Source organism: Rhopalosiphum maidis, chromosome 4 (assembly GCF_003676215.2).
Source record: "Rhopalosiphum maidis isolate BTI-1 chromosome 4, ASM367621v3, whole genome shotgun sequence".
Lineage (NCBI taxonomy): Eukaryota > Metazoa > Arthropoda > Insecta > Hemiptera > Aphididae > Rhopalosiphum > Rhopalosiphum maidis.
This window is the reverse complement of record NC_040880.1, coordinates 19,413,001-19,989,716: the sequence shown is the minus strand read 5'-3', so window position 1 is coordinate 19,989,716 and position 576,716 is coordinate 19,413,001. Positions and strand designations below refer to the sequence as shown.

The 576,716-nt window shown below is 27.3% G+C and overlaps 40 protein-coding genes, 2 long non-coding RNA genes, 2 other non-coding genes and 1 pseudogene across 79 annotated transcripts; 25 read left to right on the top strand and 20 right to left on the bottom strand.

Moving 5' to 3' along the window:
- The first annotated feature begins 1,472 nt into the window (after positions 1-1,472).
- On the top strand, positions 1,473-9,129 carry LOC113550362 (trifunctional nucleotide phosphoesterase protein YfkN). 4 transcript variants are annotated; one of them, XM_026952122.1, is made up of 9 exons: positions 1,473-1,626; positions 3,070-3,236; positions 4,357-4,588; positions 4,653-4,739; positions 4,812-5,366; positions 6,794-7,057; positions 7,707-7,957; positions 8,028-8,155; positions 8,239-9,129. In XM_026952122.1, exons 2-9 carry the CDS (start codon positions 3,105-3,107, stop codon positions 8,603-8,605), a joined length of 2,016 nt encoding a protein of 671 aa, XP_026807923.1. In that variant the 5' UTR covers positions 1,473-1,626; positions 3,070-3,104; the 3' UTR covers positions 8,606-9,129. The 4 variants fall into 4 exon arrangements, with proteins under 4 accessions (XP_026807923.1, XP_026807927.1, XP_026807925.1 ...); XM_026952124.1 differs by lacking the exon at positions 1,473-1,626 and adding an exon at positions 1,911-2,109; XM_026952123.1 differs by lacking the exon at positions 1,473-1,626 and adding an exon at positions 1,911-2,146.
- Positions 9,130-9,168: 39 nt separating this feature from the next.
- LOC113550360 (probable RNA helicase armi) lies at positions 9,169-16,100 on the top strand. Of its 6 annotated transcripts, none has more exons than XM_026952119.1 (15): positions 9,169-9,742; positions 10,188-10,371; positions 10,474-10,736; positions 10,816-10,978; positions 11,084-11,244; positions 11,367-11,510; positions 11,581-11,727; positions 12,180-12,300; positions 12,674-12,836; positions 13,697-14,213; positions 14,430-14,626; positions 14,800-14,967; positions 15,036-15,319; positions 15,385-15,630; positions 15,692-16,100. In XM_026952119.1, the coding sequence occupies exons 2-15, from the start codon at positions 10,261-10,263 to the stop codon at positions 16,025-16,027; spliced, it is 3,021 nt and encodes a 1,006-aa protein (XP_026807920.1). In that variant the 5' UTR covers positions 9,169-9,742; positions 10,188-10,260; the 3' UTR covers positions 16,028-16,100. The 6 variants fall into 6 exon arrangements, with proteins under 6 accessions (XP_026807920.1, XP_026807918.1, XP_026807919.1 ...); XM_026952117.1 differs by lacking the exon at positions 9,169-9,742 and adding an exon at positions 9,759-9,957; XM_026952118.1 differs by lacking the exon at positions 9,169-9,742 and adding an exon at positions 10,037-10,123.
- Positions 16,101-16,175: 75 nt separating this feature from the next.
- LOC113550199 (protein SYS1 homolog) lies at positions 16,176-17,491 on the bottom strand. Of its 4 annotated transcripts, none has more exons than XM_026951906.1 (5): positions 17,282-17,491; positions 17,044-17,226; positions 16,770-16,962; positions 16,645-16,709; positions 16,176-16,581 (listed from the first exon to the last, which is right to left on the bottom strand). In XM_026951906.1, exons 2-5 carry the CDS (start codon positions 17,109-17,111, stop codon positions 16,338-16,340), a joined length of 570 nt encoding a protein of 189 aa, XP_026807707.1. In that variant the 5' UTR covers positions 17,112-17,226; positions 17,282-17,491; the 3' UTR covers positions 16,176-16,337. The 4 variants fall into 4 exon arrangements, with proteins under 4 accessions (XP_026807707.1, XP_026807706.1, XP_026807708.1 ...); XM_026951905.1 differs by having other exon boundaries at positions 17,044-17,217; XM_026951907.1 differs by having other exon boundaries at positions 17,044-17,239; positions 17,314-17,491.
- Positions 17,492-17,641: 150 nt separating this feature from the next.
- Positions 17,642-26,123, top strand: LOC113550195 (peroxisomal acyl-coenzyme A oxidase 3-like). Of its 5 annotated transcripts, none has more exons than XM_026951896.1 (15): positions 17,642-17,775; positions 20,134-20,268; positions 20,328-20,486; positions 20,549-20,695; positions 20,767-20,914; positions 21,363-21,537; positions 21,938-22,053; positions 22,542-22,705; positions 22,858-22,980; positions 23,043-23,163; positions 24,023-24,262; positions 24,323-24,477; positions 24,542-24,677; positions 24,754-24,908; positions 25,908-26,123. In XM_026951896.1, the coding sequence occupies exons 2-15, from the start codon at positions 20,140-20,142 to the stop codon at positions 26,001-26,003; spliced, it is 2,064 nt and encodes a 687-aa protein (XP_026807697.1). In that variant the 5' UTR covers positions 17,642-17,775; positions 20,134-20,139; the 3' UTR covers positions 26,004-26,123. The 5 variants fall into 5 exon arrangements, with proteins under 5 accessions (XP_026807697.1, XP_026807699.1, XP_026807698.1 ...); XM_026951898.1 differs by having other exon boundaries at positions 17,657-17,749; XM_026951897.1 differs by lacking the exon at positions 17,642-17,775 and adding an exon at positions 17,808-18,105.
- LOC113550197 (beta-1,3-glucosyltransferase) lies at positions 24,688-29,742 on the bottom strand. 6 transcript variants are annotated; one of them, XR_003405004.1, is made up of 13 exons: positions 28,345-28,784; positions 28,158-28,264; positions 27,951-28,033; positions 27,776-27,884; positions 27,391-27,530; positions 27,160-27,325; positions 26,951-27,092; positions 26,741-26,894; positions 26,404-26,668; positions 26,194-26,335; positions 25,689-25,872; positions 24,980-25,053; positions 24,688-24,913 (listed from the first exon to the last, which is right to left on the bottom strand). XR_003405004.1 is itself a non-coding variant. In XM_026951901.1 (11 exons), exons 1-10 carry the CDS (start codon positions 28,403-28,405, stop codon positions 26,195-26,197), a joined length of 1,368 nt encoding a protein of 455 aa, XP_026807702.1. In that variant the 5' UTR covers positions 28,406-28,785; the 3' UTR covers positions 24,688-24,913; position 26,194. The 6 variants fall into 6 exon arrangements, 1 of the variants encoding a protein (XP_026807702.1); XR_003405003.1 differs by having other exon boundaries at positions 24,993-25,053; XR_003405006.1 differs by lacking the exons at positions 25,689-25,872; positions 28,345-28,784 and adding an exon at positions 29,724-29,742 and having other exon boundaries at positions 24,993-25,053.
- Positions 29,743-29,843: 101 nt separating this feature from the next.
- On the top strand, positions 29,844-31,665 carry LOC113550198 (isocitrate dehydrogenase [NAD] subunit gamma, mitochondrial). Its single transcript, XM_026951903.1, has 2 exons — positions 29,844-30,132; positions 30,329-31,665. The coding sequence occupies exons 1-2, from the start codon at positions 29,996-29,998 to the stop codon at positions 31,350-31,352; spliced, it is 1,161 nt and encodes a 386-aa protein (XP_026807704.1). The 5' UTR covers positions 29,844-29,995; the 3' UTR covers positions 31,353-31,665.
- Positions 31,666-35,739: 4,074 nt separating this feature from the next.
- On the bottom strand, positions 35,740-71,086 carry LOC113549574 (probable G-protein coupled receptor Mth-like 1). The gene is given in 6 exon segments (XM_026950940.1): positions 35,740-37,585; positions 40,632-40,770; positions 41,590-41,755; positions 41,757-41,775; positions 44,002-44,080; positions 69,726-71,086. Coding segments are annotated over 6 exon segments (1,758 nt in total). The 5' UTR covers positions 70,765-71,086; the 3' UTR covers positions 35,740-37,269.
- A 41,839-nt stretch (positions 71,087-112,925) lies between these two features.
- LOC113560277 lies at positions 112,926-133,500 on the bottom strand. Of its 3 annotated transcripts, XM_026966044.1 has the most exons (12): positions 133,314-133,500; positions 126,189-126,401; positions 121,583-121,687; positions 121,313-121,492; positions 120,833-120,919; positions 119,146-119,367; positions 118,073-118,224; positions 117,299-117,513; positions 116,368-116,525; positions 116,101-116,226; positions 115,009-115,194; positions 112,926-114,777 (listed from the first exon to the last, which is right to left on the bottom strand). In XM_026966044.1, exons 1-12 carry the CDS (start codon positions 133,483-133,485, stop codon positions 113,390-113,392), a joined length of 3,204 nt encoding a protein of 1,067 aa, XP_026821845.1. In that variant the 5' UTR covers positions 133,486-133,500; the 3' UTR covers positions 112,926-113,389. The 3 variants fall into 3 exon arrangements, with proteins under 3 accessions (XP_026821845.1, XP_026821846.1, XP_026821847.1); XM_026966045.1 differs by lacking the exons at positions 121,313-121,492; positions 121,583-121,687; XM_026966046.1 differs by lacking the exons at positions 121,313-121,492; positions 121,583-121,687; positions 126,189-126,401.
- A 6,652-nt stretch (positions 133,501-140,152) lies between these two features.
- Positions 140,153-143,518, bottom strand: LOC113561148. Its single transcript, XM_026967388.1, has 2 exons — positions 143,369-143,518; positions 140,153-140,926 (listed from the first exon to the last, which is right to left on the bottom strand). Exon 2 carries the CDS (start codon positions 140,920-140,922, stop codon positions 140,620-140,622), a length of 303 nt encoding a protein of 100 aa, XP_026823189.1. The 5' UTR covers positions 140,923-140,926; positions 143,369-143,518; the 3' UTR covers positions 140,153-140,619.
- Positions 143,519-146,374: 2,856 nt separating this feature from the next.
- On the top strand, positions 146,375-161,502 carry LOC113550431 (rac GTPase-activating protein 1-like). 2 transcript variants are annotated; one of them, XM_026952252.1, is made up of 13 exons: positions 146,375-146,726; positions 153,935-154,007; positions 158,209-158,313; positions 158,561-158,763; positions 158,833-158,962; positions 159,031-159,197; positions 159,274-159,415; positions 159,512-159,677; positions 159,755-159,875; positions 160,164-160,558; positions 160,622-160,748; positions 160,839-161,002; positions 161,076-161,502. In XM_026952252.1, the coding sequence occupies exons 3-13, from the start codon at positions 158,232-158,234 to the stop codon at positions 161,152-161,154; spliced, it is 1,776 nt and encodes a 591-aa protein (XP_026808053.1). In that variant the 5' UTR covers positions 146,375-146,726; positions 153,935-154,007; positions 158,209-158,231; the 3' UTR covers positions 161,155-161,502. The 2 variants fall into 2 exon arrangements, with proteins under 2 accessions (XP_026808053.1, XP_026808052.1); XM_026952251.1 differs by lacking the exon at positions 153,935-154,007.
- LOC113550430 lies at positions 147,611-155,257 on the bottom strand. Its single transcript, XM_026952250.1, has 5 exons — positions 155,114-155,257; positions 150,603-150,697; positions 149,771-150,040; positions 149,487-149,687; positions 147,611-149,425 (listed from the first exon to the last, which is right to left on the bottom strand). Coding segments are annotated over exons 1-5 (2,139 nt in total). The 5' UTR covers positions 155,116-155,257; the 3' UTR covers positions 147,611-147,854.
- On the bottom strand, positions 151,694-152,728 carry LOC113550434 (ATP synthase subunit s, mitochondrial-like). The gene is made up of 4 exons (XM_026952255.1): positions 152,504-152,728; positions 152,190-152,410; positions 151,950-152,112; positions 151,694-151,889 (listed from the first exon to the last, which is right to left on the bottom strand). Exons 1-4 carry the CDS (start codon positions 152,599-152,601, stop codon positions 151,775-151,777), a joined length of 597 nt encoding a protein of 198 aa, XP_026808056.1. The 5' UTR covers positions 152,602-152,728; the 3' UTR covers positions 151,694-151,774.
- Positions 161,503-166,824: 5,322 nt separating the features above from the next.
- On the bottom strand, positions 166,825-198,696 carry LOC113550432 (zinc finger protein 395-like). Of its 2 annotated transcripts, none has more exons than XM_026952253.1 (8): positions 197,779-198,696; positions 195,553-195,710; positions 191,967-192,136; positions 187,433-187,644; positions 169,790-169,890; positions 169,188-169,375; positions 168,962-169,080; positions 166,825-167,953 (listed from the first exon to the last, which is right to left on the bottom strand). In XM_026952253.1, exons 1-8 carry the CDS (start codon positions 198,151-198,153, stop codon positions 167,756-167,758), a joined length of 1,521 nt encoding a protein of 506 aa, XP_026808054.1. In that variant the 5' UTR covers positions 198,154-198,696; the 3' UTR covers positions 166,825-167,755. The 2 variants fall into 2 exon arrangements, with proteins under 2 accessions (XP_026808054.1, XP_026808055.1); XM_026952254.1 differs by having other exon boundaries at positions 166,830-167,953; positions 169,224-169,375.
- A 17,671-nt stretch (positions 198,697-216,367) lies between these two features.
- LOC113547872 (myotubularin-related protein 9) lies at positions 216,368-221,549 on the top strand. Of its 3 annotated transcripts, XM_026948428.1 has the most exons (9): positions 216,368-216,549; positions 216,676-216,836; positions 217,120-217,267; positions 217,342-217,481; positions 218,507-218,632; positions 220,112-220,602; positions 220,676-220,769; positions 220,837-221,093; positions 221,270-221,412. In XM_026948428.1, exons 2-8 carry the CDS (start codon positions 216,690-216,692, stop codon positions 221,062-221,064), a joined length of 1,374 nt encoding a protein of 457 aa, XP_026804229.1. In that variant the 5' UTR covers positions 216,368-216,549; positions 216,676-216,689; the 3' UTR covers positions 221,065-221,093; positions 221,270-221,412. The 3 variants fall into 3 exon arrangements, with proteins under 3 accessions (XP_026804229.1, XP_026804227.1, XP_026804228.1); XM_026948426.1 differs by having other exon boundaries at positions 216,370-216,549; positions 220,676-221,093; positions 221,270-221,549; XM_026948427.1 differs by lacking the exon at positions 216,368-216,549 and having other exon boundaries at positions 216,713-216,849; positions 220,676-221,093; positions 221,270-221,549.
- A 1,167-nt stretch (positions 221,550-222,716) lies between these two features.
- LOC113561338 (very-long-chain (3R)-3-hydroxyacyl-CoA dehydratase hpo-8-like) lies at positions 222,717-225,857 on the bottom strand. Its single transcript, XM_026967685.1, has 5 exons — positions 225,499-225,857; positions 225,309-225,426; positions 223,864-224,090; positions 223,614-223,792; positions 222,717-223,227 (listed from the first exon to the last, which is right to left on the bottom strand). The coding sequence occupies exons 1-5, from the start codon at positions 225,585-225,587 to the stop codon at positions 223,136-223,138; spliced, it is 705 nt and encodes a 234-aa protein (XP_026823486.1). The 5' UTR covers positions 225,588-225,857; the 3' UTR covers positions 222,717-223,135.
- A 16,422-nt stretch (positions 225,858-242,279) lies between these two features.
- Positions 242,280-251,816, top strand: LOC113549482. Of its 2 annotated transcripts, XM_026950801.1 has the most exons (6): positions 242,280-242,593; positions 246,654-246,788; positions 248,628-248,840; positions 248,909-249,651; positions 249,725-250,055; positions 250,118-250,262. In XM_026950801.1, the coding sequence occupies exons 4-6, from the start codon at positions 248,928-248,930 to the stop codon at positions 250,197-250,199; spliced, it is 1,137 nt and encodes a 378-aa protein (XP_026806602.1). In that variant the 5' UTR covers positions 242,280-242,593; positions 246,654-246,788; positions 248,628-248,840; positions 248,909-248,927; the 3' UTR covers positions 250,200-250,262. The 2 variants fall into 2 exon arrangements, with proteins under 2 accessions (XP_026806602.1, XP_026806603.1); XM_026950802.1 differs by having other exon boundaries at positions 248,628-249,651; positions 250,118-251,816.
- A 10,380-nt stretch (positions 251,817-262,196) lies between these two features.
- Positions 262,197-307,557, top strand: LOC113549375 (leucine zipper putative tumor suppressor 2 homolog). Its single transcript, XM_026950647.1, has 8 exons — positions 262,197-262,448; positions 291,435-291,602; positions 303,639-303,759; positions 304,871-305,066; positions 305,147-305,468; positions 305,584-305,757; positions 306,480-306,698; positions 306,893-307,557. Exons 2-8 carry the CDS (start codon positions 291,462-291,464, stop codon positions 307,301-307,303), a joined length of 1,584 nt encoding a protein of 527 aa, XP_026806448.1. The 5' UTR covers positions 262,197-262,448; positions 291,435-291,461; the 3' UTR covers positions 307,304-307,557.
- A 3,527-nt stretch (positions 307,558-311,084) lies between these two features.
- LOC113549376 (probable tyrosyl-DNA phosphodiesterase) lies at positions 311,085-315,008 on the top strand. Its single transcript, XM_026950648.1, has 9 exons — positions 311,085-311,461; positions 311,616-311,718; positions 313,321-313,449; positions 313,529-313,624; positions 313,678-313,845; positions 313,914-314,181; positions 314,241-314,356; positions 314,428-314,641; positions 314,710-315,008. The coding sequence occupies exons 1-9, from the start codon at positions 311,272-311,274 to the stop codon at positions 314,830-314,832; spliced, it is 1,407 nt and encodes a 468-aa protein (XP_026806449.1). The 5' UTR covers positions 311,085-311,271; the 3' UTR covers positions 314,833-315,008.
- A 5,938-nt stretch (positions 315,009-320,946) lies between these two features.
- On the top strand, positions 320,947-323,448 carry LOC113548024 (probable methyltransferase-like protein 15 homolog). 2 transcript variants are annotated; one of them, XM_026948668.2, is made up of 4 exons: positions 320,947-321,035; positions 321,570-321,640; positions 321,748-322,561; positions 322,862-323,448. In XM_026948668.2, exons 3-4 carry the CDS (start codon positions 321,981-321,983, stop codon positions 323,334-323,336), a joined length of 1,056 nt encoding a protein of 351 aa, XP_026804469.1. In that variant the 5' UTR covers positions 320,947-321,035; positions 321,570-321,640; positions 321,748-321,980; the 3' UTR covers positions 323,337-323,448. The 2 variants fall into 2 exon arrangements, with proteins under 2 accessions (XP_026804469.1, XP_026804468.1); XM_026948667.2 differs by lacking the exon at positions 320,947-321,035 and adding an exon at positions 321,044-321,237.
- Positions 323,449-324,945: 1,497 nt separating this feature from the next.
- On the bottom strand, positions 324,946-334,959 carry LOC113549729 (C-1-tetrahydrofolate synthase, cytoplasmic). Its single transcript, XM_026951181.1, has 16 exons — positions 334,432-334,959; positions 334,171-334,369; positions 333,908-334,044; positions 333,321-333,413; positions 333,115-333,256; positions 332,661-332,772; positions 332,376-332,601; positions 332,131-332,304; positions 331,530-331,666; positions 331,111-331,443; positions 326,540-326,968; positions 326,300-326,445; positions 325,990-326,243; positions 325,802-325,928; positions 325,439-325,591; positions 324,946-325,360 (listed from the first exon to the last, which is right to left on the bottom strand). The coding sequence occupies exons 1-16, from the start codon at positions 334,479-334,481 to the stop codon at positions 325,271-325,273; spliced, it is 2,802 nt and encodes a 933-aa protein (XP_026806982.1). The 5' UTR covers positions 334,482-334,959; the 3' UTR covers positions 324,946-325,270.
- Positions 328,461-331,059, bottom strand: LOC113549736 (zinc finger MYM-type protein 1-like). Its single transcript, XM_026951194.1, has 4 exons — positions 330,572-331,059; positions 330,220-330,294; positions 329,848-329,946; positions 328,461-329,595 (listed from the first exon to the last, which is right to left on the bottom strand). Exons 1-4 carry the CDS (start codon positions 330,605-330,607, stop codon positions 328,486-328,488), a joined length of 1,320 nt encoding a protein of 439 aa, XP_026806995.1. The 5' UTR covers positions 330,608-331,059; the 3' UTR covers positions 328,461-328,485.
- A 425-nt stretch (positions 334,960-335,384) lies between the features above and the next one.
- LOC113550748 lies at positions 335,385-335,588 on the bottom strand. Its single transcript, XR_003405057.1, has one exon. It is a non-coding gene; the product is annotated as a small nucleolar RNA U3 (small nucleolar RNA).
- A 1,378-nt stretch (positions 335,589-336,966) lies between these two features.
- On the top strand, positions 336,967-337,172 carry LOC113550749. The gene has a single exon (XR_003405058.1). It is a non-coding gene; the product is annotated as a small nucleolar RNA U3 (small nucleolar RNA).
- Positions 337,173-342,582: 5,410 nt separating this feature from the next.
- LOC113548039 (tryptophan 2,3-dioxygenase) lies at positions 342,583-349,263 on the top strand. The gene is made up of 9 exons (XM_026948689.1): positions 342,583-342,870; positions 342,936-343,081; positions 343,952-344,025; positions 344,107-344,169; positions 345,256-345,393; positions 345,796-345,996; positions 347,337-347,559; positions 347,988-348,081; positions 349,127-349,263. The coding sequence occupies exons 1-9, from the start codon at positions 342,824-342,826 to the stop codon at positions 349,221-349,223; spliced, it is 1,083 nt and encodes a 360-aa protein (XP_026804490.1). The 5' UTR covers positions 342,583-342,823; the 3' UTR covers positions 349,224-349,263.
- A 2,324-nt stretch (positions 349,264-351,587) lies between these two features.
- LOC113549477 (putative inorganic phosphate cotransporter) lies at positions 351,588-359,683 on the bottom strand. Of its 2 annotated transcripts, XR_003404926.1 has the most exons (6): positions 359,490-359,683; positions 356,810-357,519; positions 352,854-353,375; positions 352,445-352,568; positions 352,180-352,270; positions 351,588-352,079 (listed from the first exon to the last, which is right to left on the bottom strand). XR_003404926.1 is itself a non-coding variant. In XM_026950797.1 (5 exons), exons 1-5 carry the CDS (start codon positions 359,506-359,508, stop codon positions 352,030-352,032), a joined length of 1,425 nt encoding a protein of 474 aa, XP_026806598.1. In that variant the 5' UTR covers positions 359,509-359,682; the 3' UTR covers positions 351,588-352,029. The 2 variants fall into 2 exon arrangements, 1 of the variants encoding a protein (XP_026806598.1); XM_026950797.1 differs by lacking the exon at positions 352,180-352,270 and having other exon boundaries at positions 359,490-359,682.
- Positions 359,684-368,387: 8,704 nt separating this feature from the next.
- On the top strand, positions 368,388-376,794 carry LOC113548646. 2 transcript variants are annotated; one of them, XM_026949632.1, is made up of 8 exons: positions 368,388-368,639; positions 370,321-370,456; positions 371,378-371,544; positions 371,924-372,032; positions 372,905-373,042; positions 373,127-373,242; positions 375,710-375,950; positions 376,687-376,794. In XM_026949632.1, the coding sequence occupies exons 1-7, from the start codon at positions 368,451-368,453 to the stop codon at positions 375,926-375,928; spliced, it is 1,074 nt and encodes a 357-aa protein (XP_026805433.1). In that variant the 5' UTR covers positions 368,388-368,450; the 3' UTR covers positions 375,929-375,950; positions 376,687-376,794. The 2 variants fall into 2 exon arrangements, with proteins under 2 accessions (XP_026805433.1, XP_026805432.1); XM_026949631.1 differs by lacking the exon at positions 376,687-376,794 and having other exon boundaries at positions 375,710-376,040.
- Positions 376,795-380,538: 3,744 nt separating this feature from the next.
- LOC113561231 (ralA-binding protein 1) lies at positions 380,539-384,429 on the bottom strand. The gene is made up of 10 exons (XM_026967533.1): positions 384,109-384,429; positions 383,940-384,018; positions 383,045-383,265; positions 382,857-382,973; positions 382,066-382,210; positions 381,842-382,007; positions 381,232-381,784; positions 380,995-381,145; positions 380,811-380,886; positions 380,539-380,755 (listed from the first exon to the last, which is right to left on the bottom strand). The coding sequence occupies exons 1-10, from the start codon at positions 384,188-384,190 to the stop codon at positions 380,648-380,650; spliced, it is 1,698 nt and encodes a 565-aa protein (XP_026823334.1). The 5' UTR covers positions 384,191-384,429; the 3' UTR covers positions 380,539-380,647.
- Positions 384,430-384,886: 457 nt separating this feature from the next.
- On the top strand, positions 384,887-450,067 carry LOC113548604 (leishmanolysin-like peptidase). Its single transcript, XM_026949566.1, has 11 exons — positions 384,887-385,006; positions 406,229-406,329; positions 422,959-422,989; positions 432,742-432,824; positions 434,641-434,758; positions 436,864-437,243; positions 438,845-439,070; positions 443,122-443,442; positions 444,755-444,914; positions 445,436-445,602; positions 447,226-450,067. The coding sequence occupies exons 1-11, from the start codon at positions 384,887-384,889 to the stop codon at positions 447,511-447,513; spliced, it is 1,995 nt and encodes a 664-aa protein (XP_026805367.1). The 3' UTR covers positions 447,514-450,067.
- Positions 450,068-450,479: 412 nt separating this feature from the next.
- LOC113556907 lies at positions 450,480-467,713 on the top strand. 3 transcript variants are annotated; one of them, XM_026962139.1, is made up of 8 exons: positions 450,480-450,563; positions 453,518-453,817; positions 462,253-462,504; positions 463,268-463,633; positions 463,902-464,240; positions 464,590-464,919; positions 465,402-465,707; positions 467,262-467,713. In XM_026962139.1, exons 1-7 carry the CDS (start codon positions 450,488-450,490, stop codon positions 465,659-465,661), a joined length of 1,923 nt encoding a protein of 640 aa, XP_026817940.1. In that variant the 5' UTR covers positions 450,480-450,487; the 3' UTR covers positions 465,662-465,707; positions 467,262-467,713. The 3 variants fall into 3 exon arrangements, with proteins under 3 accessions (XP_026817940.1, XP_026817931.1, XP_026817949.1); XM_026962130.1 differs by lacking the exon at positions 467,262-467,713 and having other exon boundaries at positions 465,402-466,225; XM_026962148.1 differs by lacking the exons at positions 450,480-450,563; positions 453,518-453,817; positions 467,262-467,713 and adding an exon at positions 460,048-460,086 and having other exon boundaries at positions 465,402-466,225.
- A 33-nt stretch (positions 467,714-467,746) lies between these two features.
- LOC113556924 (NF-kappa-B inhibitor-interacting Ras-like protein 2) lies at positions 467,747-468,890 on the bottom strand. The gene is made up of 3 exons (XM_026962160.1): positions 468,534-468,890; positions 468,176-468,469; positions 467,747-468,085 (listed from the first exon to the last, which is right to left on the bottom strand). Exons 1-3 carry the CDS (start codon positions 468,630-468,632, stop codon positions 467,849-467,851), a joined length of 630 nt encoding a protein of 209 aa, XP_026817961.1. The 5' UTR covers positions 468,633-468,890; the 3' UTR covers positions 467,747-467,848.
- Positions 468,891-469,240: 350 nt separating this feature from the next.
- Positions 469,241-472,060, top strand: LOC113554068 (U4/U6 small nuclear ribonucleoprotein Prp4). Its single transcript, XM_026957748.1, has 9 exons — positions 469,241-469,542; positions 469,633-469,837; positions 469,938-470,068; positions 470,166-470,370; positions 470,462-470,638; positions 470,711-470,932; positions 471,415-471,522; positions 471,591-471,756; positions 471,819-472,060. The coding sequence occupies exons 1-9, from the start codon at positions 469,389-469,391 to the stop codon at positions 471,969-471,971; spliced, it is 1,521 nt and encodes a 506-aa protein (XP_026813549.1). The 5' UTR covers positions 469,241-469,388; the 3' UTR covers positions 471,972-472,060.
- Positions 471,769-476,510, bottom strand: LOC113554058 (conserved oligomeric Golgi complex subunit 7). Its single transcript, XM_026957736.1, has 13 exons — positions 476,344-476,510; positions 476,171-476,260; positions 475,824-476,006; positions 475,628-475,759; positions 475,380-475,563; positions 475,105-475,301; positions 474,347-474,566; positions 474,032-474,288; positions 473,842-473,962; positions 473,618-473,767; positions 473,282-473,469; positions 472,934-473,177; positions 471,769-472,217 (listed from the first exon to the last, which is right to left on the bottom strand). The coding sequence occupies exons 1-13, from the start codon at positions 476,344-476,346 to the stop codon at positions 472,051-472,053; spliced, it is 2,136 nt and encodes a 711-aa protein (XP_026813537.1). The 5' UTR covers positions 476,347-476,510; the 3' UTR covers positions 471,769-472,050.
- Positions 476,511-476,947: 437 nt separating this feature from the next.
- Positions 476,948-485,848, top strand: LOC113548161 (brefeldin A-inhibited guanine nucleotide-exchange protein 1). Its single transcript, XM_026948887.1, has 23 exons — positions 476,948-477,315; positions 477,402-477,574; positions 477,657-477,797; positions 477,860-478,252; positions 478,318-478,460; positions 478,516-478,750; positions 478,815-478,984; positions 479,044-479,412; positions 480,342-480,501; positions 481,085-481,242; positions 481,320-481,564; positions 481,631-481,782; positions 482,288-482,416; positions 482,472-482,772; positions 482,831-482,958; positions 483,021-483,489; positions 483,548-483,708; positions 483,796-484,056; positions 484,156-484,291; positions 484,359-484,525; positions 484,612-484,921; positions 484,987-485,237; positions 485,303-485,848. Exons 1-23 carry the CDS (start codon positions 477,192-477,194, stop codon positions 485,429-485,431), a joined length of 4,905 nt encoding a protein of 1,634 aa, XP_026804688.1. The 5' UTR covers positions 476,948-477,191; the 3' UTR covers positions 485,432-485,848.
- Positions 485,849-487,316: 1,468 nt separating this feature from the next.
- LOC113561363 (kelch domain-containing protein 10 homolog) lies at positions 487,317-491,482 on the top strand. Of its 2 annotated transcripts, XM_026967725.1 has the most exons (6): positions 487,317-487,449; positions 487,573-487,900; positions 489,082-489,272; positions 489,341-489,524; positions 489,622-489,959; positions 490,933-491,482. In XM_026967725.1, the coding sequence occupies exons 3-6, from the start codon at positions 489,099-489,101 to the stop codon at positions 491,446-491,448; spliced, it is 1,212 nt and encodes a 403-aa protein (XP_026823526.1). In that variant the 5' UTR covers positions 487,317-487,449; positions 487,573-487,900; positions 489,082-489,098; the 3' UTR covers positions 491,449-491,482. The 2 variants fall into 2 exon arrangements, with proteins under 2 accessions (XP_026823526.1, XP_026823527.1); XM_026967726.1 differs by lacking the exon at positions 487,317-487,449 and having other exon boundaries at positions 487,470-487,900.
- A 6,293-nt stretch (positions 491,483-497,775) lies between these two features.
- Positions 497,776-499,321, top strand: LOC113550220. The gene is made up of 3 exons (XR_003405007.1): positions 497,776-497,876; positions 499,055-499,140; positions 499,229-499,321. It is a non-coding gene; the product is annotated as an uncharacterized LOC113550220 (long non-coding RNA).
- Positions 499,322-502,730: 3,409 nt separating this feature from the next.
- LOC113548407 lies at positions 502,731-503,589 on the top strand (annotated as a pseudogene).
- A 3,153-nt stretch (positions 503,590-506,742) lies between these two features.
- On the top strand, positions 506,743-507,838 carry LOC113548237. Its single transcript, XM_026949012.1, has 3 exons — positions 506,743-506,926; positions 506,984-507,136; positions 507,708-507,838. Exons 1-3 carry the CDS (start codon positions 506,881-506,883, stop codon positions 507,749-507,751), a joined length of 243 nt encoding a protein of 80 aa, XP_026804813.1. The 5' UTR covers positions 506,743-506,880; the 3' UTR covers positions 507,752-507,838.
- Positions 507,828-509,111, bottom strand: LOC113548236. The gene is made up of 3 exons (XM_026949011.1): positions 508,796-509,111; positions 508,527-508,739; positions 507,828-508,042 (listed from the first exon to the last, which is right to left on the bottom strand). The coding sequence occupies exons 1-3, from the start codon at positions 508,967-508,969 to the stop codon at positions 507,899-507,901; spliced, it is 531 nt and encodes a 176-aa protein (XP_026804812.1). The 5' UTR covers positions 508,970-509,111; the 3' UTR covers positions 507,828-507,898.
- Positions 509,112-509,259: 148 nt separating this feature from the next.
- LOC113560986 (partitioning defective protein 6) lies at positions 509,260-519,669 on the top strand. Of its 2 annotated transcripts, XM_026967145.1 has the most exons (6): positions 509,260-509,361; positions 509,448-509,607; positions 509,671-509,896; positions 518,032-518,159; positions 518,223-518,489; positions 518,786-519,669. In XM_026967145.1, exons 2-6 carry the CDS (start codon positions 509,560-509,562, stop codon positions 519,044-519,046), a joined length of 930 nt encoding a protein of 309 aa, XP_026822946.1. In that variant the 5' UTR covers positions 509,260-509,361; positions 509,448-509,559; the 3' UTR covers positions 519,047-519,669. The 2 variants fall into 2 exon arrangements, with proteins under 2 accessions (XP_026822946.1, XP_026822945.1); XM_026967144.1 differs by having other exon boundaries at positions 509,278-509,607.
- Positions 519,670-525,092: 5,423 nt separating this feature from the next.
- Positions 525,093-534,187, bottom strand: LOC113547827 (myrosinase 1-like). Its single transcript, XM_026948346.1, has 12 exons — positions 534,050-534,187; positions 533,804-533,920; positions 532,816-533,393; positions 532,295-532,429; positions 531,628-531,750; positions 531,340-531,526; positions 530,818-530,915; positions 528,950-529,091; positions 528,516-528,676; positions 527,207-527,344; positions 526,577-526,683; positions 525,093-525,289 (listed from the first exon to the last, which is right to left on the bottom strand). Exons 1-12 carry the CDS (start codon positions 534,066-534,068, stop codon positions 525,139-525,141), a joined length of 1,956 nt encoding a protein of 651 aa, XP_026804147.1. The 5' UTR covers positions 534,069-534,187; the 3' UTR covers positions 525,093-525,138.
- A 5,365-nt stretch (positions 534,188-539,552) lies between these two features.
- On the top strand, positions 539,553-541,098 carry LOC113550055. Its single transcript, XR_003404990.1, has 3 exons — positions 539,553-539,653; positions 540,832-540,917; positions 541,006-541,098. It is a non-coding gene; the product is annotated as an uncharacterized LOC113550055 (long non-coding RNA).
- Positions 541,099-546,441: 5,343 nt separating this feature from the next.
- Positions 546,442-549,567, top strand: LOC113550356. Its single transcript, XM_026952113.1, has 8 exons — positions 546,442-546,818; positions 547,091-547,301; positions 547,368-547,540; positions 547,866-547,975; positions 548,207-548,330; positions 548,829-548,920; positions 549,000-549,175; positions 549,236-549,567. The coding sequence occupies exons 1-8, from the start codon at positions 546,691-546,693 to the stop codon at positions 549,311-549,313; spliced, it is 1,092 nt and encodes a 363-aa protein (XP_026807914.1). The 5' UTR covers positions 546,442-546,690; the 3' UTR covers positions 549,314-549,567.
- A 3,265-nt stretch (positions 549,568-552,832) lies between these two features.
- On the bottom strand, positions 552,833-562,484 carry LOC113550355 (ATP-dependent RNA helicase dbp2-like). The gene is made up of 10 exons (XM_026952112.1): positions 562,283-562,484; positions 560,865-561,205; positions 560,685-560,810; positions 560,498-560,609; positions 559,527-559,895; positions 559,274-559,446; positions 559,106-559,216; positions 558,693-558,814; positions 553,471-553,710; positions 552,833-553,403 (listed from the first exon to the last, which is right to left on the bottom strand). The coding sequence occupies exons 2-10, from the start codon at positions 561,146-561,148 to the stop codon at positions 552,949-552,951; spliced, it is 1,992 nt and encodes a 663-aa protein (XP_026807913.1). The 5' UTR covers positions 561,149-561,205; positions 562,283-562,484; the 3' UTR covers positions 552,833-552,948.
- A 2,457-nt stretch (positions 562,485-564,941) lies between these two features.
- Positions 564,942-567,881, top strand: LOC113548324 (WW domain-binding protein 11). The gene is made up of 9 exons (XM_026949142.1): positions 564,942-565,128; positions 565,216-565,341; positions 566,032-566,129; positions 566,301-566,533; positions 566,611-566,744; positions 566,814-566,908; positions 566,977-567,085; positions 567,175-567,517; positions 567,597-567,881. The coding sequence occupies exons 1-9, from the start codon at positions 565,065-565,067 to the stop codon at positions 567,805-567,807; spliced, it is 1,413 nt and encodes a 470-aa protein (XP_026804943.1). The 5' UTR covers positions 564,942-565,064; the 3' UTR covers positions 567,808-567,881.
- A 2,107-nt stretch (positions 567,882-569,988) lies between these two features.
- LOC113560846 (GATA zinc finger domain-containing protein 14-like) lies at positions 569,989-574,898 on the bottom strand. 2 transcript variants are annotated; one of them, XM_026966953.1, is made up of 6 exons: positions 574,757-574,898; positions 574,516-574,697; positions 571,719-574,435; positions 571,221-571,328; positions 570,193-570,305; positions 569,989-570,130 (listed from the first exon to the last, which is right to left on the bottom strand). In XM_026966953.1, exons 1-4 carry the CDS (start codon positions 574,777-574,779, stop codon positions 571,236-571,238), a joined length of 3,015 nt encoding a protein of 1,004 aa, XP_026822754.1. In that variant the 5' UTR covers positions 574,780-574,898; the 3' UTR covers positions 569,989-570,130; positions 570,193-570,305; positions 571,221-571,235. The 2 variants fall into 2 exon arrangements, with proteins under 2 accessions (XP_026822754.1, XP_026822755.1); XM_026966954.1 differs by having other exon boundaries at positions 570,083-570,130; positions 570,203-570,305.
- Positions 574,899-576,716: the final 1,818 nt, after the last annotated feature.

Below are 576,716 nucleotides of genomic sequence, written 5' to 3'. Positions count from 1 at the left end.
ATAATCAAAAATAGTTTGTTATGCAGTATCTTGTATGTATATAGTTAGAAATAAATATAGTACCATTTGAACGCAACTAACTAAACATTTTTTTAGTAGGTGGGTCTAACACCAGCATTTTTTCCCCGTAACATGAAATATAGATCGGCGCCACTGGACTTACGACTAACCTCTGAGACTAGGAGTGAGAATATAAAATAAAGTTAAAACTTTTAAGCAATAATAATAATATAATAGCTATAGTTATATAGTTATACTAAGTTATATGTAGTGATATAAATTAAGTCGATGAGGAGACCAAAAACAAGAATTATAAATGAAACATGATCAAACGAGAAAGCAATAAAAGATTTTTTTAAGTTTACATATTATAACAAAGCCTAAGTGGCTTGCAACTTTATTGACAATTGTATATATGTATACGTTAACAGTTAAATTAGATTCAAATATGACACCCAAATCCTTAATATGAGAACGCCGTAACAACGTTTGACATTGAATACAGGGAAACACTATTGATTTAAAAAAAATATTTTATAAAATAAATAATTTTATAAAAATAAAATGGAATTACATTTAGATAAAGTTTTAGCTCATATAATTTTTTAAACACCACTTCTCAACTACATTAATATTAATTTGCTATAAATAAGAAACGTTTACTGATTTAATTTTACCAAGCAATTTGCAATTATCCTCAAAAGTAAATAATTTTGAAAATCACAGATTAGAAGATAAATCATAGAATATAGTTTTTAATCTTACTGTACAAATATCTAGGTAAATATCAAATTAATATTAAGAAAGACATTTGTTAGATAAGTTTGCATCGGCTCCTGCACGAGCATGCTGAGTACGGTCCATTATTTCTGTTAAAATAGATAAATAAATACTATAGCCTATTATTTAATGTAATGCATTGATTTAAAAAAAAAATTAATTTAAAAAAGAAGAAACAAGTTTCTGTTTTTGTATAAACAGAGAAATTGTAATAACATTTTCAACAAATAAAATAACGTGGCTTACACAGAAAAATACTTGTTAAATTTCAGAATAATTATATGAATGAATAAAAATCTAGTGGCTCAACGTGGCACAAAATTTAGCATGAAAATAATTCAAAATGTGTTCATTTTTCATTAATGATACCTACTCGTTTTTATTTTTATCATATACATATATACGTTAATGTGAATTACAAAATTAAATTTTTACATTTCTATGAAATGTAATTTAATATCAAACTGTGTGTTATCATATTATTACGAGTACTTTACCATATTATTAAGTGAATAATAAGTCTGTAATAATTTAAATTTTCGCTCCAAATATAATAGACCAATCATAGGACCAGATTCACGGATCATATGGTATTCCTGTCGTCGAGACGTGTCAAAACGTGTTCTGGCGAACGTGATAACGACAAAGGTAAACATTGACACAACCATTGATAGTGCAATTGAAACATACATACAAAAACACCCTATCTCTATTTTTGCCTTCAATCGCGGTTTAGACGGCTCCGTGGTGCGTCTGAGCTTCGATCAGTCTCTTTCTCATGTCCAAAGCCATTCGTGATCCGTCGTCGTAGTGTATCACTCGCAAACGATCAACCACCCGAAAAAGGTAAGACATTTTGATTTAATATTTGTTACGTTTTCAGTACACAGAATGTGTACGCGCGCGCTCTCTCCGCTTTTCCGCAATTCAAATGTCACAGCAGCAATGATACGCGTGAAAAGGGGGAAAATGGTGGGAATCAAAAATCAATACCGCTCGAAAACAAACTGCAAAACAGTAACACCCTGACCTACTTGTCCGGGGACGTCGCTCTTGTTTACTGCAACACCTATTGTTTTTTGAAATTTTTTTAGTTTCAGTTTTTGCCCTTCGTTTCGTGTTTTTTTTTTTTTTTTTAACACAAGTGCGGCAAATATCTATCCGATAATAATATACAATATAATATTTTATACAATAATTGTTGTCATCGATTGCATGGTGTTGCATGTGCAAGATAGTACGCATAGACAAAACAATAGATATTTGTGGCCACTAGAGAGGGTGTAAAATGATCGGTGTTGTCTATCGGAGTTGCATATTTGTCTCAAGGCAGGTGTTTGTAAGGTTTATTTACAACTGTTCCAAGGTAGTCTGACATTTTGGATTTCATTTTTATTCCTAACATGCATCATTTGAAATGTTGCTGTTTTCATGGTTTTATGCATACTAATTTTAGAATAAACCTAGACTAACTTGACATTGACCAATTTAGTATACTATTATATATGCTCAGTGTCTAAAATTAGGCGTGAGATTAGCTACATTTAATGTAGTGTTATTAATTAAATATTCAATTTATACAAAGTTAATTGTATATTTTGATATATTTTTTTTTAGAATTTTTATTAGAGCTAGTTCTTATTTTAAATTTCATAAATTAGACCAGATTATTATTAATCAACTATAATTATAATTTAGTAGACTACTAAATTCTTAAATAATGATAATAGTATGTTGATTAAACGGGTCTTATAGCATTTTATTAGCTTTTAGTTTTTATATATTTATAGATATTACACTAATTAACTGATATTTTAACTTAAATTATTCTTTCTTTTATTTTAAAACATATAAAATTATCTATTTTATTGAAGTTTTTGTATTATTTTTTTTTTTTAAATAACCTGTTTTTGATATGTTCTTATGTAACAATTTAAATCAACAAGGGCCTTCAATCAGCCTTAGTCATCCTTCTAGACTAGTTCTATCTTATATTTTCATATTATTAAATTAAAAATATATCTATACTATCAAAGCTAAGTAGTAATGTTTAGAATGTAAATACTATTGTAAATTATAGTCTATTCTCATTAACTCTTGATAACAAAATTATCAAGAGAAAAAAATTTTAATTTAAATCTAATCAACAAATTTTCAAGTATTATATTTATGTTAACATATTATGTTCAATAATTTACAAAAAAATTGACTAAAGCACATAATATGAGTGACTCTATTTTTAGCCCTATTAATAATTTGAATTGATTGCCTAACACCATAATTTTGTAGTTAGTCTAACCAAAGGAGTCAACTTATCTAACAGCATGGCTACCAAATCTAGTCTAAGGTCAAAGTGGGACGAGTTTGTGGACTCTTCTACAGCTACTGCTGTTGAACTTTCTAATACAAACCAAGTATCAACTGGGGTTCGAAATGTTGTCGGTTGGCTTAAACAGGTATATTATAATTATTTAAACAAAATGTTGAATATAACTAAACAATTTTAATTTTGCTAACTTATTAACTTTATATTTTATTAAAAACAATATGTCTATCCAATAATACTTTAATTATTATTCATAGCATACAAGAATTACTTGTCAAATATATAATTATTATAATTTTAATAGTTAAGCAAGGAGTTTAATAGTATTGTTAAATTGTTTTACACAATACTTTTTTGTCTTAAACGAGTGCACTTGCAGATCCATAAACCTCTCTTTATAGGTTAGACTATATGACAGAAAAATCTATAACTTTAAACATTTTGTAATTATTCATTTTTTGTTTTATAAAATTAGCAATTTTAATCATCTAACAATTTAATACAAAGTAAAATAAGTTGTTTTTGTGTCATGTATACCTATTATTTTTAAAGCAGTGTAAACAAAATGTATACATTTTTATAATGATTAATAAGTAATGTCTTTTATTTATTTTAATAATATAAAAAATTCCGACTTATATAGGTAATTTAAAATTTTTCAATTATTATTTATAAAAAAGCATTAGTTAATTTTTTTTTTATTTTAATTAAATTTGAATAATAAATGTTATGACTTGGAAATTTAAATACAAAAATGATGAATATATTTTATAAAACTGTACATTTCTTAAAAAATGTGACAAATTAATTTTATAGTGAGTGTTTAAAATTAGAAAAATGCTCTATTAAAGTATCTATTTGAACACTAATAAATCTAATTCTATAAATTTTTTTAATATAATGAATAAATCATATTTTTTTTTAGAATAATAATACAACAATGAATTTTTATTAGTTACCAGTTTTGTCAATATTTTTATTTGTTGTTTTCACTACCCTGTATATACTTAATCATTATTTGTAGATACTCAAATCCAATTTAATTTATCTTTTATCTAAATAGTTCTGCTTTACTAAATTATATTCTTTGTATAACAAGCAGATAAGAAGTATTATTATGATTCATTATCATATTTTATTAAAATAGCTAGTTATCATATTTCAGGATACATTATATTTCAAACTAGTCAAGTTGCTATATGATTTTTTTTTAATTGTAATAAATTATTTTGTATTTTTATCATATTTAGGCATCATTAGAAGTACAACACGCTAGCCTACGAACTCTAAGTACAATGACCGATCATGTACCTGGTACAACTCCACCTCTAATAATTCTTCACTTTAATGACGTTTATAATGTTGAACCAAGAGACCAAGAACCATGTGGAGGTGCTTCCAGGTTTTCAAAAATGATCAAATCATTTGCTCAACAACAACCTATGATATTATTCAGCGGAGATGTGTTTTCTCCCAGTATATGTTAGAATAATCATTTTATTTTAAATTTATCACTTGTATTAACAACTATTATGAATATTTTCAGTAAGCACATTTACTAAAGGTGAACAAATGTCAAAAGTATTAAATGAACTCGGTACACAGTGTGCTGTTTTTGGTAACCATGAATTTGGTAAGTAATTAAAAATTAAAAATGGATAATGATTATAACAAGTACCTACCTATCTTTTTTTTTTTTTTTTAGATTTTGGCCTTGAAGTATTATCAGAACGTGTTTCTGAAACTAACTTTCCATGGCTGATGTCCAATGTTGTTGATAACGAAACTGGTAGACCTTTAGGAGATGGTAAAATAACACATCTCTTAGATTGGCATAATAAACGAATAGGACTAGTAGGCTTAGTTGAACGAGAGTGGTTAGACACTTTAGCTACTATCGATCCAGAAGAAGTAACATTTATAGATTTTGTACAAGCTGGTCGGTCTTTAGGAAAACAACTTAAAGAAGATGGCTGTGATTATGTAATAGCTCTCACACATATGCGCATGCCAAATGATATTAAATTAGCAGAAAATGTTGATGAAATTGATTTAATTCTTGGTGGTCATGATCACAATTATGATATACGAGAAATTAATGGCAGACATATTATCAAAAGTGGAACTGACTTTAGAGAATTTTCTAAAATTACTATCAACCTTGATGAACCTAATAATCCAATTGAGGTAAAGAGAATAGAAATTACTAAAGATATTGAAGAAGATGTTGCCATGAAAGAAATTTTAGATTCTTACTTAGGTTTGTAATACATAATTTGTCACACAAACATTTGTTATCATTATTTGTAATGTATTTAATAATACAGTACCTATTAAAAATCAAAATAATTTGCTGAATACTTATTCTGTTTGTAAGTTAAACTATTTGAGGGATTGGAGAGGACCAATGTGTACTTTTTTGGAAAATTTGAATGCATTCACACAATTTTTAAATCTAATATAGCAATTGTGAATACTTTACACAAAAATAAAAACAATAGTAAACTTATAAGCTAATTCTATGGTATGTAAATAATAAATAATACTATATCAACAAACAAATATAAGAATTTATAATGAATTCTTATATTTGTTTTTTTATACTTAGATTAATATTGATTGGATGTATTCCAATTATTATCAGACAGTCATAATGAGCATAAGTGATTCTTAGAACTATGTAGTTAATCACAATTTATTTAATTAGTAAATTTGCCTATTTCTTAGCATAAAACTATAAATATATTAAGTATTTTTAGATTGTTTAATGAAAGAATTAACAAATCAGAAATTCCAATGTTCATCAGCTCACTAGTATAGTAATACAATATTAAATTTAAAAAATAGAATTACTTAAATCAGTCTCATCAAGTTTACTCGGTTCATGATTTATTGTTAAAAATCTAAATACGTTAAAATGACTTTTAAAATTCTATTGCATAAATTTAATATAATATTTTTTAATTTTAACCAGCAGGAATAATTTTTCAAGAAAAAAAATTGTATTTGTATTATTCTCATTTGTAAAGTCTATGTGGGTTGGTTTTAAATGATTTTACAAATTAAATTTAATGAATAATGATTAATAACTATAGTTTTCTATTTTAAAAAATGCTTGTTCTACATACATTTATTGTAATTTGAAATTATTAAATACAATTTAATTGCCTTAATTTAGTTATCTAATCATGAGCATGTGCAAACTGGAATTTCATAGGGGTGTTTATAGTATTTTTGGTTTCTTTTCTTAATATTTTTCCTAAAATCTAATATTAATTTCTATGAAAGTTTTAATTTTTATTTATGATTGCTTTTGTCTATCTATCTATATCATAATAATTTTTTCAATATAAATTTAAAATATTTAAAAAAAAAATCATTTCTAGGATATCAATTTTAGAGCTCAAATTACAAATTTTGTGAAGTGCCCAAGCACACCAGGTATCCCTCAGTATGCATGCCTATGTATCAAACTAAAAATCACTCAATAAATTTGAGAATATTAAATGTTATATTATTAATATATAGAAGTGTCTTTCCTACAGTTTTTCACTTAGTTTTTACATTTAATTCAGTTTTTAATTTTTTCGTGTTCAAAAGATGAAAATAACTAATGTTTGTGTAAAACTTTAAAAATAATATGATAATAAAATATTGTAAAATAAAAATGAATGTATGATTTTTCAGGCACTATAGAAGGAAAAATGACTGAAGTATTAGGTACATTTACTGTAGAATTAGATGGCCGTTTTAGTCAAATTAGAACTGCTGAAACAAACCTTGGAAATTGGGTGTGTGATGTTTTATTAGCAGCCACAGGAGCAGACTTAGTTATTTTAAATTCAGGAACCTTCCGATCAGATCGTATTCATCCTCCAGGAGATTTCACTTTAGGTGATCTAGTTAATATTGTACCAATGCAAGATCCTACTATCGTTATATTAGTAACAGGTAAATACAATGTGTTACAAACAAGATGTATTTTTTTTTTTTGACGTTTATTGAAAATTTACAATCTGTACATTATATACAATAAGTAAATATTATAAGGCATAACAACAAATATAAAAAAAAAATAGGCTTTGAGTAACGTGAAGGAAGGCTTGCAATCAAGTCACCTTTTACAATAAAATAAAATTTGTATGGGTACTATAAATGTATTTTACAGGTTAAGAAGATCTCTGCACCAGTTACAATTGAGATGTCGTGTAGAGTTGTCAGGAAGAGTTTTTGAGGCCAATTAAGAGATCAGGTGGTTGCGGTTCTTAGATAGTTTCCCGTGAAACCTTTTGTAGAAATTGATGGCTGTGTCATGAATGGTTTTGATTTGAAGGTCATCGTGAAGTGATTTGTTCGTTATGTACCAGGGTGCTTTGGCAATGATACGGAGACAAATTGATTGGAATGCTTGAATCGTTTGAGTATTGAATTTTTTTGCTGGGCGCCAGGGTAGATGTATTTTTTATAAATGAATGTATAATGATAGTTTATATATAATACAATGAAATGTATATGATTTATTCCACTTTTATTACATATTTGATATTAATAATAATATCATACAATAAAAAAAATTAATCTATTTGAATTGTGTGTTTAGGACAACAGATTTTGGAAGCATTGGAAAACAGTGTTTGTAAATATCCTAAGACAGAAGGACGATTCCCTCAAGTGTCTGGAATTAGTTTTGGTTTTAATCCAGAAGCAGAACCTGGCAATAGAATTGAACCCGATTTAGTTAGAATAGGAGACGAATATCTTGTTCCAGATCAGACCTACAAGTTAGCTACCAAATGTTATTTACATAATGGATGTGATGGATACACAATGTTAAAGAACTCTCCTGTTATTGTATGTTTATATTTTCATCCTGTATTACTGGTATTTAATATTTATTGTCACTTTTACTTTTTGTGTTTAGGTAAATGAAGAAGAATGTCCTGAACTAGGATTAGCTGTCCAAAATCATTTTTCTGCTATTCAAATGCGGCAAGGTAAATCGCGTCGATTATCCAAACACAGGCAAAGCCTGGTCACACTTTCTCGAAGGTTGGTTTAGTCTTATGCTTCTGGTCATTGTGTATTATATTATATGTAATTTATATTAATTAAATAACTTTATTCTTATATAGACATAGTTTGGTGAAGTCGATGGAAGGAAATGAATGGGAAGGTGGGCCGTCACCACTTAGAAGAGGTTCCTTAACATCACCAAGTTTATCAATCCATCATCATGGCTATTCACATTCTCCATCGCCACCATCTTCTACTCATCACTTTCACCATCATCATCACAAAATAAATAGACGTGCTAGTTTTGATGATCTAGAACAACAAACTTGTCAACTGTCACCAAAAGTTCAAAACAGAATTGTTAAACTTACTCCACAGCTTAGACAAGAGATGTTAATCGATCGACAACGTTTGGAAGACGAATCTGTTATACAGGAAGTTGATGAATTAAACAATTCTCCTCTAGGCAGTTTCGATCATTCATAAACTCTACAAACATGATCGATCTAGTAGTAATTATGTTCTTAAATTATTTCTTGTTCCTTTTCCAGTCAAATGAATAAGGCAATTTACCATTTCCATTTTATTAATCCATTCTACACTATTCTATTATTGTTCATTATTTTTATTTCTGACTGATGATTCATCAACTATTTAATCAAAACTATTTTCAATTGAATTAATATATTGTAAAACTAGTTACTAGGTTATAAAGCTTAACATGTCCGGCCTTTAACAATGTCCATTTATTACACACAATATTTTGGAAATATTCTAGTCATGAAGATTTATAATAATTTTATTTTTTTATAATATTATAGTTTATTCGTATTTAATGATATTACATATTTGTATTAAAATCGAAATTTTATGTAACTACTGTTATTAAATATAATTAATATTTAAAATTTACATTGTAATTATTAATGTTGTGTTAAAATTGTTGACTAGGAATTAATTATGTTATTACTTATTTTTACTATTATTAAATATGTTGAGAATTTGTTCATTATTTTTCAAACTTGGGTGTTAATAAAATGTATTTATTTGCTCATAAAAAAAAAATTGTTATAAATGTTTGCAGAATTTAGAATAGTTTCATATTCATCCAGTAGCTTATACAGGAATTATTTTCACTGTGGGCCAGTTTACCACCAGCATGGCTGCATATACAACTGGAGCGTTGTTTTAGGTGGCCGAGTGGTTTTAATAAGGACAAAAATAACACAAATCCTGACTGCGCCACTGCATTAAAATATAACTGTAAAGTGTAAGTCTGTAACGAGTGTAAAGACTAAAGACTGTACCTATTGGCTATTACCATTGATTCTAAATACAATTGTACTTATAACCAACGCTATTAGCTTGTTTCGTTTTAATATTATTTGTTGTTATCAGTCAGCGCTGCGGTTCAAAAAGGAACATCCCTTCCGCGCACGCACAATAGCGCATACCTCATTTAACCGCGTTAACGATAATAAATTGTACCGTGTTATACCGTTAAATTATCAAACTATAATAATATATACATACTCACGGCACATGGCTTATTCCGGTATTTAAATTTCACACTATTCCACAGATGTATTTAATACTCAAATGTATACAATAAAATTATTCCCCGTAAGTCCGTTTTCTTTTTCTATGAGGATTAAGGACTGACGGGACGGTGAATTTAATTGTAGGAATACAATAGGAATGTCGGTTGTATATCTCAGCAATCAGCGACGTAAACGGCAATTATTATTGAATTTTATTTCAGTACCATTGAGATATTGATGATATTAATATGTATAGTTACAAAATTTGGTTTTTTCCCAGTTTCTGTGATTCGTCGGGTAAATAATAGATAATTTCATTATCAACTAAAATCTTACGTTGCAATTATTCTCATAATATACTGTGTGTGTCTGTTTGTGTATTTTTGTCCACTGACCGATATCAACAATTTTGTATGTCCGACACGATGAAAATATAGTCAATCTGTAGTGTAGTGTGTACTCTGTACGAGATGTCGTCTTAATCTGCAATATCCTTTTAATTTTTTCACTGAATTGCTCATATACAGATTTCGTGCTTCTGGTTGCCCGAAACAGCGTTTTAAATTAGCATACCAGTCTTCGTATTTTCATTTAGACACCATGTCCTTGCTGAACAATATCTGGAGTTGGGTGACCGGAAAAACCGATGTATCTGAATTGCCGAAAAATATTTGTTTTGAAAGAGATGTGTCACCAGAAAATGATTTTTGGGTAAGATCCATCGTCGTCTAATGAAAAGTTTACTTATTAATATAATACCCATGTAATACACACAACACACCACTTTCTTAAAAGATGTGATTTTGTGTTTAGATATCGTGTATTTTGAACCCATCATTAGAGATCAGATATGTGAACGGTATAGTTACAAAAATATTGGACACTGACAAGTGTCTCATTGACAATAAATACCATTATCAACCGAAAACCGAGAAAGAAATTCGTAACTTCCCATACATAGAGCTCAACAGTCCAGTCAGGATTTCACTCTACAGAGAAAAGAACTCTAACAATACAGAATGGAAGGTTGCAAGTTGTTTCCTATCCAAAGACGGCCCTCGTCATCAGGCCAATATGTATGTTCCATAAACACATGTTTAAATAATTAAATTATCTACAACCATTGTTAATCATGCTAATAAATAATATTTTTAGAATCAGAGCAAACGAGTCTGTCCGTGTTCTCCTCGATGATAACGGACCAACTTCCCAAGTTGATGATATTGTTGAAGATGATGATAACGATAATCAAATGACTATTGAAGTATTAGGTGACATGCCTAAAGTAATTGGTTTTGAACAAGAAACTTTTATACAGGTTTTAATATCTAATTTATCTTTTATAAGCTTATTATTAAACTATTATTTTACTTATATTTTAGTAAAAAAATAATTAAAATATATATTTTATTTTATGTACTAGATATTATTTAGAAATAACAGCTATGTTGAGGAGAAAACATTAAATGATTATCAAACCATGCAAGGAAACAAAGTACAACTGTCAATTGTTAATAAAAATAAGTTGCCTATAATAATTGGAGTGCAATCTGAATATATTTTTGACATTACTCTCAAAGGAAAGTATGTTATCCTTGTGCATATTTGTATTGTAATAACCATTAATGAAAAATAATACTAAACAAAATATGTTGTTAATATAATATTTAATTCTCATGATACTAACAGTTTTTTTTTTTTTTAAGGTATTTAGGAAAATCTACTGAAAAAGTTGAATTTATTTTTGAAGATATTACTTATAAAGTAGGCATAAACATTGATGTTACTGATTCAAGAATAATTCTTCCGTGTAATCCAACTGCTTATTCTAGGAAAGATATTGATATGCAGTAAGTATAAATGTCTTAAAAAAATCAATTTATCACAAGCTTGTAATTCATTATATTTTAACTATTACAGAAGGTTATTTGAATTACAAAATGATCCAATAGTTCCTGGTATTCGAAAAGGCAATAAAGTACAGTTTCCAACAGTCCGTTTAGCACAATGGAATATTCCATCTCAGTTAACAAAATGTTACTGGTTAGAAAATGGAAAATTCAATCAGTAATACATATTTTATTTACATTAATATTTTAGTTTTACCCTTAAATAATTATTAGCATTTAAAAAATTTACTAACCTGGCTTAAAAAATGTTCTTGTTAAATTGAATTAAAAGTGCAGTTTTACAATATACATTATTAGTTATACTTCTTAACAATTAATACCTAACTACGGACTTTTCTGAGAGCATAAAAATACTATGGGGTTCAATTATAATACAGATTTGTAGATCTGTTATTTATCCTAAATAATTTTTTTTTGTAATCATTTAGTTATGCTATTAAGTTTCTAATCATGATCAAGTGAATGTATAGTTATAGGTTATTGTTCAACTTAGACAACTCCATTCATTTATTTAATTTAAATATAATAAAACTATTGTTTTAAGTAAATTAATCATAGTATTGTTTAGTGATCATAAATTGTAATAATAATTATTAATTTTTAAATTAGAAACATAATAACTGAAGTTAAAGAGAATATTAAAAAATTGTATCCAGCTGCTTTTGAAATTCTTACCTATGAAAACTACAAAGCAAAATATCATATTCTTTTATTCATGGAAGAAGTAGAAGTAAGTATATTTACCAATTTGTTATTAACATTAACATGTATAATTAACAATTAACAATACTATAACAATGTGTGGTGTCAACAGTGCCATAATTTAAAATATAAAATTAATCTTTTATAGTAATTTTCTGGAAATACTTATATTTAAATTATTTTATTTCCAAAAAATAAAAATAAATATTGGTAAATATTTAAATTTAAAAAAAAAATAACGATTCATCAAATTTAATACAAAAAAATAAGTAATATCTTATTACTAATTATTTATTCAGACTTGCACTTTATAATTGACACTGCTATGCTTAGATCTATTGCTACATGTAATCAATTGCCTGTTAAACTAAATTACAATATATTATATTTACCAATTTTAGATAACAGCCGCTCTTCAAAAATATGCTCAAGAAAGAATACATTTTGAGAATGCAGGTGAATATTTAGTTCTAAAAATACCTAATCTGTCTGAGCAACGGCCCTCATTAATTGCTGGTGATCGTATAGTAGTTACAGATCCACCAAATTGTACTAAAAGATTGGGTAATTATTTTTCTAAACAGACTAATATCTATTGGTTTAATTTATATTTTACTGTAACAATTATTAATAGAATATTATGGTTATTATAACTTTATGTATTCTAGAACAGTCTAGTTGCAATAACTCGAAAAACTTGACAACTTGAATTTATTTTTATTACCATAGAAATATAATTAATACAAATTTGAGTTGGATATCTCAATTAATACATATCTTGTAGCAAATTTTTATCTCCCTTCAACTTAGAGTTATCGCGATTTGACTTTACTAAGTAATTTAACTATTCTAAAATTAATCGTTTTTTTTTTTATTATTATTATAAAAATGGTATATTTCTACTTAACGGGACACCTTTTTTACTTTGCAATTTTTGTAATTGAAATATATGTAGTTAACTCTGCTGAAAACAATGATAAAGTCAAAATTTGGCGCTCAGACACAGTTAAAAAGTTACCACACTTCAAAGTTACAACTTTCAAATAAAAAAAATAAAAATAAAAGTTTGTCCTAACCGAGGTTTGAACGCTGAATACTTGGTTAAATTTACCAAAAAGTTACCACTGTGCAGCAGTTCAATTTGAATTTTTTCAAGCAAAATGGGTATTTAAGGATTATAGTATAAATAGAAAACTTCAATTAGCTATAACTTTTAAAGTAAGTTCGTGCCTCAAATTCTGATTTTACCATCATTTTTTTCGTCAAAAATATGACAAGGTCCCCCCCCCCAAAAAAAAAAGGGTGTTCCGTAAAGTAGAAATGTTCCTATACAATTTATGAAGTTTTTTGTTTGGTACAAGTGATTGTATTTTATTGAAAATGTTAAATTTTAATAGACATTAAGATAATTAATTTTTAACTAGGTGAATGTGGACGGTATGAAGGAATAATTCATAAGGTTTTAGCAAATGAAGTATGGTTAAAGTTCGATCCAGAATTTCACAGTATATGTGGCCATTGGGATTACAGTGTCAATTTTTTCAATGCCAGAATGATGTATCGAAAACAACATGAAGTCATCAATGAAATGTGGAAAAAGAACAGATTAGGCGAATCATTCTTGTTTCCATACAGGGATTCCTTGGAATACCAACCATCAAAATTGAAGATCTTAAGCCATGATAAGATAAATACAGATAACACCTATGAGGATAATTTAAAAAAAGATAGCAATACCCTATTACCACAACCAAAGATTGTACAAAAAATCAGATGGTTTAATAATATATTGAATTTAGAACAAAAAAGTGCTGTTATTAATATTCTGAAAGGTGAAGGGAGACCAATGCCTTACATTATATATGGACCTCCTGGCACTGGTAAAACAATAACCATGACAGAAAGCATTATTCAAGTTTATAAAGAATTCCCTAAAAGCAAGTTAGTATTTTAATTTCTTTGATCAATTTTTTTTAAATATAACTATATTCAAGGTGCCCCCACCCCTTGTGAAGTTAAATTAGAAGCTCTACAGAACTATATTTAATTATTTATATCAAATAAAAATATATTTATGGGTTATCAGAAAATTTTGGTTTCACTTTTGCCACTTAACTAACATTGTAATAATCCTATTTTTTGGGATATTGTTTTTAGATTGTTGATTTGTGCTCCAACCAATTCTGCTGTTGACATGTTACTGTCTAAACTTGTAAACTCTGGTTTATTTAATAACTCTATTATGAAGCGTTTAGTTGGCTATAATCATTTTATTAGTTTGTCTTATAACATGGATTATGATGAATATTGTGTTTTACCTGAACTTGACAGTTCATATAACAATGGTGAAATAGGTAACAGAAAATAATAATTATGTATTTGATAATATATTATGATAATTAAGTTGATGTTAAATCACTTATATTATTTAAATTAAGAGTATCTTATATCATATCAATTACTTCAAAACTGAAACTTATCTATGTTGTAACGCAATTACTATAATTTAAATACATACATTTCTCAGATTCTAGGTTAATTAAAAAACAAGATATTCTCAAATTACGAATAGTTCTTGCCACCGAAGGCACAGCTGGATTATTGTATATGATGGGCTTAAAAGGTGGAACTTTCACTCATATATTTATAGATGAAGCTGGACAATCAACAGAACCAGAAATGTTATTACCGCTTTGTATGTGTCTAGTAATTTAGATTTTTTTTTTTTTTTTAATACTTTTACTATTGTAAGTGATTTTATAGCATTTTTGGATCCATACCGAGATGGACAAGTTGTAATGGCTGGAGATCCCAAACAGTTAGGACCTGTTGTTATGTCAGTTTTAGCAAAAATCTCGGGTCTGGGATTGTCCATGTTATCTCGTTTTATTAATTATCCATCGTACTTGAGAGATACTAATATTTTTCCAGAACACAATGGTTTTAACCCAAAACTTATTACACACTTAATTCAGAATTATCGGGCATTGCCAGAAATCGTATTGAATTACAATAAATTATTTTATAAATCATTATTAGTGCCAACTGTAAGTAATGATAACATATTTATAAGATATAATATTAATTAATGTTCTTTAAATACTGCGTATAGATATTGAATGATAACGCACCGGAAAGAATATTATTAAATAATTTGAATGAAAACGCTCATTGGAAAATAGATTGTAAAGGACCAGTTATTGTGCATGGTGTAGTTGGTGAAGACAGCCAAGATCCCAGTAGTCCTTCATGGTTTAATCCCCATGAAGCTTTCCAAGTCTTATTGTACTTTACTAGATTGATGAAGTCTGGAATATCTGCTGATGACATTGGAATTATCACTCCATACGCTTCTCAAGTAAATAATTACAATGTTAAATTTTATAAAAACTTATATATTAATTTTTTTTGTGATTTAGGTTTCCAAAATTCATGAGTTACTGAAAATGTACCATCCAGATATTAAATTACCAAAAACGGGTACAGTAGAAATGTTCCAGGGTCAAGAGAGAATGATTATTATCATATCAATAGTTAGGAGCAAATCCACAGTAGGAAGTGAAAAGGATAAGAAATTTAACCTTGGTTTTCTTACTGCTAAAGAACGCACCAATGTCGCATTGTCTAGGGCAAAAGCATTGCTCATAATTATTGGAAATCCATCAACAATGCAAATGAATTACTATTGGAAGTTTATACTGTCACAAGCAATCAAAAATGATAACTATATAGGGTGTAATGTTACTGAATATTAGAAATAATCTGAATACTTCATCAAAAATTAAACTCAATTTAAAACTCCACAATTTTTCACAATTTAAATTTTATTGTTTTAATAGTGATAATTAAAATTAAGTTATTTAATTAATAATATATAATATTAAATTGTAATTTCACAGCCAATATTAATTTTATGTTTTGTTATTATAATTTTATATTTTTAACTTATGTTCTGTTAATATTTATGGATAAAAATAAAACAACTATGACTGACTTTGCAATAAATAACATGTTAATATTTCTTAAATTTATCCTAAGCGTTTTTAGTTATTTAAAAATCAATATTTACAAATCAACTTTTGGCGTTTGTCCACTATTTACAGGTATAGTGTTTAATTCTGTCCGCATGCACAGAAATTCAGCGCATATACATGTGATTGCTGCACACGAAGCATTTAGTAACCACCAATATGGAGTAGGCAATGTCCTGTTATACCACATACAAGCTGCCAAATGTATGGTGTGTATTGTACAAGAAAAATCTAAACACAATCGATATCGTTCAACAACACGCCAAATGAATGTAGCCCTAAACAGTAACAAATTTAAATGTTTATTGTTTTGTCAGATATATTATTAACCTTACACTCACCCACTAAGTGCATTCAATGCAAAAACAGCAATAACAAATTTTTCACTGTTAACCTTACTCAATTCCTGCAATAGTAGGCAGATTATAATAAGTATGTAAAATAATATTTTATTTTTACTAGGTACTTTAAATTCAAATATGATATCCAATGATCTTGAAGTGCCAACCACATAGCTGATAATAGTGATCCAAACACACATGGTGAAGTAGTAAAGACATTGGACAGACACTATTTGAGCAACAATCAACACGGGGTCCCAAACAGTGATACGAAAGTGTCCAGTGCCAGTCGATAGGCGGTTGTACGACGCAGATTTACTAGGGACGAAATGTCAAATGTTGACACTATTAAATGCTATATAGTTTATAGTTGACATCGCAACATTTTAATTTACTCACTCAGTGTTAAATCTATTCAATATCGACCACAGTGATATGGACATGGTTGGAAAATGAAACGTCCTCATAAATACAATTGTCCGTGTAAGCTGTACAACACAATAGGTATTGATTTTGATGGGTCGTTGCTTGTTTTAGTTGTTCTAAGCGTTGAAACCGACCAAATTGAGGAAACTGTCGAGACTAGAAAAATGAGCTTTACCGTTTTAATGATTAATTGAAAAGTTTTTTTACGAACTTTATATCCTGTCAAATCTCGTCAAGACTTACAGACGGCTGAAGCACAGTATAGATGTAACAGTAATGGACATAGTATATTTTTTTCTATTCTGTAACAACGACATCCAAATTCCAATCGCTGAAACCAGTAGTGTAAAGAACTGTATAAAATTAACACTTTTAACTACCTATTATAAGACGAAAGTGTTGTAGTCTACAACTTGTGGACCGTTCGTAGTGCAATGTTTGTTGATATTCCTTATCACATTTATTTGGAAGGACGTTATCATATTTAAGCTTATATAGAGTATTATATCACAGAATATAACAATTTAGATTATACAGTTATCTTCGAATTATATTTTACATGAGAAAAATTAAGTAATACCAAGGTAGTTAACTACTTCGAGTAGTGGAGTAATAGTGTAGTATATTAGTACTGTAATTACTAATCTATAGTCCTATACATCTTGTGAGTCGTGACGTTGTGAGTACAAGCAATTACACAATTAGGTATAAAACTATAAACAAATAAATTATTACATTTATTACTCGTATAACTTGTAATTACTATTTGATGTTACCTCTTATTCAATAAGTCCGGTGTATGTCTGACGTAGTTTGTATTTTGTAAATCGAAATTTGATTGAACAGTTCAAATCGAGTAACGTTTGATTACTGACTACACAGTATACACTATAGTCTTCCAGTGAAAGTCTTTATCGTGTTACTATCAAAAAAGATCAAGCGTTCTTTGTATTTTTCTAATAATTTATACGAAATATTTTTAAGTATTAGGGCAATATTTTATATAATAAACAAATTGTAGTTTGAATAAACAAGGTATGTATAAATTATTAGGTAATTTCATTACATAGGTAGTCTAAAGGTGATTAATCGTGTATCAGTATGTTAAAAAATATTAAAACTAAAAATCATAGTAAATCCATTTGGAATTTTAAAAACTAGATACAATAATTTGTATTAGCCTAGTATTAGGTACTCATCTTAAATTTTGAAGTTAGGTATTAAAAGTCATGTACCTATTAGTCTATAAAATTAAATTATTAGATCGACGATATAAATAAATACTAAATTTCTTACTAAATATAAAATTTAAGAAAGTTAAAAAAATTAGGGTTTGATTTTAAATAAATTATGTCTTAGGATTAATTTTATTTAAATTGTAGAATAAGTATTACGGCAATATCTGTTAAATTATACTTATTTTGTAATTAAATTAAATTATAACTATAAACTTTATTTTGGTCAATATTTTTGGTTTCCCACAATTATGAAAATAACATTTTTTTTTTTTTTTTGAATGTTAATACAATATAAATTCCTTTATGAAAAAAAAGTTATTGTGTTAAAATTGTTATAAATACAAAAAATTAATTTGTTCTTTTTAGATTTTAGAACCTTATTTAATTTAATGCGAGTAATACGAGGTAATTTTTCATATAACAATTATCACTGAAGATTAATATTCAATATCATTCAGTTCCGTGAAATATTGTAAATAATTGTAAAACATAAACCAAATAACTAATAATGAAAATGTTTATTCAGTTAACTATAAATCTTAAATCACTAAAATATTTTGTATAACCATTCATTACCCTGCTGAACAATTTCCAAACCCGAGACAAACTACCATTTGACTACCCATGCAATCACAGCTTTTGATCTACATTTTTTTTTTTTTTTTAATAATTTAAATATTATTAAAAACTTTTATTGCGCCAAATCCATTGCTCGATACCTACCTACCTACCCAATTGTCTCAAAAAAGCCTACTTCGGCATGCAATTGACATACTATTCTGGTAATATGCTATACTCATAAATACATATTTAAAAATATACTACATTATAAAAGTAGCCATCTCCAATTAGAAAATGTATTATGTCATATGGAAGAATTGAATTATTCTGACCTAGTAACCTCTGCATACATTATGTAGATGGACTTTACACAATAAGACACTTGTTTGGTATACAATTTACCTATATTATACCTAATATAGATGAATAAAAATTGTATTCTCATAATATTGTTATGGATTTGAAAATTTTATTTCAGTTTCTAGATCAATTATTAAAAAATATTTTATTTGAATTAGTGTTTATATATTAAATGTTATTAGCTATATGTTAAAGTATGAATAATAAAAATATGACATTGCTTATTTGTTATCCTACCTAATGCATTCATAAATATTGTGATTTTAAGTTAGCGGACTATGACTCTATGACATGTCCTTCAAGATATTTTGATTGTCTCTGATTCATAATTATTTTAATATCTAATGTTTTTTGAAAATACAAGTCCAGATAATATTTTAAAAATCTAAATTTCCTAGTGACTTAGACATTCTATCTTTTCTGAATAAATACACAAATTAAAATAGGTTAGCAATCAAATATCAAATAAACTGAGGAGTATAGTTTAGAATTATAATATGAGTTTTCATCAATAACTTTCTATTTTCCCCTCTTCAGTTGACTTACATAATTATATGCCACATAAATAATGATCAATTTTTATACATCCATCCTTCACTCAACTTCCTATAAACATAATCATCCTTTTATTTTAAATAATACTTGCTTTCGATTATAATCTAGTTCGAAGGCCTATATTTTGATTTGTATGTATTTGTCATATTATAATTTATTTTTACCTATTAATATATTATATAGTAAACTGCGAGTGGTCATTAATTCATGTAATAAATAAATAAGTAATTAAATGAACTCATAAAACAATAGATATAATGATATAAGGACTGCCTAAGTATCAATAATAACAATAATAATAATACAAAATATTACTTATTTATATTGAAAAGTAATTTAAATATTATAGATCAAAATGAACACATGCTGTGATATATTAAAGGACTTTGAATCTGGACCACTAGATTTTTATAGAAAAAATGCTACAATCAACTGGAAAAAAATGTGTGTTTTCATAGAATCTGAAGATGCTTTACGATATAAGGTATTTAATTTAATAAGCTGATTTTGTAATATATTTATATTGTACTATATTAATTTTAGATGAGAGCGTGGAAAACGTTTGAATCTGATCCACTTTTCCAACATTCTAATGAAACATTATCATTAGATGAACAACGAAGATTAGCGTTATTGAGAATGTATAAAATTGTAGAAACAAAAGTATTTCCATTGGAAGAAATAATGTCTAGTCCCAGACTGGTGAATATAGCTAAAAAATATATTATATTTTGTTTATATTAAATTACAATTAAATGTTATAGGCTTTCTCAAAAATAGTAGCAATGTTTCAATATTGTCCATCTGTTGCAATAAAAGTCGGATTGACCTTTGATATGTTCTCTAATGTTATATTTAGTATGGACAATGGAAGAAATGCTAGTCTTTATGAAAATGCTCAGGAAGGAAAAGTAAGTTTTCATTAAACAATAATGTTATTATGTATATTTTTTCTAAAGTTATTGACTTATTGGTGTTTCAGATTCCTGGTTGTTTTGCACTTACAGAAATTTCACATGGTACTAATACTAAGGAAATGCGAACTACAGCTTTTTATGATCACAATTTAAAACAATTTATTTTACATACTCCTGATTTTGAAGCAGCAAAATGTTGGGTTGGTAGCTTAGGTATGTTATTTTGTGATATCAATAGAATAGTCTTCATTTTCAAGTATCCATTTAAAATGATTATATTTTGACGTTTTAACAAGACTTTATATTCAACCTATATTTATTTTCCCTTCTTCAATATATATAACATATATTTAAATTTATGTTAAACATAAAAATAATAATTCAACTATGTTATTTTTAATACTTAAATAAAGTGGTGGTTGACAAACTATAAAACTTAATGATAGCAGTTGCTAAAAAAAAATATAGTTATATTTATGTTATCTCATTAGTTCTTTTTAATATTTTTCTGTTTAATCTATAATTATATTAAATATTTTAATATAAATATATAAAAACACTCCTTTTGTCTCGTTATTTAAAAAAAAAAATTAAAAACATAAATTAAAGAACATTACAATTAAACAATAACAAAATACCTATGATTGAAAATTAAATTTAGGAAAAACAAGTATATATGCAATAATATGGGCCAAATTAATCATGAGTAATGGTGATGATCATGGATTACATGCATTTGTAGTTAATATACGAGATCCAAAAACTATGCTACCTTATCCTGGAGTCATAGTTGGTGACCTAGGAGAAAAAGCCAGTTTAAATGGTGTTGATAATGGGTAATTTTAATTTTTACATAACTATACATTATTACAGGGATTCCTAATTATTAATTAAGACAGCATATATTTTTGTAGATTTTTGTAGCACGCAAAGAATTTGATATATCATATTTCAATAGAAAGGTATTGTTTATCTTAACAATTTCAATAAAACAAATAACCAAAATATGAGATAAAATATAATATAATATATTTTAATGATTGTTATGATAAAAATTGAATAAATCTTATCTTATTAATATAACAAGTTAAATTTAATGTACATAATAAGATAAAAAATTATACCATACATTTTTGTTAGGAAGTCCTTTTGAATTGAGAATCCCTGCATTAACTAAAATATAATAATAATATTTTTTAATTAATTTTTGTAGCAATAATCATATTTTTTTATTAGATTTATAATGTTTAACAAGTTTTGTATACCAAAAGAAAGTTTACTGAGTAAAACTGGAGACATAAATGATGATGGACAATATATTTCACCATTTAAAGATAAATCAAAACGATTAGGTAATATAATGTGTATTGTAAGTTATAATTATACACTTCAATAATAATTTATTTATAATAAGAATAATCTATAGTCTTATAAAACATTAACGTTGTATAAACTTTATAGCTTATATACATTAATGTTATTAAATAATTATCATATATATTATTATATAATATATATAAAAGTTCCACATACATTTTTCAGTTTTAAATTTATGATGTAAATATTTAAAAATTAAAACTAATGTACATTTTTAACATATATTTATTTTGTATAATCAAAATTAAATTCTACTTACAACACTCATATTTATTTGTCCTTGTTTTTTCTTTTTTTTCTTAGTAAACACCACAGTAGATTTCAATAGAAAAATTTCTATAACTTTGTATATATATATATATATATATATCTTAAATAGTTTTATTTAAATATCAAAGTTTTAAAAAATATAAACTGGATAATGTATTATGACATTACTAAAGTTACCTAATTATATTTATAGGAGCTTCTTTAGGCAGTTTGTCAGTTGGCCGATTAAGTATTGTTAATATATGTGTAGCATACATCACAAAAGCTGTTCCAATAGCTATAAGATATACAGGTGTTAGAAAACAGTTTGGACCTCCTAATGGTGATGAGTTACCAGTTTTAGAGTATCAGTTAGTAGTAAGTAAATATAAAACTTAAATAATGAATCAATTGTTTTCACATTAAAATATCTATTTTATTATCTTATGGACACTGCACTTATGTAAATTAATGTATTGATTATTTTAAAATATGTAAATAAATTAAATCATTTTTTCTTTTTTTTTTAGCAATGTAGATTGATTCCAAATTTAGCTGCTGCGTATGCATTAAAACTCTATGGCAATTATTTGGCTAATGTATATGAATCGTTTTTAATTGAGATGTTTACCAACAGTGGTTCAGAAAAACTCGTAATAAAAAAATAATTTTAAATAATTTTAAAATATTTAATTTATGTGTTGTTTATGTTTAGAGATTATTTGGCACAGAAATACATGCAATATCTAGTTGTACCAAACCTATTGCAGCATGGACATGTCGAGATGCAATACAAGAGTGTAGAGAAGCATGTGGTGGTCATGGTTATTTAAAAGGCAAGTTGTCCCCTTCATCTGTTGTCACTCTTTTACAAGTGCATAACCAAACATTAATTTTGTTAGTTTTAATATTCTGTAAATTAACCTATTATTTAACTATAAATTAAAAACATTTTCTTTATTGTTGGAGATGTTTTTTTTAGTATTCAAATTTTATGAGTTAAAAGCATTTTTAAATTACAACACTTATAACTAGTTTCATAATTAAAATAAAGTCTTACAGCAAAAAAAAGTAGATGTTCTTACTCTTTAATAATAGCCAATAGGTAATGGATTTAAGGTACATTAAAACTAACAAAGCTATAAGTGAACCACTGAACTTATATTTGGCATTTTTACTACACTCTTATAAGACAATCAATACATGCAAGTGATACTGATACATCCTCATAGAAGGAAACCATATCTATATGGACTGTATATGTGGTTTCCTTATTTATATACAACATGGCAAATTTGTGTTTAGCAGAATCCATTTTATGTTGTTAGCTTTAATATTAGAGTAAATCTACCTATTATACAACTTAAGATTAGAATATAATCTCGAGCATCTTATGTAATTTTATTAATATTAAAATTTGAATACAGGTATGAGTATTTAAAATTTGTTATACTTTATATAGCTATACTCACTAAAATATCAATTAAACCCTATGACAATAATCTGAATAATATTCTTATATTTATGGTTGATAAGAGATAAATTGTCTTGATTAATAAAACTATAACAGCATAAAATGGATTCTACTAACTCCAGATTTACTATACAATTGTTAGACAAAGACAACACATCTGGATATTATGTGTTCTTACTTAAACTTACAATTTAATCTTCTTTTTATAATTTTGTTATTAGCTGCTGGTCTTAATGAACTGCGTAATGCAAATGACGCTAATTGCACATATGAAGGTGATAATAATGTATTAATACAACAAACAAGTAATTGGCTGTTAAATATTTGGACAAATTTGCTAAACGGAAATAAAAGTTGTTGTGATACTCCACTGGGTACTATAGAGTTTCTTAAAGATGCCAAAACAATATTAAGTGACAAATTTAAATTATCTAGAGTAGATGAAGTATTCACTCATATGCGTGAGTATATTTTTTAAAATATCCTATTTATTGTTAAAATGATTATTTGGATTCGCTTAGATCTACTATCCTGTTTTCAATGGATGATTTGCTATCTATTACGTCAGACATATGCACAATTGGAACTATTAAAAGATCAAAGAAAGGATTTATTTACAGCGAAAAATGATTCCCAGATGTTCTTTGCTAAGGATCTGTCAATAGTATTTGCCGAAGTAAATTTATATTATGATAAATCTTAATTCATAGTCATGTATCTTATATTTGTTTTGTTTACAGTACTTAATTTTGAAAAAGTTTATTGAAACAACATCATCTCCAGAATTAGATGATGCTCATAGACTAGTGTTACATAAACTTGCTTCACTTTATGGCTTTTGGCTGGTTGAAAAACATTTGTCAATTTTATATGAAGGTATATACGATTGAGAATATTAAACGTTTTTATTATTAATAATAATTAATACATGTTTTTTTTTTTTTTTTAATAGGTGGCTATGCTAATGGGCCACTGGCATCTATAATAGTTAAAGGATCCATAATAGATTTATGTTCAAGTCTTAAAAATGAAGCAGTGACACTTGCTGATGCTATAGTGCCTCCAGATTTTATACTTAATTCAGTGCTGGCTGCTTCAAACGGACGGGTAAACTAAAAATTAGAAAATTAATATTAATATTTCAATATTAAATATGTACAATGTTAAGAATTTAATACTTGTAAATAATACTTTTATATAATTTTTTCTGAACTCTCCATTCTATAAGTGCAGTCTTGTGCTCTTTTGTATCCTATAATAGATCTTTGCATTTATTTATTTATATTTATTTAATTAAACAACCATTCATCAGATTTTGTAATTTAGATCAATGATTCTATATTCGCTGCACATTAAGAGCATGACCAGTCACACATCTAAAACAACTTCCTCCACTGTGTCACTCACCTAGAAGGTTGTGCATAGGAGTTTGAAAAACCAATCAGAAACCGACACTACCGTCATGCAATCATGCTCTTAATGTGCTGCGAGTATAAATCTGGGGAAGCTACAAGTTGCGATCAACTTATAGGTTACAAATTACTTAAAGTCTTAAATACTCAATTTACCTGATTAACTTTTACATGAACATAATACTAATAGTTTTAGATAACCCAAATAGTTTTAATATTTATTTGAAGGTTAACACTAGAAAACGAGAAATCACTGTTTAAAAATTCATAAATTATACAGCTTTTTTAAGAAAATTATAAAAAATTAAACTCAATATATCATGATTTAAATAAGTATACCATACTTATCTAAATATGTTTTTTGTTTTAATTCAGTTATCGATTTACTCAACACTACTCACATATAAATCAACTCTTTTATATAATCATAATGTATTAAAACCTTAAAAACACGTAATACAAAATTTCTATTAACTTTATTCAATTATCCATAGTTGACAATTGTCATTGTTTTTAATCCCGTAAGTGTTAGACATTTAAAATAGATGTTGTTTGAAAGCAATTGCATTTACTGAAGTTACTATTTCCTTGATCTCTTTGGTAATAGCAATATAAAATTTTCTCTGTATTTTCTTTTTGTTAATCTAACTTCAGGTTCTCTAAAATCATATTAATTAATTATTGTATTATTTAGGTGTATGAAAATTTGAAGAATTTATTATTTGAAGATAAATCGACATTTGAAAGACCAACTTGGTGGACAGAAATAGCAGTACGATCAAAATTATAAACGTAACAATATTTTGATATATATATTTTAATCCCTGGATTTGTGCAACTGATTTTAGTTTTATATAAAATAATTTTGTCTCAAATGTTCTTTTCATTATTGTTTATTATTTATACTTTTATTTAAAAAAAAATAAAAAAATTGATTTTTATAATTTTATATTGATTTGTGTATAACATTAGTGCATTACCTTAAAGCTCATCATGTCCAAAAGAAGAGTCTTGATAAAGCCAATGACGATAAACTTCTATTGGATCAATCATCCAATGTTTATGAAAAGATACCATTGGATAAGATTCTAAATACTCGTCAGCATAATCTTGTGGTCTAGCCTATAAATAAGTTAATGGCATGAAACAAACATTTTTTTATATATATATGTGGTTAATTATAACTGAACTTGATGGAAAACTGGAGAATGAACCACTGTAGCATTTAAAGCTTTTAAACACATGCCTAATACCATATCATCGGGTGCATCAAATGCATAACATTTGCAAGTGGTCAATTTATGGACCAGTGCCACATTAAATATAATACCTCCTCCGCCAGTTAGATAATTGTATCCTAAAGACGGATCTCCTCGAATATTGTAACCATATCTTTGACCAAGTGCAATTTGCTGACCATTCCAACAGCTCAATATTGATGCTAACCGAGGAACACTAAAAAACACATTTGAATAGAAATGTAAGGAAAATATTTTAGGTATAAAATCTATTGTACAATTGTATCACCTCAAAAGAGTATCATCATCTGTCAATGCAATCCATTTCACAGCTTTATTTGACAAAAGTTTTTTAGATAAGTATTTGAAAATTGTAATAGTCTTTTGACAGTGTCCTCTTTCAGTATTTGGTACATCTAATACAGTTGTTGGTATTGTATCGTCTAAAAAATAAAATATTAAAAAGGATGCATAACCAACGAAGAAGTTTATTAAATACCAAGTTTATCACTAAAGTATTCGATATGCACGGCATCTCGGCCCCAAGTAGATTGTAATACTGGTACTCTATCTGAATGAAATTTACTGCAAGTTTTCACAGCAAAATATATTGAATCTTTTGTCACCTTTCCATAATGTGTCTTAAAACAAAAATAAATACATTTTTAATGAAATACTAATACATGCAAATTTCACACATGCACTTACACAGTCACTTCTTTCAGACAAAGGATGAACAATACAGTCTGGTGAAAGTTTCAAACAAAATTTCAAAGGTAGATGTTGAATTTTTTTATTGATTACTAGTGCTAATTCATAAGATGCATCGATTGAAAAATCAGAACCCAAAGTTTCTAGATTTAAATTGACAATACTATAAAAATATCATAAAAAGTAAATTTTTTATCAAATAGTTATACAAAGTAAATTTAAACTAACTTTTTTAATAGCTCAGCAGATATAACAAATCCTGCAGCAAACAAAGGGTAAGTAACTCTTTCATTTTCATTTTCTTCAAATGCATAATGATGAATTATTGTGGGATGTTTATCTTTTACACCATATCCCATCCATATAGACTATAAGATGTCATACAAATAAATACATTTTATGATTAACAATTAAAAACTGTAGGTATCTAAAATTTAACAATGATTATATTAAATCAAGGCAATTAGTTGGATTTAAATAATCTATCAGGAATATTATCTTTAACTTAAGTCAAAAGAATACTTTTACAATTTTTATAAACATAAAACAACTGATAAAAATGAGTATTTTACATTGGTTTTAAGTCAATAACAATAAAGTTATTCGTACTTACTTCACTTGAGTTCTTTTCTTTCAAAAGTAATTGTAAATTGTCATAATTTACATAAGCGTTTTCTTCACAAAACAAAAACCACTTTGCATTTTTATTATTTTTATACAATCTAAACATTAAAACAAGAGAGAAAAATCGGTTAATGAAAATAATTTTGTACAAACATGCTTCTTACAGTTTTATAATTGGAATAATAGTCCAACTTCCAGGTTCTGGAAATTGTTCATGAAGCATATATACTCCACTTAGTCGTGGATCCTAAATAATTAACATAAGTTATACAATTTCATCAAAATTTGAGTACAAGGTTAGGTTAGGCTAATTATATAGTTATTTTATTAAAAATGCTAGTCTCTCAATAAACTATGCACATTATACTGACTTTAATCGATTTTGTTTGTTTCAATATATTATTTTTTAATCTGAGTGCTTGTTCTACATTATAGTCATTTGGTTGACTCAAAATTGTTATGACTATCTCCGAGCTTTCTGTAACAAAATGTTTAAGCTTAAAATTAGATATGTTTTGAAATAATTATGAATTTTGTCCAAAGAAATAATTAACTAACCGAGTGTATGCGAGATCGTCAACAAGTATAGACAAATAAAATAAATGCCATTTATAAACATGATAATTGTATAGATAAATAACAATGTTGTTTGTGTATATTATAAATTAAAGTAACACAAAAGTTACCTACTTAACAAAGATCGAACATATTTAAATTTAAAAATTTAAGTTATGGGGACTGTTAAATGAATTTTAAGATATGAAGTAGTAGGTAATCAATTGGTATTAAATTGAAATATACACATTATACATATGAAATCAGAAATTTCATTAAATCAATCAGGATTAAAATTCCAATTTATTAGGAAATATTGGTCCAACGGAGTAAAGGATTCAGAATTACAGAATAGTGCCAGTGTACTGTCAACTATGTAATCACTATTTTCTATATTCATAATATTACATTTTAATAAAAATGAATGTAATATAAAATATGCTACTCGTGATTGGCTGAAGCTACTCAACTACAGACTACTATCACAATACTATTGATAACAATTTAAATGAAAATCACGGACTACTACAAAATTTGTACTTATTGAAATAAAATTTAAAAAATTTAACCGATTACGTTGAATAATCGACGATTATTCATTAAGTTATACAGTATACACTCATGTGATATTTTACTTAATCTAAACTTTTATAGCGATAGCTACCTCTCATCAGAACAAACATTAAATATTTAAATCACTATCGTTACTACCTACCGATCTTACCCAAATACTTGGATTTTTTTTTATAAAAACCTTATAGTAAAAAGCTAGAGCTTTGATAGGTGTGACTAGAACTAAATTTTTTTTCTCGTCGACATGGCTTTTTTATTGTAAAACATTTTTTAAAAACAGTATTGTAAATAGGTACATTGAAAATGCTCATTACCTATATATTTATGCATTGATCAGTAAATTTAAATCTAAAAAATAATAATTCAGTATACCTAATACCTATGAATCATCAAATAGTAAACTTATTCTGAATTCATTTTTTTTCAATAAGAAATTTTACAAAATTGAGATTTTACTTTTTTTTACTTTGTCATTTTGCTGCAAATGATTTACCGTTGATACCTAAAATACTGTCTGCACACATTTTTCATACTTCAAACTTCAGAGATGTGTCAAATACCGTAAATTCTTATTTCTTTATCTTGTTAAATTTAAATTTAAAATCTATTGATAATAATTAATTTTAAAACTTGACGGGTTATAAAATATATTGGCTTTATTGGAGTATTGCTAAACATAGTTCATACACTACTCTATTATATATTATAGTACCATAGTAATGCATACAGATTGGTACTTTTCAAGTGTATCGAGTACAATTCCGATTTTTGTATTATTCCTGTTGTTTTTAGTCTTACTAAACTCTTACTTCCTATTGGCTGTTGTCAGTTACGAGTGTTGTTGATCTACGAGCGCCGGGATGATGAGTCTGTTTACTATTTTATCACAAACGTTGACCACTGTTATCATTAACAAATTAGAAAAACACTAAACAGCTGGATTCTTGTACGAAGTACGAACGTATTTTAAACCTCTCAAGTTTCATTTTATTTTATTTTTTTTGAGTGTTCAAAGACAATTTATAGTAGCTGTAGACTATCACCTTTTTTTTTCTAAGTCAAGCGCGTAAGGTTTTCCAATATGTTGGCTGTTTTTTCGAAGTGCAGCTTACCTAAAAAAGCAGGTTCACATACCATTCGTCAGCTGTCGTCGGTCAATTTCGATATCCAACATAAGCATCCTCAGGCCCGAAAACAAGTCGGATTGCCCAGAGCCAGGTAATTTCCTGACTAAATCGTGTACTACCTAATATACTTAAGGTGTAGTATAATGTTTGTTTACTTCTGTTCAAACGTCATCATTATTGAACGACATTGTGAGATGAGGCCACGGGGGCCACTTAAAACTGTTGAATTAAAATTCAATTATCATGGTTGTTGTTGTTCGTAGTTAAACATTTATTTTTAATTATAGATATGGCGGAAGAAATGCAGTCACTATGTTGCCGGGCGGAGGCATTGGACCAGAGCTGATGAGTTATGTAAAAGAAGTATTTTTACATGGTGGAGTACCAGTCGATTTCGAGACAATCCAGATCGATCCACAAAGTGATAATAATGATGATCTGCAATACGCCATTATGTCTATTCGTAGAAATGGTGTTTGCATTAAAGGTAACATTGAAACACGCAGTCTCGATACTGCTATCATTTCACGTAATGTTGCCATTCGTAACGAACTCGATTTATTTGTAAACGTCATAAATGTGCAGTCATACAATAACATACCAAGCCGCCACAAGAATGTTAACGTAATTGTTATACGGCAAAACACTGAAGGCGAATACGCAATGTTAGAACACGAAAGTGTCGAAGGTGTGGTTGAATCCATGAAAGTTATTACTGAAGAAAATTCTACAAGGTTAGCTCGTTATGCATTCGAATTAGCCAGAAACAATGGTCGCAAAAAAGTGACAGCAATCCACAAAGCTAACATTATGAAATTATCAGATGGATTATTTTTGGAAACTTGCAAAAATATGTCTTTAAATTACCCAGATATTAAGTTTGATCACATGATTATTGACAACTGTTGCATGCAGCTGGTGTCTAATCCTCATCAGTTTGATGTGATGGTTATGCCTAACTTGTATGGTTCAATTGTGTCAAATGTAATTTGTGGCCTTGTTGGTGGTGCTGGCCTAATATCCGGAAGAAACTATGGTGATCATTATGCAGTCTTTGAGCCAGGTACTAGAAACACTGGTTCATCTATTGCAGGCACCAATACTGCGAATCCAGTAGCAATGTTAAGTGCGTCTGCCGATATGTTAGAACACTTAGGTCACAAAGTGCATTGCGATATTATCAGAACAGCTATATCTAAAACCCTCAATGAAGACATGGTACATACAGCTGATTTAAATGGCACTGCCAAAAGTACTGACGTTGTACATAATGTTATTAAACATGTAAAAAGCCTTGCGGGTAGAATTTAATAATTATTTTTATTATACTATTATGCGAGAAGTTTCAAATTATTATTGTTTTTGAAGATAAATATTGAGAAAATACATTTTTATCCGACATCCTATACGTACATTTTCTCTAACCTAACCTAAGAGTCATTAAATAATATGTTGTTCATAATTTATTAATGTATTTTTATTATTTAATTTAACTAAGTCTATCAAACAATAGATTTATATTAGAGTAGATATGCATGAGTGCTTTGTGCATTATATTATGTATACTGTATACTGTAAAGTACAATATTGATTTTTAATTTTAATAAATTTAATAATACAATAATGATTGTTTTGGTTTTAATAAATCAGTATTTTTTCTAAAAATTATCAATAATTAATTAGTAAAAAATACTGTGGTTTATTTTCAGAAACATTATTATCCAATGAAATATGTTTATTAAAAATAATCAAAAAATATATAATAAATACAAAGTGTAGACCAACAAATCAAATAATAAAATATTATGATAAAAATTATAATTAAAACGAATTATAACATTTCAATGTTATGGGAGGCTGAGGGTACCTTGATAATGTGAATAGAACTAGTAAAAGCTGGACGCTGATGTAATATAATATACGTATGGGCTACAACAATTTTATTTCTTATAAACTATGAAGTATGAAAATTATAATTTTATCTTTCTATATTGTTCTGAATAATCTTCTAGTGACTGTGACTTAGGCGATATCTAAAACTAGAATACATTTGTTGGAAACATTGCTCACAAGCAGTAACATAATCAAAAGTCAGAAACAAATATACCATAGATTTGGATTTATAGAAGTCTTGTTAATAATATTGATTAAAATTCTGGAATTAAAGTTCTTTACTTTTGCATTTATACATTTTTCCAGCGATTTTTCAAAAATAGCATCTGAATAAACTCGATCATTAATTAATTGAATAGTTATAATTCGTTTATTTAGTTTAAAAATCAGAATTGACTGCAGGGTCTGGCAATCTCTTCCTACAAAATAATTGTTTTTACGTTTTTTTTTTTAATTTTCCTGCCAGTATCCCTAGGGCCTAGACAACGTATAGAATATTGTAATAAACAGTTATCAGTGATCATTAATTGTTTAATTTAATTATTTACACAACACCCACAAATCTGTAATAATAAACTGTTAATGATGTACGAAGCACATAGGTAATGTAATATACACATTACATATGAATGTTTTAATTGTGTAACTGTGTAAGCTATAAAATGTATAATTAAAAACGTTAAACGTTTAATGTGGTTACAAACATTGTATATACTTGCCAAAAAAACGAAGGTAATAATTAATATGAATATTTTCTATTATACCTTTATACTCGACGGTTGGTTAAATTGGTAAAAGTAGCAACTAATGCGATCAGAGCACAACCTGAGGTCACTCTTTCTGACTGTTTTTAGAAACGGAATAAGTCTGTTTATTCCAGACTATTTATAAAGCCGTATACTGTTCGAGTGATCCAGAATCGATAACGGTATTATCAATTCATTATTTGTTGTATTGATAAAAGGGTATGCACGTCTTGTACTTTTGTCTGTGTGAGTAAATTAAATATGTTTGAACTATAATTGTAGTATTTAGTCTATAGTCATAAGATAAAAAAAAAAAATACTTGAATACCCTATATATGGCCATACTTACTTTCTCAGTACCTATAATAGTAAATTAAAAATAAAAATAAATATACAATATATTTAATATATGGCTAGGTACATTACACCACATTTTAGCTTTAAAACAATTGTTGAACTGTGACACAATAATAACTTTCTCTCGCTGTCACTGAGCCACATCATATATATATTATTTGTTTGTATATTAATTAAACAATAAATTATTAACTAATAACATTGATTATAAATAGTATTTATAATCAATGCTAATAAGTATAGTCCGGATTTATATGCATTTTCATATTATTAACAAGAGTATGTAGTTTTACGGAACTTTAAATGTCAACGATTTATTTAGCAGAGAATGCAATAAGAAACAAATTTATAGTGCGTGTAAATATTTTGGAGATATGAAGACACGAAGTCGTGTCTGAAGAAATTTAATATATTTCTTGCAAAAAACATCCGATACCTGGGTAGGGTACTATTATACCGTAATATTGTATGTTTGAATGTATATTATACCTCAATTCTCGTTTATCGTGCATCGTCGATATCAATTTCGACCGGTTTTCAATCAATAAATTCTTATATCATTTGTAATTTGTAAAATACATTTTTGTCCTTGTATATTTTGTTTTTGTAAGTACGCACATTGATCTGTCGTGAACAGCAGCAATGGTGCGGTGAGCCACTGCAGTCTCCCACAAACGTTGTTTCGTGATCCGCATTAAAATAAATGCCTAAATGTCATAGCACTACAGCAGAGTTTCTAGTTTAGTATGAGAGTCGATTGCATTATATGTATAATAAATAGACCATCCCATTTCTCGTTAAGTTTCATTGATTTTTAAATATGAAATAATTCCATCATGGTGATTATTATATTAGAAAAAAAAATTCATATTATAAGAATACGTATTATATTCTGAATAAGAGCATAATATTTGAGGCATAAACGCGTATTGTTTTAATGTTTTTTTTTTTTTATTTGCATCTGACTTGACTTATAAGTATATAGATGTGAGATGTCTAGTGAAAACACATCGTACAGCGTACGTGGCAGTAGTAAAATGTAAAAAAATATCAGCTATAAACCAACCGCACGTGGTCCTATAGTAGTCTTACGTACATCATTTTCCACCTTATAGAGGTATATATTATATATTATATACGTTATACATACAAAACGGATAACTGACAAAATACCTATGAATGTATACCTATAATTAAATAGTTCCGTCGGTGATCGATCGCAGCATCTTTCGCACGCTTTGGGCGGGGGTAAGACCTACGACGTTTGCTTTCCGATTCGATAACCAGCTATTATATTATTCTTCCGAGGATGATATAGGTATCATTAAAATAATAGTACGCTTACAAAGCAGTGGCATATTTATGGTATTCGTAGGAGAGAGGGTGGAATTTTATCTAACATCGATTATTGTAAAAAATAATAAACGTTTTAAATCTCATTACGGTCGTATAATTTATTATATTGAGATACGTATAAAATGCTCGGGCGCGCACAAAAACACTGTCCGAGCGGATTATCGATCCACGCTAGCCCCTATATCGCAGACATCGTGTCACAGCCGCAGGCGTTTAAGATATTATTGTTGTTTAATTGCGGTTTGTATAGCTGAAATATTTTGACGAGAAACCCAACTATATTTTATACGGGTGGTCTAAATTACATCCAAGTCCGTCTTCACGACTAAACGCATTTAGATCACAAATAGTAGTATTCAGTGCCAGATTAAGACATTTTGCCCTCTCTGCCCCTTTTAATCCGGATCTGTAGGCTGCTTGCGTGTTGTTGACCTGTATTTAGTACGTCATATATTATATTCTACATCGTGTAGGATAGATTTTTTTGTATTTATTACCTTTTTTTTTTAAATTTTCAAATTTTATTATAGTTATGCATGCGGAAATACATAAGGGTTGACATATAAGTACACGATAAAAGCGGCCACCCAATGGCGACACTTTATAGCTCGCTTAAGTTGAATTAAAAAAAATCACCTACACGTACATAATATGTTAATTAATAATTGATATTTAAATCTCTACACCACCTTCCTCCTCAAACGGCGAGGAGTGTTACCAGGAATGGTGTCGGAACCTAGAGCAGGAATTAGTGGGTTGGAGTGGTTTGTCGTCAATCGGGAGTGGAAATTACGTTTGTATAGTATTTTGGCTGTTTCTCCTATTGTGTATTTATTGCTAAATATTATATTAATATCTTTGAACATTCATTCTCCACGTTTCACAGAAATACTGAAAACTCTATCGTACATCGATTTTGATACAATTATTGCAATACAGATGATACGTAGGTATGACATACTGACATACGAGGCAAAAATTAAAAAGTAAAACAAAATATTATAATATTTACAATTACAATATATTTAACAACTCCGTCAATTTTGTTTTTCTCTTAAATAGGTAGGTACATCATTATCTACACAGTCTTAATCCGATGACTTACACAATATAATTTCTTATAAATTACAAAAAAAAAAAAAATACTACAAAATAATTTTAAAAACAAACTTACAACTGACGCATAGTTCCATAAAGATCTTCACAAAAATAACGCGGTATCAGGCTTATTAAATAAAAAAAAAAAAAGTAATAATAATATTAATACTAAAAAAAAAAAAAAATACAATTTAATATAAATTGATCATTGTTAAAAACGATTAATAAATTAAATAGGCTTACAGGAACTTAATATAAAAAGATGTTAACCACAAGGAAAACAAATCTATAATAATAATAATAATAATAATAATACAAACACGAATAAAATACAATTTTTCACTATCAGCACTCGTATTTTTATGCCAATATTAACGTGTTATTAAAGACAAAAAGCAAACTACATTATTGTATTTATACGGTTTTTTTTTTCACAGGATAAAATCTAAGTTAAATGTTTTTGATGGGAAAATGTTAAATTAAAAAAAAAAGTAGCTGATTTATGATAAATTGTTACAGATCAATAAAAAGTAAAAATAAACATACGCATAAATATTGTCAGAAATGTCTTAACCGTATAAAATTGTAAAATAAATTAGTGCTGTTGGGTGATAGACAAAATATTATGATTTACGATTATTTTATTACAATATGGACAATGGCCATAATATTTAAAAAAAAAAAAATAATGCGAACGATTCATTTACTTGTTCGAGTGTATGCAGATACCTAAATATATCATATGAATTGAATCCAGTACATGTATTATTACTTGTGATTTAAATTTGACATCGGTAAATATTGAGTACGCTCAATGTCAATTAATATGATAAATTATTAACTATGTTGTTTAGTAATTTTATATATATATCTATAAATACTGACTACAAATAGTTTTGTCATCGATATAATATCATGGGCATTTGATTTGTCCACACAGTCGGCGAGTGTTATGATATTATAATAATATATAGTCATTGGTCAACGATAAATAAATCGGGTCGAGAGAGAATGCGCCGGCGAAGCGCGAATGTACGTAATAAAAATATTTTTGGTCGACGAGAAAAACGCACATACGCATATAATATAAGCTCGTCGTCGACGACACGGCGAACGAATACATACAATATAATATAACATAGTAGTTAATGATGAGAAATAATAATAAATAAGTAATCATGAAATGTGCGCGAAAAATTTCTCTAAATTCGATATTACTATCATGTATATATATATGTATATACACATACACACATCTGCAATGTTGTATATAATATATAATAAATACCATAAAATATTATAATATACTTATGTATTAATACTGGTTAAAGAGAAAAAAAAAAAAAAGATTACAATTATAAAACAAAGATTTGTCAGTCTAAACATTCCGTTTGCGGGCAAGATTTTCAAGACATTATACAACGGTCATGCACGTCGTACGCCGACGAGCGGTCGGCGGCGAGTCCGTCGACGATTGCCGCACAGACCTCGCAATGTTCGTATAACACGATATATGCCGATTTTATACGACGGAAGTCTGCGGCGGCAACAGCAGCGGTGGTCAGTGGATGGCGGCAAACGCGAACGCGTCGCCGTGTCGCGGGTAGTTATGTGATCTTGATGACGATGACTAGTCACGACGGTCTGTTATTGCTGTCTGTGCTTGTCGTCGTTGTCGCGCTTTGCTCGCGCGTCTACGTGCTTGCGGTGTGCGTGCGTGTGCTCTGCGTGAGTATGTGCGTGCGGGTGTGCGGTGACAGATGCGGCGGCGGTCGACATCAACACAGCGTCTCCACCGGTTTGGACAGCGTCGACTCGTTGACGGTGGACGGCATCGCGTTGGACGTGGACGACCGGGCGTTGCCGCCGTCCGACGGGTTGTCGGTGCGCAGACACCACATGCGCCTGACGGCCATCCACACCTGTGGCTGACAGCCGACCACTATGAATATGAGCACCCCTTGCAGCGCGTTCATCAGGTCGGTCAGGTACCAAACGTAATCCGGTCCGCCGATCACCCACGACAGCACGTCCACCACCCACGTGATTCCCATGACGATCACGAGTTTCAGACACACGCGGCCCAGCGTCGCTCTGTAACACGAAAAATAAACGTTTTATCAGTATATTATGTTTGGTTTATACGTTTCTACGTGCGTACACGAATAATAACTACACGAAGGAATGAACTGCATCTCACATTTAAATAAAAATAAAGATGGCGGGGGGAGGGGGTCAAAATTATTTATTCTTCAAAATAGAAACCATAAAATTAAGTAAATAAGATTATTTTTAATGTCAATTAAATAAGAAAGAAAAAAAATATCACGGATTACTCTAGAAATATACGATGTAAACATTACATGAATAATCGTGTGCCGTCAAGGAGGTGACAATAATACATATTTTTTTCTGTCTACACTCGAATCGAGTTTTTCAAACGGAATGTTTGTAAATGTCTGCAGTAGAAGCAATTATTCAATTTTAATAATTTAATAGTGTTTGGACTGCAGTTGAATACATAATAATATACATTAATAATGTGCAACGTTGACCGTATACGTACGAGCTATATGTATACATCGACGACTACATAATTTTCTCGCATAAACTATACGTATATTGATACATTCACATAATATGCATTAAAACAATATCTAATACATATAGGTAATCGACACCCGAAGCACATCTGACGAGCGCATACATTTAAAAACAACATAAAAATAATGATACGGTAATGAAAAAATAAGTAAATCCTGATTTGAGTGCATGTTATATCATAATATATAAGTACGTTGTAAATAAAGTTATTAGTATTATTATTATTATTATTATTATGCGCGACTGTTAGAAATAAAAACAGTTTCATATACGAACACACTGGTACACTACAGTTTAAAGATGCATTTTTTGCCAAATGAACGTTTTTAGTTATTTTATTTATGTATTTATTATAATAATTTAATATACAAAGAAATCGCGAGTATATATGCAGCATATAAATCGTATTCACCGGGGTTCATCGGACTTCCGCATGGAAGGAAGTTCACAGTCCGAATAATGATTGGATGTATATTATAGAAAATGCGCGAACGATGGTTTATTGCGTACGTAATATAGGTTTATACCTATGTAGTGTGCAAAATATCAAATTGAGCTCTAGACGAGAGAACGTAAAGCGTAGTTAAACACGTTTGCGCAGAAGTGTAAATCAATCGTATTCGTTAATATATTATATGAATAGGTAAAATGATTGTATCTCAATAGTCAATAGAAATTGAAAATTTTCAGAAAACTCATTAGCCGTTCACTGATTAATTGGCGGACAAATTAGGTATAGCGTATAAAAAAAAAACGATTTAACCTAAATATTTATTTTCATTTTAGTTAATATATTAACCGTCACAATTATTATCACTTCGATCGTTTTTTGTGTTATATGCATCATAATGCGAATAGTACATTTTGTATGTACATACAATTTAACTTCGAGGTTGGCCGACCAGGATGTGTCTTTAACGACTTTCAGTGTCTCTAATAATGACGCCTAGTCTCCAACTCACGAGTGATTTCGAAAGTTTGATTTTATATCGTTGTGGCGGTACCTATAGCTGCCCTTTACGCTGAACTGTAACACTTGGCTGAACTCCGTAACATTATAAGATCTCTCTTCGTGACGCTTTTACTATACAACTCATACTATAGTACAAGCGTATATACATACTACACAGCCATTTTTTTTTATTTAATTAATTATAAACATTTTATTCGTTTGCAATCTTATCGTTGTCCGTCTCAACAGCGCTAATTGTAAAAAATAACATTATTTTTTGTTCTTCTCGATTACAATATTATACATTAAAAAAACGTTAAATATATACATCAGTTTAAATTATCCGTTCATGTATACGTTGCTGTGAGATTTTTCCCCGTCTTCCAGAAAAATTTCTTAATCGATTTTTATTCTTATTTTCCCTACACTATTATAGTTACAGTCACCGACATCCGCGACGTCGCTTAATCATGTCAAAGCAATCTCGTCATCTGATATCTTTTCATCTTGGGCAAACTTGGTCGATTTCTCTATATATTATTTTACACAACAGAACCTAAAACAATTTAACCACCACGATTCAACAATACCTAATGTTTATTTTTTTCCTTTTACATTCATCGAATTCCAAAGTAAATCATTTATGTAATAAAGGTATATATATATATATATATATATATATATAAGTAGGTACATATTGATATAGGATTTCCATCAATCAAAGTGAGTACAAACATAAACGTCATCATCGGTGAACATCAATATACATCTGCACTCTGCAGACACCACGGGGGTCTTTTAATGAATTTTCACATAATAATAAATAATATGGGACAACCGCAAACATATATAGAATATAAAGCATCGACCGTTCTACGGATTTCTCGATACACATTAGTACTTTATACACCCACTTCAGTACAAAGATACGAAATTACAATTTTAGTTTGTTAGAAAATGCTATCAATAAATTTAAACACTACATATAAAATATATACTGTTATGCAATAATGTTTAATACATTTAACAAATTATATCAAATCACATTCCATTTTATATAATATATTAGGTATATGTCAAACCTATGATATTTTATACATATATTTATATATATGGTTTAAATGCTGTAATCAAAAGTTTACTGTATTACGACTAACCTTGAAAAAATACTCAAGTAATTTCACGCCCTCTCATTTATTTTAACTCTGCTTTAGTAGATTGGATACAAACAAATATGTTTTGAATTGGTGTTTACGGTCTATAAGAATTACGGTTTATTTTTTACGATTCCGTTAAACAAAAGTAAATACCTATAATTTTTGTGTACGGCAATAATAATTGTTATACAGCTCGAGGTTCTAAAATACTTTACAAATCCGTTTTAACGAGTTAATTTCCACAAAGTGTCTTTACATTAATTTAAGTTTCAATAATTATATATTAGCACCATAACTTTCATTTCTTAACCACCATTATAATATTAGCAAGGATAATTATTATATGTATGCTGGAACGAAAATGTAGGGCAATTTGGCAAAATTAATGTCTTAACTTGTACGATATTGTATATGTATTTGTTTGTACCTTTCGCTAGTAGATTTCACTACTTCGGTTCTCCATAAACCACACGTCAGCTCCCTAGCCGTGGCCGCGAACAAAGTTAGATTCATCATCAACAAAATACCAATTGGTCCATAGAAATATGACAGAACTTCTGCGTCTCCTGAAATTACACAAGTATGAAATTAACAATATTTTATACATTTACTTTGCCTGAGAATGGACATAAAGGTTATTTTGTAACCAAACAAACATCATGCAAATAAATTATTATGTACAAGGTACTAAACATATATACCTTGAGATTAAACCACATCGAAACACTATTAATGATTATAAATATCGTTATTATTAATGTCTCATTAACAAAACTATTGAAACTTCACTGATGTCTTATTATTAAAAACTATTGATTGTTTTACACTTAAATGTATTGCTTTATTTTAAAATGTATATCTACAATAAGGTTTCAGTAATATTATAAGTCGTTAACTTGGTTAATTTACCTACATACACATGTGTATATACAGCAAAGTTCCATGATTATTTCTAACGCATTATAATATTTTACATTCAAAACATTTTTCTTTTTAAATATTTTAATTTGGTTATTGGATTATTTTTAAAATATTTTAAACTTGTTTTATCATAGGACAGTATAAAAATACCTTGATGTAAATTTAAAAATACAATTATTATTATTGTTTTTATTGGTAAAAGTGTTTTAATAATATAAATATGAATGTCTTTATGTTAATTTTTATATTATTGGTAATTTTAAAATTATATACCACTGGATAAAAATATAAATACACTATAAAAAAATGAAATGAAATAAGTTGAACCAATTATTGGTATTATTTGATTCAATATATAATCTGTAATGGTATTGTTATAACCGTAAAGGATATAAAATGAAGGTGACAAATAGTAATATTTAAACTTAAAATTGTGTCTTTGAAAATTTTGATACACTACTTACCATAGAACCAGCAACGATGTTCGCCAAATTTAGGTCTGATCAGTGACATGTATTGATCTGGTGGAATACGGTCCAATACAGCGGCTAGCGTAGCGATCACCAAGGGTACACCCCACGCGTACAACTGGTATAGCCTAAGTCTACACGCCTCTTGGCCTTTATCCAAGATTGGCTGGTCTCAAGTCCCTGGAAAACGCCACGAACACATTATATTACACATCAAGAAAAATGATAGACACCTATAATAGTTTGTCTTGCGCTCGTTTCATAAAAAAGTGATACGCTTGACGTATTGCATACTACGAGTACAAAAACGTATACGCTTGAAACGTATTTCCGTCAAAATATATACACTACATTTATGTATATCTATGTGTTTTATATCTTTAATATAGGCGCATAAAAAACAATTATAAGGACTTCTAACTTAGAAGTATACGACAAAAAAACTTGTAGAAACATATTATGTATTGTAAACTAAATTTAATTTAATTAAATCCCCTTTTATAAAACGTTCATATTTTTCTGTATAAAAGAGATATCAGAAAACTTCAGGTAATATATATAAAAGATTGTATTAGTATTTTTATGACAATTCATATAAATAACTAAATTAATGTTGACACGAGAAACTATATAGAAGAGTACATTTTAGTAAATAAAGAATAAAAAAAAAATACCTATATAACTAATCATCAAATATATGGGCACGTGCAAAAAATAATTATTACGATAAATAGGTACACGAATTTCTCAATTGGTTGTATTATGCAGACATAAGATTTTTAAAATTGATTGACTGAAATATTTTAGTTTTTTTTCAGTAATAATATTATAGGTATATGTATAATATAGTAGAGACATCTGTCTATTAATTTATTATTAAGTATAACTCTAACATGTATAATAAAGAATAAATTGAAATTCGTTTCGTGTAGAATACCTACCCATATTACTTTTTGAAAAACCATTTGTGTAATTAATTTTATTACGTAAGAATTTAAATTTAAATTACCCTTTACTCGTGTAAAAGCAAAAAACATAAAATTTAATTAAATACAATATTTACAACCTACTAATAATAATACTAGTTAAATAATTTAATATTTAAACTGGTTTTACATTTATCAATAAGAGATCCGTTTTAAATTTAATTCATTCGCTTAGATGTTGCATAACTGCATAAGGTAATAGATAATTGAAAAAATATCATAATTTTAATAATTAGTTAACATTTATCTGATCAAAATAAAGTAGGTAATCGGACTAGTTTCGAAATGACAGCGGTCAGGGATTGTATAATATTATTAGTTTTACTAATCGGTGTTAATATTTCATAGGTATAAATTATTAATTACATACAAAGATTACAAGTATTCAATTCAAATATCCAATAATAAAACGAGTGCAATTTTAATGTTAAAAACATCGATAATATTTAAGTTATTACGCTAGATCGTTGTAATTTAGGTACCGCAAGCGGTTTAATTGTATCAAAGTGATATTCGTTAGTAATTTAGTATACATTTTTTTTTAATAAAAGAACATGCATTTACTCAACACTGGCTTGGCCTTGTTTTTTTTTTTAAATTTAATTTTTAATATTTTAGATTTAGCCATTCAATTATAACTTATGTAGGTAATACTAGGGTACCTCTGGTACCTACATAATATATGACAAATAAATGTGGCGTGGTAAGCTTCCGGAGAATACCTAAATGATTTTAAAAAGAGTACTACAATTACACATCAATATTTTTCATGCCACCGATATTTTAGATAATTTCCTTCAATTGTAACAATTATTATCACTACAGTTAATGATAATAGTGCATATAACAATATAAAATCGATGATTTGAGGGTACAACTCAAAACGTTGCGAGAAGAAATTGAATAGTGGTAGGTATATACTATATACAACTAAACACGTACATGTATACGAGTGGATCGTGGGAATTATTATATACAGTGGAAATACACTTTCGTAACTCGATATTACTGTTTATTGTCTCGGGATATGTAAGCCTATTCAATTATAATATATATATACCGAGGTGCGTTTTATTTATCCTTTTTATTCTACAACGATACAGGTAGACAACGGGTAATGTAAAATACGAGGTCCGCACATATATCCTCGGGATACTATTGTATACGTGTATAATATATATGACATAAATTATCACGCCCAGAAATGATGGTGAAATTAGTGGTACTCGTTCTTGTCGGTAAAACAACACTCATCATCTTCCTTTTCGATTTAAACTTTTGAATTATTTTTTACCGTCCTATTAATGTGATTATACCGTGAAATGACTCCTTATCTCATTTAACGTAGAAATGCACTCACACGCACAATAATAATAATAATAATATGATGGTTTGTAATATTATATTCATTTAGACTCACCTAAACGTCCACCATATATTGAAACACATCGTGTTAAGCCAGAAAAACGCCGCCAGAAAGACAAAATGCATTACAATGGCTGAAACAAAAATATAAAAGTTAGTTATACTGGGTTAAATAATTTAATAAGATGGAACACCAATAAATATATATATATATATATATATATATTAATGGAAATGAAAATAATAATTCAGAGCAAGTATATGGGGTTATACTGTTAGTATTAATATAGTTATGTATCTAATAATTATTTCTGTTAATGGGTTTTTAACAAACTGTATAATAGGTAGGTAGGTATACTATGTAAATAATAAAGACTACATAAAATAAAGGGCATACAAGAGAACATTGTAAATTAGTTTTTTTTCTTATAATAGTTTAAGTGATGTGAATTATCCCTTTTTACACTTATATTGTTGATTTTAAGAAATTGTTTACACCGAAAAAAATTGCAGATTTATGGTGAATATTAAAAAAAAGTTTGTACTTTAACTCGTTAATAATTTTATGTTATAAATATTTATGTATATGTATCCTAAAAAAGACAAGAGTATTAATTGAACCACTTTGAGTAAAAATCCATCGTGGAATAATAAACACCAAATTTAGAGTTAATTATAAGGGATCGTTCTATGCTGTTGCTGCAGATATCGTCCATGATCGCATGTATTATAAATATAATATTTTTTATTTTAGCCGCATTATCACTTTATAGCTGCAGATTGTTATTAGATATTGGCAATATTATATTTTACCACAGAAACATGAAACCAAGACAACATAATATTATTATAAGTATTATACTATCTTCTTGTTTTTCATCATTGCCGTTACGAGAAATAAAAGTTGGCACCCACAATTAAAAATTGAGTTAATTTGTTCATAATATATATTACGTAATCAATTATTGTCATTATATTAGTAATTAATATAGTTATCTATATATAATAATATAATAATTAATTTGCGTCAGATAAATATTATTGTACATACTTTAGAACTCACTGTAATTTATATATATACATGAAAATTAGTTTTCTATCGGTGTTAAGAAAGCTATATAGAACTCGTCGAGGATCATAAATTATATAATCGACGATAATTTGTTTTATACTACCGACACCGTGATAATATGAACATACCTACATCATAATATACATGCATTGGTATAGTTGTATATATTACCCGGTGGAATGCAGTATCCGTTATGCATGGCCGATCATGATAGTATACGAAATAGACAAACTTAAGAAAGACCGCGGAAAAGGCAATATTATAATAGTGTGTAGCGTTCAAACTTTTCATAGATACATAAGAATAAAAGAATAAAACAGTATTTTTATTGTCTTTAAATCTGTGCTAATTGATGAAAGTAGGTTTTCTCTTTTCATACGTAGGATTCTCCAGGGGAAAAGCCGGAAGCTAGACAGCAGTTGTGTATGCATGATGCAGGTATATCTTATAGATACGCATTGCTGCAATATGAAACTCGGTCAACTATAGTTGAAAAACAATAACCGTTGTCACGATAATTCATCATTTTTAATTTTTGCAAAAGAGGTGCGAACAAAACAATTGAAGTTACTATACTGCGCATAAAATATGTATCCATACGATTGTTTCATATGAATTTATATAGGGAAATATTATTATAGAATAAATATACACGCAAGTTCTGTCACATGATGCATAAACGCTCTATAAAAATGTAACTCTTAATGAATAGTCAAGTAGAACGACACTAAGGCTCATTTGCGAATATATTAACAAGTTCTATTTAAAAAAATTCAAGGGCGGACTCATTATTTATGAAATTTTCCTTGAATTTATGTACGTAACATGTAAGTAGACACCTATATTAATTTACAACATCACTTATAAAACATGTGTATTACGTACAGTAATTTAAACTTAATTTTAAACAAACTATTTAATATGAAAAGACTTAAAAAATTGAACAAAACAAATACTATTACATAAAATGATACTAAAAACAAGAATATTATTTAATTTTAAATCTGTCGTTTTATTAAAACTAATGGAAATGTTTTGTCTAACATAATATTCTCCAATTTTTCACTTTATTTGAGATTATATACATACATAAATATACAAGTAAACAACACAAACTACATCGATAGATAATTTAGACATGTCATGATGAAAAAACCAACGTTCTTAAATTGTATTTAAACTTTAATTTATAATTTTATCTATCACACGCGGTCTTTCACAGAATACCGATGAAAAGAAAAACGAGTAAAAATAATTTAAATAATCATTTTTTTTTTTAATTCTAATCATTTCTGAGCTGGGGGCCGTACACATCACAATATTTACATATTAAGAACTGGTTCTAGTGTACACACGAGTATTATATCATAATATCTAAATAATAATTTTCGAATGAAATTTAGGCACTTCTGCAGCTTCTCAAATTAGAAGAAAGATAAGAATATATTATAATAGCTAATAAACAAAAAATGAGTTTTGAAAGTCTTACATTAATAAATATAATACATAATATTATAAGTATTGAAATAAAACCGTTTGAAAAGAAAAAGAATAGCCGATGATTAAAATGTAAGTAATAGATATACCTAAGTCATGTATTGCAAGGAAAGTGGTATATAATTAATTCCGATCCGTTATGCACGTCGTAGCCTCGTAAAGGTACCTATACGTCTGCGATTTTTACGGCGATAAAAAAAAAAAACTGACTTCATTAACGAAAACGTGCAAGCGTTGGAAACAATAGTGTACGCATATAATTATATAAAAAATAAGACTGATAATAATATAATGGTAGTGTTATACTATATAGGTACAATGCGACTGTTTGGATATTAAACGCTACGCACAACGCGACTTGCTTACACATATAGGTACTTACATAGTTATATGTAAACATATAACTAAAGAAAATAATATTATGTTTGGAAGAATTCAATAAGGTCAGAACAACATCAAATCACATCATTTATTAGCTTACAAAAGAAATATGTGTGGATAGATATCCGTAGTATCTACAGTTTTTAAATATTAAAATAGCCCGCCAGTAGCCTAACATATTTGTATCATTCTATACATTTTAACTCTGCTTCTATTTTTACTGTCAAATAGAGAAATTCACCGACAAGAAAAAAATATCATTGATAATATTTAACTAAAATTAAGTTTGTTTATTGCCTACCATGACCAGTATTTCTGTGCATTTCTAAAAGTATAATACAAATAAGTTTGACAAACATAGTCCATATAGAGATATCATATGCATGAGATTAGATAAAAAAACAATATTTTAATAAATTGGCTATGATAAGGATAAGGTATAAATAAGTCAAGCTTAAGCTAAGGGTTTTAATTTTTAATTTAGATTTCCGACTTAAGATAAAGAGGAATGCACTCAATAACTATTCTGATTAATGTTTCGATCTTTCAGCCCTGTATTTTCTAAAAAGTAACATTCAATGTATACTTTATAAAGATATATAATTATTTTTATTTTAGGTCATCGCATCATAATATTATTATAACAAACTATACGATTCGTCGCCTACACCACTGTAGACTACCGCCTACTAAGTGTAGTTATGAAAATGATTGAATGATAGAAACATTTTGTTTTTAATGTCTTGACTCTTGATATAATTTGCGTTGGAGAATAGAGATTCATAAAACATTTTAAGATCGTACGATTATCTAATAAAAACATCATCTTTGTTTTATCTATACTAAGCGTATTCAATATATTGTACACATATGATATGTCTAATATCTAGTATCTACTATCTATCTCTTTGGTCTGTCTAATTGAATGATTTATTTTTATACTTTAACATAATAGAGACCTTATTGGTTTTGAAGAAAAAGAACATCTTATCCGGAAGATACATCGAATTTTCATATAACTTTCGAAAGAGACGTGCTGTGAATAATATATACAATATACATTTTACAATATGGTATATTATATAGAGTTTAAATACAAGTTGGTTATACATTTATATTTTATAATAATAAAATTCCACCAGTTTTCTTATAAGGGTTCATATTGTGGAATATTTATTACAAAGAATTTATTTTCTGGTATTATTTGTATAACGGTTATTTATCTACTATTTATTGTTAAAATTATAATATAGCTGCAAACTACGAATTTTTCACGCCACTATAGCAATTTAAAAAGGTCTCTCAAACACAAAATACGATCGTATATATTGTCAATTTATAACGGTATGTACGGCACAATCAAGAACATACATCCCCAAATAATATTCATGCAAAAGTGTTTCGGTTCAATACTTCAATTGGATTTCATTTATATTTACATGCACGGGCCTTAACTACTCACATAATAAGATGCATGTGTGTGGGCACAACCCCCCATTGTGGGATAATCAAGGATAACCGTGGGCTTTAACCTACTGTTAACGGGGGCTTCTGTATGATGGAGGATAATAATATTGAAAACGTACAATTTATATACAATTCCAAAAAGGTGCTAGCTCACAAAAGTAGCGTTTCGAATTGATCGCATTGCATAACAATATAATTTTTAATGGCCATTATACCTAGTTATAAATGTTATAATATATTATATTAGTAGGTACCTATACGCTCCGTTAGAAAATGTAAAGTCGAGAAAAATATATTATTTATCAAATATGCGCTAAAAAAACCGTTTAACGAAATACCATAATTATTATTCGAGATACATTTTACATACTTAAACATAGCACAATGTGTTGATAACTTCAAATACATGATACTTAATCTGAGAAATACTAGATGTATTACAATGGTAGGATACTAACATATTAAATTAATATTATGCTGGCCGACTGATAGAAAAAAACAATGTTTCTGAGAAGCGATAGATAGATACTAAGAAACTCTATATTATGCAGACTCCCGTTAAGTGCGAACATTTTTAAAGTCAACTGTACGACAGTAGAAAAGTACGAAATATTGTTATATAACAATGGTTGAGTGGGACAAAAGAAAAATGACGTATTATATTAAATGTGTATTTACAGTAATCTAAAAGCATTATTATCAATAGAAAACTGCAATTCAAGTGAAACTGTAAAATATACGATAACACGATAATCCTCAGTGGTTTTAACAATATTACTTAGGTAAGTCGAATATTGTAATGAGAAAAATAAAATGTTAACATTTTCGGTGTAACACTCTGTACGGTTGTAATCCGACACCTCTTTAAATTATTAACAATACATCGCGCCTTGGTTAGATTTGGTTTTTTGATGTATAAGAAGCCGAGGTTTTCGGCTTAAAATATTACACTCGTGATGAATTGCATCTCTCGACATCATAATATCACGTGGAAGAGGAAAAATAAATCCGTTTGTTATATTATTTTTATTATTATTCCCACAATCCCACGCATGAGTCCAAATGCATTAAACAAATGATGACACAGTCCGCAGAGTTGACTAATGACATACGCATTTATTCTTCAAAACACTAGAAAACTCTCGGTCGACTTTTTAATTCTTCGCAGTTACGTCTTATATCAAACGCGCAATAGTGAACCGACCGGTACACGGCAATATGTCATCGGATATCTTCGTCATCGCCTGCTGCAACAATTCACGAACATTCAGTCGTATTCATGTCATTCTCTTCGTCTCCATAATAATACCTTTCCTAGTTTCAAGATTTTTTTGTTTTTTTCAAACTCGCAACCTGTACCGTACAGCCTATACTCACGATATCCGGTATCTAATAATTTTGGAAAAACGTCTTCTGTATATTATAATATATACTCAACAATGTATAGACACACACACAAACACTCATTTTATTGTTATACAAAATGATTCACCAAGCATGCTCACTACTATTTTTTCGACAAACAATGAATTTATTACAATTACAATATTTCAAATTTTTAAGATTTTTTGTACTACTTAAATAGTATCCTGTAGAGATACAAACTTTTATTATTCAAATGAGAACATGCTTTTTACATATTACATGTAAAGCAATAAACAATTTTAATTTTTTTTAAAAGTTGATGGATTTAGTTCAAATTTTGAACGAATAATTGTTCGTTTGCTATAAGATTTATTCTAATAATAATAATAGTCATTAAAAATAGTTCTGCAAATTATAAATATTGATAGATTAACATAAATTATTAATATTTTAAAATAATTATAAATAGATCTCATCTTCTAAACACATTGATATTAGTACACAAAGTTAAATAACTCAAAAACTACCCGATTGAATTTTGATTTTGATACGCTGAAATTTGTTTATAAATTATCCGCAAATAATTTACAGAAGTAAAAAACAGAAATTTATATCTCCGCAGCCCTTAGGTTGCAGGACGCTTCTTAGAAGTATGATATAAACAATTTCAAAATTTTAAAATATGTATGATGATATCTAAGTATAATATTTAAAAAATTACAAAAATAATAGATTTTAAAATAATTGCATTATTGAAGAAAAAAGGGGGTGAACATGCTTGATGAATCATCCTGTATATAATACAAAAGACGAGGAACACATATAATATTATATATCCTAGTCTCCTCATTAGGGCACGCAGCGTGGCGTACGTACGACGCATTGCGACACGTGTGCGCAACACGTCGTCTTATCGGTTAACTGGTTTCCATTGTCGGTTGTGAACCGTCGCAGTGCTTCATACACATAAACCCTCTCTGGTTGACGACGTGGACGTGCAACTGTCAAAATCACGATGGAAAACGACATAAACCTATTATTCCATTTGTGATAAGCAAACGCGCCTAAGTAAAAGCTTCTGAAGTGTAGCGGATTTCTAAAACGTTGTTTTCTATGTTTTTGATGCGAATGAATGTGTAGTCAATGTTAAGAAAAAAAGGTTTATGTATTTGCGTTAAAACTAAATATTATATATACCTATGTTAACGTCTACATTCAACGCATTTTGTTAATAATGTTAATAAAGGCTAGACAAATCATATTATACTTATATCTTTGGAAATTTGTTTCCCTTCCAATCTAACATACGTATATAATATTTCGAGCTATACAGACGTTTTTGAGTTTTTAACTTTACTGCAAGTGTACGGGTAATACTCGTACATATTATGTAAATATAAATTGTTCAATATTAAATCAACCAAAATAATAAAAAAAAGACGAGTTCCAATGTTGTATAGTGTTTTGAGAGACGAGCAGGCTACCGTGGATCTTTCGAGAGATTACATATATATATATATATATACACGTAAACGTGGGTACACATTTAATGTATATTGTATGCATATATAAAAATATATGTATGTATTAAATTTGCGGCCTGTGGTTCAACTGAATGTATGAATGTGCATGGTGGTAGTGGTGGGTGTGATGGTGGCTGTTTAATATTTTATGGATTATTTCCTGTGAAACCATAATCAACTTCTAAGTTAATTTTTTACGGCCACGGTCACAATAAGACGTTTTTTTGCAAGTCTAGTATCTGTGGAACATCATATTTAAAAATATATCTCAAGTATATGATATGGCTGATGTAGATACAAATATTTTATATATAAAATACATATATACATTTTACAATATGTATACGCCACATACTGAATGAACATGCAGCAGCCGTCACATGTGGTATATAATATATGATATGATTTTAAATTCAGATTTAAACCGAGAATGGCACATTGCAGAATTTGAATGAGTTTCGTCGTAGAACATGTACAGGTCGTTAGACCACTGTCGATTTTACAAGGTTAAAAAAACACACAGACACACTTGTAAATCTTGTTTACGAACATCGAAATTTGAAGCCTATTCGAAATTGAATTACTAACTTAAAAATGTGAACAAATCGTATCCAATGTGATAAAAATAAACCAGTTTTCTAATGAACATAATAATATTCATATCATTGAATTCGTGATGAGGTATTCAAGTATTTTCAGTTAATATAATAACAAATCCCTATTATAATAAACTTATGTTTTAATAAAATACATTTAGATATGAGTAATAGGAACTTGTTATTAAATTGAAAACCCTCCTCGAAAATCCATTGATAACAGCACTGTGTGGTCAGGGCTTAGATATGTATATGATCTAAGGACCAGAGCAAGCTGGGTAAGTGACGCATGTCCGGACAAAAAGGGAGGAATAAAAAATTTAAAACTTATTATGTTAAATGACAATGCTACTTGTAAATTAAAATGACTGTCATTTATTAATTTTTATATGAGTATTCAATTTAAAAGAATTTATCAGGTTTTTTCGAAAGAAATTAAATTAAATTTTTGTGTATGCAATTTCTTTACAAAAGAAATATTTTAGATTGTCAGGCCCGTATCGTTATTAAAAGAATGACCTGTTGAGGACGTTGCGGTAGAAGGGGATATCCACGTTTTTACACGATGGTTGAAAGGTCTAAACTGAATGTTTAAGATTTAATTTGAAGTTTTAATTTAACAGTTATATCCTATATAAAATATCACCGCACGCCACTGACTTGATAGTTGATATATATATATATAAACGAGAGCACTGATGCGTATTTCTGTGTTTTTTTTTCTTTTCCTGCCGAAAACCGTTCTGCAACCAATTCTATCGTCAGAAATTGCACGATATTATTGTAATACATATATTGTAGTGTTATGTAGATTGCATTTGGTTAAATGTTGACGACAAAATGTTATGACATTTAGTCTTGCATTATTTTATTTTATTATTTACTATTAAGATTTATGATACTATGTATAAAGGTCAACCGGTCATCAATTTATAATATATATATTATTACATATATTTTACTATAGTAATAAATACAATAACATTTAAAAATATAAATTCGATAAGTAATGTCGCAAACCTTATTATTATTGTTATTATACCACCTATGAACTATAACATAACCCACGAATTGAATGATTTCAAGTAAATAGCCACATTTTTGGAAAAAATTATTACATAAAATATATTATTATTAGTAACGTGTCCGCATTGTACATTATTGTACACTAATTGTAGCGGCACAGTGTTTTATAATACTAAATGTCAATGATCACGCGTAAAATACAGGTTCAACTGTGATCGTGGTTTGAGGTCGAAAACCTCTGCATCAGCTGGTGGTTTTGCGAATTGTTTTTTTTTCAAAGTCACACATGCGAAATATTATTACATTTATCATATTCAAGTCATACAATTCGTACGCGCAAACATTTATAATACAATTTGCGCCAAAATATTATTTCCAATAGTTATTGATTTAATATAATTTAAATTGTACAGTATAGCTTTGATATGAACGAACGATTTACACGAAACAATATATATATATATTGCTTAAGTGTGTCTTAGTGACCTAATGTTACCATACAATAATAGGGTATCCAAAGATACATAAGATAATTAGTAATTACTAACTATCTACATTATAAATGCATTAAAAAATAATAATAATAACAAATCAAAAAAACAGTTTAAATTAAGTAATTTTTTAAATTTTATATAAAAATTAAAATTTTATTATTGAACATTTAAAGAAAAATTATGGTGGATATTTTTATTAAAACACGTTTTCAATTGATTTAATTATTTATAATAATGAAAAGAGATAAAACTGATTTATTGTAGACTACTAGTATAAGTCATACATTATATACTGCAGTAACACTCAGAATAGTAAAAAATTCAAAAATTATTTATAATAGTCTTATCTTTTATTTAGAATAACAATAGTATAATATAATAAATAGTAAATACAAAACAAAAGAAATACCTGAAAGAATTCAAAAAGTTGTCACTTCTTAGTTTTTATACATGGGTACATTATAATATTATATTTATTATTTATACTGCGGAGTGATTCACCGAGTATGTTCAATGTTCATTCTTTTATCCTTTAATAATGCATTTATTAGAATTCTGATTTTTGGAATTGTTAACAGCACTTAAACACCATATTATATGTTCAAGTACTTAGATTTTTTACATTATTTAAGAATAATCTGTAGTGATACAAAGTCCCTTAGATTTTCACTCCAAATTTTTATACTAAGATGTTTTTTTTTGAAAATGTTGACGTCTAAAATCTAAATGAAAATTTGGGCGGATAGTTTCTGGGTTGTTAAAATGGTTTATGCACCATTGATAAAATACATAAATTATAAACCGACAACGATTTATTATATTAATACAACATAAACTCTTTTCTGCCTATATGTATAACATCACAATCACCGAGATCTATGAGCAGGTAAAGTATAGAACATACCTATTGCATTATTTTTTAAATACATACATAACATTAGCATAGTGATCGGAATAAAAACAGTATAGACACGAAAAAATAAAATCAAAATCAAAAGTATCTGCCGTTTTACTCGAATATAACTACACCTATCACCGCAACAGAAGTGAATTCACATGTAAGTGCGAATTTAATTATTGTAAGATTTTCATTTTTTTCTTCTTTGCTACCGATCGCGGTGTACCGAATATAACTGAGGTATATCAAGGGTATAATATACGAGTAAGCATGTTTTTTTTAGCTACGGTTTCAACGGTGTCAGCGTTCGTCGGTAGTGGGTGGTCGCCGAAAACGAAGAGAAATATCGTCATACACACACCACGCACACAACACAATAACAACAATAATAATAATAATGTCATAGTCGCGGTAGTCGGCGTCAACCGCAACAGTCGCGTGGGCATCGGGAAAACAATAGCGTGCGGAGGCCCCACGGTACACAAATTACGCGGCCGACGACAAATTGCACTTCTTTCCGCCAGAATATTTCATTATTGTCGCCGTCGCGCGTCGTCGTGGTAATATATTATAATATAAATATATTTATTGTGATTATTTTATTGTTCGTCGACATAGTTTTTCGTGATGTATTATGTTTATAAATATTCAAAAGTGGTCCAGGAAAACGTTTCTCGACTTGGTAACCAGCGACTATGCGACTATTGCCAAAGGTGTAAATGGAGAAATGCATCATCAAATGGACCTTAGATTTCATTAGACAACTTTTAAATTAAAGGTCAATTGTGTATTTAAAAATTAAATAAATCCCTTCAATTAATCCTGCGGCTCTATTATTAAACATCAATAGTACAATATATTATTATGTATTTTACGACTATATATTACATAATAATCCGTTAAAAGTAAATGTTTATATTATACGAATTTATAACAGAATAATCGCTCTCAATACCAAACTAAAAACAAAATTTACAAACAAATATTACCCCTACCCCTTAATTCCTTAATAACTTAATTTGGTAGTTAGTTTATCAGAGAAAATTGCATATACGTAAATGAATGCATTTTTAATGCGCATTGCATATTTAAATCACGTGTTTGCGTATGACTATACAGGGCAAAAGTCTACAATTTTTTTCCACCGGGATCTCAACATTTTGATTGCTGTATACCACATCGAATCTATTTAGTCAACCGATGAGGAGAATGAGAACAAACGACGAAAATATTACTAAGTCGTTGCGTGTTCAGTATTACCATAACTTATATATAGGATAAAACGGTTTGAAACTTGATTTCTTCTCGCAGAACAAGTATACTTATATAGTTATAGGTATACGTACATATATACGGCCATATGGAAAAAAACCTTCGAAAAACTCTACATAAACAAAACGATTTCAGTTTGCCGATTACTGTACTAATTTATTAAAAATGTTTATGTCCTCCTTATGTCAGTTTTTTTGGTTTTCGAAGAAAGATTATAGAATATAGATCCTATCATCTATTATAGTATATTTATTATACATTTCTATTGCCCATGGTTTATATCTCGTTTCAATCAGAAACCAACAATGGTCTACCAGAAGGAGTATTGCGTAATTAATAATAATATTATGGAAACATATTACATTTGCGAGGGCGCAGCATTTTAACTATATATTATAGTCGCGTGGTCGCACCGTATACACGCAATGCGTACATAATATTATCGTATAAAAATTAAAAATTCTCGGGATATAATAATATATATATATATATTGCCATAGAGATGATTTTCTAAAAATATTACGCGGACATAATAATATATTAATATCATATAATATATAAAAGAGCAGTGATTTGCACTTTGCAGTGAGTTTTGGCAGGAAACAAAGTCCGGGCAGATTTTCAAGCTTCTCATAAATCGCCAAATCGTCATCCGAACGAATAATAAAATATTATTATAATATTAGCGCCGCAGTTCTTTTTGATACATCGCACATACGTATAAGCTATATTTATATATATACATTATAAGTTTATATGATCATTATATACGCATATTTACACCATGGCCAATAGTGATGATGCTGTTGTATGGTACTATGGTACATTATATATATAAAATACTCAGAGATGTCCGACTCTGTGCACCGTCTTGGTGACGACGGGAAGAACAAAATATGTTTAAAAATAACGGACGCTCTCGTTTGACCGCAGTGGCAGGATCATATACTGAACGTGCGGTCATCATGTACCATATAATAATAATATAAATTCACGCTTACGAGTGGACCGTATAATAATAATAATTAATTACGTGAACGTTCATCCAGTGAAATTTTGTTTTTCTTATAATCTAAAATATCATCACGACTTGATTTTCGTACAAATTTGTATAGATTAAACATAGAGTTTTACTCGAAAAATCAATATAGTCCGTACTACATAATATTCCCATCATCAATTTTATATTTTATTTTGTATACAACTATATAACTATATTATAGATTAAAGAGTGTTATAATACAAACTTCAAAATTAAATTTTGTTTTTATTTGCTCTCCTATATAGTAATTAAACAAAGCTGTGAAATCGATCTGAAATCTAAATAATAATATTTTTGTCACTCATTACTATTATAATCTAGTTGAAAATTTTGAAAACCTCTTCCTATTTATTACGTGGAAACGTCGTGTATTTGCGATACGCGCTGCAGCGATGTTATAATAGTATGCAGTGAGCGAACGGATAATGATCCGTCCCAAACCGCAAATAGAAATTCGGCAAGAAACACGACGGCGCGGCGGCTTCGTTTACTGCAACATAAACTCACGCGAGTTCTATACACGGAATCTGTCAATTTTTATATTTATAAGTAACCTACTATGTATAGCGGATCACACTAATCGCACCGATTTATAGCAAACGTATATTATTTAAGTGTATGGTTTTCGGTTTAATGAGATTTGATCGCGCTTTCGTGATAATAATGTAACATAGCTGTCGCCATTAAATCTAGGTGCATTTTTACATAGAGAATAACAGCATCGTGACATTATAATATTATTATTAACTTCTATCCCGGAGAAAAGAATTTCGGATAACTAAAATCTATTACCGTTGTGTGTGTGTGTGTGTGTGTGTGTGTGTGTGTGTGTGTGTGTGTGTGTGTGTGTGTGTGTGTGTGTGTGTGTATAAACGTGTGACGAATACGAAACTAAAGAGTTACCACACATTCAATAAGCATTAAGCGTGACTTGATACATTATTACATTTATGATATTATATTTATTTAACTGTGTGTGTTTGTATATCAGATAGTGAAACCAATTTAGTTTCATTCAAATAGTATTGCTTATCGAAGTGCTTAAACAGAATCTGTCATGAACGACAAATGCAGTATAATTATTATAGAATATATGCCACATTTTATTGTTCTTGAGTTTTTGCTTGTATTAAACATCTTATCAAACAATGGAGAATGATGATGAATTTATAAAAAAAAACTAAATTAGAGTTGTATACACGAACGTGAATGATATATGTATCGATGTCATTGTGTATGGCTCATAAGATATGTTTAAAACTGTAAACTGATCAAAGACAATTAATTTCTTGTAAGCATAGTCATTGTTTAAGAAACATAAAAATACAATAAACAAAACATTTTATAAAAAAATATTACATAATCGACATTTTAAAAATGCTAAAAATAACTAAAATGTATAGTATACTATTATTAATAAATACTTTTAAAAAAAAATCTGATAAATTTAATTACATGCCTATTTATCACTTAGATAATATTTTAAACTGTAGTCTTAAGTCAGTTAAATATTTTAATAGTTCATAGATTGTATCATAACAACAAAAATTTGTTTAAAAAAAAAATGTTAATGCTGTTGAAAACTATTTAAATACAAATTTCAATGAATACGTAAGTCAATGTAAATGTATCAGGCAGTAAAATATCTTAATAGATGTGATAGATTTATATACTAACAAAATTCTAAACAATTAAGTAAGTTACTAAATAGTAATAGATACACATTACCCATTATGACATTTTATCTCATGATTTATATAATATTTTATTCTTAAGTATTGAAGTAACTACTGTACACACTGACAGTTTTATAATATATAGGTCACAGCTTTGAATGACTCAATGACTCATTATATAAAAAAACCCATAGACGAATTTCTTATACTTAGTTGTAAATGGTAGTAGATTGATGATTTATATACACTATATTTTATCACATGGACGGATAATAACGTATTTAGAACAATTGAATTCTATGATTAATAACCAAAATAAATAATATTTGATTTACGATTTTTCTGTTTAATGATTTTTACTAATAATTAAAATTCCAAATACAAATCGTTTTCTGGGCAACCGAATAAATTAGGCATATTATGTAACTAGTAATTAGTAATTATTAATTACTTACTAACTATTATTTTACAATAGTCAAAAATTAAAATATTGTTTTTGTAACAAAAAAAAACTAAAAGGTACCTATGTACCTATACATATAATTATGTGAAAATATTTATTGCTAATTGTAATCTTTTAATTTTATATTTAGTAATTATTGAATTTATATTTTAAATTGTGAACTCATGGGCCCCCACACGAACATGTTCAGCGGGGCCCATTATCTTCTTGAACAATAAAAAAAATAATTAAATAAAAAATAAAATATTATTTATTGAAATTCCATAAAATACCACATGTAAAACTAATTGTGAAGGTGTTTTGACAATCGAATATCACTTGCCTACACGATTCAAAATTCTGACAATTATTTTTCTAAACCAAATAGACATTCAGTCCGGCTTATAGGCATCAAATAAAAAATAATATTAATTATTAACTATAAAATTAATGGCGATGACATAATAATTTTGGTGCTATTTTTACACGGGTATCTCATCGCTAAAATCCATCATAAAACAAAAAACAAATTATCATATTATTGTCTACAAGTATTCCATGATTAATATTGTACAGATAATATTATATTTTAAATTATTGTTATACCGGACTTGTCGTACGTGAGTATATTAAACTAAAATTTCATTAAATAAAAATTTGAATATACGATTAATAAAGTTTTGAGTTGGAGCGGTGGTCGTTGTGTTAAAAACAATTTACCTTGTAGCAAACACGCACCAACCTATAATACCTATCCGAGTTTTATCGCAATTTCTAGAAAACCGTTCGTTATCATTTGCGGAATACAGAGCATCGGATGATAACCGCGAAAATCGCATTTTCTACGTAAAATCATCGCATAGTACCTATTACAGGTAAATACACTTGTATTGCACTTCCGCAGATAAAACAAATAGGTGTTACAATACAGCATAACGGTTGATTATATAATTTAATAACACATAATATATAGGTAATAATGGTGTTATCTGAACATGTACTAAGTATAGATTTGATTAGCATAACAAATGGACCTTATATTATACATTAATGCATAGTAAGTAAAAGTACATTTATTATAATATACGAACCATCTAGATGTATTAATGTATTATGACAATAATTTTCTTTTATAAACAGCGAGTAATATAAGTACGTATAGCAATAATATTATCATATTCTATAAACACACCACACACAGTCACGCTCGCATGTATCATATTATATACGTCATATAGGAACCGGACGGATGGCAGCGGTGGGGCCTCCCGGAACGCGGCGGGTGAAAGTGCGCGTTCGGCCAGATTATTATTTATTAGACGTGTATGTGGCTGGGCATTATTATACACCTATGCGGCTATGTATAATGTGTACCTATTCTTATAATAATATACCTATATTGTATTATTGTGGTGCGATGTGAGGACGGTGGGTGGGGAAAGAAGAGAGGAGGCTATAAACACTGAGAGAGAGTCAGCCGTCGTGTCTGGTCGGCTATATAATAACATAATATATACACGTAGACAAATCGATTATAAAACCTTACGAAAACACGCGACTCATTGATAAAAATGAAGAAAAAAATATACAAGAAAATAATTGTATAAACACTGGTGAAAAAAATTACCGTCTATTGCGTAAGTTAAGCAGGTAAGTGTATATGAAAAAAATGGCTTTGAATCGATCAACACAGTGTTTACGCTAACCAAACCGCTGCAGACCACTGCAATGTAACGCAATGAATAACGTAACACGGCGTACCTACATGGCTAATAATATATACGCCTATATGGTAGGTATACTTTGCGGATTTCCGGATCTGTTTTCTCTGACGGACGATCGCATCGCACACTACCGTAAGACACGGACGTATCCGAACGCCGAATACGACTTATGAGGCCGTACCGTACGCATACGTCGATACACCATAATATTTTGCAATTCGTTAGCCCAAAAACTAGACTTTGACGTCACGACGACTTTTATGTACAATAATAATAAACGTGACATTTGTCACTTAATGCGTCGGGGCGTTTTTTATCCCAACATTTTCGCATTGAATTGTATAGTCTACAACACTCAAATACACTACATTATGTATAAGTAATAATATAATATTATATTATTATCTCGACTAATATTATACACCGTTGCAGTATGCTTACGCCGTACGCCCCACAAAGCCATGAGACATACTTGTATTATTACATGTTTCTATTGTTGTTTGTCAAAAGTTATCGAATTGTATATATATACACAATATACCTATGAGTATGAGATACGTTATACTTATTGTTTTGGTCGAGTTTTACATACCTTGCACACGGATAAGAACAAATAAATTGTACATTGTGACCGATTTTGGCTAATGTAATTTTAAAAATTCTAACGAAACAATAATTTCTGATAAATGATCATGGAGTTAAATAGTATTATACTCTTATACGTTTCTAAAAAGATCTGTAGTGTTAATATATCAAGATATAAAAATTTAAATGCTTTATAATACGCATTTTTATAAAGATTATTATTAAAATGTTTTCAACGCAACATTTTTTTCCTCCCAGATCCACGCGGAACATAGATAAAACGCATTTATATAAAATCGTTTTTTATGATTTTTAAGTAATCTTGGAGTATAATCATCCATTACAAGAATTATAGAAGATAATATTTTAGAAGATTTAACTTTAACGTATTCACGGTTTTATATTTTATTATTGTTTGACATAATAAATGAAATTTAACATTAAAAAAAAATGTATCTGCATTTAATTAAATGTGAAATTATTTTGAAACAATATACAAATCGATACATCATAACTTCAAAAATGTGTTCTCTATATTTTTTTTAGTGAGTCATTTTAGTTAAATTTGTGAAAATAAAATGCAAGAAATTATATGTTTAAAAAGTATATTTAAAGATTAATAAATATAACAACTACGGAAATTATGTAAAATATTAAATTATGCGTTATTTATATATCGAGACGAACATTGTATGGACAAGTTTTTAGTTAACACGTATTTTCTATTTATATATATTATACATATAGGTACTACATCGATAATATAAGCAACGAGTGGTAAGTAATGGAGTTAATTGCGCGTGAGAAATAGCAATAAAGTGAAATTTCTATCTACACTCTGATTGTTGTGCGATCGTTTATCATTGGAGATACGGTGTAAACAAATAGGTGACCAAATTTCTAAATTCCGGATACACGTTTGACGACATGCTTTAATACAATTTAATAATATTAGTCACCATAACGGTACAACACATACAACGATTATAAAATTATATAACATATATCACATTAAATTGGAGTCCACCGGGTATCAATAACAGGGATAACCAATAACGATTCGAAAAAACGTAGTGATTGACTTAAAAATGTCTTCGTTTTGATGCGTTTATCCTTAGTGTTCAGGTCCCGCGGTATATACATACTATTATAGATAACACAGCAGTGAGTCCACAATAAACATCCATTGAGCACACACCGCGCCAACTATAATCTATAGGTGTTATTTTGTTGAAGTGCGCGCAACGGAAGCCAGTTTTTCTTCCGTTTGATCTCGCCATTCTTGTATCGTATAAGGTAGCTATCAGCCTATCAGGTAGTTGAGTAGATCTTTTTTTTTTGCTCGTCGTCCTTCATTTACCGTACTGTATGTATACAAAATATTATATACGCCTAACCGTGTATATTCGTATTATATTATGTGGGTATATAAAATGGCTATAGGTACCTACGTCCTACATAATATATATATATATATATATATATATATTGTATACTATATTATAACATTTATAACCGATGGAAAATTAGCGAAACAAATTTGCAGCGTTGTAAGTGGTTGTACCTAAACGTGTAAAATAAGTATACAGCAATAGAAGTATGAAAATCTGGTAGTAGCCGACTCGAAATATTATTATTTATGGTCGCGGTCGGAGGGGCGATGATCGGAGTGCACGAGGTGTGAGGCGGCGTGGCGGTGCACACAACTCTACACCGCATTCTTCGCCGGAGCATAGGTACATTATTACAAGGCCGCCGCCGCCGCCGCCGTATAATTACCATATCACATCGACGACCGACAACGGCGACGACGACGTCGCGCACCGGCAGATAGGTCTTGTTCGGCGAATTTTCTCGTGTCCGATTCGCGTTTAATCGATTTTTCTGTTTTTTTGTTATTGTTTTGTTTCACGATCGTATTATAAACCGAATAGATAAATTATAAGCGCTTCTCCCATCTATATGATGTTATATAATTATTAATTGTATAATAAATATAAATGCGTAGGTACATCGAAATGTATTATACTGTAGGCAATATATACGTTGGTATATGCGACTTGGAAAAAATATTTTAAAAATTGACGAGACGAGCTCCGTGGATGGAAACACGAACCACGACGTCATGATGGAGTTTTTTCATAGACGTACGCGCGTCTCGTCCCGGCACTGTATCGTAGGTAATATAGGTAGGTATAAAATAAATCCGTATCGTTATTGTGGCGGAAGAATAAACCGTAGACTAGTCGTAGTATTATTATTATTGTACGTGTATTATATACCTATACACGAATAACACTGCCTACTAGAACACGATTGCCGCCGTGCAGAACGAATTTCGACTACCGTATCTCCCCTGAAGTACACATATAATATATAGACGACATATAAATAACGTCTATTCTATAAAATGGCCTACGGCAACCAAGTATATTATGACGACGCCGACAAGAACGACGGAAAAGAGACCTTGGGAAACGAATGATATTGAAAAGAAATACTTCGGACGCCACTGGGCCGAAGGTTTTTCGGAACGTCGCAGGAAACAGTGGCGTGCGCGCGTGCCGATGTGGTTCAGTATATTATACAATAAATGTACCTATAAGTATGTACAAGGCGACGAGGACAAATCGTGGGGCACGCAGCCGTAACGGAACCCGATAAAAAAGTCGTTTCGGATTATTATAATTGTTCCAAATCGATTATGTTTAAAAATTGTTTTTTCTGTCCAACCTGCAAACTCAAGCGTCATATTATAATAATATTCGGATCGATGGGTTTCCCTTTGCTGGGAATCTCGCTCTTCGATTTCTTTCGACTGTTTTACATTTTTGACACTATTCATCAATATAATATATAAATTCAATACAAATACTCTTAATGACAAACTATGCGAGATCCCGTGCTAAATTCTGATTGTAAAGCGGAGAGACTCCACTGGTGATGCTCTCACACGGTGTACATTTTGGAAGTATGCATAATATATAAAGATATATTTAATTGTAATTTAAATGTAAAAATACGAAATGCACTAAATACGCCCAGAAGGTTTTGTAAAATACTGCGCGGAAATAAAGTGAATTCCACCGCGAATTGCTTAACGCTCAAAATAATTCAACATAACTATTACATCGAAAACTCGGGCTCAGCTCTTTTGAGAGTTTGCCGACTACCATCGTTAACTCTTAAAACCTCTATTTACAGCCATAAATAGGTTCGCTTGTGTAGTTAACGATTCATTTATAAATTATATATAATATATAAGTTATATAATACACAGCTATAGTGTATTACACGGTTTCGCGAGTCTAACATTGTACGTTTACACCGTATACAGTATACACCTATGTACAAATTATAGTTTTATACACAGGAACATACGATAGCTGTCGTCGCTGTCGATAACACATTAATTTGTTGTTATTGTTACAACGTATTTTTATTGCAAGAATATGTGCTATAATCTTAAACGAATTATCTTAAACAGTTTTGTTAACTAGCTATTAAAGATTACAGAACCAAAGACGCTCTTGTAGTACACAATCTTACTCTATACGTATTATGCAATTTAAATTATACATGTTTAATAATAATATATTATGCATGTATTATACGGACTGCAAACTGCAGCAAGTTCATGGTAGTACAATATTATTATACATTTGATATCTTTGTAACAACGTTATTATTTATTACAGGCGTGCCATGATTGTTCTATATATATATAACGTATTATATTATCTTATATAGCGTATTAAACGGCATTGAAAAAAATGAACGAGAATATTACTTTTACTCCGCAGCATGTTTGACCAAAACACATAATAATATTACGATATATTAATTGGGTTTTGCTTTTTTCAAATCGAATTTCTCTGTAACTCGACCAACTGTGCTGATATTATGTCTTCGTATATTATATTATTATCCTCTTCCAATCTATTTCGACGTTTACAATATGTTAAAATACCAACACGGGCGCACCTAAACATGTATGGGTATAGGTAGTAGGTATATGCAACAATATTGCTGCGAGCGTTTTACTCGTGAATGAATGGAGTTGTGCATACTAGTATACTACATACAACATACATATACAAAATAAATATTAAAATATTTTATTTATGTCCGTTTAGCATTCACATTTTAGTGTTAACGCATAAAAATGATTAGTTAAATATTTGCCAACATTCAGTTTTCAATACATGACTATCGTATTTGTACCTATCAATTGTATATTTGTATATGCATAAAAAATATAAATATTATCACCAATACATGTAATATGTACATCTTTTACATGAAAAAGGTAAACTAATAATAAATTAGTATATTAAGAGTTGTGTAGGTACAATGGTCTAAAGGTCAACATTTAAATTAATGGTCATTAAAATGCTCGTTTAAGTTTGCTACTGTACAATAAACACATGGCCAAGCATAGCAATTAAAACGATCAATAGGATCAGAGGGTAATTCGATTATTTTTAATAAACGTTATTGATTCTGCGAATTGAATACGAGTAATTTGCTTATATTTATTTGCAACTTATAAATTGCGTTAACTATTGATTGGTATAATAATGTATTTTAATTGAGTTCCGATTTTAAATTTGATGAATAAAAAAAAAATTCATTGATCCGTCTTTTTCTACATACTGATTCGTTTTTTAGAAATACTTTTCTCATAAAACATCTATTGATAATATAGCGGATAGATAATCAATAACTAGTAAGTAGATAGTTTTTGTACATAATAATATATTATACGTGGTATTAACCAAATGGTTTTTTACATCCAAACTTTGAGTAAGTACTTTTTTCAATTTCTAAAGTAATGTAAATTACTTATTTGATGCTTAGAATGATATAATATATTTTATATATTATATATGTAGTCATAAGTTATAATATTGTAATCAGTGTATTTATCAAATCAATTTGACTCTTGTTAAGTTGTTTTATTCATTTACTTGAATAACTACTTCGACTACTTGACTATTTACTTTTAAACATATAGGTATCTATTCTTATTTTTAACCTTTTTAATTTTTTTTAATAAGTGATATTAAATAATTAAAAGATTTAAAAATACCCAATACTGAATAATAAGAATAATTTATTATTATACTAACATAAATAATAGTACATAATAATATATAAATATCGTTTAAATGTCCTTGAAATTAAAATTTAAAAATATCAAATTGACCCCAAATTGTATTTTTATAATGTTTAATGTTTACCCATCGTTACTGATAAAAAGATAAGTTATGGTAGATATACAATATTAATAATTTGTTATCATTTATAGTACATTATAACACTTAATCGAGCACACGACGTTTCCAAAAACGAAGATTGCAATATTATATAACAACATAGGTAATAACTAATAATATATTAGATTATATTGACGGGCGGCAACGACATTAGTAGTTAACTTGATTTTCTTGTCATCCACGATAAGAAAAACCGAATCTACGCGAATACATGTATTTCGAATAGCAAAAAAAAAATAAAAACTTATTTAAATTTTGACTGCTTCAAAAAGCCGAAAACCATTTTGAAATTTCAAAAATCGCAATACCAATGGTGAACGGATTCTGGTTGTAACACAAACACACCGGAATATATACATTTCAGGGAGCGTAGGCCCGTCAATGGTCTGTATACAAATTGTCGTCTCCGACAATTAATTTATTTATAATATGTGTATACTGTATGTCTTTATATACAGGGTGTGTCTCACCGTAAATCATAACGCCTAACGTGTTGTATATTATCACTTATACACTTATACTTGGCCACTTGGGATCAGTTCTATACAAAAATCCTTCCAAAATTTTAAAACTAAGGTACACGCGTAATATCAGGTACCCAATATTCGAATGTGTTTAATGAAAATAAAAAGTTATATTTTTAAACATTTACATATTAGTAATAATAAGCTTTGTAAATCTCATATTTTTGAGAAAAATAATATCATTTTTTTTATGTATATAGTGAAAAATGTCAACATTTCTATGAATTGTAATAATAATATTCAGATAACCGTTATAGTTTTTCGGAGTAAAATTATATCTTCAAAACATCTATTATGGAAAAATTTAAGTTTTCGATACATCGATCTATAGACGAACGTTAAACGCGAGGTGTATTCAAAATAGACAATAGACTATATAGTTACCCTGTATGTATAATAATACAAGTTACGGTATTGTCGGCCGCAGAACAACGCATTATAATATATGTATATATAGATGTGTCGGACGAAAAGCAGAGCCATTGGATCTTCTCCAATGTATGTAATATGTATGTATGTTGTATGTATGAGACTAATGAACTGTTTAATACTACAGAACGAGGGCCGATGGGGTATAATATGCAACGGGTTTAGTATTCACTCGGAACAACAGAAAATTAAAAATAATAACTTTTTTTTACACATACATGAACACATAGTGTCGTAGTCCACAGTTTTTTTTATAGATAGGTAAGCCTTCGAGATATAACGCGACTCGTCGAAATTTTCCGTTTCGTCTTCCGTAATCGAATAACTAAACTAACGGTGCTCTTAAATTTCATCCAAGGCTTTATATTTTCCCACTCGCTCTTGCTATATATCTATACGGCTATTCATATCATAATATCGTATTTTGCAAGGCTTCGCAGCGTGGATATAAGAAATACAAAAATGTTAAACTCTAGTTTCGTTAAACTTTATACAATACTCAACTAAATATGCAGAATATGCTTGTACATAAGACGTATATTTTAGGTGTGTGTGAACAGCGCGAAAGTGGAACTCGTTAAAACGTTAGCCAAAACTTAATGTCAAAATCATATACGTTCAAACTGCCGAATCTTATATACGAGTTGACTTGACTGATGAGACTTTCCCTGTCGCCAGCACCTAAGATTCCTAGACCCTCACCAAAGTTTAGAAGAGTCTTCTTTAGGTAATTTATGTTAAGTCAGGTCAGTGGTTAAGTTACGATACGATTTCGTAACCTAGCCCAACGCAAGTGACACGACACCTATAGCTTTTTCTACATTTTAAAAAGTATAAATAAAATCTATGAGTTATTTTTTCGAGTATAATAATATTATATACTTTAGCTGTACGCCTATAGGTATTATACCACGACTAGACACTCGTGTCATCTCTTTCAAAGTATGAGTAGGTTTTTTAGGGTTTTTTTCCCATGAACAATAGTTTATCCGAAATGTTTAATACCGTATAATATATATTATAACACATTATTATCGTCTATACATATAGTCAGTGTATATAGTCTAAATACATTTCCGTAACGAAATGATGAAATAACTGCAACGGCGAGTGCGATGACAACAAAAACGAACACTATATAGGCCACGCCGGTGTGACTGGACCCGATGCAAGCCACTATAACACGACTACCAAACGCGACGGCATGTACCTACCTGATCACATAATAATAATAATAATAATATATATGAGTACACACACATATGGACGACCGTCACACGCAAAAAGAGCGGTCTAGTCGTCACACGCGTACGTGTACACAATAGCGAACGCGCAACCATCGCACATAACACAATAACGGGAAACTATTTTTTTTCTCTTCTTTTCATATTTTTTCCCGCGCCACTCGCGGTTCCCCTAATTTTGTCGACTCCACGCACCCATACACTATATTAATAATAATAATAATAATAATAATAAATAAGAGAGGGTCTGGAACGCGGCGCACAACATCGCTATAATGTTATATTATAATAATATATGAATGCACAATGCAGTTGTAATATATTACACCCGATAATCGTCGTCGCTAAATCTCGAAAAATTAACGGAAAACGTAAGCAACGTTTAGTTTTCGTCGCTTTTCGAAGTGTTGTGATTCACGAACAATCGAAACAAAACGATCGGACGGACTGGATTACTAGAGAAATTAATAATAATGTGTAATTAACGGCCGTAGCCGATAACGAACGTACCTAAATACTTCGCGTTATAATTTATCTATGTGTTCAGTGGCGGCGGTTATTAAAGACAACACAGAGAGAACACACACGCCGGCCGACACGTCGCTAATAAATAATGTGGCCCGGTTGAGGCGGTGGGTATTTTTTTTTTTTTTTTGAGTCTTGGGTCATTGTTATCCGGAGCAGGTGGGATGATGGACACTTACGGGACGGGTAATGAGTAATAATATTACTAAACATCCATTGCGTATTGTAAGCACGTTCATTTATGCGTATTAATAATTTACTACTGCAGTGCTGCGTAGGTTACGACGCACAAACCAAAAGATATCAACACTATTATCTACGATCATAATATACACCGCTATAATGGATTTAATAGTAAACCACAAATTCACATATACCTAGCCACCTGGGGGGTACCTAACTACATAAACAGTGCGGAATAGATTCCGACGATGTTAACGATTTAAATACAAGTATACTGATTATTAGTGAAAATACGATCGGTCGACGAAGCAGTGTGTCATATTATGCGTATATTGTATCGTCGCGAACGTGCGCTAAATTACAAAAGGAAAAAAAAATCAAAATTTCGTTTCGGCCTTCCGGGAGAAAGTTTTATTACCTATAGGACCTATAGTATAGGTGGACGGGTAGGTATGATATTATTTTATTTACGATGGACATATGGCATGGGTATAGTGACGATCGATGACGAGCAACCGAACTTTTATGATCTTACCTGTGAAGACGCACAGCGGCCCGCGCAAAGAGTCGCCGGACAGTTGGACGAAGGCCAGGCACAGGTCGCCGACCAGCAGGCAGCCGACGTGGTTGACTTGACACTTCCAGTGGAGCACGTGGTAAGTGCTGGGCAGCATGCAGCTGGCCACCAGGGTGACGGCCAAGAAGAACACGGACAGCAACAGTCCCAGCGGGTACAGGGTGAAGCGGATGTCCTCGCGGTAGCTCTTGGTCACGTGATCGACGCCGTGCCGGGGCGCGCACGTGAACACGGTCCACGTGCGCGGTTCCTGCGTGTCTTCCAGCACGCGCTCCAGACAGTACTCGCGGGGCTGGAGCGTGCCGCCGTCGGCGGTGCGCAGCTGTCCGCCCGCGGGCCACACGCCGCTGACGGGCCAGTGCGACTCGTTGATGCGGCCCGACAAGATGTACGCGTCGTCGTCGCACCGCGGGAACCCGGACGTGATGTCTTCCGGCAGATCGGCCGTGTCGTGCCGGCCCGAGAACTCGCACCCGCCGTTGGTCTCGCTGTACACCGCCGACGGGCCGCAGCACTTTTTCGTCTTGTTCGGCTCGTCGGGCAGGCACACCAGCGCGCCGGCCCGGTCCAAGCAGTACAGGCCCGGGTCCACCATCAGGTTCTTGGGCCAGTGTTGCGCCAACAGCGTGCCGTTGAGGAACGACACGAACCGCGGCGCGTCGTGGGGTATGGCGGCGGGTAGGAACATGGCGGGCCGGCACGGCGGCCGTTCGTGAACCAGGTTCCAGTAGGCCGGCGGTGGCTCGTTGGGGTTCAAGAACTGGTTGCTGGTCACGTCGAAGATGACGGGCACGAAGTCCGGCGGTAACGTTGTCGGCAGCAGGGCGCAGGGCCCGTGCACGTCGGTCGGGTCGAGCATCTCGCCGCGACCGCAGCACCGGAACACGGTCACGTTGTCGGCGGACGACCCGACGACCGCGGACAGCAGCAACAGCGGTAGGAGCAACAGCGACGACGCCGTCGCCGCGAAGACGTCGCGCGAACTGCCGCGTGTCATATCTCGCACGCACCACGACGACGTAAAGTATAAAGAGCTATGAGGTCCGCGCGCACTCCCGAGTGCGTTCCGTCAGACGACGACGACCGACGGCGACCAAACGTACATAATATTATTATTGTTTTTAAGAAAAAAATGACGGACGCGATATGTTTTTTTTGTTTGCGTTGGCGATTGTTAAGACGAAACAAATTTCGCGGACGACGCGCGTCGGCTGTGCGAGTCGTACTCGTATATATTATATTATTATCAATAACGTTGCGCGGGTTTCGCGGACGCGAACAGAACACGACGAGAGACGGCACGAGCGTACGCGAACGGCGACCAGACGACACTGCCCGCCTCGTCCGCATACTACGACTACCGGTGCTTTCCACACGACGCTCTCACCTCCCCACCAACGCGAACGAGAGCCGCCCGCATTAGTCGGCGCGCGCGAGTCTCCGAAGCCGCCCCGGGTTCCTCGTCCCGTCTCGTCTGGCACCGCGAAATGTCATCGGCGCTGCCGCCGGAATCGCTGTTTGCTCGTCCGTCGCGCAGCTGCTGCCGTTGTGTAGTGGTATTACTTACTTACGTCTGTCTTTACCTGTTGCAGCGCTCCGAATGTGATAACAGTATAATAATGTTTACCGATAATACAACACGACTGTCGGTTACCGTACGACTTCTGTACACTAAAATTATACATTTTGTTTACGAAAGACAAAATAACAATATCCACTTATCTGTATATTATTATATACAGATCTACATCGTTTTTCTTCTGCGTCCGATAAAACACGTCGACTCCTTCTATGCTTGTACTGTCAATATACTTAAACAAATAAAAAATATAATAGAATTTTCGGGCGGAATGCGTCTGTGATAAATACGTAATTGTAGCATACACTAGCAGCTACCCACACTATTTTATTCCTATTCTTATTATTATATTTCGACGATAATAATCCTGTGCGTGTACATTTTTCTATTAATTTTACACGGAAATCTGGTCGATTAAATGAGCGGCAATCGATTGTCAAAAACACATTGCAAATGCACAAGTTAAGAATTTTTTTTCAATTAATCACTCTAAACATTGATTTTACGCGCAAATAACGTGACGCAAATACGCTTTTATTAAACTTTATGTTTTTTATCTTGGAACGGTTCTCAAGTCTTAAATCACAACCAGCCGTCTTGGCCATTGGGCACGAAAAATGAAAAATAAATTACGTGATAGAAAATAAATTATGGTTATAATTGAAGCATTTTACATATTTACTATTCGTAAATCATTTTTCAATTCGAGTATAATATTTTATATTTTCACATTTAATATCAATGAATACCAATAAACTCGCATAGAAACAATTAACTAAATTAACAATATATGATGATAAAAGTTCAATTTTAAAATATATTTATTATACCGACCACATGGTTTTTACTTGTTATCAATGTTATCATAACATAATCACCGAGCTTCCAAGCTACCACATGTCCACATTAAAAGTTCAAAGAAAATAATTTCAAGCGATCTTAAACATTACATACCTAATTATAAATACCATTTTAATTTTCATAATATATGTAATTATAATTAACTATTTTGAGTTTATAGTTTAAATGCTTATTAATTTATGCGTATCTATCGACATTTAATAAATATTCGAATTATTTTTTTTTTTTAAATAACTGTACAATAATCGTTAATTGAACATGTGATTATTAAATTATTAATTGAAACACGCTATATTGTTTATGCAAATTTCATATTCAGTAATTCATAATTTAATTATTAAGCCAATTTTATCATATTGTATTATTATAGGTTTTACTCAATACTCTACGTCTCTACTGCTATTAGATTAATCAGTAATCTCTATGTTAGTGTAGTTGAATAATAGTATGCCGATTTAATTGTATTTATTATCATTCACATTTTTTTATATTATTTTAACATTTTATCAGTTTTAAACATTAATTTATTTTATCCATACAATTTATGTATGATTTATAAAGATTTTTAAATTCATTAGATTTAAAAAGTAATTATGTACCTACTACCTACATTATACATAAGTCATAAATTAAATCAATAATCCTATAATATTTAAATATCTTTATATTAAAATAATTTGAATAATTTTTTGAGTTCATATTAATAATTTTGAATGAATTACATTACAAATACATTTTTAGTGGTATGACATATAGATACACAGTTTGTTTTGGTATTTCATAATAGGAAATATTATACTATATTTGTACTCGTGAATTGTATACTGAAATAATAATAGTATCAAAACGAATATTTTATACATCATTTTCCTAAATATAAAAATAAAAACAAAACTGAAAACAAAGTTGTATATTTATTTTAATCATGTCTTACAGTAACAATGTATATAACTTTAATATTTTTAAAACCTTGAAATGTAGTTATAGCAATTAAAATTGATCGTCATAGTGAAATTTGAAAAATATTACTAATATCGTATATGCATGATAGTCGATTACTCGATTATAATGGTCTCATCGACTGACCGCATTATAGCTACATTACAATATAACATTGTTATTTTATATACTAATAGACTATAGTATATATAATATTATATTATATTCAAATCTATGTCATAATTGTAATGTATCCAGCTTCCAGGTATTTTGCGTACCAAAATAATGGGCAAATATCAGATGATGAGGTCTAATCGAATTTTATTAGATATTTATATAAACAAAATCGGATATTTAAACAACAAGCGTGAAGAATATCGATAAAAAACTCATAATCATTTTACAAGACTGTCGTACGTGACGGCAATTAAAGTTTAAACATTAATAGAAATGTACGATAGAATGGTATGTATAGTATTATTATTATATTCAATGTAAACGGCTTGTATATACGCATAGCGCGTACTTGGACAGCTGGAAAAAATCGTGACACAAAAATTATACACCGATTGACATGTTCACGCATAAATACCTATAGGTATTATTACTCATATATATATATATATAGGTAAATACTATAAATATAGCTTATGTTTAATACTATTATACGATTGAATATTTAAGTAAATACAATTTAGTCGTACACTATGCGTAGTTGGCGTTTCTTTTTGTGCTGATGCACCATGCACTACACCTATAGGCCACAGCTCACTAATATTAGTGATTTTACATATTATATTTATTAGGTAAGACAAACTGCGTTACACAGTGGAATATTCATACTAGAGTTTATACTTCCGGAACGTTGGAAAATGATAGGTTACCTATGTATTTTATTTTATAATAAGACGTTGGTTGACAAATTTTTTGTCCGCAGACGTAGTTCACGTTTATTAATAACATAAATGTTATTTAAACGGTATATCACAATCATACTACAAACTCGGAATTTTAATATTAGAGACTTTATTAGTACCACGTACAATTTTTAAACATTAAAATAGCCCATTTAATGCATAATATTAATTATATGCTGAATTCAAAATTAGTTTCATTTTTTTTATCAGAGAGTCTACAAAATAATTTATTATCGATATTTATTAATTAGTAAAGTTAAAATGAACATAAATTGTTTAACCTAAAGCTGATTTGAAAGGCTTATTTACATTATATTATATTGGTTACTCCGTACATACCTTTTACGTATACATTTGTCATTTACAGAAGTCAGAAATTTAATTTAGAATAATACGCAATTTATATAAATAAATATGCTGAACACAACACTGAACACAAAGACTTAAGATTCTATTTGTCGTTTAATGTATTCGTGTAAATAATAAAAATATACTCAAAACTTAAGCACTTCAGTGTTTTCTAAATGGTCATTGTCTTCAGGATGCATTTGCAGTTCCTACCTACATATCTTTCTCTTTCGAAAATACTGACTCAACACAATGATGATTTTTACATGTAAAACAACGTTTATTGCCCTTGTTGAATGTATATGTTTCGAGTACATAAATTACAAGATGTTGGACACAGAAAATGATGAATAATGATTTACACAATACAAATGTGTTATTGTAATTTATTGTCAATATAAATATGGCATGTTATATTATGGTGTATATATATTATATAACTGTATAGAGCAGCGGTTCCCAAACTTTTACGACCACGACACCCTTGAGAAATAATTTGTGTTTGGCGAAATCCTCTTCTTTAAATAATTTTTAATAATATAAATAATCCAAAAATAATATAAAATAATTTTCTCAATAATCACATACATCTGGCGGAACTCTTGAGATTGTCCCACGGAACACTCTTTGGGAAACGCTGGTTAGAGGAATTGTTTAATTCCGTTAACTCGAATCTTAGTAAAATCTATTATTTAGTGTTACTTTGGCGGAACACGCTAATCGCTTTATTTATTTCAAAATCACTAATGAGTTAATAAATATCAAAATGCAATAACCGGCTATATCAAAGAATATTTCATATTTCTACATATTATTTAGTATATAGTTAAATTCAATGGATGAAACTCGTAGAACAGTTATCATCTGAGAAGTTCCTGTATGTAGCCATGTAGGTATAAAATAATACGATATATCAATAGTAGTATTATCAGTTAATACTCATTGACTATCGTCGTATCCTTAAATTATAGATATTAATAAACATTTTCGTAATCTCACGCGTGTATACAATTTATTTATTTATATTTTATTATATTTTAATATAATATTATTATATAGATAATAATATATACATTGGAGAAAACTTTTCGTTATGCATATCATGTACTATAATCTAGATCTGTGCTTTTTCATACTTAAATTTAATATATCATGCATAATCAATAAAATTGTCAAGACAATTGTTTTTAAGAACACTTTTATTATAACGAATAAGTTACTTAATTACAACTGTTACGAGTTATGGACCATCATGCATTAACCTGCAAAGTACTATATTAAATCACTACATTTTTCTTCTTATAGTCTATTATTGTATATTGATAACGTTATAATAATTAATGATATATATAATATATATTATATGTATAATGATGTACGAACATTTAGCTGACGGACATGGAGCAGAGAGAAAGACAGATAGTGATACAGTATATAGTGGCTGAAGATAATTTAGCCAAAAGGTCAATATGATCTTATACGAATATACGAGGAGTTTTACCACGGGTCTTTTCGTTAAACAGTTCTGTAGTTTTGAAATAAATATTGTATAATCTCTAATATTACAATTGATATCTGTTGGTTGTTTAATACTACTTTAAAACAATGCCTCTTTTCAGTCGATTCATGTACAACATTGAACATACCTACAAATAGTTCATGATTTCTACTAATATATATTATATTTATCACACACATATATTTTACAGATCTACCGCATATTAATAAATACATTATTATTTGTATTTTTATTAAATTTCATAAATAAATACCAATGTTTCAAAAATAAAAATGCTTAAAAATGTATTTAAATTATGAAAATATAGGGAATGGATTACTAGTTTGAACAATGCATATAATTTATATCCAACAGTCATAAACTCATAATATGTTCGAACAAATATATTAGATTGAAAATGTTTTATATACGGAAGATGTACGTTAACTATATACTAGCATACATAAATTTTATTATTTTGTTTTTCAATCTTATAAATTATATAGTTATTAAAAATAATAAAATAAAAGTACTTCAATAAATCATATATTTTTCTGTTCTTGGTACAGCATTAACAATTCAGGTTTTAAAAGCTTATACAAATATTCAATATTTATTATTTACAACGTCACATATAAATAAATATATCGGAGTTGGTTAGATATTGAGTTACACATATCAATGCATTTGAAAAACAAGATGATTTTATTACTGTGGTCTTAATTTGAGCTCAGAGTTTCAAAAAGATAACCTCTGGAATTCCTATAGGCTTCTTCTGGTTTTTATGTGGTTTCGACAGTAAACAAGGAGGTGATTGACTGTTAGACGTTCGCCACAGGTTAGCCACAATGTTAGTTATTCTTTTCATATAAGATAGTAATGAGACACATTTGAGTAACCTAAAAAATAATTTATTTGAAAAATAATACAAAATATACTTATTAAAATAAACATGGGAACTATATTACATAATACTTAAATTATGTGCGGTTGCATATAACAATTATAGTTCGTGTAATTTTTGATTGAATACTTAAATAAATTGTTTTTAATTTTAAATTTAATATTCTGAAATGCTGTAGTTATAGATGGTTTCTTAAACAATAATTCTATTTGCATTTATGCTTATATTGTATTATATTAATGTAGAGATTGTATGATTTCATATGATTCCACCCAGTTTTGTCTGTAGCCCACCCAGTTTTTTATGTTAGTGTTAATAATCAATATTAGTGGTGTAGGGGCAAAGCCCTCACGGGTCACTGATAACAATTTAGCCTACCTAGTAATAGAGGTCTAGTGATAGTAGCCCTAGAGCCTATGGACTTCAAATTATAATAATAATAAAAAATAATCAATATTTTCTTTTTTAATTTTCTTTATTGATTGTGTACAAACTAACATGCATATAGTCTTTATTTTCATTTTGCTATTTTTGTAATTTTTGTGTACATTTGTACAACGTAAAAACAAAAACAATCTGGAAAACGAATGCATAATAAATATAAGTCAATAAATATTATTTATAGCAAAATGAAATGATATTATTTTACTGTCACGAGTCTTTTTCATACTCAAAACATTTCTAACGCATAATAATATTTTGACAGCTTACATTCGAACATAATTATGACCTTCAACAAATTATATTGGAACTGGTAACCCTTATCCGGAAATTTAATGTACAATCCTATAATTTATATTCAAAATTGAGTGCAGCGTACACTATTGATGGATGACGATATAGTATAGATCATTTTAAAAATAAATTTGCAGTCCACAAATTATTTCATTGTTAAAAGGTTAGGTAAAATATTTTGACATTTTAGAACATTTTAGAACAAACAAACAAAGACATAAATTTAGTCAAACTTTGTGCAATATGCTTCGCCTTTAAGCTGTGATTACAAGTAACCCAAAATATAAGTTTGTTATATTATATGAGGTAGTAAATTAAGAATAATCGACTATAAATTAATATTTAATAGGTTATCAGTAATTCTGTTTAAAAAAGCAACGTCCATATCCTGAGTCCATGATTCAAAGTCGAATTATTCTGCAAGTGCGCGCTGTACAATGTGTTCTATTCTTTAATTTATAGGTAAAAGGTACCTATATTATTTGTTCACTATTTATATTCTGTATAAATTAGTTGTAGAAATAGTTATTATACGTATTATTAAAAAAACCAATATATTTTCTCAAAAAATAAGTTTAAAATTAGTAATTGCACTTTTTACAATGAGATCATGTGTAAAAACTGATTTTTACTGAACATTTATTAAATGTATGTTTACGTTTTACTATAGCTATTAGTTAAAACTATGTGTACCTAGTAAAATTACGTTCATACAAACACTCTTAGATGTATTTAGTTTTTACTAGAAAATTATGGTTTGAAGTTTAAACTGATTCCGTGTAGGTATTTAATGAAACAAATCCATGCGTATTATATTTAGGTAAAAGAATATTTAAAGTATACTTATATAATTATAGTTGTACTAATTGGTTTTACACTTACATTTTTTAACACATCAAAACTAAAATAAAGAAGCCTTAAAGGGTTTTCACGAGTCACGTACGCATATATAATACGCACCTATCCAAATAAAGGATTGTTAAATTAATGGAAGGTTATAACATTAGAAAAATGTACCAAAGTAAACATTTAGTAAGCATAGGAATTGTAATTTATGAGACATAGATTTATCATGTCATTATGTCAATAATATAAAGTCACTTAAATATTTCTAGAACTCTCTACACATTATATAGTTGTGCAACCGCATATATCTCAAAATAAAAACATAATAATATGCTCATCCTATATTGATTTTAAAATGAAGTGTGATTTTTTATTTTTGTTGTGTGTGTAAATATAATATAATGATAGATAATTAATAAAATTCTTCGATTTTAAACTTTGAGAGTATTGCGAACAGGCAATTAAGGAAAAACAGAAATATCTATGTTAAGCTAGTTTTTGGCCACATTAATTTCTTTATTTTGTTAAAATTAAAAAACGAATAACTGTAGAAATTGGTATGTTTACGAAGTGTTTATATAATCGTTTTCTATGTATGTCATCATTTTTGAAATATTTTGATTCTTTTTGAATTTTTGACCTATTTATAGACAATTGATATTTTTAATTTATTTTAGTATTTTTTTTATTAATATATGAGTAAAAAAATTGTAAATGGGTAAAAATAATTGAAAATTACTGCAAGATTCTTAATAAGTTATTAATTTCCAAGTAAAATATATCGAAAATGTATAGTCACAATATGTTTTTATACAATTAAGATAATTTATAAAGATATTCTATGATAAATAATGCACCGATTCATTTCATATTCAAATGATCTATTGCTATACTAAGTTCGAGGCACAGTATTACTTTTTTATAGTTATACCATTAAATTTATAATACGTATATATTGTGGACAATAATGTTTATATCCTTGTCTATATCCAGTCAAGACCGCGGAAAAGCACTTACAAGATCAATGGCATAGACTATCTCGCCGAGTACAATCCTATAGAATGTACGATCCGGTCCGTTTTTGACATACCATTTTCGGAACTGAAACCAAGAGGTCATCGATTAGGTGAGGTACCGCAATAAACTGCTAAAATTAATCGCTGGATTACTTTTCCGTGCTTATAGGAGATGGTCACGCCAATACAACCGAAATATTCAACAGTCGCTTCGTTGATTCGTGGCCTTGTAAGCATGATATTGTCTACATCATAAGCTATGGTAAAAATACAAAATCATTTGTGAACGCAAGTAACTACAAACATCACTAAAAATCAATATTAAGTTATCGACATAATTTATTTTTAATTAATTTAAATCTTAAGGTATAAGAACATTTTTTTTTACACTTTTTGCATCATCTATCTATTTCAATTCGAACACTTTTACACGAGGCTAAAATGTTTAGAGAATATTAAATTATAATTAGCATATAATTAGCATTGTATATATAGTATATATAAATCACTTTATTCCAAAAACAAACACAAAACCTTACACAAATACTATTTTAATTTATTGTAAGTGTGTCTTAAACCATAATGAGTACCGAACTTATAATATACATTTTGCTGTTTAAGAGAAAGGACATCCGGTCCACATGCATTGTATCAAACAGCAGAATTCATATTACCTATTAGTTCAATAAAAACATAATGGTTTAAATGCTTAAAACACTCTTACATTAAATAAAAAAAAGTATTTGTGTAATCTTTAGTATTTTTGCTTGGAATAAAGTAATTTGTATTTATACAAAAAAAATAAATATATATGCTAACCTCAGGTTTAAGTTACTACGTAGTCAATATAGACGCCATTTTGGTGTCGATAAGCGAGTATAAATGCTTGGCCTTTCCCCTCGTATAATACACGCCTTAAAAATGTATGAAACAGAATTATTCCGTTGTTGACTGCAATGTAATACCGTGGTAGGTGTTAATAATCGCAGATTATAGGATAGGATACGTATATAAGCATGTATTAATCCGAATAAACACAATCAATTCCAAACAACGAGAGGCATATTTGCGGTCTATTCACAAAGAATTTGTAAATAATATCAATATAAGTAACTTATGTGCATTTAACCTTGACTAGCCGCTTGTCGCATAAACCACGAGAAATAGGCAACGCGATCGTTGGGGGGTGATGAAGTTTACAAATATGTATACGTACAACTGTACAACTGTACAAGTAAAATACTTGTTTTGTCGGAATGTCGTCACATTTCTCACCACTAAAACTATATATTGTGTGTCCACCAAAACAGGAAACTCTATTTGATTTAAGTTAACAATTTCAAGTGTTTTCAAAATTCATCCAAATCATGAAAATAAACATTATTTTGTAATTAAAAATGCATACAATTTTTAACAATTAAGGCTTGTAAATATAATACAAAACTTTTAATGTGTAACCTTAAAACCATAATGATTTTTTGTACGAAGGTTTAAATGTGAAAATTTGAAGGTATTGAACAAAAAAATTTTTTTTCAAAAATGGTTTTATAACATTTTAAATTCTTTTGAATTTAGCAAAGTTGTAGTTGTTTTAGCAAATAGGTAATCTAAAATTTGAATTTATGAATTAACTCCATGTTGATGCATGTATTTGGCACCAATTTATTTTATTTATGCTTTGGACAATAGGCTTATACTATTTTATATACTATTTTTAATGACAAGTATAATCCCCAGTATAAGATATACTCTTTTGCGTATTTTTTAAGTTTTCACCCATATTTCCTTTATTAAAAATAAATTATAAGTGTTGCTTCTAAACCATTTCACAACAAACGACGATATATTTTTATAAGCGCAGAAATCGTTTAAAACCGGACGTTGTGTATACACTATACAGCCGATATTCCTATTCATGCGGATATTTCGTTTTATATATAATCGTAAATCGGAGAAATTTGATCTTAAAATTCAATTGAGTCATGTCAATATCAAGTTTCTTTCCCAATATCTTAACTACATTGACACAAAAACCATTATCTGTATTAATCAATTGTACATAATATATTATACTAAATATATACAATGTATAGATAATAATATGTATTACGGATTTCAGGATATTATTATAATATATTTTAAATATATTATTTTAAACTTATATCTTATATTTATAAATCTATAATGTATAATAAAATATCCATTATTTATATATTGTAAGTTGTAAGGTATACACGAAAAATAATTGTATCCTTATATTTTTTTTTTTGCATTTGTTTTCTGTTTGGACAAAATAATATCATATATTATATAGTATTTTACGTGTTATACAAACAAACGGGATAGAATCTAACCGATAAATCAACGTACAGATTATATGACAATAAGTCATATTTCTTCAATTTTTATATTATAATATTGTTGTGTCTTGCGTGGATACGTACCTTCCCATCCTTAATGCTCAATCAATAAAACACATTTTATAAATTGTTATCATTAAAGTTAAAAAACTTATTATTCATTAATAGGTAAATAAAACTATAGGCTAAGGTAGAATCTAATTTAGTCTATGGTAACTAACTATATAGTAAATGAAAATATGAATTTAATCTCTTTTCAAAATGTTGAATAAACTTTATAGCATATTTCACTATAACCGGTAAGTTAATATTTTTTTAATTATCTGACATGGATTATAGTTATCAACCCATGACTTTAAAACTGTTCATAAATACTTGGCATATTTGGCAAAAAATAAAAATTTGTATGAAGAATAATTTTATTATTATTATTATTAGAGGGTACTTCCACAATATGAAAGCTGCTTGCTTTAAATTTTACGTATTAAAAACCAAATAGAAATGATTCCATTAAATACAAATTTAATACTAAGTATATAATTTATAAGTTTAGGTAAAACCGTATAAACTATTTCACATCAGTAAATCATATAAGTAAATACTATGCAGTCAATACATCATGTATAAACAATTAGATAATATCACGCAATAACCTATATCTTGGAAATTATGTTTATATATACTATATAAACTATAAAAATGGCATGTGTATAATGAACATTTGGTTTTTTTCTAAACACGTTGAAATCTATGTATATTTATATAGACATTAAAAATAGTTAAAACTATTATAACATTTGTGATTTAATATATATATTTTTTTAATTGAAAAGCCTACGTGTGAATAAAGTTAAACCAAGTCTTCTCAAGTAATTTCTATAATTAAATCAAGGTTGGAATCGCGTGTAATGCATAATATTATATAGATATAACGAAACACCGGATATAAAAAGAACTGGATTTATGTGTTATTTATTATGTAGGTACCTAAAAAAATTTTGACGGAACCACAGAGACATCACTATTTGTTTTGGTCTTATGACAAGACGTTCGTATATTGCTGTGTATATTTGTTAGTATATGTATGTAACTACTGAGAGGATATACTATATATATAAATTACAAACTATATACGAACTAGTTTAAAAATCCATTAAAACGCCTAATAATAATACACTACGTTCGAGTATATATTATATATATAAACACAACTACATTTGTTACACGGAACCGCCAGATTCTACGACATACATATACAAATATAATATAATTAATAAACGTCTCAAAAATAACAGAAACAATAAAAACAATCCAAAAAATAAATGCTATATTTTTATTATTTAGACAGGATATACAAGACGAAGTAATAAATCAACATATGTTTATCTAAACTAAATAATCTGTAAAACCGTGTGTCTTTAAAATCTTCGATACTATTATCGATTAGAAGTTACAAAATATATAATATACCTAAATACTAAAATACATAATATTATATATCATAATGACGTGGTAGATTTTTAATCGTCTACTGCGAGATTATCATCTAATATTATAATATATCGTATACGGTTCTTATGTACTCGTACATCAATTAGGTACCTATACATAAGTTTATAATAAAATATAAAATAATACATATTAAACACAATAATGTTGCGTTACGCGTTTAGCCGCGCGCGTATATATAAGATATAATATACAACACATTGTTTGCTGATATCATACGGTTGAAAAAAAAAACCATGATATAATAACAAGTATGTATATAACAACGATATAACGAAACGGCCGAAATTGATTTTATTGAATGGAAAAAAACACGGGTGAAACTGGATAATATCAATGGTAATAAAAATAATAACACAAGGGACGGAGAAAGGGGATCAAAAAGAGTATACTCAGTACGCATAATATATGTTATATATTGTGTATACATGATAGATACCGCGATGGAGGTTTCGGGTATACGCGACGTCGTAGAGATTAGCGCCACAGTGGAACGCATATAATATAATATGTACATAATAATATAATACCTACGGGGGCCTATATAGTGATGCCGCCGCCGCCAACGCTCTGGCATTCTTCTCGTCGTCATATGTATATATATATATATATATTATTTTATGTTATGTGTGTTTTATAATCGTTCCGAAATCTTTGGGACCTTATTTCGTCGGTCGGCCGGCCGGAGGAGAAAAGAATTATATTATCCGAAAGCCGGTGGAATGTTTTTCTTGTGCGCGAGATGGGAAAAAAATAACGAACCCTGTTTGAAAAAGCGGCAAGTGTCGTTTATATTATTATAATATTCTTAGGATAACGCCGGACCGGCCGCTATTTTTCTCCTTCGTTTTATATTATTCACGATTAACAAACGAATATGACCGCCCTCCGAGCTACAATAATATAATATGATAATATTGTACGATCACACTTAGCTTTTTTCTCTACGAGCAAAACGAACACGAGGACTGTCAGCATCACTTTTATATGCGTTGTGTTATGAGTGAGTGTTTATGACATGTTGTATTTAAAAGGCGTGATGCGTGATAGGATTTTATATTCTCTGCACTCTCTGTATGCATATAATTCTGTAAGTGGAAATAACTGCAGGTCTATTTAAATTATTAAATTTGTTTTTTCAATAATATTATTTACGAAAATACGAAATACACACAACGCCGCAGTACTGTTTTGCCATTTTGGTCGCATTCACTACCTGCTGACTTTGTACGCCACAACATCAGACAGTGCCACAGTGGTTATACCTGTAGGTTTATATTTTATATTATTGAAAGATGATAAATGATAATAATTCATAGGTCACGTCGAAAATGTATAGTGTTGTTGCTGTTTCAGCGCGTATTAAACGAATTGAAGTACTCGTATAACTAGTATGTAAGTAAAATAAATGTTACTTAGAGTAAATATTATTTCAACATATTTTATTATGATTTAACATGATATATATGATGTTAATCATGGTACTATAAATAATTTGTCATAATCCCTAAAATTACGAACTATATTTAAATTTTAAATTAATTTACAACTAGTTGGTAAGTATTATTCTAAAAATATAGTTGAAATAGCCACGATATAAAAGCATTAAATCATTTTGCTCTCAATCTTAAAATTAAACATTATAATGCCTTATGATGGTCATGTATGTATTTAAAATATAAATATATAATACTTTTGTCTCTGATGCGTACATCATCACATAATATGTATACTATTTTATGATGATAAATTAACAATATCGTTTTACGACCACTGAAAAATGACAAATTATATGTGATTTATGATTATGACTAACGGTCCTCGAGATTCAATATCTATTATTTACTTATTTCTATACTCCTATCATCATATGTGTACACTGAAAAATCCTTTTAATACCATTATTATTATTGATCGATGAAGATTATGTTCCGCCGAATAATTTAAAGTGACTCAAAACATAGTTTACTATTATATTTTATCTGTAAGAAACAATACAATAATGCCAGAAACACGGGTCTATTTCTATGGAGCCTCAAAATTAGAATTTCCAAATTCTACATGGACGGATAATCTTTTTATGTGGACCGTTTGTGCATGTAAATTATAGAGGTTTATCCCTAAACAAATTTAAAAACACCTGTACTTTATACTTAAATATTCGATTCACTGATTCACTGTACTATTACAATAAATACAAATCAACAAGACTGATCAAAAAAGCAGTATAAAACTGACTCAGTATAGTTTAATTAAAATTCAATTTTCATTTTGTATTTTATATTTATATTTATATTATGCTACATTATTTTCACTACCTTGTAATCTCATTGCGGGCCAATAGAAAAAATATATTGTAACAATCAATGCTAATTAATAATGAATAACTAGAATAATTACATATTCGTTACTATTTATTTAAGTAAATAATGATTTCTACGAGTAATTAAACTGCAGACAGTGTTTTATACGTTTTATATTACATCGTAATTTTATAGAATATATAATTCGTAATATCGAGTTAAACGGATGAAATATACATATTTAAAGGAATTGATTGCAATTCTGTGATGTATTATATTGACTTATTTATTATTTTTTCTATTTTTACACGAATATCTACCATACTGCCATATTCTAATAAGTTATATCGGTTAGAGAAAATTTAAATAACTATTTTTCTCTATTAACTACTTATTTATTTCAGGGAATAAGTTTATTACAAACAATAAGCGTTTTAAAAATGATTTTGCTGATATTTCCTATTAATAATATGTATATTGTTTGATAAAACAAATACTCCTATTATACTTTAATATTATAATTTATCTGCGGGTGCCTAATTTCTATACATATTATTATAAGATAAACCTATATTATTTATTATTTAATTATACTACTTTGTAGGCTCTTTTATTTAACTAAGAATTTAAAGATTAATAAATGTACCAAATACTATAAATTAACGCACAACATCCTTAAATTATTTATTTTATACATATATATTTAAAGCAGTTTACCATATTTTTAATTATTAAGAATATATTGTTAAATCATGCTGGCCACATTAAATATTTACTTGTACCTATATGATATTGCGTGTTTTTTATTTTTGAAATATGATCGAATAATATTGTGTATTTGTATTGGTTAATTTTGAATGGATAAATGTTTACAATTCTGGAACAATTCCCAAGGTCTAGAACTGAAGTAAAATAACAGCGATAAAAATTGTAAACATTAAACAAATACGATAGAAAAATATTTAAAATATAGATAAGACATGGCGTACTTTATTTTTTGAAATATCACGATTTTATGTTCATCAAATAATGAATAGCATATATTTTATCATTAATATAATATTAAAACATTAAGTTTATTCAAACTGATTAAGTTTAACACCAAGTAATTGATTTTAAATGTTTTTACTTATTAAGATGACTGTTAGAGAAAGACATTTTTGTCGAAATTCTAAATTGAGGTTAACCTAACGAACAACAAAAAAAAATACTCAAGGTCTAATTAAACGTATAAAAGTACTCGAAACATGATTCTTTATTATTTTTGTTTTTAAATTATTAATAAACATAATCTATATTTATTTCGTAATTTAAGGAGTGTTATTAGTAAAAATATTATAGCTTATGATAGCTCTTCCATCTAGACCTTTAGAAGTTTTAAATTATTTAGAATTTGATAACAAATATTTGCTATTGAAGTTTTAAATTATGTTTTCAGACTGCAATAAATATACTATAAGTTATGAACTTAAGGCTTATTTTACATGTTAAACCATTTTTTATTTTTCGGAGATATTTTAATAATTTCCCAGTCAGGGTTCAGAATTTTTAATAAATAAGTTCAACCATTTACTAGAAAACAATGTCAGTCATTAAAAAGATTCTGTTAACTACTAGATAATTAATTTTAAAATTGTTTTTAAACTTAATATTACTTACTTTATTTTTAGATTTTTGTGTTATGATTTACAAATGATTGGATAATATAAAAATAATAATATTATTTAAATGAAAAAATTGTTAATTACACAAGTTAATATATAAAATAAAGTTTTCAATTATTCAGCCAATATTATTTTTCTTTTAAGTGCTTATTTGGTATTTCTTCTTATTTTTGTATGCTCATTTGCTGCATGCATATTTGTGAGTTTTAAGAACTATGTAAGTTCCTTAGTCTAATTATAACGTTATATATTAATATTATATTAGTATATACTATATATGTATGTATAGTATGATTTACATCACGACTAAAGTATTTAAACATTTTTAATATTTTAAGTATAAACCGTACAGTAGAAACAATATTGTAAGTTGTAACTATACCACTACGGAAACGTATGAATTATACTTATAGTATAATATAAAATAACTCGAATAAATTCTGATTATTTACAATTATATAGTCCATTCGTGCTCAATGATCTCGTTTGTATCGTTAGTATCCTATATGGTTGACAATAGGTCATGGTACACCGTATTAGTGTAGAGTCGCAGAAAACCTGCAGTGAAGTAGCTCTCAAAATAACGGTCAGTAGCACGTATAGGTATACAATAATATGCTTTATAATACATAGATATAAGGTTTTGTTAAATTATATTTATATAGCAAGAGAAACTTTAAGTCAATTGATTTAAGTACTATTATCTCTTTACACATAATATATTTATAGCTTAAACCATTAAATAACGATTGAGTTGGCAAATTGGAAAAGAGAAAATAAAATATAGCATCTAAAATTAACGAAGATGTATGGTGAAAATAAATTATTTTTCTAAAATAACACACACAATGTATACTTACTGCAATACTGTAAGATATACACAATGCACAACAAACGAGACTAATAATTATTATTCCGAATAATGATCGTTTTAATTGCTTATATACCTTGTCTTTACCGCAGCGAGACTTGAATAATTCATTCTTTAAAATTTTCATCGATGTACACTATGCATTACCAATTATATAAAAAATAAGAAAATAAGATTTATACTTATATTGTCATATTATTTGAAAACCCTTCGTCGCAGTTTATCCTATTCGCATCGTTTATTAGAAATGTGTGGCCGTGTGGGTAACTGTTTATTTTATTCGCGACTAATCAAGAAAATAAGGCATAACAAATATGGCATCAGTCACTGTACAGTATTGTAATTGTACTATAGTTTATACAACTAACATACTATTTAATGATTAGTGACCTCATATTGAACTTAAAAATGAAATACCAACAGTTTCAAGCTCCTAATAATTATTGTCGTATTAATTATTTTGATTATTTTATGATGGGCTTCACTCAACAAGTACATGTTGCACAATTTGAACTTGGGCTTGAATAAAAAATAAATTTAGAATTATTCTACCTATTAAAATATTTATTTGAATTTTTAAATTAATGTTTCAAAACATTGTTGATAGAAAATGGTCGAGTATTATCATTGATTCGTTGTATTATCAATGGTATTATATGTATAAATTCATCTTCAAAATTGAATTATTAAAACATTTGTCATAATATTTAACACATTTAAATGGGCCTTAATTTAAATATAAATGCAATGTATATGTTCTCGTGTACCATATTATTTTTATATTTTTATCTTAAAGTAACTTATTATATACAAATTCTTGAATTATTTAAATAATATTAAAATAAAAAACATATTTATACATTTGAACAAACTAATGTTTTATTATCACTTATCAGTACTCAAGGAATTCAAGTAAAATGATTAAAAATTTTATTTATGTTATCTGTTAACTATATCAACAGTAGATGTATATCGTACAATTTTATAGATAAACTGATTATATATGCATTTTAATATTTTATAATATTATGAAAGTCAAAATTATTGTTTATGGGTACCCACAAAATCGAGATAGGGTCACCCGTTTCTTTAAACATCCGACAATATACTGTAAGTCGTCCAAGGAGAACACACGCACACACGCTGTATTCTATATATAATATTAACACATACCTATATTATACACCTGTTAGACATAAATAAGCATAATAATAGTCGTTTTTACAGCAGGGAAAACATGCAAACGTACTTGATATTAGTACGTATATACAAGTTAATTCATGGGTATTATTTATACATATGAGCGTAATACTCACGTATATTATCGGGATAAATGATTTTAAACCAGTACAGGCTATATAATTTCGTTAATAAACAGGGCAAGGCGAACACAATAATACAAATAAATTACAATATTATAGTATCTATATTATTATCTATACCTATATTATATAGGAACTGTTTGCCCACGAAATATTATCTTAACGTGATTGCTAAATTGATACTAATAATAAACTAATAATATCAATAATAAATAATAATAATAATATAATATAATTATTAATATTATTAATTTATTGGTAGATATTGCGAAAACGAAACACCTACAGTAGCATACAGCGACTATGTGGTTCTCAACCGTTACTACACATAAATATGATATAATATAAACGTAAAAGCATTATTATCAATCAATATTATATGTCTATAAATAACGTTAAAGTATAATATATTAAGGTAAAACCACCTATTTATCAATGTTAAATAAAATATTAAATTTTTACCTAGCCCTCCGGCCCTTAATAAATATTTTGCATAATCTATTACCTGTACATTTTCCACTTCGATGAATAGGGAATACTGGATTTTAAATGTATTATAAAGTATACAATATTTGTTCTGATGCAACTAAAACAACGATAACTATTGCGGAGACATAAACAATAAATAATTATATAAGTATCTATAGAACATAGGTAGAATAACGTTTGTCTTGACTATTATATTATCCACATGCTTGATACAGATTAATAATTTTTTGCTAAAGTAATTCGAACATATTGTACATACAGCATATACCTACTATTATTACGCAAGTGTAGTACAGCTATTTATTATTTATTTTATTTATTAAAGTTTCCCCGACATTATCATCTGAACTTAGTAACTTGCCGTTAATCATATAACACAATTTTTTTGAAAATTTGTTAAGTTATATAATATATACTATATTACTACAATACTACAATATATACAGTGTTCTAACAAATTAGCAGATGTATACTATAATATAGTGTACAAAATAATGTCAAATTTATAAATTGTACAATTAGAAAGAGAATCAAAAAACCATGTATTATAATTTATAATAATGTCTAAAATATAAAAACAAAAATTATATTATATGATATATCATATGTTATTGTTTAATAAAATGTGATAAAAAAAAAGTCGTCCAATGCGATAAATAAATTGTTTATACTTTACTGATAAAATCTCATTTATAGCATAACCGCATAGGTTAGTTCACATTATTTTATCGTATTATATGCTACCTAGCAACTATTTAAATATGTACATTGAAATAAATTATTTAGTCTCCCTGAGCTGGAGAAATGAGAAAATAACTTGTATTCATGTTTCATTCTTATTAATTACGACGTTTGCATTTATTAAATAATATAAATATTTAAGGACAAATATATATTAAAAAATTAAAAAATATTACCGAGCTATATTATATTTTATTGTAAATTGATATGTTTTTTTTATTTTGAACCTTGTTGTTAGCGATAATAAGTTGTGACATTTTAAGAATGCTACATTAAAATCAAAAATAATTTTTCAAAATAAAATTACTTGCGTGTTTGTATGTAATGTTACAATAATTTTATGATAACAAAAATCTCTATACCGCATGTAAAAATGCATTTTTTGTAAAAAAAATAAATTGTGAAATAGTTGTAACAAAATTAAAAGTTATATAACACCTAATGTTAAACCAATATATACTATTTTAAACATAAATCTTACTATAACACTAAATATTATATTATACGTACACAATGGCATTAATAATAAAATGTAATAGTATTTTACTATTTTATTAATTGTATCAACTATTGAACTATAAATGTAATAGAATATATTTAATGCTCATCGAATTATTATATTATTTGTTAACATTTTTGAGACTAGTCTAGGGCGAAATATTTTGATTTTAAATTTTTGTTTAGTTATTCATATTTGCATACAAACACTGGCTTAGGTATTCAGTTTCGACAGTAGTTAAATACTACTCAATTAATTTAATGCTATACGAACAAAATTAATTAGAAATCTTCCTCCCAAAACAAAACAAAAAAAAAATATTATAATTAAAACAATTAAATGTTGCGTTTCGATTTCTAAAATGAACTATGGGTATACATTCCGTTTTTCACAAAATAATTAACAATAGGTAAATTGTATTAGTGTGTACGCAAATAAATTACCAATTATCTGAATAATTAACGATGGTGGTTAGTGTTTTTTCAGCCGCTTTTAAAAATTTAAAGTACAAACAATTATAAAAATAACAGCCGATAAAATATTTTCTCGTAAACAAAGTACACGACGATTTTGTCTCGCGTTTTACCCGAACCATAATAATATTAATTATTACCGAGCGCTTCCGAAAGGGTAGTCGGGTTTAGGTCTATAAAATAATAAATAATATTATAATCGTGTTATATATATATATCATACATAATAGATCCGAGAAGATATTTTTTAGGTGCGTATAATTTCGATGTTTTGATGCATCGTCCTTGAAAACACGGACCCCCGCACAAAGTATTTACCCTCCGGGCGACCACCACCGCCGCGCCGCATTTACATTTGAATATAAAAAAAGAATATATAGGTACAATATATAATATTATATTATAATGTGTCGGTGGAATTCGGAGAACCGTATTATTATATTATATTATATATGTATAGTATAATATATTTATGTGTATACTGTATAGGGTTCCCACATGGACGACCCAAGACGAAATGGCTCCGACAAAGTGGGGTAGTACACGCACGTTGCACTCGCTGCTGCTGCTGCTGCTGCAGTGTGTATATATATATATAGTTATGTAAACTGTTGAATAACCTGCAATCTCCGATGAGGGATCTCTCTTTTATTCGCCTCTCGTCGTCCTTTATATTTTACGTATTATTATTACATCTCGTGTGCATTATATACGCTTTTTTGACAAGACGTCGAGAAACCGCGCGCATTTACGCGTACGGCGTGTACCCGCGTGCGAGGAGAAAGAACCGAAGAAGAAAAAAAACGAAAACCCGTCGTCCCCTCGACCACGACCGCGCAGAACAATGCGCAATACTCGAATACGTATAATGTATATATATATAACTATATAAAGTGCGTGAAACTGTGCAAGTGCTTGTAGCCCATCACACACCGCAGATAAATAATATTTGGCATTCCCGATGGATAATAATATAATTGATAGGTATGGTGTTACTACGCGTCTCGTAATAGCCACGTGTAATTTATCGTGTGAAACGAATTAACGAATGATACGTTAAAGAATTTAAGAATACGTTTCGATTAGAACTTTCTATAATAGCCTATAATCTATGTATATTATATAGGTATACTCCCATGAGCGCTGGTATATAGGTATACACACGACACATAGGTAGTAAGTATATAGTTTACTGGGATAATGTCGTGATTAATTGTGTGTTTAATAATCACACTGTATATAGTGTTAAACTGTTAACGTCGTATACTGTACGGATTTTTTTTTTAAGGCTTTCAGTGTGGTGCAATCGTCGGTTACAAGATTCTTCATCGCGGACCGTGGTTGTAATAATATATATATATATAATACAGTACTTGTAATAATACATATTGCATTTATATATACTGTTTGATCGACGTTTCTTCGACTCTACTGGTCGTCTGTCTTTTGTCTAGAATCTTGATCGCGACGAAGACGATGTTACATTATTATGGCATCGAGCGTTGGTAAAATTTAATCTAGAACAGGAAGTATCTGTAATAATAAAAAATAAAAATAAAACAGAGGAAATGATTTACTATTGTGGTTTAATGAGAATATACAAGTTGTGTGCAAAATAACAGTGGTATTACTGATGTGATATTAATAGACATTACAGAATCCAAAATCTGATCGAGTTTAAATACGTATATTGTACATAAACAAACGCACAATATGACGTGTTTTATATTATATGTCTCTAATTCTATCTAGATTTAAGTATTAAGTATAAACAAATATTAATTTAACATTTAAGTCATTGTTGAAATGAGTTCATGGTTTTTTTAATTTGTTAATGGTCAATGTATCATGACTATTATGAGTAATGAGCAATAGAATATATTAATATATTATATTATTATAGGTACCTGAACACGTATAGTATTTTTGGTGTTAAAATTGCATAAAATATTTGAATGTGATTTAGATTTCTATGAGACAAATAAGAATATTGTCAATAGTATAAGTATGACCGATCTGATATTAAAATGACACTATTTTTAATGCATTAATTATTAATTACATGATATTACAAATGTATTCATTTTTATACAAAAATATAAAATATATATGTTCAATATAGAATTTATTAATACCTAACTATAATTTTAAAATCATCTTAGCCTCCAATGTCCCCATTCATCGCTATATCTTCCAAACTTCTTTTAATGGACCTATATGATTTTCCTCGGTCATTAGGATTATTAATACTTATTTGTAAAATTTAAAGTGTAAACTATATAATGTGTAATTAGAAATAATATACATAATAATAATAATTCTATTCAACCAATAAAAATAACATATTGAGTATAAAAAATAACAATTTAGAAATTAATGTAATAATATATTTTGTTTATCAAATTGGCATTTACCAAGGCCATCAGCTTATTAGTAACAAAAAAATTACTTTATTTATTAATACAATACACAACTGTAATTATGATAATATTATAATAACATTATTATGTTATTAATGTTATTATTATTTTGAATAAATCATTTTTATAATGAGATTAAACTGTTATATATTATTTGTAATATAAATCATGACTTAGTCATTGAATAAAATATGTCGTATAGTCTAATTTACAGATTACAATAAAAATAAATCATAATAAAATGTTTATTAAATTTACTCTAAATTATACCTTCTATACCTTTTGATTTTACCAATGAATATATAAATATACAAATATACCATTTAATATTGGCATTTATAAATTGTTGGATGTTAACATAAAACGGTATTTATTTAAGTATAAAATGAAGATATTTATTAATAAATAGTAATAAATGGAACCAATGGAGGAACTTACTACTGTTGTATACCAACCTATAGTATACAAAGTATTGTATTTAAAGTATTTAAATGTATCTTATTGTCAAATAAGTCAATGTAATGATTATGTTAAACTTTAAGTTAGAATTAAATGGTAAATCAATACATCAAGATAACATTGGCGTGTTTTTTCAGTTTAAAGCAAAAACAAGATAGTAAAAAATTCTAAAAATGGCGTAGAAAAATGTAGCAAAATATTGATATATTTGATGTTGTAGCACTAAGTTTCGTTGCCAATTTGAAGGACATTGACTATTATTTGTATATTATTTTATTTCATTAATTATAAATTAAAAGTTGAAAAAATACTCATGACGGTAGAAAAAAAAATTTGAACTTTAAAAGTACTTATTTCATAGTAAGTTAGAGTAATGGTTGAGTAATTATGGACTATTGTTGATGAGTTATAATGTAGTAACATTAATACAACTTAAATGAAACGTTACAAGATACTATAGTTTTATCATTTAATTAACAAAATACATAACATAGTACAGTTTAAAAATTTATATCATTACTACTATTTATACACACTTTAAAAAGTGAATACAACACAATTCATAATATACTTACTTAAAGATTGTAGGTTTATATTTTGACCTAAACTTTTAAGACTTAAAATACTACTACTCCTATGAATAATAATAATAAAACATGGATAAACATTCTTACATCTAATTAAACAAGTAGCACTTTAGCCGAATTCGAAAGCCTGTTATTTGTGTACTTAGCTGTACAGCTATACTTCCCATAATTTTAATCAAAAATATAAGAACCACTATCGCTCACGAATTTAGAACGGTTACTGTCTTAATGAACGCCTTTCTACATTTATTTATAGACATGTAATTTTGACAACTTATTATCTATTAAATTTTTTTAATTAGTTATTCTGGTTAGTCGCGGTATAAAGTAAAAATAAGTCTTTACATTATTCAAATATTATGCCATAATCCACTATAATTTCAAACTTATTGTTTGTACATATTACATAGAAATTGTATTTACAATATTTTTGCATTATATTATCAAGAAAAACAAAAATATTTAATATTTATTTATTTAATATTATTTTATATATTTTATATGATAATTACATAGATAAAATTGTTATGAGGCATTAAATTATTATGTATGTTGTAGTTGTATCTCGTGTGTATATGAATATTTGATATTACATTTTTTTAAACTTTTATGTGTATTTATTTATGTTGCATGTATTATAGATAGGTAAAAAATCTAATTGTTACCATTTGATACTAGTTCTTATGATATTTATTACATAAATTAAATTTATGAATAATATATCCACGTGGAGATGAATGTTGACTGGATACCAACTAAAATAGTGTCATTTGCAATTTATTTTGAATTATAAAGAATTTGTTGTTTTAACAACAAACAAGACTTTCTATGTATAATTTATATTATCTTAATTAATTTTTTAATATATAAGAGGGATGTCATTAGTTTGATTATAGTTGGTACCTAGTAGTTATATAACATAATTATTAAGCTTATCATATTATAACATATAATATATATATGGGAATTATATATTGAACATGGTTATATGAATTTAAGTGGTATGGCGTGCACAATAACATTGAGTCTAAAATGATAATGATTCGAGTGTTGGAGTTTTTGCGTTACTCCTACAGTCCTATAAACAGATGTTACTATATAAATGCACAACATCTTCAAGTGCCAATTTATTATTCGATTTAACACGGAAGATATTTTTGCATTTTCAAAAATAAAATGTATAAATCATGCGGTTCGGAACGAATACGTATGTATTTAATATTTTTTAAATACCAACATTTGCCAAAAGATTGATAAAAACACTTTATTATTGTCACAGGTCATTAAAAAATTGTTGCCACTTCCAATGCATCCAATTTTTTTAACGGATTAATTATTTGCCGACCGAGGATCGTCTTGTGCTCCCGTCGTTATGTACATATTAACACGTCGCAATAATAAATGGCAGACGTAAAAAAAATAATAATAATAATGACGAAAAAATGCTCACGCAGTAGACACTTGCAGTCTTGCAGATAACAGTGGTATATAATAATACACTATATAGGTACATCCTGTTTATGAAATGGGTTTGATGTCGAGATGACACGTGTTTAGGTTTTCGTTTTTACCCCCTCGCCACCACCGCAATCATCGCATCACATTTTGCACCCTTGCACGACCAATGGAAACTTTTCCTTTTATTTTCAGGAGCCGACACTGAAACCAACGGTAAATCGAGATAAATACGCCTACAGCTACACGCAGAACAAGGTGCAATAACGTGATAGTAGGGGAACGTGGAAGGACCAGAATGCCAAAATATGAACGAATGCGTATAATAGACATTAGACATATGATATATTATGTATTATAATATCGCCTATATATACCTACTGCAAAGACTATGTATATTATAAACATAATACATGTATATATAATACTGTGATATACATAATATATTATATACCTACGTGTGTTAGTGCGTGTAAGTCTCGCAGACGTCAGACGGCGTCCACCAGGTGTTTGTCTTGCGCGTACGCGTGGCACATACAGTATACTCGTATACATATATTTATGTGTCTACACATTATATAGTAGACTAATATTATATGATAGTAATTTCCGAAGCGATTTTTTTTTTTTTGTCTCGTGCGTCTGGTGCAAACATTTCGATACCGTAATAATCACAATAATAATAACAACAACACAAATGCAGGCCCATCTGGCCGGAATTTTATTATTATTATTATTATTATTATATATATCGACGGCCCCCGCGTAGTCGATCATTATTGCACCTGGCGAAACCGTTTGTGCACACGAGGACGAACCGTTTCTTTTTTTCTCGCTTTTCTTCCCTTCTTTGCTCTCGCATTATATATACCATACATAGGTATACATATACAGGTATTAAGGGTACCTATACACAACCGTATTACGGTCCGGCGGTGAAAAATGCGTCCTGCGCATTTGCCCTCATTGTTCTGTGCGCCAGGCATATTATATACATATTTCGCGGCGGACCACCGGTGACAGATGGCGAATATCGACATAGTATATATACACGCACACACACACACACACCTTGTACATAATATATAGGTATGTAGGCATGCACTTAAATATTGTAATACGCGTGTATGTGCGCGAGCGAGTGTTATGAGAGTTGAGAGGGCGAGGGAGTCCCGCGGGAGACCAAACGGCAAACCGCGTGATCCGCGGCGGCTGATTGGATATATCGCGGTGTGGTCGCACAATATACGTGTACTGCGTAGATTTTTACACGATAATAATCTATATTAAAGTTTAAAAAAACATCAGTTGAAAAGGATATACTCAACTCGGTATAGCCACAGGACTCACCGGACCCATCGCAGATCAACGATTATTGATTCCAATTTACGATACTGAAATTCATGTTGCGCTGCTCGTTGCGTTTTATATGACAATATTTCATATTGTATACGATTCCCAGCGTGACTGATACATAATATTATTTATATCCTGTTTCGAAAAATCTTTCGTCTGTCTGTCAGGAATGCACGGCAAGTATAAATCAATTTCCGGACTGAAAGTCGTATACGTTATATAAGATGTGAGTCAGCGACACGGCGACCGGAATAATATAATCTTTCCAGTTCGAGTTACCGTGCGAATAACATTCTACACACGTTCGAGTAAAAATTTTCTTCGGTGTACAAAAAAATCTAAAATAAAAATAAATGTAAACACAAATAACGGGAAATCGGGTGAAAACGAATTCGCGCGCCTTTTACGTATACGGCTATAAAAGCTAAACCGATGTCCTATACAGCGTACTTCTGCATTATGTATTGTGCACACAAATATGTGTTTACAATAACTAATAAATATGTATAACTACGATATATGCGAACACTCTGTATACCCAGACATAGGAATATAGGATTGTTGTCGTGTATAATATATGCAACCACGCGATTCAGACCGTATAGGTATAAGTACCTATATAATATAGAATAAGTTAAGTGATATAGCGATGTTTTATTTAATTTTTTTGGTACATATTAAGTATATAATGTTTATGATAATGTCTCGAATCGCAAAATCGATAATTTTTTTACTGAATTTAATAATATTTATCTTCACTTATTGTCGATTATGCCAAAATGTTCACTACAATTTTCTCAATCAATGATTTTCAGTTTCTTCAGATTGCGTCAAATAGGTTAATAGGTGCTGAATATCGATCAGAAGTGTAAATACTAAATGCATTCCACCGCTTCCATTCTACAATAAAGCAAATCGTATTTACAGCTTGTATGGTCGAATTATGGCGTGCGCTATCATTTATATACTACTCAAGTCAAACATCTATATAGGTGATAGGTCTATCTTAGGATACCACCTTTTCCCCGTTATTTTCATTACATTTAGACACAACATATAGTTCACATAGTTAATAGAGCAATGCGTATATTAAGTTTTCTTTTCCGTATCTCAACTAAATTTATTTTATTATTTTTATATTTTTAAAAAAATTTCGTACAACATCAATATACTATTTTATATCAATTTTATACGTTTCATCTTCATAAATGACATATACTCGATAATTGTATTCGTTTATAATTCATATTACTCGTGCAGTCATGCATATAAATATATAATTTAGTTATTCGCTTAATCGCCATTAGAGTTCGAATTAAATCTAGAATGAATATTCTTATTGTAAACAAAATAATTTGTTTTTGTTTAGCGTGTACATTAGCTATAATAAATGTTGATTGTAAATTTGTAAACTAAAATAGGTAGTTCCATTTTAAAACTATAGGTAGATATTTAAATTTTATCAATCTAACAATGATTATAAAAATTTAAGAAGAATAATAAAAATCCTTGTCCGTTAATATTTTCATCCATCCGCCGTACGTAAGTAAACAGTATGTATAATGTATATTTCGATTTATACACTATACTTGTTATATAATATATTATAGCGAAGACGATTACCTACATTATTTCACGGTGTCAATTTCGAAACTGATTCGTGAACAATATTGGATGACAATGCTGAACGAATAAAAAATCTTTTGAAAACCTATTATATTTAATATTTTTTATTATTTAAAATAATACTCGTATTTAGATACAATTTATGTTTATACTATAATAATAGCACAATAGGTAAATTAGATGAAGAATGAACAGAAACAAATATAATTATATATATATATGTATATTATGTATACCTAACCTAACATAACCTTATATTCGATAGTTGTAATCCAGACCCTTTTTATACGTATGAAAAAAAAAAAGAAGAAAAAAAGGAAAATATTGTGCGTTTTGTCGGCTGTCAAGCAGTCTAATGGGACGGATGATGGTTTTCAGACCGCATAAAACGATCCGCGTACATAACGGTAAACGTATTGGCGTGAATAGGCTGCACGCGTTGAGGAGCATTTCAAACAAGATTCGTTTGTGGAAAAAAAATTGAAAATACTTACACATACACGCGCGCACGATGGATATTCTTCACATCACAGTATCACACGCGAATAATTCCGAACAAAAGTGACGCACCATTATGTTGTATTATATTATTTGTACGAAGGGGAGACGTGCGGTCCGTCACATATTATATATTATGTATAAGTATATATACATATAGGTATAGCTGCGCGTGTAAAATGTGTGTTATTGTGTTTTTCAGTATATTTTCTGCGTTTATGGATGAGTACAGAATTCGCTCCGATAATTCAAATTTTTCGAATAAATAGACACCGAACGAGCACAGGAAATACTTAAACCACAATAGCACAATATGCATTATAATGTAAATCGATTGGAATTCATTTAACCTGTGGGGGGAGCCTCTTATGAATTTCCGCGATTTTAACACACGTGCTACGTACCTATGGGTATTTTGTATCGTACTTACGATTATGTAACCACATAATAAGTAATGACAAATTACCTACTATTAACATCTTTTAACTGTAAGTACTATATATAGACAACATATACGTGCATTTTATTATTGTAGTTTTTAGCAATCGACGTAGTATAACAGAACATTGCGTTTATTGTTATTTTTTAACACAATATATATTTCAATGGTGTATTACGTATATATAATATTATATTTTTAATTTAATTTATGTATTATATATATATATACGTAACAATATATAAGCATAACTATTAAGAATACATTTCATAAAATTCAGATCGATAATTATAAAATAATATGAACAAAAAAAAGTGAAAACCAATTTAACTGTGCAGGTAAACACTTTGTATAATTTATTGTTATTAACACAATCCGAGCAAATTGAACGAGATTAAAATATGTGTTAAAGGTACCTCTTTGCTCTACATATTCATTATTCGTTTTTTTTAAATATAATCATCGTATAAATTTAACTTGAATAATATATGTAGGTATATAAATAGTTCACTACAGAATAATAAATTTAAAATTTAATGAATGTATTAAATAATATATTAATTAATATTTATTTCAATTATATATATTTCAACACTTCTCATGTGAATAAATTTAATTGAATGGTGAATGTTTATAATGTATATAAGTATATCGTAGTGGATTATAAATTATGCTGATTTTTGCTTGTTTTAGTAACATTAACATAATACTATATTTACAGCTAAGCCCAATTTAATGTCTACACATCAAAAACACTAATTGCACACCTTTCATTCCATTATGGACAATGGCTGAAATAAGAAAAGTCTACTTTAAGTTTTTTAAGGATATGATTAATTTTTAATGTATATAAAGAATGTATCACAATGATCTAACACATTTAAATGTAATTTTAATACGTATCTCCGCGATACACTGTCAAAATATGAATTGTTATTTTACACCATTATACAGTATTACCTATAATATGTAATAATATATTAATATGTGGTTACACTATTTACACTATTTATAATGTCCAACCAACATAATATTATATAAGCAAAATAACTTAAAGTATACATAGTTTATATTGAACTGCCCTTGAGTAGTTGAGTATTTTAGAAATCACAGCCAATTCACTTTTTAACATCCAAGGTTTTGTATATTTAAAATTGTTTAAGTTTGATATTTATTAATTTCGTAGAAAAGTATTAAATAGTTAAAAATATACTAGCTTAATGTTAAAATTCAGTAATGAGGAGGCATCATTCATCATAATGTAAAAACATAAAAAATTTTACTATAATTTAAAATTATTATCTAGTAAATTGTTAGTGCTTTTTTACTCTTTACTGATATTTTACAAAATTATAAGCTTTTGTACTTTTACCGCATTATATTTAGATATGATAATATTGATCGTTATAATTGAGTAATATTAATTTTGTGATTACCAATTACTGTGATGGAATGTCAATAGTTAACAGTAATTATATTTTTTATACAAATTTATTTATTCCTACATCCTACAAGAAATTAAAAACCTTAAACTAACACAATAATATTATTAATTACAAAAGTAAAACAAAACATCTGCTATACCTATATATTTTAGATAAACATGTAAGATTGGCAGTTGTGCGCTGCGTGCATTAACATACATATTAATACAATAAAATAGTGGAAGTCGCTCTGCTAAATAGCATATACCTGTAGCAATGGCACCTGCAGTAATTTGACATTGAGTAGGTCACTGACAAATGTAATGGACATGTTGAATTTGAATCCAATATTAAATATCGTGTATACGAAATAAATTCCTAGTCGAGATGGTTTGTCTGCCAATATTGCTAAGGATATTTTATTATTAATTTATATTTTATATTGCTAAATAAAATGTTATTATTGATCTTTTAATAAGTAGTAATACGATATGTGTAGGTTACAATTGCACAGTTGTTGCCAGCAACAAAACGCATACATTATATAATAATTATAATAATATATTATTTTATATAATATCACTAGCTGTTATAACGTACAGGTCAATATATTATACACGCACCATATAACTAAGATAATATGTAGGTATATTACACGCTATTGCGACGAGTGATTAAAAAAAACTCCGTTCGTTTACTATATTCAAATATCGAAAAATGACAAGTCACAAAAATTGCCTTATCGCGTAAAATCTATCTGCGAATGATATATAAAGTATGTCGTTATAGTCTTTTAGTTGGTACTATGAAAAGGTTTGTCGAATAAATCAATATTATAAAGCTTAAAATGAATCACTAATAAACTAGGAAAATTACACTGAACATAATAAAAATAATATTATGATATGCGCATAGTGCCGTAGTGGTAAAACGTTTCGAGTTCCTAGGTATAATATTTATTTAATTTATATTTATATTTACAATCGTAATTTTTTGTTTAAGTACCCAATTTCATCGTCAAAGTTTAAACGTGAAATGTCTCTAAAAGAAATGACGTACATGTATTTTTGATTTTTTTTAAACCATTACGCAGATCATATTATACGAAATTAAAATTTAATAAGGATACTTTATACACGCAAAGAAAAAATATTGTTATTACCCGGACTCGCGGCGTTTACTAAAAGATTGTTGGCGGAGCTGCGACGAGCGGTTTTCTTGTATACGTTACGATTTCAAAGCGACATTTTTATATAAAAACTGTTCCTCGCCATGGGTGGTAGGGAAGTTTCATTAATGGCACAAATCCCCGGACACAGAGTTTACGGGTGAGAAATCGTCCATAATAATATTATATTATTATAAAATATATTGTATGACGACAATGATGTATATATATATATTATGTATTTATTCCATTCAACGATATTATATACATAATAATGAATTTGTGGAAAAATCGAAAAGGAAGTCACATGCCTTGTGTAATCGTAAATTATATCGCCTTACCCATATAATATGAGTACGGCAAGAATTGAATAGTACATACAATACGAATATATTATATTATATACGAAATTCGCTGTACAAAAGACGCGCATCGAGTCAGACCTGGTGGACTTTACACTATATTACACACTATTACATATATTGTAATATACGCGAACCGCTTGCAATATTATTCTCTTTTCTCTCAACATACGTCCGAAACGTCCATTGTGCGTACGGATTTGGTGCGATATAATAATGTATACCTATGAAATACAATAAAACAACAATACGAGCGTATGTCTCCCAAACAAAAAATGTTTGACCGACAACGCGCTGTCCGGCTGTGGGACTCCAGGCTGGCGACGACGGAAACCTAACCGCGGATCCGGTAAACGTATACGTAATAACTAATAATATGTATCAATATATAATATGTATCGGTGTACGATCCGATAATGTCGCGTTTAATTAGCGTACTATGACTATGGGTGGCCATCTGCACTCTTCGGGTATACGTACTAACGAAAATATATATATACATGTGTGTGTGTGTGTGTGTGTAACAAAGCCGACAGCTAACGGTACGCGCGGTATATACTATTTATAAACAAACGAAATAAAAAAAATCTATAATGTATGTAAAAAGTAGCGAATTAACACAGGACGTTTACCGTTGGACACTAGGTGTATTATAATTAAACAGAATATACCGAGCGCGACGAATCTCGATCGACAGCTATATATGATGTCATCTACTGCACGGTTATCATCATCATCAATCATCGTAAATAGACGGCGGAACCGCACGTTTCGTAATATCGTAAAAGTTTAAAATTATACCTACATATATATATAATATAATAATTATTATAAATGAGTCCATCTACAAAAGACGACGCCGATCACGAGATCGTCCGAGAATTTCATCATCGTCTTGCGCGCTGTTGTATACTTATAATATTATTATGTTGTATACTGCGTGACACATGCGCGTGTGACGTGTGTGTGTGTGTGTGTGTGTGTAGTATGTAGTTAATATATAATACGATTATAAGAACATACGACAACAATAAGGCCTAGAACGCTATTATGTAGTATGATGGACAATATTATAGAGATTCGAAGACGATTGTGCCGATCGGCTAACGGGTATTTCACTGCAGAATGTTTGTACACGCGTAAACGGACTCATTCCAAAGCGTTCGCTAGCAAAATTTGTCGTCGTCCGTTATTGTCGGCGATGATTTGCTGTCGCGCGTCACGAATTGTCAGATGATTGGTGGTCGATAACGCGATAATGGCTGTCCTGTGGACTTGACAATAATTTCGACTTCATCGTGCACGCACGCAACTGCTGTATTGGACTACGAGGTATTGTCCTTAAAGTGGCGGAAGTTCCTAACGCTTTTCCACGCCTGTATTGTACAATAATATTACAAAAAAAAAAAATTTTAGGCGAGTGGAGAGAGTAATCTTCCGTACTCACCGACTTTCATGAAATCGTAGTCCATAAAAAAATAATAATTAGTATATCTATCGAGTGCTATTAGCGATCTCGTTTTAAAGTACGGACTTTTATCGTAAATATATAGATACTATACTAAGAGATCCACAGCTAAGATACCGGTTTAGAGAGACCATCGATGTCAAGACTATGTTCAAATACGTGTATGATGTGCAGATAAATTGACTAACAAAGGTCTATTATGCTGCGGTCACACGGGATTGCCGGGAAATTTGAATTAGTCTCCAAACGATTTAGACTCTCAGTGATCGCTACAATAAGTGAACAACTGCTGCTGCACTTTCTCATGACTTCAATACTATTTGGACTGACAAGGCCACGGTCCGTTCGCTTGTCAATAATAATAGAACACGAAGTATACTGTTTAATAATACTCGTACATATCGTTATATGTATATTAAATAATTTAATTTTCTGTAATATAATTAAAGTCTTTTCAACGTTTTTGTAGAATTAATAGTTTTAAAGTTATAAATGTTATGTTCACCGTATTGAAAAAATAGTGATTCCGAATATTTTTTAAATACGAGTATGTAAAAAAAATATAGGTATTTATCACAAAATATATGTAAAAAATATGTAGTTAAGCGTATGATTTCAGATTTTAATATAAACCAATGTGAATTTATCACATTTGATGATAATACTCATAATATTATTGAAATTTTCATCAATTTCGTGTATCCAAAGAAAAAATTAATATTTTAATATTTTTTAATTAGTTTATTAATAATATAGTAATATAGTAGTGTATATTACATAAAGTAAAAAAAAAAATAATAATAATTTAAGAATTCTCTGATCATCGTGCAACTCTTATTAAAAGAGACTTGTATATTTAAATTTAAGAATCAAAAACCTTCTGTAAATCATAACTACACATTCTATAGATTATATTGCAGTACTATACTCATTTTATTCCACTCCATTATTCCATATCGTAATGTCCTGTTGGCTTTTACACACCCTTATGATATAAATTGTTTGCAGGACGACGATCGACGAGGGATATTATTATGGTATTGTATAAAATATTTTGCTCATATACATTTTTCGTTTTTCAAAATATAATATGTATCATATAAACTTAACACCTGGTTTTAACGATTGAAAATGTGACCAATGCGCGCTGCATGATGTTCAATTTGGAACACCTATTATGAAACGATGTCAAATAGCCGCCAAGGACAAACCGAACAAATATATTCTTTATAGATTTTATACACACCAGAGTTTAGAGGTGTGGTATTTATTCATTACTACGTATTTAGATGCGTATGCGTAACAATATTGTATAAAATTGAAGTCAGATAAATCATTCGGCGTTGCTTTGTGAACTGTGGGAAACACGATAATTGAAAAAAATAAACTGCTAACCCATTTATAAGCGGTAGTAACTGATAATCAAAAGAATGATATAAAAATCTTGTTCAAGAGTATGTTTCCAATTACGACTCACAAAATAATAAAGAGTTTAGTTTTCTTTTCAAGTATCTAATCAAACACAGCAATATTCGTAAATGAGCGCAAAATTAAAACATGAGTTATTGACTGTTTTCACCAATTCTTCAATTACTTAGAAGTAGATTGGAACGAATTATTTTGTCATTTCGTTCTAGCAAACTACATCGACTATATGATATGTAACAGACCAGAACATTTTTTAATTAAAAAAAAATAAGTACCATATTTCTCGCAATAATAGCCAGGCTTCAATTCAAAATATCGGCTCTGATTTTAAATCCTATATTAAAATCTTGGATTAAACATAAATTTTTGTGTTATTTGATCGTACATAAACTATAAACATTATAAACATACAATTATTTTATATTAATCAATTTTGTCTAATACAATTTTAAATAAGAGGCGATGAGGTAGAAGAAATTATGATCCAAAACAGCAGTCGATCGTCACAAATTACAATGTAATAATGTTTACTCACAATACGTATATAGTATGTACTGGACAAAAGCACATACACCCATGGCACTTGTTGATTCATAGTTAATTATATTTGTATTGTGATGAAAAATAATAAAGAATAAAACATTTTTTTTTTTTTCTATTTTTGTATAGTATAATTTATTTTGTCGCCCCGTGAAGAGCCATCACCACTGTTCGTACTAAACCATCCGGGCTGCCATGACTCCAATATAAATATAATACAGTATATTATGTTATATAATTGTGTGTTGTCGTGCCCGTGGGATTTATATAGTAGTTGTTGCTGTAGGTAACGAAAAGGAGGCGAAAAGGAACCACGGATAACCCTTTAAGTACAATAATCGAAACACAATAGACCGAGGTATTCAATGCAATGTAGCACCCCTTTCATTAGGGCGACGAGGATCTACATCTCATCGGCGAACCGGTTGATTGACTATAATACATAACGTCGACGTCGAAATGAAAAATATTAGATTTACTGTTATGTTGGTTATTGCTTATATAGTCTTCATTCGATGTATAATGATGCCATGTTTTATTAAATAATATAATATACTTTATATACGATATTATTTTTTATTGTTTACACTATTGCAAGTATACCTGTATAATATGTTAAGTAATTATAAATTGTCAATATAGAATTCGAAATCGAAATTAACTATTAATACTTAATTAGTGATTTATTATCCACCAATTCTACCTTTTTTTTCTTTATCCGACTTACACGAAACAACCGCATGAAGGAGAACCGGGTGAAAAATACTTTCCCCGTGCAGCATCGTTCATACCATTTATCTAATCAATTTAGTAACCAAACTTAACATCCCTCCCAGGATGACATTGGTAATAAAGCATATGATCTATCGGACATTTATTGGTTAAGGCTTAGTGTAGGTGGAACGTGAAAATAATATTATCGTGGTTCCTGCCTTAGTATTGGTGCCATAAGGAAAAAATTAAAAAAAAGTTAAGTGTGTGACCTACCCACGGAATACTGTGATCTACCAACTGTGAAATAAAAATACAAAACACATACGCGACTTAGTTGTTAGAAAACATTGCTATAGAGTGCATGGTGATATTTTTCGTCTCGTTATTCACTTCAATTTACGATTGAATCAGTCGCATGTTTTGTCATGGCATATTGGTATACATATGTGTTGTACATAAAGTACCTAATGTGAGTATTGACTATCGAATGGTAAGTCGTACACTTTAGCCAGAAAATCAAGGTAATCACTTAATCACGGGAGACCCAGTAGGTCACACGATTTATCCAGATTTATTCTAAAGGTTAGAATGAAATATCGATTATTTTGTGCTTAAATTTCGTTACAAAATCTTGTCAAAATGTCTAATATATAAATTCCAAACGTAGTGTACCGAAGTAATGCAGATTTACTCGAATCCGTTTAATTTAATTTTATTCTTTTCACATCAAGATCTTTCCATGATGTAATATTTATTTTATAGAAGTAGAAATCCCCGAGGTGTGTGTAATGGCCATCTCCCGCGTGGATGGCGCAAATACCACATAATATATGGACGTCAAAAAGAGCGCTTTTAAATATTTATTAATTGTCTATATTACCTACAGAAATCAGAAAATCGCTCCCCATAAGTCACATTGTAACAACATATTATATTTTGTGCAATATCTGTTAACTGCTAACACCATAAAGTCAGATACATTTTACCGCAAATTGACGTTACACCGATAACTCGATTATAGTTTATAAATACTAATCGTTTAAATAATGATAAAACAACTTTATTACAGACTTTCACTATGTATCTGTAATATATTGAGATAAATATTTTCAATAATAATAAAATGATAACGATATTTAAAATACTTAATATAACTAATAAGTTAACCATTTTTAATGATGAATAACATTCGAATAAAACACGCAGTGGGCATATTTACTAAGAATCTATATTGTTATTATACAATATCTTACAACGGTTAGCGCTGCTGCTGCTGCTGCTGATTTTCCAACACGATCTTTTGACTAATTCGTCCCCTTTCCCTAACAACGACTTGCGACCTTTTTCGCGGATCCACAGAACGTTCGTCTCTTCAGCAGTGACCGAATTTACTTTCGAAATCTCTTCTTCGACGACATTATTACTTTTGGCGTAGAGTCCTCTTGTAATAAAATTATTGTTAAAATATGTACGAAGACACAAGTTCAACAAACCCGTAGGCCGGCGTCGTCGTCGTCGTCGTCGTCATCGTCGCTGTCGTCGTCTCCGAGGACGCTTAACAATAATGTTACACGCGTCATTTGTATAATAATAATAAAATATTATAATGTTGTTTTCGCTGTATTCATTATACATACAATATACAGACGCGCGCGCATACGTGGTCACACAATAGGAGACGTCTTTGTACAAACAAATTGCTAGTTTTCCACGTACTGATATATTCAATATAATAACAACAATACCAATAATAATAATAATATTATTATAAACTATAAAGACACACGCGGCTGCTACCGGGCCAGCCAGCAGACGATCGCATTACAATATCATCGTGATCGTATTATAAAATATAATGACATGTATGCACGCACAATACACACACATACTATCTACCGAATATATTTTAACTAGGCAGGTACCTAATAAGGCTAATACACCTATGTATAATGTATACACACGGTATTATAATAATATTATTACGATACGTCGTCGTACCCACGGTATATAGGTAGAGGTACATACAGGTATCGTATACGTATCGTTACGCGGCTACCGTCTACGGTCGACGAATCGAACGAAGCTGCTGATGAACACCGAACGGCGCGTTATTCAGACTAGTCTTTTATTATATCGTATATATGTGTGTATAATGTATATATATATACATTATAATAATAATATGAATTCGAGACTGCGTGCTACGTATATACACAAATAATAGTATATCGATACGACGGCGGCAGTGTATACACAATATATATATATATATATATATAATACTGTATATACCTACATGTGTACACAATATTTGTATTGTTATTTTATCATTTATATTATATATAACGATAATATATTATTATTATATTTTCTATAGGTACCTACGCGCGAACGTGAAAGAAAAAAAAAACCGTGTAATCGTCATCTGACGAGACGTCCGATGAGAACCGTAGAGGATCGTGACTTATCGAAATAATATACGCATGTATATGTATATAGAAGAACACGACGACGCCGAGCCCCAGTTGCAGTCACGAGTTGTACTCGTGTATATTATATATACATATGTGTAAGTATGATATTTTAATAACCTAAACACTAATCACTATTGCACATGGCTCCTCCTTGCTATGCTTATTATCAGTATAGAGGTATGTCTACATGTATAATATCATATATATATAATATATCCGACTGCTGCTATTTCTGCTGCTACTCGATTTTTATTTTTCATTTATTTTTTTTTACACTTTTATTCTTAATATAAAATTAGACGCGTTTTATCGTAACATCGCACGCTTCTTCGACTTGTCCACTGTATGTCTCCTATAATTGCCGTCAGCTGATTGCTTGTCGGTTCGACTGGAATCGGTGACTCGATCAAAATGGAGGTTCTGCAATTTTCCTTGTCTTTTACACACGTACACAAACAGACATATAAATATAAATTATTTTTACTCAGCCCGCGTGTTGTATTAGTATATTACCCTTAAACTACTCAACCGTACTTGTCACCCACCTTAACTTAACCCACAACCATATTTTGAGTTTGAGTAGCTGATCAAAAAATACGTATGAAAAGTATAAATCATACAGTAGGCTATGTAGGTATTATTTTGTTTGTGATATTGTTAAAGTGCTCGATATCCCGTCTATCGCGTTTTATGCGGCTGTTATTTTATTTTTTACCTTTCCACCGGTCGTCCTTTCTTCGTTTTTGCGAAACTGGCCACCACCATCGTACGAATACAAAACACGACGATAACGCAACACAATAACATACGCATCAGCATCGCACAAACCAACGTGTAAACAATGAATAATCCGATAATAATAATATAGAGCAATACGACGCGGCGGCACGATCAGCAACGATTTCTATATAACCGTCGAACACCAAACGGCTTCACAGTCAACAACAACAACAACAATATATTTTATTATTATCATTAACTTTGTGTAAGTGACCAGTACAATATTTTTTGCACACGATACTGTATTCGTTCTAGTCTCATTAATAATAATCAGTTTCGTAGAAATTTGGTGTATAATATGTTGCCTACATGACTATAATACGTATAATATTTCATGTATTTTGAGACGAAAATAACCATTGATTATAATAATAATTATAATATTTAAGTATTAAGTGTAAAGTTTATGCAATATATCTAAACAACATTCCATCATTCTTCGATTTTTGGTCAGCTATAAAAGACATAGAAATAAACAAATATAAATCAATTATATAATGCAAGATAAACAATATTGTTGAAGAAAAATGAAAAAATTCCATATCGATCGTTTTGAAGGAGTTTAATATAGACAATTTTTTAAAATCATGTGTGCAAACAGCGTAATAAGTGATCATTGATATAATATGTAACTGAATTTTAAAATAAATAGTGTTCCCACACGTGTACGCAAATGTTAATGACGCACTACACGAATATTAATTATTAATTATTATGTTTTATATTTGTCTAAAATAATACTTTGCCAATTTTATTAGGTAATACAGTTATCCGATTACATTTTCGAGTATACATTTAAATTCGTTGAGACGTTAACTTTAAATCAACTTTTTTAATTTTAAAATCTAAATAAATAAATTAAACAATTTAAATTATTATTTTTTTAGTTAAATATTATTAACACTTTAAAAAGACAAAATAAATTTAGTCACAAATTTTTTTTCCGTGAAAAATATGTTTTGTTTGTTTTTTCATTTATTTTAAAAAATACTGGGAATTTTTATTTTTAACATATTAATATAAGATTATTAATATTCACGATTTAAAAATCAATTTTAAATAAAGTGGAAATAACATAGTTCTAGTATCTAAATGTCATGATAAATTCAAGTATATTTTCAAAAGTTATGTATAATGACGAGTTCAACCTCCCCTCCACGAAATTCATTAAAAATATTATAAGAGTTTTCATTAATATAATTTTTGAGTGATTTGACACTTCCTTGTCTAAAAAAAAATTATGTTATAGATACGGATATAGAAAATCTGTTGTTAATCACCGATGACGAGATGGCATCGTTATTGACGCGATCATTTATTAAAAACACTACCTAAATATTGAGCGTCGGTAAAAGGTTCGAAGATATTTTACCATTTTTACCTACACAACTTTATAACTATTGAAACACGTTTAATTATTAGTTTTAATACAAACTACCAAAAGATGATTTAGAATAAGATAGTAGACAATTTAAACATAGTTTATTTATTATAAATAGGTACTTATAAAAATAGGAAAAATATTTTTTAGATTAAATAGATTAAAAAAAAAACTTATAAAACAATAAATTAACGTTTCCATAAATGATAATAATATTAACTTATCACATATTAATTAAATGTAAAATAATAAAGCTTGTAATATAATGTTTAAATTTAAAAAATTAAACATTATATAATATAGGTACCATACGAAATAGAAAATATTCAAATTACAAAAAATGTCATGCATATATTTATTTTGAAATATTCACTGTTCGTTATTTATTTAAACAAATTTAGTTTTTCTTATTATTTAGTCATCTTAAAAATATTGTGGCTATTGACTATTGTATAATATATATTTAACAGTTGACATACACAATTACATATGTTTTGAAATTGTCATATTATGTTATACAAGCTAAATTATTTTGAACTATTCATAGTTTTTAAATACTTAAAGAATAATGTATCTAAAATATTAAAATAACTTATGTATTATTATGCTTAACAGTCAACAATAATATTTGGCTAACATAATTAATTAAGCTAATTTGATTTGATTTTAAAAGTTAATATTTAAAAAGGTGTATGAATATAAAAAATGTATAACTGATTATATATATTTTTAATTTAAATCGATGATAAAATTAAAAATGTCACGATTCTTAACATGTTCTTATGCATAATATTTAAATGTATCTATTTATAAATATTTGATTAATTGACAAGAGATCACAATGTTTACAGGCTATCGATCTATTTTATTACACCGAAACCGTCAAAACTTCAAACACATATTACGTTTGAATAATTTAACTTATTTTGTTTTGTTATACAAAACAAAACTTAACAATTATTTATGCATCTTCTAATGTTATCAATTACCAATTTTTATACAAATAGAAATTATATTTATGCTATAAAAATGGTGGCAAATGATACATGGTGAAAATTGGATAGGTATGATTAAAATCGCATAAATACTTCTTTGCATTTGTATTATTTATGAGTTTATGACCAATATAATTCTTTTGATTTACTGTACGCTTTGACCTCCAGCCTATATCAACATTTCAATTGATTACAATGTACTCCGATTTCTGTACACATACATTCTAAACATGGGTTGGAGAGTTCGGAAATTATTTTTCCTACTCGATACATACGGCCATATATATTGCAACCAGATATCTTCAGCATGGAAGCCAATAAATTAAATTCAGAGTCAACCTTAGTTTTCAGTGGTGCTGCCACAATATTTGGTTTTACTTCGGTATGCTGCTTGAATTCAGATTGCAAACCGAGATCTACCTGTTGCTTAAAATTGGAATGCTGCTTAATTTCTGTCTGTTGTTTAAAATCGAAATACGGTTTGACTTCGTCTTGCTTCTTAACGTCAAAGTGTGTATTTATATCACTTTGATGTTTGAAATCGGCATACATTTTGTCATCGGATTGAAACTTTGAATCGGTATGTGTTTTGAGTTCAGGGTTATCTTTCACACTAAAATGTGATTTTACTTCAGTTTGATGGTTACTAAAATCGTGGTATGATGGATTTACTTCATCATAAGGCTTTAAATTGAATGGTGACGTAACCTGAACATTTTCTTTAACATCAAAATGTGTTTTAACCTCAGCTTGCTGTTTAATACCAGATGAGGTGGCATCTGGTTTAATTTCTTGATGTGATTTAACGTCAACGTGTTGCTTGATTCCTGATTGTGATGGCTTGTTATCGATGAAATACTTAGTCTCGGAATTAGGTTTGTCGTTATCGTGTTGCTTTATTTCAGTATTTGGTCTAGATTCTATAGGTTTATATACTTCCTGGGGTTCGACTTTGTTATGTTTATCTTCTGAGTGCATTTCAGTATCTGAGTTCAGAATAGGTTTGTGCTGTGGTTTGTGGAGTGACATTAAGTCGGTGTGTTCATGTTTAGTGTCAATCAAATGAACTTTCTCATCAATTTCGTCATCTGTACGATGCTCAATGCGAGTCTCTGATTCCATGTTATTTGTGGGAGAAGACAATGAAGGCGGGGATGATGATTGTTCAGGTGTATCACCGTTGAATAAAAATGAAAACATACTTTCAAAACTATAATCTTCGTCCTCAAGTGGTTTAGGTGCAGATGTTGTGGATTCTGTGCGCTTTATAGTTGCTATAGTTGAAGAAATGACCGATGATTTTTCAGTGGTTGGGGCTAAAGTTTCAATCAACTTAACAGTGGACGTGGTCGGTTTTAACGAAGTCGTTTCAGGAGACATGTGGAATGACTTTAGAGTGGTTAGCGATGAAGTTATAACTAATTTTTCAGTCGGTGGTGTAGAATAAAAAATATGTTCAATAACTGCATCTCTAATATCCATTGTGGTTGTAGTTGTAGTTGTTTCAGATGTTACTTCTATTTGCTTCATGTGTTCCGTAGTTATATCATTTTCATATTCATCTGTAATAAATAAAAAAAATTGTTAAACATTTTTGTATTGAAGATTCAAAATAATGTAGTAAATAAATATATTTCAATTTTATAACACAAACTATCAAACCAGTAAAATGAAACTGCTTAAATATAATTATAATAACCTTTTATTAATTACTAACATTCCAAATAAAATAAACTTAGAAAAAAATGTCTACGAGAAATAAAAGCATAGGTATAACATTAGAAAAATCTTACCGCATACGATACGGCCACAGCAAGTGCTATTGTTCGGGTCATTGATTCGTTGGCAGCCTACTTTTACGGCTGGACAATTTTCTTGGCATACAATTTTGGCGTTAAAACAAATGCATATGTTGCAAGCACTTGGATCGGTCAGCAACTCGCCATGTTTGTACTTCTTACCATTGGATATGCACCAAACTAATAATTAATAGAAAAAAAAACAATTAAAATTTTTATAATACTAAAATCATTCTACTTTCATATTACTTTTAAAATTAATCATCTAATGAACATTCATAAAATGAAGACAATAGTCTTTAAAAAATTATCACAAAATGTTATAACTATTATAGAATATTATTTAAGATGTCTATTCAATTATTATGACTTATTTGTATGTATAATTTATTTAATTTCCTAGCCAAACAATTGAATTATTATGGCTGTAATGCGAGTCTTATTTTTATACTTTCTCAAGTATTTTTTTTTGTTTTGTTTTTTTACATTAAACATTGTTTGAAAGTTTTCAATAATATTTTTTATTCCGAATTAAACATATAGACAGGTTTTAATATTATGGATTTTGTAGTATGAAAAATGTATTACAAAAAAATCAATGAAAATCTGTGCAAGTATAAAGAATTATTTGTAAACACATCAGTTAAAAAATAAATGTTGATTGTTTATAGGTAATGAATAAACCGATTAAAATGGTTTAAATGTTTGACGAATATAAATATTTAATTATTTATTTTAAATTTTAAATTAATAATACAACACATTTCTTATGATGGAAACGAATTTACCAGTGTAGTAATGCTCAACGCCCAATCTTTTGATGTTCAAATTTTTTATTTTAATAACAATTAATTTTGAAATAATATTTTTAAATTAAAAATAAAATTATTTTATTACAATATAGGTATTAAAAGACAGTTAAATTTATTTTAATTTTTAAAATAAGCTAGACCGATACTGATGTTATTTCTATTATCAATTTTAGACTTAAAATTATTTGACTAATACATCTCTTAACACATTTAAAAATTTAAAAATGTATTATAAATAAAACAATAGCATTATAAGTAAATCTTAATAAATTACCTGGTCTTATTGGTTGGTGCTCTACAATAGGTTCATCGTGATGAATAGTAGGTTGTTCTGTTGTCTTTCGAAATTTGTCAGGTGTATAAATCGCACCATTTGGAGAATCTTTTGGAACGAATCCGCCTAAATATTGTACATAGTTTTTAACATTAGATTTTTTGATATTATTATGTACTCGTATTAACTTAAAACTTGGAGTAAATATTAAATATCACTTATAAAGTTATAACAGTATATGAATATAATAAAATATATTAATATTACCTTCAGTCTCAATGGGTGGAGAAAAACTATTAACAACGGGCAAAGGAGGTTCTTCGACATCTGATACATTGTATACACGTTCTACCATCGGTTGATAATTTTCATAAGCTGCAACAGGTTCATCAACAACTGCATCCGCTGCAACGAATGGTATGATTCTACATGTCGGAAATAAAAGATTTATAAAATATTTTATAAATGCAAAAAAAAATATTGAAAACTAATTCAAACTGATATTGTTAAATTTTATTGTAGTTTATATAAATACATATTTATGTAAAGTAATAGATATAAGTTCGTTATACCTTAGTTGCTATTTTTCAGTTCTCCTATTATTATAAGTAACTAAATCAGAAGTTCCCAACAATCCCAACCAGGGTGCTGAAAAATTTAGTTGTCTAGATATTTTATATAATAACATAAATAAATCAAGCCCGAGTGATACGATGGTTCCATAAGTTACTTAATTTTGTTAATCAAATAATATACAATAATAATTAAATATTTTGTTTATACTTAGGCAATTAACTAAATAAAACTGAAGTTACAAAATATAAATTTAAATACACCATATTATGTCCATATATTACTATTGCGTATTCAGTATAGAGTATAGGCTTATATGGTGCTTTCGGATTTATAGAAAATAACTAAGGATGCTATAAGTCAAAAGAGGTTGAGAGCCTCTGAACTAAATATTAAAAGCTCAAATATAATTAGTTTTGGAGTATATATAAAAATTATTCATGCAATAATAAAACTAGTACCTAAAACTAATAAGGGTTATTTATTAAATTTAATTTAGAAAAAAATATGTATTGGTTTACTTAATTTGTTTCAAAATACATAAAAAATTAAATTTATACCTTTATTTTAAAATCATTTTTAAGTCAGTTTGGTAAGTTTATAATCTATAAAATTAATTAATTACTTGAGATTTGGTAAAGATGGCGGCAACGTTGGATCATCATAATCCATTTCAAAGTTGTTTGATTTTTCAGTGACATTCAATCTACCAAAGTCATCATGCATTAAACTATCAGGATTACCATGCCTCGATTCTATGGGTTCTTCTGTAATTTGATCGGTCGTATTCTTTGAATCTACTGTGATACTGGATGATGCACTATCTGTATCTAACAACATCTGTAAAACACACTGTAATGTAATTTATGTTGCATACAACGTACGCCTTGTTATGAATATTGTAAATTATAATAAATTTATATTTCATGTTGCTGAATCTGAATTCACCAAAAAACGTCGAAAACTGAATATAAATGGATATTTTAATGCAAGTTTATTTACAAACATATTATAAATAAGTTAAACTGTATTCCCATAAAATATTAAAAATTAATACTTTATAATTTATGTTAACAGTTAATAATCACAAAAAACCTAAAAACTATCTACAAGGAGTATTTTGTATAGTGTATATTGTAAATAAATTATATTTTTCTATACTGTTAGGCATTTGATTCAATATTAAAATATAGCAAAACTATATTGTACAGAAAACGTATTGATTTATTAGTATTTCATTATGCGCCATGAAACTTAAATAATGGTCTAAAACGTTATTTCATTAGAATATACGTGAAGATAATCTTGGTCGAATAAAAAAATTCAATGGTACTAAAATAAATATATATATAATAAAAGTAATTATATTGTAAATTTAATAATTATTATTACTATTTACCTGGGCCACCGTAGGCGTTTGCAGTGGCGAAGGCGATGACGAACTACTGAGCAGGACAGCATCATCAACAGTCACGGTGGACGATAACATTGTCGCAACAACACCAATAGAAGTCGTTGTCGTGGGAGTGACAGTTGGACTGATGTGAGATTCTAGAATGAAAAATGGATATATAACGGCAATTTATTTTATCATCCCGTTACGGACGATGTGCAGAATGCAGGGAAACGAAAAACAAATAAAAGCGGGATTTAAACGATAATAATATTATCATTGATCATACCAAATTATTAATTGTATGTTTACACGTATCTAGTTTAATCCTAGATACAGGGTGATTTTACAAGTATACTCGCCCCCTCTTTTTCAATAATGCAGTTATTCAAAAGTAAAATATTTTTAGAAATTTTAAAAATACGTTTAAAAACCATATTTCCAAATTCAAGAGATTATTAAATTTTTATAAGTTAAGTGTTCTGTGGTGGAGATACAAGATACGAATTTGTGTTTTTCACATAACAATAACCCTGCTTTTATACAGTACATTATTCAGCATTGAAAATGTTGATGTATCAAAATTTAAATTTGAACGATTAATTTTTGGATTATTTAACTTTGTGTACTAAGGAACACAAATTATAATTTACAAAAATGATTCAACTATTCAAGTTCCAAGTATAAATATAATAAGTATAAAAACTAGATCCAATAAGTATTTAATTTATACTATATTTTTTTAAACCCATTTTTAAGGAAAAAGAACTATTATCTTTAATATAAATATTTTAATAACTGAAAAACTAATCGTTCAATTTTTTTTAGTACACGAAAATTAAAAGAAAACATCATATTAGATAATATACTCCTTAAGTAGCAAAAAAAATCTTAAAAAATTAAAAACTTAGTTTAATCTACGAAAATCATAATTATATAAAATGCAATATTAAAGGAAAAAATAGGAGGGTGAGCAAACCTAGTGAATCACCCTGTATAATATGGCGTATAGGTGCGTCGCAGAAGTCAGTGACCCTGTGCGGGAAAACGCGCGCGGCGACAGCGGCGTCGAAACGTACCGTTGTTGCTAGTTGTGCTGCTGCAGTTGTAGCTCGTAGGACAGCAGTGCCCTTCCGAGTAGACCGGTCCGCAATTGGGCGATATTTGGGCGCGGATTGGCGGACATATCACCTTGTCACATCGCACCTGACCGTTGATGCAGAAACAAGTTTCGCACGACGACCGCGCCACGCCAATCACGGGCTCTCCCAGCGATATCAGCCGACCGTTTATGCGACAATCTGTGTTTACATAATGCACGAAAACCGATATCAAATATTTGTTTATTTTACAATAAAAAAAGTACACTAGACGATATTCTAATTTTGTCTTACGATATCAACTTATGAATTAAATGGATACCAATTTTTACAGTTTCAGACAATGTATATTTAGATATATAATATTTTGTTTTCTATGTTGTGTTAAACAAACCAATGTAGCAGATATACGCGTATAGATACTATATATATTTTAAAGCTCTCTAATTTGAACGTGATCACGTGTGTTTAAAACATAATGTATTTTATTAAATATATTAAATTATAATATTATTTTAAAAATTAATGTTTCATAATAATTAGGGTTAGGATGTTAATGATTTTGTATATTTTTTTTAGGTTGTCTAATAGCTTCAATTTTTATTTAGAAATGTGTTATAATGTGATATCTATAATCAAAATATCAACATTTTATTTTGCGTATAATTGTATATTTTACCACGTTTTATTTATAAATGCATTATTTGTGTTTTTTCTGTTTTTAAGCGCATATTTGATAGTTTTCGATGCAAAATGCTGAAAAATACAGTAATTTTATAATTTATTAACTTACTGAATCTGAAATAAGTTTGATTATCTACATTTTTAAAATTATCACTTATTTATTGCTGAGAATTTAATATGGTTATATGAAGTAAAGGTAGCTATTTAAATATATACGTATTAGCACCAAATAGACGAAGATTTACAACGGAACATTTAAAACAAACAATAATTATTCAAAACAACTCTTTTTAAAGTACCTATAAGTTTTTTATGTAGTAAATAAGAAAATATAATAGACAATAGTTAATATAACAAGCGTTAGGCACATAAAAATAGTACCGACCCAATTTGGTTATATTCTATTAATAATTAAATTTGTCTCTACATATGTATTTGTTGCAATTTTTTGTCCACATTTCTTTATTTTTTAATGCATATTTTTCAAATTTTTCATGTATATTTAGATGTTTTTTAGTGCATAAGTGCATACATATTCATACATTTTTTAGTGTATAAACATCCTAACTCTAATAATAAGTATAATTATCGTTAAAAGACAGGACGGGTTATAAATGCTTTGGGGTTCAAAATAAATATTTGATTACTGATCACCGCTGTATACAGAAACTAGAAACCATCAGCATATACGAAATAGTATTATTGAAAATGAATTTCACAACTTCACAAGTAACAATAAACGCATCTTAATAAAAATAAAAATGTATATGAAATAAATTCACGTGATTGTAGCATACGTGAATTTTAATTTCACGTGTACCGGTGAATTTAACTACATGCGAAATACAAACCTCTAATATTTTTAATAACAATTTCATGTAAATATCTATTATTTAACTCTTTTAGTGTGAACACAATCCTACTATTTTAGTTTCAAGACTATAATTATTTATTATTCGTCCAAAAAATATTGTTGTAATACCTTTAAGCCGAGCAGATAAAGAGGAAGTCATTTCAGTGGTTGTCGCATCCGTTGTATTTTTTATTTGTGCATTTTGTAACGGTGAACCTGTAAAATAGATAAATGTAATTATGCTAAAACAAAAATATATACAAATACATGTATTTAATTGAGTTATTTATAAAATTAACATTATTTTAATAATTTTATAACCAAATGAGAAATTTAACATAATATTAGTATATACTACCAAACTTGAGAAAAAAACGGTCATATAATAATTTTTTTTTATTTCTCGTTTCTTTTTATACGTACAAATGTGCAATAAAACTATTCAATTACTTATATTTATTTCTAATAAATACGAAGAACATCATAATATACGGTTTTATAAAAACTTTTATACTGGCCAACCAAAATAATTTTATTTAAAATACCTAGGTATCTAATTTATATACAATATATTTTTAACATTCATAATATCTAGCCATATACACTTACATTTGTATCTAATTGGGCAACAAGTGTGTTTTTTGTATACAGCTGTACAGCCTGGAATAGTTAAAGAACATTGAGGCCGTACACACTGTTGATGGCCTTTGATGCAGTAACAATATTCACACAGACTGGAACTATCCATCGCCGAACCTTCCGCGTAAATCGTACCGTTTATCACACATCCTTGCGAATAGAAAATTAATCAAATTTTTTTTCGAATTGGAGTTTTGTTATTGTTTCAGAATAAATACAATTTATTATCCTCGTAAATACCTTTAGGTAAACCATCAAATGTCACAATTGCAGAATTGTCCATCCTCGCGGGTCCAGACCGATTTTGCAATGAAAATAGTTTGGCATGAACAGCATCAAATTGTTCTACAATCAATGTGGAAATCAGACTTATAATTTTATTTTGAAAATTTTGTTACGTTTAATTAATAAAAATAATAATAATATAATCAATTAATGATATATTAGAAGAAATATAAGTTGATATTAAATTATATTGTAACAAATTATGTAATTTAATCATGACAATTTTAAATTTAAATAAAATTAGTTGAAAATAGCATTGGATTGATAAAATTAAAAATTAATGAATAATCATGTTTAAAAAAAAAAAACGTAATATTATAAAATTTTTTTTAAATCGTATATCTTATTGTTATTAGTTATATTGTTGGTCATTTTAGCAATAAGTGATTTACTGAATAATTAATTTGATTTTAAACAGTGTAAAATGTCCGTACAACTGTCAATAACTTATTATCCAAGTTACTATTACACATCTAAAAGCATAAGTAATAGTACATATTTATGAGGTATGACATTGACTTTATTTATAATTACTTGAAAGTAATCATTCATCAAATAAAATCGATTATAATTTTTATTTAACTCCTTGCAGTCTATATTGTTATTTGTTCATATTTTCATCAAACAGATACCACAAGTTATACAATAACTCTAATATTATGGTCTATAAAAATTTAAATGTTTTAATATTTAATGCAATGAACAATAATTAAATCTCTATATTTTCTAATATTCTACTGACATTGCAAATATCCAATATATACATAGATTTCTCTTTTTTTCTATAGATTATCGTAGCTTATAGTGTCAATTAGTATAGTTAATTATGACTCCACAGATTTCATTGATTACTAAAATTTATCAATTACATGGGTTTATATTTATAAATGTACATGATGGATTTCACTTTTTCTATATAAAAATAAAGTGTTTATGATTTATGTACTAATTTTAAATTGTGTTTGTTGTACGGCAAATACATATGATTAGAAGATTCAAAAACTTATACACGTATATCTGACTGATTTTTAAAATTAATGGTATAGCTAACGGGATTCATAAATCGGGTGTGACTCTTTAAATATTATACAGTATATCATATGTAGGTACTGTATTCATCGAATACAGTTGCGTGTGAATATTTATTCATCGTTAAGCAACAAACCTTGTTCATGTGGCAAATTATAAGCTAATATTTATTTTACATGTTTACTGTCTTAGATTTAATGTTACAGAAATTACAAAAAAGTCAATTCGCCGCATTATTCAATTATCCTATACCTATTTTACTTATTCAGTGTTAACAATTATATTTTAGCGAAATATTAAGTTATGCTAAAAAAAATAAACTTCTAGAAAAAATGAAGATAAATAGTTTAAACAGGATTGAAAATTAAATCATAATAAAATGTAAACAATTTGTAGTTTAAGATAATCGTAATCACTCATTGGAATTCATAATCCGTTTTAGATTTTGAATGGGGACGATGAATGTGTTAGTTTTACAATGATATAGGTAAGAGCTGGAAAAAAATACTTCAGTATTCAACTTAGAAGATAGTCTCTGGTAAATACTTAGATATAATACACAGTAGCGTATATAGGAGGGATAGGGGTTCAAACCCCCCTGAAATGTATGGTTGGTACGGGCATTGATTTTGATTGTATAATTAATTGGAATTTAAGAATGGACATTTTTTTTAACCCCCCCTCCCCTGAAATTAATTTTTATAAACGGCACTGATAATACTTACATAGTAGGAAAACAATTAGGAAAAAATAAATAATTACAACAACGACGCACATGAAAATGAAATACATTTTATATTTTTGGTTTGATTCAAAAAGAAAGAATCGCAAAGATTTGAACTTTTTACCAAATATATATATACACAATAAAATTTTTTGGAAAAATTATAATTTTGAAATTTTCATAATATATCTAAGGTTTTTAGATTTCTTTAAATTAATATTACAGATTTTTGAAATTTTTGACTTGAAAAGTTGAAAATCTAACACAATAGTTCAAAAATATAGCTACATTTTTTTTTTTTTTATATAATTGTTGGAAATTTAAATTTTAACAAAATTAATCAAAGTTAAGAAAATTTGCAAATCTTTATTTTTTAGTTACAAATTTTTACAATTATTAGCTTTAATAATTTAATATAAGATTTTTTTTTTAGTTGTCTTTAATGGGAAAAAGTTTTGCGTAAAGCCTTATTAATTTTTATTTTTTTTTATTTATAAGTTGTATAAGGATCTAATACTTAGAATATAATAGAACCTAAATCAATTTGCATTAATCATTGACTTATCATAAAACAAATTTGGTTTTGATGGAAATGGTACTTATTAAAACTTAAATATAATTTCACAGTATAATTAACCGTTATACATTATACAAAATAATTATATATTTTTGAAGAATAATAACATCCGTTTTCTAGTATTTGTGAACTTGTAATAAACATTGGTAACTTCTTTAATATTTTTCAATAATATTAGCATTCATAAATCATAAATCATAATTCATATATCATGTTCAATCAAACATACTTTATTCAATTATTAATATTTATTTTTTCATTAAGAATAATCATTTTCATGTTACAATTTATAAAATTGTTTTACTGATAGTGTTTTTAAATTTAAAATAAAATGCAATATAAGTTTTCGTTCAATACAAATCATCAAGCCACAAAACCGATTCAATTGACTGCATCTCAAACATATATAGTATTATGTCTCAATTTTTGTTACATTATCATATGATATTAAAAAGTAAATAAGTCTGCCATAAAGCTACTCGAAAAATTCTTCTTTTTCATGAATGGCGATTTTTTTTCAATATAATTTGAATTTGTATTCTTAAGTTATTATTATAAATACTAGTTTCAAAAACTGGCAAAATATAATATTGGCAAGCGCACATCACTCTTTTTACTGGTAAACTGGTCTTGAATGAATGGCCTGTGGTAGTGGCGATAAGCGGTAGTCTACCTCAAGATGTACAAAAAAGAAGAGGCGATAAAATATCACCACGCGTACATCCCATTCATAAATCAACCCGAAACACTTGTATTGTAATTTTCCGTGCTAAACTTATTCAGAATACATACGATCAAAATTCCTTCATTTAATACACCTTTCATTGCCATTTGTAAATTTGTAAAGTCCGTTTATTTTGAACAGTTTTTGTGCAGCGAAACCAACCAATTATAGTTGAGCTATTACACAGTACACGCACACCTTTTATATATTTTATGCATTTTACACATAGGTCTGGACGTCTGGTTGGTAGTGAATAATATGCTATAATTATTTTAGTAACCGGTCACGCGTAATACAATTTTACGCAACCGTCCCATGTATAATGCATATATATTTGTATACAAACAATAAATTCACATAGCATACCTGCGATGTCATATTATTTCAAGTGATTATAATTTGTATTTTTTTTTTATATATATGTATATTATGTATGTGGATATATTATAATAATTATAATAATAAACACTAAACAGTTCAAGAAATAGATTTCAAAATCTGAACCGAAGATTATTTTATCTATAATGTTCTATTGAGTAAGACTTATGAAGACGTCATACCTTCATTAGTTGATCTCCGTCAAATAAGCGTATAACTTACTACGTATATAGCAAATGAACGTGTGGTGATTTCGCACTCACCTACAGTACTTATTGTTACCGTGAATTTTTCTATTATCAACCTTAAAGGCAAACACATTATTCGTGACTTTACATAGATTTTTTACGATATTTTAATTATTAAGGAGTTGTGAGCATTGTAATATCTTACACACTCATAAATCGTTTAAGAATTAAAAAATTTTAAAAGCCAATGTATAAGCAAAGATAATATTTTTAATTTTGAGTTTAATTATAGCCAATAGGTCAATTTACAATAATATTAAAAAATTTAAAACTAATAACTCGAAATTGGTTCAGATGAGCGCAAATTTTCTGTTGTAAGTCTGTAAGACGGAAATAATACATGTGATATTCACATCCTTATATCAAGTGTGAAAAATTCGAGGTAAAATTATCAATCTTATTTAATTTTAAACAATCATTAGCTATTATCAATATACTAATTATTTATAAATAAGAAAACCGTAATATTGTAATGAATACTAACAGTTTTATGTATGAAAGAATTATTTTTGTAAATTTGTATTTATTTTTGTTCTATGACTTATTTTCTTATGAATATATAAATATTTTATAAATAATTTTAGCTTGGCATTAATTTAATATTAAAATCTACCAAAAAATGTATAATAGATATCACTATAAACGTTATAACTAAATATCTAGTATTTTTAATGTTTATACTCAAAATATTAATACTTTACGTTCAACCACAAAATATATTTGTATTAAGAATAAATAAAATATAAGATCTAATATATTATGTAGGTAAGTGTAATATATCCTCAATCCACGTAAGATATTTATTATTTTATTCTATCTGCACGAATAACTTTTAAATTTTAATAGGTATACTCTAAGAGAGTTTGAAATTTATATTTTACCATAGTAACATTGAAGGTGCGCACAACATTTGTTCTTCTTGTGGACAATCACACATCCCGGTGGTGGCGGATCTGGTAATTCTGGACATACTTGCAAATGGCATACTAAACTTCCGGTGACACACGTGCATTTTAAGCATGGTTGGTCTGTATTAACCAATGATCCTGGATCATAACTTCGTCCTTTATAATTACACCCGACTGATGCAATTTCTAAATTATAAATAAAAACTATAGTAGTGACAAAAAACATGATATAATGCATATTATTTATTTTTATTTTTAATATTATATTGAGTATGTTTAAAATATTATACCGACACATCAACTCATACGGTCTTTGCATTCATAAAAGTACAGTATAAATTTCTTTTAAACTAATAAGACGGTCAATTGAAATTAACGTAATGATTGACTGATAATAAATCTTAAACTGTTGTTCTTCAATAATTCAATAAATTAGTATTACTGTAAACATCATCAAATGTTTATTTTCATTAAAAAAAAAAAAAAAAAAAATACGTTGCAGTAATGCGCACTTTTCCGAAAACAAATATTATTTGTTCAAATGAAATATATTAAAAAAGTAATTATAAGTAATAAGTATTAGCTGACAATTGAAAGAATTTTCTAAGTACAAATATTCTCAAAGTTTAAAATGTTTAATAACTAACATATTGTAATAATATTGTATATTACTCTTCAATAATATAGATAGTTTTCCTATATAAATCTGAAATGTATAAGAAAAACTGTAGATATGGTAAATTTAACGAACTTCGCACACAATTATTTTGTATACAATGTTATAACATATTATAATACTTTATCATTGCCGTCACGTCTAATGAAAAGATTATATATCATTGAATTTTTAAGGTGCAGGCAATAAAGAAAAAATAGAGAAGAGTCCGACTAACGGTACACGTATAATACAAACGCCACATTAGCTCTTTTTACCATTCTATAGTCTCCAGTGTTTAACTCATTATTATAAATACATACAAACATATAAAAATATTAAACAATACATAAAATATTAAAATGTTTATATATACACCTAAAATGGATATAAGCTAATGTGAGTAATTATACTACTTAGCACACTAATAAAAAATTGGTTAACAATATTGCAATTCGTAATTTATTTTAGCAAAAATATCACCGAAGGAACAATCTTATTGGCGCACTCTAGTGCAATCTTATTTTTAGCATATTCCTAAAATTAATCAAATTATGTATTTAAAAATATATGTAGTACTTTTAACCATAAAATAAAATAACATATCTAAATACAAAAAAATATGTGTACAACGATTTATTGTTTAATTTATAAACAAAACTTAATCACATCCTAATATTTTAATTAAAAAAAAGGTAAAAAAAAAATGAATTATCATTTCTAAACATTCAGTAAAGCCGTTAACTATTCTAAATATATAATTGTGTGCAAATAAAAATGTATGTATTTAATTCTGCCATCTCTTATACTAATATTGCTTTGGTTACCTTAATTTATACGACTTGTCAAGATTGATCTACATTTGTATGAACGTATAAACCCTGATATAATATTATTTAAGAAAATATAATTTAATTAAGTGTATGTATTACCTATACAAACTATAACATAGTTATACGTGATTGTTAATAAATATAAATAAAACACTTATCAGTCAAAATCAAAATTTAAAATAGAATTCATAATTTTAAATAAATATTATAAAATATCATTGAAAATTGTATTTAGTTTATTAAATATATCATATATATCTATCATTTATTTTGAATGTTTATGTTTCATAATTCAAAATATAATTTATAAAAATTGTATTTTAATAACGTATTATAAATGATGTATACACGAATAATAGTAATTTTATGTGATAATTTTTTGGAGCAACTTGAGCCTATGATTTATAATTTATGTTCGTATGCATAACTGCAGATGAGGTCGGCCAATTCAAAATTCTAACTGTTTCGTGAGAACTTGGTTTTATTCTAAAATCATTCACATACGAATAACGTAATTTTAAATAATGATGCTATAATTTATAAATTGTAAAAAAAAATACTAACGGTTTTTTTTTAACTGTATTATCTACCTACGTTTTAAAATAATAAAGTGAATGCTGCACCCTTAAGACTTGATGATATTGTTTGCGTGAGTTAAAAATGCAATGAAATAAGTACAGAATAAATATTGTAGATATAGTTTATATAATAATTATAAATATACCTTTAATATTATATTATATTAAGTACATACTTTATTATTATTTATTTAAAATTTTATGTTTTCAAAAGGACTTTAAATTACAGTATTATTGATTCTAAAACAATGGCATCGCTGTGAATACTACATCATTCATTTAGATAATATAACAAGCCTTTAAATAGCCCATAATATTTTATATCACAAAGTACTATTTATTATTTAATTTTTTTTTACCAAACGAGAAGTCTAAAATGGTGTCATATTATGTATATAATAAATATTCACACATTATTATACCTTAGTAGTTTAGAATATATTATACAATACTGTATAATAAATGATAAAATATTTTAATTTAATGGAGTTTATAAACGCTGTAAATAGCAGCATAATGTTTAATTACTGATATATTAACGGCGATATGCAATATCTACTTAATATTCAACTTAGAAAATATCATAGCTAGAGATCTACCATAAAAAATACACTTTTACAGCTTACAAATATTGAAATATATACCTACATAATATGTAAATTATATAAAAACCTAAATAGTGGGTTATATTGTAATACCTTATATCACGCTTGAAAGAAAATCATTGATTTACGTAGTAACACAAGAATGTGTGCACGTATTATTATCATATTATCTTAAATTCTAACCTACACGGATCTCAACTCATCAATAATCTAAAACAGTAAAATCCAATACATTTTATACTGGAGGCTTCACTGTCTTACCAACAATAAAATTATGATTATACATACCTATAAACCTATATCATGTAATTCTGTGTAAAATATGTTACTTTAGTGTTCTGACAGCTTTAGGTCAAGTTGTCAAAATGATAACTCCTACAGTGCTAGTATTTTAGGCACTAAACCCACTAACCGAACCCAGCATATATTATTATGGTAAACAACATACACTACTCTGCGGGAACCAAGCAGACGGGACGTACACAAACACACACACACACACAAAGGGTTAATGTACAGTTATACGACGATGGTATCTTGATTTTATAAGACCCAAATTAACGGTGTGTGTAGAATCAAAAACGACCATATATATACAAAAATTGTACTGTGTATTTTTACATACACACTGTGACGGAGCAGTTGTATGTGTGTGTACGTGTATGTGTATGTGTGAGAATATCGTGTTGGGCTCACGTCTGCCTCCAAGGGGTTTCGCGTTCATGGAAGTCTGCCGCCCGTGTGTGGGTTTCCTGCAATTCGTAATTACATCCTTAAGCGGCGTGTGTTAACCGTGAGAAAGTTAATACACATAATACGCCAACTTAAGATAGGATTATGTAGACTTTTATTGTTTAAGAGCTTCAAAATATCATATGGCTAAATAATTATTCAGATTATTTTTGTTCAACGGTTAACCCTTCTGAAAAATAATTATAGATCAACGTTACATTGTGCACTAAAAATAATGTTCTGCGCTATATTTTATAATGTATACGTTTGTATATATTAAACTATATAAATGTAGATTGTGTTGTAAAGTGTAGACGTCATAATATAAAATTATGGTGGGTGTTTAAAGTTTAAACGATAAAACGAAATCACCGGAAGTGTTACTATTAACGGGTTCACATTTTGCCATACTACCCGCATACAATTTTTAGTTACCTATATTTTTTAATATATTTTTCTTTTTTGGTAAAATAGAGACCGTTTAAAATTGCTCATGTATCTACCCGTATTTGTAGTTTGGAATAAACATTGATATAGTTAATTTAAATATTACAATTTCCAATTTATGTTGCACGGTTATTGTAAAATACTAGTCTATAATAATATATTATATAACTTATCCATTTTATATTCGGGTAGACATAAATAACCATGTTTTTCAGTGAATAAATCATCATTTATCAATATAATATATTAATTTTTATCTAACAATTTTTTTTTTTTTAAGTTAAAAATAATTCGATTTAAAATAAAATGTACGCATACATATACCGGAGTACCGTTGTTAAATGGTATTTTCACTCAAGTCAAACTTCAGCTTATCAACTCAAATAATTTATCTTTTCGACTTGTTGTATAAGAGTTTATAGATTATTGAATTTCCCAAATAAAAAATTTTAAAAAAAAACTCATTCATATAATCGTAATCATATTAGAAAAATAAACTATATTTTTACTCGTTATTACTTAAGTATATTATATTTAATTTAATATTATTATACATTTGTGAGTGCAAGCATATAATATGCGTGTGTGTATACGAATGTACGGTTGTGCGTGTTGTACCTAATAACCCGACTAATACCTATTATTGTATCCTGCATAGATCGATGTGTGGCCGTCTGGAGACATCAGTATTTTTAATTGCGGCGGTGCAATTACAAAAGAAGACGGTAAGACAGAGAAGGAATAGAACATTCCCTCATTCACTGTACGTTAATTATTTAAAGTGGACCATGTACCGTGTTGGTCATTAACTAATTGCCCAGCCAGAACCGATCGGGCAATATTTTCTTGAGAAAAATGTCGCCGGTCATTTTTTTCTGAATCCACCTATACACGCTCGATACATTTTTTCTTCATATTTTTTTTTCTCTTATACCATTTCTTCTTATTTCCTGTGGCCGATGGGTTTCCGTTGTTATTTCCTCGACACTAGATCAACGGTTTCTGATGCAATGCCTTCACTATATTATAGTATTTCAGAAGCGTGCCGATTAAACATACAGAAATCTCAATAATTGCTATCCAAGTCAATGATACATACCTACCTACCTCAACTTGTGTGACTTTTCAATGCTTAGTGACCCGTGTACATAATATATATATGTATTATATGTTTTTATTATTTTTACATAATTACAGAAACAAACATATTATGCTTACAAATCGTATTTTTGCATCAAGTTTTGGTCTAACCTAACTATTATTAATAACCAACCATATAGATTTATAATTATCTTATGTATATAAATTTCATTTTCTAGAAAATTAGATACATATATACCATACGCAAATAAGTATCCTGAAAAAATGTCTTGAATAATTTAAATTTATTATCATAAAAATTGAACATTAATCTATAGCGACGGTTAAATTGTTAACATAAAAATATCCTAGGGGTGATATTGAATACGTATCTAGAATCATTACATAAGTAGTAACTTACTAGTAAGTTATAACATATTAAATCAATATTGCCACGGTCATAAAATTTCAAATTTACTGTAATACACAATTGTTTGCTTACACAAATTTCTGGATTACCTACTATTGAGAATTTATTTCTCAACCTTGTGTTCAATTTTTAATTGAAAGACACAAAGACGTGATGTTAAATTTTTGCATTTACTGATAAAAAAATCTACGTAGAACTTTGTTCCCACGCGTAATATAAAAGAAATATTGGTTAAATACATAAACAATTTAATAGTTAATATATAACGAATTTCAATTCTACAATTTTGTAATGAGTTAAAAGTATGGCAAGTAATGTTGATGGGGTGAATATCATTATAATATTATCAAACTACGTGTATAACTGTTATCCGTATCTTATAACTTATAAGTATATTACATTTCAATGTATTTTTATCCTGCAAGTCCCTGCAAGGTTGGCCTGATGAAATAGAAATTATAATAATATTATTAATTATTAGCTTGATATTATGTCATCAAAGTACAATTTATCAAAATTACCTAATAATAAAGATTAGCTATAGTCTAAAGAATTATTGTTACAAGTGAAAAAACATTTCCATTATTATAATGTATTATTATGACAGTAACAATAGCCATGTTGGTATAATACAATATTCTATATTTTAAAATATTTTTGATAACCTCACTCAATGTTATACCTCTTCTAATTTCTATACTAGTAAATTTTATTCTACCTATTAATTAGTTAATTCTGTTATATTAACTTAAATTCTCTGAAAAAATCTTCGTTCTAATCGTATATTAACAACATTTTATCATACACGATTTGTCAGTGTAAATATTATACATCAAAATGTACAGAAATTAGTATATTGTTTTTTTTATATTAATTTTAACTACCAAACTTTAAATAATATATTAATATATAACGTACAACTGCATAATAATAATGGTAACAAATTAGAAGAATACCTACATCAAAGGATATACCTAGATATTATAAATTTGTTTTTGTAATAATATACAAACTTATGCATACTCCTCAAAATATTTGTATAGTTTTTATAATATTCATCATATAGGTACTTTTTATTTTTCGTTAATAAAATTGATTTACAAAAAAGAAAATGGAATAAAATAAATCAAAAATTAGTATCTAGCTATAGATTATTTTTGTAAATTTATTATTTCTTAGAAAAAAATATAATAATAAATAATAATAGTTGCTACAGGTACGTTGTAAAACCATCATAATATAAAATATAAAAGAAATCATTTTAGATTTTTTTCAATCAAAGGATTCTGTAATTTATATTTATGAAGCGTTGATATTTGATGTTATATATTTTTAATGAAATTTAAATGTATAATGGTTTAAAATATTATTTTTACTGGAATGCTAATAGCCTAATCATATAAAACAATATATTTTTGTTTTTAGTGTATTACATTTTTATTACATAAGGATCAACAAGACTTAGCGATGAACTTTTATTTCTGTTTCGTGTATACATTTTTCTGTATCGTACATTTTTAGGGATTTATAGGTAGTAATGTATTATACTCTTATACAGTACAGTAGTTGCATATATGTACCTAGGTATATATAGGTACTCAATACTTTTATAGGTATGTGCTGTATATTTTTTTATTTTTATATAAATTAACGATTATGCGTTGTGTGAAAATTTTTACAGACTAATAAATGTCACGAGATATTAAATACATAAATATAAATCTTATTATTTCATTACCGGTGGCATTGATCGAAGCGGCATCGACGTCAACGTCTTCGTCGGTGGTTGCGGGCGCGACTCCGACGACGTGAGCAGCCGACCCATGGCTGAACGATCGATCCCGGTCCGTAAGCAGCATCAGGAGCGCGACCATCCACGGACGAACCATCGTACGCAGAGTGATGACCATACGACCGCGTGGTCAAGCACAGACTGTTCTGGCGCATACGACCGGCCACGCGCCTCGCTTCGCTGCATCATATACACGTACGCGCGGTATTGTCGTATAATACCTCTTCGCGTGCACACAGATATGTGCGCGCGCGCGTTTGTGTTTGTGTGTGTGTGTTCATATATGTATATATATATACGTGTACGTGTGTCCGCAAACGCGCGCGCGCGTGTGTATTTAGTGCGTGTAATGTTTCCAGCCAGCCATCACCGTTATCGTCGCACCATTGTCGCTGTCCCGCGAGTGCACCGGAGGAACGGCGTTCACCACGGCGACCCATCAAACGACGTGACTATAGCCCGCGCCGCAAAGGTCACCACCGCTAAACGTAGGCTGTATAGTGTGCCCATCTTATCGTTTTTTTAACGCCGCAACATGGTGTGTGGTCATCGTCGTTTCGTGCAATCCGTCCGGATGTGTATTATATATTTCCATCGTTTATAAAATATCTGTCGAATCTCTTACCGTAATGTGACGCTGAGATTAAATTGTTTCTGCAAATAAGAAATGTCATCACTATACCGTCGTCGACGTCTTGAAGTATGCGTCAAGAAAATTTTTGTTTAAACGCTTTCGTATTATAAAAGAACATATTCCGGAGAATAGCAAATTGTAAACGAATAAATACAAATACCGTCGGCTACAAAAACTTAACGTAAACTTACACTACACGTACCATATATTGTATAATATGATCCGGTAAACTATAATTTGATGTTGTGTGACGACTGTGAACTGTGTTATAAATAATATATATAAGTACTTGATCAAATTTAATTTACTGTAAAATTGACGGCAATCATGACTACATTATGTGCTGTATCAACTGTGTGATACCAAACAGATTTTACTAATGCATAATATTATATAAGAAAATCTAGACTTTACATTGAGGCAGTTGAACGAATTCACCGATATAATAAAAATTACATACATACCGAGAAGATGAACGATAAACGTGCTAACTGGAATCACAACTTTTTAAAACAAAACCAAATAAACCAGTTACAATAACAAGTAGGTACCTACCTACACTACGTTCTCGTCATTAACACTATCGTTTCATTCATCAAACATTCAAATATATGGATAACCGCTAGTACATTAATTTAACAGTTTAACTGTTATTCAAACGGAAAAGAAAATAACTGATAAATAATATTATGAAGTTAAAATAATTTGTTTTAGATTCTGAGTGGTATATAAAATATAGTATTGCAGAAGTTTTTTTTTTTTTGATTTCCTGTTGGCTGTGTACGTGTTTCGGGTAAAATTATATTACTATATATACATTTCACGTGACCCCCTGTATTTTTTCAAAATCCTAGTGTAGTTAGGATTGAATTGTTTTTAGAACGCTATAAATTTAACATCACATCATTAAGGACAAATAAATTACCTATTGATGTATTCAACCGGATTTATTAAAATTTTAAATCATTTTTAAATGGAACAGTACAATATTAAATAATTTTTTTTATCAAATTATCGATAATCTCAAAAAAATTGTTTTTATTTTTTTGACAATCTATAGTAGGTACATTAATTTAACATGTTAAATATATAATAAGTATGCAATATATAATAACATTAATAACATAATAATATCATTAGGAATTAAGAAATCTCACATTGGTTACACCCTTTGATTTTTTGTACCATTTAAATATTATTAATAAACTATTATCGTAGTATACCTAGCTATGTAATTAGCATAATATTATCCAACTGTACCGTCTGTATCCTAATTATACATATAATTATATAATTTAATTTTAAGTATATTTAATAGTTAAACATTTCAAGTACTTAGGTAGCATTAAAACAGATTATGGAACATTAAGAAAAGAAATCACAAGCAAAATAAGACAAGCGAAAAATAATTTTCTAAAAAAGAAAAAGGTATCGACCTCAAAAAATAGAAACATCGAACATAATAATTAAAAATAAGCTAATAAAATGTATGTCCGGAAAATGATATTATATTATTAAGTATAGACAATAAATAAAGAATTATAGGTTATGTTTGAGGTTCTAGAAATTTGGTGTTTGAAAAAAAATGCAAGATAGAAGTTGGACTGAAAAAATAGCAATTGAAAAAAACGAACATGAATAGATACTCCAAATAAAATGAGACGATAGATGATACATAAAGGCACACCTTTAAAGTATGGTGAGGAATCATACAGCTTAATAACTGAACAATTTTAGAAGAAACGAGATTAATCATTCAATAGGAGGAAGACATAGAACAAGATACCGAAAGGTATTTCCTATTCCTACGAGTATAAATAAGGACGTGTTAAACAATAGGGAAATAGGAAACATGGAAAAACCATTTGTTATAAACCAATTAAGATTGAAAAATTAAAAAAAAAGTGAAGTAAGATATGGCAATTGTTCTACCTTAAACACCTTCATGTCCACCACTGTATCGCAGGAATTGTCCTTACCAATAACATTTTTTAGTTATATATTTATATTCTGGTAATAAGTACTTAAATATTAATTATATTCCTACTACTCGTTCTACTATAATACATAATAATATAACCACATAGGTTGTCTCTGTCTTACGAACGTAATATTACCGAAATATATAGTTTTGAGTTTCCCCTTACTTCTAGTGTAAAGCAACCTAACTTGATGGCACGTGTATGTCATCATAAGGCTTCGGGACTTGTTGCACTTAAAATTATCGAAATATGCAGTGAAAATCATCAAAATATGTTTAAAAATATGCAGCTAATTTTTTATTTTGTTTTTGAAAACGCATAAAACATATTATAATTAAAAAAATAAAAATTTAAAAATTAGGTAGGTACACAATAAAAATCGTGAAAAAAAAACAAATTTATAATTTTAAAAATAACTGGTACATACTCGTATATTATACAATTGTCGATATTGTCGATAAAAAGGTTGATTCTCAACTTCTCAAGCCACAAAGAAACTATCGTAAACAGACGGGTCAAAGTACGAGTTAGATACGATAGAATTGCAACCTTAATTTATTTAAAAAAATATTTTTGAATTTTTTCCAAATATGATTTTTCTCGACAATTTTATTTACATACAAATTTAAATAATGCATAATATGCACAAATATACTAAAAATTTCTCAAATATGCATTTTTCCTAAGATATAACAAAATATGCAAATTTAAACTTATAGTATTTAGTTTCACCATTTTATAAAACAAATTTATAACTCACCAAGAATAATCTGTGACCACTAGAAAAAAACACGCAAATGCAAGAAGTCCCGAAGTCTATTTTATCACCAGTACTAAGATGTTCAAAAATTATCTTACGTTTGCAACTTTATACTAAGCCCAGAGGCGTCTTCAATGGAGAAGGTGTAAATCGCCTATACTTTGTAGCTTCTTAAAACTTAGTTTATTTTATTTAATGTTTCTGTAACTGAATTGTATCTGTATACCTATCAACCTATCTAAATAAATTCATTAATATTAACACTATTGTATATTTAATATTATTTATTAATTTAATAATGTATATACTATATATACATTTTAAAATATATTATATAAAAAATACATACTTAATTAAATTACATTATTTTTGATGTTCTCAATAAAATATATGATTAAAAAGTATTTCGGGAAAAATTCTAAGTCGAAAATTAAACCGATGCAATTATTATTTAATCTATCAACCAGATATTCTTGTGAAGTTGTGACTTGTGAATGATTTAAAATGACATTTTACTTTGATCTATAATCACTATTAAATTCTTATAATTATTTTTCTTAAATTATAAAATATAAAATATTTAATTCAAACTTCATGTTCTATAATAGTTTTTGTTTTATATTACTTCAGCATATAATATTATTACTTATTATGTATTGGTATATTCAAATGTTTCATAAAAAAGATATTCTTTACAATGTCAAGTACTCTGATCATTATATTAACGTTTAAGAAGTTTTTCCTGTTTTTAGTAAAAATCATAAACATTTTTTGAAATACAAACTATTGTTCTACGCTTAGGTAATGTAAGTAATTTCTTTAAATTAAGACTGCCTAAACTAAATAATGGGTATTAATTATTTAAATATCAATATTTTACAGAGTAATTCTAAGCATGCCCATACAGTCATATCAACATTTTCTTTAATAATTAATTTATTAAAATTTTAATTTTCTGCAATTTTTAAATATATACTTAATATTGAGGTATTACCTTATCACTGTTATTTTTTTAACTAGATTAATACATTTTTATTATTTTTATGTTATTTTATAATACATTTTTTTAATTTATAATAAACTACATATGGCACACCATTTCCTTTATATTTATAAAATATTCTTAGAATAAACATTTTTTTTTCGTCCTATTATTAATGATAAAATAATGTTGAAAATGTCCAGGGTTGAATTTTATCCTACAGGCACTCTTGATATTTTTCGTTGACTATTTCACGAAAAGTTACACATACAGGTGGTATTAATACAAAACAAACACTAAATTACACAAAATTACACTAAGAGGATACTACACTTGTATATGTGTTGTCTTCGTCTTACAAACATACTACATAACAATGAGTTAGTATCAAAGCTAAAAGTAAGAGCATTATGTCATATCTAGACTTAAGTGTTGATTTTTTTTCGTTATTTTATTTTTTAAGCTAGATATTAGCTTTTTAAACTAATAAAAATATTTAAAGTATTCATGTCTTACTTAAAAATTAAAATATCGAAAAAAAAATCAAAGCTTATAAGCATAGCTAATAATTTTCATTTTTAACTTTGATAATAGATCAATTTATTCTATATTATTAAAATTAAGAACACACAATTGGTTCAACTGAACGATAATGTTGCTATGTTGTATGTTTTTAAAACGAAGGAAATGCATGCGGGATTGCGTCCTCTTAGATTAACAATAGTTTTCATTTCACGAAATAGTTAAAATTTGTGCTCATTACATATATCATCATTTACATGTCCATTATAATATACGTTTAAAAAATACATCGATTATAATAAAACATCAGTTAAGAAAGGTAGTTAAAAATGAAAAATAGAGAAAGTTAATATAACTATTTAGTGTGTCTATATATGTTGAAAAACATAGTTAAGGATGTTTACAAGTAAATTCTATGAAAGTTTTAATTCCTGACAGAAGTCAGAAAGTAATAGCATTTGGTATATATTGTTTAAAGTATAAACATTAAACAGTAATATATATATTATTTATGAGTATTCGCTATTCAACGATAATAGCAATATCTAGTCACGGGTTCAAGTGAAAGCCTAAAGTCATGATGTTATTTATGGAATAATTCTTGTTTGCAGAAACTATGTTAATTTTTCGTCTTCATTACATACTCACGTATTACCGACATACAGTTTCTTTGTTTTAAAACACATTAAAACCTATACAAGTTAATGAAATAATGTTTTACTGCCACATGTTACTATTATTTTGCTTTCTCTAATAAGTATAAAAATGTTTACTTGAGTTGTTGATACCAAAATGTTGACCCTAACACGGATCATAAAATATGATATAAATTATAAATGTATATTGCTACAATATATATTACAAAATGATTAGTAACGTACTCAATAAAATCAATTTTATAGTTTATACTGTTTATTATCATTATACCTACCTATTACCAAGCTATATACATCAAAATTATAGGTATGCATGTTGAATAAATTAATTGGGTTCAGTGGTTGATGATCACCTTGAGTATTAAAAAAATAAAAACCATAATAATAATACATATTATTACTTTCTCCTTTGAAGACATGGAAATCTTCAAATAATTTTGGATTACAGGAATATTAAATACTAACATGATACTCAGAACAAATTCAAAATATTGCTAAGCACTATATTTTTAGTATACACCACATATATACTTAAACTGTACATTTTTCATGAAAATGGAACTAAAGCAATGTAAACCAGTCAATTCTTCGTAATAATAATTTATTATTTACTAGGTAGATCATTATAACATTTGATTTACAGATAGATATTATAAAAGAAACATTTATATAAATTATACTTACTTGTTTTCTATAAAACCATTTTAAATCTAAATATATTAATATTTTAGAACAAATTTCTTCTACCATACTATGTATTACTCATATATATATCGTTTTTCTCAATTTCATTGCAGAATTCGAATCATTATTGATATTTAAACTTAATGCTACGCTGTAGCACATCAGTGTACTGCTCATTCCTACATTTAACATACACTTTGAAATTTGTTTCAATCATAATTATAAATATTGTTCAATAATTTAATTCCCACTTATATGGTATTTACTCGTAGTTATTGTATAAATATAACCAAATTAAACATATCAAATCAATTCACCTTAACAACAAAATTCATTGGATTCTCCGTGGTTTGTATTAAGTACTTATGTATTGTTATATATTTAGGAGTATAAGTACATACGACACATTTACAGATAACAAACAGATATCCAAACAATTTATCAGAAGTATTTTTTAAGCTAGAATCCTGGAACAATAGATAAATAAATAAGAATTTAAATTATTAAAATAAATTATACACATTTATTCTTTTAATTGAAATATTTTGTAATAAAATATATATTGGTAAATATACATAAACACGGTTTAATAGTATATTCGTATATAGTGTTATCTACATAAATTGATTATAACAGATCATGTTTATTGTTTGTAATATCTTTAAGGCATATAAGTACTGACATTAAATAATGATTATCCATGCATAGAAAGTTAATATAAATAATGTATATATGTATAAGTATTTGTCAAAAAAAAAATATTAATAATAATGAAACAGTGGGTGAAAGCACTTCCGTCAAAAAATAAACACTTTCTCTGTTAAAAATTAATCGATAACAATATTGCATAAGATATAAGAATCGTATCACGTAAATGCATAATATGTAATAGATTTCAACGTTGAAAAATATTAGAAAATATAAAAACATTATTATTCGGACTGCGGTTGACACAAGTTACTCAGACTTATTTTAGGAAGACAAACTAAATAATATTATGTATAGACCAAATTAAATTATATTATCATGTTTTCACTGTTTTCCAACTTGATCAACTTGAGTTTGCAGATTGCTAACCACCTCTGGAGGCACGTGGTCGCCGAGGATCTCGAACAGGTTGATGGCCTGTGAGCCAGGTATCGACTCGTATGCAACCAACTCTACACCTTCTTGAACCTTTTGAATTTGAGCATTTTGCGGTATAAGATGTGTACTTTGAGCTTGCCTGATGGCTTCGTTTGTGAAAATAGCTCCATCTTTAGAGCCTTGAGGCATTGCCAGGCACACAGCCATCATGCATGTGCCCAAAACCACAACGGTCATAAATGAATGCATAGTTCTAGTGGGGGAAAAACATATTTAAAAAACTCGTTATGCCATGACCCAACATGCTTAATGCTTATAAATACAATTATTATAATTGATAGGTATATCATGTATAATATATTAATATCAATAAATGTAGGTAATACTATTACCTACTATACAGAATACATAATTGTATATTATACATACATCTTAAACACTCCCTATATGACTATATATATATATTTTATAATCTAAAAATTCTAGAAAAATAAATATTTCAATGACGAAATCTAAAATCAAATTTACCTTCAGCCCAAATTAAGTAGACACATTTATCAATTTTATCGATAAGTAATCATGAAAAGGTCATCCAATTTATTTGGTAAGTATAATTATTATCACTAACAAGGTTATAATTTTTGTTGAAATTCCAACTTTATCATCTAAAAATAAAATTATAGTGAGATGAGATAAAAATATGCCGAATTACTTAGGATACCAGACTGACGCAATTTCAGATTATTATGACTATACTACTATATTATATATTTATATATACAGAGTGTCCGGTAAGGATTTACCAATTGCGATATCTCCTGAAATAATAGAGATATCATAATTTTGGTTTTTTAATAAGATTCATAGGAACAAGAACTACAAATATCTCATGTTTTAATTAATTTTTATTTTTTGGTAAAAAAGTTAAGAAATGTATTTTTTTATTTAATTATTTTAAAAAAAATTGAAGATAGCCATTTTGTAGATTTTTTCTGAAAATTTTGACGTTTTAACATTTTAATTTCATCAATTTCCTGATTTTTAATATTTTTTCTAGTTAAGAAATAAAATATGACATTTATTTCGAACCACACTGAAACCCGTTCGCCAACCGTACGAGCACGCGGGCCATATGTTTGATACAATAATACCACTATGGCACTATCGTATAATTCGCAGTTTTTTTCGGAACTAGAAAAAATATTAAAAATCAGGAAATTGATGAAATTAAAATGTTAAAACGTCAATATTTTCAGAAAAAAAAACTCTACAAAATGGCTATTTTCAATTTTTTTTTAAATAATTAAATAAAAAAAACACATTTTTTAACTTTTTTACCAAAACATAAAAATAAATTAAAACATGAAATATTTGTAGTTCTTGTTCCTATGAATCTTATTAAAAAACCAGAATTATGATATCTCCATTATTTCAGGAGATATCGCAATGGGTAAATCCTCGCGGAACACTCTATATTATATTATAAAAAATATCTCACCCCCTGGCCACTGCATATGTTGTCAATGTCTTACAAATATTGAAACATACAAATCATACAATACTGTAGGAATTATCCATATAGTAGAGACTAAAGTACAACATAGCAAATTTGCTAAATTTTAACAAATTTTGTGTTGTTAGTTTTAATATTAAAGCGAATATCACTATTATATCTTTAATTCTCTAAACTTAAAGGAAAGAATAATATCTACGTTTTTACATTGGTTTTTATGACAATTTAATTTTTAAACAAGTTACGATTACATAAAATGTTTCAATTTAAAAAATGCTCATAACTTAAATTAAAATTAAAATAACGTAGATACAAACATACATAATGTTCATACCTTTAAATTTTATAATACGTCAATTCACTCTATTATTAAAAAAAATAAAGAACACAAAATCGGATGTGAACGCGATATTTGGAGTGACATCTTCCTAAGTAATCTCCAATCAGTAAAATATTATCCAACACAAAACAATATTTATGATGGCTCATTAAAATTCAAAAACATTATTATTATACAAGTCTACATAATTTACGATAGGTACTTTAAAAACAATAACCTATTACAATATAAGTGTTACATATGCTTACTATTAAGGTTCAAGTATACATAAAAAAATAATATATTTTTTAAAATAATAATTATTATAAATTTAAATAATTTTGTAAAATTATTAAGTAAATAAAAATTATTACGATTGTTTGCTTTTCCCTTACACTTAAATTAGCCGATGTGCAAAATACGAGTATTCAATTTATAAAACAAATTTTTTTTTAAAAAAACATAATGTAATCATACATATAATAGTCTATTAGTAAAGTATATCAATCAATAACATTTATCTGTAAATTATCTCAATATTTTAACTATTTAATAAAATGTAAATTATTTTTTTAATTTTTTTTTAATCAATATTGATTTTCTTATAATATAAACTTCAATCGTTCATTCTCAGTCATGTCTTATGTTTAAAATAATTTCTTTGTAATTTTTAAACAAGTATAAAATTATGTTTGCTGATAAATTAACTAATGGCTGTTTGAATTTCAATTAAATGTATAATTACAAAAATATTTGAATAAATTAACAATATTAAATTTATTTTAAACCTAACAATCGCCATTGTTTATTGTTGTTAAATATTAAAATTATCTTTTAAAATAAAATAAGTAAATATAGCTTACCTGAGTTAGTAGAACGGTTGTTAACTTCGATGTGTTGACTCAGGAGTCACAATATAACGAAAGAACGCAGTGTTTTATAAGAAGACAAACAAATCGTGTGATGCGAGTACTCAAGTGGGAGTACTGTCAGTAGCGAATTGAATTACTTTCTCCAGGATAATTTATGAAAAACCTTTCATTAAACATAATACGCACGTGTCAGTGTCAGTGGATATTCATTTAATTTTGTTCGGTGCAAGTTTCCAAACAACATGAGGTGTTTTAAATATTAATATTTGATGCATTAAAATATTATTAAAAATATAAAAAACATCTTTTATTGGCAAAATAATAGTTTCTAAAAATAACACAAAAAATATAGCAATTTGATCGTTGTGCGCACGACTTGTTGATAATTTATAAGTATCAATTATTGTAAAAAGAAAATATTAATTTAGCTCGCTAGTTTACTTACCTAAGTTGAAGCATTAGAAATAAATCATCTAAAAGAGAAAACAGCTATAGGTACTGTTATTTCAATTTGTATCTAATATGTTAAATCCTATAAATACCCACGATCTAAAACAAATGCAAAAATACAAAACATAAGTATATTATAGACTATAATATAGTAACCAGTATTTACCGGCTACCTAGTATATAGTATATATATATATATATCATATTCATATATTATATATATTAATAAAGTCGCATAACAAAATAAAAAAAATGATTACTACCACAATGACCAAATTCCTAAATAATTTTAATAAAATTGATTAATTTTGTAGTATTTATATTTATATTTTATAAGTTATAAGTACCTAAGCATATTAAAGTAAGCTTTATACCTTTTTAAATTGTTAAAATTGTTCTTAATAAGTCTTAGGCAAAAATTGTAATTAATAGCTTTTTTTATTGAATTAATTAATTATTAACTTTAAACAAGTACCTAGGCACATTATGATGACTGATTAGGTATGTCAAAATCAAAATATAAATAAATACTTTCTTATCTATATTTTATGATAATCAAATAATACCTACACAAATATTTTAATAGAGATTATAAATATATTAATTGATATTATACATAAAATATCGATAATTAAGTTAGAATTAAATCATTATTAATTATTATTATATATGTTTGAATATCCGTCATCCGATATCAAAATTTGAAGTTCAATCACTCATAATAATGTGCTTATTTTAAGTTTTAAACTAATCTTTTTCTATTTTCTAATAGATAAATATGTCGTGATATGGCATACAATTTTCAAACATAAGTGATCAAATAAAAATATTTTTAAAGTTATTTCACAACTATTAAATAAGTACTAATATAAATATTTTATGAAAATTGGAAGTCTCCATTACCTTCCTGCATGTTTAGAGGGATAATTATTTGTGAATTGAAATAAAAAAAATTGATTTTATAAAAACTGGTTTTGCACCTTTTAAAAGTACTAAATATTCAATTGTTTATTAAAATCCACCTGAAAAGTTTAAGATTAAAGCATTGTTTTTACTATGAAGCGCCAAGCGTGTATGAATACACAAAAACAAATATACTTGATAGTTGATTGTCTTGATTGTTATTCAATACATTCATCACTCTGCTTAGAATCTAATATGAACATCAAAAAATTCTAGTGACACGTTATGGTTACGCTGTTGAAATATACCACAATTATGTGTCAAAACCAAATATAAGGTAGGTATTCTTTTTTTATACATAAAAAGAATATTTATAATCTGGATTACATAGCACAATAAGTAAATTTGATAATTTATGTATATTTTAACTTTGAAATAACAAGAGAAGGGAGGCCAACCAGTGATGGAATTACTCAGGTATTCATACTCAGGAATACTCAGGTATTCTTAAAAAAATAAATATACATTTTTTTTAAATTAACACAATATTATATTCTGCTCTTATTAATTAAACAGATGAGTAGGTATTCTACAAATTAGAAAAAATATAGTTTTCCTGGGATGAATCATTATTGTCCGCCACTAACAATAGTACAATACTCACTTATTATACAATATACACTATAACTTTAAGAGTTTGGACTTGGAACTACTTATTTGTAGTCTTCACTGATATATGATTAAATAACTGCGCATGCGCTAATATGGACAGATCATGATTCATAGACTCTGAACTCTGCTCGAGCCCGTTTATGCATGTAACAGGCAACAGCATTTCCAACCTCATAGTTCATGAGTCCCACATCCAGATATCCTCATTCGAATCCGCAGATCGTTTTGACTGTCGGAAACCAATTCTAAACTGGTCTAATGTCGAGTGAAGCAACCTCAACGAAGTGTCAAGTGACTACTGATAGACAACAGTTTGAGTTTGCGTTTTTGGTGTATAACCGTATATTCTGTATGTGTATTGGAATGTCAAAACTCTACTGCGCAATTCTTCGGTTAGCATTATAATGTTTAACGCCCGTTGGAACAAGGGCATCGGTCCATATTCACGGTTAAAGACGTATATCAACTCAAATTCTTAAACCAGCTTTGCGTGGAACAAACCTAGTATCTTAGATCGTATACGATCGCATAATAAAATAATTTTATCATTTACGATCGTATATAGATCGTATATGATCTAAGCTTAGTATAGACTGTAGACAAAAATAATAAAGATTTAATACATATTTTATTTTATTACATAACTAATAGCATAGCCTTATTATATTCAGCAGTCAGCACGGTAAGCGGGTAGATACTAGATTATAGAACAGAGTACCATTGGTACCCATGGATAGGTCATAGACCATATAGTAATATTACTCTATGCCATACACAATATAATTTATCATCTATTACCTATGTCTATGATTGGTGACATAAGATAGTCAATACTGATTTTCACGCACGATAAATTTACCATAATATATATATTAGGTTGGTCACGCTGGCTGTTCGGACGGTTACTTTTCAAAACTAGCAATTCGGTTATCACGGGCGAACGGCTGTATAGTGTATATTTTGATTTATTCATTCATCATTGTTTACGTTGTAGTTAATAATTCCGCTAATTTCAGTATTTAGAAATTTAATGTGTTTTGTATTAAACATTAATCAGCAAGATCAATCATATACATTTTACTCATTTTAGTAATTAATTAAGGATATCATCTCTTTACTCCGGTAAACATTAATTGTTCAAGTTTTGGTGTTTTTCCTTGTGAGCTGTTTTTATCAATTTTTCAAACTCGCTTGTACCTATTTTTGTTTACTCTTTTTATTGACTACGATGTTAACGTCCATAATGAATCATTAGCTTCGTATATTCGTTGTCTATATTGTACTCTTTCCAAATCACAGGATATATCAATTATATTAAAAACAAGTAAGTAAATCATAAAATCATTATTAGAATATTATTATATTAAGCATACAGTCATTAAAAAATATATATTATGACATTTTATAAAGTTTATTATACTTCAACGTAATATAATTATAATCTTATTATCTCATTTAGTTTAAAATATTTACCAAGAAAGTATTCATAGCATTATAACTATTAACAATACCTAACTTAATATTATAATGAAAATCCTTTTATTCAGTTCATATTAAAGATTAAGTTAATTGGAAAGTAGCATAAAATATATTAATAATTAGATAGGTTAACTTTTTTTATTTATAAGAATATGGTATATCTGATTTATAGCTAATTAATACTTGCCAAATATTTATTTACAAATTTACAACTTATATTCGTATACTACCTAATTACATAATTACATACTAGGTAATTTGACTTACCTATTATATAATTCTATTAAATTTTATTTTTAAAAAAAGAATGTTACCTAACCTAACACCTGTTTAATAATACCACACATAATATAAAAATATAATTTTAGTAAATCAAATTTTACTCATATGTTTTAGTGTATGTTTACCAAAAAATAATAATGTTTTATTGTTATTTTACCTACTGATTTTTTCCTTTTCGTTTATTTTAATATATACATGTCAATGTTATTTTTGGCTCTATTAAATTCAATAATTTATAAATACAACTAAAATGTATTTAAAAAAAATTAGTTGTATACTTTTATGGTATATTTTTTTTACTATGTAGGTTACACAGCATAAACACTGTATAACATAATATAATATTCTACATACCGGAATCGAGTTTCACCAGCCCCTAGTAATAGAATAAATTATCTATACATGATTCATCTATGGTAGATATATTTTTACCTAATAAGTAGTTCATACAGTTTATACTAAAATATATTTTAAGAACAATAAATATTATTCATAATATACATTTATAATGAAGAAGATTTACAGTTAGAATGATTACATCATAGCATTAAAACAGTTTTAGATCCATAGACACTTATATTTGCACTGGTAAATAAAATAATTCAAATCACCAGTGAGAAAGTGAGTAGGTATTCATAGATTCCAAACAACTTAATGCCGTTATAAAACTGTTCTAGATATTAAACTAGTTTTAAGCTGGATTTAAAAATGATATATTTCGAAGCGGGCGTAAATTGTTACTTGGTTTAATAGTTGTCGATTGAATTTCAGATAAATATTTTTCAATTTCTTTATCAGCTTTATAAATTAATTCTAAAGTGGGCAAGGTAACCATTGTTGTTGTTGTATAAACTATGTCTGGAATGCTTGTGTATGTTCTTTTTGTTATAGTTAAAGATGGTCCATTTTGAATTGTTTCAAATTCATCAGGATATTCTTTAGGGTATGTAATTTTTCTAATTACTGAACGTAGAGAGTCTTTAATTGGTAATAATTTTGTTTCAATAATAAAAGGAGTGGTTGAAGTTGGCTCTAATTGAGAGTCGAATAGTTCATCGTTTAATTTTGAAGAATTGGTACAACTACTATTTATACATGAAGTAGTATTTTTTGTTTCTAATTCAAGAAAACTAGTATCATTGTACATTTCAGTTGATTTATTTGTATTAATAGATATATTTTCTTTAATATTATGTTTAATATTTTTGATATTTGAATTGTTAAATGATTGATTGAATAATTCATTTTGGGGATATTCAGTGGTTATTTCTTTCGTATTTTTTAAGGTTGTTAATATGGTTGGTAAAAATGTTGTATAGGTATTTTTTTTTATTTGTGTATTATCTGAATTTGAATCAAAGGAAATTTGATTTGTTTGTGTTTTATATCCAAAGTTTGGTCCAAACATATCTGTGGTATCTTCTAAATCTGTAAATGTATTTTCTGTATTTATTTCATCCTCGATAGTTTTTTGAAGTGTGTCCATAACTAATTTATGAGGTGTACCAATTGTTGATTTATCAGGTGCTCTTGGTGTTGTTGCTTCCCTCGACTCTTCATAATCCATCTCAGTTGTTATATCTATTTCAGATGCTACAGTAGAAAGTTCAATCATTGATTTTTCTGTATCTAACATTAAATCGTTTGGATTAAAAATTTCAACTTGTGTACTACTTGTTCTAGGTACTAAATTAATAATTTCTTCAGTTATTGGTTCTTCTGTCAATCCTATAATAGTTTCAGTACCATTTTGATCTGTTATTATTACCGAATTATCAATATCTGTTGTAGTATCAAATAATTCTTCAAATTGTAGTATAATTTCGGAAGTTTTATTGTTTGTTATAAAACTAGTATCGGTGGTTTCTTCATGTGTTGTAAAATTATCGATTTCAAAACCTAAAAATGAAGTTTTTAAACTTTCATTAATATCACCCACTGTTACTAAATTATTAACTTCAATATCTGGTTTGTCAAATGTAAAATTTGTATCTAGTATTGAAATTGCTGTTGAAGCATCTAATTCTTTGAAATAAGGTAATGATGTATTCATGTCCCTAGTTATTTTTTTTGAGTCATAAAATGTTATAGGCGTTGTTGTCAAAAAATTTGGAACTGTAGTCAATTCTTGATTTTGACTTTTTTCTGTATCCCTTTTCCAAATACCATCCTCGTTAAAATTTAGTTCTGTAGTATGTGACCAATTATAAATTTGTCTGCCATTTGATTTCTTAGAAGTCATTGATTCTTTTTGTTTTTGTTCTAAAAAAAAATTATCTTATTAAATATGTTTTTATTAAATAGAATATCCATACATATATACCTATTAAAGTTGAAGAGCAATTATCATATTTAGGACAACAATCTCCTGGTAAATAATATCCTTGGCAATCATTTCTAGTATAACATACAATAGAAGTGCATACTATTTCTCCACCATTGCAAAAACATACTCTACAAGCAGATTCGTCAGATTTATTAATTTTTTCTCCATTATTATACTGTTTACCTTTATGTTCACAATCTATTTAACAAAACAAATATGTTTTGTTATTCTAATATACAATTTTAATTTTAACACTAAATGTCAACAAAATCATTAAATACCACATTTGTACTTAGGACAGCATTTATTTGGTAATTGAATTGTAATGCAACCAGTATTTATTGGACATTTCATCATTGAACATACAACATTTGGTGGATGACAAATACATTCCTCACATGGACCTGCTCCTGGTGTATATTCACCTTCTCCATACTTTGAACCATTGACTATACAGCTAGAGTCAACTAGCTTTTTATTATACTCTTTTCCGTGTGCAATATGTTCATTCCTAATATTTTCTTGATTTGAATATGACATACTTAATGGCACTGAAATTATAATAACACATTAATTAGAAATACAATAATAAATTAGTATTTAAACATCTTTTGCCTTTTTTTTTTTTGTTCTTAATTGTATCATTTATTTATCGTGTGAAATAATTATTAATAAAACATACAATTACCAAACAGTTGTACTAAATCATTAAAACCAAGATAATACTTTAGCAATTTTATTGGACAAAAATTCCTATTAATAATTATAACAGGCAACCAATATTAAACACTGTTAGGAACTTTAAGTTTTGTATTTCTATATTCTATATAATATTTTTATGTGCTATTTATGACTATATGAAAACAATTTAGATATTAAATAATACTTTTATAATAGCTTTTACTTCACATAATTTGGCACAGAGAATTTGACAATCATTTGAATAATTCTTTATAAATATCCAATATAATGTAGATATAACAATTAAATTTGAGTTTGAATTAAACTCAAAGAGATTAATCAGCTCAAAACCAAAATATCTACACTACCATTTTTTAAATTATATATTTACATAACTAATATTCATTTTACAAAATAATAACTTTATCTCACCTCCAAATACCATAGTATTTAATGTTAAGAAAATACTTGAAATAATAATCATACATTTCCATCTTGAACTAATTAATTTATGTCTCATGATGTTCCTATAATAACAAAAAAGAAAAATATTTAGTTTAAATATATAGTTGTTGGAAAGTTTAATAATTTAGTATAAATTATGTTAATATAGTAATATTAAAATCATATTAGAGTCAAATAAATCCTAGGTCAATAGTATAAGTAATAATTTCTTAACAATATTAACCAAAAAATATAATCTAAATTTATTTTATTAAATTATTTATGAAAAGATGTAGTTTATTTCTAACATTTTAAGATTTTAAAATTATAACACTCATTTTCTAAAAACCCAATTCAACTCATTTTAAAAATTTAACTCTATATAAATTATTCATGATCCATCGGTTTATAAAATAAAGTACCTATTTACTTTTAATTTTAAATATTTTATCATTTTTAATATTAGCATATATACTCTTATGCTAATTAAATTAAATGCTTCTCAAATAAATAAGCAATTTGGCTTTTCTGTGATGTTTAATATCTTTATAAAAATTATAATATGTTATTATTACTAGTTACACATTTTTATTAACAGCGCGCAAGTTATACATAAGTGTTTCCCCTAACTTATCAACCATTAGTAATATATATATATATAGGTACTAGAAAAATATTAAGCCCATGTGCAGAAGTCGATCATCCTGGTTGCTTCTAAACGTGAATGCATTATTTATACACAAAAAAATATGTATTGGTTCTTATTGAAATATCAATTAATTGTTTTAATTACAATTAACATTGTAACAATATGTATAAATGTGTACAAAATGGTACCTATTAGTCAGTTTCTTGTCTTTTTACCACCTAATTACCAGCCATTGTGCTTAAAATAAAAAATAAAAATATATTTTTTATTTAAAATAATTGTATATTAACAAATTAAATGTATGCCAGTATACGTGTCTGATTGTAACTTAGTTTAGGTGATAAAATAAATACATTTTAAAGTATTTTCAAATTTTTATTTAATTTTTTATAAGATATTAAAATATTTGTTATTATTAGTAATCTAAATATATTTCACAGTAAAATATCAGTCATATGATAATTAATAAAAGTGAAAATAGTTAAGTAGAATTGGTTTCTTTTTATCGTTATCATTCATTAAAATATTGTATATTGCATTCAGGCAGCTTTGTTTTCAAATGATGAATTGTAGCTTCTGGTTCAATTAAAAATTGTAAATTTTTCAATTCCAAATACTTTAATGCCCTGTAAATTTAAATTAACAAGTTATATACATTTTATCAAATAAATTAATTGTATTTTTACTGAAGTTGTTCCAATGCCATTATTCCTTGGTCAGAAACATTTAAACAGCCATTAATTTTCAAATTTGTCAAGTAATCTTTTAAGATATTAAGTTTACTTAATGCTTCATTATCAATTGTGTTGCATCCAACAAATTCAATCTTAGAAATATTTTTACAGTTTTCTATAAAATTAACATTTATATGTCATTAAAATAACAGCTAAAATTAAATTTTGTATTATTGTAATTGAGGAATCTACCAAAATAACAAAATCCTATATGTGAAATTGAAGCTTCTTTTCCAGCATAAATTTGTTCAATCAGAAATTGTCCGCGGTTATATGATGTTATACTAGGTAAACAATTGTAATGGCTGACAAATTCTTTACAACCTTTCCACCTGACTTGTGCACCATTTTTCATAAGCCACTCAGCACATGCCAAGTTTGGGCCAATTTCCTTGATACGATCGTCGTCCAAACTTTTTTTTTAAAAATAACAATTATAACATAACTAATTAAAATGAACTAAAATACTATATCTCTGTCATTTAATTTAAAGTAAAGACACTTGCCGGTTGAATGTGTCATCAATCCATTGCCATAAGCAACGTTTATTTATTCCAATTGTATTTTTTTTTAAAAAGTGAGATTTTAAAGTTTTCAAAATCATCTCAAACTAACACAATTTAACAATACAATGTTAATTCTGAGTATCGTAAATAGCAGTCAGAGGAAACTAGCAGACGAGTGACAAATTACAAAAGTTAAAAACAAGTTTGTAATCATTAAGCATATGTCTAATATGTCCTTATGTCTATGCAATATGCATTTGATATAAATGATGATAAAAATAAATTATAGATAATACGTAAATACTAAATATATAACAGACAAACATCAGTGTGACCAGTAGAGGAATATCCTCCTTAAAAATTTAAAATTTATTCACATTTTAAATATATGATGTTATATATATATTTTTTTAAATGATACAAAATAATAATAATAATAAATTATATTTCCATGAAATTAATGTACGTTAATAAAATTACTAACAATTTTAGTGCACAAATATGCATATTTTGAGGTTTTAATAGTCATTAGGTACCTACTATTAATAATTATTTGGACGCTTTGTATCTAAAAAAAGGAATTCGTTCCTTCCAAAATTGAGTATCATTCCGTTAATTTTTTTTATATGTTTCGGATTTTAAACTATATAGTCCTATGTAGTTTTTAAAAGCGTGAAAATATAGGCTTAATAATAACATAGGTGCGAAAAATATCATTTTCATAATCAAAATTATGGACATTTAATTATTTATTTGTGTAATAATAAATATTGAAAACCCACTACAAATGTTCTTTCTTAATGTTGGTATAATAACAATTATATAAAGCTTTATACAAGTAGAATTTACCGTACCTTAACCTACAAAATAATTAAATAATATTTTAATCGAAACAGCATATTAATTAGGACAATAAGGTGAGTAATAGGTAAAAATTGATAAAAAAAAAGTTATAAACTTGTAAAATTTTTTGTTAATAACGACTATAATAATATTTGTAGAATGTTAATTATAATTTTAGGACTTAAACTATAGTTTTGATCAAATACCATAAAATAAATATTAAACTTTCCTACAATAACACCTATTTATAATTTTAAAAATTATACCTATTGACTAAAAATTACTAATAAGTAATAATAATTAAAATTCAACGTGTGCCTACAACCTATATTATATTCTTTATAAAAAAATACAGTTCTATATCGTATATTTACAAAAATTGTATTCACAAAGTGTGTTTAGATTCATTTTAACTGGCTTGTCTGGCTTAATGTTGTTGAAAACTATCAAGTTCAAGGCCCTGAAAGAGCAGTGATTTATTTTGTATATAGATGCAAGAGGGTCATTCTACTGTTGCTATTAACCTATTAGTTACGGTGTTCGGGTTTTACACCTGACGTGATATTTCTGTTTTTTTTTTTTTTTTAGATATTTGTCATTGTTTTGGAGTGATTTGCAGTCAAATACTACGTGCACAAAATAAAAGTATTCCAACAATTAGGTATTATTCCAATTTTCTATCTTGTCCTGATTTTTCTTATTTTATTACTTGTAATAAAATAATATGTACTAGTTTTATACTTCTATAGTTCTATATCGCTCTCTGTAGTATACAGATTTAGTAATCGATTATATTGTTTAACCATTTACAACTGTTATAGTGTGACAATAATATAGACATTATAAAAACTAACACAAACTGTAAAAAATAATTAGCATTAGATAAATATAGATATATTATTATATGGTTACAATACAAAGCGTTTTGATAAAATTGAATAATATTCTAATTATACAAGAATCATATATTTGTGTTATGTATACAATGTACATTCCATAAATTGTTATTGTTAAGTCATAATGACATCGTAAATAATATTTAAAAATAGTAATTTAATTAAGTATTAATGTTGGTAATAGAATCTTTTGGTTTGATACTTAAATAATACTATCAAATAACATTATTTATTAGTAGGTAAACGGGAAGTAAACCATAATAATTCTTAGTTAATATACATTATTATGATATTAAAATTTTCTAAGAAACATTTATTATAACAAAATATTCTTATTTAATATGAATAAGTTAAAATATTATTTGCAATATATTCCTGTTAATTTTTATTGAAAATAGATTAACTATACATAATTAATAACGTTAACAAAATATGTAAATCTACAAAAGTAACATTTCTATGTATTTGGTAAGTAACTACGTACATGGAACATGTATAACTTCAAATATTTTACAACATTTAAACTTTTAATAATACATACATTTAAACAATATTTTATAAAATCCACATAAAAAAAAATTAGAAATTTTTAATAATATAAGAGTTGAATTAGGTATGCTGTAGAAAAATATTATTTGATATTTTAATTCCCTCTAAAATGTATAAAATAGTCTTACATAATTTGTTTAAAGTTAAACCAATTTTTTTCGGATAATCAATCTAATATCATCAACATGTGAAATTATAATACATGTTTACATTTAAGTATACAAAAATAAAAATAAAATGCATGACTAAATATTTTTGAAATAAAAAAAATACCAGCATTTTTGTATAATTAATATTATAATTTAAAAAAATTGTTACTCACATTTTTGATAGATGGTGATCTTAGCTTATTAAATATGAATTAGTTGTATTGGTCTCCTGTTACTGAATAACGATCTGAGGATCTATCTACCTAATGTTGTCGAACAATAAAAAAACGAATCGATTCAAATCTAGAGCCTGCAGACTGAAAAGCAAATCACGCATGCGCAATTTTATACTCGGTGGAAAAAAAACGATTTATTTAGTATAACAAAAACATTATTGGCATTCACTAATAAAGTCTTTAGATAGTTAATTTAATTTTTTATCAATTTAATGATATTTTAGCACTCATCTTATGTTTCTACTATCGATGAAAAATTTAAAACAATATTACTAAAATAGGTATTACATATTAAAATATAATACTTGTACTTACTTTGCATTTACTAGGATATTTGTAGACCATATTATTTTGTACAAGTGTACAACTTTTTAAATTTTCATATTTAAAAAAAAAAACAATAAAGATGATGGTTGTAGATCAAATTCAACACAATTAATACGTCAACACAATTCTATTGAAAAAAAATGTATATCGTGTTAAATAGTTATTATTTTTCTAATAATAATTTGTCTTATTAAAACTAAATATTTTAAACAAATCACGGTAGAAATTATCAGTGTGCTTTAGAAATTGTCTTATTCCGAGGGTTGTTCTCCTTAGACGCATTCAAACAATATTATCGATCATAATTTCGGTACTACTATGTGCCTTGCACGAGCTTTAAACTTGTGCCCCAGTGTGAAACAGCAAAATATAGCATGTCATTTGTATTACTCTTCTACGCATTTCATATTTTGATTCTATAAATTATTAAAAAATAGTATAGATATTTAAGCAACCATTACCTCGGAGTTTCTTAATCATTCATATTTAAAATTGATCTCATAAATCGTTAAAAAATTACTGTTAATATTAATTATTTATTTTAAATTTCATAGAAATCACTTTTATATTTATTCACTCATTATAGGTATCTCATTGTTATTTTCAAAGGATAAATGTTGGTATTTAAATTGTATATTTTACATGTTATCTGTTCTAAATAGAAATATAATTAAATCGACAGATATTATTTATTTTTGTTATACTTAAAAATTGTCCTAAAAAATATTAAGCTTGATTATTAAATATTAAATAATATATTGCTATATATTTTTATAATAATATTAAATTATTTAATTGTTTTAACAAAAGGAATGGAGTGATGGTAAAATAATTTTATCTACACAAGAATGTTATTTATTAATTCCACTCTAAACTTAAATAATTACAGATAGTAAACTATTTGTTCTATTATGACGTATCAAGATTGAAAATTTTCTTTCCATATCAGTTAAAAAAAACAGATTAAAGAACAAATGTATTGTGTAATCCATTTGTCGTTTTAGAAATAAAACTTCTTATTTATTTGAAAAAAAATATATTTTGTTTACGATTTTGAGACGATGAATATTGTAAATAATAATGTATAATCTTAATGTTCTACATAATATTGTTATTTTAATAACTTGTTTGTGGTTTTAATGGCGAGGAAAAGTATTTAAAACACCTTAAGAATATATTATTAGGACAGAATTTTTAAAGTTCAGGGTATTTTTAAAATGCATGTTATGCGTTCTAATTTGAGCAACAATCAAAACTTATAATGGAAAACTATTGAAATGTGATTCTCGTAAAAAAAAATTGTAATGCTGTCCTACAATGACGTTACAAATAAGTTTATTATTTTTGCCTATCACTACGCGTACCTACTTAACAAAGCAAAACTATGTTCCACATACTTCCGAGTAGCAATACTACAATTCTATGTATGTCGAATTTGAAGTATTATACAATTTATTTAAAAAAAAATATTGTATATTGTTGCCTATCAAATATTTACTTTCAATATTTTAAATTTGTGCAAAGTATATTATTTTTCTAAGTAACTGGTTTAAATATTGTAAAATTAATAACAATGGGATAAACCGTTTTGCTATTATGTCAATCAATTTTTATGTTGAATAATAATGGTTATTGTATATTGTAATACAATTTGAAACAAGTTATGATTTTACTGTTCAGTATCTTTGATTTTCAAAAGCAACAGATGTATTTAAACCGGGCCACAAGACCTTTATCATTGCATTAAAAAAACATCAAACATTTTTTTTTTTTATATTTAAACTGTATCTATGTTGAACATAATTTGATTTAAAATACAAAAAAATAATTCTGTAGCATTACTATTTAATAATTTAATTTCTACATGTGAGAAGGTCCTACCTTTTTAGGCAGGGTTGTTAAGGGGTTTAACCCCTCACACTGTAATTTCAGAAAAATTAGTATATATATTATGATTTAATAGAGTAAAATTAATTTCTGTCAGTAAACTTCTTGTTATATAAGTATGAAATTGTACAACCTTACCTCCATCCCACCCCACCGGAACAAAATATTTTTATATGTGCGCTTGCCTATAGGCTCTAATGCAATCAAGTTTCATAATTCGCCACTGCAATTAACCACATTATTTTCTTTAAAATATTATTTTATAAAATAATAAAATCAATATTTTAAACTGACTTTTTTTTTAAATTAAATGTTACGTTAAATTAAATAAAACAATATATTTAATGATATTCAAAAAACCTTGAGTATTTACTGTTACGATTAATATTTATTTTATATAATAAATTTCAAATAAAATACTAAACCTTTGGAATGAGAATTGTAATTAAATAATAGACATTCTTGCATTTCTTTAACTGTTTTTTTCTTATCCAAGCACTGTGTAATGTATATTATGTACTTAATACTTAAAACAATAACGGATCAAATATTTTGTTATCAATGTCTGAACACAATACAAATAAAATATCTCGTAAGACCTATTTTCTATTATTAGTTTTTACTCGCTTACTTATCGTAATCCATATTTTTATATCATTTATATTTTGCGATAACTCGGAAAAGTAATTCCCAGCTTATAATGATAGATACTTGATTTAGTATCATCGGTCATAACTAAAACATCTATATAAAAAATAATGACCAATAACTACTTAAAAGATTATTTTTTATACTTATAAAAAAAATTGTATTTTCAGAAAGTTCTTTTCCTTCAAATACAATGGAACGATTATCATTAGCCATGAAATATGATGAACATTTCAGACACGTGTTGGCTTTATTGGACACAACTGTGGAAAGAGGTACATAATTAACACAAATGTGTATTTATTTAATAATGTAAAAATACAAAAATATAACTAATTAAATTATTAGTGGACAGTTGCATACTATCTTATTGTTCTATATAACTTTAAAGCATTGAAATAGAAAAGACCGAGGAGACATAGGAGTATTTATCTCACTAAAATTGGTTTTCAGGACAAATTTGTCCATCAGCCAGAATGTATCCATAGATATAATAATTTTTATGTATAAATATTTTCATAGACTATAAAGCCAAAATCATCTCATTGGATGTACTCAGTGTACAGTTTAAAGATCATGGAAATGATAAAGAAATAATGAAGAAAAAACTACAAGAAATGCGTATTGAGTGTGAACGTCTTATGCATAATCTTAAAAGTTCCAATCGATTATTGGATGAAGCTAATAAAGAAAAGAGACATGCTGAAGTTGAACGAGATAATATGGTAAAATGTTATGGTTAAAAGCTTTTTATGAATTAATGTAATGTTTATTTTTATTAAAACTCTAATTAGGCCCAGAAACTCGATAATTTCTATAGACTATTTAATAGCGCTAATAATGCCAACATAAATCGAACTGGTTCTCCAGTATTTCAATGTGAAGCAGAAAGATTTGATCAAATACCACGTCAAGATACAACTGGTAATATAATAATAATAATAATAATAATAATAATTTACAATTGCTTCATTTTAAGTTGTATATTCCAGAATCAGTATTATCAGACATAAGTTACTCAAGGGTAGAAGATAGTTTGGATTCCGATAAAAATTTTGAAGATGCTGTAGATCGCTGGGAACCTGAAGTATTTGGTACTGTAAAAAGAAAAAGAACATCAGGTCTTTTAAACCCCAATGAAATGAGAAAGGAAATTGAGGTAAAATCTATTTGATATTTAATTAATATTTAATGTAATAAATTGATTATTTACAAGTAATATTTTTGGTTTGCAGACAACTACAACAACCTCAACTCAAATCGTTGCCACTACTACTGTTACAATGCAGCCTTTCACAAGAAACATCAGTGCAAAATCTGTCATTGAAACCAAACCATCTAACATTTTTCCAACACCCAGTGCACCACCTATATCTGGTAAGATATCTATAAAAAAAATACAAATACAAATACAAATAGTCACATTCATTTACAATAAAAATTATTAATTAATCTTAAATTTGACTATTTTAGACTCTTTAGACTCGTTTGACTCTGATCCATATGGTAATGAAAATAATCAAAATATACCTAACACAATACATTCAAGTTCAGCACTTAATAAATTAAACAATAGAGCTCACAATTTTACTCAAAAAAGCGTCATCATTCCAGAAATATGTGGTCCATGTGGAAAAAAGTAATTTGTTATTAGTATTAATATATCTGAAAAATATTCTCAACACTGTTTATTAAAAAGAAAAAAACATGTTATAGAGTTAAATTCAATCGTGTTGTGGTGAAATGCTTAGACTGCAAAGCAACAGCGCATTTGGAACACAAAGATAAAATTCCTTTACCGTGTATTCCTGTAAAGAGTACACCAAGCAAAAATGGCGTAAGTTTTTTATAATTGGATAGTTATTATTAATAATCTTGTATTCAGTGTATAAAAATTATACATTGTTGAAAATATTTGGTTTAAAATTATTTTAATTCATATAATTTTTTGAAAAAATATATTTTAAATATTCAAATCAGTGGTGAGATATGTATGTACTAAAACTACAACAATACATGAATAATTGTTCTATTTTGTATACAAATATTAGCCCATAATTACACTGTGTTATATATTTTTATACATTTTTAGTAAATATTTTATTTATGTGAATACTATTAATAGGGGCGAATAGCTGATTATTCGCCAATGGTTAATGGCCGTCCAATGATACCTGCATTGGTCATCCACTGTGTGAATGAAATTGAACAAAGAGGATTTGATACTGTTGGACTATACAGGATACCTGGCTCAGAGAAAGATGTAAAAGCACTGAAGGAAAAATTCCGTAAAGGAGTACCTAATTTGTCCGATGTCGATATACATGTGGTGTGTGGTTGCTTAAAAGATTTCTTGAGAACTCTTGATGATCCATTAATTCCCCACTATGATTGGAAAACTTTTACGGATGCTGTCAGAAATTCAAAAGATGAAACTGAACACAGATTATACCAAGCCATATCATTATTACCACCTCCTAATCGTAATACACTTGCATACATAATGCTGCATTTACAAAAGTATGACATTTTGTGTTAGATTCAATTTATATTTATATACTTTATTTAATCTAAATTATTTAGAGTTGCTGCAACACCTGATTGCAAAATGCCTGTTGGAAATTTAGCTCGAGTATTTGGTCCAACAATCGTTGGTTATTCTAGTGAAGTATCTGAAAACCTGTATTTTGATTGTGAATTGAGTAATAAAGTAAGAATAAAACACTGAATGTATATTTTATACTAGACATATACCTATCTTAATAATTATAAATGTTTTTTGTTTTATTTATATAAATAGGTTGTTGAGGAAATGCTGAAATTGTCACCCGACTATTGGTCAAATTTTTTAAACAATTTAGTGCCTCTGCGTGCACAAAATACACCCGTGAAACGCACTTCTTCCCGTCCATTACAACCTACTCATACTCCAATTACAAAAAACAATAGAATTTTTGGTTCTAGGTGAGATACATATTTAAATTGTTTAATATTAAATTAAATTTTATTATAAAACAAAAATAATTTGTAATTGCAGCACAAAAAGACGATATTTAGAATCTCCGCGATCTGTCAAGGCTGCTAGGATCAAACAACTTGAATCCAAAAAAAAATAATTCAACAGTGATCTTTGAAAATTTTTTTTGATTTTCAGTTTCTGTTGAATCTAAATTAAATATAATACAAACACTAAATTAAGTTATCAAAATCCTTATGTTTACTAATACATTTATTATAATTTTTTTTTAATTACATTAACAAATCGATAATTATAATGTGGTTTTCTGAACAAAACTAATAACACTGATGAATGTTTATCAGGTTTCTTTATATCATGTATTTGGGATTTTTTTCAAAATGTACTAACAAACATATTTTTACATTACTGTTGTATATTTTTCAATCATCATTGTTTTTAATTTTTTTTGTAATCTGTGATTTTCTTTTTTACTTAAATATGTACCTACGAACAAAATATATTTTATTGCTTATAACTTATATAAAAAAAACCAAACAAAATATTATATATTAAGTCTACAATAAGTAATAAACAATGTATGTTTAAATTAACTTTAATTTTTAGTTATTTTTATATATATACCAACAAAATAAATAAATATATAATATTAATATTTAATATGTTTTTATTTTTTAATAATTATAGTCATCCCTTATTATATGAATTCTGGGTCACTGCCGCTCACTGGTTTAAAAGTATTCAAGTTTACTATGATTATTTAGATTTTACAATTTTTTAAATTAAAATATGGTGTTGCATAGATGTATCAATTAATATATCTGGTATGAGATTGTATAAACTATTAGTGATTTAGTGGAACAAAGCCCAGATTAAGTGAACAAGATGTTAGAAGAGTAATAAACAGTGCTTTAAGTGAAGGAACTAAGAATAAATAAGGTAAGGCTGTAGGTGTAATACCGAAAAAATGATCTATGATTTTATATTTTATTTTTATTAAACATATGAGATAAACCCTTTTATTTTGGAAGGAGTAATTGATAAATTAATATGATATGATAATTGGTTATGATGAGAATTGTGCAACGTTGAGGTGAAGTAATGTGTACGGTAAATAAATTCAACTTGAACCATTCAAGTGCTTGAGATCCGATTATGGTTTTGAGGTATTTTCATTAAAAGTATTTTGTGAGACCAACAGATGCCATTAAGATTAAATGATTGATTGTATTAAGCAGTTGTAAGACCAGTCATGATATTACATGAGGGAAGATAGGATTTACATTCTACACGTTATGTATTATTCTCAAATAATAGTTTATTTGAAAAACTCAATGTACATTGACTCTGCGTACTTTGTGTACACAAAATAAAATAAATGACCCCCGGAATCAATCCTAAACCAAATAAGTCCATGACATAAAATATGATTATTATAAAAATATAAACGCACATTTTATTTTTATTTTATTAATTGCAATCATGCATAAATCAATCAACATCAATATAATTAATGTTTTCAATTTGTAACACTACGATAAAACTGTGCAAGACATCGCGGCGCACGTCTGCAACGTAAACTACACGAACGCCCGTTTAAAGCCCTAGAAACTCTCTAGTTATGATGTTTAACGTGTAATTTTGACTCGAGTGTTTCTCGGGAAATTTCTAGCTATTCATGGCGAATTACGATTGTATATTTCATGTAATATTTATTTTACAGGCATGTTATATGTGTCTAATTAAGTTTTTATAATTGTATACCATATTTATTAAGACACAAACCACAGCAGTCTACAATATTGAAAGTGGAACGTTTGAAAACTAACCATAGTATAAAAATAAAACGTATGTAAATAATGGATAATAATATAAATGGCACCTGTGTAAATTAGATTGTACAGTTTTTAAATGCTGGTAAATCGCTTCGAAATTAAAATATACAAATAAAGCCTACGCGTGGCCGTATATATATATATATATATATATGTGTGTAGATACATCATTAACTTAAACGATTGATAATTGGTCAATTCACAGTAATAACAGAGCAAACAGATTCTTCAGAACGTATAATTTGCCATATTATGCGTATACAATCATACATCATATGCGGGTATGGCATTTGTACAAAACAACAATAGGTGGTAGGTAAGAAATTAAAAAATTAAATTTTAAATGCACGTCACAATGGTGCATTTCGGACGCTTAGACCAATCTCGCATGACGTGGAACGTATCATGTTAATTGTAATACGCTGAATATCAAATTAATTGTTATGAACGTACAATGTTCTCTTACAGACATTATGTCTTATGATTTTATGAATATTATACCACCTACTGTCCACTGACTGCTGTTGTATTCGTGTTTTTTGTTTTTTGTTTTAGATCCATGCACGCCGCATATTTAGCCGAGTTTACGTACACATTATGCACACAGCAAACTACAGCGGTGTACAAATGTACAATGTACCTACGTTTATAGGCATTTAATATTTATAATTATAGTTGTGTTGACCTGTTTTCACTAGAACCGGTAGAAACCGATAAAAACGGATTTTGTCGTCTTATCGTAGTCTACAGATTAAAAAACGATGCGTTCTTTTTTGATTTAGTTTAAACAAATAATAATGTACAACGAGACAGTTTTTCCCCGACAGCTGTAAAATGTAAATATTGTGTATTGTACGGTAATAACACTAATAACTAATATAGTAATAATATAGGTACTATTGTACTAATAAGTACTAAAATTTCAAAACTTTTATTGCCTACAATACTCAATCAACAAAAGTAATTTTAGATTTTAAATGTCATTGAATTAGCAATAAGTAGTTTAGTGGTTATTGAAAACCTAGCTTGTATAATATAATATACAAAAATATATAATAATATACAATTGGAAATATAAAAATAAATGAGAATTAAAAATTGATTAATATATCAAAAATTATCGTTTATAAAATATAACGGTAGTGTAACACAAGTACTTTACAGTCGATACATAAAAAACAATAATTTCATAATCCAATACAAATAACATAAGCTATTTTTACTTAAAAGGGTATTATTTATAAATTTTCAATAATTATTAAGAATTAAGATGCACCATATAGGCAGGCAACGCTGGGCAGTGGCCATTAACGAGTTTAAAGTTAAAATCAAGTTCAACGTTAAGGGGATTAGATACCGTGATTTTCTGTTTTTGTCTAACGCACGCGCGACATAGAATTTTAGACGGATCCTTTGCCAATCATACCAATTGATCCAATGAAGCGATAAGAATTCTAAAAAAAGATATGAATTTGTCGTTGAGTCTACTTGAAATTGACTTTTTGATTTTAACTTCTCCAAAAATTGAAATATGACAATTTTTAATTACTTTTTTTTAACATATTTTTTTTAGAAATTTGGAGGAAAATATCAAAGCTATGAGAAAGTCGTTTTCAAATAGACTTTTCGACAAATTCAAATCTGTATTCAGAATTCTTATCGATCCATTTGATCAATTAGTATGATTGGCAAAGGATCCGTCTAAAATCCTATGTCGCGCGTGCATTAGACAAAAACAGAAAATCACGGTATCAAATCCCCTTAAGTTAATTAATTCGTTAGTTTTTTTTCAAATTAACTTTTAACTTAATAAGTTGCTTTATTTAAGATTAACGTGTTAACTTCAAGTAAATTTCATTCAAAAGTAGGTTTTTTAATTGCTATAGTTGGTACTTTGATGAATCATTTTGAATTTCCCCAGTAATTTTCTTCTTGAGTGTAAGAAAAACTATCTAATAAACCATAATTGTGTGGAAATTTTTATTCTTGCAAATTAGAAAATTTTAACTTTAAGCTAAATTAGTTACTTTTTGTTCAAAGTTAATTTTTAATTTAATTTAACTTTAGTATTTTAAAATAACTTAACTAACAATTAATTGATACAAAAAGTAGCCGATAACTTATTCGGACATTGAAAAATTGATTATTATCAATTTGTTCTTATCTGTCAAATAACTTTTGTTGTTCGACGAATAAATTCAATTGAAAAAACAGGCCTTAACAAGTTAAAAAAATCATTAACTTGCACAGCCTTGTAGGAAGATATTATATTATAGACAGTATTAGTATAGAGCATAAAAATAACAACCACAAATTATATTATTATACTTGTTTGTATATTTTTAATTTACATTTTTTTAAAAATAAAGTCATTTAGCAAATATTTTAGTTTCAAAAAAGAGAAAATACATATTTCTTTTATATTAATATTCATTGTATAACATAATTAATAAATATTATAATTGTATAACATTTCACAATTTTTCATTCAAACTTAAAATTATAATAATTTTTATAGTTTAAAACACACTAATATAATGATTAATTATATAATATAATATATTGTTTGTTTTCGCAAATTCAATCACTCCAAATAACTATATAATAAATTATTAAAAATAAGATAGAACTATTATAAAACACTCTAAAAATAATGGTTGATTAAAATATTAAATAACTTTATCCAAGAAAACTAGGCAAGAATACAATATACTTAAATATATATTCAAAAATATTAAAAGGATAATTTTTTAAAGAATAACTAAAGTAGGTAGTTTTTAAGTTAGCATATAAAAATAATATTTCAAGGTTAAATGTGTTGTTTTTTTTTTTGTTTTTTAACAAATCAATGATACAAAATAAAAATGGTAATAATATTAATCAAAAACAAAAATATTCTTGATAATAATCATGAATTATACAGAAATAAAATAGTAATACACAGCCAGCTTGTGTTATTTCATGTTTGTTTTGTTTTGAGAATAGGTAAATATATATTTTTGTTTACAAACAGAATACAATAGAAATAAAGGATACAATACTTAACAATATTAATGATGACATTTTTTCTTGAAAAAACCTACTCTTATACATATATATTTATGGGTGTATTTTATTAATAAAATCTCTATAATAGAATATATAGTAAAAATAATTCATTAATTCAAAAATATATAAATATATACAATATAATATATATATTATATATGATTATTACGAGTTTATCCAGATCGATCCAAGGACACTCATAGTTTAATTGCTTATCAAGTTTATTAATATTTGTTTTAGAGATGAATGTTTCAATCAACATTCACTCTTGTCTAAATTAATTATGTTCATCGCGATACTTATCATTTTAAGCACCCCACCTAAAATTACTGTACTTCATAATGAGATCGATCACAAATTAAATTTCTCTTAAACTTTGGCTTTTGTAAAAGATTTGAATCCAAATTATGCTCCCCTTAATAAAAATGTTATAGAGATCAAAAAAAAAAAAAAAAACAAAACAAAATTATACAATAAAAAAAAATTAAGTCTATCAATTTTAGTTTGAACACATCTGAATTATTAAATTCTTAATTCATGTTAAGAGATTAAGACTTATTATTTTTTTTTTTTTACTTTTTTACATATTTTTATTTCCAGAACAATTTGAGCCTTATATTTAAGAAGCTAACTTGAAAAAAAAATTATATTTCTTTAGAAAGATATGTTAATTTGGGACAGGAGATTGTCTTAGAGAGCATTTAGATAATAATAATGAATATAAATAATATAATTATATATACAACCGCATGTGACATAATATTTCTTTAATCTTTAATATTACCAAAATATTATTCATGAATGATATAATTAAGATAAATACACCAAAATTATCGTGTATATTTATTTATTTTTATTCATATTACAAGTCAAATTAATAATTTGTATAAAATAGATTTTTTTTCAAATAGACAAAAAAACTGTCACATGCGTTTAGTATATATCTTAAAAAATAAATAAATAAATCAAATACAATACAATACAATAAAATAATAATAGTAAATACGAACTCATAGAGCAATTGGTAACTACTTAAAATAACATAACATATTATATAAACAATAAATAAATCAAAGTAATACAACCAAATAAAATAATACAATTACATTCGGGAAACAACGTAGTTTGAGAAGCAAAAGTCTAAGTAAAATAAAATGCTTGTTCTCGAAATTTTATATGTCATTTGAAAATAAATATAAAAATTATTCTGTGCGCATTTAAAATGTAAAAATATTAAGTCTAACCATAACTATAAATATAATTTATCATTAAAAATTATTGCTTTTTCTTAGGACATTATCTTGTGGTTTTATTTATTAAAAACTAATACTTTGTCTTTTATAAATTTATAATATGGCTTTTTGTCTGGTAGATAAATAAAAATTATCATTTGTATAACAGTCATTCACATCAATGCATTAATGGACTTATGAATGAATAAAGTACTTTTCCGAGGAACTTTTTCCCAAGTACTGAAACATTATAAAATTTTAAGTATTAAGTTGTGGGTATAAGATACCTCAATGTACCTATGTATGATTTAAAACTTGGTAGAACAATAATAATTATTATTATTATGATTATTATATACCTAGGTATATTTGTATAACTTATTTTACTAAATATTAAATAGAAATTTGTTTGTACATAAAACGGGATACAAACCTCGATGAAAGTTGATATAGAAAAAAAAAATTATAAACCCTACCGTGTCTTAGCGTTTGATAAAAATATAAAATAAAAAAACATAATAATAAATAAATAAAATAAAATAAAAGGAAAAACATTTTAATTTTGGCAGTTAGCGTAAATTGGTGCAGATTGTCGGCATCGGCGGTACCCGGTGTATCGTTTTCTTTACGCCAATTGTGCGTTTTCAAGTGACCCGACAAATCTGGTGCACGCTTTCTTCCATTTGCATTGCGTGCACCACTTCTCTCGGTGTTCCATGCCGTATACCTTCCGACACTTTTTCGTTTCACCGCGCGCTTTTCTCATAGGACTACTCGGGAACCTTGGTCCACCCAAATTCTGATACATCATTTTGATCTGTTTCTGAGGGAGAAAAATAAATAAAGATAAAAACATTAAACTATATATAATATTATATTATGATACATAATATGGTGATCAATTAACTGTAAGACATTCATTATTTCAGAAAAAACTAACGTTTAAAAAATATTTCTTTCACGTCATTTTTAACGTCATCACAAAACAACATTTTTTTATTACTTATTCCAAATTTTCGATGTATAAAAATAGGATATAACAAGTTATATGATTAATAAGTATTTAAAGTTAAATAATTTATAACTAATTAATTTCTTATCCGTAATTTGATTTTTATAGATTTAATTACTCCAAATAATATTCTATTTCGGAATATGAAATGCAATTTAATGTTGTTATTTAAGAGAGTATAGAACTTAAAAAAATAATAACTATAAAAATATAATTTGTTTTGTAACCACTTGAAATTATGTAATATTTTCATAAATGATAGTGATTTCTAAAATAATGAGTGTGTTACGTTAGGTCGATCACTCCCTATATAAGATAACTCATAACTATAGTTCCATCAGTACTCGCAAAATCAAAACTTTTTATGAAATAAATGTAGTTTTAAAGCTGGAAATAATTGTGTTGGTGTAATTAGAATTTAACGGGAATCTTAATTGTAATAGTTATTTTTATTGTGGTCACAAAATCATTCAAGGTTTAATTTTTTCATACCAAACTTTTTTATAGTATAAAAATTAAACGTGATGTACAAATTTTACTCTTCCAAATAAACATTATAAGTTCATTATAATTGATAAAAAAAAATACTATGAATTTAGTTAAATTTTATCACAACAAGTGTGAAACTATAAATAAAGATTATAGTTATTATTGATACAAAAAAAAAAAAAAATTAAAAAAAAATGTACATGAACATAAATTTAATTGCATTGTGGTTTTTAACGACTTTATATGAATACATTAGAAGAAAGAAGTTTAATTTTTTAAAGTTTTTTTAACTAATATTTCCCCCCCCCCGAATCATCGTGTATTACGCACCTGTCCGTTAAGAGATGCGAACGGCCAGTTGACAGCGTTATTTCCAGGCACGCTGGGTATGTTCATCGGGCAAGCACTCCCCGGACGAGGTATGATCAGCGTTTTCTGGTATTCAGGATCTATATTTAACGATGATAAACCAAAAACAAAACAAAAATGACGGTTAATAACTTTTCGCAAACCGAACAGCGCACACGCGATAAATTAGTAATAATACGAATCGTACAAATAATGATCATCTTATTGGGCGCGCATCCTTTACCTTCGTGCGGTGGACGGGCCATATCCCGATGCGACAGTGTGGGCGGCGATGAAGCCGCGCCAAGTTCTACTTCCGTGTAATAGAATTCCTCTTCGTGGTCGTCGATCGAATCATTCGTGCAATCGTCAGAAAGAGATTTGTCAAGCCTCGGCCTGAAAAATTTGTACCAGAAAAAAACACACACATTAATTTATTAAAACAAAACGATCGATATATTTTATAAATTGATAACACACAAAACAAAAAAAAAATGTTCAGTAACCTCCAACCCCCGACTACGTCATCGGCAATCCCGAGGTCAATATTTGAATTAAATTAATATGCACAACGATAATATTAGATATATATTATTATTTTAATTTTTTACTCCACAGCACCCTCGTTTATTGTTTAAAGACGAGGACGCTGGCAGTTGTATATTGCAATAATAATTTAATAATAATATCCAACACTTACGTCTCGCGCATGCTAATATAGTTGCAGTTGCAATATAATTATAGCAGCTGCATACATACATACAAAATAGTATATTATTAATAATTGCACTATTTGCTGCACACGCTTACCCAAGGTGATTCTGGCGGACGTGTAATTCGATGGAAGCCACAGTGGTGGTGATCATAACGCATCCGGGCCAAGTGCATTGAAAAACTGTGCGGCAATCCGACTGCAACATAAACATAAGAAAAGTTTGATTATACAATTATAAAATTATTATTTTTATTATATTCATTCGTCCAACGTTCTATACAACAAAGAGAGTAAGAAAAGTTGGTAACGAATAAAATTCAGCGAGAATAACGAAGACAATAATTATTATTACACGTACAATTATTATACTTAATAAACGGACAATGCTATTATAAGTTATGACATTTAGTACAAACAAAATATTTCTAGGTCATTTAAGAGATTAAATTGTTCTCTGATGTATTTATAATAATTAATAAGTAATGAGAGCATATCCGTCGGTATTCATTATATTATTTTCTAAACCGAAAAAATAATCACGACAGTTAAAAGCAGAAATATATAACAATACAGCCATTACAATTTAATAATATATTACAACCGTCGCAAGCAAACCACAATATGAAATTAAGATCAAATATATTAATACATAACCTAATCGAAAGACGTTATTGATTTGTACTTGATTTAATCGTAAATATTAATATATTGTGACAAGTGACAACGATATATAATAGGGTGACCTAACGCGACACGTCTGTACAACGGAATTGTCCCGTTTTAATCCAGTTATCTCCATATTATTTTATATGCGTAAAAGAAAAAATCTGTACACGAACAAATACAAAACAATATTTTTATAGTTTTATATTGAATTATTGAACACAAGGTTTTTTTTTTTTTTTAGTTTATAGATATAAACTAATAACTTATATAATTATAAGCAACAGCTTTTATACAACGAGCGTCGAGTACTGATGAACAAATTTCAGCGATAAACAGTATAAATGTCGTATTGGCGTATACAATAGAGTAATTCAGAACCCTCATGACCGTCACTCCCCTTGTTTATCATGTAAAAGTTATCTCAAAAAGACCCTAAAAAATAATTAACAATTTAAAGAGCAGTATTTTTTTAAAGTAAAGACAAAATTTAGTTCCATCTTTTTTTTAAATGGTCGCCCTAATAGTAATACCGATTATAATAATATTGTATTACTTATTAACATGTTGATGTTGTTTACCTATTGTTTGCATGAATAATATTGTATAGTTTATACATTTGTAAGATTATTATTTGAATATGTATAGATCATACTAAAAAGTAAAAAGCAAAAATAATATGAAACTAATGATAAAAAAATGTATTTTTGCTGGCTAGGATGTACATATTTTATGAACACCATTAACAACGTTTAACAATGTATATTATATAGAAGCATACATTAAAGTTGTTCGGTGGTCCGCACGTAAGTACACCAACATTGCACCAGTGTACAAAATAATATTTCTGCAGTTAAATCGTCATGCGTCACAATGCAGTGGGCAGTGGCTAACTGTTGTATTTTCGGAATAGCAATAACAAGAGCGGACGAAATTTAATAATAAAACGGAGATAATTTTCGGTAGGTAATTAGATACATTTATGAAACACGTGAACTTTTATTTTTATTATTGTTACTAAGATTTATTTTCTTGATATTGAACAATTCGTAAACAATTATTTTACAATCAGAGCAAGTTGTTATATTTTAATATTTCTAATTGATCTAAAGGAAAACAAATTGTGAATGCGTTTAAATAAAACTCTCCCTATAATACGTTATATACTTATATGTATTTAGACCCATATTATATACATACATAGGCAAATAGTACATACAAGACTCAGAAGTCGTTTAGATAAATTATTCGAAACGTAAATGTAATGTATTAATATAACTCGTCGATGGAACGCGTCGTTATAACATTTGACATTTGACGGTCACGAGCAAATTATGGCATTTAGAAGCAGCAATAATCTGCATCGCTGCTTATAATACAAGTACATTTCTGTTTAAATAATTAAAACAAAAATAGGAAGATGAAATGATATGATTATATATTTAAACGATGGTCGCTGTTATTTTTGGGCTATGCTGATATGGAACAATCGATGATGACGATGACATATAAATATCGTCCGGCAGCCTTTACTAAAAGGCCAATTGCGCGACAAATATAATCTAAAATACTTGGACAAGAATCAATAATAATCGATGTACCGCTTCGTGAGAACCATTTTCAGTGCCAATGTATCATGATTTAAAATATCATAAATGCATTTTAAGGTCATTACCGAGAAGTATTGGCGTAGGTATAACAACAATAAGTCGGTTTAAGACGACTCGACGAAGAACTGGGTTAAAAACGTAGTAAATGTAATATTATAATATACAGTAATGGATGACTATATCGCAGAATGCATCATCGTGATAATAATATATTAACAAGACAATTATTATACGTGTGCACCGTGAATACGAACTGGAAACGTTTCACGCAAGCACGCGTGGCACCGCAGTAGCGGTCAAGTACGCACGCCGAGGGGGGAGGGGGCACAGTCGTCGGCAGCTGCAGCGAGTGTGTTTCGTAATAACGCGCACAGGTATGATAAACTATAACAAATTTATAACAACAATATGATAAAATATGGTGGTCGGCGCGGGTCGCGATGGACACGGCGATGACGTGACGATAAAGTAGGTATATTTGCGCACGACAATGATGAATCCGCGAGGCCGATGAGAAGGGACGCCGAAATGAGGCCGGTGCAGCGGATGAAAACGTGTGTGTGTGTGTACGTCGTCCACGTCGAAATGGGTCAGGTCGCGAGCGGGGCCGCCGCGCGCGCGTATATGTTATCTGCTGGGAATGGTCCGGGGAAAAATGAGGTCAGTAGGCACGGTTTTCTGGCGCGCTGGGAACGACGACGACGGCGATGACGAATAAAATTGGATCGATGAGCGCGCGCGATGGCGGTGATGACTGCGACGGGACGGAGCCGAGGAACGCGGTACCCACGTGTCGGTTAGCGCGCGCGTGCACGCCGTTGTCACAAGCACACACGCGCGCACACATACCGATCGCGGTATATAATATGATATTACACCGACACTCGTGTGTGTGTGTGTGTGTGTGTGTGTGTGTGTGCGGCCGGAAAGCTGACTTTAGCGCGCACCAACCATCGGCGGGCTGAGCGCCCCCGCGACAACAAACCGCGGGCGCCGCCGCTGCATCGCCGTCCTTTGTTGCCGTATCGATCTTAGGCCGGCCGGATCGGCGTCGGCGGCGAGTGGAATCGCATCGTGCGCGCGGTGTACACAACAAAGCCGCTCTCCGCCGCCCAATCCCAGTCGCTCCCGCCTATATATATATAACTTACCCTGTCACACGACGAAAGTGTAATACCGAAGGCTTGGGTGGTGCGGGTGGTGGCCGCGGTGGAAGCGTACACCCCCCACACTCACCGCGACTTTTGTAATCGGGTCAAATGATTAACCCGGTTAACGGAACGGCCTGGTGCCTGGAAAAACAAACCGAGCGCACCGCCGACAAAGTTTTCCTTTTCCTATTTGCGCGGCGCGTTCAATTATCATGTCACGCCGAAATATATTTAAAAATAAAATACGGAACGCGACAATAATAACCGTCGTGACACGAGATTACTCGTATAATAATAATATAATACAATAAAATATAATACGACGATCGTTTACCCGAATACATAAATAATATTATGTGTATATAATAGCAGTACGTTTTCTACGACGTATTCGGCCACAACAACAACAATAATAATAATAATAATAATAAAATAATATATTTCGACAGTCCGGGCCGCGCGATTCAAAACTGGGTCAGCTCGACCCAATTCCAGCGACCGGCAGAGGTTTACAACGCAAACAAACACACATTCGCGCACCCGAGCGAAGAGACCTAGTTTCGCGTCCCCCGCCACCATCGACCGGGCCCACGGGTCCGTCGTACACGACACGGGTTTGGCGAATCGGCTGCGGTGGGACGCATCCTCCCACCATAAGTCGTCTATCAATTACTACCGTATCCGCCATCTGTTGTAAACTATCGTTTTATACACTTAAACTTATTAATAATGTAATACAACGTTTGGTTATTGCGCGCGCGCGGGAGACAGATAGAGAGAGAGAGAGAGAGAGAGAGAGAGGAAAACGATGCAGCGGAGTGTGCATAATTATTATTATTACTTCGGACTGCGGATGCGGTTCCGCGATGCGCGATGGAGCGCGCAATACGCCGACAAATGCCATGTCGATGTATACTATATTATTTTGTGTGTATGGGATGGATTAATGTTTATAATTTTATTTATCTACCGCGATTCGATCGTTAGACGCGAACAAAAAAAGATTATTAATAATAGGTAATAACCATATTTAAACGGAAGCTTGACGCAAAATCATCAATCGCCATCGTTTCGGTCGATGCTTACATGTTAAATAATATATACGTACGATTACACACACCGCACCGCGTGGGTATATACATTACATAAATCGAAATCACTATATATTACAAGTGCGAAAATAAATAAGTATAATATATCATTATTGTATAGAGGAACTCCGGCCAATGTGCGCGTGGGGGTCAAGGTGGCACGGAAATAGGCTAGCTCGAAATAGCAGCAGTAAGGAAAACAGTTTTCATATAATAATAATATATATTATTATAATTATCGTCGGTCGGGAAAGACGATTTATTTTATGCACAGCGTTTAAAACAAAACTACGTTTGCGTAATGCAATAAGTACGTACGGACAACGAGACCGCTGCCAACATTATTCATCCGTCCCCACCTTCGCGACAAATAGACACGCGCAAACGCAACTCAAATTTTGTACATTGCAAAACACGGTCTGTGAAACATTTTTAAGGTTTTGTCTAACATCCAGAAAGCTACCGATATTATTATGCAATAATAATCCTCTCGAGATCCGTCCAAATCATTATTATTATTATTATTATTATTATTATATATTATTATGTATCTACCATACGTTGTATAATATATTATAATTTTAATTTCCCACAAACGAATTGACTTTTTAAGAGGATTATCATTAAATTATGTAACACTAAATTACTATTGACAGTATGTTGATGCTCTCGTCGCCATTTGGCATGACACCCAACACTATGTGTAATAATAATCGCGTTAATACAAGTGAAAATGTGGTCGGGTATACATTTTGAACAATAGACAAATATTATTTTCAACAATACTTTAAACCACCGTTTTTTTTTTGTTTTTTTCTCCCATTATATACTAAAATACTATTATAAGTATCTATTTTTTTTTATCATCCCAAGTTTAGTTGAATTAATAATTAAATCATGCGACGCTCACCACTATTACAAATTATAATCTCACTTTGGTTAGACTAGCATACACAAACGGACCGAGAAATCATTTTTTAACCGGCCGCAGCTCTCATTATTATCATCATTTTACATACACAAAGGCTCCCGCACTACTTAGATAACCTGGTGTCCCGGTGGCCTACTCAAACCCTGCTTGTCACCTACTACCATAAACAATGAGGTCGACCAAGTTTATGTTGACCATTTTATAACGCCGGAAATATAAGCCTTATATTTTACCCATTTATTTTTAACGACCTGATCATACCGTTCGATTTGTGAAAAGTGTGCGCACATATCATAATAATCACATAGTTTTAATTTTTTTCACCTCACAAACCGTATTATTGGCAAACATTTTTCATGATTTCAAATATTGAAATATTTTATATATTTTATAAGTTATTATTACATATTTTTACAACGGACGCGTTGCATGAAGAGAATGTCTTGCACATAATTGTGTATATATGAATTATATAGGAGTACAAGTAGAGAGAGGATAATTAAGTAACTTTCACTTTCGATTTGAAAGGTTGGAATGACAACTGCACGTAGCATTGTTCATGGTAAACACTAAACTAAAAGCCGTGGTACAGACGACGACGACGTTGGAAACGTGACCGAACAAATTGAGTAAAAACGTTGTAATACATCCGAATTTATTTACCTTCGCATACACGAATGTCTACATTACTATATTTATTAGATAAAAAACACCAATGACGAAAATCACGACGAAAAATCGATTTAGCTGCTTCCGAATAGACCGTATACTATAATGTATTGTGTGCGTACTGCGTGTGTTTGTTGTATGCAGTATAATGTTCGATCGAAAACGCAACGGTCGCCCACGCTCCATAGCCGCCACCCATCAATGTATTATACTGCCACTTGGCCTACCCTACGACCTACACGAATCCCTATTTACTCGAAGTAGTTATTCAAAGAATATCGACGACATTCCATTTACAGTTATCAAGACATTTTTTACAAAAAATAATTACACGGCGACTTAGTTTGATTTCGATATACATTTCTATAACGTTGTTCAAAAACATTAAAATATGTGCGTATATTAACATTATTCGTTGATATACACATACACACACACGTATAGTAACACGCGCGTCATATACTTATACGTCATAAATAGAAATTTTATAACAGGGTTACGAACCTTTGCGAGTCAACAATCAAAACCATTATATTATTCCAGTCGTCGTCGACGCCGCCGCCGATGTTCTACACAGGGTCAAGGTTCATCGATCGGAAAAATCTAGCATTAGCACGCACAATGGACTTTGTAAACTCCTCCCTCTCACTCATCATCAAACTCAGTTTAAAGTTTATACTCTAAACAACCGTGTATCAAATAAAATGTATATAAGAATAAATAAAAATAAAAAAAAAATCGTACATTAATTTGGAGTTGTCGGGTACATGCGTATAATTCTATTTTATTATTATGAAAGCACACACTCAATTTATCGGGATAAGCATTCTGCATTATTATTATCATTAGATTTTACTATTATTAGACGGTTTCAGGATATTTACGACCTATTTTTACTCTTTTCGACCAATTTCCATACAATTCATATTATGCTAATCAATGCAAAATAATATGAATTATATGGAGTAGTAAGTGCCACTGTACTCGTATACTATAATTGGCCTCAAATTCAGAATAATATTTCATAGTGTTTCGTATATTTGTAATTCATATTATATTATTATTATGTCGGATTTTTCAAGCAAAATCGTTTATGACTTATATACCTCCTATACACGCTCACTGCGCAGCCAATTCCAGAAGTCAGTGAATTATAAGCATAAAGCAGCAGCTGTAAAAGAAGTGTTGTAACGGTGGTTTTTTCACGATGTACCACTCCTCCAAAACCATGGCCTCTGCCAGCGTGCAGTTGGATGACATTGGCCCGAGGTCATTACCCCATAAACGAAACACGGTATAATAATATTATAACATAATAATACGCAGTATACAGTATAATAAACTCGAAATGTAAACACGAACGGGTGATCGAGAGTGAAGACTGAAGAGAAAGAAAAGGCGGGGAATGACACGCCATAGAAGAGGTAAAACGTAAGATGTTATTAATAATAACATTGTCGTACAGATTTTAAGGTAATATGCTATAAGAGTCATAACTAAATTGTATAATAAAAAAAATAAAACGCACGTTCGAGAGAGATAAGACGAACAATAGTAAGTTATTAATATTAATAATATATAACACACACACACACACACACACATATATATATATATATATAATAATTTGTATATTATGCCAAACAATAATTACGCACGAGTGGCATGGTGCTGTATGTGTGCGTGCGCGCGTATGTATGTGTACACACGTTTCGGTGTGGATAGGTCGTCGTTTTAAACATTTTAATTGGTGTAATTCTATATCGTATGTTAAAACAGTTAATCGTTATCTCTAGCGAATATAATATTATAATAATAACTACACAATATATATATCACTATCATATTATGGCATATACGAAAACATTTTCTGTTATTATTATTTATTGATTAACCTCCTTCGAAATACCTACGTAAAAACACAGTATATAATATTCTAATACCTATACATAATTATACACCTCGCGTACAACACAAAACTGTTATCAACCATCGCAGTAATTTGTCGCATACAGTATATTATTTGTACACAAAAGAAATGCATAACTTATGCAACTATATAATACAATAACGGTTTTTTTTACTTGTTCGAGAATTTTTATTATTATTATTCTTTTCACGACTGCCAAACGAATCAAGCCACCAAACGACAGAATGTTGCAGATTTCTATTAGTCAATACACGATTTCTAAAGGTAGGTCGTTACGACCTAACTGAGACTTTACACCAATAATAATGAGCAATTAATATTTAAAAATCACACGAAAAAAAGGAACGAGTATTTAATCTGTACGCAATCGAGTACAAAATTAACAAGATCGTTTACAAGGACAGAAATTAAATTGCACAAGAATTTTTTCCGCATAGTATTTATAAGCTGTTGACGATAATGCGCGAACATAAAGGTACCTATTGAATATATATTTTCTGTTGTTACAAATACGAACTAAAAGTAAAAAACAAAACACTTTATGCAAAATGGTTTTTATTAAATTTATTATGTAATCATTTTTCATAAAAGTTTATTAATAATATCGGCCAACGATAACCTTTTTCCAACTTCTAGTGAACTGTTTCTATTTAGCTTTTTCACAGCCGGCTTGTGTTGTACATTAAGTACTTCTATAATGAGAATTTTTTTTCAATGTCATTAGGCCATCAATATAGTACACTCACGCGACATTATAATTGCATAAAATAATAAAAACGGTAGCTGTCTGATATTATGTGAACACAGACGAACGACGGCGAGACTGAGAAAAATACTAAAAATATAAACGTAGGAGTGAGATGCACTATCAATATATTATTATTTATATACATAAAAAACAATTTTGAATAAATCCTGGCCGAAGTATTAAAATAATGTTGCAATCAACATAGTAGTAATATAGTACGTCTATAGAGTTTAGATTCAAATTCGTGAAAGTTGTGACTCGTCCATACAACGCCATCGATAAACTGAAAAACATATATATCGTCATATAGATCGGCCTTGTGGCGATTTAAGCGATAATGGTCAATATACTGCATCAGGTTTTCGAATACCGTACCAACCACATAATTGTGTAACGACAATATTGTTATTTAGTAAAACAATAGTCAAACTTAGATAATAATATTATAAAAACGAAATTGTCTCTGCTCTTAATCGTATTTTCTTTGTTCATATTCATTATCGAGACACATAAATATTTTATTTTATCATCTTTAATCGATAAATTATAACAGTTCTCCCTGTACTTCTATATACTATCAATATGTATATACAAAATATTATGTAGTGTAAATAAATCACTAATCAGTGTAGTTAAGCACATGCTAACATCAACACATCATTATAATCATCTTAAATAAACCGATAGCATGGTGGAATACACAGTTTAACAATAATACGACTAAACGAGTGTACCAAGAGAACGTTTATACAAGATTTAGAATGAACATTGTTTGTAGAGTAACTCGGTCGGACGTGTTGCCGGAATTGATATAGTTAATAAACTAATATTCTAAACATACTAACATTAAACAGACGGGTTATTTATAAACACATAGTTGTATAATAGCAGTAACTCGGATCATTTAACCAATGACAAAAAAAAAAAATACATATAAACGTGCCAAAAATAATACTGATTTCCTGATGCGTTTTGATTCTTTTTCGACTTCTGTGACAGCTCAGTATTGTCCGTTGGCAATAGATTATAGAAAAGATTGCCGAAGCCGGGCCTCGAGAAATATTTCGATTTTCGATCGAATTATTATGACACCCACAAATGTACGCGCGTGGAGGATGATAAGTGGGGGTCGATTACTATTAACTGAAATTACACGAATTTTATACATTACAATGGAACGATAAAATCTTTTCGTCGTCGACAAAAAGTGACTTAGAGCAAACCGCGTTTTGAAGAATGGATAAAAAAACACGTCTATCCCGCGTGGGACCGCCCGCAGACAAAAGGTTTAAACACCAGTTGTTGTATACATAAAACGTCACCGATTTCGGACGACGTACGCCTTCCTCTTATCGGGTGGAAAAAAAAACCCTATTCTATACGTTTGTAATTCTACTGCGTCGCAATACGCCCGGAGCGAATCCCTCTTATTTTCGGATTATACATAAAATATACGCTCCACGACGACGATATGAGAACACACAACCCGGTGCCGAGCTCCCTTCACACTGCAGCACGTACAATCGATAAGACCCTAAGGAAAACGCAACGCAATAGCGCCGTGTGCTGTTCAATGAAAATAAATAATACGATGTATAATATTATAGTGTAAAATTATATTGTGTGCAAGTGCAATGTGTGAAGTGATAACAATGATACTTTTATGTTAGGTATTATGTGACCCGAAAGACGTGTAAGTGTACCGAGGAAAACGTATATTAACGCGATTTGAATTCGGGGAAGAAAAAAAACGTTACACCTACAGAGGTGGACGGAAATCGTATATACGTGAAATTAGGATCGGCGACGGGGGAAAGGATACTGAGAAAACGACGACAGGCCGACGCGTATACAGAAATCAGAAATACGACGCCGAGAGAACCCAACAAACGACCGCGACGAGTGCCTAAGCCACGCTCGACCGTCCGTCGGACGGGTTCGTAGGAAGACACAATAATAACATAACATTATATAAATATCGCGTCGTGTGTGTCGGCGGCGACAGGGGTGCGCTCGAGAGTGCGTTACACCCGGGACGTGTGACGTCCTTGAGCAACCGGTGGGAAGAAGAGGTCACCGGACTCTCGTACCGCCGCAGACGGTTCTTACCCCAACGATGCGCGCATGCGCACGACGGTCCGACCGTGTAATGACCGGTTAATGGTGGTAGTGCCCCAACGGTCGTCACAACATTCATTACAATAATAATGGTCATAATAATTGTTGCGATAATGATTATTGCTACAAACAATAATAATTGTCACAACTACCGACGAGTGTGTACGACTGTTCGTGTGCATGACACACGATGTCGTTTCGTGTTGTAACTCTCTCTCGATATCGCTCCGTTTATCAAACGTGAGATATTCGCGGTTCGTTTCCGTATTCGCGTCCGACACACGGAAAGACCGTACATAATAATATTATTGATAATGATAGCAATAATAATAATAATAATAATAATAATAATAATAATAAAAAAAAATAACAATAATACGGTATTATGCGAAACGGATATTATAATAGTATTATTGAGCGTAGATAGATGGTGAAAATAAAATATAAACAACACGCACACGGGGGCGGCGGCGTCAGAGTTCTAGGAGGGGGAGAGAGCGAGCACAGTCATCGGCGGCACGGGGTCGCCGAACCCGACGGTGTATCCCGGTGTTGCATCGGCCTCTCTAGATATTGCGTTCAATCCCTACAACAACGTTTTACGCACACACACGCACGTAGACACACAAGTTCAAGAAACTCCAGAGCCGCCGGCAACGACGGCGACAACGACTGAACGACGACGTCCACGAGGACAGGACACGACTACGACGAGATCGCGAAGAACATTATTTATTATTATTTTTATTATTATTATTATTGTTATTGTTACACAATATGTAATATACACGCGCATAATATTATTATGTGGATATTTATAGAAGTTGAACGGGCCGACGAAAATAAAATCGTATTCGTTAAAATTGTATCTACAAATATTATTATATATATATATGTAATATACCCGTAGGTATGACATGTGTGTATACGTGGACGAATAAATTGAATATACGACATGACATTACGATTCGAAGAACACTAAGTAAACGGACCATTTAAAAACGATATTAAATCGATTATTGGGTCGTTACGTTTTGCTTTCTACATACGTAATACCTTGTGTATAGGTACACGACCCTGGGACGTTCACCTTCGCCTTAAAAAAAGTAATTAACACGCGTCCGCAAGCCACTAGAGTTACCGCTCGACCATAGTAGAGCTAAAATCAAATAAACTACGTTCAAACCAAGTAAACTGCACTACAGGAAAAATGTATTAAAACGCATAAGGGCTGTATTTTATGCACTTTTCCCGACATGGAGGGCTATATTTTGTTGGAAAACGATTGGTCTAAATGTTTTTTTCCAAACTGAATTTATTTGAGAATTTTTGTTGTTTGAAATCTATTTGCCTGGAAACACATTTAATTTCAAAAGTGTTTACTCAAAAAAGTCGAAAACGTACAGATAGGTACGTTTGAAAATAAAACCGTTGGCAATAACTAATTTGAAATCGTACTTATATAAAACGTATTTTATCAGAATAGTATTAGCTTAAAAAAGTGTTTACTTGGAAAAGTATTCGCACTGTATACGGTAAACCCATCATAAAAACATTTCCAACGAAATATTTCCCATGAAAATAAGTTTTAGAGCAAACTCAATTCCGACATAATATATTTATAATGGATTATGATTCCAAACTCCAAAGTGATGTGAATTCAATTAAAATACAATTCCAACAATGTATTGTTTCCAGCGTGATTAAAACAATACGGTTCCGATGGTAAAATGTTCATGTTTTTTTTATGGACAGCGCCAGAATCATCATCCCTAACCCTCGGTGGCGGGTTGTCGGGTCGTGGGTTTAAGGTTTCAACGAATAGCCACTGTTCATCGTCGTCGGAGTGTGTAGTTGTAGAGCGATGGATATTCCGTTATAGAATAGCAGTACATACTGCATACACGCGATGATTTTCTTATTATTATTTTTTCAGTCTATTTGAATCATCGCCGGTGTTGTTAACCTCTCGGCGGCGAATTTTACGGTTTCGATAATTCAACCGGGCCGGAACAACGCGTGAGGTGATGGCGGCATCGGCAGTTGCCGGCCACCGCCGCCCGCCGGCAATGCGTGGGCATATTGTATGTTTATCATATAATTTACAACGTTCGGTCACTAACAACAACAATAACAACAACAACGACAACGACTACGACGACAAACAACGGTTGCGTCACGGCCTATGATGCGGGGTTTTCCGAATGTGATCGGTCCGCCGGAGAGGAGATGCGTTGTTTTTTTGCGTCGTAAAATTATTAATTTGGTGCCGGACCCGGTGCACCGGCGGTCGGCCTACGGACGGCGGCGCGTAGAAGGTGACGACGCGGTAGGATGAGCGGCAGGCGCGCGCGCGGGGGACACGTGTGTTCTTGAGTTGCCGGCCGGCAATGATCGATACCGCGCATACGCAGCAGCACGCATCGCGCGAATCCCGTTATTGTTATCTATCGCACGTTACATTTCAAACGCACATTATTAATATTATTACCATTATTGTTATCATCATCATCATCATCATCATCATCATCATCATAACCGTTGGACGTAGATGTGTACCGGTTCGATTGCTTTTAATAAGATTTGTAATCGATTTTCGGACGACAGTTTGATGTAAACGATATTTCGCGTTTACTTTGCCGATTTCAATTTCGACCACTGTGCTCCTCCCCCTATTTTGGAATTGGCGGCAGTTTGACGGCGTTTCCACCGTACAGCGATTTTTGTTGTTGTTGTTATATCCCGAACAAAGAGAGAGAAAACGCCATTTTTCCTTTGTCACAACAAGTGTGAGTGCGCGCGCGCGAACGCTATTCCGCTCGCTCGCTCGCTCGGCCGCTTATACTTTATGGCCGCGTTGTTATGGTATTGCGACGCGGACCAGCGCGCACGCCCCGCGCCATCCACCCTCTTGTACACACGTGCTGGTCTTCGCTCCACGTGCACCGCCGACGGAACAAAGAACATTCCCGGGCGTGCGCAAAAGGGGCCCCTTATTATTCCTCCGTCGTGTCACCTCCGCCTCGCCGCCATAATACGACCACTCGTTTCCTCCTCCTCCTCCACAGCTGGTATAGATTGAACAGTGACAAAGAGAGAGAAGAGACGCCATCGCGGTAATAACAGTAGAAGTAATGGTTAATATACCAGTGCCGAACATCGGCCGAGTAGGGGGACAGGGCGACGACAACGTCCGTGGGCCACGTACGAGGGAAATGCATTGCGAGAAATTTCGCACGGATGACGCGCGCTACGGACGTGGCACGTGTCGCGCATTTCATTGCACTTTTTTACGCCAAGGCCGTTTTGGCATCCTTTGTTAGAGCGAGGCGCGACCGGTTCTCCAACATATAATATTGTTACTGTTGTCCGCAAATCCAATGCGATCGCTAGCAAACAGGATATAATGATATTGTACTGCCAGCGACTATATATACAACAAATTCCAGCGCAGTAAACAGTAAACAAGAGTGTTCACATTATAACACTGTCATCGTCGAAGAATCGAATTTGTTAAAAAACAATATTATTAAGTCTATACACTTTATGATAATATGTTACATGTATGGCACAGTAGTTGGAACGCAATTTTTGACCCAGTTATTATAGCGAAATATCGCTTAGCGGGATAACCGTTCCCACACGTATATGTGCAATGAAACGAATCGAACTTTTGGACTTAAGACATACCGCAAAAATTATCACTGCTGTAGTGCCATAATCGCGGTGTGGCAGTTGATGCGTGCAGTTTTTTAGATATAGAATCGACAATCAACAGATTTATAATAAAAAAAGCGTGTAAAACGACCGACGACAATCGGAATTTTTGGTTGACCACTTGTTCCCGTTACGAAACCACTAAAATACAATGTTTCGAAGGACAAAAAATTTTACTATGCAACGTAATTTTTTTTTTTTTTTTTGATACTATTATATATTGGATTATTCTATTTCGTTAAAATTAGAAGGGCAAGGATTATAAATACGTACAAGCGTATAAATATAAAATAACAATAACAATAATAAAAGCGTAATGCGCACGTGCACCTCCGCTAGTGCAGTTGCGAAAATTGCAAGGCCAAAGTTGCAACAAAAAGAAAAAAATTACATGGAACCGACATATCCAAGGACTTTATGACACACGTTGCAGCATGCAATCTGACACTCCAGAATCCCCTTCACCACCACTTCATTGTCAGTCGGTGCACACACGCTCACAATAAATTATTTATTTTATTTTTATTTTATATTTATTATTTACGCAGAGATTTTCCAAAGAGGGAAGATAATGACGAGTTTAAAAAGAATTTTAAGCTATTGTGTTGTAATTCGAAATCGTGAACAGCTGTTTTGGCGGGGGGAGCGTTCTAAGACCAATGGAGCAGATATTTAAAAAAATAAAACCGGTCTTGTCAGGGTGGAATACCCAGACACAAAGCCAACCACTACCAATCCCTCCAGCGACCGGAGGATATAAATTATTAGTACCTATTATTACTCTTGTAAAAGCGACTTGTATATATAACTCGGCAGTGGAAAATAAGCCCACAACGACATACTTATACATATTATTATACATAAATAAATGAACGTGGAAGGTATAACCCGACACACACACCATTAGCCATCGGAAATGCAAACCATTATAATATTTTATACCACAATAATTAAGGCGGCTAACGTGGCAAATTTTGGGATGAGAAAGCGTTCGACCTACTGCCATCCCGCGTCCTTGCAATGCACGTCACAATTTTTTTGCTTATGTAAAATGTTATCCGTGTATCAAAGATAATACTACAATAGCAGCATAGTGCTGTACCTGGGATGCATATTGCAGTAAAATTTTTTGAACAAATCGAGTACGTACTTCAACGCATATTTCATATTTCCAAGTATAACTTTATGCGTATTATGATACGCCTCTCTCGTTGTGGCCATTATATTATGTACACGTTCGCATTCTTTTAACGAGCGATTGTATAAACGTAAGGATACCTCTCACTTTCTCCTTTGATTAGAATCCTAATTTTAAATTTTTATCAATCGTCCGTTTATCAAAATATTAATAAACATCACGAGGAAAATGATTTCATCGGCAGCTACAGCATGAAAGTTGTCTTTTCGAATAATTTTTCAACTGATAATATATTATTATACATTAGTTTTGTCGCAACTGTTAAAAAGGGAATTGATTAATATCGAGTATGATGCATATTGTAGGATGCATAGTTTGTATGATGTGTTCCAGGAATGTTTTATCGATGTTTTCCTTACCAATACACAGTTTGGATCACAGGTGTTTTATACTTATATAATATTGCTCAAGCAATTATATATCTTAGTATAATTATTATATTAATATATATTTAATTTTTAAAAGAGATACACAACATCATGGTTGTTTAGACTTGACACTTGAACGCCGAAGGTAGGTATTGCATTTTAAAAAAAGCTTTATTTAATGTTATTGATACTTAATACATCAAAATATGAATTGGTTATGTTTAAACTAGTCTATAACACATTATTATCTAATTAAATAAGTTAATTATTATTTGTACACAAAACAATCATTAATGTTTAACATAAAATATAATATTTTATACAAACACTAAGTATTATTATAAACAAATAACTATTTGCTGTTATTTCAATAATAAAAAGAATAACTTTACGTACTTAGTGAGAAATACTTTTAAAAGATACGATAATAATATTGTATGATTCACAAACTAAATACCGGCTTGAGGTTTTTAACTGAGTAGAAAAAGTTATTAATATTGTCAAATTGATTAAATAATAAACTTTAATTTTTTATCCTAGTACGATGATAATTGTTTAAAAAATACATTTATTTGCCTTTAGGCAATGATTTATGACTGCTTTCGTGTAGTGTGGGGTGGCCGGGTGGGTAAACAGTTCACGAGAGAATAAAGTTAACAAATTAAAATTATCGTCACGGCTTGTAGCGTTCAACTGCAAATTGTAGTATAGATATCTATTACTAACGGATCAGCGCACTTTCGGGGAAAAAAACCTACAGCACTACCGTAATTATTATTATTATATACCTACACCTAGAAAATTCTAGCTATTGAATAAAAAATAATTAAACAAAATAATACCTACACTAGCTAATACTAGAATCAGCATGCGAAAAAAAACAAAGAGCGGTTTTTTAACAAGCTGACAGGGGCGTATCCGTTTTATTAGTTTTATATTTCACATATTATCTCTTTGCGTTCAAATTAACGCGATGTTAATATAATAATAGTACATACAATAATATAAACATATTCAGGCGCATTTTAGAAAGGAGGAAATATATAATGACGGTCCGCGCGTGTATATACGGATGGACGATGATGATGGCTATCAGAGCAATTATTCTAAACCATACATCGTAATATACCGAGCACAGTCATATTGACGTGAAATTTAATTTCGACGGGCAAGATATATAGAATTTTCTGTTTTCTCGATGAAATCCGGGACACGTCATAATATTATACGATGAAAACATTTTTTGGAACAAACTTTATTGTAACTAACTTAATTTAACTAATTAACTAACTTTATTGTATCGCTGACCTAAGCATATTCGCATATAATTCTAAATGCAAATATACACACTTTTTGTCAACTAGTCTGTTTATAAACAACGGTTTTTTTTCGATACTTTAATTTTCAATTGAGATATTATGATAATAATAATATGTGAAACACCACAATTGAACCGTTTAACCGGCCGAAACAATAATTTTTAACTTTATTATAATATATTATACTAATAATTATTTATTTTCATTGTAATATGTGCTACTGACCTTCTTTCGCTTGGGCACGTCTTCAAAATCGTCGTCGGTCAGACCGATGCCCTCATCAACGACCGAAGGCAAGCCGCGTCCGCTCCAGGCGGCCGAGGAGCTAGATTCGCTAAGCGGTGGTGACGGCGAGCTGCGACACGAAAAAGCTCCTTCGCTGGATGTGGACGGGCTGGTGGACAGTGACTCGGGTTGTTGGCAGCGCGTAATGCGTCCTGTGTATAACATACAAAAAACATATTTGTAATTTAAAAAAAAAAAAACGTGGAAATATCAAAAATAGCACTCTTAGCGCGTCAAAAATGTCGAGTATAATAATATTACAATCGTGGCGAACGGGACGGTAAGACGCGGGGCGGAGGGATGAGCGAGCGCAAGAAAATTCGCAGAGACCGAGTGACGGGCGGACGCTCGCGGGCCCCCACGCAAACGCCAGCCGTTGCCGCCCGAAAATAAGCTCGTAGGCGGCCCTGATGTGACGTCATCGAATGACGCTCTCGTACCGGTACGCGGGGGCGGCGGTTAACTGCTGCTGTCGTCAGATGGTGAATCGTCGTAGTCGGTCGAAGCGAGTTGAATAATAATGATAAAAAACACGACGTATAGGTACGTATGTTATTATTAAAAATTCGTGTGTTTGTGCAACTGTGCGTAAGTGCGTGTGCGTATGTCGGTTCGCACGCACAACAACGATTCGTCCTTGTGTGAGCGCGAACGTGAATTTCACTGTTATTTTTTTTATTATTAGTTTTTGTTTTTAAGCCTTCTTAATATTTCAAACAATCAAAATTTATTTGATATTTGTCTAACGATAGTTATTGTATGCATTATATATACGTACAATCGTACCGCACGCATTTCGTACGTGATGGACGTCAACGATGACGTGATTTTAATATTATGTACTATACAAATATTGTAATATAATAATAACGAAGTCGACGACATGCAATTCTCGATTTCCTGATTAAAATCAGCAAAGTTGGAATAATCCGTGAGCGTTTTACGCGATGCCCATGCATAAACATCTGAAAAATCTTGTATATAGGTCGTCATTAGATAACGGTCGAACGATCGAGTGTTTGATACATAATGTTATATTTCTTATTGGACAAGTTCTAATACGATCAAATTAATCTCATTAAAGTATTATAATATTGAATTTATGAGTTGCAGCTATATTAATAAGTATGCGAATAATGCATGTGGTGATAATGCAGTAAAAACGTGTAAATATATCGGTTGTTAATGCACTATTTATTAAGCACGTGCAGCATAATGATGAGAATTGATTAATAACAAAATGTTTCGTCAATATACACACAAGATACGACGTTGTATATACTATATTTTATAGATATACCTACCGCAAGAGTTGTATACGCAATTACATTGTTATCTCGTAAATTAATATTGAATACTATATAATCCAATGTTGAATCTTTATAGAAGACGACAGAGTTCATCGAATTGAAAAATAAAAAATTATAATATGCAAATAATAATATATTGAAACCCTACATTTCGAATGTTGTTCGGATATCATATACACACTAATTACATTAATACTATAGGAATATTGACGACTGGTTGAATTTGATTTTGTCTATAAAATATATACTTCTTAGTTAGGTTTCCATTATATTTTTCCCCAATGATCAGTCACGAACATGGTCTTTCAGGATGACGGGAGTGCGGAGTAGGGAGTTTATCAACCTTGTTCTGTGCACAAATTTTCCATTGCCACTGCACACGTAAATACAGTACATCGTAATATTATGTATAATATCATAATATAGGTAGGTATACCATTTTAGGTCGTGAAAACAATATTCACCAGATAGAAAAAATTTAGAAGTTCATTGCGCAACGTCGTCGTGTACCTCTACTATATATGAACACTGTACACGGGTGTGGAGACAAAGCATAGTGGTGCATTATGGTGAACGTTATACAACACTGTTTCTGGTTATAAAATAACTGTTTCGGTTTCCTCCGACGCGTATGAGATCAAAGCTACACGCACGCATCTTGAGGTCGTATTATATAATAACGATGATGAGTGTTATTTAAACCGGGTTTTTTGGACGAATTCTTTCTACTCGTCGTTTAATCGTTTCGCGCATTCTTTGTCGTATGTTAATAGAGTAATCGGGGGAAACGACGGATGCGTCACACACGCAGCACATATACACGTTCAACATATTTTCAACTATTCAATGACTCACATAAACGTACACCTATTACCTATAAGTCTGGAAACTATGATATTCGTCGGGCGGTCAGGAGGAAGGGGGTTTTGTTAATAATTTTATCATAACATAATAATTCAACACGACGCGCGCGTGTGCGCGTAACATACGTCTGCCGTTTCGGCGAATGTTATGTGTCACGCGCGCCGGCCGGCGACACAGTTTCCGAGCACGGGTCGTCCTTGTCGAGTCCAATGTCGGGCGTTTCGCACCGCTCGCGCGCGTTGGCGGGGCGGGTCGGGCCGACCGGTGCAGCAGGAGCGCGCGAGAGCGGTTACGCCGCGCCAGGCGCGCGCGCTTCGCGGCCTTAACACTGCGTCCCGGTTACGAAATGCGCCACATAAAACACGTACCCGAGCGCGCGAGGCGGGCCACCGCGGAGGTACAGCGCGCGCTGCATAGAAAGCTGGCTTTTCACTTTTACCATTATCCTATCTAGGCCACAGTTGGGCAACTCTCTACATAATATAATAATATAAACGCGTTGGAGAATTATTATTATTATTGTTGTTGTTGTTGTTGTTGTGGTTGAGTAACGGGACGGCGGCGGCTAAGCGGTGATAAGAGCTCCAAACGCGCCAGATGGTGGCGTTGGCCGGACCGTGCCCAGATCCGGTGGCGAGCGTGGCATTTTAAAAATAAAACGATCGATGCATATATTATTTATAAATAATGAAAAAATATTGACGATGCGACGAAACGAAAACCGCAAACTCGACTCCATATATTATTATATAATAGGTACACATATACATATTATTATGTATACGAGTCGTATACGGGTAGGTATGTACGGGGGGCGGGGGTCAAGTGCTTTAACGTTAAAAACTAATCGAGTGCGGTACGAAATTCGACAAGTCTCGAAGGAACTCTGATTTACGCGTCGGTGACGGCGAGAAGTGTGTATAAAGAGAAGTGCAGCGTGTACGTATAACGACCGAGCCCGGTCGAGTTTTATACGCGTCGCCGGCCGTTATAATTTATACACCACTATACACTATACGACGACGACCGGATCGTTTAATAATTAGACGCGCGGCCAAGTGCCCCGTTATATGCACACACACATTACGTGAAATACATAATATTATATTCGACGACGGACGTTGCAATTACGGTTTTCGCGTTCGGCGCGTATATATATTATAAACGCGGTTTTTCTTAGCTAGTCGCTACTGCAGTATAATAATGCATTATATACCTACACCTGTACCACCCATATATTATTATTATGTATAGGTATATTATGCATATTATATAGGTACACCGTGTATACACCGGTGCAGCAATGGTCAAATCAGAGGTCAACGTACCGCCGCCGGTTAAAGTACATATTATTATTATTTTTTCATAATATAGGTATATGCCGCGGTAGTGTGCGACTGCGGCGGTGTCAATGCACCGTAAAACGAAAAACAAAAACATGCACAAACCACAAAGGCATCCCTGAAACACATACATGGTATATATATTGTATATAGTGGGCGGCCAACGAAACGGCGTTGATTGCATGTTGTAGCTTCCTGTGCGTAGGTAATACAACTGTATACCCAAATATGTATATTATATATTAAATATATGTAACCATTACGTGTAGCCGGCGTGCCACCCTGTAACACCTGAAGCGCGGAGTCATTTGCCACGGACACCTTTACCATATGCAATAAGCGCGATAATATTGCCATTATACATGCATAGTATTAAAATAATATTATTATTGCGCTCCATCCTCTATATTGTATAATATATACGATACATAGCACTACAACGGCTGTCATTTTTAAAAACGTAAATCAAGTAAATGAATATTTAGGTTTTTTATGGACACGGCGATATTGTTGCATTGTGAAACCGTGGAGAAAGGACGTTGCAGAGCATGACTGAAAGTGAAATCCCGCGTATCGACTTCCCTCCATATCGTGTACAATATATAATATTATATACAAAAATATCACTCCTCCCTCTATTGATGCATATAAATATATATATAGCAAGCGACTGTATTACTATTTTATCGCTGTGCGCAATCGGCAACCCCCCGCTCTATAATCCGGGTCGAGTTACCTACTGCGACCGTTTTACCAGAGATTTCCATTGGGTTTTCTCATGTCCCAGAACGCGCAAAAAAACATAAACGGATTCGGGTGAAAGTGCCCGTATGATATGTAACGAGTAATATTACACGGAATCGAAAACAATAGCGATTTTATTTTGCTTCGTACACGATTACGAAAAATATACTGACATAGTCGTTGCAAAAAAGTGCACTTAATTCAAATACCGACCTTGTATGGACGGCGAGTGGGGACTGCATGACAAACTCATCAACACCAAGGCCGCAGTGCACTCTGTCATTTCTTCCTCTTTTGGTTCATTATCGTCGTCTTCGTCTTTCATTTCCTCTTCACGGGATTCATCCTGATCTTGGCTACTACTGGGCCGACGTTTTCGGGACCTGCATAAACAAATCAGAAAAATTATAAATTTTAATTTTCATGTTAAACTTTAATATTTGTGCAGAATTAAGCGCTGTTCGTTATTAAACATTACAATATAGAGTAAATCAACGAAAATTCTTCAATAACAACCACATTTTGATTTCATTTTAAGACTTTAGCCTCTACCAGAATATGGTGGAAGGTCAGGGCAAACAACTGGATTCACACCTGATGTAAAAATTCTATTTTTAAACATATCAAGGATGACGGAACTAGGTAACAAGTGAGGGTTTATTTTAATTCTAATAATTACTACCAAGGTTTAAATCGAGGTTTAAATTTAAACTAATATATTAATATTATTATAAATATATTATGTAGCCATTATCTTCACTTGTATTCTAAACTCTTCAGTATTATAAATCAAACTATTATGTTGTTCTTGATTCGGGCTAAGGTAATTTAATTTTTTAATTTTGATAAATTGTATTGAGTATCTATATTCTAATTTTTTATATTGTATCCCTACTGCAAGTAATACAAGTAGTATTGCTCGACATACCAACCAGATTTCTATACAGAAAAAAAACTATTAAAATGTTGATCACTATCAAGGTAATTTTATTCTTCTGCATTACATATGCAAATATGCAATCGATAAGTTAAATGCAAACAACAACCATAGAAATATATATATAAGCAAGCACATAAGTTACAATCATAACATCCGTACTCCGTACAGATATTACCATTGATCGATACACTGTAGTGTACACATAACATATATTATGATATACATTATACCTATGTAAATAAACCACCATTATTGCGTAACTTAACGTAATGGCCGAGTGATTTTATTTGCGCAATTATTATCCGCAAATAGTAAATTTATATACATATATTTGTATACTAATTAAATCCCCGCTGTGTGCCGGTCCCAAAGTGTTCCGGGACGTATATATATATATATAATATAATATATTGAAAAAACCAATAACAATACAACAATGTTAAACGAAGACAATTTTCTCGGATATCACCACGCCCGACGTGACTGAAAAAAGCAATAAGTAGGCCAAAAATACAATAACAACCGTCAGCAGTTTGACTCTCATTCATGGTCGTTGGTGTAACCCACACTATTATGTATGTGTACGTACATATTCTTTAAAAATCTTGTCTCGTGTTCGCACTCCATGCACCTGCGACGCCAACAACCTTGCGAAATCCTATTGAACTTGATTGTTTTTAATTCGTGTACGCGTATGCATGCAGTGAAATTACCAGATTTCATAACACTGATCATATAAAGGCCGCGACCTAGGGTACGGTTTATTTTTTCACTCGACGTCGCGATTGGCATTTGTATTTTAAAAAAAAATGTCGGTAAAACCCGCCGAATTTGTTTTTCACTTCACCGCTTAATATAAGTATTTTATATAAGTGTATATGATGCATAATATAAATTAATTTATTAATTCGTATTATAGTATAAAAATAAATAAAAATATATAATAATATATATAATACATCTTATAAAGGTAACTAAAATTCCGTTACACTTTTTTTGCATGTATGTCGTACACTCGTACCAAGTATATATGATTCATTTTGTTGTTTCATAAAAAAAATACGCTGATCAATATTATTGAATCGACTGGTATATTATTTAATGGACCTACAAGCTATGACAAGGACGCAGGCCTTTTACGATACGATGGTGTACCGTATTCGGCATGTGTGAACCTATATAGTGTATTTATGATGACATGATGTACTATATACCTAACACTATATCTACTATAACGCTGTGTATGAATATATATTTGCGACACAAGTACCGACAGTGCACCGGTTCTAAATGATTTACCGGCTTACAGCAGTAGCACATCGGCAACATGGCAAGGTCGTCCGTATGTCAACCGACCTTGAATAAAAAAAAACCAGCTGATCCGAGGGCCGCTATTTCTTTTTATTATGTTTTTTTTTTCGTTACTATACACCTCCTCTCCGTGTCTCAGTTACCGCCCAAAATACATGCATGTTTTAATAATCTGAAATACGGTTTTACGATGGAACACACAACAAGGTCTCCCGGACACAATTTGCATCACGCGAAGGGGGACCACCATTTATAATATAGAAGTGTGTACTGTGTACACCTATTTGCAATCAAAAAATATTACGTCGCGTTTGTATCGTTTGGGCGTATGCATGTCGATACACACTTGCGCGGATTCTGCGAGACCAATATGCAGTCAATGTCGGAGAACGGGATAGAATCATTTTTTAACGAAAAATTATGCAGTCTCAGAACCGGAACTCTATCAATGCATATTTTTTTTTATATACTAGTAACCCGTCCGTTGAGTAAAAGCAAATAGTAATATGCATATGTGTCGAGCGGCAGCGTACCACCGATGTTATTGTATTATCGAAAACCGACTGCTTGCGACGGGAACTAATTTGAAGACGTAAAATATTTTTCTTCGTCCCACGCATATAGAAATGAGAATTCAGCGGAGAAATAAACTTAAGACCAACAACCCGCCTGTATAACGAGAGAAAACACCGTGCCAAATACCGTAACTGCCTGCAGAGCAGATCATTTTCATTTTCGTGTCACCCGCCCTTTTCTTTTGTGTTATCCTTTTTCACTCATACTAACATTATTATTGTAGTATATAATATGTATAATATTATCATACAACAAACAAAAAACGATATATCAAATTCATACGATAAGCCCACACATCGCACGCTCTATCAAAACAATTTCATGTTTACATTTTATATTTACGACATTACATACTACTATACCGTCTATACCGGACTATTTTTATTATTTTTCAATAAAGTAAAACAATTTTATTTTTTTACTTGAATACCTAAAATGTACTATTATACAAGTGCTATACCATCAATAATTTTCTATTTATAATGAAAACTGATGCCTGATTAACAAATATGACACAGTGCCAAAATAGTAAATACTAAATAAGTGTAAATTCATCATGCCTCAAACGAGTGTCAGGGATCCTGGCACCTATCATTTATATGACTAAGAGAATTCAGAAATGAAATGTTGTACCTACTATTATAACGATAATGTTTAAAGATATTTTCGGGCTATTGAACTGTTCTATTGTCTTCGTCTAAACCTTTATGTACATTTTTTATCTCGGCGTTATCTACGAATATATTATGTTGTCCTCATTATAACGCGGCTATCGAACCATACAGAACCATAATAAACTTATAAATGCCTAAAAGAACTTTGTTTACTCTAATCGTTATGCCCTGTTGTAATATTATCAACAAACCAAAGGTTAACATAAAAAAGATGTAAATCAAACTACAATGCAATATAAATAAGAAAAATCAATTTAAAAATGATAATCTATCTTATTTTTTATTAACAAAAACTTACCCGCTGATTTCAATAGCATTCTGAGAGGATGAACTACGTTTCCTGTCCGACATGTCTGCCAACCTAGCGAAATCTGTATCCTGATCCATTAGTCGAGCTGATTTCCTGGATTCTAACACGCGAACGTCATCCAATTTCTTTATTACTTCGATAGACCCCTATAAAAGAAAATAACGGTAAATGTTGGTTGTAAATAAATTGCATTCGGTAAGGGACAGGGGTGTCTATTATCAAAAATGCATCATTTGCTGCAGGTAACCACCGGTAATTATGTACCTCACATTTAATCAACTTATAAATAGTAGCGATGCTTTCACTCCGCCCGCGAGACCGGTTCGCTTCCTTGTGAAATCGGTGAAATGCATGTTTACACATACACCTATGTCTCAAAGTTCACACATATGAAATAAATGTATTTTTCATAAAATTATAAGGAAGTAAAATGAGACGTGTTTTCAGTGGATGTTTCTATTTTAACTCAAGGTTCGAAATTGTTTTCATACTTGCAACCGGTTACCACAATGATGCAAATTATAAGAAAACACTCAAGTGTGGTTTATGCAATTTTCTTATGGCCCGACTCGATGACCCGAATTGTAAATCAAGCCTGCGATATCGGTCGCGCACACGCCGCGGCAAAGTCAAGGTCAAGCACAACGCATTTATGCATTATTGTTTGTTTTATACATATATATTAATAAATAAAAATAATCACATAAATATAGCGCCTTCTAATCGGTTAATCATAATAAAATGCTAAACAGTAAATATTAAATAATGCACACAGTTTATTGCTCAAGTTCCGATAACGTGCGTTATCTACGAACTTTTCCCACCTCTGTAAACCATGCATCCCCGCGTACGAGCTAATTGTGGTTATGAGTTTTAAGCCACCAAGTGGTACACAGAAACGTGTAGCTGTGGCGGAGGCGTTGTGAGAGGGGGGCGAATTTGACGCAATTACGATATCCTTTCGCCAAATCGTTACAACGGAATGTCGCACGCTGCAACTCGCGTACACTAGGAGAAAGGTATATTTTATTGTATAGTATATATAATATTATTATTGTTATACACACATCGCGGCGGCAACTTGTGATGTAAAAATAATAATAATAAAAATGAGGTAGAAAGTAAGGAGTCTTAGGAGCCCCACCTCTCGTACTGCATCCCGTTCACCCAACAGGTTTCAACTGCGCAGTGAACGGAACCAGCAGCGATCCGCGGACGCCACATTTAAATAAATATAATATTATAAATTATAATATAATTATTTAAATAACATATTATTTCAAAATTCGATTTCAACACTGACTTGAGAAAAGTTTCCGTAACACGCCACCTACGCCAAATGACGCGCGAGAAATTTTTTTTGCATCAATGATTCTTGGAAAACCCAGTTCTATTGGTTTTTAGAAAATCAGATACTGGTACGTCGTCAAAAACAGTTACGCTTTAACCGGACGACGCCTGGGTGTCGAAGGGATTGCAAAACCGAAATTCCATAAATGCCGCAGGTGAGGAGGGGTTTCGACCCCGTTGAGCAGCTGCTACCACTTGCCAGCTGTGGCAGGACCACAAAGTCGAGAAAGATATTCCCTGGCCGTGTATGGTCTGACACGTATCGGGTCCCGTACGATGGATACTTCGTATGAATATTTAAAAAACAACAAACGCTGATCTCAACCGGCCGGCCTCGACGGTAGGTTGGCAACCGTGTCGCCCGCGCATGCATATCGTAACCGCCGCCAACCCGGTGAAATTGGCGTGCCTACGCGGAAAACTGCTGCGTACGCAAGCCACGAAAATATTCCGGAGTTCCGTGTGCAGGTAACGACGTGTAGGCTACATCGTAATAATAAGACGACACTCGGCTGTTACTTGTTATTAATCACGGGACGCATTAAAATCGCACGGTCAGCCGTGTACTAGCGCCGGCCGGCCGGCAACAAGTACAACGGGCAGTAGACGCGGGCCGGGGGGGAGCGACCGAGACTGAAAGAAAACATATCCGTTTTGGCGCCAAACATACGAGCCGTCCCGCCGCCACTAAACGTAAACCGCTAACGAGTCGAATCGCTTCCGCTTGGTAATACGATCGTTTTTACACAGCCCCGTGTAAATGACTTTTACTTCATTGAAATGGGTATTGTGCAAAATCGATAATTTACAATTAAAATACTATAATAGACATAAAAAACATAAACGCTGTTATAGTCTACTCACTTCGTGCCCGTGCGGCATGATGGAAACGCGGACTTCTTCAGTGTCCGGTCTGTGGACGACCACGTCACCGGATATCTCGCGACCGTTGAATGTGATGTACACCCGCTGACCGGCCATCAGTCGGAGGTCGGACAGGGTCTGGAAACCGGGGCCCACCAGCTCGGTGGCCCGGTATTCCCGGCGGCCGCCGGTTCCGTCGTCGAACCGAATTGAATATCCGGTCTCGGAGCCGTCCGCAGCCGTCTTGACCGCGGCGATTATTCCGGCGCACAACTTTCCGTCGTCGCCGGACGGCGCGCAGACGCGCGTCCCGATGATGGACCGCTTGGCCAGCCGTTTTCCGGCGCCAGCTATCAACCCGTTCCTGTGACGCATCGGGATCGCGAATGAAGCGTCCAGCTTGGCGGTATGGTACGACGTGATTGATTGATATAGTTTATCGCGCGTTAGCGCGATCTAAAGTAACGGGTAGGGAAAATAAAACACAAAATAATATATGTACCGGTCACTCTCGTCCAATATCAGTCGACACTCACCCCACCGTCATACCGATTCGCGAAATTGTAACAACACATTTTGATCGATCAAAAAATATTAGGGAAAAAAAAGTTATGTAAATATATATTATTAGTAATTAATTTATATTTGCGATTTTAAAATAACACCGATTTTGTATCTTAAAAAAAAAAAACGATAAAGTTTTTTAGCGGCGATTTTTTTCAAATTGTTTTCGCGCGAATGTTTTTTTTTTTTTTTTGGCGAATTTGATTTCACACGGAACACACCCGATCAACGGGGAAAACGACGACGATAACAAAAACAATAACAATCGGCGATTTGAGGCCGAAGTGCCAAACTGCAGAACAGCGATGGACTACCGGCTTCGGCAAGGCGTAAAACGGAACTATGTACGTGGTTTGGCACAAATGTTCAACGCCACAGCTGACAATGCCGGTTGCCGGTATCCGCGCAGTGATACCAATTTACCGTACCCTATCGACCCGGTTTTGTGTTCCACACTCGTACTTTGTTATTATTATTACGACGCGTATCCTGAATCCGCTTCTCGTTCACAAAGGAAATCAACACCGATTTTCTGACGTTTAATTTATAAATTAGACATTTGTTTTTGTCCACAAATCCGTATTGGCTTTTGATTCGGTCGCGAGCGCAGTCGCGGCCGGCGTAATATTACAAATATTACGCTTTCGGTTCACATATTAATGACGTCATCGCCCTCGTATTAAAGAAGGTTTATTTTTTATTTGCGTCGTCATTGGTATTTCCAACAATAATAATAATTGTGTATTGTATTATTTTATGTAATACACATTAATACTTATATAGTTATATATGTAAGTCAGTTACTTGAAACGTACAACATGATAATAAAAATATTACTATTATATTATATGGATTGCATTCTGCATTTCTGTATAATACATAATACACAATAATATAATATTTATATAGGTATAATTTATTTATTTAGGTTGCGCAGTTGCAGGTAGGAGCATGACGTATTAATAAATTATATATCTGAGAATAGCACTCATAAAGCCCTCTTTAGTTAATGCGAAGTAAACAATTGCACTACAATGACTCTGGTTTGCCCTACCTATATCGGCTATCAACATGGATAATTAACCAATAAACAAACTACCACAACATTACAACAACCTAAATAAAATCAAAGGAAAACTTCATTACGATATCGTCAAAAAAGGCAATAAAAACATCTAAGACTATGCCTACCTCTGCAAAACGGTAAACGGTCATTTTGTACGGTCCATACTCCTTTGTTAAAACTGCATAACGCGGACACTTTGTACGGTTGGATAAAAATTTAAGTTTAAGAATGTGGACACTATGTATTATTATATACATAAAGTATATATTAATGTCTATAGTTATATAACTAAGTAGTAAGTATATATAATATAAAATAAAAAGTAAATTACAAACGTTATAAAATATAGTTAATTTACTACAAGTCAAAATCAGTTCTTTTTAATCATTAGATTTTAAAAACCCTAACAAAAATGTTCACAAAAATACTTATTTTGAATAATATATAAGTAGTACTTACCTATAATAAAGTAAAGTAAAGTACATGTACTCAATATATTATTTTGTTGAAAAAAAAAATATTTTTAACAATAAGAAATATACTATAGTTCTTTGAACGTATATACAATTAAGAAATAAAAATACAATATTTATATACGTATAGTAGGTACTTACTGGTTCTATATGATTCATAGAAATTTAGAAGATACTTAGATTTACCAAATAAAATTTAAACTTAATAACATTTTTAATAAAATTGGTCATGACTTCAGACTTATTTATATTATATGTATTATGTATACTTTGTGTATATACAATATAATAGTACCTATAAAGTGTCCGCGTTCTGCAATCTAAAGTTTTACCTGGCCGTAAAAAGTGACCTAGAACTCCTAAAAACACTTTTCTAGAAAATCTACCAGACAATTAATAAAGAAAATATTTGGTTATGTTACAACAATCGCTTTTCATTATTGCAATTTTTTAAGTAGGTATATGTTACATTAAATTCGTGTTTGGATGATCAAACTGATCAAAGTCAAATAATGTATTACTAAAACAAATCGTTGTGCTTAATTATATCTTTACTTGGAAAATAATGCATAAGAAACAAGCAATCATAAAAAAAAGTTTGAATTTAGATTAATTTTTTCTACATAATATTCAGTTACGTACGCTTTATTGAATTAACGTTTATATTCAATTTTGCAATGCTATAATAACGAGCATAATACCGATAAATAATACATATTATTAAAATTATTATAAAATAAAAAAATACATGCATAATTTCATTATTTTGCATGAAAAGTAAAAGGTTGTTAAAATAAAAAAAAAAACTTATATAACATTTAAATAAAGTTAACTATAATTCAAAATGTTCAATATAATAAATTATTTTATATATTAAACATATTATTTAGATCTTCTAAATTATATTACCTACATCGTGAACCTATTCCTGTAAACTTCCATTATAAATTATTATAAAATTATTAGGTGAATTATTCTTCTATCCAACAATTTAAATCAATTTTAAAAAATCTATGATATGAATAATATATATATCTATCATTATTTTTTTTATAATTCTTTTATTAAAAAAAAAAACCTTTACTATTCAAAACTATAAACAGTTATAGATTAATCTCTTTTTTTAATTGCCAATTTAAGTGTTAAGTTTAAAAATTATTTCAACCTAATTTCTTGCTCTAATCATTATATTTAAAAATCATTTATTTTAATAAGAAAAAAACTATACATATGGTAAATATAAATATAATAGAAAGGATAATATTCTCAATAATATGTATAATGTATATATTTACATTTATGTGTGATATGTAAATAAAATAAAATAAAATGAAAATGTTAGTTCAATGATTATACCTAATTTAAAACTCCACCTATAACGTAATAGCACTCCTCTAAATACACTAATGCATCTATTTTATAACACAATAATATTTTAAAACATCTAAATCCTATAAAAGTAGGGAATATTGGTTGATACATAAATTTAATAATTACTAAATTTATTATAGTTAACCAAATTAAATTAAATAAAAATAAATATACATTTAGATACAACGATAAATGAAAAAAAATACAACACGGTTTTTGCATTGACAATAGCTGATAAAAAAATGATTGATGTTTTTAATGTTTTGACTTTTGGCATTGCCATTAGACAAGCATAATTTATCCTTGTTTGTATAATGTAATACAAACAACAATATAATCATCTCGCGATTCATCTTTTGTGATATTTACTATCGTAAAATTACAAAAATCAAACTATAAAATAACATTTATTTATTTTAGATACAGTCGGTATATATTATGTTATAGTCTCTATGCTACTAATTTATTTCGAAATTTACACCTAGGAAACAATCTAAATCTATACTTTTAACGATTGTATTTTCGTAATGCGCTTTGAACCCGTAGTATAAGGTGTAATTAAGTCCCCACCCAAATTAAGGTGAAACCCAACAACACAATGTGGCTTTTAAATAATTTTGTATTTTTTTTTTTTTTGTCTTAAAGCTTTCCATCAACGACACGCAAACTATATATACATCGTTATATTGTATCGACAATGCTCATTGTGTTACTGATTCTAAAAGCACTACACACATACATATTATATATATGATATTACACGGTTCGCGTAACAAACATTCTAAGGCTATTGCCTATTGGTATAGTGTTAGATTTTTTTCTAGAAAAATTCTGATTTGGAATCTCGTTTACCCCGTATCGAACAAAAACAGTGTAATTTTATACATTTTATAGAAACATTGCTGTGTTTGTGTGTGTCTTAGTATACGAATAAGAGATCCGTATACACAACAGGTCTAACGCGCATAATAGAAACATATATTATTTTTACAATAATAAGTGATAAATATATAATGTAATTAACACATATAATATAGATATCCGAAAATTAGCTGTTATGAGATGTCTCTATAGTATTTTGTCATTTCTTTTACGTTTCATAAAAATCAATTTTGCAACCTTTGGTAAGCGGTAAGTGTCAGTACATAGAGTATAGTTCAAGTTCACGCAATAATACGGTGTATATACCGTATCTATACGATATATTATAATACAAGCCGTGGTAGTCACTGCGTCCAACACGTTTTCATTGGATCTGCGATATATATTATGTCTACACAATAATAATACATTTTTTACATAATACCTACTCATATAATATTATGAGCGAAAAAACTTGAATGTTAAAAATATTCTGCGCAGTTGTTTGTTTTTGTTTTTTTGGGTACTTATATCTCCTTAAATCTCTTTATTAATTATTCGCGTACATCGATCACGTTTAATATTGTTCGATTCATACATCACGTAATAATGAATGTATATACGAATATGGTATATATATATACATAATAAGAAATAACTATCGAATTTAATGGAAAGAGAGGTTGGAGAAATTAACCCTTCCCGAGTCATTTTGAGTTCTAATAAATTTATAAGTTTATTGATCAATTAAGTATTCTTGTATTCAATATTATGATTGCTGTGACAATAATTAAATTATGTTTACAGTGTACTGGCATATCTATCACAGTTTTTGGGGGAATGAGGAAGAAGCGTCCCGCTAACCGCTTTACAGTTTTTTATGTCCTTGATAACATAATGTATACATGATAAATACGAATCAATAACAACCTATTAAAAATATTTAACTGATACGCGTCAGTAAGTAAACTTTGAATTTTAGGATGTTTAAAACATTTTTCTTCGTTGTTGTCTTTTTGTCGTCTTGGATTCAAATATACGCATGTATAACATAATATTTGTATACACCAACATCGTGACCGACATACAATAATACGCGTATAATTCGTCTATTTCGTCTCTATATGTGTATGCATTAAACAGTATTACATCTTAACATCTGTGTAGTGTAAATATATATAATATGTATATATGTATAAACATACAGTGCCGAGTAACGTAATAGACGTAAGACCGACCACCGAGCACCGAAATGACCCACTTTTCGCGGTCAGAGCGAGAGCAAAATGTCCGTCGTGACCGGGTTTTATGTGATTTGCAAACGGGTCAAAAGAGCCACGGCAAGTAAAACGGCAACGATAATATTATATTTAAATATAATGATATATTACCATAAAATTATTTTACAACGACGTGAGTCGGGTACGTAAACGAAACGGACGAAAAACGCACCTAAACGCAGATATTTATAAAGAAATATTTTAAAAAGGTGTTTATGCGCTGCATGTACGCCTTTAAAATTATTGTCATAACTCTACGCGAAAATTCGTTGGCAGAGAAGCGTGGAAAGTGAAAATGTTGTATTCGCTTAACCGCAAAAAGCAGCGACCATCATCGGTGACGCCTTTTAAAACGCATTGCACTGCGACATATTATAATAATATAATAATAGTATGTGCAATATTATGTGTACGACGTGTGTGCGATGCGAATTTCAACAATAAAGTTAAGCGGTAAATAACGATGCCAAAAATGTTGTTGCGCCGGTCGGTTGTGCGTGCGTATTATTTGTTCTCTACATATTATATTATTATGATGTGCGCTTCGCCGGCCGGCCGGCCCTCGATGGCAGCTCAGCTGACACGCGTAAACACAACTTTCAGCACGACCGGCGGCAGTGGCAAACGGCCGGGCGCGAGGGGAGTCTGTGGTGACCTCGGCACCGTGTTTACATTGGTTGACCCACTTCGGCATCGACTCAGCGCGCGCGCATGGCGCACATACGGACTCGCGCGCACGCGCTTTCCGCAGGTATACGCTAGCCCGCGCGCCGACCCACCGCCCTGTCCGTCAGCCGGCCGGCCGGCCGGTCTTCGTGCCGCTAACGCGAAACAGCAGCGACGACGGCGGTTCGCACGGTGAAAACATTGTGCAGCGCGCGTCTGTTGGCGACACGATAATTATTGTACATTATTATGGTGAGGTGCCGCTGAGAGTGCCGTGACGTAACCGACTTGGACGGCGTCGACGACGACGCTCGGTACCACCGGCGAAAGTTTTTTTATCCATCATTTCGCTTACTGCGTAATATTTTTAGCGTCCCTACACCGCCGCCCCGTGACCCTTACGCCGCTTGATCAACGAACAGCCGCCATCGCGCTTCGCCAATATCCGCACGCGCGCGCGCTCTCGAGTCGGCTCAACGTTGTCGCTGCTTACGTTTCGCACGAATGGGCCACATCGCCAACAAACATTCGCGTATTTTTATTACGCGTCGTTTTTCGTTGTTTGTTTACGCGGGTCGCCGCGCGCGCCCTACGTTTCGACTGACTTTACACACGGCAATAATATTATTATTATTGCTGTTGGTGTATTATTACTTGTTGTTATTAGTTAGTTATTATAATTTATGATATTGTGATGTTGTATTCGTCCATAGTATTGCAAGCCGCGAACACGTAAAATAATATTCTAATACAAATTACAATGTACTTTTTCGACGAATTTGATCAAATCCTTTAATATATTATCCTGTATCATTAACTCAATAATAATTCTGTTCGAGCAATTTTTCCCCAAAAAAGGCCCCACGAATTTCGTAATCAGGGTTTTTTGATAAAAGGTACTTATTAGTTAAGATGGCAGTCGCGGTATATGAAGAAGTAAATGATTATCAAAAAATAAATCTAGTATATAATATTTTTATTATAATGTTGTATAATACACTAATATTATACTATACTATAATATAAGTGTACAAAATAATCATTAACTAATAGATTTCAATAATTTAACTCTTTTCGTATACACATTCCAAACGACTTGAATGATTATTGATTTAAATCTTTCTAAATTGATCTGAAATTTCTGATTAAACGCACCGCAGATTTAATCCTTATAAAACATCCTTTTTGATGTTTAATTATAAGAAAAATGATGAAACATATATAAAAACAATAAAACAATTTTTTATACAAAAACAATTATATAGTTTTTGAAAAACTGAACCCTAGCTAAGCTCAGTCACCTGGTACTAAATGTATAATTAAATACCAGATTTATAAGCATTTTAAATTGTAAAATATGCACACAACATATGTGATATGTCATTATCCTCTAGATCCACCCCTGCAAAAAGATTAATAATAGAATTTGTAACTAGCAAACCCAAAGTCTCAAGTTTTTTAATACTTTCAACAGTAATTGAAAAATTTGTTTTAAATATTTTAATATAAGTTAAATCGTTAATTATTTTTTATTTAGTTAAAATTTGTTGACAGTTGTTAATGTTTTTTATTGTTTATCATTGATAACATTTTTAAAATGTTCGAAATTATCTATATAAAAAATTGCTGATTCTAACCAAGGACCCCAATACATAAATTTATATATAATAATTGTATAATTAAATAAAAAATGTATATGTATAGGTAATATTATTTATTTAAATATTATATGATCGATGAAAATAAATCCATTTACTGCATGTAATTGCTAATAAAAATATGAACATTAATTATATACAAAATCCAGTCTTTATATATAATATTATATAAACACCGTGTATTACAATGTTTATTATTTATTTAATATATAACTGCACGTGTCCGACTTGTGTAGTTGTGTATAAATAGTAAGTAGGTACAATATGCAATTATATTGTAATATCCAATAAAGGCAATAGGTGCATAATTATAGTGTCACCTATGGTTGTATACGCTGCATATTATGTACTGAACTGTATAATTAAAATTCTCGTTCAGTATTTAATTTCTTTTATTAACTGGATTTTAGTAAGAGCTGCGATTATCTAAGTGCTGATTACCTATACACGCTCCGTTACGTTTAATGTTTATATTATATGCAGTAGCAACATATACCCCTAAACCAAATTAATTTGCAACTAATTTTCAGCATGTTTATGTTTCGTCATAACTCATAAGTAAAATGTACCTAATAATAGTAATAATTTGAAACTTAAAAGTATTTACATTGTATTTTCATATCAAAATAATTTTATTCGGCAATTTCGTTGTAGGCACGCCCAGCGGCCGGTAAATGTAAAAATATCTACTTACTCAATAATATTTTCAAACGATATAAATTTAAAAAAATGATTTTTTGTTCAAAATAATTTGTTTATGGGAAAAAACTGTATTAACGTTATAAACTGATTAAAATTCGATTTGTATTGCAATAGTACTTTGATCAAGAATATTATACAATTTTCGAAATATAAAATTCCGAATTTAGTACGTAACATATATTATATATTACATTTTTAAATATCTTAGCATAACATCAATATATATAAAACGGCCAAATTTATCATAAAATGATTATTATTGAGTTATACGGAAAACAATTCTGTAGTATCAGCCTCTCTTCTAAGGATAGTTTGTAGTTTATTTAATTAAATTGTACTAACTATTAGTAGGTCATTTGTTTTTCTATTAATAATACGGTAAGTCGAACTTATTATTGCCAAAAACATTGTATATATTACATATAGGTATTTAGTATGTATAATAATATATTATTATAATGGTATAATATTACAATTGATTAAATATATTCACAATATATTACCTGTAGGCTGTAGTATATATAACTGTGAATAATTAATTGAAAATATTATGAATTTTTAACTATGAAATAATTTGTAAATTGTAACAAAAATAAAAAAAAAACACTCGTCAATCTCAGAATTTTTTTAACGTATTCGTGCTTATTATGCGTATTTATATACTGTCTTAAAGAAAATGTTAAGTTCAATAATTATGTCAAATGTTAATAATGTACGATATTTACATATTATAAGAATACTCGTATAATATAGGTACGTACCATACTCGTTCAGTCGTTTGCTTTTAAATGTTTTCGCATAAATATAAAGTGAGTAAAATAAATACAGTAGCAATTAATGAATAATAATATTATTAAGTACCTATTTTCTCCCGGTCATATTTTAATAATAGTTACAATATTTAATATAGTTTTTAAACATTATGTAATTACAAAATAGTATATATACGTAGTATAACATAGTAGGTACTTTATTTAACACATTATATGAATACTTTTAAAATAATTCGATTGTTCAAGATCAATCCCACGGGGGTTGTTGTTGCCGGTATTATTGAGTATTGTTCTTTTAACTTATTTCAGTATTGCACTGTAAATGTAAAATCTATTATACTTACTTTATTTGTATACACAGACACACAGTCAATAATTAAAATAGACATTAGGCATTTATACGTGTATTATGCTAACTAATTATACATTACCCAACATACAATTTTGTACTTTAGTACCTATACTATGTATATTGTATATATTCTTCGTATAAACGATTTAGGTATATTTTATTTATTATCATATTAAATATTATAATAATATATTATTGTCTATATTATACAGGTAATTAAATGTATATCATCTAAGTTAATAAAAATAATAAACTATGTAATATGTAGATTTGTAATGATGTGTCGTTTAAACTGTTTAAAGGTAGAGCTGCAGAGGCATTATTAAAACTAATGGTAAGAGGTATTAATGTATTATATATTTGTACATTATACTTACGGGCCAATAAAGACACTGACTGTATACTGAGTAATTTAGTTATAGACGTTTTTGCTTATTAGTTCACTACATAGGTGTAGTTAGAAAAGATTAGAAAAGAAACTATACTAAATTTACTTATCTTAATTTTTAAGACGACCTCGTAACCGCTGCAGATTGTGCTTTATCCGTCTATTTTTTTTTATAATAACGCCTAATATAGCGAATATTACGGTAAGAAAAAACCATGTCATTTAGTAACCAAGTACCTATTATATTTGGATATAATAAAATAACCATTATATTCAATGTTACAGAATACAGGCGTCAACGACCATACGACGTTGAACACACAAATTCTCATCTGGTCACTGAAGTTTAGCAATATCGGGCGTAGTTACTTAGTACTTGGATAGGAGATCGCTTATTCGCTTGCCGATTGTACTACTTGCCGTAGTAACTAATACTATAAATGTAATAGTTTACATGTTCACTATTACTGATTTTTGGTTAAGTGCAAAAAGAATTTAAAATGACAAATTATAAAACAGACAATGTGATACAAATTACTATTTATTGGAAAGGGGATAAGGAATTAAAGGAATATAAATCTGAAGACCGATACGAAAAGAAGAAAAGTAAAACATAAAATTTATTGTCGTTGTGGTACTACTATAAAAGTTTTAGTACTATATACAGTTTATATCCAACATATCTAACTGTTATTGAGCATAAACTTATAAGGAATTTCGCGAAAGGTAGGTACTTATATTTATAAACACAATATAGTTATGTACCTACTGCAACAGAAAGCAAACACTGGCCATGATAAAACAAATTTTGGTAAATTCAAGGATTTTTAAATTCACATTCGAATATAAATTACAAAATGCATTTATTGTACATTTGTACCTGTGTGACTAGGCCAAATAACTTTTAACTGGGTCATTACCGCCTTATTATCAGCGGCGTTAAGCTGTCGAGGAAACAGACAGACAAAAGTTGACAGCAATGTACATCAAACACAATTATTTATTTAAGAAATTTTGTAACTTCTAGTGTTTTACCAAATTATCTATATGTTATTAAAATATATACATAGCATTCATAGTAACAATTTTATTTATTTCAGTATAAAAAATTATGGTGTCTATATTTGTTATAAATTATAATAAACTATTGAAGCGAGTATCTATTACCTATTACAATTTTAAAACCTATGAATTATTAAATGAACGAAAAAAGTATGTGCCCATATAAAGTACGATTTCAGTAGAAGATAAAAGTGGCTAATTTACCATCAGTATTAGAGTATAATATAAATGAAAAATAATAAATATATTATGCCGTATAATATTATAACTATTGTTATTATTTTACAATAATTGAGATTTAAATAAAAAATAATTATAATTGATGTATGGCCTAAACATAGATTATTTTTTATGCAATACCAAATAATACCAAGTGATTATTATATTTTGTATTATATCTTAAAAAATTTAATTCTTCTGTCTTAACTCTTGCCCTGATAAGCTTAAATTTTAATTATATAGCGAAAAAAAAACGTTTAGTAATCTAGCAACGGCATGTAAAAGGTATACATAATATCTACAAAAACAAATTAAAAATAATAATAACATTGTTATCATATACATTTAAATGTTATAATATTGTCAAATAATTGTTTATACTTTATTTTATTATACAAGGTTCAAATTTTGAAAAAAAATCGTTATATCAACTATATAACTATATATCACGAACATTTTACAAATTATTTTTTTTATAGTTAAAAATTCATAACATTTAAAAAATTTTAAACGAACCTCCACCACCGAAAAAAAATGAGGTGGTTACCCCTCTCGGGTTATAGGTTCAATTTCAATGCCACTGTACTGTCGAACATTTTTAGAATTTTGTAACCCTTCGTGTTACAAACTGCAAGTAGTGAATTTCCTATTTTAGCATTAAAAACATATTATTTGCTAAGCACAATTCACGAATGAAAATAGATTAAATTAGTTTGGAATGATGAATATATGGATGAATTAACGATGGACTCCGATGATGTCTTATAAATTAGTGACCAAAACAAAAAAAATATTATTTATTTATATACTCGTAATTAAAAATATTTTTTGAATTTTTAATGTAATTAAATATATTTTTGAATTAACTAATCAAGTTTATACAAATTAAAAATGTATTTTAACTTTTAAGTGTACGCTTAAAATTGAAACCCTGTTGATAATTCCTACAGACACACTGATTGAATATTGTAATCATAGTTTTACTTATTATATAATACAACATATATTTTCGTTAAAAATATGCGTGTACAATAATAATTGTAAATGACATATTAGGTTTCCAAAAACAAATAGGTCAATGTCTCGGCTCGTATTCCATTTCTATGGTTAAATAGTGTTTCGTTTCCACACACACGACGCGCGTGTGCCTATATATGCCTCTCGTGCTGTAGAGTCCGTAGGCGTGAACTCGTCGAGTAATAATAATTATTGTTAGTTTCGTCTTCGTTGTCAAATTGGAATTTCGTCTGGAAATTTATTTGATTAGATTTGTGTGTGTGCGTTTTTTATTCAATTTTTTACTTAAGTTAGGTATTGTTACACGAGTAAATATAAATTAGGTAGGTATTATATAAAAAAAAATTATATTTTATATTTTTACACATCAAACGCTTCGATATGCCTTTATATAATAAGTCTGAAAATATTACTATATGAACTATACTTTATAAACATTATAAACACAATATATAATATTATTATTTATTATATTATAATACGATTTCATACTTCAGGGGATATAGGTAGAGCTATTATAGATATTAAGTACATTAAATTATTATTATTATATAGGTATAACACGAAAATTGAAAAATGACACCAATTATTATAATCCATTATCACTAATCATCATATCTAATCGAAATATATAGGTACATCAATTTTTCACCCATTTCGCAGCAATATGGTATATTGTTTATTTTTGTATGTATATAATAAATATAATACAGTAGTATTATATCATATTATAAATTATAATACCATATGAATAAAGTATATTAAGTAGGCATACCTATATGTATTATTATTATTATTAAGGTTCAAGAATAAAAATTCTTGAACCTTAATAGATAATACTATGAAAATAATACATTAATACATAGTCGAATCCTATGTCATTTTTGTATTTACATAAGCATCCGAAGTACTTCTACCTACGATTTTGAGTTGCCTGCCTATATATACCCGCAACAATATAATGTGACAGCAACATATATGGTCAAATTATGTAGAGATCAGTGTGTCAAACCGAGGCAAAAGTCATATATATATATATATATATATATATAATATATTGCGGGCGTTCTATTTTAAAAGGCACCACCAACTGCCAAGTAACTTTTTCTAAAATGTATAGTAGAGCAAAATCAAAGTTAAATTTTTTAATAGGCAGATTAGGTATAACTTTTTATTTAATCAATGTTAACTTAATAACTTACATATTTATTTATTTTTATCTAAATGCTTTACCTTATTGGAGCTACATCTACAATCAATATTATATTTTCTTTCGTCGACTCATAGCTTGGTAGTCGGTAGAGATAATTTCTTCTTAAATTATCAGGTTCCTTATGATTGTATTTCTCGGTTGTTTTATTTCTCTTTTGCATTTGTTTTCCCTTCTATTTAAAACAAATAATTGTAACACAGTGTTTCAAGTAAGCCTTATTCTCCCTGTTTCTATTATTTTAATGATCTATCTTGATTCTTAGGCTATGTTTGGCATTTTTTGATTTTATTTCCTTCTTGTCCGGATTACCTTAATTATTTTGCACTATGTAGTCCACATCGCCGTTGCTTATATTTTCTTTGGGTCATGTGTATTGGGTATTATAGTAAAAGTCCAAGACTCGCTTCCGTATAGTTATGTGCTTCAAACGAAAGTCTTAGTAAATAATTAAATTCCTCAATGTCTATAGTTGCCATATAAGTGCTTCAGGTCTAATCTTCTTTATGTACTATTATTAATGTAGAAAGTACTCTTGTGTTTATTGCTGAAATGGCATCCACACATTGAACCACAAAAAGTTTTATACGTACCACCGACTCTTTCTAGCTTTTGTTCTAATAAAAATGATGACAAAAATAATAATATTTATAAACCGGTATAGTCCAAAATAGGTCAATAAGTATACGCGCTTGCGCTAGCTCGTACTAATAACCGACAATCGCACACAAGTAATGTCACGGTTTTTTTCATTTTCGTTAGCAGTATTGTATTGAATTATACGCGTGTAATATACATTTCGTGTAACACATATACACGTGCTCGTGTAAGGTACCTCGTTATGCCTACATAATATACCATTATTATAACGAGTTTGACCGGAAACATTTTACACATGTAGGCTCAGTACGTAGTTAAGTAGTTATATTATATAGATAGGTCATATTATAGTTACCTTAAACTTATATATAAATATACTTGAGTGAAACTTTGCCACAGCTGGAAATTGGAATCGTGTTTAATGTACACAGGATTTATCATCAACTAATCATGACGTTTGCAATATCTTCGTCCCGTCGATAACTCTTGCAATTTTCCTAATCGATATTTTTTAACTACTCGTATATGATTATATAGTAGCGTATATACAATGTATATAGAATCACCGTTACAATTTGTGTGGCCTCGGGTAATTTCTAAACTAAGAGGCTCTGAAAATTAGTTAAAAACATTCGAATATATTTGTAGAATTATATTCAATGGGCACTTTAAGAAAAATATGAATAATAAGTTTAAAATTCTAATCTTTCATTACCTATTTTCTATCTTAATTTTAATTAAGTAAAATTAAGTAAAAAATAGTAGGTAAGTTGTTATTAATATGAACTTATATATTTTATTTTTATTTTATCATAAGTTAATTTTTAAATATAAAATATTTGTTAGTTAAATACAAAACATAGCTTTTTAGTTTTAAATATTACTTGAAATAAATAAACACATGCTGAATCAAAAAAAATTTGAACTTAATAATGTCTAATAGTAATGCAATAATGTTTCTAGATATATTATTATTCATAATTTTACTTAGGTAAGATTTTCCTCGCCTCGAAAAATTAGTTTTACCGAAATAATAGTAATTTAGGTCTTATAGTAGTTTGAACCCATACAATTTGTGCCTATACCAAGTATACCCCGCTCAAATGCCACTACAATGACGGTGGTTAAGGGTTATATTTTATTGTATTCATAACAACGCGTTTAAACGATAACAGCCGCGCCATCTACATTTTACTGCCATGTTTTGACTTAATAATAAGAAACATAGACTGCGACGCTGCGAAATGAATACGATTTTTGATACATTTTCGAATGTTCGATTCTTCGCAAACAGACTATAAGTTAGTTTAGGTAATTTTATTGATTTTACAATAAATTTTATTTAATCTCGTTCTCTCAGAGAGGATTGATTGTTTTCAGTATTTTTTAAACGCATGATTTATCGTTTAACGATAAATTTCACATTTTAGATGACGTTATACTCGCATATGTTGTCTCTGTCTTACAAACGTACATCATAGCAAATTTGCGTTCAACAGAATACATTTTATGATGTTAGCTTTAATATTAGAGTAAATTTACCTATTATCAAACTTAAAGGTAATAATATTATCTAGGTCATTCCAAAGGCTTTTATTGATAGTTTAATTTGTAAGTAAGTTATAATTATATAAAGTATTACAATTTTAAAATTCTCGTAACTCACTTAAAAATTAAAATATCAATATAAAATCTTATGAGATGCCCTAGATAAGATTATTCCCTTTAGGCTTTAAGTTTGATAAATAGGTAAATTGTTTATTAACAGACAACAGCTAGCATAAAATGGATTCTGCTGAAGTGCTGAACGCAACTTTGCTATGATGTACTTACGTTAGTAAGACGAATACAACACATGCGAATATGACGTATAAGCTATAGGAAAATTAGTTTAAATTGTATATCTTTGACTTAAGAATGTAGAACGCAGAGTTTGGTAATAAAATAATCTATGTAATTACTAACAAAATAAATTATTTTTAATATTTTAGATTTTGAATGGAGTGATGAATGTATTTTTAGTTTTCTCTTGCTTGTTCAAATTTCATACTTAACCTTTATTTTCTCACAAACTTTACCCTTTTGACTTTTCATCTTATTTCGCTTGAAAATTTACAATATATTATGTTTTTTTTTCAAAAACCTCGACCAATTTATGGGAAATAATATTCTATTTAATTTATTTATTTTATTTAATAAAATAATTATCATTATCGTCTATATTTAACTATGTAAATTACTACGAATGTCATCAGTAATCACTAATCAATGATGCCAAATCAGTTGGCCATAATTGCGTAAGCTACGTAAAGGCTGGTAAAAAAAGAATATTTAGTATTATTGTTACGTATTTAGTATTCTTATCTATATCGTGGTACGGAAAATGTTGTACGACATCTAGTAAACAAACTTTGATAGATACATATTTTAAACTGGTTACACACTACGCGTTTTAAAAACGCAGCGTTTAAACGCCGAAAAAAAAACCATTGATTATTTATAATCAATTGTAAAACTGTACGGTTTGCATACAGACGTTCACACTATTGCGGAACCGTGCGCGTTCGAGCGTTCGGCAGCGGTCGGCGCTTCAAACGCAGGTGTTTAATTTTAGGCGGTAAAACGCTGCGTTTTTTAAACGCATACGTTAGCGTCTAAAACGCGTAGTGTGTAGTAACCAGCTTAACTTTAGTAACAAATACCCTACTGGCCACTACATCAATGCTAAACAGTAAACAAAATACCAGACAGTGAAAAAAACAGTTTATAATAGTACATCACTAATAAACAATAAGTATAAACATTGATTATAGAATAGACTATAGACCAGGCAAGTACACAAAAAAAATTTCGGAGGGGGTTTACAAAATTTAGCAATACAAATTGTACCGCACCATAATAAAACAATTTTTTCCTCGTTAATCAAAAATATTTCGTGGGGGGGTCCAACCCCCCCTGTATACGTACCTGCTAAAGACTATTATATTTTTTTGTATAATCAATGGTATAGATTATAACAATAGCGGATTTGATTTATCTTTTAAGGGGAGAGCGGACAATGTCCTTTTGTCCAAAAATTCACTCTGAAATCTGAACTTCTATGCAGATTTATGAAAGAAATTATTATTTATAGGTAGCTTATGATGATGTAGACTAGAGTCTCTAGAGGGCCCTGGCCCGTATGGCACCCCCAAAGGTCGCGCCTGGATTCATATTTTATAGACATTATATTATTATAGTCCAAGCACAGAGTAGTATAGACTATAGAGACGCCGTTGTATATCTTGAAATTTATTTATTTGAAGCTTAACCGACGGTTTAGAGTCGATCGATTAAACCACCTTACGTCGGCAATTGACCCAATTAAAAAAGCAGTTTATAATAACTTACCTACTATAATAAGAGTATACATTAATAATATATTATTTATCTATTCTATGAAAAATATAATTTTTCTACAAATAGTAAGATAAAGGCGGCTATTCATATTTCAGACCAATAGTCTGAAGTATAATATGATATTTGATTCGGATAATGATTAAAGATGTATTTAATTAGTATAATTCAGATACAGGCTCCTATATACTATGTATTATGTAGGTACGGTAAAGAAATTCTGTGCATTCAGATTCCAAGTTGAAACCAGCAGTGTAGTCGTATAGATGATTAAAATATATTATTTAAATTTATTGTATTTGTTTTAAAACAATATAAAATATTTATAATAAAAATAACCCTAGAACAGTCATAGATATAATTCAATAAACATTTTTTAATATATTATTTAATAGTTGATTATAGTATTATAATTGGAATCTTAGAATACTTATTTTATTATTGATCAATTGATCCCACTTAAATATATTAATACGCGGAACTGAAGTGTCATGTATAAAAAGCAAGTAACAAAAAATAAGATAAATCTGATCAAAATAAGATAGATAAAATACCTAGTTGTTTATTAAAATCAAAAATAACAATTGCGTACATATATTATTTGTTTGTTAATTACTTTTCACCGTATAAGTTAAAAATCACAAATAATACAAATCTGTGTTAAAATTTGTCATTCAATTCGAAAAAAATAGTATAAATCGCAATTTGATGTAGTCCTCTGTCCTAAAAGAAAAAAATCAAAATTAACACAATTTTTCTTTTACTTTTTTATTTTATTAGCCTTTAAAAATAACAAATTATACAACACCCGTAAAAAGGCTATATTGCCCATACTAATCTATGATTAGTATAATTAATTTCTTTATAATATTTTTTCTTATCTATGGCTGATATCACTAATGTATAGTGATAAAATGAATTTGGTGTTCGATATCGACGATAACAGTTATGTTTGTGCCAGTGGAAAAAAGGGCGAAATCAAATTATTAAAAACACTTGTAGAGTTTGTAAAATTTTGAACAATATGCCATAGAACAAAACATATAAACGTTACCGATTTACACCAATAGTTTAATGGTTTTCATGTGATAATTTACAATGGAAATCTAGAAGGTAATAACAACAATTATATTATAATACTATTAATAAACCAAAATAAAAAGAAATCATTCAACAATTGATTTGACATTAGTTATGTGTAATGCACACGGTTATTTGAAATTTGTATTTGATCATCAGGAAATGATCTTAAAATGGAGTTTGCTGATAAAATTAGAATTCCAAAGTTAAATGGTGTGACCATGAGAGGTCCGCACATATCCAACACTAGTACTGGGACACTAGTCATTACTGGTCATCATTTAATATTTTCATCAAGATCTGAGGATGTTGAACTATGGGTAAATAGTCAAAGTTGGTTTAATTCATATATTTTTTTTTATAAAGTAAAAATAGGTAGGTACCTATGTTAGAAAATATATTTTTTCCAATATTTCCTCATTTTATATTTTCAGTTTTTATAAATATAGTTTTTAAGTTAACACTGAGAGAACACTTAGAACATAGTAATAAGCTATAAAGAAAATTTATTACATAATATTATAATGAATAAATAATATTTTTAATTTAATGATAACTAGTGTCATAGTTAAAAAATTACATTATTTATTTTAATATTTTTAGATTTTAAATCGTAACATTGACATTGTAGAGAGAAAACTAAATACCATTACTTTAAAGTGTAAGGACTTTAGAATTATTGTTTTTGATATGCCATATATTGAACAAGCTACCTCTGTTGCTGCTTCTATTGAATCACTCATAATGACAGGTTAATAAAATATCAAAATATGATAATACAAAAGAATAAAATGTATGTTTTTAATTTTTTTGTGTAATTTTTAGATGAAGCAGATTATCTACACCATATGTTTTCAAATAAAAGCAATGAATATCGTTCACCATTTGATGTACAATCCCAATGTGAACAATTAGTTGCTGGTGATACTATGTGGAGAATATCTCAGGTCAATAAATCTTATAGGGTATGTTTTTAAATTTATCTTTATATTGTAACTCATAAGTAGAGCTAGGATTTCTATGCATTAGCACATTCTTTCCAGTTGTCTTTAGTCTAACACAGTGGTTCTCAACCAGGGTGACATGGGCCCAGCTTAGGGATGACACAAAATCTCCACCTGGGCCAAATTTCTCATTACATGTATATAAATCATTATTATTTTTTTATTTTCCAATTTAAGGTTTAAAGTGTCAACATTTATTGAACCCAGTAACTCATATAAAATATATACTTGTTATTTTTTATTGTATTTTTTTTTTATATATAAAATAATAATTCTAAAATATATGTTTAAGATTGTTTATTATTTTAATGTTAGGGTAATGCACTGTTTAATTTGAGTAGCTTAATGTGACATAAATCCAAAAAGGTTGAGAACCATTGGTATATTCATGATTTTATACATTAATTATCAGTTATGTCTACAATTCAGCTCACACTAAATTTTATAAAACTTATTATTTACATATTTTAATTAAAATTCATATTATTGTATATATTTAGAGTTTTTGAATATTTATTTTAAAAATCTAATGTAAATTTGTATGTTTATAATGTAGATCAACAATTATTGTTTTATTTGTTTTCTATTTATAAATATTGTTTATTCATAAATTTACACGGTTATCAAGTAAAAGATAAGTTTGTAGAAATGTGGACTATGGTTGTTTATCGATTTATTTACTAATCATTAGTATGACAATTGACAAATGTTTGCCATTTAGATATTATATTTTATATTTTGTGACAATTTATGTACAATTTATATTTTATATAAACAATTTCAAATAATGTTCAATTAAACAATTATCAAATTGAAGTTGCTAAGAAAATTCTTAAAATATTTTCTTGCAGTTTTCAAAACTGGTAGTAATATAAATTATTAAATTATTTATGATCAATTTTTATACAGTTACTATTTTTTTTTTCATATAAATCCTAACCCTACTCATATGAAATCAAATTTTAAACAAATTAATAATTTTTTAGGTTTGTAGTACTTACCCAGAATTAACTGTTGTTCCATCCAATGTTGATGATACCATGTTGATTGCTTCTGCTAAGTTTCGACAAAATGGTCGATTCCCAGTTTTGAGCTATCGTCATGAAAAAGGCGTAAGTTTTTAGAACTATATTTTTTTGTTACAATTAAAACTTCATCTTTTGTCTGCTACACTATTTTCCTTACTCTTAATTCTTCACTGTCAATTTGACTATTAAAAAAATCCACTAACCAGATAAAATGATGTTAACTGTTCTTAAAAGACATTAATAAGTAATAATGCTTAACATAAAATTTAAATTGCCTGAAAATATGTGAGATGTCATAATTACCTAAAAAATATTCATTCAAATATTACCAACTATTGCATTAAATTCTTCTTATTCAGTTAATCATTAACTATGTTTTTTATAAATGTTCCTCCATATGTAGTTTAAAAAATGAAAAATGTTAAACTAGATCACTATAGACTCACTAAAACAAATACTTACATAATTTAAATGTGAATCGTACTCTGAATAAATTACATTCAGATTGGAAAGCAACACAAATAGTGCTCAAAGACACACCTTTGTTTCTCCCCTTTAAAGTACCAGATCTAGATGGCCCATGTACAGTAGACAAAATAGAAATAGCTTAATTCTGAAAATTATTTAACCAGTTATGCCTATAAATAACTCAAAAAAATTTAAATATTTTTAAAATGTTATCATATAATGAAAATGATGATATAAACATTTTGTGAAAATAAGTATCTACTTTTAATTTAATATTTTGAAATACAACTAATTATCAAAAATGATTCAAGAAGAATTACGAGTGAATATTTAAATTTTAATTTCTCATTAAAGATTTATTTAGCATTCTAATAGAATTTTTTTTTTGTAAGAGGTTAAAGACCTTACAAAAAACCTCATATTAAACTTTCAAATCTAAGGTATATATATTTTTAAGAATTTCTAACTAAAAAATAATTTGTTTATTTTCTCAATTTTTATGTATTTTGACAAAATTTTAACTTTCAACACTTATAAAAAATCTTTTGACTAGATTTTCCGCCATTTTCAAAATGTTTTGATTAAGAAAATAACAACTTATGAGGAGCTTTATATTAAATTTTCAAGAAATTCTACCTAGCTAATTAACAACTAATTTTTTTTTTTAAATTTCCCAGTCTATAAATAGTTTAAAAAATTGTTGAAATATTTTAAAAAAGTTGTCATAAAAAAATACAATAATATAAACATATGGTTAAAATTTCAAGTATTCATTTTTTAGTTACACTATAAAAAAAAAAATATATTGATATCGTCAAAAATTGAATTTACACGTAAAAATCTGTTCTTAAAAATAAATTTTTTTTTTCCCTATTAGAAAATGTACTCTTAGGAATTTACTTTTTACCTTCTAAAGTATTACATCCAATTTTCTATTTTTTCAGTCCTAAAAATAAGTTTACGACTAAAATAAAAATAAGCACACATTGTAAAATCAATGTATTCATCACTATGCTCAGAATCTAAAATGTATTAAATAATGTTAATATTATCTGTTAAAAAAAAAATTAATAAAAACAAATGTATTATGTGTAGAGTGTGCTAATGAGAAGCAGTCAGCCTTTAGTTGGTTCAAGTTCTAAACGTTGTAAACAAGATGAACGTGTTATAAACTCTGTACTTGGTCCTGGAAAAAGAGGGTATATAATTGATACCCGTAGTGTTGCAAATGCTACTAATGCCAAAGCTCGTGGAGGTGGATTTGAGATGGAAGCTCACTATCCTCAGTGGAGACGAGTAAATTCAGCTCTTGAACGCCATAATGTTTTATTGGACAGCTTGTCAAAAATAGTTGAAGCTTGTAATGATACAACATGTACTATAGAACGATGGCTTAACAAATTAAATGGGAGTGAATGGTTGTCCCATGTTAAAGATACATTAAATGCAGCTTGTTTAGTAGCTCAATGTTTAAATAAAGAGCGAGCTTCAGTTTTGGTACATGGATCAGAGAGCACAGATGCAACATTGGTATTAATATCATTAACTCAATTGATATTAAATCCAGAATGTCGAACAATTGTAGGGTAAGAATTTGTAATATTATTTTAGTATTACTTATGTCTATTGAATAATATGTTTATATATAAATATTTATAGATTTGAATCACTAATTGAGAGAGAATGGCTTCAAGCAGGACATCCATTTGAAACTCGCCATAAAAGTGGTTGTTATAACGCAGCTCGTTCAAAAGTATCTTCATCATCTTCATCAAAAATTTTTCATCATGGATCAGGAGCCACTTTTTTATTATTTTTAGATTGTACTTGGCAAATACACAATCAATTTCCATGCTGTTTTCAGTTTTCAACAAATTTTTTATCATCACTTGTTGATCATTCATATTGTTCAGATTTTAGTACATTTTATGGTAATTGTGAGTCTGATCGGAAAAATAATCCATGTGGAAAACCAAATCTATGGTCACACTTTGATCAAAAAATCGATGAAATTATTAATCCTCTATATTTACATACAAATAATGTAATTTGGCCTTCTGTTGCTCCATTTAGTATAGTAAGTATATCATCATTTAATACCATGTTGTTATTATTAACTATTATTTAAGATATAACTTTTGATAAATTACTTCTTTTAATTTTAATCTTACTTTTATTACAATAAGTATATTAGTTTGAGTGTTGAGTATGTTGAAATTGTAGTGTAATTTTGCAATCAAACTAAATTTTTAGGAATTATGGCGAGATTTGTACTTAAGATGGTCTATTGATCAAACACACCAAAAAAAGTATAAAAAATCAATTGATGACTTAATAAAACGGAATAAGGAATTAAAAGTCTTAGCTACAAAACTACGCAACGAGGCTCAAGAGTCTGGTAACAAATCTACATAGCTAATTAATTATATTTTCTATATTATTCAATACAGGTACCAAACAATTATTTAATGATATGTTATTCTATCTTTATGCCATTTTATTTGTAAATCAACTGTAGAAATTATATAATATATTTATTAATATGTACATTATTATTTATTTCCAATGAAATAATGTACTAATTTACCTGAAAATAAACAACTTGATAACTTAAAGAACAAATGTTTTTTTATGTTTACCTATCAAATAGATCAGTAATATTTGTTTAATACTTTAATTTCTATATAAAAATAAAATAATAATTGTTTTTTATGCATACAGCATGAATTGCTTTAAACTAGTTTTATAAAAAAAAATCATCAAATTTATTTTTATTTTTCAAATTATAAATTTTCCTTCAGTTTGGTTATAACTGTTTTTAAGATTTTTTTTACATAAATTACATAAAGCAATAAAGCTAGATGACTAATTAAAAATAATTGTTATATATTTAATACAGGTGCATATTGTGTAATACAAATACCTAATTATAAAAAAAAATCTATGCCTTTATCAATCAAAAATTATTACTAATAATATTTAACAATTAGGTTCTATCATTAATTATAAATATTTAAAAGCAATGATATTTTATTAACTTGCAGTACACCTCGTTTATAAAGTAATTACACCTCCAATAGTTCCTTAGGTATTGGTGTGTTAAGTTTAGAAACTGGTGGTTTACAGAATAAAAAAAGAAAGAACTGAAAAATGATTAACTAATTTAACTAAGTAATAACTTTTATTTTAATCAATATTTAAAAAATAATTGATATCAATTATTATACATATTTTTTTTGTATAGAATGATTAAAATAAAAGTTGTATAGATTTAATTTCTTACATTTGTGTATTCTTTTATTCTTTTTGTTCACAATTGAAATTGAAAATATAACCCATAAAAAAGCATTCCTATCATATGACATTTATCTGTTCATTCATAAGTCACTAACAGAAAGTGATACTTGACATAATATTATGAATATTATATTGAATTTAATACTTAAGTATATAAACTTTAATCATAAGCTATTTCAAAGAGGCATATGCTATATAAGAAATTTAAAGTTATAAGTTAAACTTAAATTATTAAAAAAATGCCATATTAGTATCATTTGTAATTTTAAATTGTTATCAAACCATAACATTTTTTCAAAAATATGCTTTTTGACTATCAGAATATAACATTTTTAAATCCTTGATAATAGTACTCTAGTACTCGTAAAATTTCAGTTTTAAAAAACAAATAAGATAAAATTTATAAAATCTTCAATTTATTTTAACAAAACATTGTTTTGTGTTTTTTAACATCAGCAGCCAACATTCTTTGATAATAAATTATAAAATAAAACATATTTAATTTATAGAAATAGGTACATTACAGTTATATTCAAGAAAGTAATAGAATTAAAGATTGTTCATGTATATTAAATAACAAGTTATAATTTGTATTTTATCTTTAATATACACCAGAAAATGAAAAATATTAAAGAAACACATAAAAAAAAAATAATAAACGAGTTATTTCACTTAAACAATAAATAATGCTTTATTATTTATAATAATTAATTGATATTTTTTATATAAAACAGTCTATAAAAAAATTGGCAAAGACACGGCAAAAATTTACAAAAAATAACAAGACCCTAGACCCAGTTGTATAATATACAAATAAATTAATCATTGAACTTTTTTTTGTACTTTTTTGGTTTCTGGGCTTCCGAGTGTTTTCTTCCTTTGGTATACCATATGCATAAACATTTGAGGGAATACTAAAAAAAAAATCATATTACATCATAAATGACTGATATATTAGCTTAATCTAAGTTTATTTTTTAAATAGTTTCAAATAAGTAATTATAATGTAAATCTTTATTAAGTATTATTCTTTTCATATGGATAGAATATGCATAGACGCCCACCAGAATACCAGATTATTTATGATAGCTTAATTTATTGGCATAGTCACTTTTTCTTTTCAAAATATCATAAATGGTAATTTGAAGATATTAGGGATAAAAATTAACCTCAAATTTTTTTACCAGGCTGTCCTTGACAATTTGTACTTTGTATATTTTTAAGAAATATAATTTTATTAAACATTTTTTATAAAGTTTTCATACTTTCATATTTTTTATTCATAGATTAATATACTTACGTGGTATATAAACCAGCATAACTATGGCAATTGCAGTCCATAAACTAAATGCAATATTTAATTTATTAGGCATTTCAATACTCCACATTTTGGTTCTTCCTACATATCCTAATGATGTCCAGTATACTAATAATTCACCACTAACTCCAACTGGGTATAAAACATAAAAGAATGTATACCTAAAAAATTACATTACCAACATATAACTGAATAGTAAACCCAACAATAAGATTAATATAATAAATACTACCTTGCCCAAGTAATTAGATAAGGGATATAACCAATAATATTGAAACCATAGTATGAGTATCTGGTAATTTCTGCAAAGCACCAAGCAGTTAAGGCTAGTGGTAAACCCGGTGAGCCCGATGTCTCTGGTATAAATGCTATAGCAGCAACAATGGCTACACGAGACAGAACTTGTTGAGTAGTAACTGCCAAATTTGATTTCACCAAACCAGAAGCTACATTGAAAATCTATATTAATGATAATAATAATAAAAAATTAGTATGAATACAATTAAATAAACAAAACTTTAACTACTTTAAGAATACCTATAAACAGTTTTATCTTTTAATTTGCATGCTACAGTTTTTAATTATAAATAATAACAAATACCAGCTAAGTAATTAATAAAGAATAAAAGTGTTATTTGTCAGTATACATGTCAAGATCAAAATATACAATATTGTTAGTTACTACTTACTCAAATGGCAAATCAATTAATACATTTTTATTAGTATTTAAGAAACTATAGAACCATAATATTGTTGACTAAAAATATTTGATTAATTAAGTAGGTGTATATTTTGGAAAAATGTTTATATGAAATTAATATGGATGTGAATTATGATATTATACTTATGTTTAGTGCTGAATTTAAGGGTCTCAGGATCCCATGACAATTACTTAAGGTCTTTTAAAAATGAAAAAAATGCTATTCTTATAAACCTATTTCTATCCAGCTATATAAAAAAAAAAAATAATAATATTCTATACATTTATCCAGGTTGAATCATTTTGTGAAATTTTTTTGGTACTCAGGCCTGGGAAGTGTAAGGGCCTTAAACAGAAATTTGGCACTGCTTATGCTAGTGAGAGTATTTTTATCTTCAATTATACTAATGATTTATGATTAATATAAGATATTATTATATATTTTTTGAAAATAATATTAGATTTGAATAGGTATGACATGCTAAACTACATAAACCTGTTGTTAAATAGTTGTTACACACAATATCAACAGGGTAGCCTGTAGGTACATTATATGAATTAAAACTTGTTATAGACCAACAAGGAACTGTTGACCTTGCATTTGACCTAAAATAGTGAATATTATGAATAATAACTTACATATTCAATGACATTCATATAATACTAAATTATTTTAAACTTAATACTATATTTGTTATTCATCAGAAAAATATATATTATTTAACAACTTAAATTTCCTGACATGCTTGTATTTTATCATTTAAAATGTAATAGATAATTCCTTATTAATTATTAATATAGGATTAATGTTATTTTTATCAAACTTACACATAAGAAAATATTAAATTCAACGTAATACAATTTGCTATAATAGTTAACGTTAAAACAAAAAGAATATCCAATAAAAATTATTCTTATTTTTCTTAGCTAACTAAAAATTAAAATTTACATTATATTTCAATTAAAAATGTATATACCTCAATGAACGCTGCATTTTGGAAAATTCCAACCGTATACTTTACGACGTCCCACAATGATTGAGATTTGGGTGGGTTCATATAGAAATTAACAATTTGAAATAACAAATAACTCCATCTAGAAAAAAAACAACAAACTAGAGCATTCTGTAGCTCGTGTATGAAATGTATTTAAATGACTGTAGATTACCCCAAGACTTGGATGAAATTGTATGCAAACAAATATGTATTTACCACCGGATTAATTTTTTTGTTCGTTTTTCCCTTGGTCACCGCCATTATACAACACAGTATTATGTTAAGTGAAAATAAAAAATTATTAAAACGAAAAAATAACAAGAATAATAAAATTAATTTTAAAACTAAGTAAATTTCACAATCTTCTTACGAATGAGATCAACACAGTGTCGGGTTTTTGGTGTTAATACAACGTACACGATACGCCGAGTCACCGACAACAAGCAACTGGCGAGTTAAAAGTTACAACTGTACAAATTTCAGAAAACGTCAAACACTCAAGCGAATCAAACGATTATCATTCGTATCAAGGTGGTTTGGTTTGATAGGTTATCAATTCACCTTGGTTGGTAGTTGGTATGAAATATTGTAGTGTATCATAGAGTAATAATAATCTTACTATTGTATTTTTTGGTTCAGTATCGCAAATTCGCAACAGCTACTATCTTAGAGTTTCGGATAACGGATTCTTAAACCATATTACATTCTTAATATAATGTTATACTATAATTTTTCCTATAATCGAATTGCAAATCGCAGTGGAAAACTAGAAAATCAAAATAATATCATACCCAAAGAGGATACCTGTATAATATTATATTCTGTATATAAATTCTACTTGTTTCTATACTACGAATATCCAAGAACCAAGAGTCGAGTGGCATTTGTTACGTGCAAATGAATTTGAGTGTTATCTATTTCCCTCCCACCCAAAATATTACTCACTATTATTTTTTATAGTATAGTGAAATTGCGGTGCAATACTTAAGGTACGTCCGCGAACGGATGAGCGACGTCACGCAATCGTGGAAATAATACACCTAGTGGATTGGTATCTACATTATACTTCTACATTAACCATCTATGCATTATTACTTAGTAGTTTAATAAGTATACTGTATAATTAGTATCTAAAAATTACCAGGGCCGTATTAGCGCGTAGGCACTGTGCCTAGGCTTACGAACATTTTTGGGGGCTACAAAAACAAAATGTGTGGCTACCTACGATTTTAGATTCTGAACAGAGTGATGAATGTATTGATTTTACAATGATGTGTGTTTTTTATTTTTGTGTCATTACGTTTTGGAGTACCTAGTAATAGTGCTTTGATTTTTGACTTCCACCCCTCTTTGAAAAGGAAATTGAATAATTGAATCTAGTTGGTACTTTGGGGGATCAAAAATAAAAAATGTCCCGTAGTTTTTAAAAGCGTCAAGAAAAACCCTAAAGAAGTAACGAAAAATCAGGAATTTTTACGCATACTCTGCAGTTTTTGACAAAATCGATTTTTTTATTTTGTATTTAATATTTGAAATTTTCACCAGATGTTTATAACTGCGTTATCTATTTACGATTAAATTTTAAAAATTGCGATAAAAAAAATTTGGCTTTCCAAAAAATCTTTAAAATTTTATAAAAGGTTTATTATAAGTTGTACTTACCGTAGTAAAAAAATCAAAAATCTTTAGTCATCACATTTTTTTTATTAATAATATAATATATCCTACTAATTATCCTAGACTGACAAATCATCTCCCTTCAGAAATCAGAATCGTTTTTATAATAATGAATAATTTACTGAATACCTACTGTACAGCTGCAGAGCAGTAAACTACACTTCCTTTTTTTTTTTAATCAAGGTAAATATTACTATAAGATATAAATCACAAAAAATTTACGAATTTCCAATTCAAATTCCTTGTAAATTTTCGTGATTTTGATATATTTTGTAAACATTTTGAACTTTAAATGCTTATAAACAAAAATTGTGACTTAACGATTTTTTATTTTTTTTTCTACAATAAGAACAACTTATAATAAATCTTGTATTAAATTTTAAAAATTTTTTAAAAAGCCAAATTTTTTTTATCGGCAATTGAAGAAAAAAATTTAGAAAAATTGAAAATTTTCATTGTCTGCAAATAGCTTAAGAAATTCAAAATATTTTGAAAATTTAATCGTAAATAATAATAATAAGTATTTACAATGATTCGTTTTTGAATTACAGCGAAATAAAAAAATCGATTTTGTCAAAAACTCCAGAGTATGCGTAAAAATAATTCTCATTTTTCCGTTACTTTTTTAGGGGTTTTCCTGACGCATCTGAAAACTATTGGAAATTTTTCACTTTTGACCCCCCAAAGTACCAACTAGATTCAATTTCATTTTCAAAGTAGGACTGAAGTCAAAAATCAAAGCATTATTTCTACTCCAAAACGTGATGACAGACATAAAATAAAATAAATAAGAACACATAATTGTAAAATCAGTACATTCATCACTCCGTTCAGAATCTAAAACTTTATGAATTTCACACTAAAAAATATTTCGTTCAAAATTCTAACTTATAATTAAACCTTATAAAAAATATATATATAGTAACTATAAATTTTCGTTTTTTTTTTAGTTAGTAAATAAACAACTTGTGACGAATTTCGTATAACATTTTTAAGCATATTTACCTAATGATAAATTTTTTTCGGCATTTATAAAAAAACAAATTATAGTATATTGGTAACATTTTCAAGTATCTATCCAAAATTATTCGTTATACACCAAAAAATAAAATCGATTATGACGAAAAATTTAAAAAAACAATTTGAGATTTTCATGCATTTTATCAACATTTTAAATTAAAATCAAACAAAAAATGTATGTAATCATGTAGTTATGCGCCTATAAAATATGATTAAAATGTTGATTAACATTTTGTTCATAATACGCACATACCTGAGACTAAGTGCATAATATACTCATATGAAATAATTTGAAATTGAGTTTTCCAAACTAACGACAGATATTATTTTTAATAATTGTATACGTATATATTTTATAGATAAAAATCTATGGTTAAAATTTAGTAATCTAGAAATTAAATATTGAGTTTATTATAATAATTAACAACCAGTGGCGGCTCGTGTGTATGTGCACAAGTGCACGTGCACTACCTACCTAAACTCAAGAAAAATTGAAAACAAATCATAATAATACAACTAAGTACCTGTAATGTAATAAGAATTATTTTCAAAATATAAAAATATAAATTCAGAGTATTATGAAAATAATAATATTATAATATTATGTATTTATGTTTAATATTTGGATTGGGTTATTTCGACTGCTAAATGGCTGTCCGCGACGGAACGGTATCGGCGTGTATTATTATAGTAGTGCAGTTGTGCACACAATCATTGTGCACATTTGTACAGTGTAAAAATTGAAGCAAGTCGATACACGCAGCCCGCGTTGTAATGGAGTTGGTGTGCACATTTGTTTGTGTGCACATAACCAATTAAATTATTTTCAGCGAATTATTTTCGACGTCGCCGCGTCGCTGAGCGTCGGCATCGGCATTATTATGTTATTATAGTTTATTTTTACTCTCATTAATTTATTATATTATTTCGATTATCAGCTGATAATATTAGCTAGTCGATCATTATCGGAAATTCAAAACATTATTAATCGTGACCATCGTGTTTCTGTTTATTATCGACGACCGACATTAACGTATATTAATATATTATTACTCGTGTATTTGTTTTCAATTTTTAAAATGAACTCAGTACAGCAATTAATACTGCAATGTAATTTTTCATCAATCTCGTTGGAGAAAAAGATGGAAATAAAAAATAAAGGTAGGCCTACTCCAGATTTAAATATTAAACAAATTACTAAATGTAAAACGAGAGATTATGTAAGACAATTTAAAAATGATATATATAAAACTAATGACTGGATTTGTGGTTGTTCAGAAACAAATCGTTTGTATTGTTTCCCCTGTCTACTTTTTGGTCAAAAATCTAATGATGCCGCTTGGGTAAAGAATGGAATAAACGATTTAATTCATTTAACTTCTAAAATCAAAACACACGAAAAATCAATGACACACATAAATTCTCAATTAAATTTAAAACTATTAGGGAAACAAGACATAAGACAACAACTTTCTAGTGCATATCGGTTGAATATCAAACAATACAATGAAAAAATAAGTCATAATCGTTATATATTGAATAAAATCATAAATTGTATTAAATTTTGTGGAGCATTTGAGCTTGCACTCCGAGGTCACGATGAAAAATCAAATTCAGAGAATCCCGGCGTATTTCGAGGTCTTATAAACTTTAGTTCAGAGTTAGATTCGGTACTAAAATGTCATATTGAGAACTCTTCGGTATTTAAAGGTTTATCCAAATCAATCCAAAATGATTTACTAGAATGTTGTTTAGCTGTATGTCAACAAAGAATTAAAAATGAAATAAAACAAGCAGAATATATTTCTGTAATGGCTGACGAAACAACTGACGTATCTGCTCAGTTTCAATTGTCAATAATATTTAGATATTTACTATCGGATGGAACACCAGTAGAAAGATTTTGGGTATTTTTCAATCCTACTGGACACGATGCGAAATCGTTGTCTGAATGTATAATATTTAATTTGGAAAAAGTCCTAGAGTCACCAGATATGTTGATTTGTCAGAGTTACGACGGCGCAAACGTGATGAGTGGACGTCTCAATGGTGTAAAAAAAATAATAAACAATAGCTATAAAAATGCACATTTCATACATTGTTATGCTCATCAGCTTAATTTAATTTTAATTCAAGCAACTTCACAAAATCGTGAGATAAGAATTTTTTTTTCAAACCTAACTGATATAACCAATTTTTTTTCCAACAGTCCGCAGCGGGTTACGGTTTTAGATAAAATTGTTAAACACAGAGTTCCTCGATCATCTAATACTAGATGGAATTTTAAAAGTCGAATAGTAAATACTGTGTATGAGAATCTTGAGTCGTTAATTGAATGTATGAAAGAAATTGAATCAACATTCAATCAAACCATAGCAATTAATCAAGCTGGAGCTTTGCATCGGATGTTAATTGACGATAGATTTATATTTTGGTTAAGAGTGTTTCATTCTTTAATGCCTCATGTTGATATTTTATATAATCAACTACAAAAACCAACTATGGATCCTGTAGAACTTTCAAAGGCAATTTTTCGGTTCGAAGAAAATATATTAAAAGAAAGACAGAATATTGATAACATCTTTGAAACTTCTCAAAATCATCCAACGAAAAAACGAAAACATGATGATACTATTGAAACAAGAAAAATCGCTGCAAAAGAAGTATGTGACATTTTTATTGTCAACGTTAAAGAACGGTTTGATTATAAAAACCACTTAAATGCTTCGCACCTATTTTTATCTACCAAATTTCTTATGTACGAAAATAACTTCCCAGGTGACCATTTTAATAAAACAATTGAAGCATATCCTTTTTTGGATGTTACTAAACTTAAAACTGAACTACAACTGTTCTACAAAAGAACCGATTTCCGTGATATCAATTCATCAGTTCATTTATTGAAATTTATAATTGAAAATAATTTAATACATATATTTTCTGAAAGCTACAAACTTTTAAAAATAATTTCAACTATTCCAATGACTACAGCTGAAGCCGAAAGGTCGTTTTCTACATTGAAACGTATTAAAACATTTTTGAGAAATTCAATGACAGAAGATCGACTTACAGCACTAGCTATGTTATCGATCGAAAAACGGATGATCAACAACATTCCAAACTTCAACGAAGAAGTAATAAACAGATTTGCAGAAAAAAAAGAGAGGAGAATCGATTTAACATATAAATATGTACCTGAAATATAATAATTTGTATCTACTTTGTCATAGTTTTTTACCTGAAAATGTATTATTACTATTATTATTATTATGTATTTACTATTATTATAGGTACTTGACACTTGTAAAAATAGGTATAAGCAAAAGAAAAAGTAATTTGTAAATAACTAAAATTTGTAAACAATATTATTTAATACAATTTATAATATATATATATATATTATATTGGTTATATTTTTTTTGGATGTGCACTACTTCATTAAAAACCCACGAGCCGCCACTGTTAACAACCAAACTATCTAACTTTTTTCAATATGTAAAAACTACTCGTGTTATATATGTATAAAGTTTCTATGGTTAGGCTATACAATAATTACTAATATTATTTATCTTGTATTCTTGTATGCGTTTTACAAAAATAATGATATTATTTTTATAAAATGTATAAAAAAAATTCATAGAAATTGCCTAGTTAAAACTCCTTTAAAGCAAATAAATTTAATGACTATCTAATTGCCATAATATTAATTAAAATTGCCTACATACAACCCCTTAAATACGTTCATCTATAAAATAATTTGTCTCAGTCTAACCCATAATCCATAATTCCTTCATTTCATTCAGAGACTATAGTACTATTCTACTATAGAAGTCAAAACTAATATATTATAACGAAATTATGGAATTATTATCTGTTATCCTAAAAACATTATAAGCACATATTTTATTATCTACAATTTAATACAAATTAAATGTATAGGTTGTATAATTGTTCAGATATTGTTTTGTAACCTACAAAGATTAAATTTAATAAAATCAATTACATGTAATAACTACAAATGCAAAGAATTTAATCATTCTTTATTAATAGTACATAAATTAATTTATTAGCCTTATCTATCATAGTATGACTCATAGTATATATTATTAATTATTATGTATTTATATTTTTTGTTATCAGTGAATCCATTAAAACATGCACCTTTAAATTATTTTATTATACTAGTATAATAACGGTATTTATAATAATACGATAAAAATGACTATATTATGATAAAAATAGTATATAAAATATAATAAAATAATATTATATTATTATTATTTTATTATAACAATATTTCAATATTTGAATTAGTTGTATTATTATTTAAATTGAAAAAAGATAAATTATGGTCAACTTAATATTTAAATAATTTAAAATATGTCCTATGTGTGTAAGTCGTATCTATTCAGATTTTAAAATATTTTTAGTTAGTATATACACTATACGTTTAGCAAGGTATTTCAAAAAATACTTAAAAACTTACTTTTGAATTGTATTCACAGTTTAAACATAGATTAGGAAATTTTAGTTTATTGCCTAAATAGTAACTAATTTGTTTGATTATACCTAGTATCTTTAATTTAAATAATTTGTAAAAATTTAAACTTGAATTAGTATTATAAATTTGTAATAAATAAAATTAGTATCAAAATTAAGTTTTTGAATAATGATTTACTTGATCTTTTTTTAAAAAGGTCTTTATAAAAAATAATTTTAAAAAGTAAAAAAAAAATAAAACCTCAAATAGTATAGCAATTTTATTATAACTCGAAAACTGATTATTGTAGACTTGAAACTTATTGCTAATACAATTTGTAATAAATAATTATTTTTAATGCACAATAATAATTTTCAAAATATTTTAGCTAATTGTTAGCTATTTGTACCGCGATCCTACTCACATCATTCTATACGGTACGTCGCCACGTCGGAGAGTTTTGACTTAAAATGAACCGGAAAACAAATACCTACCATTCTTATACCATTTTAACTTCGGCGATACTAATACATAGAAAACTTTACACCGAAGAACACCACTACATATGTCACTAATCACTACAGTGTACAGACACTACGTCGTTCCATCAAAACATGTCAGAATGTGACGACGCCAGAACAATAGAGATGTCGTCACGCGGGAGATAAAAATAATATCGTTGACAAGTAGGTTAATCGAACGGGACAAGCTCAAATCGAGCGCAGCTGCGTACTGTACATTATAATTGTATAATAATAAAATAATAATTTATGCTTACATGCAGTTAATAATAATCCCGTCATGTGCCTCGTGAAAACCTATTTGCTATACTTCCGCGTATAGTAGTAAGATCCTATAGAAGTATTGACTATAGAGTATAGGTAGGTGCTAATGTAATACGTCATCTGTCTGTACCACGACGTAATAATAAAATAACAGATGTACATCGCCGTTTTATTGTTATTATTACTTATTGATATTTACGGTAAATAATTATAAGTTATAACTTATAACCATTGATTAAATCCTGAAATACCATAATATTTTTAATCAATGTTATTTCGTATTATCGTTGACTGTTGTTCATAATTATTATTGCCGTTCATCTGGTTCATAACCGCGATACTGCGATAGAATATAGATAAATTATTATGTCATGAAATTATACATTTTCATTAATAATAATTAATAGGTCATTTTAAGTTTTTGATTCCTGAATCTTAAAATTACTAATTAGTAATATTAATTGATCATTTACAGGAAATACGAATACTAATAAGCTGCCTAGAAGTTATCGTTAAAGTATCTATTCAAAATTATTGTACATAAATAAATTTTTTTTTTTATGTTTTGAAAAAAATACACCAGATAAGGTGTACATTTTTATAATTCATATTATTTATATCTAATGGGGAAGGTGAACGCTAAAATAATGTTTCCATTATATTATATATGTATATTGTATATAGACATTAGTGACGATTGTTGAAATTTTTCAACATCGCACCATTTTATCCAAGGTTAGTACAATTATCAAACTGATGGTTTCCCTTATGGCCCTATAGCCTATAGGTGAATACGTATAATGATAAAACTGCGGCCACCGTTTATTTCTTATCTCTGTTTAGTGTATAATTATTATAGACATGCAGTTGATCCAAGAATCTAGATAAATCAAATACATTTTATAAACAATATAAACCTAAAAGATTAATCAATTTAACTTAAAACAAATTGAATACAATTAGTTGGATGATTCGGATGTACAAATCGAGTAGATGATATCAAATAAAGATTAATCCGGGTCAATAATTTACCATTTTGTAAAAAAAAAAATAATATTATGTATTAACTATTCAAAAGTAGGTACTTATTATTATTTGTTTTAATTATTTTTTTTTCTTTACATATTTGGTAATTATTTGTATTATAGATTTATCATTTATGGAATATACGTAATAATATATACCTAGTACCTATACGTAGCCACGTAGGTATCTGATATTTAAGAGATGTAATATTGTAATTATAGTGGATGAGCAGCGCAATTAATTAAATTCCAGCGACCTCCTTGAAAAAAGTCAGAAAATGAGACCTGACTAGGTTTGCCATCCATCACCGATATTAAGCTCTCTATACTCTGTCCTGACATCTCGATAAAAGACTATAATGTCCCGATTGAAAATGTGCATTACAAATTTCGTTTTACGCTCTATAAATATGCAGGACTATAGAGTTGTCATTCATCTCGGTTTTAACGGCATATCCTGGTGGTTCCCAGTCGGTCATTAAGTTTGTGGAAGCAGATTTTTCTACGGTTTCCCTGCAGCGTCCAGACGCGGCGTTTAGCGTTAACTACCGGTCTGGACATAGGTAAGCGTCTAGACGCGGCGTCATGACGCTGTGCTGTTCCACTCTTTGTCCCGATTTGAAGAAATTCCAAAAATAAAAATAAATGTAATTCATGTAATTTAAATTTAAACATTTGAGAACAATTTAAAACATCTTCAGTTATTAGTTATTAGTTAATTAGTTATAAAAATCGATTTTATTGAAAACTGGATTTGCGTAAAAATTTCTGTTTTTCATTTCTATTTTATTATTTATCATAATTATTTGAAAATTATTAACCTTAGTTTTCTACAGAACTTTCCTCAAAGTTGAAATTCTAAACATTTTTATTTTTCAAAATGGCGATGATTAACAGCAAAAAATAATAAATACAATATATCATAGTAAAATCAGTACATTCTTTGCTCTGGCCAGAATCTAAATATTTATTTTATTTTCTTATAGAACATAATGTTTGATTATTTTTCCTTTTACGTACCTATACAATAACAATTGTCATTTTGTCAAATACAAAAATACAATGGGAATCCATAGATATATATCCAGAAGCAATATCAATGTGATTTTTATCAAGTCTGTGGTCTGTCTATATTTGTAGTTTATCTGTATATAGGTACTTACTATAAAATAATAGAACTATAGAATTACATATTAAAGGTTATTATCAATATTATTACTAAAATTAGATATAATATATAATATATTTATAAGTATAGGTAGACAAATAGTTGGTAGTTGGTACATAATATTATATTTATATCTCATCGATAAAATGATAAGTAACGTGGATTTTAACCAACAATTCAAAACAGTAAAAACTATTTAGTTACTTTAATAACTTTTTTTCAACATTGCACTCTAAACATTCTTAACTCAGTGCCAATTACATTTACGAATGATATAACAATAGGTTTTAATATGTATTTAATCTGCACACATAGTCACATGGACATAGTCATAAAAAATTTGGAAGCTAATAATCAAATTTTGCATGGAAGTAGAGATTAAATAAGGAAAATGTAGCAATGTTAAATTAAATGGAGATCACAAGAAAAAACACTGGTCAAAAAAATATAAAACGCAATTAACTAAATGAATTATGTATTTATGTTAAATTTTCATATGAATTTTATAAATTTTTGGTGTTTAGTATATAGAAATAGAATAATAATTAAATATAATTATTGAGTAAAAGAAAATGTTGTCAATTTTAATCAATTTTTAATTTGTGAATTTGATATAATTTATATTTTTTTAACTTCTTGTCTGACTCGGAATGTTCTCGGGCTTTTTGTTTGACTTTTTTCAAATCGAACTTTATTTCTCCTCGTACTTTTTGACCGATTACTTGTGTCTTGTGGTACTATTAAGGTAATTATGATAGAGTCCCCCGACCTCCATACAGAAGAGGTTTATTTTCATTAATGCTTTTTATATTCTATTAAACATTAAACAAACATTATATATTTTTTCTGTTCAATAACTTTTTATATTTCAAGTATTATAATACACGTTTAGTTTAACGTTTAAGGAACTTATAAAGTTTAAACATTATTATTTATTATGACAAACCTGATAGACTAATAATTTATTAGGCATGGATCTGCGAAAGTGATGAGAAAACAATGGTTCAACTTTAGGTATTTTAGTATTTTTAACATTTATTTATCTTAACCAATTAAATTAACAATAATACAAAAATAAAATACCAAAATTATAAACAAAACTTATAAGCACGCACAATAAATAAACAGTACATACTAGAAATTAATGCGATTGTGATATATTTTCAACTGACCAATTAATTGTTATTATTATTTAATATATGTTTAGGCGTAGAATGGGGAGGGATAAGGGAGGTACAGCCCCCCAACACCAAAATTCTGTTTAGCCCCCTGTGTTAAAAATATTTCCTATAAAACATTTATCATTTTAGATAAATGTATTATTATTACATACTGTTATTATTTACAAATTTTTTTTTATTATATAAAAAAGTCATAAGTTTTTAGAATTTTTTGAGCATCTTCAAATGCGCTTCCGTCACCCTTTTTTTGGAGGCACTCCGGCCCTTGAGCGACAACCCGGTTTGCCCGTGTCCTGGGCCGCTAATGGACATTTGGTATACAGATGAAAAATACTATTAAAGCAAATATTATAAAAAAAATATTTCTTGTCTTTTCGATAATATTATATTATATTATATATTTATATGTTATTTTAAATTTACACTAAAATTTTGTACAATGCACTAAAAATGTATAAAATTCTAAAAAAAACTATAAATATGGAAAAACATCGAAATAAAAGTATCATTTTTGAAATATTTATTACGCATAAAACAAATTATGTATATTTAAAATGTAAATAGATTGCATTGTCCTTAGTCGGCTATAGAACACCTAAAATTATTGCACTTTGTATTGAAATACGGGCCCTATTATAAGCTATTAATCTAATCCATCAGCATCTATTGGTCGTTATAGGATGAGTAAAGCTGGGTCACATGCTGCAGGTGTTATATTTTATATAGTATTTTTCAAAATTTGAGATAGTGGTTAATAAATTATACAATATTTACAACAGCCATTCAGAATACGCACGATAAAAGACACACCACATGACAAACAACGTATAGGTAATATAGTTATGATTTGACTTAATATTACAATTAAATGAATTAAATAGGTAATAACACTAATAATAATAGTAACTAACATTTAAAATCACAATTATAGGTAATAACATTGATTATATAATAACCTATTCTATTTATTCGATGTTAATAGCAAACAAATAATGATAATAATAATATCATGTACCTACCTAGATATGCATTATGCACGTTTATATTACCACAGAATAAATTACTATATAGTATACATTCATATTACTTTAAAGGTAATGGATAAATCACTTACCGCAATGTAAATAATTTATATAGATTTGTATAGATTATTAGCTGTACTCATGTACCTATCTACTTCGTTGCCCGTAAAAAATGTATCCGTGTTAAATTATGTTGCCCATAAATTTATCTCGTACTCCATTAAATTTAAATTACACAAATGTTTACCCCTTTTTGCAACAGCTTTTTGTGTGATCGTTTAACATAAAACACAAATATGAAAAATCTAATATTCGTAGTTATTTTTTATCGTAATTGAACGCAGCTTTCTTGAGATCGATCATCGTTCTTGATTGACTTAGTTGGAGCTTAGTTTCACGTCGCGTACTCGTGTCTCTCGCACTTCGGGTGTTGCAAACTTGAGGTAATTCTTAAATTATAAGCTTATATTCGTAAGTATTCAACTCACGCAGCTCGTTTTTCAGGTGTTTCAGACTTCAGCTATACCCTTAAAGTAGTGGCTTTGATTCAGTCGGTTGTCTGCAGTATGTCTCGCTTTTAAGATGCTTGAGATGTTTCATCATATCTAATGGCTTTTATAATATGTAAAAATGATTTTTGGAGTGATAATGAGGCTATCGATTTCAATGGCTATTATAATCTTTACCCTTCTCCGGATCACACAGACCATTTTATAAACACACACGTAAAAATCGGTCTAGTAGTTGTTTAGTTTATTAATTTCGTATACATTCACTCTTACCTTTCGGTTAATATTTTCATTTTAAAGTGAGTTATAACTTGTAACTGTAACAAATTTATCACAATTTTACAATTCTTATAACTCGTTTTTAAATTAAAATATCAATTAATTCCTATGAGGTGCTCTAGATCATATTCTTAACGACTTAACTTAAGTTTTAACGTTTAATAATACCTAATTAATTCACAAAACTATTGCTTCAATATTATATTATTACATTTTCTAACTCATAATTGGATTTTTCTGATTAGGTAACATAAGCGTGCGCAGGTCTTCTTGGCAGGGGAGGCAAGACTTTAAACACCTTCTCCCGATTTTTCCCAGTTAAGACCTTGATGTGAGGCAACGATAATTTAAATAAATTCTCACACAAACTTAAGTATATGGTTCTATTAAGCCATGGTACTATTCTATAGGGATAAGAGTTAGGTTAAACATAAAATTACCTAAAGAGTTTTTTATAAGGCAAAACAGAGCTTCAAAAAAATTAAAACAAATTTTATTGAGAGTTTTTTTTATGTTTTTCAGCTTTATAGCTTTGTAATGAGTTAACGATTGAAGATAAAGTTCTGAAAATCTTCACAGTACTACTCCTAGTCGATGTGAATCTAACAAGATCCTAAATAACAAAATCCGTTCTCCAGTTTCGGTAATCTACCACGTTAAATAAAAATCTAGCAAAAAATAATTAATATTTTAACTGTGAAAAATTAAACAATTTTTTTTGAAAATTTTGTATCCCATATTTTGTATCTACTTGATAATTCCTTTTTAATGAGCTATCAATCAACTTTTTAGCTATGATAGTTTTTGAAAGAAGTTAAAAAAAATTAGAAATTTTGAGACTGTTCCACCGATGTTTTTGTGGATTCAACCGAATATACCACTTGGGTGTGATATCGGATCTCTCTCATTAATATTTTATGTTAAAGCTAGCTTAATTATCCACCTACTCATTACAATTGAGTTACATTTTTATCATTTTCCATTTAAACATAAATTCTTGAAGTTAAAAATCAAGAAAGTAAAAAAAAAATTACTAAATAAGAAGACATATAAGACAATAATTTGAATAACTTTTTAAATAAGTAATATGTTTTATTAAAGTTCCATATACGTTGTTTAGTGGTGGGGTCTAATGTTTTAAAAATGTCTATTACTTCTTCATAAATTTTAAATGTGTATTTTGTTTTGTTTTAATATTATTTAATATTTACTATTTTAAAATTGAATAGGTACCAATATACCAATATTGAACATTTGAAAATATTATCAAACATTTGTGGGTATTATTGTATAATATAAAATGTTCGGGAAGCAGAAAATCTCGCAGGTGAGGCAGCTGCCTCCCCTGCCTCCCCCGTGCGCACGCTTATGTTAGTTAACCTTAACACATAATTAAATGTAGACATATATATAATATATTATATATACTAATAAAAAATTTTTATTCTTTATATTATAAAAAAATCAAACTTCACTTTCGAGACTTTTTGTTTGTAGATTTTCCGAGGAATTTTCTGAAAAAACCATTTAAGGTAGAAAAACTGGAAATAAGCATATTTTTAAAAAACCGTTGAAAAAAGCAAAAAAAGCTCTTTCAAATTTCATAATTGAACGTGTTTTAACATGACTTACACTTCCATAGCACTCTGCTACATTTTAAGTCAATCCATAAAAATAGACAAATGCTTTAAGTCGGGCGAGCCCTGATAATAGATAATAATAATAATAGTAATAATTTACTGATGTAGGTAGCTGCGTTTTAGTATATACTCTAAAACCTTTGCGGGCTTATATGTAACAAATAAATACAAATATTAATATTATGTACTTGAGTGTTTTAATGTTTTATTGAGCTTTTGATACTTATTTATCAGCAGACAGCAGATTTGTTGAACCTTTTTTTATTTGCACCCAGTTTTCTATATTGGCCTTAGGGCTTAGATATTCGGCGTAAGCCAAGACAATCGATGAATTACAGAAGAAAGACCCATTGGCGGAAATCGGGGGGGGGGGGGGCTTGAGGGGTCTTAGCTTCCCAAAAAAAAGCCCACCAAGCCCCCTCAAACATTCTTGCAAACATAAAAATGTTGTAGTTTCATTTTTATATATTATATTCTTAAAAAACAAGAAATATAACACATAATAATTTTTATATTATAAATTTGTTTGTATAATATTTTACATAATATTTTATACGAAAATTAAAATTATAAGTTGGAACACTGTCCTATAGTGATTTGTTTTATTGTCTGTCGAATATAACAAAATACATAAAATTATATTAAGTTGGAAATACAATATACAGTGATTCTTTTATCATAAAACACTCATTATTTCAAAAAGTATTCATATTTTTGAAAGTATTTTTTACATAATTTCAAGTTGTTAAAAAAACAACGTTTTTATTAAAAAATTATATTTTTAAATATTTTTTTAAGATTTTTACTTTTTTGAATGACAACATAGAGTCTTAATTTCAATTTTCATAATCCAAAGCAGAATAATTTTCTGAATATTTTAATACATAAAAATCGAATTTAGGGGGAGTAGTTAATGAGTTATACGTATTTAAAGTTTAGACAAGCGGATTAGTGGACCAACATTTTGCGGGATAACTCCGTACCATTCCATTCCACGTATATAAACTTTAAATACTTATAACTCATAAACTACTCACCCTAAATTTGATTTTTATGTATCAAAATATTCAGAAAATTATTCTGCTTTGAAATGTGAAAATAAAACTCTATGTTGTCATTCAAAAAAGTAAAAATCTTAAAAAAATAAAGAACCACCGTGTATAATAATTTTTCACAGTTAAAAAAATTGTTATGTTTGAGAAGTGCTGTGAAGATTTTCAGAATTTTATCTTCAATCGTTAACTCACTACAAAGCTATAAAGCTGAAAAACATAAAAAAAACTCCCAATAAAATGTATTTTAATTTTTTTTTTGAAGTTCTGTAGTGAATTAATTATAAAATATAAAGTTCTGAAAATCTTCACTGCCCTTCTCCTAGCCAATGTGAATCTAACAAGACCTCAAACAACAAAATTCGCTCTCCAGTTTTAGAGATCTATCTCACTAAATGAAAATGAAAATAAAATCCATTAAACATACATATTGCATACAATTAATACATATTAATACATTTCTAACGGCTTTGGTTTATGAGAAAAATCGTAGCCCCCTCAACTTTTTCAATGGATTTCCGCCTATGGGAGTTCCTGGCTCCTATACTTACAACAACCACAACAAGAAATATCTACTCGACCTATTTTTGGCCCTATGTACTTTTGGCTACACGTGTATACTGTACATATTTTAAAAAACGAACGTGGCAGGCGCCAGGCAGTTGCTACACTAAGCACGCGTCTTTTGTCTTTAGTAAGTGTTAAAGTATTTAGTGTCTTATTGACTTACTCTCTTGTACAGAGGTACATTTAATATTACTAGTGTACTACTGTACTATAACGAGTAGAAGTATACAACACTGCAACAGTAATATTAGTAAGTACTAAGTAGTAGTAGTATTGTACACAGTACACCTAAATCGGTATAATAAATAATAATATAATGTCATGTATTCATGTTATATATAATATTGTATAGGTAGTAGGTACTGCGCAGTAGACGTGTGCGCGTTTTTTCCTATTCGATTTCGCGCGCGTGCACCGCTGCCTATTCGAATTTCCCTCCGATGTTTGGGTGTTGGCAGCACCGTCATAATGATGGGCGGGGGTCGAGGACCGGACCTCCGCTCGTCACCCTGTCTATCCAGGACGTTGTTGCGCGCATTCACCGCAACGACAACAACACTGCGGCCTCGTCCTTCAGTGGGCCCGTCCGTAACATTCTGGGTCGTCGTTTCGACTGGAAACTTTTTTTTCAAACGCGTTTTTTTTTTCCTTTAACATTTTTCCCGGTCGTCAACCACCGGCGTTGGTCTTTTACAGATTTCTGTTGGTCCGTTGCGCAACCGCGCTTCGCGTTCCCCGGACAGACAGACGTGCGTGACCAGCTCTACGGCGGCAGCAAATCTCGTCTCGGGGGCCGGACAAATACACACGGAAGAACCTGCAGCTGTACTACGTCGTTCGAGCCGTCACCGTCACGTCCTAGGTGAGTTTCTCGAATGACAGATTATTAATCTTAAGCATAAAGATGTATTGATAATCGCTCAAACGGTGTTCCGCTGTTGGGCTGTTACCATAAAAGCATAAAATGGTTGTGAGGAATGTCGCAGGCGTGTATTATCGATGGTGTCGTGATAGTGGCATCCGACGGTCGAGCGCGCGCATCTTGATGCCGCCGCGGGCTCAATATGGCCACCACCTGCATTGCGTACGATAGGTTCGCGCCATTTTAAGCATCTCATAATAATTTGCTGTCTTCGTTAGTTGGATAGGTGATTTTTGACTTTCAAACGGTTTTTGTTTGTCGTAAAACTCCTTCGTTCATTATCAAAGATCTGTTTTGCTCGATCGCCAAAAGATAACCGGATCAACATTTGTCAAACGAATATAAATATAATAATTTTTGAAACCTTTTTGACCGACGACTTTTTAAGTCTACAATCTTCAATTCAGCCGTTTACACTGTGTTATCGCTAATGGGGTCAAAATACTTAATTGAACTCTGTAATCTCATTCGTATGTGTCTTGTATAGGTAGATTTCATAAATAATTAAATACTGTACTAATCATGTCGACTTTAGGACCATAATATTATCACCAAATTGATATGAGCCTAATATAATAAGTGTTATCATGAGTATGCATAACTTGATAATCAATATAGACCAGTGAGGGATTATAGTTTTATATGGAGTGTTGAATAAATTCAACTATCTAAAATAAAAGCCAAATCTAATATTTTTAATTTCCTATATTGATTATGATAGTGAAGTCCAATAACAAATAAATTAATAATAGGTATATAAGTATTATTATTGTTAATATTAATAATATTGTTGATTTGATGAAAAACTGTTAATTTCTACCTAAAAAAATGATTATTAATAGTAATTAATCCCACTTCAAAACTAGGCAAGTTAGAATCGTTGCTGGTTTAATAATAATGATATTAGGTAAGTGTAACTACTAATGACCAATCTGATGTATGTCATTTAGATTTCATTTTTTGTATTTAGGTATAAAGTATTATTAATTAGTGTGCTATCTGCAATTAATTAAATATTATAATGTATATCTGTGGTAAATTAAAGAGATGGGAGTCCGGTCACCCTTTAACAGTTATATATAGGCTTAGGGACTTGTAGCATTTGCATACTTTTTTTAATAATCGTTAAATATAGCAGATTGTGAAATAAATTCATTTCTCGGTACAATGATATAAAATCTAAAATTTGAATGTGCATAGTTTTGCATATTTGATAGATTTTGCTGGAAAGTGTTTATTTTAAAATTGTTATGCTTATTTTGCATATTTTGACAATTTTTAAAATTTCTAATTAAAAACTATAGATAATTAACTCTTATTTTATACATATTTTGCCCAAATACATACCATTTTTGGAAAAGAAAGGAATAAAATTATTCGATTTATTAAAAACGATTGAAGATGCAAAAAATAAATTTGTTAACTTAAAATGTACAAAAAGCAAAGCAGTTGTATAGAAGTTAAATTACGTTGTAGAAAAAAATCCTTGTTACAAAGCTTAATGAAAAATTTTAAAAATTTTAAGCGGCGAAGTTGAAGATATGGAAGGTTCTGGTTTATTTTATGTTTATGCTCCAATGTCGTCTGAGATGTCAAAAGAAGTTTCTGTGTATATAAAAATTAACTATCAAGTAATCGTTGTAGATTTAAGTTTGAAAACATCAGGAAATATCTTATTGTACAGTGTAATTTTCAAAGAATTATTAGAAAACAAGAATATTGGATGGTAATATTCTAATAAAATAAATATTTAATTTTACCATATATTTATTATACCTAATTTTTTTTGGGACCATATCTTAGTGCATTTACGGTTATTTTTAGGTGTATATTTTAGAGCATATTTGGCCATTTTTTGGTGCATATTTGGGTATTTTTTAGAGCTACAAGTCCTTAAGCCTAGTTATATTATATATGGAAAGCCTTAAATAAAATCTTAAATATTGTATTTTTAAAATTATATAATATGAACAATTTTGCCACCACCCCCCCCCCATCAAAAAAAAATAATCCTAGATACGATACTGTGTGTAGCACCTTTAAATATTTAGATTGCATTTTTTTTATTTTCTTAATTTATCCGCATTCAAAGAAAAACAATGGGCAAAAGGCTTAATTTTTAATTTTTGTATGTATAAAAGAGCACTACACCCACATATTTTCATTGTTCATGTTTCCATGTTGCAAATTTATATTCAATAGAAGCAATTGTGTATTATTAGCTTTATTACTACTTATTATAATAAAAAGTTTTGAACTAAGTTCAAATATAGGTATCAATAATTTATCAACTTAAAAAAAATACTTACCTAGAATATATTTGTTTCTTTATTAAATAAAATAAATACAATTATTATAGATAATGAATTTTCCTTAATATTTATCAATAATAATAACAAGCAACTGATGATAAGTTATTGTATTATATATTTATATAATAGTCCCGATAATAGTACTTAATGTAGTGTAATTGCTTATATTAATATCAAGTTCATGTTTTTTAAAGTACTAAATTAATATTGTATTGTACTGTGTATAATTAAAATTCATTACACTTATAAAGGACACATTTTGGCATTTGCTATTTTATTATTCCAAAGTCTCAAATAGTTTTGTTATCTAATCTCAATATTATTGACATTGTTTTGCTTAAAATATACTGTTTATTATGGGTTTTGATTATATGAAATTCCTTTATGAGTACTAAAATACCTTTGTTATTGAATAACAATAAATAAATGGTCTAAAAAGTTAAAATTAAATGTTAAACTGATTTGACTATTTTTAATAATACTAATTAGGTAATAATATATATAAGATTGCATAAATTATACAAATCAGGTTATTGTTTACAATTTATTTGTAATTATTCAGGTATTTATAATTGATTTTATTATTGTCTAAATTGAATCTAAAAATTTATTATTAATTATACTGTTCATTTTTTAATAGGTACTAATTTTATAATTACTTATTAATTTACTTTTATTTATTCTATAGTTATTCATTCAGTCATTTTTTTTTAAGTTTAGTGAATAACTTTATTTGTTAAAAATTTTTGTTATAATATTATATCTATTAATCGAACTATAGATCATAAAATAATAAGCGATAATAAGTTTAAAAATACATAATATCTATATTATGAATATTGAATTACTTAATATTTATAGGTGTGGATTCCAGTTAAAATATTCAAAGAAATCTTACTTAAATGGTATTCTTATCTCCTAATTTTAGTATATACAATATCTATACATTTTAAAACAAGCTAGTATGAATATACAATGTTGATCTGGCTCATATTTTATCACACAAAATGGTTTTAAATACAGTATAGTATATTATATAGTATACACAATATTTTGTTTAATATTTAAATATTTATATCAGAGGTCTTCACCCAGTTGGTCGCTATCCATTTTTGGGCCGCGTAAGCCTTAATATTGGGTAGTGATAAGTCTTATTTTTATTTTATTTTTTTTTTTTTGTATAAATTCTATATATTTTCAATTAATAATAATTGAATATTCTACCTATTTAAATGTAATTTTTATTTATTCAGTTATAATAGTAGTACTATACAGCATTAAGCAATTAAAGATTTTTTTTTGTTTTTCTACAAATCGAATGTGAGTTGCGAAAAATTTAGGCCTAAAAAAATGGGTCTCGGGTCCAAAAGGTTGAAAGACCCCACTGATCTATATAATATTTAGTATATTTTTTTAAGTTGTAATTGAATGTCTTAGGATATGTAAATTAATTAATATGTATATATTTATGTATACGTGTTATTTTTTTATTATATATTTTATTTATATTTATATTAAATTTATATGAATTTAATATTAAAATAGACTATTGCCATTTTAAGGTTTAAAAATAACTGTGTATAACAATGTACATAACAGAATAGCAACATTATAAAAATTATAAGTTTTCAATCTAAATTATATATTTACTTATCTTGTTAGTAAAACTATTTTTTTATTATTTTAAGTATTCCTATCAAGCCTCCTGAACGTTCATTAAATAGGAAGACAGAGAAAACGATTGAAAAAAAAAATGAATTCCAATACAGCTTACTAATAACTGCTGTTTGCTGCATGCAGCAACAACAACAGAATTGTAAAATGTAAGTACTTTCAACCCTTTTCATTTTTTCTAGTCTATTGTTATTTTTATAAAATCATCTTTCAATATTGATTCCATAAATTTGTTTAATTCTTATGACTATAAAACCATTAATGATTTAGTAGGTAATGGGAGTATAATATTTAAATATTTTATGCATGTAATATCAGTTGTTAATATAAGATATCAGGTATCATTTTAAAGAATATATGTATACATGTGGACATTTCTATTTGCAACTAACTTTAAAGAGTTCTAAAAACACACTTGTGCAAATACGTTTTTAGGTTTGGTTTTGGCATGGATGTATGTTTGGCATTAATTTTGATTGCACTAAGTTTAAACATATGCTAAGTCTAAATGTTTTAATTAAATTAACCATTGTTCTTATTAACATAGTATTAAAAATTGAATTTTTATTAAAATTAAATTATCTTTGTTTTTATGGTTTCTATCTTATTAATTGTTATTTAATATATTTTTATTGAATTTAGATTAATGATATTAATATTTTTTAAATAAAATTTAAATTGTATAAAATTTACAATTTTATTATTTAAAAAAAACCTATACTATGACATTATGTATTATATTAATGAAGTAAATTATTAATAATTAATTAGCATTATGGTTGTATTTATGTCTGGTGGCAATACTGACACAATGAACACCATAAAACAAAAAATTGTGAAGATATTTTGTTACAATTTTGAGTTACCATATATTAAAAAAAATTTATTTTTATTGTTTTATTCTTTTTAAAGTTTAAATTCAAGTGATGTTTTGAGCCCATTTATGTTTTAGTCTTTTTTTTTGAAAATGTAATAAACTAAAATTAAAATAAGAAGGCAATAAATTTATGTTTAATTACATTTCCAAAGATAAAAAATAAATTGTAATTGTTATTAACAATAGATATATAAAATTGAATTGGGTCGGCTTGTACTGAGATGAATGAAAACATTTTATATGATTATTGTTGTACCTATTACTTAAATTTGTCAATATATAGTAAATTCAATTATGAGCAATATATGTAGCAAAAACCAAGTATTATTAAATTGTTTAGGATTTATTTATTTTATTCAAAAAAACTTTCCTTACAATAACTAATAATCAATGTAATATTAGTTTTGATTCCTAAAATAAAACTATTTATTATTGACCGTATTTGATTCATGCTATTTTGTAACGGAAACCGGTGTCTGCGCTTAGGGGTCAGAACTGATAGGAGTATAGAAAAGTATAGAACTACAAATCTATTATTATTGTAGTATAAAGAAAATCTATGTATTTAATAGCGAAAAAACCAATACAGACTTCAAAATTTAAAATATTCTTTATAAATTTCTTTAATTGTTCTACATCCTATAATAAAATACAATTAGGTAATTGAAAAAATGAAATTTTTTTTTTAATAATTTGATGCGAGTGCCACTGAAAAATATAATATATATTTCAGAAGTAAATGAATATAGCTGGACTTACGTTTATTCAAATAAATGTATATACTATAAATAAATAAATCTTTATTTTATTTTTTAGCTCTAGTTTAAACAAAAAGATTTAAATCAGTAATAAATAAAATATTTCATTATTATACTTAAAATGTTTATTTATATAAAATTTAACTATTATTGATTAAAAAATTAATGATATAGAAAGAATCTAACTGTATGATATATTTTTTTAATTTAAATTATCAATAATATTTTTTGCTTAAAAGTAGTATTTGCTTTATTTAATTAATTACTATTTTCAAAATTTAAACATTTTATTAATTAATTAATTTTGTATTTAAAATATTTTCCTAGTATAATATTTACTATTTTTTTTTCAGCCAAAGAAAACCAAAAATGATTTACTAAGTATCTGTCCCCTCTTAAAGAAGATGGGATATTCAACAACTACATACTCATCAGCTCAATAAATAACCCTTTTTGGCTGTTTTGTACTTTTTTTTTATTTAGTATAACTTACAACTTAAATTTTTTATTCACATTCAATATATTTTAAATTACAATACATTTTAATTGAAAACTAAAATTATAAGGTAAATTAATTTAAATAAACTGGTAAATTATTATTAATTGTACCTTTAATATATTAAAACAATTGCAGTCATCAAAACATCAAAAGTATGTCCCACAGTCATTTTTTAACCAAAGAAAACTTTCCCAGCTTTTGCAAAAAGTTGTCCGAACTTGAGTGGACAATGGATTCTACATGTACAGAAAAACCTGAATCTTCATCTCCTGCCTATTCTTTTCTGCCAACAGCCCGAAATGTACCCAAAAGTGATTATCATCTTAAAGAATCTTACCAGCGTTTCTTAATTGATTCTAATGAAGACAACACTTTAATTGAAAAATATCTAAAACAAGAATGTGATACTTATAAGTTATTTGGAGGTCCACCAATTAATCCATTATTTACTGATGAAGGACGTGGTTCTAGTATTGAAGATTCTCCAAAATCTTTTTCATATTTTTCAAAAACCAATTGCTCTTACATGGATAAAAGTATTTGGGCACAAGATTCTGGTAATGATAGCTGGCCTGATGCATTTTTGCCATTGGATATTAAAGAAGAAACCACATGGAAAGAATTGAATACTGAAACCAGAAAGGAGCCTATGTCATGGGCAGTAATACAGCGTCCAGCAAAAGAAGATAAATTCAAGCCCATAAATCAATTGGTTGATGCTGGTGCAGCAATTTTTCCAGATGGCTCACAATTCGAAATTGATTTATCGTATGAAGCATTTGATGCTGTTGAAGTTGAAGGAAAATTATACATTGGTAAAGATGAATTTAGGCGTACAGATGATGGATTGTTGTATAAAGTCTGTAACCAAGATAAAGGTAAATTATTGTTTTATTCTCAGTAGGTTATAAATAAAAGTATATTCTACAATGAAAGATAAATTTAATTTAGGTACTCAAACGGACAATTGGGATGATGATGAAACTATTTTGGTAACACGTACTGCTAGACGGCATTACCATTTTCCAATATTCCAGAATTGGCACACATCTCAATCAGGCGATAACCAAGATTTGCTGAGTGATTTTTTTAATCCACAGCGTGTACGTGAAGTTAGAGGTGACATGGATGATAGACACCAAATGGTAGATATGCTTCGTAACATTATGGGTATGCAACATATATGGGATAAGCCAACTATGTGCAATGAAATTGATGCTTATCCAGAACAAAATTTGTACATACCAACAACATGCAATGAACTGGCTGCTACCTACACAATGTAAGATTTAATAATTATATTCTATGTGTAATTATATAAAAATTATTGATTTTTATTATTAGATTGCAGTCAGATAGTGGTTCAGAAAGTTCAGATGATATAGATAATAATTGTGGTACTTTATTCCGTAATTCGCGAACTTGAAGAGGCATTATCGATTTTGGAATTTGCAAGATTAAATCAACACTGTAATATTTTGTTTTGCCGTGCACCGTTAATGTTTTTTGTCAAGACATGTTAGACTCATTAAGGTTAGGTTATACATACTTTTCTTTGGGACAAAAACTATAATATTTTACATTTGTATGACCTATAACATATAGTTTTGGTCAATAAGTTATTTGTTTAAAATTGTATTTAAAAACAAAATAAAAAAAAAGAACAAAACGTCAAAAACCCTTAAAAAAAAAAATATATATATATTTATATATTAAAAATAAACATACAATAATATATATTTATATGTAATGGATAGACCTAAGGCTCTAAAATATTATCATATGGGTTATTTTCTTAGGTTAAAGAAATTATCCCATTTAAATAATTTGCTTTGATTAATGAAGTATTTTTTTTATGTGTTCAAAACTGTCAAGACATTTTAAGAATTTATCATTTTATTAGCCCAATGTTAGCAATATTTTGTAATTAATCAATTTTATTTTGAAGAAAAAAGATAATAAAATACTAAAATGGTGAACTACCCAAAAGTTGAATCTAACAAAATTATTATCAAGATATCAAGAGTTAGGTTAGGTGTTTATGAGCAAAGTACATACTCAACTCAAAAGTGAGGAACTGGACAAATTTCTCTGGATTTTTTTTTATGTGAGGATATTTTGGTGAATTCAATGTATTTTAAAATTATTTGACGTTTCAAGTTGTATACCTTATTTGATCTTAATCATACATCAAATTATTTTAAATTGATAAATATTGTGGGTTACATAATGTTTTAAAAAATGTATTTATATTTGAAATTCATAACTAATCACCATCGTATAAAAATAATTTTTCTTTTAAATCCTGGTCATAAGTTTGTCCAGTTCAGTTAGAAGATATCAAAAAGACGGGTCCTGATTTTTTTTAAATATGGCGCCCGAAAATTTACTTTACATTTATATATATAATTGTATATATATATATGAATGTATTTTTTAGTTTAAAGTGAAATAAAAGTTATTTTTTTTAATAAAACAGTCCGAAAACCGTTTTCGGCCCTGATTTTTAATAAAAAAGCGCCTAGAGTTTTATTTAACACTAACCAATTTTTTTTTAAATATTATTTTTATTTATTACACACAGTTAACGAAAGTGCCTTTTAGAAACACATAAAAAATTTGAATTTTTCATTTTATATAGGGGGTTAATGACTGAATCAATCGCTCTTTTGTTTATCGGTTATTAGAAAAAATAATTAAAGCCGATAAATACACGAATGAAATATTTATATTTATCAAAAGATGCGCACCCCTTTTCAATTATAATTTATGTATGTGTTAAAATTCATGTACGCCAAGACCCATATAATATACATAAATAATTTATTTTTATTGCTTTTGTATGTATGTGTGTATATATATATACATATATAACTTTTTATGAGGCCAAAGGAATATTTTTTTTGTGCATTTGTTTTGTTAAAGTTGTTATTTATTTTAAAATATTTTTTAATACATTTCGCAAGAGATGGAGCACAAAAATACAGAATTATTTAAAAATTGATTTTGTTATTTTATATTCTACCTTGATTTGTCTTGACAGTTTAGAACAAATATTATGTTAATCAAGTTTGAATGAATCTATATAGTATATAAAAAAAAAATACCTAAGAGGTTGTAAGATCTTTTTAGATAATTGATAATTACTAATTTATGTATATATATATATATATATAACATATATATAACATATATATACAAAATGTAGGTTCATATTTTAGTTTGTGAATTTAAAGAGTTTTTATTTCAAAAAGAATTGTGTTACATTTTATTAGGGCATTAAAAAGAAATAAGACAAAATATAATCACAGTTTATAGAGAATTAATGCATATTATGTATGTTTTTTTTTTTAATTTCAACTTGTAAACTATTGAATTATTTAATTTGAATGACACAGTTCAAGTATTCTAAAGTTAGGAGCTACATAAATTATAATTTAAAAACTGAATTGAAACTTTCTTTTTAATCAGATAAATTATATTATATATTATTATTATATTATATCTCAGTCCCTCAGAAGCCTAGGTTCTTTTTTAGGTAGCTCGTGTAAAACACCGATTTCTATGTGAATGTATAGACTTAATACTGTATTGTAAAAATGATTAAGTGATTCAATTTTGCTGTCCAAATTGAAAATAAATAACATTTTTTAAATTTATATTCTTATTTTAATTTTATAAATGACTTATATTTGGTTTACATAAGGAATATCATCATTTTTTTTTATTCTAATTAGCGGAATTTAATTATTTTTATTTAGTTCCAATGTTGGATGTAAAGTAATATAATGTAATATTATATTATATCAGCATTAAATTCTAAAATGTAATATTATAATCATAAAACAAACATTATATCTATTTAAAAAATAGTTATTAAAATGTTTTAATAAACAAATCACTTATAATTTCAAAGTGTAGGTTCAAAATCTATATTAAAAATCTAAAGATCGTTGTTTCAAATTAATTATAAAAAAAAATTCATTTGTAAAAGGTTAAAATGTATAGTGAAAAACATTACACTTTATGAATATTTCGCATTCAATTTTTTTTTTTTTTTATTTAACAAATATTGTAAGTATAAAGTTAAATTCATTTAGTAAAATAATTTATTTTTATTTGTTGTTTAATAATTAATGTTATCATATTGTAAAATATTTATCAGTTGGCAAATTTTGTTAAAATAATTCATACCAGTTCTTGTAGTAAAGATATAAAACACAAAATTAATTGTGATTTCAAATAAAATAGTTTTTAACATCTAAAACACAGCACAGGATAAATTCCTTGGTCAATTCCTTTTACAATTATAATTTCTAAAATATAATATTATTCAAAAATGTTTTGCTAGAAGAAATAAAAGGAAATTACAAGTTAAATTGACTTAATATTATATTATAATGAAAATATAATCTTTAAATAATATAAATTTTAAATATTCTGTATAAAATATCTAGTCCAAAATATAAAATTATATTATAATTTAATTTAATTTCATAAAAAAAAAAAAAAAAGTTATAGAAATTAATTTAATATAATTTCCCCATTTTTAATATTATAATATGATGTGTACAGTAAAATTACAAAACTTGTAGGAGGTTTTAATATTTAAATCAAACAATTAATTTTTAATTTTAGAATATAAAAATTATATTGTAATTATCTAACAACCTAATTCATGAATAAATTATAGAGTATATTATATTATGATATATTACATATATTCAAATATAACTACCCCTTGTCCACCTGAATTGATATGTGATCTATGTCTTCGCCCATATTTGTTTTATTTGGTTATCTCAATTTTTTTTTTTCATTATAAAGTAATATTTCTTTTTTATTATTTTACATGTGTTAAAAATATTATATTACATATAAATAATATTTTTGTCAAATTAGATACATTTTTATTTTAAGTGTATTTGATGGATAAATAGCATTTTTCATGGAATATAAATATTTTAAAAATAAATTGATAATTACAATTTTGATTTTAATATAGTATTAATAGTTATGATGTAATCGGTTTTTTACGAATACATTTAGTTATTTTAATTTTACACTCAATATGTAATATTTATTTTTAAATTTTCATAGTAAATCTTATTAATATTAATATTGTATGTATAAAACATTTAATATAATATATTTTACTTTATATTATGTATAATGTTTGTTGGTCGGACAATGGATACAAGATAATTGAAAATGTTTGTCGAAATATTTTTGCGGTGTAAACAAAAAATGATTTAATAAAGTAACTTTGAACAGACTATTATTATTTATGTTAATATTTATATTAGTAGACCGTTTGAGTTCTCTTCGTGGCCAGTCGTCAGTATCTGATAGGTTGACAGGATATTAGTATAGATACAGCCAAGTTGACTGGAATTGCTTACTATGAATTATAATATTATCGAGTGATTCTGAATTAACTATCCTATAGTTAAAATTAAAATATATTTTAATTGTAAAAAAATGTCATTCTGTAGAGGACACACTAAATATCATGTTGCAATGTACGACTTGATATTTCTTTACAAGTGAGTGTTATTTTGATATAAAAGCTTATTTTTTTAAATTTAACAATGGGTTTGCGATTTTTCAATAGATTTAAAATATACTTATTGTTTCTTTATAATATTTAAAAACCTTGAAAATAATTACCTATAAATGTTATGTATAGGTATAAGCATTTTTTATTTAATAATATGACAATACGTAAACAGATCTACTTGGAATCTTTCTTACCTACGTTGCTTGTAAAATAAATAAATAGGTAGGTAATATAATATGTAAATTTTTGCCAGCATTATTGATAAATTTAAATGACCAATATAATAATGATTTTGTCAAATTAATTAAAGTAATAGGTAGTTGCAACATTCCCCTCCCTTGTTCCAGCAGATTTTATAGGTCCTGAGGAATATTCCCACATTATTTTTATTAAATTTGAATGAATGATTTATTGATGATTGTTTACGTATATCGTATGTGACATTAAACAATATACATATTTCCTATGCGGTGTAATTTTATTATTATTTATTTTTCCCGTGATGTCACTTAACACGTCGGGAGGCCGAGCAATTGTATATGTTTAAAATTTAAATTCAAAAAACAGTAGTAGATACCTACACTGTATGTGCATCGATTTCCCGATGTTAGTTAATATATTTTAATTATTTTTAAACAAAATTGTTTTCAGCTTCTTTCCCTCACAGTAATGATTTTATTTAAAAGTACGTAATTAAATATATTATAAGCTTATTAGTTATTACCAGTAATCTTAGAAATAACTATAGCTAATAAATAAGTAGGTAGTTACTTATCTAAAATAGTGATTATTAACTAGCCTAGTACCATTGATTTTAAAATATCGTATAGTAGTACCTATACGAGTTCATTTTATTGGCTAATACAATATAATAATAATTAAATATTTAGGCAAAAGGCAATAATAATAAATTATGAAAAATAAACAAATAATTATATTTTATATTTTCTACTGTGTTCTTGTCCTTAAAGAATCGGTGCATATACCTACTACTTACCTATAAGTACTTATAAATTATAAATCATGCGTCTCACATCTTTTACGTCTTTAGTGTCACGATCTCTTGTTCCGTTGATATTGGCTATTTACATCACACTATTATGTTAATCGAATACCTATGCAAGAAAAAAACATATATCCTGTTTCCTTTTTTTGGTAATTACACCGGATGCAATAAAATTAGTTTATTATTTTGGTATAACAATAGATCTCTAATTTTCTTATAGGTAGACCGGGCTTACTAATCGATTTGCCACGATTTAGGCACCCGTAGTACGAACGCTCGACCGCACGGGTCGTTGATCCATATATGAAGACAAGAGATATAATGAATTATATTCGTATACACTGTACAGCCATCGTTTAACGTGTATAATTATCGGGAAACGAAAAGGATAGATACTTATATAATTACCAACAAGAATAATGAATATTATTTTAAACTAGGTATACTTATTGCACAACATATAGCAATGCCTATTTTTTTTATAATGTACGTAAATCTATTATGGCGCGAGTGCTGCGAGTAGAGAAATAACTTTATTTTAACCCATTATTTGTGTTTCAAATATGAAACATTTATAATTACGATTACTAAATTGCGTAGAGAGTACCAAAAATTATTAAAATAAACACTAAAACTATATAACTTAGAATATTAAGGTAAACAAAACAGCCGTTCTTCCCGTATTGTTATTACAGTGTAATCTACTTAAAACACGAGAGAAATAACTGTCTTCAACATTTAAAACCTTTAAAAAAGAAAAATAGTTCATTTTCTTTAATTAGAAAATGTTAACACCTATTTATCACTTGCAGAACAATTAATCAACAATTAAAATAATCCTAAGAGGACGTGGTACCCGCATGTGTCGTCTCCGTTTTACACACGTACAACATAGACAAAACGCGTTTACGTGGTCTGAGTATAACTCTCTCAATTTTGGTTTTAGAGTAAATATACCTATTATAAAATTAAAAGATGACAATATTTTGGAGGGAAAAATAATGGGTTTTTACCATTATTCCCAATATAGCGTTCAGTTATATCGTTTAGAAATAGCAAAACTTTCAAAATAAATTCATCGTCTTCTAAAATATTATCATCTTTTAATTTTATAATAGGTATATTATATATTTACTCGAGAACCAAAATTGAGTGAGTTCTACTCAGACTACGTAAACGCGTTTTGTCTATGTCGTTCGTGTGTAAGAGGGAGACAACACATGCGGGTACTACGTCCTCTTAAGATTAATTATATTACTTAGCAACGTAATTTTAAAAATAATCAAAGTTATCTATTCTCAATATCATTTATTTAAATATGTATAATTATGAAATTTAAACCAATTCTTTAAAACAAAAGTAGAAAAATAGAATGACTTGATGATTTGTTTTATCAAAACTTAAAATACAAAAATTCAATTGAATCAGAAGTATAATAAAATAGGAATAATAATATAACATAAAAAAAATCCTGAAATCACCAGTCACCATTCTATCAAATGTCTTAATGTATGCCTTTGATATGGAACAATACTATTATAATAGTAACCTAACTATTAAAATATAGTTATAAGTTTATAACTTATAATTATACTGTATCAGTTATGCTTTTTATTGTATAATATACTCTTTACTTTAAACTACCATAATTTATATTAAGTTAGATATATCTTATACTAATAACCTTAACATAGATGCATAATATTATGACAATTTTTCTTCATGAATAACCAACGATTTTTTAGATTTAAATATGTTTATATATCTAGTCTGTGCTCATGCGAAGAAAAATAATAATTATTACATTTCAAGATCAATATTTATGGGTGAAAAACTCGACATGATATTTACAGAATATAAATAATATTGTTATGGATTATAAAAATCGTGATCCTATTGCAAAAATAATTCAATAAATACTTCTTATAGGTTTGTATCTGTTTTGAGGGAATATAATGAAAAAAAGTTTATACATCGAAAAAACAAGTCTATTATAAATTTGTAAGTTATATTTACATAGGGCCGACTTTAATTCTTTTAAAGCCAGTGCAAAAATATTTTTGGCGTCTCTCTTGATAAAATTTTAATTTAACATCTTTCATACACCCATCTGATTTTGGCACCCTGAGCTGTCGCACGCGTTAATCGTATCTAAAGACAGCTCTATATTTACATTAGTGCTTATACAATTACGGAGATCTTGATTTTGGGACAAGATTCACTGAATTAAAAATGTTAAACAATTAACAAACGTCGAATAACATTATAGATGACTTTCTAGTGTTTCTACATTGTATTGAACACTGCGTTTCATACGGCGTTACGCTTAGGCAATATAGGTACATTACTGTGCGTTTTTTGTTAATTATTATAAATCATTATTAATACCTAAGTAAATTCTAAATTTTGATTTAGCGTTAAAAAAATTCATTTACTCCATGAATTTAAAACAAATAACAATTACAAAAATCAAACATTAATTTTTTTACTACATGTTGCTAAATACTATTCAATCCATCTTACACTATAACTCTAAGGCTTACGTACATTTATCGTAACTTCTATTAAAAAAAAAATATTCATAGGGTACTGCATAATTTTTGTGTGTATTAGTTAAGCTTTAAATGTTCAAGAGGCTAAATTCTAAGCAATTTTCTTAAAATTGATTCATTTTTATTATACTATTTTGTAAATACTAAATTTGTATAAATAGTACACATTTATGATTTATGTATTATATTTATATGATATGTCTATTGTCTATACACTATGCACATTTAAATTTATGTACTACGTTTATATGTCAGTCTATACTCAAATAGGAACCACTAAAATATGCAGCATGTATGATCAAATGCATAAGTATTTAATACTAATTTAGTTATTTTTTTTCGTTTGTTGTAATACACGGTTTAATGTTACAGTTTATTTTTTAATTAATTCATTGCTTTATTAATTTTTAATTTAATAATTTTGTATTGTTAATTTAAGTGTTAAGTTAAATTAATTTGTTAATGCTCTGTCACAGAATAATGTACACAACAAATATGATTTAAATTAGGGTTTTTAAAGTTCGACTTAAAAATGTTAAGTGTTTTCTGCTCGAGCACATGTACGTACCTATATATATTATGTATATATGTAATCAATTTTATTCTTGGAGTATTTTATACTTATAAATCGTGTTTAAATAATATTTTTCACCATCCTATAACCGTGTGTTTAATAGATTAATTGTTTCTTGTAATGTCTTCGTTCTAGCCATAGATTTATAATAATGCATACTACGCCCTCTTATGGCTTATATCCATAATACATTTATGTAAAATGTAATAAATAAATAAAGATAATAATTTGTATCTATATTTTTATTACCTTAAATGTGGCAGTGGCAAAATTATTTATTGCATTGTATTAGCGTTATCTTAGATTAAAAACCCAATATTTAATGATCCGCAATGATAACATGGACTAGTTTACAATTCATTTATACACTTGAAGGCCAACTCGATCTATAACTTGTCCACAGTTTCTTAGTATCTATCATATCTATTTTTATATACATAAATGTTTCTTTGTTAAAGTTTTTCTCTATAAATTCAAATACTATCGGACTGTTTTTAGTAAAATGTATATAAATAGATTCCACGAGTCATGAAGGTCGTTTATATAGCTTATGTTTTAACCCATATAGATTACTATACTTTGCTCACATAAAATGATCACATAAATATTGCAATTTTTTTTTTGTTTATTTAAATGGTTAACATTATTTATAGATCATATTACCATTAATATGGTGAAATTATATAACTTATAAAAATATTTACAAATAAATTAAAAACATATATTAAAAACGTAGGTACGTTTTAGGTACCTACATACTTATGAGTTATGAACACAATAATTAAAACTATTAGTTGTATGATTTGCAACCATGATTTGATTTCTTAATTCAAGATATGTGTTTCACGTGAATAAAATATAAAGACGAGTACTAATTCAAAATGTAAAGAAATGGAGTATAGTAAGTATGTGAAGAAACGTTAATATTTTATTAATTGGAATACATAGAAAATAAAAGTTATTCAAAGGAATAATAAGGATTTTTTTAAACTTATAATAAATAATAATAGATAAATATTAAACAGGTAATTAAATTCTATAATTAGAGTATGATACAATGACACCTACATATACAATAGACCCGTGTGTGTTACTGTGTTATAATGTTGCAGTTATACCACTTATAGTGATACGTGTTGATACTAATAAAAAATAGCGTCCTCCAAAAAGGCTTACTTAAACAATAAGTCCTAAGTCTATAATAATTCGAACAATATCATTACGCTTAAATTGTAGATATATATTTTTTATCCGTCTCATTTTTTTATGTATTGTTGTCCATAAGTGAGTTTTAAGTTGTTACGTTAAATTTTTTTTTGTGATAAGCAGAGGAGCGTAATTAAAGTTGAGAAGTTTCATTCAATATATCTGTCGGCTATCACATAGAAATTACATTGTAATGACTTTTCATGCTTATGGGCTATGATAGTGTGCAGTGCGACTACATTCTAGCGAAACGAGTCATGTACGAATCGTACTTGCGAATTTAACTACCTCTATCTGATTAAACACGTCTCTATATAGTCTAAATTAATCACTTTAGGTTCCTTTTGTATGGAGGAAATAGGAACAAACAGTTTAATTTGTTATGAAATAAATATTTTTAAAATTACTATTGCGTCCTTTTTTATTAGAGCTCTTTGTATTTACATAATAATCAATTTATTATAATGTTTGTAGTCACTAGTCAGTGCAGGGTTTATAAAATCTGAGTGAAATATGTGTAGAATATTAGTCGCATACCGAGTTATTGATGACCATGTAAAAATTATTTTTACAAAATATGTCCTGTTTAGACCTATGTTAAATACTTACTGAATAGTGAATTTTGAATGTGAATGTTATACGAAATATATAATAAGATTAGATAAAGGGGGGGATGATAGGGTGCTATAGCACTCTCCTTAGAATGTTGCTTCCTGAAAAACAAATACTCTACTTAACATATATTTTTCAGTATAGGCTGGATACATTTTACGCAAAATTAGTATACCAAAAAAAAAAAAAAAAAAATTGATCAATAATTTTTCCCTACACAATACTGATAATTGATAACCAGATTTGATATGTCTTATTTATAAACATAATTATAGTTATTTATTTAAATTTTAATGAATATAGTATGTGTTAGAATTTAATTTTATTATATAAAATAATGTTTTTAAATTTGATACTAATGTTTATTTTTTTGAATATTAAGTACTAATACATATTAATTTTGAGGACTAAAAAAAGATCTCGCCTTCAGGATGGAGTATACAAAATACGAGACCTTAACCTTAGCACCTCCCATAAAAAAATCTTAAATCCACCACCATTGGTGTAATTTCATTAAATTTCAGCAAGTGCAAACAGGCACGGCTCCAGCCCCTTTCTCCTAAGAACATATAATACATATTATATTTTTTGTTATAAAGTTTTATGAAAATTATGATTTAGTCCCCCCAACTAAGTCTTGGAGCCCCCTGGGTGCAAAGTATAAACATAACATAACAATAACATTTCAATCAAAAACATTATCAAGCAATTCAATAAAACAATAAAATAGAATTATATTTATATAAAATTTTGATTTTTGAGTTCAGTTTATTTCAGCAGGTGCAAACGCATATCTTTGCACCTGCTATAGGTATGTTGCTAGGGGGTGCAAATGCACTGTTGTACACCACCGTATTTACGTTACGCCACTGTCCGCCACTGAATAAAATGTATTCACTCAATGTATATTTATACAGTATACCCTACAGTGTTAATAATACAACAGAATACCTACAGATAACAATCAAACTAAAACATTAATATACGAGTTATTTTTATTGCATTATTTTATTTTTATTCTAGCATAGCTTACATTCTCTAGTTCACTACTAACTAATAATTATTAAGTATAAGTCATTCGGTGTACAGTCGTACTAGTGTACTACTTACTCAAACAGTTGTTATTATATTATGGTTATGTTTAATGTTTAACTGTTCGGTCTGTTCGAGATTTCGAGTACTTAGTAGCTTGCAATGTGGCTTTTGTTTAAATTTAAAAATCAACCGGTTTAGTGGCTTAATTATTGTTAATACTTCGTAATACACCTGGTATACAAACACAGTAGATTATAAATACTTTATTCTACTTATAAGTTTGAAAATGTAAAACAACTCTTGTAAAGTTTTAAAATTATGGGTTTGACTTTTGTGGCGTACAAACTTCACATACGAGTTTTGTAGGTTTCCTCGGGTGCGTTCCGAAATGACTCTTATTTAATGTTCCTATTGTGCGTTTGAAATAAGGTATCACCCGAATGAGTCCCAAGAAAAAACGATCATAATTTTGTCATGTTTACCGTTGGTAGATACAATTGTATTGCATACCTAGATTTAATATTTTCTAAGCATTTTATTCTAAAATCGTAGAAACTTATGGAAGCTATACGTCATGTTTAATCTAAGTCGCCAACCCAACAATTGTGAACTATGATAGCGTATCAGGCATATTGTATAATATTATGGTAGTTGGTAGTTCAATAATATTATGAATACGATGCGGTATGTGAGTTGTTTTGTTTATGTCGAGGACAGTTTGCGACGACAGTGACCCACACGAGAAAAACAGCTGTGAGCCGGGAGGAACGCACGCGCGATCGCGCGTGCGCAACAGTCGAACCGGTCGCCCCGCGCGAAGTGCCGCCACCAAAGACCACCTCGGGCGCACGGACCGCAGTAGTATAGTTGTAGTAAGTCGAAACGCGAGTAGTCGACGGTCGGTCACCACCAGCGACGTTATCGAATAGGTTTTTCGCGTGTATGCGCGACTCCGTCACCTCCGTGAGTTTACGCATTATAGCACGGTCGTTTTTTCCAAAATAATTTTTCGATTAGAAAATCGTGATTTTTTTTCCCGCGGTTTCTATTTCAACTCACGAGACCACGAATACAAGAATCACAGACATACGCTCTTATCGCCGGGATTTGAAATTTATAATTTTATTCACGTAAGTAAAATTATGTATACATATATGTATTATTATAATTATAACTCTTTGTCGATATCGACTATATATCCTACGTACATTACAAGCTCAAAGAACCAGAGAATAACTAATCGTAAACCCTCAAAAATCAAAATGTTTTGGGTCCTATTTTCAATATATGTGCATTATAAAATCGATTAACTCATCTACTACACTATAATATACAGTTTATTAAATATGTTATCTGTATTTTATACTTATAGATATTTAGACAATAGATATCTTCCTAATACCTACTATAGTATAATACCACGAGTTGCGTGAGAGACCCACTTGTGGAAAATTTGTGTAGTATAAGCGGGTTTTATTTTTTTTTATAAGGAAATTACGTGTTTTGCCGTGGAAAAATGGACACCCGCGCGAGATCCGGGTGATTATAAACATTTCAAAGAGGACCGAGATTTATGTATTATATGCAATTAACAATTTCTTAGATGGTAATAAAAATAATATTAATACGTATATTATATATTTTTATTTTTTCGAATGTACGACCCCGTTTTGAGCCTATAATAAATATCGTTTATGATCATGATATTTGATATTATATATATCTATGATAGTACGATCGATTATTTGTCAAACTGCGTAATATATTGGTAAATTTTAATTTCTTCTTTGCGTATATGCCTGTTTTTAAATAAAAATAAGTTTGGTCACGTTTTTCGCAAATAATTTGGATTATTTTTTTGTTTATTATATATTTTAAAAATATTTGTTACGTTGTAAACTCCCCTCAACACCACTCCATTAAACACTATAAAAATAATAACTTTTTATCTGATTGTTTTCATTTGTGTTTTAAAGTCGATGATTGGTGGCAGTAAATCGTTGAAGAAAATAATTATCTTAACGAATTTTGTGATCTGTGTATACATTTAGACGATACAGTTAAATTATTTTATTTACGTTTAAAGTTACAAATTATTTTTAATTTCAATAACGTAATCAACTTGAGATATGATAATTAAAAAGAAAAAATTGTTATCTTTATAAAATTTCGAAAATAACAATAAATATGTGGTAAAAACGTTAATGTATTATAGGTATATATCAAAAGATTTATAAAAAATTTATCGTCATAAATCCTAATTTATATATATAGATAATATATGAACATTTATATTATGTATATAGATTTTTGATTAATTGAATTATTTGTTTATATTGTAGACACGCAATTAAAACATTTTAAATAAAAGATTTTTAATATTCGAATGTATATTTCATTTATATAAGTATTAGTTATACTTAGAAAAAAAGTATTAGTAATATAGGTACTGTAGTATTTCCGTTTTTATTATTTACTTTTTCCAATTTAATATAGTTACTAGTTACTATGGTATAAAGAAATGTCGATCTATTGAAATTCAATTCCTAATTTACCAAATTGAGAACGAGTCGATTAAAATTTCAAGATTTATGTAAAAAATGAAACGATTCGAATCCTAGTGTTATTGTCATTGATTCGAATGGAATAACTGGTTTCGAAATTTAAAACTGTTAACATTTAACGGTGATTGATTATGGTTAATTGCGCGGTCGGGTATAAATTTTCCTATTCGGAAATATGAGACGATATTGCTTGTTACAACTTACAAGTACTATTATATTGGTATCGACAAGTTTAATAAATAACTGTTCAGTATTTCATCATCAGTCATTACTATATCCGTGTTTAATGTTTTTAGTTAGTCATGATTATCATTTTAATTTTTTTTACAATCGGATATTAATAATATGTATGTCATATGTGTCTTTAAATTAAGTTTGGGATTCAATTTTTAGTAGATACAGTGTATAAACTCTATCGATATATAAACTTATTTGCTGAAAATTCACCTCTTCGTTGGTCATGATATCTTCAATGATATGTTTAGATATTTAATTATATATGATTTTATTATAATAAAATGTGTGTGTATATATATAGTTACAAAGGATTTTATTCCCTTATAGATTCCCTATTGAGTGGGGGAAAGCGCGCGTGTACTGGGTCATACTTGTACTTTTGGGTGACCGGTTTTACCGCAACATTAACATAATGTAGAGATGAAACGAACGGAATTGTGCAGTCCCGATGGAATGACATTTGGCTGCTGAAAATACTGGTTTGCAAACGAGGCACCGGTCCTCCCGTTTTGGAAGTCCGACGGATACATTAACGTGTATATAACACATACAAACGGCTGCATAAAAAATATGTTATTTTTTTATAAATCTTATATTCCAGTAGGAACGTCTAGTAGAAATACACACATATATATATTTACGGGTTGACCTTTCGAGGCCACAGACGCCGTCACCATATTCTAATCACATAAGACGCGAGCCAGAGCTGCGCGGGTAGACAAGACATTTTTGTACTTAAAAATGAGGAACAAAGGCTTTTTTCTCTCACCAAAGTCGACATCTTAAGCAATAACTAATAAGTTATATTATATGCCACTAAAAAAAAAACAAAAAAAAAAAAATATTCAGTTGTGGATTGTATTAAAATATTACGCATTGACTGTAGACACGGAGTAAGTATTCACTTTACACTTGTGTTTTGAAGTAGGTAGCAGGTAAATCAGATATATTATGTTATGGACTATTAAACTCTGATTTTTGTCGATTCTTGATAGATTCTACCATGATTGTCAGTTTCTTAGATTTAAATATTTGTATTATTATTATTTGAAAATTAATTATTCAACTCTATTACACCACCGATCTCATATTAGGAATTCATTCGTTTTTTATTTTTCTATCTAGCATTGCGGTGCTTACATTTAAATGGGATATTGTGTGGGAAGTTATGACTATCATAATATTATTTAATATTCATCCTTAAACTTTGATATATTTATCAATATATCATCATTTAGAGTTTTTAAAATGGTGTTGACATGTCATGTTCAATTAATATTTATATAATAATATTTGTATGTCGCACTAACGCTATTTGGTTTTTAGTCCATGCAAATTGTGTATTCAGTATTATTTTATTTTGTGATAATGATATAAATATAGGAAGTACCAATATAAATCTTCGTTTCATTTTATAATTAACCTATTAAAATTAATGATAAAAAACTGGAGAAATTGCTCTGCTGTATAGTAGGTTTCTAGCGTACCTTGTCACTGAGTAGGTCACTGTAATGAATGTGTTAAATTTGAATTCAATGATAAATCATTCACGAAAAACAATTCTGATCGGTGACGGTTAGTTTATATTTTTAAAGATATTTTATGATATATATATATATTGTTATATTATAGTTATTAGTAATTTATTTTTCTGTTAGTAATGCGGTAGGTTGAACTAATTTTTGCCAAAAATAAATTTCACCTATCATATAATATATTTGTAAAAGTTATTAATTAGTATAATACTACTATTTATTAGCTGTAACGAATGACTTTGGGTTGTTGAAATTTTTACCAAATGTTTGAATGATCATTTTTTTTATACATAATACAATTTTAAAATATTTTGACTCTTTTACAGGTTATTTATAGACATAAGGAATTTTTTTTTAGTTTTATTTTTATAATTGTTGAGTGCTAACACTAACCGTATAGTTGAGCGGTATCAAACTTCCCCATCTTAATATCTAATTTGGACTATTTTTGAATAAAATATTGTGCATATATAGGTTTATGTATTTTTAATATTATTGAAAGGGATATGTTAAAATTATAAGAATACCTACCTGAATTTAAATAATATTTTTTGTTGATTATATTTATATCAAACACACGTACGACACATACGGCCTCTTTGATCGGTCTAATAGCCGTTGTTGCAAAAATCAAACTCGTTTGATGTATGTACTGTGTTATAATTTACCTAGATTACTTATCAGTTATCATGAACAATTCTCTTTGTGATATCAACACCGCATTCGTGAGATACAGATAACAATACTCTATTTACGTGATGGTTATTAAATACGTGCATCTATTATATATAGACATATATATAATTACATGTCATATATCATATTATTACCATCTTTTATTATTATTACAGTTATTCTAAATTTTTTTCACATGATTTGTTTATGAAAGAAATGTCTATAGGCTAATATAATATTACATAACGAATATCACAAGTTTTTCTTCTGAATTTATATTGTATAACTCACTACTCAGAATACTGCTGTGGTGTAAGTATTTGAATAATTTATTGTTTTGGATATACAATAACCCGTTAATAGTACAAATATATTAATTAATAATGCATTGACGGATACTCATGTACCATAGAAAGCACGAATTCATCCCCTGCATACTATACAGTGATGTACACTTATTTAGGAGATTAAAAAAAAGCATACAAGTATTTTTTAGGAGCTATATTTTAAAATTGTTCCGTGAAGAAGTTTAGTTTATTAGGAGATATTATGGTTATAGATACTTAAATAAATGTTTCATTACTTTATACTCAGTGTTGATTTAATTTTAGTTGTTCAACCGATTAGTTTAACTAAAACACATTTTAGATTTAGACATTTTTTTATTCTTAACATAGAAATTAGTTTTATTTTGCATAAGAAAACTAGTCATTTTCTGCATGTGTCTTAGGTACATTAATAGCAGTCTCCGGACCGTATCTTTTATATCCTCCTTCATTACACTTTGTTGGAGCCGTTCAAGGTTAGGTTACGATGATTTGAGTATAAACATATACTTCATACACTCCGTTAATATTTGCAAATATATAATATCGTTTTTTTTTTAATAATATTTTAAAAATTATGGTATCAATATCTAAAGATTTTTTATATACAAATTATAAATAACTAAAATTGTTTGTACACTAACTAACTTAATATGAATTATAAATTTAACTTTTGATTATTTTAGAATAATGGGACTTATAAGTTTGATACTTTTCATACAATTTTTTTGATTAAACAAAATTGTATAAATTTTTCAAAAGTACAATTTCTGTAATAATTTTAATGAGATGAGTTGGAAAAACGTTATTTAAGTAGACTAACATATTATAATAGTAAGACAATTCTGTATCCATGATGACCTGTCGTTCATGATGGGTATAGCGATTTATATATAATATAATGTATGCTCTATCACGAAAGCTCCGGTGTGGTGGTTTGTCGGTTTGTTGGCATCGAACCTTGACCTATCCCCCCTCCATTAGAATAGTATAAAATATTTTAAATATTCGTGCTGTGCCAGTAAAGTGTAATGACGGCTGAAAATTTCGTCAGGCGTGACACCCCTAACTATATTATATTACAGCTGCGCCGAACTAAATTGATTTTTTTCGACAAGTTGTATCTATAAATCGGTTTATGAACATTTAATCAAGTTTTCATTTCCCGTGCACTATTAGATTTTTTATAAATTATTATTAAAACATTAGAATTAGTCTTTGTACATATTTTTAATATACGAGGGATGAAATATGTTTACTTAAAGGGGAAATATTGAAAGCAACTGTCCTAAATATATTAACAGGTCCACCTTAGTTTTATTTTCACGTTAAACACATAAATAGCCACGCGATACGCTACTTGAATTTTTGGACGATCAGTCTACTCATTTGCTGCTATATGTTTGTTATATTTGTTAACTGCATTAGTACGATTTATATAATCGTGTAGTTTTACACGGTACCCAGACTCATCCAATTCACATATATTACTATTATTATTATCATTATACTATGTAGATAAAATAGTTTTTACAGTATATATTGTATATACATTATACCCATATATATATAGGTTATATAATATATATTATATTATATATAATAGTTATGATATTTTCCATGAACTATTTTATTATAACGTCCTATCACATAATTTATTTGTTGAGTGAATAGTGAACACACGTGTTTTTTGCAGATTAAATCCAGTGCAGCGTTGCGCAAAAGCGCGCAAAGCAATAGATTAATTGTGGCACGATCAGAGAAAGTGCACGTGTGCTCTGTTGGCAGGCTGATTTATTATAATTGATATATCTGTTGCGATACAATATATGTCGCACACAATGTGTCCCGTTATAAATGGACTAAATTACAATAAAAACAATTTGAAGACAACATGAAATCGCGTATAATATATGTACCTAGGTTTAAGTACGCGGTCGTATCATATAATTTATTTAGAATAAATTGGAAATTTTAAACAAAAGACAACGACCACGATGTGCGTGGATGTTAAATTATTATTACACTCGAGTAATGGCAAATTGTTATCAAAAATAAAAATAATAATAATGTATTATTTTTTTGGATGCGATCTCTATAAATAGTCTTAAATGTGATAGTTCGTTAGGTCATGTTCGTAAATAACAAGCACCTTCAGGAGATGTATTTTAAGGTCAATGGACGACGGGTGTCTTATTCAATGTCAAGTGCACTTATTTAATATGCAATATGCATGTATGTGTATCTGTTGGCAGGTGAACGAAAATAAAAATGAAAGTGTAGTTTTAAATCATTTATTTATTTTATTTTTGTTCTTATTTCTTAATAAACAAAAGCTCTAATACAAAAATCTTAAATTAAAGACAATTTAAAATTTTAACGCGTTTTATTTTTAAATCATTACTTTTATTGTGATATTTAAATGATTTGAAATTGAATACACGTAAACAGCATTACAATGTGATTTAACGCACGTAAAACGCACTTAACTGCTAAAATAGTACTGTTATATTTTAATTATATTATAAAATTTATAAAGAATAATAATTGCTGTAATTATTTCTCGACGTTGTTTTATTAAAACGTTTTATTTTTATCTGTAAAATATATCAGTCTGGCCGATTGTTTGTCATTAGGTACTAATCAACACATTTTTATATGTCTATTATGATCAATACTTTAGTAGATTTTTAATAATTAGCGATTACATTAATTATAACATAAATATAGGTAAGCGCTACGTTTGTTATTTATAGAGAATAATTTTAGAAAAAAAAATTGACGCGACAGTTAGTCTGGAGAATAATTAGGTAGGTACTTATATCACATGAAGTTAAACAAATGTATTGGATTAATCACCACTTATTAAAATCGTATTTTGCATTATTTCGTTCATTTTACTTTTCCCGTATGTACCCCGTGAAACGTCCATGATGGTGTAACATTTTATTTATTATTATTATTATTATTTTGTGTTATTGGATACATTGTACAAAGTTGAGTACATTGACAAAATGATAAATAAGCTATGTATATATAATAATAATATATATTTACAAAAACAGAATTGGTTCAAAAAAAGTTTGTACGCCATTATTTGTTGGTTTGAAGCACAAAACTACATATATACTGTATACTTATGAAAAACATTGACGCATTATTGCTGTGCATACAGAGATTAAAAAAATACTTTATTCTAGTATGTTATAGGTATTTAGTCATGTAATATAATATAAAGAGGGGATTATGTAGACATGTAGTGTCAGATGGGCGGGTGTAATCTTGAAATATAGGCATAACTATAGTGTGTTATTCTATGCTCCGCTAGAAAATGCTGTGCGCACGAGCAGGCCACCTATAATTTTAACAATACATTTACCGATGACGGCCCCACATATGGCTCGCGAGTTCGTGGTGTTTTAGGTTTTTTCTTTTTTAAAACTAATTTAACAACTGTGCATTTTCTTTCTATTATCCGGTCCACGAGAGAACTCAGAGAAATAAACCGTTTCGCGCTTATAGATTTACGGCAGCGACCGATGTTGACCGACGCCAATGTTGTTCGTACCATCTAATGAGTGGGAGACACGTTAATTCAGTCGCATTTTGGTCGGAAACTCGAAATACAGTTTAATTTTCTTATTGTGGGCTGAAGTATAGATTCGTTTTGAGTATTCCTACTTTATTTTCGTTGATAGTATGGGTACATATAAAAATATACATATTATATTCTATATATCTAGTGTATAGTAATAAATATTAATTGTCGTCCGTAATATATTTACAATTACTGTAGGTAGAGAGTGTAGTGCATCTATATTATAAGCCATATTAATATACATAATATAGTACTAGTACAACTTCTATATTATTTTAATTTGTTTAGTATCGCACACACTGTACAAAGTACACACACGGTGACGATAGCAGTTGAGGTCACCGATTGTATACAAATTCTCAGCGGGAGATTCTGCGATATACGAGTGAACCTTCGCGTACAAACATCCCTTACGTCACATACGATACACCAAATATTCGTAGTGTATTATAAACATACTGCGTTTAGTGCCCTCCCGCCGAGTATCGATTATGTACTATATAGACCGTCTCTCAACGATAAAAATTAATTACGACACACACGATCCGAATAGAGCCAGTGCAGCACCAGGACAAGAGAGCATAATAATAATATATGTTTGCCTCAGAGAGGTCATGATACTATGCGTGTTTGTGTGTGTGTGTGTATAATGTCGAGGCAACAGTTATATTTTACATTTTTTTCTATTTCCATCTCTCTCTGTGACGATGATGCTAGGCGGTGTCTACACATACACACACATATACATAAAAACATGCATAAGAGGAATATGTAGGATTTGTGTGCGAGATAAGGATAGGTACCTTGCGGATTACTCAACTGCGCGGGGTCCAGTCACGATTTTTAAGTATTAAAAAACAGCACGTAGCATAAACGTGAGAGAGAAAGCAACTTTTCTTGTATTATATATATCTACATCAGTACCTATATCTATAATAGAGGTGCATGAGGCGGCATCGGTGGCGTATTCGAAAAACTACAACTGCTGATATATATGGGTCAAATGAGCCCCGCAGTAGAATAACCCAGATCACCATTCAACGACGATATTACTCGGAGTCTATCATACATTTATATATAATATATATAATAATATTACTGTTATACATAATCAGAGTTCGGAGATTGATAGTGATATCTGCAATATTGTTATAGTGCTTAGTGCTTACATAATAATAATAATATAGTCGATACACTAACTATGCTTCTTCTAATTTTTTTAACACTACTACATTAAAACTGATGAAAAAAAGGAAAAATAACATAGTACACTAAAATGATGTTTAAATATTCAAAATTTATACTACAGTTATATTGAAAACAAGTATATACAAAGATAAACCAAGTATTTTAATTATTCATAATTTATTAATGAATTGGAATAAACTAAGAAACTTTGTATGTTGTAATTAATTTAGTATAAAGTTTTTTTTTTTTTACTGAAATAATTCAAATATATTAGTGTATAAGTATAAGAAAATTAAATTAAAGTATCATATTTCTTTTTAGTTATTATACATATTATGGACACAAAATATATTTCGGATGGTAGTCAATAATTAGTCACACAGGGAAATCCAATTATATTTTTTAGTTTTGAATATTACAGGGTTCTACCTATATATCGTTAAAACAATGAAATGTCTAAAGAAGTACGTAAATGTCAATATATCTCGGAAAATTATACTAGCTAGCTGTTTTGGCTATCAAATTTGAAATCACTACATACTAACTTAACTAATCATTTTTATTTTAATTGGCACTACCACGTTATTACTGGAAAAAGAAAAAAAGCACTTTCAAATTTCATAATTGAACGTATTGTAACATTACATACACGTCCATAGTATTTTGCTACATTTTAAGTTAATCTATAGAAATAAGCAAATGCTTTAAGTCTCGAACCTTGGTTATAATAATAAATAAATATAATAATTATTGTTATGAGTAAAAGAATGATCGGAAAATTATTACAAATTATAACTAACAAATAAACAATAAAAAAAATTGATAAATTTAAATTCTATAGCAACAATATAAATCATGTTTTTTTTAAATTTTGGTACAGGTTAGTATAGAATTATATTGTAGATTATTCGACAAAAATGTTAAAAAGATGATTATATATTTTTATATTTCTTTTGTTGTTATCGAGTAAACTCATATATCCGTAGAATATATTGTATAAACACATGCAATATGGTGTATACATAGTAATTCAGTAATTGTTTACTGTACTTTTATATATGTATAGTGGCATGATGGATTTTATGTGGGCAAGAGACTTAAAAACGTGTGAATCGTATAGTTCTTATGTTTCGTTAAATTTCAAAAATACTCCACGCTGGTATAGTTACTATTTTTCGTTTTAAAATTATTGTGTTATCATTCTTGATAATTGTTCTGTGGTTGACAAACGATGTGGTGTACTGACCCAGCTTTCACTGACACTGTCCGATGGATAATGACCGCAAATTGTGGTTTTTGTTTTTTTTTCGTATTTTTTTCGTTTTTGAATTATTTAAGTTTATGTACTAATAATAATATAGGCCCATATAATAATAAATTTGGAAGATATGGGGTCATGTCATTTTATGTGATTGAACATTTTAATAGTTAATATTAATCTCGCAATATTTATAATTTGGTCCAAGTATAATAAATACTAGTTCTGATATTACATATATTTTGTATTTTTGTAAATACATTTAAAAAAATTATATTATTTTTAGTATAATTGAAAATTAAGAAACTACTCGTTTAAATTTTTAATTAAGTATAAATTAAAATTTTTAAGTTGAACATGTTTAGTGAATTACCCTATTTATAAGTTTATATAACCAGTAACCACTATGTACTTGTATATTATATTATACAGCATTACAGCAATATACATATATAGTACATACTCGTACGTACGTCATACACGTTATAAACATTTAGGTATAAGCCAGTCGTGTCACCGCGAGCAATACGATATTGAACTACAGAGAAAGCAGAAAACGCACAGACATAACGCCCGCGATTATGTGTGATAGGCGCCAAAGTGTTATTCATTATCTCAACCAATATCTGATTTTGTAAAAAAAACTCGTATTCGGTACATAAAATAACCTCGGCGTGAAATAAAACGCACGCAGTTGAATACTATATAATATAGTATATTATATATTCCTCTCACCTGCACGTTTGATAACATTTTAATATTAATAGTATCATTAGGTATAAGCACATAATCAGTAAAAGTTATACAAGCCGCCCACTTGACCATTTAATATGATATATTCATCGAAGCATTTATATAAATATGTTTAAAATTTATTTGTAGAATTTATGAAATTTCGCAACTATCCTTTATATCTTATCGTAGATATCGTGACTACCGAATTCAGTTAACATTGCACCAAAAATAATATATAATAATACTCATACTATCGTATACAACATTGAATATACATTATACGTGTTTATTTATACACGAATACGCGTAATATGTATGTAATTATTATATTACCTATATATACGTACCGATTATTATTTCTCTAATAACCCTTCCGCAAAATGTGCGATAAATCCTCGAACGTGTAATTTTATTCAAACCGACGATAAACGACTTATCGTTGATAACATAGAATTTTTTTTACTACCTAATAAAGATGTTGAAATTATACACAGCTTACTAGCTTAAGCAGACTGAAATATGATTTTATCGAAATCAGTATTTATCGTGCACTCTTTAACTACAGTGACTTTAACTTTATATACCTATTATTGTTTTTACCGAGTACTAGTAGGTATAATTAAGTATATTCGTTTTTGTGTCATTGTTTATTATATTTTAACATACATGAATGATATGTCGGTCATAAATCAATGTAGGTAGATTATCTTATACACTATGTACATTCAGTAAATTTCTTAGTATATATGTCGTGTACGGTTTCTTAAAAACAACACGTTTTTGTTGTGTACACACATACTATCACATAATACACATATTATCAACAATCGTCAGAAACGATTTTTGTCCGAGCGATTATTTATTCATTTTAATTTCTAACCAAAACCAATGCCTTATTGTGTTATTGGTATATTGAATGAGTAGTAGACACAACAAACGAGCGCCGGATAATTAGTGGGCCTAATACATAATGTAAATTATATGTATAAAGTCCCTAAGTCCCTATTGGGAAACTATACGAGATAAGATTATAATAATAATAGTATAATATTATAATTATAATTCTATAATAGTTTAGAATTAGAGTATCAATAAAATACTCGTACTTATATATAATACACATATTTTATATCATGTTCAAAGATTGAAAGTACTATTATATGTGTAATGCATATAATACATACATGTGTTGTAAGTATCCACTATCCGCATGTAGTGAAAATATCAATAAAAATTATTTCTGCAGATTCCAAAATAAATGTTTTACGTTTAAATTGTATTTGCCCGCTATATGACTACTTGTAAATAAAACTATAAACACAAACATTTGTATAACGCAGATCACTGACAATTCTGATTATTGATAATATGTGTTATACATATTATGTACTTATAAGTAATTTTACAATAAATAAACCTACACATATTATTTAATAACTATTTGAATTAAGGAATTATCTATTTTTCAAAATATCTATGTATATATACTTGTTTTTAGTATAGTAAGTATCGTATTTCAATATACCGGTGCCAAAAGGAAAACAAGGCCACACCTGCAGAATTCAATATAAATATATATAATATAACCAATATACATATTATTATATAGGTTTTAATTTCAAATAACGGTGAAACTTAAAAATTCAGTTTATATTATAGTTTTTTTAATTATTATGATATATGCACATATCCCATTAATAAATGTTTTGAAAATCGCTTGCACTACATTTTCTAACGTTTTCCTAGGTTTATGATTATAGTACATATACATAATATTTAATGGTATTAGTTAAGCTAATGATGCCGCCACCTTAGATCGTTTCAACACAACCATATATTAAAAAATAAGAATCCATCTATATACCAACATATACATTATACCATATCAGCTATTTATATATTCGTAAATTAACGTTCACTTAAACTTTTAAACAACGTATTTAAACGTTGATAACGTTTTGTTTGTTTTTAAATTTACTCAAATCAACTGTGGTAGTTTAAACAAAATCTCCGCATCACAAAAACGACGTTTCAAAAACAAAAATCAGAAAGTGGCTCTACAGTAAATAGTAGGTATCAAATGTGTACTTCATTATTGAGCTAAATCACTATAGTGATAGATGTGTTATAAATTCAATGATGTATTAAAAACAATTATAAGTGGAAACAGTTAGCCTATATTTTTAAGGATATTTTATAATTTTATATTATATATTAACATTTATATTTTGTAATTTGTAATTTATTTTTCTGTTAAAGTGATACAGTAAATTTAACTAATTTTGACGAAAACAATGTAAATTATGGTACCTATATGTCATATAATAGTTATTATAATATTAATATATGTTCTTTACTTATAAGTTATAAGTCAATATCAACATACTGTAAAAGTACTGGAAATTATTTACTTTTTATTGCTAGAAAAACCAACTAGATCCAATCAGCTTCTAGAAACCATCCCCATAGTTGAAGTAGTATTATTACTGCTGTTAAAGTGTACGTCAAAGTACTCAGAGTTAGACACACATATATCATTGTACAACCAATATATCTATTGCTATAAATATAAAAATACAATAATAATACGATTTTCTCTTTCTGTTAAACTATACCTATACATATTTATTATGCATACATCAACACGCTTCTTGTATTCCGACACTTACAGTGTTCGACTTGTGGAGGGACGCAGAGAGACGGGAGTACCCCAACTAATTTTTCAGACATTTTAGCGTATCCCTACTATTATTTTTAAGGGGAACACACGGGACGCTTCATAATTTTTCTTTTTTATCAAAATGCACGAAATACCATCATTTGTCATTTTGTCTTATGAATTATTTTAAAATCGTGCATCTATAAAAATAAATAGTTAAAAATCGATGTTTTTTTTATTTATTTATTTTTATTATCTTTTTGAGTTAGTTATTAATTCTTAATATTATAATATTTATAACAGGTAAAATAATTACAAGTTACCTATATTTTATATTAAATTATTTTTTTTCTAATTATTTAGAAATATTTTTCATGATTTAAAGAGGGGTATTAGGAGGTGTAGGGGTATAGCCTCTATGGCTCAATAACGTTAAATAAGTAATGAGGACGCTTTTTTTTTAAGTAAACAGAGTCCCCCTACTTTAATTTTGACAAGTTAAGCACTGGACACTTACGCATCACACACATATTATAATAACTATATAATAATTAATAAGTATTCTCATCGCTGTTTATCATATCGTACAGTATATACTTTGTATCGAAATTATTACTTATTATTATTTAACCGTATCTTATATACCCACATGGCTATATACACATTATAATGTGTTTGTGCAGTGGTTGAACTTCCGTCATCGTGGTCGATGCATATTTCCGTCGACACGACGATAACAATATATGTAATATATATTATAATCTTTTCCGTATATACTTTGCAGCTATTGTGTATAATATATACGCTTGTGTTTTTTAATTGACCAAACGTGACTTCCTCGACGTTTTGGACACGGATCGTGCGTACCACCGTCATTGGGCGGCCCATGACAGCAAAATAAATATATATATATACCTATATATGTATATTTAAAGCAATAGCAGCTGCTGCTGTTGCTATTACTGTTGTAGTTGTAGTTGGTCTTGTGCGGAGAAAAAGAAAGAAATGTGCATAGATATTTGTTTGTATTTTAGCGTAGCAACCACGGCGTCACTAAATTGACTTAAAATCGTATTTAGCTGTACGCATTGATAAATACTTAAGCATATATTAAAAGGTTCAGGGTGAGTTGTTAGATATGGTCTTTGAATTATTAAAAATGTAATATAATATTATATCGTATATGACTCACATTTAAATTATAAAGTTGTATGTATGTGTGCGCTCTCAAGTAAAAGCATATTATTTCAAAAACGACTTGCATCTTAAAACCAGTTGCATCTACTACTTAACGAACTGCAACTAGAAAAAAGGAAATAGTATGTCTAGTTTAATTAAACATTTTCACGTTAATATTTTAAATCAAATTTATAAGCCATTTAACCAGTTTTGAAAATCAATTTATTTTTTGTATAATTTTCCTTGAATTAGATACGATTTGTTAAAATAATGTATTGATTTGTTATGTTGAGAATGCATGGTAGGACTTTTATAACACTGCAACTAGGTTTGGAGTATATTATATAAATATTAAATAATATAAATTGAATAAATTATAATATAAACATTTTTAACACATAATGTATTATTATTTATTAAATATTATACTTTATTAATAAAAAGTGAATTTTTGTTTAAATTTCTGTTATTTTGTTGTACGTGTAACATATACCAGGAATAACTTTAAAATTTAGAAATTAATCAAATTGTATTATTTTGATACATAAAGCTAATTTTAATACTTTTTCGTACGAGATTTATATTAAAAATATTTAAAAAAAAATGTAAAATTATGATATTCAGTAAATAATGTGCCTTAAGATGGGATGGCACTGCCTATATGTATATATATGAATTACAGATGAACTATAAAAAAGTATAAATATATAAAATAAAAACTAACAATGAGTAATATAAATGTTTTTTTATTGTTTTGATTTTCAAGAGGTTTATTTGAACGACTTTTGTCTGTTTGTGCACACATTTTATACGTGGGGAAAAGTCAAGTCATTGAATTTTTTGTGTGAACCAACTCGCTTGGGCGCGTGCAATGACAACACAACAATTAAAATCAGTTTTGATCGATTGATTGCGTATATTCGTATATCTATTATTAACAATGAAATGCGGCCAAGTGATAATGTCAATTTATCACTGTTAATTTTTTTTTTACATTTTCTCTAACGGTAGATATCTTTGCGGTGAGATGCATCATTATCAAAAATAACAGTCATCTTGTAAATATATTTTAATTGACAATAATTTTTGGATCATTACTGGATGCTTAATTACTATAGTGGCTTGTTTAGCACTATATAGATAGAGTTTGGTATAGGTATAATAATGAAAATATATGATGTTGTAAAAATTATATGTCTATGCTATTATTATAGAGTTAATATATGCCGTATTGATGCCTTGATGGAAAATCTTAAAAATAATGTGATCGAAGCAAAATTATAATTAATATATATGTTTTGAATTCAATGATTCATGAAATGTTTTATTACAATCATATTTGAAATTCTCGTCGAACTTCCGATTACTTTTAGACATTAAACTGTAGGTAATTAAATTATTTAAAAGAAAAAAAATGACACGAAAAACTAAGAATATTATGTACCTATATAATATTCATAATATTTTATTGTTGAATAATCCAAATATACATTATATTATTTATATTCTATATTGAGAATTATTCAAAAAGTTATAAGTTTATTTTTTTACTTAGCAGGCATGTATTTTAATAGGTTTATTCGTTTATAGTAATTTTAAGAACTATCTATTTGGTGTAAATTAGAATTATTTATTATACATGATTATTATGTATTAATACATAATTAAATAAATAAACAATAAACTATAGAAATTAAAAATAATACATTATTATATTCATCGATATCACCACCATCGGGTATGTTTAGCCGTTATAAATTCATAAGCAAGTGTTGGTTTGCATATAGATAAATACAATTGCAATAATTATACTTTACAGGATTTCACTTATCATAATTTGTCAAAAATAGAAATAAATCTAAAAATCTCTTTTTTTAATTGATCTCTTTTTTTATGCTTTGATGATTCCCGTGGGTAGTTTTTCGCCTGTCGTGGCAATGCAAATAAATAATTATAATTTAATAAATTTACAACCGGTTTATAGTTCCTTGTTTGGAAGATATGTAATAAGGTATGTAATGTTTTTACACATTTTGTATATTAGATTTACGCGTATTCAGTATTGCTGTGTAAATATGATTTTATAGTATATAAAGTTTATATGATCATTGTTGATATAAGTTTCTCGTACATGAATAATTAATTCGAGCAATTACGAGAATTTATTGGCAATTTAAACGCCGAGACCTAAAACCCTTAAAATTCAGTTTAGTCGTTTAAGTTAGGTATATTAAATTACACATCATTGAGTTTGTATAAATCAATCTTAATTCAAATTAAATAAAAATTTCAAATTTTGACGACCTTCAACTACCTATTATTCTGTTTTGTAATATATACGACATATACAGTGCATTCTAAAACGAGTAGAAAATTAATATACCTAATCATTGGCAGTATTGGCACTCTCATATGATTTTTGAATTATTTATTTATGAAAATCATATTCATGTATAGGTAACCATATCATACTTAACATATATATCGTTTGATGACGTGGTATCCTGATGTACACTATCAAGTCCTGAGACTACTATTTATCATTATTATATTGATTTAAATAAATAATAATTTCGTTAATTTTAAGCGCAATGTATAATATATTAAGTATAATTAGCTAGTACGTGTATTAAACGTAGAGCTGTTTGTGGAGGTGCGGTGGCGGCGAAAGAACACAGCTTCCGTTATCGGCGGAGAACGGGGTCGGCCGGTAAATCTTAACGCGGCGGCGTATACCAAAGGAGTGCTTATACGACTCGATAATAATAATATAATATTATTGTGAATAATATACATGCGTATACTTGACCGAATGATGACCCCCATCCATCTCACTTAGCCGTATATTATTATTATTATTATTATTATTATTATTGTAATCGCCACTGATGCGGCTGTGGTCCACGCAATATCTACCTTAAACATACATATAGATCCGTTTACGTAAGTTTATATATATATATATATATATATGTGTGTGTGTGTGTATTGCACTATTGCCCACCGTGTACCGGCAGCCGTATCTCGTAAACACTCGTCGCGAATAGATATAGGTACTGAATTATCATGTGTTCATATATTATAATAATACAATATGTGTGTGCGAATGCGTTTATAATACGATCGGTCGCCGTATGTACAAATTCATGTATTGTATTATATATTACGCATTTTTACGGCCTGGTGCTAAAACCGGTCTGTCACTCGGGATGCGCGATCATCTATTCTGCTGCGAACAGCACATACACAAAATCATATCTATACGTAAACATTTATCGTATGTTAATCGCACTTAGCCGAGTCTACTTGACCGTCCATGAATATATATAATATACAGAGTGATTCACCAAGCATAATCACCCCTATTTTTTCTTCTAACAATGTACTTTTAAATTCTGATTTTTGTAAATTTATGTATATTTAAGAAAATTAAACCATATTTTCAAATTGTTAGATTTTTTGTGCTACTTAAGGAGTGTCTTGTGGTTTTCAAATTATACCTTCTTTTTTTACGGTAAATTATTTATTGGATAATTTTATTTAAAATGTACTTAGTTAAAAATTTTAAATTGTAGTTTTTTAGCTATTAAAATTGTTATTCTAAGGTCCTTAAAAATATAAAATATATGTAATATGAATCTAATACTTATTAAACTTAGAGCGTTTTTACAATTATAAATTTTGATGGATAAATATTAACTAGGTACTAAAATTTTCACAATATCTTCAAACACATTAATACAATGGAACTAAATTATTCTTAATAAGCAATTATTTTTTTCTAAAACTATAGAGGGTTCTTATTTGAAAATAATGAAGTTTGTGTCTACTATCTACACAAGACTGGTCATTAAGTTGTGCAAAAAATCTCAAGAAGACGTTATACCCGCATGTGTTGTCTCTATCTTACATAGTTACATACATACAATATGGAAAATTTTCGTTCAGCAAAACTAATTTTTTGATGATAGCTTTAATATTAAAGGTGGTAAAAAATCAGCAATTGTCATACTTTTAACTTTAAGTTTTATGACAGATTAATACACTCTAATAATAAAATTAAGAACACAATGATGGGTTCTGTTGCACACAAATCGATTATGTTACACTTAAAACAGAGACAAAATGTATGCTGATACTCTCAAATAAATAAAGTGCAAGACATAAGTAAGATACTGAAAATGAGAACCCTATATTGTTTAGCTATTATCAGGATGGTAAAAAAAATAAAAATATTCAATGAATGAAAATAGTTAATTGTATTTGTTGCACTGAGATGAACTTTATAACATAATATTTATTAGAAGACATATACGACGTGAAACAGGAAGAAGAATAAGGCCAAGAACAAGCTATATAAGATTATAGGACAAATAATGAGAGATGTAGGAGCTTATTACACTTTTCGGTAATTCGTAAGAATGTTGCAAATAACATGAGGGTATATCATGAAGAATTTATTTTGTTATTTAATAAATTCTATGATTTATAACAAATATAAATAGTTCTATATAGTATGTATTCATGTGTATATATATATATATGCAGTATATATTACGTAGCTATTATACGAACAGAAGATATTTTCTGTACTGTACTAAATAATATATATTTTACAATTCATGGGTAAGGATACTGCTGGACTTATTATTAAAAACTAATCAAATTCCCACGAATTCGTTTGTTTTAAAATTACTGTTCAAGACTATACAACGTAGGCGAATCTCAAGCATGACGGTTTATTATATGCATTTTAAATAATATATTACGACCTACTGCAAGTAAACAATTTAAATCGGTGAGAAAATAAATGCATTCAATATTCTAAAAACGTGATATTTTGTATAATATCGGCGTTCTTTACATCACAGTTTTGATTCAGTAATAACTATATATGTAAACATGTAATATTATATACATAAATATTAATGTTGTCCTTAAGTCAGTAATTTTTTTTGTTTTACTCTTCTGAGATCAACGTATCAATGTAAAAAATTAATTGAAAATAATTTTTAAATATGCGATATTCCATGATGTACTGTATTTATATAAATATTGATCTACATGGCTACATAATATGTATACTATACAGGTTTTTAGGATCAACTATATAATAATAAATTCATTTAGTATTATATAAATTTAATAAATTAATAAAATAATGAAAAAATTTAAAGGTATGAGCATATGCATAATATATAATATAGTAATCCCGAACGTCCGGATAAGTAAGTGTAACGATTGAAAGAGGTTTCATTGTATAAAATAAAAATGTAGGTTGTAATACATAATATTATAATTTGTGTATCTATTAATTAATAATTTCCCGTTTGTGCGTATATTAAACTATGTAGACACTGGCGCACTACCATATATTATGATTTATCAATTATAATGTGTATTATACATGTGGAACTATTTTTATTGTGTATATTTTTCCAAAAAAATTTTAAATACGTTTTCATTTTTGGGTTTTACTTATATTTTCTTCTAAACCATATACGAGGTGCAATCACCATGGATAAATAATGTCTGGGAAGGGTTTCCTCTCGTTGGTTTACAGTTTAACGACGTCCAAATACGGAAGGTTGGAATATTATATAATAAAAATATATAATATACGTACCGCGACGGAATAGTATGTAAAGGACTGCCGCCGAGTGTTGTTCTCGTGAGGTTTTATATACATGGACGACGACCGACGGTCGCGACGGTCGCATTATTATTAATACGACCCTCGAACCCATTACATTTCTCCAACATATAGCGTCGGAAATGTAAAGAGCGGGCCGAACGGGTTTTATTATATTTTTTCGTTTCATTTATACCCCACCTCACCCAACACATCACTAACCCGAACAATGGTTCATGTCGTAATAATACTTATACATGTTATGTTGTACAGCAGATTAAAAGCAATAAATTGGTGGTGAAATTATAATAATAATAAATAATATATGTATATATATATATATATATATATATATATATATATATTTATATATTGGTCACGGTCACGAAGTGCAGTTCGAACTCTTATAGTGCGATTTAATTTAAATCGTGTCAGGGGTTAAAATACGTTACAATGTTACATTATAAAACGCTTTGCAGTATATGTAATATTTTCATTGTACATAGGTACACCCTTTCACTCGATGTCGTATTGTCGTAAGTCATTAATACAACTTTTTACGATGATAATAATTGTGTATAAATTATAATATAATCTTAAAGCGTTACAACAACAGTAATTATTCATTTTAAAAGCTTATGTTATATAGTTTTGTTTTATATCATATACCACATAATAATACATTATATACATGTATATTTATTCTATGTATGTTTGAATATGATAATATAATTATCTACTGTACAGTTAGGTAAATGTAAAAAAAGGGTATAGGTATAAATATAATATAAAATAATTACATAGTATACTACGTTATTACTAGCTTATTGACTATGCACATCCTTAAAAATTCATGTTACGAAGTCTAATAGAAATCGTGTTTGAAATATTATTCGTAAGCATGTCCGCGGATGGGATTACCTACGTGATTTGGCCACGTATTATTTTTCTAATCAAGGGCCTACACAATAATAAGTATCATAGAGTTCCCATATTCAAAATTAAATTATAGTTACGTCTCTGCAATATATAATAATAAGTATGTTTTTGTGAGAGCATATGTAGGTATTGTTGTGTTTTGTTTTTAATTAAACTGAGTATACTTTTATATATTTGATCGGGTTAATAACGTAATACGTACTCGCAATTTACAATTATTATCCATAATTTTTAACTAAAATAACGTGAATTTCAATATTGTCCGAATAATACACGCGCATAATATAATATGTTATAAAAATAATAATAGTTCTATTTATTTACGAGAATACACCATCTAGCCTAGTTAAAATAACGTTATTGATGTTGGGAAATTAAGTAAATATATAGAGGCCTATAACCTCTAGTCTCCACTACTCTATTTATTTTCTATAGTTTGTAAGATAATTCAATTTAGTGTACTTAGTATAATATGAGTTATCCATCATAGTATCATACTTCACCTTTACAGCAATTATTGTGGTGTGTGACAGTGTTTTATTCAAATAATCAGTTTTTTTTTTTGCTTCGAGTTTTTACAACAAAATTTTTAGTTTGTCGATTATGAAATAAGTTTTGTGCATCAATTGCAAGTTTTTATAAATGTATATTTTACTGAAAATAAGAAAACTATAACTTTGTTGTATCAACGTTTACCGTGTGAACTCAAAAAATTGTTTCTGTTATACGATATAGTGTCCTTATTTAGAATTCATACCTACTATCTTTTATTCATTCAGTCACCCTCCTCGTCAGTCCCCACATTTGCAGCATGATCGACTGACGGCAGTCATTCGGTATTGTGCACATGTACATATTAACACACCACATACACACATACACAAATACAAAGGAGATATACTTCCTGTTTGGGTAGTTTATTGTGCGTTTTGAAGAAATATGAGTCTAAGGGAGAATAATGGTAGTTGTTATCTATGTATAAGTACTTAAGTGCTTTTCTCATCGTTTATATATAAAAAAGGAGGACATTTATTGGGTATTACCTAAAGAGTAAATACGGAGGACGGGTGCAGCCCTTTTGAACTGGAACGGATTTTCATACGTCCATTGTGATATTTACTGCAACGTACATTTATTGTAACTTGTAAGTAGCTAAACCGCAAAAATAAATGTGTGCAAGTTTCAGATTTCCACACCCTACTGTTGGATGTGAACATGCCCGTGTGCGCGAATGTGTCAATTATGTTAACGGTAAAATAACTTAAATACCTGTATACGCGTTAATATATTTTATATTATGTATATAATATATATTTATAATTTATAAGTATTTGATAGTTGTATACATATTTCATATTTGTATGAAAACAATTAAGAATAAGAAAAGCACCTCATCTGGTCGGTATATTATAATAAGCTATCAATTGATTGCACGCTCTCTATGCCAAATTCATAATATGTAGTTTTATTATTTTTTTTTTACCAGTATGCGATGTGGGCCGCCCTATTTATTACGATACAAATTTTTTGTTTTCTATTGGCGGCAGCTGTAGCCTAAATTAATAATTATATTTATTATGCGCGCGTTCGGTCCGCAGGGTTACTGCCATGTGTGCGGTCTCAACAGACGAGCGCGCGGAAAAACTGGTTTGTGTGTGGAAACAGATTCTACGGTGAACCTATCGGAAACGAAATGGGTGAGCGCGACCGTGATTGTGTGTGGAGAAACGAGACCCGATTGATATACACAATATATATATACTTGTAGAATATATCATATATTATACCTATAATGTATAAACAACGCTTCGAATGAAAACACATAAATCCTTTTGGACGACGACGCGTTTTTTTCCAGTTTTGTATATTATATTACGCATTTTCGAGACGCAGAACGATCGCGTACGATGGAGACTATAGCACAGACAGATTATTCTCTCTTTCACATACGCACATATTTGCTGGTTATATTACATAATATAGGAGTATAACACGGACAAGAGGAATCAATCGTTTTCATCAAACTGTAGTTGTGTGTTGTTGTATGATACAACTTGTATATATCATATATCCTAATATTCATATTTAATATTATGAGCAGATAACGGAGTGCATATTATTAAATATCTTATCAATTTCCCATTTTTGCGCACGCTCAAGAAAAATCTATATTTTATACAAGTTATACATGCTCTTGTTTTCTCTATATTTTAATATCAATATATATGTCTATTTTTATGCAGGAAAAAATAATGATAGGTACCATATTAACGGCATGGGCGTCCCCAGGGAGGGGGGCAAGACGGGACCCCCTAGAATAAACATAATAATGTACTATAAATAAAATGTAAGTTATTTTTTAAATTAAGTTTGCCCCCCCTCCCCTAGGAAAATGTCAAAGGACGCCCATGATTAACGACACATCATATTATGTACATATAAAACAACTGACGGTCAGCAACACGGTTAAAATAAAGTAACAATTAAATATTGTGTAAATAATGAATATAATTAAACTTAAAATTAAAATTGTGTACACTGTAGTGTTTCCCAATTTCTTTTACTCGCTGAACGTTTGCAGGCGTTTGAACGTTTTGCGGAATCCCCGTATAATTTTTGTAGCTTTTCTATGTTCAAATCATAATTCAAATCAAAATTATTATTAATTAATATATATTTTCTCAAATTTCTCACGGAACCCTTGGCATCGGCTGACGGAACCCTTAGGTTCCGCGGAACACCAGTTGGGAAACACTAGACTGTACAGTACATTTGGCAAGAGCTAGACGCGTCCAACCGTGCAGTAACATGGACATATTTTTATTGACACATTTCGATGCGACAATGACAATTGTAAGCGTGTGTTCTATACATGTGTTTATTACACATAATACACATAATATACCTACGTTTCGATTGCACATGATGACGACGACTTGGTCGATTATTATATTTGTTATCCGAATTGAACGATAAATCGTCGTCTATACGTGTGCATACCGGAGGAGTCGACGGACGCTTAAGTTTTATACATAGATATTATACATAAACATAATACATATTATGCCAAGACGACCGGTTGATGAAAAACGGGAAATTTATATGTACGAAAGAATTATGTACATAATAAGTATTAATAACATCATTATTCGTAATCACTTATTATCACCTATTATTATTTTTTTAATCCGAGATAAGTACCTACTGCAGAACGTTCTGCTGGTAAATTCGTATACATATCTTCGTCGTAATTTTACGATTATAATAATCATCGCTTTTAACTGATTTTAATAGATAAATATAAAATACGGCTTTACATGTTAAAACCACTTACAGTTTACATTGAAGATTACGATGCACCGTCGTTCACAGATGTAGTGTTTACTATATACACCTATTAAATATGCAACATTTCGTGGCTTTTGTTTTCCTTCTTCCGATATGTTTTCTATTTCCGGTTCGAAATGGTAAATATCTGAAAAGTAATAGATGTTCACTGCTCACTAGTTATTATATACAATAATTGCATGCGTATGATTAAAAATCTGATGAACGAGTATTTCGGAAACCTTGACACTGGTAACCACGCGTCATATAAATGATGGTGGAGACTTAAACGTCCCAAAAAAAAAGATTTTAATGACGTCATATCAAATTAGCCGTGAAATTAGCGTAGAGGTTATACCCACTCGATAGACCGGTTATATCATATGTGTACAAACGCGCTGTCTATTAGTGTCTTGAAAGTCGTTAAAACCGAGTACACTTCACTCTATACTACCATAGCTATAGGGATGTGTTACAGAAGCGTCATATATTTTTATATGTATATTTAATATTTATGTGTATAATATATTATGTGCACACGTACTAATCGATATAGAAGTTTGAGTGTTGAAACTCTTGTAGTCTAATTTTGGCCTAAAAACTTGCCCCTTCAAATTTTAAAATAATTTAGTACCTGAACGATTACATACCATATATTGTATAACCACATCATGTTTACCAAACTCATCATTATAGTATATATTCATAGCATATGCGACGAGACTAACACATTTTTTGAAGTTAACTATATTAACATGACAGTAATGTACCTGCCCAAATACGAGCTGCAAAACTATCATATTCTTTGATATGTATGTGTTTTACCATCCAAAATTCTAAAAGCATTATTTTTTAATATTATTGTTATGTTCAAATAGTAAGTTGATGACGACTATTTTCTTGACAAAGTAATCATTATTGTACTCTCTTAAAAAATTAAGCACATAGATATAGAAAAAAGGAATACGATACATTAAGTATAATATAATATATATGTATATTATATACCCATTTATTATACTTTTTCTCATATAGATACGATGTTATTGTAATGATATGTATACTGCCTACTACTGTGTTAAAGACCTAATACTCAATGTACGGAAAATTTAATATAGGTTAGGTTTTACATTAAACACTGAAATGTGATATAGATAATAAAATGTATTATATTACACCTGTAATAGTATAATTTGCAGTGGTTAAAATATTTTTATCTATTATATACTGATCTCATCAGTGTTAATAAGACTGGGCGAGAAAAGATATCTAAGACATTAAAGAGTCAATATAAAGAGATAAACGGTGGATCGGGTTAAATGGGGAAACTTGATGGAAAAGCTTTCAAAAAGTCTCAATGGACTGTACAATACTAAAAATAAATTAATAATATATTATATGAATCGTGTATTTTATAGGTATATATGAATACACATTACACGTATATATCGTTTTGCATTATATATTATATTTGCATGGCTCCGTGATGACGATGGAAGGCTGGTACTGACCATGTCTACCGGTGATGAATATATAAACATACATTATATATTATAAAGATGATTTATCGTGAAAAATTATGATAAAATAAAATAAATATCAGTAAAAGTGTGTTATTATTTCACAGCGTACAAAAAAATCATACGTGGACCGCACGCGCGTTCAACCAGCCGTTATAGAGAAAAAGGAGAAAAAAAATCTGTTACTTGTACGAAAAATAGTTATTCATATATAATAGAGTTATATTATATATATAATCCATTCCATTACTATACATATAGTTGTCGCTAATGAAAACGTCATTTCTGCGTGCCCAGTCGTAATAATGGGACAAGAAAAAAAAATAAATAAAGAAAACGATTATTGACGTCGTAGAAATCTTTTCGCCTACCCAACCATTTAAATTATTATTATACATAATATTATATAGACGCTTAGACTGCTGGGAGCATAATATACGCGCACAATATATAGTTTCAGTATATTATATGTATAGGTTGTACCCATATTATTATTACAGTATGCAGTTACCGCGCGTGTGGTACTGTGGTATATTATATTATATAGTATATTTTTTAGTATATTACAGTCTATATGGATATATAAAACAACATCGTCGGTTCGCTTTCTCGGCAAAAAAAATACACACACAAAAACAACGCACGGTGTAGTGTATCGGGTGTGAGCGCGCGCATGTGTGTGTACTGTGTATGTTTTTTTTAATACGCATTGTTGTTATTATTATTAAATATACCTCAAATGAAACAACGTCCGTTTTAACACGTTGAACTATAGATCCAAAAAAAAAAAAAAAATTAATAATTCTAACGGTTCTAGCGCGATATTATGTACGTCCGTCAACTGCGCGCGCGCCATATACGTACAATGGCGCGGAATCGAATTAATCATAATATAAATCTCCTCTCACTTTATCAGCCTCAGGGAAAACGCGTTCCAATCGATCCACATAATATCTATCTCAATGTGTGTGTGAGCACTTACCTTGTAACCACCAATATTTTTAACGTATATTCATATAAATATAATTATAATATAATATGATACATATTAGGTATACATGGTACATTGCATACTGCAGTACCTATACGGCTTACCAATTGCCTATTACCGCTATTATATGTTATTTAATAGTTATGAGGTGTATTTAATTATTTAATATATTTTACATCAAAATATATACTTACATTGCACAGTCTGCACGTGCAAATGACCGACGTACATCACATGTTTCTTTATACATCATATTATACTTCCATGTCGATCGCAAAATACACGTGAATATGCGAATCCATCTGATTGATAGATATAGTAACAAATAACACGTAAGATATTTATTAATATTTTATCGTCCCAAGTTTGACTTACAATTTTAGAAAATTTTATTCGGAAATATTTGTATGTACAACACAGAGTATTGAATTATAGATATAGGTATTACAAATTAAATCATATTTGTAAAAACCCAAATGTTCCAGATCCAACAATTTTAAAATACACAAAACCATATTTTATAATCTGTCTAATGACGACTAACCTAACCTTCCCTAAATTTGATAGGAAAATTTTTACTCAAAAATTAAAATATACACAAGTATAAAATATAAATATATTTTTTAGAAATATTATAAGAAATAAATTATTTTAACAGAAGAATTGATTTTCAGATTATGAAATTGTAATTTTTAACTTATAAATCTAACCACACATTCCACATAATATACTTAACAAAGTATTTGTATAAGAAATAAAGAAAAAAATAAATGTATAAATCTCATAGTTACTATCGCTTAAATTATGCAATTGTTTAATTATTCTATGGTTATAATTTTTATATATTTTTATTTAATGAGATTTTAACGATAAATTATTATACCATTTATACCTCAACAATTATTCAAAATTAAATCGATAAAAATAGAAAAAAAGAATTTATATTGAATATTTAAAGCTATTTTTAATCATTTTATCAGTTGGACCTTTGCAAGTTTAATCGCTGTAAATCCCCTTAAGGCTCTTTTATCAAATGACGAGGTGAATTAAAATCTCTATACGATTCGTGCCTAATACATTAAGGATGTCCGAATAAGAGAAGTATAATACTATATATTAATATAATATATCATTCCATCGGTCACGTTTATGATACAGCATTCCACTTATAAACGATGGTACTATACCTACTTAACTACTATATTATAAACTAATACAGTATGAAGTATTTCTTATGAATACAAGGAATTCTTGCGGCGATGGACAATAACACACTTTTAGTCGAAAGTGCATTACGGCGGCGCGGCAGCAGGCAATCGGAAGATAGGCGGCATAATAGCGTTTTAAGGCAAACGTGAATTCCCCATAGACAAAAATATTCAAATTTTCCACATGTACCCATCAATTATTGTACGCATTTAGTTGTTATATTACGCTGCCGGTTTTTTTTATTCCATAGCCACTGTAGCCAACGCGACGTGTCGTAAATACCTATCTACATCGTTCCTATATTATATATAAATATATAATGCTATTATAATTATCATAATATATATAGTAAAAATACATAGGTATTATTATATCAAGCTAGAATATAATAATTTTATACAAAAAAGAAACGCTAGCACGTTGCAGCATGTATAATATTTATAGTGTACCTACTACAGGACTACATTATATATATATAAACTACACGAACCAATATAACTTGAAACGAATCAAAAAAAAAATTTCTGTTTTTGTTACATTCCAGAATCGCTGCAGGTTATGAGTATTGAACATGGATAGCGGCAACGAGACCCTTTTCTCGGAGGACTCATCGCCCGACTCGGCGCCACCGCCGTCGCCCAGCAGTGGCCGAGGGAGTCAACAGCCCACGCCAGCGCCCACCCCACCGCACATCACTTCTTCCTTATCCAAGGTAAACACATACATTTTGTATTATAATATTTTATGTTTGCATCAGTCTTCTGATACTGCAGACGATGTCTGTATACATACCGTAAAAAGGTTTATACGGTTTTATATCGTCGAAACCTTTTTCTCTGTTTAAAATATTGCGTTGGGTTGAAACAGCGCACGACGCCGTCAAGACTCAAGATGTCATGTCGTGTTAGAAAATAAGGATCTGAAACGAAAACGATACTGAAGAATGTATTATATTTTCGTGTCAAAAATTTGATAAACCATAAGCGTAAACAATTTAAAAGTAAATATAATATTTCATAGTCGTTTTAAATGTCTCTTCTATGGACCTTTTTTATAGTAAACTAAAAATCTAAACAATTAAATAAATACGTTCAAAGAAATTTTTAACGACTAATCCAAAAAATATAAAAATATTACTCAAGGTAAATATTTTAAAGCTTAAGTTTAAAGAACATGTATAATTTACCCATAACTCAAATCCCATTTTTAATTTTAAAACAGATCAGAAATAATTTTTCTTTTTATATTAATATTGAATGCATTAATTATTAACATAATAACATTATATATTTGACTCAAAAGTCAAAATCTATCCCAATAAAAATATTCGTGTTTTATTGACTATAATTGGGTATCGTTATTTTGTGCATTCTTATTCAAATCTCCGTTGTAGATTATCAGGTGCGTTTCAATAATTTGATTTCAATTTAAATTATAAATGTAGGTACTAAATCGATATAAAGATATAATATCTAGATTAAACATAAGAACGTGGGAAAAAAGTATGTCCTGTTACTATTTCAATCAACAATAAGGAAAACGATATAATCTATAAATTTAATTAGTCTGAAATCTGAGAATACATATCGTATACCTATTAAATACTATACTACGAGTATAATGTGTGCCTTGACGAATCGAAAAACGTCAAATTGCGTATTTTTGTACCAAATATGTACATAATATATGGCCCCGAACAATTATTAATATATAATTACGTGTGCCTACGCGCGTATATTTTTTGCCAGAACTAACATCGGATAAATTTGGCAAAATGATATTTCGTCATTCTTAATTATACATACTAAATATGAAATGTTGATACCTGCAGTACAAATACATTGTTAATTATGTAAAAACATATATGTTGGTAATTACTACCATCCATTATATAAACATAAAATACTCGTTTTCCGTTCAAAAATATGTAGGTATTGTCTGGGAATATTATTTGATTTATAGAGTTTTGATATTCAATATATTAACGGCATATTTAACTCACATAAAGGTATAAGACTCGTATCCGCATAGTAAGATTTTAATCGATTTCACCTATTATAAATCCTTCTGATTATTATAAATGGCCATCGCCGTTTATAGCAACGACAACGGAGCCATACGTGTGTATAATGTGTTTATTCTGGATAATTATTTTAACAATAAACACAGTTTTATTAAAAAATATATTTTCACTATTTTTATTGTTACCAATATTTGAATTTTTTACTTTTCTAGATAATAAAATATTTTAAATTTGTAAAATTTGAAGCGGAAAATTCCTTTTTAGTAATAAAAATTAAATTTCAAACAAGTAGTTATTATAAGTTCTAACCACTATATATTCACTTGTAATGCATTTGTATAATGAAATATACGTAAAGTTACTAATTTTATGTATATATAATTTTGAATAACACCCTCTCCCCCCACTTTGAAATTCCTAGCTACGTGCCTGTTGTAATCTATTGTATAATTTATATGTATTATAAGCTAATATTTTGTAAATGTGTTTAATGTGTAAATGATGTAAGTGAGGAGTGATACTTCACAAAATGTTGATCCACTACTTTACTGGACAAAACTTTAAATGTTAAAATATATTATCAAAAACGTTAAATACTTTTCGAGATGATGATGGTGATTAGATTTAAAAGAATCAACCTGTATGATATAAATAAATAATGATATCAAGTACTTAAGTTTGGCAATAAGAAAATTTCTCATCTTCAAATTAAAATAATATACCATATACCTACCGTGCAAAGGATAATAGTGACACAGTAAGTTCAGCACAGTTACAGACTTTCGACTATATAATCGGCATTAGATACATTTGGTGTATAATATTTCATATTTTAAATGCTGATTATGAAAACAGTTAAATATTTAGTTTTGAAATCTTTAACGTTTGTATTCAAAGACTAAGCGTATTTTTGCACTTATGTTTATTTTAGTATTATACCTTCACTTTCTAATGCTTTTGTAATGGTGCATACAAAAAATGTTTGTATAGATACATGTATAGACAAAAATACATAACACTTTGTACAGGGTGATCTTTTTATCATACGAGTATAAGGACACTCATTATTAAAGTATTAAAATGTACAAAACCTTTTTAAGTCATTATTATAAACTAAAATGGTTCAAAAAATTATATTTTTAGTTATTGTTAAAGTTTTTAACTTTTGAATGATAACAGACATACATATTTAATTTTCTAAGCAAATTATTTTTCGGAGTTTATAGAAACCAAATTTTGAATAAATATTTAATTAATTATAATTTAAACTTATTAGTAAAACTCAAAACTTGAAGCTCTTAAAAATTACTTAATATGCATTCATGTTTAAAAACATTTTATAAAACTATAAACACAAATAAACCCACAGTTAATATTCTTTTAGGTTAGTCACATTTATTTGATACGTATTTATGATTAAACTCTTAAAATAACATAAATGATAAAATAAACACCTATAGGAATTTATAAATTTCTAAAAAATAATTCTAAAATAACTAATAATAAATAATAAATAGCTTTAAAATTTTTTTTCTGGAATGAAAATATTCTTCTGGTTATAATTATTTCTAATTTTACAATTCAATTTCGTATTTGCAGAGCAAAAAACAAACAAATTAAAATTACCAGCCTGATTATAAATATAATTTTAATTGCGAAACAATAAAAATATTTACTTGTAAGTGCTACTTATACTATATCACACAAAAACTATAGTCATTGAAAAGTATTTTTAGAATCCAATTATATTTTAATAAAATGTATAACATAATAACATATAAATGATTTTTATACATTATTATATTAATTAAGTATTTGAAAAATCCTATATAATATGTTTTAATGTATATAATATAGTGAATACTAACGAGTGATGTGTTTAAAGAAAATTAATCTATAATATATTATATTATAATTTACGAATTTCGATTATCATTAATCATCAATTAAATAAAAAACACTATAAAATTCAACTTAATGTATCGAAATAATCTGTAAAATATTCTTCTTCGAAATGAAAAAATGAAAATGTATGTCGCATTTAAAAATTACAGTAAAAATAGTAAAAAATAATAAAAATTTTGGAAAACATACTTCTTATAGTGACTTTAAATTATTAAAAAAATAAAAAATGTTAATAATGAGAAATATTGAATTTTGTTAAAAAAAATTATCCTGTAAGTATATGAACCACATTTTATGAATCGAAAGTAATCTACTTTTTTCCTTTATTCGCTATTAGCTAAGACAATATTTACTATGTACCTAATAAGTAATAACATTACATACAATATACATTGTGATTTATTGAGACGTCAGATAAGTGTCTAGTGTTAAATGTACCAGCTCATGCTAGTATGCTACCTAGTATGTATACAATAAACATACATATTATAATAAGACTTTCGTTTATCGTATTGTAACGGTATATTATTTTATTATGCACAAAAAAATATATAAATTCAAATACCTATTTAATTATATATTATATTATGACAATATATAATAATGTCGATATTTATTTTAAATTATCTTAAACATAATATTTTATGTATAGGTACATTGTATTAAGTAATATTTTTAATTTTTAATCATAAAATATGTACTATTCTATTATCTACTTATTTTAAAATGTATATATAGATTACACTATTATATTGATTTTTTCAATAATAACATCTTATGTATAAGTACACAATATGACTTGAGGTTATATCTATGGAAAGTAAAAATAATGAAGAAAAATTAAAATAATGATCGTGGAACAATTAACCACGCGATTCATTAAACTATAATATGTAAGCACAAACTTCCTTTATATTTATCGTACCTTGCTATACATAATACATATAGTTTATTTGTGTAACATTATTGTCATGTAATTGTGTTACATATTATAGTGTTTAGCTGTTTAGCATTGGGACAATTAATAATTATTCTTTTATTTTAAATGATTTTTACTTATATAATTCTTGAATACCTTCCTATCGGCTATCATAAAGAATTATTGGGAATTGGAATTTCAATAATAATATTTTTAAAAGCATATTATGGGCACTTTTTAAACGTTAAACATTAAAACTCGTCTACATTTGTACGTTTAAATCTTATACTTTTACGGTAGAATTATTATTATTATTTTTTAAAAGTAAAAGTATATTAAATCGAACATAAAAATTATATATTTTATACGTTTATTAATATATCTATGTGACACATGTTTTTTATCGGTTATTTTACCGCATAAATTGTCGAAACCTCACTACCTCAGCATTTTTATTCGAAGGTTACACTTTCTGATAAATGTCAAATCAAATTTAATACGCCAATAAAATACGGCGGCACGTATTGTGTTGTATTTCTTAATAAATATAAAAATAAATTGTTATTTCACTGTGAAACACACGTAACGTCGTTTTAAAATCGTTCACCAAATATTATTATTTATTACAGACTGCATTTTATTATAACCGGATATATCACATACATAATATTATATCACCAAAACAATAATAATTATTCAACAATCTATAAAATATACCTATTAACCCAAACGTACATGTTAAACTCGAATCGTCGTATTTTTTTATTGTTTAACAAGAAATGCATAATATTTTCATTAAATCTATAAATAAATTTTATAATTGTTTTCATAGTAATAATGGTCGTCGGTCGATGTTGTTTTATGATCTATGCAAAATATAATTTACAAGTTACGATGGGAACGATATTCGCGGGAAGTCGGGAACCGCGACATGTATACTATTATAAATATTTCTATTTATACCTTCATTGCTATACACATTAGTACATTACTCATATTATTTGTGGTCAAACTACACTAATATACTTTAATACTTAAATACGTATTATGTATGTTGTATGTAATGTGTATGAATGTACGATGTTACTATTATAAATTAGTAACATATAATAATACTACAGTAGTAGAATATACTATACTGCAGTTGATATAATAATAGGCGACCATTATGACCTTAGATAATAAGTAATGAGAAAAATCCAAACAAAAAAGTAAATCCTTTCCATTTTGTCTGTCTTATGTCCTACACGAGCTATCGGCTGGTCTCGTCGGTATATAAATCAATAATAATATATTATTATATATTATTGATATTATTATTATCATTATAATATATTTTAGTCGCTGATAATCGTCGTTTTAACCGTTCATGTACTTATAATATATAGGTGTATTACATCATATAATAATATGTGCTCTTGGCGGGAAATGAGAGAGACAGGCGAGACTGGTTTAGCACGTGTGTTGTGTTTAACATATATATAAGTTCATATTATTACTATTATTATTATTATTATTATTATTATTATTATTGTATATTTTATACGCGTGTTTATGATAATATATTATATATATTATGGGCATTAATGCATTTATTATATATTGAACATAAAATGTAGGTTACGCGGGTGACGTAGGTATTGGTATATAATTTTATAATAATAATAACAAATAGTATACTCAGATACGTTTCAGTCGTGCTCAGTGCAGCTGTAACAGAAACCCGATTAATTACGTCGGTCATCGGATTTATTTGTTTACTTTTTTGTTCCGCGTGTTGTTTATTTTTTTTTTCTTATATTCTAATCGATTCTTTTCCGTGTTGTAATAATGGACAACGGTAGTTATCATTACTGTACTGTACAGTCTGTACGTACTGTAGTAAACCACACGGACATGCTAAAGTCATGGAGAAATTTCAGGATTGATTATCAAGCAAATTCATGACGTAGACGAACATGTAGAGATTAATTCAGAATTGTATACGTTTTTAATATACCACAGACATAGTGAGCTCTTTAACCGTTAAATACGAATTGACAATCATAAATAAGTAAATACGTTATCACATTAATGTATTATTTGAAAAGGATTTTGTGCAATGTGCCTGGTACATTGCATGTACTTGTGTATACGTTGTGTCTTTGTTAGTTTGTTACTACTACTGCTGTTGCAACTACTATCGTCAGTAGGTACTATGCACAACTAAGGTTACACTACATTATTGATTATTGTTTGTGGATAAAAAAATCGTTCCGGTAATTCCGCCATTTCTCTATGATCGCCAAAATTATGGTTTTAAAACTTACTGTGAAATTTCACAATACTGATTGCTTGAAAAAAAGATAACATTTTATAAACCTATTTACAAAATTAACAAATAACAACATAATACCATTGCACTGCAGCTTTTCATCAAACGAGTTCTGTTGTACCAAATTTGTAATAATTACTAACAATTTATAAGTTTATAAAATATTAAAATTATATAAAATTATATTATTATCACTGGAATACAATTAAATAAATTCATTTTCTCCCTTTTCCTTTTCATTTGACGTTGTTATTAATCCTTTCCACTGCTATCTTCCCGATACCAATGTTTTTCTATGTGAATAACGATTTCAACAATGAATCGAAAAAATTACAATTATTTATTGAATTGATCATTAAAGCAATCGATTTTAGTAGCAGTATTATAATGTTGCATTTATGGATGTCAATATATTTTTAAAATGTTAAATATTCAGAAAATGTTTTCTTTTACCTCTAATTATTATTCGTTTAATGGTTAAAATGTTAAAATTAAAATAATATCTAATCTATACTATAGACTTTATAGTCTACAGGTAATATGAAAATCTGTAATGCTAATTAAACGTTAGTCATTACTAATCCATAATAATTATAACTATTTTATTAATAAAATATTATTAAAATAATTTCATTATAATATTATGTTAAAATATCAATAAAAAAAAAAAATAATCATCATCATCATCATCTATTAAAAACATTATTTAATTAAACAAAAAATAATGATCAAAAGACTTGTATATTTTAATACAGAGGAAATTTCACGATATTTTATTAACTCTATATTAGGTATCTTAATATGTACATTTGTATAACAGTAAATTATTGTTAATGGAAAATAATAATGTGTATAAAATAATAATAGTATGAACTTTTTTAATTATTTTTCGGAATATCCTACATAGTCCTATACATTCTTTCTAAAGGTGAAAAAGCCTTTAATAATGAAATTTAATTTCAAAAAAGTAAATAATAAGTTTTATGTATTTTAACATTTTTAACCTTAAAGTTGAAATAAGTGGAGCGCTATAAATTTCAAACGATGTTAATAAATATTTTCAAAAACAGAAATATTTAAAAAAGAAAACTACTATACTTATTTAAATAAGTAATCAATTTTCCACCTATTTTATATATGTTTATCTCATTCCATAATATTATTAGCATAGTGTACCTAGTGAACAGGGGTTTAAACACGTAAGTGTTAAAAAATGTGTATATAGGATTTAGGTATATATCCCAATATTCAGTAAGTAGTAAATATACATTATTTAAAATTGTATATATTGCACGCTCACGGAAATAATCACCACCTCACTAGGAAATGTCGTTTTTTTTCACGCTTTTGTCATTGTTGGATGAATAAAGTAATGACACGACTAAATATAGTATAACATGAATAGACATATGTGCAATAAAATCAGGCGAGATATAAGTATACGAGGATGAGGGTTAGGGCATGTGTATCGGTTTTTAAAAACAGCATATTTCAGGAGATTTTTGTCCTAGTCTGAAAACTAATTGCAATAGTGGTTTTTTGGAAAATCAAAATTACGAAAATAAAATTAAATAGCAATTATTTGTGAATACAAAACATACATACTCGTATAATATTGGCGTACAACAACAACGACTGTGCGAGCGTTGGTTTGTGTGCGGCGGCATGTATACATATATAATAATATATACATGCATAACAAGGTCTAAGAGTGGAGACGAAAATTATTTACAATCCTCAGCGGCAGTGGCGGGCGGCATTATCTCTCCTCTCCGGTACGGACCGTGGGAATGCGTTAACCGAACGCCCACAGTCGTAGAGTATATTATATACTGACACAGACTGGTTTTTTTCTTATTTCCTTCTCTTCTTTACGTCTGTTAGCCTCTCCTTATCCTCTCGGTCACTACCGATTTCGTCTCATTTCCCGGTGAACAGTGTCAAATCCCTGTATAGCTCATTATAATAATATTATATATACCTATAGGTAGGTAAAAATTTTTTAAATTTATTGGAAAAGAAAAAGTATACTTTAGTATGAAATATTTGGCTATTTTTTTTATAAAATAAAAATGTTTTATGTAAATGATACGTCATATGCCAATTAAACTATTTACTACAGGAATATGCAAGTATAGGTAATTTACCTAAGTGTGTTGGTTTTCTAAACTTAGATGTCCGGATAAAATAAAATGCAGACAAGTTGGCTAACCTACATGATGATATATGTAGGTATAGTACTTATATACTATTTTATGTCCAACAACAGTTTACATAATTGTATTTTTATTATTATTTTGTCAGCCCAGTGTTATTGTTTAAAAAACCTTTTCTATAAATTTAAATCTATACATAATAATATATATATATACATTGAAATACACGGTTACATATCAAGATTTGTACATATATATACATAAGTATACTAGACAGTAATTTAGTTTCGTTATGTACAGATATTATTATACTGATATAGTACCTATAATAATAAATTACAACTACGCTAACGGTATATAATTTAATAGTTGAATTTCCTTGTATACGAGTGACGAGTCTGATCATTTTTTAACTATGTTGAAGTGATAATAATTATGATGCTCATTTTACTACAATTTAAATACGAACTAATTTTTAATTTTGGTAACTTTATAACGTATTAGTACCTATAATTTATAGTTTATACTCTTATTAAAATGTCAAAATCGTGTTATTAATTTCAATTTTTGGTGTATCTATTTAAAATCGAAACGAAATCTTAAAAAATAACTTGTTTTATGTCACTTATTGAAATTTTGAGCGGAGCGAAGATTAATGACTTTAAAATCTACCTACCTATATTTTTTATAACTGTCGTCACTTTTATGAGAGCAGAGAATTTGCTACCATCGTACTCACTAAATTTTAATTAAAATCAAAAAATTTAAAATGTATTAACGGATTTCTTAAAATGTATTGTCTCTAAATAAAAATGCAATTTTGTCATTCAAATATTTATCTAACAAAATATTACATTTATATATAATCTCTATTATAATATAAAACTACGGCAAACTAATAATTTTTGGTCTGATATAGTGAAACGCTTGTGATTACTATCTAAAAAAAAAGAAAGTGGAAAATTCAACACGAATTTTCTATCGTGGTAATATACTTCCGGTTTTTAATAATGTACAATTGAAATAAGTACATTACTTAGACGGTGACATTGTATGCTTAAAAAAATGACGACAAAGGTTTATTATTATGCAATCTATATTTATTTTTATTCTTTAGAAGGCTAATTACAAATATACACAATGAGTGTGATGATATAATACACTAATTGTGTCACTTTTAAGTATTAAGTGCGTGCGTGCGCGCGACCGTGTGTGTGAAGTTTTTATTATAATATTAATTGGATATTACAATGCAAGTCAAAAACTCATTGTTCTATTACAATCTTAGATGTTTGCCGTAATGGATTGTAATAAATAATAATATTATAGTGGTGTTTGTAAAGATAGGTCGTCACAACTCGAACAAAATAATAAATTCATCAAAAATATTTTACGCAACAAAGCTACACGACTTGACTACAACAAATCGCCTTATAAAATGTATTTCATTGTAATATACATATATGTATTACAGTATTACACTGATATATAATCATGATTTAGTTTGAACCATCGTCATGCTGCAATTTATCTATGTAAACATTATAAACTATATAATATAATTATAAGGCTCGAATGTCGATATCTACGATAAATCGGCAAAATACCTATACTTAAGATACAGTCCAACAATTACCAACAAACGTACACCGTAAATGGCGTAACCAAGAGATGAAAGATTTTCGGAATGGATTTTGCTCTCCCCATCACGCATGAGTAAAATTTGAGTATAAATCTATAAACTAATATAAATGTAGGTACAATACAACTAATGGACGTGGTAAGTTAATTACCCAAGTACCACCATCAAAGACTAATATAATACGTATAAATTATAATTTTTTCAAATAAATTATCATTGCTGTGCTACAGGCCCACGTGGATCGTAATAATTACTACGGGAAAATCACAGATACGTCATCATAATATTATATAAGCTATACCTATTTCATATTTGTACCTTTTATAGCCTTATAGGTGTCTATTAAATATCATAAACGTACAAATTATTATAAGGCGTCAAAACGTGAACAGCGATGTTTAATTTATTTTTCTTATAATCTTTGATCTACATATTTTATCCCTTGAAAAATACGAACGTTTTCAATGCTCTCCTGGAGCGTTTGTATAATTCTGACCTGTATCTAAATCTTGCTCAACGCCGGCACCATATCAATCGCTTTAAAGACATCTTAGACGCACGTGGCCTCCGGCGTGACGGCTGTTTGCTGTTTTTTTTTTTTAATTTTGTTTTTCCACTTTAATAAAACGTCCACCGGTCGAAATTACAACCTTGCCATACGAGCCTCGAGGTGCCGGTCGCACGACGATGGCGCATATTATTCATACTATATATATTTATATAAGTATAATAATACTATAATAATATGTATCTATATCTACACATTTTTTTTATTCGAGTTCAATTATTAATATTAAAAGAAAAAAATTAAGAAAAACCGGAACTCGATTTGAAGGCGGTGTTCCGCACGCGCCCATAGTTGAAAAATAAAATCACATGCGCAGAAAGAATATATAATAATATATGTTATCTATGTAGGATTATACATTTATACGCTGTACGGATACTGCAACAAACTTAAACGGGAACGTTATCCGAAACCGGAAGAACAACATTTAAAAGAGTATATTATATATTATATCGGCTGTAACCTACGACTCTTTATGTCGAAAATAATATACATATATTATTATAATACTATTATATATAAGTATTTAACAAATACATACCTAATATATGTATTTTCAAGTTAATAAATTAAATTTAAGATAACTGTCAAAAAAATTACGCAAGTAGATAGACAATCTTTTGATCCATTTTTATGGACGCGTATATATTCCCATATTATAATGCATCGGATGTGCATAAAAATTATTTATCATTATTTTAATATCAGGATACTCTGTTCTTAAATAATTATTTTAAGTATACCTACCTGGTTTTATTTGTGTATTATACTTAATATATTATTTGATCGGTATTCTTTTAAGTATATTTGTCTGCATAAACTACAAATTATTTTACAGCAATAAACGCATATAGAATCCATACAAGCCAACCGTCGACCATTTTTCCCTCGAAAAACTACTATTGACTATCTATTGTCAGTAAAGTTGTCACCGCCGATAATTAAAATATAACAAATCAAATTTACTCCCGTAACATCATATGTCTATGGTATATGCCATATGCGTACATTTAATAATAATTTATTATGTTCACGACGTTGTCGTACTCATTTAGAAATAATTCATCCTGATAACTACTGCCTAACCGACGAATTATTCAAATAGTTATGTATGAGTATGATAATAATAAATCGTAATATTATTTACTGTGTGCCTGAGTATACCTATCCATGTATATAATACATATTTATCTTATACTCATCGTAGATGTTTTATTGCAGGGAAACAGTGTTATTCGTCCAGTGGCCTTCAAGCCGGGTTCAATGAGATTCACCGACAACGGCGAAAGATATGGCTCCACGCCTATCCTGGCCAGATCCTCGCACAGACATCTATATGGCAGTAAGTACATTTATATAACACATATAATGAGATTTTCCCGCATTCATCTAGCCGTTTGTAAGCACATAATATATAATAATAACAAACACTCGATTATTCGAAATACCGATACGAGATAAAAGAACACCTATATGTATATATATTGTATATAGGACATAGGTATACCAATACACCCAACCATCGGTATTTTTTCAAAATAGAATTTCAATTCTGTAGCCTTAAAGTACTTAAATAAAAATTAGATCCTGAGTGGAGCAATGAATGGATTATCAATATTGGTTTTATAATGATTTGTACGTATGTTATTGTTGTTTTTATTTTGTTTCTGTTATCACTTTTTAGAGCAGTTTAAATATTTAAATATTGAATGAGGTTTCTAGTAACAAATTAAACAAATTAAATCGATTAAGTAATTTGGGGAGGGGTGTTAAAAATCTTCTCGGTATTTTTTACAAACGAGTACCCATAATGTATATTCCCTAAGTGGTAACTCATAGATAGTTATATAATATTGTATGGTGATTTCCATATAGATTTTGTCTATATTTACAGTTGCAGTTGTTTATAACTTATAAGATAACTTTTCGAGATTTTAAATTATTTATTTTACTCCATCCTACTCACCTACATACCTTAAACCTAACAACAGTTTGACACTAACTTCAATTTTATAAAACGGTGAATTAAATTCCCAACGCCCATAATCAAACTGACTGCCTCTTGTATTCCTACCGGAACATATTTTAGCAACCAGTCCAATCGGCCACAGGCGAGCTCGATACGCACACCATCAAATATAATAATTTAAATAGATACTATTAATTTAGAATTTATTCGTTTTTTTAAAACATTTGGTTGTAATGGTTGTATATAATATTATATTAAACAAAATTAATTTATAAATGGATATCGTTATAGTTTACTAGAACTTTTTAACTTACGTCTCACTTTATCCTATATAATAAGATTATAAAAGATAATAGGTATTATGTCTATGCATGATGTTTGTTGTGTATATATTTCAATGTGTAACAATTTAAACCGACAATATTCGCTTTGAATCATACCTGAACCAATTTTACGACTTTTTCATTTTTTCAATATATTATAGGTACCAATGAACTACACCATCAATCTAAGAAAGCAAATATGATATCTTCGGGCACGTTAGATCGAAAACTTCGTTCAGCATCTCCAATGGTGATGTCGTCGTTACCGGCTCAAACTAGCTGCAAATTTCGGCTGGGACAGCAAGACGATTTCAAATCATCCTCCTCATACAGTTCCTATAGAGATTACCGACCCAGGTATATATAGAACGTTAATGTGCTAATACGAGTATATTTTTCATATATGTATTAACGTGAAATAATTTTATAATTTTTAGTTCGAAATCATTCGCGAGACTCAGTAAACGATGCTCGGCATCCGAAGGGTCAGCTAGTCTGTTGGACCTGACCCCTTCGCCATCTGAATCTACAATGTTGACCGAAATGGAAACAGTGTTAAGAGACAGGGACCGTGAATTGAGGCACCTACGGCAAACGATGGAGCACAACGAGCAAGTGATCTTCAGAGTTTACCAAGAGAAGGAAAACGCTTGGGACAGGGAATTGCGAAGGATCAAAGCAATGGGCGATAATCGACTCAAAACGGCCGCGCAAAAGTCGCTTAAGCTAGAACAAATGCTTATGATGCAGACGTACAAGGTAAATATATACATAATAAACGTATCAAGGTTTTTTAAATATTGATATTGGATATGAAAAACAATAATTTTATCATACTATTTGATATATATCTATATTGTGTCATGAACATTAGTTGCAGGATGAAAAAAAAAAATTACAAGAAGAAAATGAACGCTTGGAGTCAGAGACGACGGATTTGAAAAAAGAAGTAGACGAATTGAAAGTGAGACTTGAAGAAACTGAATGGGGATTGTGTCAGAAATCTGGAGAACTTGCTCACGTAAAATCACAACTGAAAGATACTCAAGTAAGTAGACATTATATATATATATATATATATATAAACAATAAACTTGCCTACTATATAAGTATAGATACTAAAAAATATATACCTACTTAGATCTTAAATATATCTTAATTCAGGGGTAACTGAGTTAAATTTTTTTGAATTTCATGAATACATTTGAAAATAGGTATGCAATCAAATTTATAAAACTATTGAGATGGTTTATAATAATAATAAGAATTGCAACATTTAATTAATATATAAATTGTATTAAATTTTTTTATTATTGTAACTATCATATAGTCAAAGTCAATTAATCATAGTCAAATAACTAAAAAAATTAAGCTAATTTACTATATTAGGTACTTAAATAGAATCAAAATTATTTGTAAAAAAAAAAAAACAAAGCTTAGAAGTGGCGATTGGCTCTTCAATTTGCTCTTTTTAGTGGCTTAATTAAGAATTTTTCTTGGGAGGGGATACATTTTTTTTAGTAAAAGCTGTAAACTAAATTACTTCTAAAAAAAATCTGTAATTTAAACTAAGAACACAATTATTTATAATATTTTAAATGGATAACTACTATTCAATTGTAAATTATAATACAATATTAGTAAAATAAGGCTCTGGAGGATAACTTATCCCCTTAATTACGCCCCTGACTAAAAAAATTTGTATAGATAATTTTACATACGATGTCGACGTATTACTATTATTTTATACTCAACGATACCAATTTTCAGAGCGAACTTACGACAAAAGGTCATGAAGTGATCGCGTTGAAATCAGAAGTCAGAGACCTGTTACAAAAGCTTGAATCAAAAGAACGTCGTATCAACGAACTCGAAGGGAGACGTCTTGAAGGACGTAACAGTGACAATAGTGGTGACGGCAATAATTGCAACAATGACCAATTAGCAGCAGACAAACTATGTTCACTCGTCGGACGACTCAACGAACAAGTAAGTTGTTAGATCGTTAAGTTCCGTCTAGAATTATTGTAGGCACAATAATAATGTTTTTTAATTAATTTTATCGCATTTTCACTATTTTTAGTGACAAGGCGTGTTAGCAAATAGTTGTACTTATAAAACACCTAAATAATAAAATAAATAAATAGGTGGTATTATAATCGACGCGTTTTGCTTATGCGCAGGTGGAGAACGAGTTGAGCAAATCGAACAAGTTATTGTCCGGATGCTACAGTACAGAAGACCTGCAGTCGTTGTTACCGAAGAAGGACACGGAGGCAGACTCGCCATTGGAGAAATTCGGAGAACTGGAACGGCATACGGCAAAATTGATCCGAGTGCTTAACGAGGAACGGAAGAACTGGGATCAAGAAAGGCTCAAGTGGTTCCAAGAGAAGGAGAAAGTGTTGTGTTACCAAAGACAGCTTCAGATGAACTACGTGCAAATGTTCAGGAGGACGCAAGCGTTTGAGGCACAGATCGAAAACCTCACCGTCCAAATGAACGTGTGCTCGGACCACTGCACCAGCGGCAAGAGCACTGCCCGAAAAACGGCTGCCGCTACAGTGAAGACCGTAAACGCCATTAAATTATAAAAAGATTTAAGGACTTTTTTTTTTATTAAAAGTCCACCACATGGGAAGTTATATATATATATTGTTGTGTGAAGTTTTTACCATTTATCATAGTTATTATTTCTTATTATGTTTATATTTTATTGTCTATTAATTTTGAAATTATGTATCATATTGGTAGGTATTCTTTTTTGTATAGTTGCAATATATACATATTATGAATACTTATTCGAGAAGGCACATTAATCATTTTGTGTTATTAAAAGTGCAAATTTTAACACGATTACTGATTAGTACTTTTTACTATACACACTTTTACAAGTAATAAAAAATACTTTATTGTTATTCGTTGTTATTTAAATTATTCTCGATTTGTTTTAATTGATTGGAAATTGAAGCAAAATTGAAAGTAATTCAAACTTTACACTGATAATTAATTAGGTGCATTAGTAATTTTACTTATTGATTAATAAAGCCAATAATGGTTTAGAACAAAATAAATTGTACAAGATGCCTCCAGCACAATAGGAATTTAATTGCCACATAAATATAAGATTCTGACGAAGCTGTATAATATCGTATCGGGAAAAAAACAATGTTTACTTTAAAATTTAAATTAAACTATGCATAAAAATATTTATATTATAGTTATCAACCCATAACCTATATAAATTATAATAAATTTTAAAAATATATTAAATTACCAATATAATTTATAAATATAAAATATTACCTATATTAATTATAACATTTATAAAATAAATTCTAACTAATTATTTAATATAATTTATGATTATATATTTAAATTAATTAAAACAAATAATACTATATGTGTTATTAGAAAATAATAAGTATATGTATACTGATAAATATGTTAATTTATTTTCATAAAATTTAAGAGTCCTAATCTTAATTAATATTACTTTCATTAATCTGTCATTTATATGATTATAAACACTATAATATGTAATACTCATATTACATATTTTTAAAATGTTTTAAATATTTCAAAAAAATTTTTAATTTATTTGTATAATAATATCAATTTGTCAATACTATAATAACAAATAATAATATAAAAAATTATATAACAAAATTTTATTTGAACAACTTAAAAAAATCAAGAAAGAGAACAAGGGAGAAGGGCTTCTGCGGAAAAGATGAAAGATAACAGTGTCAAGGAACTATTAGAATAAACTGGAGTGGACTGGGAACAGGATAGAGAAAGATGGAAGGATAACTAAATGACCCATAAATGCCTAAAATAAAAAAAAAATTATTGTGTTGAAATTTTTAATTATTCTTTAGTTTCATTTTCAAAATATTCAATAACATCTTTTCTAGTAGCGGAGATCACAATTTTGTATAATTTACAATTTTAATTAGTTAAAGTTTGCATATATTTTGAAAAAATGTTAAAATTGTTAACATCTATTGAACCATTCTATAAAAATACTGTAATTTGCTGCAGCAAATTCTTCATATAAGCTAACATTACAATGCATCTGCCTTCTCTGTCTGTTGTCTGTTCTAGATAAGCACAATATTTCCTCATCATAACTAGGATCCACTAAAGTTTTATTTTCATAAATACCCTTTAAAAAAAAAAGAAAATGATTTTAATTATTCAAAAGTGACTTCTAATATGAAAGTGGCACAAATTATTTATTATGGTTAAGATTACAAAAATTAGAGTATTTACAAAATTAATTTTTTTATAAATAAATAGCTACAGATAGAAATTTATTTTATATTAGAGTTCTTTAAACTTAAAATAATATATATATATAATAATAAATATTTTGGATTTGAGCTATTTATAGAAATTTTACATATTCTTTCATAGCAAAATAATTGAAATTCTAATACTAAATCCCATGCAAAATATACAAACAGCAATTATTTAAAGAATATTGAAAACAATTTGCTCAATTTTTTTATAAATTATAGAATTTGATATTTATTGAAAAATAATTAATTTTTAGTTAGACTATTTGACTATAAAAATTTAAAAATTAGTTTATAATAAATTACTATTATATTATATAAATAATAGAAAAATAAAGTAATAATTATTTTAATACAAATAAATATTATAGATAATAATATATCCATTAAAAATAAGTAGAGAGCTTAAGGTGAGACATATTGTTCCCACTCAGAATATTTTTTAACATTCAATGATTGAGTTCAAATTTAGCAGAAATATTACTGAGATCAGTCCACAATAATATACAAATACATACAATAACACAGTGACTATTACTGGGTTTCATTATTTTTGTAAAATATATTTTCAAACATGTGACTTTTTAAACATTAATTTGAACATTGCAACACATGTCACTTTTCTAATATTTTTTTAAAAAAAGAGATATTGCTTGCACACATAAGTTATCAATGTATGTTTATTAACATGTATTTTAACTAATGTTACTAGAATAAAAATGATATTTTTTCTAAAATATGTTGTAAAAAATAATGTTTTGGAACAAAAAGAAACAATACAACTTAAAATATTTTAAATTGGCGCGGTAAAACTTATTATGATTATAACAGCTAGATTGTATTGACTACAAAATTAAAAATAATAAATAAAATATATTGCAATTATCTTGAAAATAAATTTTAGATCCAACTATATCTAATGAAATATTATATAACTTGGTACTAGTAATAGTAGTAATACTACTGATTAATATGCGATACAACGTAAGTAATGTTTATTCATGCATTATAATGTATTAAAATATGTACATGTCTTGTTAAGAGAGGGCCCGAATTAAAAAAAGGAACCGACAAAATTGTAGGCAACCCCCGAAATTCAGGTCTGCGCACGCCTGTGGGTATGCATTTTTAAACCTATTATATTCGTGTATTCTTACACATAAATTGATTTAAGTTCGAACAACTATTATACTTATACACCAAAAATACACGTATATCGACGTTGATTAAACGCAATTTTTCCACCGAAAATATACGAATATGTATCAACGTATTTTAAACTATGCATCCATCTATTTAGTACTGTTGAAATTAAAAGACAAAATATTTTTCACTAATCAATCGTTATTATTATTCAAGAATCCAACTGCGTGACTGCACGTGTAGTGTAAAACAGCTCATCAGCTATAATTCTAATTAGGAGAATGAACGGGGCAGAACTTATTCCAATCACCCTGCGACCATAACTAACGTGTGTCCTTACAGGACATATCTTAAATCGTACCTTAAACCGTGGGTAGTTAATTATTGTGATACAATCATATTACGTGTGCAGTGGCGTATATTGGGGGGGAGGGTTTGGGAGTCCAAACCCCCCTGAAATGTACGTGCATTGATTTTGATTGTATAATTAATTGGAATTTAAGAATGGACATTTTTTTTTAATCCCCCTGAAATTAATTTCTATATACGCCACTGATTACGTGAGTACTAAACTACAGAATATAACACAGATATACAGATATATTAATATAATCATAATATTATATATTTATATCTGACGTATTAATTATACCACAGCTGAAGACAGAATAATAATAATTCCGTTATTCTGTGAGTATACCGTTTATCGTTCATCAGGACGACAGAACGAACCGGCACAACGGGTCCACGGCATCTGATATTAGATATAGTTTATTATCTATATCCGTGAACAACCGTTGTGGTTGTCATGGTGCACCGGTTCATAAGCGATTTGCAGTGCCGGTATCATACATTTATATTTCAGTAGGAATAATATATATATATATATATATATATATTATTATAGGCTATATGGCTGTATAGCAGATAAACCATATGCTCAGGTCCTGTTGTAATTCTATACCCGTCTGTTATCTTGTGATTCGTCGTTTTGATACTCGTGGCTCTTTCGGCTGTTTGAAAACTTTTTTAAATTCGACATTACAATAGTTCCACGGTTTTTGACTTCTGTGGTTAAATTTTCGTATCCGTTTAAATTCAAGCTCGTCCCACAAAAAATGGCGTCTGGATCTGAGTCTTTGAAGCGAAAGGCCCCGGGTCCGGATTCGTATACCGATGCAGTGTGGAAATATACGAAAGCAGCGGTTGACTTGAAATTGGAGACGAATAAGCCTTACAGATTATTTATGTCTCCGATAGAATGCGATCCAGCAACACACATTGAAAATTCAACACTGTCGTTTGCAGGTGTGTTTACAGTATACTATATATTTCAGAAGACGGCATTTATTACAGATACCGCATTATCCGTTAATACAGTTTAAGGTGTTAACAATGCTGTGATTTTAGCTGAAAAACACAAAAAAATCAAATGTATAATATTTATTATTATTTGTTTTAGAACTTATGGACTTTAGTCTCGGTACTTTGACCGAATCACTTCATATAAACTTCATGGTCGAGCTCGGGTGGCTTCTTGCTCAATACATCATAACTAATCAAAAGTAATATGATAATAAATATTAATTATAAACAATTTATGTACACTAACTTAATTCATTATTTTTTTATACACTAACAGCACTTTCTCAAGTTTTTAAGTTTTACCAAATTTATTTCGTAATTAGACTAATTTAAATCTACAAGTTTATAATAACTTAATCCTACTTAAAATCCTTACCAAAAAAATTAGAAAATATTAATTTTCTGTTTTGGTAATATAACTAGAAAAAACTATAAAGTAACTAAGGCTCAGATATAATAAGTAGTGGTAGGCTAAAGTTGGCTTTTTGAAGGCAAATAGGCAATTATCTCAAGATCAAAAAAGGTAGGTACCAGACAATGGATTTAGTGCGGTAAAAAGATTTAAATAATAATTTTGTACTTTAAAGTAAAAAAAAAAGTGTGATGAAAAATGCTGGGTTACGTGTGATCAAAATATCAAATGGTAGTTTTTCTTAGGTCTGAAAATTATTCAGCACGATTTTGTATAATAGCATTAATCATTATAAAAAAACAGATAAATATAAAAAGTAAGTTTTAAATTAGTTTTATGCATCAAGAATTCAAAACTAAAAATGGAAATTATTTATTTTTGTATATTTTAGCATTTAAGATTTTTAATGATATTCTACAAATTTGATTAATTTGTATTTTGAATGAAAAATAGAAGAAAAAAAAACGTGAGATTAGATTATAAATTTTAAAAATTACTGTTGTTTATTGTATTTAATCATTTCTTTACACAAATTAATTTTATATTATTTTATTAATTTATTCATGTACCTATTAATTATTAATTACTACATATATACAAATTTCTTTTACATTTTTAATATAAGAAGTTAGATAAAAATAATAAAAAAAATGTTTATACCTACATTATTTTTATTTTTAGTGTTATTAAATCATATTGTTTAAAATAACAAAATTTTATGTTAATTCAATCTGTTAATGAGTAATTAAATATATATTATGTATTTAATGATAATGTTGATTGACATTTGTGCTAAAAGGTTATACCCTCATGTATCAGGGGTGTACGCAGAAAAAAGTTTTGAGGGTGTTTTTGAAAATCAGTTATTGAAAAGTAGAACTTTTTTTAATAAATATACAAAAAAAATTTATGAAAATTAGGTATACTTAAAATACTTTTTTTAAATACAAACATTAATATAAAAGAATTAAGATTAAAATTGAATAAGTAAATAACCATGTAAAAACCCAAGTATTTTGGAGGGAGGGTGTTTGAACGCCCAAAACACTCCTCTGTGTACATCCCTGCTCATGTTAAATCGGAAATTATATAGGTACTACACAATTTAAAATACGCATATGTATACAAATAAAATGTTCCATAAAACAACGTATTATCTTGTGCTAACCATTTTTTAATCTTATCAATATATTACATATTTAATTATAGGTCACTTATAACCTATATTTCAGAGTTTAAATCTTAAAATATTGTACCAAACTCTACTTAAACATTTAAGGAATAATTTTATATTCATAATACTTAAAATAAGATATATTTGTACAATGTAATTTTAATTTATGGTAATATTTATTTTTTAAGCAATTTTACATTATTATATTTTTTTTAGGGGGACAAAAATTACACTTTTATATGAGCATTGTGATGAAGATTTAAACGAATTAGATTCAAAAAAGAAAATACCAAATATTAAACATAAAAAAATACTTAATAAAAATGCTTTTGGTCATCAGCATAGGTCAGTATTATTCTGTAAATATAAATTTATAAACATTGAACACTTACAATAATAAATTTTATTGTATTGTAAATTTTAGTAAGGTATCATTGTTTGCTTATTCTGATGGTAGTTTACGAGTTGTAGTTATGACTGCCAATTTATGTGAAGATGATTGGACCAAATTCACTCAACTGTAAGAAAAATTATTGTTGTTTTTGTTTTTTATTAAATCATTGTAAATTCTAGGATTTGGGTTAGCCCATCATTTCCATTAAAAAGGGAAGATAATAAGTCAGATGGTAATTCAAAAACTAATTTTAAAACAGATATTTTACGATATTTAAAATCTTTTGATGAACAATTATTAAGTCAATGGATAGAAAAAGTTGAAAAAGTTGATTTCAGTAAAGCAAAGTAAGAACTAGAATATATTAAAAACTAAAATTACAAACAATAAATATTAAAAACTTTTTGTTGTGCAGTGTGTTTTTCATACCTAGTGTTCCAGGCAAGCACAAAGATCAGCTGTGGGGTCATTTATATTTACAAAGTATTTTGAAAAAACATGCTCATCTACCAGAACGTGAACCATCAGATTGGCCTATAATAGCTCAATGTTCCTCTTTGGGGTCTTTGGGTCCCACAGAAAACGAATGGTTGAAATCAGAGTTTATCAAAAGCCTATCAGCTTCTACCTATTGTGATACTACAGAAATAGACAATAAATCTATTCCTATTCCCTTCAACTTGGTTAGATAAACAATGAATTTAGTAGGTATTTAACCTAAATAATGAATTGTACTTTATAGATTTACCCAACTGAGAAAAATGTTTTGAATAGTTGGAATGGACCTTTAGATGGTGCCTGTTTACCCTACAATAAGAAGGTACACACCAAACAATTGTGGCTTAAAAAATATATGTGGTAAATATTTTATAATTTTTTAAACAATTTTTTCTTACACATAGTCTCAATGTTGATACATTGTTTTTCAGCTCATGGGAGTCCTGTTTTCGAAAGCGATCAAAGGCCATGCCTCATTTAAAAACCTATTGCAGAATTTCATCATGTTGTACAAAAATGTCTTGGTTTTTATTGACTAGCGCTAATTTATCAAAAGCTGCTTGGGGCAGAAAACTTAAGTCAAAAGATGAGAGTAACTACATAATGGCACAAGAAGCTGGAGTTTTGTTCTTGCCAAACTTTGTGGTAGTTATATATTTTTTAATCTTTGAAATGTTTTATTCTTCTAAATGTTATTTATCTTATTTTTGCAGACTGGAACAGATACATTTTGTATAGATGAAACCAAACCAAATAGATCACGAGAATATTTCTGTTTACCTTTCGACTTGCCATTAGCTCAATACTCGGATACTGACCAGCCTTGGACTGTATAAATAGGTATATAATAAATTGATTTTTACACTTTTATTTAATGAAATAATGAATACTTTTACAAACGAATATACCTACTCATTTTTTATTTAATTTTTTTATGTACCTTGTAATATTAAATTAATAGTTTTAATATTCTTAATTTTGTATTCACCATAGAATAGTTTTTCAATAAAAAATTATTATTTATAGATATTTTTATTTAATTGTGTATAATTTAAAAATACAACAATTCCCAAATATGGTGTAATTAATTTTTAAATATGTAAAACATATTAAAATTATAATTTATTATATTTTGTGTTTAAAGTTTAGATATAATTATTTTATTAATATAATCACAATATTGTAATGCAGTGCCACTCATTATACAGTGTATTTTTTACTTTTAAGTTTTTCTTTTTATTCAGAAAATTTACAATCTGTATTTATTTATACAATAAGTAAAAGCAATACCTATACATTATAATTAAAAATAAAACATGAAGCACATTAGGAGAAAAGCCATGGAACCCTTTGATTGAATTATCAACATAATATTACTGTAACAAGTCACTGTACCAATGCCTCTTGAGGTGGCATGGTAGGTTGTCAGGGAGAGTACATGATGATAGATGGAAGATAGTTGATAAAAATGGTGTTGAAGTTTGGATTGAAGCCTGTTATATTGTACTTTGATTAATCAACTGTTAAATTTTTGTGTAATTTATATTAGTTATCATGAACATAACTTAAAAATGTATTAGGAGGGCAAATATATAGTTATATATCAATATATTATTGATTATTATTATATTACTTACTCCTAATTTATTCTAGGTGGAAAATGGTCTATATTAGTTATGTTTTTTTTATAAAACAAGCGACTTATAAATTAATTAATAACTATGTAAGTACCCAACAGTATAAATTAAACAAAATTTAACTATATAGTGTAAGTCATGAATAAATAGTTTATTTAATCACAGTTTAAATAGTAAATACTTAACCAGTTAACATTTTTATCAATATTTAGATAATAAATTGCTGTTATTTATTGTAAAGTAATTATTGTAGGTTGATTTTTAATCATGCTTCCCCATTCTTATGTTTAAATGATGCATAATATAATCAAATTCTGAGTTTTGAAATTCTTAAGATGATATTTTTAAATACTTAGATTTTTCACCATTTTCAAATGAATTAAAATTACATTTTGTTTTGATGGTTATAGGTACATATGTAATTTGGCATGATTTAAAACCTAAAAATTGATAGCATTATGTATCAAATGTGTTTTATTTAAGAAGTTTTAAGTACTAACCTAATGTAACTGTCATACATGAGCTATTCAAACCCAATATTTATGAAAAGTTTTATTCTCAACACACATATCTAACTCTGATAACTATTTCTGTAGCAAAATGTCTTGCTGAAATTAAATTAATACCATATATTATAGGTAACTTTTTTTAAGATAATATAGTATAATATGTAATTAAATAAATATCTATAAAAATGTATGTATTCGACTAGGAACTGTCAAACTGCCACTGTATTAGACATTAATATGTAAATTAATATGGGGAAAAACTTACAACATAATAGACACATTTTCTCAAGAAATTTAATGAATTTAATATAGGTATATCGAAGACTGAAAGAGTTATAGGAAAATTAGAATGTATTAATTTTACATATTATTACTATACAGAAAACACAGCTAGAGATAAACAGTAAAGCAACTAACATATTGATTTTAATAAAATAAATAAATAATTATACCTGAAACACACTAGTAAATTAGAAAAAAAATTATATAATAATTTTATTACGAGATTACCATTTTAAAGATTAGTATTATTAATTCATTAAAAAAAATGTTTAAGTAATATTTTTTTTTGGCCAAGTGTCATCATTACATTATATTTAATCTGTAACATAAAATAGCAGTTTAGCATAATTAGTGCATAGATTAATACAAAAAATAAATGAATACAGGGAAAATGTGTGATAAATTGGAATACATTAGTAACTTAAAAAAATGTAACTTAAAATATTTAAATGTGGCCTGAGTAGTTGTTAGTAGCCTTAAACATGCACTGTAAAAGTGAAATTATGCCCATATAAAGTTTTATCTTTCATATGTCAATACATAGGGATTTTTAATATTATGAATATAATGTTTATTAAACATAAGATTTGCAGCTGAAGAAATGTTTCAAAAATAATTTTTATTTTATATTTTCAAAATTATATTATTTTCTAGTGTTTATTTATTATTTATATTTAAATCTGTGTATGTTAGGATAGTTTTGTTGTTGTTTTTAAATGGAAGTATTACTCCATCCGTAGCAATATGCAACTATTCATCCAAAATATCTTTAGTATCAGTAAGATTACTGCCAAGAAGCAAAAAAGCATTTAACTTTCTTGTATTTAGTATATTGTAATCCTATACATCTTTCATGACAGTGAATTTAGCATATCATAAAAATGCACAACGAACAAAAAAATACTATATACTATATAATTATTTTTATTTAAATTAAAAACAAAATATTTAGCTTATAAAATAAAAATAATATCTTTTAGTAAAAGTATAATATACATAATTAAAAGTCTAATAAGGAGGAACACCTTTTTAGATATTTAAAAACTCAGATTTTGATGAATGTTACCTTTAATAGTTTAATTTCATTCAATTAATAAATTGTATCAGTAGGTAATATAATCTGTAAAATTCCCATTAGTTTTGTTGAATAGCCTGTAATTATATCTGATAATTAATTCATTTAAAATCTTGTTTAAAACTTAGGTAAATTGAAAATAATATATTTAAACAAATTAATAGATTGAATATTATACTTACTATTATGTGTAAGTAATAAAATGTCACTAGGATATTGGATAAATGATAATGTAGTGCTTCTTGGTGTAACCACCACATTTCTAAGTATTAAAACTCCAATATATTGTTGTGTTACTATCTTTAATAATATAGTTATTATATTTAATAGATGAACACGCTTTTAAATATTTCATATTTTTAGGCAATGTGTTTTTAATTCTTAGTAATTTTAATGATTAATATGATTTAATCATTATTAATTTTCAAACAAATCAAGTACTTATAACAGTATAATAATAATATTAAAATATGATTATATATTATATTGATTAGGTATAAGAATGTTTTTTTTTTTTGTTTGAACATTTATAGTTTAAGACGTTTAAGTAATTTATCTTGCATGCATTATTGAGGTATGATAAAAAAATTGTGTATTGGAGGATTCAACAAGTTCTTGTTCTTTTCAATCATATAAAAACAATTTCAATGAAATTGATAAATAATTGTAGTGAACATAAGCTTTGTTTATATGACTATATTATACAGATTATGATATAGTTTTTACATTATTAATATTTATAAGTTATAACTACTTATTTTTTATTGCTTTATTATTTTAATTATTAGAAATAATCATTATTCATCAAATACCTTCAAAAAAATATTATAGAGTAAGCACCTAGCAATGACTAGCACACAATATGTAGATAAAAAATACCCGACACTAGTGACACTTGTAAGTTCTAACTCAACAACAAAAAAAAACAGAAAATAAAAATAATTATTAATAATTATTTTACAAAAATAACAGTATTAAATGAACAGTATCCAATTGGAACTTACAATCGATGTTTAATGTTTATCATTTAAAAATGATATAGGTAATTGTTTACAAAAGAATTTTTGTAAACAATCTTTTAAACTCCTATTATTATTTAAATTTTTATTATTAGACTTGAAAGACAGTCGGTGGTCAGTAGACAGTGGTCGCAATGTCAAATATACTAAATAGTAAATTACCGACCCTTTGAATTGAACCATATCTATAGGTACTAGGATGTTATTGTTTTTCGTGTTCAGACAGCAGCATTTGTAGCAATGGTAGCGTCTGTCTTATCGTGTTGGGGGCTAAGAATACGAACATTAAAATAATTAAATAAAAGGTTACGTTTATTATAAAATATAAAAGCTCACATGGTATCTATCTACTTATGTTGGTTCTTTTTTGAATAATGTTCTCATTTTGGGTATTATAACTAAGTTTACGGCGTACAAGTAAATTACATTGTAAGTGTCATTAGTGTCAATCTCAAATCTCAGTAGTGTCAATGTGTTATTAATGGATGGCTTTTTTCATTAAAATCATTCATGATCTTTTTTTTTCTCTGAATCCATATGCTTATTGTGTTATATACTTATATAATATAGATTGTATATTTTTATAGAAATAATAAAATTATTCCAACTTGATTAACTTGATTAGACTAATTTCTTTGGTACCCAATGGGCAATAAAAAACATTAAAACGACCTTGTGATGTTTGTTTTAAGTTTGTGTATGGCCAACTCGTTTTTAACCGACATGGGTAGTTGGATGTATCATGTAAAAATATATAATGTGTAATATTTTAAGGAAATTTAACTATTATTTAATATTAACCGTATACTTCCACATTTTATGCCATATGGTATGAGAACAATTAATTGACAATTATTGATTTATTATTTTTATTTGTTTAAAAAATAAATTCGCAATTATCTTAATGGCTAGAGTATACGGGTTTGACTTAAATTAAGGATATTTTTTTTTATACTCTATACATCCGTTTGTACTTACCTACCAGCTGCTGGTACCACAAGTTGGCCGCCGAAGCCTGTTCTTATTTGGAATAGAGTATATATAGTTGTGTAACAGATCTCGACAACACTTATGATTCAAGCATCTTAGGGCCTTTAGGGATTACCAAGTATTGGAATAGAGATCTAGTTTTTTATTAGAGCCTATAGAGGGTTAGTATGTCCGGCTAGACGATTATGAAATCTTTTATAAAAGCATATTTCGCTTTTTCGTTTATGGTAGTTATTTATATAAGACAGGTAAAACAAAAACAAAAAAAACTAAAAAAATAACCACGGAAAACAATGACAACAATTCTTAATTTTTAAGCATACACAAACATACACTGAATATTCGTCCTCTTCGAATACTGGTAGTTGGTACCAAATTTTAATACATTACATGCGAGTAGTGGGCAGTCGGGGGGCAGTAGCATGCCATATATTGCCGTATGGCGTCAGAATTTCAGATAGCTCATGTTCGAAATACGAATATCTCATCACATTAAGACCTATTTCAATACTGGGGACTGGAGGAGTACTGAAATCGGAGTGGCAGGCGGCAGCACTAGAATAATATACCCGCAGAGTGCAGATGGTTGATACCTGCCGATTACTTGGTAAGGCCAACTTGAGGCACGTAATTTACTACAATGCCAATTTGTATGTTATACCTAATAAGTAATAACTATAATAAGGAGTAAAATATTTGCTCCACTGCTCCACAGTTCCTGCCAAGATTGTACCCAGAGAAGGGATCCATCATCTACGGAGTATTGAAGTCTAAACACTCTAAACCCCAACAAAATTTTTGTTAAACTAATAAATTATGAATAATACATTATTTATGTTTTATTTTATTCACAAAAAATTTTTAAGAAAAATGATTAGGCTCCCCTTCATAAAATAAAACCCTTTAATCCCTACAATTCGATTTTTTAAAAGCTAATCACAAAATTATTTATAATTAATTAAAAACATACAGATTTTAATAAAACAAAATATATTATTTATAAACACGTCATAAATTTTAATTTATAGAATATGTATTGTGTCATTGTGTTTATAAATGATATACCTATTTTGTCTTATCAAAATCTATGTTATTAATTAATTATAAATAATTTTGTAATTAGCTTTTAAAAATTGAAGTGTAGGGATTTTTTTCCCCGGGGACTAGTATTCCGGGATTGGTTGATTTAGTTGCATTAGTTGTATATCGATTTTCACCATTGATGATTGAATATTTGACTTATTGAGTGCTAGATTGCAACTATAATATACATTCAAATTCGGCTTTTATAAATACATTTTCAAAACAAGTTTGCAAAGTGCCAAATTATCGGACGGCATTATTGGTGGTATACTGGTATTATCACAGAATGATTTATTCTGTGGTTTAATATTTAGGGTTAGTTTATCAAAAAGAGTTATCTCGTTTTTATTTTAAATCGTCTTCGTGATTCGTGTTATCCACAATCAACGTTGGCGACATTCAAGGTTTATACGTAAACTTTTCCACCGGATCGTGTTTACTTCAGTATGTAGTAAATAGTAATTATTATATAATATTATAGTGCTTTACACTGTGTTGTGCAACATACAGAAATGTTTGAAGTTAAGTGATTAGACAATTTTGTAGTCAGTTCAGTTTATTTATTGAAATATAAAAAACTTCAGAAACTATATAGTTAAAATTTTAGCCAACATATTGAATCACAACAAGCACAGTCTCATATTAGGTAACGCCAATCGGTTTTATTTCATATTATTTAATATCCATGAAACATAAATCATAATCTATTTTGTTCATGATTATTATTTATCACCTATTGTCGTAATTGCATTAACTCTCAACAAAAACTAAAAAGAAAATGGTGTAGGAACCTTTTACTTAAACATTTTTCAGTAATTAACACCTGTACTGGGTGTTAATGCTGAATGCTGGGTAATTTCTCGATTTATATTATTCACCGTTAATCAAACTTGCTTATTGTATAAAAATGTTGTATAGATAGTAGATTTTCAATTAAACAATAAAAATAGAATTTGCATTAATTATTTTTTATTTCAGATGGCCAACCTTTATAAAAACTATTTGAAACTGTTAAAACAATGGCCATTGGATCCCAGTAAGACTGGCAGGTAGTTAAATCTTTACTGTTAACATCTTTCCTTGTTATTTTTCATAAATTCCCTCATATGTATGTTTCATGATTGATGCCAACTTATTTTCGCTTTCTATTGTTTAGAGATCTGGGTGAGCACATACGCAAAGAAGTGGGAGCAGCTTTTAGCTCTGGTGATTCCTTCCGCGGTGATACCACAAAGTGCATAAAGAAGTACGAGTCCCTCAAACGTCTTGCTGACAACTACTACTGTAACAAATACAAGCGATCGATTCAAGCATCAGCATCAGGACTCAGTGTTCATCATTGTACTTCTGTATTATCCAAAGAATCTCTTGAGATTTTAAATAAACACAATGAAGGCTTTTTTAAAACAACTTTTAACAAAATTAAGGACAAAATCAGTCCGTCATCTCAGCAGCAGGCCCCACAAGCCAGTACTGCTGGAAGAAGCAATTAGATATCTGTCACCACAAAATGGCCACAACATCATAGACATGACATTCGGTGCTGGGGGACATACAGAAAGAATTTTGCAAGAAAATGATACAACAGTTGTTTATTGTTTGGACAGAGACCCAACAGCATGTGCCATGGCAAAACAACTTTCTGAACGTTATCCAAACAGGGTGGTACCTTTAAAGGGAAAATTTAGTGATTTGCCAGTTTTGTTAAAAAATTTAGGATGCAAAATGAATAGTTTTGATGGTATTTTATTTGATTTTGGTGCTTCTTCTATGCAATTTGACACAGCTTCTAGAGGTTTTTCAATTAGTAAGAATGGCCCTTTGGATATGCGAATGGATCCCGAAGAACAGACAGTTACAGCAGCAGACGTGTTAGCCAAAGCTGATCAATCAGATCTGTATAAAATATTTAAAGTATACGGAGAAGAAAAACACTCAAAAAAAATTGCAAATGCTGTTATTGAAGCAAGGTAAAATTCCGAAGTATTATCATAAGTAGAATTGAGTTTTAATAATAGTAAATTTATGTTTTTAAAAGTTTAAAACTTAGTTGGATATTTTTTTTTTTTTTTTTTTTTATTAGCTTTTTGTAAATACAATTATAGCTCAACAATTAATAGGTGATACATTAGTTGGATGTATTAAATATTAATACTTTGAATTCTCATTATTAATTTACCTAATACATTTAATTACATTAACATAAAATATTTGAATGTTTTACTCTGAATCAGTAATAAATATTTTATCTACTTATTTTTGTGTTTCAGGTATTTATTCAAACCATTAAAAACTACGCGTGATTTTTGTGAGCTTGTTCAAAATGTTTGTGACAATGAGATGAGAAGCGATATGTTACATAGGCCATCACATCCGGCCACTAAAGTGTTCCAAGCATTACGCATATTTGTCAACAACGAATTGAACGAAATCAACCATAGCATAGTGTTGGCAAGTCATTATTTGAAAATGGGTGGAGTGATGGTGACAGTTGCTTTTCATTCCCTAGAAGATACCATAGTAAAACGACACATTCAGGGTAATATCAATGAAAACATGGCTAACACTCTACCCTTGAAGTATATTAACCCAATGCAGGCCTATGATAAGGAGTTTATGAGTGTAGTAAATGACACTTGTTGGCATCAAATCCACAAACATGTAATAACTCCAAGTGTTGAAGAGGTTGAATCAAATCCTAGAAGCAGATCAGCACGTCTCAGGGCAGCTGTTCGAATCAAATAGTTTCTATTATATCTAGTTTTTGTTAGAATCGTCATTTTATTTTTGTAGATTATGTATAATTATATTTATATATTTTTCTTAAAATATAATTATTTAATTTTCATGCAAGTAATTGGTTAAAATAATCCTAACAAGGTAAAATGAAAAATCAATAAAACAAAAACCTTTAATACACGTTAAAATTAAAAATTAAAAAATGGAAAAATTATATCATAAAACTAAATGAACGATACCAAAATTTTTTTAAATTATCCTTAACTATAAACAATGAAAACATATTCCCTTAAACAATTTTCAATGAAAATAATGATAATAGTTTGTAATTATAGGAAATTATTTATTAATAATGCTTTTAGTGAAATAAATAAGTAATATTTAATATTTTTTAATTAAAAAAAATGAAGTACTGAATTTGTAGATTTAAAATTAATTTGCATTAATTTATTTTAACATTTCTCAAACTATTGTATAGATTATAAATATAACAAATATTCTCAAAGTAACTTTTTATATTCTACATCCATAAAAATGTTTTCCTGCATAATTCAATCATTATTGATTATAAAAATATAGTAAAAGCTTATAAGTTATAACTAGGGCCTGGATTTCTATGCAATTGTAAGTTTTTTTTCAAACAGTCCAAAAAGTAGATAGATAAGCTACAAGTTTTATGTAATAGATCTGAAATACAAAGTTTTATTTTTCATATTTTGCCATTTTTTGACACGTAGAGCATATTTATGTATTTTAAGATTTTTCTTTGCATATTATGGATGTTTTTAAATGCATATTATGTAATATTTTGATTATATTAATTAAGTAAAATATTTATAGTTATATTTACAGTCAATACAATTTGCAATTGGTATGTATTCATTTTCATTTAGCGACATACCAAATTTATAAAAAAAGAATATATATTCATTATTGCTTTTTCAGATTAAAGTTTTAATATTCGACATCACCATTGACATTTTATCACGATATAAAATAATTGTACGTAAAGATATTAAAAATAATTAAATTATAGATTTGTTAGCATATATTTTACTTATTTCTACAAAATAAGTGCATAAATGCATATTTTAAAGGTTTTTAGAGCATCTAAGTCAGGACCCAACTTATACACTAAGACCATTCTAAATTTACAGTTAGTAAATGCACATATCTTAATATAAAGCAATAAACTATGATTCCATACTATACAATTTAAAATTTAAATAGAACTTGGTACCTATTTATTATTATAGGCTAGTATCTACAATTTTACTTTGAATAGATCCATACTGAAATTATTTGTTTATTCAACTGCAATATTAAAAAATTTAATGCATTTTTAGTATTTTGTTTTGAATCATAAAAACTAATATTAAATAGTCAATAAGAATTGTGGTAAGTCACAGATTTATTAATATTAAACAAAAGGACAAAATATAAACAATTTATATTTTATATGCAATGTAGAAAAAATATTTATTTTGTATTAGGAGCTATGGAAGGTAATTAAATACCTTGTTATAAACAATGGAAACTATGTACGGGTAGTTAACAGAGGGATGAATACAATGGAGATACAAGGTGTTCTAAACAAAAATTAAAAAACGCTAAATGAATTGTTAACTGTTACCATTTTTACTAAAAAAGATATTTAAAAGATATAATTAAAGTATCATTTAGTATAAAAAAAATAGTGTACCAACATGTGTTATTAACTTGTCTCTATTTAAGAGTGAAAAATATAATTTTAGTTCAAACAAAATAAAATATATGACGTAATATAAAATAAATTGAAAATTCCATAATATATTTTTATTTTATATATTAGGTAAGAAACACAAAAAAAATTTAAACAATTAAAATATAATAATGATAGGTACTTGTATTTTAACAAGAATTTATATGGCACTATGTGTGGGTATGGTAAAATGGCAGCACTAAAACAAACCAATAATTTCTCCTGTTTCAGTGTTCAAGTCTATATCGTAGATACTTGGACGAGTAGACAAGCTAGGCATTTTGGATATCTATATATAAAATAAAAAATTATGTATTTTTGTTATTATAATACTATTCATTATTTTTGCTAAAATATTATATATTACTTCTCCGGCAATTGTAACAACAAATCCGGCACCAACAGATACATATACATCCATTATTGGTAGTGTGAAGTCTGTAGGTACACCTTTTAGACTTGGATTTCCACTTAATGACAACGCTGTTTTTGCTACACACACTGGTAACTTTCCATAACCCTGTAAGTATTTAATAGTATTGAAAACCTTTCTTTATTCAATGATAAAAAAAATGTATAAAGTAGGTGTAAAATATATAATAGATTCTTGATTTCATAAAGGTAAAAATACTTTATAGAAAATTAGGATGCATTTCATATTAAAAAATAAGTGTTTTGATTTTCACATTTAGAAACTATTAAATTGATAGACATGACATGTGGTTGTTACCTTAGATTCATATTTATTCAACTTGTTTAAAATATTTTCATTAAACTCCACAGATTTTGCACCATACATTTCTTTAGCAATAGTTTCAATCTTGAGTTTCAATGGCATATTCAGGTCATACAAAAATCTACATTTTAAAACAGGAATTTAATATTTATGTCAAGACAAACAATAGTATTGTAGATTACTTGAATTCCTGAGATTGTTGACTGGCTGTAATGACAGCCTCAGCTAATTTGATAGCTCCAGACCCACCATTTTCCCAGTGGGTACTAACAACTGCATCTATGGCACCTGCCTGTAGACTAGCATCTCTAACAATTTTCCATTCATTTTCAGTGTCGTCCTTCATAGCGTTTATGGCCACGACTACAGGAATACCATATTTGACACTATTGCTGACGTGCTTTTGCAAATTTGCTACGCCTTTACTTAATGCTTCCTGTAAGGAAAAATTAAAATTATTAGATGACCTTAGAAACAAATCAATTTAGTTACTTCTTTTTCTTCTGATGTAACAGAGATATTGGGACTGATAGCTCCACCCCCATGCATTCTTAAGGCTCTAATAGTACACACTAATACTATGGTATTTGGCAAAAGACCAGAATATCTGGTTTTGATGTTGAAAAATTTTTCCATTCCTATAAGAATTTATTAAAAATTGAAATTTAGTGAAATGTTATAGTTATGCGATATTTTCATTTACTTGTCTCTTTATTTTTATTTCATACTCACCAATATCTGATCCAAAACCGGCTTCAGTAACAACATAGCCATCGGGGCCAACTAGTTTAGAAGCTAGCAGGTCAGCCACAATAGATGACGCACCATGAGCAATATTAGCAAATGGGCCTGCATGCACCAGTACCGGTGTTCCTTCAAGAGTCTGCATTAACGTTGGGTTAATGGCATCTTTCAAAAGCACAGCCATTGCACCAGTCATACCTAAGTCATCTGCAGTGACATCTTTACCATTAGTATCCTGCGCAACCACTATGTTTGATAGTCTTTCTTTTAGATCTCTGATATCTTTGGCTAGAGCTAGTATAGCCATGATTTCACTGGCCACAGATATGTCAAAACATGTTTGTCGAGTAAGGTTTTTCTCAGTTGGTGATTGGCCAACCGTAATTTTACGTAAATAACGGTCATTTGTATCCATTACTAAAAGTGAAAATATTATTTTTATAACCATAAAACAGTGGCGTAAATTGGGCTAAATTGTTAGGGTTGCAATCAGTTTCTAGGTTAGACAGACTTGTGGGGGGCTTTGCCCCCCACACCCCCCTAAAATATTTTATTTTATTCTAGATTTAACATTACAAGTACATAAATTCAACAAAACTATTTTAACCTTAAACACATATTGTATCTATTGGCAATTAGTATTATGAATATACGCTATAAATAGGGTATATAATTACTTACTGTCAATAAAATATTTATAATTTTCTTAAACAATATATGAGTACATTAAAAAAAAACAATTTTTTTATTTTATAAAATTTATATTTTAATAACAGCTGCCATTTATATTTTTTGTGTAATATAATACCTAATACAATATAATATATATATATACATTATAGGTAGATTTAAAATATTAGTTGGTTTTTTACTGAGGGAATAATATCATTTACTGCAGTAGTAATCGGCGGCCTCTACATTCTGCGGCAGCACTGAATTTTTCTATTACTAAATCTTTATCTATAAGAGATGATCTTTCACGTTCAATTTGCAAGATTCCAAGACTGTTTAATCTTGATTGTCCCATTGTGGTTCTTAAATATGTTTTTAACCTACGTAAACAAGAAAAACTTCTTTCGCATGATGCGGAGTTAGTTGGTATAGTAATAAATAATTGTATCAAACTTGTTAATGTTGGAAATCCAGCTTTATAATTTTCTGATGCAATGAAATTGATTTTTGATTGCACATTACTTTGATTATGTACAGCTTTATACATCCTATTTAAAATTTTTGTTTCTGCTTTAAGATTATCCTCATCAAAACCATACATTTTATTTATTTCTTTAAAAGAATTATTATTTGGAGTATCATTTAAGAGTATGTCTTGCATACAGTTTAAAATATATAAATTATTTTCTTCAAACCTTTCACTCATGTCATTTATAATATTATCCAGAACAGCAAAATATATATTTATTTTATAATGTTTATTTATGGTAGTATTTTCAACCTCCTTCAATCCACCGCCAAGTTTAGCTGGTATTTTTTGCTTTCTGGGAAGTATAGGAGAAGAAACATTATATTGTTTTCTTAAAATGTCTACTTCATTCCAAGTGTTATTAAAACTTTCTTCACACCGCATATTGCATAATTCTTGTATTGTTTCTTTTGCCATTGACTGTACATTACTATAAATTATTGAACTTGATTGTAAATACTTTGATAAAATATTAGTTAACAACAGTATCTTTTTAAGAAAGTATATACAAAATAAAAATTCAAAAGTATTTATTGACTTTAGTAATGCATTAGCATCAGATCCATAAACAGCATCATTTTCCGAAATATCTTCTAAAGTACTAACCACAGTTTGAAAATTGAATAAAACCGCCTTGAGGGCATCTAGTCGGCAACTCCACCTAGTATCACTGAGACTTTTTAAAGTTTTAGGTCCTTCACATGTACTTATATTTAAAACTGAATACATTTTTTCAAAAATCGCATGCACCAATAAAATTATGTAATGTATTTAATGTTCCAAATACATTTCTTACATAAGATACTTGTTTAGCCAAATCTATAAGGCATAAATTTAAAATATGTGCATTACAGTGAATGTACATTGCTAAATGATTTTCTTCTTTAATTCTTGCTTGTACCCCTTTATACGACCCTCTCATTGACGCTGCACCGTCGTAACACTGCCCTCTCAAGTTTTCTATTTTTAAACCATGAGATACAAGAGTTGATTTTATTAACATTGAAAGTGTTTCTCCATCTGTATTTTCTGTTTTATAAAAACCAAGAAAAACTTCTGCTGGAGATAAATCTTTTGTTGCGTATCTTATAATAATTGCGACTTGTTCATGTCGAGACAAATCTTGAATTTCGTCAACTATTATACTGAAAATACCCGCAGCTATTACATTATCAATTATATTTTCAATAACAATATTAGCTAAATACTCAAGAAATGTATTTGTGTAATCACCACTGACATAACGAAATGTCTTTTCTTTTTCAATAAAATATCGTTGAATAATATCATTATCTTTAGCACGAAGTGTTAATAGTTCTAGAAAGTTTCCTTTGTTTGAAGAGTCTTCGTCTACTCTATGACCTCTGATAGCTATTCCTTGACGAGCACAAAAAAGTAAACTGTCTAAAATACATTTTAAATAGGCTCGATTATCAGCTACTATCTGCTGATGGTGTGTATTAACTTTGCTAATTATACTCCCAGATTTCTTAGAATTTTTATAACCAGCTAATTTGGCACTAGCTTCTTTGTGTCCAAATGATTTTTCATGCTGAGGAAAAGACTTGAAACTAGCTTTTGACCATTGCTTGAATCCAACACTAACAAAAGTTGGATCTGATGTTTTAGATGGAAAAACACGACAGTAAAAACAATATGCAGAGTTACTGCTAGGACTATATTCTATCCAAGGAAAAGAAGTATACCACTCTGTTCGAAATTTTCTTCCTAAATGCTGTGGAAATATAATGTTATTTGGTTGATACGGTCCAAACCCACTTGAAAATAAAATTAAAGCATTTGTATTCTTATGACCAGGATCTCGATTAAGATTGTCACTTATCTAGATAAATATATATACTTGAAATTAAAATAAATTTTAACAAATACCATATACAATTATTCAATTTATTAAAGAGTATAAAAATGAGTGAATATTGACTATTTTGTACAACATTTAAAATTCTACAAATTGAAATTATAATTATTTCAATACTTGTTTTATGTTTTGTGATTGCATGTACATACTATTTAAAATTCAAAACTTTTATCATTGGTTTAAAGATTAAAATTGAATGCAATATTTTATATTTACCAATAGTGTATTTGTAGTTTGATCTGACTTTGATGTACCTACATGGCTAGATATAGCATTCTGAATTTGATTTATGTCCTTGGTATTTGGTAGAATATCCTAAAATGATCAATGAAATTAATACAAACATGATTTATATACATATTTATCACTTTTATACTACACAAAATAACCAATACATTTACTATTATTTATTTAACGTAGGTAACTAGTTACAGAATTTTCACTTTAAATTTATTAAGGTAAAGTGTTTACTGTTAACCAAAATATCCTTAAATATTAAATGATATTAAATTAATATAAATTTAATTTCAATAAATTGTAAATTAATACTAAAGATATGATATGAAATTAAGTATTAACTGTATTTACCATTTTTGATCTTTTTTCTGGGGAACGGTGGTTTTCTTCAGGTAAGTTAACATTTTTCTCAGCATTAGTATTTTTCTAATAAGCAGGTACAACAATTTATTAGAATCAAAATAATAAAAAAATATATAGCAAAATAAATTTAATTTTCCCAATAATATAATATTACCTTAATAATTAATATAAAAATTAAATTACAGATCAAAAATAAACTGTTTTATTCATCAAAATTGTAGTTTTAATATAATATAAATCAGTAATATATTTTAATGGCTACTCTTAACTTAATGTATACTAAATATGTGTACTAAAGACTAAACAATTATATGAATTTAAAGTAAAAATAGACACTTACTTTTGACTTCGATACTTTTATAAGAAATTTGTCCATTGTAGTAAGTACTTAATTTTAAGTCGATCACGAATAAGAAATAACAAGTGTAAAAATTAAATTCATGAATAAAACAAACAAATAGTAATTTTAAACTATGAAACACGTTTTCATTATCAGCTACCATTGAGACTCGAGTCGGCCGATCACAATAAATATACATATTGGTATAATAATAGAAAATTATTAATAACAAAACTATAAATAAATGTGGAAAGGATATAGTATAATAATAATTCCAGTGCTTCAAGACAACGTTAAACATTGGTTCTCAAAATATAAATTAGTTAGTTTATTATTATATTGATATTTCAATTTTTTGATAATTGAAATCGTAATTTTTTGGAGTCGCAAAAAGATACTCTTGCGACCCTATGATATTTTCAGGGGTTGCAAGTGCGACCCCGTGCGACCCCCAGTTTACGCCACTGCCATAAAATAATATTCCAAGTTAATCATAATTTAAAATATAATACCATATACGAATATTATTTAATATTTACCTCTATTCCATGTTATGGTATTTGGATCAATATTTAGTCTAGAGAAAGAAGTGATTTCTTCAGCAGTCAACGTTGACGGGTTAGTATTGTTGATTCCAAGCCTCTTTAACCTGTTCAATTGTATGGGAGAAAACTTACGTACACCATTCACAGTTGGTACAAGACGATCATATAAGGCTTGGTCTTTTTGAGTAGCTTCATGGAACATACGAGTATCAATTTGTGCAGCCATCAAATTGTTTGCAGCTGTTACTGCGTGTATATCGCCAGTCAGATGGAGATTGAAATCTTCCATTGGTATCACTTGAGAGTAACCACCGCCAGCTGCACCACCTAATAAAAGCAGTATTAATAAACAAAATCACTTTTAATCCCAAACAAATAACTAATTATTAAAATGTATTGAAATATTCACAAACCTTTAATTCCAAATGTCGGCCCTTGTGAAGGCTGTCTCAAACAAGCAATAGTATTTTTTTTGGAGTGTGCAGCTAATGCTTGAACGAGACCTACTGTTGTTGTGCTCTTGCCTTCACCTAATGATGTTGGTGTGATACTGAAATATGATTTTAAATGAGAATATTTGATCATCAAAAAATGTACTATATTAATAAAGGTTCATTCAAGGAAGAGATTTGATCTCAAATACAATTTATATTTAGTTAAATATATTATAACTATTTATTTGATAAATTATTAATTAAAAATAAGATAAATGCTAAATAGTATTAGTATTTAAATTAACTATTGCATATATTATTATAAAATTAAAATAAATTGTTTATAATTATCTCATATTTATGTTAACAAATATTTCATATTGTGAACATAAATAAAGACATATTTAAATAGTGTTATGCATATTGAAAATATATTACTATTACTATTCCTGACATTAATCATTAAAATTAAAGTTGTTCCATTAATAGTTTATAAAAAAAAAATTCTTAAACAATCCTAACTGCACTAATAAACAAGAATTATTAATATATTAATAATTTTTTATTTATATTTACATACCCAGTAACCACAACATATTTTCCATTTTTTATATTTTTCAGGCGGTCTAAAATGGATATACAAATTTTGGCCTTTTTATTACCATATAAAATCACTTCAGATTCTTTTAGACCTATTTCTTTAGCTAACACCATTATATTTTTTGGTTCTTGACTTCTAGCTATTTCAATATCACTGGTAACAAAAGAAAATATTTTTAATTTTGGTTTAAATAAGAAAATACATTATAATATTATCAACTATACCTTGGCACTGGTCTTTGGAGTTTTAATGGAAGTATCTCTAAATTCCATTGACTCTTGTAAATAATGTTTGCAACCTTTGAAGCTGCTTGTATAGTATTTGAGAGCAACATAGCCACAGTCATAGGTCCAACTCCACCAGGCACTGGTGTTATGGCAGATGCTATCTGAGATGCTGATGCATAGTGAACATCTCCAACCAAACGGTAACCAGACTTTTTTGAAGAGTCTAAGTAAAATGTAAAAATTATACACAAATTAAATTGTCAAACTTACAAAGATAATTACCTGGAAGAGAATTGATACCACAGTCTATAACTACTGCTCCTGGTTTTATCCATGACCCATGGACAAATTCTGGTTTGCCAATAGCAACTACTAAAATATCTGCTTTGGATACCTAAGTATAAAATTATTTAGTAATATTAAAATGTTTGATAGGTGACAAATAAATTGTATTTTTGAAAAGAATAAGAATTAATATAGATATAAACTAGTTACTCAAAAAAAAATGTTCTAACAAAAATATATTAACGTGTAAATAGAAAATTATCAAAATGTATATTAAACATAGCCAATAATCATTGTTGGAACTCTAGCTAAAAAAAGGTATTCATTTAAGATAAAAATAAAAATAGTTGGTTTAATCAGACAAATATAAAAATATTTAAAAAGTTGTGAGTTATTTCTATATATTCTCATAAATACACTAATTACATTATAGTTGACTTTTTAAATATACCTCTTTTTCAATTTCCTTAGTTTTAGAATGACAAATTGTAACAGTAGCATTATGCCATAAAAGTAAACTAGCCACGGGTGCCCCAACAATTTTACTGCGACCCAATACTACAGCTCTCGTTCCAGAAATTTCAATTCCACTTCTAGAATTATAATTCAAAAATAATTAAATATTTATATGATTTAAATAGGAAAAAAAATTATTACCTTTTTATTAGTTGAATAACACCATTTGGAGTGCAAGGGATTAGACCAGTTAAATCACCAATTGCTACTCGACCTTCATTAACAATGTTTAAACTATGTACATAAACATAAAGATACATACAATATTTAAAATATCTTTCAAATAATTTTAAGGACAAGGGGTAGGTGACATCAATTTGTTTTTAATAATCATTAAATTTAGTAAATAAAGAGGCATATAATTTTTATTAATTAGTCAAACACATCTAAAGATTGTTATTTACTGGTAAAAACATTTATGTTTATGTAATCTATAGTAAATCAATTGTTATTCATTGTAATATTCAAGTACCTGCGAGTATAATAACTTATAAATATTAAATAATGTAGTTTAATCACCTACTGATTGCTATTATATTAAACTACAATAATAATATTGTATACACCTTACTGTAAAAATTTAAATTTAAATTACCAACTTTAAAATTTAATATTTTATCGGTTATAACTAAAAGCAGTGTCTCTAATGTAGAAAAGCCCAGGCAACAATCGTCATTCATATCAGTCCGCTCTTGGCTTAAGATACAGTATGTATAAAATATACTAACCCGTCAACATCCTTTTCAGGGGAAACAGCATTGGTGATCAAATGTGAATCGATATTTTCTATACAGTCTAATGGCATTTGAACGATAATACCGTGTACAGATGGATCACTGTTGTATTTATTGATTTCTGACAATAACTAATTAACATAAGCAGACAAATAATTATATTATGATATAAATGGAAAAATAAAAATGAATATTTTTGCAACTGCTTCAATTGAAGCATAATTAATTCAATTTTAAAACCATAATAAAGTGCACACCTCATTTTGAGTGATTGTCTTGGGATACTGTACATGTGATGCTTCCATACCCACTTCAGCCGCAGACTTAATTTTCTGTCTGATATAAACATTGGAGTCATCGCGTCCTCCTACTTGAACAATAACGAGGTGTGCTTTAAACCCATTAAAACGTTCAGCAAGTGCATCCGTTTGTTTTTTTAGGGCAATTTTCGTTTCCCTAATACATAATAAGGAAGATATATTAATAAGTGCATCATCAAACTTAAACTCACAACTTACTTGGACAATTCAGTACCAGACAGTACTTTTGCAACAATTGCTTCGGACATGACGATGATGAGTACTAAGAATAAAATTACTGAGAAGCAAATATAACTAATACTAGTAAACGAGTTATTGAAGTGTGTGGTGCTAAACTGCTAAACGAAGGAATTTAATTTCTAAAGAACTATGAATGAGATTCAAAGGTTTGAAAATAATTAATTCGGAATTACCACGGTCCAGTGTCCACCTGTTGCTCGTTATCAATAAAATGGAAATCGCATATGTGCTCGCCCGGCGTGTAATTGTTGATAAATAATAATTATTATACGTCTTATTATTAAATGTAAATTCAAACTGCTTTTCCAACTGTTGCTAGCCGATAGGTCGGATGTATAAATGTAATTACTAATTAACATTTATATCCAATTCTGATAGTTTTGGTTCAATAATCATTGTTTTATTATAGAAGAATAATAGAAGACAAGTCATTATTTCTAATCGCATTAACGCCGACGGAGGTATTATCTCTCGTAAATCGATGATGATAATATTCGAAATTAATATGCAAATATGTAACTATAAAGAATAATTTCGTCATACCTAATATTTAATCATTTAAAAAATGGTTAGCTGATTAGATACATAATCGAATGTTTGTAATTCAATTACTATTAGTTTAGATTAATCTACAGCTATTAAATTATAAAAAGTATAATTATTGTTTTAACTAATGAAGTAAAGATCATTACCAACTATCAAGTAGGTTTTAGGAATCTCGCATCAAATTTAATTATGTTTTATATTTAATAGTAAAGTAGCAAAAATGTTATATTTCGATGAATCAATCGAAATCTTAATTTAACTAATTAAACAAAAAAAGAAAGAATATGTTTGAATCTTGAAAATGAAAAGTTTCGCATAACGGACGAGTCAAGGGTTTTAAATTATATTAATATTTCTAAAAGTGAACCACTCAGACTGACCACATACCTTCCAGTAGAACTGGTTGCGATCATCGTCGCTGAATGGTCTTAACTGCGAATAGCAGACCACCAGCAGCCTCACGCTCTGGTACATGGACAAGTCTCATCATCGTGGCTAATGACGACTCCAGATTTGCACCTGGAGGGGACGATGCATACTACAGAAATAATCCTGTGAAGTATGATCTTAACGTGTCAGTAGACGCCAGCCGATACTTATGTTAGGCATGGATAGCTTAACACAAGCTGCTCACAGACTTGCACATCAGATTTTGTCATTATATGAACCGAACTCGTTAACTGAAATATTACCTGATTAAATATTTTCGTAAATTATGTCATTTATTTGATGATAGGAAAAGAGAAAACAGTTGAAGGTTTTGAAAAAGCATCAACAATACTACGTTCTAGTGGATGGTTAACGGCAGAGCCATCTATGAACATCTTTCAGAAAACTATCAAAGAAAAATATTTTAGTTATAAATTACAATTATAGTAGGACAGTAAAGTCTACTTTACTACGTAAGAGTCGTAAAACGTAATAAATATATAAATGATTATATTTATTATTCATGAATACTATACAAATGAATTATATACAGTACTTTATAATAATTAATAACATCTAATAAGGGCATCATCACAGCCTTAAAATAATAATGATAAAAATAAAAAAAAAATGTATTTTTATCATTTAACAATAACAATATTGTTGGTAAAATAAAAACAAAATATAAATTATGTATTATGTATTGCTATTTTGAGAGGTAGTGTTGTATTTTATGTACTCTATTTGTAAAGGTGTTCGTTGCTTACATTTTTTACCTTTCCCTATCAATTAGCCTTATCCTCTTTAATTATTTGTATCATGTTCTTATTATTAGTGTATATCACGGACTAAGATTCTATAGACTCTAGATATATCTTAGTCCGTGCGGTGTACAGTTATAATGATATAATTATATTAGTGACTAGTTAGTTTAGAATATTTAGATAGAAAATAATAACAAAGGCGGTTGATAGACATAATTAATTGGCATTTTTTTATTAAGTATAAATATGGTACCGTAGCTTTAAGTTAACTATTTTTGTCATAATAAGTGTTCAATAGTAATTTTGACAGTTATTAATTTTATAAATAATATGTGTTTTTAGCACTCCTATCGGAAATGATGTAAAACTAAGTGCCTCTTTAAGACTCCTTTCGATGCCGTGAATAATACCTTCTAACTTCTAAGGTCATGAAAAAATCGATCACTTTATTTACTTAGTGGATGACTATTTTCAAAAATTATACTAAATGGTGCCGCTAGATGGCACTAACGTTGTTCTTTTACTGTGCCGTGACATTGAAACGCCGATTTTGATGCACCCAACACGCTTTATTTGAATTCGGTTAACCTAATGATTACTCAATAGATAAAAAGAGCGTTTATAAATATATTCTAGTCGGTTAGTAATAAGTTCGGTTCATAAAGTGCAAAAATCCAATGTGCAAGTCTGTGAGCAGCTTGTGTTAAACTATCCATGCCTAACATAAGTATCGGCTGGCGTCTACTGACACGTTAAGATCATACTTCACAGGATCATTTCTGTAGTATGCATCGTCCCCTCCAGGTGCAAATCTGGAGTCGTCATCAGCCACGATGATGAGACTTGTCCATGTGTACCAGAGCGTGAGGCTGCTGGTGGTCTGCTGTTCGCAGTTAAGACCATTCAGCGACGATGATCGCAACCAGTTCTACTGGAAGGTTTGTGGTCAGTCTGAGTGGTCCACTTTTATAGATTCGAATTAATTTAAGCAACTTTGCATAATAAAAATTCTCAACGTAGACTCGTTTGCATCAAGTTATGAATTACCTTTGGAAAACGCATGTACGCCGGTAGAAATTTATGCTAAAGTTAGATAAAATATATATTATTTCGAGTATTTCAATACATAAAATAAAGGGTGATTTCGAGTTCCGGGTTATCTCGACTATCGAAATATTTCCAAAATTACTATTGATAAAATTCATAGTCCCAAAAATATAGAGTAAAGAAATAGGTAATATTTTAACAAATATGCACATAAATTGGCATGTTTCATAAGAACAAAAAATGTCAGATAATTACTTATGTGTACAGTTTTTTCGTTTACAAAATAACATTTGTATTATAATCTATCTAGCGGTAAAATTAATGAAAATAAAACAAGAATTATATTTATGAATGTTTTGATTTGATTTAGTGATCTACAACTATAATTTTAAATCGTTAAATATAATAAACTAAGTATAATCTAAATTTTTCATCAAAACTACTTTAGATAATAATATAAAAAGAAAAAAAATTAATAAGAGCCAAGAGGCGACAATCCAATACGAAAACGTAGGAAAACAAAGTATACAGCGTTACGCATGTGCATGCGTAAATGCATAAAACTAAAATCGTAAACTTTAGAAAGATATAACTTCCAGAATAATGATTTGCAAGAATTTTTGAATAAATTAGACTTTTGATTTAGTGTTTTAAAATACACATTTTGGAAAGAAAAAAATCGTGTGAGAACTATACTGCATTTGTTTCATTGGCTACACTGTTGTTTTCTTATAAACTATCAAAATCACGCTTTATCAATTATGTGAATGTGGTTATCTAATATTTAATATCCATGAACTAATAATTACAATTTATAAACTACAAGTTATTAATATTCTTTATTTTATTAAAATTTATAATTTGAAATGTGTGAAGTGCAATATTAATTCCTAGATAACTACTTGAATATTTTGATCTTTTAAGTTTGAATCGTTGACCAGTTAGTAAATTTTTAATTGTTTTTTTTTTTAAACTACCTATTGCAACAATGGGTAAAGTTAAGTCAACGAAAATAGATCCCCATAAAACTTTTTCCAAAGCATTAATGAAAATGAAGTTTATGAATCCAGATTTAGACACAAAAGAAGAAGCTATAACAATCAAATCTGAGCATAGGCCTAAAAAAAAAGATGTTTCCAAAATTAATAATTGGGAACCGTTTTATGATCTTCTACCTATGTCCAGACTATCATTTAATGGGATGAATACTGATATAGAGAATTTAATGAAAAAACTTGGCGTACTGCAGCGTGACCCTCATGAACATGGTAAAATGGACGTGGACATAACAGTAGAAGAAATGATCATTAGAAAAAATAAAATGAAACAGAGGAAAAAGTAAAATTTAAAAATGTATTTAATATAAATTTTGTTAATTTTGTCTCTACGTATCTTAAAATTGTTTATATTATTGAGGGAACTATCATATTCATATGATCATTATGTTCTATTGGTGTATGCATTTTTTATTATAAACTAATATCTTTTAACGAACTGTATTTTTTTTTTTATTATGATTGTGTTTTACTTTCAAACTTGTTTTTTTGCATAATACATAAAAACTTGACTGATAAGTGGTAGTTACTTTTGTATCAAAATTCTAATGGTTACCTATTATTACATATAAATGGTACTAGGTAAGTTGTTGCAAAGGTTAAGTACTTATGTTTTATACTTGATATTTGGACATTTGTTATTTTGTTTCCTATGTACCTATAAATTAAATTTTTAGTTGAAATATTGTCTAAATAATATGAAAAAAGTGAATTTTAGTTATTATAATTACTTACTTCAAGTTTTACATTTTTTTATGGATGTATATACATTATTCAATTATACTTAGATGTAAGCTCAAAGAAAGAAAAAATGTGTACCTATGCCGATCAATGTTTATTCAACTATCTACTTTTAACCCAATTCGATAACTGGGTAACAAACATTTTATTTAGTATTGCCTACATTAAAATATGGCAGTTAACACTTCAAAATTATTCTCTTTATATGAGTAATCTTATTTTCCTATTAAAAATAAATAAATCCATTTACAGTTAATGATTTATCAATGACATACCTTGTGATTTATTGGTTTTAATACTAATAATTACATTTATATATTAATACATAGTATATTTATATACCTGTATCAGATGTTTTATATAATATTGTTAATAACTCATAAGTCAACATTGATATAAGTACCATGAAATATTGTAAAATATGTTTGTGATATACCTTAAGGCTTAAAGTTAATCTAAAAAAATTATCAATAAACTGGAGTATTATAATACAGTCTAGACAGAAACCTTAGTAAATAACATTTATACTCTTTCTGTACACCTTCTTGAAATCTATAAAAATGTGGGTAAAAATATAAAAATACATATTTTTATTTTTTATACAGAATGTTTTTTGTACATACCTAAGAAGAATTATAATATATATTATATTAGATTGTGTTGATACTTGATTGTGAGCGGAGCTATGAATGTATTACTTTTAGTATTTTACAATGATTATTTTTTTTTTTTTTTAGTGTATGTTTACATGATTTATTGTAGAAAAAATGTTTCCATCTTCAACTTTAAGGATGTTTTTTGATAGAAAATTGAATCTAGTTGGCACTTACAATAGGAAATGTTCAGTGCTTTTAAAAATAATGGAAAAAAAAAATTAACTGAAAAACTGAAATTTTTACACAGCACCAGTTTTTGATAAAATTTATTTTTAGTTATTTTGTTGTAGGTAAATCAATAGTGAATAACTGATCACAAATGATATTTATAAGGCTAATACAATTAGATACAAAAAATTAGCTAGGTATATTAAAAAAAAACTGACGACTTAAGAGAAAGGGCCGTCTAATGATGGAATTTCATTACATGAAGTAAGTTGTACTTAAAATTTAAGTTTTTTTTTTAAAATTATACTTTTATTGTTACCTATCTAAAAAGTTTTAGTCAAAGCAATCTGAAACATTCTACTGTTATTCAATTAAATTACCATAATATTTACTCAATTTAAACCATTAATAGTTATTTATTAGGTACTTACATATTCAACTATTTTGAATTTTTTAGTTTTTTTTATAAACTTATGTTGATAACCTCTTTAGAATCATAGTGAAAAAGACCATCATATATTCCATTTGTAATTTATCAATTACAAAATATTAATTAATATGTATTATATAGGCATGATTTTTATTTATATGCATTTAGCATTTGATACTTACTGTATATTAGAGCGGTTATTAATTTATGTTCTTATTTTATATATACTGTGAAAACTGAAAACTATTAAGGTTTCTTTAACAATATTTTATATAGCTTACCGTTTACCCCTTACTCATTTTTGTGTTGTGATAGCTATATTATTTTTATACTTAACTTTAATTTTAAAATAGGTATTAACGACCACGACAGGTTATTTAAAATTTATTGAAGATTTTTAGACATAAATTTAATATATTATTTTAAAAATTTCTGTTTTTAAGGATTTTTTTTTATCATAATAGCTAATAGGTGCAATTAGGGTCCAATAAAAAAGTCTTTTTCTATCGTATTTTGATAATTTAAAGCAAATATATTAATTTTTGTATTTTTAATATTTTTCGGTTTTTGGATCATTTTGTCATGCCTACTACAAATCTTCATTCTCCGCTATTTATTTTCAGTTATGGTTTTCAAAGTCTTATACTATGGAATTTAAAGAATGCTTTTTTTTCTTTTTTGTGTTTTGGATTTTCTTGGAGCACTCTTTATATAATTGAATTTTGTTTCCTTAATTCATACGTGGCATGTCCATTTTAACTTTTTTTAATCTCGTTCAGAATATTTAGCATTTTGAACTAACTCATACTGAAGAATAAACTTCTTGGTAGTGTCTTTTCCTACAAATATTATCAATTAATACAAAATTGTACTATACGCATATACCTATACTTCATATTGAGGAATACTTATTATTATTATGTTTCCAGCTATAAAATAATTTGCAATAATCCTTAGTTTATAAAATATATAGAACGGGTCATAGTATAATTTCATTGTTTGTGATACAATAATCATACTAATATTAATTATTATATTATTTAGATGGGTACTATTTCAACAGAAAAACTGGTAGTTCTGTACCGACTGTACCCCTTATTTTAATTCTGAAAAATAAAGCGATTAATATATTTTTTTTTTAGTCTAACATTACTGTAAAAATGGTTCGTGTTGTTCCTTTTGGTAGGCTTACCTATGCATTTTTGATATTTTTAATTTAGGTAAAAAATTGTTTTATAAAGGAACAAAAATAAAATTAACAAAAAAATTGTAGTAAGTGGGTATCATTCTGTTGTACATATATTAGGTGTCTAGTCACTAGTGGGTCACTATTATATGACTATTCGAGTAGGTGTGTTAAATTTGAATTCAATGATGTATTGATGTATCATTGTAAACGAAAAAAGATTCTGAGTGGAAACTTACTGCCTATATCAAACTATATAACTTATACAAAATCATATGTTTTTTAAGGTTTTTTGATATATATAGATATTAATCAGTTGTTTTAATTTTAATATTATAGTAGGTAAGTTGATATAATTTTTTCCGAAAATATTGTATTTATTATATTATTAGAAAAATATATATTTATTCCATTATTTCATATTAAATCAATTTTATGATATAAAATTTAATAACATCTTTCTGTAAATACAGTAAAACAATAATTTACTGATTTTCGCAATTTTTATGAATTTTGTCAAAGTTCTAATTTTCAACGCTCATAAAAAATATTGTGACTAGATTTTCGATATTTTAAATTGAAAAATTAACAACTCCTGATGAACTTTGTATTAAATATTCAAGCATAAAAAAAAAAATAATTTTTAATCAACATTAATCCACAAAGCTAATTAAAATAAACAAACTATTATAAAACCAATACATGCATTGCTCAACTCAGAATTTAAAATAGATATATAATACAGATGTACAGTATTATAAGTTGTACACGTGCATAGTTTATTTGACATATTGATATTAATGTTTTTGAAATGCATACCTGTGTCTGATCACAAAATGGTTAACTATACGTAATATAAGTTCTTATGTAAACTATGTATACGATTATAATGAAGGCCTATGAAACTATTATGTAACAATAACGGTAGCAGGATAACACAATCCTTTCAGACTTTTATGCGTTACTCTAACGATTACCTTGAAAAAGATATTAGATTACCTTGACGCTTTTGCTATAAAGTATAAGCTATGCCCCTGCTGTAGGTTTTCGCCACACATGATACTACATTACATATTTGACTGCTAAATTGAATAAACCTTACATGATTTCTATTAATCAGTAAATAGCTCGTCATTTGTTCATACACTGTTCAATTTTCATTTATAAAGACATATCATAAATCCTCGGACCTCGGTTAATATTATATACAGAACAATATTTAAAAGTATATTATAGAGGTACCTATACGCCGATTACATTATACATATCTAGGCATATAACAGTAGTTACTGTTCGTTTTTAATATAAGTGAACGAGTTAACCGAAAAATGAGTTGCATCAACGGTAAAGATAGAGTCAATGATCATCAAAATAAGTAAGTGTGGTATTTGTTCACTGTCTCATTCAAAATTAATTTGTTTACGGTATTTATTGTCTCAGCAAAAGATGTAAACAGAACGTTAGCGCATCAAACAGCTATGCAGATTATCTACAACTTGACAAACTATTAGATTCTCAGACTATGTTAAGCATGCAAAACGGTAGGGTTTCTTACGACGAACATCTCTTCATAGTTACTCATCAAGGTAATTAAGGCTTTAAATAAACACAAATACATAATAATTTATCTTTTATTATTTATTGTAGTTTAAATAAACTTTTGTATAAATATTATTAGCAAAATACAATGAAATTTAATAAATATAGTTGGTGATGATTATTTTGTTATTATTTAAAAATAAATGTTTTGAAAATTATAATTATTAGTATTAAATATAATGTATTATTATTAATATTTAAATTATTTTGTTTTCATTTACAATTTAAAAACAGTTAGTAATTTTAGTATTTTACTGTATTATTATAATCATTTTGTAAGATAAGTTTTCATATATAAGCATTATAAGCACATATAATGTATAGTAATTCAATTAACAGTAAATAATAATTTTCTTAAAAATATTAACTTTTTGAAAATGCTATTTTTATATAATTTGAAGTTATTATAAATATATATATTTTTTAGAGTTGTATTTTTTTTTTAATTGTTTTTACTTGTTCGAATGACAATTTCTATTTTTAATTTCATAGTTCGAATCAAAATACATTTCTGAGTTTTTTCATACATAAAAATTAGATTTCTAACGAGTAGGTTAGGTAATAATTAATTACATGTTTTTAAGTTTTTAGTATCATATTTAACAATTTAAATTATAAAATTTATAACACTATAATTAATGTAATTAAGAAATTGTAATTAATAAGCTACTCGTTTTTTACATAAAAAAATCACAGAAAAATATTTCGCCTATGAAATTGGAAATGATGGAAATGTATATTGCCATTAAAATAAAAACAATAATAAAAATATTAGTTTTTTTTTTAAAAAATGATAATTCATTTAATCATTATTTATAACTCATTATTTTATTACGTAAAAATTTTACTACTTTCAGCTTACGAGTTGTGGTTCAAGCAGATTTTATTCGAAATGGATATTGTTTGTAAATTATTGTCTGGTAATCTTTGGGTATGTATTATTCTGCTGCACCTTACCTTTTATAAATTATAAAATTAAAAACATTAATTAAATTAATTAACTAATTTTTAGAATAACGAGCAGGAAATGTTCAACATTGTAAAACGTTTAGGTAGAATTTCATCTATTATCAAGGTAAGCTTATATAAATATTAAATATCCGTAATACAAATTTGTACTTCGGTATTATCTAGAGTAAATATTTATAATTTATATGAATAGATTTAGAAATTATCGGATATCTACTATCATGTATTTAAACACAGAAGTATTAAACATAAATAAAATTTGATCTATGACAATATCATTTATTTCTGCAAATTCAAAAATATTAAATGAATTTCGTTTTGAAAAAAAGTGTAGGTACATACGAAAGTTATGAATTAAAATAAGTAATGAAATAATATGTAAGTGTATACCTATATAATAGTTTATTGGATAATGTATTTATCATTATATTATATTACATAAAATACTTCAACCATTGTGTATTTAAAAAAGCTGGTTGTTTTTTTGTATATTTAAAATGGCATTAGATCGGTTTCTTACATTGATGAGGATTTCGACAGCACATACATTTTAAAGTAATATAATGGTAATCCCAGTAAATGTTTAATATATAGGACCTATATTATAGGTATTAGGTATGCCATATGCATACTCATAGGCGTAACTTGGGGGAGGGTTTGGGTGGGCTTCAGCCCCCAGAATTTTTGGATAAATATATGTGCATGTAGCCATATTAATATTAACTTTATTTTTGCCTACAATATAACAAAATATATTGTTTCGTTTAAACAAATAATCATTCAAATCAGTTGTAAATACCAATAGAAACAATAAAATATAATAATCAAATTAAAAAAAAATATGCTATAGCTCCCCCCCCAACTTAAAGGACTAGTTACGCTTACGTACGTACTAACATAATATAGCCTTATAGGTAGTCTGGGTGATATGTAATTATTATAATATCTATTATTTTATTCAATTTATTAAAATAATATAAGAACATAATATGTTAATGATGAATATGAATATATACATAATATTATGTTACAATACGGATCATTTTATAAAATACACTTATAAGGTTTTCCATTGTTAAACAGTTCAAATGACTTTATTTTAAAGTAATTAGTTATATAATTATATACAATATACTATACATACACTTGTTAATGCGGCTTATAATGTGTTCGGTATTTTTATTTGATTAAGTTACTGCTAGAACATTTTGGAGTTTTGGAAACTATGACTCCTTACGATTTTGCTGAATTTCGTGATTATCTAAAACCAGCATCAGGATTCCAGAGTCTTCAATTTCGAATGATTGAAAATAAATTAGGATTAAAAAAGGTAAAAACTGTTCTATTTACGCTTTTGAGAAATATCTAATGAATCGAATGGATTAATTCAAATAATAAAATATTATTTTTATGATTAAATGTTGTATTATAAAATACCATACGATTTGTTAGAATTTCTATTATTTTTTTAATAAGATTATTAAATAGATTATTGTTTTCTAATAGTATAATTTGAAAACAAATTAATTTATTTGAAAGTCATGAAATATATTTATTTTCTAGAGCCATCTCATTAGCATATTATAATATCCTTCTTAATTTTTTAAGTTTAAGAGATGGTCTGCTTATATTAATTTTTCATTTTGAACACTGGTATACCTATATCCTTAACTTGTAATATCTAAAAATATGAATTTTTTAATTACCTACAATACATTTTTTTCATTTTCAGGAAAACCGTGTCAATTGTTGTAAATCGTACACTGACTGCTTTAATGGTAAGAAATATGATGAACTCGAACGGGTCTCGGCTGAACCTAGTTTATTTTCTTTGGTTTGTCATTGGCTTGAATCTATCCCTATGTTAAAAGATAATATTGTGTGGGATCAGTATCGAAGAGCTGCAGATCACTGGTTAGAAAGATCTACTGAGGTATGTTCCAATAATAATACAAAAATATAATTGTAAATATTTAAAATTGGTTTGTTACTTGAACAACAAAAGTGGTTTTTCTGTATTAATCCACTTAAATTATCATTAATGGATCCTTTTTAATTTTATTATTTATTGATTTTTACTGAAAAATTAGAGTAGATATTTGTTATTTCAAAAACGAATAACGTATACAATTACAATATTAATGTTTACTATAATTTTATAAATTATAACTAATGAATAATAATAATAATAAAATATAAAATATAACGCGATATAAAATGATTATATTAATGATATCTGATATAGTATAAACTCTATAAATAAATTATGATGGTAAATTATTTATGTCTTTTGGGATATTAATTAAGGAGAAATAATACTTATGGTAAGAATTTATTTAGAACTGTTTATTGAAGATAAATTAGTGGGCTTATGAGTCCTTAATTATTTTTCATCTGGATTTAATTTTATAACTATTTCTAGAATATTTTTAAACTTTTTTAAAAATATAGTTTATAAATGTTTACGGTTGTATTCTTGTTAAGTATTGAAAAAAAATAATAATGTTGAGATTATTTATATTCAATTGTTACATACGTTCTTAGTCGAGTTTGCATGACCCAATTTTATGAACTTTTTAAAAGTCGATATTTATATACGCTAATTATTAGTAATTAGTTCTTAGTTATTTATTACTCAATAAAAAAATTATGACAATACATGCATTGTGATATTGAAGTGACTGAAAAATGTATGTTATCTTAATGTTAGTTTTTTATTGATTATTACAAGCATAATAGACACTGATGTATTTATTCTGTAGATTAAAATATAATATAGTATACACAGTACATTGATATTTAAGTTTTCACATTTTCACTATAATAATAAAATTATCTTGCTGTGTATAACAGTTTTGGTTTTTTTATATCACACTTAAAAAAAATAAATAAATATTGTTTGTACATTTATTGCATGGTTAAAGATCTCTTCTGGTGAGAATTTTGTTTCTTAACTATAGATCTGTAATATAGCCCAGAGTAGTTCTTTCCATCGCTATTGCTATACGATTTTTATATACACAAATTATGTGGGCATGTGGCATCCTTTAAGTACATTTACCTACTACTTACTAAAATGGTATCATCTGTATATATATAATGCAATATACTATATATTATATAGTATATTATACACATATATTACTATAGGTATTATAAATTTATATATCTACAATAAATTTAGTTTATTAATTTAACTTGTTTGTATACGTGAATTTATAAATTAGATCACTTAAACATTCAATAAATTTGTTAATTATTAATTTAATTTAGTCTGATATATCTTGCCTGGAGAAACAACGTAAGCTTATGGACACTGTGTTTAAATGTGACCAGCACAAACGCTTGGTTGACCAGGGGAATCGAAAGTTTTCTCATATGGCGTTAAAGGGCGCCATACTAGTTTATGCATATAGATACGAAAAAGAATGTACATTGGCCAACAAAATACTAGAATCATTGGTGGATATCGATACGCTTTTATCAAAATGGAGATGTAAATATTTGATTGATTATAATAATGTTTCAAATTTAAATTTATATAGACATATAATAATTATCTTTATGGCTATATTATACTGTATAAGCTATGTGATAATGATTAAATATCAATAATCGTATGCTATTATCATGTATAAATAGTTATATTTTGGACTTGATTTGCATACATAATTTTAATTTTCACAGAAATTATAATAAAAAGAATTAATGTTTTTGCGTATAAAGTTTAAAAAAAAAAAAAATGTTATATGCAAAAACATTAATTCTTATTGAAATAAAATAATAATCATTGAATTATTTTATGGATTGGAAATTGTTAGTATTTTTTATGATAACTGATAAGTACCTATCTATTATAATATAATATCATAATCTAGAAATATTTATTATGCCTGTGAAATTAAATTTAAAATAATTTTATAGATAGTCATTTTGTTATGGTACACAAGATGATCGGATCCTATAGTTCTGGCACAGGTGGTACTACTGGTTCAGAATATTTAAAATCTACATTATGGTAAGTATACATACCTATGTATTAGGTTTCCGCAATAAGTAATAAGTACCTACAAATTAATTAATTTGAACTTCAAACACTTATAAATAAATTGTAATTATTGATGTCTTGTGAATTCTGCAGACAATTTAAAAACAAAATTGTATTAAATTTTCAAATCATTAAACTTAGAAACAAAAATGTATCATATATAAATCAAAATAATTATTAAAAAGGGAAAAATTTTAAATTTCTATTAATAGTACACGATATTGTGTATTTAGAAAGTTAAATCATGATTAGAAAATACAGAAATAAATACGCGGAGAAAATTTAGAGTCTACAGTTATTAATTTTTATTTATAATAAAAAAAATAAAGATTTTATCCACACGGAATCTAAAAAAAAAATATATCAAAATTAATAAGTAATTACATTTTCTACTCGTAATGATCATTGATACAATAATACGGTATTACTTGCAATTTTCTCTAAAAATGTACTAAAACTATAATTAATATCTATGATAACATTGATAACTACAAGTTGTTACATAGTACCTAACCATATTTTATTCAATAAATTGAAGTTTATTAAATCTTTATTTAGTTAATTATTTATAAATCAAATTATGATAGTTTAATTTTCATTGTTCATCCCTAGACCCTTTGCGTCTAATTTTGTTCAATTCCTTTAGTGTCTTAAATATACCTCTTAACCTTTCCTCCATTCTCAACACTAATTTGGAAATTATAACCAACAAAATAATCAACTTATTTTGGAAACTGGTTTTGTTATCTAGCAATCTTGCTTTCTCTGTTGTATTGTTTGTTTAATTTCATATTTGTGTTTAGTTAAGTAATGTATGTAATTTTCGAGCTAAATAGTATTATATTGAAAACTAAAAAAAAACAAATGATAGTTTAATATATATATATATTTAAAATGTAAATATTTCATAATTATTATGATTATAAAAAAATAAAATATTTAAACACTAATACCAGTTTGCATAAAAATAGTATTAATTTAATGGATTAATACATAATTTAAAATTTAATTTCAGTGATTCATATCGAATATTCATTGACTTGGTCAATCTACCAGCACTAATAGTACCTGCTATGTACGTTCCGCCATTAATAAAATCACAAGGTAAATAAAATCAAACACTATTTTTTGATTAAAAATATACAGTTTATTAATTTGTGAATTATGATTGTATAGTGGGTTTAAAAATTATAATATAAGATGAGCTAGTTTTTTTTTGTCACTGCAATACTTAGCCAAAATCTTTGTTAATCCTTTAAATATTTATAAGATACTTACCTAACATTGTTCAAAAAATAATTAAAGCACATGAAAATATTAAATAAATGTTTGTTTCAACAAGTAATAAAAAAGTGTATATTTTTTAAACATACGATCTATAATTTTTATATTTGTTAGTTATTGCTATATAAAAGAAGTATTTACTACATATACATATAGAAATAAATCTTTTATATTCACAGCCTCGCAGGGTTTAAAAATAGTGTAATAATAATGCTATAATTTGAATAAAAAAAAACTATTGTAATTTAGTATAAACGTAGGTACTTATTAGAAAGAAAACGAAAAATGATTCCATATTCTAATACAGTGGTGCCCCACCTGCAAAGGTATTTTGTGTGGCCCGTCACAAATTTATAAATAAAACATAATATGATCTTATAAATCTAATACGATGGTATTCAATTTCATCAATTACACTACATTTTAATGTTTAGTAGTAAAACTATTCCAAACTATTATTGTAAAATTTTGAATTTTATTTTTTATTCGAAACGACTATTGGATAAATTGCATTAATACTTTTTATACTAAAGGGAATTAAGTAAATAACTTATCACACTGACTTTACTAGTTTGTTAAAATAAAATAAATGCGCAATTTAAAGATTAGAATATGGTTATGCAAATGTATTTAATTATCTACTAACGATTTTTGAGCGTTGGACAGGTTTATTTTAAGGGATGACACAGATAAGGGATACCTGAAGACATAATGGTCAAATAGGTTCAAAACATCAAAAGACACCATAAAAGCATAAAGTATATCACATATTCAAATTAAATAAGAGTTGAATCAATTTATTTTCACAAACAAATGTATAAATCATTTTATTACAATAATATTGTTTTACTACTAATAAAAAGTATTTATTAATTTATTATTAAAAAAAATAATAAACGAAAGTCTCGAGTGCCTATTTAAATAAAATTTAATGAATATTTTGATTAATATATTTTACAATCACCAATACTATGATATTCGATGTACAGTCTATAAAACTATATAATACAATTTTATATAAATTTAACATTCATTTCCAACTACCTGTTAGATTTTGGATCACTCTCCAACAGAAAATAGTTTTGTAAACAGAAAATTTGTTGGTTGGTGCCGAAGTTAGAAATGTGAAAAAAATATTATTATCTTATATTACAGCGTCATCTAGCTACTACAGTAAGCGGTGATGGTGGTGAAAACAAGTAGGTAGTTTTTTGTGCTCCTGCAAAATAGTTTAAAACGGTGACATTAAATGGCGTTGCTATTATCTTCCAAATACGTCTACCGACTATCATAAATTCATATAGTTTGTGGACTTGTGGTTGGTCATCGCTCAGTTTGAACTTTTTGAAGTGATTTTCATTTGTCAGTAATGACTAATTTTTACTAATTTATACTATTGAATAGGTAATAATATTGTTTGATGGTTTTTTCATCGAATATTATTCGATTAGTTTAAATATATGACTATATAAGTCGATTGAGTCGTAAGCGAATGCTAAAATAACTTTAATACTCTAAATAAAATAAAATTGCAATGTGCATGTGTATCTTTTAGAGATTACGATTCAAGCCTGACGATATTTTCGATTTAAGTATAGTCGTATTATAGATATTTAGTATGTCTTAATTCAAAATACCTCTGAACATTTAACGTATGAAATTACATAATTATATACTTATAGTTCTTAATTGTATGAAAAAATATCTTTTATAAATCTTGTTCTGTTTATTTATATTAGTTAAGTTATATTATATGGTTCACCATTGGTTATAATTATAACTTATTAACTTGCAAACATCACTTAATAGTAAACGACTGATAAAGAATAAGAACAAATAATACCCATATAATTAATTATACTTCATGAACCTGTGTAAATAATTTAAGGATTACATGTAAATTGTAATCCTTCAGTGCCAAAGACTGCCATTACAGATATAATATGAAATCTTCTCGAATTCCGGAAGTACCTATACCTATAATAGTGTATTAGTGTCAATCATTTCTGTACAAATAATCAATATTTTTTGTACCTACGTTAATGTCACAGCAATTGCTTTATGTTTATGATATAATTAATTCACGTAAGTTGAAAAAGTAGGTACATACTCATCCTAACACTCGAAACCGTAAACGAGTATCTAAAAGCTCTTGAAATTTAAACAAAATAATATGTACTCTTCATCTTGAGTTGTATGTTTTTCGACATTATTTGTCTAGTTGTTTACATTTATTCCTTAAATAGCATTTCGTTCCACAATTATATGTAACTGTATGATTTAAACTAAAAGTAAAAATAGGTAAGTACTCACTGGCCATCTATAATACAACATACAAGATAAAGTTTAAAATATAATTTACTCGGACATTGATTGTAGGAAATAACAATTATTTGGTATTTATTAAACATTTTTAACTCTAAATTATGGGCCAAAATAAAATAAAATGATAGTTTTAAACAATAAATTTACAATTATATTGTGGTAATTTAAATTTTATAAATCATAATAGTAAGTAGGCAACATTGTGATGACATGATCATAATTATAATTACGTATAGACAGTTAGACAGTATATATAATAATCGATAAATATGTGGCTTTGGGTGCATTGCATATGATATGCATGTAATGTTATCCAGCAATTTCAATATCTTGTTTAGTATTATCCATTTTTAGAGAATCTAGAACATATAATTTTAATATTATAAGTACATTTAATATATTAATAATATTTTAATATGCATGTTAATTGTAATTATTTAAAAATATAATTCATCTTACTAAACAATAGTTTTTTTTATGCCTGTTCGTTCTTAATTTATTTTTACATAATACATTGGTCATTGATGCGTACGATGACTAGGATGTATACCTAAATATACTTATATACATTAAATGTTTTATATTATTATAGGTACAAATTTTGTGTATTGCTGTATTTGTAATATATAAGTGTTATTTTAAGAGATTTTTATCGTTAATATTTTAAGAACTAATATAATAAAAATAATTAAGGTGTATAATAGTAGTCAAGATTATACTGTACCGTTTTTGTGTACTGAATTCCAAGGCTGAGTTTTTGCCGAGCCAAATATAATAAAAAACAAATTGCATACAAACAGCACTATTGCACCACTGATGAACACGATTCGCCATTCCGAAACTGAAGTCTAGTATAATATTAGTAATTTATTAATATTATAATACTATATTAATATTTAATGTAAAAACCAACATAAATATAAGTAACAAATCGTATAGGATTAATTATCAAAACAATCCAATTACACTCTATATACATACTTATATGATACAGTTTGGTTTAATTCTAAAAATGAAAATGGTATTCTTCTGTATATGCACTAAGTTGGTTAAGTACCAATAAACATATATTGAATAGGATGCACAGAACTATAGAATTATGTAATGTACGTAAGATTTGAGTCTATTTGTACCTGATCGTCAACAACGAGACCGACGAACAGAGGAGCAATAATTCCTCCAGAAGCTGCGGCTGTATTGGTGATTCCCATTAGGAGCCCAGCGTAGTTGGGTGACAGATCCATGTGATTTATGTTGAATCCAGCGTTCGATGAACACCCTATGGCTACGATGAACACGTAAATGATGATCGTCAAGTGGGTGTCTTCGATGTAACCTAGTATGATTAAGCCAACGGTGCCACCCCACATGGATATTGTGTTCCAGAATTTTCTAGACGTTGTGAGGGTGGTGATTTTGCGCTTATTCAGAAAGTCGGCTATGATGGTAACTGGGATTTGGAGCACGAACATGGCGAGATATGGCAATGAAGACAGCATACCGTCATCCTTAATATCGAATTTGAGCACCGTATGAATGAACGTAGGCATCTCAGTCAACAACAGCCAAAATCCCCAGTTATGGCCAATGTGCGCTATGGTGGTGGCCCACACCGGTAACGACGTGAATATGGATTTCCACGGAGTATCTGACAACTGATCACAGAAGAAACTAGTTAATTTTTTATTTGATTGTGATTTTGAAATTGACAAATCAAATTTTGTTTAACACTTAAACATAATATATGTATACATATATTAAAGTCACGGTAGTTATGCCGTTATGCGTAAGTATATAGAATTATATATTTAGTAATACATCTGTAGGTTAATTTTTGCCATATTTTTGTAAAGTTATTTAATAACTATATTTTTCGTTTATTTATATAATTGCAATTTTCAACTATTCAAAAATTAATTTTTGGTGTTTTAGATTAGCAGTACCTATGCTTTATTAATATCTATAATTGTCAAGGCTCAAGCTGTCGAAATGGGGAGGGGAGATTGAAACTATAGATTTAGTTAAGATTTTTGTCTCAACTTATACCGTTCAGAATAATATATATTAATATATTATATACCTATACCCATAACTAAAATAGTGTTTTTGGTTTAAAAATTAAATATTGTATAAATATAAAATTTAGAATGTTCCCTATAGATGTTTCTCTAATCATATACATTGCGTCATCTATGTTCAGTCATTCTTGTAAATTATACATACATTGTATTATTGTGCAGTATTAGACATAATACCACTAAATAATTTTAAGCCTAATTAAACTCATTATTATGATAAAGCAATGATATTAATTTGAAATAGAAGACAATATGAAAAACCTTAACTCACGAATGACAACCATATCATGTTGTCGCCAGATGTTACTATATTGCCATTTATTCACCATCATTATCTGATATCTATTATTTTTTTAGTTTCAGTGTATGAAAGCCATAAAATATAAATTAAATCAATATATTGTTAGATTATAAATATTACATTGAAAAATAAAATAAATGTTACACTAATTATTGGATTGTAGTTTACGAAATGTTTACAATGTTTATAGGTATCTTCAAATTAGTTTATGGTGTTTAGTATTATACCATTGTAATATTGAATTGTATTAACTTAACTTAGATAAATTTAATACAACAATGTAGATATTATAGTAATAATACATAATACTATATAACACATACATTACAATACATAATGTGTATATTATATAACACAACTTTTGAAATATTTTACAGAAATGGAAAAGTTTCGTGCGTGTGAACAATTTTTCTAAAATAAATGTACCTACAACATAAATAATATTATATACCTACGATTAAATTTACATGGTTGCCTATTGGGGAACTTGCCGCTTCTGGAAACATATTATTGACTTATAATTTAATAAATATTACTATGGTATTATTACTTAATGATTTATTTATCATGAAATGAAAAAATGTACAGTTCTTATTTACCGATACTGAATTATTCATTTTTTTATTTTCTATTTTACAAATACTAACATTATAAATATTAATTATATAAATAATAGCATATATATTTTATATTTATGCATTGAAATAACCTTACATTTTAATTGAGCTTTAATTTGAATTTTTTTTTTATTTTGACCCCTCTCCCTAAAATGTTATTTATCCACGCTCACATGAACGTTGATAGTTTAAAAATACGTATTTATTGATAATCAACATAAATATTTATAATGAAATAAAGTGATAATAATAATTTAAATTTTTATGTTGCTAGTTTTAATTATTTTTGCTTTTTTTTAAGATAATTTTCTTTGCATAGTTTTATTAACTTATAAATAATGATATATTTTTCTTTAAACATATAACACATAATATAACAACTATAGAAGGCCAAAAGGATAAGAACTAATTCATTTTGTGATGTATTAACATCTATTATATTTATCTATAGAATATTTTTCTTTAAAATAAAATCGTATAAATATCTTAATTATATGTTATGTACCTACTATGGACTACAATTTATTTTTCAAAAATGACAAAAAAGGCAGTTTTTAACTAGGTACTCATTAATATATGTTTTGCTTATTTATACGCAAATGGGTATATTATGTTATTATGTAATTTAAAATTCAATAATCTAAATCCCAGACTTAATATTGAATTACATTTTTACAATATGATAACGTTATCTAAAATTAAAAAGCGTCATTGACAAAATTATTATTCAATTTTAAAATCAATAAAGTAACTAATCTAGTGTATGCCTTTTAATTAATAATGTTTACATTTACACTATAGGTACTCTTGATACATTTGTTTAATGAATCCCTTGTTAATTCGTTGAAGGATTAATATACAAATATATACTAATATTAGGGAGCTCAATAAATTATACTTATAAGTTATAATTGTTGTTTAAAATGTAATTATTACGCCTTACCCCGTAAGAAATTCGAAGCATTTGTTATTATTTGTTATTATTGAACATAAACTAAAAGTAATGATGGCTGATAATAACAAAGTGTTTACAGTTTTCTTTACTACTAGATATCTGTTCATATTTTTGATACATTGGAAATTGAAAAAATAAAATATCGTATCATTATAGTTATTTTTTGTATTATATTTATATTTCTATAATATGGCAATCATTTTCAAAATATATCTTTTATATTTTTATAAGTTTTATAATGACTTGACTATAATTTAATTGTAATCAATACTTTTTCCATAAATTATACAAAATCTATATTTTAACAATAAAATTGAAAAAAAATATAAAATTAAAATATTTAAATCATTTAAATAGTATGGTATCTATTGTTATTTGAATTTTTTTCTAAATTTTAATACGTTTACATAAAACCGGGGAGGTCAGTCGTGTGTTGAGTAGATCACTTCAATGAATGTGTTAAATGGCGAAATTTGAACTATAAGTCATTAAAAAATTATTATAAGGCCTTTATGGTTAAAAAATAATTCATGTCAAAATTTGAACTCAAATGCCTATGAAAAAAAGTGACTAGATATATTTTTTCGATATTTCTTAATTGCCGTTAGAAAAACCGTATTCAACTTTCAAGATTTTTTTACTCACTGACAAAAACTTTAATATATAAAAGCTGAATAAAAACTAATAATTACAAAAGTCATTTATTAAAAACAGCCAAAATATTAAAAATATATACGTGTATAATGTATAATAAATGATATTATGTAAAAATATCAAGTTTCTGTAGTTATTAATTTTTGAGCTACACTAAAAATAATTTCTTATTTTTTTGGTAATTTTCTTTTGTTTTTCCGATTATTTATTTACAGGAAATATTCACTCTTGACCCCAAAATACAAACCAGATATAATTTATTATCGAAAACTTCCATCGAAACAGAAGATCGGATTCTATAATCATATATACATTATAGTCCATATATTTATCAAGGATTATTACGCGTATTTTAATATTTTGTGCGGTCTTATATCTCAGGGGTGTTTTAGATTTTAGATGAGTTAAGTACCGTTGTTTTTCGTCATATACCTACACGGGATTACAACACAATCGTAATTATAAAATATAATATTATGATCACCTTTATTTCGTGATCGACGGTGTTGGCGAGCGACGCTTGGATGTAATCTTTCTCGGCCTGACTGATGAATCGGTGCGTGGACAACGAGCCGGCGCCCAACAGCAGCCAGACAACCGTCCACGCCAGCCCGATGGCGCCGCTCAGGTAGTAGACGGACGGCCAGCCCAGCGAGCTGCCGCACAGCGCGCCGGAAACGGCCAGCGTGATCATGGTGCCCAACTGTATGCCGCTGGCGATGAACCCGACTAGCTGGCCTCGCTCGTGCGGCGGCGCCCACTTGGACATGATGCCGTGCACCATGGGGAACATGAACGCCGACGACAGGCCCTGCGCGAACCGGACGGCCACCAGTGCGGAGGCGCCGTACATGTACACCAACTGTGGGCTGACGATGGACAGCACCGACGAGACGGTCATGCTGCACGCCAACAGCGTCTTGTTGTTGAACCGGCACCCGAGCACGGACGCCGGGAAGTTGGACAACAGGTAGCCGACGAAAAACGTGCTCAGCAACACCGACCGCGTCGAGTTGGTCCACCCGAATATCGGCACGTGGTCGGCCAGCTCCCGCAAGTAGTCCGTCGAGTTGATCACGGGATTCATGGCCACGATAGTGACGGACAGGTTCACCCGGATCAGGTACCCGCTAACCACGCACAGGAACAGCAACAAGCTCTGCAGGTGTCGGCACCCTATACCAGGTGAGTCGGCTGCCGGACGCGGCGGGTGAAACGATAACGATATTGTTATTAGTATTATTGTCATCATCGTAGTCTTGGTCGAGACCATCATATTAAAAAAATTGCAAACTCCCTCTCCCACCATCACCACCACCACCACCACCACCACCACCACAACCATTATTATGGACTCTTACTGAGATTTGGTTCTAGTGCCCGAATCTACAGCTGGTTAGACTCTGCATGTAGCGCACGTTGTAACTATATATACATTCAGTGACTGGTTTAGGGTACTTATTAAACACAACTGTAAGCATATCATAGACATATTGTAATTATAATAACTTTAACTTTGATTATAAAGTACCACACGTCTTATTTCATTTAACTCTTCCACATATTAGACTACATGACTTACTTATATGTGAATCTAAATTTATTAATTACATTATTCATTTATTTATTATACTTAAAAGGGCTATCTCATTGGAGATATAACCCCAAACATGTCCATGTATAGTGTATACATATAATTTTAAGTAACTACTATATTATATATTATTTATTTATTGATTATCATGTATACACTCATTACATTGTATTTATAAAGACCTCGGGTCCTTTAAATAAAGATGCCTAGTGCAGTTTAAAAAAACAATTTATTGTACTTATCTATTTCGACACGAATGGTACCATTTTTTTATTGACATAAATTATTCGTATAATAATTTATTAATTGATTCGTTTATATTATTTGTTCGACATCAATTAACATATTTATTTGATTTTTATTATCATATCAATAAATTCTAATAACACTAAAAATTGGTTGTGCTACTTACGACCGACATGTATTTATTTGTTTTGTATAACGTACTAGTATACTACCAAAGTAATAATTAACTTGAACTTAAAATACATGAAAATAGATCTATACTTCAGAATATAAATAAAGCATGACCTAAATCTCAGTTTATATTAGTTAGTATAATCTTTAATTAATTTATAATACCTGTTAGCTAATTTTTATGATGTGTATTGTTAATATTATTAATATTTTTAGATGATTATTAAATTATTTACATAATAAAGTATATCTATGATATTGGGTATGTATTTTATAAATTTTTTAAATGTAATTAAAATATGATTGCTGACTTGCTGTATGAATGTTTAATAATGAACCTTAAATCAGTTAGGGGACGAGGTGAAGACGTGCACCAAATCTAACCGATTTCGGCACTAGTACCATAATAATAGCTCAGTAAGGGTCCACAAATACGCATCTGGAAGTGGATATACTCCAAAATTCATGGGTGATGGAATTTTGAAGGAAATGAACCCCTTAGGTTAGGTTAGGTTCGAATATGGTTCGATTAAAGAATCACCCTATATGTATATAAATAATAGGTGACGTAAATTGAAAAAAATGTCTACTTCAATAATCATGATGGCTTAACATATTTTCGATCTGGCTGTATTTTATTCATGTTTTGGAATTTTTATTATAGCTTTGAGAAAGTATTATTGGTGAAAAAAATTTTGTTCAATAATTGAAAAAAATTAACAACTGTGTTTTATTCAAACCAGTGTTTGGTATACATAAATTAAATAATGACGAAACGCCTAATTCTAATATAAATACAATAACAACTTATTTACTACAATACTTACCTATCTATATTATATTGCATTGTAGGTAAATATTTTCATTCGATTAAGTCAAAAGTTACAACTTAAAATTTCATCAATATTTTGAGTAAATTAATTTCGACTAGAACATTTTATCGAGTTCTAATTATTATATATATTGTATATATTTTACAACAGAATAGTAATTATGTATTTACTATAAAAGTTCTCCATAAATAATTATAAATTATATCTAATGATTGTTACAACAAACATTTTAACTCATTGATACAATATATCTATTGAACCACAATAATGTACCTACTGTAAGTAGTCTATATATAATTATAATAATGTGATTTACTAACCTTTTTGAATAGAATTCATTTCTTGAGAATGAACCTGTTCTGTCTAGGTGTTTCAAATTAGGTTTCTTCAGTTTTATTGTTTTTAAAAATATACCATAATTATTAAAAAAAAATATATAGATAGGTACCTATTAAAGTATTTTTAATTGTACAATTTAAATAAAATTAAAATAATTCAGTATCTATATAATTGATTTCTATATGATAGAAGAGCGTAATTTAATTGTATCATTTCGGTTTAACATATCATTAAATAAAATGTAGGTACTCCTTAGTATACACGCGATAAATAAATAACATATTAAAGACTGAGCACTTTTATAATAAATACAGTAGTTTGAATGACATAAAAAACTATAGCACTTTAAAATATCATAATAGTGGGGAATTGGTTAATAACAATTAAAGTTAAAAAAATATAACTTAATAATAAGAGGTGCGTATATAGATATACATACGTATATATATATATATATATATATACAAATATTATAGTAACGCTCGAGCGTGAACAATGATTTACATTTTAACATAATAAATTAGGCTATTTGTGTAACACAAAAATTGTCGTAGAATATATTAAGTTTCTAGGAAAAATATTTAGGTATTCTAAACGTGTAAATTCACAAATCTTGTCTCTTTTATAAAATCTTTTTTGTAATTATTTTTAAGTTCACCGTCGCTACTATATTTAAGTGGCAAGTTATGAGTTGGAAAGAATTAATTTTAAAATAATATTTATAGTTGTATGTTAATATAAATAATTACAATAAATTGCTATTAATTTATTGCATTCTTTGACTCTTTGTTGACTTTAATCTAGGAAAAAGTGGTAGTGACATTGTCTTGTCTTTATCACCTCAATATTACATAAAGCAATTATTTATTATTATTTATTTATTTTAAAGTGAACATTTAAAAGTCTCACAAAAAATAACAAATACCCCAATGTCTAAATTGTCAATCTTATGGGCACACACGAACCTACAGCGTGTTACCTCTAAAAATGTAGGAAATACGATGACCACCGCCAAAAAAAAATCTCTAGATGTCTCTCTGAAGGTGCCCACCCGATTTATTATAAAGGTTGCATTACATAAAAGCAACTCATGACTCATCCCAAAACGTTTCAACTCCCCGAGAGTAAACAACCTATAACATAACAACCCAACATCTTAAGTAGAAATCCTCAATATCTTCAACTATCCAACACTGCAGCCAACACTCCAGAAACATACAATAAATTACAATAATTAATTACCAAAAACCCCTCAATAAACCAACTTACGTATGTAGATATAACCGATTTACCATTCATCTAACCCAAATTAATTCCATACTTCAAAATAATAATAATAATCAGATTTTCAAATTCTTTGAAGAATTTTAATCAATGATAAAGTCCTCTCTTATATCTCCTCACTAATCTTTTTTCAAATCTTTTAAGCAATAAAAATGTAATTTAGGTAATAATGCTATGTCTAACCTGGACTTCTTAATTGACTGAATACACGCACATGCCATGAAATCCCATCAATGGACGAATTCTTCACACAAGTCTAAACAATCATCTACTCAACCAAATCACTTTCGCTTATTAAAAAAATTAACAAAAAAAAAAAAAAAATATTGCAGCGTAACATAAAGTAGTTATAGTTAAATATATTATATATTATTTATATATATATATATATATATATTATATGTTACCGTCAATGACGTTATTTAATTGATAACGTAAATGTTTAGAGTTTACCTACTATCTAGGGAATGTCATAATATGCTTTTATTGAAATGTTCATAACTTATTTTAAAATGTTAATATCAATAAAAGCATATAACATTTCCTAGATAATATTCTTATCTTTAAATTTGTTAATAGGTAAATTTACTCTTATATTAAAGTTAATATCACAAAATTAATTCTGCTGAACGAACATTTTCCATATTGAATGTATGTAAGACAGAGACAACACATGCGGGTATAACGCCCTTTTAAGCATTAACAGATAATATAGAAAATATTGAAAAAAAAAACAAATAATTTTTTAATTCATTTACAATTATGAATTAAAAATTAATTACTGGTAGGTAATGTTAATAATTTTAAAAATATTTAAATTGGTGTTAGGAAATTTAAAATGACGCTGCATAGTTCATAAATCACAAAAAATGCAATCGACTATATTATATTATGATATTTACACAGAATTTTATGTATAGGTAAATACTAAATATTATATTATTATGTAATGTGTTACTGTGTTAGTGTATGTGTACAAATATTTTAACAAATACATTTTCCGTAAAAGTAATTTATATTGTACATCCACCAGGCTATATTTTAATTAATAATATACAATACTAGATTCGTAGACAAAATTTAAAAATATGGTAATGACGGTATTGTATAAGCATTGATTAGTTATTAAATAAATCTGTTTTACTACTTTTTACAACACAAATCTGATTCTAATCTAAAAATTAAATTTAATAAACATTTTTATGAATTATGATTTATGGCTGAAAAATACCGGGATTACCTTATATCGTTATTACCTAGGTCCTAAGAAACATTAATAAACGCATTATTGCCTGAAAATAATGGGTATTATTGTATTAATATTATTTCCTAGTCAATATCGTGTACAGTATTCGAGTTATTATGTTTGGAAATATCGCCATTGACGTTGCTATACGAGTATGGTCGTTAACGATAATTCCTTAATTTACGTCTTTGACGGTAACATATCTTTATTGAGAATGTAATCAAGACAATAATACTACAATATTTAGTTTAGATAAATTTAATGAGAACTGAAGTGAGGGTTTATATAAACTATAATATTTAAAAACCAAACTAAAAAACTAACAACACATAGACACTTATAACTTATAAGTTTATAAGTTATAATACCATACGTTGTTCCCAATCGTGGTTTATAAGTAGGTACTAATAATTAGAAGCCGGAACTTGATACATTTGCATTTTTTTAGCTTTAATGCGTCTTTCGTATCTACTTATATAATCATTTAATTCATGAAACATAATTTTAATGATACAAATTTTACTTGATATTTTTTGAGAATTGTGTGGTTTACGGTCATTTTTTATTTGTTTTAAAGTATATTTGGTTTATTTTATTTAATTCTCTACTTTCTTTTACATTTATTTGCATTTCTCTGTTGAAAGTTATACTTTATTGTAACATATTATTAAATTATTTAATTAAATATTCGAAAAAAGTAACATGATATTATAACGTATAACCTTCAATTATTTCTATAAATATATTTATTTATATATTTACTACAAAGAAAGAAATTTCACCGAAAAGCAGTGTATACTATAGTTTATTTTCCAGATGTAATTGTAGATTTTATATCTATGTAGTATGTCTATAGTATTATTTAATGAATTTATTAGATTTGTATCATAAAATAATGATTACCATTATCAATTTATTTTAATAATTTTACAGTAAAATATACATTTTTAACATTTTTATTTAATTGTATACATTTTTTGTGCATTTCTTGTATATTTTTAGGTAAATTTTCGGGTTTCACTAGTAATAACCAGGGCTAGGATTTATATGCAACAGCATTTTTTTTTTTGCAACTTTTGATTATTGATTTTGTTAGTAATATCCACGAATCACCTCATGATGAGATAAATGGTGGTGTTTTTATTTTGCATGTTTTTGCATATTTTGGATAAAATGCATAATATTGCATGTATTGAATAAAATGAATATTATTGCATATTTCGAGTATTCAAAAGGAAAAATTGATTGTTTTATAGTATATTTCGTTATTAATATTTCGAATTTAATTCTATCCCTGATTATAAAAGTATAAAACTTTGTTTTTTTTGTCAAATATAAATTTTATTTTCATAAATACAATCCTAAGGTACAGTAGTTATGCGATAAAAGTTTCAGTCAAAATAAATCAATACTACGATCCAATCGCCGATCATTTATATTCGAAAATTTAAAAAAAATATGTAGTCATAACATGTAAGTACAACACATATATTTCCACTATTGAATGTGAATTATAAATTTTAATTTAATTATCGATTATACTATATTAAGACAAACAGTCAATCACTGATGTATTTCAATGAATAAATATTTTTTTTCAACTTTATTTTTGTTTTTATCTTATAAAAATTTAAATGCATATTTTATAATTTCTTTATTGTATACAAATCCTAGTCTTGGTAATAACCAATGTTTAATATACAATTACATTTCTTGTTTTTCCCTTGGAATAGTGAAATAAAAACGTGTAAGTACCTAAACCATTGGATTTAATATGCATTATAGTTATTGTATTATCATACGCGTGTATAAATCTGAAATGTATTATTGTTTTTATTATGTAGTAGCCGGTATTGGTATCAGATATATAAACAAGTTAATTCAATCTGTTTGATTATATAAATGTCTGTAAGCATTACGTAAACTATATAGTTAGGTAACTTAAAAACGCCGAGTTACACTTTGGGGGTTTTATGACAAAATCCTGCTGTGTATAACAAAACTATTGTAAACTACAAGCGTTATCACCGAGTATTGCCCTAGTTTCGTTTAGGAATTTAGGACTATATTTTTGCAGGAACAGGGTATCCTATATAATGCAATCAAACTTTTAGGCTTAAAGCTAATAATAAAGTTAGGTAGGTAGATACAATACGTAGCTCGAATTAACCGCTATCCCGCTTAAAATGTATTAATAACGTACAGGAGTAATACGTAAGTATGCTAGTATGCATATTTCATAATATTGTATTATTTTACTTATAGTATGTATTTATATAATTGTGTTTGAACTAGAATGCTGTGGTATAGATGGTAACTGGTAAAGCATCTAACGCCCCGGAACATGGGACGAATCAAATTTCTATGACGACTAAAAATGAATTGCGATATTTAATTACGATTGTGTATAAGTAATGCTTTATTTTAAATAATATAGGTAGATACCTATGTGTACCAATTTTTTATTTATAAACCCTTAACCATAGTATACAATATAGACTATATAGTGAATATTACAATACTTAGTAGTTAGTTGTATAGTTACGGGACTGTTGTCGTGCGCCATGATGCCCGAGTGTTGTTGACCTACTTATTTATATAATATAGGTAGATACAGTAAAATAAGTTAAAACATTGAAACGTATTTATAATATATACGGTTCACCTTAATAAAACATAGCACTTAATCACGCAATCTACTGGAGGACTTACATAGAATATACATACTGCAAGCTGATTAGAAAAACAAAATAAAAACCATATAACTTGGATATTTATACATGATTGTATAAAATATAGTTGAGTAAGGCTTAAATTAATACTATGCATTTTAAAACCTTTTTAATTATAAAAGTATGGATAAATAACTTTTTAATTATTTATATTCTGAAACATCACATTGTACTTGCTCACAATTTATAAATTTATAGAACACTCAAATCCTATAAAAATGTATGATTAGTTTCTCCTGAAAATCGTCAATTCACCTATGACTTCTACTTTCTGGAGCATTTTCAATTAAGGAAGTAATTAGTGATTACTATACTTCGCGTGCTCGAAGACCTACAAAACAAATGTCGCCTCACGCTCACGACATTTTATAAATCAATACAAATGGATTGTTTTTATAGTGTGAATTTAACACAAATTATTCGTTGTGTATTAAACCATTTAAAATAGATTTTACACTAGGAAAGTAAAAGTTTTCAATTTTTATTCGTATAATTTGTGTTATTTTATTAATAATAAATATTTTAATAAATGTATAAAAACTTATTTTAAAGTAATTAAAATATAATTGAAGTTTTAAAATAAAAATATTTTGGCTTATTTATACAGGTAATATTATAATATGGATAATATATATCCTTATAATGTATACTAATATTAATACATTTATAACTAAAGAAATTAAACATTTTAACTACGAGAAGAACCACTTTGGCGCTTATTGGTTTAAAATTAAGTGTTCATTTCATTTTATTTTTTAAAACATTTTAAAAGTATTCAAAATGTTCAGATCCTGTTTACAGTGAAAGATTTTATTGATATTTAGTTTTATGCAATTTTGCAAAACTTAAATTACTACTAAATATTATTGTATATTTTATTTTATAATATTAATATAATATTATCTTCATTATTCAATAACTTGACTAAGCCATATAGGTTGTAACTTTTAAAGATGCATATATTTTAAATTATTTAATATTTTTATAATAAACTTTTTTTCATTTAATTGCCAATAACTCAACAGTGCGTATAATATACACATGATTAATTTTTATTATTCTTTTAAAAATGATAAACGTTATTTAATAAAATCTTGAAATGTTTACGATTTTTGATAAATTTATATCATTTTATTTAAATTTAAGTTAATGAATAAAATATTAAAATGGAGTTGAGTATATTATATGTAATATACAAAGTTTCCAACCGTGTTTATCCTTGTCAATAATACTTTCTATTATTTTTCAACGTTAGCGTATTGGAACAGTTCTATAGGTAAATACTAAATACATTTAACTCACATGAGTTATCTACTATTCAATTTCTCGTGTTATTTAAAACTAGAGTAAGCCTGACCTAAAAAGCAATTATATTAGGTATCTTATTAAGTTAATTAAGTTATTACCTACTAATTTGTATTATTGTAGTAAAGAATATATAATTTAGACTTTAACTAGTAAATGACTTGGATAAAACCGAGTCAGTGGTTCTAAGAAAACTGATGCTTATATACTATTATATATTTTTAGTATGGGTACGATATTTAGTCAATCCAAATATTTTTCTATAAAGTTTAAATGCATAATATTATACACAAATCAATGGCAGAATATGATTAATAATACAATGACTATAGTGTGTTACGCGTTTTAGTGATTTTATTAATTTACCGTCTGCCCTCCCTATTTTTACTGAACGACATTATATATCAATATGCAGGGTAGGTACACGTAATAGGTAGGCATATATTTATATATATATTTTTTATATATAGTTATACTCTAAACAGTCTAAACTATCCCATTGCGTGCACATATATCAAGCATGCACAGTTAGCAAGACGAAAAGTAAAAAAAAATACTCGCAGGGTAAAAAAACCTCCAAGTATATATAACAGTATATTATACAGGGCGATTCACCAGTCATGTTTACTGTATTTTATTCTTTATATTCTTTAGTAACAAATTTATTCAAATTCTGATTTTGGGAATTTTTAAGTTTACCTAAAGATCATATTTTTAAATACATAGATTTTTTTATAATTTAAGGAGTGTCCAGTAACAATACCTATTTCTTTTTTTTTAAATATTAATTATTCTTTTTTTGTAAATTGTTAACCAGATTTATTTAAAAAAAATATTGAGGTATCTATATCTAAATCGGATTTCGAAAGGATAGTTATTATTCAACTTTGTTTACCTACCTACTAAGAATAGGTTAAGATCATAAAAAATAGGTAGGTATTGGAAGCTATAATTATTTGTAAATTTTAGTACTTTATTCTATTAATATAATTAATTTATCAATATTATACAACGAGTAAATATTGCCTGAATTTAATAAATACTAGATCCAATATTATATAATATAATATCTTATATTTTTTTAAACTATTACTATCATCTTTATTTCTTAGTACATGCATTTTAATAACTTATATAAGTTATATCACCTTTTAATAACTAAATTTTTCAAAAAATTATTCGCTAGACAATTTACAATAAAAAAGATTTGTTTTAATTTGAAAAAGAATTTTTTATTGTCCCAGAAATACAGAACATTCGTTAAATGGTATGAAAAAATCTTAATTGAAAATAATATGGTATTTATTTCTTATAATTTGTAAGTATACTTAAAACTTTAAAAAATCAGAATTTCAATAAATTCATTATATTGTTATATTTTGTCTATTTATTATTAAAGGAATAAATTAGGGTGAACATGCTTCGAGAATCATCCTGTATTCCTGTAAATTCTTCTATATATTTAAACTGTTTGGCGAATCGTAGCGAATTGTACTCGTATATTATCAGCGTGTCGTGTCTGTAACCGTATATATGCGTAATATTATAGTATTATAATACCAAAATACTGAAATACAGAGTAATCATCAAGTATCTTTACGCCTATTTTATCTTTTAATTATTATGCATTTATTAAAATTTTGATGTTTGGAATTTTTAAGTACCTTTAAGGTATATTTTAAGGCCTTATTTTAAAATAATTATATGTTGTACTTGAAAAGTGTTTTGTAGCAATACAAATTTATTTTTCCAAATGAAAACATTCGTTTTTTACTTTAAATTGTTGAGATGTTGATATTTTTAAAATGTTAATATATCTAAAATCTAAATTGAAACAAGAACGAATTGTTTCTGAGGTATTAAACTGTATAATATACCTATGTAATAGTCCTTAATGTAGTATGTATAATTTGAACGTTATAAACAATTATATTCATTTATTATAATAGTTTACAGTAAAAAATGATGGTTCTCATTCAAAAAAATAAGTATATCACTCCACTAGACACTTCTTAAATGGTATAAAAAATCTGTGTATTTAAAAATATGGTCTTATATTAAATGTCATATCTACTGAAAAATTCCAAAAATCAAAATTCGATTAAATGCTTAATTAAAAAATCCATTATGATGTTGACCGTGTTTGATGAATCACTCCGTATATAACTATTATATTTTGCAGAACTAACTGCCTTTACTTATACATCGCATGTATACATATTTCCATATAGGTATAATGGGTATATACATAGTTCAGAGTGCGCTTGAAACACGAAAAACGGTGTGTGTAGCTGCTAGTGCACGCGTTCACGTCGTTCAACGTAGTCGCTTATTATTAGTGTTGTTTCAATTGTTGTTATAATTTTTTTTTCGACATGACGAGTAACAACATCAAGTTGTCAAACAACGGTGGCGGTAAACACGTACGGTCGCATAGTCTAAAAAGCTTTCCAGCTGTGGCCGTCGCGGTTATCGATAATAAGAAACAGCCGGACAACGGCGTCGTGGTAGCTGCAGGGAGCGATCCACAAACAACAGTAAAAATGACATCAACGTGGAAACAGGTGTTTATTTTCGATTATCCAATAATAAGATATATAATAGATTAATAGAACAATAAATCACGGTCTTCTGAATACCTTTTATTGGTAATTTATGGGTTTAAAGTTTAAATCACAGGTTATTGTTGTTTGTGAGACAGTATAACTCACACTACTAGATATATTTTTGAATATATTATGTCTAGTCGCAAATAAGGTGGGGCTTGGGGGTGGGGGCTTAGCCCCTAGACTTTTTATAGCCCCCCCCCAAAAAAAAAACAACAACTAATGATTTAATTACATAATACATTGGAAATTCAGTATAGAACTGAGCTATAAAACTCAGCCCCCCCCCAAACTTCAAATACTATTTGCACCTATGTGTCTAGTATAGGTGTCAATTTAATTTTAAAATGCTTAAATTCTTAACGTAGGTGATATTGTGCTGGTATTATAAATTGTTTTAAAAAATATAGATCATGACATTGTGTAATTTTTTTGAAAGTAAAAAATAATATATTATAGGTATAAAACGAGATAATTTAATTACCCATTGAATTGTTAATTGCATTTATTGTTCGTCGTATTTATACCAATGTATCAATTTCATAATTTGTATAAAAATATATAAATATTAAAATTATTGTAACAAAAAAAAACTTTCGGAGATATCACGGTAAAGTAGTCAGTAGATGTCATGTGCATACTTAGTATCGAGTAGGTCACTGTAACGGATGTAAATTTAATGTTAAATCTTTATAAACGATGGAAATTCTATTTTGAGCAGGGATCGTCTATTATTTTTTATTTCTATCGTTCGACTCGTTCGAGCCTACAAAAATAACATTAATAATTTTTAACACATTAAATAATTGTACAAATTTAGTATACCTAATCAGTGTAGGTATGTATAATATAAGAAAAAATTAATAACCTTCGCATCATTATAATTGCATTAATGATATAGTGAGAATAGATCATAGTTATTTGATTTGATGGTCATTAATATAAAATAATGTTACAGCTAAATGAATCAGATTAATAGTGTCTGAAATCATTTAAAACTTATTAACATTAGGATACGATTTGATAGAAACAGATAATATTATTTTATTTATACAATTGTATTATTTAAAAACGATTTGAAAATATGGGTAAATATAGAAAAATGAACTAGATCACTACCTGCAATATTATCCATCAAAATAATATAATACGAGTATAGTATGTAACTGAATGCTGAAATAAAATTATGTAATTTATTTTTATGTATGTTATTGAAATATAACATGTTAATCAAAAAAAAATTCACTCAAATGCGTCTTTTGCTATTAATATTTATAAATAGTATCTGAAATATAATATGTTTGTAAATTATATTTTATTTTATTTCTTCGGTATTACTCTTCCAATTCAATATCTCGTAAACCTGATACAACTCATCAATATGTAACTTACAATAAGCTTTGACCTAATTTATATATACGGTTCCTTTTTAATATTTACCTAATTATTCGTCACCTATACTCAAATTAAATGTAACGTATAGCCGTATAGGTATACATTTTTTTAATAACTTGATTAGTTAAATTACTTAAATTAAAATAAATTTTAATCTAGTTTAATTGTTTTTACAAAATTTTTATTCAGAATTGGTTTTATTTATTTTATCCATAGTAAATCAAAACAAATATTAAATGTTAAGGCATGTGATCGAACTAGAGATCGAACTAAACAACTGTTACGAAGAACAATGTCGTGGAAAAGTAATACGATCATAATGCAGCCCGAAGAACGCAAGCCAGACGAGTTATCCAGTACATGGGAAATACATGTATGGGGTATGTTAAGTAATAAATAATATTTTTTTATGAAAAAACCTTAGACTTTATTTTTTGAGGTAATGGTATGTTATTATAATATTCGAATTCTTTGACACATGTGTAAAACTATTCGTAAATAACTAATAATAAGTGTATAATAACAACTGCCAAGTTGTCATCCTTTATAATATAATATATAAAAGGTATAAAAAATTTTAATAATATTGCATAGGAAATCAGTATAGACTATTGAGTTTTTAATGTGTGCAAAAGTGTATTATTATACGTTCTGTATAATTTATTATTAATGTAAACTATTGTTTTATTTAGGCCTTCAATAACTTAATGTCCAGATACTATAGAAAATTATTTCAGCTTAAATATTCATGTTTATATTCGTAATTTAAAAAAACATAAATATTAAATAAATAAGCGGATATTTTAAGTAAAAATATAGTAAAATAAAGTAAAATAAATAGTTACTCTAAAAAAATACGACGTTATCTAATGTTTTCTATAATATTGAAGTATGACGAGTACACACACACACATGCTCAACATTTGGAAAAGGTGATTACAACCTTAAAAAAAAAATATGTAATATTGACATATACCTAACTTTGTCATTATTATTTTTGGTATTTTTGTATCACCAAAATAAAACCTGAACATGTCTGCTTAAAAAAAATATATTTAAATATGTCCAAAAAATCTACGTATACAAAAGACATGACAGTTTGGGGAGAAACGAACTTTCTAAAGTTGTGTTAACGAGTACTCATTACCAGTTTTTTTTAAATTAAAAAATAAAAGTATTATAGATATTGATTATAGATACTAGTATTATATAAATAACTTGGTTGAGTATATTATAAGTAATAAAGAAATGGTATCTTAATTTAATGATATTACCTTTTATTTGTGTTTACATTTTTATAGCTTCTTGGATGAAACGTTATGCTAGCGAAGATGGATCAAAAACATTGGATATTCCATTTAAACTATCGCCATTACAAGAGGAAAAGTTATTGATTTTTTTTAAATATTATTTAGACGGCGATTGCGACGGATTCGTATTTGAACACGATTTCCATCAGTTTGCAGAGGTACTTAATTATATATGTATATGAGTTATGACTGTTTTAGATGATTAATTACATTCTATTTTAGTTAATTAATGAAAAGTTAACTGTTTACCGTATAATATAGACTATATGAATATCAATAATTATAATTATCAATAATACCAATTCAATTTATTTTTGATAGATTGAAAAATTAATCTGTTGTTCAAACATTTCCTTAGCTACCTTTTATATAATTTAGTTAACATTTTTAATGATATTATAATTTTATTTAAATAGTACCAAAATAATAATTATGATTTTGTTACTTAAAATTTTAATTATGATAAAATTTTCACGAACTTTTATGTAAAGTTAAAAATTAAAACTTACTTATATTATTATTATTTATAAAATATAGAAATTAAGACGTTTTGCTGATTGGTCACCAAATAGTGATGAATATATAATATTAAAACAAGTTCTAACAGAATTAATTCAAGTATTCATTCAATGTGAAAGCGGTCAAAGTAAGCATAAAAGATGAAACCAAAATTATCTTTATTTATTTATAACCTCATTTTTATAACAATAGAACAGTAGAACGTATAAGATAGAAAAAATGTTTTTAAATGATCAAATATAGGTAATATTATATATCTCGTCTGACTCTTTCTCATTAGAAGTGTTAAAAGCTTTTTGTGTATCAATAAATAAATAGGTAAACGACAGGAAAAGTGAATATTTTTACAATTCTTGAATTTTATATTCTTTAGAAATATTATATGACAAACAGATTAAATATTAAAACACGGTATTGTATCTATAGAAAAAAATGCATTTATTCCTAACTATCTAGTTATAATATATAACTAGAACTCTAGAACTATAAGTTATTAAATATTAATAATATATTATTATAAATAATAATATATAATATCAAATAAGATTGTGTATGATAAAATAGCTCATCGTTTGTAAAATGTACAAGGACTAGGTGGGTCCATTGGGTCATGTAGAAATAAATTAAATAGAATGATAATATGGATCCCTTGAGAAACATTGTAAGTCTATGTAAATATATATATATATATAAGTATTAATCATATTTGGGTCAGAGAGTATTAAATATAATATAGAGTGCCTCAAGGCACTCTAATATAATAAATTAACGTCAATTTTATAATTTGTTAGTTATAAATTCAGTATACAAATTGCTTATGTAAACTTAATTGATGATATTTATTACCTATTCACTTCACTAGATCGAGTATTTGAAAAAAATAGATTTTAAAAATATTATTCGCCCTTTTAAATTATAAGTTATTTAATTATGTGAAGTACAAAGTACCTAAACTCAATTATTTGTATATACCTACTGCCTTTTTGTAATTATTCATAGATGTTGCGTTTACTAGTCTATCAACAGACGACTGGCTTAAAGTATGGTGTCAAACGTTAAGTAGTTGTACTGTAGCTTCAGACATGCCATTGTGGCTGAAATATTTTCAGAACATATTGTTTAAGTCTTTGGATTCAGGTTATTATGATCATCGTAATACTCATAATAATAATTAAATATTATTAAATATGTATACACATAATGAGAATTTAATTTAAATAGGTAAAGGTGAAATAGAAAAAGCAAATTTACAAAGATTCTATTGTACATTTCTCAATTCAAACTGTGAGGAAGCTAAGCAAAGTGTGATCGACGCGATATACGATTCATTAACGTCAGTAAGTTGTTCACATTATTGAAAATGTATGAAATACCTATATGAGATAATATTGAAAATATGTTCTGAGTCTATAATTATTTTTCTTATTTTATGTTGTGTTAACAAAGATCTAGTATTTTAAAAAAAACCTAACCAATATTGGCTCAAATAGTTTTGTTCAAAAATAAACAATTTAAAAAAGAATTTTAATTTAATTTAATTATACGATTTTATCCAATTTGTTATTTGTATTATGTACCAATAGGATATTAATCATTGGCAGCCACTTAGATAGTAAGTTAGATATAATATACAGAGTGCCCTGTGAGTAACCCATTGTAATATCTCCGAATATAACGGAGATATCATGGTTCTAGTTTTTTTAATAAGATTCAAACGGACAAGAACTACAAATATTTTATGTTTTAATTTATTTTAATGTTTTCGTAAAAAAATTAAAAAATATATTTTCTTATTTAATTTATTTTTAAAAAAATTGAAGATAGCCATTTTGAAGAGTTCATTTTTCTGATAATATATTGATGTTTCAACATTTTAATTTCATTAATCTACTAATTTTTAATACTTTTTCTAGTTTTGAAAAAAAACTGCGAATTATTTAATACCATTTGGTATTATCGTACTTATATCAAACATGTGACCCGTTGCCCATGTGCTCGTACTGCCGGCAAACGCTTTCAATGTAGCTCGTGATATTCAAAAAAATATTAAAAATTAAGAGATAAATGAAATTAAAATGTTGAAACGTCAATATTTTTAGAAAAATGGCTATCTTCAATTTTTTTGAAAATAATTAAATAAAACTTTTTTACCAAAACATTAATATAAATTAAACCATGAAATATTTATAATTCTTGTCCATGTGAATCAAGGGCGTATTTGAGTTGAGTCCATGGGCGGAGGGGGGGAAATTATTTTTATCTATACAAACTAAAAATAATTTACAGTTGATTACCTAAATAGGCATAAGCTACTTTTTATGTTAAGTATTATGATATCAATACGATTTACAATCTTCATCAAATGGAAAATTTTTTAAATAAATTATTAATTAATGTATTATATAGAAAAAAATACGAGTGATGGGGGGGGAGAATGCTCCCTTCGCCCTCCTCAAATACGCCCTTGGTGTGAATCTTATTAAAAAACTAGAATTATGATATCTCCATTATTTCAGGAGATATCGTAATGGGAAAATCCTTCCGGGACACTCTGTAGTTATCCAGATGCAGAGATGTTGTATAATAATTTTAGCTTGGAAATATATAGGCAAAAAAGTACTACGTATAGACATAAAGTAGATACCTAAGTAGGTAGGTATCTCGTATCTATATGATACGATAAATAAGTTTTATATATAGAAAAAATATAGAATATTGACAAATTTAACTTATTTCAGTCTTAAAATAGGGTTGACAAATTTTTTTTTTGACTAAATTCCATTGCAGGGCCACACAAGTGTCAGAAGTGGTGGCATTAAATAAGTCTTATTTACTCTACACTTGTCAATGTTGTCACTACATATACAAAAGTGTATTTATAGATGGTGCTTAAATTTTAATTTGATTTATAAGTTCTATGGAATCGGAACTCGTAAGGTTTATATTTACTTTTTTATACCATTTTTTCAATTTATTTACGATTTTTTTTTTAGCATGGTGATTGTTAAGGTTTTTTTTTATATGTCAACCGTGTTTTTCATTTTCTATTGAATCTATTCTGAAGAAAAATATTATTCCGAAAATGTATAAAGTATATAAAGTACAAATACCTACTATTAAACAAATACAAATTATAAATATTGTTCTTATTAGAGTTTAATTAAATTGAATTGAGTAGCAGTGATACCCGAAAAAATATTAGTGCACGCTATTCCAACTATCTAAATTTAATAAAATGCTCATAAATAATTAACTTTTGTCATTTGTTTGTTAGGTAAACGTAAAACGTTACCTACCTACTACATCAGTTAAATATTAAATAAATGTCAAAGCACCAAAATAGTGCTGTAAAATTCTGACTTTTTAAATGTATTTAAAAGCTTTTGTCAGTTGTCGAAGACTAAAGTATAGCCTGTAGGTACCTATATTATAGTAAAAAAATATCAATGAGAACTGAGAGAGAGGATAAAGAATTTAGTACATTGGCACAACAAAATTGGTATTATCCTTTGGTCAAATTGTCCAAGCCTACCTTATTATATTTTATTTTTGATATATTAAAAAAATTTTTAATATTTAATTTTTAATCGCCATACATTATTATTTTTTAATGTTTAAAATTTGCATAAGTATTAAAAGGAATATTAAGAAATACCAAATCCCAAGGGGGGGGGGGGCTAAATATTTCTTATTTAACTCAACAAAAAATGTATTTTATAATTATCACGTTAACTAGACATTAGGTAGGTAAGTCATTTTTATTTAAACCTAATTATTATTATTTTTATCTATTTTTGCCTTCAGAATGGAGACTTTAAATTGGACCGCGATACTTGGGGCCAATGTTTCGCAAACTGGTTACTGGGCACAAAACCTAATGGATGTGGTCAATGGTTATTTGGAAAATGTGGCCCGACGCCTGAATTTTTCCCTATCGATTATTCTGCTATGAATTCGACGGTCGATACAAGGGATACTTATTCACATAAGAGGCGGAGCGATAGACATTCCATTGTGGTCTAAAGAAAACAGTAATAATCAATAGGTACTTATTTTTGTTGCCATGTGGACAATGTGCTAAACAGTCCATTTGTGTATATTTTGTATAAAGGAAATATAAGCATCTTACCGTTTTCACATTTCTATAAATGATTACATTTTTTAACTTCCTCTAGTTCTCATATAGATAAAAGTGAAAATATTTTAACTGAATGCCGCACCCGTGGTAAGGAGAGGCGGCAAAGTATAAGATTTCTAATATTATTTGAATCCCTCAATCAGTGCAATAACGAATCGTTAATAGTTAATATAAATTATTTATAAGAATATCTCAGCGAGTATCTATACCTACTCAAAAAGTCAAAAAGATATTTAAGACTTCATTTTAGGTGTAAATGACCTTATGTTTGACAATTATGATTGTAATTTAAATCAAATAGTTACATGCAGTTACTCCGTCTTACCGAGGATTATTTGAATATAATAAAATGTAAAAACTAACACATATTTCAATATTTATTATTATATCTAAAAGCACGAAATCTTAATTCGTGTCCAGGTGGTATATACATATTGTTTATCGTTCATATTTTAATGTATCGTGTGTTGAATTTGATGCACTCAAAGCTGCTAATAATAAAAATCATCATAATATTAAAAAAAAAAAAGCTTTGCTTTTAACTTTTATTTTGATAACAAATTTAAACTTCACTGTTTGTGTATATATTTTGAATAAAAAACCTACCTAATAATATCTATCTGAGACTACTGTTGATTTTCAGTATTATTTCAAAGAGCATATCGAATAATTCTTAAAACGGCAGTGAACTCGCTTCTCTTTTTTCGTTTATTATACGCAAATTCGTAACAAATCATGCAAGATAATAATGACATTAAGATCGATTGCGAAATCAAACCGGACTCGATGGTTATTCCCATCGTGAAAAAGTCGAAAAACGCGCAGACCACGAAGATTTCGGAATTCTCGGGTTTAAAGGCTAAACCGTTCTTCAGATCGATCTTGAACATCAAATTAATTACGTCCGACGGCAATTGCGATTCCGATGTACCGCGACAGAATCCCATAGACACGACACTCGACGAGTATCATTGTCCATCTTCAATTCTGCTGGCCAATTACGCAGGGCCGCAGATACGGCGAATGATCGCGAACGTGAACGCCGCTGTGACGGCGCTTGCCGCAGAAGCCGAATCGCCGGTTCCCGCGTTGTCGTTAGGGCAACATTCCGACGATGATCCGACGGTGAGCGCCGTTGAAGTCATTGGTCTTAGAATAGAAAATATAATAGAAATTTCGGCCGACGATTATTCGTACGACGCGACACAAAAAATCGTTATGAATAAGAAACGCAGATCTTTTTGGAAACGTACAAAAAGGTTTTTCCGACGTTTGGTTTGCTTCTGCGCTTAGTAAATATACGGGCTATAGTAGAATGTTATACATATTTGTACCTATTTCAATATATATTAGTTTATACAGTTTATATTCGGTGTACTAAAAATTATGTTTGACACGAATAAACATTTTTTTGTTAAGTTATTAAATCGTTTATTGTTTTATAATTTTTTTTTTTTATTTCATTGTAAATTTAGTTTTTGACGTTTTTGTATGGCTTTTGAAAATTGTGCGTAATATTTTATAGATAGATACTTTTTTTTTTTTTTTTTTTGTACCTAACTAGTTTAAAACTTAAACCAAAACTAACCTGCAGATGGCTAATGACGACATGGTAATGCTCTCGGGCGCTCGACGTAGTACACATTTATAGAATGACCCTAGTCATCAGACATATATATATCAAGGCACGAGTGAGAGTAATAACATTTCAATTATAATTAAAAACCAAGTTTGTGGGTTTCTTCGAAAATGTAATAATTAGAAATTTATTAATATTTAAGGAAAAGCCGTTTTGTAAGCACCAGTTGTTAAAGCGTATTAAATCACTTTGGAGATCCCCAGTATCAGACAGAAAAATATTTGCATCAACAAAAAGTAAGAAATTAGAGTTGTTAAAGGAAAAAATGATATCATTAATAAATAAATAAAACAGAAAAGGAGACAGGTGATCATCTTGTGGAATGCCTGAATTGGCTTCAATCTCTTCAGATACATAATGATTTATTGAATCTCACACGTAGATAAATAAAGGATGAGAACCAATATGATAAGGGATTAATAATAGGGGTAAATAGATAACGCTAAAATAAACATTTGGTGAAAATTTCAATTACATTGATCCCTTTATGAGTTACAGCAAAATCAAACAATCGATTTTGTCCAAAAGTAGTGATGTGTAAAAATTCCCGTTTTCCGTTATTTTTTCAGGGTTTTTTCCGATGCTACTGGACATATTTTACTTTCAACCCCTCAAAGTACCAACTAGATGAATTTTTCTTTTCAAAGAGGGGCTGAAGTCAAAAATCGAAGCATTATTACTACTCCAAAACGTGATGACAAACACACACACACAAAAAAAAAAAAACACACATCATTATAAAATCAATACATTCATCACTCCGTTCAGAATCTAATACTATTGAACGCCTTTTCAAAATTAGTGAAAATAATATCAGTTTTAGTGCTATACTGTTATGTGAAAATGATTGTAAATGTAAAATATAATTTTTAAAATGAAGAAGATAATAATAATGTAAATATTGATTCATTACTTGTATAACAATAATGTTGTTGCGAAATAAATAGGTATATTTTTAAAAATAGGAGTTAATTTATAATTAATAATTTTAGAGAAAATTTTAGGAATGATTGAAGTAAAAGAAATTTCAATTTATTTATATGGACTCATAGTGCATTTATCTATTATCGAACTTACTGTTGAAACATTATCTGTGTGCTGTGTCGGTACGCGGGTTTTTACCATATTTAAATTTTAAAGCAAGATAATAAGTAATATGAACATAGTTAAATTGTAATATATTTAATATTTTGCATGGCCGATATCTAGATATAATATTTATTATTTATAAATCGCATAAAGATTAAAATATCTTACAAAATAAGATACACAGATGATATTCTTAAGACACATTATATAATATGTAATATACTTAATGCACGCGAACGCCGAACAGCTACCAATCTCTACACTAATTTCAATAGAAGTTATACAAATAGATTCATTGTACCTATTGGTGTTTGGGGATGTCTATGTGTCGTATACCATTTTTTACCACAGAAGTTAACCTCTGAAGGGTTCACATATGAATTTTTTCTTTAACATATGAAAATTCAATTATTATTTGGTTTTTTACTTTGATATTATTAGTTGGTTACACGGAAAAAAAAATACATAACTATTACATATTTATTTAATTATTGAGAATGTTATGTATAAGTAGGTATACACTATACACTATATAGCATTATTGAATAAGATTATATGTTCATCGATAATTTTAAAAAGTATTACTGTATATGTGTACCAGTGTACCTAGTGTAAAAAATATATTGATTAAGATAGGTATGTATAATATATAGATACCTAACTTAATATAGGTACAGACGTCGTAGGTACGTACATTTGGAAGTACGAAATGCAAATTATGGAATTAGAAATTAAAAAGTAAAAAGCCTTAATATTTAATTAAAAAAATAGGGAAAATAAAATAGTTTTAATAAACAAACAACTTACGAGGTAAGTACAATAAATAATAATATTATGGATTTAATAGATGGTCTGTATTCTGTAGTGACTTACTGAATAGAAACATAAGAAACTGTAATGGATTTTTACAGAAGGAAACCTATAACTTTTAATATTTTTCTTCATGAATACTATAAATTGTATAATTAAAATCTGTACCCATAAACTTAATATTGATAGGTATCTAGTTATTTCTGGAGTTAATTTAGAGTATCTAAAATACAAATTCTACCTAGTTTGTATAGATTTATTTTTTTATAAATCAAATCTTATAAAATGCTTAATCATTAAGATATTATGTATTTTATATAATATGCATGGTACACACGTCACACATGTATTTTTATGTACGCAATATATTAAATATTTTAATAACTTGATAGAATAATAAACTATAGAATTTATTCAGTGATTTTTTTTCCTATTGAATTATCGAATAAATTTGATTTGTTTCTTCAGTAACTTCATATAATTATCATTTGAAATAACCATCTTATCAGAATAAAATAAATTACATACTTTATTTTATTCATATAATGAAAGCTATGATTAGTTGTAGTCTTGTAGAATATGTTTATATACATATTTTTTATAGTTTAACATTAAATTAAAAAAGTTAAGCTACTAAAGTTAACTTAGTTTAGTTTATTTTTTTTTATTTTTAACTGGTCATTAGTAACAACTTTGCAATTATTGTTTATTAAATATAATACATAATAACAATCCTACAAAATTTAAAATAAATTTACTCAACCATAATTCATACTTACAAGTAATTCAAAACAACTAAATAAATAATATGTCTATGAAATTATAAAAATACTTATTAATTTTGTGTGTACTTATCGGGAAAAAAGTTGTACATTTAAAAAATAATAATTAACATTAATAATATTTATAATAAAAACAACTTCAATCCGTTTATAAACAATTTAAATATGCAATAATGACAATCAAAAGTTCTAGTCATAATATAAAAAATTTCATCATATGAGGGTATTAAATATTAACTAACATGGTAAAATATAAATAATTTTTGATATTTCAATAATGCATTTTACAAAGCTGAAATATGTTTACGTTTTGCTAGTTTTATTTGAATTTTCAAATCTAGTATTGCCTCTCGTTCTTCTTCTATACTTTTTAATAAGTTCATTTTCTGGAACTTATAATTAGGTAAATTAGTAAACTATTTAATAACACACAAAATTTATCCTTACTTGCAGCATTTTATATTCACTTAACAATGCACTGTTAGTAACTGTTGTTTCGTCAATTGGATACATAAAATATTCTCTGTATACAAATTATTTAATAAATATATAAAAATAAATAATAAAATATTAAACATATTTAGGTATTCAGCATTAAACTGAAAACCAGATACATGCCAAATATAAATACCTAGCATTGACAATTTTTCCAACTGATGCCAACTTTGTATGCAATTTATCAATTTCACATTTTTCTTGAACTATATAATCTTTTAAGTTTGCAATGAGTGACATTAATTCTTCAGATTCATACTGTAAGACTAATTCTTCATTATCACTATCTAAAAGTTAATTCTTATAATTAAAACAAAAATTGTATTTATCTAAAAAATAAAAATATAAGATGCTTGTAAATTTTCTTTACTACCTGAAGTAGTTGTTTGTATCTCTTCATCGATTAATGAACTCTCACAATTTGAAATATTAACAGTATCACTTGTTATTGATACTACTTCAGCTTTGACAGATACACTGTTGTTAGAGTTTTGTCTGTCTAGTACTGTTTGAGTTCCAACTTCTTCAAACTTTCCGTTCATCTGGTCTTCTAATTTAGGTTTTTCTTTTGATACTTTGTGGTTATCCTTTTCTAATACCTTTAGTTTTCTTTTCAATTGTGTAATTATTCTTTGTACATCCCACAATTCTTCTTCTTTAGTTTTACATACAAAACCAGCGTTCATTTCACGGTGAATATAACCAAGAAGTGATTCTTGTTTTTTTAATTCAATGGTCATTTCTTCTTTACCTGATGGTAAATAAGGGCTAGCGCATCTTAATGGTGGTATATATTTGTGTAAAACAGCAGAAGAAAACAAGTCATTTTTTTTGGTTACAAGAAATGAAAATAGTGTTTGAGACATTTGAAGAACAGGACAGAGGACACAACCAAAGTTTGTAGTATTCATTTTGGTATATTTTTCCTAGTAACAAATAAATAAATCAAAATCAAGTTATTGAATATTGTGTCATTAACTTACATTTTCTATAATACTGGTAAAATGAACTATTAACCATGTGAGTGTATGCTTATTGCATAGTGGGAGTTCTGAAATTAACAACTTAGTCAATTCATTATTTTGTTTTTCAGCAGCATCCTCAAATTTTGATAAAAGGTCCGATGTCAATATAGGATCAGGAAGTTCCCTATGATTTTTTTTTTAATTAAATTTTTATCTAATATATAAAATTAAAAATATAATACCTTAAATATTGTTTCAATAGACTCGTAACAATAGCTAAATCATAATCAGTCAAATTGACAGATTGTCTTCTATTATATTGAATTTTAAGGCTTTGTACTTTAGATTTCACACCAGGCACTTTATACACGCCATCAGTACATAAGCCTAAAATTTAAAAAAATAATAAACACCATAGGCGCAAATAGGGGGGCTTTAGGGGCTAAACCCCCCAAACATTTTCTAATTTTTTTTTTAAGCTTTATCAGTATTATTATAGTTTATGATACAAAATTCGTATTCGTATTTTTAAGATTATGTAATTTGTAAATGAACAAATTTTATTTTTTGTGGTATTATTTTTATTATTATTGTACATTGTAGACTTGTAGCCATAAACCATAATACCTACCAAGAACTAAGAATAATAAGGATTCTTATTACGGAGTCTATTGTTGCAGCTCATATTGATATACCATTTGGCTATTCAATGCTTCATTTAGTAGCTAGGGCTTCAGCCCCCCCCAAATCTCAAACGCTATTTGCGCCTATGATAAACACTTCAATTTTTTTATTTATAACATGCTGGTAGTTTTAGTATTATTAGTTAAACATTTTAGTTAGAAAATATACAGTGTTAATTTAGGTCTAGAACTATTACATTAATTAAAATTTTTTTTTGTTTTTGTACATTGATAATTTAAAGCTTAGGTAGAAAATTAAGAATGTAGGTCTATATCATTTTTTTAAATTGATTTTTTTTAGAAGAATGTTGTATATTTAGTAAGTAGAAAACATAATTTTAGATACTTACCGTGCATTTGCACATAGTCAATACAATTTCTCAGAACTAATGGTAAGTGTATATCATCATGGCATGGATTTCGTTCAAATGATATTTCTAATGGAACTCCAAAAACAGGTTGATCTTCTATATATTAAAAAGTTGATAGATGTTTTTAATATTGATTTATTTTTTAAATTAATTATCATTTAAATTACCATACAAAGAACCTATGTCTATGGCATCTTTTCCATCAGAACCTTTCTGTTTCTTTTTTTCTTTTATTTTATTTTTGGGTTTATCTTTCTTTTTATCCTTTTCTCCATCTTTTTTCTTTTCTTTAGGCACGTCTTTAGAATCTTTATCTTTGAGCTTCTCATGCTTCTCTTTTTTTATAGGAAATTTAAATGGTTTTATTTTTTTTATTTTTGAAGGACTTCTGTAAAATATTATTTTTAATAATTTACATAGGTACTTTTTTAATTATTATACTATTATTCATTTAATGAGTTAATGTGTAAGTATGCAAATTAAACTATAATTAACATCTGCATAATATCTGTTTTGTTACATTTTTATACAAATGTATGGTTTATAACATAATTATATTAATTATAAATTTACAACTATAGATTACAACAACTAAAAAACATTTTTATATACAATTTTTAAATTATATTCATTGTGATTTGTAGGATGGTTGAGAAAAATGGTTTGTTGTAAAAAGAAGAACTTGAAAAATTAAATTTTTTAATACACTGTTATATTGTGTTTAAATTATAGTTGGTTAAAAACACCATAATAATCATATTTTAAATAAAAAATTGTACTTATATTATATATTATTATAAATGACAAATTCAATATTTTTCCATTTAAATTAAAAATATATACATTATTCATTATTTATGGAAACATGATTACCCTTTGTATTACGGCTAAATTTATTTTTAAGATTTTTTAATTTTTTAATCAGTTTTTAGAAAAATACTTGCATGGCAAAAACATAAATATCATGTATGTGTCTCATACTTCTATTACTTTATCAATCATAAGTATATAACAAAACCATTGAATAAATGTACAGTATATTTAATCAATAACCATACTTACTTTGCATCAGGCTCTTCTTCTGGAGAACTTTCACCTTCTAGTGCTGCATAACCACGGTCTTTTTTCTCTTTTCGTTTGCCTATATATATTCACGTTATAATATTAATGTTAGATAGGTACCTAGCTTAAGTCATTCCCATATCCAAGATATTTTATTAGTTTCCATTACCATCAGAGTCTTTGTGTCCAATTTCTGTAGACGTATACAAGCCTGGGAAATCCTTTTCGACGTCAGGGCTATCAAAATCCATAGCTCCTCCCAGAAGTGATGTATCGTACTTTTAAAACAAATGCATGCAGAGGGTCAGCTAAATTGTGACTTCTTAAAATATCGTAGAAGGTAGATAATACTATAACTATAATGTACTAAAGTGCCCAGTATCAGATACTAGGCAGTATGCAATTATAGACAGTAGTCAAAGAATAAAATTGAGTACACAGCAGAACAGCAGAATACATATGATTGCGTTATCAACCGCCTACTATATAATACAATACAATAATATTCTCTGATACCAATCTACTACTTTATCACAACAACAACAATAACAATAACAACACTGCGCACTGATAAGTCGTGATGAGTCACCGATGCCAAGATCAAAATGTTATAAAAGAGTGGGGACATGATTCCGTCACGCACTTCATGCCCTACCACTTGCCACCGTGCGTGTTCAGCAGCCGGCAGGTAAGAATTTATTCCATCCGTACAACTCTCGGCTGGTCTCGTCATATCGTTCGCTGTGTTGTGTACATTGTGTTCAGTGTCTTATCAGTTGTCATTCGCGTGCGGTCTGTTGTTCACAAAATCGACTTTTCCTTCTCCGACGACGTGTTATTAACGAAGATAATATTATAAATTCGTTTGACGATAAAGTTGATTGTACCACTTCAAATGATCTCATCAAGTGCTGTTTAGATTTATATTTTTAATACCAGTGGCTGAAATGCCAGTCAAAGTAAAATGGAAAACCGTTTACGCGGCAGTATTGGTGTTGGCCGTCGAACTGGCCTCTGGTATGTTCGTACAGAGACACTGCAATCATTTGTACCCCAAACCAGACGAGGTAAGAGCTAATAACTATTATGGTGCATAAGTGTATAATTATTTAGCGGCTTGTTTTCTTATATCTGTAAGTTATATATGGGTAATTTTTACGGTGATTGGTTTAAATATTGTATATTTCCTGAAGGCATATCAGTTGCAAAACTGTGAAATAGCCACTATAGAATAGCTTTAGACAACAGTACTTTCTGTGTATAAGTTTTTATAATGTTCCTACTAGGCACCAAAATCATATTATCGTGTTAGATGAGCGAAATTCCGATAAATCAACGTTAAATACCTAGTAAAAATAATAATATAATCATTATTTTGAATCCTGATAGTTTTGACTGGAAGGTAGTTTATTAATGTTATGGCTATTCATTTATTAATAAGGGATTAATATTTATTTTTTGGCAGAGAGATAATTCTATCTGATTAAAAAAAAGCACAAATTCATACTGCCTATTTCTTAGGTATTTAGTTTATATCACAACATTTTTAAATATGTTTTTGTTGTACTTGCTTCTGAAAACTTGGAGTGGTAGTTTATTATTCAATCGATAAATGTTTTTATATTATTAGAGCCTACATTTTTTTTTAAAAAGCACTATAAATTGATTTTAATAATAAAATTACTGCGTTAATCTAGGTATTATTAAATTAATGTGTATCTATATAATTAATTTAAGCATCTAGTTAAAATTAGGGTCAAATCATAGGGGTTTCCGTGGTTGCCGGGTGTGATTGGTGCATTAAAATTGAAATCCCAGAGCAAGGGGCCAGTGCTGATGTTACTAAAATAAAATTTATTTTTTTCTAAAATATTTGGTAAACACTAAAATATTTTAAATGTACGTGGAAAAACTTATTGTGATATATCAGTTAGATGTTGTACAAAAGTACAAATCATAAATAAAAATTCAAACTATCTTAAAAATAGATATTAAATTGAAGGGAAAATATTATGTAAAAGTCCCAAAAATATTGTAAACACACCCCGAAATTTAAGTCTGCACACGCCTTTGGGTTAAATATTATATAATTAAATTAAATACAAAAACGTACCTATGTAGCTATTGCGTAATATTATAACTTGTATTTTCAATTTAATGTATTATAAGTATGTTTATACATTATATATTTTAATATTTAAAGTTATAGGTCTATTTTTTCTTTATAGTATCTACCAACAATAACAAAAATCTGTCTAAAAACAAGTATACTATTAGGTATAAATTAAAATTATATTTGCCACATAATTTATTTTGTGGTTATAACAAGCTTTTTTATACTTTTCCTTAAATTTGCTATTTAGTTATAAATTATAATTTATATTTAATAATCTAATATATTAATTTTTTATTACGTAAAATGTTATAAAAATATTTATTATTTATCTATTTATTAGTTAATGAAATCATAAAAGTTATAATAGATTTAAGTGTTTAATTTTCGTCAATTTTTTAATGATTGGTAAAATAATTAAAAGCTCTAATTGAGAAAAACCTCATTGTATATTGCTTGTCAAAATATGCATAGTTGCATAGTTTATATTTTATATAGTAATAGTTAGGTACAAACATATTTCAAACGAATTGTTTTTCTTCAAGTTAAATACCCACTTATTTTTATCTGCTACTTACTATAAACTAGAAAGTGTTTAAAAAGTCTGAATAAACTTTAATTTTGACTATGTAATTAACTTTCCTTGTATCGACGTATTAAATATATTTACTTGTATTTAAAAGTATTTTAATTAAAATGCAAGATATTTTTTCTTGAGTAGAATGCAATTTTGTGTTATTGTCATTTTTTGTGGTCACCCATGGCGCTCTCAAGAAATTTCGCACAAGGTTAACCGGGTACTTACTAATCATGTAATTATTAAGTATTACTAAATAAAAAAAATTCAGGTCAAATTCCCGTTCAATACTGTTGTATCGAATATTGGATATGATTAAAAACCGTATGATAGTCTGACTCGTCTTTGAAAAATATAAAGAAACATAAGATGAGTTTATTCATAAGGAATAATTTAAAAGATTAAAATGTATTATTATGAATAAAATAAGGTACAGTGAAGGTACGGTTTTTACTAATATTTACTTAAAGTGTAAACAATTTGAATTGTGTACAAACAACAACACGAAAATTACTATTGTCTAAAAGTATGATCTACATTTTATAATTAATAGATATTATGTACGTATATGTTTCAAGTAATTGAATCATTTTAATTTATTATTATTAATTTAGCGATTGTTGTGGAAGTAATACTTTTTCTGTTATAGTTACTATAGAAGTGATACCACTTGAGTTTTTTTTAATTAGGGTTTAAGAATTTAATCAGGCCATTTTTTTTATCACTTATTTCATCATAATAAATACATTTATTTTATATGCGTAAGGTAAATGTTTGAAAATGAAGGGTGCAGATGTACATTTAATAATTCAATAAATTATATTATGTTGCGATATAAAATGATTTATGTTCAATTTATGTATATATTTTTGTTGCAAATATTTACGTATCTGCATTTTACCATTTTTATATTATTGTACTTATTATACTTTATACAATATACATAACTCGTATAGTCGTATGTATAATTTGTAACAAATTATTTAAATAAATATATATTTTTAAATAATTTATTGTTTTTACAGAGTTTTGAATTTATAATAAATAGGTAGAAAGAAACTTGAGAAAACATAAAAGTATCTACTATCTTCTTTGTTAGTTATTTAGTTGATCTTTTAGGAAAATTGTTTGTGGTTTAAAAGTAATTTTAGTTTATAGGCTTAGATGTTTTATGGCTAATTTTGTAATGTAGAGGTCCTTTAGTATTATTTAGGTTATTAATGAAGTTTTTGTATTGGTTATAATAATGTTGATCTATGTGTCATTGTGTAGTTGATTTTTCCACACGGACTATTTTTTGAAAAATGTGTATATTAGACATTGGGCATGCGTAACTTCAGTAGTATTTTTGTACAAAAACTTTATGGTATATACGCTCTTATTATATAAATTTAAGGTAATGAATGTTGTAGTTTTATAAGTACAATGCGCAAAATTAACAAGATTCAACCCTTCAAAATAAATAATAAATAAAGAAATTGTTTTATAATACAAAATACAAATTGTTTAATTTTTAAATTTCATATGCTGTTTATACATTACAAGCTACTTATACAATTTTTTTATTAATTTTATAGTATACAAGAATATTTTATTGTATTAGTGCTATTTTTACAGGATATATACTTATACGCCAAATGGAAAATGAGTATACATCGTATACCTAACCTAACGTCCTAACCTTACATAATATATACCCTTTAAAATACACCGGTTTATCTGAATTGGTTCCGAAACGTCCGAATTGATCTCCAGTTTGTTACAAAGGGTGTATCCTAGTTGGTTCCCCAGTTCCCGGGTCAAAGCATTTTCTGTTTTCCTACCCATTAAATACAAACTTAGGACTGTCCACATAATATTATGCAGGTTAAAAATTATGATTTTTTGCAACTTTTATTTTTATAATTTTTTTTGTCATGGTAGGTAGATGGTAAGAAAAAGTAATAATAAATAATATAATAATGATGATTTTTTTTCTAATTAGTTACTAATTTTGGTAACGATCAAAATGATGGATATATTTATTGGAATAATGATTCGGATATTTGGTATAAAAAAAGGTCAATTATTCAAAATTTTATGTTTGTGATTTTAAAAAACCTATCTTATAACTTATAAATAAAGTTCTTAAAGGTCATTAGGAGATTGGGTCATCAGCTCAGTAAACCTGTTATCTTACAGATGGCATTATTTTTTAGTGTATGTTGGTATTAGCTATTCGATCTAACATACTATTGTTGTTAATAACCAAAAAATATTTTATTAAACAATTAAAATATTGAACTTAAATTGAGTGCATCAAATAATTTCATTATAAAATTTATTAATTTATTGGTATTTATACTGGATAATCCATTTAAAATAAGACACTTAATATTTCTAAAAATATTAATATTTTTTGCATAATTTTAAGTCGTTAAAAACAACAATTTTATAAAAAAAAACCAAAAATATTTTTTTATGGTAATCGGTTTTAACTTTTTTTAATTGAATGAATTTTTAACCCCTTACTTAAAACCCGTATATTTTTTGGAATACTACCATACATAAAATTTAAATTTTGGTCGAGTAGTTAATACAAGCGGTACCTACCATTAGAAATTTAATTTATAGATTAAAATATTCCGAATAATATTTTGTATGAAAATATAATAATAATGATCAAAGTTATATGAGTTATAAATGTATGACTAATTAGATGTGCGTAATTATTGTTTCCTCATTTTTAATCCAATACTAATTATTACAGTACTGCAAAATACATTTATAAAGTCACCAAATTTTTAATTTATGTCGTCGTATGTTTTTCATAGCTCATAAAATTGGTTTAGGTAAACTACAGGACGCAAATATCTTTGCTGACGTTATTAAACTCTTTTTAATTTACAAAATAAATTTACAACTTTGTGTCTATAGCTAATAAAATTGCATTTATTTAGTTTAAATATTTTATTTAAAAGTATAAGTTATACGTTTTTCTTAAAAACCACATAGTAATAAAATTGCATATTGGAGACCGAATGGGCGTACACACACGTAGTATTTCCGCGGTAAATCGTGATAGCCTCGAGGTGTATAAAAAGGAACACAACGAACCTTCTGTGTAGTATAATGTCCATATGCCTGTATTAAATACGTAAAGTAAAACTGAAACCGTCACAACAAGTATACCTACTCTATTAAATAACTTATTGGTGCAACGTGGTGTAGAATATGAAAGTAAAAGCTGGCTTATAGTAAAATAACGGATCGGAATACATTGTATACTATATATACTGACGAGACCCCGGAACTCTTTAGGCCTTCTTACTCAGGAAGATGTAAGACATAAAATTATTTCTATAAATATATGTACATATTATGTAAGAAGACATTTTTGACATAAAATATTCATGCATTTATATTTAATAATTATATTTTTTAATCCTAATTGTATTATACATAGGTATAATTACATGCATTAGGTGTATATCACTCAGAGGTTATGTTAGGAATTAGTATCAACTGTGCAATGTATAATTTTTTTTTTAAATATCGTAATTGTTTATATTAGTTTAATTTATTATTGATTTTAGTTTTATTTATTTCTTAAGTTTTCACTATAAATATACAATGCATATATTTTTAATCAGTTAATGAGTTAAATTTAACTTACTTAATAAGCGTTTAATTGGTCTAGGAATATAATATATTATAATAATCAGTGAATTTTATAAGTAAACATTCATTATTTTGACAATTATTTAAGTTTTTTCATATTTTATTTTACTTTAAAATCATTAATAAACTCAGTTTTGTAGAAAAAAATATGATATTTTTATCATTTATTTTACCGTTAGCATTATATATATATATATATTTAATAATAACGTACATATTTAGTTTCATATTCTTAAGCAAAATATCTTTTTGAAAATTAGTTATTAAATCGAATTTATAAGCATAAAGTATAGTTGAGAGAACTAATAAACCATTATTTTGCGGAGTACCCATGTGCATTTAGATCCACTTAGATATCTAAATTTTAAACGCTTATAAAATTATAACTTATATGCTTTTAAATAATTAATTATTCAATATTTGATGTAAATTTGATAAAATTTATAAAATACGAACTATGTATATTATACATAATGTATTAGTAATCTTCGAAAGTAACCTAATAATTAAACATTCTTTTCAACTATTCGTTCTTCTTTTTTCCTTTATGTATTTGACCATTAAGATCATACTACCAGATATTCTTTTCTTACAACTTTTTGAAATATATACACACACCTGCATTTTTATAAAAATAAAAATACAAGTTCAGTATTATTATTTTTATTATTATTATTATTGGGCGATTATTAACTCGGTCTGGATTTTTTTTCAGGAAGAAATAATTGACGTGTAAAGTCGGCCCGAATTAAAATAAACGTTTAATTTTCTTATAATATTTTTGAGAACCATTTAGTATTACCCAGAGAACACCATGCGGAGGTGATTCTCAGTATCCTACAAAAATTATTTTCATTTTCATATTATTCATAGTATAAAATTTGTTGCCTATTTATAAATATTAAAATTTTGTAAAAATGTAGATAAAATGTTTCATTGTTGGATTTAATTTGACTATTCAATTCAAAAAATATAAGTAAAATGTATTTATGTACAATTGTAAGTGTAAAAAAGTGTAAAAATATAAGTAACATTGTAGTGCAATAATGTAAGGTTATAATATAAATCTTTTTTTTTAAGTAAAACGCCATGTGTTCGACGTATTCACTCACCCATATTTTTTTGTTTTTATATTTTTAAGTGTTCTTTCTAAGAATTCTTTTTTTTTTAGTTTTTGTAATTTGAAATTGAAATGGTACATTTAGGCTGCTCATTTTAATGTACGTTTATGTTTGTAATTCTTTTAATTTTATAATGACGGAATATATTATATTGATGTGAATTGAATTGAAACTTAAATTAAAATGCGCATGAAATGACTCACATGTATTAGGTGTTAAATACGTATCAACTAATGCACAGGCCCATACATCATGCAGAAAAATAGCATCTTCTCCTATGTTCAAAAGTCCTATGTGAAAATGAAATCATTTGTCTCAATGTTTAAATAGATTTTAACAATCGTTAATAACAAAATGTATATGATAAAATATAGTACTTTATTTTTTTCTTTATTATTTGCAAATTAAATTATGCGGTGCTTATTATATTTTATTGGTCAAAGTTATCGAGCCGAGTTTACAACCGACCTTATTTATTATTTTAAATTTCCGGGCCAATTTTACAAAAAAAAAAAAAAAGTTGAATCATTTATTATTTATTTTTAAATAATATAATAACATAGTATTATATTAGTAGAAGTAAAATAATTTCAAATAATTAATATGACGTGAATTTAAAAATAAGATATGAGTATTTTAAAATGTATCGAAATATAGAGTAGTGCTTTTGTATAATTGTTAGTAAATATTTATATTAATTATTATGATTTAATTTAAAATTAAAAAATGTATCAACGTAAATCCAAAACAAAAATAAGCAATATTATAATCCTAAAATTAAATAATTTCACAGTATTTACAATCTATTTATTATTACACAGTATAATAAACAATTTAATATAACTTAAAATTATATTAATTAACTTTATAATTATTTTTTATTTTATTTTTATTTTTATCATACAATTTATTTATTTTTTAGATGGGTGGTTGCCCAATTTAAGTATACATTTTTTATTAGTATATAATTATTACATAAGATTATAGTTGGAAATAATTTCAGCAAGTAAACAATTTTAATGTACATTAAAATCATTTTTAGTTACACTAAGAAAAGAATCAATATTATAGATTGTGTAGTACTATGACCAATGACCAGGAATCGAGTAATTTAAATTAGCAAGTAGATTAGGAAAATAAATTTTTCATTAACTGATTTAAAAATGAAACAGATCTAACCTTATTCGTCTTGTTTTTAATGATTCGAGGTTTATAAAAGTTAATAATGACTTGTAAGAGCATTGAGATTGTCATATAACGTTGCATCTAAAAGATAATGTTCTCAAAAATCGATTTTAAATTGATTATATTGTTTGTATTGAACTTACTATATTTCAACAAATAATCAACAATTGATCGTATATAATATGCGCAATATAGTTATTCAATACATAATGAATTTTTAAAGTTCTTGCAACTTTGATTTTTAAAGCCTAACCCAGATGAGTATTTAATTGTAACTACGTATTATTTATATATTATATGCATCACTTATTAGTTATTACTAAAGTACTATACTTATATTTTTAATTATTAGTTTGTACTATGTATAAATACATAATAATCAATTTTGTTACCGTTGAACCTTGAACTGTTATTAGTTTTCAAAATAAATAGCATACCTGTTGCCGCTGTTTGTACTTGATTAACATGTATATTATATACATAAATAAATAATATTCATATATTTTCATATTTATATTTACTTGTAATTATAAACTTTAATAACATTATATAATTATTAATACAATTTTAAATTTATTATTAAATATTTTATTGTTCAATTAAATCGTGTAAATAGATATTTACTAAAAAATTTTTAAACCTAATAGTATCTAATATCTATAACGTGTACAGTATTTAAAATAAATAGTAATATAATATAATGAATGTAATAGAATTTTACAGACCATGCAGTATTTTGATATTTTTAATTCATATTTATTGTTGAAAATAATAAACCACGTTATTAAAATAATAATTCATTACCCTAAATCTGTATAAGTTAATAATTATTTTAATGGTACAGATGTTTTTGCGATTTGATTTCTTTGATTCACAAGGGATAAAATGGATCCATTTATTTATTTAATTTATCATTATGAATCATAATATTATTAACTTATTTTAAATTCTACACTTTTTCAATAATTTGGTACAAAAAATTAGAAAACACTTTTATTTTTTTTTTATTGTTAATTGGTACGTTATTAAATCATAAACAATTTATTATTATTCATGAATATTTTTAGTCTTCGTAATTCATAATTTTTCTTAAAATTTAATTTGAAATAATAAATGAGTTTTCATTTGGTTGAACGAATAAAAGTAATAATGAAATGTCAATGTGATTTAATATATACATTATATCTTTTTCCGACATTATAATAATTTTAGGCAGAGGAATGGATAAATAATACAATTTACCGGAGAAAGTCGCATCACTAGATAATATTGCTATTTTACATTAAAAAGAACATGCTAGAAAATCATGTGTATGACGAAGAGCACACAATTCGATTTCAACTCAACATTTATTTTTGGCAACCGTTTAAATGGTGTTACAATTCTATCGTGATGATTATTCTTAAAACGTATTTGTTTTCACTTGGCAAAATTTCACAAAATATTTATCAGCTTATGTCTATCGAGTTTTAAATGCTGTTATGAATAAAATAGTAATGTGACATTAACCTCAATAATAAAATTTAAATTTTTTGTCTGTATTTCATACTTTCATTGCGTCATTGAATTTCTTAAGCAATTTTGTATAATTTGTAGATGTTTGAAATGTATCTATTTAGTATACGTAATACGTTAGTAAGTATTTAATTTTTTTTTATAATATTGCAATAGCCGATATTTAAAATAATTATATTATAATAGTACATAATATTATGTTTACTTGTACATGTGCCTACTATACATTATTATGTCCTGTCTGTAAAAACGCTTTTTCTGTTTTATGTTAATATACTATAATATACAATTATAGAAATTGGGTATGGATTATTTTTGGATATGATAATATTATATAATTTTTGTCGTTTTATTGTTTTAAACTGGAATATTATCGCAAACTATGTGGATATTAGAAAAAAATATTAATGATGTAATATATTACAAAGTTGTATTTGAATCCAATTACAAATACAAAAAAACAGTTGAACCAACTGTGGATTTAATGTCAATATATCTTATTTTTTAACAAACTGAAGTTTGATTAGCACCTCATTTACAGATCAAAGTATTGAACTTTTTATTGCCTAGGTTGCCTACTAAATAAATGTAAATAACAAACAAAAACCTGTTTTTTTTTTTTGTTAAGAATGTTATTACTTATAATACTGTTAGAAGTGTTTAACGATGAAAAAAATAGCAGGAAACCAGTTTTGTCTGCTTCTTTTTGTACCAGACTCAGAGAACCGTTATGCAACATTTAGATTCACATTTACAAAAACAAGTGTTCAATATGATATGACTATATAGGATGTATGGATAGGTGGTAATAATAATAGGACAGTACAACAAATTAGCTTTTAACAAGGCTCCGTTATAATTGATTCTAAATTACAGTATAGGTTATTAATAATTTTAATTAGTTGATATTTTTTATGTTGATATATTTTAAATTAAATTTAAATCTAATTTATTTATAAAAATTTGTTCAAACTTTTTAATACATTTGTGTTTAATTTATTTATGATTTTAAATTAATGAAATTATTACTATCCAAAATTTGTTTTAAAAATATGCTTGACGCTTTTTAAGATTTTATTTAAATATAGTAGGTATAATGAAATTGATTCATTTATATTTTTTACTATTTGGAAAATAAATCGTGTTGCTATATTTTATGTTATACTTCATGTGATAATATTATATTAATATTGTAGTTATCATTTTTAAATGACGATTTTTTTAAAGTATATTATATATATATGAACTATACTAATATCATTATAGAACTTACATTTCTTTATTTATAACCATAACTGTTATTTTAGTTTGAACACATAATTATTCAAATATTTTATTTTAAGAAATCAATAGATATTTTAATTTTGACGTGTCTGAATAACGTTTTACAATTTCTTTTCAACTGTTAGATGTCTAAACTTTAAAACTTTGTGCACTTTTACAGTCTAGGATTGTCTTTGAAAGTGTTTTTCAAAAATAAAAATACCTACAAAAGAAAAGTAAAAACTGAATATTAATATTTATCGTTTCCTTTCTCCTGCTCTAAATAAAAAAATGTAGGTGGTATTATTACTGCGGTTAAATAAAACTATTTAAATAATTCATAGATATAATATATAGGTATTATCTGTAATTGTTTTGATTCCTAACAGATTTTAATATTTGAATTCTAACTTCATAATTAGGTATTATTATTATTTTATTTTTTACAATGAAATTTTAGTAAATCTAGGTCTTCAATGCATTATTATAGCCCATGTCCTACCTCTACAGTCTACACCTGTAATATAGGTATGTCTACAGTATTATTTGTTGCGTTTTTATTATGCTTAAAATCGGTTATTGTTATTCAATTTATATGGTTGTTATTTAAATTTTTTTTTACATTGAATTAATACTGCCAAGACAAAACAGGTCGCGTATTTATAATAAGTTAAGACATGCGGAATAATAATAACGATTATAAAATTGTCATGCGCAAATATTCTATGCTTGGAAATATCCGTAGTTAATATGCACCATGATTGATAAATCTTATGTTTATTTTTTTTATAACTGTCAATCATAATCTTTAAAATGTTTCATTTTTATATTATTAACATATTTTTATATTTTTATTTGTTCCGATAATGTTTTGCAATGTTATCGTTTATTTTAAAGTTGCTATTTTGTATATTATTTGTATTGATTCTAAAATGTCTACTTATTTGTATAATATGATTATTAAATTTAGTTTCTAATGCTGATCTAACTTTAAATTTTGTTTCTCTTTTAATATAAATACATATTATTTAAATGATATAATATACAAAACTATACAAGTTATTTTATTTTTATAATTTGTATTCCCTGTTTATTGTTTATGTAGCATATTGATGAGTGGTCGTATTTATTTAGTTTATTATATAGAATTTGCACGTTATATTAATAATCTTTTTAGTTAAAATTATTATTGAAGTAGATACCACCTTTTGAATATAATTTAGACTACTTTCTTATTACTGTCTATAGCAAAAACCATGATTTTTCAAATGGCCTAACCGCCTAACTGTGATTTATATTGATTATTATAGCGATATTCATAATACCTCAGAGTGAAAATATTTTAAATAGTAAATACCACTGATTATTTATGTTTTTGATATATCGTTAATAATTATTTATTGTGCTTTCTTTCTAAAATTACAACCGTGGATCGTAAACCATTGTTCTTACAGAAAAAATAGTCTTTCGGAATAGTTACCTAGACATAACGTAATACATATTGTTTTTTCCATAGAATACCAACTTTGTTATTTCCGGATATACATTGTTCTCATTCTTGATTACTTCATTAAATTTAACGTTTTCTATGGTGTATACTACAATAATAAGCATTATTGTTACATCATGTTTTCTGTTTTTCAACATTTCTATTTAAATTTTATGTATACATAGCAACATCAATTGACACTATCGATATCTCTAATTTTCGCTACTATTACTTACTAACTTTAAACATTAAACAATTCTAATTGTCGATTGTATCTTTACACGCTTTGTAATATCTAGTAACAGCCACATAAAAAAAGATTATTTAATTATCAAGGATTATATTTAAAATTATAAATTATAATTTTTGTATTTAAGCAATATTTTTTATTTCAGTTAATTTTATCTCTTATCATTTTCTATATAGAAGAAGTTATGTTCCTAAAGTTTCATCGAGTTAGTTTGCATGGATGTTATGTTAAGGATTTTTTTTATAGTTTTTTCTATAGCAAAAATGAAAAAAATACCGATAAAAAATAATGAAATTTATTATACAATTGATTTAACAAACTATAATATATAGTTATGTTATTTTTGTTACAATTTAGAAAAAAATGCATAATTGACCAGTAAGTAATAATTTAAGAATCACAATTCTTTTTATAAGGGAAGCTTAAAATACGACTTATATTAATATTACAGTGAAACTTCCATACAACGCACTTCCATTTTACGAAATTTTCTGTTTAACGAAATATTTTTAAGAACTATGATTTTCATTGTTAATGAATACGTAATTCTATTTAACAAATTCTTCCATATTACGAATTTTTTTTGTTGCTTATTCGAATTCGTTTTATGGAAGTTTTACTGTATTTGATTATTTTTAACTAAATTGTATCTATTTTTTTTTCTTTCCTTGATGGCCAACTCTCACCAGTAAGATAAATAATGAATTAATTTTAAAATTTGATTTAGCCTAATAAATGTAATAAACGATAAACGTTCAGCGTGTGCGAAACACGTCCACTTAACAAAAGTAAATGACTTTATCAAATCATATGTATACTTAAAAAATAGTAAAAATACTCATAAATCTATCCTTTAAATTAAAAAGATAACCTTATAAACTTCTGCTTAAACTCGTGTAATAATATTTAATATTGGGGTTCAAGGTTAGGTTAGAGAAGTTAGGTTTTATAAATGAAAATAGTGTGATTAAAGACGTTTTCACACCCAAGTCATAGAAACACACGACTATAGTTTATTTTTTTACTAATATCTCAATTTTATAATATAACTATGTTATTTGTGACGTATTTGCAGATATGCCATGTATATAACTCAAAAACGCTTATTAATCATTTTACAATTTGAACTTAGGTTTCATTTAAATTTTAGTTTCAAGTTTGAAATAACAATAATTTGGAATTGTGTACCATAGGTATCTATTACTTTACTTACTTTATCTAATTATATAAGTTTGTACGACGAATGTGATTTTTAATCTTAAAAAATCATAGTAGTCCACGGATAAAACCTATATATTTTTGTAGGTAGTTTTTTTTATACTATTTTTACCGGAAATTTTGTTCTGCCAGTTGAGCATGAAATTCAATTATTATGTGTAAAAAAATCTATGTTCCCAATGGTTATGTAGTATGTGTTTCTTAGTCTATGAAATAATAATTTATATGTTGTAGACGAATCTATTGTATAATATTCAAGTAACAAACGTATTATATGACTCATTGCGGGGGGTTGGTTGAATGTAGGTATGAGAACGAATAATATGTATAAAATTTGGTTATGAGCAAGCAACTTCTAAATAATAATAATAATAATAAATGTGTTTCCATCTTACTCTTCTTTATTGCATTAACATTATAATACCTATAAAAAAAAAAAAGGAAGCGCTTTATTTAAGCATCAATTTTATTAACTTTTACTTTAGTTTATTTAAACCATGATTGAGTGTAAAATGTAAGTTATAAAACATTTATATTGTATTATATTAAATATAGAGTTTGTTTACACGGGGCATGTGAATATATTATATAGGGTGTGTATTGTGTATTTAGAAAACATAAATATTTACTTTAATAATATATAGGTACTTATCCTTGTTTTGGTTTAGTATACAAACTATTCAGTATAATCATATATAGACGAGGGATTTCATATATTTCATAAATAATTTTACTGATGCGTAAGTTTATATTTTACAATATATTTATCTGATTTTTAGTAGAAAATTCCTGTTATTATTTAATAATTTTTAATGTTTTACGTACTACTTAAATAAATAGTATACGTTACCAAACATCAGAAGTAACTCGATTCTACGGATTTGAAAACAAAATTAAACGTCTTTACTACTACTCTAGCTGACACAGGACGTAGGTATTTCTATCGGAAGACTCCGAAAATTCCTACAACGAAAAATAATTACGCTCATATCCTATTACCTAAATCTTATTATTTTTATACTTACTGACTCTTTATGTATTGTCTCTACTCATTAAAATTAATATTACTTACAAACTTAAACGTAGCAAATAGCTACAATATATTATAGATATATTATAGTAATAATTAAAATGTAACATGTTATGCTAAAATAATAAAAAATAAAAAATAACAACCTATTTAAAATGTATTTTATAACTATTGAAGTCTTAGTTATATTCTTACACTTATATTATTAATAATCGTATTTTCTTTTTTATAAATTTTTCAAATACGTGCGTTCCCACTTAAATAAAGATTTTATTAAAATGGTAAGCCATTCATCATTAACATAAACTATAAATTATAGTGTATTTAATATTTATGAAACCTTTTTTGGAAACAATTTAGGCTTATCTATAGCAACCAATGTTTGTTTAATTTAAATTAATTTAATATTTTTGGTAAAGATTTCATTCTTAATAACAAAGGTTCAATATTGATAAATAAATTTTAAACTGTTTAATATTTAAAAACGACTATTGTTTCTCAGTATTTTCTCATCGGAGCAATAATTTCTACTACGATAACTATAACTATCTACACATTATAGGAATAACAATAGTCAATAATATTCGTGTCTAATAAATAAATCTTACAACATTCGGTCAGTCTGTACGTGATGAATCTCCGTATAACGGTTCGTAATGGACAATCGAAAAATTGCGTAATCCTATGGCATAGTTCCAGAAGGTACACGACCGAGTAAATTAATTTTGAGTCTAATTCACATTGACAGAAAATTATTTATCTCTTCCTTTATTTCTTAGTTTCTTTCTTACTGCAATTTATTAAAATATAATACGTTATGTATCTTTTATTAATTAAATAGTATTGAACTTTTCATTCATTGAAATAATAATAATAATAATAATAATGATAAAAAAACATGGTCAGCACGTATAATAGTTATGTATTATTTTCATATTTTTAATAATTATAAATCTATACAATTTTTATCACGATTTTATTAGTAAAATCTATTTCCAAAATGTCTTTTTAAAATGAAAAATAAATAAATATCAACTAAAACTATTTATATCATTTATATAATTATCTATGTAATTTCATTCATAATATAGTTATAATATTTGTGAATAATTATTTGAAAATTAATTACTAAAATCACTATACAGTGTGATTCTTTTAACGTTCATTCATTATCTCGAAAAGTGTTAAATTTTTAATAACGACGTCAAAAACCCTCAATATTTGACGTAAGTGTGTTTCGGTATGCAAGTCTTTGACTGTTTTTCGATTAATTGTTTGTTTTCATTTTTCTAGAATCTTAAATCACAGTTTTTAAAAAATAAAATATATTTTTTCCCCTCTAGATGTTCCATTTAATTTCCTGCCATAGACAACGTCTTTAATTTTATTGAATATCAAATTGTATCGTTTTTTTGGTCTTGACGTAATGTCAAATATATAATTATATAATTCACATATTTTACTTCATTGCTAATAAATAATATCACGACAGATATGTTGCAATGGCTGATTTAATTTTAGAGTAATTTATAGGTAGAAATAAATTATCATTATAAAAACACACGCGTAATAAATTAATATAATAATATGTGTATATTCGACACGGCTCGGTGGAGCGTTACGTATAGGAAGTCAACAATGTAACTAAATAAAGTTTCAACTACTGTGTATTTCCAGTCTACATCAATTAGTTTCAATCACATGTACAATATGATCCCAAATTCACATAGTAATTGCAATTCGTATAATGCATATACATTATGTACGCAGAGATACATTATGTAGTATCCATCTATGTATAGGGCTTATTGATTTCATGTTTTTTAAACTAAAAAAATAATGTACGTGTTATGTAAATTGAGTATATAATAGAAATATATATTATATTATATATTATATTAGAAATATAATTAAAGTATTATATCTATTAATGGTTTATTTTCATGTATATTATATTTTTGAATCTACTTTTTTTTTATTATTAAAATTCCAACAAGATATTTTATTTAAAATGTACTTAATTGTTTAAAATTCATTTTTAATTATTATTTATTTTAAGTTCTTTCGAAATTTGGTTATTTTTAACTATGATATACTATTGTTTTTAATAGTTAGTTTAATAGCATTCAATATATATATATATATATATATTAAGATGAAAGTAAGCCTTAGAATAATTTTTCGTCACTGTCACGGATGGTTATTATGGAGGGTCAAGTGCAACGCACGAAATACGATTATAGTCGAATTTGTATTATTGACCATAATATTAACTAATAGCTATGAAATCATAAAAAAAAATGCAGATATTTTTTTAATAGTTTTAAATTTTTGGTTTCTAAAAAATAATATAAACAATAAGCTAGGTAAAACCATGACAATTTATATTAATATATAATTTCACGGATTACCTCAAAGCGTTACTAATATGAACATAATATTTATATATTTATACAGCTATCGACTAGCTTAATTAAATACTTTATTTACTAATTATTATGCTGTAACAGTTGTAATAAATTAAATTTACTAGAATTAGTATATTAAAACGGTTTTATATTATACTCATCACTTGCACATTTATATGTAATCGTTAATGCTCATTAGATTAAGTTATTCGGTAGTCTGGTGTAATAAAAATCTTTTTAATTTGCATTATAGTCTAACGTGCATTAACCATTAACTATAGATATTTTATTATGATTGTTATTAACTTATGTATATATTATTTAATAAAACGTTATACATAATTAAGTGCTTGCAGCTAAAAATTGAGTTTTTCTAATTATTGATGTATTTTATCTGTATTATTTTACATATAAGGATGTAATTGATATTATTACGACCTATTCTCATATAAAGTTCTGAGATTTGAGAACTGAGAAAAGCCGAATTACTGAGACTAGTGATATTTGAGAGGAAAGTTTTAAGAAAATTATATAGACCTGTCTTTGATACTCAAACAAATAGATAGAGAAAATTACATAATTATGAACTTTAAATGCAGTTTCAGAGATCTGATATAGTTAAGGAGATCACAAAAAGTATACTTATGTGGGTGGGTCACGCCTGGTGTAAGCAAGGATCTCTAGTTAGGCGGTTAATAGAAGAAGAGCCTAAATAGGAAAAAAACCTTTGGGGTAATTTTAAATTAAAGTGGGAAAATTGTGTAAAGAATGATATAAAAACGATAGGATTAGAAATCAGGTGAAGGGAAGCTACAGAGGACAGATGTGAAGATTTGTATTTAGCGGCAAAGACCAGAACCAATAGAGAAGAATATAATACACATAACGTAAAACTCGTTTTAAAATTCAAACAAAAAAAAAAAAGCCCGCAAAAATATTGTCAATGATGTTATTTCAAAGTTTGATAATAGGTTTAAATTCATTCTAATATTGAAACTAATGAAGCTATACGTGAATTGTTGAACGAAAATTTACCTGTTATACGTACTTGTAACATGGGTACAAGAAAATCATATAGCATTATTATAAATCTAATAATTCATTTTTATTAGGTATGAATATTGAATACAACACAATAGGTACCGGTTAGTCTAGTGTACAATGCTGTAGTGGTTGGTGCACACACGCAACAGAGTATATTAGGTAACTGGGTGCACATATTATTATATTATAATATGCTCCCAGCCCGTTCATGTAACATAGTTTGATATATATGTATATATAATATTATAAATTTATAATAATGTATGGAAGTATTGAAAACATATTTATCACATTTTACAATTTTATTTTTATATTTTGAAAAAATATATATATAAATATATTTTTATTTTTATAAATTCAAATAGCTAAAACGAGTAAATTACTCGAAATAACATACACAAAACTGAATTTAACCTATATTGATTTACTTAGCAATAATAGTTTCCTACATATAAAATTGTGTTTATTCTATGAATATATATTATATTATTTAATTTATCAAAAGCAGATAAAAACAATGTAATTTGAATACATAATACTCTATATATTTGGGTATAACGAAGTCGCACAATGTTGCAGTATATATATAAATACTATATAATAATAAAACTATACTTACGGGTATAGAAAAATAACAATGTTTTGTTAAAATCCTACTCTCATAATAATATTTATTAAATTATGTAGCTTGTATTATTATAGTTAAAATGTTGTAACATCAACTTCCTGATATTATGGTGGATTTAAAAATGTAGTCACGAGGCTTTTAATTACTCGATTTAATTTATGCAATTGCAAGTATACCTATTTGAAAACATTAGAATTCCGGAAATTTTTTTTTCATATGAATACGTTGGATTCGATTTAACTGTATAATACTAGTATCAATTTGATTTTAATCGGAGCAATAATGGTTTTCATTATTGAATTTTTTTTTTTTTATTAGATATTTAAACATGAAAAATGATTTCTCTAACAATTTTAATTATTTTGTTGCTATCTAAAAAATATTATTCAAACATATTATTTTCTTTATGCAATTAAAATATTTAAATACATTAAAATCTAACTTACCATAAATTCATAACAGTTTACAGTTGCAGTACAGGCATAAGTTAATAACAATTATAATAGTTATTATGTTATGTTTATTTATCAAACTACCGTATTAAAACTTACCGTATAGCAAAATAAAATACTAATATTGATATTAATTCAATTTTAAAATATCTTTAGGGATTGTATAGGCTGACAAGATGTTTTCACATCAGAATAATTATTTCAAGGTATGTTATGATTTGTCATTGAATTTCAATTGAACACAACCATTATACATTTATACTCAGAGCCTACTCAATGACGAAGTAATCTCGATATCTACTATACAGCAGTGTGACTTCCCCAGTTTTTTTATTGTTATCCTATGATCAATCTACCTTGACTGCAATTCCGCTTAAGCGATAGGAAATAAATAAATATGGCAAGTAAAAGAAATTTACCTATTAGATTACATATTTTTTACTTTGCTTAGCTACCGAATATCGGAATATTATGCAACATTGATTTCTTTTTTTTTTTTGTTCATTGTGTTGTATAATTTGGGTCCCTTAAATTTATCTCCGAATTAGGTACGTGTGTATTTTTAATTTTATATGAAAACGGTTTTGAGAAAATAATATATACGTTTATTTTCGTAATGTATTAAAAAAATTATAAAATCGATTATTTAACCAACATGTACGCCGTGCCCTCATGTGTTGTCTTTGTCTTATACCCATCAGCATATTATTATACACCGCTATACAGTTTAATTTTAAGCATTTTGATTATTGTGTCTGATCAGAAGATAAGACTTATATTGGCCACGGATAAAAATACATAATATTAATGTACAAACGATGTTAGCAAAGCGACTTGAATAGCGATTATATTTTTGACATAATTGGTCATCGCTATAGCGGCGAATAGATATTTGTATTTTTACTAATGTACAATATATACCAAATTTATGTTCAGCAGAATCTATTTTATGGAGTTAGCTGTCAATTGACCTACTATCAAACTTAAAAGGTAAGAATATTATTTAGGGTATCGCGTAACTTTTTATTGATATTTTAATTATAAAGTGAGTTATACGAGCATTTTAAAGATTTAATATTTTATATAGTTATAAACTTGTAACTCAGTTTAAAATTAAAATATCTAAAAAAACCCTACGTGAAGCCTTAGATAATATTCTTACCGTCAAGTTGAATAGTAAGTAAATTTACTTTACTATTAAAGCATATTAAAACAAACAGCATAAAATTGATTTTTCTGAACTTAAATTTGTTACGGTGTACGTTAGTGAGATAAAGACAGCACATGTGGGTATGACCTATACTTAAAATGCACGGAATATACATATGTATAACTAATATTATAATACCATAGATGTCATATAAGGTTGTCAAAAAAATTAATATGTGGTGTATTAGTATACGCCTATAATATTGTTTTTATTTAAAATAATTTTCAAGCAATTTTTAAATGAACTTTAAATTTTGAATATATTGGTTTTAAAATGATGTACCTGTAATATAATATAAAAAAATATTAAAGTATATTTTTGTGTGCCTTTGGAGATATACCTTTTGGAATAGTAAACATTCTTCGATTTTCTACTTTATAGCTGGATTTTGTTAGAAAATTGGATCTAGTTGGTACTTTAAGGAAAAGTAAAAAAATTCTCAGTGCTTTTAAAAATAATCAGAGAGAATAACTACAAAGTTTGTTATGCTCGGTCAAAATTCTTGAAAATATATTACAAGGTTCTACATCCACATGAACATATATGATTCATTCTTATAGAAATTTAAAAATATTAAAAATAAGCAGCGAAAAATTTTTTTAAACGTTTGATATTTAACTTTCTAAGAAATTAGTTATTTCGATGGAAACTAACGGTTTTAATTATTTTGTTATAATTTAAAAAAATATTATTTGTATGTATTTAAAAATTTTTTGCTACTACGTATATTATTATTTACTAAACAAACGTAATGATAATTTTAAAATTATATAAAATTATCTTATGATAATAAATAAGTATATAATCTGTGCAATTTATTTTGGCACCAATTAGTTCAGCTTATACAATATGCATTAATAATAGTAATAGATATGCAATAACATATTTCTTAAAAATATAGACTTATCGATCAACTGTCTTTGATCAGAATTGTGTTTCGTTAACTATTTATTAATTTAATTGTTTCATATTACCTAAGTGTTTTTACCATAAATCATTTTAAGTGATCGTGTTCATTGAATGAGATCACAATATAGTTAATTATATGAATTGCTTTTTAATAATGATAAATGATGCTTAGTTGTGTTAATACATATATTTTTATCCATTTTTATTGTTATTGCAGGTAATACATGGAGTGCACATTGAATCACCGCACATAATGAGAAAAAGAAGTGTGAATCAGCCGCTGCGAATTCTTCTCTATTACGACGAGAGCGTGTACAGGTATATTATTATGTATATTATTATGATATACTATACGTTTATTGTAATTAATGATCATCAAATCACATACTTATATACAATTATTACGTTAAATTACAATGAATGCATTTTTTTGTGTACACGACAAAAATGAGTTGTTGTTTTTTTATTATTATTATTCTTTTATGTATATATTGTTATAAACTATAATGGCGTTACAATCTTGAGTCTTGACGTAATAATTTCTCAATGAAATACGTCATGATGAGCACGCATAGATGCTATTTTGTATTTACCGACAAGTCGTGACGTTTGGTTATTATTTTAATTGACGATATATTGCAAACAGACGCTATGATCTATCTTAACGTTTTGTCTTAGAAGATAATATCACTATTTAATATTTATTTAAATATATCCTTCGTATATTCTATCGTCTGTATTTGTATAGATAGAAACAGAATAATTTAGATGTCGTCTTTAGATAAATCGTTTATAAATACTATTAATCAAATTATTATATATTTTAACATTTCATTTTTTTTAGAAGATATTTATATAAAAAAAAATTTCATTCACACATTATTATAATTTGATGTGTCGATCAGTTTCAATTTTGCTGCCGTTAAACTTCGCCTAATTTTTTCTAAATTAAGATATTATATTATTTAATTATACATAGCAGTTTTTAGTCAACAAAATCCAATATCAAATTGTGTTGGTATACCTATTATAAAATCATAAATAAAAAATTCAAAATAAATATTAGAGCACTGAGTATTACATTATAGTTTATAATAAAGAAGATAAATTCAAATTTCTATATATTTATAATAATTTTCAGTGTTATATGAGTATAACTACTATTAAAATTGATTTTATTTGTACTTTATATCAAACAATATAATAACAATGAAAATAATAACAATAATTTTATAATTATTATTATAAATAATTACATTTATTCCATAATATAGGTTGGTACTCCGCGATATTATATTATATCTACGTTTACTTCTCTACTATACATAAGTAAATAATCGATTACTTGAATAATAATATTAAGAAAAATAATTAACAGAATAATTTGGGAAATAAACACTGGGGGGGGGGGGCAAGATGAGACGGTGGCTAGACGGGATACAGCTGTCCTGCCCTATAAAAATTAAATTTAGTTTTACTTACTTTATATCTGTAAATTAAAATAAAAATGCAAAATGCTCAAGTGAAGTTCCTTGGATTTTGTAGATGATAAATAATTAGGAAGTTATACTTAAATGTAAACTTCCTAATTATTTTAATCCATACTTTTGTGCATAGAATATATTTGTGAATATACAATGAATAATTCTAAATCGTATTTAAAAGAATATTTATGTTACCTATTTTAAACAAAATTAGGTACATGCTTGTTTGTTTTTTGATGCAGAATAAATTTGCGTATTCTTAGTTATTATAGCATCAGTATAAAATACAAATAAAAATTCACGTGACCATAATATTATTGAACACTTTCTCATCAACAGTTTTCAATTAATAAAGTTTACAGTTAACTTCATATAATTAACATAAATTGCATTAGACTAAATATAAAAGATTTCATTTAAATAAGAATTATACTTATGTTGTTAATAAACATTTGTTTAATATTATGTCATATTTATTTAAGCATGCTTTTTTGGGTAATATTAAACATATTCAAATAATTATTAATACATCGTTAATTCTACCAATTGATATGCTATTAATGTTAAATATAAAATAAATTAATGTTTGTTAGTAATTATTTTTATTTTTTTATTTAATTTGTGATAATTAACATAACTCACTTGTCCATGTACTATTATAGCCTATAAGTATATTCATAGTTGCATTTATTTTAATGTGATTTTGGAATTTTTTCAACTAATTTTTATAGTTCATTGGAATTTTATTAAAACTACGTCCAAGTCCCACAATTATTTATCATGTACATAAAGTATTCCCTATATTACTTTTAGAGCCCAATTTAGGAAATATGGGCTAAGGGCAATATAATTTTAGGGACCTTTAATATTTGTCAAATGTTATTTAAAAAAGACAGTGAACATAAAATATAAAATTATTGCATTAGTGAACAAAATTTTTATTCACAGGACATAAATTAATTTTTAATACTTGTATACAATTTAAATATAATTATTAACTATCGATAGATGGTTATAATAATGTCATTACAAATTAAAAATATTAACTAATGTTTACTGATATACATAATTTAAATGTCTAACTAAAGCAATAATAATATCATACAATTTCACAGTGCCACTTTAATATTCATAATCATCCAACAGGGGTCCAAAGCCCAAAATAATATCGGAGCCCGAAGTTACAACCTCCTAGCCCCTTCCTTAAGTTGAGCTGATTATTTTTTATGCGTTACGCTGATACTTAACAAGAAAATGTTTGTGTGTTTTCTAAAGACTAATGACACGTTGTTGTGAACAAACTGAAAAGTATCATTCATCCAAGGTTGCATCAACATAATATTATTCTACTAATGTTTTTCTTATGAGGATTTTTAAGTTTTCATTCTACTCATATGTTTAAGTTGTATTGTTAGAAAAAAATACAATTTAGTAAATAGTAATATTGTTGATGATACCACGTAATAAATTATATATGTGTGTATATAGTGTACCATAAATAAAATTAATACCTACATAATTGTATTATTGAAATGTTTTCCTTATTTGATTTTTATAATTAACAATTTTAATTGTAAAATGTAACTTAATTGTCAACAATGTCCATTAGTTTACGTATATTATATAACTTACTAACTATTAGAACGGAAATAATATTAATTTACAACTTCAGTTTCTTTTTTTGTTAAATAGACAAAATACACATGCAGTTATTCAAAAATAATTATGGTTAATATTAGGCTTTTAATATCATCGGCATGTTAATAATTATTTATAAAATTTGAGAAATTTATTTTTGATTATTTTTAATAGAATGATAAATATAGGTCTGTATGTATTTATCAATATATATCAAATATAATTGTGAACTGATAAAACATATATGTTATAATTGTTTTAAAAACCATCTGTGAAGTATAACGTATTTTGAATTTAAAATAATGATGATGTACCTATATAGTTTGGTATTATTAGTTTTTTGTTCAATAGGAATAATAAATTGTTGAATTTTATAAATAATAAAATTCTGCTTAGTTTAGTCCATATTTTGTTAAAAGCGGATACTTGCTTAACTCTTATCTGCTTTTTCGAGGTTCTTTGACAATTTGTAAAATGTCTTTTTTAATTACTTATCTTTAAAGTACGTGATACATTTATATGATTAAGTTGCTACGATAGTAATAATAATATTGCAATAGGTACCAAACACTTAAACAATAATAGCTTAAATAGTTAATTTTAGTACTCAATTAAATAGTTTTTGTAATAATGTAATTTCTATATTCATTGCATTTTAATTCCTAACATACCTATAATTTACTCAAAATTTACAATTTTAATAATATAGTCCTACGTAACATACACATTATAATAAAACGAGCTACACTCAGAGTTGTTTTTAAATATGATGATTTATCAAGGTTTTCAAAGTTATGTATTAAACTTTTTAATTCACTGCTGTCTATCTATCATCTAGGTAAAACGATATTTTTGAAACCGCGATCTCTGTGTATTCTGACTATAGTTTTTTTTATGCGCAATATTGATTTATTAATTTATTTCGTCATCAATCTTCTTTTCATGTGTAGGTACATACCTCACCCACTATTTTAAACTTTTTTGATTACGATGTACAATCGCTAATTCTATATATGCACATGAAACTAAATAACAATTTACATATTTTCAATATTTAATTTCAAAAAATAAATTACCTAACAATAATATAAACTACCTAAGACAATTTATTATTTTTTACATAGGTTAAATCAATTTTATTAATCTTTATATATATTGTTAAATATTGATTCAATAAAAGCAAACTTGGGAAACTGATGATGCTTATTTAAGTGTTCTTAATTATTGATAAGTAAATCATGTGTTAAATTTAAATTCAACGATAAATCGTCTTACCTATATATAAAAAAAAAACGATTCTGATTGAAGCTCTGCATCCTATTTGAGAAAAAATAATTTTAATACGATAATATATTTATCACTAAAATGTCATGTGTTTCCTTATTTCAGAAGATTGAACTTATTTTTGATAAAAAATAACATCTTATAAAACTTAGTCAATATCGAAGTATACAGTATTAACAATTGTATAATGTACCTTGTACCCGTACAAAATAATAATAAGACATAATGACGAACAATTTCAAGTCTGCGAAGACAATCAATAAAATAACTAAAATCGTAAAAATCTGTCATTTTAGGTTTGAGTATCCAATTTCTATGGAAACTAAATTTACAACAATTATACTACAATAATATAATTATAATGTATTTAATAACATAATATTATTATAAAATTTAATATATTTTTTTATTTTTTCTGATGCTAGCGTGCCATTCAATAACGTCAAATGTGTGGTGCAAAAGGCACTTGTGTCATAAGTTAGCCACCCTTGATCTAGATCAAATTTTCTACTAAAACCTTCTAGTAGGTAAATTTAAGGATTTAACACTAACAGATTTATCGATGTGAACTATCTCTTGTATTATAAAACATTAAGAATTAAAATAAAAAAATAAATAAAACACATCATTATAATAACAATAACTACATATTCTTCGCTGAATTCAAAATCTAAAATATACGTTAACACATTTTCTAAACATAAAAATTATGTTTTAATATATCATTAAGTAATTTAAGTATGATATTTTTATTATAGCTGTACTGCAGTTGATAAAATACGCATAAAATAAATTATTATGTTATTATATAATATATGTTTCAATTGTTTTCATGAATGTTTCAAACCACTTTGTATTAATACATTAGAACGAAGAATGTTAATATGAATAATAATAATTAATATTGTTAAACCGTTGTAGGTATGTATTAGAAATATATTCATGATTTAAAAAAAATAGTAGACATTTCTTCCAACACAAAAATTGTTGAAATTCTACGTGATTATAATAATAGTATCAATTTACTGCTAATAGTGTTCAATTAACCTAAAAAAATTTATGATATAGAAGTGATGCAAATAATATCACGACCGACCACACTACTTGCACCTATATTATATATCATCCGATACTAAACAGAAGATAAAATAGAATTCTTAAAAATATTAGTTCCCTTTTATTCGTCTTCATATGCTTTCACTGTGTATTGTTTTTCTTGGGTACCAATAATGACCATGGCACATTTGTTTCATTTTTGTATTTATAGTGTTTACGAAACTAATCGTGAGCATTATTCTCTATTCATCTGTAAACAGAAGGTCAGTTAACGAAAAGTAAATAATTATTATGGTTTTTTTTAAATGTTTACAATGCCAAGTAAAATGATTGACTATATATAAATCAACGCATGGTCAGAGTTAAAACATATTTATAACAAGAACAGTTAATAAAAAGGTAAAAGGCCTCAGCTTTTATATAGCCATTGTAGTATTATTAGTTTGTTATTTATTTCATGTTACAACCATTTCAAGTTTTTTGTTTTTGTAATACTGCCTGAGGATAAATAAGAGTTTTTATTATAGCTTTCTCTATGTAATAAATAAATTTATAAATTTCGATAAATAAGTAATTTTATAAATAGAAAAAAAATAAATATCTGATATTAATTACAATTAAATGTCATTTTTTGAGTAGTAAGTCAGGATGTTTTATCTTAATACTGGTTTCAATCATTTACACCGTAGAATAATAAATTAGTTAATTATATCTATCATTATAATACAATTAGTATTAAGGATTTGTATATGAATATTGTGTTATTCAAAAATAATAATTTTAGAAATCTGTTATGTGATTATGTGTTTTAATAATTACTATTAATTTACTTAAAATTAATTTTTCAATGCGTACAATTTATTTTTAAATTAATATTTTACTTTTTAAAAATATTTTTAAATGGTGTAACTTTTGAGCAAGAACCTAGAATATGGATATGACATGTGTATAATAATTAGTACATTGATTGGATTGTTTTTATAAATTATTTTAACACGCATGTACCAAAGGATAATTATTTTATGGTGAAATAAAATGTATTGAAAAATATTGAACTTGGATTGTGGTGTGTCATAATTGTAAAATAATATTGATTCTATAAAGATGAAAAAATAAGATAAAAAAATAACTGAGAATAAATATATCCCAGTGAAAATTTTGAAAGGACAATAGAAATTTGATAAGTTTTTATACATCACAAGTAATTTTATTTAGATGGGTTTTATACTGTCTAAAAAAATTTTTTATTTTTATGTTTGGGTTTTATAATTTTGTATTACTAAGAGTTGTTGATTGTGTAAATAATAAAAATTTAGAAAATTTATTTTTGTAAAATAAGACTTTCTGAGTATGCATTATAAACATGTGCTATAATATTTCAATATTTAAGTAAAGTAGAAATTCGTATAATATTAAAAAAGAATATATGTATTAATTCTAAATACGCTTAATTATAATTACATATAACAGTTTTAACTATACTCTATATCACTTAATTATTATACTTATTATAATAATTTGTTTTATTGAATTTTAGTACTTAATGAATGTAGGGTTTGGAATTACACATTTACTAAAAGCGTACACGTTAAACTGCATAGTTGTGAAAAGTAATATAGGTAATCAAAATAACGGCGAAATAAAAAAAAGGTTATGTTTAAAATATTTAAGCTAATAAACGCTTAATAATTTCATAAAAGATATGCAATCGAATACTGAAAAATAAAAATTTTAAATTAATAAACCGTATATAATATATGGATACATAAAAATAAAAAATAAATACCTAGTTTAATAATAATCTTAAATATTTATGATAAATTCATTCAAATGCTAAAATAATGACATAAAAGCACATTTGACTCCTGAGTTAGTTAAACCACTAGCAATAAAAGGTTTTATATGTTAAGTGTATCGTTATTAGTTATATCTCTATATTCATTATCTTATCCTTCCATTTTTACTTTCTCCTCCTCATTTTTCTTTCTCCAGAAACGATTAGCCAAATGACCTTTACCGTCGGTGCTTTTGATGCGAATTAAAATCAAATTTTTGCCCATTCTTTATAGCCATTTGTCAATCGAAACTATAAATATGAAAGTAAGCCATCTTCTACAGTATGATTCTAACAAACCCGTTAGATTTTTGTTCATTCATTTGAAAATTGTTTATAGAATAATTTATGAAACAAGCTCTTTTATTGTACGAGTATAACGCGCAATAATTGTTATTTTAATTATCATTATGTTTAATAACTGAAGTAAAATATTTGTATAACTGAGTTTTAAGATTTTAATTATAAAATGTCCTAGTAAGTTATAATTTAAAAGTTTAAAACCATTAATAAAAATAAAAGGAGATAGACAAGTAGGTACCGCACAGCAGTAGTCAGTATATCAGGTGTCGAGTGGGTCAGTATTATAACATTTAAAACGATTCTGAACGCAAACGGCCTATAATAATCTATATAACCATGTGATATGTTTTTTTATATAGCTATTAATTTCAGTTGTTTTAATTTTAGTACTATATAGTGAGTTGATGTAATTTTTTCCGAAAATATTGCATTTGTTATATTATAAGTATTTAATTCCTATAATATTATATGTATATTATATACAGAATGATTCTTATATCAAACAACACTCATTATTTCAAAAAGTATTAATGTTTTTGAAAATATATTTTTACATAGTTTTAAGTTGTTAAAAAAACGTTTTTAAAATATTTTTTATCCTTATAATTTTTTAAGTTTTTACTTTTTTGAATGACAGCATAGTGTTTTAATTTCATATTCCAAAGCAAAATAATTTTTTGAGTATTTTGATACATAAAATTCGAATTTAGGGTGATTAGTTTATGAGTTATACTTATTTAAAGTTTTGACAAGCGGAGTAGTGGACAAACATTTTGTGGGGTAACCCCGTACCACTCCACTCCGTACGACTAAACTTTAAATACGTATAACTCATTAACTATTCGCCCTAAATACTCAAAAATTATTCTGCTTTGGAATATGAAATTAAAAATCTATGTTGTCATTTAAAAAAGTAAAAAACTTAAAAAATTATAAGGATAAAAAATATTTTAAAAACGTTGTTTTTTTTAACAATTTGAAAGTATGTAAAAAAATATTTTCAAAAACATTAATACTTTTTGAAATAATGAGTGTTATTTGATAAAAGAATCACCCTGTATATATAAGACAAAACTTAATAATGTCTGTATGTAAATACAGTAAAACAAAAAAAATAGTTAAATATATATTTATAAATAGACTTTATAGTACTTATTAAATAAATAAAATTTTAAAATAAATTAAATATAATATTATTGTGTATATTTTTTATGAACATTTATAGAAATCGATCTAAAAAAAGCTGAAAGTTTCTTATGCTTATAAATAACTTTAAAAAGTTAAAAATTAAAAATGTAACCATATAATGAAAATTATAATACATTTAGTGAAATTAACAGCTTATAAGTAACTTTGTATTAAATTTTAAAGCATTTCTACCCGATAAATAATTTTTAATTGACAATTATAAAAGAAAACTAAAAAAAAGTTAAAAAATTCTTATGTCTATAAATATATTAAAAATAATCGAAGTATTTTAATAATTTTATCATAAATAAAAAACGATAATATAAACTTTTGGTGAACACTTCAAGTATCTATGGTTATTCGTTTTCGAGTTACGTAAAAAAACAAAATATATTTTGTAAAAATTCCCATTTTTCCTTAATTTTTTGTAGGTACAAATTAGATCCAAATTTATATCAAAAATCATCCCCATTTTCGAAAATCGGACCATTTTATCGATAACTTCTTGTATACTCATCCACAAAAATAAAAACATCATGACAAAATTAATATATTCATCGTTTCACTCAGAATTTAAAGGAATTTTATATTATATGTACATAAATATTGAGTAAAGCAATAATGTTGTTGATTTTGCTGCGTAATTATAGTGATTAAATATTATATATTATACATATTTAAACATAAATTTATATTTCATTTATTATTAAATTATTAATATCAAAATTCAATTTTTAATTCAAAACACTTGTTAGAGTAAGATATATATTACATTTTTTCTTGTATACCATAGATCTTAATACATCGATCGTATAATATTGAATCGATAGATAAGGCTTTTTTGTTTTTTCGACATTAAATATTCGAACTATTGTTTGTCATTAAAATTGCAACAAAAATAACGGTAAGTAGTTTGAACTGCCAGAATGTATATTGATCTATATATAAGTTTATAAAAACTCAAAATGTAATAATTCCAGCTTAAATTAAAAATAAAGTTTGGTATAAACTGGAGATAATTTTACCTTTTTTATTTTTACAAATATATATTAAATATTCTAATTGAAATTAAAAGAGTATATTATATTATTTAATTATTAAATTATGTACGATTTAAATTGTATTACATCACCTATAGTAGATACTAACGAAACAAATTTTATAAGAATTACAAGAATTTATTTTAAAATTTTATTAGATTTTACTTTATTGTGCTAAGAAAGATAAATACGTGGATCTAACGGGTAAATGTAAATATTTTGATGTAGATAGTTTTTTTTATTGTTTTATCTCAAAAATACATTTATGAATTATTAAATCAGTACTGACATTTGCTAAAAGCAACGTAGTATTATTCGAATCTCACTTAATAATATTATCGGTCTTCTGGAAAACGAAAAGTGTTTTCTCGAAGCATGTCTACTTCAGATCAAATTGAAAACTGACAAAATCCTATTTGATAAATGGCCTGCCAAATACCGAACATTTCAATTTATTGTAAATTCATATCTTGTTTGATTATTAATATTTAACCGAGTTAGAATTTACTGTAAAAGAACCGAATCGTTTCATAAATAAAATACAACTATGAAAACATTGAAAACAATATAATGTATATAAGCTAAATCTTATTATGAATATTATGCGTATAAATTATGTTTGAAAGTATGTAATATTAATAGAGTTATGTTTTTTTTAAGTAGTTAAAATTATTAAACAATTAAATTTGATGTAATAATAATTAATACTATATTGGTTATACTTTGTTTTATTTAAGTATTGGATGTATTTTATGAACTTATCTCAACTATTTTATTGTTACTTGACAATTAATGTTACATTATATAAGTATGACATTTTACATAAAAAATAGTAAAAAATATAAACATTAAAAAAAAAATGAAAGAAAGTTATTAAACGCTTCTACTGTACAGTAGCCAGTAGGTTTTGGGTGTTATTCTCGTCATTGAGTAAGTCACTGTAATAAATGCGTTAAGTTTAAATTCAATGATTAAATCATGGCATTTAAAGACAATTCTAAGAGAAACTATCTATTGTCATATATATATATATAACCAAGTATTACAGAAGGTTAAATTAATTTTTATCGAAAACATTGCATTTGAAAATGTCATTGTGTATATTATATACAATAATATAGTTATAAGTTTCAAATCTTCATGAAAAATATTTTTGAATCACAATAAAATAACTAAAATCTTAACTTTGCTTACATAATTTTGTCCGAACTTGTTGAAATTGTTCATAAAAAAAAATATGCTTAATATTTTTTTAATTTTTGGTGTAAAAACTACTTATGAATAAACTTTATATTTATTGAAATATATATTATAAAAAATATCTCTTTTCATCCTATAGCTAAATTGAACATTTTTTTTATACATTTTTTCATGATTTTGACAAAACTTGCTAAATTTTGAATTTTGAATGCTTATAAAAAAATCATGCCTATGTCTTAAATATTTTTTAATAGCTATTATAACAAAATTTTGAATATTGATAATATTTTAAATAATAATTATTTAACACTTTTATTTTAAAATAAAAAGTGTTTTAATTTAATCGTTCTTTAATTTTTTGTCAATTATTTGATTTGTTTACATAATTTAAATTAATTTACTATAGAAGACCACAGTATTTAAATTTGGATTTAAAAACATACCTATTTCCGTACCTATTATGTTTATGATTAAATGAGTTGTATAATGGGTGTTGGACAATATTATTTATTTTTAGAAATAAGTAAACTATTTTTTTATTTTTATTGACGTTATATTGGGTTGGTACATATCATTTAATTTCATTCTTAATTTCTTGTTCTGCAAGCCATATTAATCCGGCATAAGTCCTGTACCTATCGCTGAATTTTTTTTAAATTACGGCATATATACATTTATTGGTGTTCCTAGTAGTTTTTTTCCTTTGCCGTCATCGCATTATGACATTTATCATATAAGTATGCTTCATGTTTCTTTGACTTGAGTTAGTACATTTTTATTCTTTTTCTTTTCTCGTTTACCTTTTTTTCCATACGTTTTCAACGCCACTTTTTACAAGCAAATAGTATGTTATTAGTCTTTTGTTTTAGAGTTTTCTTCTTCCTTGTAGTAATTTCTTTTGTTATTCAAAAGTTATTAATCATGGCTCAGTATACCTTAAATATTAATAATTTAATTAATTACGCATTGTAAAATAAATAATTTTTAAAATATTTTTAGGAATAAAAGCTTTATACCGTCTCCGCTCAAAATAGTTTTTTGAATGCAATGATTCAAACATTGAATTACAATTTAATAAGTTAATTACAATAACCAACTCAATGGAGAGATTCTCAAACCTACCAATCAGTATAGTAACTTTTCTGGTATTCTTGATAAATATTTATTATCGAATCTTTACAGTTTTCTTATAGAATATGTAATTCAAATATGAATAATTTTATGGTATTTTCATTACTTTTCATTATTTATATAAAATATAAAAGATCAATTCTTTAAAATTAATCTTCCACTATGTTCATTTTATAAATAATAATCGCCTAGTATTCTTTTAAAAACATCTTTGTGAATTATGTTTTGCGTATTCAACATATTTTATCTATTGAATTATATTTATAATACAGTTAATTGTAGATTTTATTAGGTATTAAGAAAAAGGGCTTAATAATGTCGCTTCTGGCACTTTCTAAAATGCTATTTCTTTCGTCTGTGAGCATCTGGTAAAATTACTGATAAGTTTATATAGGTAATTATTAATTTAACATCTGTTTTAAAAGCTTTTCTTCTTAAGTATTATAAAGATCATCATATATACTATTTAGTCGTTTATAACTATTATTATTTATCTACTTTTAAAGCACTATGTATTATTCACATTTTTTTTTAGAATCAAATTTTTTATTCTTGATTAATTATTATTTCAATAGATTTTGAAACAAATATGATGAAAATATTTTTTAATTTTTGAGATGTTTATGGGTATAAACAGTGCCTATGCTATTATACTATTGGATTCCTATAAGTATTGGATTTAAACATACATTTTTTTTGTATAACTATTATTTTTTATCTAAACTTTGACAAATATGTAGATATATAGCTATAGATTATTTCATGTAATATATCAACTGAACGAATTGAGAATTTATTAATAATTCATAATTTAGCAAAAATGTATATTTTTGTATCTAGTAGTATGCTACTTTTAGTAGCACAGTGAAAATGCTTCAATCTTCAAGTTTGAAGGTCAATTTTGGTAATAAATCGAATCTAGTTGGTACTTTGAGTTAAAGGTAAAAATTAAGATATACTCTTATCTATTATATAGCAGAGCAACTTTCCTAGGGTTTTAAAAATATATTTTTTTTTCGAATTTTCACTGCAATACTAGTATTTATTGTCCTCGAAAAACTATTATTATCTACACGATAAAAGCGACACACATATAATTAAAATTTTAAAGTTGATACCGGGTAGGTATAAATAATTCTATCAATTCAAATATCTGTTCATCTTGTACGACTTACTTAATTTGAAGTTGCTCATAAAACTTATTAGAACTTGTATCTATAATGTGGTTGTAAAAATCGATTTCGTTTCACATTTATTCCCATGCAACTTGAACGAGTTAAGTCATTTCAACTTCTATTCAACTTGCATTTTGCTAAGTGCACTTATCCCTTATTTTCCATTAGATTTTCAGTTTGTTGAACTGTGCATATTACGCATTTGCATTATTTTTTTGTATCGGTATTACGCTATTAACGTAATTTACAAAAAAAACTAGTCTACAAACGTTTTACATATAAATCATAGAAAAAAAATAATTTTGTTCATTTTCATTCACATAATTCACTGTTATATTTTAGCTATAGTCAATATTTTAAATTCATTACAGTAAAGCGTAATGTCAAAGTGAATTAAAAGAAAACACTGTTCACTACATCCGAATAATATTAAATTTGTGTAGATTTTAAAACGTTTATTTGAATAAAATAATGTTTTTAAAACATTTAACATCATGTCAATTTAAAAATAGCTATTATATTATGTCAATTAAATGTAATGTGTCTAACTAGTTAATTACTTTGTTCAGTGCACATATAACAAGAACAATATGTATCTGTATAATTTATATGGTACAATAGTCATGTTTTTCCTTTATAGTATAACCTACAGTTTAATGTTGTCAATTATTTTTATACTTTTTTGTACCAAAATGTTTAATTTTAACGAAATAGAATTTATTTTGTCCTATGTCCAACTGATTTTACTATGACAAATTTTATAAATTTTAACTAGATTTAAACCCTTACAATTAGCTATGAAGTTTTGTAAATGTATTGTATGATATTTAATAATATATTATTGTTAGGTGTTATGTTAGATTACGTTAGGTTTACCTAACTTGTTACATTATACACAATATACATTTATTATTCCTAAAACTTTTAATATCATTATAATTATTTGAATTTCAATATTTTTATAGTTTTAATAAGTAAAAAGGTAATTGTCACACAATTCGTACTGAGTTAAAAAATCGAGTTAAGTGGTTGATTAGCTAAAATTGAGTCAATTTTACCTCACGAGATGCATTGGTGTAACGTCGATTACAATATGGAATGAAGATTGTATGGTTATTTCCTTTAATTTCTATTTTTTTTCCATACAGTATATTTACATCAGCATAATTGTTGTTTTCATCAAATCTAGGCCATTAAAGATGCAAATTCAAGTGGCATAAATGTTTGCTGAGATATGAAAAGCCAATACTTAGCAACCACAGTCATACATACCGCAATTATTTATATTTGAAATATAGAGTATACAATATACATTAATCATTATATATTTTACATAAATTTATATATAGGTAAGTACATAAACGAGAGACAGACTTTTTATCACTTCAATTGTGGTTTTGGGTACCGTGGTAGTTGTTACTACTGTCGACATTCTACATCATATACTTTACGTCTTGTATTACATATTATATTAATTGTATGTTATTAAAGAATTTTGTGGTTTATAAATCGAATGAAGTATAATGCACGTATATGATAGGAACACCGTGATTTCGCTCATATAACAATAGTACCTATTGATATATTTTCCAGTGATCGGCGTATATATATGTACGTGTAGTTAAAAGTAACGTTTAATATTTTTAAACATTATTAATAATTAATAATAATTAAAATAATAATAATATAATAATCATTATTATTATTATAATATATGTCTTGCCGTAGATATTTGATGAATTTTTGTATACAAAGCATTAATTTCAACATCAAATCTATTTAAGTTTTGAAGTCTATACGTATTACTTTTACTTTTTAATAGTTTTTAAGTACGTAAAAAGTGTCTATAAAGTTGAAATTACTTTGTTGAAAAAACTTGTAAGAACTATATACATTATGTTATTAGTTTTAAAAAACAATACCACTACTTACATATAAATCTCTAATGACCTCGGCTATCGGTGCATTACTTTAAAATAAAATAATAATATTATTATTCACTTTTTAATACTTGTCCTTGTGTACGAATGAGACCTATTATATTATAATTATAATTATATTACTACATCAGTATTTACTAACTGATTTATCAAGCATCCTAACCCTCTCCCCTTACCGTTAATTTATCCCTTGAACAATTTGTTAATATCTTGGCATAGGAACTTTTAAATATATACTTAAGGAATATATTTAATGTATTTAGATTTTTTTTTTTTTTTAAATGTGCTTTGGTGATACAATCTTATTCTTTTCAAATGAAAACCATTTTATTGCAAATTGTTAAGCAAGTTATTTTATTTTAAATGTTGATGTGCTTATCTAAATCGAAATTTTAACGAGTAGTTTTTGACCTATTTAAATGTTTATTATGATAAGATAGTTTTGAGGATGGTTTTACAAAAATATAAAGTATAATATGTAACATTAAATCTGGTATATACTAGGATTATTTTTACAAATTATATATGATAAACTATTATTAATTACTATAATTTTCAAACCATCATAGCCCCTATATCTTCCAAATCAATTAATTGACTTAATATTTTCAATAAACAAAGTTAAAAAAATCAAAAACTTTACTTATTTGAATTATAATTTATATACAGTTATATTTTCAAAAATTAATCTAATTAATAATTTAATATTTGTAATAAATAAAAGGATCGTTCTTATTTGAAAAAAAAATAATATATATAGCCATAGTTAACTCCTTAAACAAATAATATTAAAATCTAAATTTTTAAAAATATAGTTTTTTAAATATAATTAATACTATAAAAAAAACATATAATTTATATAAATTTATTATTACAAGAAAAATTTTGGATTATATTTAAAAAATAAATAATATTAAATACCTATAACATATTTAAAATTATTTTATATTTTTATTTGACTGGATAGATTTGTAACGCCTATGATGTGAAGTCATTAATACCAATGATTTCAGGCTCTTATGGCCATCTGTTCTCAAAGAATGTCACCGAATGCAGCCCAAAGTGACTTTTTTCTTTTTCCAATAAAAGTAGCGTTCCGATTGGTTGACTTTTTGTTTATCAAGTAACAATGTTATATTGTATTTTCGTTCTTATTACAATTTTGAAGTATAGATATAAGTAGAAAATTGTAACAATTTCTCATAGATTTAACAAAAAATAGTTTTATTTGTTGGTTTATAAATTATATTATGTAATTAAAAAAAACATACAGTTTTAATAATAAACGTAAAATAAAATATTCTTCAAGTGAAAGGTCACTTGAATATAAAAAGCTATCTTTGAACATGCATTTTCAATTTATAAAAAATTCTGTTAAAAATTAAAAGTAAAACGTTATGAAGAAAAAAATATACACAGATAATTTTTTTATTATTATAAACATTATATACATATAGTTTTTTCTGCTAAATATAATGTCAAGTTATATTTTTACTTATGTTACGTATTTTATTTTTATTTTATTTTATCACCAAATTTACTTATAGCTATTATATATTGTAAATAATAAAAGTATTAAGAACATATAAATAGAATATTGCGAACTATATCGAAACTATTTTTAAAGATTTATACATATTTTTGTTTTTAATTATTATTTTTGTTTTGTTTCAGGCTTACTGAAGAGAAATTTCAGCTAATAAATGTAAGTTTTTTTTTAGGTTTTAAGGCTTTATATAATAGTATTGTCAAATTTGTATAAATATTCAAATCGTTTTCATTTAAGGGAGAAGCGTATTTTTCATTAGATCACTAGCTGAAGTATTGACTTTAAAAATTAAATTATATTGTTTTTGGGATTCTGTATTGTACAATTTAGTAGCTTCCCGATAATTAAATATATTACACGAAAAAAAGGTTAAAACTTATTAAATGTAATCATATTGTGTCTATCCACTTAATTTGTTTTACAATCTAACTGATTTATATAAGTATATATAAATATTTTATAAATTTACTGAAATTATTAATTAAATAATTCACAGTGATGTTATGGAAGTTTTGTTTTATTACCTCATGTTTAATTCAATTTATTAAAATTCGTGCGTAAATAGGTCGTACTTGTCTACCATCTGTTATTGTTTATGGCGGAGTATTAATGTTAATGTGACTTTGAAAATAACATATAACTACTTTTTACATTATTCTAAATATTTAATTATCAATAAATTTATAGAGTACATAATACATATTGTATATACCATTGGAGTAGTAATAAATTGTTATCATATAGTAAATTAAATTTTAACATATAGTAATATTGTTATAACGTTTGAAGTTGGAGAGAGGCACATTATATGTCCTATGTCCATGACTCCATATAGTGATGCTATCTGTATATGATGGCTATTATTAAATCCTTTCTCCAGGTTGTGTGTCCAGCAATGAAAGCCCTTTTGACCCATTACATCACAATCAGAGGTGTTAAAAGTGAAATAAATATTACATGTTTTTATTTCAAAATTAGTTTGACTTACCTATCATGATTCTTTAATTATCTAATATTGTGAACTATACAATTACTATCTTAATTTTTAAGAATAATTTAAAACATAAAAATAATTTATTTTTTTAATGATTAGATAATGATATAATGATAAACAATATGCTATTTTAAAAAATGTATTTATATTAATTTAGTTACTTCCAAAAATACGTTTTTCATGTCAAAAAAAAATGTATTTGTTTTGGGTACTGCCCATTTGCGCCAAATTTTCCTGCGTAAACATTTTTCATTAATAACTTGGTTAATTCATATATTTAAAATACGTCGTGTCTGAAACGTATAATAAAGTTATTTTTATAAGTCTTTAGATTTTAAAGCTTTGCATATTATCAACTATTATTATCTATATTCTATAGTTTTTAAAAACAATTTATACCAATCTTGATTATTGTTTCAAAAAATTGTGTATTATTAATTATTATTTAAAAAAAATTCCTACAATTGACTATGATTTAAATAAAATTATATTGATTATTATTTGAGAAAAAATTATATCACTTTATTTGCTTTGGCGCAAATGGGCTGTCGGAAAAAAACATACCTTTTTTATTTTGGCACAAATAGGTGGGCGATTATTTCCTTATTTATAAATTATAATGGAGTAGGTATAGTATACTGTATAGTTGTACAAGACAATTATAGGTATCGTCAAGATATACAGTTTTCTATATCTTAATTCTTAACGTACGTAAGATGTACTTATAAATAGAATCCCGATCGTACTTAAATACTAAATTGTGTATTAACACTATTAACTCAAAGATAAATTTTTTTTTATAATTTATTGTTATTTTAATTAATTAGAAAGATGCGTACACATGTATGAACGTAAATAGAACGTTTTAACTATATTTAATATTTTACATCCTCGGAGGAATGATGAATCTATTGATTTTACAATAAAATGTGTTTATTAGAAACAATACTTTGATTTTCAAATTTAGTACATTTATTGAAAAATCAATGTAATTGGTACTTTTAGGAGGTAAAAATTGAAAATCCCAAGTATTTTAAAAAATAATAGGAAAAACTGGTGTTTTTTTTACCTAAAACTAGTTTTTAACAAAATTGATTTTCTTATTTAGTTGTAATTCAAAAATGAATAACCTTAGATGTTTGTAATTTCCATCAAATATTAATAATGACTTATTTAAATATGTTATAATTTAAAAATATTTTTAATATTTTTGAGCTAAAAAATTTTATTTAACCTCATTTATTGTTTTTATAATTTCTTTATAATAATTGCATAATCTTAATTTATATTAAGAACATTATTTATGAATTTAAAAAAAAAAAAAAATTGTAATTCTTAAAAATATAAAGAAAATCTTCATTAAATTAATTTTGTATTTCCGCGAGACTTAAACTATTACTAAGGCGGAGTTAACATTTAATATAGAAAGTAGGAATACAATATACACATTTTATACAATATATTATGTTTAATATGCAAGTCGGTACATCATAAGTCTTGTAAGTACACATAATTCCAATTAAAATTTTTACGTTCATCGTTGAATGAAAAAAAAAATCTGCGCAGTTTAAATTTTAAAAATTTTTCATTATTGAGTGTACATTGTTACTATTTAGATAAATGTATTGTTACTATTTATTATACACGCATTCTTCAGTTTAAAAACAAAGAGAAAATTATTTCCGTTAATTGTAATTATAGGGTAGGGGTTATGTCAAGGGACGAATTTCCAAAATGCTGAACATTTCATTGGGTAAAATATTAAAATGCCAGTTTACCGTCGTGATTATTTATTAATATTTTAGAATTATAACTCAACAATATTTGATAGTGTATTTCAGAAAATAATTTAGTGAGAAAGATGGAGAGAGTAAGTGTGTGTGTGTGTGTGTGTGTGTGTGTGTGTGTGTGTGTGTGTGTGTGTGTGTGTGTGTGTGTGTGAGAGAGAGAGGGAGATTTAAATTCAAAATAAACGGTAAACTGAATAGCACTTATGGTTGCTGCATTAATTACTGTACTTTTACTATAGTATCAGTTGTTGACCTTACATAGATCAGACACTATGAAAATATTTGTATCGTTTGGATTTCTACTATTTAAGTTTATTAAAGTACATTTGTTATTTAATATTTACCTAGAATAAATTTTTTTTTTTTGGGCGAATTTACATTTCTGTAAAACATAACTAGGTTACTTATTTCAACAAAAAAAAACTCTCTGTTGATTATCAAAGGGATGTAATAAAAAGATTTTAAAGTTCTGTATTACAATGCGATAAATCGTGCAAATTATTCAAGTAAATTCCTACATCTGTATGTTATATATTAGCCCCAATAATATACATGTTATGTAGATACCTACAAATACTTTACTTTTACAGTTTGATATATTATCATGTTTATTATCGATTTATTAGTCCTGTTTTTAACTTATTTAGCTTCTTTTATTTAAATTAAAATAGTGGCCCAAAACAATATATTTTACGTTTTTTATTTTGGTTTGAATACTCAAAAACCTAGTACTTATTAGTATCGCTTTTGTAACTGCTAAGTAATTTTCAACATCGTTAAAAATTAAAAAAAATGACGGCACACCTGTTGTTAAATACTAATGTGTTCCATTATAAAACTATTTTTATATGGAACTTTTATTTAAATCCATTTAATCATAATATTATATAAGTATTTCTGCAGGCTCTTACGCCTAATTACGCCTTTCCTAATAGATCAAATAATTATAATATTTTTAACAACTCTTAGTTTAAAATAGTTATCAAAAAATTAAATAATTATGCTTTTTTAAACTTAAATATGTATATATATAGAGGATTAAAGTGAACACATAAAAATTTCATTTTGTTTCCTTGAATAACTGTTAGTAACTTTGCATAGATATTTTCATGTCCAAAATAAATTTTTGTATTTAAGTAATATTATAAATTGTTAATATTCTCATTCTAAGAAATTTCAATTCGGTAACTATGTTGGCGTAGCTATATAAAACATACACACCCAAAGTATTGTAATTACTACTAATTCGCCTGGAGCCATTGTAGACGCTTTCGTTAAAAACCGACAATTGGTTTTCGTAGAGTCAGTCCGGAAGTAGACGTTAAACCATTACATAAACACAATCGCAGAACTGGATCATGCATTTTTTGAGACACTGTACTGGTGTCCGTTCTTAGGTTTATTTAAATATTTATTGTAATATTTCTTTAGTCACGATTATACAACTACCTATAATGAGAAACTTTATTAGAAGTGGGTAGAATCGATAATGACGTGTACCTAAATACGAAGTATAATGGAGGCGTCATGTTAAACGAAAGTGTTTCATGGTGTGACCAGTATAAGTGCGGACTGATTTTATTTTTATTAACTTTCGTTGTTATTTATTTTTTATTTTTTAGTCGTTATTTTCCTAATTTTATAAATACATTTGAAAATAAATATGATGGATTAATTTTTTATTAATTTACTTGCAAAACATAAACTATATAAGTAACATTGAAATATTGGATTACTACATAATTTTATTTTCCTAATTCAAATCTAAAATAGATTCTCAACTTATATGTATAAAAATAGTATACCTAGTGTATAAATTATAATATTTTATTGTCTTGTCTTTATAATGATATTCAAATTCTACCAAATATCAATACTTAATAATATGTAATTTGCTTATTTTTATTTATTTGAAATAAACCATTTTTGGTTTTCTGTTACATAAATCAATATACGGTAATTATATAGTATATACTATATAGGTATAATAATACTTAAAAGGATGTCGGTGCACTATTTGTTTTCTCTATCTGACCTACGCGCTAAATAGCGAATTCACGTCGAGCAGAACGATTCTTATATTATTAGTTTTAATATTAAAGGAAATTAACTTGTTGTGAAAAAAGGTATAAATATTAACCTGGAAAATATTAAAATTGAAATATCGCTAAGCTTATACCTTAGATAATATTCTTACATTTAATTTAAGGTTAATTCTCTCCAATACTAAAGCTAACAACAGAAATTGGTTCTGCTGAATGTAGATTTGCTTTGTCACGCGTGGGTTCGAGAGAAAAGACTAACAGTGCGTTTACATCCTCTAACGCTCTTTATTATAATTTATTTTATAAATTATATTTATCAAATTATTATGAAGTAATTTAAAATGATTGAAAATCATTCGTTTAGGAAAGAGTTTCTATGAAACTAATGAGATTTGATTTATTCACATTCACATAATTACATTTATATTGCATGTAAAAAATATTTAATTGTATTATTTGAAGAATAATTTTATAAGTATTCAAAGAGTATTAATGACAACAAATTAACGAAATCAATAAATTACAGTCTAAATATTAAAAATAACTATTTATTTTTAATTATTCAAATGACAAAAAAAAATTATAAGACTGCTGTGGCTTTAAAAAGTTTGTGCGCTTATTTCTTTATTAATTAATCCTGTAGTCAATAAATTATTAATAATACTAATCAATCTTTTATAGTTTTTACAAATTGTAATTTTAAACAATTGAATAATTTTAAAAAATTTAAATAATCTAAATATTTGTAATATGTGATCAGTTTCTAATCCATTTAGTTTTTTTTCTAACCCCAGATGTATTAACGAAAAGATACATTTAACATTTTAGTTAATAGTTTCAATCTTTCTAAAAACTTAATTTAAATATGGTATTGCAATTTAAAAATAAAAAGGGTGGGCAAGTGGGTATCGCTCTGCTGTATAGTAGAGATGGAGAGTAGGTCACTATAATGGATGTATTAAATTTGAATGGCAGGTATCATTGTATCCGAAAAACGATTCTGAACGGAGATGATTTGTTAGTCTAGGATAATTTTTAGGATATATTATACAATTACCTATATTTAAATTAATTAAATTGTAATATATCGTTATTTTACGCGGTTTCGTAAATAATTAAATTTCATACGCTCATAAAATTTTTCTATATTGTCGCTATAATTTTTTTTTTTTTAGTAATGGAAAACCTTATATGGGGATTTTTAACCTTTTATTCCTTGCTAATTTTCGTGATTTTGATATATTTCGTAAACATTTGAATTTTAAATGCTTATAAACAAAAATTGTGACTAACGATTTTTGATTTTTTTTATTACGATAAGTAAACCTTGTATTACATTTTAAAGATTTTTTGGTGTGCAAAATTTTTTTTATCGGTATTTCAAGAAAAAAAATTTAGAAAAATCAAAAATTTCAGTTGTTTACAAATACCTTAAAGAAAGTCAAAATATTTTGAAAATTTAATCGTAAATAGATAACGCAAATATAAAAATTTTGTGAAAGTTTCAAGTATTTAAAAAAATTCGTTTTTTAGTTACAGCCAGATAAAAAAAATCGATTTTGTAAAAAACTGGCGTTATGCGTTAAAATTCCCGTTTCTCTGTTACTTTTTTAGGGGTTTTCTAGACGCATTTGAAAATTATTGGAATTTTTTACCTTTGACCTTCCCCCCATAGTACTAACTAGTTTCATTTTCCTTTTCAAAGAACTTTTCAAAGTTCCAAAACACGATGACAGACACACAAAAAAAAAGAACACACACATCATTGTAAAATCAATACATTCATCACTCCGTTCAGAATCTAAAATTTAATTATTAAAATGTTTATATAATTTGTATATTAATTTTAGTAAGTAAAAATGTAAAAATGTCGTGTGGTTTTGATAACGTATGAAACATTGTATTAAAATTAACTCAATCGCATGATAAATTACACAAATAAGTGTAGTTATATTAAGTAGGTACACAATTTAGTTACAAAATCTTGGTATACCAAAAATGTTTTCTACTCTATAAACATGAGTAGAGTTGCTTGTAACAAAGAATGTTTTATTTTTTTGAAAGAGCATAGACTATAAAAAACACTTAAAAATAAATCGAACTATTGAATTACTCTATTTTAGTATTATTAATTTTAATTTTAATTAATTTTGTTGTTTTATACATTTTAATATAATTTAATTATAAATAGTTTGGTGTATTATATATCTATAAGCATATTGTATAATAATTGTTGTAATATTAAAAATAAATATGTATTGTTTACTATAACATAACTTAAAAATGTAAAATTAAATTAACAAATTATTCTGTTTAAATTCAAATCTTTTCTATTTATTAATTTATTATAATAAATAACGAATACTTATTTATTAGGACTCCTGTACAAGGGGCAGATTAGACGAGAGGGCACTCGTCTGTCTTACTATCTAACTTTAGTAAAAATCACTTAAGTATAACTTGGCGTTATTAATATTACACAACATTTACTATCAGAAATATAATAAAGAAACACAAACTAATGATAAAATATTAAAATTTTTCTAATCGATTAAAAAAATAATTATATTGCTAAAACGTAAACGACAAAAAAATATTTAAACGAATTACAAAATCAATTTATTTTTATCTAAGAATTTGACAGCCTTTCAATTTTTATAATTAATTATTCATGTAAATATTTATGTGTTTAAATATATGTTATACAATCTAAACTATTGCATCTTCTACTAAAATGTAATTAAAAATGAATAATAATTGTTTTTCTGTTTATTTATAATTTTTCATTGAATATATACATAACATATAAATATTTAATAAATATTTAATATACAACAATAATTCTTTAAAAAGAAAAAAATTTATTCCATGTTTTTTTCAAATAAAATTGTTTTATAAAATTGTGTATTTCGTACACAAAATAATTTATGAATTGAATTAAATTTGCAATATATATATTTGTGTGTTTTTATAGAAAAGAAATTAAGTTATGACGTTTCTTCCAGCACTTTCTTGATTACCTTTTCCAGAAATTATGAGCATTTGGTCAAATTACTGATAAGTTAATATAATTATAAATTATTAAAAGTATATCATAAAAACTTTTCTTATAAAGTATCATAAAAACTGTCATACTATATTTAGTCATCTATGTTTATTATGAATTTAAAAGACTTAAGGGTACCTTAAGACACCAAGTAAATACTTTACAATTTTTCAAGTATAACCAGTTTTTTATTCTTAGTTAATTCTTACTTCAATAGATTTTCATATTTTTGTTTATCTAATGATTTTTTTTAAAATCCGTTAATTATTGCAAATAAAAACTAATTTATTACAAATTCGTAAATTTTATTTGATATTTTTGAAATTATGTATAACTCAAATGGTGGATAAATTAAAATGTGGGTTTTCATAACTTTTGTTAGAAAATAAATTTAAAACTCATAAAAATATACTCCATAGGGATATAGAAAAAGTTAAAATTAGTAATCTGTTCATGTCATGTATTTTATTTCTGAAAATAATAAATATACAGGTTAAAAAAGTATATTTTATATTTTTTAGTGTTTTCAGTTCTCTCATGAATGTAGATGAAAAAATACATAGAAAACTCCCTTAATTTTAATCATATTTCAATTCCGAGTGAAGCCATAAATGTATTGATTTTGTACAATGATATGTTTTTTATTTCTATACACAAAAATTAGTACATAATATACTTTGATAGTAGTTTTTGATAGCAAATGAAGTCTAATTGAAAGATCAAAATCAAAATTCCTAGTTTTTTTTCAAAATAAACGAATAAAAAAAAAAAAAAAATAATTTAGACAAGTAGATACCGCTCTATTGTACATTAGGTCTCTAATGGGTAGCTATTGTGGGTGTGTAAAAATTTGAATTCAATGATATATCTTTATTTGGACAATAGCTTTGTATAATGGTCATAGATGTAAGAAATATTCTTGTTTTTGAAAAATTTATTGGTATAGGTATTTAATTTAACGTATACTAATAATAATAATGTAAGACAGATAAAAAAAAAAAATTAAACTTATAGCTATTATTGAATCAGTATTAATTTCCTTATTCGTGTTTCATATTTATGTTGCAATATATTATATAGACTCTATATTATAGAGTATATAATCGAAAGATTTCTTGCCCTATTACGAAACATCAATTATCCTATTGTCCTTGAAAACTGTTTGAAAATCTAAAAATAATAAAATATATATTGTAATGAAATCTGAATTAATGTAGAATGTGTTTGACAACAACCCTAATCCGTTTTTATATTTTTTCTTTTTTAACTGTGGAGATCTATTATTTTAATGATTTTAATAATAATAGTTGCGCTTTGCGTATAAATAACTTAGGAAAACTTTGCTCGCTTTGACGTAATATAGGCACAATATATGTATTATATTAATATTGTTGAATTTAAAAACTATGATTTCTCATTTATCGCCAATTTTTATTTATGAATATGTTTGGGCTAAAGTTTTTATCAAACATATCTAAAAAAATACCTTAAGAAATTTATATTTACATGCATTGAACTATATTGGAAATTACTACTCGCAAATAAATTTCCAAAAATATCTAAAGTTTAAAACCAATTTCTAGTTTTATATGCAGAATCTAATATTGTAAGGTAAAGAATTCACAAATCTGTTACATAATTTTACCTATATCAAAACTGTCAAATCAATTGTTTAGATATAGAATATGCTAATAACAAAAAATACAAATACGAAATTCGTAATTTTATGTGCACTATCAAGATTGGACCATTATAATATGTGAAACGATTTTCAATGAGTAACACGTGTCCGTTAACTGGATATTAGAAAGCGTCTAAAGCTAATAATAATAGTAGGTATACTATTGGATAACACCATTGCCTTGTAAGGGGATCACATTGATAACAGTTTCACATTATACTACGCGACCTACTAAATGGCTTAAGAACTAAATGGCTTAATTAACCAACCGATTAATTGATTTTATTCTCTGGTACTGTCACATTTCAAATGTAATCAAAATGTTGTTGATCATTGTTTCTTTTCTTTTTAGAATACCATACTACCGGAAGCTGTACGTTTTTGGGAACAAGCACTCATGGTTCGCAAAACTGAAAACGTTATTCGACTCAACCGGTAATTATGTGAAAAATCTATTTAAAATTAATGATAAGCATTAATAAAAGGAAATTATATGTAAGAATTAATTGACATTTTTGTTGAAAATTGTCTATGTCTAATAGTTCTAAGATAATCAAAAATGAATAAAGAACAACATTAATTTAAATTATATATATTAACAACTTTTAAGATAGCGTTAATTATGGTGAAAAATAATAACATCTGGCATAATTCAAGTAATAATTTCAAAAAAATATCCAATCCTAAAACCATTAAAATTGAATTGAAAAACAGGGAAGTTATTTTGCTATATAATAGTTGTCGTGTTAACCTTGGCATTGAATAGTTTGCTTTTAAAATAACTTATAAGGAATCTTCTTTAAATTGTTTGAATATTTTTTACATTTTTAACTATACAATAATTTTCATCGTCTTGTCATTTAATGATTATTAGAAATTTTAATCTTTAAGCGATTAAAAAAAAAAATTTAAATATACTTTCGGTATTTTTTAATTGTAGTAAGAATAACTATAATGTATTAATTTTTCAAGATTTTTGGTCACAGATAAAAATATTATTGTACATAAATCAATGGAAAACTGAAATAAGCCAAAAATTTCAAGTACCTATAGTTTTCTATAATTAAGAAGAGACAAACTATTTTAAAACTATATCATATCTAAATATGTTTCATACAAATATTTGGTGATAATATCAAGTTTAAGGTTATTTATTTTTAATTAAAATAAAAAAATAAAATCAGTTTGGCCAGAAACTGGTTTTATATAAGATTCCCAGTTTTCTCTAATTCTTTTTCAAGTTTCTCCCGATTACTTTGTAAGGTACTAGGAATTTTTATTATTAACCCAAAGAGTTGAAGATTGAATAATTTTTTACTATATCAAAAGGTGATGACACACAAACATACATACACAAAACATAAAACACTCCTTTTGAGCTCCACTTAGAATCTAAAACAGTAATCATTGATTACTTATCGGTAGTTATCGGTTTAAATACGAAAAAAGTAGATAGTCATTTTTATATTTACACACAATGCATATACAGTACGTTCCTGAAATTAGTAAAATACAATGCAAATGTAAATTATTACTAAATTGAATTTTTAGTTCACACTAATACAAGCCATAGAATATACACGTATAGTACTAGTTGATTCCTCACGGCGTCGCCTGTGACAAATTAAATAATGTTTGTGGATTTACATTATCCTAAACTTATTTAAATGTGAACTACACAGATTTCTAACACAGTTATTAAATGGTTTCTTTAAATATAAAATAAACATATCAAATTATACCCAATTCTAAAAACATAATATTTTATTTTCTGTAACCAATGACAACGTTAAATAAACAGAAGCATGTTTGTTTTTTTTTGAGCCAGCAAATCTATTTGTAAGTCTCTTTAAAATACAGATTTAGAAAAATCCTTTATTAGTGCAATCATACAAGATGGTACCTATGTACTACGAACATTTCGAGTTAGTAATAACTATCATATTTCTATAAATTATAAATATTTTTATATCAGTGTAATCAGTGTAAGGGAACTTTATATATATATATATATCATAATATAATAGCTATACATTATGTATTATATTTAAACTTGCCCTTATAAACAAATTTTAATCTCAAAAAATGAATAGAAAGTATTTACAATTTTAATCCAGATGTGGATTAATAGTACAAAACTTGAACTTTTTGAATTCTGATCAATTTTTTAATATTTTAATTTAGCAACGTGCAAATATAATAAATGTACCTATTGAATTTTTTTTTATTAAATTCTTAAATTTTTTTACAGAAAATGTGTTAACAATCAAGTTTTTTATCGAAAAGGGGATCCTCATCCATACTGCAAGAATGCGTGTGAAGACCGAACAATGTGCGGTGAAGTACAAGTTCCCGAAGAGCATTTGGAGGTAAAATGTGTAACAATAATAATAAAATAGATATTGAATTAAAAAATATATATATATATTTTAATTTTCGTGATATTATTTTAACAAATGTCTTTCGTTAAGTTATTATTTATGATTAGTTTAAATATCTTTAAGTATATAGTAAGTAATAATAAAGTACCTAAATTAACTTAACATAAATGATTATATATGTAAATATTGTAATTTTCAATATCTTGAAATACAGAACTGAAGAACAGCCATATCATTATGGCATGATGATATTATAATATAAGCGTGGCGAAACTCATCAATGCTCACATTAAACATAATATACCGTGCTAGGTCATGTATTTTAATTTTTAAATGCATTATATTATAAGCATTTGTCTATAATCACTTGTTTATGGTGGGCTATGTTTACGTAAGTAAAGTCAGGGTACATATGCACTTGACTCCAAACATCTAAGGGACTTATTACTAGTGTATTACACATATTGTTATGGTAATCGGTTAAAATAACACGGGAAAAAGCCAAACAAAAAACTACAAAATTATAATTTTAAAGTACACAAGGACAAACATTTTAATTAGTTTCAGCATTATATCAAGTTTCATTTCAATTTTAATATTAATGTTTCATTGTCAATAACAATAAATTAAGTCAGGATTATATTATGATATCTATCGTTTTAGATCAAACGCTCGATTTTTATTATTTTTATTTGAAAAATGATATATGTGATTTTTAGTTAAAACCTATATTTTGACGTTTATAACCTTGTTGTTTTTTACTGTATCGTTTTGTTATACTTGACATTTTTTTCAGAGCTATTTTATCTTGGTTAATATTTTCTTTAATCAGCTGTATTGATTTTAAAAATCAATGTTTAATATTATAAAATGTTTGTGGCTATATAGCGTAGAATCGTAGACTAAATTTAGTTTAAAAATAATCATATTTGTTTAATTGTTTTCAAATAAACTGAAAAGTGCAAGACGTTTTTTTACAAAACTATATATTATATATATATTATATTATATTAAACATAGATTTATTTAAAAATTATTTCTCTTCATAAGTTTAAATTTATAAAAATTTGAGGAACGCTTTAGTAAGTAGGCAAACTATGGCCCAATTTCGTTGAATTGGGCACGGATTATTGGCATATTTTCATAATTATGTGTCCATATTATTATGCATTTATGACACACTTTTCAGCTTGATGATAATAAGCTAACAGTTATTTGTAAAATTTAGTCTAATTTTTCAAAAATTTTCAAAGGTTGATGAAAATTCAAATCTTCCTAAAATAATATAGTTCCATGATTGCAAAATAGGAGGATTTATAAATTATAGTAATCGATATTAATCTATCAAAATTGTATACTTTGTACAATTTGTCAGAATATAATAAGTACTAAATTAAATATATAGATACATCTATATATGTATCATCTTTAAGGTTATCTTTAATATAAACATTTTAATAACTCAGAAACAACAAGTTTTTTATAGATACATTTCTGTAATGCAGTTCGTACCTGCCTTGACAAAAAAAATAAATCCGGATCCATAAAAGAGAATTAAATGAAATGTAGAACTTAATGTTTTACCATTACATTAAAAAAATGGTCCCCACTGGATGATATGCTTAATAAGCGTGAAAACATAGCATATGACATAAAAATCGATTATGCAAACAAAAAAATAGGCCAAAAATTCGTTAACTATCTAGGACCAAAAATAATCAACTCTTTAAACTTAAATGTAAAAAAATACTTAAGAATTAATACTAAAATTAATATAAATAGATATATAAGTTAATCGTTATTATGTGAGCTTTAAAATACTTGTAAACTTTATATAATATATTATTTATGTATAGTATATACTAAATTTCAATAATGCTGTTCTTATATTTCTTTTTTTTCTTTCTGTTCTTATTGTTAAATCTGTTTTTTGCTTAGTATATATTTAGATAAATAATATTACCTATCAGTAAAATATTAAAATTCACAAAAATAACTCTCTACCTCCAACACAAGCTTTGCTTATAGGAGGTAGATAAACCATAGAAATTGTATGATTACATATTATGTAACGAGTGTCTTTATTTATTTAGGCATGCAAAACGTGTAACGCATCAGGCATGGATTGTGGCACGGGAACATCAAAATCAGGCGTGGGCATTGAAGGAGCTGACTTCGTGTTCTATGTAAGCGCAATGGAGACGGAACGGTGCCACAAAGGGTTGACGGTGGCGTACGCAGCTCACTGCCAGCAGGAATCGTCGCTGGACCGGCCGATTGCCGGACATGCCAACCTGTGTCCAGAGAGCATCAGCACTAAGCCGCAGGAGCTCGAAGTGCTCCTATCCACGGTCAAGCACGAAATACTGCACGCGCTCGGTTTCTCTGTAAGCCTGTTTGCATTTTACCGAGACGCTAATGGGTATCCACTGACTGCTAGGGAAGACAACGGCAAGCCCAGGCTCAACGAGAAGTAAGCTAAACGACCAATTAATTTTATACTCAGTGCCTAATTTAGGAGTGGGGAACCAGGGATTCGTACCTGGCTGTAAAATTTTTAAATTATTTAGGGAGTAAATTGTACATGTCAATGTATTTATCTTTTGTAGTTTATACATAAATGACAAGTCGGTTAAGTAGCAAACCAAATTAAAGTATATCTTGCCATTTTCATAATTGAAAACAAGATAAGTGTATTACATGATCGAATTTCACATACATAAAATGATTAATCAATACGTAATTTTCAGAAATAGTTCAAAGAACTACGCGTAGGTGTATAATTAATATTATATACCTAACTATATAATAATCCTTGTATTACATTTTCCAATCTCAAGCCTAATGATAGTCAATTTAATAATTTTATTAACTAAAACATCTAAAACAAAATTTTCAAAATATAAAATTTCTAAAGAATTTTCGCAACCAATACATGTAAAAATACTTTTTATATAATAAATAATAATTAGTTGTTTAATTTATTAAATTATTTTTAATATTAAACAAAGAATTTTGGTATGTTTGTGCAATTTAAATTATTTGATTATTATTTAATAGCAAATATTTTAAAGATTATTAATAAAATATATTTTAACAAATATGTTATAAATGTAAATAAAAAAATATTAAATAAGTATTTATATATATATATATTAACCGATGAACATTACAAATAAAATTACCACATGATTTACATTATGTTTATTTGAAACGATTTTTGTTGTTTTAATTTTTTCTGTATAAATATTAATACTAGCAGGTATAAAAATATAAATTAAACCACAAACAAAATAATATATTTTTGAAAGGTATTTAATATAATAATGAAATTTCTTAGTTACAACTTAGTTATTTCAATAAAAATAGTAGATTTTATTAATATCCCCAGAAGTCAAAATACTTAGATCTGGATTTTTACTTAGGCCTAAGTTATAGGTACTAAATCAGTCATCTTGTTCATAAGTAACTATCGTTGTGACGCGAAATGTTTAATATATTTTAGGTATGTCCTGACTGGGTTCACTCGTTACGACTACAAACATCAATATTGTCGCTGCATTTTATTCTCGAATCATTACAATTTATTTCATACTTTTGTTGATTTTCAATTTATTTGGCTGACGTAAATAAATAAATAAAAATATAATTATGTATTATTTTTTTTATAACAAATTTTAATACTATAATTACATTTTATATTTTTATGATTGATAATTACTACTTAGGTATAGTTAAACACACTTAACATTTTTTTAATTTAATGAATGATATACTTTGACAGTACCTTATTGAGTTTTGCGTTTTCATTTATTATTCGTTGAACATTTCTAAAATTTAAATCTTTTATTTAATCAACTTTGATTAATTTTATTATAATATTTCAACATATAAAGTACTAGACTGGTGCATATATATTCAATAGATACTAAAATTTTAATCTATTCTTGTAGTTTTATTAAATTAATGGCCGATTAAGTAAAAAATACGGTTATTCCCTCCAATATATTTTCTGTTGTTTAACATATAATAATAAGTATAACTTACAAACAATCATTTGATTATTCTATATAGACTTCAAGCAAGGCAGTGGAGTGACAAAGTAATCAAGACGGTGGTAAGACGCAATTGGATAGTACATGGCGGCGTGGTCGACAAAGAAGTTCAAATGATGGTTACACCTCGAGTCGTAGAAGAAGTTCGTAAACATTTCAACTGCTCATATTTAGAGGGAGCTGAACTGGAAGACCAAGGGGAAGATGGAACTGCTCTCACTCACTGGGAAAAAAGAATTTTTGAGGTATTAACTATAAAAATTATCTTAAAATTATGATAATCGTATCTATTCACTTTAAAACACATACGCGTATAATATAATTACATATTAATTAAATTTATCAGTCTCGTTTTAGAATTTCTTTTTTAAGTTGATTATTGTGTCGAAATATTTCATATTGTAGAATATTTCTTCAATTTTGAAAGTTTATTTTAAACAAAAATGATGGATTTGAGTATGACACATATTATGAGAAGTGTATACCTACCTCTTTCTCTTATTTTTTCAAATGAGTTTCTTCGGGTTTTTAAATTTTTCCAATCTGCTAAAGTAATCAGTAAATTTGGTTATATGTATATCCTATAAGATGATCAAATTAGCATCAATCATAAAATAAAAAGTCTAATCAATAAACCAACTGTTTTGTAAATTGCTTGTAAACACCAATAATAATGTTTTCTACGCGTATAACCAATATTTAGAACATCTTGAAATTAGATTTACACTTCGACGATTTTATAAGTTTATAAAATGTTTAAAGCTCAAGGAAATTGATGTTTGTTATGAAATTCATAGTATACTAAAATTTCTAAGGGTTAAATTTAATTGAGAAAAATAACCTTCATTTTTGCGTATTAAAAACTTATTTAACATAATATCAATACCTAACATTATTTTAATAAATCAATTTTACTTAATAAATAATAATTTGATCATTTTTAATTTATATGAATCATCATATTTAATAATTAAATTTTAAAAAGAAGTTTACAATTTATTAAATTAATTTGTATCTATATGTAAAAATCGTTCAGCAACTATTTTTAATATCAAACAAAAAATTAAAATAAATATTTATGTACGATTAAATACACAAATAATTTAAACAGATAACTTTACAGTTATAACTAAGTATCTATTTAAGGTAATGCGTACTTATTTTATATTTAGATTTGCGGTTTGTCGATTTTTAAGGATAGTTTATAATTTTATTTTTTTAATTACCTAGTTGTTATTAATTTATTTTTCTATTAATAATTTGATAGATAGAACTGATTTTTGTCAAAAAAACTCCTACCATTTATTATTGTTGTTACTTGATGAGTCAAAACCTAAGTACAGTGTGAATAGATTCCTGGTTTATATTTACCACTAAATAATTGCTTAAAATTAATCTAAATATTTGGAAATTTTCATTGTGTACAAAAAATACTAATAAACATAATAACTAAAAAAAAAAAATGTAAAGTTCTTATAATCAATTTTTTGACGAAAGCTGGTGTTCTGTTTTCCAGTATTTTAATGTTGTTTACTTTTTTCGTTTTTGCCTTTTATTTTGAAAAGTTTTCATAATGTTTACTTCTGACTACCTACAAACTAGATTCTGGTTAAAAACCACCTCATAATTGAAGCATTTTTTTTTACCAACAAAATTGTTTTCGAAATATTTTGATTTTTTCGTCATAATTCTGAAACGAATAACTAAATAAGAGACCTAACATTTTTACAAAATATTTAAGATTCTATTTCCTATACATGATAGGATTATTTTTTATACATTTATAATTTATAATATATTTGACTTATGTATACTTTTCTCTTAACTTATGTATTATATAATTAACAGAGACCTATAAATAAACAAACAGATATTGTAAATAAATTACCAATTTTGCACTGGTAAATCCTAAACCTGCACTTATATAAGACCTTATTAGTATCAAGATTTTACAGTATAACTGATATTTAAAAACTAATTTAAAAACTAGTTCTAATTTTGTTATAAGTTTTCATTTGAAAAAATGAACTTCCGATTGCTACCCGGTATTTCAGGAAGTATGTGCCATGAAAACAATAAGACAATAGTTAATATAATAATTTCAAAGATACAGATTGGTGTAAACAAGCCATTGTTTACTTCCTTGATAGTCTGTAATGTATAAAGTGTAAATAATTAATTCATTAAAGTTCGCCCTTTATTGTTTTCAATGAATCGAAATAATAATAACTAAAATTGAATAAAATTTTAAAATTATATTATGAATACAAAGAAACAATTTCCGCGTTCTTTTTTTTTGATAAAATTATGTAAGAAAAACAAAATAATCAGTGTTTTATAATATTTTTGAAAATATATAGTCATCTTTATCTCATATGCGCATTCATAATTTAAAATATTTAATTTTAATGTAGTAGTCTTCTGATCCATCTAATTATCACAATAATAAAGACTTTTATTAAATTTTTTAAACATTTAATATATCAAAAATTGAGACTTTTCAATAACATATAATTGCGTTATTAAACATCCATTATTTCAGATATTCTCACTTTATAATTAAGTGTTGAAGAAACTATGTTTAATATCTCACATTTGTGATTAATATTAGTATATTATTATTATTGTAAAATTGAAGGCTATTATAAATCATTGCACTTTCAAAACAATTATAAAGGTTTAGCACAATTGTCCATAACGTTTAATGAATGTTTTCTTAAACTTTAAATGCTTGTCAAAATTACTAAATTTATATTAAAATAATAAATATGATATTACTTTTAATACCCTAAAAATATAAATTTTATTTACATAAATGTAAATTTTTTTAAATTTCATATGACTATAAAAGGATCCTTCATGATAGTCGACTAATTTTCCCAACTGATAATGTATGGTCTTTAGTTTCAAACTTGTATGTAATAAAAATTATTCTTGATTATTTCTATAATATTATTAAAATATATATTTTATAACTTGTAAATATTACCATAAGGTTAGCATTACTGCAATACTGTTTTTTTTTTTAATTAGTAATAAATAATAATTGAGGTATTGAATCAAGTAGGTAACAAATTATTAAGAAAATATAAAAATGTATAGGTTAAAAATGTTTCTATCTAAAATTTTTTATTGAAAATTAAATTATTACCAAAACACATAGTAACCAGATATAAAAATCCAAATAAAGTACATTTTAAAACTTTTCTCCTCCATCATAAAAAACCTTACCCTGGTTAAAATTTGACAATGTGTATTCTATTCTACTTATTTTGTCCATAGATCGTTTCCATCTATATAAACGATTTTTTTATTACTGTATGATAGGAGTAGCGAACCTTTTTGGGGTCAAGTGCCAAATTTTCCTAATCGAGGTTTTATAAATTTTATCACGTACCCAAAAAATAAAGTTCCAGATTTATTATGTATTATTTAAATAGGCTGACCTTTTTTCTTATAATTATAATTTTTAAATGTATATTATTAGTTTCTTTGAATTTCTTATAACAGTCATAATCAAAATTTTATAAACAGCATAATTTTTAATAATTTCAATTTTTCACGTACCATTGAAATTTGATCAACGTGCCACCTTTGGCACGCGTGCCGTAGGTTTGCCACCCCTGCAGTCTATAATTTCAATTTCTATTATCGACTATAAAAACTAACTATTTTAAATTATATTTTCATCACTATAACAACTTATTAGGTGTGTTTCTTTATGATGAAAATACTTCGAACTTAATACATTTATAACATATAGAAATTCTAATATATTGTTATTGAAAAAATTAAACTTTGAAAAAAACATTGGATAACTAATAATAATATATTTCCTATATATTTAACTTCAATAAAATTATATATTATCTTGTATTATTATACATGTGGGGTTAAATAAAATACAAATAAATAATCAAATTATTAAAAATCATTACCATGTCTTACACCGTAATATTTTCAACAAATATACTTAACACTATTGTTAAGGACACTAGGAAAATGTATAAAAAAAGAATACGTCTGGTCATCATACCTTTACAGCGTATTATAAATACCTATTAACCATAACCTAATTTTTCAAGGAAAGTTAATTCCTCGGCCTAAGGTAGGTGTAATTATTTCTGAGAGTTTAGTGGTATAGAAGCGTAAAATTATCGGACTTGACTATAATATTCGAGACTTGAGTCACGTACCTGCATTATTTATCATTAAATCGTTTACTATATTTTTGCACTTTATACTATAATAACACTTTATTTCATTTAAAACTTATTATATTTAAACGTTTTTTAGAATGAAGCAATGACTGGTACTCACACACAGAATCCTGTGTATTCGCGGTTAACTCTAGCTCTGATGGAAGATACTGGATGGTATAAAGCTAATTATTCATTAGCCCAGGATCTCAGTTGGGGCAAAAACTTGGGTTGTGATTTTGTAACAAAAAGCTGTAAACAATGGATGGACATGAAACGTGCCAAAAGCCAATCCATCCATCCATTTTGCAATAAGGTGAAAAGAGATCCTCTGGAAACTGAGTGTACGGATGATCGTAGCTCGGTAGCATTGTGCAACCTAGTCGAACACGTACAGCCATTACCAAACTTCTATCAGGTCAGTAACATACTTTGTAATTATTATTGTTTCAAAATTTGTGCTTCTATGTTACCGGTAAATATTCTGAAAACAAAATATGTTATAACTTCATATATTATATTATACAACTAAATATTGTACATTATAATACATTATAATTTATACCACGATAGTATGAAACTTAGTTTTTTTGTGCTTGATATAACCCACAAAGTTAATCCTAATAGATAAATGTATTTGTTTATTAGATTTTACTTTAATTTATTTTATTTAAATAAGCTTACTTTACACATTTTACCTGTTCTAATTGTATTTATAATCAGCTAGAATTATAAATATTATAACTTAGAATAAACTAAAAAAATAGACTAGGGTTTTTTATAATTATTGAATATTGAATTTGCCCACTTAGTTTAATAATTATGTTATCACTTATAGATTGTTTTGAATAAAATGTAAGTTATAAAATATTTTATTATTCGTATTATATATAGGTACAATAGTGTAACATAAATAGTATAATTACGTATAATATATATAAAATCAATTTTTTCCAAAACACCAAAGCAATAATAATATAGAACAAATAGAAAATTGAATAATACATTTAATTTCATATACATTTTTAAAAATACAGTAAATTACGTTGTAAAATAATATAATTCTTTTTAAAGTGTAAATTTGTGTTTTATCTACCTACAATAGTTTTATTAAATGAACATTTATTTGAAAATCACGAATTTATCAAGTACAGATATACGAGTATATTGATTCAAAATTATAAATTTTCCTTTTAAATTTTTAAAAATTAAAATACCCATTTTTTTTTTTAAATAAGTAAATTTAAAAACAGTACGAACACGATCAGATACTGGGTAGGAATTTATCATATTTCACTAGTTCTGTATAATAATTTTAATTTAACAGTAATAATATCTATAAAAAAAAAACACTCGGATATAAAAGTTTATCGATTTTATAATACTTAGAAAATATGGAAAATTGTAATATAACTTTAAATTAAATCTTTTAAAACCTTAATACCTAGGTTATAAGTCCTAACAGGAATATGTTCAGCGCAGTCCATCATCTTCTTGAAAAATAAATATCTAAAATAAAAAAATAAAGAATGGGATTTGGAGTCTAATTTAAATAAACTTTAAAATTTCTATTAAAATGTTCGTTTTAACTTAAAACAAGTTCACATTTTTAAAGTTGTATAGAGATACTTTACTAGTGTTAACACTATTAATCACTATATTTATTTATTTATTATTACTGTAGCTATCTAGTAATTGCATTTATTCTTATTTTTATTATATTATTTTAGAACTTTGATAACATCCCACACGTAACACCCGGTCGTGAAGCATATTACGGAGGATCTGTAAGTCTAGCGGATTATTGTCCATATATACAAGAGTTTATATGGAGGTCCAAAAGTGTGGTGATAAGAGGATCACATTGTCAGTATCCAGAAAATAATCCACGTAAGTACATAAATATATTAAACTTTGAATGACATGCATCACTATTGCTGTTCAGATCAATGATTATGATATTAAATTAATATAAGTATTAAATAAAACAATACAATTTTAATATAATATACATCACTGTATCAGATATAATATTAGGTTAAAGGTATTGGTAAATTTAAAACTGAAAAACATTATTTAATCATTTTATTCAATACGCTGTAGTTGTCGATTTGTATAAAATAAAAAAATGTAAACGCGTGTTGCTTTTTAAATTTCTGTGCATATCATCGATTATTGACATGCAACAGACACTTTATAATCTAATTTCGATTTATATAATAGACTTAGTTTAATGAAATCTAAGTTACTCTTATTATCTCGTTGTACAATATAGTTATAGTTGAACCAAAACATAGTTGAAAGAAAAATAAATGTTGTATTGTAATTTTCTAATGTTTGATGACCATAAAACTATCAAAATAATAGACTTTCTTAATACACAGTTGATAGTTTTATCTTATTCTATATAGATCCGGATAAGAACTTTGCGTTAGAAGTATATGGAGACAATTCTAAATGTTTCGACCATACTAATCAGATGTGGGAAGAACAAACGTGCAAACAAGTTAGACAATGGCAACACTGGGGCTCTGGATGTTACGAATATAGCTGTCAAAATGGAAGACTTCATATTGTTGTAAGTATTTCCCTACTTCAATTATTAAAACATGTAAAAATGTATTTCGAGTGATTTTTTTTAAATATTATCTAAATTATTTAATGAAACGTATCTATTTATAGATGTTTTGATTTTTCTCAATGGTATTTATCAAACAGAATATAAATTTAAATTATACATATATATGTTAAAATTAGTTTTTAAATTAAATAACTGAGTATCAGACATATGAATATTCAATATAATTCTTCAGTAGTATTGATCATATAATATAATTAACCATATAGGTAGGCAACTAATATATTTATACATTTATTGGCTGGTAGTAGGTATTAAATATTAATTCCGATTTCCGATTGACGACTCATTTTTTTTTGCTTAGCGACCTTTTAATTGTCTTAGGTAGTGTAATCTAATTATACTGTTTTTAAAACATCGTATTCTTAGTACTGATTTTATTTTCAACAATAATTTATTATATAAACTGTGTACTACGCCGTATTTTTAATTTACTATAATATGTATTTTGTGTAGTTGATAATAAAAAAAAATAAAAAAAATAATTTAATTTTAAAGAATAAAGTACCTATAACTAATCTTATAAAATACTATAGCATTTTAATATCTACTAAATTTGTTTTTATACAAATAAATTTTTATTTAAAAGAAATATCCTTGTACGTATATAGCTTAAAAAAGTCTGAATTTAATTAACTTGCGTTTAAGATAAATTACTTTATTTAAAAGCTTACTTACATAGTTTTAAAAAAAAGTATATAAAATAATCTAAAACTTTCGTACATTTTAATTGAATCATAAGAAACTTCAAAGTAGTACAAACTAGGTATCAGAAAATTTTAATTTACTATACAATAGTATTTTCTGTAGTTTTGAACACTACTTAGTTGTTTTCCAACAGAACAAAATATATTAATTGTATTCTCAGAATGTATATATATATATATATATATATAAATATAGAAAGTGTTATGTAACACTGTGTAGTTTATTTTTGTAATCTGAAAATAACAGATCATACTCAATTATTTAAATCAGTAAAATAATAATTATGTACAATTTTTCTTTGGAGGGGCTTTAATGTCAAACATTTTTGAACGTTTGAATCTGCTTCAAATTTCTTTTCCTTTTAATGGTAAGGACAGGAATTTATAGACACAACTATGTATCATCACATAATAGATTAAAGGTAGTAGATGAAAATATCATATTAATTTGACTAAAAGCGTATCGGTAAGGGTAGGTTGACATTTGGGTGTCTATGGTAAAGCTCTCTGGTGAGTTGATGTGATTCAGCGTCAGCAAAGTGAGCAATAAGCACAGCTCCCTAATTTATTATAATATTTTTTCTCCTCACTTAAAAAAAAAAAACGATCGTGATCCCATGATCCCATCCATATCATTGACAATGCAATATAGTCATTGCCCAGTACTAAGATAATAATTCGTGTAAATTCACGCCTATCCATGACTCATTGGTATATCCATAATGGTTTTATATTTATATTCTTCGTTATCGTATAGTGCAGTATTATGATATAAGATATACATTTGGCGTATCACTATGTATATAATACATCATATTAAAATATCGTATGGCGTATTTGTTTATGTGCATTACAGGTGTCCAACCACACGTACACGTGCTACTTCCCGGGCCAGGAATTGGTCATCCGGCTGGTGGCCAACGGTTGGCTGCACAAGGGCGTCATTGTGTGTCCGGCGTGCGAGGAGTTGTGCGGCGGCGGGTCGGACGACAACAAGTGCAAGCCGCCGCAGGACGTGCCGCTCACCGTACCGTATCACCGCGAACAACTAGCATGCGGCGGCACCGCCACAGTCGCCGTCACGGCCGCAGCCGCTGTCACCACGGTAACCGTCGCCACGCTGTTACTCATGATCTCGACGTGAACAAACAACGATGTGATAATGTTAAAACATATATTATCGTATTTCGTTTATCATTCCCTCTCCCTTTCATTATCTCATTATCTATATCTATCTCTTCCTATTTTTTATTTCGTTCGTCCCTCTAACCGCTAGGGCGCTTTCGTGTGTGTGTATTTGTGTATGTCGTGTGTATATATAATATTCCTTGTCTATAAAAATATATACAAAAGATAGTAATTTATGATCGTAATCGTAGTCATCGCAGCATTCCTAAATCGTTGCGCGCTTGTCCGGAGCGCAAATTTCATCGCACTCTGTAATAAAGTGAATAACATGAATAACTATAGATCGACGCAGATATTTACGCATCGATATTTTTCCAACCAACAACACAGTATACGCATAGAATTAATATATTGCATCAACGCAACGTAGGTACCCCCCCCCCCCCGCACCAAAAAAAAATTGTACCGCAATCGTGTCGGCATGTCTTATGAACATGTTTCTAGGCATATAGGTAAATCGATTTTTACGCGCGATTTACGAACTAATGTGGTCATCCTCCAGGCTCCAATTGGATTTGCGATCGCATGCACGTATCCGCCGTTTGATGTACAGTCTACACGTATACATCTCAGGTACAAGATGTTACAAAGTGGTATTTCACCATTAAACAATTTAATTTTTGGACTTGACCTTCACTGTACTATAATATAGTATAATGTGCAACGTCTGAACAAAATTAAATTATATAAAATATATAAATGTTAATGTGGAAATATTGACAATCAAATTAACATTTCTCAATTACCTACTTATGCAAGCGTATTCGCTTTTCCCAGTTTTTAGATGTTATTTATTGGCTAGTAACTCTTATAATTTTTTTTTATTTTGATAATATGATTTATTTATTATGAAGTTTCGATTTTTCTTTATTGCGTTCCCACTTATTATTTCTGTGATAGCTTGATTCCATTTTGTTATTTTTATAGCGTACAATTTTCCATTGTAAATATCGATCGTCCTCGTGTTGGAGGTATACAACGTTTTCGTAATATTTCTGGACTAGGGTCATGGACCGTGGAATACAAAAGTAAGTTTTCTTCTATTGGAGATGTTAAGAATGTTAAAAATTAATAGGTGCTAGAACCAATCCCAGTGATGAAAATGCTCATGTATGGATATAAATATGAAATAAAAAGTAATCATTTTAATTGTAATCTAAGTTAGAAAAACGTTAGAAAAAATATTAATGAAACGTATAGGTATACCATGTGTCATTATAATCATTAGAATTCTCATGATTTGTATGTAATATTTTTAATTTTTAATTGAAGTACGTATATAAATTATTTAGTTTGCCTACTTCAAAGTATACATCCTGTCATTGATATAAAGAGTATCCGAGTGGATACATGTATTATCTATGTTTGTGTAATGATATGTATTAAATGGCATTATAAGTTTTTTTACCAACTCTGTACAAAAATATGTTTGTTAAGAGTAAACAGCTATAATCTAACTTATTCCATTTGATAGAACAATTTTGTTAACAAAAGGAAAAAATATCAAACAAAGAAAATTGTTTTATAACCAAATTTTTAATCAGTATTTAAGCTTACAAAAGTTTCTTTTTTTAAAATTTTAAACTAAAATATATCATTGAAAAAAACTTCTTTTTATTCCGTAAATATAATAAAACATAAGTCGCAATAAATATCTATTTCGTTACTGCCATGGCCAAGGTACGTACTTCAATCAATATTTGACTTTCGTTATTCGGCATAAATATTCCGAGTATATTATTTTAGGTAGATATTATTATGTATTTTACTGTTTTCGTGCACGAATAAATGGCCAGAGGCCGGATATTTAAAAATGCTCAAAAATAAATAATAATATTCTGATATACTACAAACAAACATTCCACACTTCCAGACTCCAATATATACGTATATAATATGTGTATTTTGTATATACCTACTGCCCTACTAGTTAGATACTGCTTGGTGCTTTAGTAGAATTAATTAATTGTTTGAGCGGATGTAAACATTTACAATTGAAATGGAACATTATGCCATCATAAGATGACGTATTTTTTTATCAGTAAATCTTCTATAATTTTATCTTCTGTATCCTTATAATATTATGTGTATTCTATATCATAGTTACCTACCAATTTGTATTGTGTAAAGATATTATTTTTATTTTATTTTTAAGTACCTATTGTAATTACTAATTACCAATTTATAAAATATATTATGTTTATAAGTGTCACTAGACGTTAAGTTGTGAATATGCGTTTTTTTCAACTAGGATTAGTTTTATAGTGTATAATATGTAAAATTAAAAATAACGCAAATATTATACCTATTATGTCTGGATGATTTCCCTCAAAACCACACCCTAATAATATTTGATAAAACTTTTTTGGTAACCACTATTGGTACTTATTGTTTATTTTACCCTCATTATATTGTTTCTAAATTATATAAATAATTACGTACTATTAAGAACTATATAATTGTATACCTATAGTACCTAATACTCATATTATATAGAATCATTTATCGTGTAACCCAAATATAATAAAATACATGTTTTGTTGTTCCTATAGAATGTTAAATCGTGTTTTATTGTTATGCCTATAATAACTAATAACTGTAACCAAGTCCTGCGCGTGTCGTTTTGGCACGGCGAATTCGGTTTTAATTTTTCCGATTACTCGCAGGCTGCGGCTACCGTCATCTTTAACAGAATATAGACGATGACGATGATAATATATATATTGTATTATACACGACACTCGATAATATATATCATACGTGTATATATTCCTATGGTTCTAAATATAAAATTTGTATTCTCCCACTTGTACGCGCTGGCGTCACAGAAAACGCCGTCACGGTGACAAAACGAAAAACGAGAATAAAAAAAAAATCTGAAAAACTGTAACGTTTTCATCAGTCGCGCTCTCAGTATGTCCGTTGGACAAATGGACGTCACCGCTGCGCAAGTCGCATTACGGGTACTCCTACTGTTGTCGTCGTCGCCCGCGACTTTCGTCCGAGGTGAGTGAACACCAAAATATAATAGTAATATAATATTATAATCCTAAATGTGCGCACTAGATTAACGATTTGTTTAGATGTATGACTAGTTATGCAAGATTATACATTTTTTGTACTGGTTAATAAACGTAAAATAATAGTTATATATATTAAATTAATCGTTAAGACGTTAACAACGTTCGATTTAAAAAGAAATATAGGTATTATCAGTTACCATTAACAAATTATAATATAAGCCTAAAATTATTATATCGTTGGCACGAGAATGGGTGTATGACTAGACTGATGGTTACTATAATACTATACTGTTCTACAGTAGTTTTATAAATTTAAAATTTATAAATATTTTTTCGTTTTAACTTTTGTATGATACTGCTTTAAATATCTTATGCGACTGATATATATATTTATCATTTATATTAGTGGTTAATAAAAAAATTACCCTCTCCCCAGTCTTCCCGAAAAGTTGTTGAAACATAACTTTAATATCAATTTGAATACTTATTTATTATTTATGACTACCATGCCGATGTCAGTACACGTGTGTGATTATAATGGTATTATATTACACAAATGCAACCCGATATCTGTACAGTGTACACTCGACCGCTATTCGGACACTGGTTACACTACTACCGTGAACGATGACTATACGTTTTGCTTTTTCGCATCATTATTTAACGGGATACTAGTTAACGTTACGGTTTTATCTATATGTATTAGGTATATAATATTTATATATCTCTATATATTACAGTAAATAGATATTGACATATATTGTACTTCTATTAATATGAAACTAGATAAAAAAAAATGTTATACACACCGACACATGGCTTGTTTTTTCTTTTCTTTTAAGTACCTACTGTATAGTTGTATAAACTCTATATTATGGTGAGAAAATCACTGGTTGTATTATTTTACTTATTAGTCATACACGTGTATAAACAATGATGAGTTGACCAAATAATGTTAAATTACATTTTGTGAATTTGCGATAGAAAGTTCTCTGAATTGTTTTTAATAGAACTGTTTATTTTATTTATTATACTAATAACGTTATTCAATAGATTTCTAAAAAAAAAAATAAAATGTACATTTATCTTATTAAAATAAATTAATAATATAATTGTATTTCTTAAAATATCTTTATTGTCGTTTTGTATTTAGATTTGAAAATAATTTTAAAACCAAAAATTAATTTAGTTGGTACGTAATTATAGTAAAAAAAACTATGAATTTCTGGCAAAGCTAGAAAATTATTGTTGGCATTTATTGAGTTAAAGTCAAATAAGCCGCCAATTTCATTAACAACCATCGACGACCCTTCGCAAATATTTCTTAATGTTGACACACCTACCGATCACTATATTAATCAGACTCAATGTTCCACCAGCAGATAAAGTACATCACTATTTAGAATTTACTAAGCCGTTTCTATATGAAACATTCATTTTTCATTGAGCTTTCGATAAATAGATACTATGCAATGGTTCTCAAACCTTTTTTTTACCACTTAAGTATATTATCAATCAGTCGCGTACCACTAATGATTAAAAATAGAACTATCTAAATTCCAAATTGTATTGTTAAATACATTTATTTTAAATAATAAAGCCGTAAAATACTACAACTGCAGCATAATTATTTTTTATTTATTAGTTTTCTAAAATAAGATACGAATTAAATAATCTAATGGGTTTATTATCCAATAACGGCCCTTCGCGTACCACTAGCAATACGCGTACCACAGTTTGAGAACCGATATACTATAGAATCTTATTTGCGACTAATCACAATACTAGGTAAAGTTTAAAGCTCATTTGCGTGTAGGCTGATTGCTTGTTATCATAAAGACTAACAAAATTAAACGATTATTTACTAGTTGCGGACCAATTTTTCAGACCAATGTTATGTAACCGCAATATAATATATATTATAACATAATAATTGCAGTCATCAAGTTAATAAAATCCATGTGAGTTGCGGACACAAATATTTTCTTCACCATTTTTTTATGACCCAGAAAAAACTACTAAAATAATTGGTAGGTGGAATAAAAATTATTTTTATCTTGCATCACTTAATATTTAACTAATATTTTATAAAGAAGAAAGATATTTAAACAGACATGAGTAAGGTCGTTTTTAAACTAATTTAAAATATTTATTGACTGTCATCTCAAAATCACCGACACTGCAATCTTAATCCTTAATACTGATAAATAGGTAATCATTAATAGAGTATCTACTGGCTACGTATTTAAACAATAATGCTAATCGTCAACATCAATCACAAATTTAATTTGCCTAATCTACTTGAATTTTTCATTCGGTATATATTTTCACTACATTAAGTATTTATATTGTCAGTTGCGATCGATCCGTTACTCATGCGTGGTGTAAACATTATCAATTTCAGTTTTTTATTATAATCTTTTAGTAATAATATTAAAATAATAACAATAACAATACACACTGTAATTATATGTATATACTATAACTATAAAATAATTAAAAACTATAATATATGTACATACATTTATGATACATTTTAAAAATTCTTTATTTTTTTAAGTCGAAGTTTTTTCCTAAAACCTTGATATTTATCGAAAAAATGACATTCCTTGAATTTCAACTTATTGAGGTTCTACTGTAAAACTATACAATAAAAAGCCTCGCAATATCATTTTTACATCACAAATTCTCGATTTCATCGATCGAGTAAACAATATATTTTTAATTGTACCTATAAGTTATATAAAATGACAAAAACAAAAAAAAATCGAAAAATGAGCTTTTGTGTCAAACAATAATTATTATAAAATTACATTTGAGGATTAAAAAAAAATTATTATGTTTGGTCAACTCGTTACACTAGATTGACGGCCTCTATAATATGGCATAATATGTAATAATCTGTATACTTAAATATTGTTCATTGCATTGGTGCAGTCCTGTGCGGCCGTCCCGTGTGGCTGACCGACGGCGATACGCTGTACTTGAGATGGCAGAGCGGGCTGGGCCTGTTGAATCGTTGCTCCGTGGTGCTGCCCAACGGCACAGAGACAACCCTGTCCGACGCGGCTGCCGCAGTCACCGCCGCTAATCTCACGTACGTGGGCGACGGTTATCAGTCCGGGCAATGCGGTCTAAGGGCCGTAAGTGTGATGCCCGGCGTCGGCAATTGGACGCTAACGGCGTCGTCGGTAGACGGGCGATACAATCGGGACACGAGTCGCGTCACGTGCATCGGTAAACGCGCTCAATATTTATTTATTTTACCTAACTGATAATTGCGTAATTAGTGTAAACGTATTGCCAGTATATTATTTAAACATAAAGTTCAAATAATGGATAGGTTATCGAACTCTTCGAATTTCGAGGAATTAGACTGTTTAAAATTTGGAAAAATTTTGAATTCAAACATATAGTCCAAGCAAAATCATGTTAAAAACGATTCAGTTTGCAAGGACGGAAAACAATAAATATATACGTAATAACAAAAAATGTAGGTTGAGTTTTAAATCAGTTTTATTTATGTTTTTAACTAAATATTTACAAAAAAAAAAACAAAAGATTTATTTAAAATAATACAAATACAAATATCAGTAATGTATAGTTACAGATGGGAAAGCCACCCAATGATAAAAACTACTATACTATAGTACAATACTAACAGAAGTTATTTTGGTTATTTTTTTAAGGTATTATCATAACACTATTGGTTCTCTATAAACGTCAAACTGGAAGTGTTATTGTTAAGATTTTAATTAAATTAATATAATATTAGGGTGAAACTGAAATTGTACATTTACTTAGGTTATTATTAATTGATCTTTTGATCTCTATCGAAATCTAGAAATAATAGTGCATTCAACACTTCATCAGTATACAATACATTTTTAGTATATTTACAAAATAAAATACGTTTTAAATCTATGGAATAGAAAAAATATAAAAATTAATTTAACGTAAAATAAAAATAAATATGTAATTTTATTAAACGTATAAAGGTTTTAACGTGGTGATTTACGACATAAATTAAATATGTAGGTAACGTTTTTCAGCAAAGCAAATAAATTTGGTTAAAAGTTTAAAACCGTTCATTTTATCATTCACTCGTACCTTAATAAGTTATTATATGTACACAAACAAAGACGCATATAGAACTATACACAAACATACATAGTACATAGATACCTACTTGAAAAGTAATCGTATTTATGCTTTATTCTTATTTACTTAAAAATGTATGATATACTATAGTTATATTGCCGAGTTAGGTCGTATTTTTCCTGTACAACCAGATTTCTCACAAATTTCAAACTCTTATTTTTACTCTTTAGGGGTTGAATTTTCAAACAATTTATCAAAAATTATTTCTTAACGAATTCCTACATCTTATTAGCTATCTGCATGTATGCCGTATTTAGCCCGATCCGTCCAATAATCAGTCACGTTTCCCTTTTATATATATAGATTGTATATACGACGTGTGCGGAATAATTAATCAAATAATTGTAGCTGTTCTACGGTGTCTTAAATATTAAACCACATGTCTATAACTGTCTGCCACACTAACTGACAATTGTAAACCGTATGTCTGTACACATAATTATATAATGACGACATTATTTCCAGCACAAATCGAATATATATAGGATATAAATTCCAAGAAACGGATTTACAAGCATTTACTCGTTTAATCATTTTTATGAAATGACATCTGCCAAGTGTAAAATCTATAACAGAGTTTTTCAAACTGTAGGTTGCAAGTCAATTTTTGGTGGGTCGTGAAAATTTTTTTGATTATATACAGATAGATTCTAAGTTATTTATGTTATTATGTACTATATGAATATAAACTTTATAAATTATAAGGCGTTGTTATCAGCCACAGCAAGAAAAGCAAGCACACGCTTTGCATACGCCTCATTATTAAAAATAAATTTGTAAAATTAAATAAATTTAAAATCAATAGACTTGATAGTATTAAGTAATAAGTAATAAAAGTAACAAACAAATTTTAATTTTTAATATTACTTATTGATCCTGTAATAGTGAAACTATGTGGGCCGCAATAGATTTTCAGGGAAAAATTTGGGTCGTGGTCCTAAAAAATTTAAAAACCACTAATCTATAGTATATGATACAAAACTTGAATTTTTTCGTGTCTTGTGTATTTGTATGTACAATAAACAATAGCGTGATTTAAAACTTTTGTTTTATGCATAAAAAACATTCAAACTTTTTGAGATTGCTTAGCTGCCTAATTATATTATGTCTTATTTATACTTTGTTATGTTTATATTGCGTTGAGATATAAATAGTATTTTCATTTCTAATAATTTTTTCCTAACATCATTTTCGAGCAAAAAATTACAGTTAATTAATTAATTTAAAATGTTGTCTTATGAATGATACTTTACTTCGTGATTCGTGTCTTTTTTTTCTCTTTGTCATAAAATTTGCTTATTGTTCTTTATGTGAACTATATGCAACAATAAAAATAAAAATTATGTTCAAAATTCAGTTAATTAATTTGAAATTCATGTCATGTAAAAAAATAATATATATGTTATCTTCAATGTTTTTTATTTTATTCTATTTTTAATCAGTAATTACAATAAGTATCTTCCTACTTTATAATTGGTATTTCAGTGGCGTATAATACATAAATGATGTATTAGATGATTTGTAAGAGATACCTAATCTATATATAGGTTCAAAAATTAGCCATTTTAAAGATATACGTGTTTTAAGGTATGCTCAAAAAAAAGATCATTGATGTATGAAAAAATAGCCCCTCAAATTCACATCTCAGCTATCTTGCACGCTTAAAAATGCAATAACTCTATATTGCAATTGTGACAGCAGCCAGTGGCGTGGTCAACTTGCAATTTTTCAAAGGCAAGTCTAGTATTCCACCCCCTCCTCTACTTAAAACACAATGAAGCGGCTTTTATTAAATTATTCAAATTAAATATCATCTATCCGCCTTACGACTATGACCCAATGCTCCAAAATTTGAATTTCCTATATGGCCAATCGCCGTCCTTCTCGTAGTTCAACCTTCCTTCAAAATCTCATCTACGGTATGAAGTCTTTTTCAACACGTTAGCCACAAATATTAGATTTCCTGCGCGCGCTACCCGTAACGTTGCTCTGTTCGCTATAAGCCTATAACATCATGTGCTATACAGATTACTAAAATAATGAACCTCTCTCACTCGCTATATGAGATAGGCCAATCTAGACACCTCCTTCTCCTACTTTAATTTACTATAACCAAATTATAATTTTTTTTTTTTTTTTTTAATATTATTTCACGTGTACTTCACTGCAGACACCATTTTTGGAATTTAGGATTTTTGACTACTTACTTAATTTGTTTGGTATTTGATAAGTTTTTCGGATTTGATCGATGTTTTACACAAACTGTAATATTTTCTAACTATTATTTTAATTCTTTTCGTGTTATTAATTTTATATAGAACGCTATTTGTTTGTAATTTTTTTTTTTTTAATATTCCTACAAGGATTATTCAATTTTATTTTTATCATGAGGCTATAGAACAGGGGTGGCCAACATGACTATGTATGCGAGCCACATATATTAATGCAATTATATCAAGAGCCAAATTATCTAATTTGTACTTTTATACCACAAAAATAATAAAGATAGCTAACATCCGATAAACATATTAAATTATGAAATATGAAATTATAAAATAATAATAATAATAATAATAAAAACATTTTTTTTTTTTTATAAATGTATGCAAAAAAAATTAAAATTTTGGTTTTTATAAATAAGACCGTGAGCCGCATACATCGATGAAGAGAGCCGCAATTTGGCCACCCCTACTATAGAAATAAATCTCTTGCATCCCGGAGGTCGAACATTGTAAATGTAATTATTTTTATAACATTATTTGGAACACTACTGATTGAATGGAATTAAATTTGTTTGATAGTTTTAAAAATTGTTGTGATGTTATTACGGAATTTATTAAACAAATAAAAATTCCACAGAGGATATAACACTGTCAACCCACTCCCCTCTTTGTACACAACCCTGAAATTGGTTACCTTTATATTAATCATGAAATTATTGAAATGTTCAATATATTTTATAATCAAACTTATTAACATTCATCGGTCGAACGTTTTATGTTTCTATTTTGTCATTTTTATTGCTTATTTCTAAATGCTGACATAAGCTTAATTATTATATTACGAAGGATAAATCCCAACCCAAAAATTCCAAGTGGTCGCTCCCAATAGTTTAGTTACATCTTTGTTCCACCGACGTGCATTATGCGTCGATGCGATTATATTCTATAAACAATGAAATATTATGACCATCCACGTACACAAATATAATCTATATAGTATGCATAATAATGTAATATCGACACTGTTTACGTTGGTATATAATTACTCAAATCGGGTACTATAACCACAAGCCGTACAATGCTATGTGTGAGTATGATGCGATCGATATAATATTAAATACCTACTGTACAAAATATGTCTAGTACTTTAGTGCGTCTATTTTGGAGTATTATAATTTATAGATGTATGTACTATGGATCTATGATGTATAAATTATTAAAATTATAATATTATGTTTTCTTGTTGGTGTGTTGATTGCACGACTGGAGATGAAAGAATTCTAAATGTATATATACATTGGTAACGTTATCGCATTATTGATTTACTGTTCTGATAAAACAGTGCAAGTGATTGATGGCATAAATAAATATTATTTACTGACTGGTTGTGATAGCAATATATCGGTCGGAATACATACGTTGTTCTATTTTTTATGATTATATAGTACTATGCAGGTATCGTTGAAAATGTATTTTGGAAATATCGAATGACAAACTTTTTATTTGTTCAAAAATGATTATACATTCATGTCGATGTTAATGTTTGTATTACCGCATCTGCATGAATACTTTAGAAATTGGTATATATTATTATTTAATGTTTTAAGCAAGCTTGTTTAAATCAACCAATATATCAGTGCTGAACTCGAGTAATTAATGGAACTAAAGTATACTTGAAAACTTTAAAAATCGATTATACTTAATATATTATGTATATTATTCACCTAGTATGATCTTCCCATTTTTTCTGAAATAAAAAATTTATTAAAATTCTGACTTTTGAAGTTTTTAATTATACTTGAACTTTTGAAGATCATATTACTTTCAATTATTTAGATTTTTAATATCATTTTAGGAGTATTATGTGACGATACAAATTTAGTTTTTCCAATGAGAACAGAATAGGTTAATAATATGATTTATAACTTAAAGTATTTAAAATTTAGATAAATGAAGTGGAGTGGTACCTCGTCTATGTTGATTAAAAACGTATGCAGCAATTTTAAAAAGTAAAAAAAATTAAAACTATATAACAATAAATAATTAATAAAAAATATAATTTTTTCCAAAAATTTTAAAATTTTAAAATATGAAATTATATAAAAGATATTTTCAAAAACGTTTCTAAAATAATATTTGATGTTAAGTTCAATGTATCACTCCGCATATTATGTAATATTAAATCTATAATAGGTATCTATTTATTATGATACTCGACAGTTTTACTTTTAAAAAATATGAAATGTTAATAGATTAATATTAATTAATCTATGTATAAGTACTATAATTAGTATAATTTTCAAATCGTCATTGCCACATAATTTCCAAACCTATTAACGTAGGAATTGATATCCTTAGTATACAATATTAAATTATTCAAAAACTACTTGTTCAAATTTCGATTTAAATTCATCGTATAACTTGGTTTTAGATTGAATTACACTGTAAGAACACGCTTGGTAAATCATCCTTTATTTCAGATGGTGACCCAACGGCTAATATAATTCTCCAGTCTCCTTGATTAATTAAATATGAAAACAATACTAAAATCCTATGTCACATTCTATATTCCTACATACCTAATAAATGTAGATATTATTACCTATACAGACATACAGTCTTCATTCAAATGAAAATGGATTATCCGTAACTGTTGCAACAAACATGGGATATAGGAAACGCTGTAAAGGCATTATTATAGATACACAAAAGCTAAAAAGCACTCATGTAGATAAAGTAAACTAACGAAGTATAAAATACAATATTGAAGTAATTCTGTGAACAGTATATTATTATTTAATCAGGTATACATACAATACCATAATATATTACCTATACATAATACGTAATATATAGTATAAACCTATTGATTAAATAATATTTGATTGCCAATTTATATTAGCTTGTCAGTGTTACGCAATAGTTGTACTCGGGAAATCTGATATATGCTTTTGTTACACATTATCATACTTATCTTTATTCAAAGTAATCATTTTATTTTGGACCAAATAAAATTATATGAAATATAAAGAATTTTTAATATTAGTTTTAATTTTTACACAACTTTGAAGTTTGAAGCGGAAACGTTGATGGTGCAAGTGATGCAACCAGGATTTGTCAAAGGTAGAGAAATATCATGTTGTTCACCAAAAATGGACACATTTTTCGTAGCACAATACACAACTAAATACAACATTGGTATATACGGTATACCTAATATTGTATACAAATTATTAATATAGCCAAAAACTAAACTTCTTACGTATATATTATAAATTTACAACCTATCTAGTTCGACAGAATTTGAATTTGCATGTGTCAATACATGATAATTGCAGTGAGACCATTCAAAAGTTGTCTTCGTTAATATAATTTTCAAACGCCTCAAATTAAGTATTTATTTATTATATTATGACTACAATAACCGTAGCTCATCGTTAGTAGGTATAATATATGATTATACAAATTGTATAATATTGAAAAATAAAACAAAAATCGCCAACGAATCCTCAATCCTTTTTTTATTTTATTATTACGAAGACCCGGCTCATTGAATATAATCATAATATACCTTATGCCTTATTATACCTATAATCTATATACTATGAAAATCTATTAAATCGTAGTGCATAATGCTGCATGATTCGGCTATTTGGACTTTGATCAATTATTAACGAGAGTATTTAATAATAATACATTCGTGGTGTGATGAACACAATATTATATACAACATATTTTTAAATATATTTGTTTACTCCTTTGAACCGTCGCCAAAAATCGCATGGTTGTTAAATATTTTTTAAGTACACGGTGGTGCTTACAGTAATTAAATAATATCAACCGACTTGTCATTGGAACATTTTACATTATAAATTGTCACTTCTTATAATTTAGTTTGTTAATTAATTTATACATATTACCCTCCTACCCGCTTATTTCGTACATTATAACATTTATAACAATCTTGGTATTAAAAACTATATAGTTATTACTTATTAAACAAATATTAAAACCTCTGTATCCTGTATGTGTAAGACAGTAAGCCTACTATTAATGGACAACATAGCCATTCCTTGTTTTTAAAACTTTTATTAATTAGCTTTACAAATTGATTCGCTAAGTACGCTCACCCCATTTTTCATATAATAATGAATTTATTCAAATTATGATTTTTAAACATACTTAAAGACTGTATTTTTATTTATAAGTTTCTTTATTTTTTATACAATTAAATAATGTCCTGTGGTGATGATTTTACAACAATATAAAATAGATGTAATAATATTGGATCTAATTTTATTCTAATTGTACCATATTTACAAAATAAATTATAAATATTGATAGATATTAATTACTAATATGTTTAAATCAACATCATAGCCCTCATATTTTCTAAACACATTATCATATGGACCTATTATTCTTAGACTTTCATACATAGTTAAATAACTCAAAAACTACTCGTTCGCATTTCGATTTTAATACGTCAACTTTTTCAAAAAACTTATCCATCAATTAATTTATGGTTGAAGATCCCCCCTGGTTCTCATTTGAAAAATAGAAATGTATATCTCCCCATAATACTTCTAAGTACGTAATATTATAAAAAATTATAAATATGACCTTTAAATATATTTTTAAATAAATTCATTATTAAATGAAAAATGAAGTGAGCATGCTAAAACATTTTTCCAACAAAGGCTATTTTATAACACTAATTTTTAAAAATAAATAGGGACCATAGTTTCTACATGAATAATGATTACGTACAATTCAAACAAACGCCGTATTTGTTATGACAATATTGTGACCTATTATAGACTATAGCCAACCGATTCATTTGTTTTAATATAATGATAATTAATATTACAGTAATAATCAATAAACTTCGCAATTCCCGTTTATGATTATAAATAATATTATAAACAATCAGCAGCTAATTGGAATAGCTAATCATAAGCTCTGGTTCAGCTTTTGAATTGAATCCTACTTTCGGAAAGACCATCAAAGCTAATCGTTGTCATCATTATCACTATGTACGTATTTTCTGTTTAACTATCGTCTCAATCGAATTGTGATACAATTAACTTATTTCCTCCACATCTAACTACCACACCTACCGCCAATCCCGCCATCCCCCCCCTTAAACAATATTAACACTTTATGGAATAGAATATTATAATGTTTTAATGTTTACCAAATTATAACACATATAATAAATATTTCTTTCAATATTACTATTTCATGTCACTCAAGAAACGCGAAGTATATTATTATGTGTATTTACAGCAAAACAATGGCCCAGGTCGACGACAATACGGGTGCCCGTTGGTACCGCGGTGAACGTCACGTGCGGACCACCGAAAGCATTTTACTGTCGCATGTCGGGACCGTCCGGCGAAGTGTCCAGGCACAAGGGCCAGTGTTGGGTATACGTCAAGTCTGTCGGATCGCACCACCAGGACATGTGGACCTGCTGGTCGGTTACAGCTGAGTCCGCGGCTGAAGTTCAGTACACCCTTCGCTTGCACGCTTACCGAGGTGAACAACAACAATAATAACTACCGTTAAACGTTTTTATTCGCTTTCTTCTTGTCTCGTTCCTCCAACAACTTTTCCGTTTTCCTACATGGTTTGAGTAAATTGACTATTTTAATTTTTTTTTTTTACTTTCGTCATTAAGTGTAATAGTATTATTTATTAGTTATAATATAACCTTATAGGACATAGTCACATATAGATTTCTTATATATTATTAAATCTTGCTTTATAAACTCCATAGTCTATAATACTAATAGGTTCCCATTAATATAAATACATATACATTATAAGTCCTATATTATAACCCCTCTGACCTTATTCATTTCCTCATTAGTCATTACCCTAAAGAACACCACTGCAGTACTACACGGAATGTTGTGTTTAGGATTCGGGACTTCTTGCATTTGCGTGTTTTTTTATAGTGGTCGTAGATTATCTTAGGTGAGCTATAAATTAGTTTTATAAAATGGCGATACTAAGTACTAAGTTTAAATTTGCATATTTTTGTATATTTTGTCATATTTTAGAAAAAATGCATATTTGAGAAATATTTAGCATATTTGTGCATATTATGCATTATTTAAATATGTATGTAAGTAAAATTGTCGAGAAAAATTATAATTGGAAAACATGCATATTTCGATAACTTTAAGTGTACAAGTCCCGAACCCTAGTTATATACACGAACGAGACCACGAGTCTTGCGAACTGTCCGTATTTTTTTTCTTTGGTCACTACATACAGCCATCCTCCTCATGTCTAGAGGGTGCAATAACGGAAGTCGGATACGACGAAACACCGTCCGAGGTGCGGGTGTTCTGCAACGTTCGCAACAGTAACTCCACTGAAGTCGGCAGCGGAAATAGCAATGTTGTTGGTCAGGACGACAACTTTCGGTCCAAATACTGCAGGCTTACGTTACCACGAGACACGAAGATCCTGTCACTGGCGTACGGCAGAGGCACTAGTCGGTACTCGTATCACGGTGCAGCGGACAACGATTGTGGTGTGTCGTTCGCAAAACCGTTGAGACGATCCGAAATTGGCCGGTGGAAGTGTATGAACGCTATGTCCGACGATCGAATTTACGGCGGATTCGTCGTCGTCGTACTGCCCAATAATACGAAAGGTATGTGACTGACGGTGATAATGACGACAATACATTTTATTACAATACGACTTAATGTATAATATATAACATAAAACTTCCTATTATTCTGATTTTCTTTTAAAAATAAACTTTTAAATAATAGTTTTCTATAATATAAATAATTATTTCTATGTAGAATAATTATTTGCTACAAAATTGTTCTAACTCATTCGTGGCATTAAACCAGAGCCACAGCTATAACGATGAAACATTTTATAATATTTCCTGGTCGTTTTGCATTCGGCAGGTATACCACCGCTCACGGTGACAGCCAGCAAGTCTGTGATGGTGCCAAAAGGCAACACGTTTCACGTGGAGTGCAGTGTACATTCAGAAATCGACTATTGCTGGTTGCGGCATCCCAACGGCACTGCTATCCCAGTCACAGTTCCAGACAGAACTTTAGACGACGACCGGAATAGGATCGGAACTAGGTACCGGTACACGGGTGAAGGGTTGTCATTCGGCCAATGTTACGTAGCGATCAGTGACGCCTTCACATCGGACACGGGTGCTTGGCTTTGCGCTTTAGGTCTGCGCGACGACCGCCGTGAAATGTACGGTACGGTGGACATTACAGTTTCCGGTAGGTGTATGTTATGTACAAATAGGTGTATAAATATATAATACTATTTAATCTTGCATAGCATTATCTACAAAAAAAATAATTTCCATAGATTCACATCATCTTCTTGAACTTTGTTGAATGTAAGCTGCATATATTTTTAACAGTTATATTTGGGTTGTTTTGACCAAATCTAAAATACAAGTCTAATAAAACGATGTATATCTATAAACCGTATAGGTGAAAATGGTACAATTATAATAACTGTTTTATTTAACGTAACCAATGCATTAAGCACCAATCCAATTAGTAGGAGAGTGTTGGGGAAATATCCATTTACTTATTACTAAGGAAACACCTGTATGCACAGAGTCCGTGATTGCGGCCCGCCAAGAAGAACTATACGCGACCGAGGGCAGCCAGGTGACGTTGGGATGCGACACGGTCGAAAAGCAACCTATAGCCTACTGCCGGTTTCTCACGCCACGTCTTTTCGGATTCGCCGTAGACGAGAAATCGGACGCACAGCCACCGCCTCGATACGCATACTCTGGCCAAGGACTGACGGCAGGCCACTGCGGTTTGTCCATCGACCGCGTGGACGATTCCGACTACGGAAACTGGACATGCGCCGTGAAAATTCTCGATTCTACCGGATCTGAAGAAGTCAGTACGACCGTCCTATTGCGAAAACCCGAAGGTATTATATCATATTACATAAAATAATAACACGCGTACAAAAGAACCGGCAAGAATGTTATGCTAGCCGTGTGGCTGTGTTGCGTCAACTTTGATAGACAACAAATCACAATTCCAATTTAAAAATAATAAAAGAACTCCAGTAACGTTTTTATGTTTTTTCGATATCACTTTATACCAAGGACATTATTTAACATAAAAATAACGAATTGCAAAACGATAATAACTTTTCTTTGTATTAAAAACAAAACTTAAAATAGGTAGGTATTGTGTTGTTTTTTTTTTAATTAGGAAACAGGAATGTTAGGTATAGGATTGATAGTAAATTTATGTAGATCCGCCGAGACCACGAGTGGTAAATGTAAAAATGATCATTGTATTTTACCTACACGACACAGTTTCTAACAAACATTTTACTTAACGCATCGGCACATGTTTATATTATATCGTATATGTATACTGTCTATCTGTGTTCTTTCACAGGATTTACGATGATCCAGATCATCGGCATCGTGTTATGCGGCACTATGATATCCATTATGTCACTGTTCTTTGCCAATCATCTCATCACCAATCCGTCGGCAAAGACTAGGAAAAAAATCGAAAAATTAGAAATGCAGCTCGAAGCAGGCGAACAAGGCGCAAGTCACAGAGTCGGCGCCAGACGCGCACAGAATAGCACGCGGGTGATCAGGACTCCGCCGGGTCGGAGCAAACAGGGGTCCGTACCTCGGAGAATTTGACCGCTGCACTCGATTATTTTATTCGCTACGATTGATAACATTTCTGGTAGGTACTTGTAAAGTTGTAACACGAGATCTTTACTGCAGCCATCAACACTAGTTCGATTCCACTCGATAATAATCAATACATGTCTATATACGTATATTGATACAATATACATTCATATAATAACAATGATGGCGTATTGGCGTATAATAACAAATTCCTAATAATAAATTGGCCCCTGCGGATTATATTTTATTATCTTCAACATTATTTGTTCACTATTTAATATGTACAAATCGTTATGCCAATGATGAATCCCACGATGACAAACTTCTGTCAGACTCGCATTGCTAAAGACTTGACTTACCTATACAATCACTAAACATTTAATGAAATAATAACGAGCTATTAGATAGTTCATTAAACATGATTTAGTGATCCTTGCCATTTGTTCGTTAAATTAATCATTTTTTATAAAATATATACAACTCGGCATTTCGGCGTTTCTTAAATAAATGTTGTACGCATAATTATTACAAATTAATAATAATAAATACTCGAGATAGTACGAAATTTCAAAATACCAAAAATAATACACCTCTTTATTTCTTTATTTTGAACAAAAAAATATCTTTTGACAGTTTTTAAATACAAATTTCTTAAAAATTTGAATTTTAAACGCTTATAAAATAAAATATAACCATGTAATTTTTTATATTTTTTAATTACGGTAGAACAAGTTATGCTAACCCATAAAAAAATATCTTATAAACAAGCCGAATGATGATTTTAAAAGTTAACAATTTCAACTTGTTTCAAAATGTCTATAAATAACACAAAAAAGCCAAAATATTTTGAAAATTATGAATTTTTAGAAAACAATAATATAAATATTCAATAATAAACAAGTCTGTTTATTTTTTATTTACAATTTAAAAAAAATGTAGACTATATATTTTTTTTCCTTGTAAATATTTGTAAAGTAATGGAATTTTTACTTTTAGTCTCTTCCCCGTTTATAAACTTTTCAATTTTAAATATTGAAACATTTTTAACTCTTAAAAGTTAACATTACTATATTCTCAACATCTACAATATAGTATTGGAAAATAAAAATAAAATAATAACTAATAAATAACAAAATTTTTTATATTATATGGAAATTAAACAAATATAAAATAACTTTAAATGTAAAAATATAATTAGAGTATAAAATAAATGAAACTTATCTTTTTTTCTTACTGTACAAAAATCTACTTACATAATGATATAATCATAATTTAAACCTCACTTTGATCATCAATATTTACAAAAATGCTGCTTCTAGTTTGTAAAAAAAAAAAAGTTTTTAGACCTGGTAATGTTAATATTTAATTCTTTGTTTATCATTCCATTGTTTTAATATTTTTGCATTATCTAACTACTAATATTAATTGCTTAGTCTAAAATATAAAAGTTATACAATACTTAAAAACTATAGATAAAGCTATTATTGGTTGGTTATTATATTAATGTTATTTATAAATGAAAATATATTATTCTTAGTCCATACAATAAAATTAAACAAAATGCTGTGTTTTATATTTTTACTCTATAAACTAATAAATATTTTAGTTTATAAGTCAAACAAATTATTTGAGTGATCATTATTTCCTCTTGTAAGTATAAAACATTTTTCATTTTATTCACAGTGTTAGATATTCCAATGATATAATTTCTAAAAATGTATGGCATATTATTAGCCACCTTAATTGCTCTTAAGTTATTAAGTCATTAAGAAATTTAAGTTTATTCAAGAATTGTAGAAAATACCATGTTAGTTGTTAACAGGTTTAATTTGTCATCCCAGATGAAAACAAAATATTATAGTATTTTTGTATATTATTATTTAATCATAATACATCAAATATTCAGATTTTTAATGACTAAATTTTTTGATGATTTATAAACAAATACGTAAAGGTAAGAAAGCCTCGCATAGATTTTTTTAATTTATATTTTAGTTTTGAAGCAAGGTAAGAATATTTTAAAATGTACAAACAAAAATATTTTTTATTAAAAATAAATAATTACAATTTATACATAATGAAAAACAATAAGAAATTATTTAGACAACTTGAGGATAATTATTAATTGTATAATAAATTATAATATAAAATATAACCATTATGAGTACTATAATTCAATGAAATTAACAAGCATTAATGTTGAGTACCTTTTCGTACTAGAGGAAAACTACTCTTTGGTTGTGCAGTATTAAATTTTGATGCAATATAAATAAATGGATCAAATAAACTAGTCCGGTCCAAAGCATTGACTTCAAAATGTTTCATTTTTTCTCTAATAGACCAATGGGAAGCTCGACTAGTAGGACTCTCTAAAGTTGGAGCTTTGATATCCATTTCTCGCATTCTATGGCCAATAATGACATAAAATGTCTAAAAAATAAATACATTAAACATAAAATATATTGTGAAGTTAATTTTATGTATAAAATGATAAATTATTTTAATTTATACTATATTTACATCCTTTTTTTCCTTATTTTTATCAATTTCTTTTTTTAATGTGACTAAGCAATCAAACGTTTCTGGTCGACTAGTGTCATATACTAATATAAATGCATCTGCAATAGATGCATACTGCTTAGCTATTTGACCAAATGACAACATGAGCGATGGATCTGGATTTGAATACAATCCAACCTCAGGTAACTGTGTCAAATCCAAACCAGCAGTATCATAAAAACGAACTTGTTCACGTACATTTTTGCCAATTTCTATAGAAGCCTGATATATATCCTCGATAGTAGGCCACAGTTTCTACAACCAAAATTAAACAGTAATAATAAATAATAACAGACTTTTGTGTTTGTAATATACTCACATAATTTTTGCTAAAGTGTCCATAAATAGCTTGTTCCAATATTGCTGTCTTACCAACACCTTTCACACCAAATACAACGACACGATAATTTTTTACCATTTTTACTTATACCGTTTAATTAAAATTAAAACTAATTACAAATAACAAAAATAAAACATTAGTGATATTAAAATAAACGATAATTTATCATAAAATCTTTATACTAGTCACTGACATGTTATATTTATATCAACTTTATTATAAGTTGATGATGATTGACAACATTGATTCAAACATGAAAAAAAATTACATTTTTTCGTAAATTTAAAAAAATTCTAAAAACTTAAATCCTACAATAATACAAATCTAACGAGTAATAATCGTTCATTGTGATAAAGTAATAATAAACAAAGATAGTACTATCTTAGCTAAAATCACGATTATCTACGTAGTGACCTGACCTCATATACCTTATACCTGACTCAGGGTTATATCTTATTGGTATGTTATATCTTAATTGTGTTAAAAGTTAAAATTAAAAACAAATATTGTTAAATGTTAATATTATATTAACACTACAGTTAAAATAATATTAAAAATAAACCGAATTGAAATTGAATATTTATATTATGTATGGTTTTAATTTTTTTAGAACAATAATTTATGATTTAAAGAATCAGATATCTCGTTCTTAACATCAATTTAAGCAGATATCATAAACCGATATTTTTGTTTACCGATAGACATATCGGCAATCGCACAGACAACAAAATTTGATATTTATACATGAAAGAGTTTCAAATAATATGTTATAATAGTTATTAGTTTTAAATTTACGTATAATATAATATCAATAACATCAATAACTTTGACAAGATGTCGGACGACGAAGAAATTACTTACGTAAAAAAACAAAAAACAATACACTACGGTTCATTGGAAGACCAAGAACGCATCCGTCTATCTTTAGCTGCCACTGACAATGATGGTGAACCAAAAGTTATAGGAGGAAATATAAACGTATCCAATGGTAATTGTGTTAGATGAACTATAATTAATCCAACTAAGTCGATTTGCTCTGTATTTTTTATTAAATTATTAATTGCATTGTTGTTTACAGAATATTTTGATTTGGAGGATGCTATATCTAAAGACAAACAAGCATTACTTGAAGAATTTGAACGAAAAAAAAAAGCTCGGCATGTGCAAGTGTCTACTGATGATGATGAAGTTAAAAAAAACCTCAGGAAACTTGGACAAGCCATATGCTTGTTTGGTGAAGGACCAGCAGAAAGAAGAAATAGATTGCGAGAACTGCTTTCAAGGTATTTTAAAATTGACTTTTACAAATACATTAATTGATGAATAACTATTTTGATAACATTAGGACTTAGGATTAACATACATAGTTAATAACTGTTTTAGAGTAGGAGAAGATGTTGTAGCAAAAAAACCAGAAGAAGAAAAAGAGAAACGACAGCAAATCAAAGATCAAGATACAACCTGGTACCATGAAGGGCCCCCTTCACTATTAGATGCACGTTTATATATGGCAGGTATATATTGTAAATTATATAATATGTACAAATGGCATTATCTTTTAGTTTAAAAAAAAAAACATTCAATTTTTATTTTTAAAAATAATAATTTTAGAGTATTCATTATTGAGATCACATTTTCGTTTGGAAAAACTCAGAGAAGAAGCTAGCATACCTGAATCAACACTTACAGCTCGCTTACAAGATTTACACAAATATACAACTTCTCTTTCAATTTATTGTAGTCAAATTGGCGATACCAGACCAATATCATACTGCCGATTTAGTCCTGATTCTCAGTTTATAGCTACATCATCTTGGTAAATTATTTTTATTTTATTTTTTATATGTCCTCTAGAACTATTTTTTTTCTTTTAATTATTGTTGTATTTATACATATACTTTTTTCAGGAGTGGTTTATGTAAATTATGGTCAGTTCCTGATTGTACATTAGTCAAAACATTTAGAGGACATAATTGTAATGTCTGCTCTATCACATTTAATCCACATGCTGGCACTGATGAAAATGTCTGTGATCTTGTGTCATGCGCTAGTGATGGTTCTGTTAAACTATGGTCAATGAACAGGTATGCTATTTTACTGCTTGTTTATGTAGTGTATCATAAAACACACTATGTTATACAAATGTTTATTTTTAGTAAAAAAGAAGAACCAGTAGCAGACTTGGAAGGCCATGCACCATTTAGAGTGTCGAGAGCAGATTTTCATCCATCTGGTCGATTTTTAGGAACTTGCTGCTTTGATAATTCTTGGCGATTGTGGGATTTAGAACAAGGGGAAGAAGTTCTCCATCAGGAAGGACATTGTAAACCAGTTTATTGCATGTCGTTTCAGAGTGATGGTTCAATTGTTGCAACTGGGTAAATAGAATTGTTCATTTTTTTTTTTTTAGTATAAATACTAATTATTATAAATAGTTATTATAATCAATGATACTATATACCGGATGATTCTTTTATTGAACAACACTCATTATTTCAAAATCTATCAACCTTTTTGAAAATATTGTTTTCATAATTTTCAATTATTTTATCAAAATAAAACATCATTTTTTTTGCTCATCTAAATTTTAAATACTTTAAACTCGTATAACTAATTATAATTTTTATATACCAAAATACACCAAAAAATATAAACTCTAGAATATGAAATTAAAAATATATGTTATCATTAAAAAAAGTAAAATATTTAAAACAATATAACTATTAATATACAAAAATATTTTGTTTTATTTCGACCGGAAATTGTATAAAAAAAGTTAATAGATTTTAAAATAATAAGTGTTAGATAAAAGAATCACTCTATATACTCTAAAAGATTAATTTTTATTATATGTTAACAGAGGTCTGGATGCTTTTGGACGTGTTTGGGATTTGCGTACAGGAAGATGTATTATGTTTATGGAAGGTCATTTAAAGTCTATATATAGTATAGACTTTTCACCCAATGGGTAATTTTTTATTTAACTAATAAACTAAAACTAACATAATTCACAACTAAAATATCTTTAATTTCAAGTTACCAAATGGCCACTGGTAGTGAAGATAACACATGTCGTATTTGGGATGTTAGAAAAAGATCATGTCTATATACTATTCCAGCGCACATGAGTCTTGTTTCAGGATTGAGATACCAACCTGAAGGTCATTTTATAGTCACTTCTTCATATGACAACACAATCAAGGTAACAAATAAATTAAATAAATTGTATTGTTTCATTTAATAAAAAATATTTAATTACTATAGATTTGGGCAAATAAAACATGGCAAATGTTAAAAACGCTATCTGGACATGACAACAAAATTATGGGAGTGGACATATCTCCAGATTCAAAATACATAGCATCATCATCATATGATAGAACATTTAAATTATGGGCTCCCGAATACTCAACATAATTGTTGAACTTAGCTGATTTAATATGTTATTTTATACTTGTAAAAATAATATAGTTTTCAAATAAATTAAATTTTTTTTTTATCTAATATTTCTAATTTTTGCTATTACTGCTGCTACTTTTGAAGCAGCAATTGATGATGATTTCATGATGTATTCATCACTTTCTAATCTTAATAAATCCATGATTTGTACAGTAGTCTCATTGAGTTTGACTCCTAGTTCTTCCAATACATATCCCAAGTATTCTGAAATAATACATGTTTGTGAATGAACAAAATAAAAAATATCTAATTAATTATTAATAATTAAGCATCCACTAATATTTTTTTCCTAATTTTATATTTAAAATCATATTTTTTTTTTTCAAATAATTTGTGCTATTATTATATGTTTTTTTAAATTTTCAAATGTTAACGACTGGCGATTAGATCAAAGAATAAATTTATATTGGCTGAAACTCCTTTCCACTTTCCACAATCATACAATGTTGTTGGAGCATATTTAAATGTCGAAAGTTGTCCCAAATTTAAAGTAATATTTACATCTTTTTCTTCCGTTTCATATTCACCATTTATAATGCTACAAATTTTTATAAATGTTTTGAATCTTATTTTTCTTAAGCACAAAGTCCATTTTAGTTTAAATAGGTAGTATATTTATGACAATTTGACAAATTACCAAATAGTTATAGACATTCATTAAATAAATACCATTTAATATTAATAAGATTCTCAAAAATGTATATATGTATGAAATTATATGCATTATGTTCAAAATATACAAATGAAAATCGTTCTATTTCATAAAAAATAAGCCAAATTTTGGACATATCTGACAACTAATCAATTTGAACTTGGGAAAGGAAAAATGCAAATGCATAGAAATTTTAGACCTACTTATCATTATTCTATTATTGAGGTATGGTTCAATATTGAATAAAATTCATTCGTAAAAAACTTACCAATGTCTGCAGCTAGTTGTTGAGCAGCCAAATTATTTATTTCTCTTAGTGACTGTATCTGTTCAACATATACATCACATGTATTTCTTGCTAACATCCTTAATAAGACATTTGTATAACTTTCTTCTGGAGAAGCATCAGTGTAACGTCTATCAGATATATTTAAAACTACAGTTACTGCTTCATTATCTCGAACTAAAAATGGTTCAACATGCTGAGGAAGTGTAATTAAATACTGTCCAATCTATTAAAAAAAATAAAGAGAAACAATTATTTGCTAAGTATTGATTAATTATTATTATTTATTTGGTCTTAATTATTTAGAGCCATATTTAAATATAATATTACTTGGGTAATATATTCTCTCGGAGAAAGTCTATGAGCATCAGATGTTTCTTTACTAAATTTTACTTTTTCTAGTTGCTCTAAGTAAAATGATATTGGCCTAAATGATATTTTATAGAAAGTTTGATATATAAGAGAACACAATTTTTCTGTTGCTTGAATTGATTCCTTAAATAATTTCCAATCATTATCTATAGATACAAATAGAAAATAGAAATTATATACAATAAATATTGAGTTAAAAAGGAAATAATATTAATAAATCAACAATGCTTTGTATATGAAAAGATTAAAACTAAAAAACATATACATAATTTATAATTTGAGAATATAACATACCACTTTTTAACAAATCAATAATATTTTTCAATTCAATTTGTTTATCTTCAACTAATAAATATTTTGAAACATTTAATGCTCGTTGTTCATTTGTTAAGATACAACTTTTAAATTCAGATTCTACAAAATATAATTCACGTAAAAATTCTCCTAAAAACACAAAACAATAATTTTAAGTGTTAAATGTATAACATTATTTCTAGTTATTTAGAAGAATTAATTACCTGAAGATTGTAGAAATTTTAAACATATTTGAAACAAGTTCCAGTTTTCTCCAGGTTTAATGTTAACTAATATTTTTTTTAAAACTGCTTTCCCTCCTTCAATAACATTAGAAAACATTCTCTATAAATTAAATTATTTATCATTAAGATTGTTTAAATATATTATGTAATTTAACATTATTTTTATTACATTAATAGCAAATATCATTTCAGGAAAAACACAATGACTTAAAACAGCACTTCGACGTTTTGCTTCTTCTGATGCTCTGAAAACAGTTAATTGAGACTGACCAAAAGCTTGAACTACATCTACTAAATCATCTTTGTTTAATTCAAAATTAGTGATCTTTTTTAAATGCTCATATTCAAATTCTTTGTAAGATACAATTTGTGGAATTAATGGTCTATATATACTTGTTAATATGTTATCCCAATTAAATGAATCACCTAGACAAATGTAATTTTTAATGTAATGTTAATCAAAATACATAAATAAAATGCTTACTAATTTTTGAATCATTTTTAATGTTTTTAATAAAAACTTCAGTTACTATAAATAAATCTAATAGTAAAATAAGTGGTTCTTGATGGTTTTTGATAGAAACATCAACCAATTCAAACATTGGAAGTTCTAATATATTAAACAAATCTCCATATGATAAAATTAATTGACTTTCTATTTCAGGCTGCACTTCAATATCAAATAATTTTTTGTACAAAATCATCTGCATAATAATATTTAAATTAATTAAAATCAAATTTATAAAAAAGTTATAAATACAGTAAGACTCTGATTATCCGAACTAATTTATTTCAAGGGTGGTCCGGATAAGCAAATATCCGGATGATTGGTATATGATATATTAAAAATTATATAATTATATTTTTCACATCAATATCAATAACAGCAATCAGTAGATAACATGATTATGATGGAAGTGCTTTAACTAGGCTTAGTATGTAGACACAAAAACCAAAAAAAAAAACTTAGAGCTACTGTATGTTTTCTCATTAGACAAAATAATAAGTACACAAGTTAATATTACTATATTATATGATATTTATAAATACAAGAATTTTGCAAAGAAACTTATATTTTTTTAGCAGTAGTTCAAGTAGTTGTATATTTTAAATTTAAATTTTCAATATTTAACACAACTATAATAGAATAATGTATAAATTATAAATACTATTCCCACATCCATTATATATAATTTATGGTGATGTATTGATTTAGCTTAAATTTATATAAATGGAACTTACTTGCTGCTTTTTACATTCTATTAATGCTTCATAAAAACTTTCAAAAAATATTAGAGGATTTTTAGAATATTCAGTTGCATACATTTTTGATGACCATTCTTTACGTAATCTGTTTTTATTACACTTTAAATAATATTTAATAATTTGATCTTGTTTTTTGAGATCAGTAAATATATTTACATAATGCTTTGATTCATCTATAAAATACATTACAATATTTTATACATTATATTGCTAGACCATATAAAATTATTTTAAAAATTAGTTTTTCATACCAATTTTTTCATTTTCAAAAGCCACATTTACCATTGGAATTAATATTACTTCAAATTTACTCTTTAGTTCTTCCAATTGGTTTTTTCTTTCTTCATAATCAGAATTATTTTCCAAGACTGCTAAAGAACGTTGCATTCTAATCAATCTATTTGTTACTTGGTCAATTTCTCCATTATCCATTAACTAAATATAACACATTGTCTAATATAATTTTTCCAATTATAAATTAATTATTATTATAAATTACTATTTCAATATCAGTAATAAGTTTTGTCCAATTGTCTGCTTCCTCTAAAGCATTTTTGGTAACTTCCATGTTACATTTAATTCCATCATATAATTGAAGTTTTAATAATGATTCACCAGTATGACTTTTTACCTAATCATCAAATTAAAAAAAATTCAATTAAAAGTATTGTTTTTTTCTTAAATTAGTTAATTACTGTATTAATTTCTTGTTTTAAGTCAATAATTTTATGTTGTATGTTTGATGCTTGATTTTCAAATTGCTCAATGTCGTTGACGACTTTTGGTAGAGAAGAAAGAACTTGTGTTGTTGTTTCATCCAGTACCTCATGTACCTGTTCTACACATAATTGTAACTTTTTCAACATAGATGGAATTACCTGTTTCAAAAATAAATGTTTGTATTTTTACTAAAGATTTCATTTTCATAAGTATAAGCAATATTATACAGTAAATATATAGCATACTATATATTATATAATTATATTCTAATGTTTAAGCTATAAATAATAAATATTAATACATTTATATACTTTATACACACCTCACGACATTCATCTGGAGGTTTGTCCTTTAATGTGTTATTAATCCAATCTACAACACTAAAATCTTTTTCTGAAAATGATGAAATATTCTGAAAAATTAAATTTAAGTATAAATTTACAAGCTATCTATTAAAAAATATTTTTTTTTTTTTTTAATAAACTTCAAAATTACCATTGTAATTGAATACCAATGATCCTAATCCCAGGTTCTGTGCCAAAAATATTAAATCGTGTCTAAACTGTCTAAATTAAATTTATTAATAGTGGTCGTTACTCTTTAATGATTCTTTAATTCTTAAATTCTTTAATTCGTGTCCGTGGCTAATAATAATAATAATTTTACTATCTATGATACCACAGACTATAATAATATTGATAATAATGATAAAATCACGATTACAATCAATTTGGATTTATATCCAATAATATTATTATTTATAATTTGGGGCTGTTATGTATATATATTCAGCGATAAACTGGTTATGTCTTATGTGTAGATATCAATGTTTATTACATTAGATTTATGAAATATTATAGGTCACGGTCTTAAGAAGATCTTCTAAGACCCTGCGTGAGGCTGCGCCCCTGCATCTTTAGGTATATATACTTGTGGTGGACTAAATGATCGTCCGGTCTGGTGACTGATAACCGCGTACTGGTGTCGCCATCTATAGTCCACCACTAATACCCAAGACGACTGTTATCATACGATGGTCGTTATCACCTATCGGACATCCAGTTGGAACTTGGGTCTTGGTGACTAAATTGATATATTTTACAATATTATTATTATGCCTAAAAATTAGAATATTTTGCCGCCGCGGTGATGCAACGATTGTTCAATACCACCACCGCTTCTTTCCGCGTTAATTGTAAATAGGTAATTGAATCGATTCGGCAATATTGTTCTGTACACGCACGCCATTTATTCCGCCGCAATAACTGCTCACCCGGCAGCAGATTCCATCCCCGTACGTCGTCTGCGACACTGATGGTCGCCTCCGCCCGTTACAGGTTAACATGATCAAGAGGTCCAACGCCAAAGAGATGTTCATCATACGCGCGTTGGAGAAGATTCTCGGGGACAAGGATGTCAAGAAGTCGTATCATGCCGAGTTGAGGAAGGAATGTGAAGCCGCACTGCGTAAGTAATATTCATTCAATTGCAAAGGTGTATGTTAGTAACGCCACCGAATTGATTTATATATGTTTATTTATACGTTATTATAGAGAGCATAAAATCTGAGTGCCAAGCTGAAGAGAAGACAGATGCATCATCTGCCTTGCCCCTGCCCAAAGATGGCAGTTCGGCTATATCGGCAGAGAAATATTTCAGACCATTTGAATTGGCTTGTCAAAGTAAGTCTCCCAGAATTGTCGTTACTTCATTGGACTGCTTACAAGTAAGTCTATTTTTATTAATTTTGTCAATACAAAAAATATGATTCGTGAGTTATATAATGCTATATTGATTGATTATTTCAGAAACTCATTGCATATGGTCACTTAACTGGCAATTGTACCAATGACACGGGCAAGCCATTAATTGATAAAATTGTAGAAACTATCTGTGATTGTTTCACAGGTCAACAAACAGATGAAGGAATTCTATTACAAATCATTAAAGTAAAATTATTTTATTATTTTAATTTTTGATTTATTGTGTATTTTTAATATATTTTTTCCAGGCACTATTGACTGTAGTTACAAGTCAACACGTTGAAGTGCATGAAGCAACAATTTTAAAAGCAGTTAAAACATGTTATAATATTTATTTAGCTAGTAGGAATTTAGTCAACCAGACAACAGCTCGAGCTACTCTTACCCAAATGTTGAATGTAATCTTTACTCGCATGGAAATGCAAGCAATGGAGGCAGAAGTGCCTAAGTATGAGTCAGAAATTGTAGAGTCGTGTGAAGTCGATGAAACAGTTCAGAGTGATGATTCAGTTAATCCAGATATTGATGAAAGTGCTATTTATGACATTATCAATGACATATGTGATTCTGCTATACAAAGTATTGACCAAGGTAACAAAACAAGAGAATTAGCCCAAGATATTGTTAGATCCATGTCTCAAGTAAGTAATTTATTATTTGTTGAGTTAATAATAAACATATTTATACTTAATACCTAATTGTTTAGGAAAGTTTGGAAACTACAAATGAAGCTGAATGTAAAACAATTGCATCTTTTAATCATATTTTACAAAAGGATGCTTTTCTAGTTTTCCGATCTTTGTGTAAGTTATCAATGAAACCATTACCTGAAGGAACACCAGATCCAAAGTAATTATTTTTGTTTAATGTTTTGTTTAAATTGTTAATAACAACTTATTTTAAGGTCTCACGAACTACGTTCAAAAATCTTGTCATTACATCTTTTATTATCCATTTTACAAAATGCTGGACCTGTGTTTCGAACCAATCCAATGTTTATAACAGCAATCAAACAGTTTTTATGTGTTGCTTTATCTAACAATGGCACATCATCTGTACCTGAAGTATTTGAGCTTTCACTAGCTATATTTTTATCTCTGCTATCACGATTTAAAACACATTTAAAAATGCAAATTGAGGTAAGCAAAAATAGAAGTCATATTAATTTAATGTGATTGTTATGTTTAAAATTTTGTTTAATAGGTATTTTTCAAAGAAATATTTTTAAATATTTTGGAGACTTCAAGTTCAACCTTTGAACACAAATGGATGGTTATACAAGCTTTAACACGTATTTGTGCTGATGCTCAAAGTGTTGTTGATATGTATGTCAATTATGATTGTGATTTGTCTGCGGCAAATCTCTTTCAAAGGTAAACGTTAAACTGTTATTAATAACAAATAAATATTATTTTATTTTTATTTTTTTTAGGTTAGTTGATGATCTTTCTAAAATTGCACAAGGTCGTCAGGCAATAGAACTAGGTGCGACCCTAAATCAAGAAAAATCCATGCGTATTCGTGGTCTCGAATGTTTGGTGTCAATATTGAAGTGCATGGTAGAATGGAGTAAAGATTTATATGTTAATCCTAATTCTCAGACTAATCTGGGTCCCGAAAGAAATGTACGCGAGTATGATGCCAATGAGTCAGCTGTTACTCAGGACAGTCTTAACTCATTTGATGGCAGTGAATCTAGTTTAACATCAAATAGTTCTGGTAATAAAGAAGCTCCAGATATGCCTCAACAATTGCAAGTGCTTAAACATCAGAAAGAAGTCTGGGAAACAGGCATACTTATGTAAGACTGAAAATAGTTTTATTGAAATCAGTAGTCACTTTGATTGGTTAAGCTAAGGTGGTGCCTTACATAAAATTTGAATTGAATAATACTTAATTTGTATACTGTTTAGCAAATTGTTTAAATCATATTAGATCCTTCATTAACTTTTTAACAGAACATTCACTTTTTTAATTAATAAATACATAAATATTTAAAAGGATATCAGAAAACTTATTTTTTCTTTACCTGCTCGAAACAGCAAATTGTTATTTATCAAAATCATTATTGGATAGTAAGCTTTTTTTAACTTTAAAATAAAAAAAATAATTTATTATTAAACTTAAGAGAAAAATATTATAGGTTAATATTAATGGCACCTCATAGGTTTTTATTTTTATTTTTATTTTTAATTGAATATCAGATTGAAAAATATTATAATTTTAAAATGACCGTAAGTTAGGAATCTTGTCTGTGTTTCTATATTGGCTTTTTCATGATATTTCAATTTTTTAATTTTAATATTTTACATCCTTATCACATGCACAATGCTACAATAAATTGTGATATATCTTAAAAAAAATTCAACGTACAAGTGACAGTTAAAATTATTTGTTTGTTATATGTGTGTTTTTATTTTTTATACATGGTTAATGTATGTATTTGTATTTAATTCAAAAGTTAAAGGGCCTTAAAATGAATTTATACAGGTAAAGTTGTTTTATTTTTGAATATGTCATTTTTATGTTACAAAAGTAATATGTTTATTAAACACCAATCCTACTATTATTTTGTCAGTTATTACTTAAAAAAAAAATTATTTTACTGTATATGGTTAAGTTTCGTGGATGATGTAGGATAATACGCATAGGTCACCTCAATTGAAAAATATAACAATAACAGATTTTGATTGAAATACATAATATTTGTTGATAACTGATACATTTTAGGTTTAATCGTAAACCCAAACATGGTATAAACTTCCTTCAAGAACAAAAGCTTCTTGGAACTAGTCCTTCAGACATTGCAGAATGGTTTCATGTTGATGAAAGATTAGATAAAACAGCTATTGGAGATTTTCTTGGAGAAAATGAAGACTTTAACAAAGAGGTAATGTTATAATCATTTATGGTTTATATATTTTAGATACATACAATGAATAGAATATAAATAAAAATAATAATACATATAATAATAATAATAATGTTTATAATGTTTATAATACATACATAATTTATGAAGATATATTCAACATGTCCCTTATTTACCACATATTATATGTACCAGTAGGCAGTTGATAACCTAATTGCATTGGCATAATATGAACATCATTATTTCAGCTATGTAATGAAAAGTGTCTTAACATAGCACAATATTTTCTTCCGATTAACTTTTTAAGTTAATAGTGGCTAAAAGAAAGAAAAGCTTATAGTTTATATTTCTATTCCTATAATTTAAGTAGGTTATTACACTCTTAAATATGTTCCATGTATGTTTAATGTTTATATTAATAGTTCCCAATTAGTCTATGCCTCCATCTGAAAAAGAATATATTATACCCAATAGTGGAGATACATTTCCCTTGTTCTCTCTGGATACAACAACCAATCTATTTATTGTATATAATACAAGATATTTTATATTTATTATTATATTTAAAAATTTGTCATTATTATTAATTTTTGTATTTTAGGTTATGTACTACTATGTAGATCAAATGAATTTTGTTGGAAAAGATGTTGTTACAGCATTGCGATTTTTCCTTGATGGATTTCGTTTGCCGGGTGAAGCTCAAAAAATTGATAGATTATTGGAAAAATTTGCCAGTAGATGGTTTGAGTGCAATCCAAAGTAATTGTTTTATAGCTTAACTTTTTTCATTAAATTATTTTTAAAAAAAACCACTTCTATATTATATTTATTCTCAGCAATGGGCTCTTCGACAGTGCTGATACACTGTATGTGCTTTCCTATTCAATCATAATGTTAACTACAGATTTGCATTCTCCACAAGTAAAAACCAAAATGACTAAAGAACAATATATAAAAATGAATAGAGGCAGTTGTATATCTGATAATAAAGATTTACCGGAGGAATACTTAAGTAAAATATATGATGACATTGCTGGTCATGAAATTAAGATGAAATCAACAGTAAAACCGGGGAAACAATGTAAAAGAATGAATGATTAAAACTATGTGAATATTGCTAACCTAATTTGTTTATTTTATGCATTAGTAATACCAAATGAGAAGAGACGGAAAGTATTATGGAATATGGAAATGGAAGCTATAGCAGTAGCGGCTAAAAATCTTATGGAATCAGTTAGTCATGTTCGAGCACCATTTACTGAAGCTAAACATTTGGAGCATGTTAAACCCATGTTTAAGGTTTGATTTTTAGCCAATATTTTTTTAAAAACTATTATAATCAATGTTCACAACTTAGAATACTTGCTTACTTTTATTGCTTTACATAAAATTTAATGGAACACTATTGAAATATATTTTGTTATTACAAGATTAAATGTATCATTTGAAAGTTTTTAATTTTTCTCATCTCAAGGATTTTTAATGCTTTTACTAGTTATTTCTGCTTATTTTTTCTATTTTGAGATGATGCAGGAGGTAGCCACAGACATAAACTAATGCATTATTAAAGTCTTATAAAATATACTCAGCATGGACATGATTACTTAGTATTTTATAATATAAAAGAAAATACATGACCTTATTTTTATTTTTGAAGTTTGAAAGGGATTATATTTATATTATATTATATTATATTATATTTATTTTTGATTATATTGATGATTTTTAATAGATTATTTTGATGATTTAAGGGGCTTTAAGTTTCTACCTTGTATATAAAATACAACTATTATTTTATTTCTAGATGACATGGACACCATTTTTGGCAGCCTTCAGTGTTGGTTTACAAGATTGTGATGATCTAGAAATAGCAATGTTGTGTTTGGATGGCATACGATGTGCTATTAGAATTGCTTGTATTTTTCACATGACTGTAAGTTCAAGTGACACATTTTGTTTTGTAAAAAATAAACATATATTTATTTTAGTTGGAACGAGATGCCTATGTCCAAGCTTTAGCACGTTTTACTTTATTGACTGCCAATTCACCTGTGACTGAAATGAAAGCTAAGAATATAGAAACAATTAAAACTTTAATAACTGTTGCGTACACTGATGGAAATTATCTAGGCACTTCTTGGCTAGATATTATCAAGTGTATATCACAATTAGAACTTGCTCAAATGGTGGGCACTGGAGTTCGACCACAATTTTTATCACAAGTTATTAGCAAAACTTATCCTCCTATTGAAGCTCTTAGTCAAAAATTAAACTTTTCCACATTAGATTGTAAGTTTTATACTATTTGTTTTTATTATATTATATACTTATAAATTTGGGTCTTTAGCTAGTGGAAAAGGATCAATAGGAGAGACAAGTAGTCAGAGTGTTGTTGTTGCAGTAGATCGTATATTTACTGGCTCTACAAGACTTGATGGAGATGCCATCGTGGAGTTTGTTAAAGCATTATGTCAAGTATGTAGATTTTGTGTTAAATAATAACATTAAATTATGCATTATCAAAATTTCTCTTTTAGGTTTCTATTAATGAATTAGCTAACTCAACAAATCCCCGTATGTTCAGTTTGCAAAAAATTGTGGAAATTTCCTATTATAATATGGGGCGTATTCGACTCCAATGGTCAAGAATGTGGCAAGTACTAGGTGAACATTTTAACCGTGTAGGCTGTTATCCAAATGAAGATATTGCAACTTTTGCCCTGGATTCACTACGCCAATTATCCATGAAATTTATTGAAAAAGGAGAGTTTGCTAATTTTAAATTTCAAAAAGATTTTTTGCGTCCATTTGAAATAATTATGAAAAAAAATCATTCCCTGACCATTAGGGATATGGTAGTTAGATGTATTACTCAAATGGTAAATTCACAAGCAGCTAATATTAGATCTGGGTGGAAAAACATATTTGGTGTATTTCATTTGGCGGCTTCTGATCAAGATGGAGCTATTGTTGATATGTCATTTCGTACAACACAGCATGTGATCAGTAAGTTACTATAAAATAACTATTTTTGCAGCATTTTTATTTTCACTTTGTTGGATAGACTTATTTTATAAACAAAATTGCATAATTATGATGGAATCATTCCAAGATGCTGTAAAATGTTTATCGGAATTTGCATGTAATGTTGGTTTCCCAGAAATTAGTATGGAAGCAATACATTTGTTGCGTACATGTGCTGATTGTGTTCATGATAAACCTCAAGTAAGTTTAGTATTAAAATAAATCAAAATAAATCATATATCATTATAATATGTACTTAATATTTTATTATTTTCAACTCTGTTTTAGATATTTGCAGAACATTTTTCTGAAGAACCACATTCTCTTGAAGAAGATGGTGTGTGGGTACGAGGGTGGTTCCCATTGTTATTTGAATTGTCGTGTATTGTTAGTCGATGTAAACTAGACATTCGAACTCGTGCCTTAACTGTACTTTTTGAATTGGTTAAAACTCATGGAACTGTTTTTAAATTAAACTGGTGGAAAGATCTTTTCAATGTGCTATTCCGTATCTTTGATAATGTTAAACATCAAGAACACAGCGTTGAGGTAATAATTTTTAAGTTTTTTTAAATATTTTTATACCATTATATACTACTCTCATTATATTACTCTTATTTAACAATAAAAATAATGTGTTAATATTAGAGGATTGAATGGATGACAATCACTTGCAATCATGCTCTGACATCAATTGTAGATGTTTTTACACAGTACTTTGATATATTGTGTGCTATTTTGTTGCAAGATTTGTATGCTCAACTTCAATGGTGTATTCAACAAGGTACAATCTATAAATATGTTTATTCCACTTTTAAATTTTTTTATTAAATTATTATCTTATATCACAGACAATGATCAGTTAGCTCAGTCTAGTACATACTGCTTAGAAAATTTGATAACATCTAATGGTTCAAAATTTGATAAAGTGAATTGGGATTGTACTTGTCAGACAATTGTGTCAATGTTTGACAGTATGATGCCAAAACCATTAGAGGAACAGGATATAAGGTCCGAAGTATGTACATTAAATGTTATTTATAAATATAATAATTTTAATGAGGCATTTGTTTTTTATTAATGTAATTATCATTTATTTATCAGCCTGTTAAACCAGACATCTTAATTACTGCAAAATGTGCTATTCGCCTTGAGCTTATCCGCACTGTGGATAATATTGTGTTCTTCCCCTCCACGTCGCGTAAAGAGGACCAAGAGTACTTAGCATTAGCTCAAAATACTACAATCAATCAAAATACTGAAATAATGGAACAACAACAAGAGGAGCAAGGAATGTATAGTAACTTGAGTTCTGAACATTTGTTTATGTTAACTGATTGTCTGTTGCGTGTTCATAATTATACCAAACAATATAACTACACATTATTACAAAACATTCCACAGCGAAGTTACAGTATGTAAAAAATCATAAAAATTAATTTTTAGTATTTTTTATTTTATTTTTTTATATTTTTACAGTTAATGACGATATATCAAATATGTTGACGCAAGAAACTCAAAGTATAGCTTGCGTATTGAGAATAGCACTAAAAGCTATATGTGATGAGTCGCGACGTGTGCATTGGGCACATGCTCAAAATGTGGCTAGTACTGTTGTTAATGATTCTTTTCAGTATTATTTATCATTGAACAATCATTACCATCGAACTTCATGGAATCCTATTTTATTGCTCATATTTACAAAACTATACAAATTACCTGAAGACAAGGTATATTCAAATTTTTTTGCTCGGTATCTTATTTATAAAAACAAAACTTCAATTATTTATTTCAGTTTGCTGTGCAATCTTCTACACACTATCCTCTGTTATGTGAAATGATCAGCATTGATCTAAAACCTGAACTAAAAACTGTCCTTGGCAGAATATTTTCACGTATTGGACCCGTTTTTAAAATAACGTAACAATACATTAGCCACTGAACTATTACATATTTTATTATATTTTTAATCATTTATATGAGGTTTATATTTATTGCTCACTAATTACTATTATAGTCTTGTTATACAAAGATTATGATCACCAGAGCATTCTAAAAGCTAATAGCACACACTCATTGATTACAACTATATTATATGATAAATAAAAAAGAACTCTGTGTTTGTTTTTACTTATATTACTATTTTCAATTATTATTGTTAACTTTGTACACAATAAATATTTAAACATTGTGTCGGAGTATATTATTATTTATTGTGTCACTTGTTTTTTCTAATAAATGTGATTAAATTAAATGTAGATATAGTTTAATAATCCTTATAATTTATTTTAATATCTATAGTTTTATAATTATTGTATTATCTAAACTACTAGAATGTGCTGATACAACCGTCCCAAAATATATAATATATTTTTCATCTTGTGAATTTTGTTTTATAAGAATTTCACTTTGTGAAAGTCACTGATTGTTTACTATGTGTCTTATTAAATGTTTGTTATATTTTATCTGTTATCGTATAATTTTATTTAAAAAATGTTGTCTACAATATAAAATTGGAAATTTTTTTTTGAATTTCTGACTATTCACTCATTGAGCATAATTATTATTTTAAGTTATACATAGCTATGGTACAAGAGAAAAAAACCATAATGGTTATGTAATAAATACTAAAAATCTATGATTGTATGGGATATGAACTTAAAATGATTTATTCTTGAAAAAGCTGGACAATATTAAGTGAACTTATTTTATACATAAATGAAGTACTGGGTATATGATAGTGATCACAGAGTCCGGATTTTTATGCAAAAACATATTTTTAACAAGCGTATGCTGTTTGACGGGAGTAAGAAATGTTTGCATTTCATAACCTGTAGAATCTGTTAAAATAAGTTTTTTTGCATATTGGTGCATATATTGACTTCAGAGAATATTTCAGAATATTTTAGTTTATTGTACATATTATAGAATATTTTAGAATATTTCCATAATATTGAATTATATTAAAGGATTTTCAGAATATATAAGACAATAATGTAACATAAATATAATTATATAAATAATGATAAATGATAAATTCATAATCAATAATCATATAGCATTTTTTTTTTTTACTTATTAGTTAGTATTATCAATATTTTTCAGAATATTTTTGGGAATATTTCATCAATTTTAGCTGCATATAAACACCATATTTTCAAACGTTTTAACAGAATATAAGTCCGGACTCTAGTGATCACCTTACATTTTTGTAATTAATATTAAATGTTTTATTCCTTAGAATATTTTAAATTAGGTATTCAAAAATAAGCAAACCCTTGACATTGAATCCAAGAACAATTAATATCAATTTAATTAATTATACATTGTATTTTAATATCGGCGTCAGCTAATCATTTTTATGTTAGTCTTAGTAGTCTATACACACATATATGGTGCTAGTGCTATTAATTATTCCTTATTAGTTATTACTTGTACTTTTTTGTTAGATCTGCTAAAAAGTAATGTTTAATACATTTTAACATTTTAGGTAACCTCAAGTTTGAACTTCCAAAAACATAACGAGTCCTATAAATTCTATTCTCAATAACATGCCCATCTACTTAAAAATATAATTTTTCTATACTTGTGTGTTAAATCGTGGTAGCAGCTCATAAGTATCAAATACCAATAATAATATTGGTCTAAGTGTTAAGTACACTGAACACTTGTACCAGTTGTACTTGTACTTATATAGACATTGGACAATTTATACTCTATAGTTCATGTACTATCGCCAAGCATTATAAATTAATTCGTGGCGGGAACCGATTTGTTTTCAATACAGATGTTATCACAGATTTTACTATATATCTGTGGAGTGTGGATTATTATGGATTTGAGAAGATATCATATAAATTAATAATAATAATAACACCTATTTCGGATGTTAATAACAATACTAAGTACTAACTACACAAACCAGTAGAACATCAGGATCAGGTCGTCTAATAATTATTATAATATATTATTATATTTTTAATATTATATTAAGTCCATCTCCATGATTATATATTATTATCATTGTTGAGTGATAATGTGATATTTTCTTATTCCAATTTCCAGCTGTTGCAGGTTTGTGAAAACTGGAAATTCACCAATGTGAATAGTGAAAAAAATTTAGTGAATTCTGGTGTATTGCGGTCCTCGGATTTCAGTAGCAGTTCCACTTGGGTCATCATATGTTAAATAAACCATTTATTTAGTCATGAGTCATCAATCATCAATCGTCACTCATCCGGCCATCGACTGACGCATTCTTCGGATCTTTAATCTGGATTCCGGTTATTGTCTTCGATGGTTTATCGGATATCGAAAAATGTCGTGTCGGCTCATCGCACAATCCCAATCGTTTTACCAATTACATGATATCGCAACTTATTAAATAAACTTAGTAAGAATCGTCTTCAATACGCTTACTTATTCTGTTACTATTCACTTGGTACCATTTTTGTGGTGTTAACTACAAATAACATTATTTTTTGTGACATTCTGGTGACATATTCTGATCTATTTGCTAGATAGTTGTTAGTTATCTTTATTCCATGAACAAAATAATACAGTTGTCTGTGACATTTGTTATACAATGTGTAAAACTTACCCTCACCCCTTTATTTATTGATGTCGAGTAAGATTCTCCAATAAAAAGTACGGGTTCATAATACCAATTACCAAGCACACCACCTCCAATTTTCTTCAATATTGAAATTAATTACTCAGTCTGATTTTTAGAATTTTTAAATATACTTAAAAATCATATTTTAAAATTATTAATATTTTTTTTACTACTTAGGAATGTCCTGTGATGATAAAAACTTTAATTTTCCAAATGAGAACTCCACTTTTCAACATTGTAACTCTAAACTATTTAGTGAATAAATCTTTTGAAAATGTTGAAGTATCTTAATAAAAACTAGTAGTAGGTATTATTATAGGAAAAAATTGGGGTGTGTATACTTGGTGAATCACTAATTTTTTTTTTTAAGCAATATCTGTGTTATTATTTAATTCTGTATGCTATGTGCAGTATAATATCAATTGTATTTTTAAGGTATAATTAAAATTAATGCTGTAACACATAGCTCCTATAGCACAATTGACTTGTTATATTAGATATGATACTCACTTAATTATCATATTATTTTATAATGATATTATTAAATCTAAACGGTAGTCTTAAGGTATTAATATGGTTACAATAAACATAAAGGTAAGCATTTAAACTGTTTTAGGTGCTTCAACTGAAATTATTGCTATCTTTTATTTCCTGGACTTTTTTATTTAACTTGCTAATATATTTGTAATCTTTTAAATTTTAATGCCATATTTTTTACTATATTCAATAAGTTTTTTTATAAGATAGTTGCTTATAATAATTATTCATTATGAGTTTTATTCAATTTATGATCAGAGAATTTGATAACATAAAACTATCAAAGTATGATCTAAATTTTTTTTAATAAAATAAAAATCTAACAGCATTTACTAATAATTAATGAATAGTAAATGATAATTACCAAATTGAATTTTAGTTTGTTCTACATTTAATGCATCTCTTTCATAATTATTCTACAGAGACTTTAGATCATAACATGGCGACATCAATGGAATACAGATTCAAGCATTTAGTGTTTGATATACACCCAAAGAACCCGCCAGAATGGGACCGTCCTCTTTGTGTAATTGATCAGGGGATCGCATGTAATGATGACTACTTGTTTAAATACAATCGCTATCGAAAGCATTCTACAAAGAATAAGTCTAAGGTTTTTATTTTAAATTGTTGGATTACCACTGCTATATAATAAGTGAACAATATTTTCTTACATTTTAGGAACTTGCTAATGAAACTCTAAAGAGATATAATTTTATCGCCGATCGTTGGGAAAAAATAAAATGCAAGAATTTGCCTACATATTTTAAGTTAACTTCAATTTTGTTGTCTGGCAATTTAATTATTATTCATGGTGGAAAAGACTTTGAGTATATTAACAAATACACTTTTCAACTTTTCATTGGTATTTATTATTAATTTGTTAATAAACATTTTAAATTTTAATATTACTATAAATAAAATATGAATTTATGTTTCATCCAATAATATTTTGTACTTAGGAAATTTGGTAAAAAAAAATCAAAACAACTGTGTAGAATTTGAAGAGATTTGTTCTACAGATGGAATACCCATTACTGAATATGGTCAACCAGTTCTTATAGACGGACAATTTGTATATTCTCTCAATGGAACATCTGAATATCAAAATGAAATGGATGTTTATAGGCTTGATTTGTGTACTAAAAAATGGCAATTATTATGTCAAGCTCGTGGTCAACACCCAAGAACTGATGAAAGTCTTAGACGTGAAGTGGCCTATTATGACAATCATTTGTACATGTTTGGTGGCGCTCATGTGGTGATTCTACTTAAGAATATGTTTTTAGACACATTTGAAGTAAGTCTTACTTGAGTAATCTATTTCAAAAATGGCTAAAATGTATTATGAATCAAAAAATTAATATTAATATTATAATTTTAGTTTTGTCATAAAAAATTGTTTTAAATTTAGCTAAAAATTTCAAAAACGTATTATCTTCTATTGGTTCTGACAAGAATTTATTACCAAAAGTTTTCAGTGATAATCTATTGTCTATTGACTATTGAATCCAAATTTATCATCTATGTATGTGTTTTCATATAATATATTATATTTTATAATAAATTCTTAATTGTTTAATATTAAAGTGTAACCATTTTAGTTTACGTATGTACAATATGTTTGTTGGAATTCTCATTCAAAAAACTTAATTTCAAAACAAATTATATTATTTATACTTCATGAGATCTAAAACTAGTCATCTGAAATCATTTTTCTTTTATAGTTATGTTTGATTTAAAGTTTAAAAAATTAAAATATATAAAAATATAATATAATATATATTTTTATTAAAATATAAAGTAATAAGCAATTGTATGTTGTATCCAAAATTGTGTTAGGTATTTATTTGTTATTTCTCATTTTCCTAAAATTTCTGAAAATGTAATTATAGAAACTTCATTATTATAAAGATCATACTAAAATAGTAATGGTACTATAATAGTTAGTTTAAGTTATCATCTGGGTCAGGTGTATAAAAATTACATTAATTACATTACATTATTACATTACCACCCAAAAATTATTAGGTTCATGTGATACTGGCTTTAGATTAGATTTGTATGAGTATTATACATTTATATCCATTACCCATTATATTGACCATATTATGGGTGGTGGACGGTGGTACAAAAACATTTTCAAACTTTAGGTAGAGCAATTATAAACCAGTACCAAAGTAATTTTTGCTTAAATTAGATATTTATACAGTTTTAATAAATTAATGATATTCAGTTTTTTATATAACTTTTAAAATATTTTATTTTTCAAGGAAATTCAAGTGTTTGACATATCAACTAATAAATGGGAATATTTTAAAACTTTGCCTGATCTCCAGAATTCATCGTCATCTTATCCTGCAAACCGCTGTTATTATGGATGGGCACAATGTGCAACCCAACCAGAATATGTATATATGAGTGGTGGCTCTGATAACGTTAACTTTTTCTCAGATATTTGGTGTCTGAATCTTACTACTCTTCAGTGGTGTAATCTTACGCCATGTAAACTACCAAAATCCATGTTTCTTCATTCATCTACTGTTGTACCTTCCGGTCGTATCTACTACTATAATGGAATAGTTAGTACCGAATCAGTTGATATACATCAGAAAGATGACATACTGTGTGCATGGGTTAGAATCCCAAAATTAAAGGCTATGTGTTGGGATGCTATGTTATACTATTTCAAAAATCAAATGTTAAAATCATCTCTAGAAGACTTACAGAATTTGGGGTTACCATTGGAGTATTATGAAAGCATAATTAAAGCCAAAACTTTAGTATAAATATAATGAATATTTTATGTATTTTATTCATATTTCATCCTATTTTAAATGTAATTTAATAATTTATTATTTTTAACATTAATAATGTATTTATACATATTTATTTATATTTGTATTACTATTTATGTACAGATATTTTAAATTAAATATTTGCATTCATCATGTAATGTTTATTTATTATTATAGGTAATATAATTGTCAGGTGTTTATATTTATGGTTTGTACAAATTCACATTTCATAAAATAACTATACATATTAAGCTATTTTAAAAAATTGCCAATGCCAATGAGCTATAAACATTTTTTAGCATACTATCTATATTCTGTGTTAAAATTTTCCTATTGTTTACCATTGAAAAAACAACCTTAGGGAGAGTAGAACCTTCAACCTTAACACTAATTAATACATTTTATAATTTATTGCATCATTGGCCACCCATCTCTCAATTAGAACAAAAAGTTGTAGTTGTTGTTGTTATGGAATTCAACGAATTTAAAAACAACTTTTATTTAAAAAAAAAAAAAAAAACAAGCTCATAAAGTATACAAAACTTAATCAATATATTATTGATTATTTAATTTGTTACGAGCGTACGGCAAATTCGAGTTAAAACGTCGTTTTAAAAGGAAATTATTATTAAAATATATTAGCATTCTTTACTAGAGTAGTTGAGCACAAAACTCTATTACAACCATAATCTTCAATTGATTATCCCATTCTCGATTTTTGAAAAAAATTATCTCAGTGAAAGGCGTTTGGGGATCAAGTAGCAATCGGCCACGTTGTTTTCTTCTGTCTGTGTTAAATTATATATTATACGGTTATTCCTATAACTGAATTACCTAACTAACAAGGCGCTGAGTGTTATTGGTTTCATTAGGCGACAATCTTCAATTCTCACATATGCCATTTCTCGTTATGATTAGATCATAATTAGAATGACTAGTCATTTTTCTCCAATATGGAATTCAGAATGTAATAAATATATTTGTAAATAAGATTGGCGTTAATTTATATAAATAAAATCTAGTATTACTTAGTTCTTAATAGTTAATGTAGGTACTCTAGAGAAACTTTTACTAGAGCGTTTAGAGCTGAGTTCCTAAAATTAACAGAAGTATATAGCATCATTAAATCAATTAGGTACATACAATAATACGAATAATATGATATAAATTATATGTAATTAATATCTAATAATAACAAAAAACTTGATAAATTACCATTTAAAGTATTAGTCACATGTTTCCAATTTTTACGATACCTACACCTTTTACTAAACCCATACTATTATATTGTAAAAGTTAAAAATTTGTCTATCTCTGATACAGTGTAAGAGTGATTCTGGTGACAGTATGATACCAAATAGTGGAATACAAGAAGATTTAGAGTTCAAATCCTGACTCAGAATACTGGATACCTACTTTGTTATATTGAGTAAAATATATTGACTACCTAATAACAATTACATTGAAATAAAATGTTAATATATTTTACTTTACCAATAACCTGATACAGACTCGTCCACGGTGGGGGGGGGGGGTGTTTTGGGTGTTCAACACCCCCGAAGTACTTGGGTTTTTATATGGTTATTTACTTTAATCAATTTTAAAGTTAATTTTGTTATATTAATGTTTATATTTAAAAAAAGTATTTTAAGTATAGGTACCTAATTTTTATAAATTTTTTTTGTATATTAAAAAAAGTTCCACTTTTCAATAATTAATTTTAAAAAACACCACCCAAGACTTTTTTCTAACCTAACCTTGGTAGTTATAATTATTGTACAAAATATATAATTTTACCTAGGTATATATAACACAGATTACAGAATGGATTTAAGATGACAAATCACACATATTTCAAGTCGTCTAGAATAAATTAATGTATGTATATTATAAATTATAATAGTAAAAAACAAAATAAAATACTGTAAAGGTATTAATAATAATTAATATAATTAAATATTAATATAAATTTAATTTTACATAATTACAATATATTTTTTTTTCATAGTAAAACAAAGAATAAGTATGGATTTCACACAAAGGACAATAAATATAAAGCTAATTCTAAAAGTCAAAATTCAAAAAGTTCATATATTCAGTATATATTTTATAGTTAAATGCATAAATTGTATTATATCTGCGGACCTCCGAGTCATAAACACGAATTAAAGATAGTGATATCCATGACAAAATAAATTATTTAGTCATGGTAATATCCATGAATTACAATTTATCTTTAATCGTAATCAAAACGGTGGTCACGGAAACGACAGATTTATTTTAACGCCTCATGCCCTCATTAGGTAATAGGAGTCCAAATTCCAAATATCAAATATTAAATAATATATACCTAACCTTACATCTATCATCATAGACCCGCGGCTCAACCTAAAATCTTAATTACCTACTATAAATATCTGCAAATCTGTGATTATATACCATTAGGCATTTACGGTTACGTACCACCTAGATCCCGCGGCAAGTAAATACACGTACGTCAACTGGATCCCTTTGGACATTTGGAACCTCGAAGACACTTTAGATTCCATATTAACTATAACATCCCACATCATTTAACCCAGATATCGGCGATAATTTAAAAACTTGTCTAAAAAAATACTTAAATAACAATTTAAATTTTAAAAATATTATGAAGTATAAGTAAGTTACATGGCGTTAGTAAAATTTCTAATTCCATTAATTATGATATTAGATTCGATGTTTTAAATAAGTAGTAACGTTTCATTAATCATTTTATTCTAATATACACGATATATGAATTATCGATTATGTTAATGTAGAATTTATATTATATAATTTTTAAAAGAACTTGCTCAAATACCTATTTATTATAATAGGTAAGTACATTAAAACCTATAGTATACAGGGTGACTATACTTATTTACAAGCATTGTATGGCCACTTATTCCTTTAATGTTAAATTTATGTTGGACTTTCAAATTTTAGAGTTAACTTTGCCTAAAGGCCATATTTTTAAATTCAAATTCACAGAAGTTGTACATTGATTAAGCTATGTCATGTAACGGTATAGACTTATTTTTTCAAATGAGAAATAACCTTTTATTGCGAATAATTAAGCAAATTATTTTTTTGAAAATATTTATCAAACTACATCCACATAATAATCCTGAAAAATGGTTTTAAAAAACTTAAAAATAGAGATAACTATGTAAGTAATATTTAATCTAGTTATTACAATAAAACAGTTTTTACAAAGTATTAAATATAATATATATTACATTATATATTGATGAATTTATACTACCTAATCAACATACTTTTTAAATTAGCATAGCCCCCATATTTTCCAAAACTATATACAGTAGAACATCGATTATTCACATTAATTGGGATCGAGTGGGTGCGGATAATCAAATGAGCATTAAAAATAAAGTTAAAAACTAATTTACTGTATGTAAAACGTACCTATAAAACCTATAATACATTAGAGTGAGCTGTAGGCCCCTAGTAGATAATAAAATAATCTCGTATTTCATATAACACGACAAAACGAACATAGCTAACGATAGAACTAAATTAAATTAAACTAAAAATAAATTTGTACAACAACTTTGTGGTGCGGATAAGGTTAAATAACTTAAAAACTACTCGTTTAAATATTAGTTTGGATATAACTTTGAATTTTCAAAAAAATCATCAATTTGACTATTTAACAATTATTTGGAATATCGAATATAGGATAGTAAACACTGAGATCTGACGCACAGTTCGCAAATGTCGATGGCAATATTGTCACTAACACTATTGATAAAAATATGTTTCTTAAATACAATGCTTAAGCGTTGAGCCCAATAGCATTCAAAAGCAAACAGAGAGTGAATCTGCCCCTACATCATTATTCTACACACATAAATGATAGATAAGTGAAAATTTATCTATGATACAATTTAAAATAATAAATTAATAACACATTAATAATTAACATATAATAACAATAATCAAACAAATATAAAAAGAAAACAGTTAATCAGTTATACCTATTAACAATTAAATCAAAGCTATAATGCTCAAATATGGCTGATGCTAATTTAGTTATGTTTAAAATTTGAATACAATAGTATTTATCATAACTATACAAACTATATAAGAATACTAAATAAAATAAATATTGTTTAAATTCAAAATTTTTAGTTAAGAACTATATAATTTATAATGGTAGTTTTTCCTATGTATCATCTAAACATAATAATCACAAATAGATAAAATAGTCTTAACATTTATTGAATAATTCACGCAAAATATACGATGAATTAAATTTACAAAATACAATACGGTTGTTAGTTGTCATTGTAAACTGTTGCGTAATGAAGAGTATTAATTTAATTTTCAAGGACTTTGACCCATTTATCAATTTTTGGTACTAAAAACATTAATAAAGCACGCAAATATAATTGTCTATAAAGAGCTCAAAATGAATTACAATTTTTTTTAAATTATACCATTTGTAGAAAAAATGATAATATAAATACTTAGTAAACATTATAAATTTTAAGGCTATTCGTTTTTGAATTTTACTAAAATAAAAAATCACTTTTGTTGAAAACTGATTAGCGTAAAAGATTAAGAACATAATGATTTTAGAGGAATTGTAACCTATGGGTAATAAAATCCAAATGTGTACAATCACATATTCACATGCAAACATTTGTATTTCATTATAAGACACAAATATATACGTAAGCAATGCGTCAGTAAATTAGTAAAATATGAAGTTTCAAATTTACATGAAATAAAAAAAAAAAATCATTAACAAAATACACAATAATTAGTAAATAAAAATATGTGTAAATTCAATGTTTTAAGTAAAGTAATAGATACATACAATATTTCTGGCAATATTAAATTTGACCCGCTTTTGTTAGTGTCTTTGTAAAATAAGAACTAATATAATAACTACTTGGAATCTTTTTATAACAAGACAAAGAATATTTTTTTTCAAAACTATTTTATTGTCATACTTTATAAAACGTCAATATTTCTCGTTTCTTGATATAAATAATTATATAATTGGTATTTAATAAAAAAATGTATGCAATTTGTAACTTTCCACACCACCTTCATTATTAAACGACGTACGTTCTCCGTATTGTTTAATAACTTTATGAGGTATTACACAAGGCGCGTTTTTTTTATTGTGGTGTCCCCAGTAGGCCTAATCCACATCGTAAGTGAGAACGCATCATATGCAGGGGAGTATTTAGGTAGGGGCTTTGGGTACCGTCACAACAAATGTGTGCCATAGAGGCATAGAATACTATAGTATTTATATAACATGGTGTTCTATGGTATTAAAAGTTTCACCATTGCGCGGTGTAGAAGTTTTTAGTTTTTTTTTTCTAGGGGAGAGGCGCAAAATATGTGTTGCTCTTATTCTAAAATTCCTAAATACGCCACTGATCATATGAATGCATTCAAATAATAAAAAAAATAAACAATAACTTAAACTATGTAAATATCAATAATACTATACAATTTTTTTCAATAAGGATACCTAGGAATAAAAATATGATTTTCGCTATTGTACATGTTACAAAAACGGGTAATGTGTATAATATGTGTGTTGCCGGCCGGCGATAGTCAATGTGTTGGATGAATGGATGAGAGACGAGCGCTGACGCGTAAGGGGACAACTAAATAAAAATTATTATAATATACTAATATAATAACCTAACCTAACCTATACTATATTACAAACACATCCTGGCAACACTTGATAATAAGATGAGCTGCCAATCTTCCTCCGGGTTGAAACGAAGTAGAGTGCCGACACATTTCCCATCAGCTTTGTGACAAATTCTTCTTCACTGATAAATATAAATATTATATATTTATATATAGTATACTGTACCTACTACGATTCTAAAAATTATTATATAATAGTATAATACAAACAAATCCTTTCGATAGTTGATTATCAGCTGAATTTCTTTTTGCTGCTGCCAAACGTCCTCCGGGTTGAAACGAAGCAGAGTGCCGACACATTTCCCATCAGCTTTGTGACAAATTCTTCTTCACTAATAAATATAAATATTATATATTTATATACAGTATACTGTACCTACTATGATTCTAAAAATTATTAAATAATACAAACAAATCCTTTCGACAGTTGATTATCAGCTGAATTTCATTTTGCTGCTGCCAGACGTCCTCCGTGTTGAAATACAGCCGACACATTTTCCATCAACTTTGTGACAAATTCTTCTTCACTAATAAATATTATATACATTATACTGTAACTACTACGATTCTAAAAATTATAATATAATACAAACAAATACTTTTGACAGTTGATATTAAGATGAGCTATTATTGATGCTGCCAATCTTCCTCCGGTTGAAACGAAGCCGAGTGCCGACACATTTTCCATAAGCTCGGTGAGTAGTCCATGATCCAGCAAAATGTATGGTTCCTATAAAACTACAAACTAATGTGCAGATTAAATGCAATTTAAATGATAGAAAAAAACAATTTTAATATATTAATATATTTGTTGGTGTTCTTTTATTTTTGGATTTAAATTAATTTTAAATTTTTTATTCATAATTTATCAGTTAAAAATGTAAACAAGAACTAAGAAGATTATAGTATATTGCAGTTTAACTTTCTGTTCGGTGGCCACCTTTTAAATCCCTCGCTCTCTTTTATAAGAAAGTTAAACAGCACAATAACTATAAAATATATAAATTTAAACATACACAAAGATGAATTAGCTATGTAATGAAAAAAAAAATTGGTAATTTATCAACGTGTTATTAAAATAAAAAGAACACCTAAAACCGTAGTACAGTATATTATCTGAAAAAAAAACCCATTAAAGTTAAATATAATTTAAGTAAATATTCATAATATACTGTACTACTGTTCAAAAAATTATAGTATTAAACAAACACAGCCTTGCGACACTTGTTATTCAGATGTTATTGATACTGCCGATCATCCTCCGTGTTGAAATACAGTCCACACATTTTCCATCAACTTTGTGACAAATTCTTCTTTACTAATAAATATTATATATAGTATACTCTACCTACTACGATTCTAAAAATTATAATATAATACAAACAAATCCTTTCGGCAGTTGATATTAAGATGAGCTTCTTATTGATGCTGCCAATCTTGCTCCGGGTTGAAATTATACAAGGATATAGCGTAATTATTTCAGTTTTGTTGTTTTTCCGATATTATGGCAAGATCTGAAATTTTTTGTTTTATTTTACTATTTACTACCCAAAGTACCAAATAGATCATATTTGCTACAAGAATTCATGACAAACAGAAAATAAACTACATAATTAAAATCATTATACATTTTTCGCTACGTCCAAGATCTAAGGTATACTTAACGACTTTGTTTTATTCTTGGCAATTTCATCATTGATGCATGGTCGGTAACCTTTTTGAACTCACAGGCCACATTTACAAATTAAAAACAGTTAGCGGACCAGATAAAAATAAAAATTTTATATTCTTAAATTGTTTACTATGGAAAAAAATATTGTCTAGAACTTTTAAATAATAAAATATAAATAAATAAAAAATTTTAGTGTTTTAGAATTTAAAACGGGTCGTATACAATAACCCGCCGGTTGCCGGTTGCCGACCACTTCATTGGACTGGACGATCGAAAATAAAATATAGGTCTGTCATCGGGGTAACAGCTTGTACAAGTCAATAAATATTTATTTTATGTATAAAAATTAAACTTATTACTACCCTAAAATTATAGGACAATTAACCTACGCAAGTATCCTTCGACGCTATTCGGGGAAATCAAGCTGTGTCATATTAAAGTTCAAACGTGCACAGCCACCGAAGAAACAGCTAGTTTATTTCATCATTCGTCTTCTTTACGCTTCGAAATGGAATGATTGAAATAATTTATAAAAATGAGAGTACTTGTCATGTACTGAAGGCTGTTGTTTGACGACTGTTCAATATAATTATTAGAATTGTTAATCGTCTCCTACAAATGACAACGATTGTCGTTTGCCATGGATGATAAATATTATAATAATGTTTTTTTTTATAAAACTCTTTGTGATTTTATAGGATTTATTATTATATTTCAGCTGTCTTACATACGAAACTTTTGGTATCTAATTTATTTCATACGTAAAATCATAATAATTGTATATTATCCTGAATTTTTTTTTAAATTATAATTTTATAACTGTTAAGTCTGTAATATACTAATATACTAATATGAATATCATGTATTTTTGGCCCCACGTATTTTATGCATTGCACGTTGGGGAATAAAATATGTGCTTACGTCGATTACATCGTCCCGGTAGCCCATTGTTCTTATAAATGAATAGGTATATTTTATTTTAAGTTTAAAATGTAAATTTAATCCTAAAAAAAAATAAGAAAAAAACTTACGTAATCGTCGATTGTTCCCGTGATACCGAGTTGTGTCAGTCTTCAGTTTATAATACGTAATGGTGCACCGCCGCCGAAGAAACTGCAAATTTTCTTCATATTGATCTTCATCGTGATTCTAAATGAGAATAAAAATACATTTTATGAAAATAAACAGCACGAAATGAAAATGAGAGTGCTTGTCATGATGTACTTCAGTATTGTTCATTAAGACTATTATAGAATTGTTAATCGTTTCTGACGAATGTCGATTGTCATATGCCACGGATGACGAATATTATAATATGATAAATCTATATAGAACTCTTTGTGATATTATACCATCTATTTTTCTATTTTAGCTGTTTGACATACGTAATTGTGTCTGAAGACCCCTATCATAATAGAAAAAAATTCATACATTTCGTTTATTGTTGTTTCTTGTAACAAATAATATCTAGTCACTAATCAATGCTTTGGGGAATCAATTTACTTTTTAAACTTAAAATAAAATATCTTCCTTTTTGATGAAAAATTCGCTACCCGGATGATGTAAGCGATGCTGTAGGCGCATATTTTATTAATTTATATATAAATTATAAAATACTGAACTTCAAACAATCATAATTTAAGTTTCCAGTGAGCATTTTATTTTTGTTTTTGCATTAAAAATGCTAATGAGAATTCCTATAGAACATTTTAAAATTGTAAATATAAAAAGAAAATATTTATATGAATACTAATGAAAAAAATAATTTGAACATTTTAAAAATGTTAAAAATTTGTAATAATTAAAAAATAAAGAACATTGTATAAATATATTTTGAAATATTTTTAAAATAATAACATAAATTAGAAGTACTCCGTTAAAGATTATTTGTTTTTAAACTATATAGTATTATAGTCTATAACACAATATAAAAATTGCTTTACAAGAATTAGTTTTTTTTTTTTGGGATGAAAAATTAATACTCAATAAGTCATAAAATATTGAACTTCAGTCATAAAAAATAATGTGACTTTCCAGTAAACCATTTATATTTGTTGTATTTAAAAAATTACTATATTAAATTTGTAGATAAAAAGACATATTATATAAATATCTAATGAAAAAATTATTTGAAAATTGTATAGATTTAGACAAAATTTATCATTATTTTGATTTTAAACGTTTATTAAAATATATCGTGACTTTACATTTTTTATTACAGTAATTTAGTAACTGATGAGGAACACTGTATTACATTTTAAATCATATTTGCTATCAATAATTTTTATCGATTTAAAAAAAATAAAAATAAAAATTTTATTTATTTAAAATTGTTAAAATGTTTTTATAATTATATAATATATAGGTTAGAAAGTTGGTAAAATTTTCAACATTCTATGATTAGCATTTTTGAATTAAAACTTAGTAAATTAATTAATTTTGTCGAAATTATAAAAATACATATTCACAAATCAAAAACAATTTGCGGACTAAATAAAAATAAAAATTTTATATTCTTAGATTATTTACTACGAAAAAAATATTATCTTGAACTTTAAAATTATAAAATATTTAAAAAAAGATTTCATCGTTTAAGAATTTAAAACGGGTTGTATACAATAACCCGCTGGTTGCCAACCAACTGCATTGGACGATCAGAAATAAAATACAGGTCTAAGTAATCGGGGTGGCAGCTTGTACAAGTTAATAAATATTTATTCAAAGTATAAAAATTAAATTTATTACTACCTTAAAAGTATAGGACAATTAACCTACGCAAGTATCCTTCGACGCTTTTCGGCGAAATCAAGCTGTGTCATATTAAAGTTCAAACGTGCACAGCCACCGAAGAAACAGCTAGTTTATTTCTTCATTCGTCTTCTTTACGCTTCGAAATGGAATGATTGAAATAATTTATAAAAATGAGAGTACTTGTCGTGTACTGAAGGCTGTTGTTTGACGACTGTTCAATATAATTATTAGAATTGTTAATCGTCTCCTACAAATGACAACGATTGTCGTTTGCCATGGATGATAAATATTATAATAATGTTTTTTTATAGAACTCTTTGTGATTTTATAGGATTTATTATTATATTTCAGCTGTCTTACATACAAAACTTATGGTATCGAATTAATTTCATACGTAAAATCATAATAATTGTATATTATTATTATATATTATTTTATTATTTTCATTATCCTGAATTTTTTTTTTAACTATAATTTTATTATTTCAATAGTTGTTTGGTAAAATTTCTCATCATAAAATAAGACAATCTTCGACCTGCATAATTTTATATTGTACACATACATAATGCATTAATGCATTATACATTGAAAATTGAATTCAAATTGTACAAATTCGTTATAGTGACATACTTAATTTAGTCTACATGTAGTATTGTAGTCACTTACTATAGAAGCTATACAGAAATTTACGGTTTGGCAGAACTAAATGATTAATAATTTTAAAAATATTTAAAAGTTTAATCATTCAATTAATATTACATACTAAATAGTTAATAGATTACGATCTACGTATAATAAAGAAGGACTTAAAAAATCAATAAAATTAATTTCTAAATGCAAGCAGTTATTCACATTCCACTCTTTGTATACTCATGTGGGTAACGGTCCAATATGCGACCTGCAAATATTACTCGACCTACCGATAAGATTGTGTTGATCATTGATCTACATATTTCTTTATCGCGGTTATTTTTGTTATAGGCATTTTATTCTATTTTATTCTTGTTCCCCAATACTTACAATCATTGATACTTGTATTTACTGTCCTTAGTCAGTACAGTTCCGATTTCATTCGTGTGTGCTCATTTTGTGAATTTTGTGCATTTTATTTTGTGCAACAATCAACATGACATCTACTATTGACAACCTATATAGGCACATTATTAGAGATGAAATGACATGTGTTCAATATTTAAAAGACCTAGGGTTATTACTGGCCAATAATCCAATGACATGTATAAAGGTGAAAGATGGTGTTATTGTAATGGCAACTTGTAGAATATTTAAGAAATAGTAAAAAACGAAATTCTGATGGTACCATGAAAAAAGTTATAACATTACGATGTACTAAACGGGGTTGCCAGACTTATCAATCGATTCGTAAAGTTAATGATTTTTTTACCTACACGGATCTTAACGGCCGTTGTAATAGTCAGCTATCACTATGTGAAATAATTGAAATAGTTTGGTTTTGGGTTAATTTAGTTCCAGTAAATCAAGCTGTAAATTGGACTAGCAGAAGCAAAAACACCATCATTGATTGGTATAATCTTTGCAGAGATATACCATTAAATTGTTTTTCAAAAAGAGAGAAAATAAGTGGTCATGGTTGTACTATCCAAATTGATGAATCCCTTTTTCGAGGTAAAAGGAAGTATAACCGTGATCGATTACAATGTGGGGACCATCAACCATTAAGACAATTAAATAATTCCAACAACGAAAATTCTGACGAAAATGAAACAACATACACAAATAAAAATTACGGGAATCGTATAGTAGGCCCATGGGTATTTGGTATTTGTTGGAAACGGCCAGACTTATTATTAGAACGGCGATTTTTTATCATAGAAAAACGGGACCGAGAAACTCTTTTACAAATTATTAAAAATGAAATAAAAACGGGAATGACCATTTATAGTGACCAATGTCTCCATTGCGTACTCAACATTAAATCAACATGGATATATTCATCAAACAGTTAACCATTCAGAATTTTTTATTGACCCGGAAACAGGAGCACACACTCAACAAATTGAAGGCTTATGGAGAATTATAAAATCCAAATATAATATTAAAAAGAACGGGGCGTCTCCTTTACTAGATAAACAACTCCAAGAAGAGTGGTGGAGATCGTGTCAAAATCCAAAAACCATTTTTGATAACTTTTTGACCGATATGAAAAATACGTTTTATAACAATATGGACTGAACCAATACAGTTATAGACGACACTCAGAAGTGGAAAAAAAAAGTTTATTAAAAATTATTTGTATTTTACATTTATGACGTAGGTCACGTATTGGACCTTTAATCAGTGTGTAGGTCGCATATAGGACCGTTACCCACATGTGACTATATCATTCCCGTTTCGGTACCGTCTTGTTTAGGAATAATCCATACCTACTCATACTATTTTTTACTGATTTTAAAATATTAATTAATTTATATATATACATAATAAATGCGTCTATTTATGGTATATATTGTTATTTTATCCTATAAGTGTTTAGTTAAAATATTTATAAAATTATAAAAGATTTTTTATAATAAATGTATAAGTATATGATAAATTGTATAAGAAATGCAAACATTAACATTTGGTAAATTTTTCTAATAACTACAGTTATTCATTTTTAAATTACTATTAAAAAACAAAAATCGATTGAGCAGAAATAGTTATCACTAAAATATGAAATAAATATCCAATGTCTTAAAAATTAAAAATTCAGACAATTATAAAAAAATATTAATGTGTCTTTTCAGAAAACTTTTTATTTTTGTTAGGAATAAAAAAAAATTATATTAGTCAGGTACTCGGCCAGTTAAAAATGAAAAATGCTATTTATACAATTAATATAAATATAAATTATTATATAAAATGGGTCTGGTAATATGACGATTATGTATTTTCGGTCTCACGTATTTTATGCATCGCGCGTTCGGGAATAAAATATGCATACGTATACGTCACCCGGCGGATAGCAGATTGTCCGTTGCAATAAGTATGTATTTATTTTATGTCTAAAAATGTAAATTAAAGCTCCAAAAGTATAGAAAATCAAACTCACGTAAACATCGATTTTTTTTTTGTGAAACTTAGTTGTATCATATTTAATGTCCACACGTTCAGTAACCACATCGCCGACCCAGGAACACCTTTCCTCGTCCGTCTTTACCACGTTTCGGATTGAAGATGTTGAGATATTTCATAAAAATAAGCTGAACAGAACGGCATGTGCGTGTAAAATATAAATATTAAAATTATGGTTTAACGATTTGTTCGTCTATTTTTTTTCTCCGTTAAAATTATTTCAACATTTTACAACCGTCAATCGTCTCCGACGATTAGCGAAGATTGATGATTGCCATAGATGATAGATTAATATGATAGATCCATGTCCATAGATCGTATACTGTTTTATTATATTGTAATATTATTATTAGCCAGACATTTAAATTTATTAGGGAGTCTGCCGTTCGAGAGACTCAATTGTGTACTCAATATTATACAAAATGTATAGTCACAACAAGGCGGAGGGCGGGGTAGATTGTATAGATGTTATTCAGTACATTGAGACTAGACTCATTCAAAGTTTCTGCCATTGGCATCGCATAAATTAGTTGTTGTTATCGATATTCTTCACCCGTAATATTATTGAATGACACCCGTTTTCTCATTATTAATGTAAAAATATAATACAAAATATTATAATATTCTCAATAATCAATAGTAATATCGAAAACCATCATAATTATTTTCAAAATAGATAAAAATATTAAATTATACTACAATTTTCTTTAAACTTTTTTATTGCTTTACTACTTTTTTTTTTATGGTGAGTCGCCGTCTCAAAGACCCCTGACGAGCCGCCACTGCAGGTGTTGATAATTTTACGGCATAAACAGCTTAAAACTAATCTACATAATATTTTGAATACTTCTCTGTTAGTATTAAATAATAATACACGAATTGGTGTCTTTAAATAATATTTTTGTAATAACTTAAAACAAAATAAATAACTATACCTAAAATCGTTATTTTTCGTTAAAATATCCAGTTTTGTCAATTTTCAAATTTGGTATATATACTAACAGTAGCGCCGAACACGGGTATGAACTGGGGAAAATTCCCCACAAATATTTATGGGTGGGTAAGTGATAATCAAAAATAATTTGTTATGCAGTATCTTGTATGTATATAGTTAAAAATAAATATAGTACCATTCGAATGTAGCTAACTAAACTTTTTTTTAGTAGGTGGGTCTAACACCAGCATTTTTTCCCCATAATATGAAATTTAGATCGGCGCCACTGGACTTACGACTAACCTTTGAGACTGGGAGTGAGAATATGAATAAAGTTAAAACTTTTAAGCGTAATAATAATGATATGATAGTAATTATAGTTATATAGTTACACTAAGTTATATACTATTCTGATTTATATAAAAAAAACATAAGATGGTGACTAGACATGAGTTAAAGCTATTTTAACTGAGAAGTGAAATGTTCAGTAACTGAAAAAAAATTTCTGTGGTGGGGGCGAACATTTTTTTTATATATAAACGTTGAAAATGTAAAGTCTATATTCATCACTAAAATATTTCTACTTTTAAAAATTTCGGTTGGGGGGGGGGTCCGGACCCCTAATAAAGCTTTATTTATGAAATAATTTATGCGTATATTATTAGTTATTAGGTTATAATAGAAAATATATTTAATTGTCTATATTAAACAAAAATTATATGGATTATGTTAGATAACAACTGTATTATACTAGCGTTACTACGATATAATAACGTAAAAGCATTTAAATACATTGATAATTAAAAATTAATTAATTTGTAAAATCCTTATGATTATTTTAATCCCCCGTCAATTAGATCCTCATGCGTCATTTTAATGTCGCGTCAATTGGATCCTTTTGCGTCAATTAGTCACCAGGATCTATGTGACCGTTCACCAGCGCAGCCAGCTGCAGCAGCTGCTGTGTGCCTGACGAAGTGACCACTGTGTTATCCCTATCAAAATTCATGGATTTTTTTATGCGTCGATTGACGATTATCTGGCGCACGGCTGTAGATCTACAACCGTGATCTAGCGTAAATGCAACTATAAGTGGGAGTGCACATCACAAGGTTGTTGCCAACTTCATGCTTCATATTTTCACAGACATAGTTTGATAAGAAATAAGAATTAGTTTAGAAAAAAAATTTTTGTGATTTCATACAAATTATTTTTCATTTAAATTGTATTTTTTCTTTGAAACACCGAAATGAAAACCGAAGCAATTCTCAATCCAGCAAAATATGGATCGGGGCGTAAGTATTTTAACTAATAAAAACAGTCTAATATTAATCAATTTTTTTTTTATATAGTCAAGGGCATTTTTCGACAAGCCATGCATGAAATGCCATTGATTACAATTTGTTCACCATTCTGCATTGTCGGATTAGGACTTATTGTGTACCATACTTATAGATACGACAAAAATGATGGAAACAACAGGAAATATAAATTAAAATATACCCGTAAGTACAATAAATACTAATCTGTGCACTTAGTATTGTACTCAATAAGTTAAACTTATTTTTTTATAATTGTTGATAATCTAAACCATTTCTATAGGTTTATAATAGTTATCTTCTATACATTCTCCACATTGATAATGTATTCTGAACCTTAAATTACATATCAATTCTTTGTTCATCTTTCTTCTCAAGTAGAACACCTGAGAATTTTTCCTGACTTTTTTATACTTCTATTGATATCCATATCCAAATTTTGGGATCTTATTTCTGACCTTAATTCTATGGAACTAATTGTTAAGGAAGCTACAAATTCATTTTATATTAATACAAACATATTTAATTTAATTTAATTTAATTTATTTTTAATGCAATTATGGATATTTTTTAATTGGATTTAAGTTTTCTGTAATATTACCACAGCTATTTACAGTAGATAAGTATAAATATTATTATTATTTTTTATTAATTAATGACTGTCTTATGTGAAGATGATACTAAGAAAAAAAATCCCATTTTATTTAACCTATCTATATTAGCTATGTATGCTATTAATTCATTATTTATTTTTCAGTTTATCGACCAGACGACCCAAGAGTTCCACACATCAAGAATTGAAAGTTAAAAATTAGAATTATAAATACAAAATTGTATGCTGTTAAATTAATAGGTATTAGAAATAAATACAAAGAAATTAAAAACAAATCCTTCTAATATTTATGAAAAAAAAAAATGTATAATAATAAATACAATGCATAATAAATATTAACTACTTTGTTGATTTTTGAAAAAATCTGGTCTGTATGATGCAATTTTTGTGGTATCTGTTTGAGCAACATTATCTCGTCCACCTCGAATTTTTAATGGCAATTTAATATTAGAGTCTTTGTTGTCTCGTTCTAATACCAACTATAAAACAAAATGTACAATGTTATAAAATTCAAAAAAGGGCGTCCGCAGAAATAAAAACTGATGGGGGGGGGGGCAAAATTAAAAGTATTAATACTTAAGTCATAGTAGATAATAAAACAATTAATATTTAATATTAAGTGGACGTTTCACCCGCATATTTTGTCTCCGGCTAACATACTTACAACATGGTAAATTTTCGTTCACCAGTTTCAATAGTGTGCTTTTGAAAAAATCTATGAGAGAACACAGATAATGTTCTTGCCTAAGAGTTTGATAATAGGTCAATTCACTCTAATATTTAAACTAAAAGCACACTATTGAAACTGGTGAACGAAAATTTACCATGTTGTACACGTGTAAGACGGAGACAACATATACGGGCGAGACATCCTCTTAACTAAAACAGCGAAAGGGGGCCATCTCTCTGTAAGCGCCCTTGAATTCAAATGGTAGGTATAAGTAGTAATGAATTTATACTAACTCTCATGAGAGGTGGCAACTCTATAGATCCAGGTACAAACTTCTCTCGTGGCTTACAATTAGCTAATCGGTCCCACCACAACTGTTCCTCATCTTTGGGTATTAAACGATAATCGGGTTTGTATGAAACACTGTATATTTCAACAGGTTCTTTGTAACGTTTACCTCGGAATATTTTCTCGGCATGAACTATTACTTTCCTTGCTTTGTCTTCCTGTAACAAAGTGCATATCAAGTGATTTTCAGTTGAAAGTTGCGATGATAACTTACTATTTGTGCGGTAGGTTCGACGGATAAAACTTTAAAAAAGCTAGGTTCTTCATATCTATCATAAGAGTTCCTAGTTACCAGACGACCGACACCCGTGGTTCTTAGATTGCCTAAAATTTCCCAGAGCGTCTTTCCATACAAATTTGTAGTTCTGCCAATCAATTTAACAGACATTTTAGCAGAATTATTATTTAAAAAATGTGCTGTATACTTTATAAGTTCTGAAAGTTAAAACCGAACTACTGTAGTCATAACTTTGTAAAAACGTTTTTTCGTAGTAAAATATAGTAGACTAGTGGTGCTAGTACTATCGGAGTTTCTGAAAATTTAAAGTATTTGATAGTAGTTGATATACCCAATGATAAGCCTTGTAAACCGGACAAAATGATAACCGGCGGGAGTTTAACAACTTCTTCTGAAAATGCACTGTTGGGTCGGCTGTTATCATTCCGCTCCGTGTTACTGCCTAGCCACAGTGTTTTACGTAATTACGTGTTTTTATTTCTCTCATCAAGCCGAGTTTAGTCCGCCTCAATTTTCTAGGCAGTGCTTTTGCTGACTTCCTAGTAAGTAGTAGTAGCTACCTGGTACTACTGGTATTGTGTCCCTTCGAGTGATATTTGTTACGCCTTTTTTTTTTTACGCCCCAAAGTGGACAAGCAATGACATTGTGCAACAGGTGCATTTAAACCTCCGAGCTGTTTCCAACGGCCGACGAGGAGGTGGTGATATAATGACACCGTCACTTAGCAGTTGACATTCAGATGGAACAAGATCTTCCGATGATGGCTAAATTGGAAATCAAAAGCAAAGTACGTGATACCGGGAATGATCAGTTAGTTTACAATTGCTACACGTTACATATTATTTTACAGTTTGACGCCGAGTTCCGTCGTATCTCGTTACCCAAAACAGACGTTGGCACTTATGAACATTTTAGAATTCTTATTGAACGTCTACACAAGTTGATTGAGGTGCCTTTTGTACTGTCATATACGGACCCCAAGGATGGTGATCTATTACCAATCAACAATGACGATAATTTAGGACGAGCGGTTTTAACAGCCAAACCATTATTAAGGATAATCGTACAACGCAAAGGTAAGATTTAAAAAAAAATTTAAAACATCATGTGTTTACTTTATCTTAAGTATTATATTATATATATTGTATTGTTAAAAATAATTGCGGAAGATTATTAGGATTGCTGTGATAGGAAATATTTCTATATAGGGCATATCTATAATCTAACTTTTTAAACATTAGTCTGTTAATTTGCATTCATAAAACAAATAAATATATATATATATCTTAATGAATTATGAATATAAATTAATTAATTAAATCTAATGTTTTCCTGCTTTGATTTAATGAAAATGATTACAATCCATGCTAACTTTTTAACAAACTCATTTTCTGTTAAAATTATTGCAAATTTTGTAGGCCTATAGTCGAGATAAAGTGTATCTTATATAATTTTTAATTAATTTAAGTTTTGAGAATGTGTTTTTTATTACCTACAGTTACTTACTAGTAATGTAAAAATTTAAGTAAAATGCCATTAATAAACCTAAAAAACTAGTAATTAAATTATTATTTTCAATTTTTAATAATTTAGTTATTTCAAGAACAACGAGAAAATTTTAATGAAAAGCATACAAAATCTTAAAAATTTTAGTTTTTCTGGCATGTTTTGCTAGATTAACTTTTAAAAATTCATCAGCCAAATATTATGTTTGTTCTTGTCTTGTTATTTAATATTACACCAAGATTTACAAATCTTGTTAATTGTGTGATATCAGGGTCAATACTTAAAAAAACTTGCATTTTAAAATAATAATTTCTTTTTGAAAGACAATTGATCTTGATATAATTCATTATTAAACTTTTTACTTTTTTTGCTTATTTATTTACATATAAATTATAGCATCACATTCCATTGTTATGCTTTAGAATTAGCTTTATTATCAAAGTTGTCATGGAATTTCTCAGTATTTCCCAATGCCGTTTTTATCAAATCACTGGCATCTCCAATATTACCTTTATCTTCTAATGATTATATTTATTGAGATCTTAAATTGATTATTGACAATATTTTATACATCAATAGAATATTAAAAATAATTGTTTCATAACTTTCAAAATATTTCTCTAAGTATGGAAGCATGTTGTTCATCCAATATATATATTAGATATATATTCAGTCAGTATAATGTTTAAAGATTCCATGATATATGGGTAAATATGATTAAGTTTGTATTTTTTTATGACTCTTGATGTATAAATATTGATTACCTAGTGTGAACTATAGATTAATTTATTATACACATTAAAACTGATCATTTTGCTTATTTATTTGACTTTATAAACTTACATTTTTAGAATACATTTAAAATATTTATATAAGACAAGACAGAATGTAGAATAATTCTTGCATTCTGTAAAGAATAAATTGCTAAAGTAAATAATAAACAGTAGAATCCGCTTATTTGGGACACCGTATAAAGGGGACAATGTGTCCCAATTAAGCGGATTCTACTATACACGGTTCTGACATCTTTAACGATGAAGCCTGTTAAAAATCCCACCTTTATAAAAATTACAAATAAAGAGGAAATAATTTCAATATTAATATTTTAGGTTATGCTTTTTATGAAATATTATGACTATTTCATTTTTACTAATACAATGTTTTAGAAAATGTTAAACATTATTAAATGCAATATCATAAATTTATATAAAAATGTTATAAAATATAAAGAAGTGTGTACCTACTACAGTATTATATAATCAAGAAACATAAAATGTACAATTAATATTTACTCAAGATGAAATGGTTTGTGAAATTTTTATAATTGAGGGAACTTTGTTAAAATTTTAATTTGTTTTATAATAGGGCGTTTAAAAATACTAATATTAGACTTATAGCAGTTACAATATATTATGTGTAATTAATTTATTTGTAAATAAATTTGTTCATTTATTTGTAATCTGTTATTCTATTTCATATGACATCTTAGAAAATATTTTTAATTAAAAATTAAAATTAAATTTTTTTAATTACAAATTACAATTAATCAATATTACCTAATTGGTGATTATTTTTATTATTTTGGTTAAACATTTAATTATTAAATATTCTATAATAATGGCATTATTAATTACTTAATTTTCATATGTGTATCTTGAATCATAAAAAAATTTATATTGTTAAAAAATAAAAAATTGTCTTTTATGATCGATTGATCTACATACTCAGGAGTATTGTATTTCAATAACCAAAACATTTCATCTAAATGGTACCCGTATAGCTGTATTTATGGTTTTTAATCTCCATTGTCTTAGAATAAACAATAATTCATGAGCAAGTGACTTCATTGTTCTGAGAACTATTGAAATAAGTTGGCAGGTGTTGGGGCGGAGTTCTTATTAATTTCTTGTAAAAAATCCAAACACAATGATTGTTATACAATATTTTTCATTTAGCTTAAAATACAATATATTGAGTATGTTGATTTTTTTAAGGTTTTTACTTAGAATAAAAGCAAATCTAACTATATCTTATAGGATAATATAGATTGTGTATTTGTAATAATAATACATATATTATAATATAATACATTTATTAGTAATAACTCCTAACCCTATTAAAACCAAAACACTTATAAAAGGTTATCTGGTTATATTCTATATTTTTTAAATTTTTAGAATAACTCTTGAAAGAATAGAAAATCTTGTATTATATTTCCAAGCCCAAAGTATTGGAATTAAAAGTTTTTTGAATTTTTAATTATAAAATAATTTTCAAATTATGATTTAGATTAATTTCAAACTTTTAATAAAACTACTATCAATATAAATTGAAATAAGACTGAAAAAGAAAATCATTTCAAAACAATTTAATTATTATATTGCGTTAAAACAATTCTAATTTTAAATGAAAATTTCAAATCTGTGATTACATACATTTATAACTCACAATAAATAAACATTATTTTGTCAAAAACTAGTTTTGTGTTAAAATAACTGTTTTTTTAATTCTTGATAGTTTTTACATTTTTTTTTTTTGTAACAGTACTGGAAATTTTTTTTACTTGATTCGTCAGTCATCACAATACTATCTTTATATCCAATTTTCTACTGTAAACACTAAACCATCTTTGACGTTAAAAATTAAAATATTTTTTTCTACTCTATAAAATAATCATGATAAACAAAATTAAATACATCATTATATAATCAATACATTGCAAAGCTCAGAATCAAATATTTTGTATCCATAGGATTAAAATCACCTTTATAAAATGTACCTTCTTTCTTAGAATTTTGATATAATTATTAGTTATCGATGTTCTGAATTTATGCTTGTAATTAAGTAATTAATTGTTAGAACCTACATTTAATTTAATTTTAGATTTTTAAATAAGTATTGAATATGAACATAAACAATTAATTTAATATTTTTATCATTAACCATAAAAGAAATTTAATTTCATTGCAAATAACTTTCTAAATTTTGAATTGTGATATTTTATTTAAGTAGTTGTAACCATCAGTATATTGTAATATTCCTTTTATGGTTTTAACCACATTAAGAAAAAAGTTGTTAAGTGAAAATAGTGTGTCATTTGCATTTTTATCAGTCTAAGTTATCTGAGGTGAATATTGAATAGTAATATTATATTATACCTTATAATATATTATATTATGCACAAATTCGTCCCTAGTAAGCTGTTTCTTATGAGTTTAAACAAATGTGTGGGTTTGGCGTCTGAATAAAAAATGATAGTTTTTTTTTCTGATGAATACAAACAATTATTTTTATTGTGCTCATAATCTCTGTATATAGATATTGTACTATTGTATGATATATTATATTAGATTATGTAAACATTATTATAAACACTAAAGAAAAATTGTATATTATTTAGTTTTATTTATTATTATTTGAGCTAGATATTATATTAAAATATTTATCATCTATGTACAATATACAATTTAAATTTTGATTATTTATATTATATAGTTCGTTTAATATCGTGATTATCTATATCAATTTTTACAATCATATTTATTTTAAAATAACATTATTCTTAGTTATTGATGATATCAACTTACAAAATATGAAAAATTTATGTTAGGTATTTATTTTTTTCATGTATCTATCCAAGGCACCGAGAACAGTGTTTGGTATGGCAATGCTCTGTAATTATTTAGCTGTCTGTGAAGAATTTTAATTGATGTGGAACTACGGGTAGTAATTAAGAATAAAGGAAAAACTAACATTTGACAGTTTAGATTCAAGAGAATTTCCCACGGAAACTGGTTTTGTTTCCTAAAGTCATTTGGTGGAATGTATTTTTTCCCCTTATGCAGTGTCATCGAAAATATTGACCGTCGAGAAATACAAACGGAACTTGCCATTACGTATGGTTAGTTTTTTATACGGCGACAGTCTGGGCGTCTGGTAATAATGAACCGTGGTGACTGGTGATCACTGCAGTGAGTCATATACTTATGTACCAAACACACTGAAGCCGACACTGAGACAAGCCTATTGCCTTTATTATTATACGATATTGTGTTGCATCACATACGAGGATGCTTGGGCAGGAACTGTGATCGACTTTTAAGTTCAAGATCAGTTTTTTGTCATTTTATTATATTGCTACATGTGTGTTTTATATAATACGTCAACAATCAACACACACCAGTTCCTGGTTTCGGCCTCCTCGTAAATTGAAAACTGCCATTGTCCATTACACAGGTCTTGTAAAGCTGTAAACAGCTATCGTAATCGTATATAATTTAGATATATCATAAGCACTTCCATAAAAATATATAAACAATATCTCGCGTCTTGCGATGCAATATATTGCAATAACGACTGTTTTGCTCTTTATGTATATCTTTCAATACGTTTATACCTTTACAGTTTACACCGACTGCTTCAAAACACTTGGACAGTTTGACGATTTTCAGATATTTTTTGGAAGAATATTAAAAGAATAAAAATATTTATAATAGTAAAACTTTACTCTTATATTTTGTCCTTATTTTTACTACAGTATAGTTTTAATTTAATTTAAATTGTTTAGCCCGGGAAATGAATCCTTTGCCACCATGGTATTTATAGGCAGTGTTTTCTTGTAACATTGCTTTATACGTTTTTTTCGTCTGCAGTTAATACAATCCTTATTATTGGGTACGTCTATATTTTCGGTATTTTCCTTATTTGTATAATCATGTATATTCCATTTAAAAAATTGACAGCCTGTGATAAGTTATACACGCATCGAACTCCTTCCTAAGAGTCGTTTTATGTTTGTTTTTCGATTAAAGTAGTGACTGATACTATATTATAGGTGCGCATAATTCATATTCTTCTTCTAACAATTAACAAACTTAAAAAACATACTCACAAACATAGTTCCTTCTATCACTCAAGATTAGAAAATCTGTGTCTGGTTCTGTTTGATGCTTCAAGACTATTATTACTTGATATTTCTATCTCAACTTGGGGCGTCCATGTAATCTCTTATGTACTTAAATGTATTGTAATCAATGGCGTAACAAAAAAATTTGGGCCCACCGGCAAAAATAAAAAATGGGCCCCTAAAATATTGTTATGATATTATAAAAAATAACAATATATATTTAATATTACACAATTATTACTTAATGTATAAATAACTACATATTACTGAATTATTTTATTTAAATTTCTGCGATCTTCTAGCATTTTTTTGGGCAAATTTGTCTACTAAAATGTTTATATCTAAACTGTGTATAGGTCAACACTAGTTTAATTTAAAAAAAAGCAATTATTCAATTTTTTTTGTATATGTTTGAACTTCCTAGTTTTTGGATAAGATTAAAAAAGGGTATTATGTTTACATAATATAACTAGAGGCTATGTTTATCTCTATTTCAAAAGTTAGTAATTATTCTTTATTCACATTTTCTATGAAGAAAATTAATAATTTCTTATAATTGGAGTTTAACCTATAAATAAATAGATAAATAAAACTAACTACTAACTAAAATAATACGAAAGGGGGTTTGAAATCTGCCCAAAAATTTGAGCTATTTTCGGCTATGTTTGTTTGTAATTTTTGCAAAAAAAAAAACAATAAAATCTTAATAATCAAGTATAGTATATACACGGGGGAATAAAATATGACACTGTTAAAATGTTAATAGAAAAACTGAGGGTTAAGTCCCGGGTTAGGGGTTTATTAGCTGAACTCAGAACTGGATATATTGACATCAATATATTATTTAAATCAGTAATATAGAATTACAATTGTAATCATTTCCGTCGCCGCCATCGTAGGATTTTCAAATTGATCCGTACCATGTGTATAAAATTCTACGGCGAGATGCGACGCACACATTGATAACTTCTGTCTTTATTTAAAAGTTATATTACAATTTTACTGTTATTCTGTTTGATGTTAAACCTAGTAAAACTATAAAAGATTATGAACATATTTACATAGATGCATTACCTTTGTCGGCAACTTTTAAAAATATAGTACCCTTTTACTGAGTTAGTAGATGTAGGTCACTAATTCAACGGAGCATAAAAGCCGCTTTTTTGACACAGAAAAGTGCCTAGAGGCAAAAAAAAATTTTCGTCCATAAAATAATAGAAATCATACTTTTTGTCACTAAAACAATACTGTGAACTCCTAAAAATATATGTATGCACGATTGAACTGCCTCTGCTACATTACTGCTTTAATCAATGTGTTAAATTTGATTTCAATTATAAATCATTATGTACGATATGAAACGACTGAGTAAAGACTTATCCTGTATTTTTCGAAGGATAATGTATTATATAAATTTATATTGGAATTGGTAATATATTTCTCTGTAAGTTATAAAATAGGTTGAGCACATTTTTGCCTAAAAACACTATCTAGAATACCTATATAAATATAATAATTATTATAATATTACTAACTATTAACTGTTATTGTTTTATTAACTTATAAGTTAATATAGCGTTTTAAATAAGTGTATAGTATAAATAGCTTAATATTGTATTGTGTATAGTAAATAACATATGTATTCTGTAAACAAATTTAAAAACTTTTAAAAAGTCTCTATAACACAATATAATTTAATTCATGGAAATTTTAAATTTATGTATAATAACATATGCTTAGAATATATTTTGAAATTACTTATAATTAACTAATACATTATATTATTTTTTTTGTTAATAACTTATTAGTACATGAGTAATTAAATAAAAATTACATATGAATTTGTCATGATTACTTATAAATTTATTTTAAATTATGACACATGAAAAATTATATTTTATCAGTTAAAAATATTTAATGTAAGTTAAGGTAAAAGTAGTAAAAATATAATAGTTTAAATATTATTGTACGCCTTAATAACAATATAATAGGTATGGAATATCTTTACTTTGTTTCTTTAACGTACCATTGATATCAATTATAGCTTTGAAATTTAATGAACCATTATATCTCAAATGATAATATTGTGACAATTATCTGAATAATACTGTATTTAAGATAATTTAAAAAAAATCTTGTATAAAATTATGTAGCCGTCTTCTTAATTTATCATAAATCAATGAAAATTTTTCCAGTAAATATTACGTATTATAATTTATAATTTATATTTATATAGAAAAAATAGTTACACAATTAAAGTCTATTTTGATATCTAACAATTTTACAGTTAACTTATACATCAATTAGCTAGAAAGGGTTTTCCATGATATATTAACTGTATTATAAATTTGGTTAAAAAAAATATATAAACTTATATAGGTAGTATATAAAAACTTACTGCTAATAAATATTTTGTAAATAAAGGTTTATTAATCATAGTGTTTTCATAGTATGAAATATTTTTTATTTATATAAAACTAAGTAAAAAGTTGTATATAATTAACATAAATATTTCAAAGTTATTCAAAGCTAATGTCTTCATTAACAAGGCATATCTAATGGTATAGAGTAGATTAAGGTAGTTGTGATGGTATAGTAAAAAATGATAAGGGGTTGTTATTCACCAAGAAAATAGGTAAATCAACAAATCCAACTATAAATTTATCATAAAATACTAAACTAACTGTTTGTTGATAATCCAATAGACTGCTCAGACTATATTAATTTTTAAATAATTTAATTATTGTTAAATCTTTAATCAATTATATCCAAATTTAATAATATTTATTGTAATTTCAGGTGAAAGTCTTGAAGAATTGAATGGATATGGTACATATAGGCCTCGTAACATAATATCATCAATTTTGGGTGGTACACCTAGCAAAGCAAAACATCTTTGGATATCAAACCCTCAGGATTTTCGACAAGTAAAATAAATTATTTGTTATGTTAAGAATTTTCAAATTTGTATCTAATAATTTCGATTTTAGGTATCTGCAATTATTGATGTAGACGTAGTTCCAGACACATGCCGGCGAGTTCGACTACTTAAACATGGTTCAGAACGGCCATTAGGTTTCTATATTAGAGATGGCACAAGTGTGCGAGTTAGTCCTTCTGGTGTGGAAAAAGTCCCTGGTATTTTCATTTCTAGATTAGTTCCAGGAGGATTGGCAGAAAGTACTGGACTATTAGCTGTCAATGATGAGGTTTTAGAAGTAAATGGTATTGAAGTGGTCGGTAAAACTTTGGACCAGGTAAAGTAAAAAATTATAATTTATGTCTGTTTCAAAAATAGTTGCTTATTTATAAACTTAGAATTTTTGCTTTAAAAACTAATTGAAAATATAGAATAAATGTCTTAAAATTATATTATTATTTGTGAAAAATTATCAATCATTAAACCCCACATATAACTTATTAAGGTTTAATCCTGTCCTTAAAATTATTTTCTTTAGAAACAAACATATTATTTTTCAAACAATAGATCTTGTTATACTCTAATAATAATAATTATTAGTATTAATATTAATTATTTAATGTATGTTAATAGGTAACAGATATGATGGTAGCCAATAGTCATAACCTGATTGTTACTGTAAAACCGGCTAATCAGCGAACTACAATGTCAGCACCCCGGCGAGGTTCTTTATCAAGAACGTCACAGTTATCTAGTGGATCACAACAATCAGCGCATAGTGCTGCTACCACAGTTAATACCTCTGAAGAAGATGACCAAGATGAAGTGGTGGATTTAACTGCAGGTTTAGCTTTACAAGTAGCTAATGAATCTACTAGTACTACAGACCAATAGGCATAAAAGGTACTTGTCACTTTTTCTCAAAACATTAACTATGTGTCTAAAAAAGAAATGAGCTTATAATGTATTATTGTTAAGTTAATAGGACATTAACATTCCAAAAAATTTAAATTATAATTAATTAGTCTTATTTTTGATGTTAGATCATTTGTCTTCCACTTCATGTTTTCAAATGTTTAATAGTTGTAGTTTAGTATTTATGTTTTATAAAATAATTTAACTCAAAAAATTCAAAGCAACACTTCATTTAATAGTACACTATGCTACTCAGTTTCTGTAACCTACAATATTTCATTATTCAAATAATATAAAAAAAAGTTTCCTTGTGAATATTCGGTTTATGTTGACATTGTTGATAATTTAAAACTGAACATTTTAATTAATTTTTCTTCTAGATGAATACCCATTTTATTAATCAAAATTACTACATTTCTATTGACAACAATACTAAAATACTCTTGTTCCATACATTTTTCATTTCCTTCTGATCTCGAAAAAAAAATTATCTGGTTATAATCTTAACATTCCAATATTACACAAAATATGTAGACTGAAAATAGACAAATTTCCTTTTAGTAAATATATTTTTTTATCTATTAAATCTGATCTAATATGATAATTTCTTTAAAAATAATTATTTATTTATGTCATTTTATGTACATTTAGTGATTGGTTTTGTGATATTATTACACACTATTTTATAATTTACATATTATCAACAATTTAGTATATTAATATACTTCTAATCTATCACCCATATAGTTTTTTGTAAAATTGATTCATATTATTTCTATCAATTTAAAATAATTATTTTCAAATAAGTAAAGTTTGCAAACAAATATCCGTCCATTATAGGTATATATTCAGTTCAACTTAATAAACATACTTGATGACAACCAATTTTTGTCAGGCAGCGGTCAAGCAACACCTTTTTGTTACTCACACCAATTCAATCATCTGTAGACTGTGACGTGAGGTGGGCACAATTTGGTTGCTGAGTATGTTTCTTAAGTTGAACAGAGTATAGATGTATATATATTTTTTAAATGTTAAATGTACTTCCTGTATACGTCATTTTTGTGTTGATCATCATTATTACTTAGTATTATCATCATTATTATTATTATTATTATCATTATTATTATTATTATTATTACTATCATTATTATTATTGGAATTATAAATATATCATGTTAATGTCCAAAGCAATTGATAAATAATCACACTTATAAAAATTATCAAATAATTTTATATTTGTAATCACTGTTAATGTTTTATTTTTGTATTAATTAATATAGTCTAATATATTTTTTTTTATTAGAAAAATAAACAATTGAGTATTAACATTTGTTTAATCAAACATTATTGAAAAATAAGTATACTTATAGATAAAATATATTTTGAGAATATAAATTTATTTAAAAAAAACATACTAAATGTACAAACATATATTTATATAGTAATAAATTTTCTTTTAATAATGTTATATAAAAATGAACAGATGTATAAAATTTAATAAATAATACAATTTATTTTGTTTTTCATAAGCTATACTCCTATCCGATATAAAAATATTACTAATTTTATTAATTAATACTAAAGTACTTAACTAGATACACACACACATATTATATCAAAATTACAATCATTTTTAAAAACTTTAATTCATCCTTTACACAATTAATATTAAAAAATAATATTGTTAATTATAGTTGTTAAAATCAATGAATGAATTTAATCATTAAACTAATTTGTTATATTATTATTATTTCTTGATAGACTTAACAAATTTCATAAATAGTTGTTAACAACATTTTTTATTTTTAAAGTTCCTTATAATAGTATAGCAAAAATCATTTCAATATTAAGCACATATATTATTTTTATTAATTTTAATAGCTTAATAATAATTTTAATAATATCATATCAGTATTTTTGTAAATTTAATAATTATAATTAACAGATATACTCATTTGTTTTAAACATATTTCAATATAAATAACACGTTTAAATTATTTTGTATACAAATAAATTAATAATATATTGATTAGTACTCACTATAGAAATTTTAACATCTATACAGTTTGTAGTTTAACAATTGTATGCGTTTACTTCATATATTAATCAAAATGTTGTATCTTAATTTTTATCTTAAAGTGCAAATTAATTTTACTATCTCTACAGCTATTTATAACTAATACAATAATATTATACATTAATTTGATTGTATAGTTTTAATAGTCTGTACTTAAATTATAAGAGAAAGTAAAGATTTATTTTATCATAAAAGATGAAAAATACAAAATTTAAGAGGAATAATATATTGTGTGCAATAGTTATATTTTTTCAACTTAATCTGTATTTAAATTATATTAGGAATATCATTTTGTATTTACTTGGTATATATAAATCTGTATAAAACATTGTTTTATATTATAGGTATACAAATATATATATTTTTCTAAGTGTAATAAGTATTAAATTTGTATTACCAAATTCATGTATTATGTGTATTATTATTTATTTTTATTAATTAATTATTGAATATTACCGATGTTCTTATTATTGTATTTTGATTTTTGATTTATTATAATTTTTGGAGCGTTTGTTGCCCAATATTCTTACAATTGTATTTTTATTAAAATTATCAATAAATAAATCTACTTAGACTGCCACTTAGACATAGACTTCTCAAAACCACAACCAACTACTTTCCCTGTTTAGGGTATCTATTGTTTATAGATTTCTTAAACTTCATTTCCTTTTTCTTTCTCGAGACATTTAAACCTTATTAACAAAATATTAATTTATTGAACCCTACTTAAACCCATATGGAACTATGGAATCCAGTTCTGGAGTTGTGCCAAGCCATCCAACTTAAACTGTGTATCCTAAGACTCTAGTCCTAGTGTTACATCAAATCATTAAATTCCCATATTATGTATGTAACTACACTACTAAAAAAGATGCCACGCCCACATTTGTTGTCTCTGTTTTACAAACACACAAAATATCAATTTTATGTTCAGAAAAACTCATTGTGTGTTGCTGGCTTTAAAATTAGAGTGAATTAATGACATTTTATCAAAGTTAAAAGTAAGAACATTATTTTGGTTTTTATGTTTAATATTTTAATTTTTAATTAAGATAAGAGTATGTAATATATTAAAAATTATCATATCAAAAAAAAATATCAATGCTCAAACGCTTATAATTTTCTTTCTTTTAATTTTGATAATAGTCAATAATCAGTTCACTCTAATATTAATAGGATGTCAGCACAATATTTGTTTTTTCTCTCACACCTACACGCAATAAAGATAAAACACTTTCACCTAAAATCGTTATTTTTATGACTTATGAGTAGTTTTAGAGTTAAATCATCTATTACAAAAGTTATAGAAGATAATATTTTTGAGGGAATGACTATATTTTATCGTTTTTTTGATTTTGTATTCGACTTTAAAAAAAAAAAAAAAATTATATTAATTTAAATGTATAAATGGTTTTGATATAATATTAAGACAAATGAGTATGTCTACCCTCAGAAATATTATTCTCTATCATTTTTGTAATGGGTGATTTTACTCTAAGATTACTCAAAAACATAAAAAAAATTATTCTGCGTAAATGCGTTTTGTTTATGTTGCGAATGGACCAAATAGAGAAAACAAACAGTGCGTTGCGTTGATATGCTCTTAATATTAATGACTAATGAGTTCTACTGAACGCAATTTTGCTATGTTGTAAGACAGAGACAACACGAATCGCGGACGAAAGTCCACTTTATAAAAAGTTGAATCAAAAGTTCGGATTTATTTTTTATAGTCATACAAAAAGTCCGAAAATACAAAATATTTTTTATACCTAATTAATATTTATTTTAAAAATTTAAAAATGCTGTACACATATTATTAAGTTTTCGTATAGCTAACAAAAATATTACGGAAATTCACTATAGTAGTATAGTTAGGTACCTATAATAAAGACAAATTTATGTTTTTTTATTATAATTATGATATACTGTTTTTCTTTTTTTAGTTTTTTTTAGATTGACGTGTTTATAAATATAATTCATTGTTTGTTAAAATGTATTTAGTTACAAATATATTTTAATATTGTTATTCTAATATGTTGTAATAAATTATATAATTATAAATGAAAATAAGGCAATAGAAATAAATATAAAAATATAATGTGTATAATATATAATGTCTATACATAAACATTTTTAAGTTTTTAAAATAAATATTAATTATATAAAATATTTTGTATTTTCGGACTTTTTGTCGGACACTAAAATTGTGCTCGGACTTTTTGATCAATTACCAGGCAACACATGCAGCAGCCATGTAGATAGCAATGATAGCATAATCTTAATATTCTCTATTCTTCTTGTTTAAAAAGCGGCCAATACATATTAGGTAGGTATTCTTACGAGGACATGATATCCCAAGCAAAACGTAGGTATACTATAGCCTATATAAAGAACGAGCTTTTAAATATTTTTACAACCCTCTTGGTTGACATAACTGATCTGCAAAGTTATAAGTTATTCTTTTTTATAGTCACTCAAGTTCAAATTCTACAATATTTTATATTCAAATTATGAATAGCTTATACTCATAGTTTTTTTTTTATAATTCATAAACATTATTAATGGGAACATAAGATTTTTCCGTGAATAATTTTATTTTATACTCGCTGACATTTTAAAATCTAATCTTTTTGACAAAAATAAATTCAACTATTTTAACTGTTACGAATAGTAAATTAAATAATTACTTTAATATCAAAAAAGGTAGCCAAGTATTAAATTGTCTAGAATTTTGACCCATATTATTTTTTTTTTATTGAAATTTGAGAAAAATATTAATAGTTTTGAAAATTTCTTATAATCAGAGCCGTGTCGAGTAATCAAGGGGGCCCTGGCCCCTGGGTAAATTTATGTTTAATATATAAAAATCTCGTGTCACAATGGAAAATGTATGTCGCCAAACTCCTCCGAAATAGCTTGACCGATTATCATAAAATTTTGTGTGTATATTCAGTAGATCTGAGAGGGTTAACTATTTTTCATACCCCTCGCGCCCTAGATGTAAAGGGTGGCTCTCCACAAATATATTTTAATATTTAACCTATAAATTGTATACCTATATATAGGCGGCGGCCCGCGAGTTTCGAGCTACCTGTAACTTGACCTTTTGTCCATCAGATATGATTGTTCCGAGAAGTTTATCGATAAAAATAATCTCGGATATCGCGCGTACACAAACATAACAGGTATACCAAATATTTGTAAAACAGTATAATAGCATTTGCCTGTTACCCACCAGCGTCGACAGACGGCGATTCGGTGTCGGTGGGCCGGTGGTTACTATATACTCACACAATCACAAAGTGATATATTGATAATTCATAAATTAAAGTGATATATTTATATTATTATTGTTTTTATTATTTATAACCCTAATTGTATAGTTTGTCAAATTAAGTATTCGGATCTGCTTATAAATAGCTCAAAAGAGTCGAAAAATTGAAAATATTACTATATCTAGAAAGCAATAACATTTTGTGAAACTCAAATATCTACAGTTATTCGTTTGAATTACAAAGAAAAAAAAAACAAGAATCCTTTGGGAAGAAATGATTAATATACAAATGAATGAATATCCATTGTTGTAAAGTAAATTTAAACAGTTGTATAAAAATTAATTTGAATAATTTGATATTTCAGTAGAATTTTTTTTATATAGGTTGCAAAACGTATAAAGAAATTTTCGATATATTTTATAATTGTAAGTATAAAAAGAAAATTTCTTATCAATTTTCAACTACAAAATATTTTATTAGTTTTGAAATTTTGTCATTAATGACTAAATATTTTGATTTTTAGTCTATTTAAATTGTTCTATAATTTTATTTAAGATTTATGTCATAGTCACATTATGTGCTCTTTGAATCTGCAGTAGAAATGATAACTATTTATATATCATTCTAGTATTAAATAATTTATAAATAAAAAAAAAACAAACTCATATTAATATATTATAGCTATGTAATTTGAGTTATATATTATTTCACTATTAATTATTTTTACAACAATTTTCGTTTGTTAAGAACGGTTCAACCAGTTTCCGATTTGTGAATACTTCGCTGAACCACTTGGTTGATGACTTGTTTGTACGTGGTCTGTTATCGTCGTTAAAGTCGACTTTGTAAATTCCATATTTCAACCTAATGAAATACAAGTTTTAAATGCCATACACTCGTATATTTCGATGATTATAATTTACGTATTACTTATACGGTATAAGACGTGTAAGCAAATTTATTATTTAATATAATATTAATTATCATATTTTTAAAATAATAATATATAATATATTGTATTCATATACTATAACTACAAAATAAATTTAAAACATTCATTTTGACATTTAGTGCATTTTATTGATTAGGTATGTGTGTAGTTTTATGAATACCCTCTACATTGATTTTTTTTTTTTAATTCACATTCAGTCTCCCCAGTCCCCGTTATTTGATTTTATCAACTAGATATTCAGAAATTTAATAAATAGGTACCTAATTAAAATTAATTAATTAATTAAATGGAAACTATTTTTTTGACATTATGTTGAATTTAAATCTATTTTTAAAATGTTATCTAATAAAAAAAAAACAATATTGGACAAAAAAGTTTAACGAAAAAGAACTTTTTATGTGTCTTTGAAAATAATACTTATTACTTATACATAATAATTAATAAGTTATAATCACATGTGCAGAAATTATGGTAATTATATTTACACACTTCGTGCACTTAATACTTATGATAATTTATTACAACTTGTATGCAAATTATAATAGAAATCATTATATTGCTCATATCGAAATTTTTAAAAATGAACCATTTGTAATATTCTTATTTTGTAGAAAGTCTAAATAAATGTTCCAAATAGATTGTAATTTTTCAAATTGGTCTAAGTTTAGATAAAGTGCTCCTCATTCAGGTGTTTTTAAAAATTTTAAATGTATTATAGACCATGTAGTACTTTTCAAGTTAAAATTATTTTAAATTTTCAGAGTAGTTTCTCGAAGCATAAGGAATTATGCTGACAACCGAAAAATGAATTTTCAAAAAAGCATGATTTTAAATAAATGGTTGGTGCGGAAAACAAAAAAAATCTGTGAATGAGTACATTTATTATTAATTTAAAAAATATATATTATTTACCATACTCAAATTATTAGAGTTAATACTCAATATTTCTTACTCCAAACACAGTGGCGGATTTAAGGGGGGCCGAAGGGCCTAGGATCCTTCCCCCAATTGGCATAAGTTAAATACACATATTTGTATGTATTTGTTAATTACTGAAAAATTTAAGATTCGCGTTTTGGACTATGCCCCCCCCCAAAAAAAAAAAAAAATTAAATCCTGGATCCGCCACTGTCCAAACACATATAACAATATAATTTGATGATTATCACTGTTATTATTTTATAAGTGGATGAAAATACCTGTAACCATTCAACCATTCCATCGAATCCATTAAAGACCAAACACAATATCCGATAACCTTTACATTGTAATTGTTCATTGCAATTAGTGTGTGGTTTAAGTGATCCTAAAAAATAATAATGCACATTATTATCACGAATAAAAAACATAATACCTAACATAATCATAGATTTTTTTGATTTTATTTTTAAATGAATTTATATGAATAATTCCTATAGATTATTAGTGTTAATTATATAACATTATTTATTTCTTATTACTTATTAATGAAGTTATGAGTAATGAATAATGACTAATTAAATTATTTGTTTATTACATATATAATTACATAATTTAAATAAAATATAAAAAAAAATAAAAAAGGAAAATCGCTATATTGTCATGAATTTATTGATATTTGAACTTTATAAAAATATTTCGCTATAAAAACAATTTATGTATCATTTTTTTAAATTTATCAAAGCAATTTTTTAAAAAAAAAAAAATTAAAAAATTTGACGTATAAATACTTAAAGCTTAATTTAGAAAATTTAATTGTGTATTGGAAATAATTTTCGGGTCTTATTTAAAACTACTTATTTAGAGCTACTTATTTTAAATATTATATAATTTATACTATAGGTACATACGTGATGGTATTTCAGTTTCTTTAAAGAAAAATTTAATCCTTCTGGTTCTGGATATCCATTTTCAGAAATAAAAATTTCTGGGTGATTATAAGTTTTATCAATCCAATTAAGAATTAAAGACATTCCTTCCGGTATATTCTAAAAATTATAAATTTATCATTTAAACATTTTAAACTATACATTTATATAATATTATGCATATTAAAACTATAAAAAAAAAATAGTTTAAGTATATTGTATCGTTCAATCGTTGTTTACATAATGTGTATACTAGGAGATATGATTTCTAAAAATTAATTTATTAGATCTAGTTTGCATATTTTATAGAATAACCAGTTAGGTAAAGTTATAAATTCTAGCAAATAATGTATATTGTATATAAATTGTAGAATACAAATTAATAATAACTTATTTATTATATTATTGTCCCAACGGTCAACAGTCGTAAATTATAAATTACTTTTTACATTGGGTAGAAGTTTTTACCAGTACCGCAAAACATTATGAGTTTTATTAAATATTGATATATATTAAATATATTAGGATTATATTAGATTTATTGTTTAAAAAATTAAATTCAGTTTAGAAACTCAATGAAACATTTTGGGCACTTTAAACTCCGTATATATATTCTATTTCAAAGATTATATTTATTGCAGGCTAAGTATACTTTTTTCAAACTCAGTTAAGCATTGTAAATATACATTATCATTCACAGGTCCGGCTGCGCAGTACTGCATATTAATAAACCATCAGCATACCAATCAGAAATTGCCGTAGGCCTGCAGTAATGTGTGGTATGTTAATATGCGGCCCCATCTAAAGTGTTGGACAACTTAACTGTTGTCTCAGCCCTTTTCGTATAACCATGTATTGTACCAATATTTGATATTAACATGCAAATCATGGTTATATATGAAAAGTTTATTGGCGAAATCAAAGCTAACATTGGCTGTATTAATATATAATTTTAAATAAAAACTTATGTAACATTGCAAAATATCAAATAATATTACATTAATTACATATGATTTCAATAATATCCATTATCAAGTGCTATTATTGTGGTATAATTGGTATATACATACAATGTATTAACTAATAATTTGAATAGAAGAAAGTAAAAAATATTCTATTTTTGTAATTTATAAATAAAGTTAGATAATACAAAATACTAAATACCTACTATACTATTCTTATTTTTGACACTTTTGTTATTTTATAAATTTATAATTGACAGTGAATTTAATGTAGATATATATTATTATAATGACAATTATTAAAATATTTTATAGCAGGTATTCATTACCTTACACCATGGTCTATTTTCAAGTTCTTCGTCACTTTTAAGCAGCATCTTTTTTATATTTGTATCAAGTTCACTTACACTTTTTCCTTCTCTTTCGTCTGGAGGCAAATCAGTCACTTCGAAGGACATATAATGATTTAATGACACAAAATCATAAGAACCTGTAAGTAAAATAATGATAACAGATACATTGAAAATATTACCTATTATTACAATATTACTTATTAGGCTTATTAATTATTATATCTATGTGTAATATATTATAAGATACATTGCAATTTTACTCGACGTATGCGAGTATTTTAAATGTAAATATTATTTTTAGTAGGTACATGAAAATACTAAAAATGAATTGTCTTATTTTACAATATTAAATTTATTTGATTAAACGTAATAAATGTAAAAATAAATATAATAATATAATAAATACACACCTTTAATAAGTTTTTTTTCATCGTCAGAAAAATTTTGGAAACGCACATTAGAGATATTTAATCGTTCGCTATTGTTTTGTACTCTGTATCGTACTTCTTCTGGATAATCACCATAGGTCAATGGATGAAGTATCATCCCAACCTGTATTATAACAAATTAAAGTATTAAAATGGAATAGTGTTAATATAAAAAATGGTTAGATTTTACGAAAATTAAATTTTAATTATTCGTGGAAATACTGGAAATGAGGAAATGTTAAGACAATATTTTATAATAAATGAATAACATACTATTAGATATATAAACATTTTCTATATAATGTAATAAACTAAATATAAGCCAATCTTATGAAAGTGCTAGTTTTCAAGACTTAGAAGTCCTAGTGCTAGATTGTACTCAAGTAATTTTAAATCGCGGGCAATATAGTTATATATTCCCGGTTTTTCAATCATATTTAACTGATAGTGAGATTTAACTGACAGTTAAATGTATGTCCCAGTTAAACTGTTTATCAAACCTTGTTTAAGCTAACTGAAAAGCTTAATTAGAAGTTAAGCTAATCGCTAATATTTCCTCCAATAACTGCAAGCAGGGCTGGGCAGTATCTTAGATACAATTGTATCTTGTACAATACATAATTTGAATGTATCTTCTATTGGATATTTAAATACTTTATTGACTTTTATCTAGTATCTTTTTATGATTAATAAGATACTATAAATACATTCAAAAAATATGTTTCGTATTTCATTATTATATATCAGTTTTCCTAATCGCCCAATAAGTAATAATATGTTTTAAGATTAGATTAAAGTAACTTTGGTGTCTGACGATGATATTATATCAGCGATATTTTATATATTTTTTATAGACTGTAAATCTTTTTACCTATTATTTCGTTTGTCTATTATTAGTATTATTATTCTAAGCGTATCAAATGTTATTTTAAATTATATTGATAATGATCAATACATACCGTATTATTATACGTTTATAAGCTATAATATAATATAAATGATGTATTTTAAAATTTGAGTGAGAAAATTGTATCCAAGGTAAATTAAGAAATTAATAATAATAAATAAATATATTAAGTATCTTGTATCTTATACGTATCTCAGATACATGTATCTTGTATCTAGTATCTTTAAAAAATATTATCGTATTTTGTATCTTGTATTTAAATATTAGTTATAAATACATCTTGTATATCTTGTATTTAGATACTTTTTTTGAGGTATCTTGCCCAGCCCTGTCTGCAGGTTACAGGGTTACACCTGCATTTATCACAGTAGTTATTACTACTGTAGTTATTTCATAAATCAGATAACAAAATATATGCGAATTTGAATTTTTCTATCCACGTTATTATTTCATACTTATACTTAATAGTTATTACTCAACGTCATCACCAATCATGAAACTCATCGTGGACCTTGCTAGCTATACTTTTTGAAGATGGCGATAATGAACTTAACAGGTACGTAAACTATGTTCGAACTGTTCGAAGACCTTATACTGTATAAGATGTAGGATCGATCATATTAATAAATAGGATAATTACGATTTTAAATCCCGATTTCGATTATCTAAAAAGACGGTTATTGAAGTTTTAAATATCATAAAACATACCATTTCATCTAATTCGGATAGTTGTGTATTTACTATTTATACTTAGATTTATCCGATCGCAAGTTTAGCTACGAATTAGGTATCATTATTTGTGGGCCTAACATATATTAATTAAACAATTATTTATAATTTTGATCAAGAATTGTGTAGTTATTTTACCAATTTATTGAAAAACCAAATTTTATATTCAATTATTATTCAAGTCATAATATTTATGAATAAACGATTATTTTACCTGAAACTTTAATCCTATTTCAGCAGCATCTTTATCTTCTTGTTTGTCTTTATTTAACGGGTAATACCAATCACCAGCTATATTAACGCTAATTTTCCCTGAAAAAAAATTAATAAACATATTATAATACGTAATAACTTATAATATGTAACAAAAACAATAATGTATAGTAGGTATGTCATACATAACAAGACAATTCGTTAATTTCTAGAAATAAATTTTATTTTTATTTTTAATAATTTATGTAGATACTAATATACTAATATAGTAAATGTTTTTTGTATAATAATCAATAGAAAATACCTAAAAGCTGTAAAATTTGAATATCTTATATTTCAATTATAACTTGTAAGTAATAACATTAATAACAATATACCTAGCCACCTAGGTATTTATATTTTATAAATAATAATACTATAATAAATTTGGTCTGTTATTATACGTAATTATTATTATTAGTCTAACTAAATACAAAAAGGATACAATTGTTTAAATGTTTAAAACAATTAATTAATTTTTTACCATTTTGGGTAGATTTGTATTTTTTTTTATAAATGTCATATGCACTAGCATGGGCAAGAATCATATTATGTATAGCTAAATAGTCGGCTACACCACTCATATGATGTCCTAATGCTGGAGCAGCATTCACAGACTTGTATCCTTCAATTGCCACACTAGGTTCATTAATTGTTGTCCACAGTTTTACCTAAATTATTTTAAATACTTTTTATTTAATTTACCATACTTAATTATAAATTAAATAAAACATTAATACTTTAATAAAAATAATGTTATAAAGAAACTCACCCTGTCACCAAAAGTTTTAAAAGCAAAATCGGCGAATATTGAAAAATAAATTATCATAGCCTTATTTGACCAACCACCAATCATTTGCAGATGCCTTGGTAAATCAAAATGATGTATTGTAACCTTTATTTAAATTCCATGTTATTTAATTAACCACATTATTAAAAAACAATTGCTGAATAATCAATTACGCTATATAAGACTTAATATGTTTTTATTAGTGCATAATTAAACTGTGCGAGTACACAAAAATTATGTGTAATTTTCTATTTATTGATAGTAATAAATATCTAAATTGTAATTTAGTAAATTTAGAAAAATCACATTTGAAACTAGGTATTATGTATCGAATCTTCAGGTACTTATTTTCTTATTTATTAAGATAGGTTATAAATATCAAATATTAACATTTTTAAATCAAAAGTATTTCAACTATTTTTAACGAATTTCAAAAAAATAGTATCTCCTTTTTTGTTAGCATTAAAAATTTAAAAAATAAATTAACTACATACAATCAGGTATGTATCTATAATCTCTGCTCTGAATCTTTTTCGAATGTAATAATTAACAAAAAAAATAAATAATGATATCTTGTACTTATCCTATATATTATTATTGAATAATTAATTAATTTTCGATGACAATTGTTATCAACTCGAATACTCACATAAGGTTCGATACCATTTTCTTTAAGTGTGTTGATTAATCTATTGTAATAATTCACAGCATCTTGATTAAATTCTCGGGCATTTCCCTTTGGATATAATCTTGGCCAACTTAATGAAAATCTATACACTTTTGCCTGGAAAAGTTAAAAAGTAATTACTAACTACATATTTACAGGCATAACCGCATAACACTGCGCCAGTACAATTCAATCAGTTTATACTTTATTTCACTCCACTTCGCTTATTTTTATTAAAATTTATAAATATTTAGAGCTAATTGACTATTGCAGGAAGTAAAATATTCAAATTTTCAGAAAAATTGTTTTCCGAAATGTGAGACTAAAAATTAAAAAAAAAATAGCAATGATAAAATTGTATCGTAAAGACTTTACATTCATAATAAAAATAAAAAAATATTTACAAAACCGCAAAAATCTACCGAGATGAAAACAACTATTTCATGATTAAAAAATCATTCTGTAATATCTACAAGGTATACTTATATAGGTGCAGTCTTTACCCCGAGATCCTTGAGCAATTTGACGTCTTCGTCGACCTTGTAGTACGAGTTGCACGCCACGTCTCCGGTAGCCGTGTCGAGGTCTGCGCGGGACTCTGTGTGCATGGTGTACAAATCGTAAGTGGAAATTTCGTTGACGGAGGGAAGCTGAAGCACAGTACGAAGCACTTTGTCGGGCAGCGGTTCGTAAATGGGTACACCCTTGTAGTAGTCGACTATCTTAGGCGGTCGGCGTGGCAGATCGGCCATCCACGGTTCCGTGTCTTGGGGAAATTTCGTCGAATTGTTATTGTTGTATAGTAAGCTGATGTTGCTAGACAGCGGCGACGCACCGACCCACGAATTGTGACCGCCATCCAGCCACTGTTCCATGTACTTGTTTACGGCCTTCATGTAAGACGTGGTTGACTTTGTGGGTTGGTGGCCGAGGATACGGGTGCTCGTGGAGGCAAACAGCTGGGCGTCCACCGACGGCTCGGGCAAATGATTGCTGTTGTCTATCTTCGGCAAGAACGTGTGTATGAACATCAAATGCTTCCTGTGATGCGTCAAATCGTCCCAGATACTCTCGGTCTTACCTTATTCGTACGAAAGTAATTTTTATAATAAGATTTAACATTAATATATTATGGCATATAACCGCAATAATTGCATCAATTTTTTTTTAAATATATTATTTTAATTTTACGTATATAGTATATTCTACCTACGTTGCTTATCAAATTATTTAAAAAGAAATTAGAGAAATACATATACATGATATGAACTATTTATATATATAATATATATATATATATAAATATGTTACGTGATGGAAGTATTGTGGATTAAAAAGTTAAGTAATTTCATTACAATTTCTAGTACCAAGTAAAGTAACTTCATTATTTTAATCTCTAAGTAATGAGTAAAGTATCTTATTTATTATCTAATAAAATACAGTAATTTTACTTATCATATAATAATAATAAATAATAATACATCGACATACCAGAGACGTTCCATGCTCCTTCTACTTGATACGCGCTACTACCAGCCCCGAATAAAAATCCTTCGGGAAACACCAACTCGTTACAATATGCAGAGACGACCAAGGAATAAATAAAAACTGCAACATAGAACAGTAATTAACACATAAATACATTAACTGAATTTTCATTCTCGCACTAAGTCAAATGTGATAATTATGTACATATTTATAATATAGTATATTTTACTTTTCAGATATTACACTTACCAAATTCTAAAGCTCTCATTTTTAATGATTTTTCACATATAAAAGTCCAAGTGATTCTAACAAAATGTAGGCCACACGCGGTCAGCACACGGCTATTTATATAGATAGGTAGGTATATATATATAATATATTATCTAATCTTTTACAGTTTATTGTTCCTTAGTTTCAATATCAATCTGTTAAAAATAAGTGAAGTTTAAAAAATTGATTATAATAATAATACTTTTTAAAAGTCAGATACTAAATATTATTTATAGGATGATATTTAACCTGGTATTCTTTTATGGAGTAAACATATTCAGTGGAATCCACATTGTTTTCTTGGAGAAAAATTAATAAAAATAAAAAACTACATCAATTTCTTAAAATCAAAGAGGAAAGGTTAGGTTAAGTGACCTTGATCCCATATTCCCATTTAGCTATTTTGACGTATAAATTTCCTATTCAATAGGTACTTGCCTTATTTAAAGTAGATATACCGCTATACCAATAAATTATAAAAATGTACTGTAGCCAACTTTAAAATAATAAGGTACTTCCGAACGTAACAAAATCAAAAGAATATTATAATATCATTAAATATCTATGTATAATTATAACTTATAACTATTTATTTGTAAGACAACACAGTTACGGGAATGTTTAAATAAAAATTGTAGATCATCCAATTATTTAACTTAAATTGATAAATTTTCTTTTGACACATCAATAATAACTATCATAAACCACCCTAAATATAAATATTAATTAATATCGCACAATTATGTACCATTCGTTAATTATATTATTAAAATACTATGGTAGTTATTATTAAATTATATATGCTTTTTAATAATTATATAAAATATAAATATAATATTGATAAATATGTTATACATTGCAATAAATCAATTAGTCTACATACACATTAGCATACGAAATATGTCTTTTAAAATAATTAATTAACAAAACTAATTTATTATATTAATACATTGGTATTTAAAACCCTCTTATAAGTCAATAGTCATATCAAGTTATCAATATATTATATATACCAATTAATGGTTTTCATAAAAAGATTTAATACTAAAAAAAAGTATTCTCAATAGTCTGTAATAAATAATAATAGCTCAAAATGAGTCAAAATATTAATACAATTATATCACATGTAGAAAATACTAAGGTTTGGAAAATTTCAAGTCTATAATGGTTAGTTTTGGTTTTGAATTAGATAGGTAGGTACATAAAAAAATATACATATATTTGATAAGAAATCGTTATTTTACATGTGAATATCGAATTTCGACAAAATTTAACTTACTATGACGCTTATTGGCATATTAAACATATTTAAGGTACTTCGAACAACTTTTTTTTCATAATTTGTGTAAGCAAAATGTATAATAAACCTATTCATTATCTAGCACATTTTTATATAGCTCTCTCTATGACTATATATATATATATCATATTGAGTTTTTATTCACGTAATCTTGTAACAAACACAATATGAATTAAATGCTATACCTACATAAATTATATATCTATTATTTGATATTATATGAGTATATACATATATAGTAGTTATTAAACTTATGACCTTTTGTCCTTTTCTAACAGGCAACACATATACCTTGTGTTATAACTACTTATATAGGTTATAATTTAATTATTATGAAATATTGTCTCCTAATTATTGTAAACTTTTATATTTAGAATCTAGATACATATAAAATACATATTAAATCAGAAGTCCAATTGGTGGAGGGGGCCAATCCCCCCAAATTTAAATTTCAAATTGCGCCTATGATTATAGGGCATGTATATATATAATAGTAAGTATAAACTTATATAATATGTATTAAAACTTATATTTATATATATATGTAAACTAATGTCCCGTCCGGTGCAGTATTCTCGAGTCATTGCTGCTTCTCTTGATACACATTTATTTACTGAAAATAATAATACAAAAATGAGAAAGATTTTCAAACATTTGATATTTATACATATAATGTACAAAAGTACAACTAAACATATTGTAAAAAATTTCACTCGTGTCAATAAATTCTATTGCAATAACAGAATAATATAAGAATTGGTAGTTAAAAATTATATTTGAAAATATAACAAAGAAAATAAAATAATAAATAATATTTTTTTTACATGTGAAAAATATATATAATAACATCAATAACAATATAAAAAAAAACCAAAAATACAACAAAATGAAACAAAATAAGCAACTTATAAAATTGTATTTATAGAGTTTATAAACAAAAAAATGAGATGAAAAATAAATTTGATTAACCAGTGCTGTTTAAGATAATATACAAAAACTCGGAAAACAAAAATTGTATCATAGAAAAAACATATAAATAAAAATTAAATTTAAAAAAAAACAAATCATAATTATAATGAGCATGAAATTTCAGTGAAACTACTAAAACTAGGGCTGAGATTTATATATAAATACGTATTTTTACCAAAACATGTATTGCAAATGATAAATTCATTTCACGTGATTTGCAATAAAATAAAACATATTTTATTTCACATGTTTTTACATATTTCGTCATAAATACATATTTTAACATAATTTGTAAAATTTTTGCATTTTTTTTATATATACCGCAGTGGCGTCATTTAAGGGGGAGCAAGATGACCATTTGCCCCTGTCTTATTTTAAAAGCAGCCCAATGGGCCGGTGTCCGGTTTTTGCCATTTAACCATTATTATATTTTATTAGTGAAAAAACATAATTATTTTTATATTTTCAGAAAATATTTTATAGTCTAACTACTAAAAAATTATTGTCACAGTGATACATTTTTAATTAATTGATAGTTGGAATAAATTTATATTTAGACACATGCGAGATGTGCATGTATGTTTTGTGTGTGCGTTTGTGTATGTGTTTTGTGAAGAAAAAGGATTTTGGAACACAATATTGTTGTACGCACAATAATAATAATTAATATCATAATCCCATATAGTTTTATTTTTAAAATCTACAAATTCTATTAATTTACAAATTCTAAAAACAACAATAGATTGACACTCTTATTTATCCTTGATCTCAGTCCTCAGACTTCAATTAACCGGCGACAGTCGTGTATCACAATTCACAATTCACAGTAAAGTATTTTTTTGTTAAATTAGTTCAGTTTCAGTAACCGCTTATTCTACATAGGTGTATTAATTTTTTTTCGTGACGCGTGTTTTCATTATTCTTTTGATATGGATAAAACATTTCTTAAAAAAAAAGAAATGGCTGGTGCGGCTAAAAACCATCGTGCAAAAAAAAAATAAAACTACAGCAAATCGCTCTAGAATCAAAAACAATTATTGAAATGTTTAATAAACAAACAAAACCTGAACCTGTTATTGAGCAATAAAAAATAAAAAATAAATAATATACCTAACTTAAGATAATATTATTTTCTAAATTCGATTTTATGTACCTATCATTTAGATTAAAAAAAAGAATATATCCTTTAATAAATTAACTATATTTTTCTTAATTAATAAAAATTGTTATACTTAATAGTTTACAGAGTTTTAATTGGATTGTACTATTGTTTTTATAAAATACTTGCTATCATATATTTGCAAATTATGTTATTACCCAGTTAATAAAAAGGCTTGTAACAATTACAGTAAAAAAAAAATCTTATTAAGTATAATAATGAATAGGTGAGGTGGGAACAGTAATTCAATAAAAATGTAAGTAGATATTATTTGATTGCAAGCAAAGCGAGCGGATTTTTTTTTTACCCATTCGGGCTGGGAAAAACCTTTGCCCCCTCTATTGAAAACTTGAATGACGCCACTGTCATCTGTGCTATTAAACTTTTATAATAAGCTCATAAAACATCATAAGACATCAGTACATCATTATTAAAAGACCTATTTTTATTGACAAATTGTTGTGGGATTTATTTAGGTACTTAACATTTAATTCATAAAAACCAAATTGTAAAATAAAATTACCTATAAATTAAATATTGACAAGCCAATAGCTTATGATGTTAAGGTCTCGTTTCCAAAATCCAAATGCGTTATAATTATAAATAGGTAACATACTAACATCGCAAACCCAAATACCCAATAGTGTACGTATTATATAATATGTAAATTATACATATAAAGTACGTACAAGTCAAAGAATATTTTTTTTCAAAACTATTTTATTGTAATACTTTATAAAACGTTAATATTTCTCGTTTCTTGATATAAATAATTATATAATTGATATTTAATAAAAAAATGTATGCAATTTGTAACTTTCCACACCACCTTCATTATTAAACGACGTACGTTGTCCGTATTGTTTAATAACTTTATGAGGTATTACACAAGGCGCGTTTTTTTTATTGTGGTGTCCCCAGTAGGCCTAATCCACATCGTAAGTGAGAACGCATCATATGCAGGGGAGTATTTAGGTAGGGGCTTTGGGTACCGTCACAACAAATGTGTGCCATAGAGGCATAGAATACTATAGTATTTATGTAACATGGTGTTCTATGGTATTAAAAGTTTCACCATTGCGCGGTGTAGAAGTTTTTTAGTTTTTTTTTTCTAGGGGAGAGGCGCAAAATATGTGTTGCTCTTATTCTAAAATTCCTAAATACGCCACTGATCATATGAATGCATTCAAATAATAAAAAAAAATATACAATAACTTAAACTATGTAAATATCAATAATACTATACAATTTTTTTCAATAAGGAAACCTAAGAATAAAAATATGATTTTCGCTATTGTACATGCTACAAAAACGGGTAATGTGTATAATATGTGTGTTGCCGGCCGGCGATAGTCAATGTGTTGGATGAGTGTGGATGAGAGATGAGCGCTGACGCGTAAGGGGACAACTAAATAAAAATTATTATAATATACTAATATAATAACCTAACCTAACCTATACTATATTACAAACACATCCTGGCAACACTTGATAATAAGATGAGCTGCCAATCTTCCTTCGGGTTGAAACGAAGTAGAGTGCCGACACATTTCCCATCAGCTTTGTGACAAATTCTTCTTCACTGATAAATATAAATATTATATATTTATATATAGTATACTGTACCTACTACGATTCTAAAAATTATTATATAATAGTATAATACAAACAAATCCTTTCGATAGTTGATTATCAGCTGAATTTCTTTTTGCTGCTGCCAAACGTCCTCCGGGTTGAAACGAAGCAGAGTGCCGACACATTTCCCATCAGCTTTGTGACAAATTCTTCTTCACTAATAAATATAAATATTATATATTTATATACAGTATACTGTACCTACTATGATTCTAAAAATTATTAAATAATACAAACAAATCCTTTCGACAGTTGATTATCAGCTGAATTTCATTTTGCTGCTGCCAGACGTCCTCCGTGTTGAAATACAGCCGACACATTTTCCATCAACTTTGTGACAAATTCTTCTTCACTAATAAATATTATATACATTATACTGTAACTACTACGATTCTAAAAATTATAATATAATACAAACAAATACTTTTGACAGTTGATATTAAGATGAGCTATTATTGATGCTGCCAATCTTCCTCCGGTTGAAACGAAGCCGAGTGCCGACACATTTTCCATAAGCTCGGTGAGTAGTCCATGATCCAGCAAAATGTATGGTTCCTATAAAACTACAAACTAATGTGCAGATTAAATGCAATTTAAATGATAGAAAAAAACAATTTTAATATATTAATATATTTGTTGGTGTTCTTTTATTTTTGGATTTAAATTAATTTTAAATTTTTTATTCATAATTTATCAGTTAAAAATGTAAACAAGAACTAAGAAGATTATAGTATATTGCAGTTTAACTTTCTGTTCGGTGGCCACCTTTTAAATCCCTCGCTCTCTTTTATAAGAAAGTTAAACAGCACAATAACTATAAAATATATAAATTTAAACATACACAAAGATGAATTAGCTATGTAATGAAAAAAAAAATTGGTAATTTATCAACGTGTTATTAAAATAAAAAGAACACCTAAAACCGTAGTACAGTATATTATCTGAAAAAAAAACCCATTAAAGTTAAATATAATTTAAGTAAATATTCATAATATACTGTACTACTGTTCAAAAAATTATAGTATTAAACAAACACAGCCTTGCGACACTTGTTATTCAGATGTTATTGATACTGCCGATCATCCTCCGTGTTGAAATACAGTCCACACATTTTCCATCAACTTTGTGACAAATTCTTCTTTACTAATAAATATTATATATAGTATACTCTACCTACTACGATTCTAAAAATTATAATATAATACAAACAAATCCTTTCGGCAGTTGATATTAAGATGAGCTTCTTATTGATGCTGCCAATCTTGCTCCGGGTTGAAATTATACAAGGATATAGCGTAATTATTTCAGTTTTGTTGTTTTTCCGATATTATGGCAAGATCTGAAATTTTTTGTTTTATTTTACTATTTACTACCCAAAGTACCAAATAGATCATATTTGCTACAAGAATTCATGACAAACAGAAAATAAACTACATAATTAAAATCATTATACATTTTTCGCTACGTCCAAGATCTAAGGTATACTTAACGACTTTGTTTTATTCTTGGCAATTTCATCATTGATGCATGGTCGGTAACCTTTTTGAACTCACAGGCCACATTTACAAATTAAAAACAGTTAGCGGACCAGATAAAAATAAAAATTTTATATTCTTAAATTGTTTACTATGGAAAAAAATATTGTCTAGAACTTTAAAATAATAAAATATAAATAAATAAAAAATTTTATTGTTTTAGAATTTAAAACGGGTCGTATACAATAACCCGCCGGTTGCCGGTTGCCGACCACTTCATTGGACTGGACGATCGAAAATAAAATATAGGTCTGTCATCGGAGTAACAGCTTGTACAAGTCAATAAATATTTATTTTATGTATAAAAATTAAATTTATTACTACCCTAAAATTATAGGACAATTAACCTACGCAAGTATCCTTCGACGCTATTCGGGGAAATCAAGCTGTGTCATATTAAAGTTCAAACGTGCACAGCCACCGAAGAAACAGCTAGTTTATTTCATCATTCGTCTTCTTTATGCTTCGAAATGGAATGATTGAAATAATTTATAAAAATGAGAGTACTTGTCATGTACTGAAGGCTGTTGTTTGACGACTGTTCAATATAATTATTAGAATTGTTAATCGTCTCCTACAAATGACAACGATTGTCGTTTGCCATGGATGATAAATATTATAATAATGTTTTTTTTTATAGAACTCTTTGTGATTTTATAGGATTTATTATTATATTTCAGCTGTCTTACATACGAAACTTTTGGTATCTAATTTATTTCATACGTAAAATCATAATAATTGTATATTATCCTGAATTTTTTTTTAAATTATAATTTTATAACTGTTAAGTCTGTAATATACTAATATACTAATATGACTATCATGTATTTTTGGCCTCACGTATTTTATGCATTGCGCGTTGGGGAATAAAATATGTGCTTACGTCGATTACATCGTCCCGGTAGCCCATTGTTCATATAAATGAATAGGTATATTTTATTTTAAGTTTAAAATGTAAATTTAATCCTAAAAAAAAAATAAGAAAAAAACTTACGTAATCGTCGACTGTTCCCGGGATACCGAGTTGTGTCAGTCTTCAGTTTATAATACGTAATGGTGCACCGCCGCCGAAGAAACTGCAAATTTTCTTCATATTGATCTTCATCGTGATTCTAAATGAGAATAAAAATACATTTTATGAAAATAAACAGCACGAAATGAAAATGAGAGTGCTTGTCATGATGTACTTCAGTATTGTTCATTAAGACTATTATAGAATTGTTAATCGTTTCTGACGAATGTCGATTGTCATATGCCACGGATGACGAATATTATAATATGATAAATCTATATAGAATTCTTTGTGATATTTTACGATCTATTTTTCTATTTTAGCTGTTTGACATACGTAATTGTGTCTGAAGACCCCTATCATAATAGAAAAAAATTCATACATTTCGTTTATTGTTGTTTCTTGTAACAAATAATATCTAGTCACTAGTCAATGCTTTGGGGAATCAATTTACTTTTTAAACTTAAAATAAAATATCTTCCTTTTTGATGAAAAATTCGCTACCCTGATGATGTAAGCGATGCTGTAGGCGCATATTTTATTAATTTATATATAAATTATATAATACTGAACTTCAAACAATCATAATTTAAGTTTCCAGTGAGCATTTTATTTTTGTTTTTGCATTAAAAATGCTTATGAGAATTCCTATAGAACATTTTAAAATTGTAAATATAAAAAAAAAATATTTATATGAATACTAATGAAAAAAATAATTTGAACATTTTAAAAATGTTAAAAATTTGTAATAATTAAAAAATAAAGAACATTGTATAAATATATTTTGAAATATTTTTAAAATAATAACATAAATTAGAAATACTCCGTTAAAGATAATTTGTTTTTAAACTTTATAGTATTATAGTCTATAACACAATATAAAAATCGCTTTACAAGAATTAGTTTTTTTTTTTCGGGATGAAAAATTAATACTCAATAAATCATAAAATATTGAACTTCAGTCATAAAAAATAATGTGACTTTCCAGTAAACCATTTATATTTGTTGTATTTAAAAAATTACTATATTAAATTTGTAGATAAAAAGACATATTATATAAATATCTAATGAAAAAATTATTTGAAAATTGTATAGATTTAGACAAAATTTATCATTATTTTGATTTTAAACGTTTATTAAAATATATCGTGACTTTACATTTTTTATTACAGTAATTTAGTAACTGATGAGGAACACTGTATTAAATTTTAAATCATATTTGCTATTAATAATTTTTATCGATTCAAAACAAATAAAAATAAAAATTTTATTTATTTAAAATTGTTAAAATGTTTTTATAATTATATAATATATAGGTTAGAAAGTTGGTAAAATTTTCAACATTCTATGATTAGCATTTTTGAATTAAAACTTAGTAAATTAATTAATTTTGTCGAAATTATAAAAATACATATTCACAAATCAAAAACAATTTGCGGACTAAATAAAAATAAAAATTTTATATTCTTAGATTATTTACTACGAAAAAAATATTATCTTGAACTTTAAAATTATAAAATATTTAAAAAAAGATTTCATCGTTTAAGAATTTAAAACGGGTCGTATACAATAACCCGCCGGTTGCCAACCAACTGCATTGGACGATCGGAAATAAAGTACAGGTCTAAGTAATCGGGGTGGCAGCTTGTACAAGTTAATAAATATTTATTCAAAGTATAAAAATTAAATTTATTACTACCCTAAAATTATAGGAAAATATAATTATATTATTATCATAATTATAGGTTAATTATTAACCTACCCAAGTATCCTTCGACGCTTTTCGGCGAAATCAAGCTGTGTCATATTAAAGTTCAAACGTGCACAGCCACCGAAGAAACAGCTAGTTTATTTCATCATTCGTCTTCTTTACGCTTCGAAATGGAATGATTGAAATAATTTTTAAAAATGAGAGTACTTGTCATGTACTGAAGGCTGTTGTTTGACGACTGTTCAATATAATTATTAGAATTGTTAATCGTCTCCTACAAATGACAACGATTGTCGTTTGCCATGGATGATAAATATTATAATAATGTTTTTTTTTATAGAACTCTTTGTGATTTTATAGGATTTATTATTATATTTCAGCTGTCTTACATACGAAACTTTTGGTATCTAATTTATTTCATACGTAAAATCATAATAATTGTATATTATCCTGAATTTTTTTTAAAATTATAATTGTATAACGGTTATTTACGTTTTTATACGGTTTGGCTGAACTAAATGACTAATAATTTTAAAAATATTTAAAAGTTTAATCATTAAACTGATATTACATACTAAACAGTTAATAGATTATGATGTTTTTCATATAATATAGAAGGACTTACAAAATTAATAAAATTAATTTCTATATACAAGCAGTTATTCACATTTAACTCATTGTACACATATAAACACATATCATTTTCGTTTCGGTACTGTATTGTTTAAGAATAATACAAACTCATACTATTTTTACTGATTGTAAAATTAATCAATAAGTTCTAATTAATATGTTTAGATAAATTGCGATATCAATATATATAATAAATGCATTATTTATTATGCTATGTTTATTTTATCCTATAAATGTATAGTCAAAATATTTTAAAAACTATAATATTTATAAGAAATGCAAACATTAACATTTATTAAAATTATCAAATAACTATATTAATTCGTTTTTAAATTACTATAAAAAACAAAAATTGGTTGAGGAGAAATATTTATCACAGAAATATAAAATGAATTTCTAATAATGTCATCAAAATTTAAAATTCAGACAATTATAAAATATTAATGTGTCTTTTCGGAAAACTTTTTATTTTTGTTAGGGATAAAAAAAACATATTAGTCAGGTACTCGGCCGGTTAAAAATGAAAAATGCTATTTTTACAATTAATATAAATATAATTTATTATTCTATAAAATGGGTCTGGTAGTATGATGATTATATATTTTTGGTCTTACGTATTTGATGCATTGCGCGTTGGGGAATAAAATATGCATACGTATACGTCACCCGGCGGGTAGAAGATTGCCCGGTGCAATAAGTATATTTATTTTCAGTGGTGTTCCCATTTAATTTTTTGAGAGTATACTATATCATCAAATATAAACATTTAATACATTAAGAATATTTTTCTTATGGTCTATAGGAGTTGAGCTAGTAAAGAGCGTGTCAATAATATAGAAAAAATTGAAATTAAGAGCATACGCAGTATACCTATAATATTGAAAATGAATCTTGAGAGTATATGTCTATACTCGTATATGTAGTATAACCCTATGGGAACACCCCTGTTTATTTTATGTCTAAAAAAAGTAAATTTAAGCTCCAAAAGTATAGAAAATCAAACTCACGTAAACATCGATTTTTTTTTTTGTGAAACTTAGTTGTGTCATATTTAATGTCCATACGTTCAGTAACCACGTCGTCGACCCAGAAACACCTTTTTCGTCCGTCTTTACCGCGTTTCGAAATGAAGATTTTTTTTCTCCGTTAAAATTATTACAACATTTTACAACCGTCAATCGTCTCCGACGATTAGCAAAGATTGATGATTGCCATAGATGATAGATTAATATGATAGATCCATGTCCATAGATCGTATACTGTTTTATTATATTGTAATATTATTATTAGCCAGACATTTAAATTTATTAGGGAGTCTGCCGTTCGAGAGACTCAATTGTGTACTCAATATTATACAAAATGTATAGTCACAACAAGGCGGAGGGCGGGGTAGATTGTATAGATGTTGTTCAGTACATTGAGACTAGACTCATTCAAAGTTTCTGCCATTGGCATCGCATAAATTAGTTGTTGTTATCGATATTCTTCGCCCGTAATATTATTGAATGACACCCGTCTTCTCATTATTAATGTAAAAATATAATACAAAATATTATAATATTCTCAATAATCAATAGTAATATCGAAAACCATCATAATTATTTTCAAAATAGATAAAAATATTAAATTATACTACAATTTTCTTTAAACTTTTTTATTGCTTTACTACTTTTTTTTTTATGGTGAGTCGCCGTCTCAAGGACCCCTGACGAGCCGCCACTGCAGGTGTTGATAATTTTACGGCATAAACAGCTTAAAACTAATCTACATAATATTTTGAATACTTCTCTGTTAGTATTAAATAATGATACACGAATTGGTGTCTTTAAATAATATTTTTGTAATAACTATACCTAAAATCGTTATTTTTCGTTAAAATATCCAGTTTTGTCAATTTTCAAATTTGGTATATATACTAACAGTAGCGCCGAACACGGGTATGAACTGGGGAAAATTCCCCACAAATATTTATGGGTGGGTAGGTGATAATCAAAAATAATTTGTTATGCAGTATCTTGTATGTATATAGTTAAAAATAAATATAGTACCATTCGAACGTAGCTAACTAAACATTTTTTTAGTAGGTGGGTTTAACACCAGCGTTTTTTCCCCATTACATAAAATATAGATCGGCGCCACTGGACTTTTACTGGTTTTTTACTGTATAAATTAAGGTAAAATTAAATTAAAATTAAAAACAAAAAACTTTTAATTATAAATTGAATAAATGTATAAAATTCTTGTGGACGTCTGAATTCTCCGTCAATTATATTCTCTTGCGTCAGTTATCCCCCAGGATCTAACTGTCGAGGGATCTATGTGACCATCGACCACCTCAGACATATCAGCTGCATGAATTGTGAGATCTTCAACATATTATATTCTTCTTATCTATAAACGTGATAGTTAAAATTGAATTCATATTTAAATTTTACTTTACAACTATTCAATTTTTATCTTGGACAGTCAAGCTACTTGAATTGCGGTGGTTGAGCATGAATATTTGAACTACAACCATTACTCACATCTTAGTATCGCTATATTTATGTTTTAAGCAATTTTAAATTAAAATTATCACCGTCTGTGAAATTATTATCGTTGTTACTTTGATACTTGATAGGTAATGTGTAGTTTTTTATGATCAACTGCCACGAATCACGAGTTTTATGCATTTCAGTAGTTATAAATATCGTAATCTATTATCGATTAAACGAATATTTAGTTGCTTCTTTAAGATGCCGTTTTACGCTGTAATTTTCAAGACTAAAAAAACCGGTGCAATAGCAGAAAACTGGTAAATTCAAATCAGCATTTGAATATGCACTTTAACACATTCTACTGAGCAAATTTGTTTAACTAAAAACATAACAAATTGCTTGATTTTTAATTTACATTTTTTGTTGCAACAGTTATCAATACTAATAACAGTTATAACTATCTGAATACGTAATGTATACCTAACATTTTTTCTTGATTCACAATTTGTAAAATTATGTTTTAAATATATTTAGTACACTATTTGGATCTCCCTGATTTCTTATTAATTATTATAATATTTATTTACAGGGAGATGGCTCGTGGATTGAGAGATGCTACTCCTAATTCGTATGCTAAGAAATTTGATACAAAAATAGAAGCAGAAAAATATATTAAAGATTTCAAATTCCAGATTGTGCAAAATGCACAAAGCACTAATGATCATTTCAAAGGAATAAAAAGAAAAAGATCTGAAAATTCAAACTTTACGATCAGTTCAGTAAAAGACCACATAAAAAAAGTATTTTTCTTATTTATATTTTAATTTATTAATAATTGGTTGCTAATAGTTGGCTATTTTCTTCAGATTAAAATGGCGTTCAGTGATTTGCTTGCTGTATCATCCTTTACAGGATTATCGGTGAACTGTGTAGACCAATTGAAGATTTTAAATGATGAAGTTATTGGTAAACTTCATAAAATATTGAATGTGAATGAAACTGAATCCATAGAAAATTTGTCCTTGGTTACTACCGTAAAGTATGTTAGCTTTTTAGTATAAAATAGAGATATAATTATCCTGAGTAATATGAAAGAAATAATTTATACTTTATAGGATTGATTTATTAATTATTTTGTTCCTGTAAATTTTTCTGAACTTCTCTAAACTGGTATTCTTCATTATTACATTTAATCTTATACACTTTTACTGAAATATTTTTGCAAGACAATTTGTTATAATTTTTACTTTGCAATTAGCTTTAATTTTTTTTAAATTAACTATTTCATTACCAGTACTTACATGTTATATAATTAGATTGTAACAATCTCATAAAAATGTATGTATTTTTTAATGTTTGATTAGTACACCATCAAATAAAAACTTGACATTTTCTGATGAAAAAGATATGTGTTCTCCATATATTGATGCTATTGATAGTATCGATTTACTCCCATCTGAACTAGAATCAGCAAGTAATTATAACAGTTATTTATTAACATCACATGATAATATAATATAATAATTTATTATTCACATAATATAAATAAATAGTTGCTTATTTCATTATTTGTTTTTTAAACTTTTAAAGCAATGATTAAAATATATTTTTACAAAAATAACATAAAAACTAAATGAATCAATTATATTAATTATTTAGTAGATATTGGATTAAAAGATAACATGCTAATATTGTTTAATTTTAGAAAAATCTTTCACATTCAATGAAAAAAATGAAGTTGTTGTTTATACTGATGGCGCTTGTTCGAATAATGGCTTTAAAGGAGCATCTGCAGGGGCTGGAGTATGGTTTGGAAAAAATCATCCTCTGTAAGTGTTTTTGTAGTAAACAGGGAACGGATTTAAATGCTCAAGAAATCCTTAAAATATGCTTTTAAAAATACTGTAATATGCTGAAAAATATGCACTTAAAATGTAATGATAAAATTAAATTCATTTTTACCTTATTGCACTGGAAAATCAGAAGTTGCTTAAACTTTAACATTTTAATTAATCTATATTAATTTAATTTATATATATTATGTTGCATATGGCATCTTATCTTTGGCTATAAGAACTGGTCTTATATCTTATCAATAGTATGTGGCTGTAAGCATGAAAATATAAGAAAAAATAAAAAATGTGCACTTTAAAACTGTATATATGAAAAGTATAGTTAATATTATTTTAATAAAATGATCTAAATTGAGATCAATTCTGATCAGATTTAAAAAAGCTTATTCCAGTACATATATCATTTGTATATAAATCCGTTCTCTGGTGATGAATCATGTTATAGTACATTATTGAAATAAATACTTATATTAGGAATTTGGCAATAAAAGTACCTGGAACACAAACTAATAACAATGCTGAGATATTTTCTACCATTAAAGCAATTGAACGAGTTAATTCTACTGGTAATTTCTGTGTATGTTGTTTAAACAAATTATTTTTACAAATTTTTCTAAACAGTATTATTTATAAATTTGTATTCAGGTCTCACTAGAATAAGTATACACACAGATTCAGATTTTGTCATCAAAAGTGTAAATGAATGGATGCCGCGTTGGCAAACTAAAGGGTGGAAAACTAGTGCAGGCGCTGAAGTGAAAAACAAAGAAATGTTTATGATATTAAATAAAAGAATCCAGTCAATGGATTCAGTTAGCTGGGTAAAATAAAACAATTTACTTTAAATTTTGTTCCAAGCCTAATAACAATTTTCTTTATAGACATACGTACCTGGTCATAAAGGAATTACTGGTAATGAAGAAGCCGATAAGTTAGCTAGGATAGGAGCCAAGATGTAATGAAAAAGTTTTAAATTTACTTCACTTTTATTATTAACTAGCTACATTTAAATTCATTTCTTGATTCAAATTAACGTTTTAAATAGATTTTATATCCATCCATTAATTATATGACTATAATGTCAAACAGATGAAGTACAGTTTATGTATGTTTATTATAAAAAAGAAAAAAAACATTTTATACTTAAAATGGGAATGCATCATTACACATATTAGTTTTAAGTCTCAACAATAAATTTTCATATTCCATTAAATGTTAGCTAATTATTTAATATAAAAATTGATTTGTTAATAAAAAATATTTATGTTATTATTTAAGTCTTGTATGGATAAAATAAATTATAAATATTTGTACATATACTAAAAATTAAAAAACCATGAATACAATATGGTATTAACTTCTTAGTAACTAATAATTACTAACAACAATTTTCATGATACTTCTAAGAACTCTTAAGAAGTGAATTATTTTGTGGTTAGGGTGTCAACTACTTTAATAATGTAATAACCCACTAGTTACTCAGCATTTTATTAAGTAGCATATTTTATATAAATATGACTAACTTAACATTAGTAAGTTATGATTTGAGAATTAAATAATTTACAATAAATTAAAATTTAGTCAGACAATCCAATTTGATTTATTAGTAATTATTCTATTAATTTATCTGTTTTATTTTTTGTGTGTGTATATAATAAGTAATTAATTAAATGCTTTTATTTTCAAAATTATGGGCGTTTTCTGGTAGCAAAAATGGATTTGATTTTTACTTTAGAAAGGTCAAAACAAAAAAAATACAGGAATTTTAAGTAAATCCAATTTTTGACAAAATTGGTAAGGTCTTTTTATTAACTCAAAAACAAATAATCATAGCTATTTGAAATTTTCACCAAAATATGTTTATTTTATTATTTTTTATATTAAAATTCTGAGCTACTTATAGGCATAAGAAACTAGATTTTTTTATAATTGTTTATAATGCTGGGTCAAAATTCTCAAAAATTTAATGCAATATCCCACATAGTATGCCTGTATAAAAATATTAAAAATACATAGGCCGAATTTTTTTATATGTATTTACAGTTAAAAATTCATAAGAATTTCTTTGTTATGACAATTTAATACAAAATTCCTCATTAGTAGTTCTTACTCAAACCAAAAAATATAAAGACAATTATTTTTTATAGACATTATAAATTTAAATTTGCACAAAATTACTTATTTAAAGATAAATAACAATGTTAATTATTTTGATACAATTTAAAAACATAATTTGTAGGAACTGAAAATTTTTACATACATTAATAATTCAATACTATACAATGTGTTTTGTGGTGAAGTGACTGACAGACATCATACAAAAGTATACCTAGAATGATGAAAAAATATCCTTTAAAGGGAGAGAAGGTCTAATTTTTTATTTTTAAGTTTCAGTAAATTAAAAATTTTTTAACAAAACCAAATTTACCGCGTAAAACTTTTCAACGTTTTCATAATTTTTTTTATTTTAAAGCTATTTAATTATTAACCAATAGATGCAATTAAACCAGAAATTATGCAAATTATTATTATTTAATTGAAAAAAAGTAAACATTTTTTTATCAAAAGTTAGAATTTTTAAAAATAAATCTTGTACTACTCCAAATAATTCAATATTTAGTATGGGTTTTTTTGTTTTTGTATTATTTTACTGATCAAGAATACTTCGTAAGTTTGATTTCCATATCTTCTATAATTGCAAAATTATACGCAGCTAAACATTACAGGTCTTTTATGATTGTAATTATTGGCTATTTATAATTATACCAAACACGAAGTCTAAACGAAGCATGAATTCACTAGAGTTGATATAAATAATTTAATATGTTAATTTATTTTTTAAGTACAAAATTGAATCTAATTTATGTAAAAAACACAAAATAACAATAAAATAGTTTAAAAATAAATAACAAGGAAATACATTTTATGATTATTTAATTATAATTAATCAGATTTTCAAAGTTCCCACCTAACTGTAAACAAGCTTGAGCTCTAAACTCAACACTTTGTGTAGTCCTTTATTTTAACGACCAATATTCGATTCTAAGAAAACTAAGATAGTAACCATTAACAGCATAAAAGGAGTAACTCATCATTATAAAATGTTCAAGTTCAATAATATTTCTATGTTTATACTCCAAAACAAATATTTAAAACTGATATGAAGGTGCTCTGTTCAGCTCAAATATTTCACATTTGAACACTGAATTTGTGGATTGGCCTTGCTGTGTATCTCGGGGCTCCCCTATATAGGTTTAACTCCCACTTTTTTATAAGTACCTGATGGTTAACTACGCAATTATATTTACTTCAGACTTCTTCCTTTTATCATAGGCTTATGTTATTCAAATATTATTAATATTACATATCAGAGCATGTAGCTAAATAAAGTACTGACAAATCATTTACATCGACTATCGTTTTAAAAATGCAATAATTATATCACTCATCATTGATTTCAAATTTACTACATTTGTTAGTAACCTTATTCAATAACAAAGTACACTCAAAATCTACTACACAACAGGACCAGTTCCACAATTTTTTTTTCAACTTTTATATTGTAAAGGTAAGTTTAATTAAAATTTGTTTGCTTGATTTACTGGACTTTGTGTGTATATTCTTATATCAAGTTAATAAAAATACCAATATAATATTTATTATGTTATTAAATCTAATTATTTATAAGTTTAAACTATCTTATCATCACCAGTGTTCAAATTGAAAGTTGGGAACGAGATACATTCTGTTTAGTGTACTAAATTACTTTTGTAATTTTCATTCCGCAAAAGCGTTTGAATACAATGATATTGAAATTTAATTCAATCAACTATACCACTTTTACCAATTTTTTTGTCCAAGTCTAAGAGCCATTCTTTTATAATATTTTCCACTTGAGCATTTAATATCATTATATCAATTTAAAATCTACAAATTTGTATACTTATTATGATTTTTTTTATAAAATTTATTTTTAACATATAATTGCAGAATTTAATACAATACAACAATTAATATTAAACCATATACTACCTACTTTTATTAAATAGTTGTGTAAAATAATAGTAATAACTAATAAGTGACAATCTAAGTTTTGAAATATGTTTAAATTTATTTAAAATAATGAATTATGTAAATTTAACATCAATTTTTCATCAGTAGAAAATATAATTTTACATGTTAAAAACCAAGTATTGTAATATCAGAACAATACACAGTTGATCTATTAAACATAAATCTTAGTAGCATTGAGTAGTATTTAGAACAGAAGACTTATTTTATCATTCAATTTAATAATTGTATAAAATACAAATTTCAAATAATAAACAATCAAAACTTAGGTATAAATATTGATTATATGTAATATATATATATGTAATATATATATATATATATATAAATAATATAAATAATATAAATAAGTGTATTCATAATTTAATTAATCAATAATTTACTAAAAGTAATATTACAACGGGTAGAATTTTTTTATTTTTACTTTTTCTAGACATACCATTGTTATCTAATAAAATTAGGTTTGAAAATAAAGTGCTTTATAATTAATACATATATAAAAGAAAAAAATCAAAGTCATAAATTAAAAACTTCCTCTAAAGTTACTGTTAGGTTGTGGCGCTTGGAACCCATAATTACTTGCATAACCAGGAGGTGGATTGCTCATATTAGGTATTTGAACAGGCGGTTGCGACACAAATGTTGGTTGATGCTGACTAGGTTGGTGCTGAGTTACTTGACTGTTATTGCTATCTCCCCATCTGCTTGCTCTTTCACGTCCTGGAGCAGTTCCGTTGTTATTATTCATAATGTTGTTAACAGGAATTGTTCCTGTAAACCCACTACGACCTCCCTGATTTCCGCTTGAATAGCTATCACGACTAGAACTATGACTTCCACCTAAGTAACCACCTCGACTTCCTCCTCTATATGCACCTCGACCTCCACTACCATAATTTCCACGACTACCACGGTCATGATTACCACGGCCTCGATTGTTTTGTCCACCACGATCACGACTACGATTGGAACGGTCCACTAAAATATTTAGGACATAATTATTATTCAAAAAATCAAAAACATTTATCTATTTAACAAAACATACTCTTTCCAAACACCCCAGTAGCAGCCATTTCTGCAAGTTCAAAAAGCTTTGGATTAACTACTTGTTTAGCTTCTTGTAAGACAGATATGAGATCCTTGGCTTGACGAGCATTGCTGGGGGTAACAAATGTAAATGCGGTTCCAGTACGGCTAGAACGACCTGTTCTACCAATACGATGTACATAATCCTCAGAAGAATTTGGGTAATCATAATTTATCACATATTTGACATCGTCCACATCTAATTAAAAATAAAATATTCAACTATTAATATTTAACAAATCAAAATAAAATTATAAAAGATGGGTAGTTAATGTATTAAATTAATAAAAAATATGTATAGTTGACAGAATAAAATAAATAAATAATAATAATTTTAAGTAAATTAAATATTAAAAAACATCTTATAAAATTATTTTCATTAATATTAATATTCATATATATTAATAGGTAAGTAGGTATTTAAAATTAATTATATTACGTATGTTTTGTAATATGTAATTCGTGTAAATAGATAATTAAAAGGAAAACTAGTCGTTTCTAAACAGACAATGCATAGTGAAAAAATAAAATAAAATCATTTTACTCAATACAGATAACTTATGTTAAGTGTTAAGCTTAATATCTTCTTAATTTATGGTGTTCATAAATAACTAATACAATCAAAACACTTTAATTTGTTTAAATAATAAAAACATACCAGTTACTCTAATACAGACTACTGAATTAAAATATGACTATACCCAGCTGTAATGCGTTAAATTTACTTCATTAAAAATAATTTTTTTTTTTTGATTGGAGATTTTATTTCTTTATGCTTTAATTAAGAAGAAAGTATACACACAAGAGTAAGATGATACTGATTTATGTTGCATGCCATCATGTATATGCAATAGCAATAATTAAAAGTAGATAAGTATGTTAATAATCATTCATATTCTTAATAAAAGAAAAACACATCATATAGTTCTAAATTTATTTTAAATGTGTTATATTATTATTATACAATTTAAAATGATAACAAATCAGTTAAAGAAATATGTTTTCTAATGAAAATTAGATTTAATTTTTATGTTTGTACTGCAGGGATGACCAACATGAAAATTGTACAGGTCATGCAGATAAATACAATTGTACATGAATTATAGATACATTTTATATAATTTAATAATTTTTTTATAATGTAAACCAAAAAAATTTAAATTCATAATAATAGGTAAATTTTGATTTTATAAATAAGATGTGAGTCGCAAGTTGGCCACTCCTGTTATTAAGTTTTAAATGCTTGTTAAAAAAATTTGAGTAAAATCTTTAGATTGTGTTGATTATTGTCAATCTATTACTACTCAGTGTCTAACAAACAAATTCCTAATAAATAAAACAAAATGAAAGCACATTACGTATGAATAAGTTTTTAGTTTTTTATTCCTTTTTTATTAAAAAAAAAAAAGAAGAGATAGATTCTTATTTATTAACAATTTGTTTGTCTAACAGTGATTAATAATTAGTTGATATAAAAAAATCCTGAATATATAAAGAACTAAAATTAAAATTTTAATAAATTAATATAAATGATTTAATTTTTAATTATTGTATTTAAATGTTATACCCAACATTACTTTAAAAAATGGTTTTACCAATACTGGGTCAACTAGGCCATTGCTCGAGAATTAATATAATAAGAATTATATTCATTGATTTTTAAAAAATCTAAAGTATGTTATCACTTCAATTTTTATGAACATAAATCAAATGTTCAATGCATGAATTGAAAGTTCTTAAAAAAAATGTATTAAACTTTTAAACAAGATACTTTATAAAAGTATCCATACAATATAAACAATAAAATTACAAAAATGTATATAGAAATAGAACACACACAATTAAAATACTTAAGTACATTAAAATGAAGTAATATACTCAAATATTATTTAATTGTGGCAATATAAATTATACATTAGAAAAAATTTACTTAGTTGAATAAAGATGATGTTAACCTGTAATACATTTTTAAATAATATATAAAATTACCAGACTGATTGACATAATGTAAAATATTTCAGATGCCTTTATTTAACATGAAGGAGCATTATTTGCTACATAATATACAACATTACAATATAAATTTATACAATGAATAATGATTATTGATTATTATTCATTAGTGTTATGTCATGTTTTATCTTCTAACTTCTTATGATGAGTCTTAACCGTTTCTGAAGGCCAAAATATATTTCCTTTTATAATTAAATAACATACTTATGAAATATTAGCATATAATATTACATCAATATATATATTATACTCAGAAAAATCATATTGTAAATATTTAAATTTTAACCACTAATACTTTTCTCTTTAAAACTACTTAATGACGTCTCTAGTAGTTATACAAATAAAACATATTAAATACTTAAACAATATTTAATACATTAACACCCTTTTAAAACTGTTAAATTTATTTATTTTATAGATACCTTTCCATTACATTATTACTATTTTTTGTAATCATATTATCATAACAACATATAACTAGGCAGTATTTATAGTTTATACTATATTGTATGCATTATAATAGTCTGTAAACTTTAAGCAATATTTTAAATCATATTCAAGTAAAAAATTATACATACAAATATTATTGAAATAATTATAATTATTTTATACATAAATAATATAATATAAAATAAATTAATGCCACTTTTCATCAGAGATAATATTTCTAAGTTTCTTTAACTGAAATAATAAATGTTTTATGTATTTATGTATTTTATGTAATTATTAAATTATAAATATATTTATGAAATGATTCTTAATTAGCTCTAAAACTTTAAAATTGAAATATTTCTTTTAATTAAAAATGTTTTAAATTTCTTTAACACGTTCGTGATCAGTTACTGTTAGTCGTAATTTTAATTTTTTTCAATTCTGATGTAATGGGCCACTACTACTTTAACAGTAATTTACAAAACCAACAAATCGAGCATTACTGCTCATGCAGTACTATTTTTAATGTTATTAGAAGAGGCTAGAGATGAGACTGACTCATTACGTATACTTATATATTTGGGCATGTAATAATATCACACAATAATATTATTACAAACATTGTGGTTTTTTATTCCAAAAAAGTAATTTTCTAAGGTAGATACATGAATAATATAAAAAAGTGAGGTATCCGTGAACGTGTTAAATTAACTTTTATTTGGAAAACAAGGTTAGCTAGGTATTAATTTTGACAATAGTTTTAAAATATTTTATAAAAATAATCCTTAAATTAAAATTTAAAACCTATTGTTTGTAATTATTTTTTTTATTGATTTTACCAATTACAGAGCATAGTAAAAATAATACTCTTATTTATTTTAAATGGTTTTATGTTTATAAAACAACATTAGTGAAATATCCACAAAATGTCAAATTGTTTTTATGAAATAAAAATTATATTACAAATGTTTTCTTGATTTGTGACATTATTCTTTTTATTATTATTTTAATTGCAAAGAATTTTTGATTAATTAATCCATCCAATGCTGTGTTTAACATTAATTAAATGTTTCTGTTGTATGTTTAGTAAAATAGTTGAAAAAGAAAAATAAACCTTAAAATGTGTGATTGTACATATTGAACTGTAGTGTTACTAAAGAAGAATTGTCATTGTAAAGGTTTCTTGTTGCCTTCTACACTAGATACCCAGTAAACATATTGAATTGATTTAATAATGCTCGACATTGTAGTTTATGTTTAGTATCTTATCTCACTTAACCACTTATTGATTTTTAATTTTTAATGAAATTTAAAATAATTGCTTCTTCAATGTTGATTTAAAATTATAATACATTTAAACAAAATATACTGCTTAAAAAATAAATGCTTATTTATATTGACTGATACAAATGTCATTTTATCAAAAAACATAAGTATTTTCTGTAAAATTCTCAACTTAGTATTTACGTTAATATTAATCCTACACTACAAAATAATTAATAAAAATGTTGTTATAAATTTGTCCAAGAATTGATTAAGCTCATCAATATTAAAAGCTAAGAATAAAACTTTAAAAAAATTCCTAAAAAAATAAATATACATAATGATAATATATAAAAAATATTTTGCTCCTTCACATTTATATTTGAATTACTCCTCTATGCCTATCGAGAATGTCTCTTTCAACAGATATTTATTTTGTGTAGAAATTAAACATTCACTAGCATGTGACCTACCAGGTATTTAAAATTAAAATATACAATAAAGTGATATAAATGTCAATTAAAAAATCATAGATCTTCATTAATTTAATACAATTTTGATCAAGATCATGTATTTTAACTATAAGCATTCAATTATTCTTGTGTGATCCCCATTTAGAGGGTTCACAAACATCTTTGAATGATTAAATTAAATTAAAAATTTAAGTTAATTCAATAAAACTAATATCTTTCAATATGGTATAATTTTCATTCATAAGATCATATAATATTCCAGGGTAACACTTTTTTTTAGATAATGATAATTAATATATTTTTATCTCAATTTATCTTATGAAATGACTGAAGATTAAGGTGTTCACAGTAAGTCACATATTAAATGAATGCCAAATTTATTTAATTATCTGAATAATCTTTTAGGTAGTATATTTAAGTTGAATAAATAATTTACTAATAATTATAAATATGATATCAACTTATTAGGTTAGTCAATAAAATAAAAAATCTATTAAATTTCAGATAATTAAAACTCTACTGCACTAATATTAGCCTAATTAAGGTCAATTGGTATAACATAGCCTCCTTATTAAGTTTTGGGCTGATGCAATTACTGATCAAATGATTGAGCATTTAAGCGGATTAGAATTGATAAATTTTAAATGAGCTTTAAATTACTACAGAATAACCTGAATCCGCTTACATATTCACATTTCATTTTTGACCAGATTTATATAACCACACACATAGCGTGATTAAAACACCAGCCCTACATGTTGTTTGTGTATAGTTTTCTCTTGATTTGATAATCAAGAATTAAAAAAAAAAAAAGAAAAAAAGAAAAATAGGCTATATTATATTACGTGCCTTGAAAATCATCCGACGTGCTCTGTTTTCTTTGACATTAACCCGACCGGCTGAGCAAGTAGATACAAGACCATCGAAGGCATCGATACAATAACAACCAGTCTGGAATCTGGGTTCCACGGTCTGATTTGCTTTCTTTACTGCAACTTACCCAAACCACGAGCAGCTACATCAGTTGCCACCAGAATATTTGCTTGGCCAGAACGAAATTGATTCAATGTGTGATCGCGTTCATTTTGAGACTTATTACCATGTATTCCAATGGATCTCCATCTTGACATTTCATTATGATAAATAAAATTAATAATAATATTTGAATCACATATAACATTCAAGGTGATCATTTGAAACGTAAAACACTCATTATAAAAGTAATAATTATCTATTCAAAAGAATAAAATGGGCAAATGCCCAATAATATAGAATAGATACAAGATTACATATTAAACAATATATTAATAATATTATTAATATTAAAATTAATTTTTTTCAATTAACAAAAATTGAGTGTCTTAAGTTAAAAATATTATCTAATAAATAAACTTAAAAATAAAAATATTTTACCCATTCCGGTTCACTAATTTCACAATATTATCAACAGAACGTTTAGTTTCCACAAAAATGATAGTTTTATTATCTGGTTGTGAAAATATATCTGTTAGCAAAGCATACAGTCTAAAAAAAAAATTTAATTATTTTCAAGAAATGTATTAAAACTCTAATAAATCTTACTTTTGTTCTTTTTCAAAATCATCACACACATCAACTACTTGAGAGATATTATGATTAGCAGATAAATTTAAAGAACCAACATTCACTTGTATGTAATCGTCTAAAAACTCTTCAGCTAAATTTTTAACTTCAGGGGGCCATGTTGCTGACCACATTAAAACTTGACGATCCGGCTGGTAAACATTTATTGATTTATATAAATATATATATAATTGTATTAGATGTAAATACAAATTAAAGTTAAATTGTTTACCCTTATCTGTTCAATAATTTTACGTATTTGAGGCTCAAAACCCATATCTAACATACGATCAGCTTCATCCAGGACTAAATATGTGCATCGTTTTAAATTAGTTGTATTTCTTTCCAAGAAGTCAATAAGTCTTCCAGGTGTTGCGATTACAATTTCTACACCCCGTTCTAAATCATCAACTTGAGGACCTTTGGGAGCACCCCCAAATACACAAGTGTTTCTTACAAAAGTAGAGGTACCAAATGAAACAGCAACTTGTTGAATTTGCTGAGCAAGTTCACGAGTAGGTGCCAATACTAAAACTATTGGACCATCATAACGTAAGAGACGGGGTTGATGATTGATGTGTAATATTGCCGGCAACATATACTAAAAATATAAGTAAGTACAATAATTATTATAATATATAAATTATTTTATAACTTCATTTTTACAATTGATTATCAAAATTTTTAATTTTGACATTGACCTATGATAAAAATATTTAGCTAACTTTGATGATTTCAAAATTTAAATACATCCAAATAATCGGTATGTTTTGAAATACAGTAAAACCTTGATTATCTAAACTAATTGGAACCTAATTTGGAAATTGAAAATTGAAAATTTTTTTTTTTTAACAGTTAATATAAATATTAACTGTATTTTAATATTTTATATCATGTACATACATATTTATTATTTATTATTATTAATATTTTATTAGAATTACATGCATCACATTATTAGAATTACATACATTACACTATTATAAATACATTACATATAAAGGAACATATAATGTATGTTATATTTTTTTGACAAAATTATCGATTTTTATTTGACAACAAGCTGCAACGTGTTTTTCTGCGACAAAGTCTTGCAAACATTCAGATATGCTAATTGCAGTTTGGATAATAGAGGGTTTGTGTAACGGAGGTTCTAATGAAGTTTAAAATCAAATATTTAAGGTAAAATAGTTTTCAACTTACAGCAAGAGTTTTTCCAGAACCTGTTTGAGCTATTCCAACCATGTTTCTTCCACTTAGTGCAATTGGCCAACTAACTGCTTGAATAGGAGTTGGATTGCTAAATCCTTGTTTCCTAATTATTTTATAAATATATATTATCGAGTATATTATTCATAACAATCATAACACCTTAATAATAAGTACTTACTTTACTTCATTGAAAACATAGTCTGGAAGAATGACTTCATTGAAATTCATAATTGGATCTGGGATATTACTACCAACATAAGAAATTTCTTTTTCCCTAACATAGTTTTCCACTTCTAATCTAGGACTAAATATAAACAAAATTTACAAATAGAATTTATTACAAATATTGAATACATACCGGTTTAAAACTAACGGATGAGGAGTATAAAAATTTTTTTGGAAAGGTTGAAGTGTTTCATTTTCCCATTTGGGTTTACGTAAAGCCCCACCAGGTTGCTTACTCTTCAGGCTATTAAAACTATTTCCTCCACCTCCTCCTGGCCCACCACGTCTATATCCATCACTGTCTCCACCACCACGGCTACCAAAACTTGAGCCACGGCCACTATAACTATCGCCTCTGTTCATGCTGCCACCTCTTGGTGCTCCTCGACTACCACCACCATAACTTGCACGTCTCATTGAACTGTGACTAAATTTGGTATCAGTTCCCTGAGATAAAATTTCAGTATTCTGGATCTATTAAATCAAATAAATTGTAAACTATAAGAAAATAGATACTAAAACATTAAATAAACAATTAAGTATAATTTAATTCATATATCAAATATAACAATATAATAAAATTTATCACTTTCAAAAAAGAATATTAAATGTTAAGGATATATGTAACCCTTTACTTATTTTACTTTAACATTTTAAATTTCAACTAACCATTAAAGGAATTTATATTTTATATATATATTATAATTAATTATAATTAATATCTATATATTTAAAAGTAAAAATAAATATTGAAGTTAACTTAACTTTATTAGTAAAAATAATATTGTATTTCAATATAAAACATAATAACATTTAAAATTTTTATTTTTATGTACATGGTAGAATTAATAAATTTACAAAATAATTAAGTATTGAATATGTTCAATTTTATATGAACCAATTATTTTCATGACAAATAAATAAAATGCAATAAAATATGAATAGTAAATATTCAGTTAAATAATTTATAGCAGAGTAAATCATAAGCAACATAAAAAGAGCATAAATACAAATTTATATTTATAACTTTCATAAAAAATAATTATTGTACTTAATCATCATATATGTTAATTTATAGTTTTTTTGATAAATTCACATAATAATCATATTGTCATAAAATTAGCAAAATATATCAATTTATATTATGTTTCACACATTGTAATTCCTAATTAAATGTCCATTTGTTTGGCCCCACCCAAAATTACAATTTATTAATACAATTATATATACATAATATTCAAGATAAAATCTAGAGTTGAAGCAGGAATTTAATTGCATTATAAAAACATAAAATGCTTACAATTCAAAATTAGTGTTTAATTTTGCTAGTTATAAATTGTAAAATATTCGTCTTTAGTAATTTGTTCATTATGCTCAAATTAATTAGCTACAATATTTGGTATTTATATATTCAGTATTTTAACATTTTTATACACACAAATACCGTAGGCACCTATTTATTTACTAGGTACGTAATATTATAGGAGCATCATAACATTGACTTAATGGTGGACTGACAAAACACGTATACAAACGTAAACTTTTACTTACGTGGAAATACTTTGTACCTATGCAGAACTATTTTTAAGAATAAATAATAATCAACAATGAACTGATAAATTGTTTAATATGTATAGGTATACCTATAACAAAAAGTCAAAAGAAAAATGAAGAAAAAGCTTTTAAAGCTTGAAGCACAACAAAAACTAGATTTCTTCCGTTCGTTGGTTCTTCGTTCATTTATTTGCTGTTGTATAAAAAAAGAAAATTATCAATTATTTCGACAAATGGAAAAAAAAATTTCAAGCGACGCTGTTGACGTAAATGTTTATAGAAACTCTCTGGAATTCTGAAATGCGTGACCAACATACACATAGTATTATGGTATATCAATGGAAACCAATTATTGGCGGTATTTTAACTTTAGAGTTACTGATGGATCTTTATAAATTATACAGAATATAATTTAATATTATTTACCACAAAACAGTATTATCAGGGCTGGGTCTAAGGTGGGCAAACGGGAACAGTTGCCCCGGAAATATTGGTCAAAGAGCCCCAATTACTAAATAACAGTGGCATAATAGAGAAAGGCTGAATAATTATGAGAAGACGCTTATTTTATACTTTTCCCCGGGTAAAAAATATGCAAGATCCGGCCCTGTGTATATAATAACATAAACAGTGGCATGTTTAACATATTAGAGAGAACATATGAACATTCACGGACTGGGCTTTTGCTAACATGAGCCTTTGAACTATGTCACCAACAATTGGTTTTTTAACTGTATCTAAATCAGAACAAAATTTGCTCCAACTTAATAATTCTAAGAATTATTAGGAAAGCATTGATTGTCGTTTACCACAAAAAAATAATTCTATTAACTACTAAGTACTAACTACATCACAGCCCACAAGGTATTCTATTACAAGTACTTGAATATTAACAATCTATACCTATATAACGTGTGTATTTATTTTTATGTATTTGCTGTATTATAGTATTTATTATCCAATTAGGTTAGAGATATTACAAATTAATAATCATAGTCAGAGCCGTGTCCCGGCCCCCGGGCGCATGATTTGAAGAGGCGCCAAATTTTTTTTGATAATAAATGATAGGTAAATAAAATAGTAGGCGAATATTTTTAATTTTGCCCTGGGCGCAAAATCTTAACGGCACTGCTCTGATTATAAATAATTTATAAAAACAAAACAACAGAACAAAAAACAAGGAGAAGCTTTACAACCAAGTAGGTAGTTTAAAAATGTCTGTTTCAATACAAATATTTTGTTTAAAATAAAATAATTTAGTTATACTTTTTATGTTGAATTTTTTATTATAATTATCTATCTGCTTAATTAATTCTTATTTAATTGTTGTATAATTTTATTTAAGTTATGGAGTAATTTAATGTTTATTAATAGAAAAAATGTAGCATTATCTGAGTAATAGTTATTCAATAGTATCCTTATTTGTATTATTATTTATTTACTGCTTACTGGGACTCTTTCCTAAAATTCATCAGTGATGTATTAAACCCATTACTATTATAAACAGTAAAATTCGATCAATGATAGAAAAAAAAATAATTCATAATGACTTATAAGAAACATTTTTTATTTTAGTTAGTATCTCGATTAAAAACATTCGTATCAATAATTACAAAAGTATGTATAGTAACTATACTACTATACTATAGTTATTAAATAAATAATAATAGTATATATCAAAAATATAATGATACATAATTTATGTTAAAGTATATTTATATATATTAATAAATTAAACGTTTTACAGTAATACATAATTTAACAATTTATTATAATTGGTACTTACATTGAGAAAAAGTAAAAAAATCTTTAATACTTACTACATTTCTAAATAATTGGGAAAATAAATAAAAATAAAGAAAACAAGGTATCTAGTGATCGTAGTCAATGTCGTTTTTAAAGTATATATCATTTGTCTTCTTGTGATATTTATAGATTAAGACTTTTTTAATTTTCCTGTGAATTATATCGTTTTTGAGTAAATAACCTAATACAGAAGTATTTTACAAGCATGCTCACCGCAATTTTTTCTTTAATAATAAATTTATTCAAATTTTGATTTTTAGAATTTTTAAATATACTTAGAAAACCATATTTTAAAATTCTTGAGATTTTTTTAATTACTTAATACGTGTTCTGTGGTGATACATACTTCTGTTTTTAAAAGAGAATCTCCCTATTTTTTACTGTAAATTATTTAGTGGATAATTTTTTTGGAAGTGTTGATGTACTTAATTCCAAATTCAAACGAGTAGTTTTTTAGTTATTAAAATTTAGAATAAGGATAATAATTCTTAAAAATAGTTTTACAACGATTTTAAATAAATACATGTTTAGAATTCAAATTTTTTCAAAATTTATCAATATCACGCAAAAATTAGTTCAACCTACTGAATCACTCTTAAAAACTACCTACTTGAGAATACAATTGTATGAAATTGTATTTTTAGAATGTTTGTATCAAAGTTGTTATAATTATGAAGACTAAAGCCTTCGTCGTTATAATATAGTGGGCGGTTATTTGTTAACTGTGTTAGTTGCTGAATATAGTATTATTTTTAATTCACATTCGTTCACAATATAATTTGGTACATAGAGGATACTCCATTAATGTGTGATAATTCTTATCAGTTTATTTGTTTATTTTATATTTTAATCAAAAATATTGTTGTTCATTTAATGTTATTTAATTTGAATGTGTGTAATGTTATAATTTATTTTTAATTTTAATTGATACAACTTAATTATAAGTACTATTTGTTCATTAAAATTTTAAATCATGGGGAGGCGTTCAATAAACACCACTAAAAGTGGTAAATATATGAATCCCACAGATCAAGCTAGTAAGTATTAATGTATTATAAATATTTTATTAAGCATGAATTGTTTGGTATATAAAATATTAAAACATAATTTATATAATTAAATAGGAAAGGAAGCCAGAAAAAAGGAATTAAAAAAAAATAAAAAACAGCGTATGATTGTTAGAACCGCTGTACTGAAAGGAAAAGATCCATTACAAATACTTGCTGAAATGGAAAAAATTGATCAAATGGGTAATGTAAAATTTGTTTGTACATAACATTTATATATATATATATATGTATAGATGGAAATATATGTATAATGCAATAATGCTATTTTTGGAATAATGTGATTAATACCTAATTAATATAAAAATTATAGAATTTAATAATATATTACATATTTATATAGTAAAGTATAATTTTACATTTTATAATAAATTCAAGCTTAATATGATTTTATTTTTTAATTAACTATAAGTTTATGATGCATTGTATAATTTTGACTAATATATGACAATATTTTTACATAAGCATACATTTTGCTTAAATTTGTTAAGTATTAATGGTCATGTATCCAGATTTACATTATCATAATACACTTTAAATAAATATTGACTGGAATTGCTTTGCCAAGTTTCTTTTTAGTTTTACAGACCAAAGAAATTATTAATTTGTAAATATTAAAGTTTTTAAGTCATTTTGTTCATAGATGACAACATATAGATAAATATAGGTAAATAAAGAGAATAGATCGATGGCACGTAAACAAAAGTGTAAATGTATAATAATTAATTAATATATTTAGTAAATGCAAATTATTATCAATACTTAATGTATTACTATGTATTTCTCTTTAGAAAGAATTGTTTAATTAAATATATAACTAAAAAAAAAAAAAAAAATACAAATATTTAACATGATATTGAATTTTGTATGTAGAATACAATGTTGTCCAGCCATCTCCTCTCAATGAAAAAGTATTAAGAGAAAAAAGAAGAAAACTTAAAGAAACATTTGATCGAGTTATGAAAATGTATGTAAGTACCATGCCCAATCTATCCTTAAGGTATATTTTCATTATTAAGGTTACAGTAGTTTTATTTAAATTTATAGTTTAGTAATTACCTATTTATTAATTATATAAGATTTTTAGGTACTAAATATCAATTAAAGATTATTTTAGAATAAAAATATTTTACTATTTTTAGGTAAAAGATGAGCTTGATAAATATCATGAAATCAAACGAGCAGAATCTGAATATGAGAAACGTCGTTTCAAGCTAATATCATACTTTGATGCAGTAAAAACAGCTCAACAAGTATCTGTTGATGAAATTCCATTACCTGTTATGACATCAAATATTCCATTACCTGCTTCTGATACAGGATATAATTCTAATGAATTGCCTTTAGGAATATTGAAAAAACCACCATTATATACGTTAGTAATTATTTATATTGTGTACTATTAAGACAAGTTTATGTAAATACTTACAAAAGATTTATTATTCTTTTTAGTAGTCCACCAATGTCACCAATATCTGGTACAAAAAAACGACCACCGGGTGTGCCACCAGGAGTACCACCAATATTAACAGATGAAGAAAAGGATGATGATGATTATGAAGATGATTCTAGTGACGGAGAAACTGGTTAGTTAATGATTAAATCAGTTTTAATTTTATTTTTGGTATTATATTTTAGTTTTATTTTTCACTTAGCTCCAAAACGTTCCCGCACCTTAAGATTTGCTGAACTAGAGGATTCTGGTAAAGAAAACAAAACTACTGACGATATAGAGATGTTCATGAGAGAGGTTAGGAATAACTAAATACTAATTCAATTTTTTTTAATCTTTATTACTTCAATTTAACTTAATTTTAGATTGATGAAGTTCAAAAGAGGAGTTCTACTGGAAAGCATGAAGACTCTAATGAAATTCCCTTACCATTACCTGCTCCATCAGGACGTTTACCTCCAGGGTTACCACCAAGTATGATAAATACATAATATTAAATTATTTAAATGAAACTTAATATTTACATTTTTTTTTTTTAATTATTTTTTTTTTTGCACATATAGGTTTACCCGTTGGTGTTCCTCCTCCTATGCCATACCGTGGACCTGCTGGTAGAATGCCTCCAGGTCCACCTCCTGGTCGACCACCAATGTTACCTCCTGGACCTCCGCCTGGTTTACCACCACGCATGCATGTAAGATTACCCCCTGGACCCCCTCCAGGAATGCCACCAAGAATGATGAGGTATAACTCTGGTATGCATAACAATCTGAATACAGCTGCGGCAGCCGTTGCTGCTGCTGCTGCAGTAACACCGAATATTGTAAGTGCCGAACCTCAACTTATTAATCGTGATGAAGCTCAACATAATACTGGATCTACTATTGAAGCAAAACCAAAAATGAGGTATACTTAAAATTTTATATTTATTCTATAATATCTAGTTAGTTATTAATGATATTAATTATATTATGGTGTGTAATAGAAATCTTGCAGCTGATATTACACGATTCTTGCCTACATCAATCCGAGTGAAAAGAGATGATGGTAGACCAAATAAACGAGATAATGCATGGGAACAACATAAAGCTGCAGAATATAAATCTAATATTGCTGCCAGTAACCAACAAGCTGGACAACAGACTAAAGATGATGCATACATGCAATTTATGCAAGAAATGGAAGGGCTCCTTTGAAGATATTCTCATTATATCTATACCTATATACTTTTTTTCATTTTTAACAAAATTATAAAACTAGTACATTTTTATGTTTAGATATTCATTTATTTCAATTCAATACTTTTGAAATCAATTTGTTTAATAACAAAAATGTATCAAATTGTTACTTAAAAGACCTGGAAATTGAATACAACATTAGCTATTTGTTATTCTTAGCATGACTAAAATCTTCAAAATAAAATAATTTTTTTTTAAGAAATAAATTTTCCTTAAATTGTTTTCACCATAATCAAATTTATTTCTCAGTTTAAACTACTACTACATTAATATTTTTTTTCTTATGTTTTCTTTTGAAGAAATGTGTGATTGGATTAGCTTTGTTGGTTCTGTGTCTTTGTTATTTCTAAAATAATACATTTTTAATAAAAAAAAAAATTAGGAAAATAACATGCTAAAAAGCATACAAATATGTCAGTATGTATAATTTGCAATTTTTCAAATTAATGTGATTAGCAATTTTAAATCTTATAATAATTATTAAATTTAAGTCCTCGACATTTGTAAATATTCAATTTTATCAAAATACATATTAAAAAAATGAACGGTTTTAAAGATTATTTAAATATTTTATATCTATTATTAACCTTTTTTAAAGTCTTAGAACTAATAAAAATATAAAGTTATTAAACATAATGATATACTTTATCCAAAAACAATTCAAGGATTTTCATATCTATAAAATATAAAAATATTTAAATAGTGAAAATTTAGTCTCAAAGTTATTAAATTTATAACAAAACTTAAATCAATTCAGTTTGGCTTAACAGAATATATGAAAAAATTATTTCCTAAAAAATACTGAGTACAAAGCAAATAAAACATTCAATAGATTTATAAGATCAAGACATGAGTAGCACATATGTGTACACAAACCGGAATTTGGGGGGGGGTGCCTACAATTTTTTCGGGCCCTTTTCTGAATTTGGGCCCTCTCTTAACAAGACATGTACATTTTTTAATAAATTATAATGCCTGAATAAACATTACTTAAATTATATAACATATTAATCAGTAGTGTTATTAGTACCAAGCTATATAATATTTCATTAGATAATTGGATCTAAAATCTATTTTTGAGATAATTGCAATATATTTTATTTATTATTTTTACTTTTGTAGTTAATAACATCTAGCTGTTATAATCATAATAAGTTTTACCATGCAAATTTAAAGTATATTAAGTTGTATTATTTTTTTTATTTCAAAACATAATTTTTTACAACATATTTTAGAAAAAATATCATTTTTATTCTAGTAACATAGGTTAAAATATGGGCCCATATATATGCTATAGGACTTAAATTTTAGGGGCTCAATTACATGTCGGGGGGTGCCCAGGCACACCCAGAACCCCTCGTGCGCAAGCCTATGGAGTAGCACTCATAATAAATTAGAGAACAAAATTATACTTATATCATTTTACTACCAAAAAGATAAAACTAACAAAGAAATTAAAAAATATTTAATATTCAAATATTTTTGAATAATTGATTGTCATTGATATAAATAGTTTGTATTTATATTATATCTTTTACAAAACAATCACATTAAGTCAAACATATTTAGTAAAATACTGTTTATTTTATACTTATAATGTCCAACAATTATACAATATAATATAGGGTGTATTACCAAACATGCTGACTTCCATTTTTTATTTTATAATAAATTTAAACACAATCTGATTTTCAAAACTTTTAAATGTATTTTAAATGAACTTAGATTTTTTTTGTATTATTTAAGAAAGTGGCAATATAAACCATTATTTTTCAATTGAAAACTCGCCTTTTTTACTATAAATTATGTCTAGTGTTGTATATTTATTTATTATATTTGGGCCATTTTTACATATTATAAATATTGATGGATTAATATTAATTACTAATTAGTAATATTTTTAAATTACCATAGCCCATATATCTATAAACTTGTATTATTTATGAAACTATCTGTTGAATAATTTACAGTATAAAAGGGAGTTGTTATTTAAAAAATAGAAGCTTGTATTTTCACAGGATTCCTTAAATAGTATAAGAAATATAAAGAAATTAAAAATGTGGTCTTCAAGTATATTTAAAAACTCTGAAGATCAGATTTTGAAAAACTGTATTATTTTAAAAGAAAAAAATGTATGTTTGGTAAATCACCTCAAATAACATGATAAAATATAAAAAAATCTGTTAAAAATAGAACATTTTAATGGAAATAGTTGTAAGAATATCCTTATTATCTTCTGCTTTTCTGTATTATATTTTGATAGTTAAAAATGAATTGATATCTACAAACAATTAAAAATATGGTTAATATTAATTCGAAACATCAAATTATTGATATATTTACCTTAATTTACCTCAATTAGTAAAAATTCCTGTTGCAGACATAATTTTAGAATTTTTGAGTTTCCTTATAATATTTTTACTTTTATAAAATATAAAAATCTCCAAAACTAACACCTGTGAGAAACAAAAATAAATATATAATATAAATTATATATAAAACAAAAGGTCACTAACTGTCAAATTAATATTCATAAATTAAGAAGTATTGATAACCACTATAATTTATGTGTTCAAAATTAAAAATAATTAAATTTAAAAATATAATTTTTGTACTAATGGCTAATAAAAAAAAAAAAAAAACAATTATTTAAATACAAGAAATATAATAAGGAATAACAATGACTTAATACTAAAATTATAATTTTTCTGTTAGAAATCCTGTGAAATTGTAAACAATCTATACCAATACTATAATTAGAATTGTTTTTTCATTTAATCATTTAATTTTAAATAATTTGAACAGATACATTATAAGAATATTTATTAATCTAATTTAATATAATATTGAATATTATAATTTTATTTAAGTTAATAATAATACTATAATATACATATATGTGATTCGTTTAACAGTAAATATTTATTATCTTAAAAAGTAATAACAGTTTAAAAATATTTTTTTATAAAAAAATTCATGATGGCAAATTTACATTTTTGAAAAAAATGTATTTTTACTATTTTTATTTATTGAATAGTTACTGTTATTACTGATATAAACTATAAACTATGATAGCAAAATATGGATTTTAGTAGTTTCCTTCCACCACAGATAGATAATTGCCACTTACTGACACATAAAATATTTATTATTCATTTAAATTTACAAAAATTACATAGATCAAAATATTTCAATCAAAAATGTTAAATAATGCGAATATTTTTATTTTTTAAAAGCTAGTAATTAATATATGGAAATTGGAAACAAACTTAGCAAACACATATTATTATAATTTGTATTTACTGAATAGCTTACAATAGAAAATGTAGCATTTAAAATATAAAATAAACATTAAATCAATTAAAACTTACCTAAATAGTTCTTATTTAATAAGATGAATGTATGTTGGTTCCATAATTATTCATAACATCAAATTCATTATTTTTACTTGGTACGCCTAATGGTGTTATATTGGGTTCCTTAAAAAATTATTATTAAAATAATATTAAAACTTATACACATGTATAATAAGCATTAGCATGCGCAGTAGACATTATCAATATGAAGTCATAGATAATTTGAATATTCATAATTAAATTTAAGTTCTGGTCCAACAGTTACTCAAGTTTTTGGGACAGGTCAAAGGGTGACATTTAGTATTATTTAGAAATTTAAAATTATACTATAAGTTACTAGTAGTATTACTTGACTCACTAGTCAGATTTCTAACTGTAATATTATTAGTTATTATCTATAACATTTTTATGACTAGCTGCTAAGTAGAGAAGATTCAACAGCCTACCTTGACTATCTCATACGCACACTTATACCAATATGTAATAAACTAATAACTAATAACCAAAATTTACCTTATCAATCATTTCTGGAAATATAGTACTCAAATTGAAGTTTGTTAAAGTATTCACATTACTACTGCTGTTATAATAATTATTTGTGTTCTGATTAAAATGTTGAACTGGTTTATTATAACTTGAACTTGTCATACTAAATGTTGTAGGAAGAGGTATATAATTTGAAATATTATGCTTTGTAGTTGTTGGAGGAGTATAGAAATTAGTTGGTATTTGGTATGAAGATGATTGTTTATCTAGATCATTTCTATTTTCATATAGATAATTACTATTGGGTTGATTAAAATAATTGCTGAAATTTTCATTGTTATTATAACTTGGTTTTTGACTTGTTCTATAACAATTAGTTTGTTTATTAGTTAAATTTTGATTTTTTGAACCCGATTTTATAATGGAAGCATGTTTTTGTTGATGTCTAATTAAAGACTCAGCACTATGATTAGTTGATCTACTAGAATCATGTGAATATTTTGATCGTACCCAAGACTGATCTTGTTCAAATGTATTAATCTCAGGATAATATTGTTTGGTTTGATTTTGATAATAATCTTTATCAGTTTTCTGATTTTGATACACACAACAATAATCCTTAGCACAACTTCTTCCTTTTCGTTTGTCATTTGACTTGGGTTGTTCTACTAACTGACTGACAGATAGGAAATTTGAATTAACAGAACGAGATTTATAATTAAGCATATTTTGCTCAGTACTTGTAACAGGAATTATATTGTCATTTTTTTTGTTACATTCGTAAACCCTTTGGTCAAATGGAGTATTGGAGCCTGTATTAATATTTAAAGCTAAATCTCCTACTAGAGTTGGTAATGTTGAAGGCATATTAGTATCCAAATGAGGTAATAAAGGGATAGTTTTTGATGGTGACCATGAATATGCTTGTTTAGGTTCGGACTGCAAATCAAAAGACATATCATAATTGTTTTTCTTTTGATAATTATAGTCATCTTTTTTAGCATAAGAATTTTGACAACTTTTATCTGTCATCCAGTTAACTGGAACACTCTTTTCATTTTGTTTCTTTTTTTGTTTTGGTTTGTGAGGCCAAACTTCTTGATAATTTTCAGTATCAATATATGTAGTTGTATTAATTGAATTTACTGTATTTAGGTCATATGGTACATAAGGAACATTATTTGCAAATGCTGTAGATGTAGATTTATCAGTCTTTTTAATATTTTTATTAAGATTTTTATCAAATGAATTATAACTAGTATACCTCCAAAGATCAGAATTTGATTGAGTTGTTCTATAATAAGAGGAAATGTCATTATATGATGTTTTATGATAAGTAGAAGCAGTTGGTTGAGGTGGAGGTATTGCCTTTAACTTTTTAACTTCTTTATAACCATAATGTTGATCATTCTTTTTATTAATGTCTAAATATCCATCATTATAGTATGGTTTGACATTAAAACCAAATTGATCTTTCATTTTATCTTTATTTTGATCTTTTTCACAATCATCATCATTTTTCTGGAATAATTCTGTAGCTGGAGATTCTAAGTTCCCAATTTGCAATATTGTTGTAGGAGTAGCTGAATGCATTTCAGTTTGTTCAGATTCATTTAAAATATTAGTATTTTTTGAAGTGGAAACCAGGGGAAAAGAAAGGAGAAAAGCTTCTGTGGGAGACATTGAATCCGCGTGATGTCCTCCAACTGGCCCTTGGAGAGAACTAAATAAATCTGTAGAAAAATCTGTATTTGGTATTGGTAACCGTATGTCATCAAAACAAGAGATAATGTTTTTTGCTGTTTCTATAGATTTTCTTTGATTTTCTTCCGTTAATATACTTAATGAATTAACTACAGTTGATGTAGTTTGAGCTGTTGATAAACACTCTGGAGAATTAGTTGTTGTTTTATTATTATCTGTTTCAACGGATTTTAATAAATGTTTATTTTCATCACTAATTGTCCTACATGTTACAATTTCTTCTCTTTCAATAGATTTTTCATTTTTATCTTGATTGATGTCCTTAACTATAGCTTCAATTGTGTGACTTGTTGTACATCTATTATCATTTGATTTCACTGGTTCTGTACAACTTAGTTTATTACTTTCTTCTATTGGATTTTTGTTTGTGATTTTTTCAACTTTTTGTATTTTATTAGAGTCATTTTTATTTTCAGATTTACTATTTACTTTTTTATTGTTAGTTAGTTCTACTTTATTATCCTTCAACAAATTATTTTTTTTTAATAATCTATTGTATGTTACTAACGATGGTATAGGTCTTTTGTTCATAGATGTAGTAATAGTTGCATCATTTTTTTTTGGAGCAATTAATACCTCTGAATTTTTATAATCTGGTAACAAAAGTATTTTAGGTATATCAAATATGATTTGTGACTGAGGTATAATAGGTGCAGCGTCAATTTTTATCAAATGTCCATTTGGTAAAATAAATGTAGGCTTAGTTGAAGTTAAAACTGGTATATTAACAGGTTTAGTAGTTAAAGTAATAGGCCTTACTTTTTGAGCCAACTTTTGTTTGTTTTTAAACTTTTTTATGTTACTATTTCTGATACCAGAATCTTTTTTAAGTTTTATTTTTGATCTATTTTGTATTGATATCTTTTTAATAGACCTATCTTTTGGTATTTTAATTTTTGATTCTTTCAAAATGGATATTAGATGTTTGATTCTTGTGCATAAATGGGTTACTTTATTTTGTAAGCGAACTAATTCCTTTCCTAAGATAAAAAATATAATTTAGATTTAAAATAAGTTTTATAGGTACAAAAATGATTTCAAAATTAAAAATCCTACTTACTATGTATACTTGAAGTTTTCAATTTTTCATTTTGTAATACACGAATTAAATCAATTGCATGGTTAATAATGTCAGCTTTACCCAGTGAAGCATTAGAGTCCGATGGTGGAAGAACAGTTCGCAATTCTTCAAAACTAACATTCAAACGATCTCTTCGTTCTTTTTCATATAAACGATTTTTACTGTAGAGAAAAAAAACATTTGAAATAGGTGTAATAATAAATTAAAAATAAATACATACGATGGTGCTTTTTTACCGCCCATTGTAAAATAAAAAAATTGTTGAAAATAAAATAAAAATTTATTTATTTAACAAAAAACATTAAGTATTCAAAATAACATTTAAAAACTAGCCCTGGCTTTATAATAAGTTTTATTGTTCAACAATTGTTACAATATAATAATTTAAATAAATAACTATTAACTAATATAGTAATACAACTACTATTATAGCCTAAGCTAAATAATAATAAATTAATAATTATATTAGTGATAAGTATTATCAACATTCTACCACAAACTTCCATTATCTTATAATATATGGTATATAATCTATTTATGTATATAAGGCCTGAGCATTTTACGGGAAAAGAGACAGTCTGGCGACCATCGGACAGAAATATAGATAGGTACTGGTCTGTAGAATGTAGATAGTACTATAACAGAATAAATTCTGTATTCTGTGATACTATCACTTTTATAATTATTATTATCTACAGATATAATATATGAAAATATATTTGTATTTATTATTTTATATAATAAAATATCTGCGTTGAGCATTTTTTCTAAAATTCCATGAAAGAATACCAAGGTCTTCAACTCGATCTCAGTAGAAAATGTTAATATAGTCATTAAGACATCAAATATATAGGTATTCCAGTACTCTACAACAGTGCTTCTCAATCTTTTTTGTCATGGGTCCTCCTAAATTTAATGTGAAACTGTCAAGATCCCCTTAATCAAAATCATTAAGAGAGCCGTGACCCCAGTTTGAGAAGGAAGCACTGCTCTACAAGACGTAAGACTAAATTGAAAATTTTAAAATTCAATAATGTTACTCATTAATGAACATATTAAATTAAAATTCAACTATAAATCATAGTATAGGTACGCAAACTATTCTGAATGGAAGCATTCTGCAAAAGTATAAACCTAAGGATATTTTGCTATTACAATTTTTTTATTAGTTATATCATTGATGATAAATAGTAGGTACTGTTTATAATCAATGGTTATATGGTAGCCGGTAGGTTAAATTATTTGGTGCCAAAAACATCGGTATTCTATTATCTAATTGAACCTAGACCCTTAAATAATTTTTCTGTATCTATTTCTTATAATTATATTTAGTCATATCTTGTACTCTACTATGTTTACTTTATTATTTTTCTCATGCTACTGTTGTTTTATGCGTCATTACTCATTATGCTATTATAATATGTTTATAATCTATTTTTCAGATTTTTTTTGTCATTGCCATTGTAAAAGCCGATTGTCGTTTATTTTATAAATAAATAAATAAATTATTGTTATTAATCTTAACTTTTAAGTCATTATCGATTATCGGTGGATCCATTATATACCGTAATCGGTTCGACAGTCAATCGGTATGAAAAATATCAGAATATGTGGTGTTATAAATAACTTAAAATGTATATAAATATTTAAAAAATGGTATAGTGTATATGTATAGTAAATAAAAATATGCGCAATGGTTGAATTTTTTGAGTTATAACAAAATACTTTTCAAAATTATTATTTTTCATGTATGACCTAGAATGACATTTAAATAGCCCTAAAAATGGTTTAGGCTAATTTTTTTATTATTGTAAGAAAAACTTATGAGAAATGTGTTGTATTAAATTTGTATTAAAATTAAAAATTACACGATTTAAATCAAAATTTAAACGTGAATAATAAAAGTTGTGAAAACATTGAAAATATTTTCAATTACTATGAGAGCAAGTGATGGGGAACCTTACATTACACATTTTAAAGCTTTTTTACCAACAAATATTTTGTCACATATAAAAAAAAAATGTAATTCCGCTATTGTGAGCTGTTTCAATTTATATTTCCTCAAATCGTTCATCAATTTACGACCTTACCTATGAAAATATCAAAGGAGGCGTCGTCCTAATAATGACGCCAAATTGCCTACACAATACGCCGTACACATACAAATATTTAAGTAAACC

Excerpts from the sequence above, each read along its gene's own strand:
- LOC113550362 (XM_026952122.1), top strand. The coding sequence starts at position 3,105 with ATGGCTACCAAATCTAGTCTAAGGTCAAAGTGGGACGAGTTTGTGGAC. Across the intron at positions 4,740-4,811 it reads TTTTGGTAACCATGAATTTG|ATTTTGGCCTTGAAGTATTA; the intron begins GTAAGTAATTAA and ends TTTTTTTTTTAG. Across the intron at positions 5,367-6,793 it reads AATTTTAGATTCTTACTTAG|GCACTATAGAAGGAAAAATG; the intron begins GTTTGTAATACA and ends ATGATTTTTCAG.
- LOC113550360 (XM_026952119.1), top strand. The coding sequence starts at position 10,261 with ATGTCCTTGCTGAACAATATCTGGAGTTGGGTGACCGGAAAAACCGAT. Across the intron at positions 11,511-11,580 it reads AGGAAAGATATTGATATGCA|AAGGTTATTTGAATTACAAA; the intron begins GTAAGTATAAAT and ends TAACTATTACAG. Across the intron at positions 12,301-12,673 it reads TATTCATGGAAGAAGTAGAA|ATAACAGCCGCTCTTCAAAA; the intron begins GTAAGTATATTT and ends TACCAATTTTAG.
- LOC113550199 (XM_026951906.1), bottom strand. The coding sequence starts at position 17,111 with ATGAGGACGTTTCATTTTCCAACCATGTCCATATCACTGTGGTCGATA. Across the intron at positions 16,963-17,043 it reads TTGAATAGATTTAACACTGA|TAAATCTGCGTCGTACAACC; the intron begins GTGAGTAAATTA and ends TTTCGTCCCTAG. Across the intron at positions 16,710-16,769 it reads ATATCATATTTGAATTTAAA|GAATTGAGTAAGGTTAACAG; the intron begins GTACCTAGTAAA and ends CTACTATTGCAG.
- LOC113550195 (XM_026951896.1), top strand. The coding sequence starts at position 20,140 with ATGAACACATGCTGTGATATATTAAAGGACTTTGAATCTGGACCACTA. Across the intron at positions 22,981-23,042 it reads ACAGTGGTTCAGAAAAACTC|AGATTATTTGGCACAGAAAT; the intron begins GTAATAAAAAAA and ends GTTTATGTTTAG. Across the intron at positions 24,678-24,753 it reads TTTGTCAATTTTATATGAAG|GTGGCTATGCTAATGGGCCA; the intron begins GTATATACGATT and ends TTTTTTTAATAG.
- LOC113550197 (XM_026951901.1), bottom strand. The coding sequence starts at position 28,405 with ATGTTTATAAATGGCATTTATTTTATTTGTCTATACTTGTTGACGATC. Across the intron at positions 28,034-28,157 it reads AACAAACAAAATCGATTAAA|GATCCACGACTAAGTGGAGT; the intron begins GTCAGTATAATG and ends TTAATTATTTAG. Across the intron at positions 26,336-26,403 it reads ATTCTCCAGTTTTCCATCAA|GCTAGACCACAAGATTATGC; the intron begins GTTCAGTTATAA and ends ACTTATTTATAG.
- LOC113550198 (XM_026951903.1), top strand. The coding sequence starts at position 29,996 with ATGTTGGCTGTTTTTTCGAAGTGCAGCTTACCTAAAAAAGCAGGTTCA. Across the intron at positions 30,133-30,328 it reads GTCGGATTGCCCAGAGCCAG|ATATGGCGGAAGAAATGCAG; the intron begins GTAATTTCCTGA and ends TTTTAATTATAG.
- LOC113560277 (XM_026966044.1), bottom strand. The coding sequence starts at position 133,485 with ATGGTCATCACTCTGCGTACGATGGTTCGTCCGTGGATGGTCGCGCTC. Across the intron at positions 115,195-116,100 it reads GCACCAACCAATAAGACCAG|TTTGGTGCATATCCAATGGT; the intron begins GTAATTTATTAA and ends ATTAATTATTAG. Across the intron at positions 114,778-115,008 it reads CTGTGGCCGTATCGTATGCG|ATGAATATGAAAATGATATA; the intron begins GTAAGATTTTTC and ends TATTTATTACAG.
- LOC113561148 (XM_026967388.1), bottom strand. The coding sequence starts at position 140,922 with ATGCATTCATTTATGACCGTTGTGGTTTTGGGCACATGCATGATGGCT.
- LOC113550434 (XM_026952255.1), bottom strand. The coding sequence starts at position 152,601 with ATGATTTTGAAAACTTTAAAATCTCACTTTTTAAAAAAAAATACAATT. Across the intron at positions 152,411-152,503 it reads ATTGATGACACATTCAACCG|TTTGGACGACGATCGTATCA; the intron begins GCAAGTGTCTTT and ends TTAAAAAAAAAG. Across the intron at positions 152,113-152,189 it reads TATAGGATTTTGTTATTTTG|AAAACTGTAAAAATATTTCT; the intron begins GTAGATTCCTCA and ends TTAATTTTATAG.
- LOC113550430 (XM_026952250.1), bottom strand. Across the intron at positions 149,688-149,770 it reads CTGTCCTAAGTACAAATGTG|ATTGTGAACATAAAGGTAAA; the intron begins GTATTTAATGAT and ends TTTGTTAAATAG. Across the intron at positions 149,426-149,486 it reads TTGCTCTTCAACTTTAATAG|AACAAAAACAAAAAGAATCA; the intron begins GTATATATGTAT and ends ATTTTTTTTTAG.
- LOC113550431 (XM_026952251.1), top strand. The coding sequence starts at position 158,232 with ATGGAACGATTATCATTAGCCATGAAATATGATGAACATTTCAGACAC. Across the intron at positions 158,314-158,560 it reads GGACACAACTGTGGAAAGAG|ACTATAAAGCCAAAATCATC; the intron begins GTACATAATTAA and ends ATATTTTCATAG. Across the intron at positions 160,559-160,621 it reads ATAATGCTGCATTTACAAAA|AGTTGCTGCAACACCTGATT; the intron begins GTATGACATTTT and ends TAAATTATTTAG.
- LOC113550432 (XM_026952253.1), bottom strand. The coding sequence starts at position 198,153 with ATGCGTCACAGGAACGGGTTGATAGCTGGCGCCGGAAAACGGCTGGCC. Across the intron at positions 195,711-197,778 it reads TCATGCCGCACGGGCACGAA|GGGTCTATCGAAGTAATAAA; the intron begins GTGAGTAGACTA and ends TTTCTTTTATAG. Across the intron at positions 192,137-195,552 it reads AATGCTATTGAAATCAGCGG|GTCCCGAAAACGTCGGCCCA; the intron begins GTAAGTTTTTGT and ends TTGTTTATGCAG.
- LOC113547872 (XM_026948426.1), top strand. The coding sequence starts at position 216,690 with ATGGAGTTTGCTGATAAAATTAGAATTCCAAAGTTAAATGGTGTGACC. Across the intron at positions 217,268-217,341 it reads TGAATCACTCATAATGACAG|ATGAAGCAGATTATCTACAC; the intron begins GTTAATAAAATA and ends TGTAATTTTTAG. Across the intron at positions 218,633-220,111 it reads GCTATCGTCATGAAAAAGGC|AGTGTGCTAATGAGAAGCAG; the intron begins GTAAGTTTTTAG and ends TATTATGTGTAG.
- LOC113561338 (XM_026967685.1), bottom strand. The coding sequence starts at position 225,587 with ATGGCGGTGACCAAGGGAAAAACGAACAAAAAAATTAATCCGGTGGTA. Across the intron at positions 225,427-225,498 it reads AATTTCATCCAAGTCTTGGG|ATGGAGTTATTTGTTATTTC; the intron begins GTAATCTACAGT and ends TTTTTTTTCTAG. Across the intron at positions 223,228-223,613 it reads TATGCTGGTTTATATACCAC|TATTCCCTCAAATGTTTATG; the intron begins GTAAGTATATTA and ends TTTTTTTTTTAG.
- LOC113549482 (XM_026950802.1), top strand. The coding sequence starts at position 248,928 with ATGTCCCACAGTCATTTTTTAACCAAAGAAAACTTTCCCAGCTTTTGC. Across the intron at positions 249,652-249,724 it reads AGTCTGTAACCAAGATAAAG|GTACTCAAACGGACAATTGG; the intron begins GTAAATTATTGT and ends AATTTAATTTAG. Across the intron at positions 250,056-250,117 it reads CTGGCTGCTACCTACACAAT|ATTGCAGTCAGATAGTGGTT; the intron begins GTAAGATTTAAT and ends TTTTATTATTAG.
- LOC113549375 (XM_026950647.1), top strand. The coding sequence starts at position 291,462 with ATGGATAGCGGCAACGAGACCCTTTTCTCGGAGGACTCATCGCCCGAC. Across the intron at positions 291,603-303,638 it reads TCACTTCTTCCTTATCCAAG|GGAAACAGTGTTATTCGTCC; the intron begins GTAAACACATAC and ends GTTTTATTGCAG. Across the intron at positions 305,758-306,479 it reads CACAACTGAAAGATACTCAA|AGCGAACTTACGACAAAAGG; the intron begins GTAAGTAGACAT and ends ACCAATTTTCAG.
- LOC113549376 (XM_026950648.1), top strand. The coding sequence starts at position 311,272 with ATGGCGTCTGGATCTGAGTCTTTGAAGCGAAAGGCCCCGGGTCCGGAT. Across the intron at positions 313,846-313,913 it reads GTTGATTTCAGTAAAGCAAA|TGTGTTTTTCATACCTAGTG; the intron begins GTAAGAACTAGA and ends TTTGTTGTGCAG. Across the intron at positions 314,642-314,709 it reads TGTTCTTGCCAAACTTTGTG|ACTGGAACAGATACATTTTG; the intron begins GTAGTTATATAT and ends TTATTTTTGCAG.
- LOC113548024 (XM_026948668.2), top strand. The coding sequence starts at position 321,981 with ATGAAGGCTTTTTTAAAACAACTTTTAACAAAATTAAGGACAAAATCA. Across the intron at positions 322,562-322,861 it reads AATGCTGTTATTGAAGCAAG|GTATTTATTCAAACCATTAA; the intron begins GTAAAATTCCGA and ends TTTGTGTTTCAG.
- LOC113549736 (XM_026951194.1), bottom strand. The coding sequence starts at position 330,607 with ATGGACAAATTTCTTATAAAAGTATCGAAGTCAAAA. Across the intron at positions 329,947-330,219 it reads CAGAAAAAAGATCAAAAATG|GATATTCTACCAAATACCAA; the intron begins GTAAATACAGTT and ends TGATCATTTTAG. Across the intron at positions 329,596-329,847 it reads AAACTACAAATACACTATTG|ATAAGTGACAATCTTAATCG; the intron begins GTAAATATAAAA and ends ATATTTATCTAG.
- LOC113549729 (XM_026951181.1), bottom strand. The coding sequence starts at position 334,481 with ATGTCCGAAGCAATTGTTGCAAAAGTACTGTCTGGTACTGAATTGTCC. Across the intron at positions 334,045-334,170 it reads AGACAATCACTCAAAATGAG|TTATTGTCAGAAATCAATAA; the intron begins GTGTGCACTTTA and ends TATGTTAATTAG. Across the intron at positions 325,592-325,801 it reads TGAATAAATATGAATCTAAG|GGTTATGGAAAGTTACCAGT; the intron begins GTAACAACCACA and ends AAATACTTACAG.
- LOC113548039 (XM_026948689.1), top strand. The coding sequence starts at position 342,824 with ATGAGTTGCATCAACGGTAAAGATAGAGTCAATGATCATCAAAATAA. Across the intron at positions 345,394-345,795 it reads ATAAATTAGGATTAAAAAAG|GAAAACCGTGTCAATTGTTG; the intron begins GTAAAAACTGTT and ends TTTCATTTTCAG. Across the intron at positions 348,082-349,126 it reads TATTTAAAATCTACATTATG|TGATTCATATCGAATATTCA; the intron begins GTAAGTATACAT and ends ATTTAATTTCAG.
- LOC113549477 (XM_026950797.1), bottom strand. Across the intron at positions 353,376-356,809 it reads CCGTCGATCACGAAATAAAG|TTGTCAGATACTCCGTGGAA; the intron begins GTGATCATAATA and ends TTCTGTGATCAG. Across the intron at positions 352,569-352,853 it reads GTCTCGTTGTTGACGATCAG|ACTTCAGTTTCGGAATGGCG; the intron begins GTACAAATAGAC and ends ATATTATACTAG.
- LOC113548646 (XM_026949632.1), top strand. The coding sequence starts at position 368,451 with ATGACGAGTAACAACATCAAGTTGTCAAACAACGGTGGCGGTAAACAC. Across the intron at positions 368,640-370,320 it reads TGACATCAACGTGGAAACAG|GCATGTGATCGAACTAGAGA; the intron begins GTGTTTATTTTC and ends TTAAATGTTAAG. Across the intron at positions 372,033-372,904 it reads TCAATGTGAAAGCGGTCAAA|ATGTTGCGTTTACTAGTCTA; the intron begins GTAAGCATAAAA and ends AATTATTCATAG.
- LOC113561231 (XM_026967533.1), bottom strand. The coding sequence starts at position 384,190 with ATGGATTTTGATAGCCCTGACGTCGAAAAGGATTTCCCAGGCTTGTAT. Across the intron at positions 381,146-381,231 it reads GATACAAACAACTACTTCAG|ATAGTGATAATGAAGAATTA; the intron begins GTAGTAAAGAAA and ends ATTAACTTTTAG. Across the intron at positions 380,756-380,810 it reads GTGAATATAAAATGCTGCAA|TTCCAGAAAATGAACTTATT; the intron begins GTAAGGATAAAT and ends CCTAATTATAAG.
- LOC113548604 (XM_026949566.1), top strand. The coding sequence starts at position 384,887 with ATGCCAGTCAAAGTAAAATGGAAAACCGTTTACGCGGCAGTATTGGTG. Across the intron at positions 432,825-434,640 it reads AACGTTATTCGACTCAACCG|AAAATGTGTTAACAATCAAG; the intron begins GTAATTATGTGA and ends ATTTTTTTACAG. Across the intron at positions 445,603-447,225 it reads ATGGAAGACTTCATATTGTT|GTGTCCAACCACACGTACAC; the intron begins GTAAGTATTTCC and ends TGTGCATTACAG.
- LOC113556907 (XM_026962139.1), top strand. The coding sequence starts at position 450,488 with ATGGACGTCACCGCTGCGCAAGTCGCATTACGGGTACTCCTACTGTTG. Across the intron at positions 450,564-453,517 it reads GCCCGCGACTTTCGTCCGAG|TCCTGTGCGGCCGTCCCGTG; the intron begins GTGAGTGAACAC and ends GCATTGGTGCAG. Across the intron at positions 462,505-463,267 it reads TCGCTTGCACGCTTACCGAG|AGGGTGCAATAACGGAAGTC; the intron begins GTGAACAACAAC and ends CCTCATGTCTAG.
- LOC113556924 (XM_026962160.1), bottom strand. The coding sequence starts at position 468,632 with ATGGTAAAAAATTATCGTGTCGTTGTATTTGGTGTGAAAGGTGTTGGT. Across the intron at positions 468,470-468,533 it reads GACACTTTAGCAAAAATTAT|AAACTGTGGCCTACTATCGA; the intron begins GTGAGTATATTA and ends TTTTGGTTGTAG. Across the intron at positions 468,086-468,175 it reads AAAATAAGGAAAAAAAGGAT|ACATTTTATGTCATTATTGG; the intron begins GTAAATATAGTA and ends TTTATTTTTTAG.
- LOC113554068 (XM_026957748.1), top strand. The coding sequence starts at position 469,389 with ATGTCGGACGACGAAGAAATTACTTACGTAAAAAAACAAAAAACAATA. Across the intron at positions 469,838-469,937 it reads TTGCGAGAACTGCTTTCAAG|AGTAGGAGAAGATGTTGTAG; the intron begins GTATTTTAAAAT and ends TAACTGTTTTAG. Across the intron at positions 470,069-470,165 it reads TGCACGTTTATATATGGCAG|AGTATTCATTATTGAGATCA; the intron begins GTATATATTGTA and ends TAATAATTTTAG.
- LOC113554058 (XM_026957736.1), bottom strand. Across the intron at positions 475,564-475,627 it reads TTATTACTGATATTGAAATA|TTAATGGATAATGGAGAAAT; the intron begins GTAATTTATAAT and ends TGTTATATTTAG. Across the intron at positions 474,289-474,346 it reads TAAAAATGATTCAAAAATTA|GTGATTCATTTAATTGGGAT; the intron begins GTAAGCATTTTA and ends ACATTTGTCTAG.
- LOC113548161 (XM_026948887.1), top strand. The coding sequence starts at position 477,192 with ATGATCAAGAGGTCCAACGCCAAAGAGATGTTCATCATACGCGCGTTG. Across the intron at positions 477,798-477,859 it reads TTCTATTACAAATCATTAAA|GCACTATTGACTGTAGTTAC; the intron begins GTAAAATTATTT and ends TATTTTTTCCAG. Across the intron at positions 484,292-484,358 it reads TCAATGGTGTATTCAACAAG|ACAATGATCAGTTAGCTCAG; the intron begins GTACAATCTATA and ends CTTATATCACAG.
- LOC113561363 (XM_026967725.1), top strand. The coding sequence starts at position 489,099 with ATGGCGACATCAATGGAATACAGATTCAAGCATTTAGTGTTTGATATA. Across the intron at positions 489,525-489,621 it reads CACTTTTCAACTTTTCATTG|GAAATTTGGTAAAAAAAAAT; the intron begins GTATTTATTATT and ends TTTTGTACTTAG. Across the intron at positions 489,960-490,932 it reads TGTTTTTAGACACATTTGAA|GAAATTCAAGTGTTTGACAT; the intron begins GTAAGTCTTACT and ends TTATTTTTCAAG.
- LOC113548237 (XM_026949012.1), top strand. The coding sequence starts at position 506,881 with ATGAAAACCGAAGCAATTCTCAATCCAGCAAAATATGGATCGGGGC. Across the intron at positions 506,927-506,983 it reads AGCAAAATATGGATCGGGGC|TCAAGGGCATTTTTCGACAA; the intron begins GTAAGTATTTTA and ends TTTTTTATATAG. Across the intron at positions 507,137-507,707 it reads ATATAAATTAAAATATACCC|TTTATCGACCAGACGACCCA; the intron begins GTAAGTACAATA and ends TTTATTTTTCAG.
- LOC113548236 (XM_026949011.1), bottom strand. The coding sequence starts at position 508,969 with ATGTCTGTTAAATTGATTGGCAGAACTACAAATTTGTATGGAAAGACG. Across the intron at positions 508,740-508,795 it reads TCGAACCTACCGCACAAATA|GAAGACAAAGCAAGGAAAGT; the intron begins GTAAGTTATCAT and ends ACTTTGTTACAG. Across the intron at positions 508,043-508,526 it reads AGTTGCCACCTCTCATGAGA|TTGGTATTAGAACGAGACAA; the intron begins GTTAGTATAAAT and ends TTTGTTTTATAG.
- LOC113560986 (XM_026967145.1), top strand. The coding sequence starts at position 509,560 with ATGGAACAAGATCTTCCGATGATGGCTAAATTGGAAATCAAAAGCAAA. Across the intron at positions 509,897-518,031 it reads GATAATCGTACAACGCAAAG|GTGAAAGTCTTGAAGAATTG; the intron begins GTAAGATTTAAA and ends TTGTAATTTCAG. Across the intron at positions 518,160-518,222 it reads ACCCTCAGGATTTTCGACAA|GTATCTGCAATTATTGATGT; the intron begins GTAAAATAAATT and ends TTTCGATTTTAG.
- LOC113547827 (XM_026948346.1), bottom strand. Across the intron at positions 529,092-530,817 it reads AAATAGGATTAAAGTTTCAG|GTTGGGATGATACTTCATCC; the intron begins GTAAAATAATCG and ends GTTATAATACAG. Across the intron at positions 527,345-528,515 it reads AAAATAGACCATGGTGTAAG|AATATACCGGAAGGAATGTC; the intron begins GTAATGAATACC and ends TATAATTTTTAG.
- LOC113550356 (XM_026952113.1), top strand. The coding sequence starts at position 546,691 with ATGCATTTCAGTAGTTATAAATATCGTAATCTATTATCGATTAAACGA. Across the intron at positions 546,819-547,090 it reads GGTGCAATAGCAGAAAACTG|GGAGATGGCTCGTGGATTGA; the intron begins GTAAATTCAAAT and ends ATTTATTTACAG. Across the intron at positions 548,921-548,999 it reads TGAACGAGTTAATTCTACTG|GTCTCACTAGAATAAGTATA; the intron begins GTAATTTCTGTG and ends ATTTGTATTCAG.
- LOC113550355 (XM_026952112.1), bottom strand. The coding sequence starts at position 561,148 with ATGAGACGTGCAAGTTATGGTGGTGGTAGTCGAGGAGCACCAAGAGGT. Across the intron at positions 559,896-560,497 it reads GTTCTGGAAAAACTCTTGCT|TATATGTTGCCGGCAATATT; the intron begins GTAAGTTGAAAA and ends TTATATTTTTAG. Across the intron at positions 553,711-558,692 it reads TGTAGCTGCTCGTGGTTTGG|ATGTGGACGATGTCAAATAT; the intron begins GTAAGTTGCAGT and ends ATTTTTAATTAG.
- LOC113548324 (XM_026949142.1), top strand. The coding sequence starts at position 565,065 with ATGGGGAGGCGTTCAATAAACACCACTAAAAGTGGTAAATATATGAAT. Across the intron at positions 565,342-566,031 it reads GGAAAAAATTGATCAAATGG|AATACAATGTTGTCCAGCCA; the intron begins GTAATGTAAAAT and ends TTTTGTATGTAG. Across the intron at positions 566,130-566,300 it reads ATCGAGTTATGAAAATGTAT|GTAAAAGATGAGCTTGATAA; the intron begins GTAAGTACCATG and ends TACTATTTTTAG.
- LOC113560846 (XM_026966953.1), bottom strand. The coding sequence starts at position 574,779 with ATGGGCGGTAAAAAAGCACCATC. Across the intron at positions 574,436-574,515 it reads GAAAACTTCAAGTATACATA|GAAAGGAATTAGTTCGCTTA; the intron begins GTAAGTAGGATT and ends TTTTTATCTTAG. Across the intron at positions 571,329-571,718 it reads TTCCAGAAATGATTGATAAG|GAACCCAATATAACACCATT; the intron begins GTAAATTTTGGT and ends TAATTTTTTAAG.